Raw genomic sequence first — 470,466 nt, 5'->3', positions numbered from 1 at the left:
AAGTCACGAGTAGCCGCAGGCACCACAATGGGTTGGTTCAAATGAAAAGATGACACCACCTTTTGCAGAAACTGCGGACGAGTTCGCAATTCTGCCCTATCCATATGGAAAACCAGATAGGGGCTTTTACATGACAAAGCCGCCAATTCTGACACACGCCTAGCCGAAGCTAAGGCCAACAGCATGACCACTTTCCACGTGAGATACTTTAGCTCCACAGTCTTAAGTGGCTCAAACCAGTGGGATTTCAGGAAACCCAACACCACGTTAAGATCCCAAAGTGCCCCTGGTGGCACAAAAGGGCGCTGAATATGCAGCACTCCCTTAACAAACGTCTGAACCTCAGGCAGTGAAGCCAGTTCTTTTTGAAAGAAAATGGATAGGGCCGAAATCTGGACCTGTATGGACCCTAATTTTAGGCCCATAGTCACACCTGACTGTAGGAAATGGCCTCACACCAAGCACATATTTTCGCCATATACGGTGATAATGCTTTGCTGTCACGTCCTTCCTAGCCTTTATCAGCGTAGGAATAACTTCATCCGGAATGCCTTTTTCCGCTAGGATCCGGCGTTCAACCGCCATGCCGTCAAACGCAGCCGCGGTAAGTCTTGGAACAGACAGTACCCTTGTTGCGACAGGTCCTGTCTGAGAGGCAGAGGCCATGGGTCCTCTGTGAGCATTTCTTGCAGTTCCGGGTACCAAGTCCTTCATGGCCAATCCGGAACAATGACTATTGTTCTCACTCCTCTTTTTCTTACAATTCTCAACACCTTTGGTATGAGAGGAAGAGGAGGAAACACATAGACCGACTGGAACACCCACGGTGTTACTAGTGCGTCCACAGCTATCGCCTGAGGGTCCCTTGACCTGGCGCAATACCATTTTAGCTTTTTGTCGAGGCGGGACGCCATCATGTCCACCTGTGGCAGTTCCCGTCGATTTGCAATCTGCGTGAAGACTTCTTGGTGAAGTCCCCACTCTCCCGGGTGGAGGTCGTGCCTGCTGAGGAAGTCTGCTTCCCAGTTGTCCACTCCCGGAATGAACACTGCTGACAGTGTGCTTACGTGATTCTCCGCCCAGCGAAGAATTCTGGTGGCTTCTACCATCGCCACCCTGCTCCTTGTGCCGCCTTGGCGGTTTACATGAGCCACTGCGGTGATATTGTCTGACTGGATCAGAACCGGTTGGTCGCGAAGCAGGGTCTCCGCTTGACTTAGGGCGTTGTATATGGCCCTTAGTTCCAGGATATTGATGTGAAGGCAAGTCTCCTGCCGTGACCACAGCCCTTGGAAATTTTTTCCCTGTGTGACTGCCCCCCACCCTCGGAGGCTTGCATCCGTGGTCACCAGGACCCAGTCCTGAATGCCGAATCTGCGACCTTCGAGAAGGTGAGCACTCTGCAGTCACCACAGGAGAGACACCCTTGCTCTGGGGGATAGGGTGATTAACCGATGCATCCGAAGATGTGATCCGGACCACTTGTCCAGTAAGTCCTATTGGAAGGTATGGAACCTGCTGAAGGGAATGGCCTCGTATGATGCCACCCTCCTTCCCAGGACTCGAGTGCAGTGATGCACTGACACCTGTTTTAGTTTTAATAGATTCCTGACCAGTGTCACAAGCTCCTGAGCTCTCTCTATCGGGAGATAAACCTTTTTCTGGTCTGTGTCTAGGATCATGCCTAGAAGAGGCAGATGAGCTGTAAGAACCAACTGCGACTTTGGAATATATAGAATCCAGCCGTGTTGCCGTTTCACTTCCGGAGAAAGCGATACGCTGTTCAGCAACTGCTCTCTTGATCTCGCTTTTATGAGGAGATCGTCCAAGTACGTGATAATAGTGACACCTTGCTTCCGCAGGAGCACCATCATTTCCGCCATTACCTTGGTGAATATTCTCAAGGCCGTGGAGAGACCAACCGGCCACGTCAGAAATTGGTAATGACAATTCTGTACCGCAATTCTGAGGTACGCCTGATTAGGCGGATAAATGGGGACACGAAGGTATGCATCTCTTTTGCCCCGAGACACCATAAAATCTCCCCCTTTTTTAGGCTTGCAATGACCGCTCTTAGTGATTTCATCTTGCACTTTAACCTTTCCAGGTATATGTTCAGGGATTTTAAATTCAATATGGGTCTGACCTAACCTTCCGGTTTCGGGACTACAACCTGGTGGAATAATAACCCCCTCCTTGTCGAAGGAAGGGAACCTTGACCACCACCTGTTGAATATACAACTTGTGAATTGCAGTTAACCCTGTTACCCTCTCGCAGGGGGAAGCCGGCAGGGCCGTCAGTGAGGAGGCATCTTCTCCAAATCCAGCTCGTATCCCGGAGACACAACATCTATTGCCCAGGGATCTAATAGGGAGTGAACCCACTTGTGGCTGAACTTACGAAAGCGTGCCCCCACCGGGCCTAGCTCCGCCTGTGGAGCTCCAGCGACATGCGGTGGATTATTATTATTTTTTTTTTTTTCAGAGTTCGGGGAGGACTTCCCTGGGAACTAGCTGTTCCATTGCTTATTCTACAGGACACGTCAAGCAGAAATCGACATAGCTTTGACTCTAGGACCCAGTATACTCATGTCTCTTTGGGCATGTTTTATATATATATATATATATATATATATATATATAGATAGATATACCTATCTCTTAAGACAGCATCTTCAATATATATATATATCTCTATATATCTCTCTCTATATATATATATATATATATATATATATCGTGTAGAAATTGGTGGCACTCAGGCAGACTTGGTGAATGCAGAAAAAAATGTCTTTATATGACTTTGGACTATATATATATATATCTATATGCCTACTACGGTCTCAATCTCTGCCGATAAGGTACCTGTCCACGCTGCCACCGCGCTATAAACCCATGCCGACATAATCGCCGGTCTGAGTATAAACCCATGCCGACATAATCGCCGGTCTGAGTAGCGTACTAGAATGTGCACGCTATCTGCAGGATACCTGAGAATAGCTAGTGCTACCTTCTGTGCAAACGTGACACCCTAGGGGAAGATTCCCATCACATCCTGGCCCTAGTGGGGAAAGGATACTGCCTGAGAATTTTTTTGTGGGAAGCTGCAGTCTCTTGAAGCGCTACCTAGCTGCCGTGAGTAGGTTTGCTTCTCTCCTCTCAGTCCCTCGTAGCAGAGAGTCTGTTGCCAGCAGAAGCTCTCTGAAAATAAAAAACCTGACAAAATACTTTCTTTCTTTACTTTTTAAAATATTCATAAATCACCCTGACACAACCTCATACACTGGTGCTGCAAATATAAAAACAAGTGATCAAAAAACACACCACTTCAAAATGTGGGTGAATTAAAAGAACATGATAAAAACTCACAACCCAGTACCTATAACCCCCTAAAAAACCTACTGTTATACCAGAACTGACCTAGCTCGTTTTACCGCAGTTCCATCCATAACATCCGTTGCAGACCATTCCCTCAGAACAACATTATACCCAGCAACAATATCATTATATCAAAGAAAAAATACCTATATCCAAGTGCAAAAAAATAAGAATTTACTTACCGATAATTCTATTTCTCATAGTCCGTAGTGGATGCTGGGGACTCCGAAAGGACCATGGGGAATAGCGGCTCCGCAGGAGACTGGGCACATCTAAAAGAAAGCTTTAGGACTATCTGGTGTGCACTGGCTCCTCCCCCTATGACCCTCCTCCAAGCCTCAGTTAGGATACTGTGCCCGGACGAGCGTACACAATAAGGAAGGATCTTGAATCCCGGGTAAGACTCTTACCAGCCACACCAATCACACCGTACAACTTGTGATCTGAACCCAGTTAACAGCATGATAACAGAAGGAGCCTCTGAAAAGATGGCTCACAACAACAAAAAAAACCCGATTTTTGTAACAATAACTATGTACAAGTAATGCAGACAATCCGCACTTGGGATGGGCGCCCAGCATCCACTACGGACTATGAGAAATAGAATTATCGGTAAGTAAATTCTTATTTTCTCTAACGTCCTAGTGGATGCTGGGGACTCCGAAAGGACCTTGGGGATTATACCAAAGCTCCCAAACGGGCGGGAGAGTGCGGATGACTCTGCAGCACCGAATGAGAGAACTCCAGGTCCTCCTCAGCCAGGGTATCAAATTTGTAGAATTTAGCAAACGTGTTTGCCCCTGACCAAGTAGCTGCTCGGCAAAGTTGTAAAGCCGAGACCCCTCGGGCAGGCGCCCAAGATGAGCCCACTTTCCGTGTGGAATGGGCTTTTACAGATTTTGGCTGTGGCAGGCCTGCCACAGAATGTGCAAGCTGAATTGTACTACAAATCCAACGAGCAATCGTCTGCTTAGAAGCAGGAGCACCCAGCTTGTTGGGTGCATACAGGATAAACAGCGAGTCAGATTTTCTGACTCCAGCCGTCCTGGAAACATATATTTTCAGGGCCCTGACTACGTCCAGCAACTTGGAATCCTCCAAGTCCCTAGTAGCCGCAGGCACCACAAATAGGTTGGTTCAGGTGAAACGCTGAAACCACCTTAGGGAGAAACTGAGGACGAGTCCTCAATTTCGCCCTGTCCGAATGGAACATCAGATAAGGGCTTTTTCAGGATAAAGCCGCCAATTCTGACACGCGCCTGGCCCAGGCCAGGGCCAACAGCATGACCACTTTCCATGTGAGATATTGTAACTCCACATATTTAAGTGGTTCAAACCAATGTGACTTTTGGAACCCAAAACTACATTGAGATCCCAAAGTGCCACTGGAGGCACAAAAGGAGGCTGTATATGCAGTACCCCTTTTACAAACGTCTGAACTTCAGGGACTGAAGCTAGTTCTTTTTGGAAGAAAATTGACAGGGCCGAAATTTAAACCTTAATGGACCCCAATTTCAGGCCCATAGACACTCCTGTTTGCAGGAAATGTAGGAATCGACCCAGTTGAATTTCCACCGTCGGGCCTTACTGGCCTCGCACTACGCAACATATTTTCGCCAATTGCGGTGATAATGTTTTTGCGGTTACATCCTTCCTGGCTTTGATCAGGATAGGGATGACTTCATCCGGAATGCCCTTTTTCCTTCAGGATCCGGCGTTCAACCACCATGCCGTCAAACGCAGCCGCGGTAAGTCTTGGAACAGACAGGGTCCTTGCTGGAGCAGGTCCCTTCTTAGAGGTAGAGGCCACGGATCCTCCGTGAGCATCTCTTGAAGTTCCGGTTACCAAGTTCTTCTTGGCCAATCCGGAGCCACGAATATAGTGCTTACTCCTCACCATCTTATCAATCTCAGTACCTTGGGTATGAGAGGCAGAGGAGGGAACACATACCCTGACTGGTACACCCACGGTGTTACCAGAGCGTCTACAGCTATTGCCTGAGGGTCCCTGGACCTGGCGCAATACCTGTCGAGTTTTTCCCAACGGTTTATAATCATGTGGAAGACTTCTGGGTGAAGTCCCCACTCTCCCGGGTGGAGGTCGAGCTGAGGAAGTCTGCTTCCCAGTTGTCCACTCCCGGAATGAATACTGCTGACAGTGCTATCCCATGATTTTCCGCCCAGCGAAGAATCCTTGCAGCTTCTGCCATTGCCCTCCTGCTTCTTGTGCCACCCTGTCTGTTTACGTGGGTGACTGCCGTGATGTTGTCCGACTGGATCAACACCGGCTGACCTTGAAGCAGAGGTCTTGCTAAGCTTAGAGCATTGTAAATGTCCCTTAGCTTCAGGATATTTATGTGAAGTGATGCTCCAGGCTTGACCATAAGTCCTGGATATTCCTTCCCTGTGTGACTGCTCCCCAGCCTCGCAGGCTGGCATCCGTGGTTACCAGGACCCAGTCCTGAATGCCGAATCTGCGGCCCTCTAGAAGATGAGCACTCTGCAACCACCACAGGAGGGACACCCTTGTCCTTGGTGACAGGGTTATCCGCTGATGCATCTGAAGATGCGACCCGGACCATTTGTCCAGCAGGTCCCACTGGAAAGTTCTTGCGTGGAATCTGCCGAATGGGATTGCTTCGTAGGAAGCCACCATTTTACCCAGAACCCTTGTGCATTGATACACTGAGACTTGGCTCGGTTTTAGGAGGTTCCTGACTAGCTCGGATAACTCCCTGGCTTTCTCCTCCGGGAGAAACACCTTTTTCTGGACTGTGTCCAGGATCATCCCTAGGAACAGAAGACAAGTCGTCGGAACCAGCTGCGATTTTGGAATATTGAGAATCCAACCGTGCTGCAGCAACACTACCTGAGATAGTGCTACACCGACCTCCAACTGTTCCCTGGATCTTACCCTTATCAGGGAATTGTCCAAGTAAGGGATAACTAAAATTCCCTTCCTTTGAAGGAATGTCATCATTTCGGCAATTACCTTGGTAAAGACCCGGGGTGCCGTGGACCATCCATACGGCAGCGTCTGAACTGATAGTGACAGTTCTGTACCATAAACCTGAGGTACCCCTGGTGAGAAGGGTAAATTTTGACATGAAGGTAAGCATCCTTGATGTCCCGAGACATCATGTAGTCCCCTTCTTCCAGGTTCGCAATCACTGCTCTGAGTGACTCAATCTTGAATTTGAACCTCTGTATGTAAGTGTTCAAAGATTTTAGATTTTAGATTTAAAATCGGTCTCACCGAGCCGTCCGGCTTCGGTACCACAACAGTGTGGAATAATACCCCGTTCCCTGTTGCAGGAAGGGTATCTTGATTATCACCTGCTGGGAATACAGCTTGTGAATGGCTTCCAAAACTGTCTCCCTGTCAGAAGGAGACATCGGTAAAGCCGACTTTAGGAAACGGCGAGGGGGAGACGTCTCGAATTCTAATTTGTACCCCTGAGATATCACCTGAAGGATCCAGGGGTCTACTTGCGAGTGAGCCCACTGCGCGCTGAAATTCATTGAGACGGGCCCCCCACCGTGCCTGATTCTGCTTGTAAAGCCCCAGCGTATACTGAGGGCTTGGCAGAGGCGGGAGAGGGTTTCTGTTCCTGGGAACTGGCTGATTTATGCAGCCTTTTTCCTCTTCCTCTGTCACGGGGGAAGAAATGAGGAACCTTTTGCCCGCTTATCCACGAAAAGACTGCGCCTGATAATACGGCGTCTTCTCATGTTGAGAGGCGACCTGGGGTACAAACGTGGATTTCCCAGCTGTTGCCGTGGCCACCAGGTCTGAAAGACCGACCCCAAATAACTCCTCCCCTTAATAAGGCAATACTTCCAAATGCCGTTTGGAATACGCATCACCTGACCACTGACGTGTCCATAACCCTCTACTGGTAGAAATGGACAACGCACTTAGACTTGATGCCAGTCGGCAAATATTCCGCTGTGCATCACGCATATATAGAAATGCATCTTTCAAATGCTCTATAGGCAAAAATATACTGCCTATCTAGGGTATCAATATTTTCAGTCAGGGAATCCGACCACGCCAACCCAGCACTGCACATCCAGGCTGAGGCGATTGCTGGTCGCAGTATAACACCAGTATGTGTGTAAATACATTTTAGGATACCCTCCTGCCTTCTATCAGCAGGATCCTTAAGGGCGGCCATCTCAGGAGAGGATAGAGCCCTTACAAGCGTGTGAGCGCTTTATCCACCCTAGGGGGTGTTTCCCAACGCACCCTAACCTCTGGCGGGAAAGGATATAATGCCAATAACATTTTAGAAATTGTTATCGGGGGAAACCCACGCATCATCACACACCTCATTTAATTTCTCAGATTTAGGAAAACTACAGGTAGTTTTTCCTCACCGAACATAATACCCCTTTTTTTGGTGGTACTCGTATTATCAGAAATGTGTAAAACATTTTTCATTGCCTCAATCATGTAATGTGTGGCCCTACTGGAAGTCACATTTGTCTCTTCACCGTCGACACTGGAGTCAGTATCCGTGTCGGCGTCTATATCTGCCATCTGAGGTAACGGGCGCTTTATAGCCCCTGACGGCCTATGAGACGTTTTGACAGGCACAAGCTGAGTAGCCGGCTGTCTCATGTCAACCACTGTCTTTTATACAGAGCTGACACTGTCACGTAATTTCTTCCAACAGTTCATCCACTCAGGTGTCGACCTCCTAGGGGGTGACTTCACTATTACAGGCAATCTGCTCCGTCTCCACATCATTTTTCTCCTCATACACGTCGACACAAAAGTACCGACATACAGCACACACACAGGGAATGCTCTGATAGAGGACAGGACCCCACTAGCCCTTTGGGGAGACAGAGGGAGAGTTTGCCAGCACACACCAGAGCGCTATATACAGGGATAACCTTATATAAGTGTTTTTCCCCTTATAGCTGCTGTATAGTTAATACTGCGCCTAATTTGTGCCCCCCTCTCTTTTTTAACCCTTTCTGTAGTGTAGTGACTGCAGGGGAGAGCCAGGGAGCTTCCCTCCAACGGAGCTGTGAGGGAAAATGGCGCCAGTGTGCTGAGGAGATAGGCTCCGCCCCCTTATCGGCGGCCTTATCTCCCGTTTTTTTATGTATTTACGGCAGGGGTTAAATGCATCCATATAGCCCAGGAGCTATATGTGATGCATTTTTTGCCATCCAAGGTGTTTATTATTGCGTCTCAGGGCGCCCCCCCCAGCGCCCTGCACCCTCAGTGACCGGAGTGTGAAGTGTGCTGAGAGCAATGGCGCACAGCTGCAGTGCTGTGCGCTACCTTGTTGAAGACAGGACGTCTTCTGCCGCCGATTTTCCGGACCTCTTCTGCCTTCTGGCTCTGTAAGGGGGCCGGCGGCGCGGCTCTGGGACCCATCCAAGCTGGGCCTGTGATCGTCCCTCTGGAGCTAATGTCCAGTAGCCTGAAAAGCCCAATCCACTCTGCACGCAGGTGAGTTCGCTTCTTCTCCCCTCAGTCCCTCGAGGCAGTGAGCCTGTTGCCAGCAGGTCTCACTGAAAATAAAAAACCTAAACTAAAACTTTCACTAAGAAGCTCAGGAGAGCCCCTAGTGTGCACCCTTCTCGTTCGGGCACAGAGATCTAACTGAGGCTTGGAGGAGGGTCATAGGGGGAGGAGCCAGTGCACACCAGATAGTCCTAAAGCTTTCTTTTAGATGTGCCCAGTCTCCTGCGGAGCCGCTATTCCCCATGGTCCTTTCGGAGTCCCCAGCATCCACTAGGACGTTAGAGAAATGACCTGTACATAAAAACATACGTTTACACTTCATATATTCCCAAAGTACCTGTAAACTCCACACAGTTGTAAGCAACATCCTAAAAATGGGACTCCCTAACCTTAATCAATGATGGTACTTCACCCTTACATATGCATATCATCAAAAAGGGACCCCCCTGCAGTTGGAACCTCCCTCTCACAAAAAAACGGTACCCTTTATTCAGTCACAATAGCAAACTGGCTCAAAGGACCGCACAAAATTTTGTTTTTAACCACTTATTTTACAAAAAGTTACTCAGGCCCAGGGATTCATTAAGACCTCTAGGTCTAAAATAGTGTCGAGTCTAAAAATCCAACGGGTCTCCAACTGGAGCAACTTTTGTGCTCTGTTGCCCCCCCTAATGGATTCGGGCACGTGGTCAATAATGCGGTACTTCAAAGTCGCCATACCATGTTTCAGCTTGGCGAAATGCCGTGCCACCGGCTGGTCACTGCTACCTGAACCCAGTGCGGCCCTAATCGCCTGTCTATGTTGGGCCATCCTGATTTTAAATAAACATTCCGTTTTGCCCACGTAATACAGGCCACACGGGCACATGATTACGTAGATGACAAATGTAGAATTACACGACAGAGGCCAATTGATGGTGTACATCTTTGCCGAGTGTGGATGTACAATGCCCATCCCCGCAGACATATAGCTGCAAGTCGTGCAACCAATGCACCTGTAACAGCCATTAGGTCTACTCAAAAGTGTTGAGGAACTTGTTTTTTAAATTTACTAAGATCCGTTTAAACCAAAAAATCTTTGAAGTTCCTACCCCTTTTATAACTGGGCATAATCTGTGTGTTTTTTAATGCCTTCAGTTCAGGGTCTGTAGTAATAATCGGCCACAGGGCCTTAGCCTTTTTGTTGGTGTAACGGCTGTTGGTGTCATATGTATTGACCCACGGTAATTTGTTTTGTTTCTTTTGAACTGCTGTTTTGGTCAACAAATCTGCTCTATTCAGAGCACATGCTTTAGCTCTGGCCTGTTTTAGTAGGGGTACAGGGTACCCCCTCTCCACAAATTTATTTTCCATAATATCCAGTTGTTTTTCTAGATCTGTCGCAGTATTTGTAATCCTACAAACCCGCAGAAATTGGGAGTAGGGCAAACCCTGTATGGTAGGGGCAGGATGAAAACTGTTATAACTCAATAACATGTTTCTATCAGTGGGTTTGGAGAATAAATTAGTGACAATCCTCCCCTCATTGATCCGGATGGAGATATCCAGGAAATCAACGTGGGTATGGCTGCACTTCATGGTAAGCTTAATGGTACTGTTAGAGCTGTTATGATTCGCTATGATGTCACATAGAGACTGCTCACCTCCTGTCCAGAAGATGAGCAAGTCATCACTGTAGCGGTAATATAAGAAAATATGTTCAGCAACACAAGAATCCTCATAAAACAAACCCTTTTCAGTCTCCCACATGAACGTGTTTGCAAAGGCCGGAGCCACTGCAGACCCCATCGCACAACCAGTGATCTGCCTGAAGAACTTGTCCTCAGACAGAAAATAGTTGTGCGTGAGGGTGAACTCAAGCAGTTCAATTAACAAATCCACATCTGGACCCATGTATGCCGTATTACCTGTAATCAGCCTTCTTACTGCCTGTAAGCCTCCCACATGTGGAATGCATGTGTAGAGGCTGGTTACGTCTATTGTGGCCATAAGCAGACTCTGTGGCACCTGGTCAAAATGTAACAGTTTTTCCAATAACATTTTGGAATCTTTGAGATGTGTGAAGGTTTGTTGAATGCACGGCTGTAAATAAGCATCAAGAAAAATAGCCAGTGGTTCGCACAGAGACCCCCGGGCCGACACAATGGGTCTCCCCGGAGGTCTCTGTGCGTGCTTATGTATCTTGGGAAGTGTGTAAAAAACCGGTACTACCGGATATACATTCAATAATTTCTGTACCATAGTCTTAGACAACATCCCCTGTTCACATGCTCTATTTAAGATGCAAGATAATTCCTCTACATAAGCCGCTGTAGGGTCCCTATCCAAAGGGCAATAAGTATCTATGTCACTCAGTAAACGGTAACATTCAGCAATATAGTCACTAGTGTCAAGAATAACTATGAAGCCCCCTTTATCATCCCCCCTTAAGATAATGTCCTGCCTTTTGCTCAGTGCCCTGAGGGCCCCCTTTTCATCTTTAGACAAATTACTGTACACAGGAGGACTGGGGCCAACAGTCTGCTGAAGGTCTTCAACGATGGATTGTTGGATAACGGGTCAAACTTAGAAGGAGGTCCCAATTTGTTCACTCTGGCCGGAACATCACTGACCACTGGTACGGTGGAGTCTTTAGAGAAATTTTCTTTTAACTTTAAAGTACGGTGCAGTTTAAACGAGTCAAGTTTCCATTGAATAGACCGAATAGGTTTCAATAGGTTGTGGTCAGCGGTGAGGTTACTTTCGGACAACCGCTGACCACAAAGTTCCCACCATTGGTTACAATGGAGCGCATAGGCGCTACATTGTATCACTGCCGTGTGCTGCCTGACAGACACTACAGGAGCACACAGCCAATCAGGAGGGTGCCACGACGTGGCCCTCCCTGATTGGCTGAAGGAACCCTCTTAGACAGGAGTCAGGGGGGGTCCTGGCAGTCGGGGAAAGGGGTCCCATGTGAAAACATGGGGCCCCTTTCAGTGCGTGGTCGGGTTTGCGTTTTATTTTTTTGACAAGTACGTGGATTATACAGAGAACAGAAGAGGACCGATCTACACTGGATTATGTGAGTATAATTTTTTCCACAGGTACCCCATGGATTCTACATGGAGAAGAGGACCGACCCTCGTGTGAACATAGGTAAGTATGTATGTTTGGAGGTGTGCATGTATGTAATAAACTTACACTTTCAAGGTGTGTGTCTCCTGTTTTTATTGGGGTATTTTTTTAGTAGTAGTACTACAGGTGCCAGCGGGCCCAGTTTTCCACCGCATGCTGGTACTTGTGGTTCTCCAAGTACCAGCTTGCGGGGGAGGCTTGCTGGGACTCGTAGTACTGCTACTAAAAAACAATATTCACATTTTTTCAACAAGGCTATCAGCCCCCCCATCCGCCGCCCTTGGATGGGGGGGACAGCCTCGGGCTTCACCCCTGGCCCTTGGTGGCTGGAGGGGGGGGGACCCCTTGATTGAAGGGGTCCCCACTCCTCTAGGGTACCCCGGCCAGGGGTGACTAGTTGGGGTTTTAATGGCACGGCCGCAGGGACCGATATCAAAGTGTCCCCCGGCTGTGGCATTATCTCCCCAGCTAGTGGAGCCCGGTGCTGGTTTCAGAAATACGGGGGACCCCTACGCTTTTTGTCCCCCGTATTTTTGGAACCAGGACCAGGCGCAGAGCCCGGTGCTGGTTGATTAAATATGGGGGAACCCCTGTCATTTCCCCCCCCATATTTTTTCAACCAGGATCGGCTCAAAGAGCCCGAGGCTGTTTATGATTAGGAGGGGGGACCCCACGCAATTTTTTTTTCAGATTTTAAACTAAACAGACCCTTTCCCATAGATAACCATGCACAGATCTCACTGATCCGGGCATGGTTATCCAAACTCGACTGGAAAAAGCAGGTCTATTTTTTTGCTGCTTTTTTTAACGAATCGAAAAAAAACAGACCCGCACTTGAGCACTCAGAAACTAACACCCAAATACGAATGAATAGTGAATGGCCGTATTCTATGAAATAACAGCCGCATTTGAACGATGGTCTATTCATTCGTATTTCGGGACGTTGTAATTCAAACCATTACGAATAGACCAGACACTGCCGAGATTGGTGCTTAGTAAATTCCCGGATTGGGACTTAGAAAAAAAAACACAAATCGACCAAACTCGGATTTTTAGTAAATACTGGCCATAGTTTCTCCAAATACGGTGGTAATGTTTAGATGTTACTCCTTTCCTGACCTGAATAAGAGTGGGGATGACTTCCTTGGGAATACCCTTTCGGGCTAGGATCCGACGCTCAACAGCCATGCCGTCAAACGTAGCCGCGGTAAGTCTTGCTACACACACGGCCCCTGCTGTAGTAGGTCCTCTCGAGGAGGAAGAGGCCGAGGATCTTCTATGAACAACTCCTGAAGATCTGGATACCAAGCCCTCCTTGGCCAGTCTGGGGCAATGAAGATTGCTCAAACTCTTGTTCTTATTATTATTTTGAGAACTTTTGGAATCAGTGGAAGTGGAGGGAAAACATATACCGACCGAAACACCCACTGGGTCACCAGTGCATCCACTGCTATTTCTTGAGGGTCTCTCAACCTGAAACAATATCTCTGAAGCTGCAAAGACTTCTTGATGGAGGCCCCATTCTCCTGGATGGAGATTGTGTCTGCTGAGGAAGTCTGCTTCCCAGTTTCCACTACCGGAATGAAAATTGCTGACAGAGCTTTAACATGTCTTTCTGCCCAGAGGAGAATCCTTGTCACCTCTGCCATTGCCGCTCTGCTTTTTGTTCTGCCTTGCCTGTTTATGTACGCGACTGCTGTTACATTGTCCGACTCTATCTGCACAGGATTTTGAAGAAGATGTACCGCTTGTAGAAGGCCGCTGTAAATGGCTCTCAATTCCAGAACATTTATGTGAAGGCAGGCTTCCTGACTTGACCATTTTCCTTGGAAGCTTTCCCCCTGTGTGACAGCTCTCCAGCCTCGGAGACTTGCATCCGTGGTTATTAGGATCCAGTCGTGAATCCCAAACCTGTGTCCCTCTAGTAGGTGATAACTGTGTAGCCACCACAGGAGCGAAATCCTGGCTTTGGGGGACAGGATTATTTTCCGGTGCATGTGTAGGTGGGATCCGGACCACTTGTCCAACAGGTCCCACTGGAATACTCTGGCATGAAATCGGCCAAACTGTATGGCCTCGTAGGCCGCTACCATTTTCCCCAACAACCGAATGCATTGATGGATCGACACGCTTGTTGGTTTCAATATTTTTTGACCATTTTCTGGCTTTCCAGAGCCTTTTCCACTGGAAGAAGTACTCTCCGTACTTCTGTGTCCAGAATCATCCCTAAAAAGGACAATCTTGTCATCGGTTCCAACTGCGACTTTGGAAAATTCATGATCCAACCGTGTTGTTGGAGTATTGACAGGGAGAGTGCGATGTTCTGCACCAACTGTTCCCTGGATCTCGCTTTTATCAGGAGATCGTCCAGATAAGGAATTATATTGACTCCTTTTTAACGAAAGAGGACCATCATCTCCGCCATCACCTTGGTGGATACCCTCGGTGCCGTGGAGAGTCCGAACGGCAACGTCTGGAACTGGTAATGGCAATCCTGTACTGCGAATCTCAGATAAGCTTGGTGAGGAGGATAAATGAGAACATGTAAGTAAGCATCCTTTATGTCTACTGACACCATGAAGTCCCCCTCCTCCAGACTGGAAATCACTACCCTCAGGGATTCCATCTTGAACTTGAACCTTTTCAGGTAGAGATTCAGATTTTTCAGGTTTAAAATCGGTCTGACTGAGCCGTCCGGCTTCGGAACTACGAGGAGGCTTGAATAAAAACCTTCTCCTTGCTGTGCCAAGGGGTTCACTACGGTATGCCGGCGGTCGGGCTCCCGGCGACCAGCATACCGGCGCCGGGAGCCCGACCGCCGGCTTACCGACAGTGTGGCGAGTGCAAATGAGCCCCTTTGCTGCGCTCGCCATGCTACGGGCACGGTGGCGCCATGCTATTTTTTTCCCTCTCCAGGGGGGTCGTGGACCCCCACAAGGGAAAATAAGTGTCGGTATGCCGGCTGTCGGGATCCTGGCGCCGGTATACTGTGCGCCGGGATCCCGTCAGTCGGCATACTGAAGACCACCCGTGCCAAGGATACCAGGACAACGACCTAATCCTGACATAATTTTTGAATTGCCGTTGTTACTGCCTCTCTTCCCGGAAGAGAAGCTGGCAAGGTCGATTTGAAAAATCGGCATGGGGGGACGTCTTGAAACTATAGTTTGTACCCATGGGACACTATTTGTAAGACCCATTGGTCCAGGCCAGATTGAATCCAGATTTGGTTGAAAAGTTTCAGACGTGCTCCCACCCGAGCGGACTCCCGCAAGGGAGCCCCAGCGTTATGCTGCAGATTTGGCAGAAGCAGGGGTGGACTTCTGCTCCTGCGATCCCGGAGACGCAGCAGATTTCTTTCCTTTTCCCCTTCCCCTACGTGCAAAAAAGGGGGAACCTTTGGCCTTTTTGTATTTGTTGGGCCGAAAGGACTGCATGTGAGAGTGATGTGTCTTTTTCGCCGGTGTAGGAGAATAAGGCAAGAATGTCGACTTACCTGCGGTAGCCGCCGAGACCAACGCATCCAACCCATCACCAAACAAGGCCTCACCTTTATATGGGTGAGCCTCCATATTTCTTTTGGAATCTGCATTAGCATTCCACTGGAGAATCCACAACGCCCTTTGAGCCGATACTGCCATGGTAGCAGTTTTTGATCCCAAGAGACCAATACCTTTCATGGCTTTTACCATATATGCAGCAGCGTCTTTGATATGACCCAACGTTAGGAGTATCTCGTCTCCATCTATTGTGTCAATGTCTAATGACAAGTTTTCTGACCACTTTTCAATAGCACTACTCACCCACGCACAGACAATGGTAGGCCTGAGTAGTGTCCCATTGGCCACATCAATAGATCACCTCACTCACTTGCGGTCTGTCGGCTCCTTAAGTGAAGCCATTCCAGGCGCAGGGAGAAACACCTTTTCTCTTTTATGACAGGGCCCTGTCTAAAATGCGGGGTGACTCCCACCTTTTGGAAAAAGGTAAGCTGCCTGAATTCCTTTTGGGAATCTGAAATTTCTTTTCAGGTTAAATCAGACTCCCTCCAAGAGACTGTTCAACTCCTGAGGTGGAGGGAAAATTACATTACTTCTTTACTAAAGTAAACCCTCTCCTTGTGGTAAAAGAGGGGGCTTCGTAATTTCTAACCCCTCCTTTATAGCTAAAACATGTTTTGAATGCTTTTTGCTAACTTAGGACCTATTCCCCTGGAATCACTAGTGTCGACACAGGAATCAGAGTCTGTGTCGGTATCAGTTTGTACTACTTGTGCAAATTTGTATGTGACCCAGAGGGGTCCCTGTGGATGAAAGGCAGAACTATTAAAAATAACATCTTCAACAGATTATATTCAGTTTTCTGTATGAGATTCAGTCCAACCTCTTACTGATATGATTCACACTATCATGTAACCTTTCACCCAGTCAGGCTCTTGGTGTCATACTACACCTCTGTGTCTCTAACATGTCTCCCACAGAGGAAGAACTCCCTGCCACAGACATGTCACACACCTGCACAACCACACCACAGACACTCCGGGAATTATAGGGGGACAGACCCACAGTAAAATCTGTCAGAGGGACACAGATAGGATTTGCCAGTTCACAACCCAGCGCCAGTAACACAATGTCTGTGAACACAAAATGCCCACTGACATGCAGCGCTTTCATAATGCTAATCACACAATTATATAGCACCAAATTCACTGTGCCCCCCCGTTTTGCACCCTGATACTTGTTCAGTAGTGGAGGAGGACTAGCGTTGTTCTGCAGCCTAAGGAGAGAGAAAATGGTGCTGAGCAGTGTGCTGCTGACTGAGGAGGAAGCTCCACTCTTCAATGGCGTGTTTCTCCTCAGCTTTTATGAGGTAATTTTTTATACTGGCGGAGGTAGGATTGTGTCTTAGCAACTTATGACCGTTATTTATGCCAGTTTCCATAGGTTTCATGCTGCCCAGGGCGCCCCCCCCCCCCCCCCCCGCGCCCTGCACCCTGCAGTGCCTGTGTATGTGTGGGCAACATGGCACGCTGCGCTCCAACCAGTAGCGCAGTACCTTTAGCCGTCACTTTCTTGATTGAAGATCTGTCTTCTAACACTCACCTGTCTTCTGACTTCTGACTCTGTGAGGGGGGTGACGGCGTGCTGTGGGAGTGAGCATCTAGGCACGGCTAGCGTTCAGTTCCCTTCAGGAGCTATTGGTGTCCTGTCAGCCAGAAGCAGAGCCATGAAACTCTTTAGGAAGTTGGTTCCTACTTCTGCCACCTCAGTCCCACGAAGCAGGGAGACTGTTGCCAGCAGTTCTCCCTGAAAATAAAAAACCTAACATAAGTCTTTTCAGAGAAACTCAGTAGAGCTCCTCTGGAGTGCATCCAGGCTGCCTGGGCACATTTCTAAAACTGAGGTCTGGAGGAGGGGCATAGAGGGAGGAGCCAGTTCACACCCTTGAAAAGTCTAAAAGTGCCTATGGCTCCTGCGGAACCGTCTATACCCCATGGTACTGAAGTGGACCCCAGCATCCTCTAGGACGTATGAGAAATGGGCATTAGGTCGACATGTACTAGTTCGACAGGTGAAAAGGTCGACATGAGTTTTTTAAACTTTTTTTTAGGTGTCGTTTTCTTTCTAAAGTGACGGGGAACCCCAATTAATGCACCGTGTCCGCTCGCCATGTTTCGGGCAAGGTGCCTCGCTCCGCTACCGCTTCACTCGCCACAGGTTACCATTCCCAATTGTAGTCCACGTGGATTGTAAATTATGAATAAATCCAAAAAGTTAATTTGAAACCCCCCCAAAAACTCATGTTGACCTTTTGACCTGTCGACGTAGTACATATTGCCCTAATGCCCATGTCGACCTAATAACTGTCGACCTAACGACCGTATCCCCATGATTATGCAGCAGATTAATAACAGCAATGCAATACAGGTTGAGTATCCCTTATCCAAAATGCTTGGGACCAGAGGTATTTTGGATAACGGATTTTTCCGTATTTTGGAATAATTAGATACCATAATGAGATTTCATGGTGATGGGACCTAAATCTAAGCACAGAATGCATTTATGTTTCATATACACCTTATACACACAGCCTGAAGGTAATTGTAGCTAATATTTTTTATAACTTTGTGCATTAAACAAAGTGTGTCTACATTCACACAATTCATTTATGTTTCATATACACCTTGTATACACAGCCTGAAGGTCATTTAATACAATATTATTAATAACTTTGTGTATTAAACAAAGTTTGTGTACACTGAGCCATCAAAAAACAAAGATTTCACTATCTCACTCTCACTCAAAAAAGTCCGTATTTCGGAATATTCCGTATTTCGGAATATATGGATATGGGATACTCAACCTGTATAGAAAATACACCATAATCCTGTACAATATTATACATATGCATAATGTATAATTCAAGTGCAAAACCTGGAACCTGATCCTAGAGAAGAGGGTGGGACCCGAGGCATTGGGGTCCACCGAGGGTTTCCCCTGTACCCCTGTAGGCCAGTCCGACCCAGAATAGGTTGACAGATACAAAAGGTCAACAGATAAAAGGTCAACAGTGGTAAGTTTCACAGGGTCAAAAGATTGTCATGACAATGGTCAACACACAAATGATTGACAAGTTTTTTTTGTCAAATCATGTATGTTTGATAATATGTCAGCACCATCAGTCAAAACGTGTACCCTGGTGGGCTCGCTTCGCTCGCTTGACTTTGGGGCAAAGTGTCTCACTTCGATCGCCACAGGTTACTATTCTCAATCCTAGCCTATGTGGATAGTAAATCAAACAAATCTTGGGGAAAACATAAAAAAAAAACCCTCTAAAACATGTGTTGACCATTGTCATGTCGATCAATAGTACCTGTTGACCTAATGCACGTTGACCATATGGTGTTGACCTACAGTATACACTGTGGATCCATCATACGGATACCTGTTGTGCTTGGAGTAGGATACAGGGAAAATGCATTCCTAAGATAATTTCACTAAAAAAAAAAAAAAAGTCTAAATAAATAGGAAGGGTTTAATCATAACGAGTTTTATGGTAAGAACTTACCTTTGTTAAATCTCTTTCTGCGAGGTACACTGGGCTCCACAAGTCTGGACAATGGGGTGTAGAGTAGGATCTTGATCCGAGGCACCAACAGACTCAAAGCTTTGACTGTTCCCAGAATGCACAGCATCGCCTCCTATATCACCCCGCCTCCCAGCACAAGAGCTCAGTTTTAGTTAACTAGCCCAATGCAGTAGCAGGAAAAGAGACGACAACGGTTAGTAGCCACATACACCACACTCTCACGACAAGAGAAGTGTCAGCGGATAATGCCATATCAAACCGAAGAAGCTAAGTGCGTCAGGGTGGGCGCCTTGTGGAGGCCAGTGTACCTCGCAGAAAGAGTTTTAACAAAGGTATGTTCTTACCATAAAACTCATTTTCTGCTGCGGGGTACACTGGGCTCCACAAGTCTGGACAATGGGGATGTCCTAAAGCAGTTCCTTATGGGATGGGACGCACTGTAGCGGGCACAAAAACCCGGCGTCCAAAGGAAGCATCCTGGGAAGCAGCAGTATCGAAGGCATAGAACCTTATGAACGTGACCACGTAGCCGCCTTGCACAATTGATCAAGGGTTGCACCACGGTGGGCCGCCCAAGAAGGTCCAACAGACCAAGTAGAATGGGCCGTAATGTGAGCAGGAACTGACAGACCAGCCTTCACATAAGCATGCGCAATCACCATTCTAATCCATCTGGCCAGAGTTTGCTTGTGAGCAGGCCAGCCACGTTTGTGAAATCCAAACAAAACAAAGAGAGAACCAGATTTTCGAATAGAAGCATTTCTCTTCACATAGATACGGAGAGCCCGTACCACATCCAAAGACCGCTCTTTGGGAGACAAATCAGGAGAGACAAAGGCTGGAACCACAATCTCCTGATTAAGGTGGAACGAAGAAACCACCTTAGGTAAATATCCGGGACGAGTCCTAAGAACCGCCCGGTCACGGTGAAAAATCAGATATGGGGAACTACAAGACAAGGCACCCAGATCCGACACTCTTCTAGCAGAGGCAATAGCCAGCAAGAACACCACCTTAAGGGAAAGCCACATAAGGTCAGCTGAACCAAGAGGTTCAAATGGAGGTTCCTGCAACGCCTCCAAAACCACCGACAAGTCCCAAGGAGCCACAGGCGGGACATAGGGAGGTTGGATACGCAACACACCCTGAGTGAAAGTATGAACATCAGGTAAAGTAGCAATTTTTCTCTGAAACCACACCGACAAGGCAGAAATATGAACCTTGAGGGTGGTCAGACGCAGGCCTAAATCTAGGCCCTGCTGCAGAAAAGCCAAAAGTTTGGCTGTACTAAACTTGGAAGCGTCATAATTGTTAGATGAGCACCAAACAAAGTATGAATGCCAGACCCTATGGTAAATCCGAGCAGAAGCCGGTTTCCGGGCCCGTAACATAGTTTTAATGACCTCTTCAGAAAAACCCCTAGCCCTCAAGACGGAAGCTTCAAGAGCCACGCCGTCAAAGATAGCCGGGCTAGGTCCTGGTAGACACAAGGGCCCTGAACAAGGAGGTCTGGGCGTTGTGGAAGTAGAAGTGGACGCTCTGACGATAGGCCTTGCAGGTCTGAGAACCAGTGCCGTCTGGGCCACGCCGGAGCTATAAGAAGCAGATTTCCTTTTTCTTGCTTGAACTTCCGAATTACCCTGGGCAGGAGTGACACCGGAGGGAACACGTACGGCAGCCGAAACTTCCACGGTACCGCCAGCGCATCCACAAATGCTGCTTGAGGATCCCTTGTCCTTGCTCCGAAGACCGGAACCTTGTGATTGTGTCGAGACGCCATCAGATCCACATCTGGAAGACCCCACCTTTTCACGAGGAGTTGGAACAATTCTGGATGGAGGCCCCACTCGCTGACATTCACGTCCTGATGACTGAGAAAGTCTGCTTCCCAATTCAGGACTCCCGGAATGAATATTGCCGATATTGCCGGTAGATGGCGTTCTGCCCACTGTAGAATCCGTGAGGCTTCCTTCATTGCCAAGCGGCTTCGAGTGCCGCCTTGATGATTTATGTAAGCCACTGTGGTGGCGTTGTCCGACTGTACTTGAAGAGGACGGTTCTGAATTAAATGCTGGGCCAGGTTCAACACATTGAAGACCGCCCGCAACTCCAGAATGTTGATCGAGAGGAGAGATTCCTTCTTGGTCCACCGACCCTGTAAGGAGTGCTGCTCCAGCATCGCGCCCCAACCTCTTAGACTGGCATCTGTCGTCAACAGGACCCAGTTGGATATCCAGAAGGGACGGCCCCTGCACAATTGTTGGTCCTGGAGCCACCAGAGCAGCGACAGACGGACCTCCGGAGTCAATGAGATCATTTGAGACCTGATCCGGTGAGGCAGGCCATCCCACTTGGCTAGAATCAGCTTCTGGAGGGGGCGAGAATGGAATTGAGCATACTCCACCATGTCGAATGCTGACACCATGAGGCCCAGCACCTGCATCGCCGAATGAATCGACACTTGCGGACGAGAAAGGAAGCAACGAATCCTGTCCTGAAGCTTCAGGACTTTCTCCTGAGACAAGAACAACCTCTGGTTGTGAGTGTCCAACAGCGCTCCCATGTGCACCATGCTCTGAGCAGGGACCAGGGAGGATTTCTTCCAGTTGATGAGCCACGCGTGGGCTTGTAGAAACCGGACCGTCATATCCAGATGACACAGGAGAAGATCTGGGGAATTTGCCAGGATTAACAAGTCGTCCAGATACGGCAGTATCCTGACCCCTTGGCGGCGGAGTACCACCGTCATCACCGCCATAACTTTGGTGAAGACTCGCGGAGCCATTGTCAAACCAAAAGGTAACGCCCGAAACTGGTAATGGATGTTGCCAATAGCAAACCTCAGGTATTGTTGATGTGACACTGCTATAGGAATATGCAGGTAAGCATCCTGTATGTCCAAGGAGACCATGTAGTCCCCAGGTTCCAAGGCCAGAACTATAGAGCGAAGGGTTTACATACGGAACTTGGAAATCTTCCCAAACCTGTTCAATGCCTTGAGGTTGAGAATGGGCCGAGAGGACCCATTCGGTTTCGGGACTAGAAACAGTGGAGAATAGTACCCCCGGCCCCTCTGAGCAAGAGGCACCTGTACTACGACTCCTGTATCCAGGAGGGTCATACCGGCATTGGGGGTCCCATAGGGGGTGTTAGTTTATGAACTAGCGTATGCAGAAGCGTGGAAAAAGCGGCCCACGGTGGGTCAGTATGTGCCTCCGTTGCCACAGTCCCACTGGGGGGCAAGGAGCCCCCAGAACGAGAGCCCACAGCTGCTATATTCTCCTCATATGTGCCTGTGGCTTCAGCAACACCAGCAGTGTGTTTCGCCCCAGAACCGTTACCCTCAGAAGCAGACATGATACAACTTGCAGTATGAGGTAACACAGTACAATTATCAGCAGTACAATATCCCAAACCCAAACCCCTGTGCAGTGTAGTCAGCACTAGCAGAGATAAAGGAGAGATATGGTGACCAAATCACAGAGAAAAAATAAAATTTTAAACCTACCGGTAAATCTTTTTCTCGTAGTCCGTAGAGGATGCTGGGGACTCCGTAAGGACCATGGGGAATAGACGGGCTCCACAGGAGATATGGGCACTAAAAAGAACTTTAGGTATGGGTGTGCACTGGCTCCTCCCTCTATGCCCCTCCTCCAGACCTCAGTTAGAGAAACTGTGCCCAGAGGAGACGGACAGTACGAGGAAAGGATTTTGTAAATCCAAGGGCAAGATTCATACCAGCCACACCATTCACACCGTATAACATGGGATATACGAACCAGTCAACAGTATGAAACAAAACCAGTATCAGTCCAAAACTGATCCAACTGAAACATAACCATTATGTAAGCAACAACTATATACAAGTCCTGCAGGATGTTGTCCGAACAGGGACGGGCGCCCAGTATCCTCTACGGACTACGAGAAAAAGATTTACCGGTAGGTTTAAAATCTTATTTTCTCTTACGTCCTAGAGGATGATGGGACTCCGTAAGGACCATGGGGATTATACCAAAGCTCCAAAACGGGCGGGAGAGTGCGGACAACTCTGCAGCACCGAATGAGCAAACATTAGGTCCTCATCGGCCAGGGTATCAAACTTGTAGAATTTTGCAAAAGTGTTTGAACCCGATCAAGTCGCGGCTCGGCAAAGTTGTAATGCCGAGACACCCCGGGCAGCCGCCCAAGAAGAGCCCACCTTCCTAGTGGAATGGGCCTTAACCGAATTCGGTAAGGGCAATCCAGCCGTAGAATGAGCTGTCAAAGTCAGAAAAATATCTCTATGCACACTACCATATTTGCACCTCACACAGGTCCGTGCTGCGCATGCGTACGCTCTCCCGTACGTGCGCATACTCACAGTCGCGGGCACCCGCAGGCGCACGGTATGCGTATTTACGGTAGAGTTTATGTGATCGTAGCGTGCGACTCAATCGTTACATATTTTCACTATATAATGTATTTTTTAGATCATGGTCCCTTTGATAGATTCTGAAAGTTTGGTTAATATAGCATGTTCCTGGACAGAGAGATCCCTCTTTGTTTGATACAGGCAGGAGTAATACAGTGGTGTTTAGTATCCATCGGAAGAATATTTAATTAGCAATATTCCGGTGTTGGTTTGAAGTTGATAAATCGCTCGTGCGAATAGTTATGGGCATAAGAAGTTTATGAACATTTACTGTATTTGCACTTTATTACCCATGCGGCGGGAAACCCAGTTTCCCTCCCACCTGAGCTGTTGGAAATAGTCACAGCCCACCTGTATGAATCAACCTATGACCTTTTGTTATAATGCGAGGAGGAATTCCTGTGTCCAATGAACAATGAGATTGTAGGGACCATTGAATTGCATTGTGTGTGGGGCATAAATAGAAAGGCCGATCACATCCAGCTCTCACTCTTCAACGGTTATCATTGCTGAAAATCGGGAGCTGGATGTCCAGAGGCGCATGCGATCGTTTCCCTTGTGCGTAAGTTTTTCTCCGTAATCATACTGTTTCTCTCTTGTTATTATGGGCCATATCTTTCTCTCTCTTCTCTTTCTCTCATTTTTCTCTTAAACTTAATTGTATTGTATTTACTGTGTAGTTACCTGGTTAGTTAGTCTATGTTATATTGTAGTGTATGATTTGTATTTGTATTAATTCTTTTGCAAGTATATCATTCAAAATATATATTTATTAGGCGTTGGACCCTAAGCCCAGGTATCTGTGTATTTCTTATAGAGTTAAGTATTCTCAGAGCGTCGGTGACGCTCAAACTGCTTTTAAGTTAGTAAGGTTATACTGTGTTGCATTTACACCATATCACTACACAAAGGGTTTGCTGCATAATACACTGTTTATGGTTTAGATATAAAGGTTTAACATTGTGAGCGTCTGCGCCGCTGGTGATCTCCTCGTGGTCTCGAGCGGTCGCATCGCTATAGCGAATCATTACGGTAGTCGGCAGCCAATAGCGTGCCTGCCAGTGATCTCTTGGCCGTGAGCGAACGTAACGCTTGAGCGTCTCGACCACGGCTAAGCGATTGTTACGCAACGTGCGTACCCTTACGGTACTTCATACGTAGTTAGCGTACAGTGTTCTTAGACCTCATAAAGGGTATTATATAAGATAAATATTTAGCTTTATCAATTGGCGGCTCGCCCGTCCTTCACATATCTGCACTAGGTAATTTCAGCAGACATTATCCAGCAGCAAAGGGCGGGAGATCATATTCCTCGTAGTGCTGTTTGGATAAGCGTCTGCTTCTCTTAGTAAAGGGTGCTGAAGGAATCCGGGAACCGGAGGTAAGAACAACACGCTAGTCTCCTTTAAAACTGTTTATTTTTCTGTCTTGCGTACACACGCACGCACACATATATATCTGCATTTCTTTTTTTCATTTGTGTATTTTCGTATATCACTCTCCTGTTGGACAGTTTTATAGTTGATAAACGTGCTAAGAGAGATTTGCTGCTATTCTATAGTTTGAGTAAAAAGGTAATATAGCTCTGCCTGAGAGACAAGGCGAAGTCAGTGTGGTGCGCGGTAGATGATCAAGGATCATCTACATTGATAAACGTATAAATTGTGTTACGGTGGATCTTTATTTTGCGTACACGTGTCTCTAACAAAGGACTGAGACTTGCGTACGCAAACCAAAGGCCGACGCACGCAGCGTATATCACGCAGCGGAGCGTCCGGGTACGCCCACGTAACTCAAATCACAAGTTTTTTTTTTTTTTTCTCTTCTCAACGCGATAAATAGCGCAACGCGGTAAATAACGCAAGGCGATAAATCGCACAAATCTATTTTAACATTCAAAATTTAAATTAATAGATCCTTCTCCTAATTTGTAACACATCTGGTCTAAAGAGAAATTTCTGCGCAGAAATAGAAATAGAAACAAAAAGTGTATATGTGGTGAGTGAGTGTGTTGTATACAATTTTACAGGTTGAACCACAAGAAAAGTCGAGTTCTCGTGAGGTACATGCGTGTAAGTGACGTACATGGTGGCTAGGGAGGCATCCCTGGTTAAAACATACAATTTGAGCATTAGAGTGTAGCAGACCAGGAGGTCATACTGTAACAGACCAGGAGGTCATAGCAGACCAACAGGTACAGGTACAGCAGACAAGGAAGTCCGCTATACAGTCCACAGGCACAACACCAAGAAAGGGTTGGTGCAACACCCATATAGGCCATACAAGCTCTGGCTGAAGGAATTCGCAGCCGCAATTTTCTATTCCACTGGTCGCTCCGTACATAAGATTAGTTGCTTATGTGCTGAACGATTGTACCGCACGTAATTGTGTACATTAGTAAACCTGACCGGTACTATTTGTGTACGAAGGTCATAAACGCTATTTGTACATTCTAACGTGATTTGTGTAATTTTTTTTATTTTAAGGGAGGTTCGCTGCTCACTCAGGAACTATCCAACAACCAATAGTTACTGGAAAGAGTAAGTGTTCTTCGGATCACCCTCACAGGTTCCAGTAAATAGAGGTTCAGGTCGCAGGGGCCCTGGGCCGAGTACGCCAGCACTATATCAGTGTGATCAGGTCGTATTGGTCGGCGTGGGCGAGTGAGTGGGGTACTCGGTAAACCGCCACCGTCAGCCTATTTTGAACATTTTGGTTTGCGTAAGGGTTGGCTGAATAAAGCAACACCTTCGAACTATGGGGGCCACTTGTTCAGGTAGGGGGCGATCAACCTCGGTTCGGGTTGATTCAGTGAACCGACCAGTCGGGTCGGCAAGGTACGTAATGTGTGAGAAATACGGAAGTCACACAGAAGCTTTATGTGATGAATGGGAGAGAATGACGGTACATGACGGGGAGAAATTCCCAAGAGTAGGTAGCTTCAGCACAGAAGTGTTAACGAATTTAAGGAGAAGGATATGTCACATTAAATCAGCAAAGAGACGAATCAAGCATTATGATTATTTGCAGTTGTGGCAACAGGAGGGTGACATACAGAGAGGATTGGCTCAGGCGGCGGGATCTGGCTCAATCAGAAAACTGATAGCCACGGCCCCACCGCCACCATACATATCAGGAGAGAAATTGGTTGCGGAGAATGACGCACTAAGGTGTAACACACAAACACTTAGCAACTGTGTAAATGTTAAAGATAATGTTAACCAATTAACCAATGCAAGTATTAACCCGTGCAAGTTGTACCCTGTTTTGAACTTTCCTCAGGAGTGTGATCAAGAAGACGAATCGGCAACAATTTCAGCGCTCTCTCTAGCAGCCACCATAGCAGAGACCACAGTAGGCACAGCTCCACCCACGAGATTAGTAACAAGGGCCCCTAGCGGAGGGATAGGTGAGGTCGTATCTACAGGTAAGTACGGCACCATACACTATGCTGAAGCCATTTCACCACAGGCTGTAGAACCCACACAGAGTGATGTTGTTAGAGTTAATCCTGTTAGGGTAATAGCTGTTCCAAATGGGAAAACTGACACATCAGGAGTCACCCCTGTGAGGAACATTGCCATGTATAGCCCATTTTCCCGAATGGAATTAAGGACCATAGTGTCTGAATTCCCTGACCCTAGAAAAGACTTAGTTGCCAGCCAAAAATACATCAGAGACCTAGGAAACACTTTAGAGCCCAACAACAAAGACTGGCAGATATTGCTGAGAGCTTGTTTACCCTCCAATGTTGACGCAACTCAATTTTTAGCTGACTGTGGATTAGATCAGGATGTACCTCTTACAGATGTGTACAACAAAGACAATGTAAAAAGAATAAGCTTACAGTTAAAGGAGTATTTCCCAGCGGTAGTTAAATGGAACAAAATATTCTCCATTAAACAGAAGGAGTCAGAAACAGCTGCAGAGTATTTTCACAGAGCATTATCAGAAATGGCAAAGTACACTGGCATAGAGGACATTAAAACAAACATAAACCATCGAGAAGTAGCAGTATCGGTACAGATGGATGGTTTAAAAGAGTCATTGAAAACTAGGGTACAGACCACACAACCATGTTGGCGAGGTCTGTCTGTGGCTACTTTGAGAGAGGCTGCTATTGATCACGATAGGAACATCACCAGACACAGGGAACAACAAGGTGATAAGTTAATGGCAGTAAGTATACAGGCCCTGACCACAAGGCAGCCTTTGTTTATATCACCAAACCCTGTGGGTAAGTCAAATGTGGTTACTTGTTATTCTTGTCATAAACAGGGACACATGGCACGAGACTGTAGATCGAGAAATGTACAAAAATCTTATCAACCCCCTAGACAACGACACGACACACGACATTGGGAGCAGGGTCCGCAGAAACGGAGTTATGAGCCACATGCAGGGGAAACAAAAAGATACCCCCCGAACAGAGACTGGCAAGCCTCTGGTAGTTCCCAATTAACTCCATCACAAGTAGTTGCTGCCAGCGGAATTCAGGGAGGTCACCATACCCAATAGGGGTGTGGCCATACCTGTAATCTGCAGCCAGTAACATTGATTGCAAGCCTTGGAAGTGAACCAGAAATTGCAATCAATGTAGCTGGTAAATCATTAAACTTTCTTGTAGACACAGGGGCGGCCAAATCAGTGATAAATTCGACAGTGGGCATGAGAACCACTGGTAAGACAATTCCAGCCATAGGGGTAACGGGAGTAGTCCAGCACTACCCTGTTAGCAAACCAGCCGAGATTACAGTAGGGCCGTTACATACCAAGCATTCCTTTTTGCTGGCTGCATCGGCACCGACCAATCTCCTGGGAAGAGACTTACTGTGTAAAATGGGGTGCGTCATTTATTGTACTCCTGAAGGTGTATTCTTGGACATACCTGAGAATCACGCTCAGGAAGTACGAGACATGTTAGACTCCCCGTCAAAATTAATGTCACATACCACTATGACAAATAGGACTCCATCCCAAGTAGAAGAAATGACATCTCAGATACCAGAGTCACTTTGGACTAAAGATGGACAGGACACTGGATTAATGGCAAACGTAGCTCCGGTAGTTGTACAAGTAAAAGATGGTAGGATAGCTCCAAAAATCCCACAGTACCCTCTGAAGCCAGAGGTGGAGTTAGGAGTTTACCCAGTAATAGAGCGCTTGCTACAACAGGGCATTCTGGTAAGAACGTCCAGCACTGCCAATAGTCCCATCTTCCCTGTTAAAAAGAGTGGGGGGGGGGGTTACCGGCTAGTGCCGGATCTAAGGGGGATTAACAAAATAGTTGAGAGTCAGTTCCCCGTAGTGCCAAATCCAGCTGTCATCCTAATGCAAATCCCTCCCACTGCGAAATTTTTCACTGTTATTGACCTCTGCTCCGCTTTCTTTTCGGTACCTCTGCACCCTGACAGCCAATATTTGTTTGCATTTACATACAGAGGAGTCCAATACACATGGACTCGATTACCACAAGGATTCATAGATAGTCCAAGTATATTTTCCCAGGCTTTGCATGATTGTTTACAGTCTTTCCAACCAGTGAGTGGATCAGTATTAATACAGTACGTGGATGATCTACTACTGTGTTCTGATTCATTGGAAGCATCCCTGAAGGATACGAAACAGCTCCTGTTTCATCTCTCAGACACAGGACACAAGGTTTCCAAAGACAAGTTGCAATTATGCCAAACTAAGGTAAAATATTTGGGACACTGTCTAACACAAGGACTGAGACACCTGACCGCTGATAGAATTCAAGCAATTAGAGACATGACTCTGCCACAAACCCAGCAGCAGATCAGAACATTTTTAGGAATGTGTGGGTATTGCCGTAACTGGATCCCAGGGTTTTCCATTCTGGCGTTACCCTTGCAGGAGATGGTCTCCTCAAACAAACCTGATCGGATTTCGCATACAGACGAGTCTGAGACAGCATTTGAGAGACTTAAACAGTGCCTAACGCAGGCACCAGCATTAGGTATGCCAGACTATGGGAAACCCTTTGAGCTATACGGAACAGAAAGTGCTGGGTGCGCGGCAGGTGTACTAACCCAAAAGCACGGTGATGCCAGCAGGCCGGTAGCATACTACAGCGCTCAGCTAGATACGGTAGCGCGATCCCTCCCCACATGCTTGCGAAGCGTTGCTGCGATAGCATTGCTAGTAACGAAAAGCGAAGACGTCGTGCTAGGTCACAACCTCACAATTCATACACCACATGCAGTGTCAGCCTTGTTAAATTCTGCCCAAACCAGACACGTCTCATCAGCGCGGTTTACAAGATGGGAATTGGCACTAATGGCCCCCGTAAACATCACCATAAGGAGATGCAGTGCATTAAATCCTGCAACATATCTCCCAGGTGTGCCTGGTCAGGCACAAAGGGTGGAGGATGAGAGTGGTGGGGAAGGAGAATTTAATACAAAGGAAGACACACATGATTGTATGGAATATTTGACCCAAAATTTTACCGCAAGGCCTGACATCAGTGACAACCCACTGGAAGATGTAGAACTTACGTTCTACACGGACGGTAGTTGTCATAGACAGTCAGACTCGGGAGACTTGTGTACTGGATACGCAGTCGTAGATGACCAAGGCACCATAGAAGCGGAACCGCTAGGCCCACCTCACTCAGCCCAGGTTGCTGAACTGGTCGCCCTAACCAGAGCATGTGAATTGGCTAAGGGCAAATCAGCCAATATCTACACCGATTCTAGATACGCATTCGGGGTAGTCCATGATTTCGGAGCCCTATGGCGCCTCAGAAATTTCATGACGGCAGCTGGTACATCGGTAGCGCATGCAGCTCACATAAAAAGGCTTCTAACAGCGATACAGGAACCCGACAGAGTGGCTGTTATCAAATGTAAAGCACACACACATAGCCAAGACCCAGTATCACTTGGTAACAGCCGAGCAGACGAAGCAGCTAAGTTAGCAGCTGCTACCCCCAGACAGACAGACACCACACAACTGATGGTATTTAATACCATCAACACACAGAAGTTGTGTGAAATGCAAAATTTGTGTTCCACACAGGAAAAGGCAGTCTGGAAGGCAAAAGGATATGGCCAGGAGTCCTCAGGACTCTGGACGGATGGACACGGTAAACCAGTGGCCCCCAGAGCATACCTTCCATGTCTAGCTGAGGCAGCCCACGGGCTGACTCATCTGGGCAAGGAAGGGATGTGCAAGTTGGTAAGAGCATATTGGTGTGCCCCAGGATTTTCATCTCATGCGAGTAAAAGAGCAATGTCATGCCTTACTTGTTTGAGAAAGAACATCGGAAAAGCAATACCTACAGAACCATCTCATATCCCACCTGCCGGCGGTCCTTTCCAGGTAATACAGATTGACTTCATTCAATTACCCCCTTGTCGAAATTTGAAATATGTACTTGTTTGTATAGATGTTTTCTCAAATTGGGTTGAAGCATTTCCTGCGGCCACAAATACCGCTATGTTTACTGCTAAGAAAATTGTGCAGGAATTTGTATGTAGATATGGTATCCCTAGAATAATTGAGAGTGATAGGGGTACCCATTTTACAGGTGATGTCTTTCAAGGAATGTGTAAGTTAATGGGAATTGATAGCAAGCTGCACACTCCATACCGTCCACAGGCGAGTGCGAAAGTGGAAAGAGTGAACAGCACTATTTAAAATAAACTGAGTAAAGTGATGGCAGAGACAGGATTGACATGGCCAGAAGCTCTACCCATTGTACTGTACAGCATCAGAACCACTCCCAGGTCCCCTCTTAATCTGTCTCCCTTTGAAATCTTGTTTGGTCGACAACCGCATGTTATGATTAACCCTCAGGATGATTTGAAGTGTAACAATGAAGTGACTGTAAAATACTTGATTAACATGAGTAAACAGTTGAGGAATCAAAATGATAATCTGAAGTTAGTGATTCCTGATTTACCAGATAGTAATTGTCATGACATTGAACCTGGGGATTATGTAATGATACGGAATTTTCTACGCTCAGGTTGCCTTATTGACAGATGGGAAGGACCATACCAGGTCTTATTGACTAGCACTACAGCATTGAAGGTTGCTGAGAGAGAAACTTGGGTTCATTCGTCCCACTGTAAAAAGGTTGCTGATCCAGAGAGGCCCCGTGATAAGGAACAAACGGTAGAGGTTGTATCACTGGAGTGTCTGTTCCAGGAGGACTAAGGCGGCACCTGAGCATCGAGAACCACAAGATCAAAAGCAGTTGTCGATCCCCTGTTCCCTTTTATTGTTTTTCTCCACTACCCATCCCCTCTCCCTCAAATTATTTTTCCCCCCTTCTCATTCTTCTTCGTCTCCTCCTAAGATGGACTTGCCTCAAGAGACTGTGATCCGGATTTTCCTGTTGACCATGATGTTGACCAGAGCAGTCTGTTCCGGCGAGAGTACCATGGAGTTCGAGAGAGGTTCTGGAATGGGTTCTGATGACAGAGATGGAGGCGTAGTTTTCCGAGAACAACATAATCAACAAGCAAAGGCGAGTATCAGAAAACGATCCGATAGCATTGACCACAGAAGGAATTGTGATGGATTGTTAGCTGAAGAAAACTGTATCTGTAGGCTCTGTGACAACGTAGTGGAGGATGGGTGCATTAAGAAATGCCAATCCAGCTTTAATATCCATATGGACCGGCATCCCTTGAGTGACTATCACTCTTTAGTGGGTAGTGTGTTAAATAAAACAGATTGTTGGGTATGCTCTCAAGTACCTCAAGGTCATAGCAAGTCAGGGCTAGTACCATTTCCTTTAACGATAGGGGAGGTACTTGAGTTAAGTGGTGGGAGACCGGTGGACAGGAGGTTTAATATCTCCAGCCCTCCTAGTTTGAAGCTCCACCAATACCATGTGGATAGGTCCCTATTATGTTTTAACATCTCCAATCCCCGAAAGCCGGGAAATTGGGAAGTGTCATGGAGTAACCAAACCATGACCTTTTCACATAGAGCAGATAGAATGCCTACAGATACAGAACTTATACGCCACATAGCCAGTAGAGGAAAATCTTTCCGGTATAGGTATACCTTAGGAAATAGGATTACGAGAGTTGGAGAGGTATCACCAGGATACTGTGCACATATCGTACAACCTGATACGTGTACTAAGCAGATGGAAGAATTAGGGTTAGGAGATTTCACATGGAAGGTGTGCAATATGGTTATGTCCTACTCCGTCCCATATGTCCTCCCCGATGATGCATATTTCATATGCGGGAGGAAGGCGTATAAGTGGCTTGCCCCAAACTCTGAAGGATTGTGTTATATTGGAAAAGTATTGCCTGAAGTAATGACTGTATCACATGACAAAATGAAAGACATACACCGTGTTGCCCAAACTCCTTATACTCATACTCATTACGAGCACATCGTTAAACGGCACCTGATAGAAAGAACAGAGCACCCGGCCTCTGACATGATCAGTGAATCCACCGGGATTCAGTTCCTACTTACGTTAGACATCACTCGCACCGCCAGAGGAGTGTTGAATTATAAATACATTTCTGCGCTCGCCAATTTGTTAGATAATATCACTGAAATGTATGATGACACGTTTAGGTATACTGGAAGGGAACTTCAAGCTTACAAAACAGAACTAGTCCAGCATAGAATGGTTCTTAATTACCTCACAGCAGTAACAGGCGGATATTGTGTCACACTGGCAACACAATACGGCGTGAAATGTTGCACATATATTACGAATAGCACCGAGGACCCGGTCGAGGTCATAGACCAAAAGATGGACGACATTCTCCAACTAAAGTGGGAATTTCGCAGAAGACACAATCTCACCCTTGCTGCTGTGAGTAATAAGCTGACTGGTTGGGTGTCATGGTTGAACCCGCGAAATTGGTTCTCCGGTTTAGGAGAATGGGCCCAAGGAGTTATAATGGATGTTGGGAAGTTTCTCCTATGTATCTTAGGTGTTGTCATATCAATTGGTTTGATATTTAGATGCGGTCAGGCTTTAATGAAGTGCAAGCATCGTACCAGAGTAATGAGTCTAAGGAGTGAGGAAATTGTAATTCCAATGGATGTGATTTATGACCCAAATGTAGAAACAAGGATGTGATGAAAATGTGATTTCTACGGTCCGTTTCTTTCACCTGTTTTTCCGTTTCCTCCAAGGTAAAAAGACCCACTTGGACGAGGAATTTGATGAGCCGATATACAGACAACAGATGGATTAAAAGAAGAAGTTTTGACAACCTTATACACAGATTTGATGAACTATGCCATGGATCCCCAGTTTCCCTAGAAATTTTAAAATTACGCTAGCCCAACACTTTTGTAAATCTATGGACATTGACAGCTTTTGCTCGCACCTTATGGGCAAAAGCACAAAGAAGACTGCATTCAACAGACACCAAACAAGACCTCAATCGACGAATGTACATTTACCTGACATAGAATACCACCGCATTTACCGTAATTATGTCTTTTCTTCATTTCTACAACCCTCAGGTAATGACACACATAGTCGATAGGGAATACAGGCACAGATATCAGCAATCACATATCTCCCCCATTCATGTATCATCAACTAAAATGTGCTCCCCCATTTTGTTACAACCAAAGCCGAAAAGAGCTCGGTAAAGTTTGACAGCCCATCCACAGACCCTTACCACGGGATAAGAAGGAATTCAAATGTATACTTCGCAATACCTCGAAGCTTGATGTACCACACATACGGCACGATGATACATGACCCCCCAAACATGGACTCATACACACATGTTTCTGCTATCTCACTAGGTCACACCCTCTTCACACCTTCTCCTCTCTCCTCCCTTACCCAACCATGTAAATGTATTAACCCCTGACATATATTTTTCTCTTTTTGAAATGTTTTCAGGAAGTGGCAGTTATTGTTGACTGCCAAAGGGTGGACTGTCAAAGTCAGAAAAATATCTCTATGCACACTACCATATTTGCACCTCACACAGGTCCGTGCTGCGCATGCGTACGCTCTCCCGTACGTGCGCATACTCACAGTCGCGGGCACCCGCAGGCGCACGGTATGCGTATTTACGGTAGAGTTTATGTGATCGTAGCGTGCGACTCAATCGTTACATATTTTCACTATATAATGTATTTTTTAGATCATGGTCCCTTTGATAGATTCTGAAAGTTTGGTTAATATAGCATGTTCCTGGACAGAGAGATCCCTCTTTGTTTGATACAAAGGGTCAGACAGGAGTAATACAGTGGTGTTTAGTATCCATCGGAAGAATATTTAATTAGCAATATTCCGGTGTTGGTTTGAAGTTGATCAATCGCTCGTGCGAATAGTTATGGGCATAAGAAGTTTATGAACATTTACTGTATTTGCACTTTATTACCCATGCGGCGGGAAACCCAGTTTCCCTCCCACCTGAGCTGTTGGAAATAGTCACAGCCCACCTGTATGAATCAACCTATGACCTTTTGTTATAATGCGAGGAGGAATTCCTGTGTCCAATGAACAATGAGATTGTAGGGACCATTGAATTGCATTGTGTGTGGGGCATAAATAGAAAGGCCGATCACATCCAGCTCTCACTCTTCAACGGTTATCATTGCTGAAAATCGGGAGCTGGATGTCCAGAGGCGCATGCGATCGTTTCCCTTGTGCGTAAGTTTTTCTCCGTAATCATACTGTTTCTCTCTTGTTATTATGGGCCATATCTTTCTCTCTCTTCTCTTTCTCTCATTTTTCTCTTAAACTTAATTGTATTGTATTTACTGTGTAGTTACCTGGTTAGTTAGTCTATGTTATATTGTAGTGTATGATTTGTATTTGTATTAATTCTTTTGCAAGTATATCATTCAAAATATATATTTATTAGGCGTTGGACCCTAAGCCCAGGTATCTGTGTATTTCTTATAGAGTTAAGTATTCTCAGAGCGTCGGTGACGCTCAAACTGCTTTTAAGTTAGTAAGGTTATACTGTGTTGCATTTACACCATATCACTACACAAAGGGTTTGCTGCATAATACACTGTTTATGGTTTAGATATAAAGGTTTAACATTGTGAGCGTCTGCGCCGCTGGTGATCTCCTCGTGGTCTCGAGCGGTCGCATCGCTATAGCGAATCATTACGGTAGTCGGCAGCCAATAGCGTGCCTGCCAGTGATCTCTTGGCCGTGAGCGAACGTAACGCTTGAGCGTCTCGACCACGGCTAAGCGATTGTTACGCAACGTGCGTACCCTTACGGTACTTCATACGTAGTTAGCGTACAGTGTTCTTAGACCTCATAAAGGGTATTATATAAGATAAATATTTAGCTTTATCAGAGCCTAGTCTGTTTAGACGCAGGAGCACCAACCTTGTTGGCTGCATACAGGATAAACAGAGCCTCTGTTTTCCTAACCCGAGCCGTTCTGGCCACATAAATTTTCAATGCCCTGACCTCATCTAGGGACTCGGAATCCTCCACGTCCCTTGTAGCCACAGGCACCACAATAGGTTGGTTCATATGAAAAGAAGAAACCACCTTAGGCAAAAAATGGGGACGAGTACGCAACTCAGCTCTATCCATATGGAAAATTAGATAAGGGCTTTTGTGAGACAAAGCCGCCAACTCTGACACTCGCCGTGCCGAAGCCAAGGCCAATAACATGACCACCTTCCAAGTAAGATACTTCAATTCAACTGGTTGATGCAGTTCAAACCAGTGAGACTTAATGAACCGTAACACCACGTTAAGGTCTCATGGTGCCACTGGAGGCACAAAATGAGGCTGGATATGCAGCACCCCTTTCACGAAAGCCTGGACTTCTGGAAGAGAAGCCAATTCCTTTTGAAAGAAAATGGATAAGGCCGAAATCTGAACCTTAATGGAGCCTAACTTTAGGCCCAAATTCACTCCTGTTTGCAGGAAGTGGAGAAAACGGCCCAGATGGAACTCTTCCGGAGGAGCAGTCTTGGCTTCGCACCAAGACACATACTTCCTCCAGATACGTTGATAATGTTTCGATGTCACCTCCTTCCTAGCCTTTATCAGCTTAGGAATGACCTCCTCCGGAATGCCCTTCTCCGCTAGGATCCTGCGTTCAACCACCATGCCGTCAAGCGCAGTCGCGGTAAGTCTTGGAACAGACAGGGCCCCTGTTGTAACAGGTCTTCCCTGAGAGGAAGAGGCCACGGATCTTCTGAGAGCATTTCCTGTAGATCCGGATACCAGGCCCTTCGAGGCCAATCTGGAACGATGAGAATCGCCTGAACCCTCTTTGTCTTATGATTCTCAGTATCTTTGAGATGAGAGGAAGAGGAGGGAACACATAGACCGACTGAAACACCCACGGTGTCACCAGTGCGTCCACTGCAATCGCCTGAGGGTCCCTTGACCTGGCGGAATATCTCGGAAGTTTCTTGTTGAGGCGTGAAGCCATCATGTCTATTTGAGGCAGACCCCACTGACTTGCAATCTCTGCGAAGACTTCCTGATGAAGTTCCCACTCTCCTGGATGCAGATCGTGCCTGCTGAGGAAGTCTGCTTCCCAGTTGTCTACACCCGGAATGAAGACTACTGTCAGAGCGCTTACATGACTCTCCACCCATCGAAGAATCTTTGAGGCTTCTGCCATTGCCCCTCTGCTGTGATGTTGTCTGACTGAATCAGAACTGGTAGACCTTGAATGAAGGTCTGCGCCTGACGAAGGCCGTTGTATATGGCCCTTAATTCCAGAATGTTGATGTGTAGACAAGCCTCCTGGCTTGACCACAGACCCTAGAAGTTTCTTCCCTGTGTGACTGCTCCCCATCCTCGGAGACTCGCGTCCGTGGTCACCAGAACCCAGTCCTGGATTCCGAACCTGCGACCCTCTAGAAGGTGAACACTCTGCAGCCACTACAGGAGAGATACCCTGGCCCTGGGGGATAGGCGGATCATCTGATGAATCTGTAGATGTGACCCGGACCAATTGTCCAGAAGGTCCCACTGAAAGGTTCTGGCATGGAACCTGCCGAATGGAATTGCCTCGTAAGATGCCACCATTTTCCCCAGCACTCGCGTGCAGTGATGTACCGACACCCTGTCTGGCCTCAACAGGTCCCTGACCAAGTCCCGCAGTTCCTGTGCCTTTTCCGTCGGGAGAAAGACCCTCTTTTGTTCCGTGTCCAGAATCATGCCTAAGAAAGGCAATCTGGTTGTTGGAACAAACTGTGACTTTGGCAGGTTTAGAATCCAACCGTGTTGTTGTAACACCCTCAGGGAGAGTGATACTTTGACCAGCAACTGTTCTCTCGATCTCGCTTTTATCAGTAGATCGTCCAAGTATGGGATAATTGTGACCCCCTGCTTGCGCAGGAGTACCATCATCTCCGCCATTAATTTGGTAAAAATTCTCGGGGCCGTGGACAGCCCAAACGGCAACGTCTGAAATTGGTAGTGACAATCCTCCACCACAAATCTCAGGAACGCCTGATGAGGTTGATAAATGGGGACATGAAGGTATGCATCCTTTATGTCTAGAGACACCATATAATCTCCCTCTTCCAGACTTGCAATGACTGCCCTGAGCGATTCCATCTTGAACTTGAACCTCTTTAAGTATAGGTTTAAGGATTTTAAATTTAGAATGGGTCTGACCGAACCGTCCGGTTTCGGGACCACAAACAGGGTTGAGTAATAGCCCATCCCCTGCTGCAGCAGGGGAACCTTGACCACCACTTGTTGGAGACACAATTTTTGAATTGCTGCCAAAACTACCTCCCTCTCTGGGGAAGAAGTCGGCAGTGCCGATTTGAAAAACCGGCGAGGAGGCACCTCTTCGAATTCCAGCTTGTACCCCTGGGAAAGAATGTCTATTGCCCAGGGATCCACCTGAGAGTGAACCCAGACTTGGCTGAAAAGACGAAGACGTGCCCCCACTGGAGCGGACTCCCCCAGCAGAGCCCCAGCGTCATGCGGTGGATTTAGTAGAAGCCGGGGAGGACTTCTGTTCCTGGGAACTGGCTGTAGCTGGCAGCTTTTTCCCCTTGCCCTTACCTCTGGCAAGAAAGGAAAACCCCCAAACTCTCTTGGATTTATGCGGCCGAAAGGACTGCATCTGATAATGTGGCACTTTCTTAGGCTGTGAGGAAACATAAGGTAAAAAAGTTGATTTACCAGCAGTAGCTGTGGAAACTAGGGCGGTAATTCCAAGTTGATCGCAGCAGGAAATTTTTTAGCAGTTGAGCAAAACCATGTGTACAGCAGGGGGGGCAGATATAACATTTGCAGAGAGAGTTAGGTTTGGGTGAGTTATTTTGTTTCTGTGCAGGGTAAATACTGGCTGCTTTATTTTTACACTGCAATTTAGATTGCAGATTGAACACACCACACCCAAATCTAACTCTCTCTGCACATGTTATATCTGCCTCCCCTGCAGTGCACATGGTTTTGCCCAACTGCTAAAAAATGTCCTGCTGCGATCAACTTGGAATTACCCCCTAGGTCCGCGAGACCTTCCCCAAACAACTCCTCACCCTTTACGGCAAAACCTCCATATGCCGTTTTGAGTCGGCATCACCTGACCACTGTCGGGTCCACAGTGCCCGTCTGGCAGAAATCGCCATAGCGTTTGCTCTGGACCCCAGTATGCCTATATCCCTTTGAGCCTCTCTCATATAAAGGACCGCATCCTTAATATGTCCCAGGGTCAATAAAATAGTTTCCTTATCCATCGTATCCATATCCGCAGATAAGGTATCGGTCCATGCTAGTACAGCGCTACAAACCCATGCCGACGCTATTGCCGGTCTGAGTAATGTACCGGTATGTGTGTAAATTGACTTCAAGGTAGTTTCCTGCTTGCGGTCAGCAGGATCCCTGAGGGCCGCTGTATCCTGAGACGGCAGCACCACCTTTTTGGAAAGGCGCGTCAACGCCTTGTCCACCCTTGGGGAGGATTCCCACCGTATCCTGTCCTTGATAGGGAAAGGATACGCCATAAGAATCCTTTTGGGAATCTGCAGCTTCTTATCCGGAGTTTCCCAAGCACTTTCAAATAACTCATTTAATTCAAAAGAAGGTGGAAAAGTAACCTCAGGCTTCTTTTCTTTAAACATGTGGATTTTAGGATTAGGCACCGCGGGGTCACCTATAATATGCTGCACATCCTTTATAGCAATAATCATATAATGAATACTCTTTGCCAATTTTGGCTGCAACCTCGCATCATCATAATCGACACTAGAGTCAGACTCTGTGTCGGTATCTGTGTCAACTAACTGAGAAAGCGGCAGCTTCTGAGACCCAGAAGGTCCCTGTGACATAGGGATAGGCAGGGTATGACCCTCTGTGTTGTCCCTGGACTCTGCTTTGTCCAAAACGTTTGTGCAATAAATTCACATTTGCATTTAAATATTCCACATATCCATCCAGTCATGTGTCGGCGTTGCCGACGGCGACACTACACTCATGCGCTCCACCTCCTCCCTAGGAGAGCCTTCCGCTTCAGACATGCCGACACGCACGTACTGACACACCACACACTCAGGGAAAGCTCTATCTGGAGACAGTTCCCCCACAAGGCCCTTTGGAGAGACAGAGAGAGAGTATGCCAGCACACACCCAGCGCCAATAATCTTGGGAAAAAGAAAAAATATTACCCAGATACAGCGCTATTCACTGCGGCGCCCCCCCCCCGCGCCCAGCACCCCACAGTGTGCGCTGTGGGTATGTGTTGTGGGAGCAATGGCGCGCAGCGTTACCGCTGCGCGTTACCTCTCCGAAGCTCTGAAGTCTTCTGCCGCCTGTGAAGTCTTCTGCCTTCCTATACTCACCCGGCTTCTATCGTCCGGCTCTGCGAGGAGGACGGCGGTGCGGCTCCGGGACGAACCGCTAGGGAAGACCTGCATTCTGACTCCCTCTGGAGCTAATGGTGTCCAGTAGCCTAGGAAGCAGAGCCTAGCATTTAAGTAGGTCTGCTTCTCTCTCCTCAGTCCCACGACGCAGGGAGCCTGTTGCCAGCAGGTCTCCCTGAAAATAAAAAAACTAACAAAATACTTTCTTTTCAGGAAGCTCAGGAGAGCTCCCTGTAGTGCACCCAGTCTCCTCTGGGCACAGTATTAAACTGAGGTCTGGAGGAGGGGCATAGAGGGAGGAGCCAGTGCACACCCATACCTAAAGTTCTTTTTAGTGCCCATGTCTCCTGTGGAACCTGTCTATTCCCCATGGTCCTTACGGAGTCCCCAGCATCCTCTAGGACGTAAGAGAAATACGTAATACAGTATATCTTTGTGAAAATCCTATATTAGATAACACCTGACGCACCAAGCCCCCTCAGGTTATAGAATATAGGGATAGCAAGTTGAGTGAAAGACACGAGATGGACAACAATCAGCTATCAAAATGCACACACAGAAAGTCACAGTTTGTACAATGCAGAGGTTATTACTGACAATAATACTGCACTGGACTAGCTTACACAGCTATATAACAATAGATATAACAGTACACAGTAAGAACTGGATGTATATCACAGGGTAATTGTACTATAAAACCCTGACTAAGTGCACTCTCTTAACTATCACTGTCTAAAAAGGCAGGTAGAATACTTAAGTGTCATGTAAAGGCACAGCGCTGACAACCAGGCGGCTTTACATAGGAGGATTTGCCCAAGCAGTCCCAGGAACAGTGAGCTGAGGAATAATGGCTCCGCAGACACTGACTGGGAGTGAGGAAAAGACAGATATGCAGCTCCAGGGCGGGAACATTTGCGGGAAATGGCGCCCTGGGGCTGGGGGAGGGGCTTCAGGTCTAAGCCTTATCCCCCTTGCTGGCAAAACCACCGGGTACTGTGGGCGATATAATAAGTGGTTTAGAGAGAAAACCCGACCTGCGCCCATGCCCTGGTGATCTAGTGGGATCGCCTGTACTGCCACAGTGTCCACCGCCAGCGCGCGCGGCCCGCCTCCCACTGACCGCGAGCGGGACCCACTTACCACCTCCCGAAGCGCGGCCACGCGATCCTGGATAGCCCCAGCCATGTGTGTCTAACATGAAGAAAACCGGAGCCTCCGCTGTAGGTACCCGGCAACCAGGGCTCGGGAGTGTACAGCGCCACTGGGGAGAGCTGGAGCTGCAGCAGTGAATGTCACAAAACATTTACCACCGCTACTGCCCCTGAAGTCTTCACTTTTTACTTCATAAAAAGCTTTTCTCAGGGCTGCTTGGAGCAGCCCCTCTGTTAAGTGCCTGCTTACTGCAGCACCAACTTACAAATTGAGCTCTTGTGCTGGGAGGGGGGTGATATAGGAGGCGGTGCTGTGCATTCTGGGAACAGTCAAAGCTTTGAGTCTGTTGGTGCCTCGGATCAAGATCCTACTCTACACCCCATTGTCCAGACTTGTGGAGCCCAGTGTACCCCGCAGCAGAAAATAAGATTTTAAACCTACCGGTAAATCTTTTTCTCCTAATCCGTAGAGCAGGGGTGGGGAACCTCCGGACCGCGGGCCGTATAAGGCCCGCAAAGCCATTTGCTCCGGCCCACCCGCTTCTCCCAGTGAGACACGCCGCCGCTCAGTCCGGCGGCAGCGTGTCTCAGCTGTCAGTGTCAGGACAGGGAGGAGAGCGCGGCGTCGGCGTGTAGAACTTGAAACCAGCCGCCGGTTCGTGAGCCAATCAGAGCTCGCGGACCGGCAGCCAATCAGGAGCCGCGGCTGCCGGTCCGCGAGCTCTGATTGGCTCTCCAACCGGCGGCTGGTTTCAAGTCCTACACGCCGCCGCCCAACATAGCCGCGCTCTCCTCCGTGTCCCGCCGAAAGGAGCGGTAAGTAGCACGGAAGGGGGGGGCACTGTGGGGGCATCTGCATACCTGGCACTGTGGGGGGCATTTGTATACCTGGCACTGTGGGGGGCAACTGTATACCTGGCACTGTGGGAGCATTTGTATACCTGGCACTGTGGGGGCATCTGTATACCTGGCACTGTGGGGGGCATTTGTATACCTGGCACTGTGGGGGGCATCTGTATACCTGGCACTGTGGGGGCATCTGTATACCTGGCACTGTGAGGGGCATTTGTATACCTGGCACTGTGGGGGCATCTGTATACCTGGCACTGTGGGGGCATCTGTATACCTGGCACTGTGGGGTCTTCTGTATACCTGGCACTGTGGGGTCATCTGTATACCTGGCACTGTGGGGGCATTTGTATACCTGGCACTGTGGAGGCATCTGTATACCTGGCACTGTGGGGACATCTGTATACCTGGCACTGTGAGGGGCATTTGTATACCTGGCACTGTGGGGGCATCTGTATACCTGGCACTGTGGGGACATCTGTATACCTGGCACTGTGAGGGGCATTTGTATACCTGGCACTGTGAGGGGCATTTGTATACCTGGCACTGTGAGGGGCATCTGTATACCTGGCACTGTGGGGGGGCATCTGTATACCTGGCACTGTGGGGGGCATCTGTATACCTGGCACTGTGGGGACATCTGTATACCTGGCACTGTGAGGGGCATTTGTACTCCTGGCACTGTGAGGGTCATTTGTATACTTGGCACTGTGGGGGCATTTGTATACCTGGCACTGTGAGGGGCATCTGTATACCTGGCACTGTGAGGGGCATCTGTATACCTGGCACTGTGGGGGGGGCATCTGTATACCTGGCACCGTGGGGACATCTGTATACCTGGCACTGTGGGGACATCTGTATACCTGGCACTGTAAGGGGCATTTGTACACCTGGCACTGTGAGGGGCATTTGTATACTTGGCACTGTGGGGGCATTTGTATACCTGGCACTGTGAGGGGCATTTGTATACCTGGCACTGTGGGGGCAATTGTGGATCTGGCACTGCACTATTGGGGTCATATGTGTATCACGTCCCATTTTAACTGGCCACACCCATTTTTTGGCGCGCGCGCGCGCCTCCGGCACGCACACACAGTGCCTCTATGGGGCAGACCTGCTGGGGGGCAGGGTAATTTTGAGAAAGTTGAGAATTTTTGTATGGCCCCCGAAGGATTTTATAAATATCCAAATGGCCCTCGGTAGAAAAAAGGTTCCCCACCCCTGCCGTAGAGGATGCTGGGGACTCCGTAAGGACCATGGGGTATAGACGGCTCCGCAGGAGACATGGGCACTGTAAAGCTTTAGAATGGGTGTGCACTGGCTCCTCCCTCTATGCTCCTCCTCCAGACCTCAGTTAGGACTGTGCCCAGAGGAGACTGACAGTACGAGGAAAAGGATTTTGTTATCTAAGGGCGAGATACACACCAGCCCACACCATACAACGTGGTATACAATAACCAGTTAACAGTATGAACAAAACAGCATCAGCCATAGGCCGATCTCAACTGTAACTTAACCCTTACGTATGCAATAACTATATACAAGTCTTGCAGAATGTTTCCGAACTGGGACGGGGGCCCAGCATCCTCTACGGACTAGGAGAAAAAGATTTACCGGTAGGTTTAAAATCTTATTTTCTCTTACGTCCTAGAGGATGCTGGGGACTCCGTAAGGACCATGGGGTTTATACCAAAGCTCTAGAACGGGCGGGAGAGTGCGGATGACTCTGCAGCACCGACTGAGTAAACACGAGGTCCTCATCAGCCAGGGTATCAACTTGTAGCACTTTAGCAAAAGTGTTTGACCCCGACCAAGTAGCTGCTCGGCAAAGTTGTAATGCCGAGACGCCTCGGGCATCCGCCCAAGAAGAGCCCACCTTTCTAGTGGAATGGGCCTTTACTGAATTTGGTACCGGCAAACCAGCCGTAGAATGAGCCTGCTGAATCGTGTTACAGATCCAGCGAGCAATAGTCTGCTTAGATGCATGAGTGCCAACCTTGCTGGCTGTATACAGGACAAACAGTGCATCTGTTTTCCTAACCATAGCCGTTCTGGCTAATAAAATCTTTAAGGACCCGACTACCTCAAGGGACTTGGAATTCTCCAAGGATCCCGTAGCCACAGGCACCACAATAGGTTGGTTCATATGAAGTGACTAAACCACTTTTGGACGAAATTGAGGATGAGACCTCAACTCTGCTCGATCTGCATAGAAAATCAGATAGGGGCTCTTGAAAGACAAGGCCGCCAACTCGGACACCCGCCTCGCAGATGTCAAGGCCAATAACATGACCACTTTCCAAGTGAGAAACTTCAATTCAACTGTTTGAAGAGGTTCAAACCAGTGTGACTTACGGAATCTTAACACCACGTTAAGGTCGCATGGTGCCACTGGGGCACAAAAAGAGGGTGGATGTGTAACGCTCTTTTTTTTTACCAAAGTCTGGACTGCTGTAAGAGAAGCCAATTCCTTCTGAAAGAATATAGATAAGACAGAAATCTGCCCCATAATTGAGCCTAACTTTAGGCCCATATCCACTCCTGTCTGTAGAAAATGGAGCAAACGTACTAGTTGGAAATCCTCAGTAGGAACATTCTTGGCTTCACACCAAGACACATATTTTCTCCAGATACGGTGATAGTGTTTCACCGTAACATATTTTCTAACTTTAATAAGAGTAGGAATGACTTCCTCTGGAATACCCTTTTTTTACCTAGGATTTTGTGTTCAACCGCCATGCCGTCAAACGTAACCGCGGTAAGTTTTGGAACACGTACGGCCCCTGTAGCAGCAGGTTCTCCATGTGAGGAAGGGGCCACGGATCTTCTGAGAGCAGTCCCTGAAGATCTGCATACCCTGCCTTTCGAGGCCAATCTGGAACAATGAGTATCGTCTGCACTCTTGTTCGTCTTATGATTCTCAATATTTTTGAGATGAGAGGAAGTGGAGGGATCACATAGACCGACTGAACACCCACGGTGTCACCAGGGCGTCCACCGCCGCTGCCTGAGGATCCCTCGACCTGGGACCATACGTCCGAATCTTCCTGTTGAGGCGTGATGCCCTCATGTCTATATGAGTAGGTCCTCAACGACTTGTCACCACTGTAAAGACTTCCTGATGAAGTCCCCACTCTCCTAGATGGAGATTGTGTCCTCTGTAATGAAGACCTCTGACAGAGCGCTTACATGATTTTTCGCCCAGCGAAGAATCCTGGTGGCTTCTTCCATTTCTGCTCTGCTTTTTGTCCCGCCCTGGCGGTTCCCCTGCATCACTGCCGCGACGTTGTCTGACTAGATCAGAACAGGCAGGTTGTGAAGAAAATTCTCTGCTAGTTTGAGGCTGTTGCAAATGGCCCTCAATTTCAGCACACTGATGTGTAGGTAAGCCTCTTGGCCTGGCCATATTTTCTGAACATTGTTCTCCTGTGTGACTGCTCCCCATCCTCGGAGGCTTGCGTCCGTGGTCACAAGAACCCAATTTTGAACACCAAACCTGCGACCCTCTAGAAGGTGCGCACTCTGGAGCCACCACAGGAGAGAGAGAGAGAGAGAGAGAGAGAAAGAAAGAGAGACCCTGGCCCAGGGGACAGGGCTCCGATGCATGTGCAGGTGGGACCCTGACCACTTGTCCAGAAGGTCCCCATGAAAATTCCGTGTGGAATGGCCTCATAGGCCGCCACCATCTTTCCTAATACATGAGTGCATTGATGAACTGACACTCATTTTGTCTCTGACCATGTTCTGGAGTACTTGGGCTTTTTCCTCTGGGAGAAAGACCTTTTGTTTTTGTGTGTCCAGAATCATGTCTGAAAACGGCAGTCGAGTTTGGAACCAACTGTGACGTTGGTAGAATAAGTATTCCGCCGTGTTGTTGTAGTATACTCAGGGAGATCCGCTTTGTAACAATTTTTCCCTTGAACTCGCCTTTACCAGGAGATTGTCCAAGTATGGAATAAATGTGACGTCTTGCTTGCGCAGGAGTACCATCATGTCCGCCATTAACTTGACGGACGTGGGAATAACAATCCTGTACAGCGAATCTCAGGTACGCCTGATGAGGAGGATAAATGGGGACATGAAGGTATGCATCCTTCATGTCTAGTGCCACCATAAAAAACCTCCCCTTCCCGGCTGGAGATCACTGGCCGGAGAGATTCCATCTCGAATTTGAACCTTTTCAGACATAGGTTCAGAGATTTTAGATTCAGAATGGGCCTGACCGAGCCATCCGGTTTCGGGACCACAAAAAAAGGCTTGAATAAAACCCCTTCCCCTGTAGAAGGAGAACCTTGATAATCACTTACTGATGATACAGTTTCTGTATGGCAGCTGTCACTGTTTCCCTCTCTGAGGAGGAAACTGGCAGGACCGATTTGAAAAATCGGTGAGGAGGCACATCTTCGAATTCTAATTCGCATCCCTGGGATACAATTTTTACCACCGAAGGATCCAAGTCCGACAGAACCCAGACTTGTCTGAAGAGTCGAAGACGTGCCCCCACCGGCGCTGGCTCCCTCAGTGGAGCCCCCGCGTCATGTTGTGGATTTTGTGGAGGACGGGGTGGACTTTTGTCCCTGGGAAATAGCCGTAGCTGGTGTTCTTTTTCCTCTACCTCCACCTCTGGCGAGGAAGGAAGAGCCCCCATTTCTGAACTTATGCGACCGAAGGGACTGCATCTGATATTGCCTTGTTGTCTTTTCCTGTGGGGAAACATAAGGCAGAAGAGTAGATTTACCCGCGGTCGATGTGTAACCCGATCCGCGAGGCCCTCCCCAAATAAAACTTCACTTTTGTAAGGTAAAGTCTTTTTTTTTTTTTTTTAAGACAGTATACCTGTCCCTTGGCAGTTCCACCGGGACGGTCTAACAGAAAACTCCATGGCATTGGCTATTGAACCCAACCGCCCAATATCACTCGCAGCTTCTCTCATATATTATGCTGCTTCTTTAATGTGACCCAAGGTCACCAAAAAGGTATCTTTATCTAGGGTGTCAATGACAGATGACCAGTTATCTGCCCACGCTGCAACTGCGCTACCCACCCATGCCGACGCTACTGCCGGCCTTAGTAGGGCACCCGTATGTATAAATTGATCTTAAGGTAGTTTCCTGTCTGCGATCAGCAGGACTCTTAAGGGCTGCCGTATCAGGGGAAGGTAATGCCACCCTTTTTCTACAAGCGCGTAAATGCCTTGTCCACCGTGGGTGAGGATTCCCACCATAACCTGTCCTGGGAGTGGAAAGGTTACGCCATAATATTTTCTTGAGAATCTGCAGTTTCTTATCTGGAGTTTCCCAAGCTTTTTCAAACAGGACGATCAGCTCATGAGATGGGGGAAAAGTTACCTCAGGAGTCTTTCCCTTAAACATGCCGACCCTTGTGTTAGAGACAGAGAGGTCCTCAGTGATATGCAAAACATCTTTAATTGTTACAATCATATAATGAATACACTTGGCCACCCTTGGGTGCCACTTAGCATCATCACCGTCGACATGGGAGTCAGAATCCGTGTCGGTATCGGTGTCTACTACCTGTGAAAAGGGACGTTTCTGCGATCCTGAAGGGACCTGTGACACAGTAAAAGCTATGGATTGGTTTCCTGCTTTAATCCTTGGACTCAGCTTTGTCCAAACTTTGTGATAAAGTAACCTTAGCATTAAAAACATTCCACATATTAATCCAATCAGGTGTCGGCGGCGCCGACGGAGACACCACAATCATCCGCTCTGCCTCCTCCCTAGATGAGCCTTCCACCTCAGACATGTCGACACAGACATACTGACATCCCCACACACACAGGGATACCTAATATTATGGGGACTGACCCACCATAAGGCCCTTAGGAGAGACAGAGAGAGAGTATGCCAGCACACAACCAGCGCCACTGTTTACTGAGAGAGAAAACCCCAGTCTGTCAGCGCTTTTTAGTACAATTGTAAAACACCACATATTTTGAGCCAAATAAATGTGCCCCCCCCTCGTTTTTTCCCTCTGTATTAACTAACAGCAGGGGAGAGTCTGGGGCCGCTTCTCTGTATGAGGAGAAAAAATGGCGCTGGTTAGTGCTGGAGGAAACAAGCTCCGCCCCCCGACGGCGGGCTTCGTTCCCGCTCTAAATCTTTATACTGGCGGGGGATTCGGAAATATATATACTTTATAGTGTATATATGTACTTAGCCAGTGTTATGTGAGGTATATTAATGCTGCCCAGGGCGCCCCCCCTGCGCCCTGCACCCTTACTGTGGTGCCTGTGTGTGAGCTGGGAGCAATGGCGCGCAGCGTTACCACTGCGCGTTACCTCATGAAGATCTGAAGTCTTCTGCCGCCTTTGAAGTCTTCTTTCTTCTTATACTCAACCGGCTTCTATCTTCCAGCTCTGTGAGGAGGACGGCGGCGCGGCTCTGGGACGAACCCCAGGGTGAGACCTGTGTTACGACTCCCTCTGGAGCTAATGGTGTCCAGTAGCCTAAGAAGCAGAGCCCTTGAACTCTTAAGAAGTAGGTCTGCTTCTCTCCCCTCAGTCCCACGAAGCAGGGAGCCTGTTGCCAGCAGTGCTCCCTGAAAATAATAAACCTAACAAAAGCTTTTTCAGAGAAACTCAGGAGAGCTCCCCTGCAGTGCATCCAGTCTCCACTCGGCACAGGAACTAACTGAGGTCTGGAGGAGGGGCATAGAGGGAGGAGCCAGTGCACACCCATTCTAAAGCTTTACAGTGCCCATGTCTCCTGCGGAGCCGTCTATACCCCATGGTCCTTACGGAGTCCCCAGCATCCTCTAGGACGTAAGAGAAATTATGTTTATACTAATATACAGTACTATTGTACCCTCCAATTGGTGTCAGTGACAATCAGGGTAACATGTCTGCATTAGACACTAGTATACCTGTAATATATTATTATGTATTTTCCTTAAAAGCTGTGAGGCTTAAAATATGCTCCCTTGCCTGGGATGCACATGACATCTCCTCATCTATCCCCAGGCGTAGTACTATGGAATGTGCCTGACATTGGTGCATCATCATCTTCTCACACCTGCTCCACCTCTCTCCGACTGCACTCCGGCTATACAGGATGCCTACAAGTGTGTGTGTGTGTGTGTGTATACACACTTTTTAGATGTAGTCCGGCACTACGAATACTTCTGATGTGGGTGCAAAATAATAGACAGCGGCACTCCAGGACTTACATCAGTGAAAAACTTGTATTGGCATCCCCATACTCACAAACAGTGTATATATGTGTATATGAAAAGACTGATGCCATTTTACTTATCTACTAGATTGGTATAAGAGGTTCATTTTTCTACATATAACTGATACACATTATAAAGATTACCAATCCTTACAAATTTACAAGTATTAGGCGCACCCCAAAGAAACAACCTTTCTATATTCTTGCAAGAGGTCCTTTCAGGTAGAGGACCAATCTGAGGAGTGGCTGCCGATCATTGTCAAAAAGTTCAAGTATACAAAAATTCTTTAGTCATAAAAGCTGTCGTTATATTCAAAATTATCAAGTTTACAAGCGCAATACTAGTTAAATACTTTTAACACACACATAACTATCTATATATATATATATATATATATATATTATATATAACCATATATCTATCTATCTATCTATCTATCTATCTATATATATATATAGTGCATTAACTTTGTGGCCGTGTCTTGCAGGTGTGCCCGATACTAATGATAACATTTGTACAGTATGTATTATTGACCCTTGTGCGGCTGTGTAGCGCTGACAGAAGCTGTAGCTGGGCTGGGTGGCAGCAACACAGTAGTAGTGCGGTGTGTACAGCACTGTGTATGTGTGTGCAGCACCCTCCTCCTCCTCCTCTCTCTCTTTACGACGCTTCCTCCTCTCCTGCGGGTCGGATAGCGGTGTGACTGTGTGTGAGTGGAGGAGGGGGAGCTGCTGCTGCTGTTGTAGCATGAAACACATGGCGGGAGCTGATAATAAGCAGCCGGCCTCCTGGTTACTGTGATCTGTGTAGTCCTTGCGGGAAACGGGTCTCCACAGACATTGTGACCTTGCTGGAGAGCCTAGACACCCGGAATATTGTCACGCCTAAGGCGGCGGGTCACTGGGGTACAGTGTAACGCGTGCTGCAGCCCGGGTCACCTGGAGGAGACTGAAAGCCGGATAATTTGAAATACGGTTCAGCTTGTGATTGCAGGTGTTCTGGGCAATTGTAGGACTGCGTGGACCCCAGGAGAGTCCTGCTGGCAGAAATGGGGCACCTGGCTGTGTGGGTGCTGGGTGCCATCCTGTGCGGGCTGCATATCGCCTCCTCCTCCAAACTGAACATCCCCAAAGTCCTGCTGCCTTTCACCCGGGGGACCCGAATCAACTTCACCTTGGAGGTGACGGAGGGATGCTACAAGTGGTGAGTGACCCTCTTATCTCCCTCATGGGTGCAGATGAGCCCCGCACACACCTATGGGGTGCTCTCATTGCTACCACATTCATTTATCGTGTCCTCCGTTATCTGACATGGATGGCATACCCTCCAACTGGGCCTTTTTAATAGGTACAGTACCCTTTTTTTTATGGTCTGTACCGATTTTTGGTCCCCCAAACTTCCATTAAAAGTATAGGAAAAGGGGCGTGACCACGCCCCCTTTACCAGTGAATACGCCCCTTTTTCTAATTTGTACCGATTTTTATGTGTAAAATGTTGGAGGGTATGAGATGGTGCTACATATGTGTCCACATACACCATTACTGAAATTGCGCCAAGTAGCTCAGTTTAGCGCAACTTAGCATGACTTATCTGCGCCATAGGGTCCAGCTCAAAATGCGTCTTAGTCGGATCGCTAATTTGAAAAAATGACAACGTGAGAGTGCGTTGACTACTGGTGCTGGCATTTTCTGTGCTTCTGTATGCAATTAATGTGTTAATCTTAGTACAGTTCTGATATGAGCGGCTGTGCCATGCCTCGCGGCACGCAACATTATGTTTAAGCGTTAGAACACTACTTTGCGTCAGAAGTACTAATCTAGTGTGCCTGGTACACAGCGGGCAAACTGAATGCAGCTTTGTTGCAAATAAGACACAATTTCGCATAAAGTACTTACAGTGTGGGAATCACTATCTGTGGTGGAGCGGCTGAGCTACGCCAAGCATTACATGCCACATGACGCAAAATATGTAGGTAAATGAGGACACATCTGTAATTATAGCATGTTTATACCCCTTTCACATCGCAATGCCGGGTCGCGCTCGGGAACTGGAAATGGGTCCTTCCCGGGTGCGACTTGGCATTGGACCCTTATACACTGGTTTCCCGACCCGGCAATATGGCGGGGACTGCAGTGGCATCGGGGACGGGTGCGGAGGCGTTGCGGGGAGATGAGATCATCTCCTCACCTTCTCTGCCTATAATGTGAACAGGTCCCGTGTCGCTTCGACCTAGCAACTCGTTCACACTTCACCTGACCCGAGAATAACCCTACTTTATTCCCAGGTTGAATTACCGAGTCAGACGACCCAGGAGTTTGGCAGTGCCCCATTTCACACCACACAGTGACCTGCGTCGACTCTGCAATATACCAGGTCGATACCAGGTTATTTGTGCGGTGTGAGAGGGGTATTACATTGTCTGTCTATCTAATTATAGGGGAGCAGGTGTAAAACACACACACACATCATTGTGTAGTGTGACACTCCAGCAGTACTTACAGATGATTTACAGTAATATCTCATAGTTTATAGTTGGCAGCTGGCTGTTAGGTTCTTGTAATTCAAATACAAGCAGATCATTTGTCGAGGTTTTCCTAATGAAAGTCTATCTGCACTTGTCTGAATGGTTGGGAGTTAGGAAGTGGTGTGTTCTATGTTAATTATTAAATAGCTGCATTGCATACGGGAAGGCTTTCTGTACCTTATTGTCATAGGCATGTTTCACTTTGACTGAAATGCTAGAAAAAAGCAGGTTTTAGTCATATCCGTAACTCTGTTACACAGCACACAAACCCAGAAATAGTGTATTGAGGAAGTCAACACTCCAGTAACCATAGCATTTTGTGTATGGTGATATCTAAATACTGTAAAGATGTGGTTTGGCTGAATGTCTATGAGGCCCATTTATCAAAAACTATTTACGGCTGTTTCTCTGAAAACACCTGTTTTAGAGAGTTAGCATATATTAAGTATCCCCTGAATGTATGTAGTTGGGCAGCCGGACCCCACACCCCTCATATGTTCTATGGGGGATACGATGCTGCCAGATTGATCAATTTCCAGATTGACCCCCACAGCTACCACTATTTGAAGATGGCGGTAGCCTATGGGCAACTCACCACATACGAGTATGTAGTTCTGGAGGGGCTCTGTCCTTGTAGGTGCTTCTTAATACTGTACATCTTGTCGCTGAAATCTCATTGAATATGCGATTAATGATAAATTGATCCCTGTGATCTCTGGCCATGGTGCTTAACACTGCACAACAGTGCAAATAGTTACTTCTAATTGATTTCAGCTTGCAAAGAATGAATATGACCTTTAAAACTCTGTTAGCGTTCGAGATATAGCCCATATATGATGATATAGGGGTATTTTGTTAAATACTAGGGCATTTTTATCTTTAGAGAATATATAGGTTGGCAAACCTGACTACAGGGAATGCTGACTCACTGTAGGCCATGTTTTGCATATTGTCTGCATATAGGTTGCACCAAGTGAAGGTGTTCCTTTCATTTCAGTTTTATGGCTCTAATTTATGTTAAAAGCCAGGATGCCACGTAAATGTGTTTAATATTACTGACCATTTTTGTTATGTGCGGTGACATTTTCCACACACAAATGCCAAATTAGTCCACTTGTGAAAACAGCTTACTATCATTACATTGGCCCACTAACATTATGGGGGGTATTCAATGCGTGCCGAGTTTTCCGACAGTCGGAAAACCGGCACTAATTTGACCGTTGGCTATTCAATTGCAGGCGTTTTCTACAGGTTTTTGCTCCGTTTTCACCATGTGTTTTTTTTTTTTTTTTAATCGGCATGGGCAAAATCGGACCAAAAAAATGTCAAACGCCTGTGAATTCACCGGTTTTCGCCCAGCTGGATTTTTCAACAAATAGTTGAAAAATGAGGCCGAGCTTTGAATAGGTTGAATTCGACCTGCAAACTGGCGAAAAGGGCATTTCTCTAACGTCCTAGTGGATGCTGGGGACTCCGTCAGGACCATGGGGATTAGCGGCTCCGCAGGAGACGGGGCACAAAAATAAAGCTTTAGGATCAGGTGGTGTGCACTGGCTCCTCCCCCTATGACCCTCCTGCAAGCCTCAGTTAGGTTTTTGTGCCCGTCCGAGCAGGGTGCAATCTAGGTGGCTCTCCTAAAGAGCTGCTTAGAAAAAGTTTTTTAGGTTTTTTATTTTCAGTGAGTCCTGCTGGCAACAGGCTCACTGCATCGAGGGACTTAGGGGAGAGAAGTGAACTCACCTGCGTGCAGGATGGATTGGCTTCTTAGGCTACTGGACACCATTAGCTCCAGAGGGAGTCGGAACACAGGTCTCACCCTGGGGTTCGTCCCGGAGCCGCGCCGCCGACCCCCCTTGCAGATGCCGAAGATGGAAGAGGTCCAGAAGCAGGCGGCAGAAGACTTTTCAGTCTTCCTGAGGTAGCGCACAGCACTGCAGCTGTGCGCCATTGTTGTCAGCACACTTCACACAGCGGTCACGGAGGGTGCAGGGCGCGGGGGGGGGCGCCCTGGGCAGCAATGTATAATACCTTCTTTATGGCTAAAAATACATCACATATAGCCCTTGAGGCTATATGGATGTATTTAACCCCTGCCAGATCTCACAATCTCCGGAGAAGAGCCCGCCGAAATAGGGGGCGGGGCTTATTCTCCTCAGCACACAGCGCCATTTTCCTGCTCCGCTCCGCTGTGAGGAAGGCTCCCAGGACTCTCCCCTGCACTGCACTTCAGAAACAGGGTAAAACAGAGAGGGGGGGCACTTTTTTTTGGCGATATTACTATATTTAAGCTGCTATAAGGATACAACACTTATATAGGGTTGTTCCCATATATATTATAGCGCTTGGGTGTGTGCTGGCAAACTCTCCCTCTGTCTCCCCAAAGGGCTAGTGGGGTCCTGTCTTCAATAGAGCATTCCCTGTGTGTCTGCTGTGTGTCGGTACGTGTGTGTCGACATGTATGAGGACGATGTTGGTGTGGAGGCAGAGCAATTGCCGATAATGGTGATGTCACCCCCTAGGGAGTCGACACCGGAATGGATGGCTTTGTTTATGGAATTACGTGATAATGTCAGCACATTACAAAAATCAGTTGACGACATGAGACGGCCCTCAAACCAGTTAGTACCTGCCCAGGCGTCTCAGACACCGTCAGGGGCTGTAAAACGCCCTTTACCTCAGTCGGTCGAAACAGACCCAGACACGGACACTGAATCTAGTGTCGACGGTGAAGAAACAAACGTATTTTCCAGTAGGGCCACACGTTATATGATCACGGCAATGAAGGAGGCTTTGCATATCTCTGATACTACAAGTACCACAAAAAGGGGTATTATGTGGGGGGTGAAAAAACTACCTGTAGTTTTTCCTGAATCAGACGAATTGAATAATGTATGTGATGAAGCGTGGGTTAACCCAGATAGAAAAGGGCTAATTTAAAAAAAGTTATTGGCATTATACCCTTTCCCGCCAGAGGTTAGGGCGCGCTGGGAAACACCCCCTAAGGTGGATAAGGCGCTCACACGCTTATCAAAACAAGTGGCGTTACCGTCTCCTGATACGGCCGCCCTCAAGGATCCAGCTGATAGGAGGCTGGAAACTACCCTAAAAAGTATATACACACATACTGGTGTTATACTGCGACCAGCCATCGCCTCAGCCTGGATGTGCAGTGCCGGGGTGGTCTGGTCGGATTCCCTGACTGAAAATATTGATACCCTGGATAGGGACAGTATTTTACAGACTTTAGAGCAATTAAAGGATGCTTTTCTTTATATGCGAGATGCTCAGAGGGATATTTGCACTCTGGCATCGAGAGTAAGTGCGATGTCCATATCTGCCAGAAGAAGTTTATGGACACGACAGTGGTCAGGTGATGCGGATTCCAAACGGCATATGGAAGTATTGCCGTATAAAGGGGAGGAATTATTTGGCGTCGGTCTATCGGATCTGGTGGCCACGGCAACGGCCGGGAAATCCACCTTTTTACCTCAGACCCCCTCCCAACAGAAAAAGACACCGTCTTCTCAGCCGCAGTCCTTTCGGTCCTATAAGAACAAGCGGGCAAAAGGACAGTCATATCTGCCCCGAGGCAGAGGAAAGGGTAAGAGAGGGCAGCAAGCAGCTCCTTCCCAGGAACAGAAGCCCTCCGCGGGTTCTGCAAAGCCCTCAGCATGACGCTGGGGCTTTACAAGCGGACTCAGAAACGGTGGGGGGTCGACTCAAGAATTTCAGCGCGCAGTGGGCTTGCTCACAGGTGGACCCCTGGATCCTGCAGATAATATCTCAGGGTTACAGGTTGGAATTCGAGAAGTCTCCCCCTCGCCGGTTCCTAAAGTCTGCTCTGCCAACGTCTCCCTCAGACAGGGCGACGGTATTGGAAGCCATTCACAAGCTGTATTCTCAGCAGGTGATAGTCAAGGTACCCCTCCTACAACAGGGAAAGGGGTATTATTCCACACTATTTGTGGTACCGAAGCCGGACGGCTCGGTAAGACCTATTCTAAATCTGAAATCTTTGAACCTGTACATACAAAAATTCAAGTTCAAGATGGAGTCACTCAGAGCAGTGATAGCGAATCTGGAAGAAGGGGACTTTATGGTGTCCCTGGACATCAAGGATGCTTACCTGCATGTCCCAATTTGCCCTTCACATCAAGGGTACCTCAGGTTCGTGGTGCAAAACTGTCATTATCAGTTTCAGACGCTGCCGTTTGGATTGTCCACGGCACCTCGGGTCTTTACCAAGGTAATGGCGAAATGATGTTTCTTCTACGAAGAAAAGGCGTATTAATTATCCCTTACTTGGACGATCTCCTGATAAGGGCAAGGTCCAGGGAACAGCTGGGGGACGTAGTAGCACTAACCCAAATAGTGCTGCAACAGCACGGGTGGATTCTGAATTTTCCAAAATCTCAATTGACCCCGACGACACGTCTGCTGTTCCTGGGAATGATTCTGGACACGGTTCAGAAAAAGGTGTTTCTTCCGGAGGAGAAAGCCAAGGAGTTATCCGAACTTGTCAGGAACCTCCTAAAACCAGGGAAAGTGTCTGTGCATCAATGCACAAGAGTCCTGGGAAAGATGGTGGCTTCTTACGAAGCGATTCCATTCGGCAGATTCCACGCACGAACTTTTCAGTGGGATCTGCTGGACAAATGGTCCGGATCGCATCTGCAGATGCATCAGAGGATAACCTTGTCGCCACGGACAAGGGTGTCTCTTCTGTGGTGGTTGCAGAGTGCTCATCTGTTAGAGGGCCGCAGATTCGGCATACAGGACTGGGTCCTGGTGACCACGGATGCCAGTCTGAGAGGCTGGGGAGCGGTCACACAGGGAAGAAACTTCCAGGGAGTATGGTCAAACCTGGAGATGTCTCTTCACATAAATATACTGGAGCTAAGAGCGATTTACAATGCTCTAAGCCTGGCAAAACCCCTGCTTCAGGGTCAGCCGGTGTTGATCCAGTCGGACAACATCACGGCAGTCGCCCACGTAAACAGACAGGGCGGCACAAGAAGCAGGAGAGCAATGGCAGAAGCTGCAAGGATTCTTCGCTGGGCGGAAGATCATGTGATAGCACTGTCAGCAGTGTTCATTCCGGGAGTGGACAACTGGGAAGCAGACTTCCTCAGCAGACACGATCTACACCCGGGAGAGTGGGGACTTCATCCAGAAGTCTTCCACATGATTGTGAACCGTTGGGAAAAACCAAAGGTGGACATGATGGCGTCTCGCCTCAACAAAAAACTGGACAGGTATTGCGCCAGGTCAAGAGACCCTCAGGCAATAGCTGTGGACGCTCTGGTAACGCCGTGGGTGTTCCAGTCAGTGTATGTGTTTCCTCCTCTGCCTCTCATACCAAAAGTACTGAGAATTATACGGCAAAGGGGAGTGAGAACGATACTCGTGGCTCCGGATTGGCCAAGAAGAACTTGGTACCCGGAACTTCAGGAGATGCTCACGGAAGATCCGTGGCCTCTACCTCTAAGACGGGACCTGCTTCAGCAGGGACCGTGTCTATTCCAAGACTTACCGCGGCTGCGTTTGACGGCATGGCGGTTGAACGCCGAATTCTAAGGGAAAAAGGCATTCCGGAAGAGGTCATTCCTACACTGGTAAAAGCCAGGAAGGAGGTGACTGCACAACATTATCACCGCATTTGGAGAAAATATGTTGCGTGGTGTGAGGCCAGGAAGGCCCCCACGGAGGAATTTCAATTGGGTCGATTCCTACATTTCCTGCAAACAGGATTGTCTATGGGCCTCAAGTTGGGGTCCATTAAGGTTCAAATTTTCGGCCCTGTCGATTTTCTTCCAAAAAGAATTGGCTTCAGTTCCTGAAGTCCAGACTTTTGTAAAAGGAGTACTACATATACAGCCCCCGGTTGTGCCCCCAGTGGCTCCGTGGGACCTTAATGTAGTTTTGGATTTCTCAAATCCCATTGGTTTGAGCCACTCAAATCGGCGGATTTGAAATATCTTACATGGAAAGTAACCATGCTACTGGCCCTGGCTTCAGCCAGGCGAGTGTCAGAATTGGCGGCTTTATCGTATAAAAGCCCATATCTGATTTTCCATTCGGACAGGGCAGAACTGCGGACGCGTCCTCATTTTCTGCCTAAGGTGGTGTCAGCGTTTCACCTGAACCAGCCTATTGTGGTGCCTGCGGCTACTAGCGATTTGGAGGATTCCAAGTTGCTGGACGTTGTCAGGGCATTGAAAATATATATTTCAAGGACGGCTGGAGTCAGAAAATCTGACTCGCTGTTTATACTGTATGCACCCAACAAGCTGGGTGCTCCTGCTTCTAAGCAGACGATTGCTCGTTGGATCTGTAGCACAATTCAACTTGCACATTCTGTGGCAGGCCTGCCACAGCCTAAATCTGTCAAGGCCCATTCCACAAGGAAGGTGGGCTCATCCTGGGGGCGGCTGCCCGAGGGGTCTCGGCATTACAACTCTGCCGAGCAGCTACGTGGTCGGGGGAGAACACGTTTGTAAAATTCTACAAATTTGATACCCTGGCTAAAGAGGACCTGGAGTTCTCTCATTCGGTGCTGCAGAGTCATCCGCACTCTCCCGCCCGTTTGGGAGCTTTGGTATAATCCCCATGGTCCTGACGGAGTCCCCAGCATCCACTAGGACGTTAGAGAAAATAAGATTTTACTTACCGATAAATCTATTTCTCGTAGTCTGTAGTGGATGCTGGGCGCCCATCCCAAGTGCGGATTGTCTGCAATACTTGTACATAGTTATTGTTACAAAAAAATCGGGTTGTTATTGTTGTGAGCCGTCTGTTCAGAGGCTCCTACGTTGTCATACTGTTAACTGGGTTCAGATCACAAGTTGTACGGTGTGATTGGTGTGGCTGGTATGAGTCTTACCCGGGATTCAAAATCCTTCCTTATTGTGTACGCTCGTCTGGGCACAGTATCCTAACTGAGGCTTGGAGGAGGGTCATAGGGGGAGGAGCCAGTGCACACCACCTGATCCTAAAGCTTTATTTTTGTGCCCTGTCTCCTGCGGAGCCGCTAATCCCGATGGTCCTGACGGAGTCCCCAGCATCCACTACGGACTACGAGAAATAGATTTATCGGTAAGTAAAATCTTATTTTTTTTTCCGACAAGTTGAAATAAACGTCACAAATTGAATACCCCCTATGTGTTTTGAACATTTTTTTTTTATGCCTTATATTTTATTGAAAGAAAGATGCACAGAATTAGAAACAGGAATTTAGAACAACAAATAAATTTTAAAGACCTCGTAGTCGTACACAAGAACGGGATGCGGTCAAGATGCCGCTGTCCGGAATCCCGGCTGTCGAAATACTGACGCCGGAATCCCGACCGCCACAATCCCGACCGCCACAATCCCGACCGCCACAATCCCGACATATTCTCCCTCCGTGGGTGTCCACGACACCCATAGAGGGAGAATATAATAGTGTGCCGAGCGTAGCGAGGCACCGTGCCCACAGCGTGGCAAGCGAAGCGAGCCCGCAAGGGGCTGGGTTCCGCTCGCCACCCCTGTCGGAATTGTGTGGTCGGGATTCCGGCGTCGGTATTTTGACCGCCGGGATTCCGGCCGGCGGCATTTAGTACTGATCCCACAAGAACAGCCATCTTGTAAAAAAATAAATAAAAGGACATTACAAACTAGTTCAAGTGTAATATATTGCATCAAGGACGTTAATATGTATATATTGAATAACAAAGGAGCAGACTTATCCAATTCCCGATCACAAGTACACAATACCTTTTAAGCTAATTAAAAAGAGAGTAGTAATGCTAGAAAGAGAGCGAAAGAGGGAAATAAAGAGAGAAGAAAGTTTGGGAAATTTTGGACGGTGGGGAACCATCTCATAAGTAATAAATGTACTCAGAGCCGTTTCCTTACATATATGTAATTGAGCTCAGAATAAAATCTAAAGTGCACTGGCAACATGCTTATACAGGTTGAGTATCCCATATCCAAATATTCCGAAATATGGATTATTCCGAAATACAGACTTTTTTGAGTAAGAGTGAGATAGTGAAATTTGTTTTTGTGATGGCTCAATGTACACAAACTTTGTTTAATACACAAAGTTATTAAAAATATTGTATTAAATGACCCCCAGGCTGTGTGTATAAGGTGTATATGAAACATAAATTAATTGTGTGAATGTAGACACACTTTGTTTAATGCACAAAGTTATAAAAAATATTGGCTAAAATTACCTTCAGGCTGTGTGTATAAGGTGTATATGAAACATAAATGCATTCTGTGCTTAGATTTAGGTCCCATCACCATGATATCTCATTATGGTATCTAATTATTCCAAAATACGGAAAAATCCGATATCCAAAATACCTCTGGTCCCAAGCATTTTGGATAAGGGATACTCAACCTGTATTTATCTGTTTCACGAAATTCCAACCAGGGAAGCCAAATTAACGAATATGTATGAAATTTATCAGATTGAAGACATTATACTTTATCCATCGTTCTATACCATTCTATCCTTTTAAACCATTCCGAAAGGGAGGGAAAGTGGATTTCCAATGGACCGGAGTAACTGCTTTAGCTGCACTATTAAGATATTTCAAGATAGACTTTTTATAGTGTGATAAGGAGGAAGAATGTAAATTTAGCAGCCAAAATTCAGGTCTGTCGGGAGTCTCTGGACCTAGTAAGTCTTTTGTGGTCGAAATCACAGCGTTCCAGAAAGGCTGTAGTTTTGAACAGGTCCACAATATATGTGGGATACGGTCGTTAGGTCAACAGTCATTAGGTCGACAACTGAAGGTCGACATGGGCACTAGGTCGACATGTCAAAAGGTCGACATGGGCACTAGGTCGACATGTTAAAAGGTCGACATGAGTTATTCACATTTTTTAAATTTTTTTGGGACTTTTCCATACTTTACGATCCACGTGGACTACAATTGGGAATGGTAACCTTGCCCAAAGCCGCGAGGGGACACGGTGCACTAATTGGGGTTCCCTGTCACTTTACGATGAAAACTACACCAAAAAAAGTCCAAAAACTCATGTCGACCTTTTCACCTGTCGACCTAGTACATGTCTATTGAAAGCCCATGTCGACCTTCAGTGGTCGACCTAATGACTGTCAGCCTAAGTTGTGTCGACCCAACGACCCATACCCATATATGTAATGGCGAGCCATATTCTGAACCGCACCTCCAGCAAGTTGCGGAAACCCCAGGGAACATCTTAGAGATCGTGGAGGGACAGCGGTACCATCTAGAAATGACTTTAAAATGAATTTCCAGGGTCAATATGTTAGAGGAGCTACTCCATGATTTGTCAAAAATAGATTTCCATTGTTCCTCACAAATTGACATATTCAGATCTATCTCCCAATGTTTAGTGAATTTCGGTAGTGTGGGGAAATGATATTCAATTAAATATTTCTATATGTTCGATATCAAGTGTGAAGATAAACTCTGTGAAGACACAAATTGTTGAAAGTGTTACATTTCTAGGGCCTGCTAACCTCAGAGACGCAGACTGCAGGAAGTGTTTAACTTGTAAGTACCTCCAAATTTCCGTATTGGAGAGAGACCATTTAGATTGGACATGTGGGAACTTCATCACTCCAGAAGAGTCCTATAATTGACCTACCCTCAAAATACCTGCTCTATACCATGGTTTAAAGGCCAATTTAGATCCTCCCGGAATAAACTCTGGGTTGTCTAGTAGTGGAGTCAGGGGGGAGTAGATTTAAGAAATGTATTTATTAGTTCTGATGCGATTCCAGATCACAAGAGTAGGACCTATAGTTGGATGTGAAATAGTGCGGATTTAAGACAACCAGGGCAGAACTCTTAAAGGGGCCTTGGTATAACAATTTTCAATGTGTACCCATTGTTTTAATGAGGTAGGGTTAGCCCATTCATAGATTCTACTTGGCATAATGGCGTCATAGTAAATTCCAAAATGAGTAAGTTGATAACCGCCAAGATGTTTTCTCCTAAACAAATATTCGTGTCTAAAGCGAAGAGAGCGCCCACCCCACACAAAATTTCTCACCATTCGGTGAAGCTCAACAAACTGTGATTTAGGGATTAAGACTGGTAATGCCTGTAATATATAAAGGATACACGGTAAAACATTCATTTTAATAACATTAATCTTTCCTAGCCAGGATATGCTCTTGGATGACCAGGAGGAAAGCTTCTGTCGGATAGTCGTAGCAACAGTACCAAGATTTAGGGAGAAGACTGGAGAGGCTTTTAGGAAGGAGGACCCCAAGATATTTAATGTGTGTGGGGTGCCATCGAAATGGGAATGTCTGGTGCAAAGTAGAATGGGTATCTGGGGGGATAGTGAGATTGAGAGCTATAGATTTATTATAATTAATTTTGAAGTAAGATAATTCCCCAAAGACTTGAAACTCTTTCATCAAATTGGGAAGGGAGACTTACGGGTTGGTAATGGTTGCTAATAGATCGTCAGCGAACAACGCTAACTTATGGTCCGTGTTCGCTACTCGAAGTCCCGTAATGTTAGGGATGGCTCGAATGGCTCTTGCTAGAGCATCCATGCATAAAACAAAAATCAGAGGGGACAACGGGCACCCCTGATGTGTTCCATTAAAAATCTTAACAGGTTATGAGAAATCTCCGTTAACCTTAACCCTGGCTGGGGGGTTCCTGTATAGTGCCAGAATCCTTTGTAAGGAGATGGGCTTTAGACCAATATATTGAAGTAAACATGTCCTAAATCCCCAGTTAACCCGGTCGAAAGCCTTCTCGGCATCGGTGGACAACAGCATGGTGTGTGCAGAAGACTGAGACACTTGGTGGATTAAGTTAAAGATTTTAATGGTATTGTCACGAGCTTCTCGACCCAAGACATCCTACCTGATCGCTGTGAATTAAGGTCGGAAGCAGTAGCTTCAATCTGTTAGATATCAATTTCGCGTATCATTTTAAATCCACATTTAAAAGGGAGATAGGTCTATAACTTGGGTAACGGGAAGGGTCTTTATTCTCTTTAGGGATTATTGTGATGCGTGCTTCTAAGGACTGAGCCGAAAAAAAAAAAAAAGCTCTGTCAGTTATAGCGTTGAAAGCACGGAGCATAAGTGGCAAAAGAGATTCATTAAAAGTTTTGTAGTATGAGATCGGTAATCCGTCCGGCCCCGGGCTTTTCTCTAACGTCCTAGTGGATGCTGGGGACTCCGTCAGGACCATGGGGAATAGCGGGCTCCGCAGGAGACAGGGCACATCTAAAAAGCTTTTTAGGTCACATGGTGTGTACTGGCTCCTCCCCCTATGACCCTCCTCCAAGCCTCAGTTAGGTTTTTGTGCCCGTCCGAGAAGGGTGCAAACTGGATGGCTCTCTTAAGGAGCTGTTTAGTAAAGTTTTTTTTTAGGTTTCTAATCAGTGATTCCTGCTGGCGACAGGATCACTGCAACGAGGGACTTAGGGGAGAGACTTGCAACTCACCTGCGTGCAGGAGGATTGAAGTTTTAGGCTACTGGACACTGAGCTCCAGAGGGAGTCGGAACACAGGTCAGCCTGGGGTTCGTCCCGGAGCCGCGCCGCCGATCCCCCTTACAGACGCTGAAGAAAGACGGCGGAACGGAGGTCCGGAAACAGGCGGCAGAAGACTTCACAGTCTTCAGAGAGGTAGCGCACAGCACTGCAGCTGTGCGCCATTGTTGCTACACGGCTCACTGACATGGTCACGGAGGGTGCAGGGCGCTGCTGGGGGCGCCCTGGGCAGCAATATAAATACCTATTTGGCAAATAAATACATCACATATAGCCATTAAGGCTATATGTATGTATTTAACCCAGGCCAGTTTTCCTAATAACCGGGAGAAAAGCCCGCCGTGAAAGGGGCGGAGCTTATTCTCCTCAGCACTCAGCGCCATTTTCCTGACCAGCTCCGCTGGTGAGGAAGGCTCCCACTCTCCCCTGCACTACAGAAACAGGGTTAAAGAGAAGGGGGGCATAAATTGGCGATATAATTATATATTAAGAGCCCATATATAGAAACAACACCTTCTAGGGTTGTTATATACATTATGGCGCTTTTGGTGTGTGCTGGCAAACTCTCCCTCTGTCTCCCCAAAGGGCTAGTGGGTCCTGTCCTCTATCAGAGCATTCCCTGTATGTGTGTGCTGTAGGTCGGTACGTGTGTGTCGACATGTATGAGGAAAATGTTGGTGAGGAGACGGAGAAAATTGCCTGTAATGGTGATGTCACTCTCTAGGGAGTCGACACCAGAATGGATGGCTTACTTATGGAATTACGTGATAATGTCAACACGCTGCAAGCCGGTTGACGACATGAGACAGCCGGCGGACAAATTAGTATCGGTCCAGGCGTCTCAGACACCGTCAGGGGCTTGTAAAAACGCCCATTTATCTCAGTCGGTCGACAGACACTGACACGGACACTGACCCCAGTGTCGACGGTGAAGAAACAAACGTATTTTTCCTTTAGGGCCACAAGTTACATGTTAAGGGCAATGAAGGAGGTGTTACGTATTTCTGATACCACAAGTACCACAAATAAGGGTATTTTGTAGGGTGGGAATAAACTACTTGTAGTTTTGCCTGAATCAGATAAATTAAATGAAGTGTGTGATGATACGTGGGGTTCCTCCGACAGAAAGTTATGGGAGGTATACCCTTTTTCCCGCCAGTAGTAAGGGCGAGTTGGAAAACACACCTTAGGGTGGACAAGGCGCTCACACGCATATAAAAAACATGGCGTTACCGTTTCCAGATACGGCCGCCCTCAAGGAGCCAGCTGATAGGAAGCTGAAAAATATCATAACAGTATATACACACATACTGGTGTTATACTACGACCAGCAATCGCCTCAGCCTGGATGTGCAGCGCTGAGGGGGCTTGGTCGGATTTCCTGACTGAAAATTTTGATACCCTTGACAGGGACAGGATTTTATTGTCTATAGAGCATTTTAGGGATGCATTTCTATATATGTGTGATGCGCAGAGGCATATTTGCATTCTGGCATCAAAGAGTAAATGTGATGTACATATCTGCCAGACGAAGACACGACAGTGGTCAGGTGAGGCAGATTCCAGACGGCATATGGAAGTATTGCCGTATAAAGGGGCGGTCCATTGGACCTGGTGGCCATGGCAACAGCTGAAAAATCCACCTTTTGTTACCCCGAGTCACATATTGGCAGAAAAGGACACAGTCTTTTCAGTCTCAGTCCTTTCGTCCCCATACGGGCAGGCGGGCGAAGGCCAGTCATATCTGCCCAGGGGGAGAGGAAAGGGAAGAAGACTGCAGCAAACAGCTCATTCCCAGGAACAGAAGCTCCTCACGGCTTCTGCCAAGTCCGCAGCATAACGCTGGGGCCGTACAAGCGGACTCAGGTGCGGTAGGGGGTCATCTCAAGAGTTTCAGCAACACTCGCAAGGGAACTCCGGGATCCTACATGTAATATCCCAGGTGTACATTGGAAATTCGAGACGTCTCCCCCTCACACAATTCACAGGCTGTATTCCCAGCAGGTGATAATCAAAGTACCCTTCTTACAACAAGGAAGGGGGTAGTATTCCACACTATATTGTGGTACTGAAGCCAACCGGCTCGGTGAGATCTGAAATATTTGAACACTTACATACAAGCGTTCAAATCAAGATGGAGTCACTCGGAGCAGTGATAGCGAACCAGGAAGAAGGGGACGATATGATGTCACTGGATATCAGGGACGTTTACCTACAGGTCCAAATTTGCCCTTCTCACCAAGGGTACTTCAGGTTCCTGGTACAGAACTGTCACTATCAGTTCAGACGCTGCCGTTTGGATGGTCCACGGCGCCCCGGGTCTTTACCAAGGTAATGGCCGGAATGATGATTTTTCTTAAAAGAAACATGGACGCTTTCCTGATAAGGGCAAGGTCCAGAGAACAGTTGGAGGTCGGAGTAGCACTATCTTAAGTAGTTCTACGACAGCACGAGTGGATTCTAAATATTCCAAAAATCGCAGCTTTTTCCGACGACACGTCTACTGTTCCTAGGGAAGATTCTGGACACAGTCCAGAAAAACGTGTTTCTCCCAGTGGAGAAAACCAGGGAGTTATCCGAGCTAATCGGGATCCTCCTAAAACCAGGAAAAGTGTCAGTGCATCATTGCACAAGAGTCCTGGTAAAAATGGTGGCTTATTACGAAGCAATTCCATTCGGCAGATTTCCCGCAAGAACTCTTCAGTGGGATCTGCTGGACAAATGGTCCGGATCGCATCCTCAGATGCATCAGCGGATAACCCTATATCCAAGGAAAAGGGTGTCTCTCCTGTGGTGATTACAGAGTGCTCATCTTCTAGAGGGCCGCAGATTCGGCATTCAGGATTGGATGCCGGTGACCACGGAGGCCAGCCTGAGAGGCTGGGGAACAGTCACACAGGGAAAAAATTTCCAGGGAAGTGTGATTAAGTCTGGAGAATTCTCTCCGCATAAATAAGCTTAGAGCAAATTTATAATGCTCTAAACTTAGCTAGACCTCTGCTTCAAGGTCAGCCGGTATTGATCCGGTGGGATAACATCACGGCAGTCGCCCACGTAAACAGAAGGGCGGCACAAGAAGCAGGAGGGCAGTGAAAACTGCAAGGATTTTTCGCTAGGCGGAAAATCATGTGATAGCACTGTCAGCAGTGTTCTTTCCGGGAGTGGACGACTGGGAAGCAGACTTCCTCAGCAGGCATGACCTCCACCCGGGAGAGTGGAAACTTCATAGGGAAGTTTTTCAACATGATTGTGGACCGTTGGCAAAGACCAAAGGTGGACATGATGGCGTCCCGCCCGAACAAAAACGGGACAGGTATTCCGCCAGGTCATGAGACCTTCAGGCGATACAGTAGCTGTGGATGTTCTGGTAACACCGTGGGTGTACCAGTCTGTGTATGTGTTCCCTCCTCTGTTTCTCATAACCAGGGTATTGAGAATTATAAGACATAGAGGAGTATGAACTATACTAGTGGCTCCGGATTGGCCAAGAGGGACTTGGTACCCGGAACTTCAAGAAATGCTCACAGAGGACTAAGGGCCGGGGGAGCTAAGAAGGGACTTGATTCAGCAAGTACCATGTCTATTCCAAGACTTACCGCGGCTGCGTTGACGGCATGGCGGTTGAATGCCGGATCCTGAGGGGAAAAGGCATTCCATAAGAGGTCATACCTACCCTGGTCAAAGCCAGGAAGGAGGTGACCGCACAACGTCATCACCACATGTGGTGAAAATATGTTGCGTGGGTGAGGCCAGGAAGGCTCCACGACGGAAATTCAACTAGGTCGATTTCTACACTTCCTGAAAACAGGAGTGTTTTGGACCTCAAATTGGGGTTCATTAACATTTAAATTTCGGCCCTGTAGATTTTCTTCCAGAAAGAATTGACTTCAGTTCCTGAAGTCCAGATTGTAAAGGATGTATTGCATATACAGCTTTTTTGTGCCCCTAGGGGCACCGTGAGATCTCAACATAGTGTTGGGATTTCTTAAAATCATATTGGTTTGAACCGCTCAAATCTGTGGATTTGAAATATCTCACATGGAAAGTGACCATGCTGTTGACAAATATCTCACATGGGAAGTGACCATGTTGTTAGCCCTGGCCTCGGCCAGGCGATTGTCAGAATGGGCGGCTTTGTCTTACAAAAGCCCATATTAAAATTTTCCATTTGAACAGGACAGAACTGGGACTCGTCTCCAGTTTCTTCATGAAGGGGTGTCAGCGTTTTCACCTGAAACGACCTCTTGTGGTGCCTGCGGCTACTAGGGACTTGGAGGACTCCAAGTTACTAGACGTGGTCAGGGCCCTACAAATATATATATATATATATAGTTAGGACGGCTGGAGTCAGAAAGTCTGACTTGCTGTTTATACTGTATACACCCAACAAGCTGGGTGCTCATGCTTCTAAGCAGTCTATTGCACGCTGGATTTGTAGTACAATTCAGCTTGCACATTCTGTGGCAGGCCTGCCACAGACGAAATATGTAGATGCCCATTCCACAAGGAAGGTGGGCTCATCCTGGGCGGCTGCCCGAGGAGTCTCGGCATTACAACTTTGCCGAGCAGCTACGTGGTCAGGGGAGAACACGTTTGTAAAATTTTACAAATTTTGATACTCTGGCTAAGGAGGACCTGGAGTTCTCTCATTCGGTGCTGCAGAGTCATCCGCACTCTCCCGCCCGTTTGGGAGCTTTGGTATAATCCCCATGGTCCTGACGGAGTCCCCAGCATCCACTAGGACGTTAGAGAAAATAAGAATTTACTTACCGATAATTCTATTTCTCGTAGTCCGTAGTGGATGCTGGGCGCCCATCCCAAGTGCGGATTGTCTGCAATGCTTGTACATAGTTATTGTTACAAAAATCGGGTTATTACTATTGTTGTGAGCCATCTTTTCGGAGGCTACTTCGTTTTGTTATCATACTGTTAACTGGGTTCAGATCACAAGTTGTACGGTGTGATTGGTGTGGCTGGTATGAGTCTTACCCGGGATTCAAGATCCTTCCTTATTGTGTACGCTCGTCCGGGCACAGTACCTAACTGAGGCTTGGAGGAGGGTCATAGGGGGAGGAGCCAGTACACACCATGTGACCTAAAAAGCTTTTTAGATGTGCCCTGTCTCCTGCGGAGCCCGCTATTCCCCATGGTCCTGACGGAGTCCCCAGCATCCACTACGGACTACGAGAAATAGAATTATCGGTAAGTAAATTCTTATTTTTTCATTTGGGGAGAGTTTAATCACCTCATTAAGTTCCTCTAGGGAAAAAGGTTTATCTAATTAATCTGCTTCTTCCTCCGAAATCGTAGGAAAGTTCAGTCTCCGAAAATAAGCCATGAAAGCATCCGTATTTACACGAGAAGGGGTCTCTGGAGAACCCTCCGCCAAGTTAAAGAGACTAGAGTAGTAGGTCTGGAAGGCCATCGGAATCTCAGAGGTCAAGTGGGATTTCCGCCCCTCGTCGTCCACTATAACTTGAATATGTGGGTGTGGTATGAGTTGCCGGCGGCCAGCATACGGGCGCCGGGATTCCAACCGCCAGCTTGCCGACAGCGGGGTGAGCGCAATTGAGCCCCTTGCAGGCTCACAGCGCTCGCCACGCTGCGGACACGGTGGTGCGCCACGCTATCTACTCTCCCTCCAGGGGGGTCGTGGACCCCCAAGAGCGAGAAAAGGTGTCGGTATGCCGGTTGTCAGGATTCCAGCGCCGGTATACTGTGTGCCGGGATCCCAACAACCGGTATACTGAATACCACCCGAATATGCATGGAGGCCCTTTGCGCCCTCAGTGCCCTTGCTAATATTTTACTGGTTTTATTGCCCCATTGGAAGAATCGACTTCTACATTTACAGTAGTCTAATTTAATCTTTTCTGACATGAGTTTTGTTTAGGGCCTGCCTGGCCTCCATAAACTCTTAAAGAACTAAATGGGATAAGGAGGACTTATTGGTAGTTTCTAAAGTATGAATTTTTTGTAACAGACTTGACTTTTGTTCCTCTTTTCTTTTTTTATTATATGAACCAAGTTGGATCAGCTTACTCCTGATAACACATTTATGTGCCTCCCATAATGTGATAGCCGAGGTATCAGGAGTGTCATTTAAGGCAATATATTCATCAATGCATTGGCTTAATTGAGCCATACAGTATGAATCTTGGAGGGGACGTTAATTGAGCCGCCATGTGCGAGTAGCGGACTGAGGCTGAGATAGCTTAAGCGTTAGAGAAATGGGGGCACGGTCTGACCAGGTAATATGCCCAATCTCTGCATCAACCAACATGTGTAAATGTCTGTGTTCTAGCAAGAGGTAATCTATTCTAGAGTACATGTTATGGGAATGAGAAAAAAAGGTGTTGTCTCGATCTGTGGTATGACGTAATCTCCATGTGTCCATGAGTTGGTGTTCATGCAAAGATCGATAGACTTTACGATGCCATTACCTGGACAATTCGAGTGGGTAGATGAGTCTAGCATAGGGTGTAGTAACCAATTTAAATCTCCACTGGTAATCAAAACACCAGCCTTTAAGGCATGAATTTGCTCGAGCATGCTATTTAGGAAAAAAATGTTGATTTGAGTTTAAGGCATATATGTTCACAAACGTGAAAATTTGGTGGTATATTTCTCTGACGTCCTAGTGGATGCTGGGACTCCGTAAGGACCATGGGGAATAGCGGCTCCGCAGGAGACAGGGCACAAAATAAAAGCTTAAGGATCAGGTGGTGTGCACTGGCTCCTCCCCCTATGACCCTCCTCCAAGCCTCAGTTAGATTTTTGTGCCCGGCCGAGAAGGGTGCAATCTAGGTGGCTCTCCTGAGCTGCTTAGAATAAAAGTTTAGTTAGGTTTTTTTATTTTCAGTGAGTCCTGCTGGCAACAGGCTCACTGCATCGTGGGACTAAGGGGAGAAGAAACGGACTCACCTGAGTGCAGAGTGGATCGGGTTTCTTAGGCTACTGGACACTAGCTCCAGAGGGACGATCACAGGTTCAGCCTGGATGGGTCACCGGAGCCGCGCCGCCGTCCCCCTTACAGAGCCAGAAGAGACGAAGAGGTCCGGTGAAATCGGCGGCAGAAGACATCCTGTCTTCAGTCTAAGGTAGCGCACAGCACCGCAGCTGTGCGCCATTGCTCTCAGCACACTTCACACTCCGGTCACTGAGGGTGCAGGGCGCTGGGGGGGAGCGCCCTGAGACGCAATATAACAGAATACCTTAGGTGGCAAAAAGAATACATCACATATAGCTCCTGGGCTATATGGATGTATTTTAATCCCCTGCCATTTTACACAAAAAAGCGGGAGATAAGGACGTCGTGAAGGGGCGGAGCCTATCTCCTCAGCACACAAGCGCCATTTTCCCTCACAGCTCCGCTGGAAGGACGGCTCCCTGACTCTCCCCTGCAGTCCTGCTTCAGAATCAGGGTAAAAAAGAGAAGGGGGGGCATTTTTGGCAGCAAATAACGATAATAACAGCAGCTATAAGGGAATAACACTTATATAAGGTTATCCCTGCATATATATATAGCGCTGGGTGTGTGCTGGCAGACTCTCCCTCTGTCTCTCCAAAGGGCTAAGTGGGGTCCTGTCCTCTATCAGAGCATTCCCGGTGTGTGTGCTGTGTGTCGGTACGCGTGTGTCGACATGTATGAGGAGGAAAATTATGTGGAGGCGGAGCAGTTGCCTGTGTTGGTGATGTCACCCCCTAGGGAGTCGACACCTGACTGGATGATTGTATTTAAACAATTAAGTGATAATGTCAGCAATTTGCAAAAAACTGTTGACGACATGAGACAGCCGGCAAATCAATTAGTGCCTGTCCAGGCGTCTCAGACACCGTCAGGGGCGCTAAAACGCCCGTTACCTCAGTGGGTCGACACAGACCCTGACACAGATACTGAGTCTAGTGTCGACGGTGACGAGACAAACGTAATGTCCAGTAGGGCCACACGTTACATGATCACGGCAATGAAAGAGGCATTGAACCTTTCTGACACTACAAGTACCACAAAGAAGGGTATTATGTGGGGTGAGAAAAAACTACCAATATTTTTTCCTGAGTCAGAGGAAATAAATGAGGTGTGTGAAAAAGCGTGGGTTTCCCCCGATAAAAAACAGCTAATTTCTAAAAAATTATTAGCATTATATCCTTTCCCACCAGAGGTTAGGGCGCGTTGGGAAACACCCCCTAGGGTAGATAAGGCGCTCACACGTTTATCTAAACAAGTAGCGTTACCGTCTCCTGATACGGCTACCCTCAAAGAACCAGCTGATAGAAGGCTGGAAAATATCCTAAAAAGTATATACACACATACTGGTGTTATACTGCGACCAGCAATCGCCTCAGCCTGGATGTGCAGTGCTGGAGTCGCATGGTCGGATTCCCTGACTGAGAATATTGATACCCTGGATAGGGACAATATTTTGTTAACTATAGAACATTTAAAGGATGCATTACTATATATGCGTGATGCACAGAGGGATATTTGCACCCTGGCATCAAGAGTAAGTGCTATGTCCATCTCTGCCAGAAGAGCGTTATGGACGCGACAGTGGTCAGGGGATGCGGATTCCAAACGGCACATGGAAGTATTGCCGTATAAAGGGAAGGAGTTATTTGGGGCTGGTCTATCGGACCTGGTGGCCACGGCAACGGCTGGAAAATCCACCTTTTTACCCCAGGTCACTCCACATCAGCAGAAAAAGACACCGTCTTTTCAAACTCAGTCCTTTCGTTCCCATAAGTACAAGCGAGCAAAAGGCCACTCTTTTCTGCCCCGGGGCAGAGGAAGAGGAAAAAGACTGCACCATGCAGCCGCTTCACAGGAGCAGAAGCCCTCCCCTGCTTCTGCCAAGTCTTCAGCATGACGCTGGGGCTTTACAAGCAGACTCCGATATGGTGGGGGCCCGTCTCAAGAATTTCAACGCGCAGTGGGCTCACTCGCAAGTGGATCCCTGGATTCTACAGGTAGTATCGCAGGGGTACAAACTGGAATTCGAGGCGTTTCCCCCTCGTCGTTTCCTGAAGTCTGCTTTACCAAAGTCTCCCTCCGACAGGGAGGCAGTTTTGGAAGCCATTCACAAGCTGTATTCCCAGCAGGTGATAATCAAGGTACCCCTCCTGCAACAAGGAAAGGGGTATTATTCCACGCTGTTTGTGGTACCGAAGCCGGACGGCTCGGTGAGACCAATTTTAAATCTGAAATCCTTGAACACTTACATAAAAAGGTTCAAATTCAAGATGGAGTCACTCAGAGCAGTTATAGCGAACCTGGAAGAAGGGGACTATATGGTGTCTCTGGACATCAAAGATGCTTATCTCCACGTCCCGATATACCCTTCTCACCAAGGGTACCTCAGGTTTGTAGTACAAAACTGTCATTATCAGTTTCAGACGCTGCCGTTTGGATTGTCCACGGCACCTCGGGTCTTTACCAAGGTAATGGCCGAAATGATGATTCTTCTACGAAGAAAAGGCATTTTAATTATCCCTTACTTGGACGATCTCCTGATAAGGGCAAGATCCAGGGAACAGTTAGAAGTCGGAGTAGCACTATCTCAGGTAGTGTTACGTCAGCACGGGTGGATTCTAAATATTCCAAAATCGCAGCTGATTCCAACGACACGTCTACTGTTCCTAGGAATGATTCTGGACACAGTCCAGAAGAAGGTGTTTCTCCCGGAGGAGAAGGCCAGGGAGTTATCCGAGCTAGTTAGGAACCTCCTAAAGCCAGGACAGGTCTCAGTGCATCAGTGCACGAGGGTCCTGGGGAAAATGGTGGCTTCTTACGAAGCGATTCCATTCGGAAGATTCCATGCAAGAACATTTCAGTTGGATCTACTGGACAAATGGTCCGGATCGCATCTGCAGATGCATCAGCGGATAACCCTGTCGCCAAGGACAAGGGTGTCTCTCCTGTGGTGGCTGCAGAGTGCTCATCTACTAGAGGGCCGCAGATTTGGCATTCAGGATTGGATCCTGGTAACCACGGATGCCAGCCTGAGAGGCTGGGGAGCAGTCACACAGGGAAGGAATTTCCAGGGCCTGTGGTCAAGCATGGAAACATCTCTTCATATAAACATTCTGGAACTAAGGGCCATTTACAATGCCCTAAGTCAAGCAAAACCTCTGCTTCAGGGTCAGGCGGTGTTGATCCAATCGGACAACATCACGTCAGTCGCCCACGTAAACAGACAGGGCGGCACGAGAAGCAGGAGGGCAATGGCAGAAGCTGCAAGGATTCTTCGCTGGGCGGAAAATCATGTGATAGCACTGTCAGCAGTATTCATTCCGGGAGTGGACAACTGGGAAGCAGACTTCCTCAGCAGACACGACCTTCACCCGGGAGAGTGGGGACTTCACCCAGGAGTCTTCCACCTGATTGTAAACCGTTGGGAAAAACCAAAGGTGGACATGATGGCGTCTCGCCTCAACAAAAAACTGGACAGATATTGCGCCAGGTCAAGGGACCCTCAGGCAATAGCAATGGACGCTCTGGTAACGCCGTGGGTGTACCAGTCAGTGTATGTGTTCCCTCCTCTGCCTCTCATACCAAAAGTACTGAGAATCATAAGAAGGAGAGGAGTAAGAACTATACTCGTGGTTCCGGATTGGCCAAGACGGACTTGGTACCCGGAACTTCAAGAGATGCTCACGGACGAACCGTGGCCTCTACCTCTAAGAAAGGACCTGCTACTGCAGGGGCCTTGTCTGTTCCAAGACTTACCGCGGCTGCGTTTGACGGCATGGCGGTTGAACGCCGGATCCTGAGGGAAAAAGGCATTCCAGAAGAAGTCATCCCTACTCTGGTCAAAGCCAGGAAGGACGTAACCGCAAAACATTATCACCGCATTTGGCGTAAATATGTTGCGTGGTGTGAGGCCAAGAAGGCCCCTACAGAGGAATTTCAACTGGGTCGTTTCCTTCATTTCCTGCAAACAGGACTGTCTATGGGCCTAAAATTAGGGTCCATTAAGGTTTAAATTTCGGCCCTGTCGATTTTCTTCCAGAAAGAACTGGCTTCAGTACCTGAAGTTCAGACATTTGTAAAAGGGGTGCTGCACATACAGCCTCCTTTTGTGCCTCCAGTGGCACCTTGGGATCTCAATGTGGTGTTGAGTTTTCTAAAGTCACATTGGTTTGAACCACTTTCCACTGTGGACTTAAAATATCTCACATGGAAGGTGTCGATGCTGTTAGCCTTGGCTTCAGCCAGGCGTGTGTCAGAATTGGCGGCTTTATCATATAAAAGCCCTTACTTAATTTTTCATTCTGACAGGGCGGAATTGAGGACTCGTCCTCAATTTCTACCTAAGGTGGTTTCTGCATTTCACATGAACCAACCTATTGTGGTACCTGCGGCTACCAGGGACTTAGAGGACTCTAAGTTGCTTGACGTTGTCAGGGCCTTGAAAATATATGTTTCCAGGACGGCTGGAGTCAGAAAATCTGACTCGCTGTTTATCCTGTATGCACCCAACAAGCTGGGTGCTCCTGCTTCTAAGCAGACGATTGCTCGTTGGATTTGTAGTACAATTCAGCTTGCACATTCTGTGGCAGGATTGCCACAGCCAAAATCAGTAAAAGCCCATTCCACAAGGAAAGTGGGCTCATCTTGGGCGGCTGCCCGTGGGGTCTCGGCTTTACAACTTTGCCGAGCAGCTACTTGGTCAGGGGCAAACACGTTTGCTAAATTCTACAAATTTGATACCCTGGCTGAGGAGGACCTGGAGTTCTCTCATTCGGTGCTGCAGAGTCATCCGCACTCTCCCGCCCGTTTGGGAGCTTTGGTATAATCCCCATGGTCCTTACGGAGTCCCAGCATCCACTAGGACGTCAGAGAAAATAAGATTTTACTTACCGATAAATCTATTTCTCGTAGTCCGTAGTGGATGCTGGGCGCCCATCCCTAGTGCGGATTGTCTGCAATACTTGTATATAGTTATTGTTACAAAAATTCGGGTTATTGTTGTGAGCCATCTTTTCAGAGGCTCCTTTGCGTTTATCATACTGTTAACTGGGTTCAGATCACAAGTTGTACGGTGTGATTGGTGTGGCTGGTATGAGTCTTACCCGGGATTCAATATCCTTCCTTATTATGTACGCTCGTCCGGGCACAGTATCCTAACTGAGGCTTGGAGGAGGGTCATGGGGGGAGGAGCCAGTGCACACCACCTGGTCCTTAAGCTTTTATTTTGTGCCCTGTCTCCTGCGGAGCCGCTATTCCCCATGGTCCTTACGGAGTCCCAGCATCCACTACGGACTACGAGAAATAGATTTATCGGTAAGTAAAATCTTATTTTTGCACTTAACCAGCAGACCTCTACCCTCTGCCAGAACATGAGATTCTACATGGGATGCGTAGAGCCTATGGTGGAAAAGTATTGCAACTCCCAGGGTCTTACCTTGGCTATTGTTACTATAATACAACACAGAATAGTCGCGGTTACGTAGAGAAAGAGCCTGACCTTCCCGAAAGTAGGTTTCCTGGATAAAGGCCACATCTGGGCTATCCGCCCTGAGCTCTCAAAAGTCTGGTCCGTTTTTCTGGGATATTTAGTCCTTTAGCGTTGATAGAAATAAGTTTGAGAATTGGAGCCATCAGGGGGGATAGACAGGACGATCAACTGCGATCCAGAATTCTAAAGTGGCGACAAGAAACAGCTTGACAAATACCAATAATCGTACAACTAGGTTCCAAATATATGGAAAGGGGATAGGACAAAAAGGAGACCAGAAAAAAGAAAAAGAGCAAAGCGTTAAGAAAGAATATCAGAAAACAAAACAGTATAAAAACTTCTAGAACAATACCGCTCCTAATAAGCATGGAAAGAAGACAAGATCGTCTCACAATGATCAGGAAAAACATTGGCGGTATAGGGGCATTGCGGGATTAGTGCCAATGATCACTTATAAGAAAACACATGTAAATTACACAGCAATAGACACAATGTAGAAAATACAGTAATACACTAACATGGGAAAAAAAAGAAAAACATAGGAAACAGTAACCAAATATCAGAAAAACAGGCAAACAGACTGACCGGATCAACACATAAACATATTGCACTCCAATGTGGCTCAAAGCCAACTGAGAGAGCATCAACAGTTCTGGAGTAATGGAAGACTAACTTACTCCTGAGATGGATACATGACAATCCTAATAATTAGAGCATAGGCAGTTTCAACAGTAGTATCGGGGAATCACATGCAATCTATGGCAAGGCATGTGATGTAAACTAACCTCTATCCAAAATGATATAGCAATTAAGTATCGTTAAGTTCTAGTGAAAAGGGATAGGTTTTCAGAAAAGTAAAAAAGAACAACAGACGAACAAGTGAAAAAATAAAGGGAAAGAACCTGTCCATGAGGTAAGTCAAGTAGCGTCAGGTGCCTCATTGCGGAATCTCTGTCTCCGTTGGCGTCCAGGGCCACGAGCCAGTTGAAATCCTCCATCATTGGAAAGATCTCCCTGGGGGTAGAGGCACCAAGTAGTGTTCTTCCCAGTTGGGTAAATCCGGAGTTCCCAACACGGAACAGAAGTTGACCAGGTCAGGGCGATCTCGGAATATTGCAGACTTGCCGTTGTGAGTGGATTGTAGACCAAAAGGGAAGAGCCACTTATATTCCCTGCCCTTGGAACGCAGTACTTCAGTTAGATGCTTGAGTAAGCGTCTCAGCTGTAAGGTGCGCCAGGATAGATCTTGAAATATTTGCATCCTATTTGCATTAAAGTCCACCTCATCCAAATTACGTAGTTTATGTAATATCTCATCTTTTTGGGTGTAGTAATGTAATCTACAAATCACATCACTTGGTTTAGCCAAAGGGTCTCCGAGGTTTTAAGGCCCTATGAGCTCTGTCGAATGTAATGCGAGTACTTGGATCGTTTTTCAGGATCTCGTTGAAGATCCTGATCAAAACGTCAATTGGGGACTGTGCCGATATATCTTCAGGAATACCCCGGACTCGTAAATTATTCCGACGCCCTCTGTTATCCATCCAACCTTCCCTGCGTCTAAAGAATTAAATGCTGTATTTGCGAGAGCCTGGGAAAACCCGGAGAAAAAATTTCAGATCCCTAGAAAGGTTCTGATTGCTTTCCCTTTCCCTGAGGAGGATAGGAAAAAATGGGAAAACCCACCCATAGTTGACGCGTCTGTATCCAGACTCTCAAAAAGGTGGTTTTACCTGTCCCTGGATCTACCGCGTTAAAAGAACCGGCTGATCGCAAAATTGACACTGCGCTCAAATCCATATACACGGCTTCAGGGGTGATACTACGTCCTACTATTGCCTGTGCATGGATTTCCAAAGCTATAGTAAAGTGGTCAGGCACGTTACTTGAGGATTTGGATACAATGGATAAAAGTGATGTTTAATTGTTTTTACGTAACATTCAGGATTTATGGTGGAATCCATGAAAGACCTGGGTTCGATGGCTGCAGGGATATCTTCCATGTCTGTCTCAGCTCGTAGAATATTTTGGCTGCGCCAGGGGTCTGCCGATGCGGAATCCAGGAGAGGTGTGGAGACCCTACCCTACACAGGTCAGGCTCTCTTTGGGGAAGCGATAGATGCGTGGATTTCCACGGCTACAAGCGGGTAAGTCACCTTTTCTTCCCTCAGCTGCACCTGCTATGAAGAAACCTTTTTCTTCAGCTGCATCACAGTCCTTTAGGGCTGCTAAAACAAGAAAGGCCAAGCCGTCTAACACCTTCTTTAGAGGAGGTCGGCCAAAATCCAAGAAACCTGCTGCTGCGGTTTCCCAGAAACAGAAGCCTGCTTCAGGTACGCCAAAGTTCTCAGCATGACGGTGGACAACGCGGCCTGGAGGTGGGGCTGGTGGGTGCGAGACTCAGGCATTTCAGCCACGTCTGGGTGTCGTCCGGCCTGGATCCCTGGGTGCAAGATATTGTGTCCCAGGGGTACAGGCTGAAGTTTCAAGATCTCCCTCACCGATTCTTCAAATCAGGCTTGCCAGCTTTGCTGGCGGACAGGGCTATCCTATAGGAAGCTATCCAGAAGTTGGTGGAGTCACAGGTCATTGTACCAGTTCCACCTCATTTGCAAAACAAAGGTTACTATTCGGACCTTCTCGTGGTACCGAAACCGGATGGTTCGGTCAGGCCCATTTTGAACTTAAAATCGCTAAACCCCTTTCTGAGGAAGTTCAAAATGGAGTCTCTGAGGGCGGTGATATCAGGTCTGGAGGAGAGGGTATTCCTGAATATCAAGGATGCATACCTCCACATTCCGATTTAGCCGCCACATCAAGCTTTTCTCCGATTCGCACTGTTACAGTCATTTTCAGTTCCAAGCCCTGCCATTCGGCCTCTCCACAGCACCGAGGGTATTCCCCGAGGTGATGGCGGAGATGATGGTTCTCCTCCGCAGACAGGGGGTGAATATAATTCTGTATCTGGACGATCTGCTGATAAAGGCATCGTCCAAGGAGAAGCTGTTACAGTCCATTGTTCTCACGACACATCTACTCAGGGAACACAGTTGGATCCTGAATCTTCCAAAATCACATTTGGAGCCGACCAGGGATTGATCCTCGACATGGAAGTGCAGAGGGTGTTTCTTCTGGAGGAGAAAGCGTTGGTGATACAAACAATGGTCCGGGATGTCCTGAAGCCAGCCCGCGTGTCTGTTCATCAGTGCATTCACCTTCTGGGGAAGATGATGGCCTCTTAAGAGGCTCTGCAGTATGGGAGGTTTCATGCTCGACCCTTCCAACTGGATCTCCTGGACAAGTGGTCGGGATCTCATCTACACATGCACCAGAGAATACGTCTGTCGCCAAAGAGGGCTGCAGGTTCGGGATTCAGGACTGGATCCTTCTAACCACGGATGCAAGTCTCCGGGGCTGGGGTGCAGTCGTTCAAGGGGAGACCTTTCAAGGAAGGTGGTCAAGTCTGGAAGCCTGTCTACCAATAAACATTCTGGAACGAAGAGCCATCTACAACGGTCTTCTCCAAGCGGGATCGAGCTATTCAAGTGCAGTTGGACAATGTAACGACAGTGGCTTACATAAACCGACAGGGCGAAATGAAGAGCAGAGCTGCAATGTCAGAGGTCGCAAAAATCATCCTCTAGGCAGAAAGGCACGCGGTAGCGATGTCAGCAATCTTCATTCCGGGAGTAGACAACTGGGAAGCGGACTTCCTCAGCAGACACGATCTCCATCCAGGAGAGTGGGGCCTCCACCTGGAGGTGTTCCAGGAGGTAACCGGTTGGTAGGGGGTTCCTCACATAGACATGATGGCCTCCCACCTCAACAAGAAGCTGGCGCTGTCAGCAATCTTCATTCCGGTAGTAGACAACTGGGAAGCGGACTTCATCAGCAGACACGATCTCCATCCAGGAGAGTGGGGACTCCATCCGGAGGTGTTCACGGAGGTAACAGATCTTTGGGGTGTACCACAAATAGACATGATGACCTCTCGTCTCAACAAGAAGCTTCAGCGGTATTGTTTCAGGTCGAGGGACCCACGAGCTGTGGTGGTGGACGCCCTAGTGACTCCGTGGGTGTTGCAGTCGGTATACGTGTTTCCTCCACTTCCACTCATTCCAAGAGTTCTAAAACTCCATAAGGAGGACAAGAGTTCAGGCGCTCATCATTGCTCCGGACTGGCCGAGAAGGGCTTGGTACGCGGATCTTCTGGATCTACTGCTAGAAGAGCCGAGGCCTTTTCCTCTTGGGAAGGACCTGCTGCAGCAGGGGCCGTTCTCTTATCAAGACTTATCGCGGCTACATTTGACGACTTGGAGGTTGAACGCCAGATATTAGCTCGGAAGGGCATTCCGAACAAGGTTATTCCTACCCTAGTACAGGCCAGGAAAGGAGTAACGTCTAAACATTACCACCATATTTGGAAAAAATATGTATCTTGGTGTGAGTCCAAGAAGTTTCCTACGGTGGAGTTTCACCTGGGACGGTTTCTCCTCTTCCGGCAAGCAGGTGTGGATATGGGCCTGAGGTTGGTATCCGTAAAGGTCCCGATTTCGGCCCTATCCATTTTCTTCCAGAAACAGTTGGCTTCCCTCCCGGAGGTTCAGACCTTTTTGAAAGGGGTTCTGCACATCCAACCTCCCTTTGTGCCGCCTCCGGCACCATGGGATCTTAACGTGGTGCTGCAGTTTCTCCAATCTGATTGGTTCGAGCCTCTACAGGAGGTTGAGGTCAAGTTTCTCACATGGAAGGCTGTCACTTTGTTGGCCTTAGCTTCTGCTGGACATGTGTCGGAGCTGTGGGCTTTGTCTTGTTAGAGCCCCTACTTGATCTTCCATGAAGATAGAGCTGAGCTCCGTACAGGTCAGCAGTTGCTTCTGAAGGTTGTGTCGGCATTTCATATCAATTAACCTATTGTGGTGCCAGTTTCTGCTGACTCCTCAATTTCATCAAAGTCCTTGGATGTTGTAAGGGCTCTGAAGATCTATGTGAAGAGGATTGCTCGTCACAGAAAATCGGACTCTGTTTGTCCTGTATGATCCCAAGAAACTTGGGTGTCCTGCTTCTAAGCAGACGATCTCTCGCTGGATCAGGTTCACTATCCAACATGCGTATTCTACGGCAGGATTGTGGTGTCCTACGTCTGTTAAGGCCCACTCTACTCGTACGGTGGGTTCTTCCTGGGCGACTGCCCGGGATGTTTTGGCTTTACAGCTTTGCTGAGCGGCTACTTGGTCGGGGTCGAACATGTTTGCAAAGTTCTACAGGTTCGATACCTTAGCCGCTGAGGACCTGAAGTTTGGCCAATCAGTTCTGCAGGAGCCTCTGCGCTCTCCCTCCCGTTCTGGGAGCTTTGGTACATCCCCATGGTACTAATGTGGACCCCAGCATCCTCTAGGACGTAAGAGAAAAAAGGATTTTAATTACCTACCGGTAAATCCTTTTCTCGTAGTCCGTAGAGGATGCTGTGCACCCGCCCAGCGCTTCGTGATCTTGCTGTGGTTTCTTTGTTCAGTACTGCTTAGTTCTCGGTTTAGTACTGTTTTGTTACTTGGTTAAGTAATATTAGGGGTCATTCCGATTTGTTCGCTCGTTGCCGATTCTCGCAACTGAGCGATTAAGGCAAAAATGCGCATGGTACACAGTGCGCATGCGCTAAGTATTTTAGCACAAAACTTAGTAGATTTACTCACGTCCTAACGAAGAATTTTCATCGTTGAAGTGATCGGAGTGTGATTGACAGGAAGTGGTGTTTCTGGGAATGTGCGTAAAAACGCAGGCGTGTCAGGCTAAAACGCGGGAGTCTTATTCAAAAGATTTAAATCTGCACAGGATATAACAATTATAGTTGAATGGATAGATAATGTTGTTAGACCAACGTAAAAGCCTACTTTGGTAATTGGTTCAGCAAGTGGTTGGTGGTGCTCCCGGAAAATAGATATGACAACTATGAAACAACGGGTGTGGTCTTTTGGGAACTTGTGGTCTTATAGTCCTCCCCATTTCATTTGAAATTACATACTTGTGATTAATACTGCTGTTTATGTTAATTTGGCATTGCTACCCATGTGTGGTTTCTGTTAACTCTTTGGTTCTCACTGTTCAACTAATTGTATAAGGGTGGAAAACCAGAGGCACTGTGTGATATTATAGCTCCTTCTCTCCCCATATTTTCTTGTTGGGCAATTCTGTATCCGTGTACAAGAATTACACTTGGGAGCACAATTTGTGATAGAGTTGATGCAGGATATAAAATTCAGGAATCGGGGACATACATAACTATTAGTGAATGCAATGCTAAGTGATATCATACAGTTACAAAATATCTTTGCCACAGCCTAATTTTTTGACAACTAACAAGCCCGATACTTACTTATTCTGTTATTGACACCTGTGGGTCCCTATACAATTGGAATACGGTGCACCCAGGAGACTTATTCACCTACGGTCAGACCGCACTGAGTATGCCCAAACTCGTCTGATCTTGGAAGCCAAGCACTGCAGGGCCTGGTCAGTACCTGGATTGGGAACCACCAGGCAATACTAGGTACCGTAGGTATTTTATTCTCCTACGCACAATATAATTTTAGGACCCACGGTCAGGAATTTGACCCTAGGTTCCAATAATCATTGGACCCTATCAGACCCGAGGTAGTGACCTCATTCTATCAAAATCTCTATTATAGAGGATACGAATACGTCTTTTCTTGAATGAGGGATTACTTCTAATCGCTCACTTACACCATTATCTCGCCTATAACATGAATATCAATGCTTATGAGTATTAATGCTCCTAAATTATGAATGCTTGCTCTCGTTTTTTTAAGTATACTATAATAAAAGTTATATTTTAATAATTTCATATCTTCAATTTTCAAGTGTGCCCTGGAAAAGGCATATAGTTGCTTTTTGTCTTTTGTCTTCCCAAAAGACCACACCCGTTGTTAAAACGCGGGAGTGTCTGGAGAAATGGGGGAGTGGCTGGCCGAACGCAGGGCGTGTTTGTGACGTCAAACCAGGAACGAAACGGCCTGAGCTGATCGCAATTTGTGAATAGGTCTGGAGCTACTCAGAAACTGCTAAGAATTTTCTATTCGCAATTCTGCTAACCTTTCGTTCGCTATTCTGCTAAGCTAAGATACACTCCCAGAGGGCGGCGGCTTAGCGTGTGCAATGCTGCTAAAATCTGCTAGCGAGCGAACAACTCGGAATCACCCCCATTGTTCAGCCGTTGCTGATGTTTCAAGCTAGTTAGCTTGGTTTGCCTTGTATGTGTGATCTGGTGTAAATCTCGCCACTATCTGTGTAAAATCCTTCTCTCGAAGTTGTCCGTCTCCTCGGGCACAGTTTCTAGAGTCTTGTAGGAGGGGCATAGAGGGAGGAGCCAGCCCACACTCTCAAACTCTTAAAGTACCAGTGGCTCCTAGTGGACCTGTCTATACCCCATGGTACTAATGTGGACCCCAGCATCCTCTATGGACTACGAGAAAAGGATTTACCGGTAGGTAATTAAAATCCTATTTTTGGAGTGTGGGAGGAAAACGGAGCCCCCAGAGGAAACCCACGCAAGTACGGGAAGAATATACAAACTCCATACAGTTAGGGCCATGGTGGGAATCGAACCCATGACCTTAGTGCTGAGGCAGTAATGCTAACCATTACACCATCTGTACTACCCATTTATTTTATTTTATTATGTTATTTCTTTTATTTGTTAAACTGTTCTCAGTCTCTGAGCTGGTGAAAGCTATGTAACACTTTGCTGTTCACCGTTTCTCTGCCATGTTTTTTAACTTGTGCTTCCATCCCCACTGTATGCTACCAGTATGCTGTACTCCACTGGTTGTACACCCTGCCAGCAGCAACATACACAATGCACCCCAGATGTTTAGCTTGGATGTTTCCTCTGTGGGAGGGATGTACTACATGTGGATCTTATCATATAGGCTATATCAATTTACCCACATGTGCCTTAGGGCCGTCTATGACTTATATCCCACAGCATAACCTTCATAGTGCGCCCAAAATGGCTGCCTCACCTGGTACGTTCGTGGATAGGTTGAAAAATTACATGGATCTGATGGTTGTGTTGGGACACCATCACTAGTGCTAGGACGCTACAACCACCCATTTAGTGTCATCTGTTCTGGGCTTGGCCTATTCCACTCAAGGTAATCCTATGTAGTGCGTCTAAGATGACTGCCTCACCTGGTACTTTTTATGGGTAGAATGTTAACCCATAGAAGTGATTACCCAAAATGTATTCACCAACCCTGCAGTATGCTTATTGTACTAATTTTTAGTTATTCTTAATTTATTTCTGTATGTTTTTCAACTTAATGTAATCCTTATGCCTTTGTCCAGTGTACATCTTTTTGATATATGTAATGCGACTTTAAGTCCTGTGGGAGAAAAGCACTATATAAATAAAATATTTTATTTATTATTAGTATTAGTATTATTATTATTAGTATTATTATTATTATTTGTCAAGGTAGGAGAACAGGACAATCCCTAGGCACCTCATATTTGCTGCAATACATGTTCTGTGGGGCGAGTGAAATGTTTTTTTTTTTTTCAAATCAGAGCAATTTAATTCTTGCTCAAATCAGGCGCCCATTACTTTTTAAACACCCAAAAGAACCGTGTTTGGGCACTTCTTGGGTAACTTGAAGAACTGGAACTATGCTGAGATATTGAAGAACCTTCTAGATAACGCATAGATGATAGGGTTCAGGTGCACTATGCTACTAATAATTACTACATATTATTTGAATTGACTGTTATAATTAATTATCAGATGAGGTTTGTTTGCATATATTTGGCTAAAGATGTGGGCCTGTAGTGTTCATTCTAGCACCCTGCACCTTTCAAAATTCGTGCAGTTCCTCTTTCCTGCTTGGGGGTTGCTCTCTGCTGTGGTGCTTCTCAGCACACTCTGATCTGTTACTCAGTGCTGTGATACAGACCTTTGTGTGCTGTGAAGCACCAGAGCAGAGAGCGACACCCCAGGCAGTAACCAGGAACTGCACAGGATTTGAAAGGTGCAGGGTGCTAGAAAGAACACTAGGCCTGCCCACCACGTCCAGTTCATCTCTGTTTGGCAAGTTCCTAACACTCTGGGGTTCACATGCGGGGTGCAGGGTACCCCCAAACAAGCTTTGGTTCTGAAGGGTCTGAAGTTTGAGATTAATTAATTCTTGACTAGCACCCCTCCCTCACCTTCCCAACTAATTTTAACCAGGGACCAACATCTGACTTCACATTACTGAGGCATAATCCAAAGTAAAACCTACTTACATTAATATAGTGTCAGTTATTTTGGGGTGAACATTGAGGTGTTTGGCCCCCTGAGCTGCTCTGTCTGGGCCACTCCAGGGCATCACACCTTTAACACTTATACAACAATTTTTCTCTGACGTCCTAAGTGGATGCTGGGACTCCGTAAGGACCATGGGGAATAGCGGCTCCGCAGGAGACTGGGCAAAACTAAAAGAAAGCTTTAGACTACTGGTGTGCACTGGCTCCTCCCACTATGACCCTCCTCCAGACTTCAGTTAGAATCTTGTGCCCGGCTGAGCTGGATGCACACTAGGGGCTCTCCTGAGCTCCTAGAAAGAAAGTATATTTTAGGTTTTTTATTTTACAGCGAGATCTGCTGGCAACAGATTCACTGCAGCGAGGGACTAAGGGGAGAAGAAGCGAACCTACCTAACTGGTGGTAGCTTGGGCTTCTTAGGCTACTGGACACCATTAGCTCCAGAGGGATCGACCACAGGACCCGACCTCGATGTTTGGTCCCGGAGCCGCGCCACCGGCCCCCTTACAGAGCCAGAAGCAAGAAGTGTTCCTGAAAATCGGCGTCAGAAGACTTCTGTCTTCAACAAGGTAGCGCACAGCACTGCAGCTGTGCGCCATTGCTCCTCATGCACACCTCACACTCCGGTCACTGATGGGTGCAGGGCGCTGGGGGGGGGGGGCGCCCTGAGGGCAATATAAGACACCTTGGCTGGCAAATCTACACCATATATAGTCAGGAAGGCTATATAGGTGAAAAAATACCCCTGCCAGAATTCCAGAAAAAGCGTGAGAAGTCCGCCGGAAAAGGGGCGGGGCCATCTCCCTCAGCACACTGGCGCCATTTTTCCCTCACAGCTCCGCTGGAAGGACGCTCCCTGGCTCTCCCCTGCAGTGTCAAGCTACATAAGGGTAAAAAAGAGAGGGGGGGCACTAAATTTAGGCGCAGTATATATAATATAAGCAGCTATAAGGGAAAAACACTCATTTATAGTGGGATCCCTGTGTTATATAGCGCTCTGGTGTGTGCTGGCATACTCTCTCTCTGTCTCCCCAAGGGCTTTGTGGGGTCCTGTCCTCTGTCAGAGCATTCCCTGTGTGTATGCGGTGTGTCGGTACGGCTGTGTCGACATGTTTGATGAGGAGGCGTATGTGGAGGCGGAACAGATGCCGATAAATGTGATGTCACCCCCTGCGGGGTCGACACCTGAGTGGATGGTTCTGTGGAAGGAATTACGCGACAGTGTCGACTCCTTGCATAAAAGGTTTGACGACATACCAAATGTGGGACAGCCGGCTTCTCAGCCTGTGCCTGCCCAGGCGTCTCAAAAGCCATCAGGGGCTCTAAAACGCCCGCTACCTCAGATGGCAGACACAGATGTCGACACGGATACTGACTCCAGTGTCGACGACGATTAGACTAATGTATCTTCCAATAGGGCCACACGTTATATGATTGAGGCAATGAAAAATGTGTTGCATATTTCTGATGTTACCCCGGGTACCACAAAAAAGGGTATTATGTTTGGAGAGAAAAAACTACCAGTTGTTTTTCCTCCATCTGAGGAATTAAATGAAGTGTGTGAAGAAGCGTGGGCTTCCCCTGATAAGAAACTGGTAATTTCTAAGAGGTTACTAATGGCGTACCCTTTCCCGCCAGAGGATAGGTCACGTTGGGAAACATCCCCTAGGGTGGATAAAGCGCTCACACGCTTGTCAAAGAAGGTGGCACTACCGTCTCCGGATACGGCCGCCCTGAAGGAATCTGCTGATAGAAAGCAGGAGGCTATCCTGAAGTCTATATATACACACACAGGTGTTATACTGAGACCAGCTATTGCTTCAGCATGGATGTGCAGTGCTGCTGCTGCGTGGTCAGATTCCCTGTCGGAAAATATTGATACCCTAGACAGGGACACTATATTGCTAACCGTAGAGCATATTAAAGACGCACTCTTATACATGAGGGATGCACAGAGGGATATTTGCCGGCTGGCATCTAAAATAAGTGCAATGTCCATTTCTGCCAGGAGAGGGTTATGGACTCGGCAGTGGACAGGAGATGCAGATTCTAAAAGGCACATGGAAGTTTTGCCTTATAAGGGTGAGGAGTTGTTCGGGGATGGTCTCTCGGACCTCGTTTCCACAGCAACAGCTGGGAAGTCTACATTTTTACCCCATGTTCCCTCACAGCCAAAGAAAGCACCGTATTTTCAGGTACAGTCCTTTCGGCCCAATAAGGGCAAGCGGGTTAAGAGCGCGTCCTTTCTGCCCAGAGGCAGAGGTAGAGGGAAAAAGCTACAGCATACAGCCAGTTCCCAGGAGCAAAAGTCCTCCCCCGCTTCCTCTAAGTCCACAGCATGACGCTGGGGCTCCACAGGCGGAGCCAGGTACGGTGGGGGCCCGTCTCCAAAATTTCAGCGATCAGTGGGCTCGCTCACGGGTGGATCCCTGGATCTTTCAAGTAGTATCTCAGGGGTAGAAGCTGGAATTCGAGACGTCTCCCCCCCCCCCCCCCCCCCCCCCCCCCCGCCGTTTCCTCAAATCTGCCTTACCAACAACTCCCTCAGGCAGGGAGGCAGTGTTACAGGCAATTCACAAGCTGTATTCACAACAGGTGATAGTAAAGGTGCCCCTACTTCAACAAGGACGGGGTTACTATTCCACAATGTTTGTGGTACCGAAACCGGACGGTTCGGTGAGACCCATTTTAAATTTGAAATCCTTGAACACGTATATAAAAAGTTCAAGATGGAATCGCTCAGGGCGGTTATTGCAAGCCTGGACGAGGGGGATTACATGGTATCACTGGACATCAAGGATGCTTACCTGCATGTCCCCATTTACCATCCTCACCAGGAGTACCTCAGATTTGTGGTACAGGATTGTCATTACCAATTCCAGACGTTGCCGTTCGGTCTATCCACGGCTCCGAGGGTCTTTACCAAGGTAATGACCGAAATGATGATACTCCTTCGAAAGAAAGGAGTTTTAATTATCCCGTACTTGGACGATCTCCTGATAAAGGCGAGGTCCAGGGAGCAGTTGGTGGTCGGGGTAGCACTATCTCGGGAGGTGCTACAACAGCACGGCTGGATTCTAAATATTCCAAAGTCACAGCTGGTCCCTACGACACGTCTACTGTTCCTGGGGATGGTTCTGGACACAGAACAGAAAAAAGTGTTTCTCCCGGAGGAGAAGGCCAAGGAGCTGTCATCTCTAGTCAGAGGCCTCCTAAAACCAAAACTGGTGTCGGTGCATCACTGCACGCGGATCCTGGGAAAGATGGTAGCTTCCTACGAAGCAATTCCATTCGGCAGGTTCCATGCAAGAACCTTTCAGTGGGACCTGTTGGACAAGTGGTCCGGATCGCATCTTCAGATGCATCGGCTGATAACCCTGTCTCCAAGGACCAGGGTGTCTCTGCTGTGGTGGCTGCAGAGGGCTCATCTTCAAGAGGGCTGCAGATTCTGCATACAGGACTGGGTCCTGGTGACCACGGATGCCAGCCTTCGAGGCTGGGGGGCAGTCACACAGGGAAGAAACTTCCAAGGACTATGGTCAAGTCAGGAGACTTCCCTGCACATAAATATTCTGGAACTGAGGGCCATTTACAATGCCCTAAGTCAGGCAAAACCCCTGCTTCAAAACCAGCCGGTACTGATCCAGTCAGACAACATCACGGCGGTCGCCCATGTAAACCGACAGGGCGGCACGAGAAGCAGGACGGTGATGGCAGAAGCCACAAGGATTCTCCGATGGGCGGAAAATCACGTGTTAGCACTGTCAGCAGTGTTCATTCCGGGAGTGGACAACTGGGAAGCAGACTTCCTCAGCAGGCACGACCTCCACCCGGGAGAGTGGGGACTTCATCCAGAAGTCTTCCAACTGATTGTAAACCGTTGGGAAAGGCCACAGGTGGACATGATGGCGTCCAGCCTAAACAAAAAGCTAGAAAAATATTGCGCCAGGTCAAGAGACCCGCAGGCGATAGCTGTGGATGCTCTAGTGACACCGTGGGTGTACCGGTCGGTTTATGTATTCCCTCCTCTTCCTCTCATACCAAAGGTACTGAGGATAATAAGGAGAAGAGGAGTAAGAACTATACTCATTGTTCCGGATTGGCCAAGAAGAGCTTGGTACCCGGAACTTCAGGAAATGATCTCGGAGGACCCATGGCCTCTGCCGCTCAGACAGGACCTGCTGCAGCAGGGACCCTGTCTGTTCCAAGACTTACTGCTGCTGCGTTTGACGGCATGGCGGTTGAACACCGGATCCTGAAGGAAAAGGGCATTCCGGAGGAAGTCATTCCTACGCTGATTAAAGCTAGGAAAGAAGTATCCGCAAACCATTATCACCGCATATGGCGAAAATTTGTTGCGTGGTGTGAGGCCAGGAAGGCCCCAACGGAAGAATTTCAGCTGGGCCGTTTCCTGCACTTCCTACAGTCAGGGGTGACTATGGGCCTAAAATTAGGCTCCATTAAGGTCTAGATTTCGGCTCTATCGATTTTCTTCCAGAGAGAACTGGCTTCACTACCTGAAGTTCAAACTTTTGTTAAGGGAGTGCTGCATATTCAGCCCCCTTTTGTGCCTCCAGTGGCACCTTGGGATCTCAGCGTGGTGTTGGATTTCCTAAAGTCGCATTGGTTTGAGCCACTGAAAACCGTGGAATTGAAATATCTCACGTGGAAAGTGGTCATGTTGTTGGCCTTGGCTTCGGCCAGGCGTGTATCAGAATTGGCGGCTTTGTCATGTAAAAGCCCTTATCTGATTTTCCATATGGATAGGGCAGAATTGAGGACTCGTCCCCAATTTCTCCCTAAGGTGGTATCAGCCTTTCATCTGAACCAACCTATCGTGGTGCCTGCGGCTACTAAAGACTTGGAGGCTTCCAAGTCGTTGGATGTAGTCAGGGCCCTAAAAATGTATGTTTCCAGGACAGCTGGAGTCAGAAAGACTGACTCGCTATTTATCCTGTATGCGCCCAACAAGTTGGGTGCACCTGCTTCAAAGCAGACTATTGCTCGCTGGATCTGTAGTACGATTCAGCTTGCACATTCTGCGGCTGGACTGCCGCATCCCAAATCAGTGAAAGCCCATTCCACGAGGAAGGTGGGCTCTTCTTGGGCGGCTGCCCGAGGGGTCTCGGCTCTTCAACTTTGCCGAGCAGCTACTTGGTCGGGGTCAAACACGTTTGCTAAATTCTATAAGTTTGACACCCTGGCTGAGGAGGACCTAGAGTTTGCCCATTCGGTGCTGCAGAGTCATCCGCACTCTCCCGCCCGTTTGGGAGCTTTGGTATAATCCCCATGGTCCTTACGGAGTCCCAGCATCCACTTAGGACGTCAGAGAAAATAGGAATTTACTCACCAGTAATTCTATTTTTCGTAGTCCGTAGTGGATGCTGGGCGCCCATCCCAAGTGCGGATTGTCTGCAATACTTGTATATAGTTATTGTTTAACTAAAGGGTTATTGTTGAGCCATCTGTTGAGAGGCTCAGTTGTTATCATACTGTTAACTGGGTATTGTATCACGAGTTATACGGTGTGATTGGTGTGGCTGGTATGAGTCTTACCCGGGATTCAAAATCCTTCCTTATTGTGTCAGCTCTTCCGGGCACAGTATCCTAACTGAAGTCTGGAGGAGGGTCATAGTGGGAGGAGCCAGTGCACACCAGTAGTCTAAAGCTTTCTTTTAGTTGTGCCCAGTTTCCTGCGGAGCCGCTATTCCCCATGGTCCTTACGGAGTCCCAGCATCCACTACGGACTACGAGAAATAGAATTACCGGTAGGTAAATTCTTATTATATCACTAAATCTATGTGTGTGTTTTTATCTATGTATATTTTTACATACTCTTTATTCTTATAACACTCCACACCAGTGGTTCCCAACTGCGGTCCTCAAGTAACCGCAACAGTTCATACTTTCCAGGTCTTCTCACAGGATTGCCAGTGAAATAATTAGCTCTACCTGTGGGTCTTTAAAAATGTGTCAGTGAGTAATGAATACACCCGTTCAACTGCTAGGTGACCTGGAAGTCATGTACTGTTGGGGGTACATGAGGACCGAGGTTGGAAACCACTGCTCTACACCAAGTAACTCCCGTTGCCATCTCTCACTAGTGTGATGCCCTAGAAGGGTTTTTAGCTGGGCTGGTTTGTGGGTGCACCGCGCCCCAGATGGGAACCCCAGATTGTTAGGGACTTGCCCAACAGAGGTGACCTGGACGCATTGGGCAGGCCCATATCTTTGGCCAAACATATGCAAACAAGCTTCTTACGATGTATAATTATAGTAGATATTTAAAATTCTAGTAATGATTGCATAGTGCACCTGCACCTATTACTTCTATGTGTAGTACTATTAATCTCAGCAGATAGCACCTTGTTAAAAGTGATTAGGGTGTGCAGTATAGAGCCACTCCCCTTGGACCTTCTAGATAAGTATTATCAATTAGGCTTTAACATGTTAATCAAAATCCACTTTTTCAACTTTTTTTTTGGTTGCTGTGTGTTTCGTTTTGTGTTATTATTTGATTGAATTGTAACAACAGTTATTTATGTAGTATCAAGGAAATATCAGATTATTTAAAAAAAAAATTACATTACTGAATGTTACGCACACCAGTGCTAACAGGAGTATACCGGTGTATGAACAGAGAGGGATGCGAGGCAAAACGAACTCACAGACAGTATAACACAACATACACAGGAGGTGATGGAATAACTAATAAACACAAAATGAACGGGGAAGCCCAAAGGCTCAGGAATTGGGTGTCTCCCTAGTGTCAGGAATGCTCAGATGGAATAGAGCGGACAATGAAGCGAGATGTAGTGATTTAACATGTGGAGCACCCAAAATGATGTTGCTAAGAGCAACAGGAAAAACCCCAAAGGGTTACCAACGGGTGTGGGAATAAACTCCTTGGTCAGAGATAGAAATATAGACACAAGGAAAGTATCCACAATCCTAACCCCCACTTGCAGGGCACAGGTTCAGCTTACTGCCACTAAACTGACACCTGGACGCCCTGCACAGTGAGGGAGGATTAAGCAAGCAGGTCTGAGAGTACAGCCGCAAACTTGCTGGGTTCACAGAATAGCAAAAGAACCCCAGCAGGTTAAACAACTGACTCCAGTCTTACTGCTAGGTCCGGATTGGCAGAATGAAGTACCGAATCCCAAGGCCTATTCGCAGTAAGCAACAAGTAAATACAAAGTCACACAGTACTAGCTAACTCTCTGGAACTGACTAACAAACAAAGATTCAGCAGCATTTGCCTAGCCTGAGAGGATGGTTTATATAGCAGGTGCTGTCCACGCCCCACTCAGACCTCACAGACTGTGAGCACAAAACCAGCGCCGGATTCCCTGCCGTGCACAGAGCCTGTAACCACTACACAGTAAAAACCCGGACTGGAGTATCAGCTGCGCTCAGGTTACTTCGCTAACACTTGCCTCCCGGTTGCCATGGCGACGTGGCAGTACAGAACAGGAGATCCTAACACTGAAGCACATATAGCGCAAGTAATGTACCTCAACATGTAACTATTAGGGGGTCGATTCATTTTTGGGTGATGTTCTCACCCCTGCGATTAAGTGTGGCTATATGCCGCACTTACAGTACCATCATATTTGCAGATTTCTGTTTGCAGCCCTATAGAGCTGCGTTCATAACAGCTGGTATGGGTTGAGATAGGCGTTTACACGCCATCACAAAGGCATCTTGCCCCCCTCGCGTGAAAGAGCAAGTTGATTGAATTGAGCAAGTTAATTGCATGCGCTCTGTTCTGGCGCACATGCAGTGGGGGGACACATTTCCGCCCCCAGCCTCCTGTGGTGGCGACCCAAAATGTGCGAAAACTCTGCAACGCCCTATCCAGGACTTTAGTTGGGTTTAGCCACTTTTTGATGCTAAACCTGATGCTAATGGGCACCACACACAGCATGTGCGCCCAAGGGAGGGAACAATTTAAATTGCTCCAATACGTTTGGGCGCCCACAAATCAATAACATTTCCCATATATATGAAAATATTGACAGATATCGTAAGTGTAGCTTGTTGAAGTTGTAATCACAAATTTCTTCCTCCTATGCAGAGCATATTGTAACTAAATAGAAATACCCTGCATGGAACAGCTTTGGGCAATACACCCCATAATAACACAATTAAAAAATGTATTACGAGGTATCACAAACATCCGTTCAGTCCTAGTTTAGATTGGAAATGCAGTCTTATCCATTGTTCCATAATATACTATATATCTGGTCACAGAGAACATGAACACATATGGGCAAACCATTGATTGACTGCACGTGCTTTGTGAATGGGGCATTCTCAGGTAGTGGCTACACCCAAATAATGCTAATAAAATGATTACAAAATGACCGCACAATTGAATCTTTTTACTCTTGGAAACAAGCACTAATGGGCCCTACACACTGGTCGATACCAGTGAAAGATATAAATGATCTTGTTCATTAATAAACAAGATAGCGTTCATATCTTTCAGTGTGTAGGCACCAGTGATGAACGATGCGTGGCCCCGCGCTCGTTCATCACTGGTGCCGGCTCGTTTAAACATGCAGGCCAATATGGACAGTCTCGTCCATATTAGCAAGCGGTGCTATGGAGCCGGGTTACGGGGGGAGTGAAGAAACTTCACTCCCTCCATCACCTCCCCCCCCCCCCCCCCCGCCGCTGGGTCGCCCATCTGCCGTATCGGCCGTCTGGCTGCTCGGCGGCAGGTTGCTAGGTGTGTAGGGCCCTTAAGGGATTCAGATTTTTCTAGGTTGTCATTAGGCTGTTGCCTAAAGAACGTGAAGGTTATCTTATCTGTCCGTACCCCTTAGCTGTACTGCTACACCTTTATTTTATTAGGATTTTAATACCTACTTAAGTAAAAAGTATCTGCTACATGTTAAGAGTCGGTGAGAGATAATAATGTAATGCGCAATGGAATAATAAATAAAATTTCTCATACGTCCGTAGAGGATGCTGGGGTCACTTCAAGAACCATGGGGTATAGACGGGATCCGCAGGAGACATGGGCACTTTAAGACTTTCAAAGGGTGTGACCTGGCTCTTCCCTCTATGCCCCTCCTACAGACTCCAGTTTAAGGAAACTGTGCCCAGGGAGACGGACATTTCGAGGAAAAGGATTTATTGTTAAACCACGGTGAGCATCTTACCAGCTCACACCTCAAGCATGCCGCAGAACGTGGCATTCAATAGAACACAAGCCAACGGCATGAAGAATTTTCAGCACTATGCTGACAAAAACCGTAACACAACCTGTGTGAAACCACAACCAATAACTGCAGATACAGTACGCACTGGGACGGGCGCCCAGCATCCTCTACGGACTAAGAGAAAAGGATTTACCGGTAGGTATTAAAATCCTATTTTCTCATACGTCCTAGAGGATGCTGGGGTCATTTCAAGAACCATGGGGTTTATACCAAAGCTCTAGAACGGGCGGGAGAGTACGGATGACTCTGCAGCACTGATTGACCAAACTTAAGGTCTTCATCGGCCAAGGTGTCAAACTTGTAGAACTTTGCAAATGTGTTTGACCCCAACCAAGTAGCTGCACGGCAAATTTGCAATGCCGAGACCCCCCGGGCAGCCGCCCAGGATGAGCCCACCTTTCTAGTAGAATGGGCTTTCACCGATACCGGTAACTGCAATCTAGCCGTGGAATGAGCGTGCTGAATGGTGATCCAGCATGCAATGATCTGCTTGGAAGCAGGACACCCAACCTTGTTGGGAGTATACAGGACAAACAGAGCCGCTGTTTTCATAATCTGAGCCGTTCTGGCGACATAAATCTTCAAAACTCTGACTACATCCAGAGATTTTGCCTGAGTGAAGGAGTCAGAAACTTCAGGCACCACAATAGGTTGTTGATGTGGAAAGAGGAAGCCACCTTCGGTAGAAATTGCTGACGTATCCTCAGTTCAGCTCTATCTTCCTGGAAGATCAAATAAAGGCTCTTGTGAGACTAACTCAGACACCCGCCTTGCAGATGCCAAGGCCAATAGGATGACCACTTTCCAAGTGAGGAATTTCAACTCCACCTTCCGGAAGGGTGTAAACCAATGTGATTGAAGGAACTGCAACACCACATTACGATCCCAAGGTGCCCCTGGAGGCACAATTGAAGGTTGGACGCGCAACACGTCTTTCACGCAAAACTGATCTTCCGAAAGGGAAGCTAATGGTTTCAGAAGAAAATTGCCAATGCTGAAAACTGGACCATAATGGAGTCCAACTGCAGTCTGCATTTCTCCCAACCTGAAGGAAACGTAGAAAAACGCCCTAACTGAAACACTTCCATTGAAACGTTCTTGGATTCACACCAAGACACACATTTTCTCCAAAAACGGTGGTAATGTTTAGACGTTACTCCTTTCCTGGCCTGAATAAGAGTGGGGATGGCTTCCTTGGGAATACCCTTTCGGGATAGGATTCGGCGCTCAACAGTCATGCCGTTTAAATGTAGCCGCGTCAAGTCTAGGTACACGCACGGTACCTACCGTAGTAGGTCCTCGCGAAGAGGAAAAAGGCCCAGGATCTTTTAATGATCAACTCCTGAAGATCCGGGCACCAAGCCCTCCTTGGCCAGTCTGGGGCAGTAAAAATTGCCCGAACTACTGTTCTTCTTATTATCCCGAGAACTTTTGGGATCAGTTGAAAGTTTAAGGAATACACTGACCGGAATAGCCACTGGGTCACCAGAGCATCTACTGCTATTGCTGAGGGTCTCTTGACCTGGAACTATTTTTCTGAAGCTTCTCGTTGAGACAAGAAGTCATCCTGTCTACTGGATGAACTCCCCAAAGACTTGTCACCTCTGCGAAGACTTCTTGGTGGAGGTCCCACTCTCCCGGACGTAGATTGTGTCTGCTGAGGAAGCATGCTTCCCAGTTGTCCACCGGAATGAAAATTGCCGACAGAGCCCTTACATATTTTTCTGCCCAGAGGAGGATCTTCGTCTCCTCTGCCATTTCCGCTCTGCTTTTCGTTCCGCCTTGCTGTTACCTTATCCAACTGGATCTGCACGGGGTGATCTTGAAGAAGATGTACCGCCTGTTGAAGACCGTTGTAAATGGCTCTCAATTCCAGCATATTCATGTGAAGGCAGGCTTCCCGACTTTAGCATTTTCCTTGGAAGCTTTTCTCTTGAGTGACTGCTCCCCAGCCCCGGAGACTTGCATCCGTGGTTACCAGGACCCAGTCCTGAATCCCGAACCTGCGTCTCTAGTAAGTGTGAGGTGTGGAGCCACCACAGGAGCGAAATCCTGGCTTTTTGACAACCGGATTATCTTCCAGTGCATGTGTAGGTGGGATCCGGACCCCTCGTCCAACAGGACCCACTAGAACACTTTGGCAAGGAACCTGCTAACTGAATGGCCTTGTAGGCCGCAACCATCTTTTCTAATGTATTGATGGGTTGACACTCCAGCTGGTCTCGGAATTTGTATGACCAGACTCTGGATCTCCAGAGCCTTTCCCACTGGAAGAAAAAACTTTCTGTAGTATCTAGTATTATTCCCAAAACCGACAACTGCGTTGATGGGCCATCAGTGATTCTGGCAACTTCAGGAGCCAACCCTGTTGTTGAAGAACTGTCTGGTAGAGTGCAACGTTTTGCACCAACTGGTTTCTTGATTTCTTGTTATCAGGAGACCGTCCCAGTACGGGATAAATGTGACTCCGTACTAGAGAAGGAGAACCATCATTACCGCCATCACCCTGGTGAAATTGGTAATGACCATCCTGAATAGCAAACCACAGGTAAATCTAATGCGGAGGAAAATGTAATTAGACCTCCTTTATTCTTTTTTCAGATTGGATCTCACTGCCCTGAGAGATTCCATCTTGGATTTGAATTTCTTTAAATAGAAATTAAGGGATGTCCGCTTTAGGATTGGTCTGACTTAGCCATCTGGTTTCGGGAGCACGAAGAGGCTTGAATAACAGCCTACTCCCTATTGTGACAGGGTACACCAGGACCATGACCTGATTCTGACACAACTCTTTTGTTGCGTCGCATACTACCTCCCCATCCGGAGCAGAATCGTAATAATGAAGAATAGGTGAGGGAAAACGCCCAGAAACTCCAGTATGCACCTTTGGGACACTATTCGTAAAACCCACGGATCCCAGTCCGTTCCAGGACCGACTGAAAAGTTTTAGACGTGGCCCCACCGGTGTGGGCTCCCGCAAGAGAGTCCCAGCGTCATGCGGTGGATCTGGCAGAAACAGAGGATGATTTCTGCTCCTGTGACCTTGAAGAGGCTGCTGACCTCTTCTTCACCTTCCTCTACCTGCAAAGAAAGAAGGGGAAGCCGTATCTATTGGGCCGACATGACTGCATCCGACAATTATGCATCATCATCCGTTGTGAGGGAACATAGGCCCAGAAGGTAAACTTACCATCGGCATCTGCCGAAATAACATTAACTAGGCCGTCACCACACCAGTCCTATATTGGTGGTGCCGACAGGGCCACCTACCCGCGTCTGTGTCCCTAATATAGTTTTCACTTGGGAAAAACATTCATCCACCTACATGTTGACACACATGTACCATGTACCATGCTGGCCATTACTTCAAAGGATAACTACAAGTTTAAACATAATTTCGAAGTTACACCGACGTTAAACCGAAGGGAAACAGAAGGACAACAAACTATCCACAATCTGGTCCACGAAAGGACAGCTTTCAAACATATGTGAGTCCAATTCCTCTACACATCAAACTACTCCACCCTGAGTAACGCAAACTTATAACTTAAATCTGTGATAGAAACGCAACTAGACCTTTACACTTCATCAGCAACTACTCAAATTTATGTCTATAGCTTACCAAAAACATCTGAATTCTCAACTGTACCAATGTTATCTGTCTTTTTACACTATGAAAAGACATCCCCAAAATGCTCACTACAGCTCTCTCTTATGCAGACCCATGTATGTTTTTTGATGTAATGATTGCCTTGTAATTGGCATTGCATGTGTGGGGAAGTTGCACAGTGAAACCTAGTTTATGATTTCATGTTCTCTGGTGTTTACCACCTTTGATCATTTGACCATTGTGGTCAGGTGTACTATATCTTTACATTTAGTGAGGTGTAGTCATGGTGTAAAGGACACACTGTGATTCCTGATTTTTTTTTTTTACTAAACACCGAGCAACATCCCCAAACAGGTAATTTCAACTTTAAACTTGTCATTTAATTTGTACGGTCTGGACATGGCTACTAATAACAAATGCACAGACAAAATTCTGAAAGCTATGAGTGCAAATGCTAGGAGCTTGGGAGACAAAATTCCAGAACTAATTGCGATAATGACAAGGGATAACTTGGATTTTGTCGCAGTTACAGAGTCATGGTGCAATGAGAATCATGACTGGGACATAGCTATACCAGGATACAATTTATTTAGAATGGATAGAATAGGAAGAATAGGAGGAGGGGTAGCAATGTATGTGAAAAAAAGCATAAATGCTACTTTAATACAAAATATTGAAGACAAAACTGAGGCCCTTTGGGTCACCATAGAAACCGGGGAGAAGGACATTAATCGCATTGGGGTGATCTATAGACCACCAGGCCAGGGGCAGGATTTGGACAGGAACCTATTATTGAACATCACTAAAATGGCTTTAAAGGGAGAAGTCATAATCATGGGAGACTTTAATTTACTTGATGTAAATTGGGAGGGGTCTTTTGCAAGTTCAGCTACAAGTGGCAAATTTCTACATTCCTTACAGGGAGCATCTCTCAAGCAATTGGTGAGGGAGCCCACTCGCAAAGACTCAATATTAGATTTAATTCTTACAAATGGTGATAGGATATCTGACATATATGTGGGTGAGCACCTGGGATCCAGTGATCACCAAGCAGTATGGTTTAGTATAAAGACAGGATCCAACTCCTGTCGCACAAAAATGTTGGATTTTAGAAATGCTGACTGCAAAAATGGGGAGATGTTTAAGTGATTCATTGGTGGACTGGAGGAACTTGGAAGGAGTGCAGGAGAGGTGGGAAAAACTGAAAAGTTCAATACTAAGTACAACAGACCTTTGTATCAAAAGGGTTAGGAAAAACACCAGGAAAAGAAAGCCAGTGTGGTTCACAAAAGAAGTAGCAACTAGTGTGAAAGCAAAAAAGATGGCTTTTAGGAAATACAAACAGACTCAAAATAATAACGACAAAGAGGTGTATCTTGACAGACGGAAGGATGCTAAGAAAGTGATCAGACGTGCAAAGGCAGAAGGTGAGGAGAAAATGGCCCAGTCAGTAGATAAAGGGGGCAAAACCTTTTTTTAAGTATATAAGCGAAAGGAGAAAATCAAATGGACTTAAGACAGAGAGTGAGCATTTTGTGGAGAGAGACCAGGCAATAGCAGATCACCTAAATAATTATTTTTGCTCAGTATTTACTACAGAGAAAGGGATGGGGCCACAGTTAAGTTGCAAGGACATTCATAAAAATAAGGCAGATGAAAGTACATTTACAGAGGAGAAGGTCCTAACAGAACTTTCAAAACTAAAAGTGGATAAATCAATGGGACCAGATGGTATACACCAAAGGATACTCAAAGAGCTAAAACATGTGCTGGTTACACCTTTTTTTTTTTTTTAAATAGAGTAATTTTTTTTTTTTTTTTAAATTGTTTATTTAATTTTCAAGTTATACAGGGTTACATTGTTACATTAGCCCCCCCACAACAGGTGGGGAGGGTATATCTGTGGAACAACAGTATTTTTACAGAAGATGTATAATCCAAAAGCAGAGATAGCGAGGATCCCTTGTCGGAAGGAAAAAAGAACATTATGGTAATAATAAAGGGAGTGGTGATGACGTATACATTGAGAACGACCAAAGCACTTTAATTAATTAGTAACCGGGGAAAAAGAAAAACATGCTCGTGGTTGTATCAGTAGAGAGAAGAAGAGTGAAGAGAGGGCGAGGAGTGGAGAGAAAGGAAAGACAAGGAAAGTATAGAGTAGGAAGAAAAGAGGCAGGGTTGGGGGGTTCCGCCAGCACGACGCCATATACAGCGAGTATAGCTCGAAGCGCCAGTGTAAAACAGGGGGTAATGCTCAAGGTAAACGAAAGGGCAGCATGTAGGACGGTCACACACCTGCACTGTGGGAGGCGGAATTGCTAAAATCACAGGAGGATTGCTGCGGAGCCCCCAGGGGTGCGAGCTCTACGTGCTGGAGCTTGAGAGTTAAACCACAATTCCCAAATCACTAGATACTGGAAAGATCTGTTGTGTAGGTATGCAGTGATTTTTTCCATGCTTGCGAAGTACCATACTTTATCAATGACCATCTTAATAGGGGGGGCCTCCTTCTTTTTCCAATGGAGAGCAATTGAGCAGCGAGCAGCATTTAAAATCTGTGACAGTAATTTATCGGTATTTGGAGGTGTGTTAGTAACGGGGAGACCCAGTAGAAAAGACCAAGGGTCTTTAGATATCTGAGATTGGAGCACTGTACTTAACAAGTGTGCGACTGAGTCCCAAAATAGCATGATCTTGGGGCACGTCCACCAGATGTGAAGGAAAGAGCCATGTCCGCCGCATCCTCTCCAGCACGAGGGCGAAGAAGAAGGAAATATCTTGTGGAGTCTAGAGGGGACAAGGTACCACCTATATAGTACCTTGTAAGCATTTTCCTTCACTAGCGTTGAAATGGAGGATTTTGCGGCAGCCGTGAAGACATCCGACCAATCATGGTCTCCAGGCGGCGGACCAAGATCCCGCTCCCACTGGAGAACAAAAGCCGGGATCGTCGGCTGCACTTCAACCTGGAGAAGGGAGTACAGTAGGGAGATGATTCCTCGAGCAAGCGGTTTATGATAGCTATATGATTCTAGAGTGGTTAAAGGTTGGAACGGGGAAGAATTCGATATAGAAGAGACAAAATGTCGTATCTGGAAGTAGGTAAAAGGGTTCGCCTCCTGGAAATCATATTTCGCTATGATGTCCGATAGGGACGCGCATGTACCCCCAGACAGAACATCCCAAGCAAAGCGGATGTTCTTTTCCATCCATGGACGAGATCGAGTCAGAGATTGACCTGGGGTGAAGGAAGGATTATCCCATAATGGGGTAAGTTGAGAGGGAGATGACAAGAGGTGAAAGCGCCGAGTACAGTAGTCCCATATCTGGCAGGAAAATTCCAGCACTGGGTGCAGTTGCAAATGGGAGGATCTAGTTTTGGGGGAGGATACGAGAAGAGACGACAAAGACGTAGTATGGCCCAGTGCAGATTCTAGCTGTAGCCATCTAGTGGACTGAGCAGGGGCGAACCAAGCGACGGCTTGGCTAAGATGAGTGGCCAAATAGTAAAGGCGGATATCTGGGAATCCTCTTCCGCCTTCCTGTACTGGTTTGCGTAAGGTGGCGAAACCTATCCTAGGGGTCTTATTTTTCCAAACGAAGCGGAGAAACCAAGAGTGAACTTGCGCTAGGACAGAGTCCGGGACTTTCACAGGCAGCGTCTGAAATAGATAAAGTAGGCGGGGGAGTATATTCATTTTCAGAGCTATGATACGCCCCAACCAAGATATAATAAGGGACTGCCATTTATGAAGATCGGCCTTGATGTTGACCAGCAAAGGGGCGAAGTTTGCCTTATAGAGGTCCCCATAGCGGTGCGTGATGTATATTCCCAGGTAACGGATCTTTGAAACACACCAAGAAAATTTAAAGTTGGATTGCATGTGAGCTAGGTGGGTAGAGGGAATATGGAAGGGGAGAGCTTCCGTCTTGGACCAATTGACTTTATATCCCGAGACATGTCCGTACTCCGAGAGAAGCTGGAGAAGGTTCGGCAGTGAAGTATGTGGTGAGGAGAGCGAAAGAAGGACATCGTCTGCGAACAGGGAAATCTTGTAGACTGAGCTCCCCACCTCTACACCCCCAACATCATTTGAAGTCCGGATGTGTGCGGCCAGTGGTTCTATTATCAGAGCAAATATCAGGGGTGAGAGTGGGCATCCCTGTCTGGTACCGTTGGAGATATCCAAAGGGTCCGACAGTACTCCGTTCACGGATACCCGTGCTGACGGGGCCGAGTATAGAGCCTGAATCCCCGTGAGAAATTCCCCTCGAAAGCCAAAATGAGCGAGAGTTTCGAACATAAAGGGCCATCCTATCCTGTCAAATGCTTTCTCCGCGTCCAGAGAAAGCATAAGAGCAGGGGTTACGGGTAAGGTTGATATGATGAGCAAGGCTGATGACCCGTCTCGTATTGTCGCGGGCTTGACGACCCGGGATGAATCCCACCTGGTCATTATGAACAAGGTGGGGCAATACGTTGTTCAATCGAAGGGCCAAGATTTTCGCGTATATCTTAATGTCCAAGTTGAGCAGCGATATAGGTCTATAGTTAGCGCAGTTGGTTGCGTCTTTGCCTTCCTTGGGAATAACTATGATCTTGGCCTCCAAAGCCGATTTAGAAAAAGAGGCACCCTGTAGGACAGCATTAAATAGGGTCGAAAGGTGGGGCATAAGCTGGGGCAGAAAAGTCTTATAGTAGACGGCGGAGAAACCATCTGGGCCGGGAGCTTTGTTGGGTTTCGAATCTTTAATGACGTTGGCAATTTCTTCATCGGTGATTCTAGTGTTCAAGTTCGCGGAGACCGTTGGGGATAGATGAGGTAGATGGCATTGGGACAGAAAGGCACGCACTTCCGTAAGAAAGTCCGGACTAGAGTGTGAGGGCCCGTAAGCATTATATAACTTCTTATAGAAGCTAGAGAAAGTCTCGGTGATACGCTTGGGATCACAGGTTTTCTTCCCAGGGGAAGATTGAATAGACTGAACATTATTCCTTGCCAATTTAGTCCGAAGCCGCGAGGCTAGTAGCCGGTCCGCCTTATCCCCCTTTTCGTAGAAAGACTGGTTGAGCCATTTCAAGCTAGTTTCCACCTTAGCCGTCAAGAGCATGTTCAATTCGCCCTTGGCAGAGGACAAAGCAGAAAGATCCGCTTCTGCCCCTGATGTTTTGTGTTTCAGCGAAAGGGATGTAACCAAGTCTGAGAGTTCCCGGATACGGTTGGTTCTAGCCTTCTTGTTAAAAGAGGAGGCACTAATCAGGCAACCACGTAAAACCGCCTTGTGGGCATCCCACAATAACATAGGAGAAATAGTCGAGGACGTGTTTGTATGAAAGTAATGAGAAATTTCGGCTGCTATGTGGGCCTTCGTTTGAGGATTAAGAAGGAGTCTGTCATTCAGCCGCCACGTAGGGTGGCGAGCGGGAGGGTGCGGACCTGGGATGTCCACCGTGACTGGGCCGTGGTCTGACCACGTACTAGGGTAAATGGAGGCGTCTAGGATGCATTGGGCAGGTTCTGTACTCAGAAAGAGCATGTCCAATCTTGTATAGACATCGTAGATAGAGGAGTAGTAAGTGTAATCCCGCGCGGTCGACTCCTTCACTCTCCATGTATCAAAGAGAAGGTGTCGGGATAGCAAGAGATTCAGAGCAGCTGTATTACGTGAGTGAGAGGAGCGCATTGATCTGGGTAAAGGTTTAGATCTGTCCAGGGTGCTATCCAGGGTCACATTAAAATCCCCACCTAGAGCCACATTGCCGCGTCTGTGCAGAGCTAGTAGGCCATTCAGGGAATGGAAAAAAGGGGCCTGAAGTTGGTTTGGAGCGTAAACATTCAGGAATGTGTAGGGGGTCCCGTTCAACAGTCCCACCAACAATAGGTATCTACCCTCAGGGTCCCTTAATATGTTGGAGGGGGTAAAAGCAAGGTGGCTAGCAAAGAGTATAGAGACCCCCTTCTTTTTGCGTATAGGATCGCAAGCATGGAATGTGTGTGGGAATGTTTTAGACCTAAGTTCAGGGTGTGATGTGCCCGAAAAGTGGGTCTCTTGTAAGAATATAACATCGCCTCTGAGTTGTTTGAGGGTTTGAAATAGGAGAGAGCGCTTGTGTGGACTGTTCAGGCCCTTCGTGTTCAGGGAAACTATTCTAAGAACCATGGGAAGTGAATGGGGTACCACTCAGACTGAGGCGCACCGGCGGAATCCCCGAAGAGAAAGGTGGAGGAGAAGGGAAGAAGACCTGAGAAGAAAGAAGATAGGTAAAAAGAGAACAGAGGAGAGACAGATGTATGGTAGTGATAGCAATGAACAAACATAGAGATTCTATTCTCATTGGTCGGACCCAGGGAAAAAATAGGCCTGCGGGCCAATTTCGTCCGACGTCGACCCTAAGGGCCGAATGGGGGATGGGTGAACCCAGCCGCTCAGAGGAGAGGACTGTGAGCACCGGGTTCCGTGTGTGGGCAAAACCCATGCAGAGCGCAAATTGTATTTAGTAGACTGAAGGAGCTATAGGGGGAAGAGAGAGGGGGGGAGAGGGGGGGGGGGGCGAGGAGGGGGAGCAAAACTAAAAGAGCAAAGTGTAGATATGGTGTGACGTCTATCCGACCTCAAAAGAGATGGAGGCTCGTGGTTCCCCACTACCCAAGTCACAGAAGAATAAGCATATAAACGCAGGGGAGGGTGGGGGGGGGAGATAAAGGGAAAAAAAAAAGAAAAAAAAAAAAAGAAAAAAAAACAATACACCAAAAGGGAACAGTAACATCACGACCATTTAGGAGCGCATAGGAGAGAGCGGGGCCCGGTCGGGACACCCGGGCTCGGGGGCCGCGCGGCCAACCGCGGAGGCCCCCGGTCCCGGGGCCCGAACCGGCCCAGCCCCCACAAACATATACATGTTAAAAACAGGAAATATTAACTAAACATAGGGGTCCACCGAGTGTGTGGACGCTGATGGAGCATCAGACGACATCTGGAGATCCCGTGATGGCCGTTGCGGGGGAGAGGCCCGTACAGGGGCCGCGCCAGTTATAAAGTCATGTGCCCTTAGGAGTGTGGGAGGCAGAGCCAACTGTGTTCCAAACGGGGGACGGGGCCTTGGGGGGAGGAGAGGTGTCGACTGGGGGAGGGCGTTGCGAGGCAGACAGAGGGCCAGAGATGTTCAAGTGGCGGAGCAGTTGGAGGGCCTCGTCGGGGGATCTAGCAGAGAGGACTTTACCATCAGATCGGACCTGTAGGGCAAAGGGGAAGCCCCATCTATATCTGATATTGTTATCTCTTAGGGTCTTGGTTATGTCCTTTAATTCTCTTCGTCTATTCAGCGTGACCGGTGACAAGTCCTGGAAAACTAGGAGGTCGGAGCCCTCGAAAGATATGGTTGGAGACATCCGAGTTTTGGCGTAGACTTGGTCTTTGACCGCAAAATAGTGAAAACGTAGGATTACATCCCTCGGTGTTTTAGCATCTTGGGATCTAGGACGTAGGGCCCTATGTGCCCTATCTAGGAGTAGCATATCGTCAGGAATTGAGGGAACGAGTGAGCGGAACAGGCGGAGCAAGTAATTAGAGAGGTGGGACTGTTCTACCGTCTCGGGAACGTTGCGGATCCGGAGATTGTTCCGCCGGCCTCTATTATCTATATCTTCTTGCTTATCTGCTAGTAGCATAACATCTGTACGCATTTGGGCCATCTCCTGTTCCGATTCTTGTTGAAAAGCGATAAGCTCCTCTTGTTTCCTTTCAACAGCGTCAACTCTGGATCCCAGGTTGTCCACGTCTGTCTTCAGACCAGAGATAGCTTCCTGCACCTCTGCACGGATTGACTTTTTTATATTGCGCATCTCGGACAGAAGAAGAGCAACGTCTGCTTTGGTGGCAGGAGTGGAGGAAGCATCATCATCCGAGTCGTGGTCGGACGTTGCTGATACAGGTGGAGGTGATGATGATTTCCGAGTAGAAGACGGGGTGGAGTTCTTGAAGTAGCCCACCAAGTTGTGGGCATTGGATTTTTTCCCTCCTTTAGGCATAGTGACGGAGAGGAAAGAGGTAGATTGGTAGTCGACACCTAGTCAGGGACGGGGAAGCTCCTATAGCATGAGGGTCACCCACAGGACCGGGTGTATCACATGGTGAGATCACATCATATGCAGTTCATAGAGTGTGGCCGGGGAGGGGGGGGGGGGCATCCAGGTGCCCTGTAGTGCACGAGTGTAGATTCCGGAGGTTGAGGCTTGTATAAGAAATCCCTGAATCACCGCAGCTGTAATATGTAGAGGTGCAAGAGAAAGCACCACAGAGGTGCTTTTAGAAACACAGGGATATAGGTTGGAGTATTACAGACCTATCGGAGAGGACTTGGTATGGGCAGCTTGTCCCCGTGAGATCTCAATCTGAGGATATACTGCTGGGGAGAGAGAGTGCTCATGCAGGGGTATTCTCCCAGTAGCAGTGCAGTGAGCTTCACAGCAGTGTATTGTGAGGCTGTGTGGAGATATTTATACCTTGGGGTATCCAACAGGCATCCCGGGGGTCAGTGGGTGCTACTAAGGTGGAAACCCAGGGGAGAGCTGAGACCCCTCCAAGATGGCCGCCGGGCGTCCCTCAGCTCCGCCAAGCCGCACGGCCTACGGCGTGGTCCAGTTCAAGGGCAGCAGAGAGGCCTCCAATAAGGTGAGCAGCGGCGTGCTGAGTGCTCAGGAGCGAAGGTGAGGGTGCTCAGGAGCGAAGGTGAGGGTGGGGAGCCTGAACCGCGGACCTCGCCGGCCCGGCGGTAAAATCCAGGTCCCGGCTTGTGGGAAGCTGCTAGGCCGCTATCCGCGGGAGCTCCAGGGTCTGCTCCCCGATTCCGCGGCACGCACCCGGCTGTAGCAGGCAAGTCGAGGGGGGTAGGGACAGCGGCGGGAGGGGGGGAAGGTTCTCCGATGCTGCGCCGGAGTAAACCCGCAGGAGAGGACTCACCCGCCGTACGGAGCCGCCGCCGCCAGCTCCCCTCAGCTGCACGTCTCAGGCTCCGAGGAAATCACCAGTCGATGCATAGTTTTCACATGCGTGTGCACACCCAGGTCCCCTCTTCTGACAGCCCGCACAACCGCGTCTCCGGGCGGGGGGGGGGGGGAGTCCTACTTCAGTCCCCGGCTTCTTGTGGAGGGGAAGGCCGCAACCTGCAGGAACCCTGAAAAGGGCTCCCCGGCTCTGCAGTCCACACCCTCCAGTCCCAGGTGTGATAGGGAGAGGGTACACTACTTTGCAGGTGTGTGTAAGCCCCCAATTCACTTTTTAAGGCTAGAAAAAGAGCAGGGCCAGCAGGAGCTCACTGAAATCGCCTCCTCTCAGCTCACTTGCCAGGCCACGCCCCCAATAGAGTAATTTTTATTCACCATATAATTAGAGATACAGACATTTCAGTATACATTAGGAATCATAGTGGATAATCACAGTATTCTGAGTCTATCATAAAGTTAATATGAATGTGTATATGTATGAATGACATTCCCCGTGTTACCATTTCCGTGCGGTCTTCCCGCAGTATGCATATTGTTTGTAGTCTGTAGCCAAGTCATGGTTCACATACTTAACATTTTCAATATTTTCTCCCCCCACCTTATGTGTAATTACCCCGTCTAGTGAGCCGTATATAGCCCACAACCCCACTACCCCCGAACTAACCCTCTAAAACAAACTCAAGCCTAGTCAAGCTAATGTGTGCATGGTGTGGTGGTGGTGCGACAGCTAGATGATTAAACCGCTGCGTTCAGGGGAGATAAAAGGCTCGGCCCAACGCCCCGGGGCCCACACAGCGCTTCCGCATCGATGGCCAGTGCCCGCTACATTTGAAGGGCAAGGGAGGAGTATGTGGAAGTGATCCAAGGAGACCAAATCTTCTCATATCTGGTAAGGGCATTATATTTCATATATACATATCGTTCTTTTAATAGGGTATCGTTGACCAAACTTTTAAGAGCAGGTATTGTGGGAGGACTGGGGGCCATCCATGTCCGCGCGATACACACTTTTGCAAGTGCGCATATGCTGCGGGCATACATGCCTTCCCACCGGGACCCAGAATCAGAGTCGCCCACCCCCAGAATACAAAATCTCGGAGTCAGCAATCCCCTCTGTGTTCCCGTATGTTCCAGAATCGACCCGACCCCAGCCCAGAACACTTGCAGCAACGGGCATTCCCATATGAGGTGCCAGAATGTGCCTCCGGCAGCCCCGCACTTGGGACAAACATCAACACTATCCGACCTGAATCTGGCCAGCCTGCTCGGTGTCATGTATGATCTATGCAGAATAAAAAGCTGTATCTGCTGAAACCGCAGCGATTTGGTGACCTGGCTCGGATTGCCCAAAGCGCCCTCCCAGTCATCCCCGTCTATGGGACCCAAGTCACACTCCCAGTTCTCCCGAAGATTCGAGAGCGGGTCTGCATGCATTGTTTGAAGAAGGTATGAGTAGGTGAAGGAAATCACCTTGACTCGACCCAGTGAATGTAGAAATGTTTTTATGGGAAAGGGGAGGAGCGCTGGGGGGGAATCTCCAAATTGCGCCTGCAAGGCGTGCCTGAGCTGTAGAAATCTGTAGAAGTAAGAGTTCGGGAGTCCAAACTCCTCCTTTAATTGCTGAAACGATTTCAATGAACCGTCACTATATAACTGGGACAGCGAGTTTATCGAATACGGAGCCCATACCTCCCCGCCCTCTAGGGACCTCAGTTCATTAAGCATTGTGGAGTGCCATAAGGGAGTATCAGGGTCCATGCCTTCATACCCGAGTAGGCCCTTCAATGCTAGCCATATTCTCATCGCCTGAAAGACAATAGGAGGTAAAAATCTAGAAGGGTTTCCCCCCACCAGGACCTGTGCCGGGGAAAGGTCCGGGTAATAGCATTGAAGAAACGCCCGACCTAGCCCAGCCCCCCCCCCTCCCGAAGCCACATACTGATATGTGATAGCTGAGCAGCATAATAATACAGTTGGAAGTGGGGCAAGGCCAGACTGCCGTCCCTTTTTTGTCTGGTGAGGGTGGTTAATTTTATTCTAGCTCTTTTATTGGCCCATATTAAGGAAGACAGGACGCTATTTAATTTCCTGAAGAAGGCTGGAAAAATGAATACCGGGGACTGTAATAGAACATACAATAGTTTAGGCAAGACTACCATTTTAATGAGGCCGACCCTGCCCGTCATTGTCAGTGGTAGCTTACCCCAAGCTCTCGATTTGCGCACTACTGTCTGTACAAGAGGGTCGAGGTTTAAGGGCACAAAGTCTGATGGGTCGTTTGTAATTAGAATTCCGAGGTACTTAAACTGGACTGTCCAGCACAGCGGCAGGGATATTTTCGGAACCTGAGGGAGGGAGCCTATAATGGGCATAATGAATGATTTGGACCAGTTTATGCGGAGACCCGAATACCCACCGAATGTCTCAATGACCCGCAGCACAGTGGGCATCTCTACTGCGTAGTCTTGAAGGAATAACAACAAGTCATCCGCATAAAGGGCTATCTTGTCAGTGCAGGAGCCGGTACCTATTCCCCCAATGTCCGGGTGCGATCTGATCAGGCAAGCGAGGGGCTCTATGGCTATGGCAAACAGGGCAGGAGAGAGGGGGCATCCCTGTCTGGTGCCCCGTGTCAAAGGGAAGGAGGAGGAAATGTAGCCGTTCACCAAGACCCTGGCGCGTGGATTCTGGTATAGTAATTTGATCCATTGAATAAAGTTTGGGCCAAAGCCCATGTTCCTCATGACTCCCCACAGGTAAGGCCATTCAACACTGTCGAATGCCTTGGCTGCATCCAATGAGACCACAGCCGCGTCCGAGGGGAAATCACGAGGAGCCTGCAAAATGGTGTATAGCCTGCGCAAGTTAATGGATGTGGATTTCCCAGGCATGAAGCCAGTTTGATCCGGATGAATTATAGATTCAATTACTAGGTTGAGTCGGACCGCAAGAATTTTCGCCAGGATCTTGGCATCAGTGGGGATGAGGGAAATCGGCCTGTAGGAGTCCAACAACTTGGGGTCCTTACCAGGCTTTGGAAGCATTATAAGGATCGCCTCGGACATTGAGGGAGGAAGGCTGTTAGCGGCAGACATTTTAACGTACGTGTCAAGCAGCTGGGGACCAAAGAACTCAATGTACTGTTTATATAGTTCCGTGGGAATACCGTCACTACCCGGGGATTTACCGCTAGGAGACACCTCCACCGCCGACACCACCTCTTCCAGGGTCAGAGGTGCGTCTAGTGCGTCCCTGGCCTCAGGGGAGAGTTTAGAAAGGGGAATATTTGTCAGGTACAGGTCTAGTTCCTCCGTGGAGCATGTCAGTCTACTATCGTATACCTCTCTGAAGTAGCCAAGGAACATCTGTGCGATGTCAGGGGTGGCATCCACCATGGAGCCGCCTGAGTCAAGCAATTGCGCTATCGTGGTCCCAGGTCGATCGTAGTGCACTAAGTGGGCCATCAGGCTTCCTGGTCTGTCTGCCTGCATATATATGTTAGTGGCCCTAAACAAAAGGGAACGTGCATTTATATCTGAAAGGTGAGCCAGCCAGGCCTCCTGAGCCACAAGCCAGCGGGCCTTCAGCTCAGGAGTACCCTCAGTCAGGTAGCGCGTCTCCAGATCCCTACACTCAGTCTCAAGCTGTCTCTCCATCGCCCTTCTAGCCACCTTGCAGGCTGCAATTCTGCCAATCATTGTACCTCGCAAATACGCCTTGAACGCGTCCCAAACAACCGGGGCCGGGACCGATCCCACATTATCTGCAAAAAATCCCTCCCATGTGGACACCAACTCCGGGCATTCGCCCAGCTGGACCAGCCAAGAAGGGTGTAGCCGCCAATATGACTGTCCCCTCTGACATTCCCCATCTATTGAGAGCACCAGGGGCGAATGATCGGACACCCCCCGTGCCTCGTAACGGACATCCGTCACGCCAGGCAAAAGCCCAGGCGAGACCTGGGCCAGGTCGATTCTAGAAAGAGCCATGTGTACCCGAATAACAGGAGTATTGCCGAAGACTAGGATTCCGAATCCTCCAGACGTCTACCCACTGCATACTATCTAGAAAATCTGCGAATTTAGATCCCGATGAGAACGAGCCGCCCCCCGTCCCTTGATCCCGGGGAGCCCTCCATCTGTCCAAGGAGGCATCCAACACAGCGTTGAAGTCCCCCAAGCAGATGACAGGGGTGTGGGGGGAGGAGGCAACAAATAAGGCGGCCTTTTGCAGAACGACATATGAAAACGGGGGGGGAACATACACAGACAACAGGAAAAAATTACGTGAGAACAATTTACATTCTATGAACACGTATCTACCATGTGGATCTGTATTTACTCTGATCATCTCAAACTGTACAGTCCTCTTTATCATTACCGACACCCCTCGGGAATATGAGGAGTGAGAGGAATGATATGCCCAGCCCACCCAAGGCCTGCGGAGCGACAACAGCCTATTTCCCTCCAAATGGGTTTCGCTTAAACAGATGATATCCGGGCAATATTTCTTGATCATCTTAAACACTAAGGATCGCTTTACTTTGTTGTTAATGCCCCGGACATTCCACGCCAAGATTTTTAAGGGAGGCATGTCAGCCAAGTCGTCAGCTGGGGTGCAACACTCCTATCGACCGCCCATCCCCCCGGTTCCTCGCTCACGCAATCACGTCGTCCACAGGCCCCGGACCCCGAGCCAAACCCCCGAAAACTGTGCGACCCCACCACACCCTCCGAATGGCAAGTATATAGGCTTCGTAAATTCAAAACATAAAACAGAAAAACTACTGGGAGGCCAACAGCGGCCCCCCGGCATCCCCCCTCCCCGTATACCTCCCCGAACTGTGGCATACCTAGATCCCTAACCGAACTCTAGCCCTGGAGAACCCAAAGCCTACGGCAACACTGTACTAGGCGTACAGATCAAACAACCCCAATACTTAAACCCTTATGCGTTTATACTTTATAACACTTCTCAGCAAAGTCCAGAACCGCTAAACGAGAGGAAGCTCCCTGGACTTATACTTGCGGGTTGTAGGCCCATAGAGGAGGGCGACCCGATGTCAGTCTGGAGCCAGCTGGCGGGCCCCCGGAGCATATCTGTCCAACCAGGAAGCCGCTTCCCTGGGCGAGCTGAAGAATTTAGTCTCCCCGTCCGCCACCACACGCAATCTGGAGGGAAACAGCATCGAATAGGATATGTTCAGGTCACGAAGGCGTCGCTTTATGGGAAGAAACTGGGCTCGGTCTTTTTGGACGTCCGCTGCAAAGTCCGGATATGCCGACACCCGGATTCCATTCCGGATCAGGGGGCCCTTCACGCGTCCCAGGCGTAGAACGGAGTCCCGGTCCTTGTAGTGCAGGAATTTTGCTATAAAAGTTCGTGGTGGGGCGCCTGGGGGTAAAGGCCGGAAGGGCACGCGGTGGGCCCGCTCCACTGCAAACTGAGAGGTAAAGGATTCAGCACCGTATGCCTCTTTTAGCCAGGATTCCAGGAAATCCTCGGGATGTGCCCCTTCTTCTTTTTCGGGGAGGCCTACGAACCTCACGTTGTTTCTGCGGAGTCTGCCCTCCATGTCCAGGAGTTTGGCTTGCATCGTTGTGACTTGCTGTGTAACTGCAGACACCGATTGTTGCAGAGGACCGCTTAGGTCTTCCAGGTTGGAGACCCTTGTCTCGGTTTCGCCCACCCTCTCCCGTACTCGTTGGACGTCCTGTCGTAGCAGTGATAAATCACACTGCACCTTCTCCATCTTGTCCGATTGACGTTGCTCGCTGGCCGCTATGGCCTCCAGGACCTGCTGGATGGAGGGAGCAGACGGCTGCGTATTCGCCCCCGAGTCGGCCCCAGCCGATGGATCCATTCTGGCAGGGGGGGGAGAGCTTAGGAGATGACTGCGTCGACTGAGATGCAGGCTGTCGAGCAAACCTCTCCAATTTAGCCGCGGCCGCACTCTGGCCGCCCCTCACCATTTTGTGAAGGCCCAGCAGTAATGAGAGTCCCGTTATTCAGTGTCAAAAGGTATAACAGTGGATGGTAAATGCAGTATCAGCAGCACGCCAGGCACTGGGATAGCCAGATGTTATAATGAAGGGAGAAGGGGGACCAGGGGGGTCCAATGGTATAAATAAATATGTCCAGTGTGTGATATTCCAGCAGTATAAGCAGTAGGAGGCAGGGCAGCTGGGACAGTATCCAAACTTCCAGTGCAGTCTTCACCCACACTGCACCTTGCTGTGTTCAGTACCTCAGGGAGCTGCAGGTAAAATGGCCGCCCAGCACAAGGATTTCCCCCTCTTCCCTCACTGCACCAGCCTTCAGGGGAGCAGGATGGCTTATGGTTGGGGCCCTGGGGGTGCAGGAGTGGGGTGCCGCTCCTTTCCGGTGCCGCTGGATGCTGTGTCCGCCTCGGGCGCTCGATCGTGTGCGCGCGCGCACGCGCCCGGCGGAGCTTCAAAATCGAGGCCGGGGACTGAGCTGCGGCCTAGGCCCGGAGTCCGGGCGGCCGCCGACGCGAGCCGGGAGCGCTCGCACACACCCACAGCCGCCTCCCCAGCACCGCCAGGCAGGAGAGTAATCCAGAGGAGAGCAGGATCGGAGCCCCAGGATTGTTGCAGGATTAATTATCCAGGGAGCTCCTCGATCCTGCTGCCTAGTCCTCTGCCGCCGTGGACACGCCCCCCACTGGTTACACCTTTAACAGAATTATTTAACCAGTCACTAAATACAGGTGCTATTCCAGAGGACTGGAAAAGAGTAAATGTAGTTCCACTGCACAAAAGTGGAAGCAAGGAAGAAGCAAGTAACTACAGACCAGTAAGCCTTACATCCGTAGTAGGGAAAGTAATGGAAAAACTATTAAAAGAAAGAGTTGTGGAATATCTTAAATCAAACAAGTTACAGGATCCAAAACAGCATGGATTTACTGGTGGGAGATCATGCCAAACAAATCTTATTGACTTTTTTGACGCTGTGACGAAAATAATAGATCAAGGGGGAGCTATAGATTTAGCATATCTAGACTTTAGTAAGGCATTTGACACTATCCTACATCGCAGACTGCTAAATAAACTTGAAAGCGTGGGGGTGGATTATAAAACGGTTAAATGGATAAGAACCTGGTTGCAGGATAGGAAACAGACAGTTGTAGTGAATGGTGTTCAATCTATGGAGGGAAATGTTACCAGTGGAGTACCCCAGGGATCTGTACTTGGTCCAGTTCTCTTTAATATCTTTGTTGGTGACATTGCAGGTGGTATTGAAGGGAAGGTATGTCTTTTTGCAGATGATACAAAGATATGCAACAGGGTAGACACACCGGGAGGGGTAAAACAAATTATAGATGACCTAGGTAGACTTGAGAAATGGTCAAGAACGTGGCAACTACAGTTTAATGCTAAAAAATGCAAAATCATGCACTTGGGTCTCAAAAACCCAAAGGCTAAATATAGTATCAAGGGTACTATAATGGAACTACTGAGGAGGAAAGGGATTTAGGAGTCACTATTTCAAGTGACTTGAAGGCAGGAAAGCAATGCAACAAAGCAATGAGGAAGGAAAGTCAGATGCTTGGTTGCATAGGGAGAGGAATCGGTAGCAGGAAAAAAGAAGTGATAATGCCACTGTATAGGTCATTGGTTCGGCCCCATCTGGAATACTGTGTCCAGTTCTGGAGACTATATCTCCAGAAAGATATAAATACATTAGAGAGTGTACAAAGAAGGGCAACTAAAATGGTGCATGGCCTACATCACAAAACTTACCCGGAAAGGCTGAAAGATCTTAACATGTATAGTTTGGGGGAGAGAAGGGAAAGGGGGGACATGATAGAAATCTTGAAATATATCAAGGGTCTTAAAGTTCAGGAGGGAAACATTCTTCAAAGGAAGAGAAGTATTAGAATTCGAGGACATACACTGAGACTGGAGGGGGGGAGGTTCAGGGGAAATTTTAAGGAAAAATTACTTCACAGAAAGGGTAGTGGATAAGTGGAATAGCCTCCCATCAGAGGTGGTAGAGGCTAAGACTGTAGAGCAATTTAAACATGCTTGGGACAGGCATATGAATATCCTTACATAGAATTAAGGTTCAAAAAGGGTTGGGATTGCCTAAAGGATAAAAAAAGGGGGCAGACTAGATGGGCCAAGTGGTTCTTATCTGCCGTCAATTCTATGTTTCTAAGTACTATCAGTAATCGGTGGTGCCGACAGGGTCACTCCCACAGCCGTTTGTGGGAAGCACTCCGCCTCATACATGCCGACACACGTGTACCAAACATGTCGGAGAGACACAGATAGAGTTTGCCAGCTCATAACCCAGTGCTTAATCAACAGTTCTGAACACTATAGAATGTCCCCAAACCTGCATCGCCTTCAGCAGTGTGCGGAAGGACCAGCGTCTCTGTGAGAGAAAATGGCGCTGGCTGTGAGGGCTAAGCCCCGCCCCTGTAATGGCGCGCTTCAGCCCCGCTATTTTTGGTAAAATCTTTATACTGGCGGGGGATAGGTCAGTGCCCCAGCACCTATGTCCCCTGTTGCCAGTCTTATATGAGGTATATATGCTGCCCAGGGCGCCCCCGCACCCTGCACCCTGTAGTGCCGCTGTGTGTGGGAGCATGGCGCGCAGCTTGCGATTGCTGTGCGGTACCTCAAAGCCGTCACTGAAGTCTTCTGATCTTCTACTCACCTGTCTTCTGACTTCTGGCTCTGCAAGGGGGTTGACGGCGGGCTCTGGGAATGATCCCCTAGGCGTACCTAGTGTTCCAAACCCTCAGGAGCTATTGGTGTCCTGTAGCCAAAGAAGCAGAGCCTTTAAACGCACAGAAGTAGGTCTGACTTCTCTCCCCTAAGTCCCACGAAGCAGGGAGACTGTTGCCAGCAGTTCTCCCTGAACATAAAAAACCTAACATAAAGTCTTTTCAGAGAAATTCAGTAGAGCTCCTCAGTGTGCATCCAGTCTGCCTGGGCACAGATTCTAAACTGAAGTCTGGAGGAGGGGCATAGAGGGAGGAGCCAGGTCACACCCTTTGAAAGTCTTAAAGTGCCCATGTCTCCTGCGGATCCCGTCTATACCCCATGGTTCTTGAAGTGACCCCAGCATCCCCTATGACGTATGAGAAATTTTATTTATTATTCCGTTGCGCATTACATTATTATCTCTCACCGACTCTTAACATGTAGCCGATACTTTTTACTTATCGAACACCCTATAACATTTTACTTGCTATCTCGCTAGTATAGAGCCTTTGGACGATTTCATTGGGCCGGTTCGGGGATGTACCGTGCCCTGGACTTGAACCTTTAGAATGTTAAGGACCTACCTGATGATGTCACCTGGATGCAGTGAGTAGGCCCATACTTTTGGACAAATTTAAGCAAAGAACCTCACTTTTACTCAATGTGAAATTGCAAAACTGATTGCAATTATTGTGATTAGTAACGTTTGCAGAGTGCACCTACTTACTATTTTTGTGTGTGTGACACTGCAAGTTTCAGCATGGTAGCACCTCTCATAATGTTTAGTTAGGGTGTACAGTCCAGAACCGAGCCCCCTATATATTTTACCTCTTAGTAGATCACTGACTGTTTTATTAGCACCACTGAACTTGCAAATATGCCTGGTCACACTGCTAAGCAGGGGCTAGTGTAATTAACCCAGAGCTGCACTGAGTGAGATTTAGGTGTGTATTCAATTCCTGTCGGATCCCCTTCACGGAGAGGATTAAACAGTTCCTTATTCATTTAGCGGGCGTTTTTGACTACTTTTGTCTCGTTTCCGACATGCCAATTCGATTTGATAGAAAGTTCAATTGGCATGGGCGAAAATGGGACTAAACAGGTGGAAGTGTCCCTGCAGTTTGCAGCCTGCCCTTCTCTGTGCAGTCGGGGACTGCAGTTAGATCCTCGACCTGAAATTGAGGTGTGGCTGGCGCAACGGAGATCTTGCGGTGTGCCATCTATACCTGCAGCGGGAATTGCTTTGGCCTGTGTGTCTCCCCTTCCTGGATTTCCGGTGGTGACGATCTGCGACCTCCGGGTTCGGTTGCGGCTTCGGTGCTCCTGACCGGCCTGCGCTATCTCCCTCCTGCCTACCCACTCGGAGACCTGGAGGACTGCTTTCAGCCCAGGTTAGTCTGCCTCGGACCCAAGGCTGAACATGCTACGTTATCCGGCTCCACCAGTCCAGTTACCAACCTCCAGTTAGTGCTCACGGACCCTCCTGGCGCCTATATCACACCTGCATTAGTGCTGAAGCAGTCCCTCCTGGCTGGTCGCCTGCCGGGCATCACAAGAACCAGGGATTTGAGCTCCTGAGTTGACCGATCATGCAACTTCGACTTGATTACAAGTCGAATTTGCATCAGCGGCAAACTGTCAGCCACGTTTTTGGCAAAAACACGTGGATCCACGTGTTTTCCAACAAGTGACGTTTTTTTTCGACATTCGAAAAATCTGCATTTTCATTGAAAGTTACTTTTTTAAATAGGCACCAACTGAATACCCCTCTTAATGCTGCAATATTTTTAAAGGAAAACAAATCTGGTTTTGCAAGTTTAAAAAAATGGCATTTTAAATATTGTGGCTATCCACTGATGTAAGATAAGTGCATTTTTAGTTTAACATAGAATTTTAAACACATTTGTCAGTTTTAAATCTAAATATGTTTTGTATACTTTGTGCCTAGTGGTCGGCACTGCAGCTTGGTATGTAGCTTTCCCCCGCTGCAGTATTTAACACATATTTAAAGTACATTTTTATATAGGGGCATATTTAGCGGTTATCTGGTTTCAGATCCGATATCTGTTGCTTGTCGCTGCTGTTTGTGACAATAAGAAATTAAATATTGCCTGAATGTATTCATATGCACTCACAGGGGCAGGGGCTCCGAATGTGTTTAGAGTGAATGGCCCACATCACTCCTCTATCGGGACTCCTGCAGTGGCCTTTGCCCTTCAAAACCCCTTCTCAAGATGTGAGTCTTTGTGCTTTACAGCTGCTGTGTACATGGGGATTAGTGCCTGTCTAAGTCCCTAATGATTTTTGTTTCTCCACTATTAACTCTTTTTATAAGTGCTGTTTGTACATAATCAAAAGCAAGTGTATATGTAATGTGATGTAATGCACAAACATAAAAATAGCTGCACATACTCTTATTATGGCTAAAAACATGAAAATGTTTTGGCTTTTGTTTATACGAATGACTGACATATTGGTACTAAACTGGTGTGTGTGTGTGTGTGTGTGTGTGTGTATGTATGTATATATAATACAATATTATAAATAATTCAAGTGCTCATGTTGCATCAGCAAATACCACATTGTGGACAAAGGCCCTCATTCCGCTCGGATCGCTAATGTATGAAAATCAAAATCGGAACTATTTTCGGACATTTGCGTAGCGTGTACGGCCTTCACAATACGATCGCATCCCTGAAGGATGCGAGCGCACTGTGATTGACAGCAGCGGCCTTGGGGGGGATGCGACGGACTGCTGTGGGGCAGTGTTTTCCGGCCAATGCATGCGGCTGCATAACGTTGCGATTTTTGTAATGGAACATACTGTAATCAACATTGGGCATTAAGATTAATATGGAACAAAATTATCCCCAGTATAGGTCCTCACTGTGATCTTCTGCTCATGCATTTCCTGCCAGCACATGTCCGGAAACACAGAGCAGTTGGCTTCGGTGGTGTGTCTGACATTGCAGGGAGCCCTCAGCCCTAGACCCCACTGCACTGCACCCCATGCAGTAGTGCCATTTCTTCAACAAAAACATTATGATGTCAGGTTTATAGATTGTTTTTTTATGTTATTTGGTGACTTGTGAAACAGTTAAGATGGGGGTTTATCTTTATACACATTCCCTGGTAATTTAAAATAAAATGGTAAATTAATTTGTTATAACAAACAACCTTTCTTTTTTTTTCCCTAGGTCCTCAACCAGACCTGAAGTTGCAAGTATAGTGCCTGTAAATGTTGATGACCAGCAATGCTCACAGCGGGCTGTGGTGCAAGCGCGTGCATCTCACCCTACACGGCTAACTAGCATCATATTTGCTGAAGATATATGTAAGTCGTGTCTCTTTCTCCATATTAAGAGTTGTCCAGGATACATAGATTGTATAAGTAGGTAGAAAGCAAAGCTCCGGTGTTCAATTAATAATAATGCTACAACTGAAGAACATATTGCAGCTTTCACTCCCTTTTGTTAATAATTGACCTTCTAGTAAATATTACTTCTATTGCTGCTTGTTCAGTCGCTCACCATGCTCATGCGGACCAGCCTTCTCTTTCACAGAGGAACATTATGGAAACCAGTTGCTAGGTCATAACACTGACCTCTCTGTTCCCAAAATAAACTGTATGGGTTGCTGTCTATTTTACCTTCCGTGAATTCCTTGGTTAGTGTGGGGTTACAGAGGGGCAGTACTGTATAGCATTACTGTATAGCATTACTGGGCCCTAGAGCTTGAAAGGAATCAAATGCACAACATGCTGCATAATTGTCTATATATTCTGTGTGTTTTTGGGGGGTGATCCACTACTCTTCATCTTTGGGCCCCACTTTACGGTTCAGCCATTTACCCCAAGGGATGCGGTTATGTTACCGGTGGGCAGGAGACAGCCGGTCACAATACGGACGCAGGGATTCCGAAGCCTGAGTAGCCCGCCGGCCAGCCCCCATCGAGTGGGAATATAACCTGTAGCGGAACACCGAGCCTGCTGCGCAGCGAGCCCGCAAGGGGCTTTGCTGCGCTCGCCCCCTTCTTCCCCGATGGCCACCTAACAGCCAGGATCCTGGTCTTGGTATGGTGACAGTCAGTCTCCTGACCCCAACCCTTCCCCAATAAACTGTGGAGTTTTTCCATTGTGAGGACTGTGGTTTACCTTACAAGCTGGACTAGTACAAAGTACCTTTGTTGTGTTATTTGGTTCCAAGATAGAAATGTGGTACAGTTTTCCCACAGATTATAGGAATGCTGGCAGTCACTTCTAATATTCTCTTCTGCTCCTAAGGGCTAAATAGAAATTCTGCTTTTCTTTGAGGCTGCTTTGGATTGTTCCTGTTGAAAAGTGAAAGCCGCTATAAAGGCATTGCTGCAGGATTTGGAATTCCTTTTCTTTTCCGTGCAAATACAGAATTATTAATGTACATATTGGTTAAAGATAGTGAACATGTGCACTGTCATCTGTTTTATCACTCTGCATTCCCCGTTCCCATGACCCATGACCATAGTACAAAATCAAGACGACAAACAGGAAAGTCCTATTCCAGTAGCTTTTTATAGCATGGAGTAAAGTGTATTGTTGTAAGAAGGTATTTACATGCTCACAACTTGTACATAACAAGTGTGTTATCATACTGAACAGGAGTGAAGGATTAGATCTCACCTGCGGATTTGTGGGTATAGACATGTGGATCCCTTAGTACTTGGCTGCGTGGCCAACCAGATGTATTTATGGCTCTCTGGATCTGGCTGTACTAATGTTTGTAAACCAGTGACTCTAAAGGGTCCTATACATTGTTCGATTTGGGCAATTTGAGCGATATGAACAATTAACATTTTTTCTGCAACGATTTTTTGCATACACACTGTACCATTAGACATTGCAAACATTGATATCGTCCAAATTGGCTTGCAATGATAAACGATGATAGACCGACGATGAACGACTTCAGGGACACGCATCGTTCATCGTTGGTGCCTCCACACTGAACGATATGAACAATATATTGTTCATTTTTTAACAATATCGTCCATATTGTTATTAAATATCTACCAGTGTGTAGGGCACTTAACTTCATGTTTAGCCAGTAAAAGCAGAAAGGAGCAGATTGTACATCTTAAAACACATTTCTTAGTTCATCAAAATAAATAAATAATTATTAACAGTTTCTTATAAATCGCAGCAGATTCTATTGCGCTTTACAATTGGAAACACTGATAAAATAAAGCTGGGTAATAACAGTCATAGAGGTAGGAAGGCCCTGCTATAGTTAATACAGGTTGAGTCTCCCTTATCCAAAATGCTTGGGACCAGAGGTATTTTGGATATGGGATTTTTCCGTATTTTGGAATAATTGCATACCATAATGAGATATCATGGTGATGGGACCTAAATCTAAGCACAGAATGCATTTATGTTACATATACACCTTATACACACAGCCTGAAGGTAATTTTAGCCAATATTTTTTGTAACTTTGTGCATTAAACAAAGTGTGTCTACATTCACACAATTAATTTATGTTTCATATACACCTTATACACACAGCCTGAAAGTCATTTAATACAATATTTTTAATAACTTTGTGTATTAAACAAAGTTTGTGTACATTGAGCCATCAAAAAACAAAGGTTTCACTATCTCACTCTCACTCAAAAAAGTCCGTATTTCGGAATATTCCGTATTTCGGAATATTTGGATATGGGATACTCAACCTGTAGTTACCTGTCCATGATCCCCCACCTACACTACAACTGATGGGGGTCTCCTCATATGCTCATCTACAGAAGTATTTACCAACATTGGTCCTCATTGCACACACAGTCCTGGTATTAAAGATATCTATGCTTAAGCACAGATAATCAAAATAACGGCGGTACTAATTAAGCCACCTGTGCTCAAGTATGGCTAGCCTTAAAACCAGGACTGTCAGTGTATCTTGAGGACTGTGGTTGTCCCTGATCTGCTGTGCAGGACTTTAGACTTATGCAGGTTTTGTAGAGCACATATCACTTATTAGTGAATCAAGCTCATAGTATAATATCTGTAAGTTGTGAAATGTTCTTGTTAGATGATGGTTTACATAATAAGCATGTGTGCTACTTTCACTTGTAAAGTTATATTTTACTTATCTTATTATGACCTTGTAAATGAGCAGATTATCTTTTTTTTTTTATTATTCAATAGTGTTTCTACACCTTTTTTTTTTCTTTTTTCTCTTTTTGTCAGTTACTGGCCAAGTCCTACGGTGCGATGCGATTGTGGATATAATTAACGAGGTTCATATTATATCAACCACGAGGGAACTTTATCTGGAGGAATCGCCGCTGGAGCTAAAAATACAAGCTCTGGACTCTGAAGGTAAAGAATCAGTCTGACCTGTTATCTGTTAATATATTTATGTATACATGTATGTAACATGTTCTGGTTAACTGCAGGCAACACGTTCAGCACACTAGCTGGAATAGCCTTTGACTGGACAGTGGTGAAGGATGCAGAAGTGGAAGGATACTCAGATTCACACAATACATTGCGGTAAGAGAGAGAGAGATACTTTAGAAACTGCAAGAATGTGATCTAAAAACCAATTGGGCATAGTGGTTAGAGCATTACTGCCTTGCAGTCATGAGGTTATAGTTATATTCCAGAGGGAAACAATATGTGTGGAGTTTGTATGTTCTTCTTGAGTTTGAGTGTGTTTTTTTCCGAGTGCACCAGTTTCTTCCCACACTACTAACACACATTAGTTGGTTAATTGGATTCTGAAAACAAATGAAGCCCTGTGTGTCCATGTGTTAGGGAATATAGATTGTAAGCTCCACTGGGGCAGGGACTTGTGTGAATTCTCTGGAAAATGCTGTGTGATATATGTGCACTTCTATAAATAACGGTCAATAAAAAAAATAAAAAAAATCCACCTTTCCAAAACAGCAAAAAGATGCATTCTGCACACAGGTTTACATAATAATAGCTGCACTTGAAAATGATGATAATTTTTTTTTTTTCCCCAATATTTTTATTGAGGTATCATCAAATGCATCACAGGAGAAAAAAACAAAAAGACCAACCGTAAACAGCGTTACGTTAGGCTGGGTTGTCCTGGACATTAAAACAGAATAACAATCAACAGTCGACATAGGTGGTTTATTTGTTGTTTTAACCTAATATTTATCTTTGAAACTCAAAAGTAGTGTCAGGATGTTCTACAAAAAAAATGTACATATTAGAAATGAGCAATATATTTTTGCACAGATTATTTGAAGCCTGGGAGTGATCAAAGTAAAGCAATCGGTGGTTCACCCACAGCAATTTTTGTTAGGTACCATACAGTGTTTTTTAAGCTATGTTGGAGTTGTTGCTTGACAGAGAGTTAGCGTATCTATATATGATTCCCCCATTGTAAAGAACCGTTCCACCTGCTTATCTTTTTGCAATAGTGTTTCCATCCAATCCATTTTTAAGTTGAGCTTGGACAGGAACAGAGGTATTTGCGGAGGTGTGCTATCCAACCAACCCTGTAGTATAGTCTTCCTCCCTGCTGCACTCAGTGCGAGTAGGAGTTTTTTGCTTTCAGGAGTAATTAGTTGGGAAGGGTCAAATACACCCAGGATTGCTCACTCCGGAGTGAACGGTACATGGTTCAGAAGTTTGGCTTCCGCGTTTCTGTGGATTAGATGCCAAAAACACTTGACCATAGGGCAAGCCCATAAACAGTGAAAAATGTTAGCTTCCTCTTGTTAGCAGCGCATGCAGGCAGGCATGGCTCTCCGAGGTACCCATATGATAACATCTTGAGTGGTGATAGGTTCGTGGTATGGTATGTGTTTAGGAACAATTCCATACATACATGCTGGCTGACAGGGTTTTTTGAGAATATAGTAGAGCTTTCTCCAGGGTTGGTATCGATAGGGTCGGGAAAATAGGATTTTAATTACCTACTGGTAAATCCTTTTCTCGTAGTCCGTAGAGGATGCTGGGGTCCACATTAGTACCATGGGGTATAGATGGGTCCCTTGGGAGCCATGGGCACTTTAAGGGTTTAATAGTGTGGGCTGGCTCCTCCCTCTATGCCCCTCCTACCAGACTCAGTCTAGAAACTGTGCCCGAGGAGACGGACATACTTCGAGAGAAGGAAATACACAGATAGTGGTGAGATTCACACCAGCTCACACATAAGGCAAACCAAGACAACTAACTTGTACAAGTCAGCGACAGCTGAACAACAGTACTTAACCAAGTAACAATTAGTGATGAGCGGATTCGGTTTTACTCGGTTTTACTCTGTTCTCAAAACCGAATCTTATTGGCTCACTGATGTCACGTGTTTTGGATAGCCAATAAGATTCGGTTTTGAGAACCGAGTAAAACCGAGTAAAACCGGATCCGCTCATCTCTAGTAACAATGCAGTACTTAACCAAGTAACAAGGTAGTACCGAACCACGTAACAACTGCAGGAGAACGAAGCGCTGAGCGGGCGCCCAGCATCCTCTACGGACTATGAGTAAAGGATTTACAGGTAGGTAATTAAAATCCTATTTTCTCTTGCGTCCTAGAGGATGCTGGGGTCCACATTAGTACCATGGGGATGTACCAAAGCTCCCAGTACGGAAGGGAGAGCGCGGAGGCTCCTGCAGAACAGATTGACCAAACTGAAGGACCTCAGAGGCAAAGGTATCGAACTTGTAGAACTTAGGAAACGTGTTTCGACCCTGACCAAGTTGCTGCTCAGCAAAGCTGTAAAGCCAAGACACCCCGAGCAGCCGCCCAGGAAGAACCCACTTTACGAGTAGAGTAGGCAAGCCTGCCGTAGAATAAGCATGCAGGATAGTAAACCTGATCCAGCGAGAAATCGTCTGCTTAGCAGCAGGCCACTTAACCTTGTTGGGATCATAAAGGGAGTCACACTTTCTGTGACGAGAAGGTCTCTTCACATAAATCTTCAAAGCCCTTACAACATCCAAGGATTTTAAAATAATTGAGGAGTCAGTAGCCACTGGCACCACAATAGGTTGGTTGATATGAAAAGCCGACACAACCTTCGGAAGAAATTGCTGACGCGTCCTGACCTCAGCTCTATCTTCATGGAAAATTAAGTAGGGGCTTTTGCAGGACAAAGCCCCCAATTCAGACACACGTCTAGCAGATGCTAATGCCAACAGTGTGACCACCTTCCAAGTGAGAAACTTGACCTCAACCTCCTGTAAAGGCTCGAACCAATCAGATTGCAGGAACTGCAACACCACGTTAAGATCCCTAGGTGCCGTAGGAGGCACAAAGGTAGGCTGGATGTGCAGGACCCCTTTCAAAAAAGTCTGAACTTCAGGGAGGGAAGCCAATTGTTTCTGGAAGAAAATGGACAAGGCCAAAATCTGGACCTTTATAGAGCCCAAACGTAGGCCCACATCCACACCTGCTTGCAGGAAGAGGAGAAACCGTCCAAGTTGAAATTCCACTGTATGGATTCACACCAAGACACATACTTTTTTCAAATGCAATGGTAATGTTTAGACGTTACTCCTTTCCTAGCGTGGATCAGGGTAGAAATAACCTTGATCGGAATGCCTTTCCGAGCTAACATCTGGATTTTAACCTCCATGCCGTCAAACGTAGCCGTGGTAAGTCTTGAAAAGCAAAAGGCCCCTGTTGCAGAAGGTCCTCTCGAAGAGGAAGAGGCCTCGGGTCTTCCAGCAGTAATTCCAGAAGATCCTCGTACCAAGCTCTTCTTGGCCAGTCCGGAGCAATGAGGATCGCCTGAACTCTTGTTCTCTTTATAAGTTTGAGAATCCTTGGGATGAGTGGAAGTGGAGTGAACACATACACTGACTGGAAGAACCACAGAGTTACCAGGGCGTCCACCACCACTGCCTGTGGGTCCCTCGACCTGGAACAGTAACTGCGAAGCTTCTTGTTATGGCGGGAGGCCATCATGTCGATTTGAGGTACGCCCCAAAGACTTCTCACCTCTGTGAACACCTTGGGGTGGAGGCCCCACTCTCCCGGATGGATATCGTGTCTGCTGAAGAAGTCCGCTTCCCAGTTGTCCACACCCTTAATGAAAATTGCCGACAGGGCCAGCGCGTGCTCTTCTGCCCAGAGGAGGATTTTTGTCACCTCTGACATTGCAGCTCTTCTCTTTGTTCCGCCTTGTCGGTTTATGTAGGCCACCGTCGTTACATTGTCCGACTGCACCTGAATGGCCTGATCTTGTAGAAGATGTGCCGCCTGTCGAAGTCCGTTGTACACTGCTCTTAGTTCCAGAATGTTTATCGGAAGTATGGATTCCAGACTTGACCACTTTCCTTGGAAGTTTTCCCCTTGGGTGACCGCTCCCCAACCTCTGAGACTTGCATCCGTGGTTAGAAGGATCCAGTTCTGAATCCCGAACCTTTGGCCTTCGAGAAGGTGAGGCATTTATAGCCACCAAAGGAGTGAAATCCTGGCTTTCGGCGACAGACGTATTCTCTGGTGCATGTGTAGGTGAGATCCCGACCATTTGTCTAGGACAGGGATGGGGAACCTTCGGCCCTCCAGCTGTTGTTGAACTACACATCCCAGCATGCCCTGCAACAGTTTTTGCATGGCTAAATAGCAAAACTGTTGCAAGGCATGCTGGTATGTGTAGTTCAACAACAGCTGAAGGGCCGAAGGTTCCCCATCCCTGGTCTAGGAGATCCAGTTGGAAGGACTGTGCATGAAATCTACCGTACTGTAGAGCCTCGTAGGAGGCAACCATCTTCCCCAGAATGCGAATACACTGATGAACCGATACCCGGGCTGGCTTCAAGACATCCCGGACCATTAATTGTATAACCAACGCTTTTTCCACCGGTAGAAACACCCTCTGCACTTCCGTGTCGAGGACCATCCCTAGGAAAGACCATCTCCTTGTCGGCTCCAAATGCGACTTTGGAGGATTCAGGATCCATCCATGATCCCGGAGTAGTCTAGTTGTGAGAGCAATGTTGTGCTACAACTTCTCCCTGGAAGATGCTTTTATCAGCAGATCGTCCAGATATGGAATTATGTTCACTCCCTGCTTGCACAGGATTAGCATCATCTCTGCCATTACCTTGGTGAACACCCTCGGTTCCGTGGATAGTCCAAATGGCAGTGCCTTGAACTGATCGTGACAGTCCAACAGTGCAAATCTGAGATAAGCCTGATGAGGCGGCCAAACCGGAATGTGGAGGTACGCATCCTTGATATCCAGGGATACCAGAAATTCCCCCTCCTCCAGACCTGAGATCACCGCTCTCAGAGACTCTTGAACTTGAATTCCCTCAAATAGGGGTTTAAAGATTTCAGGTTCAATATTGGTCTGACCGAACCGTCCGGTTTCGGTACCACAAAGAGGTTTGAGTAGTAACCCTTGTTTTCCAGATGAGGTCGTACTGAAACAATTACATTTGCCTTTTCCAATTTTTGAATGGCTTCCTGTAGGATGGCCCTTTCTGTCAGCAAAGCTGGTAAGCCTGATATGAAAAATCTGTGGTGTGGGAGTTCTTGAAACTCAAGTCTGTACCCCTGGGACACAATATCTTGTACCCAGGGATCCAGGCCTGATGACGCCCAGACCTGACTGAAATTTTTTAGACGTGCTCCCTCCTGCCCGATCTCTAGGCTTGGAGGTCCACCGTCATGCTGAGGATTTTGAGGAAACAGAACCAGGCTTCTGTTCCTGCGAACCTGTTGGTGTAGGTTTCCTGGATTTTCCCCGACTACCTCTGAAGAAAGTGGAAGGGGGCTTGGACTTTTTAACCTTTGCGGTCCGGAAGGACTGCATTGTAGACGTAGGATAAGATTTCCTCGTTGTAGGAGTGGCTGAGGGAAGAAAGGTTTACCTGCGGTTGCTGTGAAAATCCACTCTTCCAAAGCTTCCCCAAACAGAGCCTGACCTGTGAAGGGTAGGTTCTCCACACTCTTCTTGGATTCCGCATCCGCAGACCATTGGCACAGCCAGAGTCCCCTGCGTGCCGAGACAGCCATGGAAGATGTCCGTGCATTCAGATGACCAAGGTCCTTCATGGCCTCCACCATGAAACCTGCAGAATCCTGTATGTGACGTAAGAACACTTCTATCCATATTATCTAAATCCTGTAGTAATGTGCCTGACCACTTTACTATGGCTTTAGATATCCATGCACAAGCAATAGTGGGCCGTAGCGCCACGCCTGAAGCAGTGTATATGGATTTGAACGTAGTCTCAATCTTGCGGTCTGCCAGCTCTTAACGCGGTAGACCCAGGTACAGGTAAAACCACCTATTTAGACAATCTAGATACAGAAGCGTCTACTATAGGGGGTTTTTCCCACTTTTTCCTATCCTCCTCAGGGAAAGGAAAAGCAATAAAAAATTCTCTTTGGGGTCTGGAATTCCCCCCCCCCCCCCCCCCCCCCCCCGGGTTTTCCCAGGATTTTTCAAATAATGCGTTTAATTCCTTAGATGCAGGGAAGGCAAGGGAGGCTTTCTTATTGTCTGTAAAGTAAGCCTCCTCAACCTGTTCAGGTACCTTGTCAGCAATGTGTAAAAAATCCCGAATGGCCTCAATCATGAGTTGCACCCCCTTAGCAAAGGATGCCCCCTACCCGGTATATCCCCATCGTCGTTTCCCGTATCAGAGTCTGTATCCGTGTTGACTTGCATTATCTGAGCAAGAGCACACTTTTTTGGGTATATACCAGGGGATTTTGAGGAAGTAGTGGGAGCAGAATACGACAACCTCTACAGATATTTTCAAAACCTGTGTTTCAGTCTCATTATGAGCAATCCTACATGAAATCTGGGATATGATTCCCTTAATAGTAGACACCCACTTGGGTTCGGATTCAGAAGGCTGAGACAGTATATTGCATTCCTGTGTACATGGAATAGACTACATACTCTGCAGCACAAGATACAGAGTCCCCAGACATAGTAATTTGAGATATAAACACACACACACACACACACACACACACACACACACACACACACACACACACACACACACACACACACACGAAAATGTCAGACACAGTTTCCCCCAAGTACCTTCAGAGAGACAGAGTATAAGGAGCCAGCACACACAGCGCCCCAGTAGGCAGTTATAGGATAAAAGCCTGGCGCTGACTGAGTAGCCTTAATAGACTACACAGTACACTAATGTGATTAAACACTCCCCCCCCCCCCCCCCCCCTTCTATAACCCACTGGTACCGCACAGGATAGCTGGAGTTATGTGGAGGGTCAGCGCTCCCTGTCAGCGTCTCTGTGGTCTGAACTGCAGGGAGAAAATGGCGCTGGTGAGTGCTGGATCCGGTCTGAGGAGAAGCTCCACCCCCTAAAATGGCGCACCTTCCCGCACTTCTAGAGATTATACTGGCCTGAGGTAATGGTTGCTAGCAGCAGTACAGTGTTCCTGATAGCTTCTGTGACCAGTGTAAGGGTATTGCGCTGGCCCAGGGTGCCCCTTACAGTGCCGCACAACAGTAGCTCTGAGCCCTCCGGAGTGCAGCATCATCGCTGCGCTCCCACCCTGATGCCGCTATTCTTTCACCGGCGCCGGCATCCTACTGACCACCGACGTCTTCTGGCTCTGTTAGGGGGTGGCGGCAGTGCTGCGGGAGCGAGCGGTTGCTTCGGGGGCTTGCGATCGACACCCTCAGGAGCTCAGTGTCCTGTCAGCGGAGATAGGGGCCTTAACCCCCCCAAGTCCCACGAAGCAGGGAGATTGTTGCCAGCAGCCTCCCTGTGCCTAACTCTCTTTAATAAAATAATAAAACTAAAAGAACTCCTAGGAGCTCCCCTAGCTATGACCGGCTCCGCCGGGCACATTTTTTAAACTGAGTCTGGTAGGAGGGGCATAGAGGGAGGAGCCAGCCCACACTATTAAACTCTTAAAGTGCCCATGGCTCCCAAGGGACCCGTCTATACCCCATGGTGTTAATGTGGACCCCAGCATCCTCTAGGACGTAAGAGAAATAATGTAACCATTTTGACATACCCCCCGGTGTGTTAGCATTATCAATAATGTCCCTCAAGGCAGTATAATGAATCGAAATAGCTCTACGTTGAGGGGGTGGAATGGTCCGAAGGGAATTCAAAGAGTTTTTTCCAATCAGTGTTTGAAAAATGTTGCAGCACATGTGATGCGTAAAACTTCAATTGTAAGAACGTTAGTGGGCAGGAACCCACCTCAGGGTGCTTAGAAGTCAATTTTGTGAATGTTAGAAAGCGTTCCTGGTCAATAGAGACAAACGATCGTAAAGTGTGGGAACCAGCTGAACTCCACGCAGTGAAGGGGTGAGCAGCCATGCCATCAAGAAAATTGGGATTACGAAGGAAGGGTAAATGAAGCGAATAATATGCGTTAAGGTTCTGTTTATGGTGCAATATATGCCATAACCGTTTAGTCGTCCACAATAGTGGATTAGACCGTATCTGATCTATCATGATCATGTGTATGAAGAAAACAAGTGAGACCACAGTTAGTGAGAGAGTTTTTTTGTTCTTAGGAAGTGTCAGTGTAAACTTACGATTTAAAAATCCAATCATGGAGGTTTCGTAATAGAACTGCATGGTTATAGGTAACAATATCCGGGAAATTTATTCCACCATTGGTGGTCATTCCGAGTTGTTCGCTCGTTGACGTTTTTCGCTATGCTGCGGTTTGGTGCAAAATGCGCATGGTACGCAGCGCGCATGCGCTAAGTTATTTAACACAAAACTTAGTAGTTTTGCTGTTGCTTGAGTGGCGCTTTGCAGTCGCACTGCTGATCGGTGAGTGATTGACAGGAAAGGGGTGTTTCTGGGTGGTTACTTAGCGTTTTCCAGGAGTGTGCTAAAAAACGCAGGAGTGGCTGGAGAAATTGGGGAGTGGCTGGCCGAACGCAGGACGTGTTTTGTGACGTCAAACCAGGAACTAAACGGACTGAGGTGATCGCAATCTAGGAGTAGGTCTGGAGCTACTCAGAAACTGCAAGGATATATTTAATAGCAATTCTGCTAACCTTTCGTTAGCAATTCTGCTAAGCTAAGATACACTCCCAGAGGGCGGCGGCCTAGCGTGTGCAATGCTGCTAAAAGCAGCTAGCGAGCGATCAACTCGGAATGAGGGCTCTTGTGTTTTGGTTGATGAGGTTTCTTTAAAGCGATTATAGCTCTGGCACCTTTCCGGATAAATTTATGAATTAATAAGGAGAGAATCATTTGCTGGTCAAAAGTATCGGTAACGATTGGATAGGGTACAATAAACGTGGTATTGCCACCATCTTTAGGAGGTTAGCCCTACCCAAAAATATAGCGTCAATCAATTAACATAACGAATGATGTGTCCCCGCATAACTGCTTTTTGAAGTTTCCCAAAAAAGAGCCGGGCGGTCCCAGTGTTCCAGGTTATCATCAATACAGTTAGTACAGTGTTGCGTGAGATAAGATGTAAAGTCATCCGATTGGGCCAGATAATAGGGGGAATCACCATCTACGGTCGGTGGGATGCATCTGTGGATGGGAAAGGGCTAGATACACTGGAGCATGAGAATATCATGGATATCAACCCGCCGAACAGTCGTCATTAGGTCATCCGTTATGTATATCTTGTCAAGTCTGGAGAGAGAGCCATGGGCTAAGGACAGGTGTGTATGGGTCCTATCCGATGGGTTCAGTTAACGCCAAGGGTCAGAGAGGTTTAAGTCATGTCTGAAGGCAGTAAGTCGCATGTGTACAAGTCGAGGGGGTGAAGGGGATTTGTCCAGGGAGGGGTCTTCCACCAAATTGAAGTCCCCACCAAGTATTAGGGGGTAATTGTGTCGACTGCAAAAGATGCCCTAAATCTTGAAGAAAGTGGTGTGTGTTTAGGTTCGGGGCATATATATTGACCAGGGTATATTTCGTAAAATATAACTCAACATCCATAACTATGTAACGGCCATCATGGTTATAGTTTGCGAGAGAATGGACAGGGGTAGACCCTTTATAAAGAGAATAGCCACCCCTCGCGCCTTAGGTCTAAAGGGGGCCGAGACACGTGCCAATCCAGGAAGCTTTTAGTGAGTTCTCCTTAGTAGAGATCCAATGTGTCTCATGAAGGTATACTATGTCGGGGTGAAAGCGTTTAAGGTGGGTAATAACCCTTTTGCAATTAATAGGTGTATTTAGCCCACCAACATTCCAGGACAGGATCTGTAATGGAGATGGGGGGAGGGAGGTAACAGAATTAGGGGACGGGGATGACATGGCTACTCACCCTCCTCGAGGGGGAAATCAGGCTGCAGATGAGATTCTATGTGGTGAAAGGGCGGTGAAGGAGCACAGTGGATAGGTTGGAGAGGGCGGGGTTGATTTTTGAGAGGGAGCCTTATTTATACCAGTTTTATTAGAGTAGGTGGAGTGTTTAGGAGGCATGGTCTTATCAACAAACTTATCCATACCCTCTGAGAAGCGAATGAGTGTAATGTTTCAGAGATAGGCAATAGGAGGCAGGTGGACTATACAGCAAAGGGAATCCGGGTAGGATACAATGGTAAAAGGTTAAAACATATAAGTAGTCCCCAGAAGGGGGTTACATATGAAAAAACATGTGAATCACATCCTATACCTCAAAAAGGTTAAAAAAGAGGAGGGAGGGACAGTCGCTGGCGGCCGAACACTGTGGGTGGGCAAGGTAGTAAAAGAAAGCGTTCCGGGGACGCTATGAGCTAACACAGCATGGAAAATACAAATACCAGTGCTCATACAGATCAGACAGTGAGTAATATACAATGAAAATTATCCCACAGTAAATAATTCACAAAAATAAAAATATGCAGTGTTAACACAATGAGAACTGATAATGGAAATAAATATCGGCCGGGGGAGGGCGGCCCAGTCCACATAAAACAACTGCTGATAGGGGGGCTGCGTGGAGTGGTAGAGTACAGTGATAGACAAGAGGGGTAATGGCCAGATATAGCAGCCGGTTTGTTGAAACAAGTGGTCAGATGTTGGTTTGGTTTGTAACTAAATCAGAAGGGACAGGCAGTAGACATACCCTGGAGTGGGGAAGCAGGACAGCGTTCAAATGGAGACAAAACAGTACTGCCCAAAACAGCTCACATAGGGAGAGGCACCGGTCCAGAAAAAATAGGTGGAGCAGTGGAGTCCAGGTGTCCCACGAACAGTTTGAGCAATTGGGTACAGGTTGAGCACCGGAGCCAGGCAAATAGGAGGGGAAGGGGGAAAAGAGGGAGGGTAGGAAGGATGCAAGGAATGGGAAGAAGGTAACATGGGAGGGGGGGGGGGGGGGGGGAACAACACAATAGGGGGTTGAGGAACCAAGGATAGGGTAAGGTAGAAATGAGACGAGGGGTCAATATAGTAGGTGGTAACAGACAATGTTACTACTGGAGAACCCCTTGCCGGAGGTCTGGAAGGATATTAGGAAGTGCTGCTGGTCTGTATTGCCAAAAGTGCCGTCTTGCAGTTTTCTACTTTTTCAGATTGGAAGGGGTTCCGACCTATTCAATCCCCGGCTTTTTGTTGTATGAAAGCATGTGGAATGGCGGAATAGCCGCCGATCCGCGTGCTTCTGTCGGAAACGGGACCAAATTTGACAGGTTTTGGTCCCGTTTCTGACAATTTCAATCCGACTTTGAAAAAAGTTGTATTGAGCAGGGCGTACCCCCGGCCAGGCTCCTCACTACCGTCAGCGCACCCCGCCTGCCGCAGACAGCGCACCTGGCAGCCGCTGACAGCAGCAGCAGGACAGGAAACCGGGAACGGACAAATCTGACAGTCGGAATTGGCCACTCATTTAATAGGGCTTGTTGGATCCATTCTGATTAGATCATAGAAGGAGTATTTAAGTCCCACTAGTGTGGCCTAAATAGGAGTGAGATTCTTTGAACAGGAGCCAGGATCCCAAGATAACACTAAACTCCATACACTTAGTGGCTTCAGATATTATAAGATCGTCCATATCCATATAATCTGATAAACCATTCAGCCATGGTTTGTGTCTGGTAAACCATTCAGCCATGGGTATGGCAATGTCAGATAATTGGTCTGTCTGATGGTGAGTTTTATATACAAGGTCTATGGTCAGCATAAGTTCCTAGTACACTTAGAAGTAAAGTAAGATGAAGGAAAAGTATGCAGTCTGTATGATAAGGCAAAAGACAGGTCTGATAGGAGTGATCTGTCCCATGTGTCACTTTGCTGTGTATGCAACATTATACTGATTGCTTTGTGGCCAAAAGAAACTAATCCTAAGTACGTAGTACACTATGGGGGGAGTTCAATTAGCAGTTTTATCACTGATAGCTGGCACTATTGGGGATTTTGCTTCACCAAATCTGCAGTAAGTGTTGCTTTTCACGGCCGCAATTGCGAAAACACATGGATCTGGGAATTTATCCTGGATTCTGTGTTTTTGCACGATAGTGGGTGAATTTCACCTCAAAAAAGAGTATTAATTGAATTGCCAAATAACAAAATCTGGCAATAATTGCGTGGTAAAGCCTTTTTTTTTTTTGTTCATGGTAAAATGTACCATAATCAATTGAAGACCCCCCTATATAAGTACTGAAATTAAAATTTGAGGGAATTGCTATTCATTGGTTGCTCAAGAGCTCTCATGCCTGCAAAAAGGATAGTTGTAGGAGGACACCTTTGTAACTGGTGTTTTGCCCAATTTTCGCCAAGTATGTCATTCATTCATATGCGTCAGCAACATGTCAGTTGTGGAGAAAGTAAAGTCAATATACAGTATAACAAAAACTCCCCATTCTAAAATTAATTTCCTGTGAATAATTATTTTATGTCTTAAGTGAAATGCTATGAAAGTGAACTTTGAATGTCATTTGCAGAATCCTTAAGTTTTTGGAGTCCACCTATGTACCTCCATCCTATATCACAGAAATGGAGAAAGTTGCAAAACAGGGTGACACAATTTTGGTGTCCGGCATGAAAACCGGAAGCTCAAAACTCAGAGCAAGAATGTTGGATCCGGTGTATGAGGCAAGTGATAGATTGTCTTCATGATGAAACCTTTGTCTTATAGTTATGGATGATGGCTGCTGCGTGGCAGATCTTGTCTACTCCTCCAGGATTACAGCATTGGAAGGAAAGATCCCTATTTTGATTGTGTATTGAAATACAATTACATGAAATCCATAATTTTAATTATAATATATTGCTTAATTTTGATTATATGTAACGTTTTTCGTTAATCATTTGGTATTGCATTGTAATGTAGCAACATACATTTAGAGCAAGTCAAGCCTATTTGATAGAAATGGTGAAAGCTGTGTAATGTGTTTTTTATATATATATACATATATATAATTTGTGTGTGTATGACTTGCATGCCAGCTTTGCTGCCGTGTGCAGGAATGTACTATATGCAAAAGGGATAGCATTAGAACACTGTCTTAATTATGTGAGTGGGGCTGCAGTTGTCTGCAGGGAAGTGAGGAGCATTCTGTCCTTATTCATGTTACATTGATTTTGTTACTTCCATTGGCCAGTTAGTTGGGTGAATGTACTACACTACTATCAGAGGTGGAACTAGCGGCGGAGCAGCCAGTGAATTGCACCGGGCCTGCCACAGTGAAGTGGCCCTCAGCCGACAGCATTACAATGAGTCACACTGACTCATTATATGCTGCCACCCGAACCTGCTCAGCGTTAATACCCAAGGAGCCACCTTCAACGCGCTGCAGTTCTAGGTCCAGGTACTGTAAGTAAATTGTAATATTTTCCTGCAGGGTCCACAGGGTATCCACAGGATACATTGAGATATAGTGGAGCGACAGCGGATTTGCACCAAACGGTCAAAGCTTTTCGGCCTCCCAGCATGCAACGGGCCCGTCCATATATCCTCGCCTCCTGGCTCAGGCAAATCAGTTTTTTGTTTGGTGCGGCAGGAGCCGGACCATGGCCTAAGGGCTGCTGGTTTTTAGCAGCCATAAGCTTTTTTATTTTATTTTTATAGTCTTACTATTTTTTCTGAGTGATCTTTCTAAGCAGCGTCTTATACGTACCTTAGAAAGAGTCGCCCCAACAACTCCCCGCCGGGTCGTGACAATGCTTACCCACGAGTACAGTGCTGTTTTGGCGGGCATCTGGGTCGGATAAAACTAGCAGATACAGCAGACGTTACTAGGCTGTGGCCGGAGCATGTGGAGAAGGTACGGCATACATTCCACTTAGAGGGTGAACACGGACACTGTTTTGGGAGGAGACTACCAAATAGTCGCAGATGCGGCTGCCACCGAGAGTGCACCAGCGCTAGGCCTTAGGGATAATAGGCTCCAGGGGTAGTATGAGGCCGCGATCCCTAGGGTTGATGTCAGCAGTGCGGAGTCGGGCGCTTCCCTGATCGCCCCTTTCCCCCGGTTCATGACCAGTTTCCTCTGAGTCTTCCGCCATGAACTGCTTTCCCGCTTCCGTCCGAGACGCTGTGTACTAAGGGGACCCAGTCGCAGCTTAGGAGGCTGTGTGACTGGTGCGTCAGTGTTCATTTGGGCGTCTGGTTTCACTATAGGTTCACGGAGCGATTGTGTACACTATTAGCGTCTGGATCCACTCAGCATTCGCAAACTTATTGATCGGTCCTGGAAGCGGGTTGAGTCTCCCTATATCCCACTCTACTGAGCCGGATAATACAGCACTAAGTCTATCTACCCTGAGTACGAATAGTTAGATAAAGTGCCTGATGAATATGAGTCTGATAACTATTGCTGTGGTTTCTTTTGCTGTGCAACTGATTATGTTTAAAATTCCTATATAAGGTAATGCAGTAATATGTTTCTCCTACATACTTGTAATGTATTTGTAGTTGATTATGTGCTCATATTGCTTATTATACTAATGTATAACTTGTGACTGACTGCTAGTGTGATTACTGACTTTACTATAATAAACCATCAGTTTTTCTGTGTATTCCGATCCTCAGTGCTGGTGCAAAGCAGGGTAGGGTCGGATTGTATGTCACTTTAACAAATCTTAAAGTGATTACGGTCACAAATTGTGTACTAACACTGTAAAGGTGTGTGATTTATTTATCATGTCTAAGAGCGGCAAAGGTGAGGAAAATACTTTCTACAGCAGCACCAACACTCTTTTCATGTTGTCTTGCAAAGCTAGGTTAACCTATCAGGACTGGTTCAATGGGATTATGTGCAAAATCGTTGTCTCCAAAGCCTCTTAAGTAACCGAGGCAGGCACAGGTTCTGGTGAACCTTCATGGGCAACTTTGCACAGACATTATCTAATGTAGCTGCTCAGATAATGCTTGCTCCTATAGGTGATAGGTTATCCTATTAACCCTTACATGCAACTTTCATTCTGAGGTGATCCACCTAGGGAATGGCAGCCTCTTAACAAAGGCAGGCTGAAAGGCCGATGGTAAGTAAATCACATAGACATAATACAACATCTTCACAGTCTACACATGTTTAGCTGAGGACTCATTGCACTTCGGCAGGTCTCAGCTCAGTGGACATACCTGAGCTAATTAGTGCTAGGTAAGCCATTCTATCCTCAGGAGCAGCAGAGCCTGTGTTAGAAACTAAGGCAGCTGTGTTTAAACGTCCCAAAACAGCTGATGGAAAGGATGTTGGGTTACGCCCAATAGGAAGTTAGAATTTCAGGAAATGAAATTCCAATTATCCTCGTCCAGCTGGGGACTGTTTAATAATAGTGGCTTCCTAAGTAGATCAGCAGATCTTAGATCAGGCATTCCCAACCACGGTCCTCAAGGCACACTAATAGGCCCTACACACTGGCCGATAATCCTCAAAGATATGAACGATCTCGTTCATTATTGAACGAGATAACGTTCATATCTTTGAGTGTGGAGTCACCAGCTATGAACGATACGCGGCCCCGCGCTCGTTCATCGCTGGTGCCCCGTCGGCTGTGCATGCAGGCCAGTATGGACGATCTCGTCCATATTTGCCTGCACTTCAATGGAGCCGGGGGGAGTGAAGAAACTTTACTTCCCCCCGCCACTGCCCCCCCGCCGCCGGGTCGGCCGTATCCGCCGTCGGGCAGCTCGGCGGCGGATCTTTAAATGTGTAGGGCCCATAACAGTGCAGGTTTTAGTGATATCCAGCCTTCAGAACAGGTGACTTAATTAGTAGCTGAGCTATTTTGATTTAACCATCTGTGCTGCAGCCTGGATATCACTAAAACCTGCACTGTTGGTGTGCCTTGAGGACCGTGGTTGGGAATGCCTGTCTTTAATTGTTGCAAAAATCTACATTATTTTTGTTTTCAACATAAATAAATTATGTCACGGATAGAAGACTCAATGGTTTTCTAAAGACCATTTTTTTTTTTTTTTGTCTGGGACAATCATTATGCCAGCCTTGGCTTCAGCTCAGATAGGCAGTGGCAGCCTGGGCTGATGCATTGAAAGGGGATCTTTCAATGGCATCTAGAAAGCAAAAATTCCATAATACATATCAAACAGGCAGCGATAAGCGGATATGGGTACAATTGCCTCTCAGATAGCAGCTGCAGAAGCAGCAGCTCGCAGAGCAGGTTGGCTATGTACATGGTAAGCTGATTCAGAATCCAGGAAGGTTCTGGAGTCTTATCTTTGTTGTTGGAAATATTCTTTTTTGATAAAGAATAACAGTATTTGAAATCAGACTCCAAGAAAGTGAAGTCTCTTTTCACACAAAAATCAAGCCTAATTTCTCTATCGTCCTAAGTGGATGCTGGGGTTCCTGAAAGGACCATGGGGAATAGCGGCTCCGCAGGAGACAGGGCACAAAAGTAAAGCTTTTACAGGTCAGGTGGTGTGTACTGGCTCCTCCCCCTATGACCCTCCTCCAGACTCCAGTTAGATTTTTGTGCCCGGCCGAGAAGGGTGCAATTCTAGGTGGCTCTCATAAAGAGCTGCTTAGAGAGTTTAGCTTAGGTTTTTTATTTTACAGTGATTCCTGCTGGCAACAGGATCACTGCAACGAGGGACAGAGGGGAGAAGAAGTGAACTCACCTGCGTGCAGGATGGATTGGCTTCTTGGCTACTGGACATGAAGCTCCAGAGGGACGATCACAGGTACAGCCTGGATGGTCACCGGAGCCACGCCGCCGGCCCCCTCACAGATGCTGAAGCAAGAAGAGGTCCAGAATCGGCGGCTGAAGACTCCTGCAGTCTTCTTAAGGTAGCGCACAGCACTGCAGCTGTGCGCCATTTTCCTCTCAGCACACTTCACACGGCAGTCACTGAGGGTGCAGGGCGCTGGGGGGGGGGGGCGCCCTGGGAGGCAAATGAAAACCTTTAAAAAGGCTAAAAATACCTCACATATAGCCCCAGAGGCTATATGGAGATATTTACCCCTGCCTAAATGTACTAAATAGCGGGAGACGAGCCCGCCGAAAAAGGGGCGGGGCCTATCTCCTCAGCACACGGCGCCATTTTCTGTCACAGCTCCGCTGGTCAGGAAGGCTCCCAGGTCTCTCCCCTGCACTGCACTACAGAAACAGGGTATAACAGAGAGGGGGGGCAAAATAAATGGCTATATATATTAATATAAAAGCAGCTATAAGGGAGCACTTAATCATAAGGCTATCCCTGTCATATATAGCGCTTTTTGGTGTGTGCTGGCAGACTCTCCCTCTGTCTCCCCAAAGGGCTAGTGGGTCCTGTCTTCGTATAGAGCATTCCCTGTGTGTCTGCTGTGTGTCGGTACGTGTGTGTCGACATGTATGAGGACGTTATTGGTGTGGAGGCGGAGCAATTGCCAAATATGAGGATGTCACCTCCTAGGGGGTCGACACCAGAATGGATGCCTTTATTTGTGGAATTACGGGATAGCGTCAACTCGCTTAAGCAGTCGTTTGCCGACATGAGGCGGCCGGACACTCAATTAGTGCCTGTCCAGGCGCCTCAAACACCGTCAGGGGCTGTAAAACGCCCCTTGCCTCAGTCGGTCGACACAGACCCAGACACAGGCACTGATTCCGGTGGTGAAGGTGACGAATCAACCGTATTTTCCAGTAGGGCCACACGTTATATGATTTTGGCAATAAAGGAGATGTTACATTTAGCTGATACTACAGGTACCACTAAACAGGGTATTATGTGGGGTGTGAAAAAACTACCAGTAGTTTTTACCGAATCAGAAGAATTAAATGACGTGTGTGATGAAGCGTGGGGTGCCCCGATAAAAAACTGCTAATTTCAAAGAAGTTATTGGCTTTATACCCTTTCCCGCCAGAGGTTAGGGAGCGCTGGGAAACACCTCCTAGGGTGGACAAAGCGCTAACACGCTTATCAAAACAAGTGGCGTTACCCTCTCCTGAGACGGCCGCACTTAAAGATCCATCAGATAGGAGGATGGAAAATATCCAAAAAGGTATATACACACATGCAGGTGTTATACTACGACCAGCTATTGCGACTGCCTGGATGTGCAGTGCTGGGGTAGTTTGGTCAGAGTCCCTGATCGAAAATATTGATACCCTGGACAGGGACAATATTTTACTGTCGTTAGAACAAATAAAGGATGCATTTCTTTATATGCGTGATGCACAGAGAGATATCTGCACACTGGCATCACGGGTAAGTGCTATGTCCATTTCGGCCAGAAGAGCTTTATGGACACGACAGTGGACAGGCGATGCGTAGAGGAGTTATTTGGGGTCGGTCTATCGGATTTGGTGGCCACGGCTACGGCCGGGAAATCCACCTTTCTACCTCAAGTCACTCCCCAACAGAAAAAGGCACCGACCTTTCAACCGCAGCCCTTTCGTTCCTTTAAAAATAAGAGAGCAAAGGGCTATTCATATCTGCCACGAGGCAGAGGACGAGGGAAGAGACAGCAACAGGCAGCTCCTTCCCAGGAACAGAAGCCCTCCCCGGCTTCTACAAAAGCCTCAGCATGACGCTGGGGCTTCGCAAGCGGACTCGGGGGCGGTAGGCGGTCGTCTCAAGAATTACAGCGCGCAGTGGGCTCACTCGCAGGTAAATCCCTGGATCCTGCAGATAATATCTCAGGGGTACAGGTTGAAATTAGAGACAGAGCCACCTCGCCGTTTCCTGAAGTCTGCTTTACCAACGTCCCCCTCAGAAAGGGAGATGGTTTTGGAAGCCATTCACAAGCTGTATTCTCAGCAGGTGATAGTCAAGGTACCTCTTCTACAACAAGGGAAGGGGTATTATTCCACTCTTTTTGTGGTACCGAAGCCGGATGGCTCGGTAAGGCCTATTCTAAATCTGAAGTCCTTGAACCTGTACATAAAGAAGTTCAAGTTCAAGATGGAGTCACTCAGAGCAGTGATAGCGAACCTGGAAGAAGGGGACTTTATGGTATCCTTGGACATCAAGGATGCGTATCTCCACGTTCCAATTACCCCTCACACCAGGGGTACCTCAGGTTCGTTGTACAAAACTGTCACTATCAGTTTCAGACGCTGCCGTTTGGTTTGTCCACGGCACCTCGGGTCTTTACAAAGGTAATGGCCGAGATAATATTTCTTCTTCGAAGAAAAGGCGTATTAATTATCCCATACTTGGACGATCTCCTAATAAGGGCAAGGTCCAGAGAACAGCTAGAGATGGGTTTAGCACTATCTCAAGAGGTGCTAAAGCAGCACGGATGGATTCTGAATATTCCAAAATCCCAATTAATGCCGACAACTCGTCTGCTGTTCCTGGGGATGATTCTGGACACAGTTCAGAAAAAGGTTTTTCTTCCCGAAGAAAAAGCCAAGGAGTTATCTGACCTGGTCAGGAACCTCCTAAAACCAGGAAAGGTGTCTGTACATCAATGCACAAGAGTCCTGGGAAAAAATGGTAGCTTCTTACGAAGCAATCCCTTTCGGCAGATTCCATGCAAAGGGATCTGTTGGACAAATGGTCAGGGTCGCATCTTCAGATGCACCTGCGGATAACCCTGTCGCCGAGGACAAGGGTATCCCTTCTGTGGTGGTTGCAGGAGGCTCATCTATTGGAGGGCCGCAGATTCGGCATGCAGGATTGGATCCTGGTGACCACGGATGCCAGCCTGAGAGGCTGGGGAGCAGTCACACAGGGAAGAAATTTCCAGGGAGTGTGGTCGAGCCTGAAAAAGTCTCTTCACATAAGCATTCTGGAACTAAGAGCAATCTACAATGCTCTAAGCCAGGCGGAACCTCTGCTTCAAGGAAGACCGGTGTTGATCCAGTCGGACAACATCACGGCAGTCGCCCATGTAAACAGACAGGGCGGCACAAGAAGCAGGAGGGCAATGGCAGAAGCTGCCAGGATCCTTCGCTGGGCGGAGAATCACGTGATAGCACTGTCAGCAGTATTCATCCCGGGCGTGGACAACTGGGAAGCAGACTTCCTCAGCAGACACGACCTTCACCCGGGAGAGTGGGGACTTCATCCAGAAGTTTTCCACATGCTATTAAACCGTTGGGTAAAACCAATGGTGGACATGATGGCGTCTCGCCTCAACAAAACACTGGACAGGTATTGCGCCAGGTCAAGGCAATAGCTGTGGACGCGCTGGTAACACCTTGGGTGTACCAGTCGGTATATGTGTTTCCTCCTCTGCCTCTCATACCAAAGGTATTGAGGATTATACGGCAAAGAGGAGTAAGACTAGTGGCTCCGGATTGGCCAAGAAGGACTTGGTACCCGGAACTTCAAGAGATGGTCACGGACGATCCGTGGCCTCTACTTCTGAGAAGGGACCTGCTTCAGCAGGGTCCTTGTCTTTTTCAAGACTTACCGCGGCTGCGTTTGACGGCATGGCGTTTGAATGCCAGATCCTAAAAGGAAAAGGCATTCCAGAAGAAGTCATTCCTACCTTGATAAAGGCAAGGAAGGAAGTCACCGCGAAGCATTATCGCCGTATTTGGCGAAAATATGTTGCGTGGTGCGAGCAGCGGAGTGCTCCGATGGAGGAATTTCAACTGGGTCGTTTTCCTACATTTCCTGCAATCAGGATTGTCTATGGGTCTCAAATTGGGATCTATTAAGGTTCAAATTTCGGCCCTATCAATATTCTTCCAAAAAGAATTGGCCTCAGTCCCTGAGGTCCAGATTTTTATCAAAGGAGTACTGCATATACAGCCTCCTGTGGTGCCTAAGGTGGCACCGTGGGATCTAAATGTAGTTTTAGATTTCCTCAAATCCAATTGGTTTGAACCACTAAAGAATGTGGATTTGAAATATCTCACATGGAAAGTGACTATGTTACTGGCCCTGGCTTCGGCCGGGAGAGTATCTGAACTGGCGGCTTTGTTTTATAAAAGCCCTTATTTAATTTTCCATTCGACATAGGGCAGAGCTGCGGACGCGTCCGCATTTTCTCCCTAAGGTGGTATCAGCGTTTCACCTGAACCAGCCTATTGTAGTGCCTGCGGCTACAGACGACTTGAAGGACTCCAAGTTGTTGGACGTTGTCAGAGCCTTAAAAATATACATTTAAAGGACGGCTGGAGTCAGAAAATCTGACTCGCTGTTTATACTGTATGCACCCAACAAGTTGGGTGCACCTGCTTCTAAGCAGTCGATTGCTCGTTGGATTTGTAACAAAATTCAACTTGTACATTCTGTGGCAGGCCTGCCACAGCCTAAATCTGTTAAGGCCCATTCCGCAAGGAAGGTGGGCTCATCTTGGGCGGCTGCCCGAGGGGTCTCGGCATTACAACTCTGCCGAGCAGCTACGTGGTCAGGGGAGAACACGTTTGTAAATTTTTACAAATTTGATACCCTGGCAAAGGAGGACCTGGAGTTCTCTCATTCGGTGCTGCAGAGTCATCCGCACTCTCCCGCCCGTTTGGGAGCTTTGGTATAATCCCCATGGTCCTTTCAGGAACCCCAGCATCCACTTAGGACGATAGAGAAAATAAGAATTTACTTACCGATAATTCTATTTCTCGGAGTCCGTAGTGGATGCTGGGCGCCCATCCCAAGTGCGGATTATCTGCAATACTTGTACATAGTTATTGTTAACTAATTCGGGTTATTGTTTAGGAAGCCATCTTTCAGAGGCTCCTCTGTTATCATACTGTTAACTGGGTTTAGATCACAAGTTGTACGGTGTGATTGGTGTGGCTGGTATGAGTCTTACCCGGGATTCAAAATCCTCCCTTATTGTGTACGCTCGTCCGGGCACAGTACCTAACTGGAGTCTGGAGGAGGGTCATAGGGGGAGGAGCCAGTACACACCACCTGACCTGTAAAAGCTTTACTTTTGTGCCCTGTCTCCTGCGGAGCCGCTATTCCCCATGGTCCTTTCAGGAACCCCAGCATCCACTACGGACTCCGAGAAATAGAATTATCGGTAAGTAAATTCTTATTTTCCAGCTTTCCGGTCCTTTCGGAATCAAGGAAAAGCAAAAGGAAAGGGTAAAAGGCAAACAGTCCAATCCAACAAGTCTGGTAGGACTAAAAGGTATTGGGCTACCAGAGGACAGGTTTTCAAATCTGAAGACATGCCATCAGCCTGATGGTGAGGGCCTCCACCTGGGGCGACCCAGGGTGGGAGGCTGATTTCTTCAGTTTGCACAGAACTGACAGCAGTCTACTACAGATGTCTGGGTGCATAAAAGCGGTATCTCACGGTATGATCTACAGCCACACCGAAATGCCCAATCTTATCTGATCTTTGAAGCTAAGCAGTGTTGGTCCTGGTTAGTACTTGGATGGTAAACCTCCTGGTAATACCAAGTGCTGTAGGTGTTTTCAAGAAACATCCTGAATAAAAATTGTACCAGCCCGTCTTCAGTGGAAACGTAAATTAGGGCTTTGCAAGAGGCAGTTCAGGTGCTTCAGTCAGGAGTGATAATTCAGTTCCTCCTGCACATTAAGGACAAGGTTTGATTCCAACCTGTTTCTAGTTCAGAAGCCAAATGGGTCATTCCGGCTCATACTCAATCTCAAAGCACTGAACAAGTACTTTTTGGGTGCCTCGGGTTTCATATGGAGACTTAATGTTCCATTATTTCTGCCATAGAGCAGGAGGATTTAGGACATTCCAGAATATTCATGATGCCTATCCACATGTTTCTGTAGCACTGGTCCATCAGCGCTATGTTAGGTGCTATCCTCCAGCCTCAATTTCAGGCCCTACCATTGGGCTGACCACCGGTCCCAGAGTATTCACCAAAATTATGGTAGTGATGGCATCTTATCTCTGTTATCAGGAGATAAGTATTTTATAAAAACCCATACCTCGACAACTTAATAATCCTGGCACAGTCTCAGAAATTGTTTGCGTTCATCTGTAACAGACAATAGCTTGTTACAGAGATATGGTTGGCTCATAAATTGAGCAAAGTCGTCTCTGGTTCCGTCACATCGGATGACTCGCTTGGGGACTGTGTGAATTGGGTATTTAGAGAGTAATTTACCTCTGAACAAAATATCCAAAATTCACTTAAGGATTCAGGAATTGCTACACAGTCAACCGATTTTTTACAAACATTTACGCGGTAATGCGTGTAATGGGTTTGATGGTGTTGACATTGGACATGGTGGAGTATACTTAGTTCCATTATATACATCTGCAATGTCTGATCATTTCCAAGTACCAATGTTTTTCATCAGACAATAAAAGTGCAGATTATGGTCTTCCTCTGGAATTTAGGAGGTCAGTAGCTTGATGGCGATTGGACATCCTATACTGGACAAAGGAAGGCTCCATTGAATATCAGATGGCAACTCTGACAATGGATCCCAGCCTGTGGGGCTGGGGTGAAGTGTCAGGAAGGAGTTGCTTCCAGGGGCAGTGGACCAAGGGAGAAATATTGCCTGCCAATAAATATATTGGAACCTCGGGTCATATATGTGGCATTTATTCAGGCACAGAATATCATTGTGATGAATCCAGATTGAATCTGCTCGGACATGCAATGGCAGTGGCGTACCTCAACCATCAGGGAGGATCTCGCATCCAAAACATAATGAAGAAGGTAAGTCACACTTTAAGGTGGACAGAACTTCATTTTCCAACCTTGTCCACAGTTCTAATTCCGGCAGTCCTAAACTGAGAAGCAGATTTTCTCAGTCAACTCGCCATTCAGGTAGAGGTATGGACTTACAACCCCAAAGTCTTAAAAATCTCTGGTAGATAGTGGGGGTTACCGGAGATACATCTCATGCCAAACTGTCAGAACAACAAATATTTTGCATACGGGTCAAGAACAAATCCCAGATCGATCTTGTGGATGACTTGTCAACTTTCGTCTGGTTCATGTGTTTCCACCAATCGCCTTGTGATACAGGATGATACGAAAGGTAAGACAAGGTAAGGGTGCCGTGATACTAATAGCTCTGGCTTGGCCGAGAAGACATTGGTACACAGATCTAGAGAGGATGTCGATGGATGCTCCATTTCTACTCCTTCAACATCCAGATCTACCGTCTCAGGGTCCTGGTTATCACAAACACCTGGATGGACTGTCTTTGGCGAAGTGACTCTCGAGACTTCCATCCTGAAGGCAAGAGGACTCTCACAACAGGTAATTCTAATTATGCTCAGAGCAAAGAAAATTTCCTCAGCTCGCATTTATCACCAAATATGGCAGACCTATATTCTATGGTGCAGAGATCAAAAATTTGACCTTTTGATCAGCGTTTTCAGAGTCTTAGCATTCCTTCAGGCAGGAATACATAAAGGTTTATGACTGACTTAATTGAGAGTACAAGTGTCAGCATTGACTGTATGATTCCAAAAGAGAATTGTTAACCTACAGGATGTGCACACTTTTTTTCCAAGGAATGCTTCACATTCATCCTCCTTTTGTTCTTCCTACAGGGCCTTGGGTTTTAAGTTAGTCCTAAAGGCCCTTCAGGTTGTCCCATTTGAACCACTTGAAAGATTGAATCTTAACCCTGCTGTACTGTTCGGGTCTATTTGATCCAAAATTAAATTTGTTTCTGTGTCAGCTCGTTATTTATGTAATTAGGATTTCCATATTTTGATTTTTTTTTCTTTTTGGGCGAATAGTTATGAACGAAAAAAAAAATTATTTTTCTTTTTTCAAGTTATGTACTGTTCGGGTCAATATGACCCAATTTGAATATTATACTAGTGAGTGACCGTAATTGTTTATAAAGACATTACTTCAACAATAAAAATCATGGAAATTATGAATACAGTGTCAGTTCATTGGTTTACATTTGGATTACGTTATCTTTTCACGTTTCCACACACAATAGGGATGACATTGTAAACGAAACCGTCGCTACAACTCCATATGTTCTTTCAAAATTGAACAAATAAAATGGGAACTTGATCCTCCTCGACATCCTGCTCGATATCCCTTGTTTGAATCCTCAATATCCTCGATATCCCTTGTTTGAATATTAATGAAAAGCACTAATTTTATAATACGGGTCATATTGACCCGAACAGTACATGAGGATAGTAGACCCGAGCAGAGCAGCAGGGTTAAATGGTTGACAGCTAAAGTTCTTTTTCTACTGACTTTTTCTTCAAATTTAAGATTTTGGGGCATTGTTATGTCATCCTTCTTTATTCTTTATCCAGATAGAGCAGTTTTTTTAACCAAATCTGGATATATTCCTAAAGTGGTTTCTAAATTCCATCTTAACAAAGAAATTGTAATCTCGGTTTTCTAGGGGCCAGAATTTGCTGCTGGAGATGCATCGTTTGACATAGTCCGTGCCTTAGGGATCTACGTGGATCATACCAGTGCCATCAGAAAGACAGATACCTCTCCATTCTCTATGAAATTCACAAGAGAGGATGGCCTGTGGATAAGCAGACACTGGGGAAGTCGCTTCAGTTGAAAATTTCAGAAGCATATTCTCAAGCTGATCTCCCTGTTTCCGGCTAATGGGGGTCATTCTGACCCGATCGCACGCTGCAGTTTATCGCAGCGGTCCTAAGGCCGTCGGGCAGCTACGATCGCCTCTGCCTGATTGACAGGCAGAGGCGGTCGCTGGGCGGAACGGCGGCGTTTGGCCGCCGTTTTGGGGGCGCAGTCCGGTCAACGCAGGCGTGGCCGGACCAAACAGGGCAGGCCGCAGCAGCTGCGTGACAGGGAGCGATGAGTAGCTCCCGGCCAGCACGCTAAAGCTGCGCTGGTCGGGAGCTACTCTTGAATTGCAAAGACATGCGGGGCGGGATAGCCCTGTGCTGGGCGTCCCCCCGCATGTCAGTGTGAATGATCGTAGCTGTGCTAAATTTAGCACAGCTACGATCATCTCGGAATGACCCCCAATGTCTCTGCTTATTCTACTGGTAAGGTAGGCCATTATGGGCAGCACAATGTGCTGTTTCAGCAGAATAGAGATGTTAGGTAGACACGTGTTCTACTTTTACGCATTCATTAGACATTATACCTTGATACCTTTGCCTCTCAGGACACTGAATTCGGGCAAAGGATTCTCTTGTCTAATCAGGAGTTTGCCAACCACTAAATTGCTTTGGGACATCCCACTGTATCCTGTGGATACTGTGTGGACTCTACATGAGAAAATAAGATTTTACACTTACCGGTAAATCTATTTCTCGTAGTCCGTAGAGGATGCTGGGACTCCGTAAGGACCATGGGGAATAGACGGGCTCCGCAGGAGGCATGGGCACTTTAAGAAAGACTTTGGACTCTGGGTGTGCACTGGCTCCTCCCTCTATGCCCCTCCTCCACACCCCAGTTAGAGAAACTGTGCCCAGAGGAGATGGACAGTACGAGGAAAGGATTTTTGGGAATCCCAGGGCAAAATTCATACCAGCCACACCAATCACACCGTATAACTTGTGATAACTACCCAGTTAATAGTATGAACAAACAACATAGTCTCGGTCTAAACCGATGAAACTATAACATAACCCTTATGTAAGCAAAAACTATATACAAGTCTTGCAGAAGAAGTCCGCACTTGGGACGGGCGCCCAGCATCCTCTACGGACTACGAGAAATAGATTTACCGGTAAGTGTAAAATCTTATTTTCTCTAACGTCCTAGAGGATGCTGGGACTCCGTAAGGACCATGGGGATTATACCAAAGCTCCCAAACGGGCGGGAGAGTGCGGATGACTGCAGCACCGATTGAGCAAATAGGAGGTCCTCCTCAGCCAGGGTATCAAATTTATAGTAGCTGCTCGGCACAACTGTAATGCCGAGACTCCTCGGGCAGCCGCCCAAGACGAGCCCACCTTCCTAGTGGAATGGGCCACCGATTTAGGCAATATCAATCCTGCCGTAGAATGCGCCTGCTGAATCGTGTTACAGATCCAGCGAGCAATAGTCTGCTTTGAAGCAGGCGCACCAACTTTGTTGGCTGCATTACAGAACAAACAGCGCTTCAGTTTTCCTAACCCTCGCTGTTCTGGCCACATAAATCTTCAAAGCCCTGACCACATCAAGGGACTCTGAATCCTCCAAGTCCCGTGTAGCCACAGGCACGACAATAGGTTGATTCATATGAAAAGAAGAGACCACTTTAGGCAGAATTTGAGGACGAGTCCTCAATTCTGCCCTATCCACGTGGAAAACCAGATAGGGGGTTTTATGTGACAAAGCCGCTAAATCCGAAACACGCCTCACAGAAGCCAAGGCCATCAACATGACCACTTTCCAAGTGAGATATTTCAACTCCACTGTTGTGAGTGGTTCAAACCAAGGTGACTTGAGGAAACTTAATACCACATTAAGATCCCACGGCACCACCGGAGGTACAAAAGGAGGCTGAATATGCAGCACCCCCTTCACGAATGTGTGTACTTCAGGAAGAGAAGCCAATTCCTTTTGAAAGAAAATGGATAAGGCCGAAATTTGGACCTTTATGGGCCCTAATTTTAGGCCCAAAGTCACTCCTGTTTGCAGGAAGTGAAGCAGGCGACCCAAATGGAACTCCTCCGTAGGAGCAGTCCTGGCCTCACACCAAGAAACATATTTTCGCCATATACGGTGATAATGTTTCAATGTCACATCCTTCCTAGCCTTGATCAGGGTAGGAATGACCTCCGGAATACCTTTTTTCGCTAGGATCCAGCGTTCAACCGCCATGCCATCAAACGCAGCCGCGGTAAGTCTTGGAACAGACAGGGCCCCTGCTGCAGCAGGTCCTGTCTTAGAGGAAGAGGCCACGGATCTTCTGTGAGCAACTCTTGCAGATCCGGATACCAAGTCCTTCGTGGGCAATCTGGAACAATGAGGATTGTTCTTAATCTTCTTAGTCTTATTATTCTCAACACCTTGGGCATGAGAGCTAGAGGAGGGAACACATAGACCGATCTGAACACCCAAGGTGTCACTAGAGCGTCCACCGCTACCGCCTGAGGGTCTCTTGACCTGGCGCAATACCGCTTTAGCTTTTTGTTGAGACGGGACGCCATCATGTCTATCTGAGGCAGTCCCCACCGACCCACGATCTGTGCGAAGACTTCTTGATGAAGTCCCCACTCTCCCGGATGCAGGTCGTGCCTGCTGAGGAAGTCCGCTTCCCAGTTGTCCACCCCGGGATGAATACAGCTGATAGGGCGCTTACATGGCCTTCCGCCCAGCGAAGAACCCTGGTCGCTTCTGCCATGGCCTCTCTGTTCCTTGTGCCGCCTTGGCGGTTTACATGAGCCACTGCTGTGACATTGTCTGACTGAATCAGAACCGGTTTGTCCCGAAGCAATGCCTCCGCCTGGCGTTGGGCGTGGTATATGGCCCTCAACTCCAGGACGTTGATGTGGAGACAAGTCTCTAGATTCGACCAGAGACCTTGGAAATTTCTTCCCAGTGTGACTGCTCCCCAACCTCGGAGGCTTGCGTCCGTGGTCACCAGGATCCAGTCCTGAATTCCGAACCTGCGACCTTCTAGGAGGTGAGCACTGTGCAGCCACCACAGGAGAGATACCCTGGCTCTGGGAGACAGGGTGATCCTCTGATGCATTTGTAAATGGGACCTGGACCACTTGTCCAGTAGATCCCATTGAAAGGTCCTCGCATGGAACCTTCCGAAGGGGATGGTCTCGTACGATGCCACCATCTTCCCCAGGACACGCGTGCAGTGATGCACTGAAACTTTTTTTTAGCTTTTTAATAGGTCCCTGACCAGGGCTATGAGCCTTTTCCATCGGAAGAAAAACCTTTTTCTGGTCTGTGTCTAGAATCAGACCCAGAAAGGTCAGGCGCGTTGTAGAGACTAGCTGGGACTTCGGTATATTGAGAATCCAGCCGTGCCCCTGCAACATCCTCACCAACAGCGACACGCTGTCCAGCAACTTCTCCCGAGATCTCGCCTTTATGAGGAGATCGTCCAAGTATGGGATAATTGTGACACCCTGCTTGCGCAGGAGCACCATCATTTCCGCCATTACCTTGGTGAAAATTCTCGGGGCTGTGGAAAGCCCAAACGGCAACGTCTGAAATTGGTAATGACAGTCCTGTACTGCAAATCTCAGGAACGCCTGGTGAGGAGGGAAAATCGGAACATGAAGGTATGCATCCTTTATGTCCAGGAACACCATCCAATCCCCCCACTCCAGGCTGGCGATGACCGCTCTGAGCGATTCCATCTTGAACTTGAACTTTTTCAAGTACAAGTTCAGGGATTTTAGATTCAAAATGGGCCTGACCGAACCGTCCGGTTTCGGGACCACAAACAGGGTTGAGTAATACCCCTTTCCTTGCTGGAGAAGAGGAACTTTGACTATCACCTGTTGAAGATACAATTTTTGAATTGCAGTCAACACTAACTCCCTCTCTGACGGGGAAGCTGGCAGAGCCGAATTGAAAAACCGGCGAGGAGGCACGTCTTCGAATTCCAGCCTGTATCCCTGAGAAACCATCTCTATAGCCCAGGGATCCACCTGTGAGTGAACCCAAACCTGGCTGAAAAATCGAAGACGTGCCCCGACTTGAGCTGACTCCCCCCGGGAAGCCCCAGCGTCATGCGGTGGACTTTGCAGATGTAGGGGAGGACTTCTGCTCCTGGGAACTAGCTGCATGCAGCTTTTACCCTTGCCTTTTCCTCTGGCAAGGAAGGACGATCCCCGTACCACCTTGCTTTTATTGGAACGAAAGGACTGCATTTGATAATGAGGTGCCTTTTTAGTATGCTGCGGGGGGACAGAAGGTAAGAAATTCGATTTACCGGCCGTAGCAGTAGAGGCAAGGTCCGAGAGGCCTTCTCCAAACAACTCCTCCCCCTTGTAAGGCAACGACTCCATGTGCCGCTTTGAGTCGGCATCCCCCGTCCACTTTCGGGTCCACAGGAGTCGCCTAGCAGAAATAGACATAGCATTTATTCTGGAGCTTAGTAAACAAATGTCTCTTTGAGCATCCCTCATTTATAAAGCAGCATCTTTGATATGCTCTAGGGTCATTAGAATGGTATCCTTATCTAGGGTGTCAAGTTCCGTAGATAAGGAATCTGTCCATGCTGCGACAGCACTACACACCCAGACCGATGCTATAGCCGGTCTAACGATAGTACCGGAATGTGTGTAAATGTGCTTCATGGTAACCTCCTGCTTACGATCAGCAGGATCCTTGAGGGAAGCTGTATCCTGAGAAGGCAGTGCCACCTTCTTGGATAAGTGTGTCAGCGCCTTGTCTACCTTCGGCGAAGATTCCCATCGTATCCTGTCCTTTTGTGGAAAGGGATACGCCATAAGAATCCTTTTGGGAACTTGTAGTCCCCTATCTGGAGATTGCCAAGCCTTTTCGCACAAGTCGCTTAGTTCAAATGAGGACGGAAAAGTGACCTCAGGGTTTTTCCCTTTATACATGTGTACCCTCGTGTCAGGGACAGGGGGTTCCTCAGTGATATGCAAAACCTCTTTAATGGCAATAATCATGTAACGAATACCTATCGTCACCTTTGGCTGTAATTTTGCATCCTCATAGTCGACACTAGAGTCAGTATCTGTGTCGGTATCTGTGTCAGTGATCTGGGATATGGTGCGTTTTTGAGACCCCGAAGGTCCTGGTGCCACAGGGACAGGCCTGGTCTGACTACCTGACTGATCCCTAGCTTCAGCCTTGTCTAATCGTTTATGCAGTAAATTTACATTTGCATTCAAGACATTCCATATACCCACCCAGTCCGGTGTCGGCGTTGCCGACGGCGACCTGACCATCATGCACTCCCCCTCCTCCTTAGGTGAGCCTTCCTCGTCAAACATGTCGACACACACGTACCGACACACTTCACACACACACACAGGGAATCTCTTTTCTGAAGACAGGTTCCCCCTGAGGCCCCTTGGAGAGACAGAGAGAGAGTATGCCAGCACACACCTCAGCGCTGTATAACCCTGGAGAAAAACACAGATTGTTTACCCAGTAGCGCTGCTTAATGTATAAACGCCAATAATGTGCCCCCCCCTCTACTTTAAAACCCCCTTTCACCGTGTGTCAAGCAGGGGAAAGTGCGGGGAGCTTCCTCTCAGCGGTGCTGTGGAGAGAAAATGGCTCTGGTGAGTGCTGAGGGAGAAGCCCCACCCCCTCGGCGGCGGGCTTCTGTCCCGCTCAAACCTACTAAAAAATGGCGGGGGCTCTTTTATATACATGTACAGTGCCCACCTGTACATGTATATAGACTTTTGCCATAGGAGAGGTGTTTTATTGCTGCCAGGGCCCCCCCTGCTCCCTGCACCCTTACAGTGACCGGAGTGTGTAGGTGTATGGGAGCAATGACGCACAGCTGCGGTGCTGTGCGTTACCTCAGTGAAGCACCGAAGGCTTCTGCCGCCTGAGACGTCTTCTGTCTTCGTTTCTTCTGGCTCTGTGAGGAGAACGGCGGTGCGGCTCTGGGGTGAACGCCCAGGACGAACCTGTGTTCACTCCTTCTGGAGCTAATGGTGTCCAGTAGCCGAGGAAACAGAGACTATCATTTAAGTAGGTCTGCTCCTCTCTCCTCAGTCCCTCGATGCAGGGAGCCTGTTGCCATCAGTGCTCCCTGAAAAAGAGAAAAAATCCTAACAAAAAGGCTTTCTAAGCAGGAAACTCAGGAGAGCTCCCTGCAGTGCACCCATTCTCCTCTGGGCACAGTCTAAAACTGGGGTCTGGAGGAGGGGCATAGAGGGAGGAGCCAGTGCACACCCAGAGTCCAAAGTCTTTCTTAAAGTGCCCATGCCTCCTGCGGAGCCCGTCTATTCCCCATGGTCCTTACGGAGTCCCAGCATCCTTTAGTACGTTAGAGAAATATACGTTATGGTAAGAACTTACCGTTGATAACAGTATTTCTCCTAAGTCCACAGGGATCCCACCCTGACGCACCTGATTTGAGGATCCTTTTACTCACTAGCCTCTTCCCTCTTATACGGAAGGGTGTGCATGTGTGTTCTTCTCGCCTGATTAGGGATCTACATGATGCTCCTGCCTTGAGCTTTGGAAAACAACTGATTTGCCTGAGCCAGGAGGCGGGGATCTATGGACGGGCCCGTTGCATGCTGGGAGGCCGAATAGCTTTGACCGTTTGGTGCAAATCTGCTGTCGCTCCACTATATCCCAATGTTTCCTGTGGAACTTGTGGACTTAGAAGAAATACTGTTATCAGTGGTAAGGTCTTACCATAACGTATATTTTGTCACCCACTGCCTGTTACCTCTCCCTGGCATCACACACTGCCTCTCCCTGTCACCTTCTCATCAGCTGCCTGTCACCTCTCCCTGATGTCACACTGCCTCTCTGCATCACCCTCTCACCCACTGCCTGCCACCTCACCCTGGTATCACACACTGCCTCTCACCCACTGCCTGTCGCCTCTCCCTGACTTCACACTACTTCTCTCTGTCACCCTCTCACCAACTGACTGTCACCCCTCACTGACGTCACACATTGCCTCTAGATGCCACTTTGCACTGACTTCATGCTTCCTCTCCCTGCCACTTTCTCACCCACCATCTGTCACCTCTCACTGGCATCACACACTGCCTGTCCCCATCACCTTATCACCCACTGCCTGTTACATGTCCCTGGCAACACACTACCTCTCCCGGTCACCCTCTCATCCGCTGTCCGTCACTCCTCATTGGTGTCATGCACTGCCTTTCCCCATCACCATCTCACCCACTACCTGTCACCCACTGACTCTCTCTGTCACCCTTTTACTCACTGCCTCTCCCTGGCATCAACAACTGCCTCTTTCCCATCACCATCTTGCTGTCACTCACTGCCTCACCTGGTCACCCACTGCCTCTCTCTGGCACCTTCTCCTTGTCACCCACAGCCTGTCACACTATCCCTGTCACCCACTGCCTCTTCTCATCACCCTCTCCTGGTCACTCTTTGCCTCTCCCCATCACCGTCTCCCACTATCTCTACCTGTCTCTCCCTTTCACCCTCTCCTTGTCACCCAGTTCCTCTTCCAGTCACCCTCTGCCTCTCCCGGTCACCCAATCCTCATCATTTACTTGTCACTTTCTCACCCTGGAAACATCATCTCCCTGTCACACCCTCTCCTGTCACCCTCTGCCTCTCCCCATTTCCCACTGCCTCTTCTTCTTGTCACGCTGTGCCAGTCACCTTCTGTATCTCGTTTGCAACCACTCCGTCACCCCCTGCCTCTCTGTCACCTTCTGCCTTATGACATATTAAGAACTACTGGGTGATTCAATAGGATTTACCGGCGGACATGATGCCGGGTGTTAATATCCTGACAGCAGTATCCCGCCTGCCAGAATGCCGGCAGTGGGGCACGCGCAAGAATCCCCTTGCGGGCTTACCACGCTGTGGGCTTGGTGGTTCGCTGCGCTCGCCCAGGATCTATTCCTACTCTATGGGTGTCGAGGACATCCACGTGGGGGAATAGCCCTATTGCGCCGGGATTCAGGCTGGCGGCATTGTCTGCTGTCGGGATTCCAGCTGGAGGTATCCTGACTGCTGGGATCCCGACAGCCAGCAAATTAAACGTGTCCCCTGCTCTAGGGGTAGGAGGGGGGCACAAAGCATATTTTTGCACCTGGGCCCACCACTCACAAGTTTCACCACTGACTACAGTCCTAATTCATGGAGGTTTATCCTCCCTGTACCTGCTTAGCTGCCAGCTTCTGGGTAGTATTTTGTAGCTGGTCATCTATGAAGCATTTATTTCAGTCATTTTCTCATTTGACAGTCTATTTAAAATGTTGATTTTTCAGCTCTGCTATCTTGTTTTTCAGAAAGTGAACCCAGCAGAGGTCAGACTTCTTATTCTAGAAAACATTCTCCTTAATCCAGCATCTGATATATATCTGCTTGTGGGATCATCTATAGTATACAAAGTGCAGAAGATCAAACAGGGAAAGATCACTGGTGAGATTATTCTGTGTGATACCCATCCACAAAGCTTTTAGTATTTGCTCTATACTGGGTGTTTCAGGCACTGGAGCGGTTCCTAAACTCAAAATTAACATTTCCCATTTAGTAAAGGGGAACACCTCTTTCAGTAAATTCCATTTCAGATTCATTTATTTGTGCAATATCCTATCATCTGTATTCATACAGTTACATATATAACACAGAGCTCATCTATTGTCATATTCAATGGTAATGGTAATAAAGATCTTCTTGGGCAGAAATGTAGATGATACAACTCCTGGTGGTCCATTATCCTTAGCAAACTGAGCATCCATCAGCCATCACTTTTTTTTATATTCAAGGTAAACTCCGTGTAATCCCATTTTTTAATAATCTATGTGCACTTATGAAATGATGACAAAGCAATTTCATTTATACACATTAAAAATAATGTTGACTCACTAGATGACATTCTAAGGTAACGGCGTACTAATTACAGCTATTGCTAAATGTTTAATTATGGATTTCAGTGTAATCCTCTTGCACACAGAAAATGATCCCTCTGGAATGTGTGATATTAGTGATTGTCTTGGACTCTAACAGTTTCTTGTGTTTGTCTCTCCAGATTTAGTGATGCCATCTGAGCAATACAAATTACAGCTACAGAACCAAGTTGCGGCTCCCGGGGGTAATAGAAATGAGCCAGTCGCTAAGCTGGAGCAGAGAACATCCACAGTCACTGCAATGCAACAGGGTCAAACCAACATTGTGTTGCTTCATAAAAATATCCTTCTGTGGTAATAGCCTGCGCTTTCTGCAGCGGGGTACACTGGTATTCCACAGGGAATAATATCGGGGTGTAGAGTTGGATCTTGATCCGAGGCACCAACAAGCTAAAGCTTTGACTGTTCCCAGGATGCACTGCATTGTTTCCTCTATATCCCCGCCTCCAGGCACTGGAGCTCAGTTTGTAAGTTGGTGCCTGCAGTGCAGGAAGCTAACTGGATGGGCTGCGTTAGACAGCCCTAATAAGAGCTTTTCTGAGAAGAAAGAAGACTTCAAGGCAAGGTCCGCAGCACAGGCACTTAAAAGTGCTCCATCACCTCCCCCAGCGGCGCTGCTTACTCCCGCGCCCTGGTTGCCGGGTACTGGCAGCGGAGGCGCTCCGGTTCCCATAAGGCACACATCACCGCTGCTACTTTCCTAGATCACGTGGCCGCACTTTAGGGAGGAGGTAAGAGGGTCCCCCAGGTGGGGCCCGCCGAAATCGCGATACGGACGCGGTCCCAGGAGACTGACCGCGCCGCTGGTGTGGACACTGTGGCCGTGCAGGGACCCCATTATATCCACCAGGGCAAAGAGCCCAGGTCGGATTTACTAAAATCTGTTTGTTATAGGCTCCATAGTACCCGGTGGTGAAGTCCAGCAGAGGGGATAAGGCGCTGACCTGTAGCCCCTCCCCCAGCTCTAGCCGCCATCTACAGCAGGTGTTCCCACCCTGGAGCTGCATCTCTCCCTCACTCCCTGTCAACGTTTGGGCGCCATTTCACAGAGCTGCGCTGATCCTGGGACTGCTGGGCAATGTCTCCTCTGTAAAGCTGCTTGTCTCATCAGCGCTGTGCATTTACAGGACACTTATGTATTCTACACTAGGTGATCATCGCGCCCTACTGGCGCTCTTCACACCGTCGCAAGGGGCTACGCCACCTTAACCCTTGCATGCTCTTGGGTGCGTAGGCCCTTGCGATGGCGTGAACAGCACACGCAAGGCACGATGAATCATCTAGTAGGTGCTGCGGTTGGGTGAGAGTGGCGGGTGCGAGGGCGAAGCAGAGGGACGGGTGCGGGGGTTCCGAGGGCGGGGGAGGCGCGGATGCGCGTGAGCTGCGGTTGTTGGGTTGGTTAAGTTGGTGTTGCGGCCGGGGTAGGGGTTGAGGTGGCGTTGTGGGTGGGTGTTTGTTGGGGATGGGGCAGGGGATTTGGGTGGGCTGGGGTTTGGGTAGGGAGCGTGACTGTTTGTGTTGTGGAAGGAGTGGCAGGAGTGGTGCTGCGGACGGGGGTGAAGAGGGTGTAGGGGTGGTGTTTGATGGAGGGGAGGTGTGTGGGTGTTGCCGCGGTGTGGGTGGGGTAGGGGTGTGTGGGTAGGTGCCTCAGGTGGGTGAGTGATGTTTGGGTCCGTGTTGAGGGTGGTGGAGGAGATGGGTAATAGGCACAGCAGGATGTGGACAGTCAAATAGTGTGCTTAGAGGTTCAGAGTAACTATTTGAGACTCTGGCAACAGTGACTTGATAAGTCTGGCGTCCGTAGGGTGGGACGCACTAACCTTTTTATGCTGTTGAAATAATTGTTCTACTCCTGACTGGCGCAGGACCTTGCTCCCAGGTCAGGTATATTGTCCTGTTGCGGCTCCTCTCCGCCGCGGTCACTGTGAGCTGTGCGCTGGCGCATGTGCATCTCACCCAACCTCCCTCTGGCGTCTCACAGACCTATGTGCGCATGACGGGAGCTTGTATGATATACGCATGCGCCGTAGAGATGAAAATGGCTGTGGCGGTGTGGAGGCTGATCGTGAGAAGCAGAAACTATGTGGATTGTTAGTGAAGTGAAGCGCCAGGCAATCAGAGATGCAGTGAGGGCAGTAGAAGAGGTTATTACATGTGCACTGGTGACAGATCCGTCCTTGGCGGCCAGCCTCAGCGGTATAGGGCTACATGAGCTAGCGTCCCTTGACCAGCCATGGACCATGGTCACCTCCCTATCGCCTATATATTCTCCCTGATCTGTGACTGTGTCTGCTGCTGGCTCGAGTGTATCTCCCTGCAGGTGCTGTCTCTGCCCATTGCTGTGACTACCCCCCCCCCCCCAGCGTTAGCCACACAGTCACAGAGTGACCGAAGAGATGACGTTTAGAAAGCATTAGTTAAGAACAAGTGCATAACTATTGGAATATTTAGTACAAGTATTGTGTGATATACATCCAATGTTTACTGTGCATTGTTATATCTGTATACATACATATCTATATATGTAGTATTACTAGTCCAGTGCAGTTTTATTGTTATATGGGATAATTTCTGCATTGTACATGTGACTGTGTGTGCCTATAGCTGCTGTGTGATTTCCATTCTGTGTATCTCACACACATTGTTCTCACTATATTCTGTACCCTGGGGGGCTAAGTGCATCAGGGTCTCGTATACCATATAGTGTTCCACAGGATATACTGTTTTGTATTTTTCTCTGTGTATTTCAATCACCTCATACCACTTAAATCCTCTGTTTGTGCTCTGCATTTGCGGTCACATAATTCAGATTTTTTTTCCCAGGTATTGTGTTTGGCTATATTGCAATATTATGCCCTAAGGCTACATTCCCAATAATGTCTGCTGCACAGGGTGGGAATTCCGTGGACACTCCTGCTTCATGCAGTGCTGACGCCATGGATGTACCTGAGGAAAAGATTTCAGCTGAGGGTTCAGGTACTGGGTGTTCTGCATCCCCCAGTCAGCCTGCAGCACCGGTGGCACACCAAGACCCACCTTGAGCTGCTTTTTAAAATTTGCTGACTACGCTTGTAACATGACTTATGCCCCCTCTGGCACCTCCTGTGCCATTACAGCCACATATTGTCCCGGTAGTCAATCCGCCATGTGCGGATACTCTGTACACTCAGTTACAGCAATGAAATCGGTCCTTGGTTAAACAAAAGCCTAACCATTGCCCTACTGGGACCAAAGGGTCATCTAAGCGGGCCATTTCTTCCTCACAATCTACTCATGTTTCGGATACTTCATCCGATGAGGATGGGGAATATACTGATCCATCAGACACTGATACAGCTGCTACTGATGTGGAATCTCCAACGCAGGTTGATGTTCCTGACCTAGTGTAGGCTATCACACTGATTCTTCAGATTGATGACGACACTGTCCCTCCAGATACGTCTAAGAAACCTGATAAGTTCAAACGTCAGAAGGTTACGAAATTAGTTTTACCACATTCTGACCATTTAATTGACATACGTCAGGAATCCTGGGAGTCTCCAGGAAAGAAATTTTCCCTGTCTAAAAAGATGCTAGCTCGTTATCTTATCTCTGCAAAGTTAAGTACCAAGTGGGAAACACTACCACCAGTGGGCTCTAATGTAGCCCTTCTTGTGGTGTCATCTACTCTACCTGTCACCACCGTCACTTCTCTGAAGGAACCGACGGATAAGCGTGTGGAGGACTGCTTGAAGTCTATTTACACTCTTGCAGGTGCTGTACATAGACCCACTATGGCAGCCTCCTGGGCTGCAAAAGGTATTGAAGCCTGGGTTCAAGCAGTTGAGGCTGAGCTACCTCTGAATTTTCCTGATAATGCCAGACAAAGTCTATCTTATATTAACACAGCCTCCCATTACATTCAGGAGGAGGCCTCTGATGCAGATGTTATGGCGGCCAAAGCGTCTACTATGTCCATACTGTCTCGCCGGATTCTGTGGCTACGGTCCTGGTCGGTGGACCTGGACTCTAAGAAGACCTTGGATGTGCTCCCTTTTAAGGGAGATTTACTATTTGCGGAGGATCTGAACAAGATTGTGACTGACTTGGCGTCTGCCAAGACTGCGTGTCTCCCAAGTACTAATCCTTCGGCTCCGAAGGCTAAGAGTACCACTTTTCGTTACTTTTGACCTCCAGGTAAAGCAAAGGGTCAGGCGTACCAGAGACAAGCTTGCGCTTCCAAATCCTCTAAGCCCAAACATAAACAATTCCACGGAACTTTCGGCTGCCATATGTGTTCCCTCCAGTGTCACTCCTGCCCAGGGTAATTCGGAAGTTCAAGCAAGAAGGAGGAATACTACTTCTAATCGCTCCAGCGTGGCCCAGACGGCATTGGTTCTCAGACTTGCAGGATCTCTCGATAGAGCGTCCTCTTCTACTTCCTCAACGCCCAGACCTCCTCTTCTGGGCGTTGAAGAAGTAGAAGGGCCCTTGTGTCTACCAGGATCTGGCTCGACTGGCTTTGATGGCGTGGCTCTTGAAGCTTCACTCCTAAGGGCCAAAGGTTTCTCTGAGGCAGTCATTTAAAATATGTTGAAAGCCCGTAAACCGGCTTAAGCTCGGATTTATTATAGGGTCTGGAATTCTTACTTCACCTTGTGTGCTAATAAGAATTACGATGCATACAAGTTCGGCACTGCCAGACTTTTGGCTTTTCTGCAACAAGGCCTGGACTTAGGCCTTTGTTTGGCCTCCCTCAAGGTTCATATTTCTGCCTTATCAGTGTGGTTTCAAAGAAAAATTGCGTCTCTTCCTGACGTTCATACTTTCCCTCAGGGTGTTTACGGATTCAACCTCCCTATGTCCCTTCTGTGGCTCCATGGGATCTGTCTGTTGTTCTCAACGCCCTACAAGAGTCTCCATTTGAACCTCTGGAGTTTGCGGACCTTAAATGTCTTGCCCTTAAGGTCGGGTTTCTGCTGGCTATTGTCTCTGCTAGGAGGGTGTTGGACTTAGGTGCTTTGTCCTGTGGTTCACCCTTTCTGATTTTTCACCGTGACCGTGCAGTTCTTCGAATTTGCCCTGGTTATCTACTTAAGGTGGTGTCCTCGTTCCACCTTAACCAAGAGATTGTGGTCCCGGCCTTTATCTCTCTTGGTTTGTCCTCCGAAGTGTGTTCTTTGGATGTGGTACGGGCTCTCCGTATATATGTGGAGAAGGCTGCCTCCATCAGGAGTTCAGATTCTCTTTTTGTCCTTTTTGGTTTTCACAAACGTGGCTGGCCAGCAAATAAGCAAACTTAGGCCAGATGGATTAGAATGGTGATTGCACAAGCTTATGCGCAGACTTGTCTGCTGCTATTAAGGCCCATTCTACTCAGTCTGTTGGACCTTCTTGGGCGCAGAACAATTGTGCAAGGCGGCTACGTGGTCCTCAGTGAACACGTTCCTCAGGTTCTATGCCTTTTGATACTTCCGCCTCCCAGGATGTGGCCGCTTCTTGTGCCCGCTACAGTGCGTCCCCTCCCAAGAGGAACTGCTTTAAGACACCCCCGATGTTATTCCCTGTGGAATACCAGTGTATCCCGCTACAGAAAAGGAGATTTATGGTAGACTTACCATTGTTAAATCTCTTTCTGCGAGGTACACTGGATTCCACAGAGTGCCAACCCTGACACACTTAGCTTCTTTGGGTTTGTATGGCATTAGCCGCTGGTACCTTCTCCTTTTGTGAGAATGTGATTATCTGTGGCTACTAACTCCTGTCGTCTTTTACCTGCTACTGCATTGGACTGGTTAACAAAACTGAGCTCCAGTGCCTGGAGGCGGAGATATAGAGGAGGCGGTGCAGTGCATCCTGGGAACAGTCAAAGCTTTTAGCCTGTTGGTGCCTCGGATTAAGATCCAACTCTACACCCCAATGTTATTCCCTGTGGAATTCAGTGTACCTCGCAGAAAGCGATTTAACAATAGTAAGTCTTACCATAAATCTCCATTTCCCAGTTGTGTATATGCTAAGTGGGAGATGGTTGTATACTTTGTGTAACTGACACTAGCTAAGATAGGACTGCAGCAGCACGTAAAGTCAGTGTTGTGCTTAATAGGAAGCAATATCCGCTTGTCACCAGTTACAAGAAGCCTGTGTCCCTTGGTGCCGTATGATATCTATTAGCATCTGTATTGCACATTCCCACTCCAGATAGACAATAGCTCTGTGTGATGGTGCAGTACAGGGGGTGTAATGCTGAACCAGCTGCAAGAAAGTTCTCTCTTGTGTCTGCATGAGAGTAAACAGTTACCATGGAATGATTCCACTGACTGCATAAAATATACTCTTACAGTTGTTATATATTAATTATATTGCTATTTAAAGGGCAGGACAACATGGTAGATAAAGAAACAGGTCAGAGACTTGAAGTTGTGCTGTAACAGAAAATAATTTTGCCTTTGTAATTTATCTTTTTAACAGATTTTAACACATTGGAGATTATTGCATTTCCAATAACCTCTAGTAACCAAACGTACATTTATTCATTTATCCTAAAGTTTTTGAAAAGTAACCCCCATTGTTTGTGCGCTCAATAATTACAGTAGTGCTTTTTGTTCCTCTATCATCCATCTGGGGGATGCTGCGTCATGACCTCTGGATTAGAGTGTGAGCAATGGAGGTACGGAGTGTGAGCCTATGGAGGTATATAGTCAAATCGTAAGAAAAGTTAGCACATACCACACCATGGCCCTCATTCCGAGTTGATCGGTCGCAAGGCGAATTTAGCAGAGTTACACACGCTAAGCCGCCGCCTACTGGGAGTGAATCTTAGCTTCTTAAAATTGCGACCGATGTATTCGCAATATTGCGATTACTAACTACTTAGCAGTTTCAGAGTAGCTTCAGACTTACTCTGCCTGTGCGATCAGTTCAGTGCTTGTCGTTCCTGGTTGACGTCACAAACACACCCAGCGTTCGCCCAGGCACTCCCACCGTTTCCCCGGCCACTCCTGCGTTTTTTCCGGAAACGGTAGCGTTTTCAGCCACACGCCCCTGAAACGCCGTGTTTCCGCCCAGTAACACCCATTTCCTGTCAATCACATTACGATCGCCGGAGCGAAGAAAACGCCGTGAGTAAAAATACTTTCTTCATAGTAAAGTTACTTGGCGCAGTCGCAGTGCGAACATTGCGCATGCGTACTAAGCGGATTTTCACTGCGATGCGATGAAAAAGAACGAGCGAACAACTCGGAATGAGGGCCCATGTGTATACAGCTTGCGATACCGATGCATGCTCCCGCAGGGTCAGTATCGCAAGGACAAATAGACTGTGCAGGCAAGGTAATTTTGATTGGGTCTGGGACTCGGGGTCCACAGCACAAAGGTCGACACAACTTAGGTCGACACCAATTGGTCGACACACCTTAGGTCGACGTGGACAAAAGGTCGACATGGACAAAAGGTCGACATGGACAAAAGGTCGACAGGAACAAGGTCGACATGGAAAAAGGTCGACACATGAGTTTTTTATGTTTTTTTGGTGTCGTTTTCTTCGTAGAGTGACCGGGAACCCCAATTAGTGCACCGCGTCCCCTCGCATGGCTCGCTTCGCTCGCCATGCTTCGGGCATGGTGCCTTCGCTCCGCTACCGCTTCGCTCGGCACACTTTACCGTTCCAATCGTAGTCCACGTGGATCGTTAAGTATGAAAAGGTTAAAAAAAAATATTGTGAAAAACTCATGTCGACTTTTTTCCATGTCGACCTTGTTCCTGTCGACCTTTTGTCCATGTCGACCTAAGGTGTGTCGACCAATTGGCGTCGACCTTTGTGCTGTCGACCTGGAGTCCGGATACCATTTTGATTATATTGTGTACAATCTAGTACATGGTATAGTCAAAATTGTATACAGTCACATAGCCAAAATCGCACCGTGTGTACAGTGCATCTGGAAAGTATTCACAGCGCTTCACTTTTTCCACATTTTGTTATGTTACAGCCTTATTCCAAAATGGAATAAATTAATTTTTGTCCTCAAAATTCTATACACAATACCCCATAATGACAACGTGAAAAAAGTATTTTTAAGATTTTTGCCAAATTTATTAAAAAATAAACTTAGAAATTACATGTACATAAGTATTCACAGCCTTTTCCATGAAGCTCAAAATTGAGCTCAGATGCAACCTGTTTCCACTGATCATCCTTGAGATGTTCCTACAGCTTAATTGGAGTCCCCCTGTGGTAAATTCAGTGGATTGGATATGATTTGGAAAGGCACACACCTGTCTATATAAGGTCACACACTTGAAAGTGCATGTCTGAGCACAAACCGAGAATTAAGTCAAAGGAATTGTCTACAGACCTCCGAGACAGGATTGTCTCAAGGCACAAATCTGGGGAAGGGTACCGAAAAATATCTGCTGCTTTGAAGGTCCCAATGAGCACAGTGACCTCCATAATCCGTAAATGAAAGAAGTTCGGAACCACCAGGACTCCTCCTAGAGCTGGCCACCATCTAAAGTGATCAGGGGAGAAGGACCCTAGTCAGGGAGGTGACCAAGAACCCAATGGTCACTCTGTCAGAGCTACAGCATTCCTCTGTGGAGAGAGGAGAACCTTCCAGAAGGACAACCATCTCTACAGCAATCCACCAATCAGGCCAGTATGGTAGAATGGCCAGACGGAAGACACTCCTTAGTAAAAAGCAAATGTCAGCCCTTTTGGAGTTTGCCAAAATGCAGTTGTAGGACTCTCAGACCATGAGAAACAAAATTCTCTGGTCTGATGAGACAAAGATTAAACTTTTTTGCGTGAATGCCAAGCGTCATGTTTGGAGGAAACCAGACACCGCTCATCACCAGGCCAATACCATCACTACAGTGAAGCATGGTGGTGGCAGCATCATGCTGTGGGGATGTTTTCCAGTTGCAGAAACTGGGAGACTAGTCAGGATAGAGGGAAAGATGAATGCAGCAATGTGCAGACATATCCTGGATTAAAATAAGCTCCAGAGCGCTCTTGACATCAGACTGGGGCAACGGTACATCTTTCAGCAGGACAACGACCCTAAGCACACAGCCAAGATATCAAAGGAGTGGCTTCAGGACAACTCTGTGAATGTCCTTAAGTGGCCCAGCCAGAGCCCAGACTTGAATCCGATTGAACATCTCTGGAGAGATCTGAAAATCTCTGTGCACCGATGCTTCCCATCCAACCTGATGGAGCTTGAGAGGTGCCGTAAAGAGGAATGAGCGAAACTGCCCAAAGATAAGTGTGCCAAGCTTGTGGCATCATATTCAAAAAGACTTAAGGCTGTAATTGCTGCCAAAGATGCATCAACAAAGTATTGAGAAAAGGCTGTGAATATTTATGTACATGTGATTTCTTAGTTTTTTATTTTTGATGCATTTGCAAAAATCTCAAAAAACTTTTTTTTACGTTATTGTGTGCAGAATTTTGAAGGAAAAAATGAATTGTTACATAACAAAATGTGGAAAAAGTGAAGCGCTGTGAAAACTTTCTGGATGCAATGCAGTACAGTACAGTTAATATCGGTGGTTCTGGGATTCGGGGAGTTCAAGGGAAATCACAAAGTCAAAATCGGCCTTTAGCCAGAATCGCACCGTGTGTTTGCACCTTAAGAATGATTACAGCAGCAAAGTATTTCACTCCAGCAACTGTTGCATTTGTAATTAAGAGTGCTGTAGTGGAAGTAGCTAAGCTAGGATAGAATAATGAATGGATGTGACACGTATCCAACTTTTCTCCAACCGTTGTCATGCATTGCTTTATCATTGTCTTGGGTGTTTTTGTGTTTTATCTTCTGTGCTTATTTTCTCAGATGTAGTCTTTTTAGCTATTTATGTAATGTTTTTATAAACCAATGTTTTGCCCCAAATATCATCACGCTCCCTTTTACAGTGCTGCATAATGATCCTTAATGATATTTTTTTCAACATATTCGTATGCAAGGTGTTTCACGGCTGCCAAATGGCACAATATTTGTGGTGGAGCCTGGATACTTAGGTAATTGGATAGAACCGTGCTGCATGTGTTCCTAAAGTTTTTTTTTATTATTCATTGAAATATACAAATAGCTATGCATTACTTGCTCTAAGTGCAGAACCTCCTATAATGCAAAAATAGGCATTTAAATTATTATCTTCTACTTCATTTGTCTCCGGGCTTTGCATGCAAGATCAGTTGTAATCAGTGTAATACATAAACAATGGGAGTGTATTCTATAATGCAATTGTATGGTCTTCTTTAACAGACAAGGGTGGTCATTCCGAGTTGATTGCTCGCTAGCAGTTTTTAGCAGCCGTGCAAACGCTATGCCGCCGCCCACTGGGAGTGTATTTTAGCTTAGCAGAAGTGCGAAAGAAAGGATCGCAGAGCGGCTACAAAATACTTTTGTGCAGTTTCAGATTAGCTTCAGACCTACTCAGCGCTTGCGATCACTTCAGACTATTCAGTTCCTGTTTTGACGTCATGAACACGCCCTGCGTTCGCCCAGCCATGCCTGCGTTTTTCCTGGCATGCCTGAGTTTTTCCATACACTCCCTGAAAACGGTCAGTTGACACCCAGAAACGCCCTCTTCCTGCCATCACTCTGCGGCCAGCAGTGCGACTGAAAAGGTTTGCTAGACCTTGTGTGAAACTGCATCGGTCGTTGTAATAGTACGACACACGTGCGCATTGCGATGCATGCGCAGAAGTGCCATTTTTTGCCTCATTGCTGCAGAGCAAATGAAAGCAGCTAGTGATCAACTCGGAATGACCCCCAAGAAGTCCTATAGATTAGCCATTACCAAAGCAACTACCAAATGTTAAGGCCCATATAGACGGGCCAATGCAAGCGCGATGTGTGCTGAGCGTGCGGGGGGAGACGGGGGCCGCTCACTTTACCCAGCGGGTGAAGTGAGCGACCCGCTAGATTGGCCTGCATGCAGGCCAATCTAGCAGCAGCGATAGCAATGCGCAGGGCTGCGCATCGCTATCGCTGTAGGGGCTACACACGGAGCGATAATGCTGAAATTCTAAGCAATCTAGTCAGATTGCTTAGAATATTGCTCCGTGAGTACCCCCTTTACAAATCACATTTATAAACATTCCCTAAACTCATGCGTAGGAAACTTGTTGTCCTCCAGCTGCTGTAGAACTACACATCCCAGCATTCCTTGCCACAGTCTCTGCATGTCCTAACAGCAAAACTGTAGCAGAGCATGCTGGCAGGTGTAGGTCCACAGCAGCTATAGTGCCACATGTTGCCTACCTCTGCGCTAACTATAAGTGAACTAATGTAGGCAGCAGTTACAACACCATGAAATCCTCTATTATAAAGACCAAACAGGACAGTGTAAATCCAGTCTGTCTTTGTAATGCCTATTAGTTTTGTGTATGTATACTGTATGTGTAATATATAGTATTTTTTGTATCTGTTATGCAACACTTTTTTTTAATGTAGGCTTCTTAGTGTTTGTTGCTTGTGCTTAGAAGAGCTTAGAAATATACTAATTGGTTTATCACTGATTTATACACTGTCCTTAGATCTAGGACTATGGAATAGCAGTTAGTCCATGTCTAAAATTCTCACCAGTGCTAACACTTGAACCAATATTAAATTTATTTGAACATTTCAGGACATGTACATTACAATTTCTCTAACGTCCTAGTGGATGCTGGGGACTCCGAAAGGACCATGGGGAATAGCGGCTCCGCAGGAGACTGGGCACAAAGTAAAAGCTTTAGGACTAGCTGGTGTGCACTGGCTCCTCCCCCTATGACCCTCCTCCAAGCCTCAGTTAAGATTTTGTGCCCGAACGAGAAGGGTGCAATCTAGGTGGCTCTCCTGAGCTGCTTAGAGTAAAAGTTTAAATAGGTTTTTTATTTTCAGTGAGACCTGCTGGCAACAGGCTCACTGCATCGAGGGACTAAGGGGAGAAGAAGCGAACTCACCTGCGTGCAGAGTGGATTGGGCTTCTTAGGCTACTGGACATTAGCTCCAGAGGGACGATCACAGGCCCAGCCATGGATGGGTCCCGGAGCCGCGCCGCCGGCCCCCTTACAGATGCTGAAGCAAGAAGAGGTCCATAAATCGGCGGCAGAAGACTTTCCTGTCTTCATAAGGTAGCGCACAGCACTGCAGCTGTGCGCCATTGCTCTCAGCACACTTCACACTTCGGTCACTGAGGGTGCAGGGCGCTGGGGGGGGGGCGCCCTGGGAAGCAATGAATTTACCTTATTTGGCAAAAAATACATCACATATAGCTCCTGGGCTATATGGATGTATTTAACCCCTGCCAGTTTTCCAGAAAAAAGCGGGAGAAGAGCCCGCCGTGAAGGGGGCGGGGCCTATCTCCTCAGCACACAGCGCCATTTTTCCCACACAGCTCCGCTGGTAGGAAGGCTCCCAGAATCTCCCCTGCATCCTGCAACTACAGAAACAGGGTAAAAAAGAGAGGGGGGCACTTATTTGGCAAAATAACAGATATAAGCAGCTATAAGGGATAGACACTTATTGTAAGGTTGTCCCTATACATATATAGCGCTCTGGTGTGTGCTGGCAAACTCTCCCTCTGTCTCCCCAAGGGGCTAAGTGGGTCCTGTCCTCTATCAGAGCATTCCCTGTGTGTGTGCTGGGTGTCGGTACGTGTGTGTCGACATGTATGAGGAGGAAAATGATGTGGAGGCGGAGCAATTGCCTATAATGGTGATGTCACCCCCTAGGGAGTCGACACCTGAATGGATGGCCGTAATTAAGGAATTACGTGACAGTGTCGGCACGTTACAGAAAACTGTTGACGACATGAGACAGCCGGCAGCTCAGTTAGTGCCTGTCCAGGCGTCTCAAACACCGTCAGGGGCTATTAAACGCCCGTTACCTCAGTGGGTCGACACGGACCCAGACACAGACACTGTGAAGAAAATAAGAATTTACTTACCGATAATTCTATTTCTCGTAGTCCGTAGTGGATGCTGGGGACTCCGTCAGGACCATGGGGAATAGCGGCTCCGCAGGAGACAGGGCACAAAAGTAAAAGCTTTAGGATCAGGTGGTGTGCACTGGCTCCTCCCCCTATGACCCTCCTCCAAGCCTCAGTTAGGATACTGTGCCCGGACGAGCGTACACAATAAGGAAGGATTTTGAATCCCGGGTAAGACTCATACCAGCCACACCAATCACACTGTACAAACTGTGATCTGAACCCAGTTAACAGCATGATAACAGCGGAGCCTCTAAAAAGATGGCTCACAACAATAATAACCCGATTTTTGTAACAATAACTATGTACAAGTATTGCAGACAATCCGCACTTGGGATGGGCGCCCAGCATCCACTACGGACTACGAGAAATAGAATTATCGGTAAGTAAATTCTTATTTTCTCTGACGTCCTAAGTGGATGCTGGGGACTCCGTCAGGACCATGGGGATTATACCAAAGCTCCCAAACGGGCGGGAGAGTGCGGATGACTCTGCAGCACCGAGTGAGAGAACTCCAGGTCCTCCTCAGCCAGGGTGTGCCCCTGACCAAGTAGCAGCTCGGCAAAGTTGTAAAGCCGAGACCCCTCGGGCAGCCGCCCAAGATGAGCCCACCTTCCTTGTGGAATGGGCATTTACATATTTTGGCTGTGGCAGGCCTGCCACAGAATGTGCAAGCTGAATTGTACTACACATCCAACTAGCAATCGTCTGCTTAGAAGCAAGAGCACCCAGTTTGTTGGGTGCATACAGGATAACAGCAAGTCAGTTTTCCTGACTCCAGCCGTCCTGGAAACCTATATTTTCAGGGCCCTGACAACATCTAGCAACTTGGAGTCCTCCAAGTCCCTAGTAGCCGCAGGTACCACAATAAGCTGGTTCAGGTGAAACGCTGACACCACCTTAGGGAGAAACTGGGGACGAGTCCGCAGCTCTGCCCTGTCCGAATGGACAATCAGATATGGGCTTTTGTGAGGCAAAGCCGCCAATTCTGACACTCGCCTGGCCGAGGCCAGGGCCAACATCATGGTCACTTTCCATGTGAGATATTTCAAATCCACAGATTTGAGCGGTTTAAACCAATGTGATTTGAGGAATCCCAGAACTACGTTGAGATCCCACAGTGCCACTGGAGGCACAAAAAGGGGGTTGTATATGCAGTACTCCCTTGACAAAACTTCTGGACTTCAGGAACTGAAGCCAAGTCTTTCTGGAAGAAAATCGACAGGGCCGAAATTTGAACCTTAATGGACCCCAATTTGAGGCCCATAGACACTCCTGTTTGCAGGAAATGCAGGAATCGACCGAGTTGAAATTTCTTCGTGGGGCCTTCCTGGCCTCACACCGCGCAACATATTTTCGCCACATGTGGTGATAATGTTGTGCGGTCACCTCCTTCCTGGCTTTGACCAGGGTAGGAATGACCTCTTCCGGAATGCCTTTTTCCCTTAGGATCCGGCGTTCAACCGCCATGCCGTCAAACGCAGCCGCGGTAAGTCTTGGAACAGACATGGTACTTGCTGAAGCAAGTCCCTTCTTAGCGGCAGAGGCCATGAGTCCTCTGTGAGCATCTCTTGAAGTTCCGGGTACCAAGTCCTTCTTGGCCAATCCGGAGCCACGAGTATAGTTCTTACTCCTCTACGTCTTATAATTCTCAGTACCTTAGGTATGAGAAGCAGAGGAGGGAACACATACACCGACTGGTACACCCACGGTGTTACCAGAACGTCCACAGCTATTGCCTGAGGGTCTCTTGACCTGGCGCAATACCTGTCCAGTTTTTTGTTCAGGCGGGACGCCATCATGTCCACCTTTGGTCTTTCCCAACGGTTCACAATCATGTGGAAGACTTCCCGATGAAGTCCCCACTCTCCCGGGTGGAGGTCGTGCTGAGGAAGTCTGCTTCCCAGTTGTCCACTCCCGGAATGAACACTGCTGACAGTGCTATCACATGATTTTCCGCCCAGCGAAGAATCCTTGCAGTTTCTGCCATTGTCCTCCTGCTTCTTGTGCCGCCCTGCCTGTTTACGTGGGCGACTGCCGTGATGTTGTCCCACTGGATCAATACCGGCTGACCTTGAAGCAGAGGTCTTGCTAAGCTTAGAGCATTGTAAATTGCTCTTAGCTCCAGTATATTTATGTGGAGAGAAGTCTCCAGACTTGATCACACTCCCTGGAAATTTTTTCCTTGTGTGACTGCTCCCCAGCCTTTCAGGCTGGCATCCGTGGTCACCAGGACCCAGTCCTGAATGCCGAATCTGTGGCCCTTTAGTAGATGAGCACTCTGCAGCCACCACAGAAGAGACACCCTTGTCCTTGGAGACCGGGTTATCCGCTGATGCATCTGAAGATGCGATCCGGACCATTTTTCCAGCAGATCCCACTGAAAAGTTCTTGCGTGAAATCTGCCGAATGGAATCGCTTCGTAAGAAGCCACCATTTTTCCCAGGACCCTTGTGCAATGATGCACTGACACTTTTCCTGGTTTTAGGAGGTTCCTGACTAGCTCGGATAACTCCCTGGCTTTCTCCTCCGGGAGAAACACCTTTTTCTGGACTGTGTCCAGAATCATCCCTAGGAACAGCAGACGTGTCGTCGGAGACAGCTGCGATTTTGGAATATTTAGAATCCACCCGTGCTGTCGTAGAACTACTTGAGATAGTGCTACTCCGACCTCCAACTGTTCTCTGGACCTTGCCCTTATCAGGAGATCGTCCAAGTAAGGGATAATTAAGACGCCTTTTCTTTGAAGAAGAATCATCATTTCGGCCATTACCTTGGTAAAGACCCGGGGTGCCGTGGACAATCCAAACGGCAGCGTCTGAAACTGATAGTGACAGTTTTGTACCACGAACCTGAGGTACCCTTGGTGAGAAGGGCAAATTTGGACATGAAGGTAAGCATCCTTGATGTCCAGGGACACCATATAGTCCCCTTCTTCCTGGTTCGCTATCACTGCTCTGAGTGACTCCATCTTGATTTGAACCTTTGTATGTAAGTGTTCAAATATTTCAGATTTAGAATAGGTCTCACCGAGCCGTCTGGCTTCAGTACCACAATATAGTGTGGAATAATACCCCTTTCCTTGTTGTAGGAGGGGTACTTTGATTATCACCTGCTGGGAATACAGCTTGTGAATTGTTTCCAATACTGCCTCCCTGTCGGAGGGAGACGTTGGTAAAGCAAACTTCAGGAACCTGCGAGGGGGAGACGTCTCGAATTTCTCAAACTGTACCCCTGGGATACTACTTGTAGGATCCAGGGGTCCACTTGCGAGTGAGCCCACTGCGTGCTGAAACTCTTGAGACGACCCCCCACCGCACCTGTTTGTACGGCCCCAGCTTCATGCTGAGGACTTGGCAGAAGCGGTGGAAGGCTTCTGTTCCTGGGAATGGGCTGCCTGCTGCAGTCTTCTTCCCTTACCTCTATCCCTGGGCAGATATGACTGGCCTTTTGCCCGCTTGCCCTTATGGGGACGAAAGGACTGAGGCTGAAAAGACGATGTCTTTTTCTGCTGAGATGTGACTTGGGGTAAAAAAGGTGGATTTTCCAGCTGTTGCCGTGGCCACCAGGTCCGATGGACCGACCCCAAATAACTCCTCCCCTTTATACGGCAATATTTCCATGTGCCGTTTGGAATCTGCATCACCTGACCACTGTCGTGTCCATAAACATCTTCTGGCAGATATGGACATCGCACTTACTCTTGATGCCAGAGTGCAAATATCCCTCTGTGCATCTCGCATATATAGAAATGCATCCTTTAAATGCTCTATAGTCAATAAAATACTGTCCCTGTCAAGGGTATCAATATTTCCAGTCAGGGAATCCGACCAAGCCACCCCAGCGCTGCCCATCCAGGCTGAGGCGATCGCTGGTCGCAGTATAACACCAGTATGTGTGTATATACTTTTTAGGATATTTTCCAGCCTCCTATCAGTTGGCTCCTTGAGGGCGGCCGTATCTGGAGACGGTAACGCCACTTGTTTTGATAAGCGTGTGAGCGCCTTATCCACCCTAAGGGGTGTTTCCCAACGCGCCATAACTTCTGGCGGGAAAGGGTATACCGCCAATAATTTTCTATCGGGGGAAACCCACGCATCATCACACACTTCATTTAATTTATCTGATTCAGGAAAAACCACATGTAGTTTTTTCACACTCCACATAATACCCTTTTTTGTGGTACTTGTAGTATCAGAATTATGTAACATCTCCTTCATTGCCCTTAACAAGTAACGTGTGGCCCTAAAGGAAAATACGTTTGTTTCTTCACCGTCGACACTGGAGTCAGTGTCCGTGTCTGTGTCGACCGACTGAGGTAAAAGGACGTTTTAACGCCCCGGACGGTGTTTGAGACGCCTGGACAGGTACTAATTGGTTTGCCGGCCGTCTCATGTCGTCAACTGACCTTGCAGCGTGTTGACATTATCACGTAATTCCTTAAATAAGCCATCCATTCCGGTGTCGACTCCCTAGAGAGTGACATCACCATTACAGGCAATTGCTCCGCCTCCTCACCAACATCGTCCTCATACATGTCGACACACACGTACCGACACACAGCACACACACAGGGAATGCTCTGATAGAGGACAGGACCCCACTAGCCCTTTGGGGAGACAGAGGGAGAGTTTGCCAGCACACACCAAAAACGCTATAATTATACAGGGACAACCTTTATATAAGTGTTTTTCCCTTATAGCATTTTAATATATATAGTCATATCGCCAAATAAGTGCCCCCCCTCTCTGTTTTAACCCTGTTTCTGTAGTGCAGTGCAGGGGAGAGCCTGGGAGCCTTCCCACCAGCATTTCTGTGAGGGAAAATGGCGCTGTGTGCTGAGGAGAATAGGCCCCGCCCCCTTTTCGGCGGGCTTCTTCTCCCGTTTTTCTGAGACCTGGCAGGGGTTAAATACATCCATATAGCCCCCAGGGGCTATATGTGATGTATTTTTAGCCAGAATAAGGTACTATCATTGCTGCCCAGGGCGCACCCCCCAGCGCCCTGCACCCTCAGTGACCGCTGCTATGAAGTGTGCTGACAACAATGGCGCACAGCTGCAGTGCTGTGCGCTACCTTATGAAGACTGAAAAGTCTTCTGCCGCCGGTTTCTGGACCTCTTCACTTTTCGGCATCTGCAAGGGGGTCGGCGGCGCGGCTCCGGGACGAACCCCAGGGTGAGACCTGTGTTCCGACTCCCTCTGGAGCTAATGGTGTCCAGTAGCCTAAGAAGCCAATCCATCCTGCACGCAGGTGAGTTCACTTCTCTCCCCTAAGTCCCTCGATGCAGTGAGCCTGTTGCCAGCAGGACTCACTGAAAATAAAAAAACCTAACAAAACTTTTACTCTAAGCAGCTCTTTAGGAGAGCCACCTAGATTGCACCCTTCTCGGCCGGGCACAAAAATCTAACTGAGGCTTGGAGGAGGGTCATAGGGGGAGGAGCCAGTGCACACCACCTGATCCTAAAGCTTTTACTTTTGTGCCCTGTCTCCTGCGGAGCCGCTATTCCCCATGGTCCTGACGGAGTCCCCAGCATCCACTTAGAACGTCAGAGAAACAAACGTATTTTCCAGTAGGGCCACACGTTACATGATCACGGCAATGAAGGAGGTTTTGCACATCTCTGATACTGCAAGTACCACAAAAAGGGGTATTATGTGGGGTGTGAAAAAACTACCCGTAGTTTTTCCTGAATCGGATGAATTGAATGAAGTGTGTGATGAAGCGTGGGTTACCCCCGACAAAAAACTGCTAATTTCTAAAAAATTATTGGCACTATATCCCTTCCCACCAGAGGTTAGGGCTCGTTGGGAAACACCCCCTAGGGTGGATAAGGCGCTCACACGCTTATCAAAACAAGTGGCGTTACCGTCTCCAGAAACGGCCGCCCTTAAGGAGCCAGCAGATAGGAGGCTGGAAAATATCCTTAAAAGTATATACACTCATACTGGTGTTATACTGCGACCAGCAATCGCCTCAGCCTGGATGTGCAGTGCTGGGGTGGCTTGGTCGGATTCCCTGACTGAAAATATTGATACCCTGGACAGGGACAATATATTATTGACTATAGAGCATTTAAAGGATGCATTCCTATATATGCGAGATGCACAGAGAGACATTTGCACTCTGGCATCAAGAGTAAGTGCGATGTCCATTTCTGCCAGAAGAGGATTATGGACGCGACAGTGGTCAGGGGATGCGGATTCCAAACGGCATATGGAAGTATTGCCGTATAAAGGGGAGGAGTTATTTGGGGGCGGTCTATCGGACCTGGTGGCCACGGCAACGGCTGGGAAATCCACCTTTTTACCCCAAGTTACCTCGCAGCAGAAAAAGATACCGTCTTTTCAGGCTCAGTCCTTTCGTCCCCATAAGGGCAAGCAGGCAAAAGGCCACTCATATCTGCCCCGGGGCAGAGGAAGGGGAAAAAGACTGCAACAGACAGCTTCTTCCCATGAGCAGAAGCCCTCCCCCGCTTCTGCCAAGTCCTCAGCATGACGCTGGGGCCTTACAAGCGGACTCAGGCACGGTGGGGGCCCGTCTCAAGAATTACAGCGCGCAGTGGGCTCACTCGCAAGTGGACCCCTGGATCCTGCAGGTAGTATCTCAGGGGTACAAATTGGAATTCGAGACGTCTCCCCCTCGCCGGTTCCTGAAGTCTGCTTTACCAACGTCTACCCCCGACAGGGAGGCGGTATTGGAAGCCATTCACAAGCTGTATTCCCAGCAAGTGATAATCAAGGTACCCCTCCTACAACAGGGAAAGGGGTATTACTCCACGCTGTTTGTGGTACCGAAGCCGGACGGCTCGGTGAGACCCATTTTAAATCTGAAAGCCTTGAACACTTACATAAAAAGGTTCAAGTTCAAGATGGAGTCACTCAGAGCAGTGATAGCGAACCTGGAAGAAGGGGACTACATGGTGTCTCTGGACATCAAGGATGCTTACCTCCATGTCCCAATTTGCCCTTCTCACCAAGGGTACCTCAGGTTTGTGGTACAGAACTGTCACTATCAGTTTCAGACGCTGCCGTTTGGATTGTCCACGGCACCCCGGGTCTTTACCAAGGTAATGGCCGAAATGATGATTCTTCTTCGAAGAAAAGGCGTCTTAATTATCCCTTACTTGGACGATCTCCTGATAAGGGCACGGTCCAGAGAACAGTTAGAGGTCGGAGTAGCACTATCTCAAATAGTACTACGACAGCACGGATGGATTCTAAATATTCCAAAATCGCAGCTGATTCCGACGACACGTCTGCTGTTCCTAGGGATGATTCTGGACACAGTACAGAAAAAGGTGTTTCTCCCGGAAGAGAAAGCCAGGGAGTTATCCGACCTAGTCAGGAAACTCCTAAGACCAGGCCAGGTGTCAGTGCATCAGTGCACAAGGGTCCTGGGAAAGATGGTGGCTTCTTACGAAGCGATTCCATTCGGCAGATTCCACGCAAGAACTTTTCAGTTGGATCTGCTAGACAAATGGTCCGGATCGCATCTTCAAATGCATCAGCGGATAACTCTGTCTCCAAGGACAAGGGTGTCTCTCCTGTGGTGGTTACAGAGTGCTCATCTCCTAGAGGGCCACAGATTCGCCATTCAGGATTGGGTCCTGGTGACCACGGATGCCAGCCTGAGAGGCTGGGGAGCAGTCACACAGGGAAAAACTTTCCAGGGCTTGTGGTCAAGCATGGCAACGTCACTTCACATAAATATCCTGGAACTAAGGGCCATTTACAATGCCCTAAGTCAGGCAAGGCCTCTGCTTCAGGGTCAGCCAGTATTGATCCAGTCGGACAACATCACGGCAGTCGTCCACGTAAACAGACAGGGCGGCACAAGAAGCAGGAGGGCAATGACGGAAGTGGCAAGGATTCTTCGCTGGGCGGAAAATCATGTGATAGCACTGTCAGCAGTGTTCATTCCGGGAGTGGACAACTGGGAAGCAGACTTCCTCAGCAGACACGATCTTCACCCGGGGGAGTGGGGACTTCACCCAGAAGTCTTCCACATGATTGTAAACCGTTGGGAAAAACCAAAGGTGGACATGATGGCGTCTCGCCTCAACAAAAAACTGGACAGATATTGCTCCAGGTCAAGGGACCCTCAGGCAATAGCTGTGGACGCTCTGGTAACACCGTGGGTGTACCGGTCAGTGTATGTGTTCCCTCCTCTTCCTCTCATACCAAAAGTACTGAGAATCATAAGAAGGAGAGGAGTAAAGACTATACTCGTGGCTCCGGATTGGCCAAGAAGGACTTGGTACCCGGAAATTCAAGAGATGCTCACGGAAGACCCGTGGCCTCTACCTCTAAGACAGGACCTGCTCCAGCAGGGACCATGTCTGTTCCAAGACTTACCGCGGCTGCGTTTGACGGCATGGCGGTTAAACGCCGGATCCTGAAGGAAAAAGGCATTCCGGATGAAGTCATCCCTACCCTGATCAAAGCCAGGAAGGATGTAACCGTACAACATTATCACCGTATTTGGCGTAAATATGTTGCGTGGTGCGAGGCCAGGAAGGCCCCTACGGAGGTATTTCAACTGGGTCGATTCCTGCATTTCCTGCAAACAGGACTGTCTATGGGCCTCAAATTAGGGTCCATTAAGGTTCAAATTTCGGCCCTGTCGATATTCTTCCAAAAAGAACTAGCTTCTGTTCCTGAAGTTCAGACGTTTGTCAAGGGAGTACTGCATATACAGCCTCCTTTTGTGCCTCCAGTGGCACCTTGGGATCTCAATGTAGTGTTGGGATTCCTAAAATCACATTGGTTTGAACCACTCACCACTGTGGACTTGAAATATCTCACATGGAAAGTGGTAATGCTGTTAGCCCTGGCTTCAGCCAGGCGTGTATCAGAATTGGCGGCTTTATCCTATAAAAGCCCTTACCTAATTTTTCATACGGACAGGGCAGAATTGAGGACTCGTCCTCAATTTCTCCCTAAGGTGGTTTCAGCATTTCACTTTAACCAACCTATTGTGGTGCCTGCGGCTACTAGGGACTTGGAGGATTCCAAGTTGCTGGACGTAGTCAGGGCCCTGAAAATATATGTTTCCTGGACGGCTGGAGTCAGAAAATCTGACTCGCTGTTTATCCTGTATGCACCCAACAAGCTGGGTGCTCCTGCTTCTAAGCAGACGATTGCTCGTTGGATTTGTAGTACAATTCAGCTTGCACATTCTGTGGCAGGCCTGCCACAGCCAAAATCTGTAAAAGCCCATTCCACACGGAAAGTGGGCTCATCTCGGGCGGCTGCCCGAGGGGTCTCGGCTTTACAACTTTGCCGAGCAGCTAATTGGTCAGGGGCAAACACGTTTGCTAAATTCTACAAATTTGATACCCTGGCTGAGGAGGACCTGGAGTTCTCTCATTCGGTGCTGCAGAGTCATCCGCACTCTCCCGCCCGTTTGGGAGCTTTGGTATAATCCCCATGGTCCTTTCGGAGTCCCCAGCATCCACTAGGACGTTAGAGAAAATAAGAATTTACTTACCGATAATTCTATTTCTCATAGTCCGTAGTGGATGCTGGGCGCCCATCCCAAGTGCGGATTGTCTGCATTACTTGTACATAGTTATTGTTACAAAACTCGGGTTATTGTTGTTGTGAGCCATCTTTTCAGAGGCTCCTTCTGTTATCATGCTGTTAACTGGGTTCAGATCACAGGTTGTACAGTGTGATTGGTGTGGCTGGTATGAGTCTTACCCGGGATTCAAAATCCTTCCTTATTGTGTACGCTCGTCCGGGCACAGTATCCTAACTGAGGCTTGGAGGAGGGTCATAGGGGGAGGAGCCAGTGCACACCAGCTAGTCCTAAAGCTTTTACTTTGTGCCCAGTCTCCTGCGGAGCCGCTATTCCCCATGGTCCTTTCGGAGTCCCCAGCATCCACTACGGACTATGAGAAATAGAATTATCGGTAAGTAAATTCTTATTTTTCTTTTTATGCAATCATTATGTTAAGCTAAAGACTGAATTATTTTGTAGTTAATGTTCTGCTGTAATCTTATTTCCTGACTGTGGAAGGTTTTTAGTTCTGATTATACATAAATCTGCACTTTTCATGTTTTCAGGTTTTACAGTTCAACCTGGTGACCGGTGGGTTCTCGAAACTGGGAGATACTATGAAATAACGATTGATGTGTATGACAAGTCTAGTAACAAGGTCTTTTTGGCAGATGTGAGTATTTTTTTATCTATTTATTTTTTAAATTAAGCTTAGGCCAGAGCTATAAATAGACTTTTAGTGCCCCAAGTAAGAGGGCACTGTTGTTGGGGGAAGGCCTAGCCCTTTCCAGTCTCTAGACTGCCCTCTTACTTTGTGCAACTCTCCTACCTATTGTTGTAGCTTTGACTACCTGGTGCTACTACTAATGAATTTAGCAATGATGCTGCTTGGTTAATTCCTACAGTATATTGTTGGAACAGAGATGGTTATTATTCATTTAATTGAAAGCTAAGCAATGAGAGAACACTCTAGGCAAGGCCGAATTAAGGCAGGTGGGGGCCCAGGGCATCCGAGGTTGTGGGGACCCCCACTATTGCAGAGAGACAGCACACCGGAGTACAGGAGCATGTGTTGGCGGCAAGGGGGAGTGGCCTCCAGCGCATTGCAGAGCCAGAGATCCACACTCCCGTTTTCGGCATGCTGGAGGGCTTGTCCAGCACTGCCGGAGCTGCTGAATATCCCGCAGCCTCTCGTTGAGCCAGGAGAGTCTGTGGATGAATTCTCCGCTGCTTTCCATCCAATGCAACATAGCGGTGTCAGACTTAGAGTGTACTCCCCAACCCCTCTTAACCTGTAGGACACTGCAGCCGACTTGTGGGACATCGGGACAGCTGGGAGGTTATGTAATGTGTGTGAGCCCGGGTTCGGCCCTCCCTTTTTCCGGCATGACTCTAGGCCACCAACCACAGTGATATTAAATTGATGGGTAGGGGTCAGGATCCCAGCGGGCAGCATAATGACGCTGGGATCCCTGCCGGCAGGGGGGCGAGCGCATTGAAGCCACTTTCCGTCTCGCTGCGCTCGCCACAGGTTCTATTCCCACTCTGAGTGTCATGGACACCCACGAGTAGGAATAGACCTGGGCCCCCTGTATGCTGACTGCTAGGATCCCGACCGCTGGTCACCTGACTACAACCCAAATTGATAGCTCCACATTTAATAATTAAGCCTCCTGCACCAACCCAAAGAGCCTGACCATAGACCTTCCCTCCCCAACGCAAAATGTTATTAATGGCATTAACATTTAACAAACAGGCCATTTGCACCCCCCCCCCCCCCCCCCCCCCTCCTCCCCAAACTGCACAACATTAAATTAACATCTTAGGCCTCCTTCCATGACTCATTCTGACCTTCAATTAAGTGTATACGTTTAATAAAAAAGCTTATCCCCCAACTAGACCCAGCATTAAAAGCAATATCATTTAAAAAAAAAAAGACATACATTTTCTCACATGTGCACACACCAACCCTGAGATTATTTTTATTACTTTGCCATTTATTAAATTGGCCTATTGTCCCCTATCCAGTCCCAATATTAAGTTAATAACATTTACATTTCCCCCAATAAGTGTTAACCTTCATATATTATTTCAACATTTAATAGACCTTGTATTGCGTGAATAGCCCCCAACCCAGCAATACATTAATACCCACACCATCCACAACATAATATTAATGCCCTCGCAAGAACCCATATGACATTACTACTGCCTACCTGTTCCCGTAAAACAAACTGACCTGATCTCCATTTGGGTTGGTGGATTTATTCAGTGGACTTCCAACACCAGTTCACTATGGCCACTGAAATGTGAGGGGAGGAGAAAGGAAAGAGGAATGTAAAAAGGAGTAAATAGAGTAACGGACTGCTAGTCCAAAGCACATAGAACAAGGTGGCTAGTCCCGGGGTGGGGGCTGGCCACCAGATCATCGCAGTACCAGTAATGGATAAGAGAGTGCTAAAAGTTTTATATAGACAGTCACTGTGAAGATATGAGTTAGCAACGGTTTTCGACTCTTATTGCCAGGGCACTTTGTGACAGAGTTGCCCTGAACTACTACTCACTCATTTGAGCCGGTGTTTCCCACTCAACTTTCTGCCCTGTACAGTAGCACATTCGTAGCCACTTTAATCCCACTTGTGATCTCTGGATCAGTACGAAATACCGCTGGACGGGATCCCGGCGGTCGAAATACCGACACCGGAATCCCGACCAGCACAGTCCCGACAGGGGTGGCGAGCGGAACGCAGCCCCTTGCGGGCACACTAATTTATTCTCCCTCTATGGGTGTCATGGACACCCATGGAGGGAGACTGTCGGGATTGTGCCGGTCGGGATTCCGGTGTCGGTATTTCGACCGCCGGGATTCCGTCTGGCGGGATGTTGACCGCATCCCGTGACCTCAGCTGCCTGGTGTATGTCTATTTGTCAGATATGGCTCTGTAAGACTCCTCCACAAATAGGTCATCTTATGAGACCAGTTTTGACAACTTTAACTTTTATGGGTTGCCTTACTATATACACTATATTTAGGAATTCTGATATCGGTATATCAGCATAAGTGAGGTAGTAGTGTATCATAGGTAAAATTTAAAATTTTATGTTTTTTGCTGAGTAATTCTAATTTATTTTAGAATATACGCATTGAAGCGAAAATGCCTAAGGAATACTTTGAGGTGCTGGAAACCTCACTGAATGGGTCATACCATCGGGTGAAGGCCTTGAAGAGTGGTCAGACCATTATTGATGCAGCTCTGACATGTATGGTAGATGAGGTATGTAGTTTGTTTTTTTTTTCCTGCTTTTTTTATTAATAATTTTCTTTATTTTGTCCTGTGTAGAACATGTGACATATGAACCTTTATCATTGCTTTCTGTTTTTATTATATTAATAAGGCATACTTTGTTCCCATACAGTGTGCTGTAAAACTAGTATGTCATCTTTTTAGATTCTAATTTGTCCGCAGGGCATTAGACGGAGAGCTGTCATCTCTGATGTACTAAATAAGGCGCAATTTCGTTTGACGCACAGAATTAGGACTTGTATCTTACAAAATCATATTGTAGATCAGTGTGTCCCAACTCCAGCCCTCTGAGATGCCTTAGAGTGCATTTTTCCAAATCTCCTAGTTGGTGCACTGGTGTAGTCATTACTGGCTGACACATTGTAAAAGTTCCACAAGTGGAGCTAATTTATTTCGCTTACCGATTGTCAGCCGTATGTGTTGTGCCTCACGTCACAACTGGGTGTTATTTACATGTGCCCACCCATTTATGCTGTCAGTCACACACGTCGTTCACACAGCACAATATGCCAATATACTTGCAGCTATATCAGCCATCAGCTGTGCGGCGGGGCCAACGCGATATGTTTGTGAATAACATTTACAGACATATCGGGGGTACACACCTGCCAACTGGCTCACGTTATATCTGCCAATGGTGAACCCAGCATTACTGAGGAGATCTGTGCACTGTAAAGGGTCAGAAGTCGAGAAACAATTGTAGGTGGAGAACAGAGATCCAAAATTAGGATGGTTTTCCTTTTTTAAATTTGTGTATTTAAATTTATGTTGAGTATGCTATTTATAATTGGTTTATATTCAGTAAAATGCCGCTAAGAAAAATAAAAACTGAATTTGCAGTTCTTTGGAATCATGGGTAACTTTTTCACAGGTATTACTGCTCCTTGTGCTTCTATGGCTTAGTTGATTGTCAATGGCTCCTGGTATGATATTTTGCCAATATGAAATGGGTAAAAAAGGTTGCCCCTTGTCTGCTCGTGTGATAGAACCACTTGCAGCATTGATTAGATGTTTGGAATCTCTCTTTGAAGTGTAGTTTGGAGACAAGTAATGTAAAATTTCTCTTTCTCTGGACAATGCCCTTTTGTCCCTCTCCCACCCCAAACCTGTTATTTCTTCATTACATTACTTGATACGTACAGATGTGTCCTTCCTCATTTCTCTTACGTCCTAGAGGATGCTGGGGTCCATATTAGTACCGTGGGGTACAGACGGTTTCACCAGGAGCCATTGGCACTTTAAGAGTTTAATAGTGTGGGCTGGCTCCTCTCCTACCAGACTCAGTTTAGAAAATGTGCCCGGAGGAGCCGGTCACAGCTAGGGGAGCTCTCCTGAGCTTCTTTAGAAAAGTTTATTTTAGAGTTTGTTTTTTTACAGGGCGGCTGCTGGCAACAGCCTCCCTGCATCGAGGGACTGAGGGGGGGGAGCAGTGTCCGCCCTGCGGGGTCTTGAGCCACTGCCTCCGCTGACTGGACATTGAGCTCCAGGGGGGATGGATTGCTCCCCGCCGAATGGAAACGCTCACCCCGGCAGCCAGCCGCCACCCCCTCAATGTGCTGAAGTTGGCGAGTTAGTCACTGCCCCCCCTTACAAGCGGGGGGACAGTGTGAAGAGGGCGGCTTAAGGGTGGGAGCACGGTATTAACCGCGCTCCCGGACAGCTCAGCGGTACAGCGGTGTGGCGCTGTGAGGGGCGCCCTGAGCTAGCAAGGTACCCTACACTGACCATTTCCAGCCTGTCGAGGTCCGCGGATCTCAGCCAGCACAGAATTCTTCAGGCCAGTCTAATCTTGAAGAGCGGGAAGACAGCGCCATTGAAGGGGCGGAGCTTCTCCTCAGAGCGGACCCAGCAGCGTCCAGCACCATTTTCCCTGCCTGCAATCACTACTAGTGGATGTCCAGGTCCCTCCAATGCGACTCCAGCTATCTGTACGGTACCAGGGGGTTGTAGAAGGGGGGGGAGGCTGTATTATAGGCTGTGTCACCTATTAAGGGACACAGTCAGCGCGGGTTGGGGTTTTCCCTATACCTCTAATAGTGCTGCATGTGGGTTGGCTCCAATCTCTGTGTCTCTCTGCCATTATTGGGGGGAAACTCTGTCTTGTGAATAACCTGTGTGTTTGTGGGGTGTTTGGTGTGTGTGACAACATGTCTAGGGACACTGTTTCATATGCTGCAGAGGATTTGTTTTCCCAGGAAGACTGCATACCATGTAATCAGGATTGCACTGTTGTAGCGCAGATCCCAGCTAGAGAGCCAGAATGGTTAGTCTCTCTGAGGGGGACTATTTCTCAGATTTCTGACAGGGTTGCTAGGACTGAGCATGCTACTCAGATCCTACAGTCCTCTATGGTTGTATGGTCTGATACCGCTTCCTCGGGTCCCCTGCGGTACAGTCTCAAAAACGTGCACTTGCAATGCTTACGCAGGATGACACGGACACCGACTCTGGCACTGCAGACGGTGATGGGGATGTGTCGAAGGGGACAGCACTTGCTAGGGGGGTGCAGTTGATGATTGAAACTGTGAGGGATATTTTACATATTTCTGACACAGCTCCTGAACAGGTGGAGCTGGCCTTTTTTACAGATAATAAGAAGCCCCCCCTCACCTTCCCGGCTTCCAAAGAATTAAACGCTATCTTTGAGAAAGCCTGGGAACTCCGGAAAAGAAATTTCAGATCCCTAAGAGGGTCTTGGTTGCTTTTCGTCTCTGCCGATAGTTGACGCCTCTATCTCCAGGCTGTCAAAACAGGTGGTTTTACCAGTCCTGGGATATACCGCGTTGAAGGACCCGGCAGATCGCAAGGTGGATGCTACGCTAAAATTCATTTACACGGCTTCCGGGGCTATATTACGGCCTACTATAGCCTGTGCTTGGATTGCAAAAGCTATTGCCAGGTGGTCGATCACTCTGCAGGAGGAGTCGACTTCGCTGGATAAAGGTGACGTTGATGTATTTTTATGCCACATTCAGGATTCTGCAGGGTTCCTGGTGGATTCCATGAAGGACCTGGGTTTTATGGCTGCGGGGATCTCCTCCATGTCCGTCTCAGCTCACAGGGGTCTCTGGCTGCGCCAATGGTCTGCGGATGTGGAATCCAGGAAGAGCGTAGAGGGCCTACCCTATACTGGTCAGGCTCTCTTTGGGGAGGCGCTGGATGCGTGGATTGCCACGGCTACCGCGGGTAAGTCTTCTTTCCTCTCATCAGCTGCACCGGCTGCGAAGAAATCTTTTACACCAGCCATGTCACAGTCCTTTCGGCCCGCGAGGCCTAGAAAGAACAAGCCTTCGAACACCTTCTTCAGAGGTGGTCGTGCCAAAGGAAAGAAACCTGCTCCCGCAGGTTCCCAAACCCAGATGCCCGCTTCTGATACCCCTCAGTCCTCCGCATGACGGTGGACAGCTAGGCCCGGAGGAAGGTCGGGTGGGGGCAAGACTCCGGCAGTTCAGCCACGTCTGGGTGTCATCTGGCCTGGACCCCTGGGTACTGGATATAGTGTCCAGGGGGTACAGACTGGAGTTTCAAAACCCCCCACCTCACCGTTTCTTCAAATCAGGCTTGCCAGCTCTGCTGGCAGACAGAACAGTTCTTCTAGAAGCCATCAGAAAACTGGTGGTGTCAGAGGTCATTGTTCCAGTTCCAACTCGGCAGTGGAACAAGGGTTATTATTCGAACCTTTTTGTGGTACCGAAACCAGATGGTTCGGTACGGCCTATTCTAAACGTAAAGTCTTTGAACCCTTATAATCAGGGAGTTCATATTCAAGATGGAATCTCTGATAGCTGTCATCTCAGGACTGACGGAGGGGAAGTTCCTGGTTTCTCTAGACATTAAGGATGCTTACCTCCACATTCCCATTTGGTCGCCGTATCAGGCATATCTCAGGTTTGCACTGTTGGACGATCACTATCAGTTCCAGGCGTTGCTGTTTAGCCTCTCCACAGCACCAAGGTGATGGCGAAGATGATGGTTCTCCTCCGCAGACAGGGGGTGAACATAATTCCATATCTGGACGATCTCCTGATCAAGGCGTCGTCCAGGGAGAGGTTGTTGCGATCCATCGCGCTCACGACAAAGCTGCTCAGGAAGCATGGCTGGATCCTGAACCTTCCGAAGTCTCATCTGGAGCCGACAAGGAGGCTGTCATTCCTGGGAATGATCCTCGACACGGAAGTGCAGAGGGTATTTCTCCCGGTGGAGAAAGCGTTGGTGATTCAAACAATGGTCTGGGATGTCTTAAAGCCTACCCGGGTATCGGTTCATCAATGCATACGCCTTCTGGGGAAGATGGTTGCCGCCTACGAGGCTCTGCAGTACGGCAGGTTTCATGCTCGACCTTTTCAGCTTGGACCTCTTGGACCAGTGGTTGGGCTCTCACCTACACATGCACAAGAGGATACGCCTGTCTCCGAAAGCCAGGATTTCACTCCTCTGGTGGCTACAACTTCCGCTCCTTCTGGAAGGCCAATGGTTTGGAATTCAAGACTGGATTCTTTTAACCACAGATGCAAGTCTAAGAGGTTGGGGAGCAGTTGCTCTGGGGGAAACCTTTCAGGAAAAATGGTTGGATCAAGAATCCCTTCTCCCAATAAACATCCTGGAACTCAGGGCCGCGTACAACGCCCTTCTGCAAGCAGCACACCTTCTACAGAATCGGGCTGTTCAGGTGCAGTCTGACAACGTGACCACAGTGGCCTAAATCGACAAGGCGGAACGAAGAGCAGGGCTTCAGTGTCAGAGGTGACAAAAATCCTCCTCTGGGCAGAGAGGCACGCTGTAGCGATGTCCGCAATCTTCATTCCGGGAGTAGACAACTGGGAAGCAGACTTCCTCAGCAGACACGATCTCCAGCCAGGAGAGTGGGGCCTCCACCCGGAGGTGTTCGAGGAGGTAACCGGTTGGTGGGGGGGTTCCTCACATAGACATGATGGCCTCCCGCCTCAACAGAAGCTGCGGAGGTACTGTTCCAGGTCGAGGGACCCACAGGCAGTGGCACTGGATGCACTAGTAACGCTGTGGGTGTTCATTTCAGTGTATGCATTCCCTCCACTTCCTCTAATTCCAAGAGTTCTACAACTTTTAAAAAGAACAAAAGTTCTGGCAATCCTCATTGCTCCAGACTGGCCAGGGAGGTCTTGGTACGCAGATCTACTGGATCTACTGAAGATCCAAGGCCCCTACCTCTTCGGGAGGATCTTCTACTGCAGGGGCCGTTCGCTTATGAAGACTTACCACAGCTACGTTTGACGGCATGGCGGTTGAGCGCCAGATCTTAGCTCGGAAGGGTATTCCGAGCGAGGTTATTCCTACCCTGATAGAGGCTAGGAAGGGGGTAACGTCTAAACATTACCATCGAATTTGAAAAAAATGTGTGTCTTGGTGTGAATCTAAGAAATTTCCTGCGTGGAGTTTCAACTTGGACATTTTCTCCTTTTTACTGCAAGCAGGTGTAGATATGGGCCTGAGATTGGGCTCCATCAAGGTCCAGATCTCAGCTTTGTCCATTTTCTTCCAGAAACAATTGGCTGTCCTCCCTGTGGTTCAGACCTTTTTGAAAGGGGTTCTGCACATCCAGCCTCCCTTTGTGACGCCAAAGGCACCCTGGGATCTTGATGTGGTGTTGCATTTCCTGCAATCGGATTGTTTTGAGCCTCTACAGGAGGCTGAAATCAAGTTTCTCACGTGGAAGGCGGTAACTTTGTTGGCCTTGGCTTCGGCTCGACGTGTGTCAGAATTGGGGGCTTTGTCCTGTAAAAGTGCCTATCTGGTCTTCCATGAAGGGCGGCACTCAGGACTTGTCAACAGTTTCTTCCTAAGGTTGTGTCGGCTTTTCATATCAACCAACCTATTGTGGTGCCAGTGGCTATTGACTCCTCAATTGCTTCAAAGGCCTTGGATGTTGTGAGGGCTTTGAAGATTTATGTGAAGAGGACGGCACGTCACAGAAAATCTGACTGTTTGTCCACTATGATCCCAAGAAAATTGGGTGTTCTGCTTCTAAGCAGTCGATTTTCCTGCTGGATCAGGTTCACCATCCAGCATGAATATTCTACGGCAGGATTGCCATGTCAAAAATCTGTTAAGGCCCACTCTACTCGTAAGGTGGGTTCTTCCTGGGCGGCTGCCCGGAGTGTCTCGGCTGTACAGCTTTGCCGAGCAGCTACTTGGTCTGGATCGAACACGTTTGCTAAGTTTTACAAGTTCGATACTTCGGCCTCTGATGACCTCAAGTTTGGTCAAGCAGTTCTGCATGAGCCTGCGCGCTCTCCCTCCCGTTCTGGGAGCTTTGGTACGTCCCCATGGTACTAATATGGACCCCAGCATCCTCTAGTATGTAAGAGAAAATAGGATTTTAATTACCTACTGGTAATTCCTTTTCTCGTAGTCCGTAGAGCATGCTGGGCGCCCGCCCAGCGCTTCTTTATCCTGCAGTGGTGGTTTGGTTCAGTACTGCCTGGTTCCTAGGTAAGTTCTGCGTTTTTTACTGTTTCAGTACTGTTTCAGCTGGTGCTGAGTTTTCCGGCATGTTGGCTGGATTTGCCTTGTATGTGTGAGCTGGTATGAATCTCGCCACTATCTGTGTATTTCCTTCTCTCGAAGTATGTCGTCTCCTCGGGCACAGTTTCTAGACTGAGTCTGGTAGGAGGGGCATAGAGGGAGGAGCCAGCCCACACTGTTAAACTTTTAAAGTACCAATGGCTCCTGGTGGACCCAACTATACCCCATGGTACTTATATGTACCCCAGCATCCTCTACGAACTACGAGAAAAGGATTTACCGGTAGGTAATTAAAATCCTATTTTTTTGGTGGTAAGCCATTCCAGTGTGGCTTTTGCTCGATGATTTAGATCAGTGGTTCTCAACCTTGGTCCTCAAGTACCCCCAACAGTTCATGTTTCCCAGGTCACCGAGCAGTTGAACAGGTGTATTTATTACTCACTGACACATTTTAAAAGACCCACAGGTGGAGCAAATTATTTCACTTGCAATCCTGTGAGGAGACCTGGAAAACATGAACTGTTGGGGGTACTTGAGAACCGCTGCTGAGAACCACTGATTTAGATCATTGTAATAATGGAAGTTAAGTTTTTGTCCTAGCTCTCTTGTAGACTGCAGCAGATTTCCCTCCAGGATTTCTCTGTACGTTGCTGTATTCTTATGAGCCTTCCAGACCCTTCTGCAGAGAAGCATCACAGTAACATTATGCTGCCAGCAACTTGCTTCACTATAGGGATGGTGTTTTCACTGTGATATGAAGTGTTAGGTATGCACCAAGCCTAGTGTTTCGCATTGTTGCAAGCTGTAGCTGGGCTTTAAAGTGAGATTTTTCAAAAACTACTTCTGCTTGCCACTCTCGCCTGTACGTGTTATTGCTCACCTATCTGTTATGTTAGACTGTAACACAGTGGTTCCCAGACTTTTGTGAGTCACGGCACCCTGGAGTATCAGATTTTTTTTTCACGGCACCCCTAGGCCACAAGTTTCTTATTGAGAAATTTAGAAAAAAATATTAGATTAAGTAAATTATGTTTATATGTCATCCTTAGGGTCAGTTATGTGGTGAAGGACAAGATTAGCTTCTGTTTGGCCACATATTGTATGATTGGCAGCCACCAGCACTGGTTTTGCCTATTACATTGACAATAAATAGTTTGAATTGGTCCTTGACCACCAACCTGAGGCACCCCTGCAAGTGTCCCGCGGCACCCCAGGGTGCCACGGCACACAGTTTGGGAACCACTGCTGTAACACCTTTAGGGTTGCCATTAGTCTCTTGTTTGCCTTCCTTACTACAGCTCTTTTCTCACCCGGGACCTCCGTTTTGGGGGACGTCCTTTTTATAAACTGCTTCACAGTTCTTTAATATTGTCTCCATTTTTCTTTCAATTAACTTAATTGAGCTGCTGGCAGGGTTAGAAAACCCCCCATTAAAAACTCCCTTTTTTTTTTTTTTTTTTGCATTCATGTTTTAATTTAAAAAAATGCTTATTATATTACTACTGTGAATAGTTGCTATGTATTAGAAACCTTGAGCAACTATGTTTTTATGTTTTCAAACCTTAAGGGGGTATCTAAAAATCATGTTTTTTTTAGAGCTGCATGTATGCAGCTATCTTTTCCTTTAAAAACAAAAAAATTCTCTTCTATGAGCAGTCATTGATACTGACTGCTTCAATGCGTGGTGGACTGGCAAATAGGACGTTGACACTGGCAAGTCCCCGGTCGTACCCAGAGCATTGAGAGTTACACGTAAAAGGCTACCCACACTGCAGGGAGTCCGTTTACGGCAGCGGGGCTGGTATGCAGCAGTGGCCCCCCATAACTTCAGTGGCATTCTGGTTATCTGGTCTACCACCAGGGACACAAATTGCAATGGGGACAATGTGCTATCGCCGGCAAGTCCCAGGTCTTAGCCGTGGAGGAGGAGCCTTGGCTTGGTTTTTTTCATCCCTCAACCTTTAGAGTGCCCCCTTCCCTAGACTGTTCTCCAAAGAAACCCTCTCTCTCCTCCTCCTGAATGTCACACAGTCATTTTTCTGCACCGGACAGATTTCAAGAACGAGGTACACTACTCTTGCCTCCCCTATGACTCACATTGTGCTATGAGCACTTGAAATTCTGCTGTGTTTTTGCGGTTACATGTGTTTCCATACCTGTTAGGTGCTAGAATATTCTGGGCTCTTTAAGCATAATTTTTTTCTCTCCTTATATTGCTTGTTCAATTTTAGTTCTTGATCGCAACGTTGGTGGGCAGAGTGATTGATATTGTTTCTACTTCATGCTAATCTGGGAAGACCTCAAAGCTATTTATATATTATCAGGTAGCAACTCAAGACCCAGAATTCTTTATTAGGATTGTCACCCTCTAAGTAACACTTAAGCTGAGTATGGACTGGAGTGACAGGCATTCATTCGACATCAGAGAAACTATAATGAAGGACGGAATAATCATGTTCCATCCTCCATTAGTATAAACCAGGTCGCTAGCAATATCGCTAGATTTGATGTGCAGCATATGAAACCTAGCGTCCGTCGCATGCAACCGCAGGAGCATGCAATCACCTGTACACAAAGCAATGTAAGCGATTTGTCATTACCCAGCTTTAGTCCGGTCCCTGTATATCTTCCCTTTCTTCATTGATGATTGTTAGTAGGTAGGGTGCTAATCTGCAGAACAAAGTTGCAATGGTAGTGTGCAGTACTTCAGTTACTGTTGCTTGCAGAATTTTGTTTTTTATTCTGATCTGGAAACAGAATTGATGTAATTTTCGAGGCGCTATTGCTTTGTCTTGTGCACTACATATTTCTTTATTAAGATTTGGTAAATGGAGTTTACGTAGTTGTGTTTTACATAGAGATATGTCCTCATACATCTTTGCTGCAGTTACGACAAACAGCCCCTCTTGGTACTCCAGATAGTGTGAGAATCTTATCCCATCGGTTGTCTTTTTCTGCAGAAAATGCATCTGAGTCTCAACGTAATACGACTAGGACACACGTGGAGACTGTGCTGATTAATTTCATATACAGTATGTTTATCTGTGTGCGACTGAGTCTCTTGGTCTGTATATAAAGTGCTTCAGTGTATAAGCCGCAGCTTTTTTCCATTGAAAGTTCTGTTCTGCTCCATATACAGTCTGTCACACACAATATACGTTGTATATCAAATTAATCAGCAGTGTCTCCTTGTGCGTCCTAGTTACATTGTGTTGTAACTTAGACTCATTTTCAGCAGTAAGACATCCAACGTTAGCAGAGTTGCACAGGAACTGGCGGCTCACTCACACCAGGCATCTCACACTGCATGGCGTGTTGAGGCTAGGTGTATGAGGACGCATCTGTATAAACACATCTGCAAAACACATTATTTATGGTGCTTTATGTTGCTTGATAATACATACAGTACATAGGGGGTCATTCCGAGTTGTTCGCTGGCTTGCAGATTTTAGCAGCTTTGCACACGCTAGGCTGCCGCCCTCTGGGGGGAGTGTATCTTAATTTAGCAGACTAGCGAACGAAAGATTAGCAGAATTGCGAATAGAAAATTCTTAGCAGTTTCTGAGTAGCTCCAGACCTACTCACAGATTGTGATCTGCTCAGGCCGTTTCGTTCCTGGTTTGACGTCACAAACACGCCCTGCGTTCGGCCAGCCACTCCCCCGTTTCTCCAGACACTCCAGCGTTTTTCCGCACACTCCCAGAAAACGGCCAGTTTCCGCCCAGAAACACCCACTTCCTGTCAATCACACTCCGATCACTTCAACGATGAAAATTCTTAGTTCGGACGTGAGTAAATCTACTAAGTGTTGTGTTAAAATACTTAGCGCATGCGCACTGCGTATCATGGGCATGCGCATTTTAGCCTTATTCTCTCCGTTGCGAAATCGGCAACGAGCGATCAACTCGGAATGACCCCCATAGGCTTTAAGTTAAACACATGATGAGATTTGGGCATGGATCACTAAAAGTGTATTTGAGAGTTTAAATAGGTTACATTTAAGTTTTTACACTTTGCTTTTATTTTTTTTTATACCTTATTAAGATGATAAACTAATCTTTTGTTTTTGGTGCAGGATGGAGGTGTTCACGTGTTGTCAAATCCAGTGAGGAATCAGCAAGAGTTGGAAATATACACACCAATTACCCTGTCTCCCAAAATCCTAACCTTTCCCTGGCAACCAAAGCCGGGGGCCTATCAGTACATTATTAAGGTAATTTTACATTCTATACAGTTATTGAATACACTCTTAATGTTCATGTACATTAGCAGTAATAATATATAAATATATTGTACATACTATATAGGTATACGTTTTTACAATTACCTCTGTTCAGTATGGCGCAACACAAACAAGTTGGTCACAAGTTAATTTTTAGCTGTAGTAAATTAAATGGAAGTTCATGGTGTGAAGATTATTATTGTTTCGAAGAATTGTATGTTGTCCTAGTTGCCGTCTGTAGAAAATTGACATTTTACTGAACACTAAGATATTTTCAAAAATTTCTTTTTCATTGGAAATTCCAAGGTACAAGGTGGAAGTGGAAATTTTACATGGTCCTCCTCAAATAATGCAGTGGCCACTGTGACAGTCAAAGGGCTAATGACGACTGGGGATGACATTGGCGTTGGTGTCATACAGGCTCGAGATGTCCAAAATCTTCTACATTTTGGTGAAATGAAGGTGAAAAGATTTTTCATATTTAATACTATATTATGACTTAGGCAGTGTCCTTGTCCAGCTGAAATTTGTCCATAGTAATGTTGTCTAAGATGCAAGATAATCTGACTTGTCCAGGGTTGGTTCAGCCTAGGGTCACCAATGTGTATGTTAAAGAGCAGATAAACCCAGTATTTCACAATAATGTACATAGAATGCAGAATAATGGACAATAAGTAAGTGAATAGGCTATAAATGGCTAAATATACTGACCATATTCCCTCTCCCCAATGCAGCAGGTGCCATGTTAGGAAGGAGATGCTTATCTAACTGAGCAGGCTCCAGGTAGTGATCTGGTGACTTTATCACCTAAAATCTGAAGTGTGGATTGGGGGAGTTATACACAGGGTGGGTCCAGTGTTAGATAATCCTAAAATAATGGGAGAGGTATCAGCAGTCTGTAATGGAGTGTGGAGAATAATGCTTGCCTTTTTTATGAGCTGCAGTGAATGTCAAGTTAATGCTAAAAAAAATTTTTTTTTCATTTCTTGGTAGGGTTTATACTGTACATGAAATTTAATGTTATACCCCTTTTCCACTAAAAGCACAGGTCGCAGTCGTGTCACCTGACACGGCTGCGACCCGTGCTACAGCCCCTTTTGAACAGCGCTCACCAACCCGGCATATTGCCGGGTTGGTGACGCTACTACTGACGCGTTCCCAACATTCCCAGTTTTGCAGACTCAGAAGGAGTCAAATGAGTTTCCTGGAGGAATGCCACATCCACGCCAGATTTTTGTAAGAAAATCAGAATTTTCCTGCGTTTCGCCGGAGAGTTAATCCCTCCAACGTTCCAGGTTGCATAGCGTAGACTAGGCATCCCCCGAAGAAAGTATAACAAGGGGAACTTTCAGTACAAGGATGTCAAAGGACATCAGTAAAACTGACCCATTTAGACAGTACAGGACAGCGCTCAAAGGAGTAGAAGGAGGACACCACATAGGAAGGGAGGGAGGGGGAAAAGGGAGCACAGATGAAAAGAGGCATACAAACGCTAGCATTTGAAGCCAAACTTCCGAGCAAATGTACACATAATAACTGAACAAAAAGGATCTACATCCAGCAAGGGGGGGCATATCCGTCCCCGGTCCTCAAAATGCAGCAAAGTATGACTGTATAATTGGACCCCGGAGGTCCCAGCAGCGCATTGCGCAAAAGGACCTTAAAATAACATGCAGTATACAGAAATGAGACATAAAATGTGAAAAAGAAGAGGAAAAAAGGCAGCGTTATAAATTTAGAAAACACTATTCAGACATGAAAACATGCATGGCAGGAATAACGTAATGAGGCCATTTAGAACATGGAGCACGGAGCACACTCCCTCATTCTGTGGAATCAGAGATGTCTGCATCCTTGGCCTGGGACAACTCCTGGAGGTAGGCCAAAGCGTCAGGTGGGGTGGAGAAGTCCTTAAATGAAGTCCCATCATAAATGCGAAGCCTGGCTGGGTACAGTAGGCCAAATTTGCGCCCTTCAGCGACTAATCGGGAACAAACAGGGGAAAAGGATTTCCTGGCCCGTGATAACTCAGCGGAGTAGTCTTGAAAAATATGGAGCTTATGTCCTTCCCACGACAAAGATTTAGCTTTACGAGAGGCCGACCATATCTCCATCTTGTGTAGATAATTTAAGCAGCGGAACAGGGTAACGCGGTGTCTCGGCCTGTTAGGGGTCGGTGTCGGGCCCACCCTATGGACACTTTCTATAACCATGTCCTGGCAAACCGCCTCTATGCCTAAAAACGAGGGTAGAGTGTTGCGGACAAAATGGGCCAATGCGGGCCCCTTAATAGACTCAGGGAGGCCGACCAGCCTAATATTATTTCGACGCGATCTGTTCTCAATGTCGTCGATCTTATTCCACAGCTGATAGGAATCATTAGTGAGGCGCTTCACAGTGTGCTGCAAATCTCCTATATCATGGGAGGCTACACTGAGCTGTTGTTCTGTTGTAGAAACCCTGTGTGTCAAATGTTGCAGCTGACTGGTGGTATCAGCCACTGCTTTAGATAGTAGGGGAGTCATAGTGGCTGTAATGGCCGCCACCACCTCAGCATAAGTCACAGGGGCATCGCAGCCCACACTCACGTGTCCCCCAGATGCGGGTCCCTCGGCCGCGACTTTCTTGTGCAGGGGGGGAGCGCTCTCCACGGCAGAGTCTGCCTGCATGGTCCCCGCAGCCCGCCGCTTCTCCTGACGTGGAGGCTGCGGCAGTTGCTGCTGCTGGTCCGGCTGGGGCTGCGGCACCAGCGGCGCTTGAAAGCGGTCCATGTGAGCGGTGGGAGGAGTAGGTGCACTGCGGGCTGGCTCCGGGGGTCAAACGAGGCTTTAGAAGCCTAGTAAACGATGTCTGTAGAGGAGCGGGGGACGGAGCTCAGAACGGAGCTCAGGTCTCCATGAAGCCGGAACCGGAAGTCCAAACAGCTCTTAACTGCCATCTTGTAGGCTGTGTTTGAAAAATGACAGGAGCTAATTGGTTGGTACTTTATCACCGTCCACTTTATCTCTCTCCAAGACTTAGTACATAAGCTTCTAAGTGGGAGATGTACTACGCAGTGGAGTTGTTGCATACTATAAAATTATACAGAGCAGCTGATTGGCTGCCATGGGCAATTTCTCCACTGGCTCACTTCTCCACTCTTTTCTTCACTGCTTAGTGCATCTCCCCCTTAATCTGTTAAGGCCAGTACTCACTGGCCGATGTGGGAGAGATGTGCGCTGAGCGAACCGCTCAGCACACATCTCTCCCACCGCTCAGCACAGCGCGATGTGTGCTGAGTGGGGGTGTGTGTGTGTGAAATGAGCGACCTGCTAGATTGGCCTAATCTAGCACCAGTGATAGCGATGCGCGGAGCTGCGCATCGCTATCGCTGTGGGGGTACACACGGAGCGATCATGCTTAAAATCTAAGCAATCTAGCCAGACTGCTTAGATTTTAAGCAGTGATCGCTCCGTGAGTACCCCCTTTAGTCAAACAGCACTCTGACTCCTCTCCGTCTCAATAACATGCAAAAAATAAGCTTTTCTCTGCAAAATCACCTATGCATATACAATTATGTCCTCATACATGCTGCATTCACATAAAACAGCCTCTTGTCACACGACTGTTAGCACCGGATGTTATTTTAACCGAAAAAGTGTCTTACTTGCAACTAGGATGCACCAGGAGACTCTGCTGATTAATTTGAAATGCAAAACTTTTAGATCTGTGTGTGACTAAGTCTGTATATAAAGTACATGATACAGCAGCCGCAGCTTTTTCCATTGTGCTTCATATACAGACGTCCTAGTTGCATCGCATTGCGATTAAGACCTATCCTGGCAGCTCACTTGCACCACGCATCTTGCGACACATGGAGTATTGAGGCTGTTTGTACAAGGACACTTCTGTAAGTATTTTTTCAGCTGCAAATAAAGGCAGCAATCCCATGTAAATTTTTTTTTTTTTTTAAATAATACATTAGACTGGAAGAAGCAGCGGAGTATTTACGTTTTATTCCTTGATTTTGTTTCTTCAGACTGAAGACTTTCCAAGAACTTGCATGGAACATGATATTCTGTAGGGGAATATTTATTAATCCATCTAAAGAGGACAGGTGGAGGTGTTACCCGTAGCTGCATGTCTGATTCTAGTTATTTCTCTTTCATCCATCTGGGGGACGCTGCATACTTACTGATGGGTTAGAATGCGTGGGAAGGGAGTTTGGCACAGAACCTATAAAAACTAACTCCTCCCCCTCTGATCCCCAGCCTGACCAACAGTTACCTCAGTTTTTTTGTTTCTGGAGAGTGCAGGCACAGTTCTCCTTGCTATAGTTTTTAGTTAGGTTTTTATTTATTTGATTTACCTCTAATTGTACATACTTGGTCCCTGTCTACAGGTGACAAGTATATTTAGAGTAGGGCTAGATGGAGAATTTCCCACTCAACACAGCCTTTGAGGAAGCCACCATACTAAGGTCACTGGGGCTTTCTTCTATCCGGACAAGTGATCCGAGAGGGCAGCTGTCAGGTAGGACAAGGCTCCATAACTTAATGGTCATTCCGGCAGCCACAACCTGTTTTAAACAGTGTTGGGTTATTCTTCCCCTCTGTGTGGTATCATGTAAGCGCGGTGCTGTGGAGTAGGTGAAAGGGCGCGCGCTGTGAGCTGTTGTGGCGGTGGTCTGACGGGCCGCTGGTGAGTGTGAGCGCTGGTGCTCGGTCCGTGCCGCACAGGTTGGATGGGCAGCGGGAACAGTATCTCCGGATACTGAAGGGGATATAAGGACATTTCCTCAGGCCGTACTGTGAGTGAAGGGGATTTTGACCCTGGACGCTGCTTATGCCTCGGTCTGGCACCGCTTGGGTCCCCTTACTGAAGGGGAGCGGCCAGCCGCGGCAGTTACACAGAAGGGGGAAGGATCTCTTCCCACCTTGCGCTTCCCGCTCAGGTGACGTTTACTGCGCCGCCCACCTGAATCTGGGGATGCTGGCTTGTACTACAAGGGCCATTTTCTCCACGCTGCAGAGACACTGCGGGGGATGCTGCGCTGCTGATACCACATCACACATACAATTAAGGGGACATCAGCTTCTCACATTGTTCGTTTCAGGCAGGGATCAGCTGACTGCAAGTATTGGGCTAGCCCTGTGCTGGTTCACTGTGATTTTATCATAATTTCATATTACACTAGTGGGTTGTCACCCTGTTGTTGTTACAGGCGGATATTATATCTGTTTTAGACATTGTGTAAGGGGATAAATAGACTCTGAATTTTATACAGACCCCTTCTTGCTACTCACTGTTTACGGTTTAGGAAAGTTGTTACTGTAGATTTAACAGATAAAATGGGCAATACGCCGTACAAATCTGCTATAGGGAAAGCAGGCTCTGTTCATTTTGTCTGTTTACTTTGCAGTTCCAAGCTGTCTGAATGTAGCACGGACCCAGGTCCTCTGCACGGCGTGCTCTGGAACACCTGTTGCGGAGCAGCAGGGAGGTTCTACGGATCAGTCAATGCCTCAGTGGGCCAGGAATATGGCGAATGCTTTTGCTGACTTGCGTCAGTCCCAGCCGGGTACTGATTCAGGACAGTCTGCTGAAGAGCCACCATGGGCAAGAAATATGGGCAAATGTCTTTCTGACTTAGCACAATGTTTGATCAAGATAGTTACTGCTTCAGGCTCAGCTACCTAAACGACAGCAGCCACTATCCGCTATCACTTTCCCAGGAGAGGAGTCCGATTCTGTAGTTTCCCCTTTGGAGGAAGGTAAATTAGATCCTGAGTGGGAGGATACCTCCGCTTGGAAAGAAAAAGAGTTGTCTACTAGCTCAGGTGTCAGATTATTGATAGAAGCCATACGTCAGCCCCTTAATCTTCAAGATGCGGCAGAGACTTCAACAGCCTTTTTCAAACTACAGAAAAGACAAGTAGCTGTGTTCCCTTTCTATACGCATTCAATCAGACAACGCCACAGCGGTGGTTTACATAAACAAACAAGGCGGAACTTGCAGCTGGAGAGCCATGAAGGAGGTCGCCCATATTCTCCAGTGGGCAGAGCGTTGGGTTCCGACCATCTCCGCAGTTCATTCCAGGAGTGAAAAACTGGGAAGCAGATTTTTAAGCCATCACATGGTCTATCCGGGAGAATGGGAACTTCATCAAGAAGTCTTTCTGACCCTGATGTCTCTGTGGGGGACACCCGACATCGACCTCATGACGTCTCGTCTCAACCGAAAGCTACCTCGCTACGGCTCCTGGACTCAGGATCCGCAGGCAGAGTTGATCGATGCATTGACAGCTCCATGGCAATTTCACCTGGGATATGTTTTTCTGCCAATTCCTTTAATACCATGCTTCAACGCATCCGGAGAGAAGGTCTCCCGGTCATTCTGGTGTCTCCGGACTGGCCTTGTCGTCGGTAGTACACTCTCCTCCGCAGCATGGTGACCAGGGAACCATTCCGTCTGCTTCTGTGACCCGATCTTCTACAAGGACCTTGTCGCCACCACGATTTAAATTGTCTGGTTCTTGAATCCAGCATTCTAAGAGCTAAAGGTTTATCTCGACTAGTGGTGAGAACTATGGTTCAGGCTAGAAAACCAGTCACTTCTCGAATTTACCACAGAGTATGGAGTATCTACATTGCTTGGTGTGAAAGGCATGGGCTGTCGTCTGACCTCTTTGCTTACCTCGCTTGTTGTCTTTCCTTCAGGATGGTATGTCTAAAGGACTTCGTCTTTCTTCCCTTAAAGGACAAGTTTCGGCCTTGTCAGTTCTTTTTCCAAAAAGATTGGCTATCATTCCGGAGGTCCAGACATTTCTTCAAGGGGTGCTCAGGATTCAGCCTCCGTTTGTTCATCCAGTTCCTCCCTGGAATTTAAATGTGGTCCTACTGGCTCTCCAGAAGCCTCCTTTTGAACCACTGGAGACTGTAGAATTGATGTTTCTTACTCTGAAGGTGTTTTTTCCTTTTGGCCATTGCTTCGGCCAGGCGTGTTTCTGAGTTAGCTGCGCTTTCTTGTAGACCATCTTTGTTGGTTTTTCATTAGGATCGAGTGGTCTTATGTACAAAGCGTTCATTCTTGCCAAACGTTGTGTTGGCTTTCCATATGAATCAGGACATAGTACTTCCAGCGCTTGCTCCAGAGTCTTCTTGAAAGGATTGTCATTTGGCGTTTTTGGATGTTGTTAGGGCCTTACTCATTTATTTGTTCCGTACAGAGTCTATTCGCCGTAAAGATACCTTGTTGGTTTGGATTGATGCACCCAAACGTGGCTGGCCGGCCACTAAAAACACAGTAGCGCGTTGGATAACTTCTGCTATTCGGCAGACATGCGTATCTTCTGCCCTATCTGTGCCTGGCTCCCTGAGGGCTCATTGGACTAGAGCTGTTGGGGCCTCCTGGGCTGTTCACGGAGATGTTTCAGTTGAACCGCTGTGTAGAGCCGCGACTTGATCGTCCGCAGGTTTACCGTTTTCATACTTTTGGTTTGGAGACTGCCTCTGTTGGACGTCAAATTTTACAGACCGCTCTGCCATCTGTTTCTCCCTCCTCTAATTAGCTTGCTTTGGGAAATCCCATCAGTAATAACACAGCGTCCCCCAGATGGATGAAAGAGAAATAGGGATTTTTGTTGCTTACCGTAAAATCTTTCTCTGATCCATATGGGGGACGCTGCGATTCATCCCGTATTTTTGTCTGGTTTATTGGTTGTGTTATGTTCTGCCTCTTCCGGCTTTGATAAACGTTAACTGAGGTAATTGTTGTTCAGGCTGAAGATGGGAGGGTTTAGAGGGGGGAAGAGTTAGTTTTTATAGGTTTTGTGCATTACTCCCTTCCCACACACTCTAATGGGCCCTACACAGTGACAGATCAGCCGCTGAGCTACCCGACGGCGGATACGGCCGACGGGCGACCCGGCGGCAGGGGTGCAGTGACGGGGGAGTGAAGTTTCTTCACTCCCCCCGTCACCTGGCTTCATAGCAGTGCAGGCAAATATGGACGAGATCGTCCATATTGGCCTGCCCTGCGCTCGTTCATCGCTGGTGCCTCCACACGGAAAGATATGAATGGTATCTCGTTCATTAATGAGCGAGATCGTTCATATCTTTCACTAATATCGCCCAGTGTGTAGGGCCCATAACCCATCAGTAAGTACGCAGCGTACCCCAGATGGATCAGAGACGGAGATTTTACGGTAAGCAACAAAAATCCCTATCTTATACATGTAGAATGTAATAGACCAGTAATGGGGAACCTTGGCACTCCAGCTGTTGTTAAACTACACATCCCAGCATGCCCTACTACAGTTTTGCTATTTGGCCATGCTAAAACTGTAGCAGGGCATGCTGGGATGGATAGTTCAACAACAGCTGTAGTGCCAAAATTCCTTATCAATGTACTAGACGAATGATAGCCATGATTTGTGCTATGGGCAATATCATGTGTCCTCTATAGAAGGTTTGTAATTGAGAGTGAGTATTTGGAACTCCCCTCTGAACTGTTTTCACTGTGACATCCTCTCTACACTCATTCACCTGTGTGTCTGGCTAGCAACCATACTTTTTCTTATTGGAGAGATTTTTAAAAAGAGGTAATTTGTTTTAGAGCCATTGGAAAAATACTTTCTAATAGGTGCCATGTTGATTAAATGAAAATCAAATCTTCAATATGGGATGGCTGCTTTAAAAAGGTGAAATATATAGTTTTGGTCTCTGACTTCTAATTACAGTCAGTATTATAATTGTATGATTTTATGTTAGGCCTATGCAAATAGATGTAGCAGTGTAATGTAAGGATGTTCTCAGTATTTACTAAGAAAGTCATAGAAGTGTGAATTTGGTTGATGTTGCGTTCCTGTGAAATCTAACCTTCCAGTATAATCTCAGATTAGTAATCCACAGTACATAGTGTAAATGCATAACAAGGTCATTAACAAGACACACAATACTTGGTATATCAAATGTTTCAGGTTTTTGTCATTGAGCCCACTGGCATGGAATTCATCCCTTGCCCAGTTGAAGCCCGTGTAGGAAACAGACTTGAGCTGCCTCTAAGGATATTCGGCCTCCTGAATGAGAACAATGAGGTTGTGACACTGAGCGACTGCTCACACTTTGCATTGGCTGTAGAAATGGAGACTCCTGGGATATTTAAAATCCTGCCAGGTATGTAGAGCAGTATGGCAATCACCTTAGACATTGCTGGAAAATAACAGCTGACAGTGGTGATATAATGTGAATATTCTCTAGACTTGTACAATCTCTTGGGTTTCAGAGAGTGCTATAGAAGAGGAGGAAGCATAAATTGCAGTGTTTGTAGGTAGGAGTGTGACTTACTGAGAATCACCATTTGTCAGCAATGCTGACGTTACTCTTCCATTAATAAATGTACAAGTGTGTGTCTGTGCTTATATCAACGCAAAAGTAATAGTAATAATATATCCCAAGAGCTGTAATTCATAAAACATCTTGTATATAGAGAGTTGAGTGGCAGGGGCACTCAGGGACAGTGAAGAGAGAGAGGGAGATTTTTTCAACATAGTACCCCTCCATAGAGTTCCCCCTATATACATGGCATCCCCCTCCTCCATATCCTGCTTCCGCCATATACCACATGCTCTGCACCTCCTCCTCCACATACGAGTATGCTGCAACCACAGGTTATGTGCCGTCCTGGGACTTAGATACAAGTAGTAGCAGTAACCAGGAAACGGATGCAGGAACCACCAGACGGTACCACAGCGCTCAGGACGGAGGCACCGGGGACACGTGTGGCCACTTTTCAGCAGGTGGAGAAGGTGATTTAGTCCGGCAGGAAGGGGTAAGACTCTGTGTCGGGTGAGCAGTGCAGTGACCGGAAGGAGGAGGGGTCAGTGCTGGGGCTGCAGGTGAGAAGGAGGCAGATAAACGGCTCAGTTGCTTTACATATACTGCACACTGGCAGATGGGCGGAGTCCTGTCCTCGCCCCTCCCACAGATTTAAATGACACAGGGGAACATTAGTGGAGGAATTCCTGACGCTTTGTAGACATTAAATAGCGCCAACCAATGTCTACTCGCTGCAAGCTGTTCCTCTCAGTGTAGCGGCAATGGATGTCCAGTTCACGGTGTCTTACCCAAATATGGTTCTGCAGTCTCCAATATAGTCAGTGGCAACTGATGGATTGAAAAAGCCTCTTGTCATCCCTTTCAGTGAGATACATTTTTGCTGAAGCTCAGAGGCTTACGCCAATGAAGATTCAGATGTCCAGTAAGCCAGGCAGTCATCACATCATCATTCATATAATATACAATGTAGATCCTAATGTTCAGTTACTTAAATTCCTTTTTACAAATCTGTTGTCTTGTCTGTAATTCTGCATGTTTTCTCATCCACCCTCATTTTCATTTACTAGGAAGACTCAAGCCAGGTGTTGATTTCTGTAGTGGTATTACAGTACAAGCAGAAGCGCCTGGGCATTCAACAATATTTGTCAGTTATACGTATGGTCATATACATCTAAGGGCCAAAATCATTATTGCTGCCTATCTGCCTCTGAAGGTAAGCATCGTTCCAAACAGTCCACACAGTGAAAAAGGTCTTGTTTATCAGAAGTGCTTGTATTAATCAGTGTAACCATTTGGAGTACGTTGTTTCTCGGTAAGGCCTAATGTACGCTGTACACAGGTACACCTGTCAAACTAATGCAGGTGTCCTAAAGCGAGCTCAGGGAGGACAGAAACCTCCCATGAAGCAGAAGGGCAAAAACTTGGCTGAGTCTGTGAACAGGAAGACAGCTCATCTAGGTGTGGGGATAACAGCAGTGCTTTGCAAATGCCGATATTTGCTATTAGCTGAGATTTTAGCTTTTATATATTAAGCGTTTCATATCTACATGGGCAGTAAGAAAGAGTTGGGTATTTTTAGTCCTATAGATTAAGCATCAGGTGATAAAGAATATTTATCCTCTGCTTTTATTTTTAACCTTTTGAAGGGGATGGTTTCTATTTGATGTTAAGACTCTGAATGTCTGGTAGCTGCCCAGGTCAGTTTGCTGAGTAATCGGACCCAGGTTGTTTTGCAAGGACCCTTTTCCATTGAGCTGTTACCCGGGTAGACCTGGCTATAACCCAGGTTATAGCGGCAGTGGAAGAGGGGTTATAAGTAAAATATAATGAGATCAATAACAGTCTGTTAAAACTGTTACTCATTGAGAGTGATTCAGTTATCCACGATATGTTTTTTGCACATTAGTTGATTATAGTGCAGCAACATAGCTTCCTATACTGCTAGTCCCTACTATGGTGCAATGTTTTGCCTAGGAAATACGGCCATTACTAGTTTTTCCAATCTGTGTTCTGTGACCCCAGAAAGAGATTATCCCCCAAATCCTCAGCATACTGCTATTATATGGAGTATTTACTGACCTTTGGTTGGGACTCCAATTATAATGTCCTTGCCCCACCCCCCTCACTTTGCACACTAAAGCAGCGCATAGTCATCCCCTGTCTGAGACTGTCTGGTGTCTCCTATCTACAGACCTCAACCTAAGCATTTTATTCAGTAATATACATTACCTGGCTTACAGGTCTGTAAGCCCCAAATAATACATTCCTATGATGAATTGGGTTATTTACCCTGTGTAAAGGTAAGAATTACATATTGTGCTTCTACTGAAAGGGATTTAGCAGAATATTTCTGTTCACCAGCAATGGTGGTTCTGGGAAAATTTATTTTAGTCTTTCTCAGTTAGGGGTTGATGTATGAAGTATTGAAAAGCGTGAATAAGTGGACCGGTAAAGAAGTTGCCCATAGCAACCAATCAGCTACCTATTATTTTATAAAATGTACTTTATAAATGCTAGTTCAGAGCTGATTGGTTGCTATGGGCAACTTCTTCACGGGTACACGTCTCTGCTCTTTTCACTGCTTCATACATCAACTCCTTACCCTTTATGAATCATCATCTGTAGTTCCCTGGTGATTTTTGTTATCTATCCCTTTCCAAGGTGTGGGTTTATAGTCCAGAAGATTTGTGCAATATGTATTTTCCAAAGTAATGGGCCCTACACATTTTGTGATTCGCCACCGAGCTGCCCGACGGCGGATACGGCCGACGGGCGACCTGGCTCCATAGCAGTGCAGGCAAATATGGACAAGATCGTTCATATTGGCCTGCATGCACAAGCGACGGGGCACCAACGATGATCGAGCGCGGGGCCGCACATCGTTCATTGCTGGTGCCTCCAAACTGAAAGATATGAACGGTATCTCGTTCATTAATGAACGAGATCGTTCATATCTTTCAGTATTATCGCCTAGTGTGTAGGGCCCATTAGACCCAGATTTCTTTTTTTTCCATCACCAGTCCTAATTCAAATTATGATGATAGAAAAATATGTGACTGTAAACTCAGGAAAAAGGCAACAGTGTACAAATGTGTCTAAGGGTGATGATAAATCACTGTGGAGACTCGCGTCTGGGACATATGCTTCATGTGAGTGTTCGCTCCATGTGAATTTAAGAAGTATATGTACATGGCAAGCTCTGAGCTTCATTCAGAGCCTCCTGTAACTTCATTTAGTAACTTTGTGCTGGTCTAATTAATACAAACCACAATATTATACGCAACAGCCATTCTTTATTTTATTGTAAGTGATATGGCTGAAATTACCTACGGTTTGTGAAACATTTTTTTTTTTTCTTCCTATAAATATTTCTTTCATATCCAAGTACGGGATCTTTTAAATATGTGTTTTTGTTTTATTTAAAAAAAAAGTTAAGGTAATACACAGCAGCAGTTGGAGAAATTAGCGTGTGCTAATACCCTTTGCTAAAACACGAAGAGAGAAAAAGAAGGGAAACACTGAACTTATGCTCATTGTGCTGCTACTACAAAGTTGTTTAGAGGTCCGGATAACAAAAGTTCACTCCTAAGTGAGGTGCTGGAAGTATGAAGGTGCACTTGGATCAGCACCTCCTTAAACTAAGGACTATTTCAAGATACTTTGTTACACTTCAGTGAATTTATTTATACCTTGGTGAATGTATTAACTCTATTAAATCCCCCCCCCCCCATTTATTTTATTTGTTTTCTTTCGCACCCACAAAATTTACAGTAGATCCTGTAATTGATATATTATTTTTTTCCATCTCACAGACGATTGACCCACCCTCAGTTGCTCTAGTTACATTGGGTTCTTCAAAAGACATGTTATTTGAAGGGGGGCCCAAGCCTTGGGTTCTCGAACCCCTGAAATTCTTCAGAAATGTATCTGCTGATGACAAGGAGAGTACCAGCCTGTTCCTGCTTGAGACCTCTTTATCCCGTAACCATTTCCAGCACTGGGTTAGAGCTCTCTGCAGAGACCTCGGTGACCAGGTAGTTATGGCATATGCAGCAGAATATACATCTCCATAGTGTTTCCTGCTGGTAGCTAAAAATGATTTCAAATGAAATGCCTAGAATAATCTACATTTAAGGAGATTCACCTGCACACCTGTAGTCAAGGTATGCTACCTTGTGGGGTGTATTCAATAAGAGTCGGAAACTGCCGTCTTGTCGGAAAGACGTCCGTTTCCGACTGATTTAGGCCGGAAGGGGTTCCGACCTATTCAATAGGGGCTGTTTTTTTCCGATAAGTCAGGAATTCCCGGCTTGTTGGAAAACACGTGGAACGGCGGAATAGCCGCCGAACCGCGTGCTTCTGTCGGAAACTGGGCCAAATCTGACAGGTTTACGACAATCTCGATCCGACTTTAAAAAAAGTCGGATTGAGGAGATCATACGGGGGGAGCGGGGAGAGGGAGGGAGTGAGAGAGAGTTCTTACCGGTGGGGGCAGCTGGAGCCGCGGTACGTAGAAGGCTCCTCTCTGATGGGTGTCCCCCCGACCAGGCTCCTCTCTCCCGGCAGCGCTCCCCGGGCGGCAGGTGGCTACACGGCGGCTCCCTCTGATCTCGCACATGGGGAGCTGCTGACAACAGCAGCAGGACGGGACACTGTGAACGGCCAAATCCGACAGTCGGATTTGGCTGAAATCCGACAGTCTGATTTGGCTGAAATCCGACAGTCTGATTTGGCCGCTCATTGAATAGGACTTGTCGGACCCATTCCGACAAATGCTTGTCGGAATGGATCTGACTCTTATTGAAAACACCCCATAATGTATTAAATGTGATTTCCTAAAAATAGAGCTGTTTCAACATCGGTTGCATATGTGCGGACCAAATTAATTAAAGTGCTTATCAAATCAGCTTCCATGGTGTCTATTGATGTTTCTTTGATCCAAATGAAATGTGACATTAAAGGATATATGGCTGTATTGACTAAACATCGGCCAATTCACACTGGCTATAAAAGTACAATAGTAATACATGGAAAATCACGTTTTCTTTTTAATCTTGTATTTCTATTGCCCATTTTAAATTCAGTCCTTTTAAGCTGCTAAAAAATGTATCTTTAACTATAGAGTACTGTAATTTGTTTATACAAATGGAATTAGGACCCAGAGGAACAACCAATTATGTTGGAGTTCTCTTGGGGCATACCTCTCTATCATTTGTAAATGCTACTTTATGGACTAGCATTTGCCCACAGACTACTCTTTGTTTGCTTAGGCATATAAAGAGAATGGTACGAGCACTCACCCTGAGGGGTAGGTGCAAGGGTTGGGGGCAGGGGGAGGGGGGTTGTTGTATCAGAATTGGAGGGGTTGTGTGTCTAGGTATCTGGACTGAGGGGTGGGGGAGAGAGTGGGTTAAAGTTTGCGTTGTATGAATATGAGGATAGTAGTATTTGTGCAGTGTCCGTCTGTAGGTTGTGATGATAATCACTGTGTCTATATACTATGTGTGATCAATGTATTGTGCATGGGTTTTAATATGTTTAGAATAACTCAAGACTAGTTCAAAGTGACCAATCCATTTATTGAGTAGTCACAATGTTTCTCTGCAGATGGTGGAGATTACTTGCTCAGGTCTTTTCTTTTAGTGAACACCCATACCAATATAGCGCTGACAAGTTCTCTCCGCCATCCGCAGGGAAGCATTGTGAAATGTGGCTAATTTGTGTTCTGCTGCAGTATGTTTGTTTGGAGGTATACTCTATCTGAATCAACATATATTATATACAGTATGTGGACACTATAGAAAGTGATTTATTCAATGTTTTCTGTGATTTGGGTGCCTCCTATCTCCGTAATTTCTCGTGTGTGTGTGTGTGTGTATGTATGTGTATATATATTTCTCTTACGTCCTAGAGGATGCTGGGGACTCCGTAAGGACCATGGGGTTTAGACGGGCTCCACAGGAGATAGGGCACCTAAAAAGAACTTTGACTATGGGTGTGCACTGGCTCCTCCCTCTATGCCCCTCCTCCAGACCTCAGTTAGATCTTGTGCCCAGAGGAGAATGGGTGCACTGCAGAGAGCTCTCCAGAGTTTTCTGTGGAAAAAGAATTTTGTTAGGTTTTTTTATTTTCAGGGAGTCCTGTTGGCAACAGGCTCCCTGCATCGTGGGACAGAGGAGAGAGAAGCAGAGCTGGCTTGTCAAGTTGGGCACTGCTTCTAAGGCTACTGGACACCATTAGCTCCAGAGGGAGTCGGAACACAGGTCTCACCTGGGGTTCGTCCCGGAGCCGCGCCGCCGTCCTCCTCACAGATGCCGAAGATAGAAGCCGGATAGAGAAGGCAGAAGACATCTTAGGCGGCAGAAGACATCAGATCTTCATGAGGTAAGGCGCCCATTGCTCCCAGTCACACACACACAGAGCAGCACTGAAGGGTGCAGGGCGCAGGGGGGGGGGCGCCCTGGGCAGCAATAAACCTCACATTTTGGCACAAATATAGTTGGATTAGACTGCGGAGGCAGTAAATCTATGATCCCCCGCCATTTTATTGAAAAATCACTGGGACCGAAGCCCGCCGTCGGGTGGGCGGGGCTTGATCCTCAGCACTAACCAGCGCCATTTTCTCCACAGAAGCTGCATGAGAAAAACAACTGGCTCCCTGGTCTCTCCCCTGCTGAACTCACGGGCTGGAAAAAAGAGGAGGGGGGCACATTAGCGACGCAGTGAGTGGGAATTGGCATAATATATATAAAAAAGCGCTATCTGGACATATTTTTTCCAGTGTTTTTAAGCGCTGGTGTGTGCTGGCATACTCTTTCTCTGTCTCTCTTTAGGACCTGGTTGGGGTTTTGTCCCCTTATAGGTTAATCCCTATGTGTGTGGGGTGTCGGTACGTGTGTGTCGACATGTCTGAGGCGGAAGGCTTCTCCAAGGAGGAGGTGGAGCAAAGGAGTGGTGTGTCCCCGTCGGTTGTGCCGACTCCAGATTGGATGGACATGTGGCATATGTTGAATGCAAGTGTGGCATCTTTACATAAAAGGCTTGATAAGGCTGATTTAGGGGGGACATCAGGGGGTCAATACTCAGATTGGACCGACTCACAGGGCCTGTCGGGGTCTCAAAAGCGTCCCTTAACACAAGACACTACTGCCGACACGGATTCTGATTCCAGTGTCGACTATGACTAAGTAAAATTGCACCCTAGGGTGACTAAAACCATTCAGTGTATGATTGTGGCAATAAGGGATGTGTTGCATATTGTGGATGAACCCTCGGTCCCCGACACAAAGGTACACATGTTTAAGGAAAAGAAACAGATTATTAACTTTCCCACATCTCATGAATTAAATGAATTCTTTGGAAAAGCTTGGGAGACTCCGGATAAGAGACCGCAGATCCCCAAAAGAATTTATATGGCATACCCTTTCCCTAAGCAGGACAGGGAGATTTGGGAATCACCCCCCCACTGTGGACAAGGCCCTGACGCGCTTGTCCAAGAAAGTGGCGCTACCGTCTCCTGACACAGCGGCCCTTAAGGACCCTGCAGATCGCAGGCAAGCAACTACCTTAAAGTGTATTTATTCTCATACGGGTGCTGTGCTAAGACCGACAATTGCGTCGGCATGGGTGTGTAGCGCAATTGCAGCTTGGACAGATGAGCTGACAGATCAATTTGATAATATGGATAAGGAAACTCTAGCCCATATTAAAGACGCAGTCTTATTTATGAGGGATGCTCAAAGGGACATTGGATTGCTAGCTTCTAGGGCCAATGCCATGTCTGTCTCAGCGAGAAGATCCTTATGGACTCGCCAATGGACAGGTGATGGGGATTCCAAGAAACATATGAGAAGTACTACCCTATAAGGGGGATGTATTGTTTGGGGATGGGCTGACGGACCTGGTTTCCACAGCTACAGCAGGTAAATCAAATTTTTTACCATATATTCCCCAACAGCAAAAGAAAGTAACACCCTATCAGATGCAGTCCTTTCGGTCGCACAAGTCCAAAAGAGGTCGAGGATCCTCTTTCCTCGCCAGAGGTAAGGGCAGAGGCAAGAGAGCACCTGCTTCGGCAGGTGCCCAGGAACAAAAGTCCTCCCCGGCTGCTCCAAAACCCACAGCATGACGCTGGGGCTCCCCTGAGGGAGTCCGCACCGGTGGGGGCACGTCTTCGACTTTTCAGTCAGGCCTGGGTCAGTTCGGACCTGAATCCCTGGGTGTTGGAAATAGTTTCCCAGGGTTACAAATTGGAATTCGAGAAGGTGCCCCCGCGCCGATTTTTCAAATCGGCCCTACCAGCTTCCACATCGGAAAGGGATGTAGTGTTAGCTGCAATTCAAACGCTGTGTATACAGCAAGTGATAATCAAGGTTCCCCTGCACCAGCAGGGAAGAGGTTACTACTCAACCCTATTTGTGGTCCAGAAACCGGATGGTTCGGTCAGACCTATTTTGAATCTGAAATCCCTAAACCTGTACATAAAAAGATTCAAATTCAAAATGGAATCTCTCAGAGCGATAATAGCCAACATGGAGGAGGGGGAGTTTATAGTGTCTCTTGACATAAAGGATGCGTACCTTTATGTCCCCATATATGCCCCCCATCAGGAATACCTGAGATTCGCTGTACAGGATTGTCATTACCAATTTCAGACGTTGCCGTTTGGACTCTCCACGGCCCGAGGATTTTCACCAAGATAATGGCGGAAATGATGGTGGTCCTGCGCAAGCATGGAGTCACAATTATCCCATACTTGGGCGATCTCCTGATAAAAGCGAGATCAAGGGAGAAATTGCTGAGCAGTGTGGCGCTCTCTCTGAGAGTGCTCCAGCAACACAGTTGGATTCTAAATCTACCGAAGTCACAGTTGATTCCGACAACTCGACTACCGTTCCTAGGTATGATACTGGATACGGAACAAATGAAGGTCTTCCTTCCAATAGAGAAAGCCCAAGACATCCAGAACATGGTCAAAGACCTGCTAAAACCGAAAAGGGTGTCAGTTCACCAATGCACTCGAGTTCTGGGGAAAATGGTGGCGGCCTACGAGGCCATTCCCTTCGGAAGGTTCCATGCAAGGACTTTTCAATGGGGACCTTCTGGACAAGTGGTCCGGGTCCCATCTGCACTTACATCGGAAAATAACTCTGTCCCCAGGGACCAGAGTGCCCCTCCTGTGGTGGTTGCAAAGTGCTCACCTCCTGGAGGGTCGCAGGTTCGGAATTCAGGATTGGATCCTGGTTACCACGGACGCGAGCCTCCGAGGATGGGGAGCGGTCACACAGGGAAAAAAATTTCAGGGTCTTTGGTCAGACCAGAAGTCCTGTCTACACATCAATGTGTTGAAACTCAGGGCCATTTACAACGGCCTTCGACAAGCGGAGAGTTTTCTTCGAAACCTACCGGTTCTGATTCAATCAGACAATGTCACAGCAGTGGCTCATGTGAACCGCCAAGGCGGGACAAGAAGCAGATTCGCGATGGCGGAAGCCACAAGGATCTTTCGCTGGGCGGAAAATCATGTAAGCACTCTGTCGGCTGTCTTCATTCCGGGAGTGGACAACTGGGAAGCAGACTTCCTCAGCAGACACGATCTCCATCCAGGATAGTGGGGACTTCATCAAGAAGTCTTTGCAGACGTAACACGTCTTTGGGGAACTCCTCAAATAGACATGATGGCGTCACGCCTCAACAAAAAACTTCGGAGGTATTGTGCCAGGTTTCGGGACCCTCAGGCAGTAGCAGTAGATGCTCTGGTAACACCGTGGGTGTTCAAATCGGTCTACGTGTTTCCTCCTCTTCCTCTCATCACAAAAGTGTTGAGGATCATAAGACGAAGAAGAGTACAGACGATACTCGATGTCCCAGACTGGCCTCGAAGGGCCTGGTACTCGGATCTACAAGAGATGCTCACAGGAGATCCCTGGCCTCTTCCTCTGAGGGAAGACCTGTTGCAGCAGGGGCCCTGTGTATTTCAAGACTTACCGCGGTTACGTTTGACAGCATGGCGGTTGAACGCCGAATCCTAGCGAAAAAGGGGATTCCGGAAGAGGTCATCCCTACTTTAATAAAGGCTAGGAAGGAGGTGACGGTATAACATTATCACCGTATCTGGCGAAAGTATGTGTCTTGGTGTGAGACCAAGAATGCACCTACGGGAGATTTTCATTTGGGTCGTCTTCTCCACTTCCTACAGACAGGAGTGGATGTGGGCTTGAAATTAGGCTCTGTTAAGTACAGATTTCGGTCCTCTCGATTTTCTTTCAGAAAAAATTGGCTTCTCTTCCAGAAGTCCAGACGTTGGTAAAGGGAGTGCTGCACATCCAGCCCCCTTTTGTGCTTCCAGTGGCACCATGGGACCTGAACGTGGTGTTGCAGTTCCTAAAATCACACTGGTTCGAACCGCTTAACAAGGTTGAGTTGAAATTTCTTACCTGGAAGGTGGTCATGTTGTTGGCCTTAGCATCAGCAAGGCGAGTGTCAGAATTGGCGGCTTTGTCACACAAAAGCCCCTACTTGATTTTTCATGTGGATCGAGCTGAATTGAGGACACGTCCGCAATTTTTGCCTAAAGTGGTTTCTTCGTTCCATATGAATCAACCTATTGTGGTGCCTGTGGCTACAAGTGACCTGGAGGATTCCAGATCCCTGGAAGTAGTCAGGGCCTTAAAAATGTATGTAGCTAGGACGGCTAGAATTAGGAAAACAGAGGCTCTGTTTGTCCTGTATGCGGCCAATAAGATTGGCGCTCCTGCTTCGAAGCAGACTATTGCTCGCTGGATCTGTAATACGATTCAGCAGGCTCACTCTACGGCTGGATTGCCGGTACCAAATTCGGTTAAGGCCCATTCCACTAGGAAGGTTGGCTCTTCTTGGGCGGCTGCCCGAGGCGTCTCAGCATTACAACTTTGCCGAGCGGCGACTTGGTCGGGGTCAAACACTTTTGCTAAATTCTACAAGTTTGATACCCTGGCTGATGAGGACCTAGCGTTTGCTCAGTCGGTGCTGCAGAGTCATACGCACTCTCCCGCCCGATTGGATGCTTTGGTATAAACCCCATGGTCCTTACGGAGTCCCCAGCATCCTCTAGGACGTAAGAGAAAATAAGATTTTAAACCTACCGGTAAATCTATTTCTCCTAGTCCGTAGAGGATGCTGGGCGCCCGTCCCAGTGCGGAAACTCTGCAAGACTTGTATATAGTTGTTGCTTACATAAGGGTTATGTTACAGTTGACATCGGTCTTGGACCGTTACTGTCGTTTGTTCATACTGTTAACTGGTTATGTATGTTCCAGGTTACATGGTATGATTGGTGTGGGCTGGTATGAATCTTGCCCTTGGATTGCTAAATCCTGCCTTGTATTGTCCATCTCCTCTGGGCACAGTTCTCTAACTGAGGTCTGGAGGAGGGGCATAGAGGGAGGAGCCAGTGCACACCCATAGTCAAAGTTCTTTTTAGGTGCCCTATCTCCTGCGGAGCCCATCTATACCCCATGGTCCTTACGGAGTCCCCAGCATCCTCTACGGACTAGGAGAAATAGATTTACCGGTAGGTTTAAAATCTTATTTTCTGCAGCGGGTTACACTGTGTTCCACAGGGAATACATAGGGATGTAGAGTTGGATCTTGATCCAGAGGCACCAACAGGCTAAAGCTTTGACTGTTCCCAGGATGCATTGCATGGCCTCCTCTATAACCCCGCCTCCGGACACTGGAGCTTAGTTAGTAAGTTGATGCCTGCAGAGCAGGTCACTTAACGGGAGGCTGCGTTAGGCAGCCCTGTAAAGAGCTTTTAGAAGACTTCAAGGGCTGCAGTACTTTATGTGTCATTGTGACATACTGTGCTGCGGCTCCATCACCTCCCCCAGCAGCGACGCATACTCTCGCTGGCCGAGTTCCCAGGTACTTGCGGTGGAGGCGCTCCGGTTACCAGGCACACCACCGCTGACGCTCTCCAGGATCGCGTGGCTGCTTCTTAGGGAGGAGGTATGAGGGTCCTCCAGACGGGACCCACCGCTAAATCGCGTTCCGGTCGCAGTCCCAGGAGACGGACCGCGCCGCTGGCGTGAACACTGTCAGTACAGGGATCCCACTATATCCACCAGGGCAGGGGGAGCACAGGTCGGATTATGTAAAATCCGTTTTAAATAGGCTCCACAGTACCTGGTGGTGAGGACCAGCATGGGGGATAAGGCGCTGACCTGTAGCCCTACCCCCAGCTTCCGGGGCGCCATTTACTGCTGGTGTTCCCGCCCTGGAGCTGCATCTCCCTCGACCTCACTCCCTGGCTGAGATTTAGGCGCCATCTTCTCAAGTAGCTGAGGACTCCGGGACTGCTGGGCAAAGTCCGCTCTGTAAATCCGCCTGCCAAAACATCAGCGCTGTGATGTTACAGTCCCTTAAGTATTCTACATGTCATTTAAAGACCGTGTTAGTTAAGAACAAATACTTTCTACCATATATTTTCTATATTTTAGTACAAGTCTTCTGATATATCCACCCAGTCTCTGACTGTGCACTGATCGATATATATATATATATATATATATATATATATATATAGACGAGAGGCGGTAAAGCAATCAGCGGCACTCAGGGTCTTGTTGTAGCAAACAGATGTATTAAAGAATCACTGCATGTAAACTAACGTTTCGGGACAAACACGTCCCTTTGTCAAGGTGAGTAACAAATGAACAAAAGAATAGAACATACCTTTATACCATGAAGTGAAAGTCCCACAGGTGCTCGTGCGTCCGGCGCCGCCCGCTGCTCCCCGGCGAGACCCGGCGTCTTCCGCTTGCGTCATTCAGCGGCGACCGCCGGTGCCATGGAGACCGGACAACGCCGGCGCCCCCCGCGTGACGTGTTATAGTAAACAATAAAGAAAGGACAAAGCACAGTGCTGCTATGATTAATAACACCCCTCACCAAGAACTGCTGTGGCCATGTTAGACGGACTTGTAGAGTGTCTGGATACTGTTGTAAAAACGTGTCAATTCTTTGCTCCTGGACATGAATGAAAATCCTGTGTGAGCTGTCAGTGATGTGCGTGCCTCTAAGGGTGAAACACTTAGTCTTTCACCCTTAGAGGCACGCACATCACTGACAGCTCACACAGGATTTTCATTCATGTCCAGGAGCAAAGAATTGACACGTTTTTACAACAGTATCCAGACACTCTACAAGTCCGTCTAACATGGCCACAGCAGTTCTTGGTGAGGGGTGCTATTAATCATAGCAGCACTGTGCTTTGTCCTTTCTTTATTGTTTACTATAACACGTCACGCGGGGGGCGCCGGCGTTGTCTGGTCTCCATGGCACCGGTGGTCGCCGCTGAATGACGCAAGCGGAAGACGCCGGGGGGCGGCGCCGGACGCACGAGCACCTGAGGGGCTTTCACTTCATGGTATAAAGGTATGTTCTTTTCTTTTGTTCATTTGTTACTCACCTTGACAAAGGGACGTGTTTGTCCCGAAACGTTGGTTTACATGCAGTGATTCTTTAATACATCTGTTTGCTACAACAAGACCCTGAGTGCCGCTGATTGCTTTACCACCTCTCGTCTAACTCATTTGTACCAGAGGGCACCGGGGCACACTTTTCCTAGCAGTGGGAGTGCCGGTCCATGCATCTTCTCTATCTATCTATCTATCTATCTATCTATCTATCTATCTATCTATCTATCTATCTATCTATCTATCTATCTATCTATCTATACACACATAGTGGGGCAAAAAAGTATTTGGACAGCCACCGATTGTGCAAGTTGACCCACTTAAAAAGATGAGAGTTCTGTAATTTCCGTCATAGGTACACTTCAACAATGAGAGACAGAATCTGACCCCCCCCCCAGGAAATCACATTATATGATTTTTAAACAATTTATTTGTATCTCTCTCACGTCCTAGTGGATGCTGGGAACTCCGTAAGGACCATGGGGAATAGCGGCTCCGCAGGAGACTGGGCACAAAAGTAAAGCTTTAGGACTACCTGGTGTGCACTGGCTCCTCCCCCTATGACCCTCCTCCAAGCCTCAGTTAGATTTTTGTGCCCGAACGAGAAGGGTGCACACTAGGGGCTCTCCTGAGCTGCTTAGTGAAAAGTTTAGTTTTAGGTTTTTTATTTTCAGTGAGACCTGCTGGCAACAGGCTCACTGCATCAAGGGACTAAGGGGAGAAGAAGCGAACTCACCTGCGTGCAGAGTGGATTGGGCTTCTTAGGCTACTGGACACCATTAGCTCCAGAGGGATCGAACACAGGCCCAGCCATGGAGTCCGGTCCCAGAGCCGTGCCGCCGGCCCCCTTACAGAGCCAGAAGCAAGAAGAGGTCCGGAAAATCGGCGGCAGAAGACATCCTGTCTTCACCAAGGTAGCGCACAGCACTGCAGCTGTGCGCCATTGCTCCTCAGCACACTTCACACTTCGGTCACTGAGGGTGCAGGGCGCTAGGGGGGGGTGCCCTGAGCAGCAATAAAAACACCTTGGCTGGCGAAAATACATCACATATAGCCCCCAGGGCTATATGGATGAATTTTAACCCCTGCCAGATTACACTGAAAAACGGGAGAAAAGGCCGCCGAGAAAGGGGCGGAGCCTATCTCCTCAGCACACTGGCGCCATTTTCCCTCACAGCTCCGTTGGAGGGAAGCTCCCTGGCTCTCCCCTGCAGTCACTACACTACAGAAAGGGTTAAAAAAGAGAGGGGGGCACTAATTAAGCGCAGTATAAACAATACAGCAGCTATAAGGGGAAAAACACTTATATAAGGTTATCCCTGTATATATATATATATATAGCGCTCTGGTGTGTGCTGGCAAACTCTCCCTCTGTCTCCCCAAAGGGCTAGTGGGGTCCTGTCCTCTATCAGAGCATTCCCTGTGTGTGTGCTGTGTGTCGGTACGTTTGTGTCGACATGTATGAGGAGGAAAATGATGTGGAGGCGGAGCAAATTGCCTGTAATAGGGATGTCACCCCCTAGGGGGTCGACACCTGAGTGGATGAACTGCTGGAAGGAATTACATGACAGTGTCAGCTCTTTACAAAAGACAGTGATTGACATGAGACAGCCGGCTACTCAGCTTGTGCCTGTCCAGACGTCTCATAGGCCGTCAGGGGCTCTAAAGCGCCCGTTACCTCAGATGGCAAATACAGACGCCGACACGGATACTGACTCCAGTGTCGACGGTGAAGAGACAAATATGACTTCCAGTAGGGCCACACGTTACATGATTGAGGCAATGGAAAATGTTTTACACATTTCTGATAATACGAGTACCACCAATAGGGGTATTATGTTCAGTGAGGAAAAACTACCTGTAGTTTTCCTGAATATGAGAAATTAAATGAGGTGTGTGATGAAGCGTGGGTTTCCCCCGATAAAAAACTGATAATTTCTAAAAAGTTATTGACATATATCCTTTCCCGCCAGAGGTTAGGGTGCGTTGGGAAACACCCCCTAGGGGGGATAAAGCGCTCACACGCTTGTCAAAACAAGGGCTCTACCCTCTCCTGAGATAGCCGCCCTTAAGGATCCTGCTGATAGAAAGCAGGAGGGTATCCTAAAATGTATTTACACACATACTGGTGTTATACTGCGACCAGCAATCGCCTCAGCCTGGATGTGCAGTGCTGGGTTGGCGTGGTCGGATTCCCTGACTGAAAATATTGATACCCTAGATAGGGACAGTATATTATTGCCTGTAGAGCATTTAAAAGATGCATTTCTATATATGGGTGATGCACAGCGGGATATTTGCCGACTGGCATCAAGAGTAAGTGCGCTGTCCATTTCTGCCAGAAGAGGGTTATGGACACGACAGTGGTCAGGTGATGTGGATTCCAAATGGCATATGGAAGTATTGCCTTAAAAGGGGAGGAGTTATTTGGGGTCGGTCTTTCAGACCTGGTGGCCACGGCAACAGCTGGGAAATCCACGTTTTTACCCCAGGTCGCCTCTCAACATAAGAAGACGCCGTATTATCAGGCGCAGTCCTTTCGTTCCCATAAGGGCACGTGGGCAAAAGGTTCCTCATTTCTGCCCCGTGACAGAGGGAGAGGGAAACGGCTGCAGAAATCAGCCAGTTCCCAGGAACAGAAGCCCTCTCCCGCCTCTGCCAAGCCCTCAGCATGACGCTGGGGCTTTACAAGCAGACAGGGAGGCAGTGTTGGAAGCCATTCACAAGCTGTATTCCCAGCAGGTGATAATTAAGGTACCCCTCCTGCAACAGGGAAAGGGGTATTACTCCACACTGTTGTGGTACCGAAGCCGGACGGCTCGGTGAGACCGATTTTAAATCTAAAATCTTTGAACACTTACATACAGAGGTTCAAATTCAAGAGAAGGAGACTACATGGTGTCTCTGGACATCAAGGATGCTTACCTTCATGTCCAAATTTACCCTTCTCACCAAGGGTACCTCAGGTTTGTTGTACAGAACTGTCACTATCAGTTTCAGACGCTGCCGTTTGGATGGTCCACGGCACCCCGGGTCTTTACCAAGGTAATGGCCGAAATGATGATACTCCTTCGAAGGAAGGGAGTTTTAGTTATCCCTTACTTGGACGATCTCCTGATAAGGGTAAGATCCTGGGAACAGTTGGAGGTCGGTGTAGCACTATCTCAGGTAGTGTTGCGACAGCACGATTGGATTCTCAATATTCCAAAATCGCAGCTGGTTCCGACGACTCGTCTTCTGTTCCTAGGGATGATTCTGGACACAGTTCAGAAAAAGGTGTTTCTCCCGGAGGAGAGAGCCAGGGAGTTATCCGAGCTAATCAGGAACCTCCTAAAACCGAGCCAAGTCTCAGTGCATCAATGCACAAGGGTTCTGGGAAAAATGGTAGCTTCCTACGAAGAAAAGCCATTCGGCAGATTCCACGCAAGAACTTTCCAGTGGGACCTGCTGGACAAATGGTCCGGGTCGCATCTTAAGATGCATCAGCGGATAACCCGGTCACCAAGGACAAGGGTGTCCCTCCTGTGGTGGTTGCAGAGTGCTCATCTTCTAGAGGGCCGCAGATTCGGCATTCAGGACTGGGTCCTGGTGACCACGGATGCCAGCCTGCGAGGCTGGGGAGCAGTCACACAGGGAAGAAATTTCCAGGGCTTATGGTCAAGCCTGGAGACATCATTTCACATAAATATCCTGGAGCTAAGGGCCATTTACAATGCTCTCAGCTTAACAAGACCTCTGCTTCAAGGTCAGCCGGTGTTGATCCAGTCGGACAACATCACGGCAGTCGCCCACGTAAACAGACAGGGTGGCACAAGAAGCAGTCAATGGCAGAAGCTGCAAGGATTCTTCGCTGGGCGGAAAATCATGTGATAGCACTGTCAGCAGTATTCATTCCGGGAGTGGACAACTGGGAAGCAGACTTCCTCAGCAGGCACGGCCTCCACCCGGGAGAGTGGGGACTTCACCCAGAAGTCTTCCACATGCTTGTAAACCATTGGGAAAAACCAAAGGTGGACATGTTGGCGTCCCGCCTAAACAAAAAAAAAAAAAATTGGACAGGTATTGCGCCATGTCAAGTGACCCTCAGGCAATAGCTGTGGACGCTCTGGTAACACCGTGGGTATACCAGTCAGTGTATGTGTTCCCTCCTCTTCCTCTCATACCAAAAATACTGAGAATTATAAGACGGAGGGGAGGAAGAACTATACTCGTGGCTCCGGATTGGCCAAGAAGGACTTGGTACCCGGAACTTCAAGAGATGCTCACGGAGGACCCGTGGCCTCTACCTCTAAGAAGGGACCTGCTCCAGCAAGGACCCTGTCTATTCCAAGACTTACCGCGGCTGCGTTTAACGGCAGGGCGGTTGAACGCCGGATCCTGAAGGAAAAAGGCATTCCGGATGAAGTCATCCCTACCCTGATCAAGCCAGGAAGGATGTAACCGCAAAGCATTATCACCGCATTTGGCGAAAATATGTTGCGGGGTGTGAGGCCAGTAAGGCCCCGATGGAGGAATTTTCAACTAGGTCGATTCCTGCATTTCCTGTAAACAGGAGTGTCTATGTGCCTAAAATTGGGGTCCATTAAGGTTCAAATTTCGGCCCTGTCAATTTTCTTCCAGAAAGAACCAGCTTCAGTTCCTGAAGTTAAGACGTTTGTAAAAGGGGTACTGCATATACAGCCTCCTTTTGTGCCTCCAGTGGCACCTTGGGATCTCAATGTAGTTTTGGGGTTCCTAAAGTCACATTGGTTTGAACCACTTGAATCTGTAGAGTTAAAATATCTCACATGGAAAGTGGTCATGTTGTTGGCCCTGGCCTCGGCCAGGCGCGTGTCAGAATTGGCGGGCTTTTTCCTGTAAAGGCCCTTATCTGATCTTCCATTCAGACAGGGCGGAATTGAGGACTCATCCTCAATTTCTCCCTAAGGTGTTTTCAGCATTTCACGTGAACCAGCCTATTGTGGTACCTGCGGCTACTAGGGACTTGGAGGACTCCAAGTTGCTGGACGTAGTCAGGGCCCTGAAAATATATGTTTCCAGGACGGCTGGAGTCAGAAAATCTGACTCGCTGTTTTTCCTGTATGCACCCAACAAGCTGGGTGCTCCTGCTTCTAAGCAGACTATTGCTCGTTGGATTTGTAGCACAATTCAGCTTGCACATTCTGTGGCAGGCCTGCCACAGCCAAAATCTGTAAAAGCCCATTCCACACGGAAAGGGGCTCATCTTGGGCGGCTGCCCGAGGGGTCTCGGCTTTACAACTTTGCCGAGCATCTACTTGGTCAGGGGCAAACACGTTTGCTAAATTCTACAAATTTGATACCCTGGCTGAGGAGGACCTGGAGTTCTCTCATTCGGTGCTGCAGAGTCATCCGCACTCTCCCGCCCGTTTGGGAGCTTTGGTATAATCCCCATGGTCCTTACGGAGTTCCCAGCATCCACTAGGACGTCAGAGAAAATAAGAATTTACTTACCGATAATTCTATTTCTCATAGTCCGTAGTGGATGCTGGGCGCCCATCCCAAGTGCGGATTGTCTGCAATACTTGTACATAGTTATTGTTACAAAAATCGGGTTATTGTGGTTGTGAGCCATCTTTCCAGAGGCTCCTCTGTTATCATGCTGTTAACTGGATTCAGATCACAGGTTGTACGGTGTGATCGGTGTGGCTGGTATGAGTCTTACCCGGGATACATAAATCCTTCCTTATTGTGTACGCTCGTCCGGGCACAGTATCCTAACTGAGGCTTGGAGGAGGGTCATAGGGGGAGGAGCCAGTGCACACCAGGTAGTCCTAAAGCTTTACTTTTGTGCCCAGTCTCCTGCGGAGCCGTTATTCCCCATGGTCCTTACGGAGTTCCCAGCATCCACTACGGACTATGAGAAATAGAATTATCAGTAAGTAAATTCTTATTATTCTTGCGGAAAATAAATATTTGGACAATCAAAAAGTTTACCTCAATACTTTGTAATACAACCTCTGTTGGCAATTACAGAGGTCAAACTTTTCCTGTAGTTCTTGACCAGGTTTGCAAAACTGTAGCAGGTATTTTGGCCCACTCTTCCATGCAGAGCTCCTCTAGATCAGTCATGTTTTGGGGCTGTCTTTCAACTCCCTCTACAGATTTTCTATTGGGTTGAGGTCTGGAGACTGGCTAGACCACTCCAGGACCTTGAAATACTTCTTATGGAGCCACTCCTTAGTTGCCCGGGCGGTGTGTTTGGGGTCATTGTCATGCTGGAAGACCCAGCCACGTTCCATCTTCAATGCTCTTACTGAGGGAACAAGGGTTTTGTCCAAAATTGCCATGGCCCCATTCATCCTCTCCTTAATATGGATCAGTCCCCTTTGCAGAAAAGCATCCCCAAAGCATGATGGTTCCACCCCCCTGCTTCACAGTGGGTATGGTGCTCTTAGGATGCCATTCATCATTCTTCTCCCTCCAAACACGGCTAGTGGCGTTTATACCAAAAAGTTTGATTTTGTTCTCATCTGACCACATTACATTCTCCAAATCCTCCTCTGGATCATCCAGAGGGTTACTGGCAAACTTTAGACGGGGCTGGACATGTGATGGCTTAAGCAAGGGGACCTTTCGGGCGCTGCAGGATTTAAATCCATGACTACGTAGTGTGTTACTAATGGTAACCTTTGTGACTGTGGTCCCAGCTCTCTTGAGGACATTGACCAGGTCCGTCCACCCGTGTAGTTCTGGGCTGATTCCTCACCGTTCTCAAGATCATTGATACCCCACGAGGTGAGATCTTGCATGGAGCCCCATGTCGAGGGAGATTGTCAGTGATCTTGTATTTCCTCCATTTTTTTATAATTGCGCCAACAGTTGATTTCTTCTCACCAAGCTGCTTGCCTATTGTCGAGTAGCTCATCCCAGCCTTGTGCAGCTCTACAATTTTGTCCCCGGGGTCCTTAGACAGCTCTCTGGTCTTGGCCATGGTGGAGAGGTAGCAGTCTGACTGTTTGAGGGTATGGACAGGTGTCTTTTATACAGATAACCAGTTCAAACAGGTGCCATTAATACAGATAACAAGTGGAGGATAGAAGAGCTTCTTAAAGAAGAAGTAACAGGTGTGTGAGAGGCAGAGATCTTGCTGCTTGGTAGGTGTCCAAATAGTTTCCACAAGAATATACAAATAAATTGTTTAAAAATCATACAATGCGAGTTCCTGGTTGTTGTTTTTCAGATTCTGTCTCTCACAGTTGAAGTGTACCTATGATGGAAATTACAGACCTCTCTCATCTTTTTAAGAGGGTCAACTTGCACAATCGGTGGCTGTCCAAATACTTTATATCGATCAATGCACAGTCCGAGACTGGATGTATATATCAGAACACCTGTACTAAATATTCTGGTAGAGAATATTTGTTCTTAACTAACACTGTCTTAAAATGACACGTAGAATACTTAAGTGACTGTAACATCTACATCTATTTACTAGTCCAATGCAGTTTTATTGTGTGTCTAAAATAATTTTCTGCATTATCATAGTGACTGTGTGTGTCTGCATCTGCTGTATGTAATTCACTTTCAATGTATCACCGCTATAGCTATCACTGTATTCTGTACCCTGTGGTGCTAGGTGCGTCAGGGTCAAACATATAAGTTTGTGTATTTTACTGCGCTCTTCAGTCACCTCATACTGCATTTATTCTCTGTTTATGTTCTGTATTTCCTGTCACTTAAATAAGGGTGTGTTTTGCAGGTATTCTATTTGTCTGGCTATATTGTACTGTTATGCTCTATGGCTACATTCCCTATCATTTCTGCCACAAAGGGCGGTAAACCCGTGGGCGCTCCTGCATCATGCAGTGCTTGCGCCATGGATTTACCTGAGGGGGAAGTTTTAACTGATGGTCTCTGTACTGGGTGCCATACATCTCCCAGTCAGCCCGCAGCCCCTGTAGCCAATCAGGAGCCACCTTGGGCAGCTTTCTCAAGTATGCTGAATACGCTTGTGACACGTCTTACGCCCCCTGTGGGACCTCCTGTGCCTTTGCAGCCACATATTGTCACTGTAATTAATCCGCCCTTGGCGGACACTGTCTACCCAGATACAACAATTAAATCAATCTTTGGTGAGACAAAAGTCTACCCCACTTCCCTCTGGGGTAAAGGGGTCATCTAAGCGGGCTGCTTCCTCCTCACAATCCACTAATATTTCAGACAATTCTTCTGATGGGGATGGGGAATATACTGATCTGTCAGACACTGATACAGTTGCTTCTGACGAGGAACCTACAACTCAGGTTGATGTTCCTGACCTAGTGGAGGCTAGTAAGCTGATTTTACAAATTGATGATGAGGTAGATCCCACTACGGCGTCTAAGAAACCTGATAAGTTCAAACATCAGAAGGTTGCTAAAGTAGTCTTACCTCATTCTGACCATTTAATTGAGATACGTCAGGAATCCTGGTCTTCTCCAGGAATGAAATTCTCCCTGTCTAAGAAGATGCTAGCTTGTTTATTCTATCCCTGCGGAGTTGAGTAACAAGTGGCAAACTCCACCACATGTGGGCTCTCATGTCGCCCGTCTTGTGTTGTCATCTACTCTGCCTATCACCACTGTCACCACACTGAAGGAACTGACGGATAAGCGTGTGGAGGGATGCCTGAAGTCTATTTACTCCCCTACCGATGCTGTACATAGACCCACTATAGCAGCCTCCTGGGCCACAAAAGGAATTGAAGCATGGGTTCAGGCATTAGAGGAAGAGCTACCTCAGGATATTTCTGACACTGCCTGACAATATCTGTCTCATATTACTACCGCCTCCCACTATATTCAGGAGGCGTCCTCTGAGGCAGGTGTAATTGGCGGCCAAGGCGTCTACTACGTCTATACTGGCTCGACGAATTCTGTGGTTGAGGTCCTGGAAGGTGGACCTGTACTCCAAAAAGAACTTGGAAGTACTCCCCTTTAAGTGAGACATCCTATTTGGGTAGATCTGAACAAGATTGTGACTGACTTGGCGACTGCCAAGACTGCGTTTCTCCCAAGTACTAATCCTTCTGCACAGAAGGCTGAGAGTACCACTTTTTTTCGTTCCTTTTTACTTCCAGCATTCTTATTAAACAATTCATTGAAAGGAGTGTACATAGACATCAAATTTAGAGAACAGATACGCAAGAGACGCTCATTAGTTTTTAATATTTGTGTTTATTGTTTTGTGTACTTCACAGTTTTGTCATGTTCACACAATAGATGTATATGTTTTTAGGATATTTCGCAGAAGTTTTCCCAGAGGACATGAAATAGAACATGTCATATATATTTTTAAAGAAATGAAATAAAAGTTAATTTTTATTTTTACTCAAATTCAAGCAAGTGCACCAGAGACAGATCCTTTTCTCTTTTCTTCCCTTCTTACCCTTAATGCATTCTGACATGATCTGTGGTAGCACCCCCATAAACTGTACAATCAATTGATACAGTATTAAGATTTGGGGTACTCTTCTATATTTACTTAAGATAGATATAACAACTCCAGTGCAATAGTTCTCTTCCTTTCCCCTTTTCCTTTATTTAGACTTCCAGGGAAAGCAAAGGGTCAGGCGTACCCGAGACAGGCTCGTACTTCCAACACCACTAAGCCCAAACCTAAACAGTCCTGGGCTGCCCATCAGCCTGCTTCCAAACAAGACAAGCGTGCTGCATGACGGGACGGGCCTCCCCCTGGAGGATCCCAGGGTGGGAGGCCAACTTCTTTAATTCGCCCAGGTCTGGTAAAGGACCACTTCAGCCGCCTGGGTGCAGGAAGTTGTCTCTCGCGGATACACTGTCTCTTTCAAGAGACGTCCCCCTCGCCAGTTCTGCATGCTGGTTATTCCTTCGTATCAGGTGAAAGCGCACGCTCTACACATGGTTGTGCCGGTACCTCTGTCCCAGAGAGGCAGGGGAATACTATTCGACCCTGTTTCTAGTCCCGTAACCCAATGGGTCCTTCCGGCCTATACTCAACCTCAAATCATTGAACAAATTTGTGAGAGTCTCCAAATTCCGTATGGAAATGCTGCGCTCTTTTGTACTGGCCATGGAACCCAAAGACTATATGGTATCCCTGGACAAACAGGATGCTTACCTGCATATACCTATTGCCATATTGCATCAGCAATATCTGCGGTTTGCTATTGGCAACCGACATTATCAATTCCAGGCTCTGCCATTTGAACTGGCCACGGCCCCTCGGATCTTCACCAAGGTCATGGCCATGATGAAGGCCCTTCTCCGCCGTCAGGGTATTAGGATCCTACCTTATCTTGACGACTTCCTGATCCTGGCGAACTCCCAAGATGTTTTCCTCCATCATCTGGACCTGACGGTCCAATTCTTACAAGCCCATGGGTGGCACATCAACTCGAAAAAGTCCTCGCTGGTCCCTGCTCGGAGCATGGTGCACCTGGGGGCACTGCTGGACACACAGCCAAAGACTTTTTCTGTCTCCAGAGAAAGTCCTGAAACTTCAGGACAGGATCGGATACTTCCTTTCTCATCTAAGAGTGTCGATACACTCGGCGATGCAAGTACTAGGCCTCATGGTGTCGGCTTTCGTCATGGTAGAGTACGCTCAATTTCATTCCCGCCCTCTGCAGAGGTTAATCCTTTCCAAGTGTTATGGCCTGCCCCATCGGATCAGGTCTCAAATGATCTCCTGGACTCTGGAGGTTCTTCTGTCTCTGAGCTGCTGGCTACAGGACCAACAGTTGAGCAGGGGCCGTCCCTTCTGAATTTCCGACTGGGTCCTACTGACTACGGACGCCAGTCTGCGGAGTTAGGGCGCTGATAGAACAACATTGTCTCCAGGGTGGGTGGACCAAGGAGGAATCTCTACTCCCACTAAACATTCTGGAATTGCGGGCAGTGTTCAGTGCTTTGACGCTTGCCCTGCCTCTGCTACAGAACAGACCTGTTCAAGTACAATCAGACAATTCCACCACGGTGGCATACATAAATCATCAAGTTGGCATAAAAGCCGCATGGCAATGATGGAAGTAGCAAAAATCCTTTGTTGGGCGGAACGCCATCTGCCAGCAATATCTGCAGTGTTCATTCTCTGAGTTCTCAACTGGGAAGCGGATTTCCTCAGTCGTCAGGACGTTCACTCCGGAGAGTGGAGTCTTCATCCGGAAGTCTTTCAACTCCTAGTGGACAAGTGGGGCCTACCGGATGTAGACCTGATGGCGTCTCGACACAATCACAAGGTTCCGGTCTTCGGATCAAGGACCAGGGATCCTCAAGCAGCGTTCGTGGATGCACTGGCAATTCCATGGAACTTTCGGCTTCCATACGTGTTCCCTCCAGTGTCACTCCTGCCCAGGGTACTACGGAAGTTCAAGCAAGAAGGAGGAATACTACTTCTAGTCGCTCCAGTGTGGCCCAGACGGCATTGGTTTTCAGACCTGCAGGGTCTATCGATCAAGCGTCCTCTTCTACTTCCTCAATGCCCTGACCACCTCGTTCAGGGCCTTTGTGTCTACCTGGACCTGGCCAGACTGGCTTTGACGGCGTGACTTTTGAAGCTTCACTCCTGAGGGCCGAAGGATTCTCCGAGGTGGTTATCCAAACTATGTTGAAGGCCCGCATCCGGCTTCTGCACGGATTTATTACAGGGTCTGGAATTCTTACTTCACTTGGGGTGCTGCTAAGACTTACAATGCATACAAATTCAGTACTTCCAGACTTATGGCTTTTCTGCAACAAGGCCTAGACTTAGGCCTTCATCTAGCCTCCCTCAAGGTTCATATTTCTGCCTTGTCAGTGTGGTTTCAGAGAAAGATTGCGTCTATTCCTGACATTCATACTTTCACTCAGGGCGTTTTACGGATTCAGCCTCCCTATGTCCCTCCTGTGGCTCCATGGGATCGGTCTGTTGTCTTGAATGCCCTACAAGAGTCTCCATTTGAACCTCTTGAGTCTGTGGACCTTAAATGTCTGACGCTTAAGGTCGAGTTTCTGCTGGCTATTGCCTCTGCTAGCTATTGCCTCTGCTAGGAGGGTGTCGGACTTAGGCACTTTGTCCTGTCGTCCACCCTTTCTGATATTTCACCGTGACTGGGAAGTTCTTAGAACTCGCCCAGGGTATTTACCTAAGGTGGTGTCATCTTTCCATCTTAACCAGGAGATTGTGGTTCTGGATTTTCTCTCTTCTGGTTTGTCCTCCAAAGAGCGGTCTTTGGATGTGGTACGGGCTCTCCGTATATATGTAGAGAGGACTGCCTCTCTCAGGAGGTCAGATGCCCTTTTTGTACTTTTTGGTTTTCACAAACGTGACTGGCCTGCGAACAAGCAAACATTGGATAGATGGATTAGAATGGTGATTGCACAAGCATATGCACAGGCTGGTCTTCCAGCTTAAAGCCCTTTCTACTCAGTCTGTTGGACCTTCTTGGGCGGCCCGCCGAGGCGCGTCCGGTGAACAATTGTGCAAGGCGACTACGTGGTCCTCAGTGAACACGTTAATTAGGTTTTATGCCTTTGATACTTCCGACCTCCCAGGATGCTTCCTTTGGACGCTGGATTCTTGTGCCCGCTACGGTGCATCCCCTCCCATGAGGAACTGCTTTAGGACATCCCCGATGCATTCCCTGTGGAACACTGTGTACCCGGCTGCAGAAAAGGAGATTTATGGTAGACTTACCATAGTTAAATGTCTTTCTGCGAGGTACACTGGGTTCCACAGGGCGCCCACCCTGACGCACTTAGCTTCTTTGGCTTTGTATGGCATTAGCTGCTGGTCCCTTCTCCTGACGTGAGAATGTGGTTCTATATGACTAACATCTGCCTTCTCTTTTACCTGCTACTGCATTGGACTGGTTAATGAAACTGGTCTCCAGTGTCTGGAGGCTGGGTTATAGAGGGGGCCATGCAATGCATCCTGGAAACAGTCAAAGCTTTAGCTTGTTGGTACCTCTGGATCAAGATCCAACTTTTCACCCCGATGTATTCCCTGTGGAACCCAGTGTACCTCACAGAAAGAGATTTAACTATGGTAAGTCTACCATAAATCTCCTTATATGTTGCAATAAGAGTCATTTCAGTTGACAGTCCAGGCACTTGAGTAATATGAGCAAGTCCGTTTTTTTTTTTTTTTTTCTTTACACGGTTTTTATTTGCGATATGTAGTCAGTGGTGCTATATATATCATCGTTCACATGTGTTGCACACTAGGGGGGATGTTCAATTAGTGCCAAATTTTCCAACAGTCGGAAAATCGGCACTAATTCTACCTATGTGTATTCAATAGTCTCCCGTTTTTGGATCCATTTTCGCCCATGCCTTTTCAGTTTAGTTTTTTTGGGGCGAAATGGACCTAAATGGGGGTGTAAAAGACTGCATATTCGACAAAATGGGTGTTTCTGCGGCAAATTCGCCAATCCACGTGTTTTTCACCCATGCCGGATTTTACAACCAGTCGACATTACGGCACAGTCATTGTATAGGTCGAATGTAAATTCAACCTAAAAATGGACGAAAACGAATAAGTACCCCCCTAGGGAGCAAGGCAGTGTGTGTGTGTGTGTGTGTATATATATATATATATATATATAACAACTTTTTATTATAACAGATTTATTTTTTACCAATTTGCTGAAGAGCTGTTCTGCTCATCTCTGGTGAGTGAGTTGTAACAACAGTAGAATGTTAATGTACCTGTTTTGTTTTGCGTTAGGTCATTTCATTGTCTGTCGGAAACCATCCCACAGAAACCAATCCATTCCCAGCAGTTGAAAGCGTAGTTGTGAAGCTGACCTGTGCGCCTCCATCACGATTTACAATGAATCCTGTGTACAAACATTTCCATATGGATCTCATCTGTCCTTTGATGAAGCATGAGAAGCAAGTGGTAGGTTATTTACCTAGAGGTCCTCTGCTCTTCACTCCAGATAAAGATAGATCTATATTTTAGCCTTAAATATTGTTGTTGGTTTTTTTTCCCCCCTTTGTTGGAACTTATGCAGATAGTCCGCCCCAGTTGCAGTTTTGGATATGTTTCCTAAAATGGGGGTTTGCTTCACCAGTACCCACCCAAAACGTCACCCACTCATCTGTGCTGAACTTTGCTTTCTGCATTTCATATCTGCTTTAGCTGGGAAGTATGGTTGGTGGAGCATGTGCCCTGTATGTTGTACTGATTGGCTGATCCAGGCACATGTCTATAGCAATGATTGGGTAACAGTGGAGGGGCCAGTGATTTGCTAGGAATTCTAGACACATGATGACCCTTTCCAGAAGGTGCATTTGGAGTAAAATTGCACCTAAGTTGCAGGGTGTTGTGAAGAACTTTTCAAAGAAATGACTTTTTTTTATCTCATTAATAAAAATGGAAAACTTTGCCTTAACAAACAAAAAAGCTGCAAGTGCTTGTAATTTGCACTGTGTTTAGTACAGAGTTTTTAAAAAATTGGTAACAGACCTTTATAAAGCTCAAAGTGGAAAGCCACAACACAGATGTTGTTTTGCCTACATTTGCAGGAGTGTACCTGGTTATATGGAGATTCAACTGGATTTGTGTGCCAATAGTGGGTCATCTCTGTGGTGCAACTTGTTTGCATTGACAAATGGAAAGAAGTGGATGGATTGGGATGTTCCACGCAGAGCACAGCTTAGGCACCATCATATAAATAAGATGATTTAATGTGGGATGGGTTATGTAAATAAGGTGGAGAGGATATGCTCACATCTTGGTGGAAGAGTCTTTAGGCTTTCTCTCTGTAGAATGACTTGCTTTTCCCAGCAAATAGATTTTTTTTTTCTGCATCATTTCAATAAAAAGCTTTTATCTCAAAAGTTAAAAAAAAAAATTCAGAATTTTTATAAGAGGTAAAACGAAGCTGAATGTTTTTTTTATTTTATTTTGTTTTAGATTCCAGTTTCAAACTACCGCAACCAATTACTGCAGTTATCAGCCTATGATCATCAGGGAAGGAAATTTGATAATTTCAGTTCTTTGGCTGTTGAGTGGGACTCATCCAAGGTGCTGTTAGCCAGCTTTGATTCTTCTAAACCCATGGAATATATTCAGAAGGAGGACGGAAGCGGACAAAAGAAACTGCATGGTACAGCATTCATTCAGCTTTTTGGTTTTGGTAGATAATAAGTTATGTGCACTGACTGCTTAATGCTATTAGACAAATAGCAGATGACCGTTTAAAATACAGGGAACCAAGCATGACCTGTATTCGGTGTATTCCCTTGTTATTCATAGTCCTACAAATATTTATGACACCAGCTGTGGAGGTGTAGAGAAATTATATACAGGATCATGTACGATTCCTGTGACATCTCTGCTTTATTCCACTGTTATTACACATTCTTTTCCACTGTAGCACATTATGCAGTTTTGTTGGCATATTATATACCCGTATATTAATAGATGCTGTAGTTTAATAATACATTTAGAGTATATTTAACTGTCATTTGTTTATTAGGTCTGAACACTGTTCTTGTTCATCAAGTATCTGGGACAGCAGTTATTACTGCCAGAGCGGACAATTACCAGGAATTACATCACAGGGCGGCTAAAGTGAGAACACCGGTATGTGCATAAAGCGCTCCTCTCCCTGATTTCCCTTCACAGAGGCACCTGAAGACTCTATCACCTCATCAGATTCTGCATGCTGAATAGATGCTTGTTTATGAGATGGAGTATGCATTTTAGAGATAAAAGTGGCAAGGTCCGCAGGATGAACAGGTCTTAGGGGTTTAGGCATAATGTCATGTAAAACAGGTCTAAATCAGGTCATGAAATGGATCACAGATCTCCATATTAAAGTCAATGCAAAAATATGGATACCTGAGTATCCCCCACAGTGGTTAGTACTACATGATCAGCATCAGGCAATTGCAGACTGGTGAGCTAGGAGACTTGCTGGCTTGAGAGATAAGTGTCCCCTCTGAACACATTGTTCAGGTAAGATGGTGTCCTAATTGCAAGGGGTGGGCAGCTGAAATTTACACTGTAGTGGTGGCACCTGCTTGAGGGACCTGGAGAGTAGTTCAGACATAGCACATGGTCTGTGCAGCACGGATGATGCTGATATATCATGCAGATATATTGGTACATATGCCTGTATGTATGAACGACCTGCTTACCGACCCATGAGCCGGCCACAGTAACTGCCGACAATGGTGTCACTACCGGTTCCTGTGGCCAGATTGGGACGTGTGTAATGCACAAGATCGATCGTTTCTGAACAATCTTTACCTATTGTTAGATCGGTTTGAGTGTCAGCCAGACGGTCATTCCGTCGGCCTAGTGTGTACCCAACTTTTTATTAAAGATCACCATTGGTTTCCTCCATGTTGCTTGTTTACAAACATCCTTATTCTTTTAGTGACTGGAAGGTAACATTAAAATGGTTTTCACATAATAAACTTAGAAACATTCTCTTAAATCTGTGTCTGGCCTCAAGGAGTGCACAGACTTCATATATGTACAAAGTACAGGACCGCGTGACACTGGTATATTTCTAGCCTCCCAGTATTTCATTGGCCTGTACATGGGGCATAGGGCCTAATTCAGACCTGATTCCAGCAGCAAAATCTAAATTGCAGTATAAAAATAAAGCAGCCAGTATTTACCCTGCACAGAAATAATATAACCCACCCAAATCTAACTCTCTGCGGGATGCGGTTATGTGACCGGCAGTCAGAAGAATGACGGTCACAATACTGAAGCCAGGATCCCGAACCCTGAATATCCCGCCGGTCGGCATGCTGACCAACAGGGACTATTCCCACTCATGGGTGTCCACCTATAGAGTGGGGATAGAACCTGTGGCGAGCGGCGCTTGCCTCCCCCGGCCAGCCATCTAACATCCAGGATCCCAGCGTCGGTATTGTGACCGCAGGTCACACATACCCAACTCCTCTCTGCACATGTTATATCTGCCCCACCTGCAGTGCACATGGGGCCTAATTAAGACCTGATCGCTGCTGTGCGTTTTTGCACAGCAGCCGATCAGGCCTGAACTGCGCATGCGCCGACTCTGCTGTGCGCTACTCTTCAAGTACAAAAGCATCGCCACTGTGCGATGCTTTTGTACTTGTGCGGCGGGATCGGGCCTGACTTGCGAGGCGGACTAGCCTTGTGTTGGGCGTCCCCCCGCATGTCAGGGAAGCTGATCATAGATGTGCTAAATTTAGCACATCTACGATCAGGTCTGAATTAGGCCCATGGTTTTGCCCATTAGAGAAAGATTTCAGTTTGAACACACCGCACCCAAATCTAACTGTCTCTGCACATGTTGTATCTGCCCAACCTGCAGTGCACATTGTTTTGCCCATTAGAGAAAAAAATTGCTGCTGTGATCAGGTCTGAATTAGGCCCATAGTCTGTCCCATATTGACCTAGATTACTACTTCGTATAAGAGGATGAGCGATGATTAGTAATAAACTCCTCCTTTGTCCTGAGAAACACAGATGCAACAGAAGAGGACTTAGCGAAGTGAAGTACCAAATGTAATGTTGAAATGTATCCACTGTCTCATTTATTTAAATTTACATATGTGTTAATGTCTTTTAACAAGTGTTCTATTTTATGGTCTTGTCTGTTCCAGGTCAAAGTATTGACACCAGTCTCTGCTAGTCTTGAACTACTGCTTGTGGAGGATGTAAGAGTAAATCCTGGATCAGTTTCCATTTACAATCATCCTGATGTCACGGTGAGTTTGCGTGTGTGTCTGGCTGGTGCTAAGTGCTAGCTCAGACTAGGAGCAATGGCTGAAAACTTTCACACCTTGGAACGTGTTAAAAAGTGACCTAAGGTGAAAATAAGTGTGATCCATTTACTCTTTCTCTGACGTCCTAGTGGATGCTGGGAACTCCGTAAGGACCATGGGGAATAGCGGCTCCGCAGGAGACTGGGCACAAAAAGTAAAAGCTTTAGACTAGCTGGTGTGCACTGGCTCCTCCCCCTATGACCCTCCTCCAAGCCTCAGTTAGATTTTTGTGCCCGAACGAGAAGGGTGCAAGCTAGGTGGCTCTCCTGAGCTGCTTAGAAGTAAAAGTTTAAATAGGTTTTTTATTTCAGTGAGTCCTGCTGGCAACAGGCTCACTGCATCGTGGGACTAAGGGGAGAAGAAGCGAACTCACCTGACTGCAGAGTGGATTGGGCTTCTTGGCTACTGGACATTAGCTCCAGAGGGACGATCACAGGTTCAGCCTGGATGGGTCCCGGAGCCGCGCCGCCGGCCCCCTTACAGAGCCAGAAGAGCGAAGAGGTCCGGAGAAAGCGGCGGCAGAAGACGTTCCTGTCTTCAAATAAGGTAGCGCACAGCACTGCAGCTGTGCGCCATTGCTCTCAGCACACTTCACACTCCGGTCACTGAGGGTGCAGGGCGCTGGGGGGGAGCGCCCTGAGACGCAATAAAAACGATATAAAAACCTTATATGGCTAAAAATTTTTTATCACATATAGCTCCTGGGCTATATGGATGCATTTATCCCCTGCCAGTTTCCTGAAAAAAGCGGGAGAAAAGGCCGCCGTGAAGGGGGCTGAGCCTTTCTCCTCAGCACACAAGCGCCATTTTCTTTCACAGCTCCGCTGGAAGGACGGCTCCCTGACTCTCCCCTGCAGTCCTGCACTACAGAAACAGGGTAAAACAGAGAGGGGGGCACTATTGGCAGCTAATATATAAATACAGCAGCTATAACAGGGAGTAACACTTATATAAGGTTATCCCTGTATATATATAGCGCTCTGGTGTGTGCTGGCAAACTCTCCCTCTGTCTCCCCAAAGGGCTAGTTGGGTCCTGTCCTCTATCAGAGCATTCCCTGTGTGTGTGCTGGGTGTCGGTACGATTGTGTCGACATGTATGAGGAGGAAAATGATGTGGAAGCAGAGCAATTGCCTGTGTTAGTGATGTCACCCCCTAGGGAGTCGACACCTGACTGGATGGTGGTAATTAAAGAATTACGTGACAATGTCAGCACTTTGCAAAAAACTGTTGACGACATGAGACAGCCGACAAATCAATTAGTGCCTGTTCAGGCGTCTCAGACACCGTCAGGGGCGCTAAAACGCCCGTTACCTCAGATGGTCGACACAGACCCTGACACAGATACTGAATCCAGTGTCGACGGTGACGAGACAAACGTAATGTCCAGTAGGGCCACACGTTACATGATCACGGCAATGAAGGAGGCATTGAACATTTCTGACACTACAAGTACCACAAAAAAGGGTATTATGTGGGGTGTGAAAAAACTACCAGTGGTTTTTCCTGAGTCAGATGAATTAAATGAGGTGTGTGATAAAGCGTGGGTTTCCCCCGATAAAAAACTGCTGATTTCTAATAAATTATTGGCACTATACCCTTTCCCGCCAGAGGTTAGGGCACGTTGGGAAACACCCCCTAGGGTAGATAAGGCGCTCACACGCTTATCAAAACAAGTGGCGTTACCGTCTCCTGATACGGCCGCTCTCAAGGAACCAGCTGATAGAAGGCTGGAAAATATCTTAAAAGGTATATACACACATACCGGTGTTATACTGCGACCAGCGAACGCCTCAGCCTGGATGTGCAGCGCTGGAGTGGCTTGGTCGGATTCCCTGACTGAAAATATTGATACCCTGGATAGGGACAGTATATTATTAACTATAGAGCATTTAAAGGATGCATTACTATATATGCGAGATGCACAGAGGGATATTTGCACCCTGGCATCTAGAGTAAGTGCGATGTCCATTTCTGCCAGAAGAACGTTATGGACGCGACAGTGGTCAGGTGATGCGGATTCCAAACGACATATGGAAGTATTGCCGTATAAAGGGGAGGAGTTATTTGGGGTCGGTCTATCGGACCTGGTGGCCACGGCAACGGCTGGAAAATCCACCTTTTTACCCCAGGTCACCTCTCAGCAGAAAAAGACACCGTCTTTTCAAACCCAGTCCTTTCGTCCCTATAAGGTCAAGAGGGAAAAAGGCCGCTCGTTCCTGCCCCGGGGCAGAGGAAGGGGAAAAAGACTGCACCATGCAGCCTCTTCCCAAGAGCAGAAGCCCTCTCCCGCTTCTGCCAAGTCCTCAGCATGACGCTGGGGCTCTGCAAGCAGACTCGGGCACGGTGGGGGGCCGTCTCAAGAATTTCAGCGCGCAGTGGGCTCACTCGCAAGTGGACCCCTGGATCCTGCAGGTAGTATCACAGGGGTACAAATTGGAATTTGAGACGTCTCCCCCTCGCCGGTTCCTGAAGTCTGCTCTACCAACGTCTCCCTCCGACAGGGAGGCAGTATTGGAAGCTATTCACAAGCTGTATTCCCAGCACGTGATAATCAAGGTACCCCTCCTACAACAGGGAAAGGGGTATTATTCCACGCTGTTTGTGGTACCGAAGCCGGACGGCTCGGTGAGACCAATTTTAAATCTAAAATCTTTGAACACTTACATAAAAAGGTTCAAATTCAAGATGGAGTCACTCAGAGCAGTGATAGCGAACCTGGAAGAAGGGGACTATATGGTATCTCTAGACATCAAGGATGCTTATCTCCATGTCCCAATCTACCCTTCTCACCAAGGGTACCTCAGGTTTGTGATACAAAACTGTCATTATCAGTTTCAGACGCTGCCGTTTGGATTGTCCACGGCACCACGGGTCTTTACCAAGGTAATGGCCGAAATGATGATTCTTCTTCGAAGAAAAGGCGTATTAATTATCCCTTACTTGGACGATCTCCTGATAAGGGCAAGGTCCAGGGAACAGTTAGAGGTCGGAGTAGCACTATCTCAGGTAGTGCTACGTCAGCACGGGTGGATTCTAAATATCCCAAAATCACAGCTGATTCCAACAACACGTCTACTGTTCCTAGGGATGATTCTGGACACAGTCCAGAAAAAGGTGTTTCTCCCGGAGGAGAAGGCCAGGGAGTTATCCGAGCTAGTCAGGAACCTCCTAAAACCAGGACAAGTGTCAGTGCATCAGTGCACGAGAGTCCTGGGAAAAATGGTGGCTTCTTACGAAGCGATTCCATTCGGAAGATTCCATGCAAGAACCTTTCAGTGGGATCTGCTGGACAAATGGTCCGGATCGCATCTTCAGATGCATCAGCGGATAACCCTATCTCCAAGGACAAGGGTATCTCTCCTGTGGTGGTTACAGAAGGCTCATCTTCTAGAGGGCCGCAGATTCGGCATTCAGGATTGGATGCTGGTAACCACGGATGCCAGCCTGAGAGGCTGGGGAGCAGTCACACAGGGAAGAAATTTCCAGGGCTTGTGGTCAAGCATGGAAACGTCTCTTCACATAAATATCCTAGAGCTAAGGGCCATTTACAATGCCCTAAGTCAAGCAAGGCCTCTGCTTCAGGGTCAATCGGTATTGATCCAGTCGGACAACATCACGGCGGTCGCCCACGTAAACAGACAGGGCGGCACAAGAAGCAGGAGGGCAATGGCAGAAGCTGCAAGGATTCTCCGCTGGGCGGAAAATCATGTGATAGCACTGTCAGCAGTGTTCATTCCGGGAGTGGACAACTGGGAAGCAGACTTCCTCAGCAGACACGACCTCCACCCGGGGGAGTGGGGACTTCATCCAGAAGTCTTCCAAGTGATTGTAAACCGTTGGGAAAAACCAAAGGTGGACATGATGGCGTCCCGTCTCAACAAGAAACTGGACAGATATTGCGCCAGGTGAAGGGACCCTCAGGCAATAGCGGTGGACGCTCTGGTAACTCCGTGGGTGTTCCAGTCGGTATATGTGTTCCCTCCTCTTCCTCTCATACCAAAAGTACTGAGAATCATAAGAAGGAGAGGAGTAAGAACGATACTCGTGGCTCCGGATTGGCCAAGAAGAACTTGGTACCCGGAGCTGCAAGAGATGCTCACGGAGGACCCGTGGCCTCTACCTCTAAGGAAGGACCTGCTCCAGCAGGGACCTTGTCTGTTCCAAGACTTACCGCGGCTGCGTTTGACGGCATGGCGGTTGAACGCCGGATCCTGAAGGAAAAAGGCATTCCAGATGAAGTCATCCCTACCCTGATCAAGGCCAGGAAGGATGTAACTGCAAAACATTATCATCGCATTTGGCGAAAATATGTTGCGTGGTGTGAGGCCAAGAAGGCCCCTACGGAGGAATTTCAACTGGGTCGTTTCCTACATTTCCTGCAAGCAGGATTGTCTATGGGCCTAAAATTAGGATCCATTAAGGTTCAAATTTCGGCCCTCTCGATCTTCTTCCAGAAAGAACTGGCTTCAGTGCCTGAAGTTCAGACGTTTGTCAAAGGGGTACTGCATATACAGCCTCCTTTTGTGCCTCCAGTGGCACCTTGGGATCTCAATGTAGTTTTAGGGTTCCTAAAATCACATTGGTTTGAACCACTTGCCACAGTGGATTTGAAATATCTCACATGGAAAGTGGTAATGTTGTTGGCCCTGGCTTCAGCCAGGCGCGTATCAGAATTGGCGGCTTTATCCTATAAAAGCCCTTACCTGATATTTCATTCGGATAGGGCGGAATTGAGGACTCGTCCTCAATTTCTCCCTAAGGTGGTTTCAGCGTTTCACATGAATCAACCTATTGTGGTACCTGTGGCTACTAGGGACTTGGAGGACTCCAAGTTGCTGGACGTAGTCAGGGCCCTAAAAATATATGTTTCCAGGACGGCTGGAGTCAGAAAATCTGACTCGCTGTTTATACTGTATGCACCCAACAAGCTGGGTGCTCCTGCTTCTAAGCAGACGATTGCTCGTTGGATTTGTAGTAGAATTCAACTTGCACATTCTGTGGCAGGCCTGCCACAGCCAAAATCTGTAAAAGCCCATTCCACAAGGAAGGTGGGCTCATCTTGGGCGGCTGCCCGAGGGGTCTCGGCTTTACAACTTTGCCGAGCAGCTACTTGGTCAGGGGCAAACACGTTTGCTAAATTCTACAAATTTGATACCCTGGCTGAGGAGGACCTGGAGTTCTCTCATTCGGTGCTGCAGAGTCATCCGCACTCTCCCGCCCGTTTGGGAGCTTTGGTATAATCCCCATGGTCCTTACGGAGTTCCCAGCATCCACTAGGACGTCAGAGAAAATAAGAATTTACTTACCGATAATTCTATTTCTCATAGTCCGTAGTGGATGCTGGGCGCCCATCCCAAGTGCGGATTGTCTGCAATACTTGTATATAGTTATTGTTACAAACAAATCGGGTTGTTTATTGTTGGAAGCCATCTTTTCAGAGGCTCCTACGGTTATCATACTGTTAACTGGGTTCAGATCACGAGTTGTACGGTGTGATTGGTGTGGCTGGTATGAGTCTTACCCGGGATTCAAGATCCTTCCTTATTATGTACGCTCGTCCGGGCACAGTATCTTAACTGAGGCTTGGAGGAGGGTCATAGGGGGAGGAGCCAGTGCACACCAGCTAGTCTAAAGCTTTTACTTTTTGTGCCCAGTCTCCTGCGGAGCCGCTATTCCCCATGGTCCTTACGGAGTTCCCAGCATCCACTACGGACTATGAGAAATAGAATTATCGGTAAGTAAATTCTTATTTTAACCTTTTCTATATTTAGCAGTTTCCCCTTATTAAGTAATATTGTTTCACAACCTCTTACAGAGTACTGATTATCTCTCCTATCTTGTCACGTTATCTCATACATGGGCCTGTTTCTATTAGAGTTGTGCAGCTTGTCCTATCAAGTACAAGGTTTTCATCTTAGTGCCGTACAGCGGCCTTTACCTACTGTTTATGTTTACTCAGTTTGAGTGAAAAGCTGTCTTCTAAATGTAGCTTACAGACCTATCTATTAACTGTAGCCAGTAGGGCTGGTGTTCAGTCACCAGCAATATAAAATCTACTCTCTACTTAATTAGTAAAATGTCGTCAGTGCAGCTAAGCAATTTTCAGGCCATCATGAAGATTCAATTTACCACATTGCCAGGGCAGTTTCTAGGGGTATGGGTATGCATGACCTAGGTAGCCTTTTCGCACATGCATAGTGGCATTGAAAGCTCAGATTTTGGGAGGGAAATAAATTAATTTAATATCTTGTTGTACCGCTGCAATCCTTTCTAGTTTTCACCAGGGAAAACTAGTAAGGGAATATGTATAGAAAACAAATGGTTTCACCAGTGGGTTCATACATGATTCACTCACTGATGAAGGAGGTCAGATGATAAAGAACATTTCACCATTCTTAGTTCTGTCAACTTAATTACAGATGTCTATATAATTCTTTGTAACTGATTTTGAAGGCATAATACGATTGTAAGTTTTCCATTATATTATATATAGTGGATATCTGGCATGAGCACAAATCATCGTATAAGACATTTTTGTTAACCTTCTCATTTGTTTGTGTTTAATTTTCTATTCATAAGAGTATAGCAGCAGGTGTCGCTTGCAAATACTTTTTATTGAGAACTGGGGAATGTTTTCTCCGGCAAGGGTTAACGCTGTTTCTCAGTGATCCTTTGATAGGGAGAAGACCGGTCTCCTGGAAAAGCAAATGCTTTCACTGGAGTTAGGCCAGGTACACATTACAGCAGCCTGGATCGTTGCCGATGGGACGACCAGTGTAAAGCTACATCAGTCGCCGGTACACATAGAATGATATAGTAAGTGATGATATATATTGTCCAGTGGCTGCTTCCAGGAGCATGCCACCGTCCACTGGGGTGTCACCTCAGATGTGACGTCGTCGCTGCCGACCCACTGGAGCGCAGAATTGTGGGTGGATGTTGGGTCGCTCCGATCAGCGGTATTGGACAACATATCATCTAATGCCCTTAGTGGTACAGCCAAGGTGGCTATAGCACGATCACTATTTACATGATGATCAAGCTCCGAGGTACTTGAAAAAATTGTGAATCCTTCCAGGTTTGTGCTAACTCTACCTGCTGTATCTTATTTGTGTATCCTGTCTGTATCAGGAAATCTTGCTGTAGCTCATGTGAATAATGAATGAATGCCCGTATATCCACTGATCCAAGCAAAATCCAGAGCAAAAGGTTTTTCCTTAACAAACTAACCCTTGTTCCTGTGCAAATCTCCATTCATTGGCTTAAATCTAGGAGCAAAAGCAGTTGCTTGATTCAGTATAAGAAATGTTTCACTCACTGCCAGGTTTTATTGTTTTGTAACAAAACTAATAAATACAAGGGTGCTGACAATGTATCGTCTACAGTCATGGGTGTATTGGCCATAAGGCTCCCCAGGAAGATTCCTGGTAGGCTGACATGTCTGTAGGGCCTGTTTTGTGTGTTGTCATGTTGCCCCACCTCCCAGATGACCGGCAGCCTGCCGCACTCAGTACACTGCATTGTCCCCATCCATTCTGTTATTCCATCTCTGCAGTACAGCAACTCTGCCGTTCAGTGATGCTGCAATGGCTACACGGTATGTTATATCTCTTGTGCTGCCCATGTCTGGCTACTTCTACAAAATTTTACAGGGTCACTTTTAGTTCCCAATCTGCCCCTGGTCTCAGACACAGCTGCAGCAAAAGACACAAGGAAGGCCACAATTGCGTCTGGCCCTATGCGGTAGGATCCCGCCCCCCTTGACCCCACTCCCTCATCAGACCACACCCCCATAAGGGCTGCTTTCATAAATTTCCCGGGCTGGTTTTCCATCCCAATCTGTCCCTGGATAGAGGCTAATGACCACAAGAAAAGTCATTACAGTACATCTTAGGCTGCAATCTACCTTTATAAGTGCGGTGCACAGAAACATCCCCATAATAAGTAGAAAATGACAGCGGATCATGATATATATGATATATATTGTTGCATGTTTTACATTTGACATTTGGAAAATTTAGCCCCAAATGCGCTCTCCTGTCACCTACATGAATATTTAAAACAGATCATTCCAGCAAAATTATTAGAGGGACGTGACTGCATTATTATTGTGTACCTGTCATGCAGTTTTGAAACATCTAACATTAATTTCTGTTACGTCCTAGAGGATGCTGGGGACTCCGTAAGGACCATGGGGTATAGACGTGCTCCGCAGGAGACATGGGCACTATAAAGAACTTTATGGCTGGCTCCTCCCTCTATGCCCCTCCTCCAGACCTCGGTTAGATCCTGTGCCCAGAGGAGACTGGATGCACTACAGGGGAGCTCTCCTGAGTTTCTCTGAAAAATAATTTTGTTAGGTTTTTTTTATTTTCAGGGAGCACTGCTGGCAACAGGCTCCCTGCATCGTGGGACTGAGGGGAGAGAAGCAGACCTACTTAAATGATAGGCTCTGCTTCTTAGGCTACTGGACACCATTAGCTCCAGAGGGTCGGAACGCAGGTCTCACCCTCGCCGCTCGTCCCGGAGCCACGCCGCCGCCGCCGTCCTCACAGAGCCGGAAGATAGAAGCCGGGTGAGTATAAGAAGAAAGATGACTTCAAAGGCGGCAGAAGACTTCAGATCTTCTCTGAGGTAACACGCCCACACACAACACACACAGCGGGCACTGAAGGGTGCAGGGCGCAGGGGGGGCGCCCTGGGCAGCAATAATAAACCTCTAGGGACTGGCTAACATGTATATAGGCTGCGGAGGCAGTATATATGATAATCCCCCGCCAGTATTGTAATTTTGAGCGGGACCGAAGCCCGCCGCTGAAGGGGCGGAGCTTGATCCTCCAGCACTAACCAGCGCCATTATCTCCACAGCACACTGCAGAGAAGCTGGCTCCCCGGACTCTCCCCTGCTGATCACGGTAACAGAGGGTAAAAAAGAGGGGGGGGGCACTTTAAATTGGCGCAGTGAGTGTATATATATATATTATATAAAAGCGCTGTTTTTTCTGTGAATTTGTTTCCAGTGTCAGTTGGCGCTGGGTGTGTGCTGGCATACTCTCTCGCTGTCTCTCCAAAGGGCCTTATTGGGGAAATGTCTCCATATAGATATATCCCTGAGTGTGTGGGAGTGTCGGTACGCGTGTGTCGGCATGTCTGAAGCGGAAGGCTCATCTAAGGAGGAGGTGGAGCAGATGATTGTGGTGTCTCCGTCGGCAACGCAGACACCTGATTGGTTGGATATGCTGAATGTTTTAAATGCAAATGTGTCTTTATTACATAAGAGATTGGACAAAGCAGAGTCCAGGGATAGAACAGGGAGTCAATCCATGGCTTTGGCTGTGTCACAGGGCCCTTCAGGGTCTCAGAAACGTCCCCTGTCCCAAGTAGCAGACACTGATACCGACACGGATTCTGACTCCAGTGTCGACTACGATGATGCAAGGTTACACCCAAGGGTGGCCAAAAGTATTAATTATATGATTATTGCAATAAAGGATGTTTTACATATCACAGATGACCCCTCTGTCCCTGACAAGAGGGTACACATGTTTAAGGAAAAGAAACCTGAGGTAACCTTTCCCCCATCTCATGAGCTGAACGCGTTATTTGAAAAGGCTTGGGAAACTCCAGACAAGAAACTGCAGATTCCCAAAAGAATTCTTATGGCATGTCCTTTCCCTGCGCAGGACAGGTTACGGTGGGAATCATCACCCAGGGTGAACAAGGCGTTTACGCGCTTGTCCAAAAAGGTGGCGCTACCGTCTCTAGACACGGCAGCCCTCAAGGATCCTGCTGATCGCAGACCGGAAACTACCTTAAAATCTATTTATACACCTACGAGGGCCTTGCTCAGACCGGCAATAGCGTCGGCTTGGGTTTGTAGCGCTGTTGTGGCTTGGACGGATACCTTGTCAGCTGACATTGATACCCTGGATAGGGATACCATTTTATTGACCTTAGCTCACATTAAAGACACAGTCTTATATATGAGAGACGCTCAGAGAGACGTTGGTCTGCTAGGTTCGAGGGCCAACGCCATGGCGATTTCTGCTAGGCGAGCCCTGTGGACCCGACAATGGACGGGGGATGCCGACTCAAAGAAGCATATGGAAGTTTTACCTTACAAAGGTGAGGATTTATTTGGGGAAGATCTCACGGACCTGGTTTCCACAGCTACCGCGGGTAAATCTACTTTTCTCTGACGTCCTAGTGGGTGCTGGGAACTCTATAAGGACCATGGGGAATAGACGGGCTCCGCAGGAGACTAGGCACTCTAAAGAAAAGATTAGGTACTATCTGGTGTGCACTGGCTCCTCCCTCTATGCCCCTCCTCCAGACCTCAGTTAGAATCTGTGCCCGGCCAGAGCTGGGTGCTCCTAGTAGGCTCTCCTGAGCTTACTAGTAAAGAAAGTATTTATTAGGTTTTTTATTTTCAGTGAGCTTCTGCTGGCAACAGACTCACTGCTACGTGGGACTAAGGGGAGAGAAGCAAACCTACCTGCTTGCAGCTAGCTTGTGCTTCTTAGGCTACTGGATACCATTAGCTCCAGAGGGTTCGAACACAGGCACCTTCCTCGATCGTCCGTTCCCGGAGCCGCGCCGCCGTCCCCCTCCCAGAGCCAGAAGAACAGAAGCTTGAAGAAGACGAAATCGGCGGCAGAAGACTCCTGTCTTCATTTAAGGTAGCGCACAGCACCGCAGCTGTGCGCCATTGCTCCCAGCGCACTTACACACTCCGGTCACTGTAGGGTGCAGGGCGCTGGGGGGGGGGGGGGGGGGGAGGCGCCGCCGCCCTGGGCAGCAATTGAAGTACCTTTTGGCAATAAAAATACATATATACAGTCTGGCACTGTATATATGTAAAAACCCCCGCCATTTTTTTACACAGAAAGCGGGACAGAAGCCCGCCACTGAGGGGGCGGGGCCTTCTTCCTCAGCACACCAGCGCCATTTTCTCTTCACAGCTCCGCTGGAAGCAGCTCCCCAGGCTCTCCCCTGCAGTATCCAGGTACAAGAAGGGTAAAAAAGAGAGGGGGGGCACATAAATTTAGGCGCAAATAAAACATATAAGGCAGCTATTGGGTAATCACTTATTATAAGTGAAAATCCCTGTATTATATAGCGCTGTGGTGTGTGCTGGCATACTCTCTCTCTGTCTCCCCAAAGGACTTTGTGGGGTCCTGTCCTCAGTCTGAGCATTCCCTGTGTGTGTGCGGTGTGTCGGTACGGCTGTGTCGACATGTTTGATGAGGAGGGTTACGTGAAGGCGGAGCAAGGGCAGATAAGTGTGGTGTCGGGGCCGACACCTGATTGGATGGATATGTGGAAGGTCTTAAACGACAATGTAAGCTCCTTACATAAAAGGTTTGATGACGCTGCAGCCTTGGGACAGCCGGGGTCTCAGCCCGCGCCTGCCGGGGCGACTCAGAAACCGTCAGGGGCTCATAAACGCCCTCTATCTCAGATGGTTGACACAGATGTCGACACGGAGTCCGACTACAGTGTCGACGATGATGAGGCACATTTACAGTCTAAAATGACCAAGGCCATCCGATACATGATTATTGCAATGAAAGATGTATTACACATTTCTGAGATTAACCCTGTTAATACCAAGAGGGTTTATATGTTTGGGGAGAAAAAGCAGCCAGTGACTTTTCCCCCATCTGATGAATTATGTGAAGGATAGAAAGCAGGAAGCTATCCTGAAGTCAGTGTATACACACTCTGGTACTCTACTGCGACCTGCTATTGCTTCAGCCTGGATGTGTAGTGCTGTAGCAGCATGGACAGATACTCTGTCAGACGACATAGATTCCCTCGACAGGGATACTGTTTTGCTAACCCTGGGCCATATAAAAGACGTCATCTTATATATGCGGGATGCTCAGAGGGACATTTGCCTGCTGGGCTCTAGAATTAATGCTATGTCCATTTCTGCCAGGAGGGTCTTATGGACTCGGCAATGGACAGGAGATGCTGATTCTAAAAAACACATGGAGGTTTTGCCTTATAAGGGTGAGGAATTGTTTGGGGACGGTCTATCGGACCTCGTGTTCACAGCGACAGCTGGAAAGTTGACTTTCTTGCCTCAGGTTTCCTCACAGCCTAAGAAAGCACCGTATTATCAAATGCAGTCCTTTCGTTCTCAGAAAGGCAAGAGGGTCAGGGGCGCATCCTTTCTTGGCAGGGGTAGAGGTAAGAAGCTGCACCATGCAGCCAGTTCCCAGGAACAAAAGTCCTCCCCTGCTTCCACTAAGTCCACCGCATGACGTTGGGGCTCCACATTCGGAGCCAGGTGCGGTGGGGACGCGTCTCCGAAACTTCAGCAACCAGTGGGTTCGCTCACAGTTGGATCTCTGGGCTGTACAAATTGTATCTCAGGGATACAAGCTGGAATTCGAAGCGACTCCCCCCCCGCCGTTACTTCAAATCAGCCTTGCCAGCTTCCCCCATGGAAAGGGAGGTAGTACTGGCGGCAATTCACAAGCTGTACCTCCAGCAAGTGATTATCAGGGTCCCCCTCCTTCAACAGGGAAGGGGTTACACAATTTTTGTTGTACCGAAACCGGACGGTTCGGTGAGACCCATTCTGAATTTAAAATCCTTGAACACTTATATAAAGAAATTTAAGTTCAAAATGGAATCGCTCAGAGCGGTTATTGCAAGCCTGGAAGAGGGGGATTTTATGGTGTCGCTGGACATCAAGGATGCTTACTTGCATGTCCCCATTTACCCACTTCACCAGGAGTACCTCAGATTTGTGGTACAGGACTGTCATAACCAGTTCCAGACGTTGCCGTTTGGCCTGTCCACGGCACCGAGGATATTTACCAAGGTAATGGCCGAAATGATGATACTCCTTCGGAAGAAGGGAGTTATAGTTATCCCGTACTTGGACGATCTCCTCATAAAGGCGAGGTCCAGAGAGCAGTTGTTGATCAGCGTAGCACTCTCTCAGGAAGTGTTGCAACAGCACGGCTGGATTCTGAATGTTCCAAAGTCGCAGCTGATTCCTACGACGCGTCTGCTTTTCCTGGGCATGATTCTGGACACAGAACAGAAGAAGGTGTTTCTCCCGGTCGAGAAGGCCCAGGAATTAGCATCTCTGGTCAGGGACTTCCTGAAACCAAAACAGGTATCTGTGCATCACTGCACGCGAGTCCTGGGAAAGATGGTGGCTTCATACGAAGCCATTCCCTTCGGCAGGTTCCATGCAAGGATCTTTCAGTGGGATCTGTTGGACAAGTGGTCCGGATCGCATCTTCAGATGCATCGGCTGATCACCCTGTCCCCAAGGGCCAGGGTGTCTCTTCTGTGGTGGCTGCAGAGTGCTCACCTTCTCGAGGGCGGCAGGTTCGGCATACAGGACTGGGTCCTGGTGACCACGGATGCAAGCCTACGAGGATGGGGGGCAGTCACTCAGGGAAGAAACTTCCAGGGGCTGTGGTCAAGTCTGGAGACTTCTCTACACATAAATATACTGGAACTAAGGGACATTTACAACGCCCTGAGTCAAGCAGAGCCCCTGCTTCGAAACCGGCCAGTGCTGATTCAGTCAGACAACATCACGGCGGTCGCCCATGTAAACCGCCAGGGCGGCACAAGAAGCAGGATGGCAATGGCGGAAGCCACAAAGATTCTTCGGTGAGCGGAGAATCACGTGCAAGCACTGTCAGCAGTGTTCATTCCGGGAGTGGACAACTGTGGGAAGCAGACTTCCTCAGCAGACACGACCTCCACCCGGGAGAGTGGGGACTTCATCAAGAAGTCTTCACACAGATTGCAAAGCGATGGGAACTGCCACAGGTGGACATGATGGCGTCCCGCCTCAACAAAAAGCTAAAAAGATATTGAGCCAGGTCAAGGGACCCTCAGGCGATAGCTGTGGACGCCCTAGTGACACCGTGGGTGTACCAGTCGGTATATGTGTTTCCTCCTCTTCCTCTCATACCCAAGGTACTGAGAATAGTAAGAAAGAGAGGAAAAAGAACAATACTCATTGTTCCGGATTGGCCAAGAAGGACTTGGTACCCGGAACTGCAAGAAATGCGCACAGAGGACCCATGGCCACTGCCTCTCAGACAGGACCTGCTGCAACAAGGGCCCTGTCTGTTCCAAGACTTACCGCGGCTGCGTTTGGCGGCATGGCGGTTGAACGCCGGATCCTAGCGGAAAAAGGCATTCTGGATGAAGTTATTTCTACGCTGATGAAGGCTAGGAAGGACGTGACAGCAAAGCATTATCACCGTATATGGTGAAAATATGTTGCTTGGTGTGAGGCCAGGACAGCCCCTACAGAGGAATTCCAGCTGGGTCGATTCCTGCACTTCCTACAGTCAGGGGTGACTATGGGCCTAAAATTGGGGTCCATAAAGGTCCAGATTTCGGCCCTATCCATTTTCTTTCAAAAAGAACTGGCTTCACTGCCTGAGGTTCAGACGTTTGTTAAGGGAGTGCTGCATATTCAGCCCCCTTTTGTGTTACCAGTGGCACCCTGGGATCTTAACGTTGTGTTGGATTTCCTGAAATCCCACTGGTTTGAGCCACTTAAGACCGTGGAACTAAAGTATCTCACGTGGAAAGTGGTCATGCTGTTGGCCTTAGCATCGGCTAGGCGTGTGTCGGAATTGGCGGCTTTGTCATGTAAAAGCCCATATCTGATCTTCCATATGGACAGGGCAGAATTGAGGACTCGTCCCCAATTTCTCCCAAAGGTGGTATCATCGTTTCATTTGAACCAACCTATTGTGGTGCCTCCAAGTTGCTGGACGTAGTCAGGGCTTTGAAAATATATGTTTCCAGAACGGCTGGAGTCAGGAAGACTGACTCGCTATTTATCCTGCATGCACCCAACAAGCTGGGTGCTCCTGCTTCAAAGCAAACTATTGCTCGCTGGATCTGTAGCACGATTCAGCTGGCTCATTCTGCGGCTGGATTGCCGCATCCAAAATCAGTAAAAGCCCATTCCACAAGGAAGGTGGGCTCTTCTTGGGTCTCGGCTTTACAGCTTTGCCGAGCGGCTACTTGGTCGGGTTCAAACACCTTTGCAAAGTTCTACAAGTTTGATACCCTGGCTGAGGAGGACCTTGTGTTTGCTCATTCGGTGCTGCAGAGTCATCCGCACTCTCCCGCCCGTTTGGGAGCTTTGGTATAATCCCCATGGTCCTTACGGAGTTCCCAGCATCCACTAGGACGTCAGAGAAAAGAAGAATTTACTCACCGGTAATTCTATTTCTCGTAGTCCGTAGTGGATGCTGGGCGCCCGTCCCAAGTGCGGACTTTCTGCAATACGTGTATATAGTTATTGCTTAAATAAGGGTTATTGTTATGAGCCATCCGTTGAGTGAGGCTCAGTTGTTGTTCATACTGTTAACTGGGTAAGGTTATCACAAGTTGTACGGTGTGATTGGTGTGGCTGGTATGAGTCTTACCCTGGATTCCAAAAATCCTTTCCTTGTAATGTCAGCTCTTCCGGACACAGTTTCCCTAACTGAGGTCTGGAGGAGGGGCATAGAGGGAGGAGCCAGTGCACACCAGATAGTACCTAATCTTTTCTTTAGAGTGCCCAGTCTCCTGCTGAGCCCGTCTATTCCCCATGGTCCTTACGGAGTTCCCAGCATCCACTACGGACTACGAGAAATAGAATTAACGGTGAGTAAATTCTTATTTTCTCTGACGTCCTAGTGGATGCTGGGAACTCAGGAAGGACCATGGGGAATAGCGGCTCCGCAGGAGACTGGGCACAAAAAGAAAGCTTTAGGACTACCTGGTGTGCACTGGCTCCTCCCCCTATGACCCTTCTCCAATCCCCAGTTAGATTTTTGTGCCCGACCGAGCAGGGTGCAATCTAGGGGGCTCTCCTGAGCTTCTTAGATAAAAGTTAGTTTTAGGTTTTTTATTTTCAGTGAGACCTGCTGGCAACAGGCTCACTGCATCGAGGGACTAAGGGGAGAAGAAGTGAACCTGCCTGCTTGCAGCCAGCTTGGGCTTCTTAGGCTACTGGACACCATTAGCTCCAGAGGGATCGAACACAGGCCCAGCCTCGGAGTCCGGTCCCAGAGCCGCGCCGCCGGCCCCCTTACAGAGCCAGAAGCAAGAAGAGGTCCGGAAAATCGGCGGCAGAAGACATCAGTCTTCATCAAGGTAGCGCACAGCACTGCAGCTGTGCGCCATTGCTCCTCATGCACACTTCACACTCCGGTCACTGAGGGTGCAGGGTGCTGGGGGGGGGGCGCCCTGAGCAGCAATATTAACACCTTGGCTGGCAAAAATACATCACATATAACCCCCAGGGCTATATGGATGTACATTAACCCCTGCCAGAATCCATAAAAATGCGGGAGAAAAGTCTGTGAAAAAGGGGCGGAGCTATCTCCTCAGCACACTGGCGCCATTTTTCCCTCACAGCTCCGTTGGAGGGAAGCTCCCTGGCTCTCCCCTGCAGTTAATACACTACAGAAAGGGTTAAAAAGAGAGGGGGGGCACAATTTAGGCGCAGTATACATATATATATATGCAGCTATAAGGGAAAACACTTTTTATAGGTGCTATCCCTGTGATATATAGCGCCCTGGTGTGTGCTGGCATACTCTCCCTCTGTCTCCCCAAAGGGCTTTGTGGGGTCCTGTCCTCTATCAGAGCATTCCCTGTGTGTGTGCTGTGTGTCGGTACGGCTGTGTCGACAGGTATGTGGAGGATAATGAGGTGGAGGCGGAGCGAATGCCTGTAAATATGTTGTCACCCCCTGCGGGGTCGACACCGATGTGGTTGAACTTATGGAAAGATTACGTGAAAGTGTCAACTCCTTACATAAAAGGTCAACGACACAGAACAGCCGGCTACTCAGCTTGTGCCTGTTCCAGCGTCTCAAATGTCATGGGGGGCTCTAAAATCGCCCGCTACCTCAGATAACAGACACAGATGTCGACACGGATACTGACTCCAGTGTCGACGTCGATGAGACTGGTGTACCCTCCAAATAGGTCCACCCGTTACAGGATTGAGGCAATGAAAAATGTATTACACATTTCTCTGACGTCCTAGTGGATGCTGGGAACTCCGTAAGGACCATGGGGAATAGCGGGCTCCGAAGGAGGCTGGGCACTCTAGAAAGATTTCAGACTACCTGGTGTGCACTGGCTCCTCCCACTATGACCCTCCTTCAAGCCTCAGTTAGAATTCGTGCCCGGCCGAGGTTGGATGCACACTAGGGGCTCTCCTGAGCTCTTAGAAAGAATAGACTTAGGTTTTTTATTTTCAGTGAGACCTGCTGGCAACAGGCTCACTGCAGCGAGGGACTAAGGGGAGAAGAAGCGAACTCGCCTGCTTGCAGCCGGATTGGGCTTCTTAGGCTACTGGACACCATTAGCTCCAGAGGGATCGACCGCAGGCCCAGTCCTTGGTGTTCGGTCCCGGAGCCGCGCCGCCGTCCCCCTTACAGAGCCAGAAGCAAGAAGATGGTCCGGAAAATCGGCGGCATGAAGACTGTCTTCACCAAGGTAGCGCACAGCACTGCAGCTGTGCGCCATTGCTTCTCTCCCACTTCACACTCCGGTCACTGAGGGCGCAGGGGGGGGGGGGGGGGGGCGCCCTGAGGCAGCAATAATAACACCTTGGCTGGTAAAAAATACCTCAATATATAGCCCCAGATGCTATATATGAGGTAAATACCCCTGCCAGAATTCCATAAAAAGCGGGAGAATAGGCCGCGAAAAAGGGGCGGAGCCTATCTCCTCAGCACACTGGCGCCATTTTTCCCTCACAGCTCGGCTGGAAGGAAGCTCCCTGGCTCTTCCCTGCAATATACAGTAACAGTAAGAGGGAAAAGAGAGGGGGGGGGCATTAAATTTGGCAGTATATATACATATATTATATGAAAAGCAGCTATTAGGGACATAACTCAGTTAGTCCCTGTATATATATAGCGCTCTGGTGTGTGCTGGCATACTCTCACTCTGTCCCCCCAAAGGGCTTTTTGTGGGTCCTGTCCTCTGTTGAGCATTCCCTGTGTGTGTGGGGTGTGTCGGTACGGCTGTGTCGACATGTTTGATGAGGATAATGAGGTGGAGGCGGAGCAGATGCATTTTGAAGGGAAGTCACCCCCTGCGGGGCAGACACCCGAGTGGATGAACTTATGGAAAGAAATGAGTGCACGTATAGATTCTTTACATAAGAAATTTGACGACATGCCAAATGTGGGACAGCCGGGATCTCAGCTCGTGCCTGTCCGGGTGCCTCAGGGGTCGTCAGGGGCTCTAAAACGCCCGCTACCTCAGTTTGCAGACCCGGATGTCGACACGGATACTGATTACAGTGTCGACGACGATGAGTCAAACCTAATGCCTGTCAGGGCCATTCACTGCATGATTGAGGCAATGAAAGAGGTGTTAAACATTTCTGATTTACATCCAGGTACCACAAAAAAGGGTATTATGTTTGGGGAGAAAAAACTACCCGTAGTTTCTCTGACGTCCTAAGTGGATGCTGGGGACTCCGTCAGGACCATGGGGATTAGCGGCTCCGCAGGAGACAGGGCACAAAACTAAAGCTTTAGGATCAGGTGGTGTGTACTGGCTCCTCCCCCTATGACCCTCCTCCAAGCCTCAGTTAGGTTTTTGTGCCCGTCCGAGCAGGGTGCAATCTAGGTGGCTCTCTTAAGGAGCTGCTTAGAAAAAGTTTTTAGGTTTATTATTTTCAGTGAGTCCTGCTGGCAACAGGCTCACTGCATCGAGGGACTTAGGGGAGAGAAGTTCAACTCACCTGCGTGCAGGATGGATTGGCTTCTTAGGCTACTGGACACCATTAGCTCCAGAGGGAGTCGGAACACAGGTCTCGCCCTGGGGTTCGTCCCGGAGCCGCGCCGCCGACCCCCCTTGCAGATGCTGAAGATTGAAGGTCCAGAAACCGGCGGCAGAAGGCTCTTCAGTCTTCTTGAAGGTAGCGCACAGCACTGCAGCTGTGCGCCATTGTTTGTCACACACTTCTCACCAACGGTCACGGAGGGTGCAGGGCGCTGCTGGGGGCGCCCTGGGCAGCAATGTAAATACCTTTTATGGCTAAAAAATACATCACATATAGCCCTTGAGGCTATATGGATGTATTTAACCCCTGCCAGATATTACAAACTACGGGAGAAAAGCCCGCCGGAATAGGGGGCGGGGCTTATTCTCCTCAGCACACAGCGCCATTTTCCTGCTCAGCTCCGCTGTGAGGAAGGCTCCCAGGACTCTCCCCTGCACTGCACTACAGAAACAGGGTAAAACAGAGAGGGGGGGCACCTTTTATGGCGATATTTTATATATTTAAGCTGCTATAAGGATACAACACTTATATAAGGTTGTTCCCATATATATTATAGCGCTTGGGTGTGTGCTGGCAAACTCTCCCTCTGTCTCCCCAAAGGGCTAGTGGGGTCCTGTCTTCGATAAGAGCATTCCCTGTGTGTCTGCTGTGTGTCGGTACGTGTGTGTCGACATGTATGAGGACGATGTTGGTGTGGAGGCAGAGCAATTGCCGGTAATGGTGATGTCACCCCCCAGGGAGTCGACACCGGAATGGATGGCTTTGTTTATGGAATTACGTGATAATGTCAGCACATTACAAAAATCAGTTGACGACATGAGACGGCCGGAAAACCAGTTGGTACCTGCCCAGGCGTCTCAGACACCGTCAGGGGCTGTAAAACGCCCTTTACCTCAGTCGGTCGACACAGACCCAGACACGGACACTGAATCTAGTGTCGACGGTGAAGAAACAAACGTATTTTCAAGTAGAGCCACACGTTATATGATCACGGCAATGAAGGAGGCTTTGCATATCTCTGATACTGCAAGTACCACAAAAAGGGGTATTATGTGGGGGGGTGAAAAAACTACCTGTAGTTTTTCCTGAATCAGAGGAATTGAATGATGTATGTGATGAAGCGTGGGTTAACCCAGATAGAAAAGTGCTAATTTCAAAAAAGTTATTGGCATTATACCCTTTCCCGCCAGAGGTTAGGGCGCGCTGGGAAACACCCCCTAGGGTGGATAAGGCGCTCACACGCTTATCAAAACAAGTGGCGTTACCGTCTCCTGATACGGCCGCCCTCAAGGATCCAGCTGATAGGAGGCTGGAAACTACCCTAAAGAGTATATACACACATACTGGTGTTATACTGCGACCAGCCATCGCCTCAGCCTGGATGTGCAGTGCTGGGGTGGTCTGGTCGGATTCCCTGACTGAAAATATTGATACCCTGGATAGGGACAGTATTTTATTGACTATAGAGCAATTAAAGAATGCTTTTCTTTATATGCGAGATGCTCAGAGGGATATTTGCACTCTGGCATCGAGAGTAAGTGCGATGTCCATATCTGCCAGAAGAAGTTTATGGACGCGACAGTGGTCAGGTGATGCGGATTCCAAACGACATATGGAAGTATTGCCGTATAAAGGGGAAGAATTATTTGGCGTAGGTCTATCGGATCTGGTGGCCACGGCAACTGCCGGAAAATCCACCTTTTTACCTCAGACCCCCTCCCAACAGAAAAAGACACCGTCTTTTCAGCCGCAGTCCTTTCGGTCCTATAAGAACAAGAGGGCAAAAGGACAGTCATATCTGCCCCGGGGCAGAGGAAGGGGTAAGAGAGGGCAGCAAGCAGCCCCTGCCCAGGAACAGAAGCCCTCCCAGGGTTCTGCAAAGCCCTCAGCATGACGCTGGGGCTGTACAAGCGGACTCAGGAGCGGTGGGGGGTCGACTCAGGAATTTCAGCGCACAGTGGGCTTGCTCACAGGTGGACCCTTGGATCCTGCAGGTAGTATCTCAGGGTTACAGGTTGGAATTCGAGAAGTCTCCCCCTCGCCGGTTCCTAAAGTCTGCTTTGCCAACGTCTCCCTCAGACAGGGCGACGGTATTGGAAGCCATTCACAAGCTGTTTTCTCAGCAGGTGATAGTCAAGGTACCCCTCCTACAACAGGGAAAGGGGTATTACTCCACGCTATTTGTGGTACCGAAGCCGGACGGCTCGGTAAGACCTATTCTAAATCTGAAATCTTTGAACCTGTACATACAAAAATTCAAGTTCAAGATGGAATCACTCAGAGCAGTGATAGCGAATCTGGAAGAAGGGGACTTTATGGTGTCCCTGGACATAAAGGATGCTTACCTGCATGTCCCAATTTGCCCTTCACATCAAGGGTACCTCAGGTTCGTGGTGCAAAACTGTCATTATCAGTTTCAGACGCTGCCGTTTGGATTGTCCACGGCACCTCGGGTCTTTACCAAGGTAATGGCCGAAATGATGATTCTTCTGCGAAGAAGAGGCGTATTAATTATCCCTTACTTGGACGATCTCCTGATAAGGGCAAGGTCCAGAGAACAGCTGGAGGACGGAGTAGCACTAACCCAAGTAGTGCTGCAACAACACGGGTGGATTCTGAATTTTACAAAATCTCAGTTGACCCCGACAACACGTCTGCTGTTCCTGGGAATGATTCTGGACACGGTTCAGAAAAAGGTGTTTCTTCCGGAGGAGAAAGCCAAGGAGTTATCCGAACTTGTCAGGAACCTCCTAAAACCAGGAAAAGTGTCTGTGCATCAATGCACAAGAGTCCTGGGAAAGATGGTGGCTTCTTACGAAGCAATTCCATTCGGCAGATTCCACGCACGAACTTTTCAGTGGGATCTGCTGGACAAATGGTCCGGATCGCATCTGCAGATGCATCAGCGGATAACCTTATCGCCACGGACAAGGGTGTCTCTTCTGTGGTGGTTGCAGAGTGCTCATCTGTTAGAGGGCCGCAGATTCGGCATACAGGACTGGGTCCTGGTGACCACGGATGCCAGTCTGAGAGGCTGGGGAGCGGTCACACAGGGAAGAAACTTCCAGGGAGTATGGTCAAGCCTGGAGATGTCTCTTCATATAAATATACTGGAGCTAAGAGCAATTTACAATGCTCTAAGCCTGGCAAAACCCCTGCTTCAGGGTCAGCCGGTGTTGATCCAGTCGGACAACATCACGGCAGTCGCCCACGTAAACAGACAGGGCGGCACAAGAAGCAGGAGAGCAATGGCAGAAGCTGCAAGGATCCTTCGCTGGGCGGAAGATCATGTGATAGCACTGTCAGCAGTGTTCATTCCGGGAGTAGACAACTGGGAAGCAGACTTCCTCAGCAGACACGATCTACACCCGGGAGAGTGGGGACTTCATCCAGAAGTCTTCCACATGATTGTGAACCGTTGGGAAAAACCAAAGGTGGATATGATGGCGTCTCGCCTCAACAAAAAACTGGACAGGTATTGCGCCAGGTCAAGAGACCCTCAGGCAATAGCTGTGGACGCTCTGGTAACACCGTGTGGTGTACCAGTCAGTGTATGTGTTTCCTCCTCTGCCTCTCATACCCAAAGTACTGAGAATTATACGGCAAAGGGGAGTAAGAACGATACTCGTGGCTCCGGATTGGCCAAGAAGAACTTGGTACCCGGAACTTCAGGAGATGCTCACGGAAAATCCGTGGCCTCTACCTCTAAGACGGGACCTGATTCAGCAGGGACCGTGTCTATTCCAAGACTTACCGCGGCTGCGTTTGACGGCATGGCGGTTGAACGCCGAATTCTAAAGGAAAAAGGCATTCCAGAAGAGGTCATTCCTACACTGGTTAAAGCCAGGAAGGAGGTGACTGCACAACATTATCACCGCATTTGGAGAAAATATGTTGCGTGGTGTGAGGCCAGGAAGGCCCCCACGGAGGAATTTCAACTGGGTCGATTCCTACATTTCCTGCAAACAGGATTGTCTATGGGCCTCAAATTGGGGTCCATTAAGGTTCAAATTTCGGCCCTGTCGATTTTCTTCCAGAAAGAATTGGCTTCAGTTCCTGAAGTCCAGACTTTTGTAAAAGGAGTACTACATATACAGCCCCCGGTTGTGCCCCCAGTGGCTCCGTGGGACCTGAATGTAGTTTTGGATTTTCTCAAATCCCATTGGTTTGAGCCACTCAAATCGGTGGATTTGAAATATCTTACATGGAAAGTAACCATGCTACTGGCCCTGGCTTCAGCCAGGAGAGTATCAGAATTGGCGGCTTTATCGTATAAGAGCCCATATCTGATTTTCCATTCGGACAGGGCAGAACTGCGGACGCGTCCTCAGTTTCTGCCTAAGGTGGTGTCAGCGTTTCACCTGAACCAGCCTATTGTGGTGCCTGCGGCTACTAGCGATTTGGAAGATTCCAAGTTGCTGGACGTTGCCAGGGCATTGAAAATATACGTTTCAAGGACGGCTGGAGTCAGAAAATCTGACTCGCTGTTTATACTGTATGCACCCAACAAGCTGGGTGCTCCTGCTTCTAAGCAGACGATTGCTCGTTGGATTTGTAGCACAATTCAACTTGCACATTCTGTGGCAGGCCTGCCACAGCCTAAATCTGTCAAGGCCCATTCCACAAGGAAGGTGGGCTCATCCTGGGCGGCTGCCCGAGGGGTCTCGGCACTACAACTCTGCCGAGCAGCTACGTGGTCGGGGGAGAACACGTTTGTAAAATTCTACAAATTTGATACCCTGGCTAAAGAGGACCTGGAGTTCTCTCATTCGGTGCTGCAGAGTCATCCGCACTCTCCCGCCCGTTTGGGAGCTTTGGTATAATCCCCATGGTCCTGACGGAGTCCCCAGCATCCACTTAGGACGTCAGAGAAAATAAGATTTTACTTACCGATAAATCTATTTCTCGTAGTCCGTAGTGGATGCTGGGCGCCCATCCCAAGTGCGGATTGTCTGCAATACTTGTACATAGTTATTGTTACAAAAAAAAAATCGGGTTGTTATTTGTTGTGAGCCGTCTGTTCAGAGGCTCCTACGTTTGTCATACTGTTAACTGGGTTTAGATCACAAGTTATACGGTGTGATTGGTGTGGCTGGTTTGAGTCTTACCCGGGATTCAATATCCTTCCTTATTGTGTACGCTCGTCCGGGCACAGTATCCTAACTGAGGCTTGGAGGAGGGTCATAGGGGGAGGAGCCAGTACACACCACCTGATCCTAAAGCTTTAGTTTTGTGCCCTGTCTCCTGCGGAGCCGCTAATCCCCATGGTCCTGACGGATTCCCCAGCATCCACTACGGACTACGAGAAATAGATTTATCGGTAAGTAAAATCTTATTTTTTCCCGCATCAGATGAACTAAATGAAGTGTGTGAAGAAGCGTGGCTTTTCCCTGATAAAAAATTTGTAATTCCTAAGAAGGTACTAATGGCGTTCCCTTTCCCGCCAGAGGATAGGTCACGTTGGGAAACACCACCTAGGGTGGATAAAGCGCTCACACGTTTGTCAAAAAAGGTGGCACTACCCTCTCAGGATACGGCCGCCCTTAAGGAGCCTGCTGATAGAAAGCAGGAGGCAATCCTGAAGTCTGTATACACACACTCAGGCATTATACTTAGACCAGCTATTGCGTCAGCTTGGATGTGCAGTGCTGCCGCTGCACGGTCAGAAAAACTGTCAGAAAATATTGACACACTAGACAGAGACACTATTCTGCTAACGATTGACCATATAAAAGATTCAGTCTTATATATGAGAGATGCACAGAGGGAAATTTGCCGGCTGGCATCTAAAGTAAGTGCATTGTCTATCTCTGCTAGGAGATGCTTATGGACTCGTCAGTGGACGGGAGATGCAGATTCCAAGAGGCACATGGAAGTTTTGCCTTATAAAGGGGAGGAATTATTTGGGGATGGTCTCTCCGACCTAGTTTCCACAGCAACGTCTGGGAAGTCAGCATTTTTACCCCATGTTCCCTCACAGCCTAAGAAGGCGCCATTTTATCAGGTTCAGTCCTTTCGGACCCAGAAAAGCAAGCGTGGAAAAGGAGGGTCTTTTCTGTCTAGAGGCAGAGGTAGGGGAAAAAGGCTGCAACAGACAGCAGGTTCCCAGGAACAAAAGTCCTCCCCCGCTTCCTCTTCCAAGTCCGCCGCATGACGGTGGGGCTCCACAGGTGGAGCCAGGTACGGTGGGGGCCCGCCTCAGAAATTTCAGCGATCAGTGGGCTCGCTCACAGGTGGATCCCTGGATCCTTCAAGTAGTATCTCAGGGATACATGCTGGAATTCGAGTCGGCTCCACCCCACCGGTTCCTAAAATCTGCCTTGCCGATTGCTCCCTCAGACAGGGAGGCGGTGCTAGCGGCAATTCACAAGCTGTATTCCCAGCAGGTGATAATCAAGGTACCCCTACTTCAACAAGGCCGGGGTTACTATTCCACACTATTTGTGGTACCGAAGCCGGACGGTTCGGTGAGACCCATTTTAAATTTGAAGTCCTTGAACATGTACATTAAAAAATTCAAGTTCAAGATGGAATCGCTCAGGGCGGTTATTGCAAGCCTGGCCGAGGGGGATTACATGGTTTCCCTGGACATCAAGGATGCTTACCTGCATGTCCCCATTTACCATCCTCACCAGGAGTACCTCAGATTTGTGGTACAGCATTGCCATTACCAATTCCAGACGCTGCCGTTTGGACTCTCCACGTCACCAAGGGTATTTACCAAGGTTATGGCGGAAATGATGATACTCCTTCGAAGAAAGGGAGTTTTAATTATCCCGTACTTGGACGATCTCCTAATAAAGGCACGGTCCAAAGAACAGTTGTTGGTAGGAGTAGCACTATCTCAGGAAGTGCTGAACCAGCACGGCTGGATTCTGAATATCCCAAAGTCACAGCTGGTCCCGACGACACGTCTACTGTTCCTGGGGATGATTCTGGACACAGTCCAGAAAAAAGTGTTTCTCCCGGAGGAGAAAGCCAGGGAGTTGTCTTCTCTAGTCAGAGACCTCCTGAAACCAAAACAGGTATCGGTGCATCACTGCACGCGGGTCCTGGGAAAGATGGTAGCTTCTTACGAAGCAATTCCATTCGGCAGGTTCCATGCCAGAATCTTTCAGTGGGACCTGTTGGACAAGTGGTCCGGATCGCATCTTCAGATGCATCGCTTGATAACCCTGTCTGCAAGAACCAGGGTGTCTCTTCTGTGGTGGCTGCAGAGTGCTCATCTTCTGGAGGGTCGCAGATTCGGCATTCAGGACTGGGTCCTGGTGACCACGGATGCCAGCCTGCGAGGCTGGGGGGCAGTCACAAAGGGAAGAAACTTCCAAGGACTATGGACAAGTCAGGAGACTTCCCTTCACATAAATATTCTGGAACTAAGGGCCATCTACAATGCCCTAAGTCAAGCAAAATCCCTGCTCCTACACCAGCCGGTGCTGATCCAGTCAGACAACATCACGGCAGTCGCCCATGTGAATCGACAGGGCGGCACAAGAAGCAGGATGGCAATGACAGAAGCCACAAGAATTCTCCGATGGGCGGAAAATCATGTACTAGCACTGTCAGCAGTGTTCATTCCGGGAGTGGACAACTGGGAAGCAGACTTCCTCAGCAGACACGACCTCCACCCGGGAGAGTGGGGACTACATCCAGAAGGCTTCCAAATGATTGTACATCAGTGGGGTCGTCCACAGGTGGACATGATGGCGTCCCGCCTAAACAAAAAACTAGAGAGGTATTGCGCCAGGTCAAGAGACCCTCAAGCGATAGCTGTGGACGCTCTGGTGACACCGTGGGTGTACCAGTCGGTTTATGTGTTCCCTCCGCTGCCTCTCATACCAAAGGTATTGAGAATAATAAGAAAGCGAGGAGTAAACACAATTCTCGTGGTTCCGGATTGGCCAAGAAGAACATGGTACCCGGAACTTCAAGAGATGATCTCAGAGGACCCGTTGCCTCTGCCGCTAAGACAAGACCTGCTACAGCAGGGGCCCTGTCTGTTCCAAGACTTACCGCGGCTGCGTTTGACGGCATGGCGGTTGAACGCCGGATCCTGAAAGAAAAGGGCATTCCGGAGGAAGTCATTCCTACGCTTATTAAAGCCAGGAAAGAGGTTACAGCAAATCATTATCACCGCATATGGCGGAAATATGTTGCATGGTGTGAGGCCGAAAAGGCCCCAACTGAGGAATTTCAACTAGGTCGATTTCTGCATTTCCTGCAAGCAGGAGTGAATATGGGTTCCTTAATGAGTTCCATTAAGGTACAGATCTCGGCTCTATCGATTTTCTTTCAGAAAGAACTAGCTTCAGTACCTGAAGTTCAGACATTTGTAAAGGGAGTGCTGCATATTCAGCCCCCATATGTGCCTCCTGTGGCACCTTGGGATCTCAACGTGGTGTTGAGTTTCTTAAAATCACATTGGTTTGAACCACTAAAAACCGTGGATCTGAAATATCTCACGTGGAAGGTGGTCATGTTATTGGCCTTGGCTTCTGCCAGGCGAGTATCAGAATTGGCGGCTTTGTCTTATAAAAGCCCTTATCTGATTTTCCATATGGATAGGGCAGAATTGAGGACTCGTCCCCAGTTTCTCCCTAAGGTGGTGTCAGCGTTTCATTTGAACCAGCCTATTGTGGTGCCTGCGGCCACTAGGGACTTGGAGGACTCCAAGTTGTTAGACGTGGTCAGGGCCCTGAAAATATATGTTTCCAGCACGGCTGGAGTCAGAAAATCTGACTCGCTGTTTATCCTATATGCACCCAACAAGCTGGGTGCTCCTGCTTCTAAGCAGACTATTGCTCGTTGGATTTGTAGTACAATTCAACTTGCACATTCTGTGGCAGGCCGGCCACAGCCAAAATCTGTCAATGCCCATTCCACAAGGAAGGTGGGCTCATCTTGGGCGGCTGCCCAAGGGGTCTCGGCTTAACAACTTTGCCGAGCTGCTACTTGGTCAGGGGCAAACACGTTTGCAAAATTCTATAAATTTGATACCCTGGCTGAGGAGGACCTGGAGTTCTCTCATTCGGTGTTGCAGAGTCATCCGCACTCTCCCGCCCGTTTGGGAGCTTTGGTATAATCCCCATGGTCCTTACGGAGTTCCCAGCATCCACTAGGACGTCAGAGAAAATAAGAATTTACTCACCGGTAATTCTATTTCTCGTAGTCCGTAGTGGATGCTGGGCGCCCATCCCAAGTGCGGTTTATCTGCAATACTTGTACATAGTTATTGTTAACTAAATCGGGTTATTGTTGAGCCATCTGTTGAGAGGCTCAGTTGTTTCATACTGTTAACTGGGTTTCATATCACGAGTTGTACGGTGTGATTGGTGTGGCTGGTATGAGTCTTACCCGGGATTCAAAATCCTTCCTTATTGTGTACGCTCGTCCGGGCACAGTATCCTAACTGAGGCTTGGCGGAGGGTCATAGTGGGAGGAGCCAGTGCACACCAGGTAGTCTGAAATCTTTCTAGAGTGCCCAGCCTCCTTCGGAGCCCGCTATTCCCCATGGTCCTTACGGAGTCCCAGCATCCACTACGGACTACGAGAAATAGAATTACCGGTGAGTAAATTCTTATTTTATGATTATACCCCAGGTACCACATAAAAGGGTATTGTGTTTGGTGAGAGAAAACTATTAGTAAGTTTTCCTGCATCTGAGAAATTAAATGAGGTGTGTGAGGAAGAGTGGTCTTCCCCCGGTAAGAAATTGATAATTTCTAAAACGGTTATTGGCAGCGTACCCTTTCCCGCCAGAGGATAGGTCACGCGGGGAAACACCCCATAGGGTAGATACAGCGCTTACACGCTTATCAGAAAAGGTGGCACTACCGTCTCCGGATACGGCCGCCCTGAAGGGACCTGCTGATAGAAAGCAGGAGGTTACCCTATAAGATATAGTCACACACTAGGGCATTATATTGCGACCAGCCGTTGCTTCGGCATGGATGTGCAGTGCTCCCGCTGCGTGGTCAGATTCCCTGTCGGAAAATAACTATGGATAGGGACAATATTTTGCTGAAAATAGAGCATATAAAAGACGTGGTCTTATACATACGTGATGCACAGAGGGATATTTGCCGGCTGGCATCAAAAATAAGCGCTAGGTCCATTGCCGCCAGACGGGGGTTATGGACTTGGCAATGGTCAGGCGATGCCGACTCGAATCGGCACATGGAAGTTGCCCTATAAGGGGGTAAAACTGTTTGGGGATGGTTTTTCAGACCTCGTTTCCACAGCTACTGTTGGGAAATCAATTTTTTTGCCACAGGCTACCCCACAACAAAAGAAAGCACCGTATCATCAAGTACAGTCCTTTCGGCCCCAGAAAAGCAAGAGGGCTAGAGGCTCATCCTTTCTGCCGAGAGGCAAAGGTAGAGAAAAAAGCTGCAACACACAGCTAGTTCCCAAGAGCAGAAATCCTCCCTGCGTCCGGTAGGTCCACAGCATGGTGCGGGGGCTGCTCAGGCGGACCCGGGTACGGTGGGGGCCCGTCTCAGAAATTTCAGCGGACAGTGGGCTCTCTCACATGGATCCCTGGGTCCTTCAAGTAGTATCTCAGGGGTACAGGCTGGAGTTCGAGACGTTCTTCCCCCCGCCGTTTCCTAAAATCTGCCTTACCGGCACCTCCCTCTGCCAGGGAGACGGTGTTGGTGGATATTCAACACTATAATCACAACAAGTGATTGTCAAGGTGCCCCTCCTTCAGCAAGGAAGGGGTTACTATTCCACAGTGGTTGTGGTACCGAAATGTTTCAGTGAGACCCATCTTGAAATTAAAATACTTGAACTTTTATATCAGAAGATTCAAGTTCAAGATGGAATCGCTCAGGGCGGATATTACGAGCCTGGACGAGGGGGATTACAGGGTCTCCCTGGATATCAAGGATGCGTACCTGCATGTCCCTATTTACCCTCCTCACCAGGAGTACCTCAGATATGTGGTACAGGACTGTCACTATCAGTTCCAGACGCGGCCGGTGGAGTTGTCCACGGCACCGAAGGTCTTTACCTAGGTAATGGCAGAAGTGATGATACTCCTTCGCAAGAAGGAAGTTTTTATTATCCCGTACTTGGACGATCTCCTGATAAAGGCGAGGTCCAAAGAACATTTGGTAGTGGGGGTAGCACTCTCTCGGGAAGTGCTACAACAGCACGACTGGATTCTCAATATTCCAAAGTCACAGCTGGTCCCGACGACACGTCTTCTGTTCCTGGAAATGTTTCTGAATGCAGACCAGAAAAGAGTGTTTCTTCTAGTGGAAAAAGCCGAGGAGTTGTCATCTCTAGTCAGAGACATCCTATAACCAGGACAGGTGTCGGTACATCAATGCACACGAGTCCTGGGAAAAATGGTAGCTTCGTACGAAGCATAATTCCATTCGGAAGACTCCACGCAAGGACGTTCCAGTGGGACCTGTGGGACTAATGGTCCGGGTCCCATCTACAGATACAACAGCGGATAACCCTGTCAGCAAGAAACAGGGTGTCGCTGCTGTGGTGGCTGCAGAGGGGCTCATCTACTAGAGGGCCGCAGATTCGGAATACAGGACTGGGTCCTGGTGACCACGGATGCCAGCCTTCGGGGCTGGGGTGCAGTCACACAGGGAAGAAATTTCCAAGGAGATTTCGCTTCACATAAATATTCTGCAGCGAAGGGCCATTTACAATGCCCTAAGCCAAGCAAGGCCCCTGCTTCAGAACCAGCCGGTACTGATCCAATCAGACGACATCACGGCGGTCGCCCATATAAACAGACAGGGCGGCACAAGAAGCAGGATGGCGATGGCAGAAGCCACAAGGATTCTCCGATGGGCGACCTACACCCAGGAGAATGGGGACTTCATTCAGAAGCTTTCCAAATGCGGGTAAACCGTTGGGAATGACCACGGGTGGACATGATGGCGTCCCGCCTCAACAAGAAGTTGAAAAGATATTGCGCCAGGTCAAGGGACCATCAGGCGATCGCTGGGGGCGCTCTAGTGACACCGTGGGTGTACAAGTCGGTTTATGTGTCTCCTCCTCTACCTCTCAAACCCAAGGTACTGAGAATAATAAGGCGAGGAGTGAAAACCATACTCGGGATTCCGGATTGGCCATGAAGAGCTTGGTACCCGGAACTTCAAGAGATGCTGGCAGAGGACCCTTGGCCTCTGCCGCTTAGATAAGACCTGCTGCAGCAGGGACCCTGTCTGTTCCAAGACTTACCGCGGCTGCGTTTGACGGCATGGCGGTAGAACACCGGATCCTAAAGGAAAAGGGTATTCCGAAGGAAGTCATCCCTACCCTGATCATAGCCAGGAAGGATGTCACCGCAAGACATTATCGCCGCGTTTGGCGAAAATTTATTGCTTCGTGGGAGGCCATGAAGGCCCCGACGGAGAAATTTCAACTATGTCGATTCCTGCACTTCCTGCAAGCAGGGGTGACGTTTGGGCCTCAAATTGGGGTCCATCAAGGTCCAGATTTCGGCTCTGTCGATTTTCTTCCAGAAAGAACTGGCTTCACTGCCTGAAGTTCAGACTTTGGTTAAAGGAGTACTACATATTCAGCCTCCTTTTGTGCCTCCTGTGGCACTTTTTGGATCTCAACGTGGTGTTGGATTTCCTAAAGTCGCATTGGTTGAGCCACTTAAAACCATGGAGCTAAAGTATCTCGCGTGAAAAGTGGTCATGCTGTTGGCCTTGGCCTTGGCCAGGCGTGTGTCCGAATTGGAGGCTTTTGTCATGTAAAAGCCTTATCTGATTTTCTATATGGATAGGGCAGAGTTGAGGACTCGTCCTCAGTTTCTCCCAAAGGTGGTCTCAGGTTTTCACTTGAACCAACCTATTGTGGTGCCTGCGGCTACTAGGGACTTGGAGGATTCCAAGTTGCTGGACGTAGTCAGGGCCCTGAAAATTTTATTTTTCCAGGACGGCTGGAGTCAGGAAAACTGACTCGCTGTTTATCCTGATGGCACCCAACAAGCTGGGTGCTCCTGCTTCTAAGCAGTCTATTGCGCGCTGGATTTGTAGCACTATTCAGCTGGCGCATTCTGCGGTAGGATGACCGCAGCCTAAATCAATAAAAGCCCATTCCACAAGGAAGGTGGGCTCATCTTGGGCGGCTGCCCGAGGGGTCTCGGTTTTACAACTTTGCCGAGCAGCTACTTGGTCAGGGGCAAACACGTTTGCAAAATTCTATGAATTTGATACCCTGGCTGAGGAGGACCTGGAGTTCTCTCATTCGGTGCTGCAGAGTCATCCACACTCTCCCGCCCGTTTGGGAGCTTTGGTATAATCCCCATGATCCTTACGGAGATCCCAGCATCCACTAGGACGTCAGAGAAAATAAGAATTTACTTACCGATAATTCTATTTCTCGTAGTCCGTAGTGGATGCTGGGCGCCCATCCCAAGTGCGGATAGTATGCAATACTTGTACATAGTTATTGTTAACTAATCGGGTTCTTGTTGTGAGCCATCTATTCAGAGGCTCCTCTGTTATCATGCTGTTAACTGGGTTTCATATCACAAGTTGTACGGTGTGATTGATGTGGCTGGTATGAGTCTTACCCGGGATTCAAAATCCTTCTTTATTGTGTACGCTCGTCCGGGCACAGTATCCTAACTGAGGCTTGGAGGAGGGTCATAGGGGGAGGAGCCAGTGCACACCAGGTAGTCCTAAAGCTTTCTTTTTGTGCCCAGTCTCCTGCGGAGCCGCTATTCCCCATGGTCCTTACGGAGTTCCCAGCATCCACTACGGACTACGAGAAATAGAATTATCGGTAAGTAAATTCTTATTTCTCTGACGTCCTAGTGGATGCTGGGAACTCCGTAAGGACCATGGGGAATAGCGGCTCCGCAGGAGACTGGGCACAAAAAGAAAGCTTTAGGACTACCTGGTGTGCACTGGCTCCTCCCCCTATGACCCTCCTCCAAGCCTCAGTTAGCTTTTTGTGCCCGGCCGAGAAGGGTGCACACTAGGGGCTCTCCTGAGCTGCTTAGTGAAAAGTTTAGTTTTAGGTTTTTTATTTTCAGTGAGACCTGCTGGCAACAGGCTCACTGCATCGAGGGACTAAGGGGAGAAGAAGCGAACCTGCCTGCTTGCAGCCAGCTTGGGCTTCTTAGGCTACTGGACACCATTAGCTCCAGAGGGACCGAACACAGGCCCAGCCTCGGAGTCCGGTCCCAGAGCCGCGCCGCCGGCCCCCTTACAGAGCCAGAAGCAAGAAGAGGTCCGGAAAAATCGGCGGCAGAAGACATCAGTCTTCAACAAGGTAGCGCACAGCACTGCAGCTGTGCGCCATTGTTACTCAGGCACACTTCACACTTCGGTCACTGAGGGTGCAGGGCGCTAGGGGGGGGGCGCCCTGAGCAGCAATGTAAACACCTTGGCTGGCGAAAATACACCACATATAACCCCCAGGGCTATATGGATGTATTTTAACCCCTGCCAGAACTCACCAAATAGCGGGAGAAAAGGCAGCCGAGAAGGGGGCGGAGCCTATCTCCTCAGCACACGGGCGCCATTTTCCATCACAGCTCCGCTGGAAGGACGTCTCCCTGACTCTCCCCTGCAGTCCTGCACTACAGAAAAGGGTAAAAAAGAGAGGGGGGCACTAATTTGGCGCAGTTCTAATAATAACAGCAGCTATAAAGGGAAAAGCACGTTTTATAGTGGTATTCCTGTCTATATATAGCGCTCTGGTGTGTGCTGGCATACTCTCCCTCTGTCTCCCCAAAGGGCTAGTGGGGTCCTGTCCTCTATCAGAGCATTCCCTGTGTGTGTGCGGTGTGTCGGTACGATTGTGTCGACATGTTTGAGGAGGAAAATGAGATGGAGGCGGAGCAATTGCCTATTATAGAGTTGTCACCCCCTAGGGAGTCGACACCTGAGTGGCTGAGCTTATGGAAGGAATTGCGTGACAGTGTCAGTTCTTTACGAAAGACAGTTGACGACATGAGACAGTCGGCTACTCAGCTTGTGCCTGTCCAGGGGTCTCAAACGCCATCAGGGGCTTTAAAACGCCCGTTACCTCAAATGGCAGACACAGACACGGATACTGACTCCAGTGTCGATGATGAGGAGACAAACGTGACTTCCAGTAGGGCCACACGTTACATGATTGAAGAAATGAAAAATGTATTGCATATCTCTGATAATACAAGTACCACTAAAAAGGGTATTATGTTTGGTGAGAAAAAACTGCCTGTAGTTTTTCCTGTATCCGAGGAATTAAATGAAGTGTGTGATGAGGCGTGGGTTTCCCCCGATAAAAAAACTGATAATTCCTAAAAGGTTATTGGCATCATACCCTTTCCCGCCAGAGGATAGGGCACGTTGGGAAACACCCCCTAGGGTGGATAAAGCGCTCACACGCTTGTCTAAACAGGTAGCACTACCCTCTCCTGATACGGCCGCCCTAAAGGAACCTGCCGATAGAAAGCAGGAGAATATCCTAAAATGTATATACACTCACACGGGTGTTATACTGCGACCAGCAATCGCCTCAGCCTGGATGTGCAGTGCGGGCGTGGCGTGGTCGGATTCCCTGACTGAAAATATTGATACCCTAGATAGGGACAGTATATTACTGACTATAGAGCATTTGAAAGATGCATTTTTATATATGCGTGATGCACAGAGGGATATTTGCCGACTGGCATCAAGAGTTAGCGCGCTGTCCATTTCTGCAAGAAGAGGTTTATGGACGCGGCAGTGGTCAGGTGATGCGGATTCTAAAAGGCACATGGAAGTATTGCCTTATAAGGGGGAGGAGTTATTTGGGGTAGGTCTATCAGACCTGGTAGCCACGGCAACTGCTGGAAAATCCACATTTTTACCCCAGGTAGCTTCTCAACCTAAGAAGACGCCGTATTATCAGGCGCAGTCCTTTCGGCCCCATAAGGGCAAGCGGGCAAAAGGCGCCTCATTTCTGCCCCGTGGCAGAGGGAGAGGAAAAAGGCTGCAGCAAACAGCCAGTTCCCAGGAACAAAAGCCCTCTCCCGCCTCCGCAAAGTCCTCAGCATGACGCTGGGGCTTTACAAGCGGACTCAGGCACGGTGGGGGTCCGTCTCAAGAAGTTCAGTGCGCAGTGGGCCCACTCGCAAGTGGACCCCTGGATCCTTCAGTTGGTATCTCAGGGGTACAAATTGGAATTCGAGACGTCTCCCCCTCGCCGTTTCCTAAAGTCTGCTTTACCGACGGCTCCCTCAGACAGGGAGGCAGTATTGCAAGCCATTCACAAGCTGTATTCCCAGCAGGTGATAATCAAGGTACCCCTCCTGCAACAGGGAAAGGGGTACTATTCCACACTATTTGTGGTACCGAAGCCGGACGGCTCGGTGAGACCAATTTTAAATCTAAAATCCTTGAACACTTACATACAAAGGTTCAAATTCAAGATGGAGTCACTCAGAGCAGTGATTGCAAACCTGGAAGATGGGGACTATATGGTCTCTTTGGACATCAAAGATGTTTACCTACATGTCCCAATTTACCCTTCTCACCAAGGGTACCTCAGGTTTGTGGTACAGAACTGTCACTATCAGTTTCAGACGCTGCCGTTTGGATTGTCCACGGCACCCCGGGTCTTTACCAAGGTAATGGCCGAAATGATGATACTCCTTCGAAAGAAGGGAGTTTTAGTTATCCCTTACTTGGACGATCTCCTGATAAGGGCAAGATCCAGGGAACAGTTGGAAGTCGGGGTAGCACTATCTCAGATAGTGCTGCGGCAGCACGGTTGGATTCTCAATATTCCAAAATCGCAGCTGATCCCGACGACACGCCTTCTATTCCTAGGGATGATCCTGGACACAGTCCAGAAAAAGGTGTTTCTCCCGGAGGAGAAAGCCAGGGAGTTATCCGAGCTAGTCAGAAATCTCCTAAAACCAGGCCAAGTCTCAGTGCATCAATGCACAAGGGTCCTGGGAAAGATGGTGGCTTCTTACGAAGCAATCCCATTCGGCAGATTCCACGCAAGAACCTTCCAGTGGGATCTGCTAGACAAATGGTCCGGGTCGCATCTTCAGATGCATCAGCGGATAATCTTGTCACCAAGGACAAGGGTGTCTCTCCTGTGGTGGTTGCAGAGTGCTCATCTTCTAGAGGGCCGCAGATTCGGCATTCAGGACTGGGTCCTGGTGACCACGGATGCCAGCCTGAGAGGCTGGGGAGCAGTCACACAGGGAAGAAATTTCCAGGGCTTGTGGTCAAGCCTGGAGACATCACTTCACATAAATATCCTGGAGCTAAGGGCCATCTACAATGCTCTAAGCCTAGCAAGACCTCTGCTTCAAGGTCAGCCGGTGCTGATCCAGTCAGACAACATCACGGCAGTCGCCCACGTAAACAGACAGGGCGGCACAAGAAGCAGGAGGGCAATGGCAGAAGCTGCAAGGATTCTTCGCTGGGCGGAAAATCATGTGATAGCACTGTCAGCAGTGTTCATTCCGGGAGTGGACAACTGGGAAGCAGACTTCCTCAGCAGACACGACCTCAACCCGGGAGAGTGGGGACTTCACCCAGAAGTCTTCCACATGATTGTGAACCGTTGGGAAAAACCAAAGGTGGACATGATGGCGTCCCGCCTCAACAAAAAACTAGACAGGTATTGCGCCAGGTCAAGGGACCCTCAGGCAATAGCTGTGGACGCTCTGGTAACACCGTGGGTGTACCAGTCAGTGTATGTGTTCCCTCCTCTGCCTCTCATACCCAAGGTACTGAGAATCATAAGAAGGAGAGGAGTAAGGACTATACTCGTGGCTCCGGATTGGCCAAGAAGGACTTGGTATCCGGAACTTCAAGAGATGCTCACAGAGGAACCGTGGCCTCTACCTCTAAGAAGGGATCTGCTCCAGCAGGGACCCTGTCTGTTCCAAGACTTACCGCAGCTGCGTTTGACGGCATGGCGGTTGAACGCCGGATCCTGAAGGAAAAAGGCATTCCGGATGAAGTCATCCCTACCCTGATCAAAGCCAGGAAGGATGTAACCGCACAACATTATCACCGTATTTGGCGTAAATATGTTGCGTGGTGCGAGGCCAGGAAGGCCCCTACAGAGGAATTTCAACTGGGTCGTTTCCTGCATTTCCTGCAAACAGGACTGTCTATGGGCCTAAAATTAGGGTCCATTAAGGTTCAAATTTCGGCCCTATCGATTTTCTTCCAGAAAGAACTGGCTTCGGTTCCTGAAGTTCAGACGTTTGTCAAGGGGGTACTGCATATACAACCTCCTTTTGTGCCTCCAGTGGCACCTTGGGATCTCAATGTAGTTTTGGGGTTCCTAAAATCACATTGGTTTGAACCACTCACCACTGTGGACTTAAAATATCTCACATGGAAAGTGGTAATGCTGTTGGCCCTGGCTTCAGCCAGGCGTGTCTCAGAAATGGCTGCTTTATCCTATAAAAGCCCTTACCTAATTTTTCTTACGGACAGGGCAGAATTGAGGACTCGTCCTCAATTTCTCCCTAAGGTGGTTTCAGCGTTTCACCTGAACCAGCCTATTGTGGTACCTGCGGCTACTAGGGACTTGGAGGACTCCAAGTTGCTGGACGTAGTCAGGGCCCTGAAAATATATGTTTCCATGACGGCTGGAGTCAGGAAATCTGACTCGCTGTTTATCCTGTATGCACCCAACAAGCTGGGTGCTCCTGCTTCTAAGCAGACTATTGCTCGTTGGATTTGTAGTACAATTCAGCTTGCACATTCTGTGGCAGGCCTGCCACAGCCAAAATCTGTGAAAGCCCATTCCACAAGGAAGGTGGGCTCATCTTGGGCGGCTGCCCGAGGGGTCTCGGCGTTACAACTTTGCCGAGCAGCTACTTGGTCAGGGGCAAACACGTTTGCTAAATTCTACAAATTTGATACCCTGGCTGAGGAGGACCTGGAGTTCTCTCATTCGGTGCTGCAGAGTCATCCGCACTCTCCCGCCCGTTTGGGAGCTTTGGTATAATCCCCATGGTCCTTACGGAGTTCCCAGCATCCACTAGGACGTCAGAGAAAATAAGAATTTACTTACCGATAATTCTATTTCTCGTAGTCCGTAGTGGATGCTGGGCGCCCATCCCAAGTGCGGATTGTCTGCAATACTTGTACATAGTTATTGTTCCAAAAATCGGGTTATTATTGTTGTGAGCCATCTTTCCAGAGGCTCCTCTGTTATCATGCTGTTAACTGGGTTCAGATCACAGGTTATACGGTGTGATTGGTGTGGCTGGTATGAGTCTTACCCGGGATTCAAAATCCTTCCTTATTGTGTACGCTCGTCCGGGCACAGTATCCTAACTGAGGCTTGGAGGAGGGTCATAGGGGGAGGAGCCAGTGCACATCAGGTAGTCCTAAAGCTTTACTTTTGTGCCCAGTCTCCTGCGGAGCCGCTATTCCCCATGGTCCTTACGGAGTTCCCAGCATCCACTACGGACTACGAGAAATAGAATTATCGGTAAGTAAATTCTTATTTTTTTACCTTATGTTTCCCCACAGCAAAAGAAAACGCCGCAATATCGGATGCAGTCCTTTCGGTCGCATAAGTCCAGAAGAGGTCGGGGCTCTTCCTTCCTCGCCAGAGGTAAGGGAAGAGGGAAAAAACTGCCTGCTACGGCTAGTTCCCAGGAGCAGAAGTCCTCCCCGGCTTCTACTAAATTTACCACATGACGCTGGGGCTCCACTGAGGGAGTCTGCGCCGGTGGGGGCACGTCTTCGACTCTTCAGCCACGTCTGGGTTCAGTCAGACGTGGATCCTTGGGTAACGCAAATTGTATCCCAGGGTTAAAAGCTGGAATTCGAAGACGTGCCTCCTCGACGGTTTTTCAAATCGGCTCTACCAGCTTCTCCCCCAGAGAGGGAGATAGTTTTAGCTGCAATTCAAAAACTGTGTCAACAAAAAGTGGTTGTCGAGGTTCCCCTAGTTCAACAGGAGAAGGGGTACTATTCAACCCTATTTGTGGTCCCGAAACCGGATGGCTCGGTCAGACCCATTCTAAATTTAAAATCCCTAAACCTGTACTTGAAAAAGTTCAAATTCAAGATGGAATCGCTCCGGGTGGTGATCTCCAGCCTGGAAGGGGGGGAATTTATGGTGTCACTGGACATAAAGGACGCATACCTTCATGTCCCAATATATCCCCCTCATCAGGCGTATCTGAGATTCGCTGTACAAGATTGTCATTACCAGTTTCAGACGTTGCCGTTTGGGCTTTGCACGGCCCCGAGGATTTTCACCAAGGTAATGGCGGAAATGATGGTGCTCCTGCGCCGGCAGGGAGTCACAATTATCCCGTACTTGGACGATCTCCTGATAAAGGCGAGATCGAGAGATCAGTTGCTAAAAAGTGTGGCGCTCTCCCCGAGAGTGCTGTGGCAACATGGCTGGATTCTGAATCTACCAAAATCACAGTTTGTTCGAACAACTCGGTTATCTTTCTTAGGCATGATTCTGGACACGGAACAAAAGAGGGTTTTACTCCCAATGGAAAAAGCCCAGGAACTCCAGAACATGGTCAGAGACATGTTAAAACCGGAAAGAGTGTCAGTTCATCAGTGCACTCGAGTACTGGGGGAAATGGTGGCGACTTACGAGGCCATCCCCTTCGGCAGGTTTCATGTGAGGACGTTTCAGTGGGACCTTCTGGACAAGTGGTCCGGGTCCCATCTTCAAATTCATCAGAAAATAAGCCTGTCCCCCAGGGCCAGGGGTGTGTCTCCTGTGGTGGCTGCAGAGTGCTCACCTTCTACAGGGTCGCAGGTTCGGCATTCAAGACTGGGTTCTGATGACCACGGACGCGAGCCTCCGAGGATGGGGAGCAGGCACACAAGGAAGAAATTTTCAGGGGATATGGTCAAGCCAGGAGACTTGTCTACACATCAACGTACTGGAATTGAGGGCCATATAAAACGGCCTACGTCAAGCGGAGAATCTTCTTCGCGACCTACCGGTTCTGATTCAATCAGACAACGTCACAGCCGTGGCTCATGTAAACCGCCAAGGCGGAGCAAGGAGCAGAGTGGCAATGGCGGAAGCCACCAGGATTCTGCGCTGGGTGGAAAATCACATAAGCGCTTTGGCAGCAGTCTTCATTTCGGGAGTGGACAACTGGGAAGCAGACTTCCTCAGCAGACACGATCCCCATCCAGGAGAGTGGGGACTTCATCAAGAAGTTTTTGCAGAGATAACAAGTCATTGGGGACTTCCTCAAATAGACATGATGGCGTCACGCCTCAACAAGAAGCTTCGGAGGTATTGTGCCAGGTCAAGGGACCCTCAGGCAGTAGCAGTGGACGCCCTGGTGACACCGTTGGTGTTTCAGTCGGTCTATGTGTTCCCTCCTTTTCCACTCATCTCAAAGATATTGAGAATCATAAGACGAAAAAGAGTGCAGACAATACTCATTGTTCCAGATTGGTATCTTCAGGAGATGCTCACAGAAGATCCGTGGCCTCGTCCTCTCAGAGAGGAACTGTTGCAACAGGGGCCCTGTGTGTTCCAAGACTTACCGCGGTTCCGTTTGAAGGCATGGCGGTTGAACACGAATCCTAGCTGGGAATTGCATTCCGGAAGAAGTCATCCCTACTCTGATGAAGGCTAGAAAGGATTTGACGGCGAAACATTATCACCGTATCTGGAGAAAGTATGTATCTTGGTGTGAATCCAAGAATGCTCCTACGGAAGTTTTCCATCTGGGCCGTTTTCTCCACTTTCTACAGACAGGAGTGGATATGGGCCTAAAATTAGGCTCCATTAAGGTACAGATTTCGGCCCTATCAATTTTCTTTCAGAAGGAATTGGCTTCTCTACCAGAAGTCCAGACTTTTGTAAAGGGAGTGCTGCACATACAGCCTCCTTTTGTGCCTCCAGTGGCACCACGGGACCTTAACGTGGTGTTACAGTTCCTGAAATCTCACTGGTTTGAGCCTCTTCAAACGGTTGAATTAAAATTTCTCACTTGGAAGGTGGTCATGTTGTTGGCCTTGGCATCTGCAAGGCGGGTGTCTGAATTGGCGGCTTTGTTTTACAAAAGCCCCTATCTGATTTTCCTTGTGGATAGAGCAGAATTAAGGACTCGTCCTCAATTTTTGCATAAGGTGGTTTCATCGTTTCATATGAACCAACCTATTGTGGTGCCTGTGGCTACGGGTGACTTGGAGGATTCCAAGTCCCTTGATGTAGTCAGGGCCTTAAAAATTTATGTAGCCAGCACGGCTCGGGTTAGGAAAACAGAGGCACTGTTTGTCCTGTATGCAGCCAACAAGGTTGGCGCTCCTGCTTCTAAGCAGACTATTGCTCGCTGGATCTGTAACACAATTCAGCAGGCTCATTCTACGGCTAGATTGCCGTTACCAAATTCGGTAAAGGCCCATTCCAGTAGGAAGGTGGGCTTTTCTTGCGCGGCTGCCCGAGGCGTCTCGGCGTTACAGCTTTGCCGAGCGGCGACTTGGTCGGGTTCAAACACTTTTGCTAAATTCTACAAGTTTGATACCTTGGCAGAGGAGGACCTCATGTTTGCTCAATCGGTGCTGCAGAGTCATCCACACTCTCCCGCAAGGGCTGGAGCTTTGGTATAATCCCCATGGTCCTTACGGAGTCCCCAGCATCCTCTAGGACGTAAGAGAAAATAAGATTTTAAACCTACCGGTATATCTTTTTCTCCTAGTCCGTAGTGGATGCTGGGCGCCCGTCCCAGTGCGGACATATTTCTGCAAGGCTTGTATATAGTTATTGCTTACATAAGGGTTATGTTACAGTTGGGATCAGTTGTTGGCTGATGCTGTTTTGTTCATACTGTTAACGGGTTGCGTATATTCCATGTTATACGGTGTGGATGGTGTGAGCTGGTATGAATCTTGCCCTTAGATTAACAAAAATCCTTTCCTCGTACTGTCAGTCTCCTCTGGGCACAGTTCTCTAACTGAGGTCTGGAGGAGGGGCATAGAGGGAGGAGCCAGTGCACACCCATCTAAAGTTCTTTATAGTGCCCATGTCTCTTGCGGAGCCCGTCTATACCCCATGGTCCTTACGGAGTCCCCAGCATCCTCTACGGACTAGGAGAAAAAGATTTACCGGTAGGTTTAAAATCTTATTATTACAGCCTTAGTAAAAAAACTTAATTGCAATTTAAAGCTATTGTTTTCCATACAATTTGAAAAATACAATTATACAAATGAAGGTCTAAAACTGGACCCTTCCTCTCTGCCATAAATGTCTTTGGCCCGGAGCATAACACATTGGACCCCACAGCAAAATGTTGGAGGGGCCAAGAGAACTTCTCTTCTGAGCGTGTACTAGGACTGCACTCAGGGGCTGGCGCATGCACATTGAAGCCCTTCACTGCCCATGCACCAGAGCAGCGACCAGTGTAGCGGACAGGACGTCAACCCCGGGAGATCATACTGTTGGGCAGTAAAGCAGCTGCTTGAGTTGCTCTAGTGGATATGCAAACTAAGTGCTACCTGCTGCTTTCTCTAAGGTTTAAAAATGCATATTAGTCCTCCATAGAGCCATAATAGACCATAAAGTGTAATTTATGGGTTGAATTCATGGTAATATTAGGCAATATATTGTATGATCAAAATGTTATATTTGTTACCCAAACAGGAAAGTACAGTATGTATTAAGTCCTTTTACAAAATGTTTGTCTAGCGTTTGCGCAGTGAGAGCTGGAGGGAGACCCTGTCCCCAGCCCCTCCCCTAAGCCCCTCCCCTCACAGCTCTCACTGGCTGGCTGATGCCCAGACACAGGCATGTGTACTGCACAATTAATGTGATAAATGTGTTTCACCAAAGAGAATGCATGCACAAAATCAGTATTCAAATCAACATGAGTTTAGTAATACATTTCAAAAACATATATAAAACACATTAACTTTATATATAAACGTTTGGACAATCTTCTTACAACACAAATTCCTATATATATATAATTTTCAGACAGTTGTGCTCCAATCAGGAAGGTATAGTTCCAGGTGAGTTTATACTTGTCTAGACAGTGTCTGGGAAGCAGTGAATGTAGAATCCAGTGTTAATGTGGATAGAAGTTCAGTACTTTGTCATTCCAATAAAGTGACTTCCAGTAGTGGGTGCCTTTGTAAGAAAGTCAAGCTGTATCTAAGCCCAGTGTGGCTCTTTGTTAGTGCAAACTGCTTTTTTTTTTTTTTAATATTGAATTTTTATTGGGTTATCATACAGATTACATATACATAGATTTTTAGATTGGTAAACAAGATCTGGATGTGGGTATGGGGACAAATACTAAACAAAACAGATACATACAAGGGGGAGGAAAACACATATCAGGGATATCTTTATACAACAGTAGAGTCATATCACCTTAAGAAAACAAGAGGTGAACATCACTTAGCTACTTAATTCCCGGTATGAGCCGGGGAACAGAGCACGGAAAGGTCTGGAATATCTATTAAAGCACTAGGATTGCCTAACTGACCTAAACTCTCCCTGTATCGGGACCATTTGATCCATTTCTTACATATAGAGGTATTCTCAGGTGAGTACCTGCCCTCGGCAGTTTCAAAGATATAGTGTTGATGAACTTTATTTTCTATCATTGAGATACTGGGGATGAGCGCTGATTTCCATTTAGAGGCGATGGCGGCTTTAGAAGCTATAAGGATATGGCCTAGAAGATATCTATCACCGCCCGACATCACCTTCTCATTATAATGGAAGAGTGCCAAAAGGGGGTCGGGCAAAAGGACCTCTCCCAGTATGTGGGAAATTAGTAAAAACACTTCTTTCCAGAGCGCCCGAATCGCCGGACATAACCAGAATATATGTAGAATATCTCCCACCATCCCACAATTTCTCCAACAGCTAGCAGAAGTCTCAGGCCAGATCTTATGCAGACGGTCTGGTGTTAGATATACCCTATGAATCAATTTGTAGTACATTTCACAATGGTTTACACATTTAGAAATTCTAAAGCAGGAAGTAAAGATACCCTTCCAGACATCTTCGGTGAAGACTGCAGGGAGGTCTCTCTCCCATTTAGTCTGTGCGGGGAAGACCCCACGTTGTGACTTGGTCACAAGGTGCTGGTACCACCGGGATATGCCTCCCCTGTTGCCCCTGGGTATTAGAAGTGACATCATTATTTTGGGGAGGTCAGTATGTGGGATTTGTCTCGGTGAGCAACTTTGAAGCCAATGTCGCACTTGTAGATATTTATGAAAATCTTGTTTGGGAACCTGAAACTGGTCTTGAAGTAGGGAGAAGGGGGCTAGTGAGCCATCCTGGAGGATATCTTTTAGTGTGATCAGGCCTAGGAATCGCCAATGGGATAGTTGCATATCTGGGATCAATAAAGCAATAGTGAGGAGGGACAATTGGGGGGAGGGCAAAGTACCAGGAGGGAGATACCTAATTGCTTCCTTCCATGCCATCAGGGTTGCGTGTACTGCTGGGCATTCCGCAACTCTAGCTGGAACTAAATTAGTGGGTAACCATAACAAATCCGATAGTGTGAAGGGGTGCATTGCGTCCGTTTCCAGGGATACCCATGGTTTCTTATTGTCCTGAGTGCACCAATCTCTTGCTTGGGTGAGTAAGCAAGCGGTATGGTATTTCTCTAAGTCTGGATATGCAACACCCCCTGCACATTTAGGCGCACTTAATGTGGATTTCGCTATCCTCGGTTTAGAGCCCCCCCATATATAATTAGTTAATAAACGGTTGAATCTGTTACAGACATCTTTGGGGAACGCCCTTGGGATGGTACGAAAGAGATACATCAACTTTGGTAAGAGGACCATTTTCGCAGCTGCCACCCGTCTGACCCAGGAAACCTCCTGCATCATCCAGTCTTTAATTACTAATTCAAATGCACGGAATAGTGGATCGTAGTTGCATCCTATTAAGTCCCGCCCCCTGGATATATGAACACCCAGGTATTTAAGTGATCTAAGTTGCCACGCGTACTTATAGTCATTTTTTAAACGGCAAAGAGTGCTATCCGGAATATTCAAGGGGAGGGCCTCAGTCTTAGCAGCGTTCAGTTTGTAATAAGATACCGCTGTATAGGAGTTTAGAAGGGAGTGTAAATGGGGCAGGGACGTTTCAGGCTCACTGAGACACACTAAAATGTCATCCGCAAAGAGACAAATTTTATGTGGCATCCCTCCTATCTCTGGACCTACAATTGAGTCTAACTTCCTAATTCTCTCTGCCAGTGGCTCCACTGCTAGCACAAAAATAAGGGGCGATAGTGGGCATCCCTGACGGGTCCCATTAGTAATATTAAATATAGAGGAGTTACACCCATTAATAAAGACCGTAGCCGAGGGTGAGGAGTACAGAGCTAAGATGGAGTCAAGTATCCTACCTGCAAACCCGAAGTGGGCCAGGGTGGCCTTTAGGTAGTCCCAATGGAGCCTGTCGAATGCTTTTTCTGCATCCAAAGAGAGAAGTAAGAGGGGATCGCCCCGGGCTTGGCAACGGTCGATTAAGTTAATCACTCTACGTGTGTTATCGGACGCCTGCCTACCCGTAACAAAACCCACCTGATCAGGATTAATCAAACTTGGCAGTAGAGGGGATATCCTATTTGCAACCATCTTGGCGAATAGTTTAAGATCATTGTTCAGCAATGCTATTGGGCGGTAGTTCTGAACCGCTGTAGGGGATTTTCCTGGTTTGGGGATGGCAACTATTCTAGCCTCCATCATTTCCTTCGGAAAGCACTTGGAGTCCGAAGCTTCATTATAGACCGACGTTAGGAGTGGGCAAAGGTTGATTTAAATGTTTTGTAGAAGTTGGAAGGGTAGCCATCAGGACAGGGGGCTTTATTTGCCGGGCATAGATCTATGGCTGCTTCGACTTCGTCGAGCCGCCAGGGAGCGCTCAGGAATTCACGGGTTTGGGAATCTATTAGTGGGCAGCGTTAGCCCGCTCAAAAAACCAGTGATATCTGTTAACGTGGGCTGAGGTGTGCCAGGGTCATCTGCGAGGTTATACAACTGCGAATAATAATCTGCGAATGCATTTGCTATCTCAATCGGGTCTGTCACTTTGATTCCTGAGGACGTATGAATAGCATGTATGCGTTCCTTGGCCCTACGTCCTCTCAATTTACGCGCCAATAGCCGTCCCGCTCTATTGCCAAGCCTATAATAATTTTGGTTTAATCGCCTCAGGTTGCGGTGGACTTCGGTTAAGGCAAAAGTGTTCACTTTATCTCGAGCGATAAGAAGTTGCTTAAAAAGAGATTTGTTATCGGGGTTGATTTTATGTGCTGCCTCTAACCTTGCAGCTTCTCTTTCAGCTGATTCATGTCTTTTCCTATTTTCCCGTTTAAGTCTAGATGCAATTTGAATTGCAGAACCTCTGATCACTGCTTTCAAAGAACACCAATGGGTGAAGACAGATGTATCCCCTGGGTGGTTAGTAGTCAAATATGAGTCCAGCGATTGCTGGATGGCCTGATATGCCTCTGGATGCGCCAGTAAATGTTGGCCCATTCTCCAGGGGCCGTGTGGGACTGCCCTCTTACTGACGTCCCAGGCAATAATAAGTGGGGAGTGGTCGGACCAAGACATAGGTAATATATCTATCTTGCTGACCGCTGCTAATGTCCATCTATCGGCTAATACTAAGTCTATTCGGGAGTATGAACTGTGTACGTGAGAATAGAAAGTGTAATCTCGTTCTGTCGGGTGTTTAGCCCTCCAAACATCGTACAGCGCATACTCAGCCAGCAATTGGCTGAATTTGCCTGAGGGATCCTGGGGCTGGCTGCTGCGAAGGGCCCGGGTCGGACGGGAGCGGTCTATTACGGGGTCCAGTACCATATTGAAGTCTCCTAGGATCAAAAGGGCTCCCTTAGTGCGTTCCTTGAGAAATCTACAGAAGGTTCTAAGAAATGGGATTTGTTTGGTGTTGGGTGCATAACAAGAGACTAAAGTGGTCTCAACATTATCCAGTTTGCCTACTAAAATTAGGTATCTCCCGTCTGGATCCTCATATTTATTAGACAGAACAAACGGGCAATGCTGTGCTATAAGAAGAGCCACGCCTGCCTTCTTAGTAGGTCCGTTTGCCATATAGCAGTGGGGGAAACGTGAATTAGTGAAGGAGGGGGGGTTGTGGCTCTGGAAGTGAGTCTCTTGCACTGCTACTACATGAGCCTTGAGCTTATAAAAAGAGTTCAAGGCTACTCTTCGTTTTTGAGGGGAGTTCAGCCCTTTGGCATTAATAGAGACTATGTTAACCATAGTCCTTTGCAAATAGAGCTGTTAATTCCGTTGACCATTTTCCGTGCTTAAACTGACATACCTGATAGGGGAGGGGGAACATGTCCGGGGAAAGGAAGACAGACAAAAAAGAAATAATTAAAAGAACTAAACTAAATTGATCTCCAAATGGCGGCTGTGTAGGCTAAAGGGGGGGTTAGTGGCAAAGCACCTACCCGTTGCCATACTTATTACTATAACCTATACTAAACACGTGGACATCCTGGTGATGTCAGGGCATATAAAAACACTTATATGTAAATAACCAATAAAGAGCAGATATTGCATAGCATAAACGATTCAACCTGGAAACATAGTACAAAAACAGACTCTATACTTAGAAGAATCGTTAAAGTCTCTCCTGCGACTCATCCTACTTATCAAACTCCAACATTTATAATAAAGGAGTCACCAGAGACTTCAACCTTTAGAAAGATAGCATCTGTAGAGGTTATCCGAACCTCCGCAGGCCACCTCACTTCACCGAGGACCAGTCCTGCTGAAGTCGACGGGGTGAGGAGTCTACTGCAGGATCCGCAATGTTCCAAGATTTAAGCAATTTTGCTCCTTCATCTGCGGTTGAGATAGAGACAGTGGAGCCATCCCGGTGAATTAGCAGCTTGGTGGGGAATCCCCAGCGATAAGGGATATCCGCCTTCCTAAGAGCTGTTGTAACGGGATTAAAGGAGCGCCGTTTGTAGAGAGTGGCTGCGGACAAGTCTCCGAAGAGTTGAAGACCTTGAAGGGCTGAAGATTTGTCTGACGTCGGTCTGGATGCCTTCAGTAGGGCCTCTTTAACGTGAAAGTAGTGCATTTTCATTAGGACGTCTCTAGGCGCATCTCCTGGGGCCGCCCTAGCTTTTGGCAATCTGTGTATTCGGTCTATAAGGAAGTCTGCCGCAGGGGATTGTGGTAATAGAGCTTTAAATAGGGCCACTGCATAGTCGTGTAAACTGCTGTGTAACACAGATTCGGGGACTCCGCGTAATTTGAGATTACTACGACGCGACCTGTCCTCCAGCTCTGTGACCTTGTCCCGTAGAAGTTTCACCTCTGCTTCCAAGGCATCATGGGAGTCCAACAAGCTGTTATGGGATCCCACGACCTCCTCCATTTTGGTTTCCAGATGGTCTGTACGTCCACCTAAGTCATCTATGGATTGTTGACACGCCGTTAATGTGGTACGGAACTCCGCTGCTACGTCCTCTTTAAAGCGTGACAGGAGTAGTTTCATAGTGCCCACGGTCAGGGCATCTCCATCTCCAATTTTGTCCAGGCTTGTAGCAGCTATGGAGGAGTGAGGAGGTACCTCCAGGGAGGGTGGGGTTTGTGGAACCTTCTCCGCTGCAGAGGACCCAGTGGTTTTAGGACCTGACATCCTCGGGGATGACTTAAAAAATGACAGCTGTTGCTTTGACGGCTTGCTGCGTCTGGACGGCATACTGAGGCCAGGAAAGGCTAGTGCGGCAATTCCACTCTCGTAAATTATAGAAGGATTGGAGGCTCCTCTGTCTCAAGGGTCACCAAGATGTCACGTAGATATTGGCATGGGTAGGAGATACTGTTCGATTTACATTGGCATGAGCAGGGCTGGCAAGGCTATATGACTAGCCATCCTCCTCTATGAGCATATATAGCATTGGGGGGAACTTTAGTCCTGCGCCCCAAGTAGCCCGAGTCCACTCAGGGATAGGCCACAGAATATGTAAGGGCAGGATCAGGCCCAGGGATGTAGGGGGTGATTGCAATGGAGAGTGTTTAGACTGTTTAGACTGTGCCCCCTCAGTGCTGGAGTATGGGAGAGAGCTGGGCTAGTGGCTGTAAATCCCCACAGGTTGGAATGTCTGGTGGGGGAAGAGGGGGGGTAGTTGTCGGCTACCCTCTCTTCGCGGGCGCCGCCGGCCGACGGGCACCCCACTCGAATGTTTCGGCTCCCGGGTCTCAGGGGGGCCACCGGGCGGACAGGTCTTAGGGTGTTCTCCCGGAAGGATTGTCCAGCAGTGCTCAGGAGAGGCGGATGGAGTCGGGGACCGGGGGCCGCGCGGCGGGCAGCCGACTGCGGCTTCGATCACCTGGTGTGTGGGTCCCGGAGGTCGGGGCACCCAGACCAGGAGGGAGATGTGGAGGGAGGCAGGCGGGCAAAAGGTGCAGCGGGGCAGCGGCAGACTTCTATCAGCGTCAGCTCTCACCTCTGATTTAGAAGATGGCCGCCGGCAGCAGGACGAGCAGGGGGATCCGCGCGGCTATCCCAGCTCCCGCGGCGAGGCAGTGAAGCAGTCCCGCTGGGGTAGCGGCCGGAGGTCAGACACAGGGTGGTGCGGGCTGCGGGTAGGTCCAGGCGGAAAGGCACGGCGCCCCGAGTCCCGTTTAGGACGTGTTCCGGGTCCGGAGCTCGGAGTCGGGCAGGCCCCAAACTCAAGGCCCCGGCTTATGATCACGGAGTAGGCCGCAGGTTGTAAAGCGGTGTAGCGGCCTCCGGGCAGGACCCCCTCACTTAGGATACAGCCCACGGCCGTGGGATATGCAATTAGGGTGGGTCCAGGCAAAAGGCACCTCTGGAATCAGATTTTCTTTGCCCACTTTAGCAGGAGCTCTGATGCAGCACAACCTCTCTCTGCTGCGTCCAGGCCACGCCCCCCAGTGCAAACTGCTTTTAAGAAAAATCAATCTATATTTCTCTATCGTCCTAGTGGATGCTGGGGTTCCTGAAAGGACCATGGGGAATAGCGGCTCCACAGGAGACAGGGCACAAAAAGTAAAGCTTTAGGATCAGGTGGTGTGCACTGGCTCCTCCCCCTATGACCCTCCTCCAAGCCTCAGTTAGGTTTTTGTGCCCGGCCGAGAAGGGTGCAATCTAGGTGGCTCTCCTAAAGAGCTGCTTAGAAAAGTTTAGCTTAGGTTTTTTATTTTACAGTGAGTCCTGCTGGCAACAGGATCACTGCATCGAGGGACTTAGGGGAGAAGAAGTGAACTCACCTGCGTGCAGGATGGATTGGCTTCTTTGGCTACTGGACATTAGCTCCAGAGGGACGATCACAGGTACAGCCTGGATGGTCACCGGAGCCTCGCCGCCGGCCCCCTTGCAGATGCTGAAAAGAGAAGAAGGTCCAGAATCGGCGGCAGAAGACTCCTCAGTCTTCTTAAGGTAGCGCACAGCACTGCAGCTGTGCGCCATTGTCCTCAGCACACTTCACACGGCAGTCACTGAGGGTGCAGGGCGCTGGGGGGGGGCGCCCTGGGCAGCAATGAAAATCCTTTTTTTGGCAAAAAAATACCTCACATATAGCCTCCGGGGCTATATGGAGATATTTAACCCCTGCCAGAATCCATTTTTAAGCGGGAGACGAGCCCGCCGAAAAGGGGGCGGGGCCTATATCCTCAGCACACAGCGCCATTTCCTCACACAGTTCCGCTGGTCAGGAAGGCTCCCAGGCTCTCCCCTGCACTGCACTACAGAAACAGGGTTAAATCAAGAGAGGGGGGGCAAAATTTGGCGAAATTGTGATTTTATAAAAGCAGCTATAAGGGAGCACTTATTATAAGGCTATCCCTGTAAAATATAGCGCTTTGGTGTGTGCTGGCAAACTCTCCCTCTGTCTCCCCAAGGGGCTAGTGGGGTCCTGTCCTCTATCAGAGCATTCCCTGTGTGTGTGTGCTATATGTCGGTACGTGTGTGTCGACATGTATGAGGACGATGTTGGTGAGGAGGCGGAGCAAATTGCCTGTAATGGTGATGTCACTCTCTAGGGAGTCGACACCGGAATGGATGGCTTATTTATGGAAATTACGTGACAATGTCAACACGCTGCAAGCCGGTTGACGACATGAGAGGGCCGGCGAACAAATTAGTATCTGTCCAGGCGTCTCAAACACCGTCAGGGGCTGTAAAATGCCCATTTACCTCAGTCGGTCGACACAGACCCAGACACGGACACTGATTTCAGTGTCGACGGTGAAGAAACAAACGTATTTTCTTTTAGGGCCACACGTTAAGGGCAATGAAGGAGGTGTTACATATTTCTGATACTCCAATTACCACAAAAAAGGGTATTATGTGTGAGGTGAAAAAACTACCTGTAGTTTTTCCTGAATCAGATAAATTAAATGAAGTGTGTGATGATGCGTGGGTTTCCCCCGATAGAAAATTATTGGCGGTATACCCTTTCCCGCCAGAAGTTAAGGCGCGGTGGGAAACACCCCTCAGGGTGGATAAGGCGCTCACACGCTTATCAGAACAAGTGGCGGTACCATCTACGGATAGGGCCGTACTTAAGGAGCCAGCTGATAGGAGGCTGAAAAATATCCTAAAAAGTATACACACACATGCTGGTGTTATACTGCGACCGGCGATCGCCTCAGCCTGGATGTGCAGAGCTGAGGTGGCTTGGTCGGATTCCCTGACTAAAAATATTGATACCTTTGACAGGGACAGTATTTTATTGACTATAGAGCATTTAAAGGATGCATTTCTATATATGCGAGATGCGCAGAGGGATATTTGCACTCTGGCATCAAGAGTAAATGCGATGTCCATATCTGCAAGAAGATGTTTATGGACACGACAGTGGTCAGGTGATGCAGATTCCAAACGGCACAAAGATGTATTGCCGTATAAAGGGGAGGAGTTATTTGGGGTCGGTCCATGGGACCTGGTGGCCAGGGCAACTGCTGGAAAATCCACCGTTTTTTACCCTAAGTCACATCTCTGCAGAAAAAGACACCGTCTTTTCAGCCTCAGTCCTTTCGTCCCTATAAGAGTCATATCTGCCCGGGGATAGAGGAAAGGGAAGAAGACTGCAGCAGGCAGCCCATTCCCAGGAACAGAAGCCCTCCACCGCTTCTACCACGTTCTCAGCATGACGCTGGGACCGTACAGGACCCCTGGATCCTACAAGTAGTATCCAAGGGGTACAGATTGGAATGTCGAGAGGTTTCCCCCCTCGCAGGTTCCTGTAGTCTGCTGTACCAATGTCTCCCTCCGACAGGGAGGCAGTATTGAAAACAATTCACAAGCTGTATTCCCAGCAGGTGATAATAAATTTACCCCTCCGACAACAAGGAAAGGGGTATTACTCCACACTATATGGTGGTACTGAAGGCTAGGTGAGACCTATTCTAAATCTGAAAAATTTGAACACTTACAAGGGTTCAAATCCAGATGGAGTCACTCAGAGCAGTGATAGCAAAGAACAAGGGGACTATATGGTGTCCCGGGACATCAGGGATGCTTACCTCCATGTCCCAAAATTTGCCTTTTCTCACCAAGGGTACCTCAGGTTCGTGGTACAGAACTGTCACTATCAGTTTCAAGACGATGCCGTTGGATTGTCCAAGGCACCCCGGGTCCTTACCAAGGTAATGACCGAAAGGAGGATTCGTCTTCAAAGAAAATGGACGACCTCCTGATAAGAACAAGGTCCAGAGAACAGTTGGAGGTCGGAGTAGCACTATCTCAAGTAGTTCTACGACAGCACGGGTGGATTCTAAATATTCCAAAACCGCAGTTGTTCCGACGACACGTCTGCTGGTCCTAGGGATGATTCTGGACACAGTCCAGGAAAAGGTGTTTCTCCCAGAGGAGAAAGCCAGGGAGTTATCCGAGCTAATCGGGATCCTCCTAAAACCAGGAAAAGTGTCAGTGCATCATTGCACAAGAGTCCTGGTAAAAATGGTGGCTTATTACGAAGCGCTTCCATTCGGCAGATTTCACGCAAGAACTCTTCAGTGGGATCTGCTGGACAAATGGTCCGGATCGCATCTTCAGATGCATCAGCGGATAACCCTATATCCAAGGACAAGGGTGTCTCTCCTGTGGTGATTACAGAGTGCTCATCTTCTAGAGGGCCGCAGATTCGGCATTCAGGATTGGATGCTCGTGACCACGGAGGCCAGCCTGAGAGGCTGGGGAGCAGTCACACAAGGAGTGTGATCAAGTCTGGAGAATTCTCTCCACATAAATATACTGGAGCTAAGAACAAATTTATAATGCTCTAAGCTTAGCAAGACCTCTGCTTCAAGGTCAGCCGGTATTGATCCAGTGGGATAACATCACGGCAGTCGCCCACGTAAACAGAAAGGGCGGCACAAGAAGCAGGAGGGCAGTGACAAAACTGCAAGGATTTTTCGCTAGGCGGAAAATCATGTGATAGCACTGTCAGCAGTGTTCATTCCGGGAGTGGACGACTGGGAAGCAGACTTCCTCAGCAGGCACGACCTCCACCCGGGAGAGTGGGAACTTCATCGGGAAGTTTTCCGCATGATTGTGAACCGTTGGGAAAGACCAAAGGTGGACATGATGGCGTCCCGCCCGAACAAAAAAATGGGACAGGTATTGCGCCAGGTCACGAGACCTTCAAGCGATAGCTGTGGACGTCCTGGTAACACCGTGGGTGTAACAGTCGGTGTATGTGTTCCCTTCTCTGCTTCTCATAACCAAGGTATTGAGAATTATAAGACATAGAGGAGTAAGAACTATACTCGTGGCTCCGGATTGGCCAAGAGGGACTTGGTAACCGGAACTTCAAGAGATGCTCACAGAGGACTAATGGCCTCGGGAGCTAAGAAGGGATTTGCTTTCAGCAAGTACCATGTCTGTTCCAAGAGGAACCGTGGCATCGGCCTTTAAGAAAGGACCTGCTCCAGCAGGGACCTTGTCTGTTCCAAGACTTACCGCGACTGCGTTTGACGGCATGGCGGTTTGAACGCCGGATCCTAAGGGAAAAGGCATTCCGGAAGAGGTCATACCTACCCTGGTCAAAGCCAGGAAGGAGGTGACCGCACAACGTTATCACCACATGTGGTAAAAATATGTTGCGTGGGTGAGGCCAGGAGGGCCCCATGAAAAAATTTCAACTAGGTCGATTTCTGCACTTCCTGCAAACAGGAGTGTCTATGAGCCTCAAATTGGGGTCCATTAAGGTTCAAGTTTCGGCCCTATAGATTTTCTTCCAGAAAGAATTGGCTTCAGTTCCTGAAGTCCAGACGTTTGTCAAGGGAGTATTGCATATACAGCCCTTGTGTGCCTCCAGTGGCACCGTGGGATCTCAACGTAGTGTTGGGATTCCTCAAATCATATTGGTTTGAACCACTCAAATCTGTGGATTTGAAATATCTCACATGGAAAGTGACCATGCTGTTGGCCCTGGCCTCGGCCAGGCGATTGTCAAAATTGGCGGTTTTGTCTTACAAAAGCCCATATTTGATTTTCCATTCGGACAGGGCAGAACTGCGGACTCGTCCCCAGTTTCTTCCTAAGGTGGTGTCAGCGTTTCACCTGAAACAACCTATTGTGGTGCCTGCGGCTACTAGGGACTTGGAGGACTCCAAGTTGCTAGACGTTGTCAGGGCCCTGAAAATATATATATATATATATATATAATTCCAGGACGGCTGGAGTCAGAAAGTCTGACTTGCTGTTTATATTGTAGGCACCCAAAAAGCTGGGTGCTCCTGCTTCTAAGCAGACTATTGCTCGTTGGATTTGTAGTACAATTCAGCTTGCACATTCTGTGGCAGGCCTGCCACAGCCAAAATCTGTAAATGCCCATTCCACAAGGAAGGTGGGCTCATCTTGGGCGGCTGCCCGAGGGGTCTCGGCTTTACAACTTTGCCGAGCAGCTACTTGGTCAGGGGCAAACACGTTTGCTAAATTCTACAAATTTGATACCCTGGCTAAGGAGGACCTGGAGTTCTCTCATTCGGTGCTGCAGAGTCATCCGCACTCTCCCGCCCGTTTGGGAGCTTTGGTATAATCCCCATGGTCCTTTCAGGAACCCCAGCATCCACTAGGACGATAGAGAAAATAAGAATTTACTTACCGATAATTCTATTTCTCGGAGTCCGTAGTGGATGCTGGGCGCCCATCCCAAGTGCGGATTATCTGCAATACTTGTACATAGTTACAAAAATCGGGTTATTATTGTTGTGAGCCATCTTTTCAGAGGCTCCGCTGTTATCATACTGTTAACTGGGTTCAGATCACAGGTTGTACAGTGTGATTGGTGTGGCTGGTATGAGTCTTACCCGGGATTCAAAATCCTTCCTTATTGTGTACGCTCGTCCGGGCACAGTATCCTAACTGAGGCTTGGAGGAGGGTCATAGGGGGAGGAGCCAGTGCACACCACCTGATCCTAAAGCTTTACTTTTTGTGCCCTGTCTCCTGCGGAGCCGCTATTCCCCATGGTCCTTTCAGGAACCCCAGCATCCACTACGGACTCCGAGAAATAGAATTATCGGTAAGTAAATTCTTATTTTAAGCCCAGCATAGCTCATTAGGAGTGCAAGCTTGCAGATCTCAATGTCAGTATAGTGGTCAGCACTATGCTCTACCTCCCCCCAGCTTCTCACTGTGTGGAATACTCTGTCTGCAGGCTAATATCAGACTTGAAGTGAAGGAGAGATGTTTCCTCTGTGTCGGGGAGAAGGGAGGGTACAACTATTTTTGCAGCAGGCAACAGAATGCTAGACAGACAGTCCTCACTGGATAATCATGGAGTCCAATGGGTTGACCCTTAAGCGTTTCTGCACCTCTTTTTCTCTAACGTCCTAGTGGATGCTGGGAACTCCGTAAGGACCATGGGGAACAGCGGGCTCCGAAGGAGGCTGGGCACTCTAGAAAGATCTTAGACTACCTGGTGTGCACTGGCTCCTCCCACCATGACCCTCCTCCAAGCCCCAGTTAGATTTCGTGCCCGGCCGAGGTTGGATGCACACTAGGGGCTCTCCTGAGCTCTTAGAAAGTTATAGTCTTAGAATTTGTTCTTTTCAGTGAGACCTGCTGGCAACAGGCTCACTGCAGCGAGGGACTAAGGGGAGAAGAAGCGAACTCGCCTGCTTGCAGCCGGATTGGGCTTCTTAGGCTACTGGACACCATTAGCTCCAGAGGGATCGACCGCAGGCCCAGCCTTGATGTTCGGTCCCGGAGCCGCGCCGCCGTCCCCCTTACAGAGCCAGAAGCAAGAAGATGGTCCGGAAAATCGGCGGTATGAAGACTCAGTCTTCACCAAGGTAGCGCACAGCACTGCAGCTGTGCGCCATTGCTCCTCTCACACACTTCATACTCCGGTCACTGAGGGTGCAGGGCGCTGGGGGGGGGCGCCCTGAGGCAGCAATAAAAACACCTTGGCTGGCAAAAATACCTCAATATATAGCCCCAGGGGCTATATATGAGGTAAATACCCCTGCCAGAAGTCCATAAAAAACGGGAGAATAGGCCGCGAAAAAGGGGCGGAGCCTATCTCCTCAGCACACTGGCGCCATTTTCCCTCACAGCTCCGTTGGAGGGAAGCTCCCTGGCTCTCCCCTGCAGTCTACAAGGGTTAAAAAAAGAGAGAGGGGGCACTAAATTTAGGCGCAGTATACATTATATATATAGATATAAAGCTATAGGGGACATAACTCAGTTAGTCCCTGCAGTATATAGCGCTCTGGTGTGTGCTGGCATACTCTCACTCTGTCCCCCCAAAGGGCTTTTGTGGGTCCTGTCCTCGTTTAGAGCATTCCCTGTGTGTCTGCGGTGTGTCGGTACGGCTGTGTCGACATGTTGAATGAGGAGGCTTATATGGTGACGGAACAGAGGCCGATATATGTGATGTCGCCCCCTGTGGGGCCGACACCAGAGTGGATAGAGAGGTAAAAGGTATTAACCGACAGTGTCAACTCCCTACATAAAAGGGTGGATGACGTAACAGCTGTGGGACAGCCGGCTTCGCAGCCCGCGCCTGCCCAGGCGTCTCAAAGGCCATCAGGGGCTCAAAAACGCCCGCTCTCTCAGATGGCAGACACAGATGTCGACACAGAGTCTGACTCCAGTGTCGACAAGGTGGAGACATATACACAATCCAATCCGTGACTTGATCCCGGCAATAAAAAATGTGTTATACATTTCTGACTTTAACCTCTATAAATGGGTTTTAGGTTTGGGGAGAAAAAACAGGCAGTGTTTTGTTCCCCCATCAGATGAATAATTGAAGTGTGTGAAAAGCGTGGGTTCCCCCGTTAAGAAACTGGTAATTTATAAAAAGTTACTGATGGCGTACCCTTTCCCGCCAGGAGGATAAGTTACGCTGGGAGATATCCCCTAGGGTGGATAAGGCGCTCACACGTTTGTCAAAAAAGGTGGCACTGCCGTCTTAGGATACGGCCACTTTAATAGGTACCTGTTGATAAAAAAAAAAAAAAACAGGAGGCTATCCTGAAGTCTGTATTTACACACTCAGGTACTAGACTGAGACCTGCAGATAGTGCTGCTGCAGCGTGGTTGGTGACCCTGTCAAACAGGGATAATAGTTGGCAAACATAAAAACATATTAAAGACGTTGTCTTATATATGGGGGATGCACAGAGGGATATTTTGCCGGCTGGCATCCAAAATAAATGTAATGTCCATTCTGTCAGGAGGGTATTAGAGACCTGTCACTGGACAGGTGATGCTGACTTAAAAAGCGCATAGAGAGCCTTATAAGAGTGAGGAATTATTTGGGGATGGTCTTTGGGACCTCGTATCCACAGCAACTGCTGGGAAGAAATAATTTTACCTCAGGTTTCCTCACAGAAAAAGGTACAGTCCTTTCGGCTTCAGAAAAGCAAGCGGGTCAAATGGCGCTTCCTTTCTGTACAGAGACAAGGGTAGAGGGAAAAAGCTGCACCAGTCAGCCTGTTCCCAGAATCAAGATTCTTCCCCCGCCTCCTGTGAGTACACACCATGACGCGGGTGCTCCACAGGTGTAGCCAGGTACGGTGGGGGGCCGCCTCAAAAATTTCAGCAATTAGTGGGCTCGCTCACAGGTGGATCCCTGTTTCTTCCAAGTAGTATTTCAGGGGTACAAGCTGGAATTAGAGATGTCTCCCCCCAGCCGTTTCCTAAAATATGCCTTGCTGACAACTCCCTCAAGCAGGGAGGCTGTGCTAGAGGCAATTAATAAGCGGTATTCCCAGCAGGTAATACTCAAGGTGCCCCTACTTCAACAAGGACGGGGTTACTATTCCACACGGGTTGGGGTACCGAAACCGCATGGTTCGGTGTGACCCATTTTATATTTAAAATCCTTGAACATAAAAAAATTCAAGTTCAAGATGGAATCGCTCAGGGCGGTTATTGCAAGCCTGGACGAGGGGGATTACATGGTATCCCGGGACATCAAGGATGCTTACCTGCATGTCCCCATTTACCATCCTCGCCAGGAGTACCTCAGATTTGTGGTACAGGATTACCATTACCAAGTCCAGACACTGCCGTTTGGACTGTACATGGCACCGAGGGTGTTTTATCAAGGTAATGGCCGAAATGATGATACTCCTTCAAAAAAAGGGAGTTGTAATTATCCCGTAATTGGACAATCTCGTTATGAGGGCGAGGTCCAAGGAGCAGTTGGTAGTCGGGGTAGCACTATTTTGGAAAGTGCTACAACAGCATAGGTGGATTCTAAACAGTCCAAAGTCACAGCTGGTTCCTATGACACGTCTACTGTTCCTGGGGATGGTTCTGGACATAAACCAGAAATAGTGTTTCTCCCGGAGGAGAAAGCCAAGGAGTTGTCATCTCTAGTCAGAGACCTCCTGAAACCAAAATAGGTAGCGGTGCATCATTGCACGCGAGTCCTGGGAAAAATGGTAGCTTCTTACGAAGCAATCCCATTAGGCAGGTTCCATACAAGAACTTTTCAGAGGGACCTGTTGGACAAGTGGTCCGGATCGCATCTTCCGATGCATAGGCTGATAACCCTGTCTCCAAGGACCAGGGTATCTCTACTGTGGTGGCTGCAGAGTGCCCATATTCAAGAGGGCCGCAGGTTCGGCATACAGGACTAGGTCCTAGTGACCATGGATTCCAGCCTTTGAGGCTGGGGGGCAGTCGCATAGGGAAGAAACTTCCAGGGACTTTGGTAAAGTCAGGTTATTTCCCTACACATAAATATTCTGGATCTGAGGGCCATTTACAATGCCCTGAGGCCAGCAAGGCCTCTGCTTCAAAACCAGCCGGTACTGATCCAATCAGACAACATCACGGCAGTCGCCCATGTAATCAATAGGGCGGCACAAAAAGCAGGATGGCGATGGCAGAAGCCACAAGGATTCTCCGATAGGCGGAAAATCATGTGTTAGCACTGTCAGCAGTGTTCATTCCCGGAGTGGACAACTGGGAAGCAGATCTTCTCAACAGACACGACCTCCACCCGGGAGAATGGGGACTTCCTCCAGAAGTCTTCCAATAGGATTGTACACCATTGGGAAAGGCCACAGGTGGACATGATGGCGTCCCGCCTTAACAAAAAGCTATAAAAGATATTGCTCCAGGTCAAGGGACCCTCAGGCGATAGCTATGGACGCTCTGGTAACACCGTGGGTGTACCAGTCGGTTTAGGTGTTCTCCCCTCTGCCTCTCATACCAAAGGTACTGAGAATAATAAGAAGGCGAGGAGTAAGAACGATACTCGTGGATGGCCAAGAAGAGCTTGGTACCCAGAACTTCAAGAATTTATATCAGAGGACCAATGGCCTCTGCCACTCAGTCAGGACCTGCGGCAGCAGGGGCCCTGTCTGTTCCAAGACTTACCGCGGCTGCGTTTGACGGCATGGCGGTTGAACGCCGGATCCTGAAGGAAAAGGGTATTCCGGAGGAAGTAATTCCTACGCTTACTAAAGCCAGGAAAGAGGTTACAGCAACTCATTATCACCGCATATGGCGAAAATATGTTGCATGGTGTGAGGCCGAAAGGGCCCCAACAGAGGAATTTCAACTAGGTCGATTTCTGCATTTCCTGCAAGCAGGAGTGACTATGGGCCTTAAATTGGGTTCCATTAAGGTACAGATCTCGGCTCTGTCGATTTTCTTTCAAAAAAGAACTAGCTTCAGTACCTGAAGTTCAGACATTTATAAAAGGAGTGCTGCATAGTCAGCCCCCGTTTGTGCCTCCTGTGGCACCTTGGGATCTCAACGTGGTGTTGAGTTTTCTTAAAATCACTTTGGTTTGAACCACTAAAAACCGTGGATCTGAAATATCTCACATGGAAGGTGGTTATGTTATTGGCCTTGGCTTCTGCCAGGCGAGTATCAGAATTGGCGGCTTTGTCTTGTAAAAGCCCTTATTTGATTTTCCATATGGATAGGGCAGAATTGAGGACTCGTCCCCAGTTTCTCCCTAAGGTGGTGTCAGCGTTTCACCTGAACCAGCCTATTGTGGTGCCTGCGGCTACTAAGGATTTGGAGGACTCCAAGTTGCTAGACGTTGTCAGGGCCCTGAAAATATATGTTTCCAGGACGGCTGGAGTCAGAAAATCTGACTCGCTGTTTATCCTATATGCACCCAACAAGCTGGGTGCTCCTGCTTCTAAGCAGACTATTGCTCGTTGGATTTGTAGTACAATTCAGCTTGCACATACTGTGGCAGGCCTGCCACAGCCAAAATCTGTCAATGCCCATTCCACAAGGAAGGTGGGCTCATCTTGGGCGGCTGCCCGAGGGGTCTCGGCTTTACAACTTTGCCGAGCAGCTACTTGGTCAGGGGCAAACACGTTTGCAAAATTCTACAAATTTGATACCCTGGCGGAGGAGGACCTGGAGTTCTCTCATTCGGTGCTGCAGAGTCATCCGCACTCTCCCGCCCGTTTGGGAGCTTTGGTATAATCCCCATGGTCCTTACGGAGTTCCCAGCATCCACTAGGACGTTAGAGAAAATAAGAATTTACTCACCGGTAATTCTATTTCTCGTAGTCCGTAGTGGATGCTGGGCGCCCATCCCAAGTGCGGTTTATCTGCATTACTTGTACATAGTTATTGTTAACTAAATCGGGTTATTGTTGAGCCATCTGTTGAGAGGCTCTATTGTTTCATACTGTTAACTGTGTTTCATATCACGAGTTGTACGGTGTGATTGGTGTGGCTGGTATGAGTCTTACCCGGGATTCAAAATCCTTCCTTATTGTGTACGCTCGTCCGGGCACGGTACCTGGCTGGGGCTTGGAGGAGGGTCATGGTGGGAGGAGCCAGTGCACACCAGGTAGTCTAAGATCTTTCTAGAGTGCCCAGCCTCCTTCGGAGCCCGCTGTTCCCCATGGTCCTTACGGAGTTCCCAGCATCCACTACGGACTACGAGAAATAGAATTACCGGTGAGTAAATTCTTATTTTATTTTTTATTTTTTTTAGTAGCGCTTTCTTCAGGGGGATTTCGTAGAGTGACAGCTCTTTGCCAGGTCCTGTATTTATATGTCCAGCTTAACAATCACAATTGGCTTTCATAAAGTGATAGAATTAGGACACTTGTGTGCCAGCAGCCATCAAACACTTTCAGTAAAAATACCAGGGATCATCAGTTCATTTATTATAATGAATTAATTATAATTAAAACAAGTTCATATGTTATTATATATTAATGTATAATAATAATAATATGCAATTTAATCTATTTTCAAACATTACATCTATATATTGGGGTTGACATCACTGGCTCACAATAAAAAATAAATATATCCACTGTACAATATGTGCTTGATCCAACTTGGCAAAAAAATGGGCAAGTGGGTTAAGACAGCAAAACTATGGGGTATATGCAATTGTGGTCGAATTCCCGAAATTGTCGAATTTCGGGTCATTTTCGACCCAAAAAAAAAATCGCCTATGCAATTCAGTGCTTTCCGACCAAAAAACGGACTTTCAAAATTCGACTTTTTGAAATTCGAATTTTTGCAAATTCGACTTTTCTGCAATGATATAAGTGCTGCAATTCGACCAAAGCATATTCAATTCAAGTTTGGAAATTCGACAGCAGTGCTTTTAGACAGCAAATTCGTCATTTTCAATCCGCCACACTTTGGAGGGTGAAAACAAATAAAAAAAATTTAAACATGTTTTTTTTTTGTGTTTTTTTTGGGGGGAATAGCAGATCTATTTATATTAGAAGGGATTAGGTACTTTTTTTTTTTTTTTTTTTTTTTTTTTGGAGGCACAAATATTATTTATATATTTTTTAAAATATTATTTTTTTTTTATGCTGGAACGGTGAAATCATAAAAAAAAATGGCGTGGGGTCCCCCCTCCAAAGCATAACCAGCCTCGGGCTCTTCGAGCTGGTCCTGGTTCTAAAAATGCGGGGAAAAAATTGACAGGGGTTCCCCCGTATTTTTAAAACCAGCACCGGGCTCTGCGCCTGGTGCTGGTGCCAAAAATACGGGGGACAAAAAGAGTAGGGGTCCCCCGTATTTTTAACACCAGCATCGGGCTCCACTAGCTGGACAGATAATGCCACAGTCGGGGGTCACTTTTATGCCGTGCCCTGCGGCCGTGGCATCAAATATCCAACTATTCACCCCTGGCCGGGGTACCCTGGGGGAGTGGGGACCCCTTCAATCAAGGGGTCCCCCCCCCCAGCCACCCAAGGGCCAGGGGTGAAGCCCGAGGCTGTCCCCCCCATCCAATGGGCTGCGGATGGGGGGGCTGATAGCCTTTTGTGATAATAAAAAGATATTGTTTTTTCCAGTAGTACTACAAGTCCCAGCAAGCCTCCCCCGCAAGCTGGTACTTGGAGAACCACAAGTACCAGCATGCGGGAGAAAAACGGGCCCGCTGGTACCTGTAGTACTACTGGGGAAAAAATACCCAAATAAAAACAGGACACACACACCGTCGACAGTAAAACTTTATTACACACTACCGACACACACATACTTACCTATGTTCACATGCCGACATCGGTCCTCTTCTCCATGTAGAATCCACGGATACCTGAAAAAAAAGATCAATATACTCACCTCAGCCATGGTCCAGAGATAAATCCACGTACTTGTTAAAAATAAAAAAACGCAAATACCCGCTCCATAACGGACTGAAAGGGGTCCCATGCTGACACATGGGACACCTTTCCACGAATGAGACCTGTCAGTGACAGCTGTCACAGAAAGGTCTCTAAGCCAATCAGGAAGCGCAACTTCGTTGCGCTCACCTGATTGGCTGAGCGCTGTGTGTACTGTGACAGCGCATCGCACAGCTCCCTCCATTATATTCAATGGTGGGAACTTAGCGGCTAGCGGTGAGGTCACCCGCCGGTCAGCGGCTGACCGGCGGGTGACCCCACCGCTACCCGCAAAGTTCCCACCATTGAAAGTAATGGAGCGGCTTTGCGATGCGCTGTCACAGTACAAACAGCGCACAGCCAATCAGGTGAGCGCCACGGAAGTAGCGCTTCCTGATTGGCTGAAGGGATGTCAGTGACAGGAGTCACGTGATGTCCCGGCATTCGGGAGAAAGGGGTCTGATGTGAAAGCATTGGACCCCTTTCTAGTCCGGTATGGAGCGGGTTTTTGCGTTTTTTTTTTTTTAAACAAGTACGTGGATTTTACTCTCTGGACGTGGATTTATCTCTGGACGCTGGAAGGTGAGTATAATTTTTTCACAGGTACCCTCGGATCGTCGGAGACCGTGGCAGTCGGCGTGTCAACATAGGTAAGTATGTGTGTGTCGGTAGTGTGTAATAAAGTTTTACTATCAAGGTGTGTGTGTCCTGTTTTTATTTGGGTATTTTTTTCCCAGTAGTACTACAGGTACCAGCGGACCCGTTTTTCTCCCGCATGCTGGTACTTGTGGTTCTCCAAGTACCAGCTTGCGGGGGAGGCTTGCTGGGACTTGTAGTACTGCTGGAAAAAACAATATCTTTTTATTATCACAAAAGGCTATCAGCCCCCCCATCCGCAGCCCATTGGATGGGGGGGGACAGCCTCGGGCTTCACCCCTGGCCCTTGGGTGGCTGGGGGGGGGGGGACCCCTTGATTGAAGGGGTCCCCACTCCCCCAGGGTACCCCGGCCAGGGGTGACTAGTTGGATATTTAATGCCACGGCCGCAGGGCACGGCATAAAAGTGACCCCCGGCTGTGGCATTATCTGTCCAGCTAGTGGAGCCCGATGCTGGTGTTAAAAATATGGGGGACCCCTACTCTTTTTGTCCCCCGTATTTTTGGCACCAGCACCAGGCGCAGAGCCCGGTGCTGGTTTTAAAAATACGGGGGATCCCTGGCCAATTTTTCCCCTGCATTTTTAGAACCAGGACCAGCTTGATGAGCCCGAGGCTGGTTATGCTTTGGAGGGGGGACCCCACGCCATTTTTTTTCCGGGTTTTTCACGTTTTTTTACCGTTTTTTAAAATCGCGGCAAAATCCGCCAAATCGGCCGATTTTCGCCCGCGACTCTGGCGAATCCGTTTTTCATTGAATATGGTGAATTCCGGAAGCCACCTTCCGGGATTCACCTGTCGAATTGAGTCGAATTAAAAAACGGCGAAAATTGCCGCGAATTCGACCGCAATTGCATATACCCCTATGTGTACAAGGTTAGGAGTTCAAATCTCCCCTATAAATACTCTTATTTTGCACTCATAAAAGACACACATAGCAATTCAAGTTCAGAAATTGGTCTATAACATATATTTCTATATATAGAAGAGGAAACAGTAAATAATATTCAAGTTTAAGTTCATGTAACCAATATACTTGCAGAAAATAGGTGGTGAGTGACAAGGGCGCTACCTTTTACAGCTGCCTGGATTCTGGCACACTAAGGGCGGTATTCAATTAGGTACAGTGAAACATCAATGTTTTACCAATGTTTTTTTTTATGGGGTATCCAATTAGATAGCCGCGGCTTATTGGGGCCAATAGGGTAACCCAAAGTGATACTATTGGGGGATATCCACGGTACATTACCGCGGGTAATTGGATATCCGCCTTAGGATCTCCCAATAGTTCCTGAATATGTGAATCTATAACAATGTTAGGTGACAGGCTCCTGGGTGCTCCGGATTTATTCAATAAAACTTATAATTTGTATTGCAAGTGTAAATCAAACTATATATATATATATATATATATATATATTTATTTATTTTGTAAGCACTTCTACATAAGACAATATAAAAGTGAAAAGCGATATGATCAAAGTCAAATGCAATCAGAGTCAAATATAAAAGACTTTAAAAAGTATGTATATACTCTGGGATATAGCAATCCCTTAATTGGTAGCAATCAGCAACAGAAAGCCATATAGGGGCAGATTTATTAACTTTTCTTTTTACTAAAATAATGTGAAAAAGGGTGTTTTCATACCGTTTTCCTATTATTTGAGTTTCACTTAAATGTATTGAGGGGACATAATCCTTCCCAGACCCTACGATCTAATGGTTGTAGGGATGTTATCAGGCCCCTGAATCGCTAATTTGCAATTTTGTGTTATATGCTTCACTCTCATCCGATGTGCCTTGAATAGGAGTTTAGATTTGTGCTCTGTTAGACAGGTAAGGCTCAGAGAGAGAGTTATTCTTTGTGTCTCTTCTTCCCTTTTTTCTTTGTGGTAGTCTTTCTTTTCGGTTGGTTGTTAGTAAATGTTCTAATGGTAAAAAAGTCTAATGAGGTTTTTTGTTTACATTAAAGTACGGATTATGCAAGTTTATTTGATATAAATTTGTTTTTACGTAACATTCAGTATTCGGCAGGATTTCTGGTAGAATCAATGAAAGACCTGGGTTTCATGGCTGCAGGCATTTCTTCCATGTCTGTCTCAGCTCGTAGAGGACTTTGGCTGCGCAGTGGTCTGCCGACGCGGAATCCAGGAGAGGTGTGGAGACCCTACCCTACACAGGTCAGGCTCTCTTTGGGGAAGTGTTGGATGCGTGGATTTCCACGTCTACAGTGGGTAAGTCACCTTTTCTTCCCTCAGCTGCACCTGTTATGAAGAAACCTTTTTCTTCAGCTGCATCCCAGTCCTTTCGGGCTGCTAAATCAAGAAAGACCAAGCTGTCCAACACCTTCTTTACAGGAGTTCGGCCAAAATCCAAGAAACCTGCTGCGGCGGGTTCCCGGGAACAGAAGCCTGCTTCAGGTACGCTAAAGTCCTCAGCATGACTGTGGACAGCGCGGCCTGGAGGTGGGGCCGGTGGGGGTGAGACTCAGGCATTTCAGCCACGTCTGGGTGTCATCCGGCCTGGATCCCTGGGTGGAAGATATTGTGTCCCAGGGGTATAGGCTGGAGTTTCAAGATCTCCCTCCTCACCAATTCTTCAAATCATGCTTGCCAGCTTTGCTGGCAGACAGGGCTATCTTACAGGAAGCCATCCAGAAGTTGGTGGAGTCACAGGTCATTGTACCAGTTCCCTCCCATTTGCAAAACAAAGGTTACTATTCGAACCTTTTCGTGGTACCGAAGCCGGATGGTTCGGTCAAGCCCATTTTGAACTTAAAATCGCTAAACCCCTTTCTGTGGTAGTTCAAGTTTAAAATGGAGTCGCTGAGGGCGGTGATATCAGGTCTGGAGGAGGGGGAATTCCTGGTATCCCTGGATATCAAGGATGCATACCTCCACATTCCGATTTGACTGCTGCATCAAGCCTTTCTCTGATTCCCACTGTTAGACAGTCATTTTCAGTTCCAGGCCCTACCATTCGGCCTTTCTACAGCACCGAGGGTATTCACCAAGGTGATGGCGGAGATGATGGTTCTCCTCTGCAGACAGGGGGTGAACATAATTCCGTATCTGGACGATCTGCTGATAAAGGCATCGTCCAAGGAGAAGCTTTTACGGTCCATTGTTCTCACGACCCATCTACTCAGGGACCACGGTTGAATCCTGAATCTTCCAAAATCACATTTGGAGCCGACCAGGAGGTTGTCTTTTCTGGGAATGATCTTTGACACAGAGGTGCAGAGGGTGTTTCTTCCGGAGGAGAAAGCGTTGGTGATACAAACAATGGTCCGGGATGTCCTGAAGCCAACCCGGGTGTTGGTTCATCAGTGCATTCGCCTTCTGGGGAAGATGGTGGCCTCTTATGAGGCTCTGCAGTACGGGAGGTTTCATGCTCAGCCCTTCCAACTGGATCTCCTGGACAAGTGGTCGGGATCTCATCTACACATGCACCAGAGAATACATCTGTCGCCAAAGGCCAGGATTTCACTCCTCTGGTGGCTGCAAATGCCTCGCCTTCTGGAGGGCCGCAGGTTCGGGATTCAGGACTGGATCCTTCTAACCACGGATGCAAGTCTCTTGGGCTGGGGCACAGTCCCTCAAGGGGAGACCTTCCAAGGAAGGTGGTCAAGTCTGGAAGCCGGCCTTCCAATAAACATTCTTGGAACTAAGAGCTATCTACAACGCTCTTCTCCAAGTGGCCCATCTTCTGCGAGATCGAGCCATTCAAGTGCAGTCGGACAATGTAACGACAGTGGCTTACATAGACCGACAGGGCGGAACGAAGAGCAGAGCTGCAATGTCAGAGGTAACAAGAATCATCCTCTGGGCAGAAAAACACTCGTTGGCGCTGTCAGCAATCTTCATTCCGGTAGTAGACAACTGGGAAGCGGACTTCCTCAGCAGACACGATCTCCATCCAGGAGAGTGGGGACTACATCCGGAGGTGTTCACGGAGGTAACGGAACCTTTGGGGTGTACCTCAAATAGACACGATGGCCTCTCGCCTCAACAAGAAGCTTCGGCGGTATTGTTCAAGGTCGAGGGACCCGCAAGCCATGGCGGTGGACGCCCTAGTGACTCCGTGGTTGTTCCAGTAGGTATACGTGCTTCCTCCACTTCCACTCATTCCAAGAGTTCTAAACTCATAAGGAGAACAGGAGTTCAGGCGATCCTCATTGCTTCGGACTAGTCAAGAAGGGCTTGGTATGCGGATCTTCTGGATCTACTTCTAGAAGAGCTGAGGCTTCTTCCTCTTCGGGAGTACCTGCTGCAGCAGGGGCTGTTCGCTTATCAAGACTTACTGCGGCTACGTTTGACGGCACAGAGGTTGAATGCCAGATATTAGCTCGGAAGGGCATTCCGAACCAGGTTATTCCTAGCCTGATGCAGGCTAGGAAAGGAGTAACATCTAAAACATTACCATCATATTTGGAAAAAATATATTTCTTGGTGTGAGTCCAAGAAGTTTCCTATGGTGGAGTTTCAACTGGCACGGTTTCTCCTCTTTCTGCAAGATGGTGTGAATATGGGCCTGAGGTTGGGATCCGTAAAGGTCCAGATTTCGGGACTTGTAGTTTTACAACAGCTGGAGAGCCACAGGTTGGCAGGGCCTGTTGTAAGGGCTCTGAAAATCTATGTGAAGAGGACTGCTCGTCATAGAAAATCGGACTCTGTTTGTTCTGTATGATCCCAAGAAACTTGGGTGCCCTGCTTCTAAGCAGACAATCTCTCGCTGGATTAGGTTCACTATCCAGCATTAAAAGAAAAAAGAAACTCTGCGCTAAATGTACACTGTATCAAAAGTATGCAGTCTGTCATGTAAAGTAATTGACTCAGTAAGACTCCAAAAATATAAAAAACAATTTATATTCAATAATCTTTAAAAATAACAATTTCTAACAAAAAAAGCAGCATATAGTTTACAACAGATATCTAATATTTATTAAACACAATATTTGGTATGACCAACAATATATTAAAACTATTTAGTTGATTCTGTTTGGTAAATTGATTTATCATACACTGGCGTCCCAGTGATTAATTAAATACAAAGTCCCGCAAATGATGATCACCGCCTTATAATAAAAGCTTATGACGATTATGAAATATAGTTACCCATGTGCTGGTTCCTGAAAAATTCTGTAGACAGGGTCCGTTTTGTAATTAAGCACATATATAGGTAGGATAAATGATGAAACTGATTACAATATTACCATTCTGTTAGCATGTAGCACTGCTCTTAAAGGAGGCTTTACAGCTTTGCCGAGCGGCTACTCGGTCTGGGTCGAACACGTTTGCAAGGATCTACAAGTTCAATACTTTGGCCGCTGAGGACCTGAAGTTTGGTCAATCAGTTCTGCAGGAAACTCAGCACTCTCCCACCCGTTCTGGGAGCTTTGGTACATCCCCATGGTATTAATGTGGACCCCAGTATCCTCTAGGACGTAAAAGAAAATAGGATTTTAATTACCTACCGGTAAATCCTTTTCTCGTAGTCCGTAGAGGATGCTGGGCGCCCGCCCAGCGCTTTGTGATCCTGCAGTGGTTACTTTGTTCAGTACTGCTTAGTTCTTGGTTAAGTACGGTTTCGTTACTTGGGTAAGTAATATTGTTCAGCCGTTGCTGATGTTTCAAGATAGTTAGCTTGGTTTGCCTTGTGTGTGAGCTGGGGTGAATCTCGACACTATCTGTGTAAAATCCTTCTCTCAAAGTTATCTGTCTCTTCGGGCACAGTTTCTATACCGAGTCTTGTAGGAGGGGCATGGAGGGAGGAGCCAGCCCACACTCTCAAACTCTTAAAGTGCCAGTGGCTCCTAGTGGACCAGTCTATACCCCATGGTACTAATGTGGACCCCAGCATCCTTTACGGACTACGAGAAAAGGATTTACCGGTAGGTAATTTTAAAATCCTATTTTTCCCATCAGCACCACCGCCTCAAGGCAACCCCTCCTTTGTGTTTTTTTTTTTGTTTTGTTTCATCCCTGTACTGGTAGCGGTGTTAGAGACAGGCAGAGAGAGGGATGAGGTCATCCCTTTCCCCATCATCCGCCTGAGGAGGAGGAGGAGGAGGATTGGGAGGGTGGGGAGGAGGGCTTTTACAAAAACGCAAAAGAAAATAACTATAAAAATTGGTAAGATCCACTAGAAGGTGAGCGTATAAAGAGAGCTTTGTATCATAGATGTAATAAAATAAATCACCAGTATGGTGTCAAATGCACAGGAATAGTATGTCGGCGCAAGCAGTACCAATGTATGTAGGAGAACTGATAAATAGCGCAAATACAAAGGGTTAAGAATGGTAGCAAATATTAATACAATTGAGTTAATACAAAACAGTGTAAAGAAAATAATAAAGGTATTGATTTGTGCAGAACTTTACTAATCAGCAGTAAAAGTTGTCCACCTAAGAGAAGAAAATGAGGGAATTCTATAGATGATGACTTCATGTCCTGCAATATAGGGTGAAACACCCCTCACTTCTGTCGTGCATGGAATCCACAGGTCTTCACCATTGAGAACATTATTATCCACTCACACTGGTCCCAACATTTATTATTTTTGCATTCAGGGCTAATACAGACTGCTCACAAATGCCAGACAGCTTTACTCTTAAGGGCCCTACACACTTACCGAGGTGCCCGACATCGACACGGGCGACCCAGCCGGGAAGGGGGGTGACGGGGGGAGTGAAGTTTCTTCACTCCCCCTGGTCACCTGGCCCCATAGCCCTGCATGCTAATATGGCCGAGATTGTGCATATTGCATGCATGTTTGAACGAGCCGGCACCAACTATGAATGAGTGCGGGGCCGTGCTTCGTTCATCGTTGGTGCATACACACTAAAAGATACGTACGAAAACTCGTTCGTATCTTTCAGTGTAATCGGCCAGTGTGTAGGGCCCTTTACACTGGGATTTAGGTTTCAGTTCAGCCATGCCCCCTTCACAGCGGAGTCACTTTGCACATTTTAAGTCTCTCCCCAACACCCCCCCCCCCCCCCCCTGCAGTGACAGGAGTTTGCCGAGTTGCAGTCACTTGCTCTTTTTTTGCTTTACTCCCACCTCAGAATCAGACCCTGTATCTCATACCTTTTTGAAAATAAAATAAACGGGTACAACTGAATGTTTTAGCCCTTCCTGTCTCATCCATCTGGGGGACGCTGTGGGCTATGGATGTTAGGCACAAAAAACAGTAAAAACGAACTCCACCCCCTCTAACTCCTCCCACCCCCAGCAGAGCCTCAGTCTTGTTTTTTTGTGCCTTGGAGGAAGGCACACTTAATCTCCGCTATCACAATGCAATGCAACAAAACTGCTTCACAAGATTGCACTGATTAATTTGATATGTATCACTTGAACATGTGTGCAACTGGGTATGAATTCATATTTGAAGCACAGCCTAACATGGCGTGAAAAAAACAAGCCCGCCATTGTACCTACAGCATACAGTGTGTATACAGATTCAGACTCTCACACAGATCTACAAGTGTCACTTAACAAATTAATCAGTGCAGTCTTGTTTTTGTTGCATTACACTGCGATTAGGATACACATTCTATTGTGAAAGATGCTCGGCGCAAGTAGAGATGCACAGGACTGGTGCACTGGAAAGGAATGTTTGGTGCGACTGCAGCAATAGTGTATGGGGACACATCTGTAAGTACTCATTGGTTGCTGTAATGCATTGTGCATATAAATACAATGTTAATAAATTAGCCCTATTGTCTCATCTCATCTTAGAACAGTTGAGTCTACTCTGGAAGGGGAATCTGTAGCCTCACAAGCTGTCAGTTTCTTAATGTGGACATGTATTCCTGATTGACTGTTTTCCCTGTCTTTTTATTATTTGCTATTTATCTAAATGAAAGTTATTTATGGAATTATTTAACTTTAAATGTCCATTACTTACACTTTTAGGCTGAATTCACAATTATGGAAGGATCAGGATATTTTTTCATTAACAGCAGCGTTTCCAATATTGTGAACACGGCCTTTCAAGAAACAAAAGGAATTGTGACGGTAAGTGCAGTATTGTATTTGATTATTGAAAGTTCTCTTCTGTTTGTCCTCTAATACGGTCATGTAGGATTATTGATAGTCATGGTGATGGCGTTTTAGGAATTGTCATGAAGTAAAGACTTGTACCCAAGAAACAATTAATGTAATCTCCTTCATTATTGCTTTCCTGTTATGGATCTGGTTTGCACATATTGTAATTCTCTATAACTTTAAATATAGGGGTGAAAGAGCACTTATAAGGTATAATAATTACTGTTATTAAGTAAATTAAATGCTGTTCACAAAACTGAGTTGCTTAGAAAAGGAAGTGCATGCTTATGTCCCGTGGAGTATTGCTGCACCCTACAGATACATACATGCCCTGCAGAACTACACTCCTGTAGATAAAGAAGTATTTTGGATTTTTACATATTTTGGAATATTTGTATACTGCTGTATAGTTGGCATGGAACTCAAGTCTAAATGCAGAATACATTTGTGTTTAATATACACCTTTATACACATAGCCTGAAGGTATATTGATACAATATTTCTCTTGCAACAAGGCTGGGGAACACTGGACCATGGGATTGCAGGTAGGCTGGAGGAGCTGGCAGAAATTAAACTGTAGCTTTAAACCTAAGCTCCTACCCCCCCCCCCCCCCTGCGATCTCGTAATGGCAGTGTTCTTTAAGTGCCTGGGAAGTTGGGCATGTTTTCAAAGGGCTGACGGGAGTATTTCCCATCACACTCCAGTCTCAGCGTAGACCACCTGGACCCGGGTACGGAGCGCGCTCACTCTTACAGGACACTGGATGCCGGGTTTTCTGTGGGTGACTTTCTTACACAGAGTGCACACACCACACAGGCTGCTAGTGACCAAGGCAAACCAAGTACTTTCCCCAGAAGGGTGGGAGTAGCACTCAAAGCATGAAGAGTGCAGCCACGGGAGATTCCAGCCTGCAGGACGCCCTCCCTTTTGAGGGGTTACGTACGATTTACCAGTGGAAGGATGCCGGCTGTCATGATCCCATCCGCCAGAATGCCGGCAGCGGGGTAAGCGCTAGAAAGCTGCCTTCGCCACAGGTTATTCTCACTCTATGCGTGTCGTGGACAACCACAGAGGGAGAATAGCCTGTGACACCGGTATTCCGGCGGTGGCATTTCACCGCATGTCGGGATTCCGGCATCGGTATTGTGACTGCCGGGATCCCAACTGGCGGCATTTTAAGCGCTTCCCCTTCTGAGAGCTGGACAATGACGTTTCAGTCTTTAAAAAGACACACTGTAACACTGCAGCAGCTATGCAGGGAAAGCAAGGACCAGCAGGGTGTTGTGATGTTACAGTCTGTCTTTGCTAATTTGAAGACTGAAACGTCATTGTCCAGAACGGAGGGTGTCCTACAGGTTGGGATTTTCTTGGTACCGTTCTTTTATCAGCTACTCCTTTTTGCCAGGAAGGGTAAGTATCTGGGTTTTTCTGCAGCGGGTACACTGGGGTTCCATAGGGATAACATCGGGGTGTAGAGTTGGATCTTGATCCGAGGCACCAACAGGCTAAAAACTTTGACTGTTCCCAAGATGCACAGCGCCGCCTCCTCTATAACCCCGCCTCTGTGCACAGAAGCTCTGTTTGTAAGTTGGTGCCTGCAGTGCAGGCAGCTAACAGGGAGGGCTGTGCTAGGAAGACAGAAGACTTCAAGGGCCGCAGCACAGGCACTTAAAAGTGCTATATGTCATTCTGACGTATCGTGCTGCGGCTTCCTCACCTCCCCCAGTGGTGCTGTATACTCCTGCACCCTGGTTGCCGGGTACTTACAGCAGAAGGCTCCGGTTTCTCTTCAGGCACACACACTTGCCGCTGCTCTCCCGGATCGCATGGCCGTGCTACAGGGAGGAGGTAAGAGGGTCCCCCAGACGAGACCTTCTGAAAACCGCAAACCGCTGCTGTCTCTAGGAGATGGGCCGCGCGCGCTGGCGTGGGCACTGTGGCCGTACAGGGACCCCACTAGACCACCAGGGCAAGGGGCACAGGTCGGATTACCTCATAATCCACTTTAATAGGCCCTGCAGTACCCGGTGGTGAAGTCCAGCAAGGGGATAAGGCTCTGACCTGTATCCCCTCCCCCAGCCCAGGGCGCCATTTACTGCAAATGTTCCCGCCCTGGAGCTGCATCTCTCTGTCTCCCTCACTCCCTGTCAGCGTTTGTGCGCCATTACACACGTGCTGAGCTGATTCTGGGACTGCTGGGCAATGTCTCCTCTGTAAAGCCGCCTGCATCATCAGCTCTGTGCATTTACAGGACACTTAAGTATTCTACATGTCATTTATAGACAGTGTTAGTTAAGAACAAGTGCATTACTACAGGGATAGTTAGTACAAGTGCCCTGTGATATATATCCAGTCTTTACTGTGCATTGTTATATCTATATACCTATATAGCTTACTTATACCCCTTTCACGTCGCACTAAAAACCCGGTATCGACACGGCATATTGCCGTGTCGAAACGGGTCAGTGTGCGATGTGAAAGCTCCTTTTCAGAATTAGCGGGTCGCCTGACCCGGTAATTCAACCCGGTAAAAAAGAAGGGTTATTACCGGGTTGATTACCTGGTCAGGCGCAGTGTGAATGGGAGCCGTTCCGATGCGACACGGCTCCCATTCACAGCATAGGGAGAGGCGGCGCAGGAGATGAGCTCATCTCCCAGCGCCGCCTCCACCCCCGCCCCTGCTGCTGCTGCGCCCTCCGCTGCTATGGCAACCGACCCGGTATGTTGCCGGTTCGGAAAGCCAGCAACGGAGCGCAAATGCCTGATCCCACCTGGTAAGTACACGTTTCTCTTACCGGGTAGGATCCGGCATTTGCGATCTGAATGCAGCATAAGTGGTACAGTTTGTACTTGGTATTGCTAGTCCAGTGCAGTTTTATTGTTTGTAATAATTTATGCATTGTATATGTGTCTGTGTGTGTACCAATAGCTGCTGTGTGATTTCTATTTCGTGTATCTCACACATATTGCTATCCCTATATTCTGTACCCTGAGGGGGGCTAAGTGCATCAGGGTTATCATATAATATAGTGTTTCACAGGATATACTACCTTGGTATTTTTCTGTTTTACAGTCCCCACATACCTCTTAAATCCTCTGTTTGTGCTCTGCTTTGCAGTCACACTATACAGGGTTTTTTTTTGTCAGGTAATTTGTCTGCTTATTTTGTACTATTTCACCCTTAAGTTACGCTTACATATAATGTCTGCTAAACAGGGTGGTAGATCAATGGCTGATACTGCACCATGCAATGCTGACGCCACAGATTGCTCGGAGGAAAACATAGCAGCTGAGGGTTCAGGTACTGGGGGTTCTATACCCCATGGTCAGTCTGCAGCAACGGAGGCAAATCAAGACCCACCTTGGGCTGCTTTCTCTAATTTACTGACTACGCTAGTGACTAGACTTGCGCCCCCTATGGGACCTCCTGTGCCATTACAGCCACATATTGTCCCTGCAGTTTATTCGCCATGGGCAGAAACACTGTCCTCTCAATTACAGCAATTAAATCAGTCTCTGGCTAAGCAAAATCCTGACTCTCGCCCGCCTAAGACCAATTTGTCATCTAAACGGGCCATTACTTCCTCACAATCCACACGTTTCGGATACCTCGTCTGATGAAGATGGCGCTTACACTGACCCTTCAGACACTGATGCAGATGCTTCTGATGTGGAATCTCTGACACAATTGGATGTTCCTGACCTCTTGGAGGCTATCAGGCTGATTCTTCAAATCGATGATGACGAAGAGCTTCCAGCTACCTCTAAGAAACCAGATAAGTTTAAACGTCAGAAGGTTACTAAATTAGTTTCACCTCATTCTGACTACTTGGTTGACATTCATCAGGAATCCTGGGAAAATCCAGGAAATAAATTTTCCCTGTCTAAAAAGATGCTAGCTCATTATCCCCTAGCTGCAGAGTTAAGTAAAAATTGGGAAACACCTCCGCCGGTGGATTCACAAGTCGCGCGTCTGGTGGTGTCCTCTGCTCTGCCTGTCACTACTGTGACCTTACTGAAAGAACCGATGGATAAGCGTGTGGAGGGTTGCTTGAAGTCCATTTACACTCTTGCTGGAGCTGTGCATAGGCCCACTATTGCGGCTGCTTGGGCGGCAAAAGCCATTGAAGCCTGGGTTCAGGAAGTTGAAGCGGAACTACCGTCAAATTTTCCTGATAATGCTAGACAACGTCTTTCATATATTATTACAGCCTCTCATTATATTCAGAAGGCGGCATCTGATGCAGGTGTCCTGGCGGCCAAGGCTTCTACTACGTCCATTCTGGCTCGTAAAGCAAAGGGTCAGGCGTACCCGAAACAGGCTCACACTTCCAAAGCCTCTAAGCCCAAACTTAAAAGTGCCTGCGCTGCCCATCAGCCTGCTTCCAAAATAGACAAGCCTGCTGCGTGATGGGGCTGGCCACCCCCTGGGGGATCCCAGGGTGGGAGGCCGACTTCTACGGTTTGCTCAGGCGTGGTTACATACCACTTCAAACGCCTGGGTAAGGGAAGTCGTCACTCACGGATACGTCATCTCTTTCAAGAAACGTCCTCACCAATTTTGCTCAACAAACATCCCTTCGGATCAGGTAAAAGCAAAAACTCTCTATTTGGTGGTACAATCTCTCCTAGATACAGGAGTGATAGTACCGGTGCCTCTGGCTCAGAGAGGCAGAAGGTACTATTCCACGCTGTTCCTAGTCCCGAAAACCGAATGGGTCCTCTCGGCCCATTCTCAACCTCAAGTCTTTGAACAAATTTGTTAAAGCTTCTAAATTCCGTATGGAAACGCTTTGCTCTATGGACTATATGGTATCCCTGGACATACAGGATACTTACCTGCATATACCTATTGCAGTGTCACATCAGCAATACCTGCGGTTTGCTATTGGTAACCTACATTTTCAATTCCAGACCTTAACCTTTTGGTCTGACCACGGATCCAAGAATGTTCACCAAGGTCATGACGGCTCTGCTCCGCCGTCAGGGTATCAGGATCCTGCCGTATCTGGACAACTTGTTGATTCTGGCGAACTCTTCAGAAGTTCTCCTCTGTCATCTGGAACTGACGGTCCAATTCCTGCAAGCCAATGGGTGGCTTATCAACTGGAAGAAATCTTCCCTGGTCCCTGCTCAGAGCATGGTGCACCTGGGAGCGCTATTGGACACCCACAACCAGTGGTTGTTTTTGTCTCCGGAGAAGGTCCTGAAACTTCAGGACAAGAAAAGATGCTTCCTCTCTCGCCCACGTGTGTCGGTACACTCGGCCATGCAAGTACTAGACCTTATAGTGTCGGCTTTTGACATGGTAGAGTACGCTCAATTTCATTCCCGTCCTCTGCAGCGGTTGATACTCTAAGTGGGATGGCCTGCCTCACCGGATCAGGACTCGCATGATCTCCTTGACTCCGGAGGTCCGCTTGTCACTGAGCTGCTGGCTACAGGACCAGCAACTGAGCAGGGGTCGTCTCTTCTGGATCTCCAGCTGGGTCCTTCTGACGACGAATGCCAGTCTGCGGGCTGGGGAGCGGTGTTGGAGCAACACTCTCGTCAGGGTCGGTGGACCAGGGAGGAATCTCTCCTCCCGATAAACATTCTGGAATTGCGGGCAGTGTTCAGTGCGTTGACACTAGCCCTGCCTCTAGTACAGAACAGGCCTGTTGAAGTACAGTCTGACAACGCCACAACGGTGGCGTACATAAATCATCAAGGCGGCACTTGAAGCCGCATGGCAATGATGGAAGTGCCAAAAATCCTTCGTTGGGCGGAACGCCATCTGCCAGCCATAACGGCAGTGTTCATTCCGGGAGTCCTCAACTTGGAAGCAGACTTCCCCAGTCGTCAGGATGTACACGCCGGAGAGTGGAGCCTTCATCCAGAAGTCTTTCAACTCCTAGTGGACACGTGGGCGCCTTCCAGATGTAGACCTGATGGCGTCTCGACACAATCACAAGGTTCCAGTCTTCGGAGCAAGGACAAGGGATCCTCAAGCAGCGTTCATGTACGCACTGGCAATTCCATGGAACTTTCGGCTGCCGTATGTGTTCCCTCTGGTGTCACTTCTGCCCAGGGTGATAAGTAAGTTCATGCAAGAAGGAGGATTATTACTTCTAATCGCTCCAGCGTGGCCCAAACAGCATTGGTTCTCAGACCTGCAGGGTCTCTTGATAGATCGTCCTCTTCTACTTCCACAGCGCTCAGACCTCCTTGTTCAGGGCCCTTGTGTCTACCAGGAGTTGGCCCGGCTGGCTTTGACGGCGTGGCTCTTGAAGCTTCCGTACTGAGGGCCAAAGGATTTTCTGAGGCGGCCGTTCAAACTATGTTGAAGGCCCGTAAACCGGCGTCTGCTCGGATATTATAGGAACTGGAATTCTTACTTCGCCTGGTGTGCGAATAAACATTATGACGCATATAAGTTCAGTACTCCTAAGTTTTTGGCTTTCCTGCAACAGGGCTTGGACTTAGTCCTTCATCTCTCTCAGAGTTCATATTTCTGCCTTGTAGATATGGTTTCAGAGAAAAATTAAATTTTTTTACGGATTCAACCTCCCTATATCCCCCCGGTGGCTCCTTGGGATTTGTCGGTTGTTCTGGACGCCTTACAAGAGTCTCCGTTTGAACCTCTTGAGTCTGTGGACCTTAAGTGGCTTACTCTTAAGGTCTTGTTCTTGCTGGCTATTGCCTCTGCTAGACGGCTTTCAGACTTGGGTGCCTTGTCCTGTCGGTCACCCTTTCTGATTTTTCACCGTGACCGGGCAGTTCTTAGAACTCGCCCTGGTAATTTGCCTAAGGTGGTGTCGTCTTTCCACCTTTAACCAGGATATTGTGGTTCCGGCCTTTGTCTCTCCTGGTTTGTCCTCCAAAGAACGGTCTTTGGATGTGGTACGAGCTCTCCGTATCTATGTGAAGAGAACATCTTCTCTTAGGAGATCTGATTCCCTCTTTGTCCTTTTTGGTTTTCACAAACGTGGCTGGCCTGCTAATAAGCAGACCTTGGCCAGATGGATTAGAATGGTGATTGCACATGCTTATGTACAGCCTGGCCTTCCAGCTCCTGCTACCATCAAAGCCCATTCTACTCGGTCTGTTGGACCTTCTTGGGCGGCCCGCCGTGGTGCGACCCTTGAACAATTGTGCAAGGCAGCTACATGGACCTCAGTGAACACGTTCATAAGGTTCTATGCCTTCGATACTTCCGCCTCCAAGGATGAATCCTTTGGACGCCGGGTTCTTGTGCACGCTACAGTGCGTCCCCTCCCATGAGGAACTGCTTTAGGACATCCCCAATGTTATCCCTGTGGAACCCCAGTGTACCCAGCTGCAGAAAAGGAGATTTATGGTAAGAACTTACCTTTGGTTAATCTCTTTCTGCGAGGTACACTAGGTTGCACAGGGCGCCCACCCTGACGCACTTAGCTTCTTTGGGTTTGTACGGCATTAGCCGCTGGTACCTTCTCCTGTCGTGGGAATGTGGTATATGTGACTACTAACGGTTGTCGTCTCTTTTACCTGCTACCGCATTGGGCTGGTTAACAAAACTGATGCAGGGTTATAGAGGAGGCGGCGCTATGCATCTTGTGAACAGTCAAAGCTTTTAGTCTGTTGGTGCCTCGGATCAAGATCCAACTCCACACCCCGATGTAATCGCAGAAAGAGATTTAACAAAGGTAAGTTCTTACCATAAATCTCCTTTTTTTAATTCATTATTATTGTCTCTGCTGTTCTGTGGCCAATGACCTGTTTTTTTATTTCCTGTATCTGGGGATTTGATACACATGCATCACTATGCGTAGCGTATCCGTACTATGACGGAAAAAGCCAAAGCTGTCCAGGCAAAAGCGTGTCTATAGATTTGTATTTCACTTGCACCCAGTATAAAATTACCATGTACTGCCTGCAAAGACAAAGTTTCAGGTGCAAAATTCAAACACTACCAATTGATTAATAATAATCATTGCATTAAAATGTAGCATTTTAAATGATGATCTTCGCATAGTTATGGCCATAAATAATGGCTTGCCCACCGATGTACAGGTGACCTCATTAATCGGGCATTACCGCGTTGACAGGTGGACTCTGGGGCGTTGTGCGCAGACTGTCGCGCAAAGTCTAGTGTCGCGCATGGATCCATGGCCAACGTGTCTGCCCTTGTGGAGCTAGCATGGGCACAGGCTCTGTGATGGTCTTTCTCTGACTTTGTGAAGCTTGTAGCGCTTCAGCTGAAGGATCACTCTAGGCTAGGAAACAGGCTTCTGCGTCTGTTTCCTCATTGCGTGGTTTCTGATTCACCTACTCCTGGTGTTACAACTCTCCAATCGGTGTTTTATCCATCCATATTATGGAGCATACAGTGTCAGGGTTTTACAAAGTTTCCTCTTATTTGGAATGCTTTTTCAAAGATCCTAAGCTGCACACGGCACATACGCGTCTGTCCCACCCAGTCTGGTCGCAAGTCAGAGGGAAGTTACACCAGTTCTGAGACAGTTGGGTGAATTCATCTTGAGATGCCTGGGCCAGTATTTACTAAAAATCCGAGTTTTGGCGATTTGTGTTTTTTTTTCTAAGTCCCAATCCGGGAATTCACTAAGCAGAAAACTCGGCAGTGTCTGGTCTATTTGTAATGGTTTGATTGGCAAAGTTCTGAAATACGAATGAATAGACCATCGGTCAAACGCGGCTGTTGTTTCATACAATACGGGTATTCACTATTCATTCGTATTTGGGTGTTAGTCTCTGAGTGCTCAAGTGCGGGTCTACTTTTTTTTCGATTCGTTAAAAAAAGCAGGAAAAAAATAGACCTGCTTTTTCCAGTCGAGTTTGGATAACCATGCACGGATCAGTGAGATCTGTGCATGGTTATCTATGGGAAAGGGTGTGTTTAGTGTCAAAATGTAAAAAAAAAATTGCGTGGGGTCCCCCCTCCTAAGCACAACCAGCCTCGGGCTCTTTGAGGTGGTCCTGGTTGACAAAATATGGGGAAAAAAAATAACAGGGCCTCCCCCCATATTTCATCAACCAGCACCGGGCTCTGGGGGTGGGTGGGGGGGGTTTGAAGACGATTTAAAGCTTAGTTCTTTGAAAGTACAGATTGCGGCCCTGTCAATTTATTTCCAGTGACTCCTGACCCTTCTACCAGAGGTACGAAACTTTTTACAGGGTTTGGTGTGTATTCATCCACCATTTTGTCCGCCGGTAGCACCGTGGGATCTTAATCTGGTCCTATCAGCTTTCAAACAGTCTCCATTTGATCCTTTTGCATTCATCGGATCTCAGTTTGTTACTTGGAAGCTGGTTTTCCTTATGGCTATTGCCTCGGCCTGGCATGTTTCTGAGTTAGGGGCTTTGTTTTGCAGGCCACCTTTTCTCATCTCCCATGACGATAGAGTGGTTCTCCTTATGGTTCCCACGTTCCAGCCGAAAGTTGTTTCGGCTTTTCACTTAAACTAGGAAATTGTCTTTCCAGTTTTTCCTACTTTGGCTAATTACTGAGACCAGGATTAACTGGCTTTTAGGCATAGTTTATACTCTGCATATTTAATTTTTAACAAGACTACTTCTGTACGCAGCTTTGATTTTCTGCTCATACTTTATGACGCACATAACTTGGTTGACCTGCTTCAAAGCAGACCGTGCATTCCAGTAGGATGGTGGCTACCTTTTGTGCGGCATGACACCGTGCTTCATTGGAGTAGATCTGTCATGCAACTAACTTGTCCTCCGTCCACGTTTTACCAGTTTCAGGTTTTTGCCTCCGGCAACGTTCACGCTGGGCACACAGTACTCCGGTAATATATTGTGCGAGTATTCTGATATATACCTCCAGTCTAGGACCGCGCTGTGATATATATGTATAATTATACAGTGCAGCTTTATTGTGATAATAATTTCTGCATTGCCTTTGACTGTGTGCCTGTATCTGCAGTGTGATTTCACTCTGTGTTTCCCTGATATAACTATCACTATATTCTGTATCCTAAGAGGCTAGATATGTCTGGGTCTGCTAATATAGTGCGTCAGTGTTTATTCAATATGTATATTCTACTGTGTACTCGGTCACATAATACCGGATTTATTCGCAGGTATTGTACTTTGTTTGGCTATATCGTACTAAGTCGCTCTGTTGTTGCATTCTCACATAATGTCTAACAGAAAGGGCAGTAAATCAGTTGAAGCTCCTGCATCATGCAGAGCATGCTCCAAGGATTTACCAGAGGAGGAAGCGTTATATGACGGTCTTTGTACTAATTGTCATATGCCTCTCAGTCAGTCCACAGCTCCTGCACCTGCAATAGAGCCACCATAGCGTTCACCAACCTACTGGGTACTCTGGTGGAACGTCTGGCGCCCCCTATGGGATCACCGGTGCCATTGCCACCTCATATTGTCCCTATGGTTAATCTGCTTTGGGGGGGGGGGGGGGGGGGATTTTGTTTAACCAAACTGCAGCAAATGAATAAGTCTCTGGTTAGACAGAAACTTACACCAGGTCATTACCGTGTCTCTGGGTCCTATAAGCGGGCTGCTTCCTCCTCACAATCCACAAACCACTCTGACGTCTCATCTGAAGAGGAGGGGGTGCATATGGTCCTGTCAGACACTGAATCCTGTGTTACTGATGTGGATTCTCCCTTGCAGATTGATGTCCCTGCCATAGTGGATGCTAATAAGCATATCTTTCAAATCTCTGATGATGAGGATTCCACTACTGTGGCAAAATTTAAACAGCAGAAGGTGGTTAAAACTATATTACCCCATTCTGATCATCTTGTGGACATCAGACTGGAACTCTGGTCTGATCCAGGGAAGAAACTCCCTCTGCCAAAATGGGTCTTGGCTTGTTATCCTCTCCCTGCAGAGTTGTGTAACAAATGGGAAACTCCACCGTGGTGGATTCTCATGTCACATGCCTTGTGGTGTCGTCCACTATGCCTGTCACCACTGTCACCTCACTAGGAACCGACAGAGTGTGGAGGGATGCCTGAAATCTTTATACTCCCTTACTGGAGCCATGCATAGACCTACTATAGCTGCCTATTGGGCTGCAATAAGGCGTGTGTTCAGGCATTAGAGGAAGAGCTGCCTGAGGATATATCTGACATGCCAGACAATACCTTTCTCACAATACCACTGCCGCCTATTATGATCATAAGGCGTCCTCTGAGGCGGGTGTATTTTCAGCCAAGGCGTCGACCACGTCTGTCCTGGCTCACCGCATAGTGTGGTTGACGTCATAGGAAGTGGACCTGGACTTCAAAAGACCTTGGAGGTACTCCCCTTCACTGGGGACATTATGTTTGGGGAAGACCTAAATAAAATAGTGTCTGAAATAGCAGCTGCTAAGATGGGTTTTTCCCCCACTACTAATCCAATCCTTCTGCACAGAAGGCATTAGGTACCACTTTTTATTCCTTTGGGTCTCAAGGTAATGTAAAAGGTCAAGCATACCCGAGACAATCTTGTGCTCCCAAAACCACAAAGCCAAAGGCCAAATAATCTGGGGCAGCCTGTCAGCCTGCTTCAAAACATTACAAGCCTGCTGCATGACGGGGAGGGCCTCCCCCTGGGTGATCATAGGGTGGGAGGCTGACTTCTACAGTTCACCCAGGTCTAGTTAAGGACCACTTCTGACGGATGGTTACTGGAAGCTGTCTCTCATGGGTACGCTGTCTCTTTCCAGAGACATCCCCCTTGCCAGTTTTACACTGCGGCTCTCCTTTCGGATCCGTTGAAGGCACAAGCTCTACAAACTGTGGTGAGTTCTCTCCTGAGTACAGGAGTGGTTGTGCTGGTACCTCAGTCCCAAAGAGGCAGAGGTTACTTTCGACCCTGTTTCTAGTCCAAACAATGGGTCTTTCCAGGCTATGCTCAACCTTAAATCTCTGAACAAGTTAGTGAGAGTGTGCAGGTTTCGTATGAAATGCTGCGCTCAATTGTGCTGGCTATGGAACCCGGAGACTATATGGTATCCCTGGATATACAGGATGCATACCTGCATATACCTATTGCCATATCACATCAGCAGTTCTGTGGTTTGCTAATGGTAACCTCCATTACCAATTCCAGGCTCTGCCATTTGGACTGGCTACGGCTTCTCGGATCTTCACCAAGTTCATTACCGTTATGACGGCTCATCTCCGTTACCAGGGAGTCAGAATCCTGTCGTACCTAGATGACCTGATGATTCTGAAAATTTCGCTGAAGTCCTCCTATGTCATCTGCAACTGACAGGTAACCTTCCTGCAAGCCCACGGGTGGCTTATCAAGGGAAGAAGTCCTCGCTGGTCCCAGCTCAGAGCATGGTGCACCTGAGTGCATTCCTGGACACGCACAGTCAGAGACTGTTTCTGTATCCAGAAAAAGTCCTGAAGATTCAGGACAGGATAAGACACTTCATCGTCGCCCAAGTGTGTCAGTACACTCGGCGGTGCATGTACTTGGCCTGATGGTGTCAACCTTCGACATGATAGAGTACACTCAATTTCATTCCCGCCCATTACAGAGGTTAATCCTTTCCAAGTGGGATGGCCTGCCTCATTGGATCAGATCTCTCATGATCTCTTTGACTCCAGAAGTTCGCCTGTTGCTGTCTTGGTAGCTCCAGGACCAGCAATTGAGCAGGGTCCATCCCCTCTGGGTCCCCGATCGGGTCCTGCTGACAACAGACGCCAGTCTGAGGGGATGGAGAGCGGTGTTGGAGCAACACTCTTTTCAAGGTCGTTGGACCAAGGAGGAATCACTCCTTCCAATAAATATTCTAGAGCTGAGGGCAGTGTTCAATGCACTATTTCTCATCCTGCCTCTAGTACAGAACAGGTCTGTTCAAGTACGAGCAGACAACGCCACCACAGGGGCATACATAAACCATCAAGGTGGCTCTCGAAGCCGCATAACAAGGATGGAGGTGTCAAAAATTATTTTTCGGGCGGAACGCCATCTGCCAGCCATATCGGCAGTGTTCATTCCGGGTGTCCTGAATTGGGAAGCGGACTTAATCAGTTGCCAGGACGTGCACGCCGGAGAGTGGAGTTTTCATCCAGAAGTCTTTCAACTCCTTGTGGACAGGTAGGGCCTAACGGACGTAGACCTCATGGCATCTCGACACAATCACAAAGTTCCCGTCTTCGTATCAAGGACTAGGGATCCTCAAGCAGCATTCGTGGACGCACTGGCGGTTTCATGGAACTTTCGGCTGCCCTATGTGTTCCCTCCAGTGTCACTCCTGCCCAAACAAGAAGAAGGAATACTACATCTCTTCGCTCAAGCGTGGCCTCGAAGGCATTGGTTCTCATACATGCATGGTCTATTGACAGAGAATCCCCTTCTACTTCCTCAGCGCCCGGACCTCCTCGTACAGAGCCCTTGTGTCTACCCAGACCTGGCCAGACTGGCTTTGACAGCATGGCTCTTGAAGCGTCACTCCTGAGGGCCAAATGTTGCCTCTATCAGGAGGTCATATTCCCTTTTTGTACTGTTTGGTTTCCACAAACGTGGCTGGCCTGCGAATAAGCAAACCTTGTCCAGATGGATTAGAATGGTGATTGCACAAGCTTATGCGCAGGCTGGACTCCCAGCTCCTGCTGCTGTTAAAGCCTATTCTACTCTGTCTGTTGGACCTTCTTGGGCGGCCCGCCGTTGTGCGTCCGCAGAACAATTGTGCAAGGCTGCTACATGGTCCTCAGTGAACACGTTTATTAAGTTCTATGCCTTTGATACTTCCGCCTCCCAGGATGCTTATTTTGGACGCCAGGTTCTCATACCCGCTAAGGCGGGTCCCCTCCCTTGAGGAACTGCTTTAGAACATCCCCGATGATTTCCTTTGGAAATCAGTGTATCCTGCTGCAGAAAAAGTGTTGTGGTAGACTTACCATGGTTAACACTTTTTATGCGAGGTACATTGGTTCCACAAGGAACCTACCCTGACGCACCTAGCTTCTTTGGGTTTGTATGGCATTAGCGCTGGTCCCGTATCCTGTCGTGAGAATGTGGTTCTATGTGACTAACATCTGCCTTCTCTTTTACCTGCTCCTGCATTGGACTAGTTAACAAAACTGAGCTCTCAGTGCCTGGAGGCAGGGTTTATAGAGGAGGTCCCAATGCAACCTGGGACAGCCTGAAGCTTTATCCTGTTGGTGCCTCTGGATCAAGATCCAATCTACATCCCAATATTTTCCTGTGGAACCAATGTACCTCGCAGAAAGAGTGCTAACCATGGTAAGTCTACCATAACACTCCTTTTTTGGTTACTTACTGTTGTCCTTTTCTCTTAAGCAGGCTTGGGGGAAAACTGTGTTCCCTCCCTCATGCTCAGTTGTGCGAGGGGTTTTGACCATCTTTTCCCTACTGGATTGTTTAATTGTTCTAACAGTTCCACTGGGAAACGGTTAGCTTCCCACCAGACAGGATCCCGGCGGTCGATATACCGATGCCGGGATCCCAAAGTAGGACGCAATTCCACCGTCACATTGCCAACATCCGGCATCCCAATCGTCCTCACAGCGGGACATGCTGGCGTACTGCCACGGCGGGTGGGGGTGGTTAGGTTTAGGCAAGAGAAGGAGGGTTAGCGTGCAGGGCCGGGAAGGTTAGGTTTAAGGACCGGGGAGGGAGGGTAGGTACATTGAAGCGTAGGTTACGGTTAGACATCAAGCGGGGAGGGTTAGGTTTAGGCAGCGGGGAAGGTATGGTTAGGGCTAGGCACCCACAAATGAGGGTTAGGGTTACGGTAGGGGGCAGAGGAGATTAGGGGGCTGTCCGTTTGCTTGTCTGGATTATGATGGGCGGGATGCCGTTGTCTGTATACTGAGAGCCCGTATCCTGTCCATTGGCAAATCATACTGAACCTGTTCCAGTGGGTTACTGCTACTCCTTACCGGGCACTTTTAAAGAAGTACTGGCATGAAGGGGTTGTAGGGGGGGAGCTTAGGTTTAAAGCTTCAGTTTATTTTTTAAGTGCCTGCTCCTCCAGCTGACTTGCAGTCCCATGTTCCTAAGCTTGTTTAAGAGAAAAGGATTTATCGGTGACCAAAAATCCTATTTTTATTTTATTTTTTAATGTTGTGCATGAAACAAAATTTGTGTACATTGAACCACTAGAAAGCAAAGGTGTCATTATCTCACCCTTAAAAAGTTACAGATTTCAGCACATTTCTGATTTTGAATATGGAAGACTCAACCTATATCTGGCATTGGATGTATTGTGTTCTGCTGCAGTGTAATTCGAGGGGCACGTGCTGCCTACATGAAGTCCTGGGTTTATTAATAACTTGAAGTGGTAGGATGTAAAAAAAAAAAAAAAAAGGATGATCCTTTTAAAAATACTTCAATCTAACACATGGATGTATTTGTTGTGGTATATTGTTTTGTGTGTGTGTGTGTATAAATATAATATAGTATGTATCACCCTTTCCTTATATACCATTTTGTTGACTTCTGGTGAACCATCCTTTTGTGATGATCCTTGCGTGTTGTATAACCTGCATGTGCCAGTTGTTTCACAGCTCAATACAAGATTGGCCTAGCTCGTCCATGGGGTAATCTCTTTGTAGAGCTATGTTTGTGTTATTAAATCTACTAAATCAATGTACCTTTATGGCTGAATACTCAGTGTATGCAGGTAGGTTGTAATGATGCTTTGGTATTTCTCTATGTGGCTATTAGACCTTTGCATTTCTCTCTCAGGTTTATCCTCTGCGCCCAGGGACGTTATCAATCATGGTTTATGATCTCTGTCTGGCTTTCCCAGCACCAGCTACCGTCAGTGTTTATGTGTCGGATATTCTCCAGGTGGATGTTAGAGTGGTTGATAAGGTAATGTTATTTATGTCCATTCATAATCTGGAGCGGTAAACAAGGGTTGTACTAAATTGGCTTCTGCAGTTTAGTTTTTTTTTAATAAATATTGGTCTAATGTGTTGGTTTAATCCCAGCACATTATTACTAGCATGTACTAGTTACTGCATGATGATCAAAGAGAAATAAAATAGTTAAACTAATCCAGAAACACTTGATTTTAGTAATCTAATCTGTATACTATTAGATATTGGTGGTGGGTTATCCAAGAAAGTCTCTCGCTAATTATTGATTTTCCTAATTGTGTTAATCGGGTATAAGGCCCCTAAACAAGTGTTTTCAATTGCTCTACAGGTAGAAATTGGAAAGACTGTTAAAGCCTATGTGAGGGTCCTGGACTCTTCCCAAAAGCCGTTCCTTGCTAAATATTTTGCTTATATGGATTTGGTGCTGGGGTCGTCATCACAGATTGTGTCAATCAAGTGAGTATGTGTTGTCAATGTTTAATGGTATTGATTTGCTTTACTGCCTGTGGAACGTAATATAGAGTATCCTTGTCTTATTAAGAACTCATGGAATTTCATCTTGCAGAGCGCTCAGTGAGACGGTTGATGAGTTTACTGCTGTCTATGCTGTCCATGGTCTGGCCATAGGACAAACAAGTCTCACCGCATCTGCCATTGACAAAGCTGGTAACAAACTAGATTCTTCACCAAGGTCACTGGAGGTAACTGGAGCAGCGTACACATTGATGTCTCCAATAGGGTCGAACCATTAATGGAAATAAGATCAGTCAGCTGGAACCTGCACAATATGTGATTTTTTTCTTCTTCTTAGTATTCTGTATATTCACTTTGGACTGGTAAAACCCAGAGTTCTGCTACAATTTATGAAGTCTGGTGGTTGTGTACGATAAATGAATTTGTTGTTTTTTTTATTTCTTTTTTTTAACAAAAGTGATCCTAAACTTGTTTGTTACTGTTTGTAACTTCAATAGTCAGAATATTCATATAGTTGATACTGCTGCTTTACTTTATAATGGTTTCTGATGTTTTTCTATTGTAAGGCTATGTGTTTACAGTCATATAATGTAGTTCGGAGATTTATGATGGAATCTCCGTGGCTTGGTTTAGACAAAATGAATTATCTAAATTTTTGCTATAGTAGTTACAGTTTGTAGGACTTTCCGTTTTATATTGCAAAATATTGAATTCTCAGTGTGGTCCAAAGGCAGCTGTATATGGCCTTCACCTGAACCATTTGCTTTATTTTGGCTTATATGTCCCATTTATCTCTACTGTGTCACAGGTATTCCCTCCATTTCGGCTTTTACCTAGACGGATTACACTCCTCGTTGGTGCCACAATGCAGGTACAAATTTTGACAGCTGTAGTGTGTTTTTGTTTCTTTGTTGTTGTTGTTGTTGTTGTTATTATCATTATTATGCTGTTGCATGCAGCAATAGAATGTATCTGCTTCTACTATAAGTTGTATATTGCTCTGCTTTCTAGATCACATCAGAAGGCGGTCCTCAGCCTCAGTCCAACATCAATTTCTCCATCACAGATGGGAATGTTGCATCGGTAGGAGGTAATGGATTGGTGAGAGGGACCATGGTTGGAAATGGGACAGTAACTGGAGTCATTCAAGCTGTTGATACCGAATCTGGAAAAATGGTGATTGTGTCTAAGGTAATGTTCTGTTGCCAGGAAGATTATATTTAGGAAAATTACTTTTTACATGAAACTAATTTTCAAATCAGGAGTTTGGTGGAATCAGTCATCATATTAAGGTCCTATGACTAGATAAGAGTTTGTAGAGAATTAGGTGGGTCAGGCATATTAAAGATGGGAAAGACCATTAAGATTGACATGATAGATGTACTTGAATTGATGTATCTTAGTGAAATTCTATGACTACTTATGTACTGGTGTCTGGAAAATAAATGTATAAAACGTTACCCAGAATTGGAGGGTTCATCCCTTTTGTAATTACAGGATATAGTGGAGGTTGAAGTGATACAACTGAAAGGTGTTCGGATTCATGCGCCTGTCACTAGAATGAAAAGTGGCACACAGGTGAGTCTGGTAGAGCAGCACATTATTTTGTGATATGTTACTGGGCAAAACCAAACATAACCCATGTTAGGCTCTCTTGGAGGCCATTGTTGTTGAACATAAATGGTGGCCCTTAGCTATTTTGTTCCAGTGTTTAGTCATTTTGTGAATGTACTGTACTGTTCTGTACCTATTAGAAAGCAACAACACTATGGAAATGTAATTGGCATGTTACTGTCCACACTGCCAAACCCTGTTGTCTCTGTAGGACAATGTCATACTGTACAGGCATTATAATGTATTTTTTTTCTGCTTTAGCATCATCCTTGTATGATGGCTGTTGTATCGTCTCTTTAGTAGATTTGATAAATCTTTCCCTAACATAGTGATAGGCTGTGCTATAGAATTTTCACTTCTCCAGGTCAGGCACACAGACAAGTGCACACCTCATTCCCTATATTCCTAAGTGGTGAGGGGGGTGCAGTTATGTCTAAGAGAACCTGTATAGCTACATGCAGTGTTACACATATACAAGCTGGTATGTAGATGCTACTGTTAGTAACTGACCTCCAATATCAACATTGCTGCACAGTTTCATTTTGTGACTGTAGACCAAGTAGAATTTGGGTGCCCCCTGGAAATAGACAACAGGTTGGACAACACTGAAGCAATAATATTAAGATACGTGGTGCATAGATTCATAGTCCTGCTTGTCTAATTTGCATCTAAGCGTTTAGCAACAACAGTGTTTTAGCATTAGTAAACCAGTGCAATAAATACTAAGGTGATTTAGGCCCTAGTACAAGAAACCGTGCAATAGAAACGTTAGGAACATAAATTAACAAAACCCAGACCCTTGTAATTTATTATTACATTTATTAGGTACAACAAAGTGTGCGGAGCACTACAAATGGGGTACACCTACAAACAAATAAAATAAGCAACTTAAATACACAATACACAACAATGAATCCTCACGTGTACAAAGCATGAATACAAACAACACAGTAAAACCAAAGGCCAGGGAGTCACAAGTACAGGGGGAAGTGTAGGACAACTCGCTGTAGCTTTTTTGGAAAAGACAAGAGTGCGTTGCAGGGGAAGGCACAACAGCTCCCTGAACCTGTACCCGGACACGCAAGGAGTCTCAGAGTTGCTAAATGGGAGGAGACAACAAAAGGCCAGGGTCTTTGGTGATAAATAAAGTACAAAGGGAACAGGAAGGGAGAGTGCTCTGCCTGAAATCTTACATTCTAAAGGGAGGGAGAATGGAGAGCGAGTCCTGTTGGATAGTAGTGAGTTGAGAGGAGGGCTGGTAGGCTTTAGTGAAATGGTTTATTTTTAGGGTACATATTAAGCTGGTGAGAGAGGTAGAAAGTCAAACTTGGCGGTGAAGTGAATTCCAGAGGAAGGGGACAGGTCAGGAGTTATCTTGGAGGCAGATGTGAGAGGTCATGACCACAGTAGGGGTAAAGAAGAAGATGTAGATGGGGTGGAATGGAGTGGTTTAAGGGCTTTGTATGTGAGCGTGAGGTGTTTAATTTGGATTCTGAGGGCAAAATGTGAGTCAGTGAAACAGGTTGCTGAGAGGGGAGCTGGAAGCAGTATGGTGAAAAGGAAAATGAGACGAGCAGCCATTTTAAGGATAGACTGAAGTGGGAAAAGGCGACATTGGGAATGGCCAGAAAGGAGGACATTCCTGTAGTCTAGGCGGGAGATGAGCATTTTGGTGCAACTGTGGTGTGGAAGGACTGAATCTAAACAATGTTATGATGACTGACAGAAGTGGGTGATGTTATCAACAGGTAGAGATGTGAGAGGGTAAGTTGAAGTGTCCCTGGAATGGGGTAAAACAACTAACTTGAAGGGTAATTCTGATCTAATCGCAGCAGCAAATTTGTTAGCTAATGGGCAAAGCCATGTGCACTGCAGGTGTGGCAGATATAACATTTGCAGAGAGAGTTAGATTTGGGTGGGTTATATTGTTTCTGTGAAGGGTAAATACTGGCTGCTTTATTTTTATACTGCAATTTAGATTTTGCTGCTGGAATCAGGTCTGAATTAGGCCCTATGCCCCATGTACAGTTTAGATTTAGATTTCAATTGCCTGAGCCAGGAGGCGGGGATATAGGGCACTGGCCTGTTGCATTCTGGAAGGCCGAACTTTTTTGATTGTTTGTGCCAATCCGCCTACGCTACCTCATATCCCAATATATATCCTGTGGATACTGTGGACTGAGGAGAAATAGAGTTATCGACGGTAAGTCTACCATAACTACGTATTTTGTAATGTGTAGTAAATACATTGTGTGCAAATATGTTGTATTATATGTGTATCGAATAATGTGGTGTTATTTCACAACAGATGCCGGTTTACGTAATGGGAATCTCCAGTAACCAAGAACCATTCTCCTTTGGTAATGCTGTTCCTGGCCTCATTTTCCAATGGTCTGTGGTGAAACGGGATTTTATAGAGGTGAAGAGCAGGCATGATGAGGTGAGATGTAAAATAGGTAGCAGGAAATGGGGCTTTCCTATGGGCATATAAAGCTTGCTTGTAATTACAATGCTCCAGGCAAAGCACTTATTCTCCATGCTGAGGAGCTGGAAGTGAGGGTTTGAGAAAGGGAAAGCTCTGCTCTGTTTTTAAGGTGTAGCCAGCAATCTCAAAGTCATGAATGCATTGGAAGCTACTCGCCAGCTGCAAAGATACTGTTGATTTCTCTAACGTCCTAGTGGATGCTGGGGACTCCGAAAGGACCATGGGGAATAGCGGCTCCGCAGGAGACTGGGCACAAAAGTAAAAAGCTTTAGGACTACCTGGTGTGCACTGGCTCCTCCCCCTATGACCCTCCTCCAAGCCTCAGTTAGATTTTTGTGCCCGAACGAGACGGGTGCAGGCTAAGGGGCTCTCCTGAGCTGCTTAGTGTAAAAGTTTAAAGTAGGTTTTTTATTTTCAGTGAGACCTGCTGGCAACAGGCTCACTGCACCGAGGGACTAAGGGGAGAAGAAGCGAACTCACCTGCGTGCAGAGTGGATTGGGCTTCTTAGGCTACTGGACATTAGCTCCAGAGGGACGATCACAGGCCCAGCCATGGATGGGTCCCAGAGCCGCGCCGCCGTCCCCCTTACAGAGCCAGAAGACGGAAGAGGTCCGGAAAATCGGCGGCAGAAGACGTCCTGTCTTCAATAAGGTAGCGCACAGCACTGCAGCTGTGCGCCATTGCTCTCAGCACACTTCACACTCCGGTCACTGAGGGTGCAGGGCGCTGGGGGGGGGGCGCCCTGAGACACAATAAAAACACCTTTTTGGCAAAAAATACATCACATATAGCTCCTGGGCTATATGGATGTATTTAACCCCTGCCTATTTTTACATAAAAAAGCGGGAGAAAGGCCGCCGAAAAAGGGGCGGAGCCTATCTCCTCAGCACACTGGCGCCACTTTTTCCTCACAGCTCCGTTGGAGGAAGGCTCCCTGACTCTCCCCTGCAGTCCTGCACTACAGAAACAGGGTAAAACAAGAGAGGGGGGGCACTAAATTGGCATATAAATATATACAGCAGCTATATTAGGGAAAAACACTTATATAAGGTTATCCCTGTATATATATAGCGCTCTGGTGTGTGCTGGCAAACTCTCCCTCTGTCTCCCCAAAGGGCTAGTGGGGTCCTGTCCTCTATCAGAGCATTCCCTGTGTGTGTGCTGTGTGTCGGTACGTTGTTTCGACATGTATGAGGAGGAAAATGGTGTGGAGGCGGAGCAATTGCCTGTGTTAGTGATGTCACCCCCTAGGGAGTCGACACCTGACTGGATGGTCTTATGGAAAGAATTACGTGATAGTGTCAGCACTTTACAAAAGACTGTTGACGACATGAGACAGCCGGCAAATCAGTTAATACCTGTACAGGCGTCTCAAACACCGTCAGGGGCTCTAAAGCGCCCGTTACCTCAGGTCGATACAGACACGGACACTGACTCCAGTGTCGACGGTGAGGAAACAAACGTATTTTCCAGTAGGGCCACACGTTACATGATCACGGCAATGAAGGAGGTTTTGAACATTTCTGATACTACAAGTACCACAAAAAAGGGTATTATGTGGGGTGTGAAAAAACTACCCGTAGTTTTTCCCGAATCAGATGAATTAAATGAGGTGTGTGATGAAGCGTGGGTTTCCCCCGATAAAAAACTGCTAATTTCTCTATCGTCCTAAGTGGATGCTGGGGTTCCTGAAAGGACCATGGGGAATAGCGGCTCCGCAGGAGACAGGGCACAAAAAAGTAAAGCTTTTACCAGATCAGGTGGTGTGCACTGGCTCCTCCCCCTATGACCCTCCTCCAGACTCCAGTTAGATTTTGTGCCCGAACGAGAAGGGTGCAATCTAGGTGGCTCTCCTAAAGAGCTGCTTAGAGAAAGTTTAGCTTAGGTTTTTTACTTTACAGTGAGTCCTGCTGGCAACAGGATCACTGCAACGAGGGACTTAGGGGAGAAGTAGTGAACTCACCTGCGTGCAGAGTGGATTTGCTGCTTGGCTACTGGACACTAGCTCCAGAGGGACGATCACAGGTACAGCCTGGATGGTCACCGGAGCCGCGCCGCCGGCCCCCTTGCAGACGCTGAAGAGAGAAGAGGTCCAAAATCGGCGGCTGAAGACTCCTGAGTCTTCATAAAGGTAGCGCACAGCACTGCAGCTGTGCGCCATTTTCCTCTCAGCACACTTCACACAACAGTCACTGAGGGTGCAGAGCGCTGGGGGGGGCGCTCTGAGAGGCAAATAAAAACCTTATTAGAGGCAAAAAATACCTCACATATAGTCCACAGAGGCTATATGGAGATATTTAACCCCTGCCTAACTTCAAAAATAGCGGGAGACGAGCCCGCCGAAAAAGGGGCGGGGCCTATCGCCTCAGCACACAGCGCCATTTTCTCTCACAGAAAAGCTGGAGAGAAGGCTCCCAGGCTCTCCCCTGCACTGCACTACAGAAACAGGGTTAAAACAGAGAGGGGGGGCACTGATTTTGGCGATATTGTATATATATAAAAGATGCTATAAGGGAGAAACACTTATATAAGGTTGTCCCTATAAAATTATAGCGTTTTTGGTGTGTGCTGGCAGACTCTCCCTCTGTCTCCCCAAAGGGCTAGTGGGTCCTGTCCTCTGTCAGAGCATTCCCGGTGTGTGTGCTGTGTGTCGGTACGTGTGTGTCGACATGTATGAGGACGATGTTGGTGAGGAGGCGGAGAAATTGCCTGTAATGGTGATGTCACTCTCTAGGGAGTCGACACCGGAATGGATGGCTTATTTAGAGAATTACGTGAGAATGTCAACACGCTGCAAGGTCGGTTGACGACATGAGACGGCCGACAATCTATTAGGACCGGTCCAGGCGTCTCAGAAACACCGTCAGGGGTTTTAAAAACGCCCATTTACCTCAGTCGGTCGACACAGACACAGACACGGACACTGAATACAGTGTCGACGGTGAATAAACAAACGTATTTCTCATTAGGGCCACACGTTAAGGGCAATGAAGGAGGTGTTACGTGTTTCTGATACTACAAGTACCACAAGAAAGGGTATTATGTGGGAGTGAAAAAACTACCTGTAGTTTTTCCTGAATCAGATAAAATAAAATGAAGTGTGTGATGATGCGTAGGGTTACCCCGATAGCAAATATTGGCGTTATACCCTTTCCCGCCAGAAATTAGGGTACGTTGGGAAACACCCCTTAGGGTGATAAGGCGCTCACACGCTTATCAAGTGGCGTTACCGTCTCCAGATACGGCCGCCCTCAAGGAGCCAGCTGATAGGAAGCTGGAAAAATATCCTAAAAAGTATATACACACATACGGTGGTTATACTGCGACCAGCGATCGCCATCAGCCTGGAGATGCAGTGCTGGGTTGGCTTGGTCGGATTCCCTGACTGAAAATATTTTATTCATGTAGAGCATTTAATAGGATGCATTCTATATATATGTATGTGAGATGCACAGAGGGATATTTGCTCTCTGGCATCAAGATAAGTGCGTTGTCCATATCTCCCAGAAGATGTCAGGGACACGACAGTGGTCAGGTGATACAGATCCCATACGGCAGATGGAAGTATTGCTGTATAAAGGGAAGGAGTTATTTGGGGGTCGGTCCATCGGACCTGGGGACCACAGCAACAGCTGGGAAATCCAACCTTTTTTACCCCAAGTTACATCTCAGCTAAAAAAGACACCGTCTTTTCAGCCTCAATCTTTCCTTTCCCATGAGGGCATGCAGGCAAAAGGCCAGTCATATCTGCCCAGACATAGAGGTAAGGGAAGTAGACTGCAGCAGGCAGCCCTTTCCCAGGAAAAGAAGCCCTCCACCGCGTCTGCCAAGTCCTCAGCATGACGCTGGGGCCGTGCAAGCGGACTCAAGGTGGGGGGGTAGTCTCAAGAGTCTCAGGGCGCAGTGGGATCACTCGCAAGTTGACCCCTAGATCGTACGAGTATTATCCCAGGGGTAAAGATTGGAGAGTCGAGACATCTTCTCCTCGCAGGTTCCTGAAGTCTGCTTTACCAACGGCTCCCTCCGACAGGGAGGCAGCATTGGAAACAATTCACAAGCTGTATATCCAGCAGGTGATAATCAAAGTACCCCTCCTACGACAAGGAAAAGGGTATTATTTTTCCACACTATATTGTGGTACTGAAGCCAGACGGCTTGGTGACACATAGTCTAAATCTAAAATGTTTTGAACACTTACATAAAAGGTTCAAATCGAGATAAAGTCACTCAGAGCAGTGATAGCGAACCGGAAAAAAGGGGACTATATGGTGTCCCTGGACATCAAGGATTACCTCCATGTCCAAATTTTGTCCTTCTCATCAAGGGTACCTCTGGTTCGTGGTACAGAACTGTCAATATCAGTTTCAGACGATGCCGTTTGAATTATCCACGGCACCCCGGGCCTTTTTACCAAGGTAATGGCCGAAAAGATGTTTCTTCAAAGAAAAAAGGCATCTAAATTATCCCTTACTTGCACGACCTAAAAAGGGCAAGTTCCAGAGAACAGTTGGAGGTCGGAAGAGCACTATCTAAAGTAGTTCTTCGACGGCACGACTGGATTCTAAATATTCCAAGACTCGCAGCTGTTTTCCGACGATACGTCTGCTGTTCCTAGGGATGATTCTGGACACGGTTCAGAAAAAGGTTTTTCTTCCCGAGGAAAAAGCCAAGGAGTTATCCGACCTGTCAGGAACCTCCTAAAACCAGGAAAGGTGTCTGTACATCAATGCACAAGAGTCCTGGGAAAAATGGTGGCTTTTTACGAAGCAATTCCATTCGGCAGATTCCATGCAAGAATTTTCCAAAGGGATCTGTTGGACAAATGGTCAGGGTCGCATCCTCAGATGCACCTGCGAATAACCCTGTCGCCAAGGACAAGGGTATATCTTCTGTGGTGGTTGCAAAAGGCTCATCTATTGGAGGGCCGCAGATTCGGCATGCAGGATTTGATCCTGGTGACCACGGACGCCAGCCTGAGAGGTTGGGGAGCAGTCACACAAGGAAGAAACTTCCAGGGGGTATGGACGAACCTGGAAAAGTCTCTTCACATAAACATTCTGGTACTAAGAGCAATCTAAAATGCTCTAAGCCAGGCGGAACCACTCCTGCAAGGAAAACCGGTGTTGATTCAGTCGGACAACATCACGGCGGTCGCCCATGTAAACAGACAGGGCGGCACAAGAAGCAGGAGTGCAATGGCAGAAGCTGCCAAGATTCTTCGCTGGGCGGAGAATCACGTAATAGCACTGTCAGCAGTGTTCTTCCCGGGCGTGGACAACTGGGAAGCAGACTTCCTCAGCAGACACGATATTCACCCGGGAGAGGGGGGTCTTCATCCAGAAGTCTTCCACATGCTAATAAACTGTTGGGAAAGACCAATGGTAGACATGATGGCGTCTCGCCTCAACAAGAAACTGGACAAATATTGCGCCAGGTCAAGAGATCCACAGGCAATAGCTGTGGACGCACTGGTAACACCTTGGGTGTACAAATCAGTATATGTGTTTCCTCCTCTGCCTCTCATACCAAAGGTATTGAAGATTATACGGTGAAGAGGAGTAAGAACAATACTAGTGGCTCCGGATTGGCCAAGAAGGACTTGGTACCCGGAACTTCAAGAGTTGGTCACGGACGACCCGTGCCCTCTACTTCTGAGAAGGGACCTGCTACAACAGGGTCCCTGTCTCTTTCAAGACTTACCGCGGCTGCGTTTGACGGCATGGCGGTTGAACGCCAGATCCTAAAAGGGAAAGGCATTCCAGAAGAAGTCATTCCTACCTTGATTAAGGCAAGGAAGGAAGTCACCGCGAAACATTATCACCGCATTTGGCGAAAATATGTCGCGTGGTGCGAGGATCGGAGTGTTCCGACGGAGGAATTTCAACTGGGTCGTTTCCTACATTTCCTACAATCAGGATTGTCTATGGGTCTCAAATTGAGATCTATTAAGGTTCAAATTTCGGCCCTGTCAATATTCTTCCAAAAAGAATTGGCCTCAGTTCCTGAGGTACAGACTTTTGTTAAAGGAGTACTGCATATACAGCCTCCTGTGGTGCCTCCGGTGGCACCGTGGGATCTAAATGTAGTTTTAGATTTCCTCAAATCCCATTGGTTTGAACCATTGAAAAAGGTGGATTTTAAATATCTCACATGGAAAGTGACTATGTTACTGGCCCTGGCTTCCGCCAGGAAAGTATCTGAATTGGCGGCTTTATCTTATAAAAGCCCTTATCTAATCTTCCATTCGGATAGGGCAGAACTGAGGACTCGTCCGCATTTTCTCCCTAAGGTGGTATCAGCGTTTCACCTGAACCAACCTATTGTGGTGCCTGCGGCCACTGGCGACTTGGAGGACTCCAAGTTGTTGGACGTTGTCAGAGCCTTAAAAATATACATTTCAAGGACGGCTGAAGTCAGAAAATCTGACTCGCTGTTGATACTATATGCACCCAACAAGTTGGGTGCCCCTGCTTCTAAGCAGACGATTGCTCGTTGGATTTGTAACACAATTCAACTTGCTCATTCTGTGGCAGGCCTGCCACAGCCTAAATCTGTTAAGGCCCATTCCACAAGGAAGGTGGGCTCCTCTTGGGCGGCTGCCCGAGGGGTCTCGGCATTACAATTCTGCCGAGCAGCTACGTGGTCGGGGGAAAACACGTTTGTAAAATTCTACAAATTTGATACCCTGGCAAAAGAGGACTTGGAATTCTCTCATTCGGTGCTGCAGAGTCATCCGCACTCTCCCGCCCGTTTGGGAGCTTTGGTATAATCCCCATGGTCCTTTCAGGAACCCCAGCATCCACTTAGGACGATAGAGAAAATAAGAATTTACTTACCGATAATTCTATTTCTCGGAGTCCGTAGTGGATGCTGGGCGCCCATCCCAAGTGCGGATTATCTGCAATACTGTACATAGTTATTGTTAACAAATTCGGGTTATATTGTTAAGGAGCCATCTTTAAGAGGCTCTTTCTGTTATCATACTGTTAACTGGGTTTAGATCACAAGTTGTACGGTGTGATTGGTGTGGCTGGTATGAGTCTTACCCGGGATTCAAATTGCCTCCCTTATTGTGTACGCTCGTCCGGGCACAGTACCTAACTGGAGTCTGGAGGAGGGTCATAGGGGGAGGAGCCAGTGCACACCACCTGATCTGGTAAAAGCTTTACTTTTTTGTGCCCTGTCTCCTGCGGAGCCGCTATTCCCCATGGTCCTTTCAGGAACCCCAGCATCCACTACGGACTCCGAGAAATAGAATTATCGGTAAGTAAATTCTTATTTTCTAAAAAGTTATTGGCATTATACCCTTTCCCGCCAGAGGTTAGGGCGCGTTGGGAAACACCCCCTAGCGTAGATAAGGCGCTCACACGCTTATCAAAACAAGTGGCGTTACCGTCCCCTGATACGGCCGCCCTCAAGGAACCAGCTGATAGGAAGCTGGAAAATATCCTTAAAAGTATATACACACATACTGGTATTATACTGCGACCAGCAATCGCCTCAGCCTGGATGTGCAGTGCTGGGGTGGCTTGGTCGGATTCCCTGACTGAAAATATTGATACCCTGGACAGGGACAATATATTATTGACTATAGAGCATTTAAAGGATGCATTTCTATATATGCGAGATGCACAGAGGGACATTTGCACTCTGGCATCAAGAGTAAGTGCGATGTCCATTTCTGCCAGAAGAGGATTATGGACGCGACAGTGGTCAGGGGATGCGGATTCCAAACGGCATATGGAAGTATTGCCGTATAAAAGGGAGGAGTTATTTGGGGTCGGTCTATCAAACCTGGTGGCCACGGCAACGGCTGGAAAATCCACCTTTTTACCCCAAGTCACCTCGCAGCAGAAAAAGATACCGTCTTTTCAGGCTCAGTCCTTTCGTCCCCATAAGGGCAAGCGGGCAAAAGGCCACTCATATCTGCCCCGGGGCAGAGGAAGGGGAAAAAGACTGCAGCAGACAGCCTCTTCCCACGAACAGAAGCCCTCCCCCGCTTCTGCCAAGTCCTCAGCATGACGCTGGGGCCTTACAAGCGGACTCAGGCACGGTGGGGGCCCGTCTCAAGAATTTCAGCGCGCAGTGGGCTCACTCGCAAGTGGACCCCTGGATCCTGCAGGTAGTATCTCAGGGGTACAAATTGGAATTCGAGACGTCTCCCCCTCGCCGGTTCCTGAAGTCTGCTTTACCAACGTCTCCCCCCGACAGGGAGGCGGTATTGGAAGCCATTCACAAGCTGTATTCCCAGCAGGTGATAATCAAGGTACCCCTCCTACAACAGGGAAAGGGGTATTATTCCACGCTGTTTGTGGTACCGAAGCCGGACGGCTCGGTGAGACCCATTTTAAATCTGAAATCCTTGAACACTTACATAAAAAGGTTCAAGTTCAAGATGGAGTCACTCAGAGCAGTGATAGCGAACCTGGAAGAAGGGGACTATATGGTGTCTCTGGACATCAAGGATGCTTACCTCCATGTCCCAATTTGCACTTCTCACCAAGGGTACCTCAGGTTGTTGTACAGAACTGTCACTATCAGTTTCAGACGCTGCCGTTTGGATTGTCCACGGCACCCCGGGTCTTTACCAAGGTAATGGCCGAAATGATGATTCTTCTTCGAAGAAAAGGCGTCTTAATTATCCCTTACTTGGACGATCTCCTGATAAGGGCAAGGTCCAGAGAACAGTTAGAGGTCGGAGTAGCACTATCTCAAGTAGTACTACGACAGCACGGATGGATTCTAAATATTCCAAAATCGCAGCTGATTCCGACGACACGTCTGCTGTTCCTAGGGATGATTCTGGACACAGTACAGAAAAAGGTGTTTCTCCCGGAGGAGAAAGCCAAGGAGTTATCCGACCTAGTCAGGAACCTCCTAAGACCAGGCCAAGTGTCAGTACATCAATGCACAAGGGTCCTGGGAAAGATGGTGGCTTCTTACGAAGAGATTCCATTCGGCAGATTCCACGCAAGAACTTTTCAGTGGGATCTGCTGGACAAATGGTCCGGATCGCATCTTCAAATGCATCAGCGGATAACCCTGTCTCCAAGGACAAGGGTGTCTCTCCTGTGGTGGTTACAGAGTGCTCATCTCCTAGAGGGCCGCAGATTCGGCATTCAGGATTGGGTCCTGGTGACCACGGATGCCAGCCTGAGAGGCTGGGGAGCAGTCACACAGGGAAGAAATTTCCAGGGCTTGTGGTCAAGCATGGAAACGTCACTTCACATAAATATCCTGGAACTAAGGGCCATTTACAATGCCCTAAGTCAGGCAAGACCTCTGCTTCAGGTTCAGCCGGTGTTGATCCAGTCGGACAACATCACGGCAGTCGCCCACGTAAACAGACAGGGCGGCACAAGAAGCAGGAGGGCAATGATGGAAGTGGCAAGGATTCTTCGCTGGGCGGAGAATCATGTGATAGCACTGTCAGCAGTGTTCATTCCGGGAGTGGACAACTGGGAAGCAGACTTCCTCAGCAGACACGATCTTCACCCGGGGGAGTGGGGACTTCACCCAGAAGTCTTCCACATGATTGTGAACCGTTGGGAAAAACCAAAGGTGGACATGATGGCGTCCCGCCTCAACAAAAAACTGGACAGATATTGCGCCAGGTCAAGGGACCCTCAGGCAATAGCTGTGGACGCTCTGGTAACACCGTGGGTGTACCAGTCAGTGTATGTGTTCCCTCCTCTTCCTCTCATACCAAAAGTACTGAGAATCATAAGAAGGAGAGGAGTAAAGACTATACTCGTGGCTCCGGATTGGCCAAGAAGGACTTGGTACCCGGAAATTCAAGAGATGCTCACGGAAGACCCGTGGCCTCTACCTCTAAGAAAGGACCTGCTCCAAGACTTACCGTGGCTGCGTTTGACGGCATGGCGGTTGAACGCCGGATCCTGAAGGAAAAAGGCATTCCGGATGAAGTCATCCCTACCCTGATCAAAGCCAGGAAGGATGTAACCATACAACATTATCACCGTATTTGGCGTAAATATGTTGCGTGGTGCGAGGCCAGGAAGGCCCCTACAGAGGAATTTCAACTGGGTCGTTTCCTGCATTTCCTGCAAACAGGACTGTCTATGGGCCTCAAATTAGGGTCCATTAAGGTTCAAATTTCGGCCCTGTCAATATTCTTCCAAAAAGAACTGGCTTCTGTTCCTGAAGTTCAGACGTTTGTCAAGGGAGTACTGCATATACAGCCTCCTTTTGTGCCTCCAGTGGCACCTTGGGATCTCAATGTAGTTTTGGGATTCCTAAAATCACTTTGGTTTGAACCACTCACCACTGTGGACTTAAAATATCTCACATGGAAAGTGGTAATGCTGTTAGCCCTGGCTTCAGCCAGGCGTGTCTCAGAATTGGCGGCTTTATCCTATAAAAGCCCTTACCTAATTTTTCATACGGACAGGGCAGAATTGAGGACTCGTCCTCAATTTCTCCCTAAGGTGGTTTCAGCTTTTCACTTAAACCAGCCTATTGTGGTGCCTGCGGCTACTAGGGACTTGGAGGATTCCAAGTTGCTGGACGTAGTCAGGGCCCTGAAAATATATGTTTCCAGGACGGCTGGAGTCAGAAAATCTGATTCGCTGTTTATCCTGTATGCACCCAACAAGCTGGGTGCTCCTGCTTCTAAGCAGACGATTGCTCGTTGGATTTGTAGTACAATTCAGCTTGCACATTCTGTGGCAGGCCTGCCACAGCCAAAATCTGTAAAAGCCCATTCCACACGGAAAGTGGGCTCATCTTGGGCGGCTGCCCGAGGGGTCTCGGCTTTACAACTTTGCCGAGCAGCTACTTGGTCAGGGGCAAACACGTTTGCTAAATTCTACAAATTTGATACCCTGGCTGAGGAGGACCTGGAGTTCTCTCATTCGGTGCTGCAGAGTCATCCGCACTCTCCCGCCCGTTTGGGAGCTTTGGTATAATCCCCATGGTCCTTTCGGAGTCCCCAGCATCCACTAGGACGTTAGAGAAAATAAGAATTTACTTACCGATAATTCTATTTCTCATAGTCCGTAGTGGATGCTGGGCGCCCATCCCAAGTGCGGATTGTCTGCATTACTTGTACATAGTTATTGTTACAAAAATCGGGTTATTGTTGTTGTGAGCCATCTTTTCAGAGGCTCCTTCTGTTATCATGCTGTTAACTGGGTTCAGATCACAAGTTGTACGGTGTGATTGGTGTGGCTGGTATGAGTCTTACCCGGGATTCAAAATCCTTCCTTATTGTGTACGCTCGTCCGGGCACAGTATCCTAACTGAGGCTTGGAGGAGGGTCATAGGGGGAGGAGCCAGTGCACACCGGGTAGTCCTAAAGCTTTTTACTTTTGTGCCCAGTCTCCTGCGGAGCCGCTATTCCCCATGGTCCTTTCGGAGTCCCCAGCATCCACTACGGACTATGAGAAATAGAATTATCGGTAAGTAAATTCTTATTTTTTTGTTAGAAAAAGGCAATAATAGGTGTAATAGTAATTCTGTAGGTGTATTTGTTAGTTGGAAGATGTGCTCCTTTAGTAGTAGTTGTCTGGTTACCAGACCAGGAACACCATGCACTACAGAAATTATTAGGATGTCCATGGATGCTGGGGGTACTAGAGACCAGATCCCAACCATCCAGGCATTAATAAAACACAAGGGTCTCTTCATATCATTCAGTAAGACTACTTTTCAAAATGTTGTGCCCTGCTGTGCTACCGCATTGTTCCTAAACCTTGTTATGCCTTTCATTTAGACTGTAAAAAAAAAAAAATGAAAGTAATTCAAATTAAAATGGAGAGTTTTGGCCTCATTCTGAGTAGGATGTAAATCCAAATATGGACGCATCTAGTGATATTTAGCAAATTGAGCAAGCGCCGCACCAAACATATGTACCTTGGCATTGGCTTCATTTGCCAAACATCCATTTTGTGGGAGTGTTATGTGTATACGTTGCCGGAATTCCGTGTTATTTTGAGGCATATATATGACAATGGGACCCCTGTTCTGACAGAATTTACACCAGCCCATTGCTACGTGCAAGATATCCGATACTAATGGTGATGACTGTGGATACAAAACACTGGGCGTGCAGCTCAACCCACGAAGCCGTACACATACTCACATTAGCATAAGGTATCACATCTGGCTGCTTTGCATCGGACTCAGACCGTTTATTGTGACTTTTTTGCTTTTCTGGGAATTTAGAATAATGCCAAAGCAAGTACCATAAAGTATTTCTTGTTGGTGCTTAGGAAAAACAAAATACGTGCATTTGCTTAAAGTATATTTCTAGCACTTTCAATAAAAAAAAACCCCACACATTTGGGGCATTTTTGGGTAAGTTTTCCGTTTCCTGTGAGGAAGGATAAACAAAGCACAATTCTTGTGGGTACTTTAAACATAAATTACTAATATTAATGTTGGCATGTGACCATCAGAAAACTGTAACAATAGTCTGAGCACATGGGTGATTGATGAGAAGTAAGAAAAGCCTCAGCAGGATGGGAGTTAATGTATGTTATAAAATGTTTGTTCCTCTGACTTCTCCTAACAGGCATCAGTGGAGCTTCCTGAGAAATACAACTTTGCTATGAATGTTTATGCCAAAATGAAAGGAAAAACTGGGCTCAAAGTGACCGTCCGGGTGACTGACCCTATGGCCAATCAGTTCTCTGGGCAGGCGCGTGAGCTATCAGATGAGATCCAGATTCAGGTAACTCATCAAAAAAAAACAACTAAGTTTTACTATGGACCACATTCCACATGTACAATAATGTATGTGTACAGAGTCATCACTTGACTAATCGTCTCTAACTTCTTTTTCTCTTACGTCCTAGAGGATGCTGGGGACTCCAAAAGGACCATGGGGTATAGACGGGATCCGCAGGAGCTTGGGCACACTGAAAAGACTTAAACTGGGTGTGAACTGGCTCCTCCCTCTATGCCCCTCCTCCAGACCTCAGTCAGACTTTGTGCCCAGGACTGACTGGACACTCACTAGGGAAGCTCTCATGAGTTTCTCTTGAAAAGACTTTTGTTTTTTATTTTCAGGGAGACCTGCTGGCTACAGGCTCCCTGCAGCGTGGGACTGAGGGGAGAGAAGCAGACCTACTTCTTCTTAAGGGCTCTGCTTCTCGGCTACTGGACACCATTAGTTCCAGAGGGTTCGATCACTTGGTGCGCCTAGCTGCTTGTTCCCGGAGCCACGCCGTCACCCCCCTCACTGAAGCCAGAAGAAAGAAGTCGGGTGAGTATGAGAAGAACAGAAGACTTCAGGACGGCAGAAGACTTCAGTAACCAGGTACAACGCTGCGCTCCATGCTCCCACACACCATCACTGACGAGCACTCACAGGGTGCAGGGCGCTTGGGGGGGGGGGGGGGGGGGGAACGCCCTGGGCAGCATGTTACTGGGGTCCGGGAGCCGGCAGAAGCCTTTACGGTGCCTCGACACTGTTTTGCAGACCCCCGCCGGCATTTTCAAACTTTCAAATCTGCCGGGCTGAAGCGCGCCGGGAAGGGGCAGAGCTTAGCCGCGCGGCTCACAGCGCCATTTTCTCCTCCAACACGCAGCTGATGGAGACACTGGCCCGGGACCTCCACGGCTCCTCTCAAGTAACGGGGAGCTAATCGAGGGGGTGGTGCATTTTTTTATTATAGTATAAGCAGCGCTGGTCAAATATATCCCTTGAAGGGATATTGGGGCGCTGGGGTGTGAGCTGGCATAATCCCTCTGTGTCCTCTATTTGGGCTTCATTGTGGGCCTGTCCCCTAGCTGAGACATTCTGTGTGTGTGTCTGTGTGTCGATTATACGTGTCGGCATGTCTGAGGCTGAATGTTATTCACCGGAGGAGGTTGCTGGGGGAGCGGAAGCGGGTCTAGATTTGGGCCTGTCGGCGCAGCCGACACCTGATTTACTCACATTGCTAAGTACAATCAATACTAATGTAGCATCTTTATCTAAGAGGTTGGATAAGTCTGAGTCACAGACGCAGGTGTGGAAAAAGTCCATAGAGGAGGCTTTGTCTCCGGTGCAGACCCCATCGGGATCGCAAAAGCGGCCATTTACTCAAGTGGTAGATACTGATACCGACACGGACTCTGATTCCGAGGTCGATTTCACGGAGGCTGATTTGCATCCACGTTTAGTGAAGAGTATTCAATACATGATTGTGGCTATAAAAGATGTTTTACACATTTCTGATGAACCGGCGGTGCAGGAAACAAGGATTTGCTTGTTCAAAGGGAAAAAACTTGAGGTGAAGTTTCCCCCCTCTCATGAAATGAAAACTCTTTGTGAAAAAGCTTGGGAGTCGCCGGATAAGAGGTGGCAGATTCCCAAGAGGATTTACATGGTGTATCCTTTCCCCTCTGATGACAGGGAAAAATGGGAGTCGTCTCCAAATGTTGACAAAGCTCTATCTCGTTTGTCTAAGAAGGTGGCGCTTCCGTCTCCTGACACGGCAGCTCTCAAAGATCCAGCGGATCGCAAGCTGGAGACGTCTCTTAAGTCCATTTTCGCTAATTCGGGTGCATTGCTCAGACCTGCGGTGGCGTCGGTATGGGTGAGTAGTGCTATTGCTAAATGGGCTGAGAATTTAGCTAATGATATGGATACCCTTGATAAAGATAATGTTCTTTTGACTCTTGGTTATATCAAGGACGTTGCAGATTACCTGAAGGATGCGGAGAGGGATGTTTGTCTCTTGGCATCAAGAGCCAATGCCATGTCAATATCTGCAAGGAGGGCGTTGTGGATCCATCAATGGAATGCTGATGCCAACTCCAAGAGAGCTATGGAAGCTTTACCCTTCAAAGGTAATGTCTTGTTTGGGAACGGCTTGGCGGACCTAGTCTCTACCGCGACGGCGGGTAAGTCCTCTTTTCCTCCCTATGTTCCCACACAACACAAAAAGGCACCACATCAGCAGATGCAGTCCTTTCGTCCCAATAAATACAGACGTGGAAAAGGTTCGTCCTTCCTCGCTTCTAAGGGTAAAGGAAGGGGAAGGAAGTCACCTGCCGTGTCAAGCACCCAGGACCAAAAGTCCTCCCCTGTCTCTACCAAGTCCACCGCATGATGCTGGGGCTTCCCGGGGGGAGTCCGGACCGGTGGGGGGCCGTCTCCGAGTCTTCAGTCAGGTCTGGATTCAATCAGACCTGGATCCTTGGGTCCTAGAGATTGTGTCTCAGGGATACAAACTGGAGTTTCGGGAGGTGCCCCCTCATCGTTTTTTTTAATTTCGGCCTTACCAGTGTCTCTTCCGGACAGGGAGCTGGTGCTGGCAGCGATACAAAAATTGTGTCAACAGAGGGTCATTGTTCCCATTCCCCCGTCACAACGGAGGGAGGGGTTCTACTCGAGCCTATTTGTTGTGCCGAAACAGGACGGTTCGGTCAGACCGATTCTGAATCTAAAATCCCTCAATCCATACTTGAAAGTTTTCAAGTTCAAGATGGAATCTCTTTGAGCGGTGATTTCCAGCCTAGAAGGGGGGGATTTTATGGCGTCAGTCGACCTAAAGGATGCCTACTTACACGTCCCGATATTTCCTTCGCATCAGGCCTTCCTCAGGTTTGCGATACAGGATTCTCATTACCAATTTCAGACGTTGCCGTTTGGGCTTTCCACGGCCCCGAGGATTTTCACCAAGGTCATGGCAGAAATGATGGTTCTCCTTCGCAAGCAAGGGGTTACAATTATCCCGTACTTGGACGATCTCCTGATAAAGGCGAGGTCCAGGGAACGGTTGCTGAGGAGTGTAAATTTGGTGCTGTCGGTGCTGCGTCAGCACGGTTGGGTGCTAAATTTGCCTAAATCTCCCAGAGCCAGAATTTCTCTCCTGTGGTGGCTACAAAGTTCTCACCTCCTAGAAGGTCGCCGGTTCGGTATCCTGGACTGGGTACTTCTGACAACAGATGCAAGTCTCCGGGGCTGGGGTGCAGTCACCCAAGGAAGAAACTTCCAGGGGAGATGGTCGCTCCAGGAAGCGTGTCTCCACATAAATGTTCTCGAGTTAAAAGCCATTTACAACGGCCTGCTACAAGCAAGAAGCCTTCTTCAGGGTCGATCTGTCCTGGTACAGTCAGACAACATCACAGCAGTGGCACATATAAACCGTCAAGGCGGTACAAGGAGCAGAGCGGCAATGGCGGAGGCCACAAGAATCCTTCGCTGGGCGGAACAACACATGAGCGCCCTGTCAGCAGTCTTCCTACCGGGAGTGGACAACTGGGAAGCGGATTTCCTCAGCAGACACGATCTCCATCCGGGAGAGTGGGCTCTTCACCAAGAGGTATTTGCGGAGGTGACGAAGCGTTGGGGATTTCCGTTGATCGACATGATGGCGTCTCGTCTCAACAAGAAGCTCCCGAGCTATTGTTCCAGGTCAAGGGACCCCCAAGCCTGCGCGGTGGACGACCTGGTGTTTCCGTGGGTGTTCAAGTCGGTGTATGTGTTCTCTCCACTTCCTCTCATTCCAAGGGTACTAGGGATCATTCGTCGAACAAGGGTTCAGGCGATTCTAGTCGTTCCAGATTGGCCAAGAAGGGCCTGGTACCCGGATCTTCAGGAATTACTGGTGGAAGATCCTTGGTCGCTTCCTCTAAGAGAGGACCTGTTGTTGCAGGGTCCATGCGTGTTTCCAGACTTACCGCGGAAGTTGAGCGCCAGATCTTAGCTCGTAAGGGTATTCCTGGGGAGGTCATTCCTACTCTCATTAAGGCTAAGAAGGAGGTTACGGCGAAACATTATCACCGTATTTGGAGGAAGTATGTTTCCTGGTGTGAGACTAAAATGGCTCCTGCGGAAGATTTTCATTTGGGTCGTTTTCTCCACTTTTTGCAGGCAGGTGTAGATGCAGGCCAGAAATTGGGCTCCATCAAGGTGCAGATTTCGGCTTTGTCTATTTTCTTTCAAAAGGAATTAGCTGTCCTCCCAGAGGTTCAGACGTTTGTGAAAGGAGTATTGCATATCAATCCTCCGTTTGTGCCTCCTGTGGCTCCATGGGATCTTGACGTGGTCTTACAGTTTCTCATGTCTTCCTGGTTTGAACCTTTGCGTAAGGTTGAGTTGAAATTTCTCACTTGGAAGGTAGTTATGCTGTTGGCGCTGCCAGGCGAGTGTCAGAGTTGGCGGCCTTATCTCATAAGAGCCCGTACTTGATTTTTCATTCGGATAGGGCAGAATTGAGGACTCGTCAACATTTTTTTCCGAAGGTGGTGTCTTCGTTTCACATTAACCAACCTATTGTGGTGCCGGTGGCTACGGATGCTGTGGCAGTTCCTAAGTCTCTGGATGTGGTGAGAGCTTTGAAGATCTACGTCGCCCGTACGGCTGTTGCCAGGAAAACTGAGGCGTTGTTTGTCCTGTATGCTTCTAACAAGATTGGTCATCCTGCTTCAAAACAGACTATTGCACGCTGGATTTGTAGTACGATTCAGCAGGCTCATTCTTCGTCCGGGCTACCTGTGCCGAAGTCAGTAAAAGCCAATTCTACCAGAAAAGTGGGCTCGTCTTGGGCGGCTGCCCGAGGCGTCTCGGCTTTACAGCTTTGCCAAGCGGCCACCCGGTCGGGTTCAAACACTTTTGCTAAGTTCTATAAGTTTGATACCCTGGCTCATGAGGACCTTGCGTTTGCTCAGTCGGTGCTGCAGAGTCGTCCGCACTCTCCTGCCCGGTCTGGAGCTTTGGTATAAACCCCATGGTCCTTTTGGAGTCCCCAGCATCCTCTAGGACGTAAGAGAAAATAGGATTTTTAGTCCGTAGAGGATGCTGGCTGCCCATCCCAGTGCGGACTGTTACTTGCAGTGTATTCTTGTTGATTAACTTGGTTTATACACGGGTTGTGTATTTCTGGTTTTCAGCTTGTGGCTGTTGTTAATTCATACTGTTATCTGGTTTACTGTTACTCCGGTTGTACGGTATGTTTGTGGTGTGGGCTGGTATGTTTGTGGCCCTTAGTTTACACACAAATCCTTTCCTCGAAATGTCCGTCTTTCCTGGGCACAGTTCCTATAACTGAGGTCTGGAGGAGGGGCATAGAGGGAGGAGCCAGTTCACACCCAGATTAAGTCTTTTCAGTGTGCCCAAGCTCCTGCGAATCCCGTCTATACCCCGTGGTCCTTTTGGAGTCCCCAGCATCCTCTACGGACTAGGAGAAAAGGATTTACATGTAAGTACCAAAATCCTATTTTTTAAGAACATTTTATTAATAGGATAAGAAACAACAGTCAAATGACCTACGCAGAGGTCCAGAGAAAAGAATTTTTACAACAATAAGACGCCAAAACCTTAGACATATAAGAACCAATGTTCACGTGTACCTGTTTAGATAGTCACATCCAAATATTGAATGTATGGTAAAGTAGAGCGCAGAAAAGAAATAAAAATAAGAAAGTTAGAGGAGAAAAATAAAGGGAGTGGGGTGGCTACCCATGAAGAAAAAGAAGGGGAGAAGGAAAGATGATTGGGGGGGATTTTTGAGTCGGATGGATGATATACAAATTTTAGGTAGCAAGTCGGACATAGGGATATCCTGTCCACACCTAGAATTAGGAAGGGTTGCAGGCATTTATCTGCTAAATTCTGGGGGGACATGAAAATAGTAAAGTCCATGGCTCCCAGGTTTTGGTAAAGATTTTTGAAAGAGTCTCGTAGAATGTTAGTTATGTACAATGAACATGCCAAACTTTAATTATGATTTTCACCCACGGTGGGGACCTTTGCTGCTTTTTCCAAGCAGCTGCCAGTTAACATGTAGCTGCTAGGACTATATGTTGAAACAGTTTTTATTGATAACGAGTGGTGTCTGAGACACAGACCGGTGTAAGAAAATATTTAATAGTGAACGGTATAAATAAGCCTAATATGGTGCTAGCAAGGGTTCTAATCGCTTTCCAAAAAGGAACAAGCTCCGGGCAGCTCCACTATGTGTACAGAAACGTTCCAATGTCTGACCAACACGTCCAGAACAAATTGGAGATTTCTATTTCTGGGTGCATCCTGTTCAGCATGGAGGGTACTTGGGGGCAGATTTAAAAAGGAGTGATATTCTTGTTATCACTCGTTACGAATGATAAATTGCGCTATAGCCAAACAGCTCCTGTCATTTTTCAAACACAGGACCTGATTGGCTGGAGCACCATTTATCATTCGTAGCGACTGATAACCAGAATATCACTCATTGTTCACAGTGTGTCCCACAATACCATCTATAAAACAATTTATAAGTGTTCTCTTTAACACAGAGCTAGAAGCCACATTGGCATTCCAATCTTCATTATCCAAAATTTTCCCTAACTCAGCCTCCCATACCACCTCATATGGAACTCTCACCTCAGAACAAGGGTGCGCAAGTTCTGCACACAGTGCGGAGCCAAGACCCTTGGTGCCTGTGCCCCATAGGATTAAAGATTCAGTAGATGTAGGAAGCCTGTGAGTGAGCTGTGACTTTACAAATTTGGCACTTTAATTCCACAATAAACACTGAAAGAAAAAGGTGTGGGATAGGGGGATTATCGGATTCAGGTGAAGCGCAATGTGATGGCGACGATTAGCAAAATCCCATTAAGGTCTTTAGCTTTATTCAGAATTTTATTGTTTTTTACTTTTGTTTTCATTATGGTTAGTATCTTCCTGTATGATATTTTTTCTTATTTTTACAAATGAGGAATGTTTAAATAATACTTCCTGGATTTTAAACCGCAAATTTATGTGCCAGGTATTTGAACGCTTACATTTAATAAACCCGAATGTGGACGCTGAACAAATATTAATGTCTCCAAACTCCATCCTGAGGCTTCAAACGAACAGGTAACCCAGTTACTTTGTTTACAGTGTTTATTGTTACATCATTATTATTATTTTATTTTTCCATAAAAAAGAAAAATTCAACTGCGCTTGGGATTAACGGATCAAAGAAATAAAAACAAAGAAAATGCCACTGTGTATCAAAGAAAAATCCACATTTGTTTAATTGTCCATATTCATTTATATATTATGACCAAATAAGAACATAAAAAAGATACTGTGCACAGTATTAATTATTTATATATATATATATATATATATATATATGTATATGTGTGTATATATATATATATATATATATATATATATATATGTAACAAGAAAAATAATTCAATTAATACAGTGTTTCCGAGTTTAAAAGATTAACAGTAGCAATATAACAATGAGCTGTGTGTCTCAGTTATAGAGACATATTATAAAAAATGGACATTGGTCGCTGATACCCCTATCCTCTCCTTTTTTAATAATTTTTCTACAGCATCTTACCCATGCTGAAATTATAGGGGCCTGCCGACACCCTTTTTGCAGAAGGGAGTGTTTTAATTGTTTTTAATTCTACAGCCACATGTGGCGCTGTACCTCCATTATATCTATTTATATATATTAACTGTACACAGTATCTTTTTATATTCTTATTTGGTCATAATATATAAATAAATATAGACAATTAAACAAATGTGGATTTCTCTGTGATACACAGTGGCATTTTCTATGTTTTTATTTCTTTCACCCGTTAATCCCAAGCGCAGTTGAATTTTTCTTTTTTTATTCTTCATGTTCTATAAATCTGCAGAGGTTTATTTACAACAGTGAATGGGTATCACAGTTGTTAGAAACTTACATTTACCTATACTTAATTGGTAACTTATGTTATATGGATAATTGAACTTTAGCGCCTAGGCAATTTCCCATTATTTTATTTTTCAAACTATTTTTCTTGAAGCACGGCAGAGTGATACAACTGTATAGGAAGTCACATCAGAGAATAGTCATGGGTACAAAGTTGGTGTTATAAGTTATGTACATCCAAATTGATATAAAATAAACACATGTATGTCCATATGCTACATATAAAGACTAAACATGAAAAATGGTAAAAAGAGCAAGGTAGAGTAAACAGATTCATAACACAATAATTATTTTTTTTAAACAAAATGTGTTCAGAGGGGATGTAGAATGCCGGCAGCGCCACCACAGCTATTCCCACTCCTGAGTGTCCACGACACTCATGGAGTGGGAAAAGAACCTGTGGCGAGCCTCCGAGCCCGCAAGGAGCTTCGTTGCGCTCGCCCCCCTGCCGGCATTCTGGCAGTCGGGATCCGTACATGTGATTTTATAATGTCATTTAAAGGCCATGTCCACCCATTTACGTTCCACACCTGGCCTAAGTGCAGTGATCCTATTTACATGAGGCTTGGTGAGCAGTTAATGACTCAGGCTCTTCAGCTTTCTTGAGTAATGGCAAGGAACAGGTTTTAGTTAAATTTAAAAAAAATGTTTTTACTGCAGCAATAAATGTTACAATAAAGAGCAAAATTAAATCAACCAAGTTTGTGGCAGTCCATATTCTTAATAAGGAAATTAAGTAACTGTGAATACCATCAAATATATGATACAGGATACAACACAGATTTTCATAAATATAAAAAAGTAGCATCAAATTTATATCTAGTTCAGAACTGTGGGATTAGTACATTAATTATTGCACATTTCTGTTTGTTGTTTACAGGGATCGTACAGCCACTGTTAGTTACCGGACACTGAATAGCCCCAACAAGTTACCAGTCGTTCAGGTGGATGATAATGGACTGCTGACGTCTGGTTTTCTCACTGGAGTTTCCACCGTGGAAATTAACTCTCAGGAACCTTTTGGGATCAACCAAACCATTATTGTATCTGTTAAGGTAAATTGAAACAACCTTGGAGGGATGTTTTATTTCACAGTAGCTACAATGGAAAATATTTTCTGTGAACAATTATTACTTTTCCTTTAAATCTGATCTGTAACACTTATGTTGCAGAGGGAATATCATGGCTGGCTCTCTTGTAGTAGCCATCCTTACAGCACCTGAGGTGCAGATGTGCAGTGTTAGGAGCTTAATCATACAAGTGCAGAGCTGCACAGTGTAGAACTGTTGGGAAGTGACATAAGTTATAGCTAACATTGTATTACTTTCCTTGCTGGCTCTAAACGCTGATGCTGAGACCTTTTATTTATGGCTGGGCTGTAGCTTTGATTGATATACCAAGGAACAGTAGAGCTGGAGCAGAATCAGCATGGGGTTAATTAAAAGTTCATAGCAGTGCCGATCTGGTTAGGATGCATCACATTGATTGTCCCTTGGATGTATGATGTTGCGTGCGGGATCTCGTAGAAAGTACAGATAGGCCTGGTGGATGTAGATAGTTGCTTTTACGGGAACAAAAAAAAAATATCCTGAAGGGACTATTTTAATGTTAACTTATACTACAAGATGTACAATAATATAGTTTACACTGACCACCAATAAAATCCAATTTCTCTTACGTCCTAGAGGATGCTTTTCTCGTAGTCCGTAGAGGATGCTGGGGTCCATATTAGTACCATGGGGTACAGACGGGTCCACCAGGAGCCATTGGCACTTTAAGAGTTTAACAGTGTGGGCTGGCTCCTCCCTCTATGCCCCTCCTACCAGACCCAGTTTAGAAAATGTGCCTGGAGTAGCCGGTCACAGCTAGGGGAGCTCCATAGGAGTTCTTTTAGTTTTATTATTTTTAATAGAGTTTAGGCACAGGGAGGCTGCTGGCAACAGCCTCCCTGCTTCGTGGGACTAAGGGGACGAGTAGTGTCCGCCCTGCGGGGTCTGAGCCACTTACTCTTCTGACAGGACACTGAGCTCCTGAGGGGATAGAACAATCGCCACCACAGGGGATCGCTCACCCCAGCAGCATGCTGCCACACCCTTACAGAGCCAGAAGATCGTGGCGAGTTAGTCACCGGCCCCCCTGACAAGCGGGGACTTGGTGTGAAGATGGCGGCAACAGGGTAGGGAGCGCGGTATTAACCGCACTCCGGAGTTCAGAGGCACACTGCGGCGCTGTGAGGGGCGCCCTGAGCCAGCGCTTACACCCTGCACTGGTCAGCAAGCCTGTTTGGGGTCCCTGGATCTCAGCCAGCATATACATCAGGCCAGTATAATCCTTGTGAAGAGCGGGAAGACGCGCCATCTTCAGGCGGTGGGGCTTCTCAGAGCGAACCCAGCAGCGTTCAGTGCCATTTTCTCTGCCTGCAGTCTTCAACGCTGTCGCTTCACAACAACACAGTGTGTATACTGTGTCTACCTATTAAGGAGCACAGTCAGCGTGAGGTGGGGATTCCCCTGTTCCTCAGAAGCGTTGTGTGTGGGTTGGCTCCAATCTCTGTGTCTCTCTGCCATTCTTGGGGGGTGGAAACTCTGTCTGCCATTACCTTGTGTGTATCTGGGGTGTGTGGGGATTGCAAGCAGCCATGTCTAGAGACTCTGTATCATATGCTGCAGAGGATATATCTTCTCAGGAAGATCCCATTCCATGTAATCAGGATTGCACTGTTGTAGCGCGTATCCCGGCTAGGGAACCGGAGTGATTAGCCTCTCTTAAGGGGGTTATTTCTCAGATTTCTGAGAGGGTTGCACAGACTGAGAATGTTACTCAGGCTTTACAGTCCACTATGGCAGTATGGTCCGGTTCTGTTCCCTCGGGCCCCTCTGCGGTACACCCGCAAAAAAGGGGTCTTGCCCAAATTACGCAGGATGACACAGATACCGATTCTGACACAGCAGACGATGATAGGGATGTGTTGAGGGGGGTGGCATCACTTGCTAAGGGGGTGCAGTTGTTGATTGAGGCCATGAGAGATGTGTTGAATTTTGCTAATGCAACTCCTGAGCAGGTTGAGAAGGCTTACTTCATTAATACTAAGAAAGCCTCGCTAACCTTCCCTGCATCTAAATAATTAAATGCTATTTTTGAAAAATCCTGGGAAAACCCGGAGAAAAAATTCCAGATCCCAAAAAGGGTTCTGGTTGCTTCTCCCTTACCTGAGTTGAGTCATCTGTCTCCAGACTGTCAAAGAAGGTGGTCTTACCTGTCCCAGGATCTACCGCATTGAAAGAACCGGCAGATCGCAAGGTTGACACTACGCTCAGGTCCATATACACGGCTTCAGGGGCGATACTGCGGCCTACTATTACCTTCGCATGGATTTCTAAAGCTATAGCAAAGTGGTCAGGCACACTACTGGAAGACTTGGCTATGATGGATAAGGGTGACATTGAATTGTTTTTACGTAACATACAGGATTCTGTGGGATTCATGGTAGAATCCATGAAGGACCTTGGTTCCATGGCTGCAGGGATCTCCTACATGTCCGTCTCGGCTCGCAGAGGTCTCTGGCTGCGCCAATAGTCTGCAGAAGTGGAATCCAGGAGAAGTGTGGAGAACCTACCCTACACAGGTCAGGCTCTCTTTGCAGAGGCGCTGGAACCTGCGATTGCCGTGGAAATCCATGCAAAGTCTCCTTTTCTTCCCTCAGCTGCACCGGCTACGAAGAAACCTTTTTCTCCCAATACGTCACAGTCCTTTCGGCCCGCTAGGACTAGAAAGAACAAGCTCTCTAACACCTTCTTTAGAGGAAGTAGGACTAAATTCAAAAAACCTGCACCTGCAGGTTCCCAGGACCAGAAGTCTACTTCTGGTGCATCAAAATCCTCAGCATGAAGGTGGACTGCACAGACTGGAGGTCAGTCAGGTGGGAGCAAAGGGGTCATTCCGAGTTTGTTCGCTCGCTAGCAGTTTTTAGCAGCCGTGCAAACGCTATGCCGCCTCCCACTGGGAGTGTATTTTAGCTTAGCAGAAGTGCGAAGGAAAGGATCGCAGAGCGGCTACAAAATAATTTTGTGCAGTTTCAGAGTAGCTTCAGACCTACTCATCGCTTGCGATCACTTCAGACTATTCAGTTCCTGTTTTGACGTCAGGAACACGCCCTGCGTTCGCCCAGCCACGCCTGCGTTTTTCCTGGCACGCCTTTGTTTTTATGAACACTCCCTGAAAACGGTCAGTTGACACCCAGAAACGCCCTCTTCCTGTCAATCACTCTGCGGCCAGCAGTGCGACTGAAAAGCTTTGCTAGACCTTGTGTGAAACAACATTGTTCGATGTAATAGTACGACGCGCGTGCGCATTGTGTTTCATATGCATGCGCAGAAGTGCCGATTTTTTGCCTGATCACTGCGCAGGGAACGATCAACTCGGAATGACCCCCCCCCAAGACCCCGGCATTTCAGCCACGTCCGGGTGTCGTCTGGCCTGGATCCCTGGGTGCAGGATATTGTGTCCCGGGGATACAGGCTGGAGTTTCAAACTCTTCCACCTCACCGATTCTTCAAATCAGGCTTGCCAGCTTCGCTGGCAGACAGAGCTATTCTACAGGAAGCTGTCCGAAAATTGGAACTGCCGGAAGTCATTGTTCCAGTTCCACCTCATCAACAAAACAAGGGTTACTATTCGAACCTTTTTGTGGTACCGAAGCCGGATGGTTCGGTCAGGCCAATTTTGAACTTGAAATCGTTAAACCCTTATGTAAGGGAGTTCAAATTCAAAATGGAATCTCTGAGGGCGGTGATCTCAGGTCTGGAGGAGGGTGAGTTTCTGGTGTCCCTGGACATCAAGGATGCGTACCTCCACATTCCCATTTGGTCGCCGCATCAGGCTTATCTCAGGTTTGCACTGTTAGACGATCACTATCAGTTTCAAGCACTACCATTCGGTATCTCCACGGCACCAAGGTGATGGCGGAGATGATGGTTCTCCTCCGCAAGCAGGGGGTTAACATAATTCCATATCTGGACGACCTGCTGATCAATGCATCGTCCAGGGAGAAGTTGTTACGGTCCATTGCTCTCACAACGCATCTGCTCAGGGAGCACAGTTGGATCCTGAACCTTCCAAAGTCTCATCTGGAGCCGACAAGGAGGCTGTCTATCCTGGGGATGATCCTCGACACGGAGGTGCAGAGGGTGTTTCTCCCGGTGGAGAAAGTGTTGTTGATACAGTCAATAGTTGCCTCCTACGAGGCTCTGCAGTACGAAAGGTTTCATGCTCTGTCCTTTCAGCTGGATCTCCTGGACCAGTGGTCGGGATCTCACCTACACATGCATCAGAGGATACGTCTGTCGCCGAAAGCAAGGATTTCACTCCTCTGGTGGCTACCACTGCCACACCTTCTGTAGGGCCGCAGGTTCGTGGTTCAGGACTGGATCCTTCTAACCACGGATGCAAGTCTCAGAGGTTGAGGAGCAGTCACTCGAGGGGAAACCTTCCAAGGAAGGTGTTCAAGTCAGGAATCCCTTCTTCCTATAAACATCCTGGAGCTAAGAGCCATGTACAATGGTCTTCTTCAAGCAGCACACCTTCTACAGGGTCAGGCTGTTCAGGTGCAGTCGGACAACGTGACCACGGTGGCCTACATAAACAGACAAGGCGTAACGAAGGGCAGAGCTGCAATGACAGAGGTGGCAAAAATCCTCCTCTGGGCGGAAAGGCACGCAGTGGCTATGTCCGCAATCTTCATTCCAGGAGTAGACAACTGGGAAGCGGACTTCCTCAGCAGACACGATCTCCATCCAGGAGAATGGGACCTCCACCCGGAGGTGTTCGAGGAGGTAACCGGTTGGTGGGGTGTACGTCACATAGACATGATGGCCTCCCACCTCAACAAAAGGAGGTACTGTTCCAGGTTGAGAGACCCACAAGCAGTGGCGGTGGACGTACTGGTGACACCGTGGGTGTTCCAGTCAGTGTATGTGTTCCCTCCACTTCCTCTCATTCCAAGAGTTCTACAGCTTGTAAAAAGAACAAGGGTTCAGGCAATCCTCATTGCTCCTGACTGGCCAAGGAGGGCTTGGTACGCGGATCTACTGGATCTACTACTGGAAGATCCATGGCCTCTACCCCTTCGGGAGGGTCTTCTACAACAGGGGCTGTTCGCTTATCAAGACTTACCATAGCTACATTTGACGGCATGGTGGTTGAGCGCCAGTTCTTAGCTCGGAAGGGTATTCCGAGCGCGGTTATTCCTACCTTGATACAGACTAGGAAGGGAGTAACGTCTAAACATTACCATCGAATTTGGAAAAAATGTCTTGGTGTGAATCCAAGAAGTTTCCTGCGGTGGAGTTTCAACTTGGACGGTTTCTCCTTTTCCTGCAAGCAGGTGTGGATATTGGCCTGAGATTTGGGTCACTAAAGGTCCAAATTTCGGCGTTATCCATTTTCTTCCAGAAACAATTGGCTGCCCTCCCTGAGGTTCAGACCTTTTTGAAAGGGGTTCTGCACATCCAGCCTCCCTTTGTGGCGCTGATGGCTCCCTGGGACCTTGACGTGGTGTTGCATTTCCAGCAATCAGATTGGTTTGAGCCTTTACAGGAGGCTGAGGTCAAGTTTCTCATGTTGAAGACTGTCACTTTGTTGGCCTTGGCTTCTGCACGACGTGTGTTGGAATTGGGGGCTTTGTCCTGTAAAAGTCATTATTTGGTCTTCCAGAAAGATATGGCGCAACTCGGGACGCGTCAACAGTTCCTTCCAAAGGTTGTGTCTGCTTTTCATATCAACCAACCTATTGTGGTGCCAGTGGCTACTGACTACTCGATTACTTCAAAGGCCTTGGATGTTGTGAGGGCTTTGAAGATCTATGTGAGGAGGATTGCTCGTCACAGAAAATCGGACTCTCTGTTTGTCCTGTATGATCCCAAGAAAATTGGGTGTCCTGCTTCTAAGAAGACGATTTCTCGCTGGATCAGGTTCACTATCCAGCATGCTTATTCTACGGCAGGATTTCCATGTCCGAAATCTGTTAAGGCCCACTCTACTCGTAAGGTGGGTTCTTCCTGGGCGGCTGCCCGGGGTGTCTCGGCTTTACAGCTTTGCCGAGCGGCTGCTTGGGCTGGGTAAGTTTTACAAGTTCGATACTTTGGCCCCTGAGGACCTCAAGTTTGGTCAAGCAGTTCTGCAGGAGCCTCCGCGCTCTCCCTCCCGTTCTGGGAGCTTTGGTACTAATATGGACCCCAGCATCCTCTAGGACGTAAGAGAAAATAGGATTTCTCTAACGTCCTAAGTGGATGCTGGGGACTCCGTAAGGACCATGGGGAATAGCGGCTCCGCAGGAGACTGGGCACATCTAAAGAAAGCTTTAGGACTATCTGGTGTGCACTGGCTCCTCCCCCCATGACCCTCCTCCAAGCCTCAGTTAGATCTCTGTGCCCGAACGAGAAGGGTGCACACTAGGGGCTCTCCTGAGCTTCTTAGTGAAAGTTTTAGATTAGGTTTTTTATTTTCAGTGAGACCTGCTGGCAACAGGCTCACTGCATCGAGGGACTAAGGGGAGAAGAAGCGAACTCACCTGCGTGCAGAGTGGATTGGGCTTCTTAGGCTACTGGACATTAGCTTTAGAGGGACGATCACAGGCCCAGCTTGGATGGGTCCCAGAGCCGCGCCGCCGGCCCCCTTACAGGGCCAGAAGGCAGAAGAGGTCCGGAAAATCGGCGGCAGAAGACGTCCTGTCTTCAACAAGGTAGCGCACAGCACTGCAGCCGTGCGCCATTGCTCTCAGCACACTTCACACTTCGGTCACTGAGGGTGCAGGGCGCTGGGGGGGGCGCCCTGAGACGCAATAAAAACACCTTGGATGGCAAAAAAAATGCATCACATATAGCTCCTGGGCTATATGGATGCATTTAACCCCTGCCAGAATCCATAAAAAAGCAGGAGAAAAGTCCGCGAAAAAGGGGCGGAGCCTATCTCCTCAGCACACTGGCGCCATTTTCCCTCACAGCTCCGTTGGAGGGAAGCTCCCTGTCTCTCCCCTGCAGTCACTACACTACAGGAAGGGTTAAAAAAGAGAGGGGGGCACTAATTAGGCGCAGTATTAACTATACAGCAGCTATAAGGGGAAAAACACTTATATAAGGTTATCCCTGTATATATATAGCGCTCTGGTGTGTGCTGGCAAACTCTCCCTCTGTCTCCCCAAAGGGCTAGTGGGGTCCTGTCCTCTATCAGAGCATTCCCTGTGTGTGTGCTGTATGTCGGTACTTTTGTGTCGACATGTATGAGGAGAAAAATGATGTGGAGACGGAGCAGATTGCCTGTAATAGTGATGTCACCCCCTAGGGGGTCGACACCTGAGTGGATGAACTGTTGGAAGGAATTACGTGACAGTGTCAGCTCTGTATAAAAGACAGTGGTTGACATGAGACAGCCGGCTACTCAGCTTGTGCCTGTCCAGACGTCTCATAGGCCGTCAGGGGCTCTAAAGCGCCCGTTACCTCAGATGGCAGATATAGACGCCGACACGGATACTGACTCCAGTGTCGACGGTGAAGAGACGAATGTGACTTCCAGTAGGGCCACACGTTACATGATTGAGGCAATGAAAAATGTTTTACACATTTCTGATAATACGAGTACCACCAAAAAGGGGTATTATGTTCGGTGAGGAAAAACTACCTGTAGTTTTCCTGAATCTGAGAAATTAAATGAGGTGTGTGATGATGCGTGGGTTTCCCCCGATAACAACGGATAATTTCTAAAATGTTATTGGCATTATATCCTTTCCCGCCAGAGGTTAGGGTGCGTTGGGAAACACCCCCTAGGGGGGATAAAGCGCTCACACGCTTGTAAGGGCTCTACCTTCGCCTGAGATGGCCGCCCTTAAGGATCCTGCTGATAGAAAGCAGGAGGGTATCCTAAAAGGTATTTACACACATACTGGTGTTATACTGCGACCAGCAATCGCCTCAGCCTGGATGTGCAGTGCTGGGTTGGCGTGGTCGGATTCCCTGACTGAAAATATTGATACCCTAGATAGGGACAGTATATTTTTGCCTATAGAGCATTTAAAAGATGCATTTTTATATATGCGTGATGCACAGCGGAATATTTGCCGACTGGCATCAAGTCTAAGCGCGTTGTCCATTTCTACCAGTAGAGGGTTATGGACACGTCAGTGGTCAGGTGATGCGTATTCCAAACGGCATTTGGAAGTATTGCTTTATTAAGGGAGGAGTTATTTGGGGTCGGTCTTTCAGACCTCGTGGCCACGGCAACAGCTGGGAATTCCACGTTTGTACCCCAGGTCGCCTCTCAACATGAGAAGACGCCGTATTATCAGGCGCAGTCTTTTCGTGGACAAGCGGGCAAAAGGTTCATCATTTCTGCCCCGTGACAGAGGGAGAGGAAAAAGGCTGCAGAAATCAGCCAGTTCCCAGGAACAGAAACCCTCTCCCGCCTCTGCCAAGCCCTCAGTATACGCTGGGGCTTTACAAGCAGAATCAGGCACGGTGGGGGGCCCGTCTCAATGAATTTCAGCGCGCAGTGGGCTCACTCGCAAGTAGACCCCTGGATCCTTCAGGTGATATCTCAGGGGTACAAATTAGAATTCGAGACGTCTCCCCCTCGCCGTTTCCTAAAGTCGGCTTTACCGATGTCTCCTTCTGACAGGGAGACAGTTTTGGAAGCCATTCACAAGCTGTATTCCCAGCAGGTGATAATCAAGATACCCCTCCTGCAACAGGGAACGGGGTATTATTCCACACTGTTGTGGTACTGAAGCCGGACGGCTCGGTGAGACCGATTCTAAATCTAAAATCTTTGAACACTTACGTACAGAGGTTCAAATTCAAGATTGAGTCACTCAGAGCAGTGATTGCGAACCTGGAAGAAGGGGACTACATGATGTCTCGGGACATCAAGGATGCTTACCTTCATGTCAAAATTTACCCTTCTCACCAAGGGTACCTCAGGTTTATGGTACAGAACTGTCACTATCAGTTCAGACGCTGCCGTATGGATGGTACACGGCACCCCGGGTCTTTACCAAGGTAATGGCCGAAATGATGATATTCCTTCGAAGGAAGTGAATTTTAGTTATCCCTTCCTTGGACAATTCCCTGATAAGGGTAAGATCCAGGGAACAGTTGGAGGTCGGTGTAGCACTATCTCAGGTAGTGTTGCGGCAGCACGATTGGATTCTCAATATTCCAAAATCGCACCTGGTTCCGACGACGTGTCTTCTGTTCCTAGGGATGATCCTGGACACAGTCCAGAAAAAGGTGTTTCTCCCGGAGGAGAAAGCCAGGGAGTTATCCGAGCTAGTGAGGAACCTCCTAAAACCGAGCCAAGTCTCAGTGCATCAATGCACAAGGGTTCTGGGTAAAATGGTGGCTTCCTACGAAGCAATCCCATTCGGCAGATTCCACGCAAGAACTTTCCAGTGGGACCTGCTGGACAAATGGTCCGGATCGCATCTTCAGATGCATCAGCGGATAACCCTGTCACCAAGGACAAGGGTGTCCCTCCTGTGGTGGTTGCAGAGTGCTCATCTTCTAGAGGGCCGCAGATTAGGCATTCAGGACTGGGTCCTGGTGACCACTGATGCCAGCCTGCGAGGCTGGGGAGCAGTCACACAGGGAAGGAATATCCAGGGCTTATGGTCAAGCCTGGAGACATCACTTCACATAAATTTCTCTAACGTCCTAAGTGGATGCTGGGGACTCCGTAAGGACCCTGGGGAATAGCGGCTCCGCAGGAGACTGGGCACATCTAAAGAAAGCTTTAGGACTAACTGGTGTGCACTGGCTCCTCCCCCTATGACCCTCCTCCAAGCCTCAGTTAGATTTCTGTGCCCGACGAGAAGGGTGCACACTAGGGGCTCTCCTGAGCTTCTTAGTGAAAGTTTTAGTTTAGGTTTGTTATTTTCAGTGAGACATGCTGGCAACAGGCTCACTGCATCGAGGGACTAAGGGGAGAAGAAGCGAACTCACCTGCGTGCAGAGTGGATTGGGCTTCTTGGCTACTGGACATTAGCTCCAGAGGGACGATCACAGGTTCAGCCTGGATGGGTCCCGGAGCCGCGCCGCCGGCCCCCTTACAGAGCCAGAAGAGCGAAGAGGTCCGGAAAAATCGGCGGCAGAAGACGTTCCTGTCTTCAATAAGGTAGCGCACAGCACTGCAGCTGTGCGCCATTGCTCTCAGCACACTTCATTCTCCGGTCACTGAGGGTGCAGGGCGCTGGGGGGGGCGCCCTGAGACGCAATAAAACACGATAAAAATACCTTACATGGCAAAAAATGCATCACATATAGCTCCTGGGCTATATGGATGCATTTAACCCCTGCCAGAATATACAGAAAAACGGGTGATAAGGCCGCCCCCTTTTCGGCGGAGCCTATCTCCTCAGCACACTGGCGCCATTTTCCCTCACAGCTCAGTTGGAGGGAAGCTCCCTGGCTCTTCCCTGCACTACAGAAAGGGTTAAAAAAAAGAGAGGGGGGCACTAATTAGGCGCAGTATTAAAACATACAGCAGCTATAAGGGGAAAAACACTTATATAAGGTTATCCCTGTATATATATATATATATATATATATATATATATATATATAGCGCTCTGGTGTGTGCTGGCATACTCTCCCTCTGTCTCCCCAAAGGGCTAGTGGGGTCCTGTCCTCTATCAGAGCATTCCCTGTGTGTGTGCTGTGTGTCGGTACGTTTGTGTCGACATGTATGAGGAGAAAAATGATGTGGAGACGGAGCAGAGTGTCTGTAACAGTGATGTCACCACCTAGGGGGTCGACACCTGAGTGGATGTACTGTTGAAAATTACGTGACAGTGTCAGCTCTGTATAAAAAAAACAGTGGTTGACATGAGACAGCCGGCTACTCAGCTTGTGCCTGTCCAGACGTCTCATAGGCCGTCAGGGGCTCTAAAGCGCCCGTTACCTCAGATGGCAGATACAGACGCCGACACGGATACTGACTCCTGTTTCGACGGTGAAGAGACAACCGTGATTTCCAGTAGGGCCACACGTTACATGATTGAGACAATGGAAAATGTTTTATACATTTCTGATAATACGAGTACCACCAAAAAGGGGTATTATGTTCGGTGAGGGAAAAACTACCTGTAGTTTTCCTGAATCTGAAAAATAAAATGAGGTGTGTGATGATACGTGGGTTTCCCCCCGATAACAATTGATAATTTCTTAAAAAGTATTGGCTGTATACCCTTTCCCGCCAGAGGTTAGGGTGCGTTGGGAAACACCCCCTAGGGGGGATAAGGCGCTCACACGCTTGTAAGAACAAGGGCTCTACCTTCTCATGAGATGGCCGCCCTTAAGGATCCTGCTGATAGAAAGCAGGAGGGTATCCAAAAATGTATTCACACACATACTGGTGTTATACTGCGACCAGCAATCGCCTCAGCCTGGAGGTGCAGTGCTGGGTTGGCATGGTCGGATTCCCTGACTGGAAATATTGATATCCTAGATAAGGATAGTATATTATTGCCTATAGAGCATTTAAAAGATGCATTTCTATATATGCATGATGCACAGCGGAATATTTGCCGACTGGCATCAAGTATAAGTGCGTTGTCCAATTCTACCAGTAAAATGGTCAGGTGATGCGGATTCCAAACGGCATTTGGAAGTATTGCCTTTAAAAGGGGACATTTGGGGTCGGTCTTTTAGACCTGGTGGCCACGGCAACAACTGGGAAATCCACGTTTGTACCCCAGGTCGCCTCTCAAAATAAGACGCCGTATTATCAGGCGCAGTCCTTTGTTGGCAAGCGGACAAAAGGTTCCTCTTTTCTGCTCGTGACAGAGGGAGAGGAAAAAGGCTGAAGAGATTACCCAGTTCCCAGGAACAGAAATCCTTTCCCGCCTCTGCAAAAGCCCTCAGTATGACGCTAGGGCCTTACAAACTCAGGCACGGTGGGGGCCCGTTCTCAATGAATTTCAGTGCGCAGTGGGCTCACTCGCAAGTAGACCCCTGGATCCTTCAGGTAATATCTCAAGGGTACATATTGAAATTCGAGACGTCTCCCCCTCGCCGTTTCCAAAAGTCGGCTTTACCGACGTCTCCCTCTGACAGGGAGGCAGTTTTGGAAGCCATTCACCCAGCAGGTGATAATCAAGGTACCCCTCCTGCAACAGGGAACGGGGTATTATTCCACACTATTGTGGTACCGAAGCCAGACGGCCCGGTGAAACCGATTCTAAATCTAAAATCTTTGAACACTTACATACAGAGGTTCAAATTCAAGATTGAGTCACTCAGAGCAGTGATTGCGAACCTGGAAGAAGGGGACTACATGATGTCTTGGGACATCAAGGATGCTTACCTTCATGTCAAAGTTTACCCTTCTCACCAAGGGTACCTCAGGTTATGGTACAGAACTGTCACTATCAGTTCAGACGCTGCCGTAGGGATGGTCCACGGCACCCCGGGTCTTTACCAAGGTAACGGCCGAAATGATATCCCTTCGAAGGAAGGGAATTTTAGTTATCCCTTACTTGGACGATTCCCTGATAAGGGTAAGATCCAGGGAACAGTTGGAAGTCGGTGTAGCACTATCTCAGGTAATGTTGCGGCAGCACGATTGGATTCTCAATATTCCAAAATCGCAGCTGGTTCCGACGACTTGTCTTCTGTTTCCTAGGGATGTTCCTGGACACAGTCCAGAAAAAAGGTGTTTCTCCCGGAAGAGAAAACCAGGGAGTTATCCGAGCTAGTCAGGAACCTCCTAAAACCGAACCAAGTCTCAGTGCATCAATGCACAAGGGTTCTGGGTAAAAATGGTGGCTTCCTACGAAGCAATCCCATTCGTTAGATTCCACGCAAGAACTTTCCAGTGGAACCTACTGGACAAATGGTCCGGGTCGCATTTTCAGATGCATCAGCGGATAACCCTGTCACCAAGGACAAGGGTATCCATCATGTGGTGGTTGCAGAGTGCTCATCTTCTAGAGGGCCGCAGATTCGGCATTCAGGACTGGGTCCTGGTGACCACGGATGCCAGCCTGCGAGGCTGGGGAGCAGTCACACAGGGAAGGAATATCCAGGGCTTAGGGTCAAGCCTGGATACATCACTTCACATAAATATCCTGAATCTAAGGACCATTTACAATGCTCTAAGCTTAGCAAGACCTCTGCTTCAAGGTCAGCCGGTGTTGATCCAGTCGGACAACATCATGGCAGTCACCCACGTAAACAGACAGGGTGGCACAAGAAGCAGGAGGGCAATGGCAGAAGCTGCAGGGATTCTTCGCTGGGCGGAAAATCATGTGATAGCACTGTCAACAGTATTCATTCCGGGAGTGGACAACTGGGAAGCAGACTTCCTCAGCACGACCTCCACCCGGGAGAGTGGGGACTTCACCCAGAAGTCGTCCACATGATTAAAAAATTCGACCGGTATTGCGCCAGGTCAAGAGACCCTCAGGCAATAGTTGTAGACGCTCTGGTAACACCGTGGGTGTACCAGTCAGTGTATGTGTTCCCTCCTCTGCCTCTCATACCCAAGGTACTGAGATTGATAAGATGGAGAGGAGAAAGCACTATATTCGTGGCTCCGGATTGGCCAAGAAGGACTTCGTAACCGGAACTTCAAGAGATGCTCACGGATGATCCGTGGCCTCTACCTCTAAGAAGGGACCTGCTCCAGCAAGGACCCTGTCTGTTCCAAGACTTACCGCGGCTGCGTTTGACGGCATGGCGGTTGAACGCCGGATCCTGAAGGAAAAAAGGCTTTCCGGATGAAGTCATCCCTATCCTGATCAAAGCCAGGAAGGATGTAACCGCAAAAACATTATCACCGCAATTGGCGAAAATATGTTGCGTGGTGCGAGGCCAGTAAGGCCCGACGGAGGAAATTCAACTGGGTCGATTCCTACATTTCCTGCAAACAGGAGTGTCTATGGGCCTGAAATTGGGGTCCATTAAGGTTCAAATTTGCGGCCCTGTCAATTTTCTTCCAAAAAGAACTAGCTTCAGTCCCTGAAGTTCAGACGTTTGTAAAAGGGGTACTGCATATACAGCCTCCTTTTGTGCCTCCAGTGGCACTTTGGGATCTCAATGTAGTTTTGGGTTCCAAAAGTCACATTGGTTTGAACCACTTAAATCTGTGGAGTTAAAATATCTCACATGGAAAGTGGTCATGCTGTTGGCCCTGGCCTGGGCCAGGCGCGTGTCAGAATTGGCGGCTTTATCCTGAAAAAGCCCTTATCTGATTTTCCATTCGGACAGGGCGGAATTGAGGACTCGTCCTCAGTTTGTCCCCAAGGTGGTTTCAGCGTCTCACCTGAACCAACCTATTGGTGGTGCCTGCGGCTACTAGGGACTTGGAGGCCTCCAAGTTGCTAGACGTTGTCAGTGCCCTGAAAATATATGTTTCCAGGACGGCTGGAGTCAGGAAATCTGACTCGCTGTTTATCCTGTGTGCACCCAACAAGCTGGGTGCTCCTGCTTCTAAGCAGACTATTGCTCGTTGGATTTGTAGTACAATTCAGCTTGCACATTCTGTGGCAGGCCTGCCACAACCAAAAATCTGTAAATGCCCACTCCACAAGGAAGGTGGGCTCATCTTGGGCGGCTGCCCGAGGGGTCTCGGCTTTACAACTTTGCCGAGCAGCTACTTGGTCAGGAGCAAATACGTTTGTAAAATTCTACAAAATTAATATCCTGGCTGAGGAGGACCTGGAGTTCTCTCATTTGGTGCTGCAGAGTCATCCGCACTCTCCCGCCCGTTTGGGAGCTTTGGTATAATCCCCATGGTCCTTACGGAGTCCCCAGCATCCACTTAGGACGTTAGAGAAAATAAGAATTTACTTAACGATAATTCTATTTCTCATAGTCCGTAGTGGATGCTGGGCGCCCATCCCAAGTGCGGATTGTCTGCAATACTTGTACATAGTTATTGTTACAAAAATCGGGTTATTATTGTTGTGAGCCATCTTTCAGAGGCTCCTCTGTTATCATACTGTTAACTGGGTTCAGATCACAGGTTATACGGTGTGATTGGTGTGGCTGGTATGAGTCTTACCCGGGATTCAAAATCCTTCCTTATTGTGTACGCTCGTCCGGGCACAGTATCCTAACTGAGGCTTGGAGGAGGGTCATAGGGGGAGGAGCCAGTGCACACCAGTTAGTCCTAAAGCTTTCTTTAGATGTGCCCAGTCTCCTGCGGAGCCGCTATTCCCCATGGTCCTTACGGAGTCCCCAGCATCCACTACGGACTATGAGAAATAGAATTATCGGTAAGTAAATTCTTATTTTTACCTACCGGTAAATCCTTTTCTCGTAGTCCGTAGAGGATGCTGAGCGCTTGCCCAGCGCTTCGTTTTCCTGCTGGGTTTACTTAGTCAATACTGCTTTGTTTTTAGTTAAGTACTGTGTTATTACTTGGTCCGGTAATGTTATTCAGCTGTTGCTGAGTTTTCCGGCTTGTTTGCATTGTTTGTGTGAGCTGGTATGAATCTCGCCACTATCTGTGTAATTCCTTCTCTCGAAGTATGTCGTCTCCTCGGGCACAGTTTCTAGACTGGGTCTGGTAGGAGGGGCATAGAGGGAGGAGCCAGCCCACACTATTAAACTCTTAAAGTGCCAATGGCTCCTTGTGGACCCGTCTGTACCCCATGGTACTAACATGGACCCCAGCATCCTCTACGGACTACGAGAAAAGGATTTACCGGTAGGTAATTAAAATCCTATTAGTACAATGGGTATAGACTGGGTCCAAAGTAGCTGGTGCATTTTAAATTTCTTCAACAGGGTGTGCTGGCTCCTTCCCTCTCTATGCCCTCCCTCACAGCTCAGTTTAGAAAAATGTGCCCTCTGGAGAGGAAGCACACTCTGGAGCTCCATAGAGGGACCCTGCATTGAGAGACACTTGGGGGGGGACACCGGCACCGGCCTCCTGGAGGTGCGGAGTCGGATCCCGCTGACAGGACAACGGTCCTGAGGGTCAGTGTGCCACAGGCATTGCGCTGTCATGCACACACCTGCAACACGCTGCACACCCCTAGTACAGAGCCTGAAGGTCGGCAGAGTGGTGAGTGACAACCGGGGACCCACGGTTCTATGTGCGACACGATCGTGGGGTGGGCATACAGACTCCCCTTGGGGTTATCCCATTGCCCCCCACCCCCGCGTAAACTGGCCAGCGGTTGTGGAAATAGGTGTTGGTGCCTCATTGTACACATAATGGGATCTTTAGCCAGTATAAATATCCATGTGCCATTGCAAGGAACGGAGCTTCCTCAGAGCGGGACCAGTGGCTTCCTGGCGCCATTTCCTGCATTCTCAGCATTGCTGCAGGATTGCCGGCTCCTCCAAGTGATTCTCCACGGCCAGACCCTGGTACAGGGGTGTAGGTAAGGGGGAGAGTCCGCTCTGAGACCCTTGTATTAGGCTCCTCACGCACTGTGCACCTAATTGCCTCTCTTCTAATTGTACAGTTGTTAGTTTCAGGCTGTGTGCTGGTTCCTCCTCTCTGAATCTCTCCACACATACCGGGCTAGGCAGGCTTGCTTGTATCTGTGTCTCTGTGTATGTGTGTGAATGTAAATGTCCTCTGTCAGCATCAGTGCCAGATTAAGGTCCTCATGGGCCTGGAGCTGAAATTTATGAAGGGCCTATTTTTTGCCTCCACGTGAGATGTGACCAGTATGGCAGGGGTGTGGCTACTGATATGGGGGTGTGACCAGCGATATATATAAATGTGTGTGTGTAAGTATGTGTGTATATATATATACACTGCATGTATGTGTGTGTGTATATATGTGTGTGTGTGTGTGTGTGTATATATTTGTTTGAATGCCAAATAATACCTCCAACAAATCAATTATTGAAACAAAGATATACCGTGAGAGCTGGAGAGACACTGGGGGCTGGCTGGGGAGATGATGGGTGGCTGTAGAGACAGAAAGAGGCTGGCTGGGGAGGCATTGTGGGACCTGGAGAGACAGAAATTTATGTGGGGTATGCTGAGTGTATGGCGCTGTGTGGGGTATTCTGGCTGTATGACAACATGTAAGGGTATGGTGACTATACGGTCACATGTGGCGCTATCTGGGGTATGTTGGCTGTAGGGTGGCATGCAGCACTATGTGTAGTATGCTGGCTGTAGAGTGACATGTGGCGGTATATTGGCTGTAGGGTGACATGCAGCGCTATGTGGGATGTGCTGGCTTTGTGGCGACATGTGGATCACCTCCAATAAGGTATCAAGTCTCGTTTTAGATGGTTTCAAGAAGGGAGTTCCTAATATTGGGGTTTTTCACCTGTCTGCTCTGTAGGTTAACTCTAAGCAGCCGGCTAAAAGCTACAATTCTTACCTTGATACCATCAGCCTAAGAATTATACAGCTGACAGAGACTTGATAATGTATTGGAGGTGATCCCCCTAATTGAAGAGTCTCCTTAATATTGAGGCATAGCCAGTTCTATAGCTTGTGGTGCCCATGGCGAATATTTCCTTTGGCGCACCCACTTCTAAATCAGGGATAGTGTGCAATGAAGGCGCGCGTGAAAAATATATAGGGGTGTGGCCACACAATGGTATCAATTCACATTACACTGCACAATATTGTCCATCAGTCACATTAAGCCACACAGTAATACATCTTATACACACCAGGTAGAGCCCCTTTTATACATGTTATGCTAGGTAGAGCCCCTTACACACGTTTGGCCAGGCAGAGCCGCTTACACATGTTGCGCTAGGTAGAGCCACTTGCACAAGTTGTGCTAGGTAGAGCCCCTTATACACGTTGCGCTAGGTAGGGCCCCTTACACACGCTGCGCTAGGTAGAGCCCCTTACACACGTTGCACAAGGTAGAGCATCTTATACACACGTTGCACAAGGTAGAGCCAATTATACACATTGCGCCAGGTAAAGCACCATATATACATTGTGCCAGAGAGAGACCCATATACACATTGTGCCAGGTAATGCACCATATACACACTGCGCCAGGTAGAGCACCATATACACACTGCGCCAGGTAGAGCCCCATATACACACTGCACCAGGTAGAGCCCCATATACACACTGCACCAGGTAGAGCCCCATATACACACTGCACCAGGTAGAGCCCCATATACACACTGCACCAGGTAGAGCCCTATATACACACTGCACCAGGTAGAGCCCCATATACACACTGCACCAGGCAGAGCCCATATACACACTGCACCATGTAGAGCCTCTTAGGAGAGAGAGTGTGTGGTGTGTGTTATTTACCACTCCGCAGATCCACTGGCTCCAGACAAAGCAATCTGCCTCCTCTTCTTTGCTCTGTCGCCGAAGTCCCGCAGCGTGCTACGGGGACTGGGATTCGGCAGACAGTGCGGTGCAGGGGCCGGGAGACAGTCGATGCGGTCAGCGTGGATGTTTTTGGCAGCTACCCTCCTCCTCAGCCACTCCTATCACACCTCCCGGCGCCGCTCACAGCTCCTCTAGTGCCAGCCCAGCGCTGCCTCGGAAGTTGAATGGCTGGGCTAATGCTGCTGCAACAACCCTATCTTCGATCCACATTTTTAAATGGCTGCGGGCTGCGAGGAGGGTGGTTGGGAGTGTCCCTGCGCTGACCCTTGCCCAGGAAGAGCACAGCACTATTCAGGGACCTCCAGGGGTTCATGAGCTGCAGTCGAATGTCCAGAAATCCACAAGAGAGGGCACAGCATGAGACGAGGGGAAAGTTAGGGACTCAACTCGGGCAGTGCAGGGTGCTGCTGCTGGGACTGATCTCCAGCTTGCAGTCGCCCCTCTCTGGCTCCCCGGTGTGCAGTGTTCTCTCTCTGGCTCCCTGGTGTACAGTACACTATGCCGGTGAGGCCGGTGTTTCATCTACCAATGCCGCGGCTGGAGGGTCTTGGGTGGAGGGACGGGACCTTGGCTGCTTACTGGCTGCTGTAGCAGGTCCCCCCCCCCTTGTCTGCAGGTGCTGCGGTGGGCCTATTTTGATGGTGGGCCTGGAGCTGCAGCTCCATTAGCCCCATTGTTACGGCCCTGGTCAGCATGGTAAAAAAAAGTTGTGTGCATTATTTGTCACACCAGGTTTTCCCCCTCCTCTGCAGATTCTTTCATCTGTGAACAATGCAGGCAGCCTTCACAAAGTAGTAGGGCTTCTGGTAGTGATTTGCAGGAGCTAGCTTGGCTCAGGTCTGTTAAAACTATGATGGCTCACATGTCTAATGAATTGACTACTGCCAGACAGGAAAGGCAGCAGTTACAACAGTCTATGGCTGCTCTGACAAATGATAGGGCAGACAGCAGACGTGTTTCTCTTCTACCAATTCCATTACCCCAAAAAAGGTGGTTACCTGAGTTTCTCTCGGAATCCGAGGAGGAGGTGCCAGAGGTAGAAGAGGGGGAGGAGCTGGAATCTAATACTGAGTTAGATGATTCTTGTACTGCACAGGGTGTAGACTCACTTATCATCGCAATAAGGGATGTCCTAAATATTCCTGGGAATGAGATCGATGTGCAGCAATCCTTTCTCTCTCCACAGAAAAAAGGTGCAGGTCACATTTCCTAACTCAAATGAACTGGATGATATTTTCAGGGAGCCATGGGCTACTCCTGACAAGAGATTCCAAGTGTCAAAAAAAATGGGTGACCACCTTTCCTTTTGCTCATGAGGGGCGAAAGGTCTGGGAAACTCCCCCTGTTGTTGATGCGTCAGTATCACACCTGTAAAAAAAGACAATACTACCGGTTTCAGGGGCTACGGCCTTAAAGGAACCCGCAGACAGGAAAATAGAGACAACCTTAAAATCTATTTATGTTGCAGCAGGGCCTCCCAAAGGCCTGTTATTGCAGGTTGTTGGGTGACTCACGCCATACATTCTTGGGCTGGTAACCAGGGTGGTCTCACTTGGGGATAAGTCCCTGGCTGATATGGGGACGCTGATACCATCAAAGGAATAGGCATTATAAATGCCCGTACCTCTACCTTGGCGGTTTCTGCACGCGGAGCGTTGTGGTTGCGTCAGTGGGTGGCGGACACAGAGTCTAAAAGGAGTGTGGAAGCCTTGCCTTTCACAGGTGACTGGCTGTTTGGAGATTAATTAGATACCTGGATTTCGAAGGCTACTGCTGGAAAATTTACGTACCTCCCCTCTGCTGCTCCACCGGCTAGACGTTCTTACACTAGGATTTCACTGCAGTCCTTTCGGACAGCACGCCTTAAGGGTAAGGCAAGAGGTGCCTCAAATGCGGCACGAGGTTCCAGGGGTATGTCATGTAAATCTGCCACCACCAAGTCTCAGGACCAGAGCTTCAACTCTGTCTCCTCAAAACTCTCTGCATGGCGGCTACCCTCCACTCCAGGGGGATCTCAGGGTGGGAGCTCGTGTGAGATTCTTCAGCTCCATTTGGAACGGCTCCTGCCAGGATGCATGGGTAAAGGACCTGATCTCCCAGGGCTACAAACTGGAGTTCGAAAGTTCTCCGCTTCACAGGTTTTTTTCAAGTCGGGTTTACCGGCTTCAGAAACCATGCGCCTCACGCTATGGGAGGCCATTCTCAAGTTAGCTCAGACCCAGGTCATTGTTCCTGTGCCACTTAAGAAACAAGGCGAGGCATACTATTCCAGCCTTTTTGTGGTACCAAAACCGGACGGTTCAGTGAGGCCCATTTTGAACCTAAAGTAGTTAAACCCATATCTGCGGGTTTTCCGGTACAAAATAGAGTCTCTGAGACCAGTGATCCCAGGTTTGGAGGAGGGGGGGGGGGGGGGGGGAGTTCTTGGTCTCTCTAGACATAAAGGACGCTTACCTCCATATACCGATATGGCCGCCTCATCAGGTCTACCTCAGGTTTACTCTGTTGGAGGAACACTACCAGTTCCAGGCGCTACCTTTCGGCCTATCCAGGGTCTTCACCAATGTCTGCCACCACCAAGTCTGGCGGAAATGATGTTACAACTCAAGATTCAGGGAGTGAACATTGTCCCCTACCTGGATGATCTGTTGATCAAAGCAAGATCAAAGGATCTTCTGCTAGACAGCATCTGCACTACATTCCTGTTGTCACACCACAGTTTGATTCTGAATTGTCAAAAATCCCAGCTGGAGCCAACCCAGCGTCTCCAGTTACTCGTAATTATCCTGGGCAGGGTGGCTCAGAAGTTCTTCCTTCCTGCAGTCAAGGCGAACGCACTTTAGGAGTTGGTTTGGGCGGTTCTGCAGCCAAAAAGGGTCTCGGTACATATTTGCACCCATCTGTTGGGAAAGATGGTGGCTTCCTTGTAGGCCATTCAATTTGAAAGATTCCACGTGAGGATATTCCAACTGGAGCTCCTGGAGAAGTGGTCGGGTTCGCATCTGCAGATGCACTAGGTCATACGTCTCTCACCGCAGGCCAGGATTTCTCTTCTGTGGTGGTTACAACCCTCCAACCTGTTGGAAGGGCGGAGCGTCGGGATCCAGGATTGGATTCTCTTGACCACGGACGTGAGCCTTCGGTGCTGGGGAGCTGTCACCCAAGGGGCACGGTTTCAGGGCAGGTGGTCAAGCCTCAAATCCTGCCTTCCTATAAACATACTGGAACTCAGAGCGATATACAATGCTCTGCTGCAGGCTTCTCATCTTCTCCAAGGTCAAGCCATTCAGGTTCAGTCAGACAATGCCACAGCAGTGGCTTACGTCAATCGGCAAGGAGGGATGAAGAGCAGGGCCTGCATGCGGGAGGTATCCAAGATTCTCCTCTGGGTCGAGAGGAATGCAAGGGCAGTATCGGCCATATTCATTCCAGGAGTAGACAACTGGGAGGCAGACTACCTCAGTCGTCATGACCTACACCCAGGAGAGTGGGGTGTCCACCCGCAGGTATTTCGACTGATAACAGATCGGTGGGGCTGTCCGCAGATCGATCTGATGGCCTCTAGGCTCAACAACAAGCTTCAGTGCTATTGTTCCAGGACGAGGACCCTCTAGCAGTGGCAGTGGACGCGCTGACAACGCTATGGGTTTACCGGCTGATGTACCTGTTTCCTCCAATTCCGTTACTACCAAGGGTTCTAAAAAGAATCAGAAGAGAGGGAGTTTAGGCAATTCTCATTGCCCGCGACTGACCTCGAAGGGTTTGGTACGTGGATCTTCTGGCCATGGCAATAGAACACCCCTGGCCCCTGCCACTTCGGGAGGAACTTCTTCTGCAAGAACCGTTCGTCTACCCGGACTTGTGGCGGCTTCGTTTACCGTGCCGGTGGTTGAGCGGAACCTTCTAGCTGAGAAGGGAATTCTGGGTAAGGTTAATTCCACCATGATTCAAGCCAGGAAAGCTGTCACGTCAAAGCATTACCACCATATCTGGAAACGATACGTCTCCTGGTGTGAGGGCCGAAAATATCCACCTGCGGATTTCAACCTGGGATGCTTTTTGCATTTCTTACAGGCTGGTGTGGATATGGGCCTAAGGTTGGGCTCTATTAATGTTCAGATCTCGGCCTTGTCCATTTTTTTTCAGAAGAAATTGGCTGCTTTGCCTGAGGTACAGATGTTCCTGCAGGGTGTCCTTCACATCCAGCCTCCTTTTGTGCCACCCACAGCACCTTGGGATCTAGAAGTGGTTCTGACCTTTCTACAGTCCTCTTGGTTTGAACCTCTGATGTCGGTAGAGATCAAGTACCTCACATGGAAGACGGTCATGCTCCTTGCCTTGGCTTCCGCCAGGCGCGTTTCAGAACTTGGTGCTTTGTCCTGTAGGAGTCCCTACCTCGTCTTTCATGAGGACAGAGCGGAATTCGGGACTCGACAACAATTCCTGCCTAAGGTGGTTTCTGCATTCCACCTTAATCAGCCTATTGTGGTTCCGGCAGCTTCGACCACTTCCTTAATTCCTGAGTCCTTGGATGTGGTGCGAGGCCTGAGGATTTACGACAAGAGGACTGCTGCTGTCTGAAAATCGGATTCCCTCTTTGAGCTTAATGATGCTCACAAAAAGGGTCGTCCTGCTTCAAAGCCGTCTATTGCCCATTGGATGAGGCTTGTTATTCAACAGGCATATGCTTCAGCGGCCATGCCTATTCCTCAGTCTGTCAAGGCCCACTCTACCAGTTCTGTGGGTTCTTTCTGGACGGCTGCCCGTGGTGTCTTGGCCTTGCAACTATGCCGGGCCGTTATCTGGTCGGGGACAAATACGTTTGTAAAGTTCTACAGGTTTGAGACTCTGGCTACAGAGGATGTCCAGTTTGGACATAAACGGTGCTGCAGGCGTCTCAGCATGTTTGCACCCGTTCTGGGAGCTTTGGGACAATCCCGATCGTAGTAAGGGGGTCATTCAGACCTGTTCGCTTGCTAGCTATTTTTTGCAGCACTGCGATCAGATAGTCGCCGCCTATAGGGGAATGTATTTTTGCTTTGCAAGTGTGCGAACGCATTTGCAGCGGAGCACTGCAAAAAAGTTTTGTGCAGTTTCTGAGTTGCCCAGAACTTACTCAGCCGTTGCGATCACTTCAGCCTGTCCGGGCCCAGAATTGATGTCAGACACCCACCCTGCAAATGCTTGGACATGCCTGCGTGTTTCCAAACACTACCAGAAAACTGTCAGTTGACACTCACAAACGCTATCTTCCTGTCAATCTCCTTGCGATCGCCCGTATAAATGGATTCTTTGTTAAATCCATCGCTCAGCAACGATCCGCTTTGTACCCGTATGATGCACCTGCGCATTGTGGTGCATAGGCACGTGCAGTTCTGACCTGATCGCAGCGCAGCGGAAAAAAACTAGCGTGCGATCAGGTCTGAATGACCCCCTAAGTGTCCCCAGTATCCCTTATGGATGATAGAGAAAAGAGGATTTTAATTACCTACCGGTAAATCCTTTTCTCGTAGTCCATAAGGGATACTGGGCACCCGCCTCTGTGCTTCGACTTTCCTGCAAGTTATTGTTGTTGTGTGAAGTAGTTTTCACTAGCTGTTGCTAGTATGTTTGATATGATGTGTGCTGGTTCGTTAATCTCACCACTAGTTGTATTGTCATGTTTCCTCCTCTAAAGTATGTACGTCTCCTTTGGGCGCAGTTTTCCTAGACTGAGCTGGGAGGGGGCATAGAGGGGAGGAGCCAGCACACCCTGTTGAAGAAATTTAAAGTGCACCGGCTCCTTTGCACTCTATCTATACCCATCGTACTAAGTGTCCACAGTATCCCTTATGGACTACGAGAAAAGGATTTACCGGTAGGTAATTAAAATCCTCTTTTATCTCTTTGCTATATTGATCTGTTATTGAGGAGTCCCTGTTTTCATTGTTTAAACAGGTATCGCCAATTTCTTACATGAGCATTGTAACCAGTCCTGTGTTTCATACGGGAAGCCGTCATCCACTGGTGGCAATTCCATTGGGAGTAATGTTGCGTTTCTCAGCCCGTTTCCATGACAACACTGGCGATGTTTTCCACGCGCAGAATTCTGTTCTCAACTTTGCAATTAACAGGTCTGTGTGTGTTTTCTATTTAATCTGGTTGGTGTGGTCTCATAGAGTAATCTTTCCCTGAACTTGATTGTGATCTGTGTCATTTCACTTACAGCATTATATGTGTTCTACAGTTTAATATTATTAGTGCCGGTTTCACAAGTTTTTTCACAAGGGCTAGAAATCATATGTGTATTTTCCATAGCACCTACAGCATACATAAATTCATTACATTAGAGTACCTGGGGGTAATTCAGACTGAATTACCCCCCAGGTTCAGTCTAAATTCAGTCTGAATTCCTTTGTGGAGAGCGCACCCGGGAGGCCCAGTGAGATACTAACAGCATCTCTGGGCTGCGACCGCCTCTGCCTGACTGACAGGAGGGGGCTTGACAACGGCGTTAGAATGCCATTAGCAGGGCGGCCCTCCCACCGTTGCGGGGGAGGGCTGCGGCGGCTGCGTGGCGTGACGTGACACGCAGCCGGGGCGTGGCAGGCAGCCTCCTGCCAGCACACAGGAGCTGCGCAGGAATGGAGCTACTCGCCGGGTGCAAAAGCATCTACGCCGTGCGACGCTTTTGCACCCTTGCGGTGGGGGGTTGGGGCAGAACCAGACATGTGGGGCAGACTAGCCCTGTGCTGGGTGTCCCCCCGCATGTCTGAGTAAATGATCGTAGATGGGCTAAATTTAGCACATCTACAATCAGATCTTAATTACCCCCCCAAATGTATTTTTATTGTGGATATGTAAACTGGCCGGTGGTTGTTCTTATGTACCTTAAATAAATGAATATTTCTTTAATTTCTGTGTGCTGTAACACTTGCTCTTTTTTCTTTGTTGTTACACTCTGCAAGGGCTGAGTTACCCTTGAGTTACTAGCTGCAACAGAAATGAATTTGATCAAGCACCTAGTCAATTGTGTGTCTATATTGGTGCCACTGTTGACACAACATTGTGGTCAAATGAGGTCATTAAACAGTGTTGCTTTTGCTTGGAACTTGACTAGTGTTTGTAGAAGGGTATTTGAATGTGGATATTTTTCTTCAAACTCAAGCTTGTAACTTTTCTTCTGCAGTTAGACACCTACCACAGTAACTTGGGTCCATCAAGTAAGCGAGAAAATGTACCGCTCCCAATTCTTGATTATAGTGGTCCAAACATTTCTTCAGATTTAGGCCCAGATTTATCAAGCCTTGGAGAGTGATAAATTGCACTGTGATAAAGTATCAGCCAATCAGCTCCTAGCTGGCATGTTACATGCTGTGTTTGAAAATTGGTTGCCAATTTATCACTCTCCACAGCTTGATACATCTGGGCCTTAATTCCTTAAAACTACCCTCTAATTCATTCCACACGTATACAGCACTGAAAAAAAACATAAAACCCTTTGATTTAAATCAATGATTTAAAATAAACAAAAAAAACATCATTTCATTTAAATCGGCACACCTTGCTTACTACCCGGGTCTGAGATTCCACCTGGTCTTGCGGCAGTCTGGCAGGGGGTCCCTTGCTACTGCTGGCAGCAATGCATGTTTGGAAAAGGCCTCTTCATCTGGTGCAAGAAGAGCATTACTGGACTATATATAAGTACCGTATATACTCGAGTATAAGTCGACCCGAATATAAGCCGAGGCACCTAATTCTACCACAAAAACCTGGGAAAACTTATTGACTCGAGTATAAGCCTAGGGTGGGAAATGCAGCTCTAGCCGTACACAGCCCTCAGTGCCAGATATGCCCTCATAGTGCCAGATATGCCCCCACAGTGCTGCCAGATATGCCCCCACAGTGCTGCCAGATATGCCCCCACAGTGCTGCCAGATATGCCCCCACAGTGCTGCCAGTTATGCCCCCACAGTGCTGCCAGTTATGCCCCCACAGTGCTGCCAGATATGCCCCCACAGTGCTGCCAGATATGCCCCCACAGTGCTGCCAGATATGCCCCCACAGTGCTGCCAGTTATGCCCCCACAGTGCTGCCAGTTATGCCCCCACAGTGCTGCCAGATATGCCCCCACAGTGCTGCCAGATATGCCCCCACAGTGCTGCCAGATATGCCCCCACAGTGCTGCCAGATATGCCCCCACAGTGCTGCCAGTTATGCCCCCACAGTGCTGCCAGTTATGCCCCCACAGTGCTGCCAGATATGCCCCCACAGTGCTGCCAGATATGCCCCCACAGTGCTGCCAGATATGCCCCCACAGTGCTGCCAGATATGCCCCCACAGTGCTGCCAGATATGCCCCCACAGTGCTGCCAGATATGCCCCCACAGTGCTGCCAGTTATGCCCCCACAGTGCTGCCAGATATGCCCCCACAGTGCTGCCAGATATGCCCCCACAGTGCTGCCAGATACGTTCCCTCCCCAAGTGCCAGGTATGCCCCACAGTGCTGTTACTTACCCCTCCGTCGATCCCGCGCTGTCTTCTGGAGGGACACGAAGCACACAGCGTGCGCGGCTCTCCTGTGTCCCTCCTGCATCTTCGGCGGCCGCGGCGGGTCTATTATAGGAAGTGCCGGTTCGTGATCAGAGGTCACGAACGGGTATTTCCTGTAATAGAACCGCCGCTGCTGCCGCCGGAGATGCAGGAGGGACACAGGAGCGCCGCGCGCTGTGCGCTCCATGTCCCTCCTTCACACTGCTCTGCCTCTGCCTGCACTGACTCGAGTATAAGCCGAGGTGGCTTTTTCAGCACAAAAAAAAGTGCTGAAAAAGTCGGCTTATACTCGAGTATATACGGTAATATTGCGGATTAATATGTAATATAAGGGTTTCCACTCTAAATACAATCAAAATATTACTGTGCCTAGCCACATGATGGTGGTGTTATATAGTAGTATATACCTTTCAAATTTGTTGTGTTTATTATGTGTTGATTGTGTATTTTCTGTTTGGGTTTCAGGGATGATTTTGTACAGATTGCAAAGGGAGCCACTAATGACAGTTTCATTGTGCGCACAGTCAATATCGGATTCACAATATTTAGAGTGTGGGATATTGAGAACCCTGGAATCTCAGATTATATCCCCCTGCCTGTAGAACATAGCATTTACCCAAGTGTAAAGGAAGAGGCTGTGGCTGGTGATGTTATTTGCTTTGCGTGTACAATAAATGCTCAGGACGGTAAGAGATTTTTTTGTGTGTGCCTGTTTTTTGTATCTGTATAAACAGGCCAATTTCTTTTCTTGTTTTCAATTACTGCTTTTATATATATATATATATATGTATGTGTGTGTGTATATATATATATATATGTGTTTGTATATATATATATATATATATATATATATATGAAGCAGTCAATATCCTGACTGTTGGGATCCTGGCGCGCAGCATACCGGCGCCGGGATACCTAACACTATTCTCCCTTTTGGGGTGTCCACGACACCCCTGGAGGTAGCATACTCGTACCACCATCACTGCAGCAATATATATATAATCCTAAAAGTAATTTTTGTTTGCAAATTAAATTTCCTGTTAGTCTTTTTTGTAATTTGAAACACTAATGCAGTGGTTCCCAAAATTTTGAATTACGGCGCCCTGGAGTATCAGAATTTTTTTCACGGCAACCCTAGGCCAAATGTATTTTATTAAGAAATTTAGAAAGAAATATTACATTAATTTAAATTGTGTTTATATGTCATCCTTAGATACAGTTGTGTGGTGAGGGACAAGATTTGCTTCTGTTTAATCACATATTTTATGATTGACAGCCACCAGCTCTGGTTTTGCCTATAACATTGACCATAAATAATTTGACTAGGTCCTAGACCACCAGGCCAAGGCACTCTTGCAAGTGCTCTGAAGCACCCCAAGGTGCCACGGCATACAGTTTGCAATCTGAAGGTCTGACTGCCTGCTACCATCACTCTTTCCGCTGCTGATATCAGCATGCATTAATTTTCAAGTGCAAAAGCTGTGTGTCCAATTGTAAGAAAACAAAATAACCCTTCTTGACGTTATAAGAAAAGTTTTGGACTTGAGAATCAAGTGTACAAGTAGTGGAATGCAATTGCAGGGGCCCGCAGAAGTGTCGAGACCAGCCATTAGGTAGGCGTGGTTATCCACTGGAGGGATGTGACCATCCCACAAAGGACATGGAATAGTATTATGCAGACACAGCATCTCTGTGTAAAATGTGTTCCAGACCCTCCACAAAACATACGCAAATCAAGATAAACACATTGTGCTAACGGTATGCAGTTCATTTGCCGGTTGTCGGGATCCCCGCAGTCAGGATACCGACGCCGGAATCCCAACAGCTGGCAATGCCAACATCCGGATTCCTGCGCTTAGGGTCTGTTCCCACTCGTGGATGTCCACGACACCCATAAAGTGGGACTAGAACCTGTGGCAAACTCAGTGAGCCTGCGAGGGGACTCGTTGCCTTCGGCCTGCTGCCAGCATACCGGCAGATGGATGCCGTTGTCGGTATACTGACAGCCGGCATCCCGGCTACCAGGAAATCATACTGGACTCGTGCAAACGTTAGTCTAACTTCTGTTTGATTAGTCAAGCTGATGAAAAAATATTACTACCATGAGGGAAGTAAAAGCCTATTGGGCTAAATTAATTGTAATAAACATAAATAAACCAAGGGGCAGGTTTATCAAAGCTTGGAGAGAGATAAAGTTCCAACCAATCGGCTTCTGACATTTTACAGGCTGTGTTTGAAACATGACAGTTAGGAGATGATTGGTACTTTATCTCTTTCGAAGCTTTGATGAATCTGCAAATCTTAAACTAGGATAGACCTAATTAGACTTGGTTAGAGTTAAAGGGCCACATATGTGAAAAATGGTATTTGGTGGTGGCTTTGATTAGCCAGTGATTTTGCCATCCAAACTGCATTATTAACTATTCTGCTATTTGTAACATCAAAGACAAATCACTGTCAAGCGCCAATCGTTTACAATGCATGGTTTTGCCTTGTACATAATGACCGCATTAAAATAAAACTTCCAAGTTTAGCCGGGAACCCGCACCTCCGGCCATCTCGGACTTCACGACCCCATGTTTTTTGTTAACCTCCCCTGCCTGTTGTTAATGTTATACAAGGTGTGTATGTTATGTTAACTATTATTTCTCTTACGTCCTAGAGGATATTGGGAATCCATTTAGTACCATGGGGTATAGACAGATCCACTAGAAGCCATGGGCACTTAAAAAGTTTGATTAGGTGTGCTGGACTTCTCCCTCTATTCCCCTCCTACCAGACTCCATTTAGAAAATGTGCCCGGAGAAGCCGGTCACGTCTCTGGAAGCTCCTGAAGAGTTTTCTGCATTCATTTTCTAAGTTAGTTATTTTCAGGCAGGACTGGATGGCACCAGCCTGCCTGCTTCGTGGGACTTAGGAGAGAATGGCCTAACCTCTCTCAGGGTTAATGGTCCCGTTTCCCGATGACAGAACGCTAGGTCCTGAGGGAACTATCCGCAAGCCTCACCACGGCGAGCGTACATTCCAGCAGCACGCCGCCACTCCTAGCAGAGACAGAAGAATGAATAGTGAGTACTAAGCCGGCGTCCCGGGTAGTGGATCGCCGCCTATTATGGCGTCATGAGGGTACAGAGACGCACGGCTTCTAAACGGGGCGGACTGAGTCTCCTGACTGTTTACACTACAACGTACACAGTACCCAGACTGGCACCACAGCCATAAAAGGAGGTTTACTCCATTTTATGCACATAGACACATACAGCCAGTATAAAGAAGAACGGGAAGACCGCGCGCCATTGAAGGGGTGGGGCTTCAGTATGAGCGGATCCAGCAGCTCACAAGCGCCAAATTGCATACAGCAGCTGACACAGATGCTGACTGACAGAAACATGCAGCTCCTCCGGAGATAGTCCAGATTACCTCAGCGGTACCAGGGGGTCATTGCGAGGGGGAGCGACTTATTAGTGTACTAAGTCCATAATCTAGGTACTTAGTCTGCGACCCGGCTAATCGTGGCGTTAGCGATAAGGGCTCTGTGTGCTGTTTCCATACTCTGTCTCTCCCTGGAAGGGCTCTTTGTGGGTTAATTGTGTATTTAACCTTTCCTGTGTGTGAGTGCTGTCTCTGCTACAGTATGTCAGGCAAAGAGTGTGTTTCATGTAAGGCACAGTGTTCCTCTTCTCCAGGGGGTTCACTGGTGTGTACTCAGTGTAGTATCCCTTCCCAGGCTAGTGGGGCAGAACCAGCATGGCTGGATTCCATTTGGGGAATGATTTCCACCATTTCTACTAAATTATCTCGTAATGAGAAAGAAACGCAATACTTAAGACAGTCTATGGCTGAGCTAATGAAAAAGGACTCGGTACCCAGACCAGCGTCTCAGTCCCCTGCCATTTGTCTGCAAAAAAGGCCTTTGGCCCATATCCTGCACTCTGACTCTGATAATGAGGAGACAGAATTGGAGGAGGGTGAGGTGGACTCAGAGGTGGGGGAGGGTACTCTCTCGCAGGGAATAGAGGATCTCGTAGATGCTATCAAGGAAGCCCTCTCAATATCCCTGATAAGGTGACAGAGGAAAGTGAGGAATCTTACTTTTAATATGAAGAAAAAATCTTCAACTACCTTTCCTGTGTCAAAGGAACTCAATACCCTGTTTGAAGAACCGTGGGTTAATCCAGATAACAAATTTCAGATTCCTAGACGGTTGTTATCATCTTTCCCTTTTTCCTACTGAGGATAGGAAAATATGGGAAACTCCACCGATAGTGGATGTGTCAGTCTCCAGACTCTCACGAAACATTGCATTGCCTGTCCCTGGTGCAGCCTCCCTCAAAGACACGGCTGATCGCAAGATTGAGACTACACTCAAAATTGTATACTGCTGCTGGGGTGGTCCAGAGACCCACTATAGTATGTGGGTAGATTACTCGAGCCATTGCTAAATGGTCAGGTAATTTAATTAAGGGGTTAAACGCCTTACCTCAAGTGGAAATTATTTTACTTCTGCAGCACATACAAGACTCTGCGAACTTTATGGTGGAAGTGGACTGCTGACGCGGACTCCAGAAAGGAATGGAAGGCCTGCCATTCACAGGTGAGGCCTTATTTGGAGATGAACTCGACAAATGGATCTCCCGAGCTACTGCAGTTAAGTCTACATACCTACCTTCTGCAGCCCTGCCAGCTAGAAAGGCTTACTCGGGACCCACTTTACAGTTCTTTCAGACTGACCAATCTAGTGGCAAGGCCAGAGGTTCTTCTACCGGCGCTAGAGGAAAACCCCGCAAAACAGTAACTGCTGGTTCACAGGAACATGGCTCAGGCTCTGCTTCCTCAACACCTTCCGCATGACGGTGGACCGCAATGCATGGAAGACTGGCGGGTGGGAGCCCGGTTAAAATTCTTCAGTCACATCTGGACAAGATCGTGCCATGATCCCTGGGTCATAGACCTTATCTCCCAGGGCTACAGACTGGAGTTCCAGGAGCTCCCACCTCACAGATTCTTCAAATCAGACTTACCAGGTTCACAAGAGGCAAGAATAACTATACAGGAAGCCATTCAAAAACTGTTGCAGACCCAGGTCATTGTTCCAGTTGTACCTCATCTACAAAACAAGGCATACTATTCCAGCTTGTTTGTAGTACCAAAACCAGATGGTTCAGTAAGACCGATTCTGAACCTCAAGTCATTAAATCCATACTTACGAGTTTTTCAATTCAAGATGGAGTCTCTGAGTGCGGTGATCTCAGGTCTGGAGGAGGGGGAATTTCTAATATCTCTGGATATCAAGGATGCGTACATTCATATTCCGATCTGGCTGCCTCATCAGGCTTACCTACGGTTTGCACTGCAGGACTGTCACTGGCAAAAGGCAACTGTGATCCAGTCGATGGTTCGGCTTGACCTGAAGCCGACCCGAATCTCAGTACACCTCTGCATCCGCCTTCTGGGGAAAATGGTGGCTTATTACGTAGCTATTCAGTATGGAAGGTTTCATACAAGGCCCTTCCAGCTGGATCTGTTGGGCAAATGGTCCGGATCGCATCTTCACATGCATCAGTGGTTTCGTCTGTCACCAAAAGCCAGGATCTCCCTCCTGTTGAGGCTAAAAACTTCTCACCTAGTGGAGGGTCGAAGGTTCGGGATTCAGAATTGGATTCTGTTAACCACAGACGCAAGCCTCAGAGGTTGGGGCGCAGTCACTCAGGGGGTGTAGTTTCAAGGAAGATGGTCAAGTCAGGAAATCATTCTTCCAATAAACATCCTGGAGCTCAAGGCTGTCTCTAGTGCCCTTATACAGGCCTCATCCCTTCTTAAGAATCAGGCCATTCAAGTTCAGTCTGCCAATGTGACAGGGGTGTCTTACATCAACCGACAAGGCGGAACAAAAAGCAAGGCCGCAATGTCAGAGGTGTCAAGAATTCTCCTCTGGGCGGAAAAACACGCCGTGGAATTATCGGCGATCTTCATTCCGGGAGTAGACAACTGGGAAGCAGACTTCCTCAGCAGACACGACCTGCACCCGGGGGAATGGGGCCTCCACCCGGATGTGTTCCAGTGGCTGACACGTCGGTGGGGTTATCCACAGATCGACATGATTGCCTCTTGACTCAACAAGAAGCTCAAGCTGTATGGTTCTAGGTCAAGGAACCGACATGCAGTAGCGTTAGACACCATGACAACTCTGTGGGTCTACAAGCTGGTGTACTTGTTTCCTCCCATTCCTCTAATCCCAAGAATTCTGAAAAGAATAAAAAGTGAAAAGGTTCAAGCAATCCTCATTGCTCCGGACTGGCCGCAAAGGGCCTGGTAAGCGGATCTGCTCGAGATGCTCATAGAAGATCCGTGGCCTCTGCCTCTTCGAGAGGATCTTCTGCAACAGGGCCCGTTCATCTATCAAGACTTACTGTGGCTACGTTTAGCGGCATGGAAGTTGAACGGCTGATTCTAGCCAGGAGAGGGATTCCTGACAAGGTCATCCCGACTATGATCCAAGCCAGAAAGGGGGTAACGCCTACCATCGTATCTGGATGAAATATGTCTCTTGCTGTGAAAGCAGACATTATTCTGAAGTGGAATTTAATTTGGCACATTTTCTGCTTTTTCTGCACTCGGGAGTGGATGTGGGCCTACGCCTAGGCTTTATAAAAGTTCAGATTTCGGCCTTGTCTATTTTCTTTCAGAAACAATTGGCTTCTCCCCCTGCGGTGCAGAACACCTTGTAAGAACGTCTGGACATCAACCAACCTATTGTGATCCCGGTTGTTAAAGACACCTCTACTACTTCAAAGTCTTTGGATGCTGTAAGGGCTTTGAAGGTATATGTGAAGAGAACAGCTCGTCACAGGAAATCGGACTCGCTGTTCGTTCTTTAGGATCCCAATAAAATGGGGATACCTGCTTCGAAGCAGTCAATTGCACGCTGGATCAGTCTCACTATCCATCATGCTTATTCTATGGCAGGTTTGCAGATTCCAAAATCTTTTCAAGCCCACTCTACTAAGTCAGTGGGTTCCTTTTGGTCGGCTGCCAAGCGGCTACTTGGTCAGGTTCGAACACGTTTGCCAAGTTTTACAAGTTCGATACCTTGGCCTCTGAGGACCTTCAGTTTGGTCAGTCAGTTCTGCAGAATCCTCAGCACTCTCCCACCCAGTTTGGGAGCTTTGGTACTTCCCTATGCTACTAAATGGATTCCCAGTATCCCCTAGGACGTAAGAGAAAATAGGATTTTAATTACCTGCCGGTAAATCCTTTTCTCGTAGTCCGTAGGGGATACTGGGCACCCGCCCAGTGCTTCGTTCTTCCTGATCTGTTACTTGGTTAAGTTATGTTGTCTGGTTCAGCTGTTGCTGTTCCTGTTACAAGTCTTGGTTAGCATGGCTTTTCTCTTGTTATGGTTGTACTGGTTCGAAATCTCACCACTTTCCTTTTCTATATCCTCCTCTAAAAGTATGTCCATCTCCTCGGTCACAGTTTCCTAGCCTGAGTCTGGTAGGAGGGGCACAGAGGGAGGAGCCAGCACACCTTATCAAACTTCTATGATGCCCATGGCTCCTAGTGGACCCATCTATACCCCATGGTACTAAATGGATTCCCAGTATTCCCTACGGACTACGAGAAAAGGATTTACCGGTAGGTAATTAAAATCCTATTTTTTTATTATTGTACAGGTTACTATATACTGTTTGTGTTTTTCTTTTCTTTTAAACTGTTGCTATTGATGTGGTTGTTGAGTACAGGTACTTATGCTACTGTTATGCCCATTCACACACCACCTACTATATCTCCATTCACTTTTCTCCACATTTCCTTGTTCACACCACCCTCTTCATACTTTGGGGGTCATTCCGAATTAATCGTAGCTGTGCTAAATTTAGCACAGCTACGATCAGGCACTCAGACATGTGGGGGGACGCCAAGCACAGGGCTAGTCCCCCCGCATATCTGAGTGCCTGATCGTAGCTAGCAATGCCTTTGCACTTCAAGAGTTGCTCCCGGCCAGCACAGCTTTAGCGCGCTGGCCGGGAGCTACTCTTCGCTCCCCGGCCCGCATTGGCTGCGTGTGACGTCAAGCAGCTGCTTGCGGCCACTTCCCGCACAGTCCTGCCAGGCCCACGAAACGGCGGCCAAACGCCGCCGTTTTGCCCCCTCCCGCCCATCGACCGCCTCTGCCTGTCAATCAGGCAGAGGCGATCGTAGTGTAGCGATGGGCGGTCATGCGCCGGCGCATGCGTAGATCTCACCCGATCGCTACGCTGCGAAAAACTGCAGCGTGCGATCGGGTCAGAATGACCCCCTTTGTTGTTTATATAATGCACAGATCTGCTTTACTCCAGCGTCAACGTTTCATACACACAATCCCGTGAAATCTGACATTTTTATTATTACCAGTTATTTATATAGCACATATTCCGCAGTGCTTTACAGAGAATATTTGGCCATTCACATCAGTCCCTGTCCCAGTGTAGTTTACAATCTATAATCCCTATCTCATGTATACACAGACACATTCATGCTAGGGTAATTTTCTTGGGAGCCAGTAAACCTACCAGTATATTTTTGGATTTGGGAAGAAACCGGAGTGCCCGAAAGAAACCCACGCGAGTACGGGAAGAATATACAAACTCCACACAGTTAGGGCCTTGGTGGGAATCGAACCCATGGCCTCAGTGCTGTGAGGCAGAAATGCTAACCATTACACCAACCGTACTGCCCCTAAGTGATGTCACCTGTGCCTTCAGGATAATTAATATACATTCTATTCAGCACCTCATGCTTCCTGCAGATGCATAGATTTTCTTTCTCAACAATTCAGGTCTTCCTCTTCATTGCTTTCCTGTGTACCTAATTAGAGTACATTGTCATCCTCAAGGCCATTTTATAGCTTCCTAGCCAAACAAAAGCTCTTGGAGAATTACCTCTTTAAAGAGTCCTTACTATTTATTTATTTATTTATTTATTTATTAACAGTTTCTTATATAGCGCAGCATATTCCGTTGCGCTTTACAATTAGAACAACAGTAATAGAACAAAACTGGGTAAAAACAGACAGACAGAGGTAGGAAGGCCCTGCTCGCAAGCTTACAATCTATAGACTACAAGATGCTATATGGTTGCAACCACCTCACAATAAAACTATCATTTTGAAAAGACATTTTACAAGGAATTTTCCTTGTTCTGTTCATTAATACCACTTCTCTCTTACCTCTCCTGTACCGTATTGAAGATGTTCCCAAAATCCCCAGTGTTTAAGGATATCCATGCTTGAGCACACGTGACTTAATTAGTCAATTTGATATAACCATCTGACTCAAGCATGGCTCTTCTTAAAACTAGAGATGAGCGGATTCGGTTTTACTCGGATTTACTCGGTTCTCAAAACGGCACGGATGTCACGTGTTTTGGATAGCCAATCAGATGCCGTTTTGGGAACCGAGTAAATCCGAATCCGCTAAACCTGTACTGCAATGACTGAGTTTGAGAAACTGTGTTGTAACTTAAAAATGAATGTTATGGGGTAGTGTAGGCTGCCCTTTTACCCCTTATTTGCTATAGTGACATCATTTATATGGGTACTGTTTTAACTGCAGTAGTATGATGTACTTTAGACCTTTGTTTAAAATCTGTTCTAGGCAACACTGATGAAAAACTATTATTCTGTATGTAAAAACACAGAGCAAAATATAATAATAATAATAATAATAATCAACTAATAGGGGGCAATTCTATTAATTGTGATGCTGTTGATGTGCCATTAGACTGTGGGAACGCTTGTTATGGCGGCACATCATAGACAGAACATTGTATATTTGACCTCTGCCTTTCTCCCTATGGGTGTGCAGAAAAATTAGCAATATTGCTCCTTCCTAATTATTTATGATTTGCGCAACTGCCACCCATCGAGGATAACTGAATTGCCCACATAGGGGTGTATTTACTAAGCCTTGGATGGAGATAAAGTGGACAGAGATAAAGTAGCAACCAATCAGCTCCTAATTGTCATTTTTCAAACACAGCCTGTAACATGGCAGTTAGGAGCTGAATGGCTGGTACTTTATCTCCATCCACTTTCTCTCCAGCCAAATCTCAGTAAATAGGGCGCATAGTGTCTTATCTGTATGTAAATTAGCAATATAGCTATGACTACTAATAGAAGTAAATGATGGGCCATTTATATTTTAACAGGATTGTCTGGAACATGGAGTTCTTCCTCTAGCTCCACCCTGCAGATTGATCCTAGGACAGGAGCTGCTTTAGCAAAAGATGCTGGATTTGTGACCGTGTATTATGAAATTCCTGGGCTTCTGAAGACGTACAGAGAGGTGATCAGAGCACTTTCCACTCACTTCGTTTTATCTAGATCAGTGGCATAACTATAAATTTTGCTCCCCCCCAATAAAGTTTCTGAAAAAGGAAACACACAGACACACACAGAGAGACAGACAGACAGACATTAATGTTTACGTTCACAATAGAACTACACTTTAAACTGCGAGTATCAGACATAACCAGTCCATAAACTAAGATGTGTGTATGCAAAAAAAAAAAGCTGAACCTATATAGACTGCAAGCTCTCAAGGGATTTTGGACATAGGACTCATAGGAAAGATTACTGGAAGGCCGTCACACCTGTGGGGCTGCCAGTTGACCGGAAGCCAGCCTCAGCTTCCTCTTCTTCCTAATCAGATTCCAGCAGCAGTGAGAGGGCGAGCAGGGCAGGGTGAGTGAACTGACGGGGCATCCGCCACTTCCTGCATTGCCATTTGCGCTCGGACAGGGTCACGTACAGACAGTGGGCGGTATTCAAATGATATATCACGCCCAATCTCCTTTCTAAAATGATCCCCTATATTGCGCCCATAGTAATCAGGTCTAGCTGTGTAAAGGGTTAGGTGCCTCGCTACCCCAGAGGTAGCAAGCTGAAATGATGATACCATTCTCCCGAGGGCAGAAACAGAACGGGTGAGGAAGGGGGTGAAAAGAAATGAATACCGCCCAGTGTGTGTGAGTGACCGTGTGAGAGACTGACGGACACAACCACAGCAGTTTAGATGTTGTAGATGGGCGGTAGAAGTGGGGCAGTAGAAGCCGGGCTGCAGTGCTTTCTACTCTGTTACTTAATCAGGCTGGCTGTGTGTAGGTAAGGCGGGTGGAGGGGGAACCAATAGTGGTGGGGTGTTAGGGCTTGATTGCAATTATCAGACATACAGGGATACTTACCATTCATAAGGAAAGATGCTAGGCTGAACTGTAGCGTCTTAGAAGGGTTGTTTTAAAATGGTTAAGAAAATATTACAATATAGACTTACCCAGGACTTACCAGGACAAAAACAGACGGAAACTTCTAACCAACGTTGCAACAAAACAACCACCCTTCCTTTCATCCTCAATCAAAATCATGTGTGCATTTAAGCGTATGTATATATCTTTCCAACTATAATCCTCATGACCTCTAAGAACAGTATGCAACCAATTTTGTATAAAACAAGTTACATTGTGATTTGCATGTGACTGTACATACCTGTTTGTCATTTGCTCTGTCATGCTCAGTTAACATACAGTGGACCAACACCAGTAAATAGGTACCTGAACTTTTAACTCGAACAAGTGAAACCTTACACTCTCAGCCTAGATAACTCTGGTTTAATCCTAAACGGACTATGTACCGCAAATAGATTTTCGCCATTTCTCTTCATGGAATATTTATAAAGGCCATTGCATCATTCAGTCTCCCAGCAACTCACCCCTCTGTACGTGTTGCCCCCTCAATTATTCACTCCCCTCTTATTAACACACAAATGCGCTTTTTACTTCCCTATACTCATTGACAATAACATCTACAACCTCTCACCATAAAAAACTTTCACAAACCTCTGACACTCACATTTATCTCTCTCTTCTGATAGCTGGTGACATTTCACCAAATCCAGGACCCAACCACTTGCATTACTCACATTCACCTGATTCACAGCAACATAGAAATCCAGCTAACCTCATAAACATCACATGTCTTCCATCACCCTCCAGATCACTAAAATGTGCCTTATGTAATGCACGCTCTGTTTGTAACAAATTAACATCCATCCAGGACCTTTTCATATCTAACAACTTCAATCTGCTGGCTATAACAGAAACCTGGCTCACACAATCAGACACAGCCTCCCCTGCAGCACTGTCACATGGTGGTCTCCACTTTACACACACTTCCAGGCCTGGGTAACCATAAAAGAGGAGGAGTTGGACTATTACTTTCCCAATCTTTCGCATACACTGTTTCTTTTTCATCCACTAGGGGTCACTGGAGTACTCTTGGGATATGGACGGCGTAGCAGAACAAAGGCACTGAATATTTAAATTTAGAACTCTCCACCCCTCCATATCCCAGAGTACCTCAGTGTACGAACCCAGTGTTTTTTCTGTGCTCAAAGCACTAACATCGGCTTGTGGGATTCCCACACTTGGATGGAAGATTTTATTAATTTTTCATTTTGACTTTTTAATTTTTAATTTTTACACTTAGCACATCCCTTCCCAGTTTCTGGAAAAACATGGGTCCGGGATGGTGCCGCTGCAGGGCAGCGCATGGCGTGTCGGTCCTCACAAAGAGCACCCTCACAGCCACAGGCAGTGTCTCCTGCAACAGCTGGACGGAGCTTACAGAAAGAAGCCCAGTCACAGCCAGGAAGAAATGATCAAAGAGCTGGACGGAGCTTACAGAAAGAAGCCCGTCACAGCCAGGAAGAAGTTATCAAAGAGCTGGACGGAGCTTACAGAAGAAGCCCCGTCACAGCCAGGAACAAGCTGGACGGAGCTTACAGAAAGAAGCCCCGTCGCAGCCAGGAACAAGATGACTTGAAAGCTGGACGGAGCTTACACAGAGAAGCCCCGTCGCAGCCTTCAATAGGAGAAAGGTAAGCTGGGGAACGGGGCGGTCAGCGCAGGCTGCCGCCCCGCTAGGTGGGTCAGAGTGAATGCCGCTGCCACGCACCGCCCGCCACAGCGCCCAGCCGCTACGTCTGAGACTCGCTCCAGACGGCAGCGCTACGTCCGCCCGTCCCAGCCGCTCCGTCCGGCCGCCCAGCACATCCACCCGCAGACGCTCACTAACAGCGTTAACATGGTGACAACCGGGCCGCTGCTCCGTCCGGCCGCCCAGCACCGCAGATTAATGCCAGCCTCCCTGCAAGCCTCACTGCAAGTCTTCCCGGCCTTTCCTGAGAAGACACAGCGTTACAGGGGGGAAGGGGGGCGGTGGAATCTGGCGGCTCACTGCGGAAAGGGTATGTAAAATACCTATATAAACAGCAGTTATGTAGCTATATGTGACAGTAAATAATGCAGACATGTATTATAACCTGTCCTGTGATATGAGCCTAATCATGTATAACTGTGATTATCACTGTATAATAGGCTATTGAGCCTATATTAATGTATATGATTATCACTGTATAATAGGCTATTGAGCCTATATTATTGCTGTATAATAGGCTATTGAGCCTATATTAATGTATATGATTATCACTGTATAATAGGCTATTGAGCCTATATTAATGCTGTATAATAGGCTATTGAGCATATATTAATGTCTGTAATTATCATAGGCTATTGAGCCTATATATATATATATATATATATATATATATATTTATTCATAGAGCATGTGTTGTACCCATACTGTGATTATAAGAGGCTATATTAACACGGAACAATTGTAACTTGTTCTGTGATTATCAGGGTCAGCATGACAAAGGGGCCATTTTAACCATGCTTCCTGTTGTTTTTCCAGTTTGTAATTCTGGAACATTCCTGCCCTACATCTCTAAGCCACCAGAGGCGCAGGGGTGTTAGTGGGAATTTGGTTCGGGTTTCACATGCCCATGTGAACTGCTTTTCACATAAAGAATACTCTGGTTTCTCTTCAGATCGAATAAATCTTTCGCTTTTTACTACAGATTTCCGTAGAGAGAAACAACCATGAGTTTCATATATATATATATGACACATAATAACTTCAATAAGTCGTGCAAGTGTCTGTCCGTTGCCTATTGTGGTGTCTGTCTGCATAGCGAGTAAGGCTCTAGCGCAGACTAAAAATAAGTTTAAAGATCCTATGTTAAGCATTGGCAATTCAAATTAAAAGAGCGGTAACATCGGAGTCTCGGAAGTTACTCCGCCAGCTCTAACGAAGGACAGTCTTTCCAAAGGGCCAATTTCCCTTTGGGTACCAGGGTGTTTATTTAACTGGTCTTATAATTTAATGCACGATTCTATGTCAAATCTCACACCGATAACTACGAGTGAGAAGGGTACATTAGACCAGCACTCAGATAGACAACCATACATTGCTAAATCCCAGTGAGGCAATGTCTCCATTTTTACAGAGACTGAGAGACTCTAACCACTATTTAATCGTTTCCAAAATGACGCGATCCGCCATTGGTAAATGCGTCTGTGTCAAAAGATACATTGGGGTCACTAGACTCTATGTATGGAAACAATGACGATCACTGTTAAGAGAAGCTGCAGAGTATATCTGTAAAGCTTCTGCTAACGCCGGTTACTTCGATTCTCACTTTTCATCGTCGCTAGTTTAAGCGCGACAAGGCCAGAGCTTGTTGGTCCTAAATTTGATATTCAGCTATTACCGCATCCAGTATCAAAATGGAAATACTTGTGCCGGCGTTTAATCCCTTTAGACTTCACTTTTTTCAAGGCGGTGGTACAAAACAGTCACGCCTTGTAACGACAAGACGCTACAGTCAGCAAGCCAGTGGCTTGATGACCTCTTAGGCCATCTCCATTTTCCAATTGTGGAAGCGCGTCTTTACACATTACATTGGCGGGGTTTCCAGACATCAACTCATGGATGTCTCTGCTGTTTACAGATTAAAGGACAAGACTGCCTCTGTCGAACGGTTTGGCAGGTTGCCATTTAGTCTCTGCTGGTTTCAGCTGTTTTTATATCCAGGCAGTAGTACACCAACAGAGTCAGGGTTACTTATTCCCCTCTGTTTGGGGTAACAAAACCAGACAGCTCCGTCGCAGTCTCAATCAGCAAGTCACTTAATGCAGTTTGAAAATGGATTTTCTGCGGTTAGTATTTGCATATTGGAGCCACAAAATTGCATAATTGCACTTGATCTTCACAATGCGTATTTACCCATATCGGTGTGGTCATTACGGGTTCTAGCGTTTGCAAAACGCCACAACCAAAACGCCACAACCATTAACCATTTCAGGTCTACCATTTGGCTTCTTGTCAACGCCTCGGGTATTTATCAAAGTGATGTTGGTGAGGATAGCTCATCTCAGAGCCCTGCCAGTGACAATCGTTCCATACTTAGACGATCTGCTCATAAGAACTCTGTCTCAACAGAGTTCCTCTAACTTGCGCTACTAATATATACTGCGGTGGCAGGTCAAGTTCAAAAACAATCGCATCTAATTCCGTCTGAACGACTTCAATTCCTAGGCATGATTATAAATACGGTAAATCAAAGACATTTACCTACTACACCAGCAAGAACAAATGTACATCTAGTAATTAGTGCAAAAGCCACGCACACTAGTGGTACATTGGTGTATTCGCCTGTTACAAATAATGATGTGTTTTCAAAGCGCTTTAGTTCGCCGGCCTTCACTCGCTTTTCCCTCAGGGGGGCGAATAGTATATACTCTGGACGAGAGTCTCAGAGGTTGAGGAGTTGTAGTTAAAAGTTCTAAAACGGATTACGACAGATTGCTGTCTATAAATGTCCTGGAACTCCGTGCAATTTACAATGCACTACAGGCTTCGCTTTCAGTCTGGACAAGTGTCAGACAACGCAACGGGAGTTGCATACACAACAACAGTGAAGACCAAGAAGCCGCATGGCAATGCGGCAGGTAGCTCGAATCCTCAATTGCCCAGAACACCATTAGGTGATGTTGTCGACGGGGTTCATTCTGGTAGTGGACATCTGTTAGACAGATGATCTCACCCGTCGGGATTTATATCCTAAAAACTGGGCATTAAATCCAGAGGTGTTTCATATGTGAATCCACAGGTGGAGTTACTCTCAGGTATACATGATGGCATCTCGCCACAATTACAAACGCTCAGTATGTGTACAGAACGACAGTCAACAAGGGCAGTGGCGGTGGAGGGTATCACATTCGTGTGGTCATTCAGCCTCGTGTATCTGGCTCCACAATTTTCAGCTGCTCTTTCCGTTGCTAACACGGATCATAAGACAGTTACGTCACAGTCATACTGGTGATATCTCATGGGTTTCGAAGAGCTTGCGTCTCGAATCTCCAAAGAATACTTGCACACGATCTTGGCCCGCTCATAATACGTCCAACCTGTTACAACAGGGACCGTTCTTTTACCCCTAGTTACCTAGGTACCGCGGCTGCGGTTGACGGGGTGGGGGTTCAGACCACCCTCTTAAGAGAAGAAATAGGGCGTTACAGTATCGGTTATACGAACCATGTTACGAGCTAGGAAGCCGCTTACAGCAGCTCATTATTACAAAATTTTGGTGTGCCTATAGGTGGTGAAGCTCGGAAGTTCCGACATCATCTTTCAAGTTACCCGTATTCTGTTGTTTTACAGACGGGCTGGGATGGAGAACTGCGTTTATCTGCACTGAGGGTACAGGTATCTGTGGGGTCAAGTTATTTTCAAATACCTTTGACTCTATTGCGTCGGTACATACCTTTCTACAAGGTGTGTAATCAAAGTGCACCCTCCATTTATCCCATCTACAGCGCCAGGCGACAAGTGGGCATTAAGTTTCTCACTTGGAAAACATTTTTCTTCTAGCCTTGGCTTCGCCAAGGGTTTTGTTTTCATATTTGGGTGCCTTGTATTCCAAGACACCGTATTTGAGTTTTCTCATGACAAAGCAGAAATTCGGACCAATTCCGATTTCTTATTCTTCACATCAATACACCAATAGGGGTTCCTGTGTTGACAGCACATTCTAGAATTCTGAATGTGGTACACGCATTACGCGTCTATATGTACCGAACGTCTACAGTACGTAATACGGATACGTTGCTTGTTCTCTATAATGCTGCCAACTGGGGTTAGCCAGTTTTCTCAGCAGACATTATCCAGTTGGATAACAATGACTACAAGTCAGGCTTACTTTAAGGCTAAGTTACAGTCGCCTACGTAAGTAATAGCACATCCCACAGGTTCTGTGGGAATGTCAAGACCAGCTGGTCGTGGAGCGTCTACGACGCGGCTACATAGCATTCAGTGCACACGTTTGTGCGCGTTTACACGTTATAAGACAGTTGCGGCATCAGCATCTAGCTTTGGCTGCCTACTGTTACAAGTGTCAAACAGCTCTCCCGCCCACGAGGGAAGCTTTGGTACGTCCCAAGAGTACTCCAGTGACCCCTAGTGGATGAAAAAGAAAATAGGATTTTGGTACTTACCAGGTAAATCCTTTTCTTTGAATCCATAGGGGGCACTGGACGCCCACCCAGAGCAGTTTTACCTGGGTTGTTTTAAGCTCAGAGGAGCTTAGGGTAACACGGTTTACCTGGTTTGTATTAAGCTCAGAGGAGCTTATGGTAACACATTTTCACCGATTGGTTCAAACTATAAAGGTCTATCGGTTATGCTGTCAACTGTTTAGTTGACATTAACGTTATGGGTCAACTTTGTTGTTGTCCGTTATGTTATAGGAATTCTCCATTGTCAACCTCTCTATAGTAGTTCGCTCAGTAAAAACACTGGGTTCGTACACTGAGGTACTCTGGGATATGGAGGGGTGGAGAGTTCTAAATTTAAATATTCAGTGCCTTTGTTCTGCTACGCCGTCCATATCCCAAGAGTACTCCAGTGCCCCCTATGGATTCAAAGAAAAGGATTTACCTGGTAAGTACCAAAATCCTATTTTTACCTCAGGTTCCATCACTCACATTTACATCATTTGAAGTACATTCCATCAGGGTTTACTCTCCTTTCTCTTACGTCCTAGAGGATGCTGGGGACTCCATAAGGACCATGGGGTATAGACGGGCTCTGCAGGAGGCATGGGCACTATAAAGAACTTTAGAATGGGTGTGCACTGGCTCCTCCCTCTATGCCCCTCCTCCAGACCTCAGTTAGATCCTGTGCCCAGAGGAGACTGGGTGCATTGCAGGGGAGCTCTCCTGAGTTTCTCTGTAAAAATAATTTTGTTAGGTTTTTTATTTTCAGGGAACACTGCTGGCAACAGGCTCCCTGCATCGTGAGACTGAGGGGAGAGAAGCAGACCTACTTAACTGATAGGCTCTGCTTCTTAGGCTACTGGACACCATTAGCTCCAGAGGGTCGGAACGCAGGTCTCACCCTCGCTGTTCGTCCCGGAGCCGTGCCGCCGTCGTCCTCACAGAGCCGGAAGATAGAAGCCGGGTGAGTAGCAGAAGAAAGAAGACTTCAAAGGCGGCAGAAGACTTCGGTTCTTCAGTGAGGTAACGCGCAGCCATTGCTCCCACACACACACACACACACACACACACAACAGCGGGCACTGTAAGGGTGCAGGGCGCAGGGGGGGTGCCCTGTGCAGCAATTATTAACCTTCTAGGGACACTGGCAAAGATATATACTGCGGAGGCAGTATATGGCAAAAACCCCCACCAGTATAAAGATTTGAGCGGGATCGAAGCCCGCCGGTGAGGGGGCGGAGCTTGTTCCCTCAGCACTACCCAGCGCCATTTTCTCCACAGCACGCTGCAGAGAAGCTGGCTCCCTGGACTCTCCCCTGCTGAACACATACAGAGGGCAAAAAAGAGGGGGGGGGGGCACATTTATTTGGCGCAGTGAGTATATTTATAAAAGCGCTGTACTGACTGGGATTTTATTCCAGTATCCGGTGGCGCTGGGTGTGTGCTGGCATACTCTCTCTCTCTCTCCAACGGGCCTTATTGGGGGACTGTCTCCATATATATATATATATATATATATATATATATATCCCTGAGTGTGTGGGGGTGTCGGTACGTGTGTGTCGGCATGTCACTGATACCGACACGGATTCTGACTCCAGTGTCGACTACGATGATGCGAGGTTGTGCCCAAGGGTGGCCAAAAGTATTCATTATATGATTATTGCAATAAAAGATTTTACATATCACAGATGACCCCTCTGTCCCTGACATGAGGGTATGCATGTTTAAGGAAAAGAAACCTGAGGTAACCTTTCCCCCATCTCATGAGCTGAACGCGTTATTTGAAAAGGCTTGTGAAGCTCCAGACAAGAAACTGCAGATTCCCAAGAGAATTCTTATGGCGTACCCTTTCCCTGCACAGGACAGGTTACGGTGGGAATCCTCGCCCAAGGTGGACAAGGCTTTAACGCGCTTGTCCAAAAAGGTGGCGCTACCGTCTCCAGATACTCCAGCCCTCAAGGATCCTGCTGATCGCAGACAGGAAACTACCTTAAAATCAATTTATGCACATACGGGTGCCTTGCTCAGACCGGCAATAGCGTCGGCTTGGGTTTGTAGCGCTGTAGCAGCTTGGGCAGATACCTTGTCATCTGACATTGCTACCCTAGATAGGGATAGCATTTTATTGACCTTAGGTCATATTAAAGACGCAGTCTTATATATGAGAGGCGCTTCCAGATACGTTGGGCTGTTAGGTTCAAGAGCCAACGCCATGGCGATTTCTGCTAGGCGAGCCCTGTGGACCCGTCAATGGACGGGTGATGCTGACTCAAAGAGACATATGGAAGTTTTGCCTTACAAGGGTGAGGTTTTATTTGGGGAAGATCTCGCGGACCTGGTTTCCACAGCTACCGCGGGTAAATCTACTTTTTTACCTTATGTTCCCCCACAGCATAAGAAAACACCGCAATATCAGATGCAGTCCTTTCGGTCGCATAAGTCCAAAAGAGGTCGGGGCTCTTCCTTCCTCGCCAGAGGTAAGGGTAGAGGGAAAAGAATGCCTGCTACGACTAGTTCCCAGGAGCAGAAGTCCTCCCCGGCTTCTACTAAATCCACCGCATGACGCTGGGGCTCCACTGAGGGAGTCCGCGCCGGTGGGGGCACGTCTTCGACTCTTCAGCCTGGTCTGGGTTCAGTCAGCCGTGGATCCTTGGGCGATGGAAATTGTATCCCAATGCTACAAGCTGGAATTCGAAGACGTGCCTCCTCGCTGATTTTTCAAAACGGCTTAACCAGCTTCTCCCCCAGAAAGGGAGATTGTTTTAGCGGCAATTCAAAAACTTTGTCAACAACAAGTGATTGTCAAGCTGCCCCTAGTTCAACAGGGGAAGGGGTACTATTCAACCCTGTTTGTGGTCCCGAAACCGGATGGCTCGGTCAGACCCATTCTAAATCTAAAATCCCTAAACCTGTACTTGAAAAAGTTCAAATTCAAGATGGAATCGCTTCGGGCAGTTATCTCCAGCCTGGAGGGGGGGATTTTATGGTGTCACTAGACATAAAGGATGCATACCTTCATGCCCCCATATATCCCCCTCATCAGGCATACCTGAGATTCGCTGTACAGGACTGTCATTACCAGTTTCAGACGTTGCCGTTTGGGGCTTTCCACGGCCCGAGGATTTTCACCAAGGTAATGGCGGAAATGATGGTGCTCCTGCGCAGGCAGGGAGTCACAATTATCCCGTACTTGGACGATCTCCTGATAAAAGCGAGTTCGAGAGATCAATTGTAGAAAAGCGTGTCACTCTCCCTGAGTGCTGCAGCAGCATGGCTGGATTCTAAATCTACCAAAGTCACAGTTGATTCCAACGACTCGGCTATCTTTCTTAGGCATGATTCTGGACACGGAACAAAAGAGGGTTTTTCTCCTGATGGAAAAAGCCCAGGAACTCCAGAACATGGTCAGAGACCTGTTAAAACCGAAAAAAGTGTCAGTCCATCAATGCACTCGAGTACTGGGAAAAATGGTGGCGACCTACGAGGCCATCCCCTTCGGCAGGTTTCATGCGAGGACGTTTCAGTGGGACCTTCTGGACAAGTGGTCGGGGTCCCATCTACAGATACATCAGAAAATAAGCCTGTCCCCGATGGCCAGGGTATCTCTCCTGTGGTGGCTGCAGAGTGCTCACCTTCTCGAGGGTCGCAGGTTCGGCATTCAAGACTGGGTTCTGGTGACCACGGACGCGAGCCTCCGAGGATGGGGAGCAGTCACACAAGGAAGAAATTTTCTATGGTCAAGCCAGGAGGCTTGTTTACACATCAACGTACTGGAATTGAGGGCCATATACAACGGCCTACGACAAGCGGAGAATCTTCTTCGCGACCTACCGGTTCTGATTCAATCAGACAACGTCACAGCTGTGGCTCATGTAAACCGCCAAGGCGGGACAAGGAGCAGAGTGGCAATGGCGGAAGCCACCAGGATTCTTCGCTGGGCGTAAAATCACGCAAGCGCTCTGTCAGCAGTCTTCATTCAGGGAGTGGACAACTGGGAAGCAGACTTCCTCAGCAGACACGATCTCCATCCAGGAGAGTGGGGACTTCATCAAGAAGTTTTTGCAGAGATAACAAGTCAGTGGGGACTTCCACAAATAGACATGATGGCGTCACGCCTCAACAAGAAGCTTCAGAGGTATTGTGCCAGGTCAAGGGACCCTCAGGCAGTAGCGGTGGACGCCCTGGTGACACCATGGGTGTTTCAGTCGGTCTATGTGTTCCCTCCTCTTCCGCTCATCTCAAAAATACTGAGAATAATAAGACGAAAAAGAGTGCAGACAATACTCATTGTTCCGGATTGGCCTCGAAGGGCCTGGTATTGAGATCTTCAGGAAATGCTCACAGAAGATCCGTGGCCTCTTCCTCTCAGGGAAGACCTGTTGCAGCAGGGGCCCTGCGTGTTCCAAGACTTACCGCTGTTACGTTTGACGGCATGGCGGTTGAACACCAAATCCTAGCGGGGAAAGGTATTCCGGAGGAAGTCATCCCTACTCTGATTAAGGCTAGCAAGGAGGTGACGGCGAAACATTATCACCGCATCTGGAGGAAGTGTGTATCTTGGTGTGAAGCCAAGAATGCTCCTACTGAAGATTCCATCTGGGCCGTTTTCTCCACTTTCTACAGACAGGAGTGGATATGGGCCTAAAGTTAGGCTCCATTAAGGTACAGATTTCGGCCTTATCAATTTTCTTTCAGAAGGAAATGGCTTCTCTCCCAGAAGTCCAGACTTTTGTAAAGGGAGTGCTGCACATCCAGCCCCCTTTTGTGACCCCTGTGGCACCATGGGACCTTAACGTGGTGTTACAGTTCCTAAAATCTCACCTGTTTGAGCCTCTTCAAACGGTGGATTTAAAATTTCTCACTTGGAAGGTGGTCATGTTGTTGGCCTTGGCATCTACACGGCAGGTGTCCGAATTGGCGGTTTTGTCTCATAAGAGCCCCTATCTGATTTTCCATGTGGATAGAGCAGAATTAAGGACTCGTCCTCAATTTTTGCCTAAGGTCGTTTCATCTTTTCATATGAACCAACCTATCGTGGTGCCTGTGGCTACGGGTGACTTGGAGGATTCCAAGTCCCTTGATGTAGTCAGGGCCTTAAAGATTTATGTAGCCAGGACGGCTCGGGTTAGGAAAACAGAGGCACTGTTTGTCCTGTATGCAGCCAACAAGCTTGGCGCTCCTGCTTCTAAACAGACTATTGCTCGCTGGATCTGTAACGCGATTCAGCAAGCTCATTCTACGGCTGGATTGCCGTTACCAAATTCGGTAAAGGCCCATTCCACTAGGAAGGTGGGCTCTTCTTGGGCGGCTGCCCGAGGCGTCTCGGCATTACAGCTTTGCCGAGCGGTGACTTGGTTGGGTTCAAACACTTTTGCTAAATTCTACAAGTTTGATACCTTGGCTGAGGAGGACCTCATGTTTGCTCAATCGGTGCTGCAGAGTCATCCGCACTCTCCCGCCTGGTCTGGAGCTTTGGTATAATCCCCATGGTCCTTACGGAGTCCCCAGCATCCTCTAGGACGTAAGAGAAAATAAGATTTTAAACCTACCGGTAAATCTTTGTCTCCTAGTCCGTAGAGGATGCTGGGCGCCCATCCCAGTGCGAACAAAATTCTGCAAGACTTGTATATAGTTATTGCTTACATAAGGGTTATGTTACAGTTTTGATCAGTCTCGGGCTGATGCTGTTTTGTTTCATACTGTTAACTGGTTTGTATGTTCCGAGTTGTACGGTGTGGATGGTGTGGGCTGGTATGTATCTTGCCCTTAGATTAACAAAAATCCTTTCCTCGTACTGTCCGTCTCCTCTGGGCACAGTTCTCTAACTGAGGTCTGGAGGAGGGGCATAGAGGGAGGAGCCAGTGCACACCCATCTAAAGTCTTTAGAGTGCCCATGTCTCCTGCGGAGCCCGTCTATACCCCATGGTCCTTACGGAGTCCCCAGCATCCTCTACGGACTAGGAGAAAAAGATTTACAGGTAGGTTTAAAATCTTATTTTCTCTCTGCGTGTTGCAGCTATCTATCGCCCACCTGGGCATCCCAAACATTTTCTGGAAGATTTTTCTGCCTGGTTCCCTCACTTCCTATCCTCTGACATCTCCATCATCATGGGTGATTTTCAATATTGCTATTGCTTGTCCAAAATCTGCTTCTCTCGCCTCCAAACTACTCTCTCTAACTTCCTCTCTCTGCCTCTCCCAATGGACTGACTCCTCTACTCATCGGGAGGGCCACTGCCTTGATCTAGTATTCACCAGACTATGCTCCGTTTCTGAACTCACTAACACTCCTTTCCCCCTCTCTGATCACAACCTTATCACCTGCATGCTTTCCTCCGTTAATTTAAACTCTGTGTTGCTCAAGTCCTCCAATCCTCCTCAAACACACAGAAATATTAACACAATTAATCTTCAAGAACTTTCCACCTCACTCCAAACACTGCTTTCGCCTGTTTCTTGCTTCACCTCTCCTGAGATGGCTGTATCACACCTGAACAAGACTCTAGAACTAGCCCTTGATGAAGTGGCTCCAGCTAACCAACACACTCCACGTAGGCATAGATGTCAACCATGGCACTCTAAATGAACAAGACAACTACAAAAACTTGCACGTAAACCTGAACGTCAGTGGCGTAAATCTCGTATTTCAAGTGACTTCCTCACATGTAAGACTGTCTACCACTCTTATAGAAATGCCCTGGACACTGCCAAACACATTTCCAAACTCTTATCTCTGCTCAAGCCTCTAACCCCAAACGACTCTTTAATACATTTAATTCACTTCTGAATCCTCCCTCACCTACCCCACCAGCCACTATCAAGGCACAAGATCTTGCTTCCTACTTCAAGGAGAAGATTGATAAGATCCAAGATGAAATGGTATGCTCTTCAGCAGTCAGTGACCTGCTCAGTTCTTTACCCTCTGGCACGCTCTCTTCATTTGATCCCACAAATGAAGATGAAGTATCATCACTCTTCTCATCCTGCTTCTCTACTACCTCTCCTCTTGATCCTTTACCCTCACAAATAAGTAAAGCTCTGTCTCTGGTGCTCATTCCTACCTTAACTAACATCTATAATCTCTCTCTCTCTACTGGTATTTTTCCTTCACTCTTCAAGCATCCAGTGATTACTCCCATTTTGAAAAAACAAAATTCTGACCCTAACTCTCTCTCAAACTACCGCCCTATCTCACAGCTCCCTTGTCTCTCTAAGCTACTTGAGAGACTTGCCTTCACTCGACTCACACACTTTCTTAACTCGCACAATTTATTGGACCCACTTCAGTCAGGCTTCCGTTCCCAATACTCCACAGAGACAGCACTGACTAAAGTGGCTAATGATTTGATCACTTCGAAGTCTAAAGGCCATTACTCACTACTTATTCTTCTAGATCTATCTGCTGCCTTTGACACTGTTGACCACTCTCTTCTCATACAAACACTACAATCCCTAGGTCTTAAAGACACAGCCCTTTCTTGGTTTCTATCCTACTTATCTAATCGCTCCTTCAGTGTTCGCTTCTCTGAATCTACCTCCTCTTCGCTACCTTAGGCTCAGTCTTGGGTCCTCTGCTTTTCTCTATCTATACCTCAACTCTTGGTAAACTAATCAGCTCTCTTGGATTTCAGTATCATCTGTATGCAGATGATATTCAAATCTACCTATCCTCCCCTGATTTGTTCCTATCTGTACTGGGCCGTGTCACTGAATGCCTATCTGTCATTTCATCTTGGATGACATCCCGCCACCTCAAACTTTAATATTTCAAAGACAAAGTTAATTATATTTCCACCGGCCAATAGTAGGTACCAACCTGATATCTCTATCACTGTTGAAAACTCGACAATCTACCCTACCTCACAAGCTCGCTGCCTAGGTGTCATCCTTGACTCTGATCTGTCCTTTGTTCCACACCTTCAATCTGTCTCAAAATCATGTTACATGCATCTAAAAAAACATATCCAAAATACGACCACACCTTACACAAGACACTGCTAAAACTTTAATCCATGCTCTCATTATCTCCCGCATTGATTATTGCAATAGTCTCCTAACTGGTCTTCCCAAAACGAGACTCTCACCACTATAATCCATTCTGAATGCAGCTGCGAGGGTAATCTTCCTTGCTAGACGTTCATCGTCTGAAGATCCACTCTGTCAGTCCCTCCATTGGTTACCTGTATTTTACCGTATTCAATATAAAATACTTTTAGTCACACACAAGGCCATCAACCAAACTACACCAACGTACATCACTTTGCTTATCTCAAAATATCTCCCAACCCGACCTCTTTGCTCTTCACAAGATCTGCGTCTCTCATCCACACTCATTGCTCGCTCCCCTCACGATTGCAGGATTTTCATCGGGCTGCACCCACTCTGTGGAATGCCCTACCACGTACAATAAGACTCCTCTAGTCTCCAAACATTCAAGCATTTCCTGAAAACTCGCCTCTTCAGGCAAGCGTATCAAATTCCAGAACCGCCCACATAACTTTCATAAACCTTCCTATCAAATTACATCCACTCTGCACAGTCCACACACATCCTCACGTCTTCTCATCCTTCCTCTCGACCCTGGTTCATCATTGCTGTATGACCATATCATACAGCCCACAAAGAACTTTTGCAATCTGGTGGACAACTATGCAATAGATAGCACCTATCCTTGTGTATCCATGCCCATTTTCCTATAGATTGTAAGCTTGCGACCATGACTGTTTGTTATTACCCAGTTTTGTTATATCATTGTTTTGTTATATCATTGTTATTTCCAATTGTAAAGCGCAACAGAATTTGCTGCGCTATATAAGAAACTTAATAAATAAATAACTGCCGGAACACAGTTCCAGCCCACTTTAACCCCTGGGTGGAAGGGAGCATCAGCCACCCAGTCAGTGCCGCTCCCCCAAGCCACTGCGGGGGCTATTGCTACGCCACTGATCTAGATATATTTTATACAAGTTCTAGGATTATATGCATTTATTGTAATATTGGTAGTATGTCCACACCAAGCTGTTTGTCATAGATCTTTCATTGTTATGTGATGTCCAACTTTGCTAATGTAATGAATTAATAGTTGTGAAAAAAATCCAATAAATTGTAAAATTATAGTAAACCAGAGCCATATATGTATGGCTGTTGACCTAACACTTATATTGGTAGAGTTTCTTATTTTACCCAACTTCAGTAGTTAGAGATGTCATTATAAAGCGATTGCCTCTTACTAGCAACCTGGAGAATTGGTAATCTGATCAGTGAGCAGAAGGTCTCCCTGCAGTTTTATTAGTTGTAGATCTTCTATTGAAATGTTATTACAGTATGTCCCAAGTTCTCTTTACATTGCACTTAAATTGTATAGCTCAACATATGCACAATATTTTTGTAACTACTTTATTTCTCACGAAAAGTAGCTTCTTAGTAGATCCATCATTTTATTTTATTTTTTTGTTTTAGATCTGTTACACAGCCTATGCGTGTCCCATACCCACCCCCACTAAAAGGATTACACTGAATGTTAGATTCATTGTGTACAATTATTATATTGCTGTTCATCTACAGTAAGTGTAAGGGGCCCTATACACGGGAGAGATGTGTGCTGAGCGAACCGCTCAGTACACATCTCTCCAGCCGCTCAGCACAGCGCGATGTGTGCTGAGCGTGCGGGGGGAGACGGGAGTGCGCTCATTTCACCCAGCGGGAGAAATGAGCGACGCGATAGCGATGTAGGGGGTACACACTAGTGATCTATGCTTAAAATCTAAGCAATCTAGTCAGATTGCTTAGATTTTAAGCATGGATCTCTCCGTGAGTAACCCCCTTAAGGTACTATGCAGTAGATTGTAAGTAATGTTTAATAGCTTCCATCAGTATGTGCCTCAGGAGAGCTTATCGTAAATTATACACCACACAAGCACACACATCCCTACCATGCAAGCACAAAGAACATACAAACCCCCACTGCATCTCTATACATTGAAATAAATGCATGCTTTCTGGGTGCCAGGTAAGCTATTATACAGCAATATATCTGTATATCTAATCTTCAAGTCTTATTTCTTGTCTGTTTCAGGTGTTAATACGTTCTCCACAAAGAACTCGAGCTGTAGATGCAAATGGAGAGAAAATCAATTCGCAAACTGCAATCATGCATAAATTTGTGCTTGAAATTGGGGGAAATAGCAACAATTTGAAAGGCAAGTATAATAGATATTTCTCATGGCATTCAGGCTGAATTGGCTATTTTACAAAGTGGCTTGTCTGTTAGCACTTGCTGCTTTTACTTAAATCCTATATGCTATGGTAAATTTATTTTTTCATTAAATACTTGAATTTTTCTTGTTCAGCATTTAGCAGGGATTTATCTAGACTGAGTCGGCCCTAACCAATTTGATCCCCTCGGCAAGATTTTGTCTGGAGCCCCCTAGCACCAACGCTAGTTCCACGTATGAACCAGCACCCTTCTCTGAGCGCAGCATTTATCACCCAGCAGCACAGATCACAGCCGCAGCTAGCCACACCCATCATCACTCACCTATAGCAATTTTTATACACAGCCAGAACTAGACGTTTTGGTGCCCTGTGCCAGCAAGAGCATTGGCACCCACATATTTGAAATAGACAGAGCATGCTCTTCAAAAAAGGGGCGTGGTCTTGTTGAGAAGGAGCGTGGCCACACAGTAGTACCCCCAATTCAAATTACACCGCACAGTAGTGTCCCTTACTCATTTTATGTCACACATTAGTGAATAATTTATGTATGTATAATTGTGTGTGTGATGCTCGTATATGATTAAGTGGGTGTTCTCCACTATGATAAAGATCAATAGCACTTCATCATTTTAACATTTGTGATCTTTTCATCAAAGATTTATTTATTAAGGGCAAAATATCAACATCTTAGTTTTATACTATTGACATGCGCAATAATAATCTTAACCTGTAGCCTACACTATAATAGACATATTCTGTCTTCTGTGCAGAGCTTGCACAGCACATACAATGAAGTATAATTATGCTCAAAGAAATAAAATCCTAAATATATATCAGTCATTTAATGCTACATAGGATAAAAGACAAAGGACGTGTATTTGGTCTTTTTCCGCACAATGCACATATTTAATTATCCTTAATTAATTAAAATGTCACATTGTAGTTTACTTGGAATTCATGTGAAATTTATATTTGCCTTTTACAAAGTAGTCAGACAGTAGTAATACGGAGGAAGGGCATGATTCTGGAAATATTGCGGGATGGACATGTCAGGCTTGTGAAAGGGACTGTGGGCCTGATTCAGACCTGATTGCAGCAGCAAATTTGTTAGCTAATTGGCAAAACCATGTGCACTGCTGTGGGGCAGAAATAACATTTGCTGAGAGAGTTAGATTTGGGTGGGTTATTTTGTTTCTGTGCAGGGTAAATACTGGCTGCTTTATTTTTACACTGCATTTTAGATTTCAGTTTAAACACAACCCACCCATATCTAACTCTCTCTGCACATGTTATATCTGCCACCCTGCAGTGCACATGGTTTTGCCCATTAGCTACAAATTTGCTGCTGTGATCGTGTCTGAATTAAGCCCTGTATGTGATGTTGGAAGGATAGGGCAGAGTCAAGGGTGAGACCTGGTTATGTTTTGCTAAAAAGTAACTTTTCTTCTTCAGGGCACAAAGTCTCCACAGAGAATACCTTGGGGTGTAGGTGGTTGGAGAGGACTGGGCACCAAACAGTTAAAGCTTTTGAGCTCCCAGGATGGCACTGATCCCTCCTTCCCTATACCCCGCCCCCAGCTAAGGCTAGCCAGTTTTACTTTGGTGACGGTTGGAGCCGAATGCGCCATTTAACTGTGGGGCTGCTTTTTTATTTTATGATTTCTTTTAATTTCTCTTACGTCCTAGAGGATGCTGGGGACTCCGTAAGGACCATGGGGTATAGACGGGCTCCGCAGGAGGCATGGGCACTATAAAGAAACTTTAGAATGGGTGTGCTCTGGCTCCTCCCTCTATGCCCCTCCTCCAGACCTCAGTTAGTTCCTGTGCCCAGAGGAGACTGGGTGCATTACAGGGAGCTCTCCTGAGTTTCTCTGAAAAAATAATTTTGTTAGGTTTTTTATTTTCAGGGAGCACTGCTGGCAGCAGGCTCCCTGCATCGTGGGCCTGAGGAGAGAGAAACAGACCTACTTAAGTGATAGGCTCTGCTTCTTAGGCTACTGGACACCACTAGCTCCAGAGGGAGTCGGAACGCAGGTCTCCCCTCGCTGTTCGTCCCAGAGCCGCGCCGCCGTCCTCCTCACAGATCCGGAAGAAAGAAGCCGGGTAAGTATACGAAGAAAGAATACTTCAAAGGCGGCAGAAGACTTCAGATCTTCTCTGAGGTAACGCTGCACGTCATTGCTCCCACACACAACACACACTGCAGGCACGGATGGGTGCAGGGCGCAGGGGGTGCGCCCTGGGCAGCAATATTACACCTCTAGGACTGGCTAGTACATATATAGGCTGCGGAGGCAGTATATATTAAAATCCCCCGCCAGTATTACAAAATTGAGCGGGACCGAAGCCCGCCGCTGGGGGGGGGGGGGGGCGGAGCTTGATCCCACAGCACTAACCAGCGCCATTTTCTCCACAGAGCACTGCAGAGAAGCTGGCTCCCCAGACTCTCCCCTGCTGAACACGGTGACACAGGGCAGAAAAGAGGGGGGGGGGGGGGGGGGCATTTGTAAAGCGCAGTGAGTGTATTATATACAGATAATTATATATAAAAGCGCTATTTATCTGGGACTTTTGTTTCCAGTGTGAGTTGGCGCTGGGTGTGCGCTGGCATACTCTCTCTCTGTCTCTCCAAAGGGCCTTATTGGGGAACTGTCTCCATATAAATATATCCCTGTGTGTGTGGGGGTGTCGGTACGAGTGTGTCGGCATGTCTGAAGCAGAAGGCTCATCTAAGGAGGAGGTGGAGCAGATGATTGTGGTGTCTCCGTCGGCAACGCTGACACCTGATTGGTTGGACATGTGGAATGTTTTAAATGCAAATGTGACTTTATTACATAAAAGGATGGACAAAGCAGAGTCCAGGGAAAAAGCAGGGAGTCAATCCATGGCTTTAGCTGTGTCACAGGGCCCTTCAGGGTCCCAAAAACGTCCTCTATCCCAAATAGCAGACACTGATACCGACACGGATTCTGACTCCAGCGTCGACTACGATGATGCAAGGTTACACCCAAGGGTGGCCAAAAGTATTCATTATATGATTATTGCAGTAAAAGATGTTTTGCATATCTCAGATGACCCCTCTGTCCCTGACACGAGGGTGCACATGTTTAAGGAAAAGAAACCTGAGGTAACCTTTCCCCCATCTCATGAGCTAAACGAGTTATTTGAAAAAGCTTGGTAAACTCCAGATAAAAAAACTGCAGATTCCCAAGAGGATTCTTATGGCGTATCCTTTTCCTGCACGGGACAGGTTACGGTGGGAATCCTCGCCCAGGGTGGACAAGGCTTTAGCGCGCTTGTCCAAGAAGGTGGCGCTACCGTCTCCAGACACTGCAGCCCCCAAGGATCCTGCTGATCGCAGACAGGAAACTACCTTAAAATCTAATTATACACATACGGGTGCTTTACTCAGGCCGGCAATATCATCGGCATGGGTATGTAGCGCAGTTGCAGCTTGGACAGATACCTTGTCAGCTGACATTGATACCCTAGATAGGGATACCATTTTATTAACCTTAGGTCACATTAAAGACGCAGTCTTATATATGAGAGACGCTCAGAGAGACGTTGGGCTGCTAGGTTCGAGAGCCAACGCCATGGCGATTTCGGCTAGGCGAGCCCTGTGGACCCGCCAATGGACAGGTGATGCCAACTCAAAGAGGCATATGGAGGTTTTACCTTACAAGGGTGAGGTTTAATTTGGGGAAGATCTCGCGGACCTGGTTTCCACAGCTACCGCGGGTAAATCTACTTTCTCTGACGTCCTAAGTGGATGCTGGGACTCCGTAAGGACCATGGGGAATAGCGGCTCCGCAGGAGACTGGGCACAACTAAAGAAAGCTTTTGGTCTAACTGGTGTGCACTGGCTCCTCCCTCTATGACCCTCCTCCATACTTCAGTTAGAATCTTGTGCCCGGCTGAGCTGGATGCACACTAGGGGCTCTCCTGAGCTCCTAGAAAAGAAAGTATATTTTAGGTTTTTTATTTTCAGTGAGATCTGCTGGCAACAGACTCACTGCTACGAGGGACTAAGGGGAGAAGAAGCGAACCTACCTGCTTGCAGCTAGCTTGGGCTTCTTAGGCTACTGGACACCATTAGCTCCAGAGGGATCGAACACAGGACCCGACCTCGATCGTCCGGTCCCGGAGCCGCGCCGCCGTCCCCCTTACAGAGCCAGAAGCATGAAGATGGTCCGGAAAATCGGCGGCAGAAGACTTCGGTCTTCAACAAGGTAGCGCACAGCACTGCAGCTGTGCGCCATTGCTCCTCATGCACACCTCACACTCCGGTCACTGATGGGTGCAGGGCGCTGGGGGGGGGGCGCCCTGAGCAGCAATATTAATACCTTGGCTGGCAAAAAATCACAATATATAGTCCCAGAGGCTATATATGTGATAAATACCCCTGCCAGAATCCATAAAAAAAGCGGGAGAAAAGTCAGCCGAAAAAGGGGCGGGGCTATCTCCCTCAGCACACTGGCGCCATTTTTCCCTCACAGCTCCGCTGGAAGGATCGCTCCCTGGCTCTCCCCTGCAGTTTCAAGCTACAAAAGGGTAAAAAAGAGAGGGGGGGCACTAAATTTATGCGCAGCAATATATATATATATAAGCAGCTATAAGGGAAAACACTCAGTTATAGTGTTAATCCCTGTGTATATAGCGCTCTGGTGTGTGCTGGCATACTCTCTCTCTGTCTCCCCAAAGGGCTTTGTGGGGTCCTGTCCTCTGTCAGAGCATTCCCGGTGTGTGTGCGGTGTGTCGGTACGGCTGTGTCAACATGTTTGATGAGGAGGCTTATGTGGAGGCGGAGCAGATGCCTATAAATGTGATGTCACCCCCTGCGGGGCCGACACCTGAGTGGATGGTTATGTGGAAGGAATTACGTGACAGTGTCGACTCCTTACATAAAAGGTTTGACGACATACCAAATATGGGACAGCCGGCTTCTCAGCCTGTGCCTGCCCAGGCGTCTCAAAAGCCATCAGGGGCTCTAAAACGCCCGCTACCTCAGATGACAGACACAGATGTCGACACGGATACTGACTCCAGTGTCGACGACGATGAGACTAATGTAACTTCCAATAGGGCCACACGTTACATGATTGAGGCTATGAAAAATGTGTTGCACATTTCTGATGTTACCCCAGGTACCACAAAAAAGGGTATTATGTTTGGAGAGAAAAAACTACCAGCAGTTTTTCCTCCATCTGAGGAGTTAAATGAAGTGTGTGAAGAAGCGTGGGCTTCCCCCGATAAGAAACTGGTAATTTCTAAAAGGTTACTAATGACGTACCCTTTCCCGCCAGAGGATAGGTCACGTTGGGAAACTTCCCCTAGGGTGAATAAAGCGCTCACACGCTTGTCAAAGAAGGTGGCACTACCGTCTCCGGATACGGCCGCCCTAAAGGAGCCTGCTGATAGAAAGCAGGAGGCTATCCTGAAGTCTGTATATACACACGCAGGTATTATACTGAGACCAGCTATTGCGTCAGCATGGATGTGCAGTGCTGCAGCTGCGTGGTCAGATTCCCTGTCGGAAAATATTGATACCCTAGACAGGGACACTATATTGCTAACCGTAGAGCATATTAAAGACGCAGTCTTATACATGAGAGATGCACAGAGGGATATTTGCCGGCTGGCATCTAAAATAAGTGCAATGTCCATTTCTGCCAGGAGAGGGTTATGGACTCGGCAGTGGACAGGTGATGCAGATTCTAAAAGGCACATGGAAGTTTTGCCTTATAAGGGTGAGGAGTTGTTCGGGGATGGTCTCTCGGACCTCGTTTCCACAGCAACAGCTGGGAAGTCTGCATTTTTACCCCATGTTCCCTCACAGCCAAAGAAAGCACCGTATTATCAGGTACAGTCCTTTCGGCCCCATAAGGGCAAGCGGGTTAAAGGCGCGTCCTTTCTGCCCAGAGGTAGAGGGAAAAAGCTGCAGCATACAGCCAGTTCCCAGGAGCAAAAGTCCTCCCCCGCTTCCTCCAAGTCCACCGCATGACGCTGGGGCTCCACAGGCGGAGCCAGGTACGGTGGGGGCCCGTCTCAAAAATTTCAGCAATCAGTGGGCTCGCTCACGGGTGGATCCCTGGATCCTTCAAGTAGTATCTCAGGGATACAAGCTGGAATTCGAGACGTCTCCCCCCCGCCGTTTCCTCAAATCTGCCTTGCCAACAACTCCCTCAGGCAGGGAGGCAGTGCTAGAGGCAATTCACAAGCTGTATTCCCAGCAGGTGATAGTCAAGGTGCCCCTACTTCAACAAGGACGGGGTTACTATTCCACAATGTTTGTGGTACCGAAACCGGACGGTTCGGTGAGACCCATTTTAAATTTGAAATCCTTAAACACATATATAAAAAAATTCAAGTTCAAGATGGATTCGCTCAGGGCGGTTATTGCAAGCCTGGACGAGGGGGATTACATGGTATCATTGGACATCAAGGATGCTTACCTGCATGTCCCCATTTACCATCCTCACCAGGAGTACCTCAGATTTGTGGTACAGGATTGTCAGTACCAATTCCAGACGTTGCCGTTTGGTCTATCCACGGCTCCGAGGGTCTTTACCAAGGTAATGGCCGAAATGATGATACTCCTTCGAAAGAAGGGAGTTTTAATTATCCCGTACTTGGACGATCTCCTGATAAAGGCGAGGTCCAGGGAGCAGTTGTTGGTCAGGGTAGCACTATCTCGGTAGGTGCTACAACAGCACGGCTGGGTTCTTAATATTCCAAAGTCACAGCTGGTCCCTACGACACGTCTACTGTTCCTGGGGATGGTTCTGGACACAGAACAGAAAAAAGTGTTTCTCCCGGAGGAGAAGGCCAAGGAGCTGTCCTCTCTAGTCAGAGGCCTCCTAAAACCAAAACAGGTGTCGGTGCATCACTGCACACGGATCCTTGGAAAGGTAGCTTCCTACGAAGCAATTCCATTCGGCAGGTTCCATGCAAGAACCTTTCAGTGGGACCTGTTGGACAAGTGGTCCGGATCGCATCTTCAGATGCATCGGCTGATAACCCTGTCTCCAAGGACCAGGGTGTCTCTGCTGTGGAGGCTGCAAAGCGCTCATCTTCAAGAGGGCGGCAGATTCGGCATACAGGACTGGGTCCTGGTGACCACGGATGCCAGCCTTCGAGGCTGGGGGGCAGTCACACAGGGAAGAAACTTCCAAGGACTATGGTCAAGTCAGGAGACTACCCTACACATAAATATTCTGGAACTGAGGGCCATTTTCAATGCCCTAAGTCAGGCAAAACCCCTGCTTCAAAACCAGCCGGTACTGATCCAGTCAGACAACATCACGGCAGTCGCCCATGTAAACCGACAGGGCGGCACGAGAAGCAGGACGGCGATGGCAGAAGCCACAAGGATTCTCCGATGGGCGGAAAATCACGTATTAGCACTGTCAGCAGTGTTTATTCCGGGAGTGGACAACTGGGAAGCAGACTTCCTCAGCAGGCACGACCTCCACCCGGGAGAGTGGGGACTTCATCCAGAAGTCTTCCAACTGATTGTAAACCGTTGGGAAAGGCCACAGGTGGACATGATGGCGTCCCGCCTAAACAAAAAGCTAGAAAGATATTGCGCCAGGTCAAGAGACCCTCAGGCGATAGCTGTGGACGCTCTAGTGACACCGTGGGTGTACCGGTCGGTTTATGTGTTCCCTCCTCTTCCTCTCATACCAAAGGTACTGAGGATAATAGGGAGAAGAGGAGTAAGAACTATACTCATTGTTCCGGACTGGCCAAGAAGAGCTTGGTACCCGGAACTTCAAGAAATGATCTCAGAGGACCCATGGCCTCTGCCGCTCAGACAGGACCTGCTGCAGCGGGGGCCCTGTCTGTTCCAAGACTTACCGCGGCTGCGTTTGACGGCATGGCGGTTGAACACCGGATCCTGAAGGAAAAGGGCATTCCGGAGGAAGTCATTCCTACGCTGATTAAAGCTAGGAAAGAAGTGACCGCAAACCATTATCACCGCATTTGGCGAAAATATGTTGCGTGGTGTGAGGCCAGGAAGGCCCCAACGGAGGAATTTCAGCTGGGCCGTTTTCTGCACTTCCTACAGTCAGGGGTGACTATGGGCCTCAAATTGGGTTCCATTAAGGTCCAGATTTCGGCTCTATCGATTTTCTTCCAGAGAGAACTGGCTTCACTACCTGAAGTTCAGACTTTTGTTAAGGGAGTGCTGCATATTCAGCCCCCTTTTGTGCCTCCAGTGGCACCTTGGGATCTCAACGTGGTGTTGGATTTCCTAAAGTCACATTGGTTTGAGCCACTTAAAACCGTGGAATTGAAATATCTCACGTGGAAAGTGGTCATGTTGTTGGCCTTGGCTTCGGCCAGGCGTGTGACAATGCTAAATTCCTTTGTCGTATAAACAACCCTTTATGAAGCTAAGAACACTGTACGCTGTTTACTTAAGAAGTACCGTAATGGTACGCTAGTTGCGTAACGATCGCTCAGCCGTAGGCGAGACGCTCAAGCGTCACGTTCGCTCACGGCCCAGTGATCACAGGACACGTTATTGGTTATGTCTAGGGGAATGATTCGCTGTAGCGTAGCATACGCTCGAGACCACGAGGAGGTCACCAGCGATGCAGACGCTTACAACACTATACCTTTATGTTAAAACCTTATACCAATGAAATACACTGAATACCTTAATGTGAGTACAGGGTGTAAGTGCAACCTTGTGTAACCTGACTATCTACAAAGCTGCATGAGCGTCACCGACGCTCAAATGAACACTTATCACTATAGAAAATACACAGATGCTGGTTTAGGTTCCAAAGCCTATTAACTGTATTATATCTAATATACTTGTAAAAGGGGATAACAGTACAATTGATACACTACAATATAACAAAGACTTCCTAACCAGATAACTACACAAGAAATACAATACAATACAATTACTATTTATGGGAAAATGGAAGGGGAAGAGAAGAAGAGAGAGATAGAGAGAAATGGCTCATGATAACATTAAATAAGAGACAACATGGTTGCAGATAAAACTACACATGTGAGAGACAATCGCTGCGCAGTTAGTCAATGCTGAATACAGCATGGGATGGAAGCTAGTCTCCATTTTGAGAAACCTCCACTTGATTCCAAAGACCACACCACATGGCTGAAAGGGGGAGGGGAAGACATCCAGCAGCAACCATTTTAGATTTGCAGGTCCAAACACATGGCACTCTATACTAAACCACAATCACATAGCAGAAAACACAAGACTCCATTTTCTTCCAAAATGTCCAAGCCTCAAAACAATGCATATGTTCTGATTTTACAATTCCAAACCATCTAAAACACCTTTCACAATGTAATCCAACTTCCTAGAACCATCTCATAATTTCACATCCCAAACAACTTCAGTATCTCAATAACCAGAGCATATTCATCACAAGACCAGATCACAATGTAATTAACACAAACGTAACTGCATGGTGGTATTTATGATTAACAGGATATATATTATAACTAACCAGCACAATCTATTTTAAATCTCCATTGGCAAACAAATACCACAAATATTATGCTACAGATTGTATACTGTTCCAATTTATCACAGACTTCACAGAGTATCCACAAACACCCAACAATCACACAACCAAGTTACAATATCCTATTTAAACCAGAAAGCAATCCGTCTGTTTCCTTATCTAGCCATGTGAAGTTCAATACTTAGCCTTTAGTTTGGAAGATGTCCTGGGGATTCAGCCGCCATGCTGCTTGGTGCCAGGTAGCTGTGTGTGTGTCTGTGAGTGTAGCTACATTACATCTGTTCTCTGAGGCCACACCTGACCACTACCTTCCTGTTTGACCAGTACCTGGGGGAGGGGTCTTTCTTTCTCCTTTGTATTGAGTCACCATTCTCTTTGTATATGCTAATCAGGTTCAGCCCTGAAACTTCGTAAAAGGTTGTCTTGAGCACCCATTATTCTAACAATATGATCTTAGCTTTTATACATATAATCATATCTATCCGCTGCAATGTCCCACAACAACACAACAGGCCTCAAACTAACCCACACCTGATTCTGCTTGCTTCAATACCAAACATGATGTGTTTATCTGGTTCGGTTCGAATGATACACATCCATGACATTAATTCATTAGCCAATTCTAAATCTCCTTGGTGTCTGGTGCTGTTCATTATTATAACCATGTACTGTATGAAACAAGTGCCGAATCCATCTCTGTGCCATGTCCGAGCAAATGCGTGTGTTTCCATATATTGCTGTGCTCGCTGCGCATATTTGCAAGTATAGCGACTTATATGTGTGCAGTTTATATGGTCTCTCTATGTAATATTTTTTTGACTTTGACAGTCCACCCTTTGGCAGTCACCAATAACTGCCACTTCCTAAAACATTTCAAAAAGAGAAAAATATATGTCAGGGGTTAATACATTTCAATGGTTGGGTAAGGGAGGAGAGAGGAGAAGGTGTGAAGAGGGTATGACCTAGTGAGATAGCAGAAGCATGTGTGTATGAATCCATGTTTGGGGGGTCATGTATCATCGTGCCGTACGTGTTGTACATCAAGCTTCGAGGTATTGCGAAGTATACATTTGAATTCCTTCTTATCCCGTACTAAGGGTCTGTGGATGGGCTGTCAAACTCTACCGAGCTCATTTCGGCTGTGGTTGTAACAAAATGGGGATGCACATTTTAATTGGTGATACATGAATGGGGGAGGTATGTGGTTGCTGATATCTGTGCCTGTATTCCCTATCGTCTATGTGTGTTATTACCTGAGGGTTGTAGAGATGAAGATAAAGAACACTTATGGAAAATGCAATGATATTCTATGTCAGGGAAATGTACATCTGTCGTTGAGGTTGTGTTCGGTATCTGTTGAGAGTCGTCTTCTTTGCGCTGTATTGCTCCTTAGGCATGAGCAAATAGCTTTGTCTGAGCCATCAGATTTACAAAAATGTTGGGCTAGCGTGAGTTTAAAGATACTAGGGAAACTGGGGATCCATGGCAAAGTTCATCAAGTGTCCATATTTAAAGTTGTCAAATCTTCTTCTTTGGTGCTTGTCTGTTGTCTGTATACATCTCGTCTCGTCAGCTTCCTCGTCCAAGGGGGTCTTTGTATCTGGGAGAAAAGCAGAAAAACAGGTGAAAGAAACGGACCGTATAATCGCATTTTCATCACATTCTGGTTTCTATCATTGGGTCATAAATCAAATCCAGGTTAATTACAGTTTCCTCACTCCTCAAGCTCATCACTTTTGTACTTTGTTTGCACCTCATTAAAGCCTGCCCGCATCTAAATATCAATCCAATCGATATAACGACACCTAAGATACATAGTAGAAACTTTCCAACATCCATTATGACTCCTTGAGCCCACTCTCCTAAACCGGAGAACCAATTTCGCGGGTTCAACCATGACACCCAACCAGTCAGCTCATTACCTACAGCAGCAAGGGTGAGATTGTGTTTTCGACGAAATTCCCACTTCAATTGGAGAATATCGTCCATCTTTTGGTCTATGACCTCTACCGGATCCTCGGTGCTATTTGTGATATACGTGCAACACTTTATGCCGTACTGTGTTGCCAATGTAACACAATATCCGCCTGTTACTGCTGTAAGATAATTAAGAACCATCCTATGCTGAACTAGTTCTGTTTTATAAGCTTGAAGTTCTCTTCCAGTGTATCTAAACGTGTCATCATACATTTCAGTGATATTATCTAACAAATTGGCGAGTGCGGAAATGTATCTATAATTCATCACTCCCCGAGCGGTACGAGTGAAATCTAACGCTACCAGAACCTGAATCCCGGTGGATTCATGGATAAGATCAGAGGCCGGATGCTCTAACCTTTCTGACAGTTGTCTTTTAACTCGGTGCTCGTAATGAGTGTGAGTATAAGGAGCTTGGGCACCACGGTGTATGTCCTTCATTTTGTCATGTGTAACAGTCATCACTTCAGGCAATACTTTTCCAATATAACACAATCCTTCAGAGTTTGGGGCAAGCCATTTGTACGCCTTTCTCCCGCATATGAAATATGCATCATCGGGGAGAACATAAGGGACGGAGAAGGACATGACCATGTTACAAACCTTCCAGGTGAAATCTCCTGACCCTAATTCTTCCAACTGCTTAATGCACGTATCGGTTTGTACGATATGTGCACAGTATCCTGGTGATACCTCTCCAACTCTAGTAATCCTATTCCCTAAGGTATATCGATACCGGAAAGATTTTCCTCTACTGGCTATGTGGCGTACGAGCTCTGTATCTGTAGGCATTCTATCTGCTCTGTGTGAAAAGGTCATGGTAAGGTTGCTCCATGACACTTCCCAATTTCCCGGTTTTCTGGGATTGGAGATGTTAAAACATATGAGGGACCTATCCACATGGTATTGGTGGAGCTTCAAACTAGGAGGGCTGGAGATATTAAACCTCCTGTCCACCGGTCTCCCACCACTTAGCTCAAGTACCTCCCCTAATGTTAAAGGAAATGGTACTAGCCCTGATTTACTATGACCCTGAGGTACTTGAGAGCATACCCAACAATCAGTTTTATTTAACACACTACCCACTAAGGAGTGATAGTCACTCAATGGATGCCGGTCCATATGGATATTAAGACTGGATTGGCATTTCTTTATGCATCCATCTTCAACCATTGTCACAGAGCCTACAGATACAGTTTTTCTTTTTGAACTAACAATCCTTCAAAGAAAATGTTTACAGATAACATGGTTGTTAGATCGTGCCCGGTACTCGCCTTTGCTTGGTGATTGGGTTGCTATTGGAAATTTACACCTCCGTCTCAGTCATCAGGACCTTTCTGGATCCTTTCTCGACCTCACTGGTACTCTCACCGAAACAGACTGCTCTGGTCAACATCATGGTTAACGGGAAAATCCATATCACAGTCTCTTGGGGCAAGTCCATCTTACAGGAGGAGAAAAGAAGAAATTTGTAAAGGGGGTATAAGAAAACAGTTTGAGGGGGAGAGAACTTGTTACGATAATAAGTTCTCTCGTCTTGTTGTTCTTCTTGTTCTGCTGTCCTCTCAAAGGTGCTGTCTCTCAGTCTTCCAAACGAACATTCTGGTGATGCAATATTCCTTCCTAACCGGCGATCTTTCTGTAAGGAGAAAAAATCTGGCATTACCATTGGTCCAACTGAGGGATGACATACCATCTTTAAACCATGGAAACATGAGTGGGAAGAGAGAGACAACAAAAAAACAAAAGAGATAGAGAACAATTCATGTGCATATATACATTACATAACTCGACAATAACCACCAATGAGAAAAGAGAAACAAAACATTTTTAAACATTGTCAACATTAAGAAAACATTGTTAGCATTAGAAAAACATTGTCAGACTTATTAGGCTGTCATATCTATGTGTCTAATGGTCTCCTTGAGCAGTCCCTCCCCACCAGCACCTGCATTACTCCACTGTCTGTATCTGGCCAGAAATACATTGTGGCGGATAGGTCATGCTGGGGTTTGGTAGACTTCTGCAAGGACCAAGCGAATATGCAATGTTTGAATTCTTACCAATAATCGTCAGAGATGGGGATAGAGAGAGAAAGAAAAAACATTTTTCACAAATACATTTACAACGTTTAACCTGGTCATTCCTGTGTCTTCAGTGAATGACCTCCCAATTTATTAACCGTTACCTCAGGCTTGCCTCCATTCCTAATAATCACCTTTCCTGCCTATGTATTATGGGTGTGGCCCAAAATTCTTCCTATATGATCCCTGCTTGTAATTTGGTGTGTCATAACTTTTGCTCATTTTCATGTCTAGGGGGTCTAACTTTATGTGGGTTATTGCAGTTCTCTTTTGCACAGATCACAACTCCTTAAGTTCCTCCATGTGCCAATGGCCTGGGGTTTTGGTTGATTTGATGCCTCCTCAAACGTTTGGATGCTCATCACCCTCAACCGCTTTCCCTGTACCTACCTGGTTCCTTGGATACCATGATTATGTCGTTGTCTAGGGAGTTGATATGCCTTCTGTGAATCTTTGATCATACAGTTAGATCTTTCCTAGGATCTGGGTAATCAGACATGATTGATCTCAATTCTGTCCGGGACCAGGGATGGCGCATTGCACTGTCCTTGACGGGAATGATTCCCTGATCGTCAGTCTTCCCATTGGGGGCTGTGATCACCCTGACAGGACTAAACTCAATTACATCACCTTGTTTTGGTCTTACAATATGGGGTACATTTGTTTGTGCGTGATATAAAACATTGTACGTACCTGTGGACACGACCTCACCTGACCCTCCGTTAGGGGGTTTGATTATTGCCTTTACCAATTTGGTCGTGTCCACCTGGATGTCTTGTAGGATGGCTTCTGGAAGAGGTGCCGACATCGTTCTGGGCTCACTTTCTTGTTGGTAATCCTGAGGGAAGTTTAAACATGGGGTGCGACTTGCACAGGTTAACATTTGTAATTTTTTACACTTTCATTTTCATAAACATTATTACATTTAACACTTTCATTCTTAATACAGTTACTAAGTGCATTTTTATCGTACAACATTGTGCCATTTCTCTGCAACCATAATCCTCTTCAATGCCATGTCTCTCCTCTCAAGATGAAAGTTAGATATGTAAGTTACATTTCTTTGCATTTCACTTTCCTGTTGCCATAACTGCAAACAATCATCATGTTTAACTCGTTGTTTCCAGGATTTTATGAGACTGATCCTTTGCCTTAAATTATGCAACACCTCTAAGTCAAAACTACCTATCCCGGGAAATGGTGCCTTATCCCCCGCAGTCATTCGTGTCCATTCATCACAAAAGGTCTCAGTGTGGGGACCATATTTCCCCCACATTACTAACCGAGCAGACCCTCGGGGTCTGCAAGCCTCTGGAGTCTGAATCCTGACCTCCGACCGTCTCTGTGTTGTGCACTTGGCTGCCATTGTGGACCTTTTTAACACAGAAAAACTTCCTAAAATGCACCAAACACAGAACTTCGTTGGAAATCCTTAAAGCTCTTCCACTGAACTTCTTCTGCTCCGGGTATCTCCGGTCCGCCTTCTAGCAGACACGTGTAGCCGTTGCAGGCCCTATCTCTAGAGATTTTCCTGAGAAAATTCCCTTCCTTTTTCTTTACACAAATCACGCTTGCATGTGCTCCCTACAACACGTATGAGGGCATGATTTACGCATGGATATACGACCTCATATCACGTTGCGTTATTGGTCACACATACAACCGTGCGGTCCAATCGTACCACTTATAGACACTTGTTGCCCATAAATGGTAGGATCATTGGAGTCTCCCTACTGTGCTCCAAAACAGCCAGAGCGTAATACAACGAAAACTTTATCACACTCTGTTGCACGTTTTCACTCAGATCGTGCTCATCACGTTCCACATAGATCACAAAGTTCACAAAGTCCACAAAGCGGAATTCAATACCGTTTTATCACATAGATCACAAAGTCCACAAAGCGGGATTCAATACACTCATACCGTTTTCAACCCACTATCATTCTTATAGTTTTCTGATCAGAAAAATCATTTCCCGTAGTCTGATAGCTCTCCCCAGAGGCGTTACAGTAAAGTAAGGTATTTAAACTAAATTTTGGAAACTGAACAAATGTGTGCTATTGTCTTGTGGCTTCTGTATCGCCTTACTATAAGCGATATTTCACTATATAAACGCTTACCAAACACCACACAGTATCTTCTATGCTGTGTGCTTGTTTTTTCTCAGCACGTTATCAATGCAAATGGCAAACAGGAAGGTGAGATGTGAAACTTACACAGATGAAAATGCAATTCTAAATTTAATCTAATAACATACATTGATGTAAGCACACGCATATAGATATTACATATAAGTACCAATCACTATTACTTATGATTGACTATGATATAGATTAAATAAATGCATAAAAAAAAAACTCATTAAATGATGATTTCTTTTTGACAGTGGATGGCTGATTGTTTCCTGAGTCAACTGAAAACCAGCCGCTCAGAAAAAAAAATTTTTTTTTTTTTTTTTTTTTTTTGACCTTCCCAAAATGGCCGCTGCTCCTCCCCCTTCCACCTCCATGAGGGTCACACAAAATGGTGGACAGACCATGCGGCCTCTTGTCACAAAGAAAGTCATCATTCAAAACTCCTAAAGTTATTCTAGGCCTGAGTGTGTAGTTGGCACCAAATTGAAATAAAAACCAGATTTTCAAAGACAATAGCGTACTGTTCTTACCTCCGGTTACCGGGTTCCTTCAGCACTCTTTATCTAAGCGAAGCAGACGCTTATCCCGTCAGCACTGTGAGACAACCTCCCACCCTTTGCTGGAGGGATAATGTCTGCTGATCTACCTAGTGCAGATATGAGAAGTATAGGACGAGCCCGCAATTGACAATGCTAAATTCCTTTGTCGTATAAACAACCCTTTATGAAGCTAAGAACACTGTACGCTGTTTACTTAAGAAGTACCGTAATGGTACGCTAGTTGCGTAACGATCGCTCAGCCGTAGGCGAGACGCTCAAGCGTCACGTTCGCTCACGGCCCAGTGATCACAGGACACGTTATTGGTTATGTCTAGGGGAATGATTCGCTGTAGCGTAGCATACGCTCGAGACCACGAGGAGGTCACCAGCGATGCAGACGCTTACAACACTATACCTTTATGTTAAAACCTTATACCAATGAAATACACTGAATACCTTAATGTGAGTACAGGGTGTAAGTGCAACCTTGTGTAACCTGACTATCTACAAAGCTGCATGAGCGTCACCGACGCTCAAATGAACACTTATCACTATAGAAAATACACAGATGCTGGTTTAGGTTCCAAAGCCTATTAACTGTATTATATCTAATATACTTGTAAAAGGGGATAACAGTACAATTGATACACTACAATATAACAAAGACTTCCTAACCAGATAACTACACAAGAAATACAATACAATACAATTACTATTTATGGGAAAATGGAAGGGGAAGAGAAGAAGAGAGAGATAGAGAGAAATGGCTCATGATAACATTAAATAAGAGACAACATGGTTGCAGATAAAACTACACATGTGAGAGACAATCGCTGCGCAGTTAGTCAATGCTGAATACAGCATGGGATGGAAGCTAGTCTCCATTTTGAGAAACCTCCACTTGATTCCAAAGACCACACCACATGGCTGAAAGGGGGAGGGGAAGACATCCAGCAGCAACCATTTTAGATTTGCAGGTCCAAACACATGGCACTCTATACTAAACCACAATCACATAGCAGAAAACACAAGACTCCATTTTCTTCCAAAATGTCCAAGCCTCAAAACAATGCATATGTTCTGATTTTACAATTCCAAACCATCTAAAACACCTTTCACAATGTAATCCAACTTCCTAGAACCATCTCATAATTTCACATCCCAAACAACTTCAGTATCTCAATAACCAGAGCATATTCATCACAAGACCAGATCACAATGTAATTAACACAAACGTAACTGCATGGTGGTATTTATGATTAACAGGATATATATTATAACTAACCAGCACAATCTATTTTAAATCTCCATTGGCAAACAAATACCACAAATATTATGCTACAGATTGTATACTGTTCCAATTTATCACAGACTTCACAGAGTATCCACAAACACCCAACAATCACACAACCAAGTTACAATATCCTATTTAAACCAGAAAGCAATCCGTCTGTTTCCTTATCTAGCCATGTGAAGTTCAATACTTAGCCTTTAGTTTGGAAGATGTCCTGGGGATTCAGCCGCCATGCTGCTTGGTGCCAGGTAGCTGTGTGTGTGTCTGTGAGTGTAGCTACATTACATCTGTTCTCTGAGGCCACACCTGACCACTACCTTCCTGTTTGACCAGTACCTGGGGGAGGGGTCTTTCTTTCTCCTTTGTATTGAGTCACCATTCTCTTTGTATATGCTAATCAGGTTCAGCCCTGAAACTTAGTAAAAGGTTGTCTTGAGCACCCATTATTCTAACAATATGATCTTAGCTTTTATACATATAATCATATCTATCCGCTGCAATGTCCCACAACAACACAACAGGCCTCAAACTAACCCACACCTGATTCTGCTTGCTTCAATACCAAACATGATGTGTTTATCTGGTTCGGTTCGAATGATACACATCCATGACATTAATTCATTAGCCAATTCTAAATCTCCTTGGTGTCTGGTGCTGTTCATTATTATAACCATGTACTGTATGAAACAAGTGCCGAATCCATCTCTGTGCCATGTCCGAGCAAATGCGTGTGTTTCCATATATTGCTGTGCTCGCTGCGCATATTTGCAAGTATAGCGACTTATATGTGTGCAGTTTATATGGTCTCTCTATGTAATATTTTTTTGACTTTGACACGTGTGTCAGAATTGGCGGCTTTGTCATGTAAAAGCCCTTATCTGATTTTCCATATGGACAGGGCAGAATTGAGGACTCGTCCCCAATTTCTCCCTAAGGTGGTATCAGCCTTTCATCTGAACCAACCTATCGTGGTGCCTGCGGCTACTACAGACTTGGAGGCTTCCAAGTTGTTGGACGTAGTCAGGGCCCTGAAAATTTATGTTTCCAGGACAGCTGGAGTCAGAAAGGCTGACTCGCTATTTATCCTGTATGCGCCCAACAAGTTGGGTGCACCTGCTTCAAAGCAGACTATTGCTCGCTGGATCTGTAGTACGATTCAGCTTGCACATTCTGCGGCTGGACTGCCGCATCCTAAATCAGTGAAAGCCCATTCCACGAGGAAGGTGGGCTCTTCTTGGGCGGCTGCCCGAGGGGTCTCGGCTCTACAACTTTGCCGAGCAGCTACTTGGTCGGGGTCAAACACATTTGCTAAATTCTACAAGTTTGACACCCTGGCTGAGGAGGACCTAGAGTTTGCCCATTCGGTGCTGCAGAGTCATCCGCACTCTTCCGCCCGTTTGGGAGCTTTGGTATAATCCCCATGGTCCTTACGGAGTCCCAGCATCCACTTAGGACGTCAGAAAAAATAAGAATTTACTCACCGGTAATTCTATTTCTCGTACTCCGTAGTGGATGCTGGGCGCCCATCCCAAGTGCGGATTGTCTGCAATACTTGTATATAGTTATTGTTTAACTAAAGGGTTATTGTTGAGCCATCTGTTGAGAGGCTCAGTTGTTGTCATACTGTTAACTGGGTATTGTATCACGAGTTATACGGTGTGATTGGTGTGGCTGGTATGAGTCTTACCCGGGATTCAAAATCCTTCCTTATTGTGTCAGCTCTTCTGGGCACAGTATCCTAACTGAAGTCTGGAGGAGGGTCATAGAGGGAGGAGCCAGTGCACACCAGTTAGACCAAAAGCTTTCTTTTAGTTGTGCCCAGTCTCCTGCGGAGCCGCTATTCCCCATGGTCCTTACGGAGTCCCAGCATCCACTACGGACTACGAGAAATAGAATTACAGGTGAGTAAATTCTTATTTTTTTGCCTTTTGTTCCCCCACAGCAAAAGAAAACTCCACAGTCCTTTTGGTCGCATAAGTCCAGAAGAGGTCGGGGTTCATCCTTCCTCACCAGAAGTAAGGGTAGAGGGAAAAGAACGCCTGCTACGGCTAGTTCCCAGGAGCAGAAGTCCTCCCCGGCTTCCACTAAGTCCACCGCATGACGCTGGGGCTCCACTGAGGGAGTCCGCACCGGTGGGGGCACGTCTTCGACTCTTCAGCCAGGTCTGGGTTCTGTCAGGCGTGGATCCTTGGGCGCTGGAAATTGTGTCCCAAGGCTACAAACTGGAATTTGAAGAGGTGCCTCCTCGCCGATTTTTCAAGTCGGCCTTGCCAGCTGCTCCCCCAGAGAGGGAAATAGTGTTAGCTGCAATTCAAAAGCTGTGTCAACAGCAAGTGATATCAAGGTTCCCCTAGTCCAACAGGGGAAAGGGTACTATTCAACCCTGTTCGTGGTCCCGAAACCGGATAGCTCGGTCACACCCATTTTAAATCTAAAATCCCTAAACCTGTACTTGAAAAAGTTCAAATTCAAGATGGAATCGCTCCGGGCAGTGATCTCCAGCCTGGAGGGGGGGATTTTATGGTGTCACTAGACATAAAGGATGCATACCTTCATGTTCCCATATATCCTCCTCATCAGGAGTACCTGAGATTCGCTGTACAGGACTGTCATTACCAGTTTCAGACGTTGCCGTTTGGGCTTTCCACGGCCCCGAGGATTTTCACCAAGGTGATGGCGGAGATGATGGTGCTCCTGCGCAGGCAGGGAGTCACAATTAATCCGTGCTTGGACGATCTCCTGATAAAAGCGAGATCGAGAGATCAATTGCTGAAAAGCGTGTCGCTCTCCCTGAGAGTGCTGCAACAGCACGGTTGGATTCTAAATCTGCCAAAGTCTCAATTGATTCCAACGACTCGTCTATCATTCCTAGGCATGATTCTGATGATTCTGGACACGGAACAGAAGAGGGTTTTTCTCCCAGGACCTCCAGAACATGGTCAGAGACCTGCTAAAACCAAAAAGAGTGTCTGTTCATCAATGCACTCGAGTTCTGGAAAAAATGGTGGCAGCCTACGAGGCCATCCCCTTCGGCAGGTTCCATGTGAGGACATTTCAGTGGGACCTTCTGGACAAGTGGTCCGGGTCCCATCTACAAATACATCAGAAGATAAGCCTGTCCCCCAGGGCCAGGGTGTCTCTCCTGTGGTGGCTGCAGAGTGCTCACCTTCTAGAGGGTCGCAGGTTCGGCATTCAAGACTGGATTCTGATAACCACGGACGCGAGCCTCCGAGGATGGGGAGCAGTCACACAAGGAAGGAATTTTCAGGGACTATGGTCAAGCCAGGAGGCTTGTCTACACATCAACATACTGGAATTGAGGGCCATATACAACAGCCTACGACAAGCGGAGAATCTTCTTCGCGATCTACCGGTTCTGATTAAATCAGACAACGTCACAGCCGTGGCTCATGTAAACCGCCAAGGCGGGACAAGGAGCAGAGTGGCAATGGCGGAAGCCACCAGGATTCTGCGCTGGGCGGAAAATCACATAAGCGCTCTGTCAGCAGTCTTCATTCCTGGAGTGGACAACTGGGAAGCAGACTTCCTCAGCAGACACGATCTCCAATCAGGAGAGTGGGGACTTCATCAAGAAGTTTTTGCAGAGATAACAAGTCATTGGGGACTTCCTCAAGTAGACATGATGGCATCACGCCTCAACAAGAAGCTTCGGAGGTATTGTGCCAGGTCAAGGGACCCTCAGGCAGTAGCGGTGGACGCCCTGGTGACACCATGGGTGTTTCAGTTGGTCTATGTGTTCCCTCCTCTTCCTCTCATCTCAAAAATATTGAGAATCATAAGACGAAAAAGAGTGCAGACAATACTCATTGTTCCAGATTGGCCTCGAAGGGCCTGGTATTCAGATCTTCAGGAAATGCTCACAGAAGATCCGTGGCCAATTCCTCTCAGGGAGGACCTGTTGCAGCAGGGGCCCTGCGTGTTCCAAGACTTACCGCGGTTACGTTTGACGTCATGGCGGTTGAACACCGAATCCTAGCTGGGAAAGGTATTCCGGAAGAAGTCATCCCTACGCTGATAAAGGCTAGGAAGGAGGTGACGGCGTAACATTATCACCGTATCTGGAGGAAGTATGTATCTTGGTGTGAAGCCAAGAATGCTCCTGCGGAAGATTTTCATCTGGGCTGTTTTCTCCATTTTCTACAGACAGGAGTGGATATGGGCCTGAAGTTAGGCTCCATTAAGCTACAGATTTCGGCCCTATCTATTTTCTTTCAGAAGGAATTGGCTTCTCTTCCAGAAGTCCAGACTTTTGTAAAGGGAGTGCTGCACATCCAGCCTCCTTTTGTGCCCCCAGTAGCACCATGGGACCTTAACGTGGTGTTATGGTTCCTAAACTCTCACTGGTTTGAACAGCTTCAGACGGTTGAATTAAAATTTCTGACTTGGAAGGTGGTCATGTTGTTGGCCTTGGCATCTGCAAGGCGGGTGTCCGAATTGGCGGCCTTGTCTCACAAGAGCCCCTATCTGATTTTCAATATGGATAGAGCGGAGTTGAGGACTCGTCCTCAATTTTTGCCCAAGGTGGTTTCATCATTTCATATGAACCAGCTTATTGTGGTGCCTGTGGCTACGGGTGTCTTTGAGGACTCCAAGTCCCTGGATGTAGTCAGGGCCTTAAAAATCTATGTAGCCAGGACGGCTCGGGTTTGGAAAACAGAGGCACTGTTTGTCCTGTATGCAGCCAACAAACTTGGCGGTCCTGCTTCAAAGCAGACTATTGCTCGCTGGATCTGTAACACGATTCAGCAGGCGCATTCTACGGCTGGATTGCCGTTACCAAATTCGGTAAAGGCCCATTCCACTAGGAAGGTGGGCTCTTCTTGGGCGACAGCCCGAGGCGTCTCGGCTTTACAGCTTTGCCGAACAGCTACCTAGTCGGGTTCAAACACTTTTGCAAGTTCTATAAGTTTGATACCCTGGCTGATGAGGACCTTGCGTTTGCTCAGTCGGTGCTGCAGAGTCGTCCGCACTCTCCCGCCCGGTCTGGAGCTTTGGTATAAACCCCATGGTCCTTACGGAGTCCCCAGCATCCTCTAGGACGTAAGAGAAAATAAGATTTTAAACCTACCGGTAAATCTTTTTCTCCTAGTCCGTAGAGGATGCTGGGCGCCCGTCCCAGTGCGGACTATTTTCTGCAAGGCTTGTATATAGTTATTGCTTACATGAGGGTTATGTTACAGTTGAAATCAGTCTTTGCCTGTTTTGTTCATACTGTTAACTGGTTGCGTATATTCCAGGTTATACGGTGTGGATGGTGTGGGCTGGTATGAATCTTGCCCTTGGATTAACAAAAATTATTTCCTCGTACTGTCCGTCTCCTCTGGGCACAGTTCTCTAACTGAGGTCTGGAGGAGGGGCATAGAGGGAGGAGCCAGTGCACACCCATTCTAAAGTTTCTTTATAGTGCCCATGTCTCCTGCGGAGCCCGTCTATACCCCATGGTCCTTACGGAGTCCCCAGCATCCTCTGCGGACTAGGAGAAAAAGATTTACCGGTAGGTTTAAAATCTTATTTTCTATTTTACACTTAAAACAAGCAGCTCTAGGCTGTCCTGAGGACGCCAGCGCTGCTGCATCTTCAAATCCCTGCCAGTGCCTGCAACATCAGTGAGTGGACTGGTGATAAAAGCGGGCACCACGGAGCTCCGCTACAAGGCTCCCTATGTACCCAGAAGCTGCAGTCTGAGAATGGGACAGGTAAGGTGGGTCCCAGCTTATATCCTTTGGGGACACAGATGAGGCAGATGTCTCTCTCCCTGAGTCCTCCTCAGGTGAGGAGGAGTGTCATTCTACAATGGATGTACACGCACTATAGTGCAGGCAGTCAAATCTATTCTGGAAACAGAGGAGGAGCCAGCTCCTAAGCCAAAAACCCCAGTGTTCAAACGCCAGAAGGTTGTTAAGGCTGAATTCCCTCAATCAGATAAGTTCACTGACCTCATGCGTGAAGCATAGAATACCCCTAGTAAGAAGTTTCAGATACCAAAATACCTAGCTTTTTTTTACCCTCTTCCGTATGGAGAATGTGCTAAGTTTAGAGGTTCCACCTACAGTGGAGTCTCATGTGGCACACCTGGTTTGAAGATGTACTTCGCCTATCCTGTCCCTAAAGGAAGCTACTGATGTAAACTTGTCTTAAGTCTGTCTATTCTCTTTCAGGGGCTGTTACACAACCTGCTATGTCCTTAGCCTGGGTGGCTAAGGCTATTGAGAGCTGGGCAGAGGCCCTAGAAGACAGCCTCCCCTTTGATGTTCCCAAGGAACAGCTGTTCCACATTTCCCATATCAGGGAAGCGCAGCCTCTTACTTAGGCGTAGCAGCTTTGGATACAGGTCTCCTAGATTCTAAGGCATCCGCTAGTTCGGTGGTCGCCTGCATGGTCATCTGGCTGCGCTCTTGGAAAGCAGACATGGACTCCAAGAAGGACCTTGTATTCCTGTCATACACTGGGGATATTTTGTTTGGTGCAGAACTGGACAAAATAGTGGCTACTCTAGCAGCCTCTAAATCTGCTTTTCTGCCCTTAGCAACTACCACAAATCCTCGAACAGCCTCCTTTCAGTCCTTTCGCCCCCAAGGTAAAGCTAAAGGACAGTCCTTCCCTCGCCAGTCTACTTCCATTAAGGCTTCCAAGCCCCATGCTAAACAGGCTTGGCTACCAGACATCCAGCCACCAAGTCTGATGACAAACACTTTGCTTGATGGGGGTGGATCTCATCCTGGGTGATCCCAGGGTGGGAGGCCGACTTCAGAGTACAGTCCTGGCGTCTTACCACCACGGATGCCTCGGTGCAAGAAGTGGTCTCTCATGGCTACACGCTCACATTCCTGAGGCGCCTCACCAGCATTTGTTTTGTACAGAACCTCCAACAGACCTGGTGAAAGCCCTGGCCCTTAAAGAAGGCCATTGAGTCTCTGCTGCACTCAGGGGTAATAATCCCTGTCCCCCTCGGCACATTGAGGGATGGTTTTTACATCTACCCTTTTTTTAGTTCAGAAAACCAATGGGTCTCATCAACCTATTCTAAATCTCAAGTCACTGAACAACTTTATCAGAGTGCCCAGGTTTCGGAAGGAAACCCTCCTCTCCATTGTCCTAGCAATGGAGCCTGGGAACTTTATGCTGTCTCTGGACATTAAAGATGCCTACCTGCATGTGCCCATGGCACCCTCTCATCATCAGTGTCCCCCGGTTTTCTGTCCTCCAGCAACATTTCCAATTTTGGGCACTGCACTTTGGCCTTTCTACAGCTCCTTGGGTCCTTACCAAAGTCATGTTATGTCGGATCAGATGCATCGTCGGGGGTCAGAATACTCCCATACATAGACAACCTGCTTATTCTGGCACACTCTCCAGAGGTCCTTCACCACTATCTTCAGATGACCATTGGCTTCCTGCTAACACACGGCTGGCTCCCAACTGGAAAAAGTCCTCCATGGCTCCTTCCCAACGGATATTGCATCTGGGAGCTCTTCTGTATTCTCAGGTACGAAGGATTTTCCTACCAGCAGACACAATTTCCGCACTGCAAGCGAGAGTACGCAAGTTACTTCACAGTCGCCGAGTGTCCATTTACTGAGCAATGCAGGTCCTGGGGTCCATGGTCTCCACCTTCGACATGGTTAAAAATGCCCAATTCCACTCTAGGCTCCTTCAACGTCTGATCCTCTCCAGGTGGAATAGACAACATCATCTGATCAGGTCCCAGGCGATGGTCCACTTGGACAAGGGTTGCCCCTTCTGGATTTCGGATTGGGCGCTCTCTACCACAGATGTCGGCCTTAGTGGGTGGGGCACAGTAACCGTCCAACACTCCTTTCAGGGCAATTGGACTCCCACCGAGTTTTGCTTGCCAATCAACATCCTGGAACTTCGAGCTGTCTACAGAGCACTCACTCAGGTTCGGGACATTCTCCAGGGCAGACCTGTCTAAGTCCAGTCCGACAGTGGAACTGAGATGGCCTACCTCAATCACCAGGAGGGGCACTCGCAGTTTGTTGGTGATGCAGAAAATGGCGCACATTCTCAGATGGTCTGAACGTCATCCAGCCAGCCAGCTCAGCAGTGTTCATCCCAGGGAACCTCAACAGCAGTCACAATGTCCACGAGGAGAGTGGGCTCTACACCCAGAAGTCTTCCAGATCCTGGTGGACAAATGGGGCCTGCAGGACTTGGACCTCATGGTCTCACGAAATAGCCACAAAGTTCCTGTGTATGGATCCAGGACAAGAGACCCTGAAGTAGCCTTTGCGGACCCTCTGGCAGTGAAGTGGGCCTTCTATCATGTGTATCTCTTCCCTTCCGTCTCCCTCCTTCCCTGGAGGCACCATCCTCTTGATAGAACCGGCCTGGCCCTAGTGCCATTGGTTCACTCCAGAGTCTCTCCATAAACAATCCCTTTCCACTTCCTCTGCGTCCAGACCTGTTGTCTCAGGGTCCCTGTCTGCACCCAGACGTAGCTAGTCTGTCTTTGACGGCGTGGCTCTTGAGTCATCCCTCCTAAGATCCAAAGGTTTCTCCCACTTTGTGATTCAAACGATGCTCAGGGCACGGAAGCCTACCTCAGCCCGTATCTATTAACGAGTTTGGCACGCTTACTTCCAGTGGTGTGCTGCAAGAAGCTCTGACCTTCTGTTTTTTGGGGTTTCCAGGGTGCTTGCATTTCTCCAATCTGGATTAGATCTCTGACTCCACCTGGCATCCCTGAAAGTGTGTGTCTCTGCTCTGTCAGTCTGGTTCAAGCGAAGAATTTCTCCACTGCCTGATGTTCGAACCTTCCTTTATGGAGTTCTACGCATTCAACCTCCCTTTGTTCCTGCTGTGGCTCCGTGGGATTTATCTTTAGTTCTCCAGGCTCTACTGGAGCCCCCGTCTGGCTGGGGACAGACTATAGGGGAGGAGGCACCAGTGCATCCTGGAAGCTCAGAAGCTTTAACTGTTTGGTGCCCGGTCCTCTCCAACCACCTACACCCCAAGGTATTCCCTGTGGATCCTATGGACCTTGAATAAAAAGAGTTAACTATGGTAAGTCTACCATAACTCTTGTTTATGGTGATCGGCGCTACTATACTGATTTCATTTGTTTCTTGGGTTCTTCTCCCCCCCACCACCACCACCACCATTTTATAATGGTAAATCATGAACTATATATTTCTGGCAATTGTATCGTGGCAGCTGTAAAATACACTGCTCAAAAAAATAAAGGGAACACTTAAACAACACAATGTAACTCCAAGTCAATCACACTTCTGTGAAATCAAACTGTCCACTTAAGAAGCAACACCGATTGACAATCAATTTCACATGCTGTTGTGCAAATGGAATAGACAACAGGTGGAAATTATAGGCAATTAGCAAGACACCTCCAATAAAGGAGTGGTTCTGCAGGTGGTGACCACAGACCACGTCTCAGCTCCTATGCTTTCTGGCTGATGTTTTAGTCACTTTTGAAAGCTGGCGGTGCTTTCACTCTAGTGGTAGCATGAGATGGAGTCTACAACCCACACGTGGCTCAGGTAGTGCAGCTCATCCAGCATGGCACATCAATGCGAGCTGTGGCAAGAAGGTTTGCTGTGACTGTCAGCGTAGTGTCCAGAGCATGGAGGCGCTGCCAGGAGTTAGGCCAGTACATCAGGAGACATGGAGGAGGCCGTAGGAGGGCAACAACCCAGCAGCAGGACCGCTACCTCCGCCTTTGTGCAAGGAGGAGCACTGCCAGAGCCCTGCAAAATGACCTCCAGCAAGCCAAAAATGTGCATGTGTCTACTCAAACCATCAGAAACAGACTCCATGAGGGTGGTATGAGGGCCCGACGTCCACAGGTGGGGGTTGTGCTTACAGCCCAACACCGTGCAGGACGTTTGGCATTTGCCAGAGAACACCAAGATTGGCAAATTCGCCACTGGCGCCCTGTGCTCTTCACAGATGAAAGCAGGTTCTCACTGAGCACATGTGACAGACGTGACAGAGTCTGGAGATGCCAAGGAGAACGTTCTGCTGCCTGCAACATCCTCCAGCATGACCGGTTTGACAGTGGGTCAGTAATGGTGTGGGGTGGCATTTCTTTGGGGGGCCGCACAGCCCTCTATGTGCTCGCCAGAGGTAGCCTGACTGCCATTATGTACCGAGATGAGATCCTCAGACCCCTTGTGAGACCATATGCTGGTGCGGTTGGCCCTGGGTTCCTCCTAATGCAAGACAATGCTAGACCTCATGTGGCTGGAGTGTGTCAGCAGTTCCTGCAAGACAAAGGCATTGATGCTATGGACTGGCCCGCCCGTTCCCCAGACCTGAATCCAATTGAGCACATCTGGGACATCATGTCTCGCTCCATCCACCAACGCCACGTTGCACCACAGACTGTCCAGGAGTTGGCGGATGCTTTAGTCCAGGTCTGGGAGGAGATCCCTCAGGAGACCATCCGCCACCTCATCAGCAGCATGCCCAGGCGTTGTAGGGAGGTCATACAGGCACGTGGAGGCCGCACACACTACTGAGCCTCATTTTGACTTGTATTAAGGACATTACATCAAAGTTGGATCAGCCTGTAGTGTGTTTTTCCACTTTAATTTTGAGTGGGACTCCAAATCCAGACCTCCATGGGTTAATAAATTTGATTTCCTTTGATAATTTTTATGTGATTTTGTTGTCAGCACATTCAACTATGTAAAGAACAAAGTATTTAATAAGAATATTTCATTCATTCAGATCTAGGATGTGTTATTTTAGTGTTCCCTTTATTTTTTTGAGCAGTGTACAATCAGATCTAAAATTCTCTGCTCTTGCAGTGCATATGTATGTTGTCATTGTGAATAGAAATGAAGCAAAAATTTGTATATCACTTGTACATGTATAACTGCAAATGTCAGGAAAAATTACTATATGCTGATGAAAAAACAATCAGTATGACAGGGAAAGGTGTACATAATACAATGTATGTACCTGCCAGTCTCTAAGTTAGAGCCAGATGTCACCAAAGCTGATAATATTCCTAAGAATGGTGATGGCTTATTGATATTCTACATATTAAGTCTCTAGGCAACATATTGGGTTCTGATCATTGAAGGCCGCCAACGAATGACTTAATCTGTACCTTATGTATGACCATGCGCACCACAGGTACAGTAGGTAGGGCAGATCAGTCATACAGTGGGTGGGGCTGGATGGAGGGAACTCTGCATATAAAAAGCAAGTAACCAAAAATTGATGAAAAATTTAAAAAGATAGAATAAAAGTTGGTAAATTTCAAAATTCTTTTCTGCAAAATAAACATTTTTTGTATTAATTTTCCATATCGCAGGCAGTAGTTGCATCGGTGATAGCAGAGATTTTCCATGCAGAACCCCATTTATTTACAGGACTTTTCACTCTTTAATAAATACAATCCAGTATTCCTTCTGCTCATACTACTGTCACTTTCTTTCTGTAATGAATATAGAAGAAATGAATAGTCTAAAATATATTATGTAAAGTGATTTTATTTGCGATAGTAGTATCCAAAGGTAAAATATGGTCTTTCATTTTATTTTTAGGGGAATGTTCAGCAGCTCAGATTGAAGCAATCAAAGATCTTCATCCAGAAAATCTAATCCATTGCCACCTGCATTTTAAAGACCAGAATACTGAAATAAGTCCACCTGAAATCTTCATTACTAATACAGCTTTTGATCTGGAGACAGGTAAATACTAATTTTGGTAGCTGAGTGTGAAGTAAGAGGAGCTTTGTTATCTGGAGCAGCCTCTCATTGGGGCGGATGTCGTCAAGCTTAAAGTTTCCTTTATAGTGACATTAAGCATCCCTCCAATCTGTTCTCAGTGCTGTAGCTAGAGTTATCTTTCTTTCCCGCCGCTCCACAACCACCTCTGTCAAAACCAGTATTGGTTCCCATTCCTCTACATAATCCTCTTCAGACTCCTCACCCTCACATACAAGGCCCTCTCTAACTCCACTGCTCCCTACCTCTCCAACCTCATCTCCCTACATACTTCCTCCCGCCCTCTCCAATCGGCCAATGACCGTCGCCTGTCCTCTACCCTGGCTTCTGCATCTCACGCTTGAATCTAAGATGTCTCCCATGCTGCTCCCCTTCACTGGAACAAGCTTTCTTGCTCTGTCAGACTCTCCCTAACTTGCATAGCTTCAAACAGGCACTGTACAATCACCTGTTCATCAAAGCATACCCTTCCAACACATAACCAAGTCACCCGCTCACCACACCCTCTTGCCTTGGCCTATTCTACCTCGCTTACTTTCTGACCACAGGTCCCCACTAGCTCATGCCTCAGTTATCAGTCTTTCTCCCCCATCCTCTTAGATTGCAAGCTCCTATAGGGCTCTCCTCCCTCCTGTGAATAGTAGCAGCCCGGCACCCCATGCAGCATGCTGCGATGCAGCAAGATGAACATGGCAACATCTGTAAATGTCAGCCTTCACCTACTCAGTGTCCTTTTAGCCCGGTATTCCTCTCTCACATAGCTGTTAATCTTTTCCAGTTGCTCTAATCCTGCTACTCGTGCTGTTGCTATTAGAGTCAGGTTCAAACCTTTCACCAATCCTGCGTCCCAGCTGTATTGTGTACCAAGAACTGTGACGCTAATTGTTACGTGTGTTCTGTTTGTTTTGATTACTGTAATGTTCTGTTTACCCTGTACTGTCTTACTGTTTGCTGTATATACGGCGATGCAGGCCACTTGTGGCGCCCTATAAATTAAGTGTGATAATAATTAAGCATGGTAAGATATATTTATACAGCATTCTATACATCTGTACCTGGTATTACACAGAAATCCATAGTGCAAGCACAACAAAGTGCATACCCTCCAACTGTACCTTTTTAAAAGGTACAGTACCTTTTTTTCATGGTCTGTACCGATTTTTGGCTCTCCAAACTTCCATTGAAAGTATAGGAAAAGGGACGTGACCACGCCCCCTTTACCCGCGGCCACGCCCCTTTTTCGGATTTGTACCGATTTTTCTGTGTAAAATGTTTGAGGGCATGCAAAGTGTGGTCTCCCTGTAAAGAAGGATCACGTAATTTGCTCGCAGTAAAGCGCACTGGCATCTGAAATTAAAATTCTGCATGCTGCCTAAATGGTGGTTTGTTCTTATTATCCCCTGACATATCCATTAAAGGACTTACTACAGGATGTCTATCATTCCCACGGTAAGCATCACCACATCCAGTTAATTTCCATATCCAGTGCATAACTATGTGTACAGAGTGCTCCCTGCCCTGGCTGTTAATTCCTGTGTGGTGTCCTCATCATCATCCACAAGCCATTTACACAGTCAGCCTCAATGTGGCTGAGGGCAGCCCAGGTTTGAAATGGATGGTCAGCAAAGCTAAGAACCCTTACTAAATATATGCTGTTGATAGGTTCATCTTAAAATCTAGAGTTTTAATTTACAATCCATTCATGTATATGGATCTAGGAACCCTGTATTCTATAATGATAGAACAAGTTACATTGGACTTGTTTCATTAGCTCAGGATACGAACGTTAATAAAATAATTCCAGAAAAGTGAAGGGAGTTATTAATGTGACATCACTATGGATATTGTTTTTCTGGTTTTATGAGAGAACGAAGGATTCCCCAACTAAACTTCATAGTACATTTATATATTTACCATAGCTGTTGCTTAGAATGATGTGCTGTAATACAGCATCTGCCTGTCATTACGGAGAGAGCAGTTGTCTGCTGATCCTTTGTTGTCCTGTCTGTTTCATCTCAGTCCTGCATGCACTAACTATCATCCTGTGTGATATCTAGGTCATTACACCTGTTCCCTCACCCGACAGAAGCTGTCCGAGAGCCAGCTAAAACATCTCAGCAAGGGGGACACGTCTGTCACTGTAACAGCATCGGTACGCGGGAATCATGTGTACCAGGAGCAGATCAGTGCACACGTTCCCATTAATCCTGGCTTTTATACCAATCAGAAAGAAATCATTTTAAGCAATCATTATACAGCGGCCGACCTAAAGATATTTGGAACTGCCGAAGTGCTTAAACACCTTGAGGTGAGATATGAAACACTTGTGTCCGCTGTAGAGCATGAGTTTCTGTGTGTGTCTAAAAGCTGTGATCATTGGAGTATTTATGGATTGTTCTTTCTTCTAAAGAAACCTATTGGCATATTAGCATTGTACAGGTTTACACAATGTATTCAAGGGCCATTGTGCTGAAACATTAGTTACTGTATGATGTGAGTTCTGCATAATTCTTCTTGTGGAGAGAGATGAATACTAAGGGCCCCCCATGAGTGACAGATGGCTTGGCCCAAAAGTTAGGGTTCAGTAACAATAGTTTAGTCACTAATGAGATGTTTTATTGAAGTATGTGGCTGATATATAAATGCGGATGCACCTTCGGGTTTCTGACGTGCGCACCTTCTGGCTGTTTTATTTGCAAAACACAGTATTTAGTTTAGGTTCATTCAGCGGTTTTCAGCCGCCATATTGGGAGGCAGAGTTGTATTTTCCCACGTCTGTGTCGACAGCACTGCAGAGTTCTTTACATGCAATGTAGTTATATGCATGAAGCAATTATGTACAACATAGCAATGAAGGCAAACCATTATAAATTCATAGCAATACAGAAGGAAGCTGGAACTATATATCATGCATGAGTCAATGATCCAAAGAGGGAAATTCAGACACACTTTAAAAAACAAAACACACAAAAAAAAGTTTGCACCCTTTTTTTCTGGATGTCCGACCCACATGTATATGAACCCTGTAATTATCGGTTATGACTGCTGTAGCAAAAGACCAAAGCTGAACATCCTGGAGACAGTATGGAAATGCAGTCACAACCTGCGTAACATTGGGAGAGAATATTCCGTGTAGTCTTTCTCAGCTACTATGTATTATTTCCACAGGTGAAGCCTGCATCCCCGATCGTGACTGTCTATCAAAAAGAAAAGTTCTCTGGCGTGCCAAGCTCTGTAACATATGAAGTTGGCATTAGTGATGTGCGGGTTCTAAGTCAGGGATCACTATCTACGTCACTTACAGTGTCCAGCTACACGTCTGACCAAACCATCCGTGTTCCCGTCACCCTTGTTTCAGCAACAGGGCCAGTTAATGGTATGTGAGCTTATTATGCTAGTTCTGCCATCCTTTACTGGGAGATTGTTCTGAAAGCTCTTTGTTTTCTATCCACAAGAAATCAGACAACAGATATTTCATCATACAGGAAATCTGAAAATGTTATATTTGAGTGCTGAAATAACAGTCTTTATAGTAAATAAATGTAAAATCATGAAACCAGGCAATGTATCTGCTCCGATCAATTCATTAATATGCAGTTCTGTATGATTTCTGTCATTACCGCCATTGTCCGTAAGGGATTGTGTCTCTTTCTTCCAGTGCCTTATACCAGGGAGCGCGGTTTCTTCCAACACTTCCTGGACTCCTACCAGATGTTCTTTTTCATGCTGTTTGCACTGGTAGCAGGGGCTGCAATTGCTGTTCTAGGTAACTATTCTGCTACTCCCACTACTTACCTAATCTGTCTGATATTTCATTATTCTAAAACTTTTCTGTGTTATTTTACAGTGTTCTCACCCAAGGAGACTATTAACCACTCGGTGTTCAGTTCAAGATCACCGCCTCAGTCTGCTAATAATAGTAAGTATTAAAAGCAGTTTTACATAAACTGGTTGCTAAAATGATCAGGTGAATTTCAGTCTTGTAAAGACTAAAGAGAGTTATTAACAGAAAGATATAAAAAGTAAGTTTTGTGCAAAAGGAGAATAGGTCACCCAGGAAAATAAAATTACCCTCCAAAAAATGCAGAGAATAAGACTTGTTTAAAAAAGTTTAAGTCCCTTAGGAGCACACTGTGTGTTTCTCATTTAGAAGCTCTTTATGTCATTTTTCACTCTCGTGGAAACATGAAAACCAAAGAAAGAAATACAATCATGGTGGACTATGTTCAGGGCCCTAAGGAAGAGTATACCAGTGCTGCTATCACCCAGGGCTCGGACTGGGATTGGCACAGACGCTGCCCTACAGCTCCTGCATCTGGCTGGCAGGGTTCCTTTAACAGCAACCTACAGCCAGTAGTGCTGCTCATGCACCCTTCTCTGTGTATACCTCCCAGAGCTTGTGGGCAGCTCTACACTCTATCCTGTCCACCTGTGATACCATGTATTTGGGAGCAGTGAGCGCTGCTTCATTTGTAACTGTTTAAGGGGGACATGTACCAAGCAGTGATAAAAGTGGAGAAGTTACCCATGGCAACCAATCAGCTGCTCTGTATATGTTTATAGTATGTCAATTATAGATGTTGCGTCAATGCTGATTGGTTGCCATGGGCAACTTCTCCACTGACTCACTTCACCACTTTTATCACTGCTTAGCAGATGTCCCCCAAATTTCAAATCAACGTCACGTCATTGCATACAAATCCTTAAAGCAGATGTATGGTAAGAAACCGGAATCTCTCTCATATATATATATATATATATATATATATATATATATATACACACACACACACACACACACACACACACACACACACACACACACACACACACACACAGAGGGGGTGAAATGACAAAGCACCCCACCCCAAAAGCACAACGAGGAGAATGCACCACCTTTTCTCCTTCATCCACAGGGTGGACACTGGAGACTCTGGGGATAAGTGACGAGTGTGGACCCTGGGCACTTTCACATATTGTCTCTGTTCTTCAGTCTTATCAGTCACACATCTGCTGTGAGGACTTCAGTGTGCTGTGATTCATGTGCTGTGGATTTGAAAATTGAACAGAATGCATCATGATCGTATTATTTTCTTTGCTTCTCATTTTTCTATGGGAGTGAAAAAGTATATGAAGAACAACGACGTGAGAAACGGCATTGTCAGACAGATGGGAGTGTGCCTGAGGGGCTTGCACCTACATATATATATATATATATATGTATGTATATATATATATGTATGTATATATAAAAATATTTTTTTTTTTACTTTCAATAGTGATGTTTAAAAAGTGAAGATAAAACATTTTGTACAATCTAGATATAGATGTATAATGGATGGTATCATTGTATAATAACTTATACTGCAAAAATCATTGTGTGTTTGTGCCTAAATTTGCGGTCTGTTTTGGACAACTGGACTATTGCAACATTTGGGCCCCATGTGATTCTGGGGCAGATTTATGAAGCTCGGTGAAGTGATAAAGTGGAAGGTGATAAAGGACCAGCCAATCAGATCCTAACTTCCATGTCACAGGCTGGGTTTGAAAAATAACAGTTAGGAGCTAACTGGCTGGTTCTTTATCACCTTCCACTTTATCACTTCACCGAGCTTAATAAATCTGCCCCTCAGTCCCTTGACCCAAGTTTTACAACAATTAGCTGAAGATGATCCAGCTGTAAAATGTAAACATTTTATACATCAAAATATTGGCCCCCATTTTTCAAGCAGCACTATGTGAAGTGGTAACTACCGTTTTCACTCGCCGTGGTATAGTGGCATCGTGCTCTTCTATTTAAGAAGAGCCTATGCCATGGCGAGCGAATGCGGTATTCGCCACGTCAGCGCTGATGTTTACCTTACATCAGCGCTGACAAATGAACTGTGTCCCCGGATCGGCCTCCTACCGCGCATGCGACGGTTTATGCTAATTCCCGGCACATGTGCGGCAGTCATTTCTGAACGCGGCGGCCATTTGGATATACTCCTCAGGCTTCCTGTTTCTATAGCAACCCGGCTGCTGTGATGCATGCCGGGATTGCTGCGGGAGGGGGGAGCCGGAGCGCTGGACGGACTCCAGCGGTGTCATAACGTCTGTTCGGAGCATCCGCATCCTTCGCTGGTAATTGAATTCCTCCCTTCCTGTGGATGTGTTTTCTATAAATGATGCTGCTTGGGCTGCCGGATGCTAGGGGTTGGTAGAATGGTTTATTGTATAACATTAGTGTAGCTCATGATGTGACAGAGCTTTAGTTGCAGAGCTCTGCTTCTGCAGCCTCCTCTAGTGATGTATATCTGGGTGGGACTGAATGACTAAAACGGGCTAGAAGCTTCATTAACATAAAACATGTTTTTACTAGGTTTTACATCCACATCACCAGTGATTTATTCTAACAAATCCTCCCCAAGCTGGAAGAACAATTCTCAGTCACGGCTACTGTGGAGTCCAGACTATGCATCCAACTAAGGAAACCTGTGACTTACCAAAGACCTTGGCTATTTCATTTGTGTGCCTTCGTATAACGTGTGTTTCATGCAGGACAGCGTGAGACTGATATTTTTATGCATTTTTATGTTTTGGCTTATGCTCACAAGCATTGCTCTCTGCTAATTATCTGCTGCATTATATTATGCTGTACATGGCCTGTTTTCCATCTGGTAATGGAGAATAAAACAGGTGATCTGGGAGAAAACAGGCCGCAATCACACGCCTGCATCCATTTCCACTCCAGTTTAATGCACAGGACCATTTCCGGAGTTCAGTAGTGTTTGTGTGCATTGTTGTTCTGATAGTATGGTACTTTTTATTGAGACCAGGTGGGTTTTTTATGTTTCTTGTGTTTTCCTTTTCTTTTAACAAACCTGTAGCTTTAGTTGCAATTTTATTTGCTGGCTTCAAGCATGTGCTTTTTAATGCAGTTTTCTTTTCTTTCATGGCAGTGATAAGGCCAATTATTGTCTGGTCATTTTGTCGCACAACAACTTATACTACTGTATAATACTGTAGAATTTGGAATGCTTTGTGTGTGTTTGTTATATCCCTTTCTGTTTAACTCAGGAATATTTTGTACTGATTAGTAAGTCTGTCCCTATAATATGAGCCTGGTCAATTGGAAATACATAGCTGTGAATTTATTTTTACCTGCAAAAGTGAATAACATATAAATGCCAGTTTGCCACTGATGCTGCTGGTTGTGAGCCATATTGTTGGAGTTCTGACAATATACTTCTAGTTATCAAAACAATTTCTCATCTCTCAGTGCTGTTGTGCGGTGTACAAGTAGAAGACTGACTCTAGATCGACCACTATTGGTCGACAGTAAGTTGGTCGACATGAGTTTAAAAAAAAAAATTCTTTCAATTTTTGGACTTTTTCATATTTTCTGATCCACGTGGACTACAATTGGGAACTGTAACCTGCCCTAAGCATGGCGAGGGGACATGGTGCACTAATTGGGGTTCCCGGTCACTCTACGAGGAAAACACCATTTTTTTTTTTACTCATGTCGACCTTTTTGCATGTCAACCTAGAGTCCCTGTCGACCTACTTACTGTTGACCTAAGTGTATTCTATCTAACATACCACACCCCTCTAGATAAAGGCGGTATTTTATGATTTTGTAGCTTATCACTGATTCCTAGAAACCACTTATGATCATTGAGTATTTTATTATGTTAGTTTTGGATTTTTTTTTTTTTTTTTAAGTATAATATTTTAATTTATTTGAGCTATCCTTTTCGTTTTTTGTTATGGTTTATTTAGAGCCAGTGTTGTCACAGCTTCAAACATCCATTTTGTTGCATTGTTATTATTAAGAAATCGGTATTTGGTATATAGCTATCCAGTCATAAATTATTGTCAAAGGTAGCAATAATCCACTTATGTCATTCTGTTTGGTCTTTCCGCAGTTGAAGAACGCTTGCATGCAATCTCTACATTATGTAAGAATCTGCATGCCATCATACATAAAGCCGTACCTGTTGCTCATTATCTCTTTGCATTCCAGTCTATATATAGTTTTATACCTCACCATTAGCTTACAATAGTGTATTCCAACTTCACGCCTGGCAGAGTGTAAGCACTGGCTACTGGGGAGCTGCTATGCAAGCTTTCATCTATCTCCCTGCTGTACTAGATAACTGGCTGTGTGTCAGTTCTGTGACCATTATAACATTCACTACAATAAATCCATTGTATTCCTTTCTGACATGACAAATTGCAATTGTGCGCTTGTCATTTTTACATTGTTTTAAAAATTTAGTTATAATAACAAAGATAGGACAATAGCCTGATGTGAGATTCAATTACAAGAACACATTTCCTACACCAACTCAATATGCGATGTACAGTATACATAGCGCTAACACCTTGGTAAAATTGTGCACGCTTGTACACAAGTTAAAATGCAGTCGGGATCCCAACAGTCAGAATAGCGACAGCAGCATCCCAGCGGGCAGAATTCCGATGGTGCGTTCCGGGATTAAGGTTAGAAACTAGGGGAGAGTTAGGGTTATGGTGTGTTTTTTGTTTTTGGGGGGGGGGGGTTGGGGATCGATTAAGGTTAGGCTGCAGTAGGGTTAAAATACTTACCAGGATTTGTCGGGATACTGACCACTAGGATTCTGTTACCAACCCCAAAAGTTACAGTATGTTTGTTCTGCAATGAAAGTACACCTGGATACATTAGGTTTACTCACAATCACTATTCTGTTAACATAAATTGTTTGTTATGTTTTATTGTCAATGACTCATGTTGCCTACAGAGTATATGGTTTGTTTTCTACGTGGTGACGTCCCCTCTTATCGGTTTTGTGAATTAAATGTAATAATGGCTCATCTGACAAGACCAGACAGGTACAGTTTTATTGCATATAGAAGCACACGGATGCAGTGTGTTACACTTGCTTAAATGATTCAATGCGCCAGTTTTCCTTTTGTTAAAATGCCATGACTGTCACTTGTGTATTTGAGTCGTGTGAGGGGAACACTGCAAAAAACTGCATGGACGCAATGTGAGAAATGTGAATTGTTTTCTGCATCACTGTAGATTGCTAAGAAGTATGTAACGTCCTCAAGAGCCAGTAAGCTTTTATATACCTCAAGTAGAAAGGTTTTATTTCTTTTCTGGAAGTAAACCAGTTGAATGTACATACAGTTTATGTGCTCAGATGTATACAGATGTGAACTTCTGTTGTTTATTTTTTCCTGCTCACACTCTGTGAATGCCTTCTGTGCCTTATTTCATTTTCCTCATTTAGGTTACATTGCAAATGTTTCTTTTTACAATAAAACTTTTCTAATTACGTGTTGTTTGGTTGTCTGTTACCATTGACTTGATTGTGATATTCTAATAGTATTTCTCAGCACTGCTGGCTGCATTTGACGCTAGAGTTGAAGATGTGACGTTTTTAGCTCCATCTCTACTAATTAAATGCTAATATTCTGGCCCTGCCTAAGTAGGACATGATATGCTAATTGTGTATTATTCAGTATAGTATCGTAAAAATATGAGCATACAAATAAGGCCAGTTACCCAATGGTGTTACATTACAGCAAAATAAGTAATTATGCATGTAAACACCATACCTCTGACATGCGGTTTACCTGTGCTTGATGTATGCTGGGCATACAATACATAGGGGGAGAGTTATCAAATCTTGGAGAAAAAATGGTGAAGATGCTCCTACTGAAGCAACCAATGAGCTTCTAACTGTCCTTTTTCTAATACAGTCTGTAAAGGGCAGAAGCTGATTTGGTTGGTAGGTACAACTTCTCCACCTTATCGCTCTGCAAGATTTTATAAATTTCCCCCAAATTTTCTGTTTTCAATGGCCATATCCCAATGGAGTCCCCAGTATGTAGAAAAGCCATTAGAATGATTGGGTTATTAAAATTATTGGGATAAACTCTGCTGTGAGGGTAACCAGTCTCGGACCTTAATGTCCTTTTATTTGTAACCCTAAAGGAAATCAAACCCAGACCTCCTTTTAATTAAAAGGGAAATCCAAGATGGATTTAAAGACGATCGTTTAAGGGACATTTTGTTCTTGTAATCCAAGCAGTGAGTTCATATATTACTAGGTAATATGCAGTAGAGAAGAAATAATGGTGTAGTGAGTCATTAGGACTGAGAAAAGGATTGAGGCAAAGGGCAAATTTAAGTTTAGGACCATCCTTTGGTGTATGTATAATCCCAGATGGAATTTAGGAAGGTGATGGATGAAATATTAGTGTATGTACATAAATATGGCAGCTTGCGGATGGGGGTAGTGATGGAAGATCAGGAGAATGCCTCTAAAAGGGGTGCAGGAAAAGATGGAAGCAAGTTGATAAATCGATGGTTTGCAGTTTTACAACCGATGGAAGTTTTACTAAAATTGTGGCTGCTTGAAGAGCTTATTTGATTGCAAAAAATGTAATTGCTTATGTCATTGGTCACAAGACTTAAAAAATGGTACAAGCCACAAGTTCCAAGTGTTTTGTTCAAAATCTAAACAGGGTGGGAGTAGGAATGGCAGTATGGGGAGAAAATGTTACTAATGGCTGAAAGTAGAAAAGTAGAACAGAAAATAAATTGGATAACATTTCTCAAAGGAAGAGAGAAGATATCGGAATGCTGGATTTTATTCTCTTTAAAAAGTCAGGGAGCCCAAACTTGCACAACGATCAGGCCTATCATGAAGGTTATAGTGACATTTTTCCATCCATGTGACATGCCGGACTCTACAGTGTGGAAACGTGGAGAATCCACTTGTTTTCCATGTGAAGCAATAACAAGGGTAGATATTGAGAGACAGAATGTAGATCTCTCTTTTCCTGGAAAACTTTTTTGTAAACTTGTCCCAGCAGCATAACTTTTGTGGAGAAATAGTGAGGCAAGTATAAATGTAAGGGTTATTAGGATCAAATCCATCTTTTGTATTATCCCAGTTGGAAACATAATAGTGTACAGTGTTTGGAATATTGTTGGTGTTCATGAAATTGATAGGAATTACACTAACCTTTTGAGGGCATTAATGCAATCTAGGATAAGTACACCATTGATCAATGAGAGTTGTGAATACAACAAATTATTTGGCCTAACATCAGCCATCAGTCTTCCTGTTTATTTGAGTTTATTTGTGATTTCTATGGTCACCCCAAAAAAAGAAAGATGGAGATCGTGCAACCTAATATTGCAAATCGGGGTAATTTCTATGTGCTGATGTTAATTTCACTCCACTGATATCAATATTGAATGAGTCTTGAACATTAAATGATCAATCATGATGACCTATGTTTTTAAAGAGGAACATAGGACAAAACAGAAGAAAGTGTAGGTATTTTAAACAAAGATTTCAAGCATATCCAACCACTGTAACAGAAGTGCTGACAGTAGAACTGTGTACAGTAGAGTAAGTCTATCCTGAATTCAGGATATCTGCCTTCAAAGCATGGGTACTGATATTACACATTCACATTTCAGACAAAGAAACATTCATAACATTCTTTGACTAAGAAAAGCATAATTGCAGTAAGGAAGCTAACTGCATCGTGCATTTGTCACCCAAACTGGGTTGGTTATATTACACAAAGCCAAGGTTTCTCTTGCTGGCCCCAAAGCCAACCCATAAGGAGACTCCAACCAATATTTCCATATTGGTTCAAATGTTAATAGATTATGTCACTTAATATATTGTTACATTTTTATTAGACATTTCTACTCCTCAAAGACTTTAGAAAATGTAAGAACATTAACAATGTATTGACCAGTTATCTTACTTATTCTGTCTGTCATACACAATCCACACATTTTGAATTTATTAGACGTAACCGGCCCATAAGGGTGCGTACACACTGGCAGATTTATCTGTCCAATCTGTCTGGTGAGAACAAAAATCTGGTAATGTAAGCAAATGACAATCAACCATTGGCTCCCAAGTGCTTGAAAACAGAAAATATAATTCAGACAAGTTGGTTAAATCTGTTTGAATTAACAAATTTATCCAATCATTTTTGACAATTCCCATCCATTACCAGTTTTTCTGCTGCGGGGTACACTGGGCTCCACAAGGAAAGACATAGGGGGGTGTAGAGTAGGATCTTGATCCGAGGCACCAACAGGCTCAAAAGCTTTGACTGTTCCCAAGATGCATAGCGCCGCCCCCTCCACTACCCCGGCTCCCTGCACAGGAGCCCAGTTTTGTAGTTGGTGCTGCAGATAGCAGGCACATAACAGAGGGGCTGCTCTGGGCAGCCCTAAGAAGAGCTTTTTTGAGAAGAAAAGTGAAGACTTAAAGTGCTGCAGCAGTGTGTACATGTCTAGTGACATTCTCTGCTGCAGCTCCATCTCTCCCCAGCGGCGCTGTACACTCCCGAGCCCTGGTTGCCGGGTAACTACAGCAGGAGGCTCCGGTTTTCTTCTGGTCAGGCACACACGTCGGGGGCTCTCCGGGATCGCGTGGCCGCGCTTCGGGAGGTGGTGAGTGGGTCCCGCTCGCGGGACCCGTACTTTATCGCGGTCAGTGGGAGGCGGCCCGCGCACGCTGGCGGTGGACACTGTGGCAGTACAGGCGATCCCACTAGATCACCAGGGCATGGGTGCATGTCAGGTTTTCTCTTAAAACCTTTTTGTGTGTAGCCTGCAGTACCTGGTGGTTTTGCCAAAGAGGGGATAAGGCTTAGACCTGGAGCCCCTCCACCAGCCACAGGACGCCATTTCCAGCAAATGTTCCCGCCATGGAGCTGCATATCTGTCTCTCCCTCACTCCCTGTCAGTGTTTGGGCGCCATTTCTCCCAGCTACACTGTTCCTGGGACTGCTTGGGCAAATCCTCCTTTGTAAAGCCGCCTGGTTGTCAGCGCTGTGACTTTACATGACACTTAAGTATTCTACATGTCAATTAGAGCTAGTGTGAGATAGTGCACCTGCTACCTTTTCCCTCTGTACACTTTACTAAGTCTCAAGCAGAGTATCACCTCACTACCTAATTAAGGTGTGCAAATTAGGGCCCTTTTCCCTCTGTAACTGATGTATTCATACATTTTTGTAGGTAGGAGACACCTTCACCCTAATTTAGCACCCTGCCTCACCCACCCCTCTGATTTTAAATAGTCCAACACTCTAGCCTTTACATTTGGAATGAGCACACTGAGGTAAGACTACTACATTTTGTTTAATATGGCAGTCCATAATGGGGGGAATTCTCTGGGGTGCGGAGCTCCCTGTGCCTGCCGTGGCTGGGTGTCCCTGGGGCATCGCAATTTAATACTATTTCATCACTCCATGGCACTTATAGTTTGTTTTATATATATGTAACACCTTCACATAATTTTCTTTTACTCCTCACATTATTCACACATGCAGCAACAGCTGCTCCTACCTCTTTAACCCTATATTTATATCACTCCTGCGATGCCCTGGGGTTGTCTGGCTGGGTGGCTCTGGGGTGTCCTGCCCCCCGGACCTGAACCCCTATAGTTAGTGTTAGGGACTTACCCAATGAGAGGCTACCTTGATGCGATGGGTAAGCTCATAGCCCTGGCCAGGAATATGCTAAGTGCCTCTGGTTACTACAGGTTGAGCTAGTGTGAGATAGTGCACCTGCTACCTTTTCCCTCTGTATACATTACGAAGTCTCAAGCAGAGTAGCACCTCACTACCTAATTAAGGTGTGCAAATTAGGGCCCTTTTCCCTACATGTCAATTAGACAGTGTTAGTTAAGAAAGAGTGCATTTAGTCAGGGTTCTCTGGTACAAGTACCCTGTGATATACATCCAGTTCTTACTGTGCAATGTTATATCTATTGACTACATAGCTGTATATATATAAGCTGGTCCAGTGCAGTATTATTGTTAGTAATAACCTCTGCATTGTATAACTGTGACTATATATGTGTGCATTAGCTTGCTGAGTGGTTTCCATTTCGTGTCTCTCACTCAACTTGCTATCCCTATATTCTATAACCTGAGGGGGCTTGGTGCGTCAGGTTTTAGATTTATATAGGATTTTCACAAGCTATACTTAAATACGTATTTTTCTCTGTGATTTTAGTCACCATATCTCTCCTGTATCTCTGCTTGTGCTGACTACACTGCGCAGGGGGTTGGGCAAGAGGTATTGTGCTGCTGACAATTGTACTGTGTTACCTGATACTGCAAGTTATATCATGTCTGCTTCTGAAGGTAACGGTTCTGGGGCTGAACACACTGCCGGTGTTGCTGAAGCCACAGATCCCTATGAGGGTACTATAGCAGCTGTGGGTTCTGGTTCTGGGGGCTCCTTGCCCCCCAGTGGGACTGTGGCAACGGGGGTGCATAATGACCCACCGTGGGCTACTTTTTCCACGCTTCTACATACGCTAGTTACTAAACTAACACCCCCTATGGGACCTCCTATGCCGGTGCAACCGTATGTGGTCCCCGCAGCTAACCCGCTGTGGGCGGATAATTTATCTGCTCAATTGAAGAAGTTGAACCAGTCCTTGACTACTAAAAAGTCTGACCCTCGCTCGCCTAAGACCAAGGGGTCCTCTAAGCGAGCGCTTATCTCCTCACAATCCACTGCTGTCACTGACACCTCGTCTGATGAAGATGGCGCTTACACTGACCCCACAGATTCTGACACAGATACTGCTGAGGGGGAGGGTAGTTCACATGTGGATGTTCCTGATCTTTAGGAGGCTATTAAGTTGATTTTACAGATTACGGATGATCCCGAGCCATCCGCCTCTCCTAAGAAACCAGATAGGTTCAAGCGTCAGGAGGTGGTTAAACAAGTTTTACCTCACTCTGACCACCTAGTGGATATACGTCAGGAACCCTGGGGAAACCCGGGAAAAAAGCTTGTGCCTCAAAAGAAGATGCTGGCTCGCTATCCCCTCGCGCCAGAGCTGTCTAAAAATTGGGAAACGCCTCCTCCAGTAGACTCACATGTGGCTAGGATGGTGATTTCCTCAGCTCTACCTGTCACTGGGTTGTCTGAAAGCGATTTACACCCTCATGGGTGCTGCACAAAGGCCCACGATTGCAGCAACATGGGCTGCAGAGGCTATTGAAGCATGGGCTCTAGAGTTAGAAGCTGAAATCTCTTCTGACCATGCTAGACAATGCTTGTCATATATTGTCACAGCTTCTCCCTATATTAAAGAGGTGGCTTCTGATGCTGGTATTCTAGCAGCCAAGGCCTCCACTACATCATTCCTGACTCGCCGGATATAGTGGCTGAGATCCTGGTCTGTGGATCTGGACTCTAGAAAAACCCTGGAGGTACTCCCTTTCAAGGGAGATATTCTGTTTGGGGAGGACTTAAATAAGATAGTGGCTGACTTGGCGACTGCCAAAACTGCCTGTCTGCCAAGTACCGCTCCTTCTGTGTCGAAGGTTAAAGGAACTTCCTTTCGCCCCTTTCGTCCTTCAGGTAAAGCAAAAGGTCAGGCGTACAACAAGCAGGCCCGCACTTCCAAACCTGGTAAGACGAAGCCCAAAAGAGCCTGGGCTGCCTGTCAGCCAGCTTCCAAGACCGATAAGCCTGCCGCATGACGGAACGGGCCTCCCCCTGGGGGATCCCAGGGTGGGGGGCCGGCTTCTAGGGTATACCCAGGAATGGTTGAAGATCACTTCAGATGCCTGGGTACGGGAAGTCGTCACTCGAGGTTACGCCATAGCCTTCAAAAACCATCCCCCTCATCGATTTTGCCTGACAGACGTCCCGTTGGACCAGACAAAGGCAAACACTCTACATTCGGTGGTACAGACCCTCCTGGATACAGGAGTCGTAGTACAGGTGCCTCTTGCTCAGAGGGGTCGGGGGTACTATTCTACGCTGTTTCTGGTCCCGAAACCGAATGGGTCCTCCCGGCCCATTCTCAACCTCAAGGCATTGAATAGGTTTGTGAAAGTTTCCAAGTTCCGTATGGAAACCCTTCGCTCTATAGTTCTGGCCTTGGAACCTGGGGACTACATGGTCTCCCTGGACATATAGGATGCTTGCCTGCATATTCCTATAGCAGTGTCACATCAACAATACCTGAGGTTTGCGATTGGCAACCTCCATTACCAGTTTCAGGCGTTACCTTTTGGTTTAACTACGGCTCCGCGAGTCCTCACCAAAGTTATGGCGGTGGTGACGGTGGTACTCCGCCGACAAGGGGACAGGATACTGCCGTACCTGGACGACTTGTTAATCCTGGCAAATTCCCCAGAACTTCTCCTACGTCATCTGGATATGACTGTCCAGTTTCTACAAGCCCACGGGTGGCTCATCAACTGGAAGAAATCCTCCCTAGTCCCTGCTCAGAGCATGGTGCACCTGGGAGAGCTATTGGACACTCACAACCAGCGGTTGTTCTTTTCTCAGGAGAAAGTCCTGAAGCTTCAGGACAGGATTCGTTGCTTCCTTTCTCGTCCGCAAGTGTCGATACATTCGGCGATGCAGGTGCTGGGCCTCATGGTATCAGAATTCGACATGGTGGAGTATGCTCAATTCCATTCTCGCCCCCTCCAGAGGCTGATTCTAGCCAAGTGGGACGGCCTGCCTCACCGGATCAGGTCTCACATGATCTCATTGACTCCGGAGGTCCGTCTGTCGCTGCACTGGTGGCTCCGGGACCAACGATTGTGCAGGGGCCGTCCCTTCTGGATATCCGACTGGGTTCTGTTGACGACAGATGCCAGTCCTAAGAGGTTGGGGAGCGGTGCTGGAGCAACACTCCCTTCAGGGTCGGTGGACCAAGGAGGAATCTCTCCTCTCGATCAACATTCTGGAATTGCGGGCCGTCTTCAATGCGTTGAACCTGGCCCATCATTTAATTCAGAACCGTCCTGTTCAAGTACAGTCGGACAACGCCATCACAGTGGCTTACATAAATCATCAAGGCGACGCTCAAAGCCGTTTGGCAATGAAGGAAGTCTCACGGATTCTACATTGGGCGGAACGCCATCTACCGGCCATATCGGCAATAATCATTCCGGGGGTCCTGAATTGGGAAGCGGACTTTCTCAGTCGTCAGGACGTACATGCCGGAGAGTGGGGCCTCCATCCAGAAGTGTTTCAACTCCTAGTGGAAAAGTGGGGCCTTCCAGATGTAGATATGATGGCGTCTCGACACAATCACAAGGTTCCGGTCTTCGGAGCAAGGACGAGGGATCCTCAAGCAGCATTCGTGGATGCGCTAGCGGTGCCGTGGAGGTTTCGGCTGCCGTACGTGTTCCCAGCCGTGTCACTCCTGCCCAGGGTAATTCGGAAGTTCAAGCAAGAAAGAGGAATTCTGCTTCTCATAGCTCCGCAGTGGCCCAGACGGCACTGGTTCTCAGACCTGCAAGGCCTATCGTCAGAGCGTCTAATTCTACTTCCACAACGCCCAGACCTCCTCTTTCAGGGCCCATGTGTCTACCAAGACCTAGCCCGGCTGTCTTTGACGGCGTGGCTCTTGAAGCTTCCGTCTTAAGGGCTAAAGGGGCAGTACGTATGGTGTAATGGTTAGCATTACTGCCTCACAGCGCTGAGGTCATGGGATCGATTCCCACCATGGCCCTAACTGTGCGGAGTTTGTATATTCTCCCCGTACTTGTGTGGGTTTCCTCCGGGAACTCCAGTTTCCTCCCACAATCCAAAAATATACTGGTAGGTTAATTGGCTCCCAACTAAATTAACCCTAGCGTGAATGTGTGCATGTACATGTGATAGGGAATATAGATTGTAAGCTCCACTGGGGCAGGGACTGATGTGAATGAGCAAATCTTCTCTGTAAAGCGCTGCGGAATATGTGTGCGCTACATAAATAACTGGTAATAAATAAATAATAAATTAGTCCCTCAGAGGTTAATGGTTGGAGTTTAACTTAAAAAACTGATGTTTATGGCTCTTCCTCTGCTAGATGCCATCAAATGTAGGTATTTATTTTACATAGCGTTTATATAACCCTATGGTTATTGCAGAATATTGGTCGAAAGAAATAATGATGCTTGGTCTATATGTGGAAGCTCAGAGGGCCCTTTTAGCTGGGTACACACCTAAAGATTTATCTGTCCAATCTGGTCAGAAAAAAAAAAAAGAATTTTATAGTAAGAACTTACCTTTGTTAAAACTCTTTCTGCGAGGTACACTGGGCTCCACAAGGAAAGACATAGGGGGGTGTAGAGTAGGATCTTGATCACCAAAAGGCTCAAAAGCTGACTGTTTCCAAGATGCATAGCGACGCCCCCTCCACAACCCCGCCTCCCTACACAGGAGCTCAGTTTTTAGTCAACCAGCCCAATACAGTAGCAGGAAAAGAGACAACGGTTAGTAGCCACATACACCACACTCTCACGACAGGAGAAGTGTCAGCGGCTAATGCCATACCAACCCAATGAAGCTAAGTGCGTCAGGGTAGGCGCCTTGTGGAGCCCACTGTACCTCGCAGAAAGAGTTTTAACAAAGGTAAGTTCTTACCATAAAACTCGTTTTCTGCTGCGGGGTACACTGGGCTCCACAAGGAAAGACATAGGGGATGTCCTAAAGCAGTTCCTTATGGGAGGGGACGCACTGTAGCGGGCACAAGAACCCGGCGTCCAAAGGAAGCATCCTGGGAAGCGGCAGTATCGAAGGCATAGAACCTTATGAACGTGTTCACAGAGGACCACGTAGCCGCCTTGCACACTTGTTCCAAGGGTCGCACCACGGCAGGCCGCCCAAGAATGTCCAACAGACCGAGTAGAATGGGCCGTAATGTGAGCAGGAGCTGACAGACCAGCCCTCACATAAGCATGTGCAATCACCATTCTAATCCATCTGGCCAAAGTCTGCTTGTGAGCAGGCCAGCCCCGTTTGTGAAACCCAAACAGAATAAAGAGAGAATCAGATTTCCTAACAGAAGCAGTTTTCTTCACATAGAGACGGAGAGCCCGTACCACATCCAAAGACCGCTCTTTGGGAGACAGATCAGGAGAGACAAAGGCCGGTACCACAATCTCCTGATTAAGGTGGAACGAAGAAACCACCTTAGGCAAATAACCGGGACGAGTCCTAAGAACCGCCCGGTCACGGTGAAATATCAGATATGGGGAACTACAAGACAAGGCACCCAAATCCGACACTCTTCTAGCTGAAGCAATAGCCAGCAGAAACACCACCTTAAGGGAAAGCCACTTAAGATCAGCTGAACCAAGAGGTTCAAACGGAGACTCTTGTAACGCCTCCAAAACCACCGACAAGTCCCAAGGAGCCACAGGCGGGACATAGGGAGGTTGGATACGCAACACACCCTGAGTGAAGGTATGCACATCAGGTAAGGTCGCAATCTTTCTCTGAAACTACACCGACAAGGCAGATATTTGAACCTTGAGGGAGGCCAGACGCAGGCCTAAGTCCAGGCCCTGCTGAAGAAAGGCCAACAACTTGGCTGTACTAAACTTGGAAGCGTCATAATTGTTAGATGCGCACCAAAGTAAGAATGCCAGACCCTATAGTAAAGCAGAGCAGAAGCCGGTTTCCGGGCCCGCAACATGGTTTGAATGACCGCCTCAGAAAACCCTTTAGCCCTTAAGACGGAAGCTTCAAGAGCCACGCCGTCAAAGACAGCCGGGCTAGGTCCTGGTAGACACAGGGGCCCTGAACGAGGAGGTCTGGGCGTTGTGGAAATAGAATTGGACGCTCTGACGATAGGCCCTGTAGGTCTGAGAACCAGTGCCGTCTGGGCCACGCCGGAGCTATGAGAAGCAGAATTCCTCTTTCTTGCTTGAACTTCCGAATTACCCTGGGCAGGAGTGACACGGCTGGGAACACGTACGGCAGCCGAAACCTCCACCGCACACCTAGCGCATCCACAAATGCTGCTTGAGGATCCCTCGTCCTTGCTCCGAAGACCGGAACCTTGTGATTGTGTCGAGACGCCATCATATCTACGTCTGGAAGGCCCCACTTTTCCACTAGGAGTTGAAACACTTCTGGATGGAGGCCCCACTCTCCGGCGTGTATGTCCTGACGACTGAGAAAGTCCGCTTCCCAATTCAGGACCCCCGGAATGATTATTGCCGATATGGCCGGTAGATGGCGTTCCGCCCAATGTAGAATCCGTGAGACTTCCTTCATTGCCAAACGGCTTTGAGTGTCGCCTTGATGATTTATGTAAGCCACTGTGGTGGCGTTGTCCGACTGTACTTGAACAGGACGGTTCTGAATTAAATGATGGGCCAGGTTCAACGCATTGAAGACCGCCCGCAATTCCAGAATGTTGATCGAGAGGAAGATTCCTCCTTGGTCCACCGACCCTGTAGGGAGTGTTGCTCCAGCACCGCTCCCCAACCTCTTAGACAGGCATCTGTCGTCAACAGAACCCAGTCGGATATCCAGAAGGGACGGCCCCTGCACAATCGTTGGTTCCGGAGCCACCAGTGCAGCGACAGACAGACCTCCGGAGTCAATGAGATCATGTGAGACCTGATCCGGTGAGGCAGGCCGTCCCACTTGACTAGAATCAGCCTCTGGAGGGGGCGAGAATGGAATTGAGCATACTCCACCATGTCGAATTCTGATACCATGAGGCCCAGCACCTGCATCACTAAATGTACCAAACAAAAAAACAGATTTGCCTGAGCCAGAAAAGTTTGGACACTCTGCTCTAGAGCACCAGGGGGACTTGCCCATCCTGACATACAGCTCTCCTCAGTTTCCCGCTGCTCTCCGGGATCGCGTGGCCACACCAAGGGAGGAGGTAAGAGGGTACCCCAGCCATTGGGAGATGGGGCGCGCGTGCTGGCGTGGACACTGTGGTAGTACAGGGACCCCATTAGACCACCAGAGCAAGGGCACAGGTCGGATTACATTATTAATCAGTTTTACAAGGCCCGCAGTTCCCGGTGGTGAAGTCCGGCAAGGGGATAAGGCTCTGGCCTATAGCCCCTCCCCCAGCCCCAGGCGCCATTTACTGAAATGTTCCCGCCCTGGAGCTGCATATTTCTGTCCCTCACTCCCTGTCAGCGTTTGGCGCCATCACTACATGCTGAGCTGATTCTGGTACTGCATGGGCAATGTCTCCTCTGTAAAGCCTCCTGCATCATCAGTGCTGTGCATTTACAGGACACTTAAGTATTCTACATGTCTTTAGACAGTGTTCGTTAAGAAACAGTGCATTACTGCTGGGTTATTTCGTGCAAGTACCCTATGATATATATCCAGTCTTTACTGTACATTGATACAGTATATCTGTAAGCCTATATAGCTTTACTTGGTGTTACTTAGTATTGCTAGTCCAGTGCAGTTTTATTATTTGTCATAATTTCTGCATTGTACATGTGACTGTGTGTGCATATAGCTGCTGTGTGATAAGGGGAACATCCTTTTTGGAGAGGATCTCAACAAGATTGTTGCTGACTTAGCTTTCGGGAGGCCGATTTCCACGGTTTACCCAGGTATGGTTGAGGACCACTTCGGACACCTGGGTAAGGGAAGTTGTCACTAACGGATACGCCATATCCTTCAAGAAACGTCCCCCTCGTCAATTTTGCCTGACAGACATCCCTTCGGATCAGGTAAAGGCAAAAACACTCCGTCTGGTGGTACAATCTCTCCTGGACACAGGAGTGGTAGTGCCGGTGCCTCTGGCTCAGAGAGGCAGGGGGTACTATTAAACGCTGTTCCTAGTCCCGAAACCGAATGGTTCCTCCCTGCCCATTCTCAACCTCAAGTCTTTGAACAAGTTTGTGAGGGTATCCAAGTTTCGTATGGAAACTCTTCGCTCTTGTTCTGGCTTTGGAGCCAGGGGACTAAATGGTATCCCTGGACATACAGCATGCTTACCTCCTTATTCCTATTGCCATGTTGCATCAGCAATACCTGCGGTTTGCTATTGGCCACCTCCATTATCAATTCTGGGCTTTACCTTTTGGACTGACAACGGCTCTGTGAATCTTCACCAAGGTCATGGCGGTGATGACGGCCCTGCTCCGCCGTCAGGGTATCAGGATCCTGCCGTATCTGGACGACTAGTAGTTTTGGGAATAAAAAGGTGGAAGTAATGATAAATGACAAAAATCATTCCATCAAATATTTTGTAACTTGTCACTCTGCAAATGTCGTATATGGAATAGAATGTAGGTGCCATAAATTCTATATAGGGAGAACCAGCCGCCCGCTAAAAGTAAGGATTGGCGAGCACCTACGGAATATTTTATAAAGGCCTAGAAACACACGCTTTGTCACTCCATTTTAAAGAAGTACATCAGTGCGATACAAAACATATATTAAATTGTTACGGTCTTAAAAAAGTAAATAAAAATATCAGACATCAAGATTTAACATCTTTATTAGCACGCACTGAGATGGATGTGATCTTTAACTACAAAACCTCAATACCAGATGGCCTCAATCAGGGGCGGATTGGGATGGAACACCAGCCCGGGAAATTTATGGAAGCATCCCTAAATAGAGTGGAGTCTGTTGAGGGGGAGGGGCTTGTCAAGTGGGCGTGGTCACTCTGGTCCTGATTCTGAGAGACGCAGTTGGGGCCACCTTTGCTTTACGTTGTGCTATTGTTTACCTGTGACTGTGGCCCTCATTGTGAGTTGATCACTCGTTAGCTAATTTTAGCATTGTCGCCACCCATGGGGGAGTGTATTTTTGGTTTGCAAGTGTGCAATCGCATGTGCAGCCGAACGACACAAACACATTTTGGGTAAAACACGACCAGCCCTGTAGTTACTTATCCTGTGCCATGATTCTAGCGATGGAGGTCCCAGAATTGATGTCAGATACCCGCCCTGCAAATGCCTGGACACGCCTGCCTTTTCCCAAACACTCCCAGAAAACGGTCAGTTGCCACCCAAAAACGCCCTCTTCCTGTCAATCTCCTTGCGAACGGCTGTGCGAATAGATTAGTCGCTAAAAGCATTACACAACAACAATGCTCTTTGTACCCGTACGATGTGCGTGCGCATTGCGGCGCATGCGCAGTTTTGCAGTTTTTTTACCTGATCGCAGCGCTGCGAAAACCAGCAACGAGCGATCAACTCGGAATGAACCCCTTTATGCATATGCTGCTACAATACCCTTCCCTGATGCACATCTGAATATACAAGGACTGATATGCCCACTTTCAGTGTCTACTGACACTGCAGTCATGCCTTTAATCTACTTCTGATTTTATTGATTTTTCATTCTATAATCCCCTTTTATTAACCTTATATGTTTCAAAGTACAGGGAGGAGGAACACACACTACATACAGCACAGTACAGGGAGGAGGAGCACACACTACATACAGCACAGTACAGGGAGGGAGCACATACTACATACAGTACAGGGAGGGAGTACACACTACATACAGTACAGGGAGGAGGAGCACACACTACATACAGCACAGTACAGGGAGGAGGAGCACACACTACATACAGTACAGGGAGGGAGTACACACTACATACAGCACAGTACAGGGAGGGAGTACACACTACATACAGCACAGTACAGGGAGGAGGAGCACACACTACATACAGCACAGTACAGGGAGGGAGCACACACTACATACAGTACAGGGAGGAGGAGCACACACTACATACAGTACAGGGAGGAGGAGCACACACTACATACAGTACAGGGAGGGAGTACACACTACATACAGCACAGTACAGGGAGGGAGTACACACTACATACAGCACAGTACAGGGAGGAGGAGCACACACTACATACAGCACAGTACAGGGAGGGAGTACACACTACATACAGAACAGTACAGGGAGGGGGAGCACACACTACATACAGCACAGTACAGGGAGGGAGTACACACTACATACAGCACAGGGAGGAGGAGCACACACTACATACAGTACAGGGAGGAGGAGCACACACTACATACAGCACAGTACAGGGAGGAGGAGCACACACTACATACAGCACAGTACAGGGAGGAGGAGCACACACTACATACAGCACAGTACAGGGAGGAGGAGCACACACTACATACAGCACAGTACAGGGAGGGAGTACACACTACATACAGCACAGTACAGGGAGGGAGCACACACTACATACAGCACAGTACAGGGAGGAGGAGCACACACTACATACAGCACAGTACAGGGAGGGAGTACACACTACATACAGCACAGTACAGGGAGGGAGTACACACTACATACAGCACAGTACAGGGAGGGAGCACACACTACATACAGCACAGTACAGGGAGGGAGCACATACTACATACAGCACAGTACAGGGAGGAGGAGCACACACTACATACAGCACAGTACAGGGAAGGAGTACACACTACATACAGTACAGGGAGGGAGTACACACAACATACAGCACAGTACAGGGAGGGAGTACACATAAGTAGTGAAACACAGACACAGGGGACCAGCGCAGCAGAATCTGTCCCAGTGGCCGATCCGCCCCTGATTACATACATAGCCACCATATTACATACATAGCCACCACATTAATACATGAATAGCACCACATTATACATATAGCTCTGCATTACACGTATAGTACCACATTACACATATAGCACCGCATTACATGTATAGCATTACACGTATAGCACTGCATTACACAAATAGCACCACATAACACGAATAGAACAACATTACAGGTATAGCACCGCACCACATTATGGGGGTCACTCTGAGTTGATCACTCGCTAGCTAGTTTTCGCAGCCGTGCAAACGCTATGCCGCCGCCCACTGGGGAGTGTATTTTAGGTTAGCAGAAGTGCGAACGAATGTGCAGCCGAGCTCTGCAAAAACAGTTTGTGCAGTTTCAGAGTAGCTCTGAACCTACTCAGCGCTTGCGATCACTTCAGCCTATTCGTGTCTGGATTTGGCCCAGCGAACGCCCAGCCACACCTGTGTTTTTTCAGACATGCCTGCGTTTTTGCAAACACTCCCTGAAAACGGTCAGTTGACACCTAGAAACGCCCCCTTCCTGTCAATCTTCTTGCGGCCATCAGTGCGACTGAAAACTTTGCTACAACCTGTGCACAACCACAACGGGCTTTGTACCCGTGCGACGCGCGTGCACATTGCGGCCCATACGCATGCACAGAAATGCCGATTTTTCATCTGATCGCTGCGCTGTGAAAATCGGCAGCGAGCGATCAACTTGGAATGGCCCCCTATATGTCTAGCACCACATTACATACGTAGCCACCGCATTACGTACGTAGACACCGCACAAATAGGCCCATCATCATGGACAGACATTGGGCAGCTATAGGGCTGAAGGACGTTGCATTAGAGATTGTCCCAGGGCTGGCTGTGAGTGCTGCCTGGTCAGCTGGCATCCTGAGAACAAGGTACCGATTTTCGCTATGCTGCGATTAGTCGCTTACTGCGCATGCGCTTAGTTATTTTACACAAAAGTTAGGTATTTTACTCACGGCGTAACAAAGTTTTTTCATCGTTCTGCTGATCGGTGAGTGATTGACAAGAAGTGGGTGTTTCTGGGCGCAAACTGACCGTTTTCTGGGAGTGTGCGGAAAAACGCGGGAGTGGATGGAGAAACGGGGGAGTGTCTGGCTGAACGCAGGGCGTGTTTGTGATGTCAAACCAGGAACGAAACTGACTGAACTGATCGCAATGTAGGAGTAAGTCTCGAGCTACTCAGAAACTGCTAAGAATTTTCTATTCGCAATTCTGCTAATCTTTCGTTAGCAATTCTGCTATGCTAAGATACACTCCGAGAGGGCGTCGGCTTAGTGTGTGCAATGCTGCTAAAAGCAGCTAGCGAGCGAACAACTCGGAATGAGGGCCATCCCAAACCATACATTGTGACCGGGGACACCCTATCCTTTACACCATCATGATAATGCAAATAATGTAATTAAAAATAACCTCTCGGCCGGGTCCCCTTCAGTGCTCAGTCGCCTCTCTGGCCAGTTCAGCGAGAGTCCGCTAGCCTAACTTCCGGACTGCATTTCAATGAACCACAAGTACTGGAAGCAGTGTGAGCCAGCCCAGCCTGAGTCTGAATCGGCCTGGCTGAGGGGGATATGGGACCAGCCCATCGGAATCTGTCATGGTGTCCTGGTGGGCCAATCCACCCCTGGTAGCTGCACTCCCTGCACCTATGGTAGCTACACCCTTGTATATAACACATGTAACTGTGACAGGGAAGGTTGCCCCTCTCAGCTGTGGGTCCCAAAGCAGCTCCACCTATGGTAGCTACACCCTGCATATAACACATGTAATTGTGACAGGGAAGGTTGCCCCTCTCAGCTCTGCATAGCAGCTGCACTCCCTGCACCTATAGTAGCTACACCCTGTATATAACACATGTAACTGTGACAGGGAAGGTGGCCCCTCTCAGCTCTGGGCCCCATAGCAGCTGCACTCCCTGCACCTATGCCAGTTACGCCCTTGGCGAGCCCACATGGGGCTCTCTTGCACTCGTACCCCCTCCGGCAATCTAGCAGCCAGGATACCGGCATCAGGATGCTGACCGCTGGGATCCCAACCGCTGGTTACACGATCCCAACGCATGATAGAGCATATGGTACTTGCCTATTCTCCCGTAATGTCTTGGAGACTCCAGGATAGCAGGAACCAAGGTGTAGGCATATCTTCAGTAATGCCTCAGTTCCACACGCTGATGCCCACTTCCCGTGTGGCCATCATCATGGCCCCTTCCCCCGCTTTACAATTATGTAATTGTGGCTTTATATACTGTGCCTTGATGATGTGATTCTGCTGTCATGTCCCTGCACTGCCTACATGGTTGCGTCATACCCCTCCCAACTGGCAGCCAAGAACTTGGTAAGTGTGTGATATCTGGGCCCTGTAGCTCACCAGCAAAAAAGTATCTATTTTTTAACCATTTCATCACCCCCACATCCACTACATACAATGGGGTCTATGTACTAAGCATTGGAGAGAGATAAAGTGGATGGAGATAAAGTACCAGCCAATCAGCTCCTGGCATTTTTCAAACCCAGCCTATAATATGACAGTTAGCAGCTGATTGGCTGGTACTTATCTCCATCCACTATATCTCTCTCCAAGGCTTAGTAAATAGACTCCAGTATGTGTAACGAGCCCCAGTGCTTCAGCCTACCAAACACCCACCACCACCACCAATTGTGCAACTAAACAGTGTAAAGCATGAGAGGACATGGGCTGTTATCCGATGTCTCCACTGTACAGCTGGCCACATGCAGGCCCATCCCACCTCTGGAGCTGCGGCCCAGGATTATTGATCAATTTGACCTCACACTTGGATGGCCAAACCTGACATGGACCAGTAAAACAGCCCCATGGGGTTTCTGGAGGATCTATGGGGCCAATTCAGACCTGATCGCTGGCTAGCTGTTTTTTGCAGTCCTGAGTTCACATAGTCGCCGCCCACCGGGGAGTGTATTTTATCTGTGCAGGTGTGCGATCGCATGTGCAGCCGAGCGGTACAAAAAGATTTTGTGCAGTTTCTGAGTAGCCCAGGACTTACTCAGCCGCTGCGATCACTTCAACCTGTCCGGGACCGGAATTCACGTCAGACACCCGCCCTGCAAACGCTTGGGAACGCCTGCGTTTTTCCAACCACTCCCCGAAAACGGTCAGTTGACACCCACAAATGCCTTATTCCTGTCAATCTCCTTGCGATCGTCCATGCGAATAGATTCTTTGCACAAACCCATCGCAGAGCAACAAACCGCTTTGTACCTGTGCGACGTGCCTGCAAATTGCGGTGCATACGCATGCGCAGTTCTGACCTGATGGCAGCGCTGCAAAAAACACTAGCGGGAGATCAGGTCTGAATTAGGCCCTATAAACACTGTGTTATGTGCACATTAAGTGGTATAAATGAAAATGTATGGAACATGAGTAAGTAACATGAATTAAAAACAAATCACATAATGAAGTCCAGTAAACATGACACGATGGGAGTTGTAGTGCACCAAGGACTTCCTAGAACGATCCGCACATGACATTCCACCATGCACTGGGCTCAGCCACCAAGCATCCCTGGAACTTGTTATAAAATGGTGCCAAGTATGACAGTCACATATCAAAGTAACTCTAAGTGTATCTACTATATAAAAGCCAAATCCGTCATTCTGTCTCTCTATACAAATCCACAGTTTACAAGCGACGATCGTGAAATTTTACATACGAGCATATTAAAACACGGCGGAGGCAACTAAAACAATTATAAATCCCTAACACCCCTAGGGAGCAGACAGCAGCACAGAGTATATCAGGAGACAGCATAACTCCGGAATTGCTGGAACAATGTACTCAAAACTTGGTGCACATATGCCTTACAATCTGGGAACAAACACTGTGGGAGGAAAACACCTTTAGGGGTGAGGCAGCAGCACTGAGTATTTCAGCAAACAGCATTATTCTGGAATGCCTGCAGCAATTTAAAACAAACTTGGTACACATATGATTTTCCTTGTGTAAACAAACACTGTGGGGGTTAGACAACCCTAGCACCCCTAGGGGTGGGACAGCAGCACAGAGTATGTCAGCAGGCAGCATAACTGTGGAAGACCTGCAGCAATTTACACCAAACTTGGTACACATCTGACTTAAAATCTGCAAACTCTGTGGGGGTTAGACACCCCTAGGGGTGGGACAGCAGCACAGAGTATGTCAGGAGACAGCATAACTCCTGAATGCCTGGACCAATTTGCAACAAACTTAGTTCACATATTACTTGCAATCTGGGAACAAACACTGTGGGGGTAAGACACCCCTAGCACCCCCTAGGGGTGAGGCAGCAGCACAGAGTTTTTCAGCAGTCAGCATAACTCTGGAATGCCTGGAGCAATTTACACAAAACTTGCTACACATATGACTTACACTCTGGGAACAAACACTGTGAGGGTAACACACCACTAGCACCCCTAGGGGTGGGCCAGCAGTACACACTATATCAGGACATGCATGATATCTCAGTGATGACAGGGCTGCATGTGACAGGGCCAGTGACATGATGTGAGGAGGGGAATGGAGGCAACAGGAAGCCAGACTGAGAGTTGTATAGTGGGAAGAGCAGGGTCCATTGGGGGACCAAAAAGGGGTGCGGCCACTACACAAAATGCATCAGGGAAGATATGCCTATATAGTAGATCTCCAATCAACGTAAATTAACAAACTATCATTCTAATTTACCATCCTCATCCCATACCAAAGCACGGGTATTCAGCTACCTACAATGTTATTTATACTGTGTTTAATATTTACATTTATTTTTGTAAACAGACATTCTTAAAAATCCGAGGCAATGCTGGGTACTCCAGCTAGTATCTACTAAACCATCTGTCACAGTAGCAATATTCTGAGCATATTGGAAGTCTCGCAACAGAACATTTATAGATGGAGTTTAAGATCATACATGTTAACATTCAACAATATGCTATGTCGGCATGCCCTCTTATGGAGTCTATGTAAGTCATTAGCAAAACCAAATGCTCCGTCTACATACAGTACAGCGCAGGCACAAGGTCGTCATGCAATAAGTGATATGCCGGCCAGACTCTTATACCTAAGTTTCCTTTTGATGCTTGATCCAAATAATGTATCACTAACAATGACATTACTGAGAAGTGAAGGAGAGATGATTAGGATGGTCACCTGTAACACACATGCAATGTTTCTGTGACATGGAAAAACAATGAAAGAAATGTTATGGAGTCACCTTCATTGTTGTCCTAGTTGATAAGATAACCAGAAGAGTAGCTTTGGGTGGAGTGTCATGAGATGAAATGAAAACAAAAAAGTTATGTACCCTCCAGGTTCCGTTCTCAGCAGTCCAGCTGTCGGTACAATGGTGCCACGTGGTGCCACAGGGCACAGCCACGCTCACTGTCCACTCAACCTCTTTCCAACACGTCCAGCGGGTGTGAATAAGTCGAGTGGATGTCATTACCTATTCCCTGTGAATGTTACCTTGCGGGCCCGCCTTACAGTTTTATATACGCTGGTATTGAATAATACATTTCTAGTGCGCCACAAAAAAGATAACTCTTATTTCTTCTCCTCTTTATACGCTCATGGGTTACACAGGTTCTGTGGCTGATTAAACCAGGTGAAATGCAGACTTGAGGTCAGCCAGCCACAGAAACTGTATAATTCGTGAGTTTTTTGGTTTAATGGGATAGTATAGTTAGTATAGCTATCTCTCTCTCTCTCTCTCTCTCCCTATATATATATATTAACCACGTAGTCTGATTGGTTTTTTCAAGTCTCTGAGTGCCAGCCGTTTTTTCTTGCTACTTACTGACATCAGCTGGTAGGGCACCGGAGCAGCTTTTGTTTTTTTTTTAAAACAGAGTGCTGAACACCACTACATCATATATATATATATATACATATACACACACACACACAACGGAAAATGATTAGTTCAGCCTCTTAGATAAAGAGCTTTATTTCCTTATCAAATATAAGCGGTGATTTAGTCTAGAAATTCCTGTCACTTGTGTTTTCCCTTTACTTATATATTGAGGAACTCTGTACAACATTGCCTTATACTTCATTTTCTACACTAGTCTAATTTTTTTTAAACTAGAAACTCATGTATATCCAGTTGTAATTGATGTAGAAAATGCATATGTAAGATAGCTGTAACTCTGTAGCTTTGCTGCTGGTTACTGTGACAGCACACCTAGCTTGTGACATCACTAGCCCATGACATCACAATGCTTCTTCCTGTAACATTCTATCTACAGCTGCTGACGTTTCAATTTTCCATGCAGGAAGACAGGTAGGAGGAGGTGAGTCCTACATAGCAGGGTATAATGGAGGGGGGTAAGAAAGACAGAGTGCAGTATAGTTCGCTAAAAGGCAAGACAAGATAGACAGAACAGGGAATACAGGTACAAGGACATATAAATAGGAGAAGCACAGGAAGGAACGACTTGGGATGAAAAAGTTAATAAAATAGGTAAATGGGATATTGATAACTTTGAAAGTATCTTGTTTGGTTTAAGGAAAATTGGGAAACTGGTTGACTCATAGACATTTTATTGTACTTAAACTAGTACTATGCTTAATGATAGTCTTTTTGTGTTTTTTAGATCATCTGGCAAAGAGATTTGCAGAGTGTCGGGGGACCGGCAAAGAGATCTGCAAAGTGTCAGTTGAAGATGACGGGAGGGTTCGTAGAGGTAGCAACAACTGGAGTATAACATGCAGGAGGTAAGTTACCATACTCTCTCTGCACATGTTACATCTTTCCCACCTGCAGTGCACATGGGCCCTCATTCCGAGTTGTTCGCTCGTTATTTTCCTTCGCATCGGTGCGATTTTCCGCTAACTGCGCATGCGCAATGTTCGCACTGCGGCTGCGCCAAGTATATTTGCTAAGAAGTTTGGTATTTTACTCACGGCATTACGAGATTTTTTCTTCGTTCTGCTGATCGTAGTGTGATTGACAGGAAGTGGGTGTTTCTGGGCAGAAACTGGCCGTTTTATGGGAGTGTGTGAAAAAACGCCGCAGTTTCTGGGAAAAACGCTGGAGTGGCTGGAGAAACGGGGGAGTGTCTGGGCGAACGCTGGGTGTGTTTGTGACGTCAAACCAGGAACGACAAGCACTGAACTGATCGCACTGGAAGAGTAAGTCTCGAGCTACTCAGAAACTGCAAAGAAAAATCTTTTCCCAATATTGCGAATACTTCGTTCGCAATTCTGCTAAGCTAAGATTCACTCCCAGAGGCCGGCGGCTTAGCGTGTGCACTGCTGAGAAAAGCGGCTAGCGAGCGAACAACTCGGAATGAGGGCCATGGTTTTGTCCATTAGAGAACAAATTTGCTGCTGCGATCAGGCCCAGTGTATGATACTAACATGATCCTAGCACTAGAGAAGATAAAACCTGGAGCAGATAACTTGGGTCTCTATGAGAAAGGATCTTGGGTTTTGGATAAAAAGTCACTAAAATAGATAAATTGCAATTGAATAAAAATGAAAGTACGTAACAAAATGTAGCAGTATAATTATACACATAGTATGTCTGACCAGGAAATTCTGGTTATTTAGATCATCATTTGGCAAAGTTGTGGCAAAGAGATTTGCAGAGTGCGGGTGACCGGCAAAGAGATCTGCAAAGTGTCAGTTGAAGACGACGGGAGGAGTCGCAGAGGAATTAGTGACTGGAGAATAGCATGCAGGAGGTAAGTTACCATACTTGTGTAATTATGTATGTGGTGGGAGGTATTGAGAGCACAGTACAAAACATAGGGTCTATGGTGGAGGAGAGCGGACAATACAAAACATGCAGAAGGGGGCAACTTGGTATAGCACATACAGATGGTGTGGGGGCATAATACAAAAACATAGAAATTGTGGCATACTCTATAGGACATATAGAGGAAGGACATACACTCTTGGGGGTTGCGAGATGTAGTACATACTGTAATACAGAAAAACAGGAATGGTGGGGAGAGCATGATACAGAACATACAGATCAGGGGAAGAACAATACAGATCGGGGGAGATAGTGAAATGGCTGACATTTACAGTATATCAATGAACATGGGGGCAGGTGTGCAAAGCCTGGGAGAGTGATAAAGTGGAGAGCGATAAACTAACAACCAATCAGCTCCTAGTTGTCATTTTTCAAACACAGCCTGTAACATGGCAGTTAGGAGCTGATTGGCTGGTACTTTACCTCTCTCCACTTTATCACTCTGCAGGGCTTAATACATCTCCCCCATAGAATAACTAAATGATGAAATGGTACAGAATGGTATAAATGATGTGAATTGGAGCTGTAACAAGTGACTGTTTCCCTATCTTTACATATAATAAAGGTGACATAGTTCTTTCCCTAGAGTCCTTCTCCTTACCGCTCAGGGGGCCTGATTCAGATGCGGACGCAGAGCTGCTGTTGCACCAAGTGGATCAATGCTTTTTCACTGTGCATGCGTGTAAGCTGCACTGCGCACTAAATGATATCAAGTTCACGTAGAGTATCCCATCGCAAAGTGATTGACAGGAAGTCAGTGTTTGAGGTGGTAACGTGGGTGGCAAACTGTATACAGGCGTGTCAGGTCCGTTCAAACGCCGTTCCATGTGCGTGCATAAATTACCCATTGCGACCTGTGTTGCTGCTGGAGAGCCCCCTGTGTCTAGGAGACTTGCTCAACCTACGACTGCTCAGACTCACGATGCAATTATGAACGGCAAGACTGCAGCAGCGATCGCTTCAACAACCACAACTGAATCAGGCCCACAATTACACCATTATATTTTACTATTTTATCACATTTAACATCTAAGGGGTCAGTTTAATTAGGTTCGAGTTTGTCTTACAACAGCCGCACTTTCCAGTAGCCCCATAGGCTGAATCTGGCCATGAAGGGTGTGAGTTTGGATGCTGTTGAAACATTGCAGCAATGGTAACTCGTACCTAATTGGATTGACCCCTAAATGTTAGCAATTTATAGCTTTTATTATTTACTGGTCAAATTTCTTTTCTGAAGGTACCCACTAATTACTATAAGAGAGAACTTATCCCCCCAATGTGTGTATTGTATAAAAACAATGGGCCCTTTGGGATATTTGTCCTTATTTTAGGTATTTTCCATGTCCTCAGTAGTTAGAGTAACATATTTACATAGAGAGATTGTTCTCTCTACACAACCACACCACTGTTTGCAGTTTGTCTCTCTGCTTGTTCATCCACTAACAATGATTTTTCATCTCTTCCTCTTCGTCTACACGCAGTGGGTGGTCCCTGAATAGCTGCCCTGGGGGAGAGCTGCGGACACATGCTCCAAATGTTGGGACATATGCATTACCTATTAGGAGATGCGGTAAAGATGCCGGCTGTCGGGTTTACGGCAGTCAGAATACTGACACTGGGATCCCGACACTCTTCAGAATCCTGACGTTGGAACTCCAAATGGAAAAGGATATCAATGCCCGTATCCCCACAATCATAGCTTTAGGGCTGGGCAAGGGGTGTTATGTTTAGGCATCAGGCACGGGTGGAGGGGGGGTGGTTAGGCTGCAGGGGAGGGAGGGTTAGGTTTACGCGTCAGGCGGGGGTAGGTTTAGGCGTCAGGTGGGGGGTAGGTTTAGGCGTCACGCAGGGGGTTAGGGTTAGGCTGCAGGTGGGGGGAGGTTAGGGATAGGCTGCGGACAGGGTGGGTTAGGCACCCCCAGTGGAGGTTAGGCTGCATAGGAGGGTTAGGTTTAAGTATCAGGCGGGAAAGTTAGGTTTAGGCGTTAGGCAGGGGGTTAAGTTTAGGCTGCGGGTGGGGGGAGCTTAGAGTTAGGCACCCCCGGGGGTGGTTAGGCTGCGGGGAGGGAGGTTTAAGCAGTGGGATTAGGTTTAGGCATCAGGCAGGGGGTTAAGTTTAGGCTGTGGGTCGGGGGAGGTTAGGGTTAGGGTGGGTTAGGGTTAGGCACCACTGGGGGGTGGTAGTGTTAGGTTTAGGCATCAGGCAGGGGGTTAGGTTTAGGCGTCAGGCGCTGGGTTAGGTTTAGGCTGCATGTGGGGGGAGGTTAGCGTTAGGCTGCGGGTAGGGTGGGTTACGGTAAGGCACCCCCGGGAGTGGTTAGGCTGCGGTAGAGGGATGGTTAGGTTTAGGCAGCAGGGAAAGAGGAGGGGGGGTTAGGCTGCAGGAGAGGGAGCATTAGGTTTAGGCAGCAGGGACGGAGGTTAGGATTAGGCACCAACGCGGGAGGGTTAGGCACAAAGGGGGGAGGTTAGGGTTAGACTGCGGACAGGCAGGGTTACGGGGGTGGGGAGAGGGTTAGGCATCAGGCGGAGGGGTTTGGGTTAGGCTGCGGGAAGAGTGAGGATAGGGTTAGGCTGCGGGTGGGGGGAGGATAGGGTTAGGCTGCGGGTAGGGTGGGTTAGGGACCCCCGGGGGTGGTTAGGCTGCAGGGGGTGGATAGGTTTAGGTTTAGGCATCAGGTGGGGAGATTAGGTTTAGGCATCAGGCGGGGGGGTTAGGTTTAGGCTGCAGGTGGGGGGAGGTTAGGGTTAGGCAGCGGGTAGGGTTGGTTATGGTTAGGCACCCCCGGAGGAGGTTAGGCTGCAGTGAAGGCAGGGTTAGGTTTATGCATCTGGTGGGGGTTAGGGTTAGGCTGTGGGTAGGGTGGGTTAGGCACCCCCGGGAGTGGTTAGGCTGCGGGGAAGGGAGGGTTAGGTTTAGGCAGCACGGACGGAGGCTAGGATTAGGCACCTCCGCGGGAGGGTTAGGCACAAAGGGGGGAGGTTAGGGTTAGACTGCGGACAGGCAGGGTTAGGGGGGTGGGGAGAGGGGAGAACACCCCTTACTCACCCCTGTTGGTCTTTTCTGTACTGGGATCCCAGCATCGGTATGACAACCCCCGGGATCCCATGCGCTGGGATAGCATACTGACCCCTCTATTAGTACACCTCTTAATGCCCAGAGGGAAGGGCGATCCTGAGGCCATGGTTCCCCAGAGGTTTCCCCCCAAGGGGGTTTTCCTCTCCTGAGTGCTGAAGGATGACTCTTTGTGAGTCCAGAGGTGTAGCTTTTATGCCATAATGAGTACCAATCTCATGCCCGTCTCTGCAATGTATAAGAAGTAAAATAATTGCTAATGCGATCACTTTACTTCTGGGTTTAGACCCCGGCTGCGCTAGTTCACATGTGCAATCGTCAGACTGCGTATGTGAGAGCTATTTAGAAATGGCATTAGCAGCCAGGCCAAGCTCAGAAATGCTTTGCATTCTGGAGCTTGGTGAGTTTCACAGTTTACCATCTGCCGTAGAAACTTTTGGTGGCTGCTTTCGTGTTCAAAATAGGAGGAACGCAATAGATATCTCAAATATCCATTGCAGTCCCCAATACATACATTCAGGGGCTGGTTAATATTTGTGGGCAGCCCCCAAAACCGACTGTTTTTGGAGATGTCTCGCAAATATTATTTAATTAAATATTCCACTTAATAAACTTTTTATATTTTAACATAAACTAAAAAATGTTTTATGTATTCATTGACTGAGTCTCCCATCTTTAGTGAATGCTAATTTCACAGGGTCCGCAAATTATTACTGATATGACTGTTACTCTACTGTCCTGCTGGTGCTCCTGGCCTGCTGTATAGCAGCCAGACATATATTTTATATACAGCACTAGCCTTGGAGAGAGATAAAGTGCAGATGTCCAAGCCACCCAATCATCTTCTGTCACTTATCTAGCACAGTACATGAAATGATACCTGTAGTTAGAAGCTTAATTTGATTTGGGCAAATACTCAACTTTATCTCTCTCCACGGCTTAATATATCTCCCGGAAAATATCATGTCTTCCTTTCACTTAATTAACAAATTAAATTAATTAATTGTCTTGGAAACATAGTAAGAAATTCACAGTATAAGATAATGCTATAAAGGCTTGTCAATACCTCCTGGTACATTTACATTGATTTATCATTCACATTACTTCCATGCCAGACAGTGGTGGATTGGGAACGTAAAGTGGCCCTGGAAATATATGAAAAGTGGCTTCATGTAGGTTGGAGTAAGTCAGCTATAAGCGGGACCCAACACAAACTGGGCTTAAGCAAACTGTTAGCATTACCCACAGTGGTAGTAAGCAAGGCTAATGCAGCATGGTAGGCAGTCACAGCACCAGCAGTAGAATCCTGTCGCAGGAGGTGGAGATCACACCAGTAGGTGAGGCATTGCACTGGTAGGCAGTCACAGCACCAGCAGGAGAATCGTGTCACAGGAGGTGGAGATCACACCAGTAGGTGAGGCATTTTACACTGGTAGGAAGTCACAGCACCAGCAGGAGGATGGTGTCACAGGATGTGGAGATCACACCCAGTGTCGGACTGGGGCATATAGGGCTCACCGGGGGAATGCAGTGGTAGGGGCCCATGTTTAGCGGTGTGGCCAGTCTCTAGAGGGGGTGTACCCAGCCGCCACATTGGTTTGCCTAACCATTTTGCAAGTGTTGGTCCCCTAGATAAATATATTCAGTAAATACTGTAGTGCATGCAAGATAATGTACTAGATTAGTAACAGCGTAGTCTGGAACCTGATCCCTAGAGGAGGGGGTGGGCCCCCAGGCAGTAGGGCCCACCGCTGTTTTCCCCTGTACCCCTGTGGGCCATTCCAACCCTGATCACACCAGTAGGTGAGGCATTGCACAGTACCTATAGTAGCTACACCCCTATATAGAACACATGTAACTGTGACAGCGAAGGTGGCCTCTCTTAGCTCTGGGCCCCATAGTAGCTGCCAGGGGCGGATTGGGATGGAACACCAGCCCGGGAAATTTATGGAAGCAGCCATAATTAGGGCGGAGTCAGTGGCGCCTGTCAAGTGTGCGTGGTCACTCCTCAGAGGTCATGATTCTGAGATTGACACAGTTGGGGCCTCCTTTGCTTTATGTTATGCTATTGTTTACCTGTGACTGTGGCCCTCATTCTGAGTTGATTGCTCGCTAGCTAATTTTAGCATTGTCTCTGCCCACGGGGGAGTGTATTTTCGCTTTGCAACTGTGCAATCGCGTGTGCAGCCGAGCGACACAAATACATTTTGGGCAAAACAAGACCAGCCCTGTAGTTACTTATCCTGTGCGATGATTCTAGCGACGGAGGTCCCGGAATTGATGTCAGATACCCGCCCTGCAAATGCCTGGACACGCCTGCCTTTTCCCAAACACTCCCAGAAAACGGTCAGTTGCCACCCACAAACGCCCTCTTCCTGTCAATCTCCTTGCGATCGGCTGTGCGAATGGATTCGTCACTAAAAGCATTACACAACAATGATGCTCTTTGTACCCATACGACACGCGTGTGCATTGCGGCGCATACGCATGCACAGTTTTGCCATTTTTTTTACCTGATCCCACTGCTGTGAAAATTGGCAGCGAGCGATCAACTCCAAATGACCCCCTTTATGCATATGCTGCTACAATACCCTTCCCTGATGCATATCTGAATATACAAGGACTGATATGCCCACTTTCAGTGTCTACTGACACTGCAGTCATGCTTTTAATCTACTTCTGATTTTACTGATTTTTCATTCTACAAGCCCCTTTTATTAACCTTATATGTTTCAAAGTACAGGGAGGAGGAGCACACACTACATGCAGCACAGTACAGGGAGGGAGTACACACTACATACAGGGGGTCATTCTGAGTTGTTCGCTCGCTAGCTGCTTTTAGTAGCATTGCACACGCTAGGCCGCCGCCCTCTGGGAGTGTATCTTAGCATAGCAGAATAGCGAACGAAAGAGTAGCAGAATTGCGAATAAATAATTCTTAGCAGTTTCTGAGTAGCTCGAGACTTACTCCTACACTGCGACCAGCTCAGCCCGTTTCATTCCTGGTTTAACGTCACAAACACGCCCTGCGTTCGGTCAGCCACTCCCCCGTTTCTCCAGACACTCCCGCGTTTTATCATGGCACGCCTGCGTTTTTCCGCACACTCCAAGAAAACGGCCAGTTTCCACCCAGAAACACCCACTTCCTGTCAATCACACTCCGATCACTTCAACGATGAAAATTCTTCGTTCGGACGTGAGTAAATCTACTAAGTTTTGCGCTAAAATACTTAGCGCATGCGCGCTGCGTACCATGCGCATGCGCATTTTTGCCTTAATCGCTCCGTTGCGAAAATCAGCAACGAGCGAACAACTCGGAATGACCCCCACAGCACAGTACAGGGAGGGAGTACACACAAGTAGTGAAACACAGACACAGGGGACCAGTGCAGCAGAATCTGTCCCAGTGGCCAATCCGCCCCTGATTACATACATAGCCACCATATTACATACATAGCCACCACATTATTACATGAATAGCAGTGCACCACATTATACAAAAAGCACTGCATTACACGTATAGCACCACATTACACATATAGCGCTGCATTACATGTATAGCATTACACGTATAGCGCCACGTAAAACGAATAGCACAACATTACAGGTATAGCACTACACATATAGCACCACATTATGGGGGTCATTTCGAGTTGATCGCTCGCTAGCTAGTTTTAGTAGCCATGCAAACGCTATGCCGACGCCCACTGGGGAGTGTATTTTAGCTTAGCATAAGTGCGAACGCTTGTGCAGTTTGTGCAGTTTCAGAGTAGCTCTGAACCTACTCAGTGCTTGCGATCACTTCAGCCTATTCGTGTCTGGATTTGACGTCATACACCCGCCCAGTGAACACCCAGCCACACCTGCGTTTTTTCAGACATGCCTGCGTTTTTGCAAACACTCCCTGAAAACGGTCAGTTGACATCTAGAAACGCCCCCTTCCTGTCAATCTTCTTGCGGCCGTCAGTGCGACTGAAAACTTTGCTACAACTTGTGCACAACCACAACGGGCTTTGTACCCATACGACGCGTGTGCACATTGCGGCTCATACGCATGCGCAGAAATGCTGATTTTTCACCTGATCGCTGCGCTGCAAAAATCGGCAGTGAGCGATCAACTTAGAATGACCCCCTATATGACTAGCACCACATTACATACGTAGACACCGCACAAATAGGCCCATCATCATGGACAGACATTGGGCAGCTATAGGGTTCAAGGATGTTGTATTAGAGATTGTCCCAGGGCTGGCTGTGAGTGCTGCCTGGTCAGCTGGCATCCTGAGAACAAAGTACATCCTGCTCCTGTCCAGTCCCCAAACCATACACTGTGACCGGGGACACCCTATCCTTTACACCATCATGATAATGCAAATAATGTAATTAAAAATAACCTCTCTG

General features: G+C 47.3%; 1 protein-coding gene and 1 non-coding gene across 2 annotated transcripts; both read left to right on the top strand.

The window, feature by feature from the left end:
* The first annotated feature begins 50,071 nt into the window (after positions 1 to 50,071).
* Positions 50,072 to 440,155, top strand: NUP210 (nucleoporin 210). The gene is made up of 40 exons (XM_063940607.1): positions 50,072 to 50,668; positions 119,055 to 119,191; positions 122,081 to 122,212; positions 122,290 to 122,386; positions 134,675 to 134,825; positions 155,885 to 156,017; positions 156,628 to 156,790; positions 166,435 to 166,499; positions 179,531 to 179,637; positions 182,099 to 182,239; positions 192,846 to 192,983; positions 193,299 to 193,454; positions 201,953 to 202,148; positions 203,378 to 203,523; positions 206,123 to 206,344; positions 229,454 to 229,627; positions 230,648 to 230,840; positions 231,213 to 231,319; positions 233,344 to 233,448; positions 304,894 to 304,995; positions 320,705 to 320,833; positions 321,170 to 321,297; positions 321,407 to 321,542; positions 322,124 to 322,186; positions 322,327 to 322,506; positions 322,813 to 322,893; positions 325,238 to 325,369; positions 337,951 to 338,109; positions 345,119 to 345,210; positions 346,937 to 347,111; positions 371,329 to 371,504; positions 374,389 to 374,609; positions 384,112 to 384,248; positions 401,435 to 401,558; positions 430,668 to 430,814; positions 432,908 to 433,158; positions 434,019 to 434,226; positions 434,509 to 434,616; positions 434,698 to 434,769; positions 437,212 to 440,155. The coding sequence occupies exons 1-40, from the start codon at positions 50,514 to 50,516 to the stop codon at positions 437,316 to 437,318; spliced, it is 5,646 nt and encodes a 1,881-aa protein (XP_063796677.1). The 5' UTR covers positions 50,072 to 50,513; the 3' UTR covers positions 437,319 to 440,155.
* Positions 387,829 to 387,946, top strand: LOC134959525 (U5 spliceosomal RNA). Its single transcript, XR_010187551.1, has one exon. It is a non-coding gene; the product is annotated as a U5 spliceosomal RNA (small nuclear RNA).
* Positions 440,156 to 470,466: the final 30,311 nt, after the last annotated feature.

The sequence above is a fragment of the Pseudophryne corroboree genome, chromosome 9 (assembly GCF_028390025.1).
Source record: "Pseudophryne corroboree isolate aPseCor3 chromosome 9, aPseCor3.hap2, whole genome shotgun sequence".
NCBI lineage: Eukaryota > Metazoa > Chordata > Amphibia > Anura > Myobatrachidae > Pseudophryne > Pseudophryne corroboree.
This window is presented reverse-complemented; position numbering and strand designations above follow the sequence as displayed.

What these genes read in the sequence shown, in the direction of transcription:
- NUP210 (XM_063940607.1), top strand. Translation starts at nt 50,514, where the DNA reads ATGGGGCACCTGGCTGTGTGGGTGCTGGGTGCCATCCTGTGCGGGCTG. An exon ending in AGCTTTTGATCTGGAGACAG is followed by an intron (nt 430,815 to 432,907) that starts GTAAATACTAAT and finishes TGTGATATCTAG; the next exon opens with GTCATTACACCTGTTCCCTC. An exon ending in AAGTGCTTAAACACCTTGAG is followed by an intron (nt 433,159 to 434,018) that starts GTGAGATATGAA and finishes TTATTTCCACAG; the next exon opens with GTGAAGCCTGCATCCCCGAT.